General features: G+C 41.1%; 11 protein-coding genes across 21 annotated transcripts; 4 read left to right on the top strand and 7 right to left on the bottom strand.

The window, feature by feature from the left end:
- Nucleotides 1-13,187: 13,187 nt before the first annotated feature.
- On the bottom strand, nt 13,188-43,070 carry LOC140478834 (kininogen-like). The gene is made up of 7 exons (XM_072572285.1): nt 42,698-43,070; nt 34,260-34,370; nt 33,957-34,044; nt 26,779-26,936; nt 25,759-25,872; nt 18,097-18,180; nt 13,188-14,734 (listed from the first exon to the last, which is right to left on the bottom strand). The coding sequence occupies exons 1-7, from the start codon at nt 42,923-42,925 to the stop codon at nt 14,588-14,590; spliced, it is 930 nt and encodes a 309-aa protein (XP_072428386.1). The 5' UTR covers nt 42,926-43,070; the 3' UTR covers nt 13,188-14,587.
- Nucleotides 43,071-55,334: 12,264 nt separating this feature from the next.
- LOC140478485 (alpha-2-HS-glycoprotein-like) lies at nt 55,335-77,855 on the bottom strand. Of its 2 annotated transcripts, XM_072571745.1 has the most exons (7): nt 77,542-77,855; nt 76,256-76,366; nt 73,966-74,050; nt 71,875-72,026; nt 68,540-68,653; nt 59,197-59,283; nt 55,335-56,070 (listed from the first exon to the last, which is right to left on the bottom strand). In XM_072571745.1, the coding sequence occupies exons 1-7, from the start codon at nt 77,749-77,751 to the stop codon at nt 55,756-55,758; spliced, it is 1,074 nt and encodes a 357-aa protein (XP_072427846.1). In that variant the 5' UTR covers nt 77,752-77,855; the 3' UTR covers nt 55,335-55,755. The 2 variants fall into 2 exon arrangements, with proteins under 2 accessions (XP_072427846.1, XP_072427847.1); XM_072571746.1 differs by lacking the exon at nt 59,197-59,283.
- Nucleotides 77,856-92,316: 14,461 nt separating this feature from the next.
- On the bottom strand, nt 92,317-107,505 carry LOC140478832 (fetuin-B-like). The gene is made up of 7 exons (XM_072572284.1): nt 107,174-107,505; nt 105,363-105,473; nt 103,669-103,756; nt 101,926-102,092; nt 95,447-95,557; nt 95,190-95,276; nt 92,317-92,777 (listed from the first exon to the last, which is right to left on the bottom strand). Exons 1-7 carry the CDS (start codon nt 107,369-107,371, stop codon nt 92,484-92,486), a joined length of 1,056 nt encoding a protein of 351 aa, XP_072428385.1. The 5' UTR covers nt 107,372-107,505; the 3' UTR covers nt 92,317-92,483.
- A 13,319-nt stretch (nt 107,506-120,824) lies between these two features.
- Nucleotides 120,825-144,942, bottom strand: LOC140478831 (alpha-2-HS-glycoprotein). Its single transcript, XM_072572283.1, has 7 exons — nt 144,628-144,942; nt 140,899-141,009; nt 136,900-136,987; nt 128,950-129,116; nt 126,178-126,273; nt 122,889-122,975; nt 120,825-121,452 (listed from the first exon to the last, which is right to left on the bottom strand). The coding sequence occupies exons 1-7, from the start codon at nt 144,829-144,831 to the stop codon at nt 121,126-121,128; spliced, it is 1,080 nt and encodes a 359-aa protein (XP_072428384.1). The 5' UTR covers nt 144,832-144,942; the 3' UTR covers nt 120,825-121,125.
- A 41,049-nt stretch (nt 144,943-185,991) lies between these two features.
- LOC140478830 (anosmin-1-like) lies at nt 185,992-335,538 on the top strand. Of its 3 annotated transcripts, none has more exons than XM_072572280.1 (14): nt 185,992-186,301; nt 237,367-237,414; nt 279,210-279,272; nt 282,318-282,525; nt 286,876-287,060; nt 289,241-289,370; nt 298,152-298,357; nt 313,273-313,408; nt 314,468-314,623; nt 317,076-317,170; nt 328,562-328,733; nt 330,381-330,619; nt 333,532-333,674; nt 334,049-335,538. In XM_072572280.1, the coding sequence occupies exons 1-13, from the start codon at nt 186,125-186,127 to the stop codon at nt 333,670-333,672; spliced, it is 1,956 nt and encodes a 651-aa protein (XP_072428381.1). In that variant the 5' UTR covers nt 185,992-186,124; the 3' UTR covers nt 333,673-333,674; nt 334,049-335,538. The 3 variants fall into 3 exon arrangements, with proteins under 3 accessions (XP_072428381.1, XP_072428383.1, XP_072428382.1); XM_072572282.1 differs by lacking the exon at nt 185,992-186,301 and adding an exon at nt 228,023-228,044; XM_072572281.1 differs by lacking the exon at nt 185,992-186,301 and adding an exon at nt 228,136-228,200.
- Nucleotides 335,539-356,429: 20,891 nt separating this feature from the next.
- LOC140478644 (uncharacterized) lies at nt 356,430-395,271 on the top strand. The gene is made up of 10 exons (XM_072571860.1): nt 356,430-356,579; nt 362,350-363,853; nt 369,581-369,686; nt 371,074-371,221; nt 373,345-373,392; nt 374,034-374,111; nt 374,716-374,853; nt 380,680-380,763; nt 389,325-389,375; nt 392,848-395,271. The coding sequence occupies exons 1-10, from the start codon at nt 356,430-356,432 to the stop codon at nt 392,956-392,958; spliced, it is 2,418 nt and encodes an 805-aa protein (XP_072427961.1). The 3' UTR covers nt 392,959-395,271.
- Nucleotides 395,272-397,512: 2,241 nt separating this feature from the next.
- On the bottom strand, nt 397,513-410,867 carry ncbp2 (nuclear cap binding protein subunit 2). 2 transcript variants are annotated; one of them, XM_072572278.1, is made up of 4 exons: nt 410,740-410,867; nt 404,897-405,078; nt 398,591-398,729; nt 397,513-397,862 (listed from the first exon to the last, which is right to left on the bottom strand). In XM_072572278.1, exons 2-4 carry the CDS (start codon nt 404,944-404,946, stop codon nt 397,764-397,766), a joined length of 288 nt encoding a protein of 95 aa, XP_072428379.1. In that variant the 5' UTR covers nt 404,947-405,078; nt 410,740-410,867; the 3' UTR covers nt 397,513-397,763. The 2 variants fall into 2 exon arrangements, with proteins under 2 accessions (XP_072428379.1, XP_072428378.1); XM_072572277.1 differs by having other exon boundaries at nt 410,635-410,812.
- On the top strand, nt 410,852-411,920 carry LOC140478829 (protein NCBP2AS2-like). The gene has a single exon (XM_072572279.1). The coding sequence runs from the start codon at nt 411,157-411,159 to the stop codon at nt 411,445-411,447; it is 291 nt and encodes a 96-aa protein (XP_072428380.1). The 5' UTR covers nt 410,852-411,156; the 3' UTR covers nt 411,448-411,920.
- A 5,214-nt stretch (nt 411,921-417,134) lies between these two features.
- LOC140478827 (GPI mannosyltransferase 4-like) lies at nt 417,135-445,517 on the bottom strand. Of its 2 annotated transcripts, XM_072572275.1 has the most exons (3): nt 445,408-445,496; nt 432,635-432,764; nt 417,135-418,950 (listed from the first exon to the last, which is right to left on the bottom strand). In XM_072572275.1, the coding sequence occupies exons 2-3, from the start codon at nt 432,750-432,752 to the stop codon at nt 417,305-417,307; spliced, it is 1,764 nt and encodes a 587-aa protein (XP_072428376.1). In that variant the 5' UTR covers nt 432,753-432,764; nt 445,408-445,496; the 3' UTR covers nt 417,135-417,304. The 2 variants fall into 2 exon arrangements, 1 of the variants encoding a protein (XP_072428376.1); XR_011960877.1 differs by lacking the exons at nt 417,135-418,950; nt 432,635-432,764 and adding an exon at nt 440,164-441,599 and having other exon boundaries at nt 445,408-445,517.
- Nucleotides 445,518-459,860: 14,343 nt separating this feature from the next.
- LOC140478826 (GPI mannosyltransferase 4-like) lies at nt 459,861-468,201 on the bottom strand. 5 transcript variants are annotated; one of them, XM_072572272.1, is made up of 4 exons: nt 468,042-468,201; nt 465,384-465,440; nt 465,074-465,215; nt 459,861-462,527 (listed from the first exon to the last, which is right to left on the bottom strand). In XM_072572272.1, the coding sequence occupies exons 3-4, from the start codon at nt 465,198-465,200 to the stop codon at nt 460,906-460,908; spliced, it is 1,749 nt and encodes a 582-aa protein (XP_072428373.1). In that variant the 5' UTR covers nt 465,201-465,215; nt 465,384-465,440; nt 468,042-468,201; the 3' UTR covers nt 459,861-460,905. The 5 variants fall into 5 exon arrangements, 3 of the variants coding, with proteins under 3 accessions (XP_072428373.1, XP_072428374.1, XP_072428375.1); XM_072572273.1 differs by lacking the exon at nt 468,042-468,201 and adding an exon at nt 465,573-467,995; XM_072572274.1 differs by lacking the exon at nt 468,042-468,201 and adding an exon at nt 467,244-467,995.
- Nucleotides 468,202-491,521: 23,320 nt separating this feature from the next.
- meltf (melanotransferrin) lies at nt 491,522-571,121 on the top strand. Of its 2 annotated transcripts, none has more exons than XM_072572270.1 (16): nt 491,522-491,898; nt 501,942-502,096; nt 507,079-507,178; nt 507,988-508,173; nt 514,747-514,897; nt 519,948-520,015; nt 526,811-526,998; nt 531,254-531,428; nt 535,379-535,530; nt 537,029-537,125; nt 539,608-539,802; nt 541,943-542,099; nt 551,729-551,793; nt 555,006-555,193; nt 562,054-562,243; nt 569,166-571,121. In XM_072572270.1, exons 1-16 carry the CDS (start codon nt 491,805-491,807, stop codon nt 569,222-569,224), a joined length of 2,220 nt encoding a protein of 739 aa, XP_072428371.1. In that variant the 5' UTR covers nt 491,522-491,804; the 3' UTR covers nt 569,225-571,121. The 2 variants fall into 2 exon arrangements, with proteins under 2 accessions (XP_072428371.1, XP_072428372.1); XM_072572271.1 differs by lacking the exon at nt 491,522-491,898 and adding an exon at nt 492,063-492,096.
- The last annotated feature ends 5,595 nt before the right edge of the window (nt 571,122-576,716 follow it).

Below are 576,716 nucleotides of genomic sequence, written 5' to 3'. Positions count from 1 at the left end.
CTATCCAATTCTTTCTTAAATGAATCCAGAGACTGGGCCTCCACTGCCCTCTGGGGCAGAGCATTCCACACAGCCACCACTCTCTGGGTGAAGTAGTTTCTCCTCATCTCTGTCCTAAATGGTCTACCCCGTATTTTTAAGTTGTGTCCTCTGGTTCGGCACTCCCCCATCAACGGAAATATGTTCCCTCCTGCCAGAGTGTCCAGTCCTTTCATAATCCTATACGTTTCAATCAGATCCCCTCTCAGTCTTCTAAACTCAAGGGTATACAAGCCCAGTTGCTTCAGTCTTTCCATGTAAGGCAATCCTGCCATTCCAGGAATTGACCTCGTGAACCTACGCTGCACTCCCTCAATAGCCAGAATGTCTTTCCTCAAATTTGGAGACCAGAACTGTACACAGTACTCCAGGTGTGGTCTCACCAGGGCCCTGTACAGCTACAGAAGCACCTCTTTGCTTCTATACTCAATCCCTCTTGTTATGAAGGCCAGCATGCTATTAGCCTTCTTCACAACCTGCTGTACCTGCATGCTTGCCTTCATTGACTGGTGGACAAGAACACCCAGATCTCTCTGAACAGCCCCTTTACCTAATTTGATACCATTGAGGTAGTAATCTGCCTTCCTGTTCTTGCCACCAAAGTGGATAACCAGACATTTATCCACATTAAACTGCATCTGCCCACTCACCTAACTTGTCCAGGTCACCCTGTAATCCCCTAACATCCTCATCACATTTCACCCTACCACCCAGCTTTGTGTCATCAGCAAATTTGCTAATGTTATTGCTGATACCATCTTCTATATCATTTACATATATTGTAAAAAGCTGCGGTCCCAGCACGGATCCCTGCGGTACCCCACTGGTCACTGCCTGCCATTCCGAAATGGAGCCGTTAATCACTATCCTTTGTTTCCTATTAGCCAACCAATTCTCTATCCAATCTAGTACTTTGCCCCCAATCCCGTGCGCCCTAATTTTACTCACTAACCTCTTGTGTGGGACTTTATCAAAAGCTTTCTGAAAGTCCAGGTACACTACATCCACTGGATCTCCCTCGTCCATCTTCCGAGTTACATCCTCAAAAAATTCAAGAAGATTAGTCAAGCATGATTTCCCCTTCATAAATCCATGCTGACTCTGTCCTATCCTGTTACTATTATCTAGATGTGCCATAATTTCATCCTTTATAATAGACTCCAGCATCTTTCCCACCACTGAGGTCAGACTAACTGGTCTATAATTTCCTGCTTTCTCCCGCCCACCCTTCTTAAAAAGTGGCACAACATTAGCCGCCCTCCAATCCTCAGGAACCGACCCCGATTCTATTGAACTCTATTGACAAACATAGTTAAAGAATAAATGAAAGAAGATAACAAAACTGGCCAGAGTACTTAAATGTCATTCAGAATGCATTGTTACACAGTCAGAAATATGGAGTCCTTGGCTGATTTTCTGAAGGATCACCTTCTTAGTTCACCTAAATAAAGGAAACACGACTTCAAATGCAGTTTTAACTCTCTTTGGGCTTCCAGAAGCCAGTGTAGGCAGGGAGCTTTCAAATCTTCATGCTATCTCAGCAACATCCAGAATTATGTCAGAAAGCCTAGTTTAAAAAAAATACTTTTAATTCTGGTCCACCCTAATACACTGATCAACTCCACCTGAAGCTTCTATTACCATTTAATAATTGCCATCTGCTTCAATATCAGACCTCTTCCAGACTTGCTGGTATCCCCCAATTCCCAGATACTAACCTCATTAATAACCAATTTCTGCTATCTGCTTAATCAAAAAGCACTTCCTGGGTTTGGTCAGTCTGTTAAAACCCTTTTAATTAGGGCCCAGTCTTCAGTTCGCCTCCAGGCCTTATCTCACAAACAAACAAAGCCTGTCTGATCTGTTCTTTTGCTTTTAATACAAGGTGTCCAAAGCCTATATTCAAGGAATAATTTCCAAATCAAAATTCAAAATGATAAAAGAATAAAAATAATGAAATATCAGCAAGGCTCGAACAGGATATCACTGCTAATTTCCACATTATCAGGATGCAAATGTTCAATTTGTATGTGCCAATGGAATGGTACAAGTCACCCTTGACAAGCATTTGAACTCATTGCAAGTGGTTAATGAAATGGTTGTAAATTAAATATAGCTATAGCTTACAAAGGCCTGCCTCATGTGTTTGTCCCTTCAATATCCTCATATCAAGTAGAAGTGGATCCTGTGTTTTCACCCATCAAACTGATACTAACCCAGCTCATCCTGAGTGTTCTCTCAGCCATTTTCCAATTGCATTTCACTTCCAGGGATAACATGGAATTCCATCACAGCAAGGAATTCCATCATCACAACTAACCAACTTCCCCTCCACGCAGCTTCCATGTCCCTTTTACCATGCACGACCTGACAACCAATTTCCTCCATGTGTCAGATTTTTCTGCTCCTGTCTTCCAGGCAAAGATGTCATAAACTCAGTGTAGGTACCCCTGGTCTTAGAAGACATACCTGGCTGAAATGGTGGAACTAGGACCCACGCTAGAAACCCAAAGGTGAGTTGTGGTTCTGTTCGCCGAGCTGGGAATTTGTCTTGCAAACGTTTCATCCCCTGTCTAGGTGACATCCTCAGTGCTTGGGAGCCTCCTGTGAAGCGCTTCTGTGCTGTTTTCTCCGGTATTTATAGTGGCCTGTCTCTGCCGCTTCCGGTTGTCAGTTCGAGCTGTCCACTGTAGTGGCCGGTATATTGGGTCCAGGTCGATGTGTTTGTTGATAGAGTCTGTGCAAATCCCATGCAAGGACTGCAGAAAACACTACATCGGACAAACAGGAAGACAGTTAACGATCCGTATACACGAACACCAACTAGCCACGAAACGACACGACCAGCTATCCTTAGCAGCCACACACACAGACGACAAGCAACATGAATTCGACTGGGACAACACTCCCATTATAGGGCAAGCCAAACAGAGAACAGTCAGGGAATTCCTAGAGGCATGGCACTCATCCACAGACTCTATCAACAAACACATCGACCTGGACTCAATATACCGGCCACTACAGTGGACAGCTTGAACTGACAACCGGAAGCGGCAGAGACAGGCCACTATAAATACTGGAGAAAACAGCACAGAAGCGCTTCACAGGAGGCTCCCAAGCACTGAGGATGTCACCTAGACAGAGGACGAAATGTTTGCAAGACAAATTCCCAGCTCGGCGAACAGAACCACAACAACGAGCACCCGAGCTACAAATCTTCTACCAAACTTTGAACCCAAAGGTGAGATTGTGTGTTAAGGGAATTTTTATGAATAAAAGTTTTAATGCAGTCCCCATCACTAGATCAGACTTGCGTGAGGAAATGCACACAGCCCTGGGTTTTTGAAATTCCCCAATACTTACAGAATGTTTAACAAGAATAGGTCATCACAGACAGGGGTGCATTTGTTTGAAGATCCATCATCAGTGTCTGGCAGGTCAAAAACAGAATTCAGCAATTGGTGGAGTCCTTATGGAAGTAAAAAGCCCACCTTCATTGATGTTCAGTGCCATTGAGTTCATGTAGCTCATCTGTGCACAGGCAGAATGAACTGAGACTTAGAGGGAAAAAAATCATGTGAGCTTTAATGGTGTCCATTAGAGATCTACGCTATTAGTTATAAGACTGAGTATGACTCATAAGACTTTTAGTTGAAAGCAAAGTGGAGATAGCTCACTCCTGACTTTTTCATTGGTGGACAGAGCCATCAATTTCACATTCAATTCCAGCCTTAGATTAACATTTTCTTTTGTTTTCAATTCATAAACATTCAAGTGCCAGCACAAAAAAGGATATTAGTGATTCATACACAAGCAATAATTCTGCATATCTACATTGTAAAATGTTATTTTTGTTTTAAAACAAAATGAGTCTATCAAAAGTTAGGTAAATAAATGGACTAGAGAGAGGGACAAATTGATCCATTGCAAGGATAATGGAAAATTGACTTTGGCGTGAACTTGAGAATTTGAAAAGCCTAAGAGATTAATTGAAACAATGTATTTTGCCTTTTCCAATTCATTTCATTTCCTAAAGATTTCACAATGAAAGGTGTTTTTCAGCTTTGTAATAAATCCTTGCGTTCAAATAGCATTGAACAGCAATTAGTGTGTTAGATTTTTTTTATTGGTTCAGGATTCCAATTAAATTCCAAATAAATGCAGTCAAAGTCACTGATGAAAAGAGTGACTGTTATCCTGTTAACAGATACCAAGTTCAAGGCACAAGTTCATCCTTTCTCTGTGAATTTGATATAAGGAACATTCATTCTGTGATCTCTGATTGCTCCAATTAATTCCAATGTTTCAGCTTTGTCTCAATGATTTCATTGGTGTTTCACTCGAACTAATTATCTACCTCATTTATTCTCCAGTTTCTGATTAATGGGAGTTTCTTAGCCTTGGTTGCGGCACTTTCTTCTGAACACAGATTGAAATGAAAGAGGATGAATCCAGAAGAAGACTTCATGTCTATCATTTTGGATCCTCCAACTCAACAGATGTCTATGAGCACTAAATTATAAATAGAGTAAGGAAGCTGGTTGCAAAGAAATGCAGATGATAGGCTTCTGACTTTTCCAATATAAAATCAACTTCTGAATTCAAGTTTTATTGTACTGTTCCTGAAATGTGCGAAAGAGCATGTTCTTTCAAATTTTAATTGTCGAGTGTCTCCAATAGAGAAATGAAAGCCTGAATACAATTAATTGGATTTAAGGAATGTTATGGCTGAAAATAATCTTAAAGCTCTTGCTGAATTTCTGTTCCTGCCCACACAAACAAAAATTTTTAAATGGATCACACTTAGATCCCACCAGCTCAACAGCTTCTACTGAGAGGAGAGAGCTGGTCATTGCTGATGTATAGAAACTGCCCACTAGTTATCAGCTGAAGGCTTTTGGTAACCTTAGTGAGACAATAGGGAGGAAATATCTCAGGAACATATGCTCAACTAAGGTATACAAAAACAAAATAGTGCAGATTCTAGTAATCATAAATGAGCACAAAATAACTTGGATAAGTGCAGGAATCATCAGCTGAGAGCAATGGAGTTAATGTTTCAGAGCATAATCTTTCTTCACAGCTGAAGAAAAATAGAAATGTAAGGGATATTGAAGGCAGGAGAAGAGTGTGATGGGCAGAAAGCACAGTGTAGAATGCTTGTGAGAGCGTGGAGAACAGGGGTGATTACATAACAAAGAATTTCATGGTGCGATTACCAAAGTGTATGGTATTGGATGCAGTAAATAAATATTGGAAATAAATAAATGTTCTGTCCAAATGAGCTGTGAATTGTTGCATCAAAACCATCTGAATGCAACATTAGAACTGTCTATTGCTGCCTGTGGAGAACTCTGAGGAAAACCATGAGTTGGAAACACTCTATAAGGACAGCAAAAAAAAATGGTGTCCACAACGACCAGACCATCACCCCACAGACTGCTTGTAGGAGCAAATTACTGCAGACGTTGGAATCTGTACTGGAAACAAAACATGCAGGTCAGGTAGCATCCATGGAGATAAAGAAAACTAACCCTTTGAATCTAGATGATGCTTCATCAGAGCTCTGTCAAGTGTTTAGCAGCTACAGTTGTGACCCTCTTATATTCCCAGGTCTGGATAAGGGGCACCAATATGTTATACGGTAGGTAGTTGATGTTAATCTCATCCCAGTCCCAACAAAATCAGTTTGAGGTAAGTATATGCTGTCTGCCACACGTTTAGGTGCACTTCAGTGCAGGATTTTCTAAAGTTACTCATTGCCATCTCCCTGCAGCTGACCATTTTCTAGGCTACTGTAAATATATGGCTTACTCAACAAACAGAAGGCTGGCTGCGACTGTGAATGTATTCAGCATTCAGAAGCCTGTGGAGACGCTGTGTAACCCACGCAGGGGGCGGTCACGTGACATTCACTTTTGCGCCCGGAAGAGTGCAAGGCGGTCACGTGATGCTCCGTTTCGCGGGCAAAAGAAGCTCACGTAGGGTCAGACATCCGGGAATGCGAGGAGGCGGGAAATGGAGTCAGATCAACAGCCAATGAGAAGATAATTCTACCTCAGTGTTCATATGACGTTTTTTATTGTATAAAAGACTGCGGCAGGGATAGAACGAGGTCTTACTTATTGAACTGGCACACTTGGTAGTTTGTCAGGAAAAAAAAGGTTTAGACCCAGAGTTCTGAATGCTTTGTCCACTTACTGTTTATAATAAATTAAGAGTGTGAGACTGAATATCTTCTCCTATTGCTTCATTTAAAAGAACATGCAGGACTGGGCTCACACATAGAAGAAAGTAAACTGGTAGATTGAGCCAAGGTCCTACAATTTGGTGACCCCGACGTGATGAAGATGGAGAAGTGACGGAAAGAGAGAAAAATAGACACAACGGACAACTGACATGTGATGACAACAACAAGCGGCGTCGCATTAAAAAAAGGTGAGCAGACACCTGTTTATATCGAAGTTCTGCAATTGGAGATACTAAATTGATTGTTGTCATTATACTGCAAGTGTCCTAGTAATAGTAAGTGGATAAAGTATTGATATAGTACGTACGGGTTTAAAGTCCCCATAAAAGCAACAAGGTACGTAAGTGTGAGGAGGTTTAAAATCCATTGAGCAGGATCTCATAAAAGCAACGCTCACAAATTTTCGTTTATGATTGATGTGTTGTAAGTTTTAAGAATTATATTGGGGAATGTATGGAGGGTGGTAGAAAAGCCAGTAGTGTTTTGAAGACAGACGGTGGTGTTTCAGTGAGAGAGACTTGGGTTGGTTGCTCGGTTATATTTATATCCAAACCAACTGACTACTGGACGGGAGGATTAAAAACAACAATACATAAAATGGAAGAGGAGTTTGATAAAGAGTGTGAAGAATATGGAGGATGTTTTTCCGATTTAATGTTGCCCGTAAAACAGCAGTGGGGTAAAGCCAGAAGTCAGTTAGTCAGTGGGCTTGCAAAGAACAAACAAAAAACAATGATGGAGAAATATAATAAGATTTGGGAGGAATTACAGAAACAGGGCAAAGTCCCTAAAGATGAGGAGAGGAAGAGATTGTCACTGTTTTTGGGAAAAGCAGAAGAGCAAGCTAAATTAGAAGTAGAAGAGTACATGAAGGGAAATAAAGGGTCAATATTAGTTAGAAGAAAGTGGACAAAAGAAGGTGAGGAGAAAGAAGAGAGGATGATTCATCTGCACAACATGACGTTAGTCTGTATGGTGGTAGAAACATTACAAAAGAGAGTAGGTGGTACTTCTAAAACAGAATTGGCAAAGGAGACAAAAGGTAGGACCATCCGCGCCATTATATCCGAAATTACCTGGGGTACAATCACAGCCCCCATATCCTGTAATACAAATGCCACTTATGTATGTTCAAGAAGGGGTGTTAGATGTTCAAGAAGTAGGAACAAGAGAGTACAACATAGTAAAACAGAGACTGGTGGAAGCTGTAGAAGAAAGCATCAGAAAAGTAGAAAAACTAACATTAGAAGTTGAACAGAGGGTTAAGGAAGGGGAGGAAGCAAGCACGGTGATAATGACGCACAGTAGAAACACAGAACAGCCAAAACAGGGGAGATGTTTAGCAGTGCAAGAGCCAGACGCTCATTCAACACCGTATAATATTGAGAATGAAAGAAGGGGAAGATTACATGATTCAGGTCAGTTATTGGATGATGGGTTCTCAGATAGAAGAAGGAGAGATTTGAGGGAAGAACGGGATAGAGAAATTGGATGGGGAGGAGTCTAAAAGTAGTATAGATATTGAGGACAAAGAATCCCTGACAGATGATGATCCAAATACCTACCCTGTCACTTTGAAAGGCTCACTCACAATGCATACATGGCCCTCCACTGAAGCCCCTACCTGAACCAAGTTACAACCTGCATCAAAGGGACATATTACGACAACCTATAAAGTATTAGCACCACCAAATACCATTAATTTACAGAGGCTCTTATATGGGGAATGTTTATCAGCCCTTCACATATACTGATATGAACTACATCCTGGATAAAAATGTTCCCACCCATGGAGGGAGGTGGGCCCTGGATGACTAAATTTTCCCAATTACACTAAGTCATAAGTTAGCTATGGGTGACTGGAGAGCATTGTTGGGTAAGCAATTGAGTATCTGGGGAAATGCAGCAGATTGAAGCGTCTGCAGGGACCACCTTATTACCTGATTTGGAACCAGGCGTGCCAACTGTGTGGGAAGGGCAATGAGGGAGAGATTCCCGATTCCATCGGGAGCGATGCACTCACTCACCTTCACAAGGAAGGAGGGTGAGGATATGTCTGCCTTTTTGGCTAGGTGTAAGGACACGTGGACAGATACTGCGGGGGGCCATCCAGGGTCGGGTCAGCTACAGACCACGTTATTTAGGAATGCTGTTATCGCAGGGATGCCTAAGGAAGTAAAAGAGGCAATGGAGAGTAATCCTGACGTCCTACAGAACAGTGGGAAAAATATTTGACGCACCACATGAAGCGTTGCAGGACAAAACAAGATGAAGATAAATAGATCAATGAGTCAGCTCAAGTGCAGTTGTTGAAGTTACAGCTCGATGAGGCTAGAAGGAAGGCTAATGATACAAAGAAGGCCTCCCAAAAGACGGCTAATCAGATGGTTCAGCGACCGTCGCCACAAAACAACCCGCCGAGTTTAGACCCAACACCTGATTGGATGCCACCCTACCCCCAGTATGGGGGCAGGCCTATAGGTGTTCCAGGAGGAATACGTGGTAGAGGAAGGGGCCACAGAGGATTCAGAGGTCAGCCACCCAACACTTGTTTTGAATGTGGCCAACCCGGGCATTGGAGAAGAAATTGTCCCATGTTGTGGGGACCCCAGGGAGGCCAGGGATTGATCCGAGGACAGCATGTCCGCTCAAGTCAGCCTCCTTTTCAACAGGCTGTTCAGCCTTACCAAGTCCCAAATGTAGCTGCAGCCCCAGTGCAAGGACAGTACCCCCAAACTATGCCGGAAGGGCAGGGGTACGAATATTGACGGGGCCCGAGAACCCAGGGGCATGTGGGGTTGGCAGACCCCTATATGCAAATGAGTGTAATGGACAAGAATCTGTCATTTTTGATTGACACGGGTGCAAGATTTTCTACCATCACTTGTGATATACCTCGGTCAAGCATGTCACCCTCCAGCATCCAGTTAGTAGGGTTCTCGGGTAAACCAGAAAATCTGCCTTTGACATCGCCACTGATCATATCAGTGGCCAGACAGACCTTTCGTCACCTGTATATTTCATCACCTGCATGCCCCGGGAATTTGATGGGACGTGACTTGCTGGTGAGATTTGGGGTCTCGGTTCTGTGCGGACCAGACGGACTGGTAGTGACCTTTCCAAATGGCCATTCCGTCAACTGTTCTATGACAATGATACACTCTGGATCCCAAATGATGCTATCACCAGACACATCACCAATGGCAGAAGGACAGTGGGCAGATATATACTGGGGTCTCCTCGAACCCGAAAACAGGCAGAACAACGGCATACAGTCTTTATACAACCAATGGCGACCCTGGGTTCCGATGTTGTATCCCTATGCTCCTCCTTCAGATCCCCTTCATTTTACCTTATAGTATGATAGAGATGATAATGAAATTTATCAGCATGCATTCTATCAGCACCTAGAAGGGACTCAATGGGATATTTCCTCCAGTTGCATTTTGCTTGGAAAAGAAGGTGTGGCGGGTGTTATTGAATTAACTGCAGAACAGTTGGAATGGTATGAGATGTCTGAAGAAACTATACCTCACGTCACATTGGCCGTGCATGCTGAATATCAGGCCAAGGATCTGGGACCTATGTCCAAACGCTTGATGGTGCTGGCAGACTGGGTGTGGACTCAGTTACCCGGTTTACAACATTCACCATCAGAGGAAGCCTATAGAGTTATGTGCAGGACAACTGATAAGGTATTGCTGGAACATAGGCAGAATGAAAGGTTTCATGGTAGGGAAAAAACAGACCATCCACAGGCTGCAGCGATGCTTGCTACTCTACCAGATACCTTGTGGTCAGCAAGTTCAACGGACGTTGGTTACTGCAAACACGTCACACCAATCACATTTGATTTAATAGACCACACTCAGATTTGGCAGAGACAATATTCACATATACCAGAGGCTGGAGCCGGCATTACTGACACAATTGAAGGATTGTTAGTAGCAGGGATGCAAGAACCCTCCCGGTCAGCCTGGAACACTCCTATCTTACCTGTAGAGAAGCAGAATACAGGTAAATATAGGATGGCGCATGATCTTCGATGGATTAATAGTGTCGTTTCTACTCCAAGTTCCAGTTCCAAACCCTTACACTGCGATGTCTGTGCTGACCCCTAACCATAAGTGGTTCTCGTGCATTGATCTGGCCAACGCGTTCTTCTGTTTGCCCCAGCTGATCATCTGAGGGACATTTTTCATTCACCTATAAAGGCCAACAATTACGTTATACAAGGGTCCCTCAAGGGTTTATTTTGTCACCTGGGGTGTTTAATCAGGTATTGAAACAGCAGCTGAAGGATCTGACGCTCCCAAAGGGGATGGTATTGATCCAGTATGTGGATGACATTTTTTTGGCAGCACCCGATCATGTTTCTTGTTTGGAAGACACAACGTCATTGCAGTTTCACCTGTATAGTGTCGGCTTCAAAGTTTCATGGGTTAAATTGCAATGCTGCAGACAAACGGTGTCTTTTCTGGGTAGAATTATTGCTGCTAAGGGAACAGGTGTGTCTCCGTCCCATAGATCCTCCATTCTGCATCATACCAAACCAGTCACTGTAAAAGACATGCTGTCATTTCTTGGGTTGGCAGGCTACAGTAGACAATTAATTGCATCATATGGGGAGCTTACTTTCCCTCAAGGGCCACGGTAAATGAGCAAGGCATGAGAAATTTGTCGGCCCATTTGCAGTGGACCACGGAGGCAGACGAAAGTTTTATATCTCTTAAACAGGCTTTAACGCGGGCTACTGATTTCGCAGTCCCTGATTATAAAGAGCCATTTTTCCTCTATTTCTGAACAATTACACACAATAAATGGTGTTCTTTCTCAGAAAAAAGGGGGAGGCAGGTAGGTGCTGATGTATGTAAGTGTTACCCTTGACCCAGTAGAGGACAAACACCCACCATGTACAAGACATGCAGCAAAAATTCTCCAAAAGGTGGCACATATAGTCATGGGCCATACACTAACAGTACTGACGACACATAGTATAGTGGCCTATGTGAACTCAACGGCCTTTACAATGACGTCACTGCGGCAAACTAGGTTAGAGAAAATCCTCAATGCACCACATATAATTGTTACACATTAAGGAATTAACATGGCTGATAATATTGGAAAAGGAGAGCCACACATGTGTGAGGAAAGGGCACAGGGAGATACCAAAGTTAGGGCAGATTTACAGGCAATTCCATTAGTAGACCCAGAAGAAGTGCTGTTCACAGATGGTTGCTGTTACAGACATCCAACTGAAGGACTTAAAGCAGCCTATGCAGTGGTGCGATGGACAAGTGAGGGATTTGAGGAAGTGTTGACAGGAAAAGTGACAGGTAAAGAATCAGCCCAGTTGGCTGAACTACAGGTAATGATAGCTACATTAGAATGATCAGAGGGAAAAAGAGTAAATATCTACATCAACTCTGCATATGTGGCAGGGGCTATACAGGTAGAACTCAGTCAATGGATCAGCGCAGGATTCTTAACAGTAGCAAAAACCCCAATTAAACATGAAAAAGATATGAAAAGATTAGCAGAGGCCCTATCCTTAGCTTTACTGTACATTAGAAGTTCAGTAAACTCTATCACAGGGTTTACCCCGTACGAGCTAATAACAGGGCAGCAGTTCCTGGGACCAGGAGCTGGAATACAGATGTTAGAGGGAGGAGGAGCCTCTCAAGGTACAAACCGTACTATGATCAACTAACAGCTTTGGTGTCAGCTTTCTCCAAACAGGTTGGATCGGCAAAGGGGGCCCTACAGAGCCAGTCACCATCTACCACGGATTGGGTCCTGTTGAAAGTGATTAAACGGAAATGGTCGGAGCCAAGGTGGACAGGATCTTATAGGGTGATGGAGGGGACATGCCATCCGGTCAGACTGCAGGGGATAATTATCACAGCAATTGAAGGGAAGGCTCCCCCGCCCTACCAGATGGAGACGGAAACGATGGCTCTGCCAAGAAGGGAAAACTATGCATGGGAGAGCGAACGTGATGTATAAAACTGGTTTGTTGGTCTCATTTTCATGAGACTAAAAGGGGGACTTGTAAATATATGGCTTACTCGACAAACAGAAGGCTGGCTGCGACTGTGAATGTATTCAGCATTCAGAAGCCTGTGGAGACGTTGTGTAACCTACGCAGGGGACGGTCACGTGATGTTCCGTTTCGCGGTCGGAAGAGTGCGAGGCGGTCACGTGACGTTCCGTTTCACGCCCCGGAAGCGGGCCGAGGAGGTCACATGATGCTCCGTTTCGCGGGCAAAAGAAGCTCACGTGGGGTCAGACATCCAGGAATGCGAGGAGGCGGGGAATGGAGTCAGATCAACAGCCAATGAGAAGATAATTCTACCTCAGTGTTCATATGACGTTTTTTATTGTATAAAAGACTGCGGCAGGGATAGAACGAGGTCTTACTTTTTGAACTGGCACACTTGGTAGTTTGTCAGGAAAAAAAAGGTTTAGACCCAGAGCTCTGAATGCTTTGTCCACTTACTGTTTATAATAAATTAAGAACGTGAGACTGAATATCTTCTCCTATTGCTTCATTTAAAAGAATACGCAGGACTGGGCTCACACATAGAAGAAAGTAAGCCGAAACGTCGATTTCGCTGCTCGTTGGATGCTGCCTGAACTGCTGTGCTCTTCCAGCACCACTAATCCAAAGTCCTACACTACCAGTCACCCATTTGAGAGATCTATTATTTATAAAAGTCTGGTAAGGCACAATTGGGCGATTCTTAGGGTGATTGAATACTTTAATTTTACAATGTTGTGAACCCAGTGATAGAAAGGCTGATTTGATTTGACTTAGCCTTAGTCATAATAATGTGAAAATTTGGTCCAATCTTAGACTACCCAAATGAACTAGGAATAAATGAAACAAAACCACAAGTTTATATTATCAATGATTCTCTTTATTTTACTTTGTGACTGATAAGCATTTCTGAAGTGGACTACAAGGTAGCACAGTAACCTATTCGTTATACTGTGCAATGACAGCTGTTGTTCCATTATTCTGCACAGTTCCACATTTTACAATATAATCATTTTCATCGCAGTCGAAATCCTGAAAGCGTGTCAAATCCATGATTATTTATGTGAAATTATTTTATGTGTACGCATGATGAGGTTTAAGCAAATCAAAAGCAACTATGAGGAATTAATCAAATAAGCTAGAGGTATTTGCTATATTTTTGCCAGCACCCAAGCAACAAAGTCTAAACTTAACCTGATGGCATTGAGGTGCTCATTATTCTTTTATTTTTCATTGTTTTTAATTCTGGTAGAATTGAGGTTGAAGTTTGAACAGCTGCAAGCTTTAGAAAGAGAAGAAAACCAACATGAATATTGCTGTTGGTGGCTGGCCTGGAAGATAATGCAATTTAATTTCTAATCTAAGGAACACTGGACACTTTGACACCATATGTTGCCATGTCCAGGGCCGGCAGCTAGGTAGGGGTTGAGCTGCTCAGTCAAAGGAGGATTGATGTTAACCAGAAAACTACAAAGGATATTGATTTTGTGTTTTAAAAAAGAAGAGGTAAGTAAATCAGTTTTAAATGGTTTTGCCAGATGCAGAATGATTTTAGAAGGATTGGCTGCTGCCTTTTTTCACTCTCTAGTTTTGTATCAAGTTAAAGAATTGTTGAATGATCTGAGAAATGAATCATAGTCTGTAAGAACTAAATACCTAGTATTGGAAGCATAATACAATTACTCACATTCAGTGGTGACTTTGAAATTAGGTACACAGTCACATGTTTGTGATTATCTTATTTTCCAAGGATTACATGAAGGCTTAGCATCCATTGATTGAAATTGTTGTGTTTGAATTGACATATTATATATCCTTTTGTTATCTTTTTAATTTATCCCTTAAATCTGACAGTCATTCTGCCTGACTGTAAATAGGAATGTGACAGAATTGTTTAAATTATAGATATTAGTCAGATTACCTTGTTGTTTAGCTTTGTCCTACTAAAATAGAAATATTAATCGAGTAACTTTTGTTTACATCATAAACTCTGTCTCCAAGATCTATTATTAGTAAAAGTTTAATCAGGAACAATTGGGTAATTACTAGATCATTGAATATTTTAATTTCACCATGTTGTGAATCCAGCAACAGAAAGACGGATTTGGTTTGGCTCTTACCCTTAATCATAACAATGTGAGAATTTGGTCCAATCTCTGACTGCCAAAATGACAAGGAATAAATGAAACAAAGTTCAGTCAATCAAGATAACTATTTGGTTGCTTTCATGGTGTTTCGAAGACTGTGGTAAGTATTGGTTAAATCTTTGGCAAGGGCTTCCATGTCTTTCCTGGGCATTTAGGAAATACCAGATGATCTGTAACTTGTTCTGTTTGTTCCTGTAGTAATTCTGAGACACCAAATGGCCCCCAACCCACGTATCGAAAAGAATCAAACATTGGTGTCTATGAAGTAACAAATTTAAAGTTAATTAACTACCCTTGAAATCCATCAACAATTACAATAGGTTGCACACCATAGTCAACTTGTACATTGTTTGTTCTCAGCTGCTTGACAAATACTGTCAATAATAAAATATTTATCATTATTCCTGATGTGAAAAATTTATCTAAAGATCTGATGGTATTCATTGTCAACCTTCAATGTGGAGGGAGGACTTCTTTTGTTGGCTATTTATAATGAAATTGTAAGCTCATCTGTGAACAATGGCTTTATAGTTAACGTGCCTGGGTTAAAATGTTAGTCAAAGGTGGTTTGCATAACCCCCTGGTCCTTGAAAATTGAACACTAGCATCTCAACGATGCTGAAGTTAGTGGCAATGAGTTAACAAGAGGCCAAATACTAGTCAAAGGCAACCCATCAGCAAGTGACTGCATATACTAAGGCTGAAGCGAAAAGATTAATGGAGATATGGGCCTGGTTATTGAGGTCCAGCAAGCCTCACTTTATGGAGGAGTATGTTCAGCTGTTATCTGCAGGGTATGCCACAATGTCTGCTCTGACAATTAAAAACCTCTTTCACCCCTTATACTGCCAATGGGTTTCACTTCCACTGATAAATCTATGCCCAGCCGCTGGTGGAAGGTTGCAGACCATGGCTGATGGATGCAGGAGGATCCAGGCTTGCAGCAAACCCAGGAACAATGACACGCCAATTCAAAGGACGAGGAGCACTCAGCTCAGGCAGAGAGGATAGACTCATGGCCACTCAGGATACATGAGGCAGATGGGTATTTTGGCTCTAACTCTATTTTTCCTGGACATGAATGAATGAGTGTCAACACTGGCTCAGTGTATCTCAGGACACGGAGGGAATGACAGCCAGATGCTTGAGTGGGACCTGAGGGATGCAAGGTCATCCTCTGTCTCTGGCTGCGAAAGTGTCAGCCACTTTGAGTTTCTATATTGCTGGTTCCTTCCAGGAAGCAATGAATAGTCTGCTTCCACCTTTCAGTCATGTGCCCACAAATGTATCTGGTTCTTTAGAGGGACCAGGTGTCCTACCAGGCTGGTTACTGGGGAACAAGGGATACTCACTGTGACCAAAGCTGATTATACCATTGTGCAACTCCCTGATTGATTCAATATAGATACAATGTTGATCATGCTTTCACAAGGGCCTGGTGAAGTAAATAATAAGGCTGTTGAAGATGTGGGGATTATGCTAAATGGATTGACATTTCACTACCGTCCAGACAGAGTGTGCAACATCATCTTGGTTTGCTGTACTTTACACAATTGGAACAAGCAGTGAGGGGGTGTACTCGATGCTGAGGAACTGGGGTAGAGGGAGCAATCTTTCAAGGAGGAGATGAGGACACCGGGGAGAAAAAGCTCTCCCTATCTATGACAGAGCTCAGCTATATTGGAGGTTAGATCAAAGCTAGGTGCAGCAGACCGTCTTGGAACGTCACTTGGCCATCAATGTCAGCATTTGCTTTAAATTGTGAAGATGACTTACTAACTCCATACTTTCTGTTTGCTTTTAGCAGTTACAAATGAAAGGTAATTTTTGAATCTGTCCGATTGACTAGTTATATCTGATGTTCCCCTACTGGACCATGACAAGATGCAGGTCTCCAGTGGGTATGGGGACAGGGTAGCAGTGACCTTGATAGGGTTTTTAGATGAGATGTAGCCAAGGTAAACTGTGTGAGCTGATGGTTAAACAGTGACTAGGGTGAGAGAATATCAGCCCATGCAGGCTATGTGCCATAAGCAGCTTTACGAATGTTATGAAGACCAATGATGGATTGCCATTGTTTGACAAGGTGCACAGTGGCTTTTTAAAGATGGCTCTAGAGGGATCCCAGGGCTACTGGTTGTTCAGGGATAACCACACAGAGAAAGGTTAATCTGGGAACAGTGAGCAATAAGATTGATGAGAATCAGAAATGAGGACCACCATGAGGCAAGGAAGGTAATTAATGAAGCTCAAGCACAGAGTTAACGTTTCAAGTACAACCTGACTCTTCTTCAGAAGTTTTCTCAAATTCTGAAAAAGAGGTCATACCAGATTTTAAGCATCAACTATGTTTCTCTCTCCACTGATGCTGCCAGACCATTTGCGGTATTTAGCTTTTAGCTAATGAGGTGAAATTGAGTAAGAAGTCTCATTGGGATGATAAGAAGCCTTCCAAAAAAACTCAATACAACTTGCACTTAGCCCAAAAACACACCAGATTCGCTCCAATAAGTTTCTTTACACTTCAGACTTATTAGAATTGGAAGCAATTTGTTTCTAGATTAGAGTGGTGCTGGAAAAGCACAGCAGGTCAAGCAGCATCCAAGGAGCAGAAAAATTGATGTTTCGGGCAAAAGCTTTTGCCCAAAATGTCAGTTTTCCTACTCCTCGGATGCTGCCTGACCTGCTGTGCTTTTCCAGCATCACTCTAATCTAGACTCTGATCTCCAGCGTCTGCAGTCCTCACTTTTGCCTAGCAATTTGTTTCTGACTAGCTGGCAATTAACTAGTAGTAATCAGCTTGTGAAAATAATTATAAATACAGAAGACTCTCAAATATCCAAATATCAATTATCCGAATATCAGATTATCCGAACGAGATCTCGAGGCCCCGATAGAAACATTATATCAAAGACGTGTTCCAACACTGATCGCGTCTTTAGGTCACAATGATTAAAAATGAACTCGGCTCACTGAAATGCTGCTGAGAATAGTCCTGGACTTTGGTGGGAACCCAGGCACCGTCTCCAAATGACTGACCTCCCACCCTATCTCTCTCCCCCCACACTCTCCCTGGAGTTCTACACAGGCTTGTTCCCTAAACCCCCTTCCCCAGGTAATCTCTCCAGCATTGTCCTGTACAGGGCAGAGGTGGAACCTGTCAAAAAGTTGCAGTCAAACGTTTTGTGTGTGTGTGTGTGTGTGTAGGGGGTGGGGGGAGTGGTGTTGGACAGGGTAGCACATGGGGACAGGGCTGGATGGGGGGCAGGTGGGGGTTCGGTCTTGCATGGCGTTGGGGGCGGGCAGGGGATGGTGTTAGACGAGCGTGCGGGTGGGAGGGGCGGTTTTTCTACAGGGGGGCGGGCAGGAGGGGAGGGGCTCGCTCGTGTGGTGCTGCCTATCTCCTGAACGGGAATCAGACTTAACAGAGAACACCGAGCCCCAGAGGAAGGCATTGAATCAATTAACCGAATAATCAATTATCTAAACGAAATTGTGCCCGCCCATCTCGTTCAGATAATCGAGGTTCTTCTGTAGATCATTTTCAAATGCTGGCTAAAAATCTAATTGATAATATATGGAGTTTAACACATTAGGGAAAGAATAAATTTTAAAATTACCGGAAATGGTTCATAGGTACAGGTTATATCCACCTCTGTGTAATTCATCCAAATCTGCGTTATTACTTCTGAGTGACAGAACATCTATAACACAAAACACATGATCATTTAACCTCAAAAAGTAAAGATTTTAGGTTTCCCAGTTAATACATCTGTTATGTATGTTCAATTGGCAATTAGGAAGGCAAATGCAATGTTAGCATTCATTTGGAAAGAATTAGAATGCAAGAGCAGAGATGCACTGCTGAGGCTGTACAAGACTCTGGTCAGACTGGATTTGGAATATTGTGAGCAGTTTTGGGTGTCATATATAAGAAAAGATATGTTGGCATTGGACAGGGTCCAGAGGAGGTTTACAAGAATGATCCCAGGGATGAAAGGCTTGTTATATGAGATGGGGTTGAGGACTCTGGGTCTGCATTCAATGGAGTTTAGAAGGATGAGGGGGATCTGATTGAAACTTACTAATCACTGAGGCTTGGATAGAGTTAATGTGGAGAAGTCTCTCCTATGAGAGTCTAGGATCCAAGGCACAGCCTCAGAATGAACAGGCGACCCTTTAGAACTGAGATGAGGAGGACTTTTTGGAAAACATTGCCACAGATTACTGTGGAGGCCAAGTCATTTAAGACAGAGATAGATATTTTCTTGATTAGTATGGAGTTCAAGTATTACGGGGAGAAGACAGGGGAATGGGATTGAAAAACGTATCATTGAGAATGGTGGAGCAGACTTGGTGAGGCCAAATGGTCTAATTCTGTTCCCATATCTTATGGTCTTATGCTATCTTCGTGAACTTGTTGATTTATAAAGCTTTAATAATTATTAAAATTGCAATTCCCCACATACTAGATGACAATATTAACCTCCATAAAATTACTCCACTAAGTTTACCTGTGGATAAATTGCTATTACAAGACAAAAACTTACTACATTCATATGAAATTCTACTACGCATTACTTTCACAGAAGGAAATGGCATTGCTTTTTTAACCCTTTCATGCCAAGATAAAATGATTCAGTACGATAGCATGTTGACCTTAGCTTCTACACTGAAAAAGTATGACTCATAATATTTCTACACCAGCAACAGTGTTATTTTTCAGTTTCAGTTATTTCCTATATCTCCCTATATGGCACCCATGAAATTATCTGTACAGTGGAGGAAATCACAGCGTCAATAAGGAAATGATACTTATAGACACGACCTTTATTCTGCTTCACCCACATCACTCACTTTCAATGTGAAAAGGCCATTAGTCACCCAATTACTGTTCCTCCCCAAAGTCTAATTATAGAGCCTTCTGCAATGAAGAGTCAGTTAGCTTTAGTCCCCGGGATATTTGTAAGATGGAAAATTATAGGCCAATTAGCCTAACCTCGGTTTGTTGGTAAAATTCTAGAATCCATCATTAAGGATGAGATTTCTAAATTCTTGGAAGAGCAGGGTCGGATTAGAACAAGTCAACATGGATTTAGTAAGGGGAGGCCGTGCCTGACAAACCTGTTGGAATTCTTTGAAGAGGTGACAAGTAGGTTAGACCAGGGAAACCCAGTGGATGTGGTCTATCTAGACTTCCAAAAGGCCTTTGATAAGGTCCCACATGGGAGGCTGCTGAGCAAGGTGAGGGCCCATGGTGTTCGAGGTGAGCTACAGGCATGGATTGAGGATTGGCTGTCTGACAGAAGGCAGAGAGTTGGGATAAAAGGTTCTTTTTCGGAATGGCAGCTGGTGACAAGTGGTGTCCTGCAGGGTTCAGTGTTGGGGCCGCAGCTGTCACGTTATATATTAATGATCTGGATGAAGGGACTGGGGGCATTCTAGTGAAGTTTGCTGATGATACGAAGTTAGGTGGACAGACAGGTAGTACTGAGGAAGTGGGGAGGCTGCAGAAGGATCTAGACAGTTTGGGAGAGTGCTCCAGGAGATGGCTGATGGAATTCAATGTGAGCAAATGCGAGGTCTTGCACTTTGGAAAAAAGAATACAAGCATGGACTACTTTCTAAATGTGAGAAAATTCGTAAATCCAAAGTACAAAGGGATCTGGGAGTGCTAGTCGAGGATTCTCTAAAAGTAAACATGCAGGTTGAGTCCGTGATTAAGAAAGCGAATGCAATGTTGTCATTTATCTCAAGAGGGTTGGAATATAAAAGCACCGTTGTGCTACTGAGACTTTATAAAGTTCTGGTTAGGCCCCATTTGGAGTACTGTGTCCAGTTTTGGTCCCCAAACCTCAGGAAGGACATACTGGCACTGGAGCGTGTCTAGTGGAGATTCACACGGATGATCCCTGGAATGGTAGGTCTAACATATGAGGAACGGCTGAGGATCCTAGGATTGTATTTATTGGAGTTTAGAAGATTAAGGGGAGATCTAATAGAAACTTACAAGATAATACATGGCTTGGAGAGGGTGGACGCTAGGAAATTATTTCCGTTAGATGAGGAGAATAGGACCCGTGGACACAGCCTTAGAATTAGACGGGGTAAATTCAGAACAGAAATGCGGAGACATTTCTTCAGCTAGAGAGTGGTGGGTCTGTGGAGTTCATTGCCGCAGAGTGCAGTGGAGGCCGGACACTAAATGCCTTCAAGGCAGAGATTGACAAATTCTTGATGTCGCAAGGAATTAAGGGCTACGGGGAGAATGCGGGTAAGTGGAGTTAAAATGCCCATCAGCCATGATTGAATGGCGGAGTGGACTCGATGGGCCAAATGGCCTTACTTCCACACCTATGTCTTTTGGTCTTATGGACCCACAAACCTTCCTTTTCAGATTGAACTATGTAAAGCCTACTCCAAGTTTTAAAAGTAAATGTATGGATTTCGATATTCTTGGAAAAGGCAAGTTGAAAATGTATTCATAACATGTCATAATTGAGGTAAATTGAGTTCTCACTACAATGATTTTTGACAGGATGTTTTTAGGAAAAGCTAAAAGACTCCTAAATTGGCTATCATTGATGAAGGAACAGAATTTAGGTGCGCTAAAGTAGGTTGTCCATGGATAAAGTGATTTTCTAAATTGAAAATATGGCAACTCAGACCTTACTAACTTAACTTTACCCAGAACTTTGAAGCTTTTATCAATTGACAGCTCAGCCATCTGGTCTACCACTGAAGCAAAACAAGAAATGATCATGTGTATCATGACTTCAAAAGCTTTAAAGCATTCAGATCTGTTAACACAGTTGTGCAATGGAATCCCAAGCCCACTAATGGATTCAGCTCAGCAGGAATCATGGGAAAGCAGTATTGTCAATCTCTTCCCTGAAAACGGTTGTGTTGCCTGAACCAGTTATATGAAAAGTTCACCAATGGTTTCAGATGGTTGTTCTACCAGGGTTTTCTAGACATTAAGACTTGAAGATTTTTTCTTGTATTAGGAATAAGAGAACAGTCGTTTCAGCCCAATAAAAATCTGCAGTATATGAAATATTGGAAACATGAAAGAGTTGTTTGATACTGATGTAGCTGGTCACAATTGGTGTGTGATTCTTTCTTGGTTCAGCTGCCATTCTCTTGAGATCAGCTTCTTGTTCTCTGTCATGTGTCAGGTTCATCAGCGGTGAATGCCTTCTTAGTTCGCATCTTTCCTCAAATTTTTAGGGCAAGGTATGCCTTCCTGCTCAGAGGGGATATTTTCTGGTAATGGGTGATATAAGTAATTTCGTTAGACAATGAGCTTTGTATCATTAGTGCTAGAGTTGGAACATCTGCTCAGAAATGAACAGGAAATTTGTGTGGGACTGGAAGGATCTAGTCCTAATGATCCAAAAACATATGCAGGAAAAAGAAGGAAGCTCTGCATCGCCAGTATGAAGAACTGGACGTCAAATTGAGAAGCAGAATCTCAAAGATAGAACATAGAACATAGAACATTACAGCGCAGTACAGGCCCTTCGGTCCTTGATGTTGCGCTGCCCTGTCATACTAATCTAAAGCCCTTCCCACCTACACTATTCCATGTACGTCCATTTGCTTGTCCAATGACGACTTAAATGCACTTAAACTTGGCAAATCTACTACCGATGCAGGCAAAGCAATCCATACTCTTACTCTGGATTATTAGCTGAGCCATTTACAGATGAGCATTGGGGAAAACAGAGACAAAGCTTACAGAGAAAAAGCGTGGCCACGTTACTGGTGTGGGAGAAATGGGTTTGTGGAGACAGGCATCATTTCTGTGGAAAAAGTCTTCTGTAGAAATGGAACATCTGTGCCTGAACTATGACCTAGTGAATAGAAAGGATTTCAAATAGAATTCTAAAGGTAAGGGGTCAAACTTTGGTAGAAGTGGTAAATCAAGGAATAGAAACTTGGCTAAAGAACAATATATTAATAAGAGAAATGCTAAACAGACCATAAGTGCTAAACAGGCACGGTGGCACAGTGGTTAGCACTGCTGCCTCACAGTGCCAGAGACCCGGGTTCATTTCCCGCCTCAGGCGACTCTCTGTGTGGAGTTTGCACATTCTCCCCGTGTCTGCGTGGGCTTCCTCCGGTTTCCCCCCACAATCCAAAAATGTGCAGGTTAGGTGAATTGACGATGCTAAATTGTCCGTGGTGTTGGGTGAAGGGGTAAATGTAGGAGTATGGGTCTGGGTGGTATAAGCTTCGGCGGGTGGTGTGGACTTGTTGGGCCGAAGGACCTGTTTCCACACTGTAACTAATCTAATCAGGAATGGATAGTGTAAAAACTTCAAAATCAACCAAAAGAAGACTAGAATTTACAAAGACAGTAAAAGGATTAAACAAAAGACTCTGTACCTGATGCATATAGCACTTACAAAAAAGGATGAACTGAGAGCACAAACAGGAATGAGTAAGTAGCTTTTGTTAATCATAACAGAGACATGCCCACAGGTTGACATGGACTGGGACCTGAATGCTGAAGGGACAGGAAATTAAGGAATGATGGAAAAGATGGAAGGTGACTCCATTTGTGAATGATTGTATTAGTGCAACAGGGAGGATGATCCAAATTCAGAACACCAAGATGTGAAAACAGCTGAGGTCGAAATGCAAAATGATAAAGCAAGAATACATTGGTGGAAATATGGGCCCCCTAACAATAAACAGACAGTAGGATGGGGCATAAAGGAAAAGTGAGAGCTTGTTGGAAAATAGTAGTGATCACTATTGGAGATTTTAACCAACATATTGACAGCCTAGATGAGGAGTTCATGGAATATTCTCAGGATTGCTCCTTAGAACAGCAAGTTCTAGAGCTGATCAGAGAGCAGTTTATAGTAGATCAGGAATTGTTTAATGAGAGAGGATTAATTAAGTGATCTCATAGTGAAGATGCCCTTGGAATAGCAGCTATCATTATTAATTGAAGTTTCAGCTTGAGGGAGAGAGGAGAGGGACCAAGACCTTTTAAAAATTTTAAATCAGGGCAGTTTCGAAGATATGAAAGATAGCTGGCTAAACTGAATTGGCAAATTACATTGAAGAATAGGTTAATAGAGATGCAGTGGCAGAAATCAGAAATGTAGGGGATGTATACACAATTTGTAGAAGGTAATATGAAGTTTGGGAAACAAGTTTTAAAAGGCAATGAGATCCTGGGCTTTGAGGCAGATACAAAAGGAACAAAATTACAATAAGCCTTTTTTAAAACATATTCAGACTCATGCAGAGATTGTTTCCATTTCTGAGCATTGTACTTTAGCAGGAAAGTCAGGCCCTTAAATAGGCTGTGAAAAATATTTAAATGAATGTCAGAGATATAAGGGACATTTGTTAGAGGGATTGACTAGGTGCAGAATGTTCTCCATAGTAAAGGGACACTTAAGAGAAGAGTGGGAAGCATGTTCGAAAGGGCAGTAAATAGACAAAACTGTTCCTTTTGCAAAGAGGGTAGAGAACCTCTTAGTGGGCGGCACAGTGGCACAGTGGTTAGCACTGCTGCCTCACAGCGCCTGAGACCCGGGTTCAAACCCGGGAGTTTGCACATTCTCCCCATGTCTGCGTGGGTTTCCTCTGGGTGCTTCGGTTTCCTCCCACAGTCCAAAGATGTGCAGGCCAGGTGAATTGGCCATGCTAAATTGCCCATAGTGTTAGGTAAGGGGTAAATGTAAATGTAGATGGAGGGGTATGGGTGGGTTACGCTTCGGCGGGGCGGTGTGGACTTGTTGGGCCGAAGGGCCTGTTTCCACACTGTAAGTAATCTAATCTAACCAGAAGCACAGGTTTAAGGTGATTGTTAAGAAAAGATAAGGTAACATGAGAAAATGTTTTATGAAGTAGCAAGTGATTATGATCTGGAATTCACTACTCAAAAGAGTAATGGAGGCAGATTCAAATGTGACTTTCAAAAGGGAATTGATAAACACCTGAGGGAGAACATTTTGTAGGATTACATAAAATGTGCAAGGGACCGGGAATATTTGATTTCATAGTTCTCACATTCTTGTGCTACAATCTTTCCTCACTTATAAACATTAGATGGTGTAAGTATGTGTTTCTTGCTTACCATAATCCAAGTGCTGCAGTCTGACCTGACACTGGGGAAAACAAGGTCGAAGATAGTGATAATAAAGTGGAGGTGTTGGTATTGGACTGGCATGGACAAAGTTAAAAATCATACAACACCAGGTTTATTTGGAAGCACTAGCTTTTGGAGCGCTGCTCCTTCATCAGGTGATTGTGGAGCATAAGATCATAAGACACAGAATTTATAGCAAAAGGTAAGTGCTATGTAACTGAAATGATATATTAAACAAACTTGGATTGTTGTAAAGTCTTTCATCTTTTAGAATGGGTTGCAGGTTTGTGAAACAGTGGGGTATGATTGTATGATGAAACCAAAAAATGCACAATCTGCAGGCTGTCAATCCATTAAATATTTTGTAAATTCCACTTTGGAAATAGAACCTGTCTGACTCAAGATTGGGATACAGCCAGACTCTAACCTCACACCTCTAATGCATTGTCTGAGCTGAGACAACACCTTTTGTTACGAAATCTTAATTTATTTCAAGAATATGACTTAAAATAAATTCTGAGATTTACATATTAATGAACTGAAACCTGCAACCCATTCTAAAAGAGGAAAGACTTTACAACAATCCAAGTTTGTTTAATATATCATTTCAGTTACATAGCACTTACCTTTTGCTATAAATTCTGCGTCATCTGAAGAAGGAGCAGCACTCCGAAAGCCAGTCTTCCAAATAAACCTGTTGGACTATAGCCTGGTATTGTGTGATTTTTTAAAAAATGTTAATGAAGAGACAGCTTTACTCATTCTCAAACTCACAGATTGCAATTCACTCACTGACACTGCACTTATCTCTAAAGGCAGGATCAGCACATCAGGCATCAATGGCCCACAGGGTGAGCATTACTCAAAGATTAATGAAGAACTGCCCAGTGTGTACTCAAAATAACCAGAGGAAAGGCCTGTTTAAAATTGGAACCTGGACTGTGGTTACAGCCATTTGGGCAGTGAGGTTAGGCAGGTTGTCATGGCTACTCTTTGACCTTTCTCCCTTATTGAAGGATACCATGAACTGTGTCATGTTAACTACTGACAGTTGAAAAAAAATTAAACCAAAGACAATTCTGATGTTTGAAACTGTCTTGCATGTGAGTGATCTGTGAGGTATTCATAAGGAGAAGTGAAGCAGGTTTAATGTTTAAAAGTTACTCACTTTTTCACCGTCAGCCTTTGCATCACAATTGGCAGCTCTAATATTAGAATCCTCCTTGCTGCATTCAGTTTCCTGAATTGTAAAGTTCAATTCATACTTCATTCCAGCCACCAGCTGTTTAAAAAAATAATTTTATTTATGCAAAATTTCAGTGCAATGTATCATTATTGTATATAATTATCATTAGAATGGCCCACATTTTGCCTCCACATTTATATTTTACTGGCTGTTTAAAAATACTGCAGAAAATGTGGAAGAAAACGATATGAGTTCAAAGGCAAATTTGACATAAATCAACAGTTTGAGAAGGTGAGTATCTAGGCCTTTGAAACACCCAAATCATGTGAAGTTGAATTTTCTCAAGACAGCAAGCAGACAAAAAGTGGTAGTAGATCCCAGCACTTGAGATAATTTTACAATTTACTTTGGAGATATGAAGGGGCTTAACTGAGCCAGACACCATGATTATAGTTTTGCAGATAGTGAGCTGGTGATGGCCAGGGTGCACAGACCTCATGTGTACCAGCAGATAGTCTGGAGCTCTATTTACAGATTAAATGCAAAATCTGTTAAATACTAAAAGACATTCATCCTATTACAAGCCTTTTTAACTGTTATTTATGCTACCTATACTTGGTGCTGCCTATAGCTTTGCAGATTCCACCAAGTATGCTGGGCTGGGGAAGAACATCAAAATATGTTAATATTCTTAAGCACCTTGGCAAAGATACCAAAACTATCTTTGGTAGTTTTGCAAAGATTTTCATACCAAAAAAGTTCAATTTATTATGAAGCTGATTTACTGGGCGCCAATGGAACTATTGAATGGTTCCTTTTGTTTTACAGCAATGTAGAGTGTAATTTACATCATGTTCATGGTTAGTCTTGACTCTGGATTGAGCTGGAGTCTCCTGCTTAGCTGGGAAATAGGAAGATCCAAAAGATGATCAGAATCAGATCTCTCAGAAAACAAAAAAAAACTACATTAATTGTTGACATTCTTGCGAAGAAAGGTCTAACCTGATAAGTGAACGTGAATACAATGTCATGCTGAAAGTAATTTGTATAGTTGCTCTCTGCGTTAAACTTTGCTACAGCAAGAGCAATTATTTCATTTAATTTGGGGTGGTCTAGCTGATGTCTTGGACATCCAGGACATGGAGGTCGTGGCCTATTCCCTATGGAACAATGACACAAACAATTAGTATACAGCCAAACAGATAAAACTATTCATAATAGAGTCATAGAGATGTACAGCATGGAAACAGACCCTTCAGTCCAACCCGTCCATGCCGACCAGATATCCCAACCCAATCTAGTCCCACCTGCCAGCCTTAAAAATCATACAATGTTATTTAGTCCATCACCCCCATTATGATTTCCTGAAAGGACTTTTCACTTATTCTTATTTCTCTCTCCTTTCCCCATGACTTGCAAAGTGTTACTTCATAAAACTAATCAACTTTATTTCTAAATTCTATTATGGATTTGCTTCCACCATTTTCTGAGGTAAGCTGTTCCATGTTCTAAATAAATTTGAAAACCAAAATATGTTCCAAACTATTCCCAGTGTTTGTAATATATCATCTATAGGTAACATGTTCCATTATTTCTGTTACATTTAGGGCTTTTAGTTTGGTTTAATTTGTACAATTCTCCCTGCTCAAAGCATCTGAGTTTGGTTCATTCTCCACAATTTTAGCAAAAGGGATAGAATTTACATCAGTTTCCATAAGTTATGAAGCACAATCTCAGGAAATCTGTTGGACCAACATAAAAGGTTAGTGAATCCGAAGTGTGGTGAGACCCTAAAATATTAAGGTGTTCCCCAGTTCTGATGGAAGGACGGTGAAGCAGTTTGATTAGATCAGATTCCCTACACTGTGGAAACAGGCCCTTCAGCCCAAACCGACCCTCCGAAGAGTAACCCACCCAGATCCATTTCCCTCTGACTAAAGCACCTAGCACTATGGGCAATTTAGCATGGCCAATTCACCTGACCTGCACATCATTGTGATTGTGGGAGGAAACTGGAGCACCCAGAAGAAACCCGCACAAACACAGACAGAATGTGCAAACTCCACACAGACAGTTGCCCAAGGCTGGAATCGAGCCTGGGACCCTGGTGCTGTGAGGCAGCAGTGCTAATCACTGAGCCACTGTGCCACCCCAGAAGACAAACACTTTTTAATTAAAGAACTAAGAGACAGTTTCAGAATAAGTTATCCACTTAAGACAGACTGAGCAGGAATTTATTTTCTCACAGTATTGTGACTATTTTTATTTCTCCATCCCAGAGATTTGGGAGGCTATGCTATTAAAAGTATTCAAAACTGAGATAGAACTATAGGGGAACCAACAGTTTGAGAGAACAGGGAAGAAAGTGAAGTTAAAGTCTAGACCATATTAGCCATGAACTTACTGAATGGCAAAGCAAGCTTTGTAGAATCCCCACAGTGTGGAAACAGGCCCTTTAGCCTAACACCAACCCTCTGAAGGGTAACCCACCCAGACCAATTTCCCTACCCTATATTTACCCCTGACTAATGCACCTAACCTACACATCCCTGAACACTATAGCAATTTAGCATGGCCAATTCACCTAACCTGCACATCTTTGGATTTTGGGAGGAAACCAAAGCACCCAGAAGAAACCCATGCAGACATGAAGATAATGTGCAAACTCCACACAGATAGTCACCTGAGGCTGGAATCAAACCAGGGTCCTTGGAGCTGTGAGGCAACAGTGCTAACCACTGAGCTACTGTGCTGCTTAAGGAGTCAAATGACCTATTTCAGCTTCTATTTGTTGTTTTGTCATATGTTTCCTTACAAACAAACAAAATAGGAGCTGAAATAGGTCACTCCGCCCCTCAAGCCTGCTGCACCATTCAATAAAATCATGGCAGATCTGCTTAAGGTCCAAATTACAAATTCCCAGCCATCTGATACTTTTGATTCCCTTAAAAGGCAAGAGCTTGTCTCATGCTCCCATGAGGAGCTTTAACAATTAATTTACCAGATCAACACCTTCCATCACAACCTCAAATTCACCCGGTTCATCTCCGACACTTCCCTCCCCTTCCTGGACATCTTCTTCTTTGTCTTCAGTGACCAACTCCACACTGATATCTACTACAAACCCACCCTCTCCCATAGTTACCTTGACTACACCTCCTCCTCCCACCACCCTCCTCCCTGTTAAAACCCAATCCCATGCTCTCAATTCCTCTGTCTGCAACAAATCTGTTCTTACTTCAAGGACTGTAATTGTCCCTGCCCTGTGATCAAAAAGCCCTCAATCACATGTCCTCCATTTCTTGCACCTCCATTCTCGAAGCCCACCCCCCCCCCCCCCACCAACAACTTCAATAAGGAAAGAATCCTTCTGGTCCTCACATTCCACCCGAGTAATCATCAAATTCCACGCATCATCCTCTGTCATTTTCACCACCTATAGTCAGACCCCACCACCAAAAATATACTTCCCTCCCCACCCTTATCTGCATTCCATATGGATCGTTCCCTCCATGATTGCCTTGTAAGGTCCACACTCCCCATTAATCCCCTCCACACCTGGTATCTTCCCAAACCACCATAAGAGGTGTGAAACATGCACCCGCATCTCTCCCCTCACCCCTGTCCAAAGCCTCAAAGAGATTTACTTGTACATCCTCCAACATAATTTATTTCATTTGGTGCTCTCAATGTGGTCTTCTGTACATCAGAGAGACCGAGCACAAACCTACAGAATGGTTCAGGGAACATCTCTGGTCCTTACACATCAAACAACCCCACCTTCCAGTGGCCATCCATTTCAACTCCTCTTTCCACTTCCTGAGGACATATCCATTCTGGGCCTCCTCTTCCTCCTACACAAGGCCACCTGCAAATTGGAGGAGGAACACCTCATCTTCCCCCTCGGGAGCCTACAACCACCCTGTATGAACATTGAATTCATGAGTTTCCAAATCTCTTCTCCCCATACCCATCCCAGATCCAATCCTCCGACTCAGATCTACTCTCTTGACCTGACCTACCTGTCCATCTTCATTCTCACCTATCTACCCCACTCTTCCCACCGTCACTTCATCGTCACTTCCTACCTTCATCCACCTATTACCATTCCACCTACCTTTCCCCTAGTTCCACTCACTAGGTATCTCTCAGTCCCCTTCCCCTGCCCCAGTCCTGAAGAAGGGTCAAGCCCAAAACGTTGCCTCGCCTGCTCTTTGGATGCTGCCTGACCTGTTGTGCTATTTTACAGCACCACGCTTTATCAACTAAGAATCCGTCAAACTCTACCTTAAAATTATTTCAATGAACCGACTTCTACAACATTCTGAAGTAAAGATTTCCAAAGACACACAGATGTTTGAGAGATAAATAAAGTTTCTCTCATCACTGTCCTAAAAGGGTGATCCCTAATCGTAAACCATGCACCCTAGTTCTAACTCAAGGAAACATCCTTCCTGCACCCACTATGTCAAGATCCATTCAGGATCTTAGAACCTTAAACAAATCACCCTTGCTCTTCTGATCTCCCGAAGACTATTAGGCATAAGAGCAGAATTAGGCCATTTGACTCATCGAGTCTATTCTGCTACTCGATCATGATTCATATGTTTCTCAACCTCATCTTCCTGCCTTCTCCCCATAACCCTTGGTCCTCTTGATAATCAAGAACCTATCTATCTTTGTCTTAAATACACTCAATGTCTTGGCCTTCACATCATTCTCTGACTATGAGTTCCACAGATTAACTGCCTTCTGAAATTCCTTCCCATTTTAGTTCTAAAGGTTGTCCCTTCACTCTGAGGCTGTGCCCTAGAATCCCAGTTTCTTCTACTAATGGAAACATTTTCTTCATGTCCGCTCTATTCAGACCTCTCAGTATTCCGTACATTTTAACCAGATCCCCCCTCATCCTTCTAAACTCCACAGAGTACAGATCCAGAATCCTCTACTGCTCCTCATATGACAAGCCCTTCATCCTCAGGATCAATCTTGTAAATTTCCTCTGTACTCCCTCCATCACTATCATATTCTTCCTTAGATATGGGACCCAGAACTAGTCACAATACTCCCAATGCCTTGTACTGTCTCTGCTCTTGTATTCTAGCCCTCTTGAAATGAATGCTGACATTGCATTTACCTCCCTGTCTGCCAACTGAACCTGCTTCTTAACCTTTTGAGAATCCTGAATGAGGACTCCTAAGCCCCTTTGTGTTTCAGATTTCCAAAGCCTTTCCCCATTTTCAAAATAATCTACACCTCTATTCTTCCTACCAAAGTGCACAACCTCACATATTATATTTCAACTGCCCCTTCTTTGCTCACGCTCCTCAGCTGTCCAAGTCCTCTGCAGCCTCCCCACTTCCCCAACACTTCCTGCCCATCCCCTTGTCTTTGTGTTATCTGCAAACTTACAATGCCATCAGTTACTTTATCCAGATTGTTATTGTATAATGTGAATAATTGTGGTCCCAACACTGATCCCTGTGGAACTCCACTACTGACTGAAAACAAACCAGATGGTCCAATTTTTCCTTATAAAACAATCTGCTCATTATCAGTCTAGTAAAACTCTTATGAACTATGCCCAATGTATTTACATTCTTAAATAAGGAGACCAAAACTATACACAATATTCAAGATGTGATCTCGCTAATACTCTATAACTAAAGCATTATGTCCTTACTCTTATTTTCACTTCCCTTCATAAAAAAGGCTAGCAATCCACAAATATTCCTATTTGTTGCGATTTTTGAGAAGATTTGTAGCTCAGGTTGGTGATAAGTATGTAAGTTAGCTCACTGAGCTTGAAGGTCTGTTTTCAGATGAAACTAACTTACATACGTTCCTATTTACCTTTGTGTCATTAATGTGCTTTACCACCATGCCTTCAAACCCTTCATCTAAGTCATTGCATTAAATTGTAAAATGTTGAGGGCACAGCACAGCCCTCTGCAGGTCCCCAATTATCCCAAGCTGCCAATTATGAATCTGACTCATATATGTACATACTCTCTGTTTTCTACCTGCCAGCCAGCCACCCAATCTTCTGTCTGTCATTGGTATGTTAGCCCCAGTGCCATGAGCTCCTACTTTGTGCAATAATGTTCTATGAAGATCTATGTCAAATGCCTTCTGGGAATCACAATGTAGTGCATTGATTGACTCCCATAATGCAGAGACTAGGAGAAGCGAGGACTGCAGATGCTGGAGATCAAAGTCGAAAAGTGTGGCACTGGAAAAGCACAGCAGATCAGGCAGCATCCAAGGGGCAGGAGAGTCGACATTTCAGGCATAAGACCTTCATCAAGAATCCTGATGAAGGGCTTATGCCCGAAACATCGACTCTTCTAATCCTCGGATACTGCATGAGTTGCTGTGCTTTCCCAGCACCACACTTTTCAACTCCCATAATCCAGAGCTCATACAATTCCTTCAAAGACACTCATGCATGGCATCATATAAACACTTGTTTGAACAAACAATTATTGACGTTTGAGATGTAGCTCAATTCCCGACATGCTATTCCAGTGAGCTGTAATGACTGGCCCACAGCTTCCTGTTTCCATTTGGACCCAGAGACTTAATAATCTCCAGCTCTGCCAGTTTGCCATTTATACCTTCCCTCGTGATTAGGATTTCATCAAGTTCCTCTTATTATACCTCATTGGGATGCCATGCTGGAAATTGAGCCCTGCTTTTTCCAGAGGAATCACAAATTAAAAATTTTATAAACTATGTAATCATTCCCAATTTGGCTGACATTCAAACCATAGTTGATAGAAAACATGGATCAGGTTTCTGTCCAACATACTAATGTACTAGTTATTTCAAATAATTGGAATCTAGTTACAGGTAAACAGTTAGAAACCATCAATACCATGAATTAAAGGTCTAATCCCCTCATAAATCCCCTTATAAACTCCACTTTATGTACAGACAGACAAATGAACAGGGAAACTAGGTTATTAGGCAGTGGGGAGACAAACTAGGAAGACAGATCAGTAGTCTTTGTTCATTGGTTCTGTGACTGAGATGAGCTTTATGATCCTTCTGCTAGTAATCTTTCATTGTCTTTCTCTGGATGCTTCCACTGATTAGTAAGAGATACAAGGTGGCTGATTCACTTATAAAACTGCTTCTGACTTATCAGTTAAAATTCACAGTTTACACAACTATTACAGGAAGATAATTTGGTTTTCTTCAGATTTCAAGTTAGTTTTGGCTGCAGACAACAAGAAGCATTGAACCCTTTGCACCCTCTATTGGTAATTGTTCCAACTGTTCATTTATTTGAGAACTCATCTCAAAGTGTTGGCAGGAAAATGGTCTTTGTCATTGATAACTGGTCACTAGTCCATACACCAATCAACTTCTTGTTGCCAACCAGAGCTGCACCAGAACACTCAGTTGGATCCAAGTCAACTGCATTTCAACCTTTAATTACTGCTTGTTTGTACAAATGTTCACATGATGTTGCAGTGAGAGTGAGGTTACTGGCTTTAAAAATATACAGCCACCCTTTTAAACACTGATTTTAAAGGACTCATTACAGTCCATGGTGTTGTTTAAAACAAAACACACTTTAAAAAGCACAGTCCTTACATGCTTTTTCTTTAACCTAATTTGTTGATATTGCTGTGATATTTTGTGTCTCCTCTAGAGTGATGGAAGCATAACATTTATTCATTATATCCACCATTTCTTTGTTATATACTATTAACCCTGTATCCTCATAGTAGAGGACCAACATTCATTTAGCATTTTTGTTCCTCTTTAGATTCCACTAGAAACCCTTGCTGTCTTTTTTTTTAAAACACTTCTGGCTTCTTCTTATGCTCTAATTTATTAATCCTGATTAACTTTCTAGTTATTCTCTGTTTTTTTTTTGCATTCTGACCAATCATCTGATCTGCACTTATATGTTCTCTTGACTTCTAAGGAATACTCAGTCACTTCACTAGCCTGCTGCCAGCAAGGCAGTCAGCCTGAAAATGATTGTTCAGAATAGGTGATCATCTGAGGGTATGACAGAAAGTACAAGCTTTCCCAAAGTATCCAGATGTAACCCTTTGGATCCATTTAGATCCTTCTAGCTTGTGAATTATTGATTATGCACCTGAAAATGAGATATAACTTATACTTAAAACATACACTATATTGCATTTAGTAGTTTATCATACCTGAATTTATTGTGCAGTTATATTCGGTTATTTCAGCTATTTCTCTGAGTTTTTCGATGAACGTTTTCAACTTACAGTGACCCATAGTCTAAAAACAAGTATCAGAATTAAGAAAAAAGTTGCAATTTACATATAAGGAACACCAAAGTCTGAATTTTAATTAAAGCCTACATTGTGTCAACATGCTGCTGTAACCTATAACTCAGCACTGTTTGGAATGAGATGTATTTTAATCAAACAATTTTGTAATAGTTGTAAATATTTGCTGATGGTGTTTTCAGAGTTAATAATCAGAAAACTTACAGCTTCTGCACGTGGTCTAATGTTGCATTCTTTCCAGATTGCTTCATTTCCAACAGGGCAATCTGTTTCTTGGATAAAATAATCAATACTATATATTTTTCCTTGTAATTCCTGTGAATAACAGATTTATGTCAATAAGTATTCTTGATGCTTCAGTTTAAACAATGAAATTGAATTCATATAGAACCTGCTTGTAACATTTTGAGTTCATCAAGGTTTGAAAATATTGATACAATCAATGATCTTATTCTAACTCCTAATTTAATATACTCATCCATAGACCTGTCGAAATAATAGAAATTATACAGCAAACTATATGGAAACGTCTGCAACACAAATTCCCAGCTCAGCGAACACAGCCACAATGAGGAGACTAGTTGTGCTAATATTGTGTAAACTATTGGTATCCTGGTCTTATCGGAATGTAAAGCTTTATACATGGTTATACTTAAAGTGGCTGTTTAACTGGAGATTAAATGAAGTTAGGAGCTGGAAAGACAGCTTATTTTTATTAAGACAGCTTAATTTATTTTTCAACCATTAGACAAGACATATCAGTTCATGTTGCTTTATCCTGTGCTTTAAACCAGTACTGTTACTTGCATGTTGAGATACCAATCTGGAATATCTCTGGACTGTGGGTGCCTGCATGTACACTGTCCCTGAGGATACTTGCTCCTTACTTCTACCTCTACTTCAAATCCTTATGTATTATTTACACTTGTATAAAACAGAGTCTAAGTTCTTTCTCTTGTGCTTGTTCTAGACTGGTCACTGCTATTTTACTGATGTCTGAGTCATGTGATCAGTGTCATCACCATGACTTACAAAAATCTCATCGCACCATGCACATGATGTGGAGATGCCGGTGTTGGATGTGGGATGGACAAAGTTAAAAATCACACATTATCAGGTTAAAGTTCAACAGTTTATTTAGAAGTAAACCTGTTGGATTATAACCTGATGTTGTGTGATTTTTAACCATGCACATGCTATTGAGATAGGCTTGTGAGAGGAGAACAGACTATAAATGGCTGTTGAAGGATTGACTTAGAGGGTTTTCTTATGTTACTTCTGAATTTATCGGACATGTCAGTTTGTAAGGATCTGTGAAAGAGAGCAGAGAGTTAGACACAGTCAGCAGAATTCAGGTTGGAACTTGCATTCAGATTGAAGAAGCGAGGGTCAGAAGATTTGAATTGAGGCTGGTAGATTAATCTAGCTTTGGCTAGACGGATCTATCTCCAGCATAATGCTTACCATGAAAGTCAGTTTGAGGGTTCGAAGTTGAAGGACTATAATAAGAAAAAGAAAGAAGGCTACTGGGAGCTGAAACTAGCTTTAGACTAGTTCCTGGAGAATTAAATGCCCACTGTAGTAACATAGTATAATCATGGAAGGGGATTTTCAAGCATTTAAATGTTAAGTGGGAAATATCTTTATAGACTCGTAACTATTTACAGTATAGATGGACGCCATTTAACACATCATGTCCACACTAATCCACAAAGATTAGTTACTCTAATACCATTTTCCAGCTCTTGGTCCACAGTCCTGAGGCTGTGGCAATGCAAGTGAATATGTAAATACTGCCTAAATGTTAGGCTAATTTCTGACTCAACCACTCTTTCAGGCAGCTAAACTCCCACCACCCTCTAGGTGAAAGCATTTTTCCTCCTCAACTATCCTCTTAGCCTTCTACTGACTGGCTTAAATCTATGTTTCCTGATTATTGATCCCCCTACTGAAGGAAATGTACCTTCCTAAGCAACATCTCTGTGAACCACACTTCATTCAGGTTCCCTCACAAGCTTCACTGATCCATGCCTTAGCAAATAAAGGCAAGTATCCCTATGCTGCCTTAACCACCTTGAGGGATCTGTAGATGTGCACACCAAGGTCCCTCTGACCTTTGATACTCACTAGGGTCCTGTCAGTCAGTCTAATCCTTTGCTTTGTTAGCACTCACCAAGTGCATGACCTCACATTTTTCTGGGTTGAGTACTATTTGCCACTGACCTCCCCACTTGACCAATCATGGAAATTTTACTGCAGTTGAATGTTAACCCCTTACTACTTACCACCGTGAAAGTGGTTGTGTCAACCTCTTACATTTGCATTCAAGTTATCAATGTGCACCATGAGCAGCAGAGCCGAAGGAGCATGTCTTGCTGAACCCTACTGAAAACAGATTTTCAATCACAGAAACATCTTTCAACAATCACCTTGTGCTTCCTGCCTCACTACTAATTTTGGATTCAGCATGCCACTTTGCTCTGAATCCCATGGACTCTTACTTTTCTTGTCCAGTTTGCCATGTGGGATCTTAATGGAAACCTTGCTAAAATCCATGTAGACCATATCAAATGCATTACCTTCATCAACACCACTGGTTACATCCTCAAACATTTGATCAAATTTGCCAAAAAAGACCTTCCTGTAATAAATCCATGCTGAGTGTCCTTGTTAATCTGTGCCTCTCCAGGTGCAGTCTGTCCTCAGAAATTCATTCTAAACTCCCCCACTGCTGACTAGGCCTGTAATGTCCTGGCTTATCCCATCCTAATAATGGGATGACATTTGCAAACTTCCAATCCTCTGGCAACTTACCTGAAAGGACTTCAAAATTACTATTAGGGTCCCTGAAATGTCCTTCCATGTCTCATTCATTAGCCTGGAATACGTCTCAACCAAGAACAATGGATATGTCCATTTGACATGCTGCCAAATTCACTGGTATCTCCTCTCTCTTTTTGTTAGTTTCTTCTTCTATTTAACATTCCTCCATCCTGATATCTATGCCTGTGTTGTCCCTCTCCATTGTGAAAACCAATGTAAAGTGTTCATTGAGGACGATCTTCTGGCTCCACACACAGATTACCTGTATAGGCCCTAATGGGATGTTTCCCGATATATATATATAAATTCCCTTTGTTTTCCTTTTATTCTAGCCACCAATGCTTTCTCATGACTCCCTTACATTTCCTCATTTTTTTTCTAAATTCCCCTCTGTATTTTTTATGCTTCTCCTGGGACTCAGCCATATTGAGCCTCTGCTATGTGAATGAATCTACTCTTCTTATTCCTGTCCTTTTTTGTCCCTTGACATTTAGGGTTCTCTAGTCTGGGTCCCATCCTTTGTCTTTATGGGAACATATTTGCTTTGCAGTCTTACTATTTCCTGCTAAATGCATCTCACTGCTCTGACACAGTTTCCTAGCAGCTGCTCCCATTCCATTTAGGCCAAATCATGTCTTATCTTAGAAAGGTTAGCCTTCACCCAGTCCTGAACTTTTATTCTTGACCTATTATTGTCCTTTTCCACAACTGTTGTAATCTAACAGTGTTATGGTGACTATTTCCAAAATACCCTTGTTTTGGTACATCTTTCACATTGATTACTTCATGGAATCCCTCCAGTGTAGAAGTAGACCATATGCCCATCAAATACACATCATCCCTCTGAAGAACATCCCACTCAGACCCAGCCATTCCTATAACCATGGATAACCCACATAATCATAGACACTAAGGGCAATTCAGCATGGCCAATATTCCTAACTTGCACACCTTTGAACTGTGGGAAGAAACCAGAACAAACCCATGCAAACACAGAGAGAATGTGAACACTCCCCAAAGACAGTCACCCAAGGGTGGAATCGAACTTGGGTCCCTGGTGCTGTGAGGCAGCAGTGCTCTAACCACTGTGCTATCATGCCCACAGATTGTAGGAATCTGTACCTTGGGATTAAATTAAGTAAAGGAAAGTATTAAGTTTGAAAGTAAAGGATTATTTCCATGGAACTTTGGACCATTTGAAATGAGAAACAACAACATGAACATCTTGATGAAATGAGAGGTGGAGTACAATTTGGAGGAAATGTGAGTTTTGTTTGGTCCATTCATGAAATGTGAACACCATTGGTTGAGCCAGAATTTATAGCTAATTCCTAGTTGTCCTTGAGAAAATCATGGGGAGCTATTGCTGCAGTCCATTTGGTGTAGAGAGACTCATAAAGCATTAGAGAGTGAGTTCCAGGATTGTGACTCCACAAAACTGAAGGAATGGTAATATATTTCCAAGTCAGAACGATGTACAAGTACATACCGATACTGTTACAATCCCAACTGGTGTTATTGCTGGACAAGTCAGACCCTGACTGAAATCTAGCTTGACAGATCATATTTTATTTTTCTGGGTTTACCAAAAAGTTGTTTTTTCACAAATGCAAACGTGCAATGCTGTGGTTTTGGTTTTAGCAATAAATCAAACGTCTATTACACAAAACAATGAAGGTAAAATAGATTCAACCAAGTTATTTACAAATAATGTATATTTAAACATTTGAAAACACATAGTAAAATACAAATCCATTAATCCCAGCAATACATTTCGTAGAACGTGCACCATGGAGAATTCCTTTTCTGTCAATCCTATAGAGATTAATTTTGTAGTAGCTTCAACACCTGGCCTTGAAAATCTGGTGGCCTTTTCCTGGAGCTTCTGTTATAACTGAGCTTAGATTTTCTTTGCTTCGAGAACTTGTCCCACCTAGTGTATATTCTGTGTGCTTTCCGCCTCAATGCATTCTCGAACTGTTGTTCAACATGGAGGAAAACTGATTCAGCAACTGAGGGGCATGGCAGTCGTGCAGGTGGTAATATTCAGGATATTTCCTTACCCATGTTTGCCCAAGATGCTATGAAGTCCAGAAAAGATGTGCATGACTCCCAGGGCAACTCCCTCCCAACTGCATACTATTGTGCCACCAACTCTAATGGGTCTCCTCTATCGATTAGACACAACATATCCACGCACAGTGATAGTGGTGTCTGAGATGTGTCTGTAAGGCATGGTTCTTGAAAATGACTATGTCAGACTGACATTTGACTTCTCTGTGTAATAGTTCTCCCAGTTTTGGTACAGGCCTTTAGATGTTAATAAAGACGACATTGCAGGTTTGACAAGGGCATGTGTGCCATTACCGTTTTAGCTATCCTGCTTGATGCCATCTGAAACGTCTGGATTATTTCCGTTTGACAGATTTTGCTGCAGTTAACTATAACTTAATAGATCAGTTCAGTGGGCATCTAAAAGCAACCACATTAAGGTTTGCTGGCTTTGATGCTCAAGTTAAATATGAACTTAAAGATAAAGAACAGGAATTGGATACTCACCCCTTCGAGCTTGTTCTGCCATTCAACAAGATTGTGCCTGATGTGATTTTAACTTCAGTTCTATATTTCTGCTTATCACCCATTTCAGCCCCTTGGTAATCAGCCTTAAAAATATATAAAGGTTCTGCAGCTACTATCTTTTTGAGGAAGGAATTCCAAAGACACTGAACCCTCAGAGAGGGAACATTTTTCATCTCTGTCTGACATCAGTGCAACTAGCAGTAAAAGGTCAGTTTATAACTAGCAGGTCCCAGTTAATTGTATTTTAGACAGGCTCCATAAGTTGACCATTCAGTCTGTCTACCACTCCTGACTGACATGACACAAATATCAAAAGATTTCTTAGACTGGGTCATTTTCATCTCCCTTCCTCGACAGTGATATATTTTCCGTTTGGAGGGGAATGACTAAAGATGAGATTCCCTACAGTGTGGAAACAAGCCCTTCAGCCCAACAAGTCCACACCAACCCTCCGGAGAATAACCCACCCAAACCCATTTCCCTTTGACTAACATAAAAACACAATGGGCAATTTAGCATGGCCAATTCACCTAACTTGCACATCTTTGGACCATGGGAGGAAACCCACACAGACACAGAGAGAACGTGTAAACTCCACACAGACAGTCACCCGAAGCTGGAATTGAAGCTGAGCCCCTGGTGCTGTGAGGCAGCAGTGCTAACCACTGACCCACTGTGCCACCCCACTAAAGGAGCAGGGAAATATGATAGAATAATTGTAAGACCATGAAAGGATGGTAAAACCACCATAGGATAAAAGTAGCTTCAAATCCATTCAAGTTAAACTGACGAACAAATGTAATTTGAACTGAAAACTGTTACAAAGTTGTGGGTGCACTGTACTATTAAGGGAGCTGAAATTTCTGGCGAGCACAAAGTATTCTGAACAAGGTAACAATGTAACATTTGGTCAAATTAGATATTTGACCAAATTAGAGGGGGTCAGTTCAGAACAGAAATGCGGAGACATTTCTTCAGCCAGAGAGTGGTTGGCCTGTGGAATTCAATGCCGCAGAGTGCAGTGGAGGCCGGGACACTAAATGTCTTCAAGGCAGAGATTGATAGATTCTTGTTGTCTTGAGGAATTAAGGGCTACGGGGAGAATGCGGGTAAGTGGAGTTGAAATGCCCATCAGCCATGATTGTATGGCGGAGTGGACTCGATGGGCCGAATGGCCTTACTTCCACTCCTATGTCTTATGGTCTTATGGTCTTATGGTCTAAACAGCGAGCTGTAGCTGGGTTGCAATGAGACAAAAACAAGTTCAAATTCGGCCAATCAGTTTAAATTATGCGCCAAGACACCAAACTCCAATCAAATTTGAATTTAGTATTTTGAAAATAGTAAACCAATGAAACGATCCAATGTTTTGGGGTACAAAACAAGAAAAAATTGAACAACTGGGGAAGAATTGCCAAGCCACCAACAAGTACAGACTGCCAGCAGAATAGCTCTCTGAGTAGTAGCTGTCTATAAGATTGTGCAGCAGAATATCAAGGCTGACTTGGAGAGAGAATCTACAATGGAAAATTTATAGAGGACACTTGGAAATGCTGACTGGTTTTGAAATTTTTTTTTGTAAATCTTATTTGAGATTTTTATTGGACTAGTTGGTGGCACAGTGGTTAGCACTTCTGCCTCACAGCGCTAGGGACCCAGGTTCCATTCCAGCCTCGGGTGATTGTCTGTGTGGAGTTTGCACATTCTCCCCATGTCTGCCAGGGCTTCCTTTGGGTATTCTGGTTTCCTCCCACAATCCAAAGATGTGCAGGTCAGGTGAATTGGTCATGCTAAATTGCCCAGATAGGTACATTAGGTAGGAGAATGGGTCTGGGTGGGTTACTCTTCAGAGGGTCAGCGTGATGAAGGGCTTTTGCCTGAAATGTCAATTTTCCTGCTCCTCGGATGCTGCCTGACCTGTTGTGCTTTTCCAGCACCACTCTAATCTTGACTGTAATCTCCAGCATCTGCAGTACCCACTTCTGCCTAGAGGGTCAGTGAGGACTTGTTGGGCCAAAGGGCCTGTTTCCATACTGTGGGGAATCTAATCTAATCTAGTATTGTAGAGTGGGAGATAAAAGATATGCTTCAGAGAAAGGAATTACAAATAGTTGTTAGTTAATATTCTCTGTTAGACTTATAGAATACAGTTCTTAAAGTTTTACTTCAAATAGTGACTTTTGGGATAATTCTTTGCCTCTCGAATGTTAACAGATTACAGCATGGGTGAATCTTTTTTGTGTAGCCAGTTGAAATTAGCAGAGGCAGTTACCCCATGTCATAATAAAACCCAGACCATGAACTATAGCAGCAGGTCAATCTATTAGCTCAAGCTGATCTGTTCATGATCTATTCCTTTTATATAGGCAGCTAGGTATTTTGGAAGGGCTCCAGAGGACTGATCAGAGGCCGTCATGACAGAGAAGCTAAGGCTACCAGTGCATGTATTCTGTCTTTTAAATGTACATCATTCTAGAGTAGCAATAGAATGGATGTCAACACTAGAAAAGGAAGATGGGGATGGCCAAAGAAGACCTGGCAAAGTACATTTTAAGGAAGAATTTTGAGCACAGGAGACTGGATTGGCATGAAAGACACTGCAATAGATTGAGACTTGTGGCAGTGTCTTGCTGCCTATTGTCCAATACGAGACCAGAGAAATCAAGTCTATGTTTATTATCCTTGCAAGCCAGCATGCAATATGTAAAACAGAGGACAGTGATTATTTGCCTGTTTCTTTCTTTCCATAGTTTTAAACCACCAAATTGATACTGCTTTATGCTGACTTTCTGAACATAAATTCATTCTAAGTAGCTATGAATCACTGAACAGTAAGTCAATGATGTGGCATGGTGGTCCAATATGGACATATAATACATTGGGTAGGATGTTGATGAGGCATAGAGGTGTCTTGTATTGGTGTGGCACATTGGAGTTCTAATACAGTGTGTATGGCTCTGTAAAATATGATTGTCAATATTATTTTCACAAGCAAATTCCTCATCTCAACTACTATCTAGTGTATATATGGACCAGAAGCAAAGTAATGGGAAGCTGTGGGTGATAATTTTTTTCCAGATGATCAGTCAAAGTAACTACAACCTGACAATTTACATATATATGCTCAAAATGTTTTCCAAAAGAAATAGAAAATGCACTTAAATGTCATCATGCAAGGAGAAATATTATTACACTTGTATACAAATATTACACAATACTAGAGTAAACGATTTGCTTACCTTTGCTTTAGCCTTGAAGACATAGTGAAGAGCAAATTTATGACCACTTGTCAGGTTGGCATTTAATTTACGAAGAGAGTAATCTACACCAGCTAGAACGTCTGGATCATCACAAGAGATAGGCTCAAGTGCAATATCTGGAAGTGACTTAAGTAATGGCATTGGTGGTGAATCAGTATTAACATATAACAGTTGAATGATAAAGAAAGCAATGTGCAGCAGTTCCATACTGATTTGTGGGTATAAAAGTTACACTGCCTCCAACAAGGTATCAGCACCAAAGAGAATGTTAAACTGCTATATATAAATATGATTCGTAAATAGGAAGCATGGCAAAGCCAACTTTTCAGTCAATAGTTGAAATTGCTTGTGCAACATGGTCTCACATTTGTTCTATTTAAACAAATCAGAGATCAGCCTAACAGGAGGGATAAGTGGCCTTGGCCTGAAGATAAGAAAATATATGTTTCAACATTGATGCTATCTCTCCATTTCCTGCCCACTCATCATCAATATCTGCTGATAATCAGAATTGATGGGAATAATCTTTGTTGTGTGCATTTCTTTTCCAGTAGAACATGGGTTTTACTGGCATGGCCAGCAATTATTGCCTGTTCTTAAATGCCGTTGAGAAAGTACCTTCTTGAACCACTGCAGTCCATATGCTTTGGGTAGACCCACAATTGCTGTACAATTGTTTGCGAGTATTCAAATATAATATTTTGTTAACTCTTCTTTTGAAAAGATTTTGGTTTGATTTATTGTTGTCACATATATCAAGCTACAGTGAAAAATATTGTTTTGTGTAATCAGGCAAATCATATCTTATATAAGTACATCAGGGTAATAGAACAGAATACAGAGCTACAGAGAAGTTGCAAAGAAAGATCAACTCTAATATATGAGAAAGACATTCCTTAGTCAGATAACAGGATAACAGCACCAAAGATCTAGACTTTATTCTAGCCTCAGGTGACCTGGTTGTGTGGAGTTCTCACATGCTCTCTGTGTCTGTGTGAATTTCCTCCAGGTGTGCTGGCTTCCCCCACAGTCCAAAGATGTGTAGCTTAGGTAGATTGGCCATGGGAAATGCAGGATTACAGGGATGGGGTGGGTCTGGGTGGGATGTTCTTCGGAATGTCAGGATGGGTTGAGTAGCCTGATTCCACATTGTAAGGACTCTATAATTCGATAATAAGCTGTACTAAAATCTGTTGGCACATGTTTTCAAACTTTTATATCTTCTGCCTGATGGAAGAGAGTAAAACTGGAGTGGGAGAGGTCTTTGATTATGTTAGCTACTTTCCCAAAGGAAGCAGGAAGTGTAGACATAGTCAGTGGGAGAAAGGATGGTTTTCATGATGGACTCGCCTGCTTTCACAACTCTGTGTAATTTCTTACCATCTTGGGTGGATCAATTGCCATACCAAGCTGTGATACCTCTGAATAGGATGTTTTCTATGGTGCATCTACGAAAATTGGTAAGGGTTATTGCGGACATGTCAAATTTCCTTAGTCTTCTGAGAAAGTAGAGACATTGGTCTGCTTTCTTGATTGTAGCATCGATGTGAATGGACTGGGATAGATTGCTGGTGATATTCACTCCACGGAACTTGAAGCTCTTGACCACTTCCACCTCAACACCATTGATACAGACAATTGGGGGGTGAGGGGGGGTCCTTCACTCCACTTCCTGAAGTCGATGACCAACTCTTTTGTTTTTCTGACATTGAGGGAAGAATTGTTGTCTTTACAATATGCCACTGAGCTCTCTATCTCTTTCCTGGACTCTGTGTCATCACTGATTGAGATCCAACCCACTACAGTGATTCAAAGTTGCAGATGAGGGTTCAATGGCTGCTGTCTAAACTGAAAAGTAATTATTATCAGAGAGGTCACATGACTCTGGCAAGGCAACGTATACAATAGATAGATGTACTTCCCAAACATCCCTTTTCTCACCAAAAATGCCAAAAGTGCAATTGTAAGTTGTTTCATTAGCATTCAAAACAATACTTTCCACTTGCAATTATACATTCCATGGTCCACAAAGAAAATGAAAACTCATTAACACAAATTAATTGTTCATTTTACTCTTTCTTTCTTGAAGGTTATTTATTTGCTATCTGCTAGTTACTGGACTGGTGATACTTCACTGAGCATGTCTCACTTTTATGGTAATTGTTATGGCTGATCCATTCCATATGTTGGGAAATAGGGACCTTTGGGACTGATGGTCATTCTGCAGTTTGTGCTATGTCATCAGTAGTTGTATGATTGTCCATGAAAGATTCTTTGTGTTCTGTGGCCCACTCTTACTGTTGTAGGCTGGCATAGAGATTGCACTCCGGTGCCAAATTAGATAAGACATTTGCTGGATGGTTCACAAATCCAACAAATTATTGTGCTGCTGCTCACATCTGTTGGTCCCTGGTACAATTCTCATCCTGGATCTCAAGATCCAAACCAGGTTATTTCACTTTCAGTACATAGCCCATGTGCTTAACATCAGACATTTTCAATTATTCAATTTTTCTTATCCGGTTTCAGGATTATTTTATTAGCTGGGTCCTCTACTTTTTGTCATTAACGTAAATGATTTGGATGTGAGCATAAGAGGTACAGTTAGTAAATTTGCAGATGACACCAAAATTGGAGGTGTAGTGGACAGTGAAGAGGGTTACCTCAGATTACCTCAAGATCTTGTTCAGCTGGGCCAATGGGCTGAGAAATGGCAGATGGAGTTTAATTTAGGTAAATGCAAGGTGCTGCATTTTGGGAAAGCAAATCTTAGCAGGACTTAGACACTTAATGGTAAGGTCCTAGGGCGTGTTGCTGAACAAAGAGATCTTGGAGTACAGGTTCATAGCTCCTTGAAAGTGGAGTTGCAGGTAGATAGGATAGTGAAGAAGGCATTTGGTATGCTTTTCTTTATTGGTCAGAGTATTGAGTACAGGAGTTGGGAGGTCATGTTGCGGCTGTACAGGACATTGGTTAGGCCACTGGTGGAATATTGCTTGCAATTCTGGTCTCCTTCCTATCAGAAAGATGTTGTGAAACTTGATAGGGTTCAGAAAAGATTTACAAGGATGTTGCCAGGGTTGGAGGATTTGAGCTATAGGGAGAGGCTGAAGAGGATGGGATTGTTTTCCCTGGAGCGTCGGACACTGAGGTTATAGAGGTTCATACAAACCTTATAGAGGTTTACAAAATTATGAGGGGCATGGATTGGGTAAATAGGTAAAGTCTTTTCCCTGGGGAGTCCAGAACTAGAGGGCATAGGTTTAGGGTGAGAGGGGAAAGATATCAAAGAGACCTACGGGACAATTTTTTCACACGGAGGGTGGTACACGTAGAGAATGAGCTGCCAGAGGAAGTGGTGGAGGTTGGTACAATTGCAACATTTAAGAGGCATTTGGATGGGTACATGATTAGGAAGGGTTTGGAGAGATATGGGCTGGGTACTGGCAGGTGGGACCAGATTGGATTGGGATATCTGGTTGACATAGACGGGTTGGACCGAAGGGTCTGTTCCCATGCTGTACATCTCTAAGGCTCTAAGTTAACTCTAGCAGTTGCACCAGATTCCAATGGTGGGCTGCAAAACATTCACTTGTATTCTCCAGCACAAAAGGTGAATGGTAATCCACCAAACTGAATCTGCTTTTGCCTCTGACAGCAAAAACAAACTACTTGCATATTGAACACTAACAATTTTGCAAGCAATAATTGATCATTGCACCCAGCTCCAATTCAGTCCACAGGTTGAGTAGCAGTCAATAGTTATGTTTACAGCATATAACCCTTAACCCCAAAAACTCTCTTTGCAAAGCATTTGGATCTCAAGAGTAAGAGTTCTCAAGGCTATTGTCATCATAGCAGCCTCTGGGGCTGGGCACACTCTTCCAAGAAGCATTACCAATGTTCATAGATTACTTGTACACTGATGGAATGGTGTCTTGGAACCCTTTTCTATTATGAGCTCAGCATCATTGTGCAATGGCCCCCTCAACATGTCATGTGTACAGGGCAAAAGTGAGGCCTGCAGATGCTGGAAACCAGAGTTTAGATCAGAGTGGTGCTGGAAAAGCACAGCAGGTCAGGCAGCATCCAAGGAGCAGGAAAATTGACATTTTGGGCAAAACGTTTTGGAATACAGTCTATTGGGTACATAGTCATTGATCTTGTTAAGGGGGGATGAAATGAATTGTGACCTGGCACAAAGGGCATCAGTTGCAGCCTTGATGTATTTGTGGGTGATGGTTGAATGATCCTATACAGATCCCCAGTGGATCTTTGGAAAGATGCAGTTGCAATACAGTTCAGTGTAGCTGTCACATTGATAGCCACCAGGAAAATCAGCAGTTGCCATAGTTTAGTGGCAGTGCTCCAGGACGTCTGCAGTCTGCACCCACATGTTACATCAGTCATTTGGAGGAAATGGCATTGAGCTTGAAACATTCTGGTGTTTCTGTGTCTTCTGTACATCCTGAGAGGACCTTGAACTATGACTTCCTTGTGTAGAAGCTGTTTGACAACTGCTAAAGGTTTTTGCTGGTCCTGGGCTTGCTGGAGCATCTCTCCCTCTTCCACTTCTCTGCATTTATTTGTTGCATTGTAGCAACAATAACCCAAATGTGGCTGGATCTATCTGTCATTGCAATGAACATGTATGTGGAAAATAGGAATCTGGACAGGAATTAGTAATGTGAGCAATCAAAATTCACATCACTCTCACAAATGATGGTTAACATACTCCTACATACAATGGGACATGGAGCCCTCTGACTTCAGGGCCATGGACTTACTACTTCGAATTTTGTCATTGAACCTTATTTCAATGCATTCTACACCAGTCATAATACAAAGAGATAGTTAAAAATTGTAAGTGCTGATCAAGGACTGAAGCCTTTTCCTCCCAGCACAGCATCACCAATGAAAAACCTAATTGCATACAAGAAGATCTTGTATTTTTATTACTGCAGTGCACGTTGAGATGGAATCAGCTCTATGCCCCTGTGCACTCTTTGAGGTCTTGCATTAGCTTTATGTTTTCTCACCTTTAAGATTAAGATTATCTGTGATTACTGTAGCAACGCTGGCAGTATCAATGGCACCCACAAATTCTGGTGTTTCATGACATCTCGAAGAGCTGTTGTGAAATACTTGTAGCATTATTGCTTCAAATGTGGTGTCCCTTTAAGAAGCTCAACATGCAAATGAGTCAAATACCCAGATAATATCACATGACCAGAGGCCAGGACCACTCTGCATTGAAATACTGTAGGCAAAGGATGTGTATGGAGATTGCTCTGTCCTGTTTGTACTAATTTTAACTGTATATAAAACTACCAGAGATCTTCAAGTAGAATAAATCTATATTACTCATTTTTGTTATACATAAATGGCACAAGGGCCATACTATATTGTTCCCTGCTTCTATGTGAGGTTTACCCTGAACTCGCTAACATCAGAGATTGGCTGTTTATTAGGTTCCCATGTGTACTTCTCTGAAATCAATTAACCTTTGTCATTGGTGGTTGGTATCTATGCAAGTGTTGTCTATTAGTAGCCTATGTCTGAAAACTGAAAGGCAAGATAGAGCAATGTTTGTTCATAAAATCAGAGTAACCTTTGCAATTGATTAAAACCAATGCTTAAAACTATCTGGCACAGAATGTTCACGTGGAACATGATCACAAACAAACCAATGCAAAGCGATTCTCTATGTTGCAAGCCTTGTTGTTTGTGATATATATAAAATGACTTCAACCTGAATGCAGGAGGATTAATCTGTAAGTTCATGGCTGATACAAAAATTGGTGAGTTAATAAATAGTGAGATCACAGTGGGTCAGACAGCATCCATGAAGAGTCATCTAGACTCAAAACGTTAGCTTACTGTCTCTCCATGGATGCTGTCTGACCTGCTGTGATCTCTGGCATTTGTTGTTTTCAGCATCTCACCGAGACTCCTTCAACCACATCTTCTAAACCCATGATCTCTACCTCCTAGAAACACAAGGACAGCAGACTCAACCATGATAAATACAATTCCTGGCCAGAAGCGACTTGACCATGTCATTGGTCATTACAAAGTGACCACAGTGATGCAGAAATAATCACTGGCATTCTTTGAAATGTCACCTGTGAGCTATAACTCAAAAAGACCATCCAAGAACTCAAACTGTACAAAAGTCCAAATCTGATTTTCTCTCCCCTCAAACTGCACGTATGTGTCAATATGCTCTTAGATGCAATGCTGCCTTTCGAGGCTATTGAGATGAGGGACAAACTTTCAGTTATCCTGGTGTACTTAGTCTTCTACTGGATTGTGTTAAATATATCAGAATAAGGTCCACTATGTCAAAGGTCAATGTAGGGCCCTCAATGTCCTATTAAATCAAGGAGTATGCTAAACATTTTGAGAGTGATGTGAACACTGATTGCTCACCTTAGTAAAGACCTGTTTAATTTCTGATATTCTCCAGATCATTGACTGCACACATCAGCAGGACCACTTCCCGAATTGTATGTGCTTCTGGCAGACAGCTTGCTCCCCCTTGAGGAGCAGCTGCATTCTGAAATGAATCAGAAAGGTACACAACAGCTAGCTGGTAGAGAAGTGCCCAAACTATACATTGTGCAGAGAATTCAAGTTTGAAGTAGATAAGCAAGTATTTGGAGAAAGTGAGGACTGCAGATGCTGGAGATCAGAGCTGAAAAATGTGTTGCTGGAAAAGCGCAGCAGGTCAGGCAGCATCAAAGGAGCAGGAGAATCAACATTTTGGGCATAAAGCCCTTCTTCAGGAATGAGGATGGTGTGCCAAGCAGGCTAAAATAAAAGGTAGGGAGGAGGGACTTGGTGGATGAGCATTGGAAATGCGATAGGTGGAAGGAGGTTCAGGTGAGGGTGATAGGCCGGAGAGGGGGTGGGGGCGGAGAGGTTGGGAAGAAGATTGCAGGTGAAGAAGGCGGTGCTGAGTCCGAGGGTTGGGACTGAGAAAAGGTAGGGGGAGGGGAAATGAGGAAGGTGGAGAAATCTGCATTCATCCCTTGTGGTTGGAGGGTTCCTAAGCGGAAGATGAGGCGCTCTTCCTCCAGGAGTCATGTTGCCATGGTCTGGCGATGGAAGAGGCCAAGGACTTGCATGTCCTTGGTGGAGTGGGAGGGGGAGTTAAAGTGTTCAGCCATGGGGCGGTTGGGTTGGTTGGTGCGGGTGTCCCAGAGGTGTTCTCTGAAATGTTCCGCAAGTAGGCGGCCTGTCTCCCCAATGTAGAGGAGGCCACATCGGGTGCAGCGGATGAAGTAAATGATGTGTGTGGAGGTGCAGGTGAATTTGTGATGGATATGGAAGGATCCGTTGGGGCCTTGGAGGGAAGTAAGGGGGGAGGTGTGGGTGCAAGTTTTGCATTTCTTGCGGTTGCAGGGGAAGGTGCCAGGAGTGGAGGTTGGGTTGGTGGGGGGTGTGGACCTGACGAGGGAGTCGCAGAGGGAGTGGTCTTTCCAGAACGCTGATAGGGGAGGGGAGGGAAGTATAAAGTATTTGTCTACCAACAATTGGTTGTAAAATATGCAACCAGCCCAGATCAAATGAGGTAATGATTGGTCAAGGTGGTACATTGCAAAGGAACAGAAGCCAGCTCACATTAATGCGTGGTACATAAACCATGCATGAAGAGAGTGAACAAGAAAACTGTCTGATAATAATAATTGTGCAGGGTTGTTGAGTGACAGTGACCAGAAGCAAGAGAAGTGAGTTGTCAAAGTGCAATTGAGAACAACGTGTACCTCTTCAGATGATTACAAAATCACCAGATCCAGATCACATTTTCAAACTTCCAAAGTTCTACTGTAAAGTCCATTTTGTTTGGACCGTGGACAAAAAAATAGAAAAATAAATAGTGCTTTTGCCCAAGGAAAAGTGGAAGAAGATATTGCAGCTTTTAAAAGTAATTACTGAAACTCATTGTGAATTGTCTCCACAGTTGCCCTTCTGAAGCAGTGTGCGTGTGCGTGTGCATGAGTGAGAGAGGGAGACAGAGACATCAATGAAAAACATTGGATATACAAAGCAGAAAATGCCTGAAGGAGAAATGATTTAAAAAATCATCTTCAGTGACCTCAAACAATCTCAATGAATGTAAAGGAACAGACAGAAAACAACTCATAGATGCCCTTCATATGTACTGGTGCCACATGTATTGAATTGATCCTTATTTCTGTTTCCCCATCCATAATAATCATGTCCTGTCTCTTTATGTGTCTGTATATATTGTTGGATTTTTTTAAGAAGGAGTAGAGTTTAAGCAATATATAGCTTAAGTTATAAGTGAGCAATTCACCTTTCTTTCTTGCCATTGGTTAAAAACTGATGATAATAAATAGTGATTTCCTTGTTGATGATAAAACCTTGATGTGTTTATGCTTTTAATCTGAATTATACAGCAAGGTAAAATTGGGTAATTTGGTAGTTTATCAAATTTACGCATTTATGATGACTCCAGGAATAGTGAGGGTTGATTTCCAGTGAATCCAGTACTAAGCCAGTGAATCATGACAATTCCATTTGAAATGTTAGTCTTATAAAGTTGGTTCTACCTGTTTGTATAATTATTGAATTGACAACATATGCATATACACATCCATGTATATATTTTCAGAAATGTTTCAATCTTTGGAAAAAGTGGGACAATGTGTCATGTCCCATGGTCTGTATGTCAGTATAAGTTTAATGGTCATAACATTATCATTGTATCATACTATGTGGTTTATAGACTTCAGAATCCACCTTACTCAGAAGTCACTTGAAGCAGGACATGCTACTAGGAACTTGTTTCTCTGTTATAACCTATAAACAATATTGACCCATATACTAGGTGGCTGAGATATGTAATACTTCCACATAATTGCAGATGTAATGAATATTTGTTGAATTCTTCAATACCACAATATCCACTCCTGGTTCCTTATGTTACAAGGGATAATATAAGCATTGCCACGTCATTTAAAATATCCTACTGGAAGCAAAATCACATCATTAAGTATAGGAAAAAATATAAACAAATACAAAATCAGCTGGAAGAAATATTCCAGTAACTAAATTGTAAACAACTAACATTGTGATTCTTGCACAATGTGAAAGTAACATTCACGCCCCACAAATGCCAGGCAATGACCTTCTCCAATAAGAGACAATCTAATCATTAACCCTTGATATTCAACAGTGCTACCATCATTGAATACCCCATTACCAGCATTCATTGGGTTACCATTGAAATTGCAGCTGGACTCACCACATAAACACAGTGACTACAAGACCAGATCAGAGGCTAGGAATTTTCAGATGTGTAACTTACTTCCTGACTCCCCAAAGCCTGTCGACCATCCACAAGGCACAGGGGTGTGATGGATTACTCCCCACTTACCTGGTTGAGTGCAGCTCTAACAAGACTAATGAAGCTTGACACCATTCAGGACAAAGTAGTCTGCTTGATTGGCACCACATACACAAGCATCCATTCCCTCCAACTCCAACGCTCAGTAGTGGCAGAGTGTACTAACTACAAGACACACTACAGAAATTCACCAAAGATCCTTAGACAGCATCTTCCAAACCCACAACCACTTCCGTTGACAATGACAAGGGCAGCAGATACTTGGGAACACCACCACCTGCAAGTTCCTTCAAGTTACTCACCATTCTGACCTGGAAATATATTGCTGTTCCTTCACTGTCGCTGACTCAAAATCTGGAATTCCCTTCCTAACAGCATTGTGGATCGATGTACAACAGATGGACTGCAACTGTTCAAGAAGGCAGCTCACCACCACCTTCTTAAGGGTAACGAGGGACGAACAACAAAAAGCTAGCCAGTCAGCAATGCCCACCTCCCACAAGTGGATAATACTAATAAAATGTCTTGAAGGTCTAAGAGAGGGGGAATCCTCTATTCCATTTCATACTGTTCAACGGTGTGGTGTTAAGACAAGGCATTAGTTGTTTTAGGGAGTTGGCAAATGCAGCAGTGACCTTCAAGTCAGCTTTGCACACTCGTTTGCCTTATGTCTCTGCATACTGCAGGCACACATCCAATCCACTTTATGAGATTGGGGATTCTCTTCAGAAATTTGTGTGTCTCTAATTTTAATATATCACCAGTGTTCAATTAAGGGATGTTGCACATTTTAGTCTAGACTCTATTTTTGTATGTTGAAAAGTTTTTGACTCTGACTCTCCAGCATCTACAGTACTCACTTTCTCCCACCTGTCGTATATGTACCTTGTCTTTAAGTTCACTTATAGGGACACCATATGACATGGATCCGTGAGCTGTACACACAGAAAAATCAGTGTCTACTCCATAAATTGTAATTTGTATTATGGTTATAAATAAACTAACCTTACAATTTGGTCGGTCCATAATGTGCATGGTAATTGGTAGACTATTATCATTAATATGACACAATTTTCCTTAATAAACAATGATTTGGTTTTATTCATCAAATTCCAGCCCTAAAATGGGTCTTCCTATTTATTAGTCTGATTCCTGTCACATTTATTTTTGTTTGTATGCAGGATAAACTGACCATTGCTCATTTTTTCAAACATACTAGATACAAAATTTATAAGTTAATCATAAGTGAACAATGGAGTTAAAGTGCTTTTCAAATCACAGTTGCATGATAACAGCGTCAAGGATAACATTTTCAAGAATGTTTGTTCCTTGTCAATAGATATGATTTAAAACATAGTTTACAAAGATCCCACATTAAAAAAAAAGCTGAGTGTCAAGAGTAGACACTCTGTGTTGGCAGCTCTTCACAGACATAGTTAACACAGTGACTATGTTGAGTAAGAGGTTGGATTAACTTGCTTAGCTAGACCAGCTGTCAGAGGTACTGACTGCATGAGTTCAATTCCTACACCAGCTGAGGTTACCATGAAAGATTCTTATTCTCAACATCTCTCCTTACCATGAGGCATTGTGACCCTTAGGTTAAGCCACCACCAGTCATCGCTCTCTAATGAGAGAGAAGTGTAATGGTCTGGTAAGACAACAGTGACTTTAATGGTGAGCAATAGAAATATGTCACTCATTTATGGTCATTTAGTTCTTGCTATCTGTGGGATTCTTGACTAGATGTCAGCTGTTGTATATTTTATATCACAGAGCTATGCTGACAACATGACTTCCCATGTATGCAATAGTTTTCATTCGCTTAAAATGTCCACCACATGTCTACCTCTGAATTCAACTCATTTTACAAATTTGATTAGTTATTTTTGAATGTATCCTTAGGTTTATTAATCAACAACGGGGATCAACAGGAGTAACAGATGTACGTAATCAAACATAGAACCAGTGAATGGCACCTGATATAATGGAATAATGGTAATGTAACTGGGCTCGCAATTCTTGAGCTCCAGGTTAATGTTCTGGGGAAATGGATTTAAATCTTATTATGACAATTGATTTAGAACAGATCTTCCTAAACTTCACTGCTGATTTGAAGGTTTTTCTTGAGCAAATGGGCTGCTGCAACTCTTAAATACAACAGTAGCAGCACTTTAAAAAGTTTTTTTGGCTGTAAATTCATACTAATGTTACAAATAAATGCAATATCTATTTATTTAACTATGCATGCCTGGCCTTTTAATTCTATCCATAGAGATCAATTAAAACTAGTTGCTGAGATAGTTGGAGTGTCTGTCAGAGCCTACACAACCTAATTGTTTTGCAGAAATGTCATCACTAATTGATAGTCAGGTGTGTCTAGCATCCAACTAAGGCAACAAATCTCAAATTGCAATTTCCCACAAATGGGATGACTTTTTGTCTCAATCATTATAATCTGCAAACTGCTATTCCAAATTAAGCATTACCACCAGTTCTACGTACAGTTTGCAGCATTGTTCCTGAACTTTTCTTTTTCCCAGTTATAACAATATTGACAATATGGAGAGAAAGCTATTTAGCTAAGAACGAAGCATAATCCAATTAGTTAATTTAGTCTTTTTGCTTTCCAATTGATACAAGAAAGCAGTGTGTCACAAAGATGGCAATGCTGATTAACTAATGCTGGTAAGTAGACTGTCATGTGATGAAACCTCAAGGAATACATCTAATCAAATAAAAACCAAAATAACTGCAGATGCTGTAAATCAGAAACAAAAACAGCAATTGCTGGAAAAGCACAGCAGGTCTGACAGAATCAGTGGAGAAAAATTGAAGTTAACATTTCAGGTCCAATGACCCTTCCTCAGAATATGGGAAAGTTACTTCTGATATCCCTCCGCCAAACCTGCTGACCTTTTCCAGCGATTTCTGTTTTTGTTACATCTGATCAAAGCTGACAATCATAGGTCCAAACCATAATTTAGGCCCAAACTCTCAATTGGAAATCTTCTTGTTGTCATTTACCACTTAATTCCATTACCTTACATCCAGGTTGAGATTAAGAAAGAAGAGTTTTATAATTGCTTTTTTAAATGATTGTTAACAAATAAATGAGTCATCTTTAAGTGCTATTGTGTGACAAGTAGGAGTTGTTCATAATTAAATAATTACAGTAAAAATAAAAGGTGAAGATTACAGTACATTTTATTTCAAGTAATCTTTGGGAAGAAATGCCAATATTTTCACACAAGTAACAGCTAACATTCTTTTTAAATGAGAAGTCATCTTTAAATTTTTAAGCCTAATGTTGTTATACAAATTGTAATATTAAACTCTGCCACTTATTTCAGATTAATTTTCATGTTGAAATTCATGAATATGAAGAAATTAAAGCATAAATTCAGAGCAATTCTTCACATATCTCCAATAGTAAGAATCCACCATGAACACTGTCATTTTTTAGTGTTTTCCATCAGCATGCTATCAGTTGAAGGAGATATGTTTGAGCAGATTCAATATTTGGATGGAAAATCATGATCAAGTTGTGCTTAAATTTGCAATCAGGGCTTCTGCCCCATCAAGTTCCAGACATTGAAGATTAGAGCCTTCCCTGTCCTTTCTCGCTTTCTGTTTGTCTCTTTGTCTCTTCCTTGCTTGATTAGTGTGTTCTCAGAACATACCTGGGCTGACCTGGGCAGGTGTATGGATGTGGAGGGAGATGTGGGAAAATGTGATAACGAATTGTTGGGCGTCTGAAAGGTCCACGATGCCTCCGCATTTGTCGTTCTTCTGCTGACTCTGCTGACTCTGATGATTCTGATGAAGATGAGTCTTTCTTCCTTGGCCTTTTTGTTTTTCGCCGTTTGGAGTTGGAAGTGGATCTCTTGAGCTTCGATTTAAATATCTGTTCTCCATCTGGATAAGTGTCCTCATGAGGCGCCACTTGCCCACTTAATCCTCGGACTGTGACTCCCTGCAGTAATATAAAGATATCAACTTGCTGAGTTTAGAAGTGTCAATCACTCCAGACATTCATCATAGAATCATCAGGCGACTAGTTACAAGTGTCTCCTTTCTGTTGACTCTGTCTGCGATAATTATTTTAGAGTTGCTTTCAATTCTAATAACATTTCACTCAAAATATCTGCCCACACAAGTCTTTAAAAATACTGAACTTAATTGACCAGAACAATGAGTATATGAATTAGGGTGTCATGTTGCATCTGTACAGGACATTGTTGGAATATTGCATTCAACTCTGGTCTCCATGCTATAGAAAATATGATATAAACCTTTTCTGAACCCTTCTAGGTTTAACAAAGATGTTGCCAGGTTTGGAGGGTTTGAGACATAGGGAGAGGCTGAATAGGCTAGGGCTGTTTTCTCTGGAATCTCAGAGGCTAGGGTGCGACATTGTAGAGGTTCATAAAATAATGGAAGCATGGAAAGGATGAATAGCCAAATCTTTTTCCCGGGGGGAGTCAAAAACTAGAGGGTATAGGTTTAAGGTGAGATGGGGAAAGATATAAAATGGACCTAAGGGACCTTAGCAGGTCATATATGTGTGCAAGGAGCTGCCAGAAGAGAAGGGGCGTTGGAGGTAGTACAATTACAACATTTAAAAGGCATCTGGATGGGGATATGAATAGGAATGGTTTAGAGAGATACAAGCTAAATGCTGGCAAATGGGACTAGATTAATTTAGGATAGCTGGTCAGATTTGGCAAGTTCAACTGAAGGGTCTGTTCCCATGCTGTAGAACTCTAAATGCAATCAGTCCCTCTCCCATTCCATGAACCATTTTACAATTCATTGGGGTAAGGGAGCAGAATGGAAATTGAGTTGTCCATGAACCCCTCCATCTCAGATCATCAAAATAAGCATCATGATCGGGTAGGCTGGGTCATCAAGCTGCAGAGGGAAAATGCCACGTAATGAATTCAATAATGGTTATATGTCTACAGGTCCTCTACAACATGAATGTTTATGTAATTTTTTTATTGAAGGTTCAAAGAAAAGCTTGCAAATAATTTTAAGGAAACCATTCAGACACTGCCACCAATGGAAACACGGTCATTAGTCAGCCATGGTCTCTGTTGCAGGCTTTAGTTTCCAGCCTTCCTTCTTTCCTCATAGCTGCTGTAAAACATCCCCAAACTATTCATGCCAATTCCTGAGAAATGTCAAGGGCAGCGCGCAATTGTGTCATTAACAACTCAACAGTACATTAATTAGTCGTTCCAATTTAGTGGGAAGGCTTCCACTCACAAATGCCAATTTCTCTAAGTTTTCTCATTTTGGGAACTGCCAGATGATGTTGGATTCCCAACTTAACATCATTCTGTCCAATTTTACATTTGCAGCATTGATGGGGGGAATAGCTCTCCCAAATTTCAGATGTTAGATCCAACCTAAACATCTCAAGAGGTTTGCAAAAACACACTGCAGAAGGATCCTTAATAGACAGTAGGAGAATGTTGGAGTAGTCTCTGAGATAATGCATGGTTTTGATACTAATATTACTGCTGAAGAAAATTAATTATAAACTTTAGAAAAGCTACTAGTTGTACATTGACAGACACGCAAGAAAGAGGAAAAGAAGCTATTACTTGCAAAAAAAAGATACAAAATCATTAGAAATTCAACCTATGGGTTAGGTTGTTCAAAACTGAGCCACCAACTTCAACATTTTATGTGAGAAGAGGGAGAGAAAAGAGAAAGCATCGCTTTCTGTCAGGCCTTCACTGGAAGTTTGCTTTTTTTGCAAGTGCCAAATGCTGGGCTTCTTGTCCAGATTGTAGCAACTTGAAGTTAAATCCTGTTGACTGCGGGGGATTTACATGGGCATTGGGGCTGAAATCAGGACAATAGCTTGTTGAGGGCTTCTTTGAAGAAGTCTGAATAATGCAAACCTAAAACCTGCTACATATATTGGGTGTGAGCATTTGTACTCCCTTTTTGATTTTTTTAAAAACCTTCTCCTCTGTTTTTGGTTGCACTTCAGCCCCACCCTCCTGAACTTTGGGCACATGGTGCAGAAGAAGAAGGGTAGGTCAGAGGACCTCCTCGTGGGTCTGCTCCTGGGCCTGGCCAAACTGGCCATAAACAGGTGCAGACAGCGGGCTGTGGAGGGGGTTGTTAGGGCCAATTGCCTGCCCCTCTTCCGCGGTTATGTTCGAGCCCAGGTGTCCCTGGAGAAAGAGTACACAGTGTCCACCAACCCCTTGAGCTGTTTAGGTAGAGGTGGGCACCGCAGGGTGTGGAGTGTTTTAGTTCCCTCTCCAACTCTATTTCGATTTAATCCCTGCCCTCCCCTTCATTTTTTTGATCACGCGGCATTGCCCTTTGTTGAGAAAGGCACTGCTTGTCACTGGCCACTAGGGTGTTTCCTTTCTTCCTGGTGATGGAAAACAAATAAAGATTTACACACTTATTTATTCTTCACTGTGTCCTACACCTACATACACACGACATGGGTACTGGAGTTAAATAAGCACTACCACTGTTCGCCAGAATTGTGGGGAAAAGAAAGAAAAAAACCCTGCTCTATTTCTCATTTCTTCAATTTTTACAGATGAGTCCTTTCACAGCTGTTTGTTCCTGAACTTATATATGCAAGGGACCTTAATGCACTAACTGTAGTGAAGATCAAGTTTTTCTTCCTTAAGCATTCCATCATCTAGTGTTGATTGAATGGGCACCATCACCTAAATTAATCCCTTTTGCCCTGTTCCACTAAAAAACAGACACAACTAAGTTACATTTCTACTTGATGACGCTTGATGATGCTACAGGAGAAACTTCTTGACATTTCTACTAGAACATAGAACTGATCATCAAAACCTGGTATCTACGTTACAATGATAACTAAACAGAAACAAAAACTGTACAAAACCATATTATAATCATATCTGTCACAAAAATGCAAAAAAAAGACACTATAGTCATAACATGTAAGAGAGCACAGTCAGAAGTAGACTTTATAGTGGAAAAGGAACCATGGAAATGACTGTAAAACATTCATAGAATGATTCAATTACAGACTGAGTACTGGACTTTCATGAGATCCAAATGAATAAAAGGAGTTCAGCGCAACTACCTTTGTGGCATAAATGTCACAGTTCACCTCAACCACACCATCATCAGGACTCTCCAAATCAAAAGATGCCGTACAGAAACCCAAATGCTGCAAAGGAAGGCAAATTATGATTTTTCTTGAAAGTTATTAAATCACATATCATAAATGTATTACACTTGTCTATTTATTACATTTCTTATATATCAAGGTGACCAATAAACTGTATGCGTGTTTGGAGTTTCTGATCAAAATGGTACCATTCAGAAAAATCAGCAAGTTAAAAGTGAATGTTGCCGCGGTGACAGAGAGAAAACACATTCGATGAGTCACTTTGGTTCACCTCATTCATCTGCTACAAGCACTTAAAAAGCACCAATCGCAGAGAATGAGACACTTTTAGGAAAGTGAAAAGGGAAGGTGAAGGGAGGACATTATTTGAATTGCTAAGGTATTGCTGAGAAGCTGAAGAAAATTGAAACATCTGTGCAAAACTGCTCTGTTACTTTTCTTCTAAGCAAAACATTGCACAGCTTCACAGAAAGGGTGACAAGAGAGAGAAATACCTTCAGTGTACCATTTACTCTGTAGATTGTAGATTGTAGGGTTCAACTCAAAGGAACATTCATAGAAATAATTGGGTAGAAATTCATTTTGGGTCCAGAATCAAAATTACACTGGCAACATGGACACCAATTGGAAGGCCTGTAATTGGCCTATTAAAGTGTTTTTTTAGGAGTACCTGATAACTAGCATACCTCAAAGGCTGCCTGTCCATCCTATTCCAGGAGAATACATTTAGGCCAGTTCACTCACCAGCAGTGCCCTCAGGCTCGGCTTTGAGGTAATGGTAAGGAGATGACAGCAGTTGGGGTTGAAATGGAGGGTGGTGAACTGATCAATAATCATCAATGATCCTCAGGAGCACACTAGAGCTGCATCTGTTTCATTGACATCTGCATGACATATGGCTTGTTTCACCTATCAAAACAGTATCCAGTATTTTGTGACATATACAACCTATGTTCTACAGAGAATATTGGACTAAAATGTTCAAGAAATCCAATTGCCACATGGTACTCCACAGCAGTGTATGGAGAATGGTCAGCCAAGGAACAATACCAAGGATGTTTTCAAAATTCCATCCATGCAACATAAGCAAGTCAACAAAGTCCAAGAATTATTTACAATGTTACAGCTTGCAGATCCCAGTTCGACAACATATGTGACTAATCTGACACACAACATGGACACCATCAGAACAACTGAAGCCTTTGACTCCATCCAGTGAAATGCCCCAAAAAGAATTAACAGCATCTATTAAATACCAAAACTGACACAGGTGTAAAGCAACTTAAGCATCTTGCAAGAGATGTACTCAGGAAGCCAGCACTCAGGTGCAGTCCACAAATTAGCAAATGCTTATACCAGGTGTGAGATCACATGCACTGGAATTATTCATTTTACATGTCAGTATGATTCCTCAATTTTGACACCTAAAAGAGTTTAAGTTATTGAAACACCAGCTATTATTGGTCCACTTGCATGCATGTATCTATATATTCTTATAGTCCATCGGGGACCAAGCCTATCATAGAGTCATAGAGATGTGCAGCATGTAAACAGATCTATTAAATCTCATCCATGCAGACCAGATATCCTAACCTAATCTAGTCCCATTTGCCACATATGGCCCATATTCCTCTAATCTCTTTCTATTCCTATACCCATCCAGATGCCTTTTAAATGTTGTAACTGTACCAGCCTCTATCACTTCCTCTGGCAGCTCATTCCATACACGCACCACCCTCTACATGAAAAGGTTGCCCCTTGGGTCCCTTTTAAAGTTTTCCCCTTTCACTCTAAACCTATGTCCTCTAGTTCTGGACTCACCCACCCCAGGAAAAAGATTTTGTCTATTTACCCTATCCATGCCCCTCATGATTTTATAAACCTCTATATAGTCACCCCCAGGAAGTTGCCACGCCACACCATCAGCTCTATTCACCTCCTGACTAACCTTTACTCAGACATGATGTTATTGTCAACGTCAAAGATGAAGCCATGTTACTTCCAAAAGACAAAGCTCAATCCACCATTGACAGTCGTCATCATGCACCATTCACAATCAAGTAAATCCCGAATTGGAATTGAATTCAATGAAACAAAACAATATAGGAACATAGGAGGAGGAGTACGTCATTCAGTCCCTCAAGCCTGTTTTGCCATTCAGTGAGATTAAGATTGATTTATGACCTAACTCCATATACTGGGGAATCTTGATTATCCAGCATTCATTTAACTGAATTTTGGATTATCTGACGCGATCACAAGGTCCCAATGCTTGGCTAAACTATGTTGTCTGGCATTCGATTTTCCAGCATTCGATCAACCGAATAAAATACTCCCCGCCCATGTCCTCGAGGTTCCTCTGTACCTGCCTTTGGCCCATATCCCTTTATACATTTGCTTTTACCTATCTCAGATTTAGAATTAGCAAGTGATCCAGCATCCACTAAGATTTGTGGATCATCTGGAAAGTGAAGCATCATACTGAGTGGTGCAGCTCAATTATATGTGCATTGTAAAAATATTGCACTATATGTTTAGATCCAGTTTGACTGAATAATGGATAAAGAGATTTTGAAATTTGAACAATGATCCATACAACCTTCCCTGGAGCCACAGAAATTGACAACTTTCAAGTAACTTTCAGTAGAAATCTTTTCCTTGGATTATCATTTGGATTAGCCATCAGCCAGGAAAATTCCAGCAATATCCATACCTATATCATCAAATGTCTACCAAGTTGTCCGCATAACGCAGACAAATCTCAGACAACTAAACATGAAGGTAATGACAGTGGCAGAAAAATGTGGTTTTGTTTTCAACTGTAAAATCATCAAATCACCATGAACTAAATGAATTTGTTAAATTTACTTTGTCAAATATGTTATGGATCACTGGAAATCAGGCCTCACTTTTCCTACAGTCTTCATAAAATGAAAACTTTTCTAAATTTATTCAAAATTCTCCAATTTATCTCTCTTTTGGACCCAGGCAGTCAGAAAGGCAGGACCACGCTTCTGTATTTAACAAAAAATACTATTTATCACAAATAAATAGATTGTAACTACAGATAAATAATTATGACCAGCAATATACAAATATACTAGTTAAAGCTCCAAATCCCTTAAAAATCACCCTTACAGAAACAGAAAAAGATAGGTGTTATGGACCGAGGGAAAGAGTAGGAAGACCTGTCAATAGTTCCTGGCTGTGGGTTTTACACTGAGGTGATCTTTTTGGCTACTGCTCCTCTAACTTCTTTCTCCAGGTACTTTCACTTGTTTGCACGAAGCACGGAGCAACTCATTCAGACATACAAAGTCTCTGACTTACTGATTAAGAGCCATAGCTTCCAGCAATTATTGAGGGGAAATAAATGGACTTTCTTCAGGCTTGAAATGTTTGTTACTACAGAGAAAGAAAAGGTCCCTTCCTTTGGAAAGGTCCAATGGCTTCCAACCAAAGATACACATCCACAAGCTGTTCGGCTACCTGGGAGGCAATCACATAGTTGTTGGCGGGCAGAAGGTCCTTGTCATCAACAGCCGGCCACCACTCACAGACCAATCAGCTACTGATTGCAAGCCAAATCACTGGCTTCAGTTTGTTTGTAATAACTTCCCTCACTCCTTGAACAAGTATGAATAGCACCTACAATGATTGTCAGGTCACTTGCTTTTAAAAAGAGCTATAATCCTTTCCACAAACATTGGCTTTTGAAACAGTCCTTTTCTCAGTTTAGTCCACAATCAAAAATATAGAAAGGTAGAAGGATGCGGTTTCTGCTCAGAGCATTAGACCTGATTCTACCAAAGTAGAAGATGTATAGAAAATGATTACACCACAATATAAAAAGACCCAAAAATTGCCTCAATTTTTCAACTTTTATCCCCTTACATTCCAGTATTTACAAAGTATCTTATTTTCAAGATATCCTCCACAAAAACATACCAGACAAATGGCAGGAAAATTATCACAGTTTTTCAATTTCTCAAAAATGTGTTAATGCCCAGCAATTTCACAATTTCTACAACCATTAGAAATGGCCTACTGATAGCCAAACACATGTGCATCACTCTGACCCTCCACAACTATTTGTGAACATCCAAGGATATGATGTAGAAACACAGCATGGACCAGGTTCTCAAATGATTATTTTTGATTCCCTTAGCAGAATTCCAAATCCTGATAGGAAAGAAGGAATTCCTTTCGACCCACAAATGGATTTTATTGAATATGAATGAGAGGATTGTCTCATCATCAATCTTATACAGTTTGGTTACAGCCAAGCTGAGCAAATTCAGCAAGTTATGTTTGATGATCTGCTGCAACAGCTCAAAATGATCAGCATCAGCAGAAAACCTGAAACATTTAACATGTCTCCAAGCAACTACCTTCATTCTGGCCAATCAGAGGTGAAGTAGATCTCCCTAGGAATGTGAGTTTTAAAGGCAAACAAGTGGTAATTCCAGAAGCTCTACTCCAGATGATACTAGGTCACACATGTACGTCACATGGGTACAAAAAAAGACAGGAGCTTGGTGCCTACCTCCACCTATTGGTTCAGCATGAATAAAAATATTGATCAACTCATTAAGCCATGTGAAACATGACAATTCCATCAACCTCAATAATTGAAATTTTTATTGTGTGTGTGATCTTTTCTGAGCTGTAGTGCAAGATTGTTACAGAAAGTGGTGAACACGGCCTGGATAATCACAAAGGCCAACCTCCCATCTATAGAATCCATCTACCAGGCCCACTGTCAAGGAAAGGCCACCAGCATTCTCAAAGATCCATCCCACCCTGGCAGTGCTTTTCTACAACCTCTACCATCGGGGAGAAGGTACAGAAGCCTGAACATATGCACCAGTTGGTTTTGAAACAATTTCCACCCTACTGTTGTTAGAACACTGAATGGACTCCCAAACTCTTGGTATTTATCTGTACCTGTGTTTTTGTTTTGCTGCTGTTAACCTATTATTTACTTATCTATGTTATTTAACTATGTGATCTGCTTATATTGCTTGCAAGACAAAGCTTTTCACTGCGTCTCGGTTTACATGACAATAAATTCAATTCAATTCAAAATCAAAAGAGAAAATGCTGGAAAATCTCAGCAGGTCTGGCAGCATCTGTAAGGAGAGAAAAGAGCTGATGTTTCAAGTCTAAATGACCCTTTGTCAAAGCCCTTGTCTAACACAGAGAGAAAAGGAAAGCAGTGAAGGTGGATAGGGGGAGAGAGACAAAGGGTCAGTTAGACTTGAAATGTCAGCTCTTTTCTCTCCTTACAGATGCACCAAGCCTTTAAAACTCACATTCCTAGGGAGATCTACTTCACCTCTGATCTCAGCCAAACCCGCTGAGATTTTCTAGCATTTTCTCTTTTGGTTTCAGATTCCAGCATCTGCAGTAATTTGCTTTTATCAATTCAGTTCAAGATTGTAGAGTCATAATGTTGTTTTGCAGTATGGAAAGAAACCCTTCAGCCTGTAGCATTGTATGCTATGGTGTTTCAAGTCATCATCTAAATACTAGCTAAATGTTATGACGCTATTCATCTCAATCACCTTCACATAGAATGAATTCCTCTGGGTGAAAACAATTCTTCCTTAAATCCCCTCTAAACCTCTGGTTTACAATACAAGGGAATTTGCAAAGTTGGATGGCATTTATTTTAATGTGAGGAGACTTGTAAGTAAGCGATTTTCATGGCCACTTCAAACTTACTAATTAAACATTTTACATTCATGTCTAAATCATAATGTACACTGCAAAACAACAAGGGACCCCGTACCAAATCCTGTGGTTAATCACTGGGCACACACTTGCAGTCACAAAAATAACCTTCAACCATTACATTCTGCCTCCCTCCACTAATGGCACCTTTGGGTCAAATTTGCCAATTTGCCTGCATACATGAACTTTTACATTCATAACCAATCTTTCTTTTGACACCTTGTCAGAAGTCTTACCTAAATCCATGTCGACAATATGCAGTGTACCTTCATCCACACATCTAGTTACCTTTTCAAAAACTCAATCAAACCATGGTGACTATTTTTGGTTATTCCTTGTCTTTCCAAGTAGAGATTATTTCTCATCCTCCTTCAGAACTCCCTACCACTGATGTGAGAATTACTGCCCTGAAGTTCCTTGGTTATCCCTACCAACCTTTGTGAGTACCGGTACCTGATTAACAGTCCTCCAGCCCACTGGCACCTCTCCTTTAACAAGAGAGGGTTTGCCTATTAATATCAGGGCCCCTGCAATCCCCAAGCTTGCCTCCCACAGCATCCTGTGATATATCATCCGGGCCTGGAGACTCAACCAATTTCAAGTTGCCAACATTGATAATATTGTTCCTCTCTCAACTGTAATATGTTCAAGTATATCACAGTCCACTTCCCTAATTTTCCTGCTGTCATTCTTCTTAATCATAAATATAAATGTAAATTATTGATTTAAAACCTCATCTACGGCTTGCTACACATGTTTTGCATTTTGGTCACTAATGAACTCCATTCTTTCCCTTGTTATACTGTTGCCCTAATATATTTATAAAATGTCTTTGGATTTTCCTTTATTTTAACCACTGGTGTATTTTCATGTTCCCTTTTGCTCTCCTAATTTAAGAAGCCCCTGAACTTTCTATTTTCCCCTAGGGCTGCTAATGCTCTCAGCTCTTAGCATTCACCCATGGGCTTTCCTTTCTTTCCTTAGCAATCCTGTACATTCCTCAATATCTAGGATTCTCTGGAAGTTTTGGTCCCATTCGTCACATTTACAGGAGCATATTGGTTCTGGGCTTTCAAGATATCCTTTTTGAAAGATATCCATTCCTCTAACATAGATTTTTCTTCAAGTAGCTGCTCCCGGTCCATTTTGGCCAGACATTATAACATCATATCAAAATTGGTCTTTCTCCAATTCAAAACTTTCACTTCTGGTCCATCTTTGTTCTTTTCCATGACTACTTTAAAATTTACTGAGTTATGGTCACTATCACTGTAATGCTTTACCAGTGACATTAGCTGTAATCTAACTTCGTTCCCTGAAATTAGGACCAGTATTGCCCTGTGTTTGGCAAGACTTTCTACATGTTGGGTTAAAAAAGCTCTCCTGGATACATTTTAAAATTTCCACCCTCTCTAAGTCTTTACATGTTATCTATCCCAGATAATATTAGAAAAGTAGAAATTATTATTTTATTACTTTAACACTTCTCTGAAATTTGTCCCCATATCTGCCCTTTTGTCTCGCACTACCTGTTATGGAGTCTATAGTCCATTCCCAACAACGTGGTGACCCCCTTTTTGTTTAAAAGTTCCAGGCACATGACCTCAATTGAGTAGCTTTCTAAGCTTTCATCCCTCCTTATTGACTCCTTGATCAATATTTCAATACCATCTCCTCTTTTACCCCTTCCCTATCTTGCCTAAAGATTCTATACCCACAATATTGAGCTGCCATCCTGCCCCTTCCTCGATAATGTCATTGTGATAGCAATTATGTCACATTCCTATGTGTTAATCAGTGCTCTCAACTCATCTGCCTTACTTACAAGTCTCCTCACATTAAAATAAATGCCATCCAACTTTGCAAATTCCCTTGTATTGTAAATAAGTCCATTAACAAACATGCACAACTATAACTCATCATAATCCTATAAGATTTCCTGCTGCCTGACTGACTGAACTTGCTTCAGGTCAGCATCAGGAAGACAACATAATTCTCTTCAGCTAGGATTGGAAAATCCATATCTCCAGTCCCAGTTTCACCTCTATTACCCAGTGCTCAGTCGTCCTGATTCTGAATTGGTCGAGCCTCTGGATTCTGTCTGTCCAAGCTGAGCTTGCTCTGAAAGCTAGCACTTCCAAATAAACCTGTTGGACTATAACCTGGTGTTGTGTGATTTTTAACTTTATCTTACACTAAGTCCATCCTTAATACTAACTTCCTCCCATCGCCAGTGTCTTTCCGATCTTCATCCCTGACTACTGCCTCCTGAAATATCCAGGCCATTTTCCTATGAAGATCTAGTTATTCAACGTGTCCCTCACCTATTACAACCTCCATAATCTCCATCTCCTTTACAACACATATTGTAACCCATCGCCTTATAAATGCTGTGGTTAGAAGAACAGGTCAGATATTAGGAATTCTGAAGTGAGTGACCTGCCTCCTGTCTCACCAAAATGTGTCCACCATCTACAAGGCATAAGTCAAGAGTTCATTGAATATTTTTCACCGCAGCTCAGACCACACAAAGAACAGTATTGATGTGGAGGTACCAGTGTTGGACTGGATGGACAAATTTAAAAATCACACAGCATCATGTTATAGTCCAACTTGTGTATTAGGAAGTACAAGATTTTGGAGCACTGCTCTTTTGTCAGGTAGCTAGCAGGAAGACAAGGGCACTGGATGCAGGTGACCATCACTAGCTGCAAGTTCCTCTCTGTTCGGAGAAATATTGTTGCTCTGTCACTGTTCCTGGTGCAAAATACCGGAATCCCCTTATGGTATTGTGAGTGATCCTGCACCCCCAAAGACTCCAATGGTTTAAGCATCACCTTCTCCAGGCCAAGTAGAAATGGACAATAAATGCAGCCTGATTAGTGACATCCCATCAACACATTTTAAAAATATCAATTTTGCAATTCCAGTTTTTTCTCCTCCATCTGACCTATTCCTTCTGCCACTGTAGTTTTACACTCTATTTATTATTTTCCTAAACCTGCTCATGTTACCACATTTCTCTTCAATTTCAAGAGTCACCAAAACACACCATTGTGTGCTTGTGGTCAGAGCCATTCCAAACCCTTCTATTCTTGTTCGGCTGCCCTGGTCAAAGGCGCCTTGTGATATTTTGCTCTGTAAAAAGCTCTATATAAATGTAACTGTGTTCGGAATGAGGGTGAACAGGATCGATGTAGAGAGAACGTTTCCACTTGTGAAAGAGTCCAAAACCAGAGACCATAAATACATGACAGTTACTCATAAATTCAATTGTGAATAGAGGAAAACTTTCTTTACTCAGAAAAAGATTAGAATGTGGAGCTCAGTAACACAGGAAATGATTCAGGCAGTTGGTTTAGGTGCTTCCAAGTTGAACTAGACATATGTGTGAGAGAAAATGGAATATGTTGCAGGGCAGGGATGTGGTATGTGGGAGGAGCGAGAATCCCATGGAGGAAAATCACCAGCACACTTCAAGTGGGCCAAATGGCCTCTTTCTGTGCTATCTTACTCCGTCTACTTCTATGCATGAAACAGTTGTTCAAATAATACTTACTGCATATTTGAGAGGTTTTGGAATACACGCTGTAAGTACTACAGCAAAGTCATCTTTAAAGCAGTTAGTTTCTTGGATAATGAATTCCACAAGTATCCTTTGGCTTGGTACAGACTGCAACACAAAGAAATTCAGTTTTTTTTATTGAGCGCTATATTGTCTATTTCTCCACTCATAGCGTACTGACAAGCATCTGTCAGCTGAGCTAAACATAACAAATTCAGTCACCAAGTGAAACTCACTAATAATTGCAACCCAGCAAACAGATAAGCTCTTGATCTAGATTAGACAGATTCCCTACAGTGTGGGAACAGGCCCTTCGGCCTAACAAGTCCACACTGACCCTGCAGAGAGTAACCCACCCAGTCCCATTTCCCTCTGACTAATGCGCCTATCACTATGGGCAATTTCGCATGGCTAATTCATCTGACCGGCGCATCATTGGACTGTGGGTGAAAACCAGAGCACCCAAAAGAAACCCATGCAGACACAAGGAGAATGTGCAAACTTCACAAAGACAGTCTCCCAAGGCTGGGATCAAACCTGGGACCCTCATGCTGTGAGGTAGCAGTGCTAATCACTGTGCCAGCATGCCAGCCCTAGAGTAATCCACCCGACCCATTTCCCTTTGACTGATGTACCTAACACTATGGGAAATTGAGCATGGCCAATTCACCTGACTGCATATCTTTGGACTGTGGGAGAAAACCAGAGCACCCGGAGGAAACCCATGCAGACATGGAGAGAACGTACAAACTCCAAAAAGGCAGTTGCCCAAGGCTGGAATTGAATCTGGGACACTGGTGCTGTAAGGCAGTAGTGCCAACCACTGAGCCACCATGCCATATCTAAGATCAAGCTTAATGTTGTCTTGTGAGCAGGGAGTTTATTTCAGGGAGGCATGATCACCAAAGGGAGAGGATGGGAAATTAGGCAACTCTTCCATGGTACTGAAGGTGATGATGGAAAGGGGAAAGGATGTTGTGCCCCAAGGATCAGGTTGATCTTTGTGGGGCATTAATGTGACTCGTGCACCCATGAAATATATTTTAAAACCTTCCTGTCAGGAATAGTTACCAGTAAATAGAATCATTCATAGAATCATACAGTACAGAACAGGCCCTCCCACTGACAAAAAACAACTATAAATCTACACTAGTCTCACTTTCCAGCACTTGGCCCATAGCCTTGAATGTTATGACATTTCATCTGCAAACTTTTTAAAGGTCGTTAGATTTCCAACCTCAACCACAACCCAGGCACTACATTTCAAATTCCCATCACCCTCTATCTTTTTCCTAGGATGATGACATCAGCGTGTATGAGGGGGCATAACTACAAATTGAGGGGTGATAGATTAAAGACAGATATCAGTGGCAGGTTCTTTACACAGGTAAGGGCGTGGAATGCCCTACCTGCTAATGTAGTCAACTCAGCCACATTAGGGAGATTTAAACAATCTTTAGATAAGCACATGGATGATTTTGGGATAGTGTAGGGGGACGAGCTGAGAAAGGTTCGCAGGTCGATGCAACATCGAGGGCCAAAGGGCTATATTGTTCTATGTTCTATATTCTATGTTCTAAGTCCAATCCAAACTTCTTGTCTTTCACCTTCAACTAAGGAAAACAGCTATTCTCCATCTTGTCCAAGCCCCTCATATCTTCCCTAATATTGCTTCTCGATGATCAATGCAAATTGACAATTCATGTGCAGTCCAGTAAACATTGATTAAGACTGCAATTCTATTATTGACAAATTACCCTAAATTTTATGGATGGAGCTACCTGCCTGTTTCTAGTTGGGGCCTCTGTCACTTGAAGCCAAAGTAGCACAACATCAGATCAGTAAGTCCCTTCACTGTAATTGTTGGTATAGTACCATTTCCTTCATGTCTGGCGTTGAAAATTGAAATCAGCCGACGATATGGTTTTAATGCACCTTTCAGTAAAGTTTAGCATAGTTGTGTTAAGATGCCACCTAAAAAGTATATTGTCTTCTTTTCAACTCCAGAGGCTGATGTGAAGGGAAAATCTGCCCCCCTGTCACCATCATATCAGATTCCTCCATGCTCTTTCGTAATGACACAAGGTTGTCTATCAGGTTAGCCAATGCTTCCAGCATCTTTATTGTGAATGCCCATCATGCCTGTAAGCTATCCCATTGCATATCTTTATTTCAGTTCTGTAGCTGTATTTGTCTGAAACTTCATCCCACTCCCTGCTGAGCTACACACAAACAATCCTTTAACTTAACCTGCCCACACAGATCCCTGTGATCCCAAATCTACACAAGCCTTTAAACTGTGTGTCAACTGGAACCGATGGCTGTATACTAAACAGCAGAATCATGTCAGTATCTCTTCATTGGCCGGAAGGGTGGGGTGAGGGAAGGGGATTATGTAATCAGCATCTTGTTTATCATGGAGGAGAAAGTGAGGACTGCAGATGCTGGAGACCAGAGTCAAAAAGTGTAGTGTTGGTAAAGCACAGCCGGTCAGGCAGCTTCCGAAGAGCAGGAGAGTTGATGTTTTGAGCATAAGCTCTTCATCAGGACCTTGTTGATCAGGCCAGCAAACGGAATGAGGGTGAGGTGGATGCTCAGTACCTGCTGAGTGCAGAGGTAGCCAGATTAATGAGTGACCTGTTTGGTCACTTGCTACACCCATGAGTATCAGACAAATGTGGCAAATTTTATACCATCCACCTCAATTAGGACCAGCATGGGCAGATCATGAAGCATGACCCTCATGCACAAAAAATAAGGCACATGAATTTTTAAGGTCTTGGTGCTTTTAAAAAATTGAGTAAGTACACAAGCAATAAGGGAATAAAAAGGATGCAGGAAGGCTGAGCTGAGATACAATGGGAGGAGTGTGTAATATAGACAATAACTCAGTTTGAACTAACTATCCTGTTGATGCACTGTATACCATATATACAATTCTATGGAGAGGCAGCAAGTTGTAATTCCATTTATGGTAGCGTTATGGGCTGAATAATGAAGAATGGCTTACTTTTTCCTAAATAGCAAATAGCAGTAACTCCTTAACAATTTCAAATACTACATTAAAAATTGGTAGGTGCCTTTAATCAACTGTTTAATTATTCATAGATACATCAATGGCATAAGTTGGACTTCAACCCAGGGCCTCCTTTAGAAGTTGGTACTGTTGTATGCAAATTCAGAAGTTGATTACCACAAATTAAACACAGCTTCCTTTAAAATAATGTGGAATTGCACTGCAAACTGAGTCTGGTTTGTCACTTTAAGAACTTGAAGACAAATTAAGGCTTTCCTTGCTAGGTAATTTAATTATGGAAAAAAAAACGTACCTTTGTTAAAACCTTTGTGATATTAAAAAGTGAAAAATAATTGGTATCATTGCTCTCGCTGTTATACTTCTGAATGGCAACTTGAACAGAGCGATCCACCATTCTGTTATTTAATGACATTGTGTACCAGCATCTTCGGCACGGTTTTTGAACTGAAACAACACAACAGCAGGCATGTCATGTTTAAGTGAGATGAGGAAATAAGAAAGCGTTTTTAAAAGAGGTGAGGCAGCAAGAAAGTGTTCTAATGTGTCAAAGTCCAAACTTCACAACTTAGAAATGTCTGTCCCGAAGTCTCGAATCTACTGAATTTCTCCAAGACCTGAATTTTTCAGAGTTTTCTCCAGCTTAATTATAACCCTTGGCGTGAGAGGAGGTGTGGCCAATGTCAGGGAATTCTAACATTAGGAATTTTTTCAGAACACATCTATAGCACTTCAATATCACAAATATATGTCACCTCCAAGGTGGAAGTGGTGCTCACTTGGTGGCTCAGGCCTGGGTTAGAACAAGTACCAGCAGCATGAGTCATTTATACAAGCAATAAATGTAGGCTACCCAACCCCTCAAACCTGCTCTACCAGTCAATAAAGTCATGGCTGTTCTGATTTTAACACCAACTCCACATTCCTGCATATCCCCGTTACTTTCATTCCCTTGGTAATCAGTTCCCTTGGTACCTCTGATTTAAAACATCCTAAGATTATCTATCCACTACCTTTTCAGAAATAGATTTCAAAAGATTCACAGCCCTCTGAGAGAAAAATTGTCTCTTCATCCCAGTCTTAAGTTTTGTTTTAAACTATGTCCCCAGTTTGTGGAGTCTCCTGCAAGAGGAAATGTCCTTTCAACAACCATCCAAGGAAGTCCCCTCAGGATCTTACATGTTTCAACTACATCACCTCTGACTCTTCTAAACTGAAGAGAATATAGGTCTAGCTTGTCTGGCCTTTCCTCATAAAGAAATCTGCTCATTCCAGGTATTAGTCTTGTGACCTTCAGAACAGCTTCCAATGCATCAACATCCTTCTTTAAGTAAAGTGACCAATACTGTACACAGTACTCCACATGTCATCTCACCAATACTCTGTACAGCTGAGGCATAATTTCCCTACCCTTGCATCTCATTCTCCATCACAATAAAACATAAAATTCTATTAGCTTTCCTGATTATTTGCTGTTCCTGCATTCTAACCTTCTGCAATTCATGCAGGAGGACGCTCAGATCTCTCTGTACATCAAAACTCTGCTACCACTCACTAGTTAGTTATTTTTTCTGCCAAATTGACAATTTCACCGTTTCTCACATTATACACCAGATTATGCCAGATTTTTGCCCAGTCATGTAATCTATCTATATACCTTTGTACACTCTTTACGTCGTCTTGGAGAAAGTGAGGAATGTAGATGCTGGAGATCATTCCTGATGAAGGGCTTATGCCCGAAATGTTCATTCTTCTACTCCTCAGACCTGCTGTGCTTTTCCATCACCACACTTTTTGACTGGTTACGTCCTCTTCACAACTCACGTTCCTATCTGATGAAGGAGCGTCACTCCGAAAGCTAGTGTGCTTCCAATTAAACCTGTTGGACTATAACCTGGTGTTGTGTGATTTTTAACTTTGTACACCCCAGTCCAACACCGACATCTCCGAATCACTTTCCTACCAGTCACATTTCTAAGAAGTTTCAGTGTCAGAGTTTTTGAACAATGCCTTTGCTTAGGAAGTCCAAATAAAATTGTGAATTTTAAAACTCTAACCATTTATTTTTCAAAACAACTGAAGTTTTCCTGGCACCTTTGAAGCAATTTAATGCATCGAGCTTGTTCCTACAAAATCCATTTCAATTTGGATTTTTTCAGCGAACAAAGAACCAACCCACACAACATAGTTTGGATTGCAGATCAACTCCCTAAAGTGAGAAGGCAAGGTTTTCATGGCCAGCATTTCATCTCTTTAGGATTTTATCAGAATCTGAATCTCTTTAACGAGATCATGGTCCTGGAGTCCAATGAAGAGTATCCAGTAACATTCACTTTAAACTATATATGATGACACCAATATTATTGCCATGATAAAGATGTTATACCTGGATGTTCAGAACATTGAAAATCCTTCACATTCTGTAAACCTTTTGAGATACGAATGATGATTTTACATTCACCAAATGATTTCTAATGAAAGTACAAAAAGCATAATATTGGATTAGTATCAGCACTGTTAAACAAACCATGTACCAGAAGGTCATAATTAGGCTGATGATCATAAAACTGGAATGACTGCAGTCATCTGAACTCAGTTTTGATGACTGCTTCACATATAAATCTATCATTGTTTGACCTCAGATCCCACACTGTAATAACTAATGGTAACAATACTGTTACCTTAAATTCAAATCCTAGTTCAATCATGCTAACATGAATGTTATTGCAATCACTGTAAAACTTTCACACCTATACAGTAAAATCCAGTCCAATGACCTTGGCACCAGCACTATTAATAACTTGTCCTATAGTTATCCCAGCAACATAACAACAATTAATTCAATGCATCTCTCATCAATGATGATGACCTAAAGGTAATTGAACACATCCTTGCAGAGTTATGGCAAAAAGGCTAGAGCTTAGGTTGGACTTGGATGACTCATGCAAAGAACTGGAATTTGCACAATGAGCCAACTCTCTTTTCTACTTCATGATTCTGTAACTGATCCAATAGCCCTCACATCTTTACTCAGAGAGTAGTCTTTACCCAGAGAGTAGTTCTTTACTCAGAGATTACTCTGGGCATGGAACACACTGCCTACAACAGTAGTAACCTCGGCAACAGTGAGGACTGCAAAAGCTGGAAACCAGAGTTTAGATCAGAGTGGTGCTGGAAAAGCACAGCAGGTCAGGCAGCATCCAAGGAGCAGGAAAATTGACATTTTGGGCAAAAGCCCTTCCTGATAAAAGACTTTTGCCTGAAACGTCGATTTTCCTGCTCCTCAGATGCTGCCTGACCTGCTGTGCTTTTCCAGCATCACTCTGATCTAAACAGTAGTAAACTCATCAACTTTAAGGGCATTTAAATGGTCTTTGGACAAACATATGGATGAAAATGGTATAGTCTAGGACAGATAGGCTTCAGATTGGTTCCACAGGTCGGCGCAACGTCAAGGGCCAAAAGACCTGTCTTGCGCTGTAATGTTCTATGTTCTATCTGCACTATCTCAGAAGGCACTGGGCGAGTACTTGATGAGGTAATGGGATAAAAGCAGGCTTATGGAGTGAAACTGGACAGCTATTTTCAAAGAACAAGCACAGATACAATAGACCAAATGGCATCCTTGCTCTGATTGTAAGATTGCATCATTATAATTTTGTAGCACCTCCAATTTTGGAGGCAAGCTGAAGAGGAGATAAAAGTTTGCAGTACATGAACAGCATTGTTCTGGTACCTAACGGTCCATGCCCACCCCATTACAATATCACTAACACCTGTGGCAACAGAGACATGAACCAGCCGAGTTACCCCTGAGCACTTAACATTTACAGAATGGAGCCATTATCTCTAGCATAAAATCCAGCCTTATAATTCTACAGCTAGTCCAATCACATTCATATTTACACCATGAACAAAAGTCAAACAACCATCACACCAATGCCACAACTTGACAAATAACCTGTTATGATAAACTGTGACACAACTGACACGGTAAGCCTCACAACTCGACAATACAGTTAGTCAAAAAGTCGTCACTTCTATAGTACAACAACTAGTCCAAAGATCCTCACATGTATTCCACAATAACCACTCAAACAAACTTCATATATAGCAACTAGCCAACTAGCTGTTATATCATGATAGTGTCAAGCAGCCCATATTTCTTTTATTTAAAAAGTAAAGGGCAAAACTACAAATACTTTAATTCTGAAATAAAATAATAGCCTGCAGGAAGCACACAATGCATCACTCATACCTATAACAAGGAGAAGAAGGTTATTGATATAAAGTGATAAGTATAACACTTGATCAAATCTGATTATGTTGTTTGTCGCTATTTCTACTGTGTTTATGCAAACATCATAACCAGGCAAAAGAGAGGACTGCAGATGCTGGAAACCAGAGTTCAGATCAGGGTGGTGCTGGAAAAGCAAAGCAGGTCAGGCAGCATCCGAGGAGCAGGAAAATCGACTTTTCAGGTAAAAGCCCTTCATCAGGAAGGGCTTTTTCCCAAAACGTCGATTTTCCTGCTCCTCGGATGCTGCCTGACCTGCTGTGCTTTTCCAGCACCACTCTGATCTAAACATCATAGCCAGTCTGACTAGGAGATATCTTTGAATGCTTAATATCCACTAGGAATCTTAGGAAGAAACTATAAATGATTGGTTCTTTACCATTGAGTGAAGTGGTCGAATTCCACATCTTTTCAATGGCTTGGAGCTACTGACAGGACATTGGGTTTCAAAAACATCAAACTCCAAATAATAGCTGATCTCGTATTGTTCCTGAAATCATTTAAGAAATTGAAATAAATAAATTGTGTCAAACTTTTGATGTTCAATTTCATTCTTACTATTTACTTTATTGTGGAATAAACACATTCACAACTTCAAGGGATTGACCATGATTAGTGGTACTCTTGTAACTGAGCAGAAGGTTATGGATTTAAGACACAGTCTGTAAACTTAAACACAAAATCTAGACTGTCAACTAAGCATTTTTTTTAAAGTGCTGTATGATCAGATCTGTCATCTTTTGTATGAATGTTAAATGAGTGGCTTTCCTGTTGTTTCAGGTGAACACATAAGATCCTATCATATGATTCAAAAAGAGCAGGTGAATCATCCCTAGTGACTTGGTCAATACTAGAATAGTTTACCTGGCCATTTACTCTGGTGCAGGGCATCAAAACTATACAATCAACCATAAAACAAGAGTTAGTTCTATGAACAATATTGCATAGTCCACCGTGCAGTGAAATTGTGAGGCATCTGCAATCAGAGAGCAGCCATCTTGGCTTTGTTTTGAGCATTTCCTTCAGTTTCTAAACCATGAAGTGGAGTGTGGATAGCAAGCTTAGGATTATTTCTGCTCAGCAGTTCCTCAGCCAAACATCGGATTGGTTCCAAGCAGGTAACTGGATCAAAAGGAGCTAAATAACAATACAGCCAGAGATCCCTGTGACGTAAGGATCACCACCATCTAAATAAGTGGTACTGTGCTCACTCTGATTTGCAGCTCTAGTTGGTACTGCAACAGCCAATCTGTGCCAACATCCCTTATGAAGTGGAAAGGATTCACCCTCTGCTCTTCTGTAAAGCCTAGATCAGAAAAGATTTCCAAACCCACACACTCTTGGTCTTGTGTGCTTTCCTCTTCTTATTAAAGCCTAAGCCATATTCTTCATCCAGTGAGTATCGACTGGGGTAAGTTTCAAACACAAAATCATTCTTTCCCCTTAATAACATTCAAAATGGTGTCAGCTCTGCTCTAACTCACATTCCCATTAAGATGTTGAACGATAGGAAAACAGCAAAACCTTTGTGAACAGTTCACATTTTACAGAAATCATATCTAAAGGTGCCTCTGTGCTCTCCTGACACAGATCATGGAAAATATCTGATTTGGATTTCCAAAGGAGAATTATTATTTACCTTCCTTTAGTAAATCTGCAACCCACCTGCTTTTCCTGGGCATTCTTTAATCTATTCAGTTTGTATTTGAATCCTTTTCTTCGGACATTATTGATGAAATGAACCGCGAGGTCAGCGGCTTTCACTGCTCCCACCGCGTCACAAGGAATTGCAGAAAAGGTAACAACTTGGCGATAAGCAACAACAGGCAAGTTATGGAACTGAATGCAGGTCACTAACATGACTAACCAATTCATGATGGTGAAAGACTTGAGCAGATAGTCACGAGTTCAATTCCAATAAAAAAATACAAAGGATAGAAAATTAAATAAGTAGGTTTAATATTATTTCTTACAGTAATTTTCAGCCAGGGAACATGGAAAATAATTTCGCATATCACTGAAAGCCTCCAGTAAATAGAGATAATGGTCAAGACCTCCTAAAAAAAAAATGAACCCTGGTATGTTCGATTTTGCAAGGTTCATTCGGTCCAATAAAGTCAATTTTTTATTGCAGGAGTGATTATGAAATCCATCAGGATCTGACCCAGATAAAGATCATGCTAGAAAATGCTGTTGTTGACAGTTCCTGTAGAGTCCAAAGATGATATGGCAAGACAGGTACATTAATAATACTGATTAATTGTTTTGTGCATGGGTTTAATGATTTCATATTAGTGATCTACATCCAACCTTTGGAGTGCTAATTGCAGCATATCTAAATACAATTACTGGCTAATTGCTTACATGCAATGTACTCCGCACACATCATGATTTTTGACTGGATGATGTGCTTAGAGCCATTTAATGAATTATAGGGAGGGGTCCCAATTTACAAATGACTGAATTACAAACTGTCATACTTATGAACGCAATCCCATTCAAGAGTGTGATTTTCAAAGATTCCACAAGTGAATGTTTCCTACACTTACAAAAGGCAACTTGATATAGTCTTGCATTGTTTTCTGACTTGTGTATAAATTGACTTGGAAACTGACTCAAGAGCAGAACCCCTTCACAAGATTGTCTGTAATGTATTGAATTGTGAAAATGAAATGATCCAATTGGAAATGACTGTTGAATCTTTGCTCCCAAGTTTGAATTTTCACAAGAGTTCCCAGTTTCCACAACAGAAAGCTTTGTGAAAGAGGAGAAAGGGAGGGAGATTTTGGACCTTTGGGGTTGCAAACAAACTCCATTTCTGTAGGAAGAATGAACAATTCTCTTTTGAAAAAAATGTGCTAAAGATGCAGAAGAACTGAAGAAGCCATTTAAAACTGCCGTTAGTTAGCAGACTGAGATACAGAGGTGCCATTTGGAATTCCACTGAGCAACACACTGTTCACATTGGGTTCACTGACCCTTGGATGTGCTGAAAGATCTTTACATTGCTGTGGCTAAATGCCAGCTCACGGACATCTCCCCCTACTGCCCCCTTGACCATGACCCCACCTCCCATCACCAAACCATCATCTCCCAGACCATCCATAACCTCATCACCTCAGGGGATCTCCCATCCACCTCCTCCAACCTCATCGTCCCACAACCCCGCACCACCCATTTCTATCTCCTGCCCAAAATCCACAAACCTGACTGTCCCGGCCGAACCATTGTCTCAGCCTGCTCCTGCCCCACCGAACTCATCTCTGCATACCTCGACACGGTCCTGTCCCCCTTAGTCCAAGAACTCCCCACCTATGTTTGGGACACCACCCACGCCCTCCACCTCCTCCATGATTTTCATTTCCCCGGTCCCCAATGCCTTATCTTCACCATGGACATCCAGTCCCTGTACACCTCCATCCCCCATCACAAAGGACTCAAAGCCCTCCGCTCCTTCCTTTCCCGCCGTACCAACCAGTACCCTTCTACTGACACCCTCCTTCGACTGACTGAACTGGTCCTCACTCTGAACAACTTCTTTCCAATCCTCCCACTTCCTCCAAACCAAAGGAGTAGCCATGGACACCCGCATGGGCCCCAGCTATGCCTGCCTCTTCACAGGATATGTGGAACAGTCCATCTTCTGCAGCTACACTGGCACCACCCCCCAGCTTTTCCTCCACGACATCGATGACTGTATCGGCACTATCTCGTGCTCCCACAAGGAGGTTGAACAGTCCATTCACTTTACTAACACCTTCCACCCCGACCTCAAATTTACCTGTCTCAGACTCCTCCCTCCCCTCCCCAGATCTTTCCATTTCTATCTCGGGCGACCGAATCAACACGAAAGTTTATTATAAATCAACTGACTCCTACTCTGCCCCCTGTAAAAACGCCTTCCCATATTCCCAATTCCTCCACCTCCACCGCATCTGCTCCTAGGAGGATCAATTCCAACACCAAACAACCCAGATGGCCTCCTTCTTCAAAGACCGCAATTTCCCCTCAGACGTGGTTGACGATGCTCTCCATCGCATCTACTCCACTTCCCATTCCTCCACCCTTGAACCCCGCCCCTCCAATCATCACCAGGACAAAACCCCACTGGTCCTCACCTACCACCCCACCAACCTCCATATACATCGTATCATCCTTCGACATTTCCGCCACCTCCAAACAGACCCTACCACCAAGGATATATTTCCCTCTCCTCCCCTATCAGCGGTCCAGAAAGACCACTCCCTCCGCGACTCCCTCGTCAGATCCACACCCCCCACCAACCCAACCTCCACTCCCGGTACCTTCCCCTGCAACCGCAAGAAATGCAAAACTTGCACCCACACCTCCCCCCTCACTTCCCTCCAAGCCCCAAGGGATCCTTCCATATCCATCACAAATTCACCTGCACCTCCACGCACATCATTTATTACATCCGCTGCACCCGATATGGCCTCCTCTACATTGGGGAGACAGGCCGCCTACTTGCGGAACATTTCAGAGAACACCTCTGGGACACCCGCACCAACCAACCCAACAGCCCTGTGGCTTAAAACTTTAACTCCCCCTCCCACTCCACCAAGGACATGCAGGTCCTTGGACTCCTCCATCGCCCTACCATGGCAACACGACGCCTGGAGGAAGAGCGCCTCATCTTCCGCCTAGGAACCCTCCAACCACGAGGGATGAATGCAGATTTCTTCACCTTCCTCATTTCCCCTCTCCCCACCTTATCTCAGTCCCAACCCTCAGACTCAGCACCACCTTCTTGGCTGCAATCTTCTTCCCGAACTCTCCGACCCCACCCCCTCTCCGGCCTATCACCCTCACCTTAACCTCCTTCCACCTATTGCATTCCCAATGCCCCTCCCCTAAGTCCCTCCTCCCTACCTTTTATCTTAGCCTGCTGTACACACCCTCCTCATTCCTGAAGAAGGGCTTATGCCCGAAACATCGATTCTCCTGCTCCTTGGATGCTGCCTGACCTGCTCTGCTTTTCCAGCAACACATTTTTCAGCTCTGATCTCCAGTGTCTGGAGTCCTCACTTTCTCTCTGTTCTGAAAGAAGAAAACAGAAGCAATAACATACATACACATGGAATCATGTGATCCCATCCGAATGCTGAACTATCATGTTGTTATGATGCAAAAACGATCCCAATATCACATTATTAAGTCAGAAGAACATTATTAAGAGGTGGAAACTCCACCAAAGTGTCATGATCAATGGTCAGATTCCAAGTATTGTGGTATTGTGTGATGGAAATCAGAGTCAAAAAGTGTGGTGCTGGAAAAGCACAGTAGGTCAGGCAGCACCCAAGGGGCAGGAAGATCGGGGGCTTTATGCCTGAAACATCGATTCTCCTGCTCCTCGAATGCTGCCTGACCTGCCATGCTTTTCCAGCACCACACGTTTCGAATCTAGTTTGCACCTATGATCATGCATCCCATATGTTCTGTTGCCTCCCAGATACAAGGGTTGGGGACATAATGGAACGGCTGGATAAACTTCTCGGAAAAGAGGGTCAACAACAACTGGCTGTGGTTCATATGGGAACTCATGAAATAGGGAGGAACAGCTTGGAAAATTTGCAGAAATAGTTTCCGATGCAATGTGTGCAGGAGAACTTGCTGGAACAGAACATCTCTAGCCCTACCAGTGAGGGAGCTGTACTGGATCTGGCCATAGGAAATGAGGCAGCCAAGTGGAGAATATCAGAGTAGAAGAGCTTTGGGAAATAACAATCATAATTAAATAATTAAGTTGGCAAATGATAAAAGTCAGTCACTGATTATGAATCCTGACTGGAAAGGGGTAGATTTTAGAGATCTAAACGTTGGACTGGAGCCAATTGATTAGAAATGCATTTTGATGCATGAAACAGTGGATTGAAAATGGGGGAATTTTAAAAGAGTGATGAATTAGATGCAAGCCAGCTACATACCTATGAAAAATGAATACAAGTTATCCAAAGCTCAAGTACCCTGGATGACTAAAGGTAGTAGTGAGAAAATAAGAAAGAAAAATGAGGCATGTAATGCATTCTGGATTGATGATATCAGTAGAAATCAGGATAAATATCTCAAATACAGGAGATAGGCTAAGGCTGGAATAAGGAAGGCTAAGAGAGAGCATAAGGAAAGATGATAGGCTACAAGAAAACAAATAGTAATATGTTCTTCAAATATATTAACAGTAAAGGATTAGTGAAGGATAGAGTGGGACCCAAAAGGATCAAACAGCATAAACCAATCACTGAAGTAAAGGGTAAGGCAGAGGTACTAAATTAATTCTTTGTTTCTGTCTTTACCTATTTAGAAAATAATGACAGTGACCTAGTTGAAAATGTGGGGGTGAAGCAACTGGACAGTAAAGTGAGAAATAAAGGAAGGGTGCTAAAAAGGCCGGCAGCACTCCAGGTAAAGAAGTTGCCCTGATGAGATGCATCCGAGGTTACTGAGAGAGCTAAGGGAACAAATTGCAAAGCCATTGACCGAAATCTTCCAGGCCTCTCTGAACAAAGGATTAGTCCTGACTTGATGATTGCAAATGTGACACTGTCGTTTAAGAAAGAGGCAAAAGATAACCCAGGAATCTAGAAACCTGTCAGTTTGACATCAACAGTGGGAAAACTATTGGAGAACATGATACAGGATAAATTAAACATAAACTTAAATAAAATTAAATTAATACTAGAAAGTCGACATGACTTTGCCAAGGGTAGGTAACATCTGACAAATTTGATTGAGTTATTTGACAAAGCATCACACGCAGTAAATGAGAATAATGCTTTGAATTTGCATATTTGGACTTTCAGAAAATGTTTGATACTGCATCACATGGCAGGTTGGTTAGCAAATTAGAAATATTTGGGAATGACAGATCCTTGACAACATGGATTACAGGTTTGCTAAAAGATAGGAAACACAGGGTAGATATAGGTAGGCATTTCTTAGATTGGGGATGAATTGACTGTGCATTTCTCAGCAATCAGTGTTGGGACCCTTGTTTTTACTAAAAACAGAATTCTAAACTTTCTCGAAATTTGCAGGTGATACTAAGCTACGCAGAATAGTGAATTGTGAGGATTATGATGGACAACTTCAGAGATACATTGAGAAGTTACGTGAGAAGAATTAGTAACACATAATTCACACAATACATAAACACACAGGCTAGAAGTAAGAGGTGATAAAGGTTAAAAACACACAGATATAGATCAATCTCTGAATTGTTTACAGAGTAGTTGAGTGTATTATGAACTGAACTGGATTCTTCCATGGTACTTTGTTTTTCCCTCAAAACAAAATCCTGTCCCACCTCTGAAGTATTGTTTGTGTACAGTCCTGTGCTGTTTTTGTTTTCTTGCATTAAATCCCCTCTAGTCTGTAAAAGATCTGACAAGGTTTCATCTGGAACTCTGACCATGATTGTGAGTTAGTTCTACCTTCAGCTTCTCATTAACAGAATTCTTTGAAATAAGGTTCACTTATGAACACATCCATGCTTTCACTGGGTATTTATTTCCTCCAATTAAATGTTTTATGTTCTATTCATAAATTTCTCCTCAGACTGAAGTATGCATCAAACGTCCACCGAATTTCTTCAGATAGAGCTGCATTTGCACCAGTCCCCTGTTATATAATGATATACTTTGCCATGGTCCTCACCACTCACAATTATTGTACTAACCTGGCCCATTTCCTTTTTTTATCTAAGTGTGAAACTGTTCTATATTTTATCAATCTCTTCTTCTAAACATCCCATTCCCTGAGTCAGGTACCATCAATCAATCACCCAGAAATGATGCATTAGCGACCAGAGGGATGGTGGTAAAAAAGGATGGGGTGTGACATTGCTAATTAGAAATGGTATAACGGCTGCAGAAAGGCAGTTCGAGGGGGATCTGCCTTTGGAGGTAGTATGGGCTGAAGTCAGAAATAGGAAAGGAGCAGTCACCTTGTTGGGTGTTTACTATAGGCCCCCCAATAGCAGCAGAGATGTGGAGAAACAGATTGGGAAACAGATTTTGGAAAGGTGCAGAAGCCACAGGGTAGTAGTCATGGGCGATTTCAACTTCCCAAATATTGATTGGAAGTTCTTTAGATCAAGTAGATTGGACAGGGCGGTGTTTGTCCAGGAAGCTTTTCTAATTCAGTATGTAGATTGTCCGACCAGAGGGGAGGCCATATTGGATTTGGTACTCGGTATCGAACCGGGACAAGTGATGGGCTTGTTAGTCTGTGAGCATTTTAGTGATGGTGACCACAATTCTGTGACTTTCACCTTGGTTATGGAGAAAGATAGGTGCATGCAACAAGCTAGGTTTTACCATTGGGGAAGGGGTAAATACGATGCTGCAAGACAGGATTTGAGGAGCATAAGTTGGGAGCATAGGCTGTCAGGGAAGGATGTCATTGAAATGTGGAACTTTTTCAAGGAACAGATACAACGTGTCCTTGATATGTATGTACCTGTCTGGCAGGAAAGAGATGGTCGTGTGAGGGAACCTTGGTTGACGAGGGAGGTTGAATGTCTAGTAAAGAGGAAGAAGGAGGCTTACATAAGGTTGAGGAAACAAGGTTCAGACAGAGCGTTGGAGGGATACAGGATAGCCAGGAGGGAGTTGAAGAAAGGGATTAGGAGAGCTAAGAGAGGGCATGAAAAATCTTTGGTGGATAGGATCAAGGATAACCCCAAGGCCTTTTATGCGTATGTGAGAAACACGAGAATGACAAGAACCAGGGTAGGTCCGATCAAGGATAATAGTGGGAGACTGTGTATTGAGTCGGAAGAGATAGGAGAGGTCTTGAATGAGTACCTTTCTTCAGTATTTACAAATGAGAGGGACCATATTGTTGAAGAGGAGAGTATGAAACGGACTGGTAAGCTAGAGGAGATACTTGTTAGGAAGGAAGATGTGTTGGGCATTTTGAAAAACTTGAGGATAGACAAGTCCCCCGGGCTTGACAGGATATATCCTAGGATTATGTGGGAAGTAAGAGAGGAAATTGCAGAACCGTTAGCAATGATCTTTTCGTCTTTGCTGTCAATGGGGGTGGTGCCAGGGGACTGGAGAGTGGCGAATGTTGTGCCCCTGTTCAAAAAAGGGAATAGGGATAACCCCGGGAATTACAGGCCAGTTAGTCTTACTTCGGTGGTAGGCAAAGTAATGGAAAGGGTACTGAGGGATAGGATTTATGAGTATCTGGAAAGACACTGCTTGATTAGGGACAGCCAGCACGGATTTGTGAGGGATAGGTCTTGCCTTACAAGTTTTATTGAATTCTTTGAGGAGGTGATCAAGCATGTAGATGAGGGTAGAGCAGTGGATGTAGTGTGCATGGATTTTAATAAGGCATTTGATAAGGTTCCCCATGGTAGGCTTATGTGGAAAGTCAGGAGGCAAGGGATAGTGGGAAATTTGGCTAGTTGGATAGAGAACTGGCTAACCGGTCGAAGTCAGAGAGTGGTGGTAGATGGTAAATATTCAGCCTGGAGCCCAGTTACAAGTGGAGTTCTGCAGGGATCAGTTCTGGGTCCTCTGCTGTTTGTAATTTTTATTAATGACTTGGAAGAGGGAGTCGAAGGATGGATCAGTAAATTTGCAGATGATACGAAGATTGGTGGAGTTGTGGACAGTGAGGAGGGCTGTTGTCAGCTGCAAAGGGACTTAGATATGATGCAGAGCTGGGCTGAGGAGTGGCAGATGGAGTTCAACCCTGTCAAGTGTGAAGTTGTCCATTTTGGAAGGACAAATAAGAATGCAGAATACAGGGTTAACGGTAGGGTTCCTAGTAAGGTGGAGGAGCAGCGGGATCTTGGGGTCTATGTTCATAGCTCTTTGAAAGTTTCCACTCGGGGGGTGGATAGAGCTTGTAAGAAGGCCTATGGTGCGTTAGCGTTCATTAGCAGAGGGATTGAATTCAAGAGTCGTGAGGTGATGTTGCAGCTGTATAGGACCTTGGTAAGGCCATATTTGGAGTACTGTGTGTAGTTCTGGTCGCCTCACTTTAGGAAAGATGTGGAAGCTTTGGAGACGGTGCAGAGGAGATTTACCAGGATGTTGCCTGGAATGGAGAATAGGTCATATGAGGATAGGTTGAGAGTGCTAGGCCTTTTCTCATTGGAACAGCAAAGGATGAGGGGTGACTTGATAGAGGTTTATAAGATGATCAGGGGAATAGATAAAGTAGACAGTCAGAGACTTTTTCCCCAGGTACAACAGAGTGTTACAAGGGGACATAAATTTAAGATGAAGGGTGGAAGGTATAGGGGGGATGTCAGGGGTAGGTTCTTTACCCAGAGAGTGGTGGGGGCATGGAAAACGCTGCCTGTGGGAGTGGCAGAGTCAGAATCATTGGTGACCTTTAAGTGGCAATTGGATAGGTACATGGATGGGTGCTTAAGCTAGGACAAATGTTCGGCACAACATCGTGGGCTGAAGGGCCTTCTCTGTGCTGTATTGTTCTATGTTCTATGTTCTATGCCTTAACTGAGCTCCTGTAACAATTGCTTGCTGCATCTAGATAAAAATCACACAACACCAGGTTATAGTCTAACAGATTTGGAAGCACACTAGCTTTCGGAGCGACGCTCCTTCATCAGGTGATAGTGGAGGGCTCGATCATAACACAGAATTTATAGTAAAAATTTACAGTGTGATGTAACTGAAATTATACATTCAAAAATTGATTGTCTGTTAAGTCTTTCATCTGTTAGAATACAGTGATAGTTTCACTTCTTTCATGTGTAAATCACAAAACCTTTTTTTAAAAGTTGCATTCTCGGGTTAGCCGTTAACAATGGTGATAGCTCGACAACACGAGTCAGTTCTCGCCTCCATCTGGACTCGGGGTTGGGTTTTCAGCCCTTTGCTCCAGCTGCAATATTTCCCAATGCCTTAGTGAATCTTGAGCAATTTTTTTTTATACTTCTAGGCCATGAAATTCTCTTCCATTCGCATTTGATTTCTGCTTTACATTATGCTGGCTTTCTGCTGCCAAAACTGTCACCAACTTGTTGTCTCTTACCTTTGGGGGTCTAATTCTAATTAGCTTTCCAAGTATTGCTTCTTGAGTCCAAGGTACTTTCATTTGGGACTTAGCAATAGATTAATAAACGCACGCATTCTCTCCAGATTATCAACCAATTATCATTCATTTTTCTCTTCACATATCTATTGAAGCACTTACAGTTAGATCTATGCTCCTTGTAATTTTATCAAGATTTACTCTCATTCTTCTGAACTCCAATGAATTCAAGTCCAATCTACTCAACCTCACCTCACAATAAAATCACTTCACATCAAGAATCAAAAGTTCTTCTCTGGGTCTGCCTCCAATTCCTGTTTATTTTTCCTTAGTTAAAGAGACCGAAACACAATATTCCCCACAGTTGGATAAGTAGTGTCTTGTGTAGTTGTAGTAAGACTTCCCACATTTATACTCCATTCCCTTTGAAATAAAAGCTAAACATCCATTTGTTTTCCATATTATCTGCTAAAATTGGATTAAGGATATCTGACTGACCTACCTATCTGTTCTCCTGCAGAAACCCAACAGTCTAACTCCATAAGCACTCAAGTGATGTTACACCACCCTCACCCTGCAATGATACCTTAAACTCCCACTCCCACCGACACCTGAATCTCCACCATGGATTCCTATCCTCTCCCAAACAACCAAACCCCAGATTTGGATTGCCTACCTATGACAAATGACCTATGTACTCACCTATCACCCTCCTGCTACATGTTCCCATCACCCTCTTGGTAACCTATCACTTATCCACCTGACACACCATCTCCCACTCACCCACCATTCTACACCTTTACCCACTGGACACCCTACCCTCACAAACCTGGCATCCTACCAACTCCTTCCCATGACCCTAACTCCCCCAGTAGACCTGTCATCCTGCCCACCTCACTTACCTCACACATTTACTTTCTACCAGCAGCTGTCAAATTGATTTGGGACTCTTAAACATAGAATATGGTAACTAATGCTGAGAAAAGCCTATGCTTTCTCTGACAATGCATTCTACTGCTGTCTCTCGAGGACCAGGGGGGCAAACTTTAAAAATATGGGGAATGTCCATTAAGTCTGAGATGAGGAGAAATTATTTTACTCAGAGTGTTGTGAGGAGTGTTCCCTGCCATTGTGGAGGCTTTGTCTTTGAGTATGTTTGAGGAAAAGATCGATAGATGTCTGATTATGCAAGGTTATGGTGGTGAGGTGAATAAAGTCATTGAGGTGTTCAGCCAGCCATGATTGTAATGAATGGTAGGGATAGCTTGACAGGCTGAATGGCCTACTACTGTACCTATGCTCCTATCTTATTAATTTGAAAAAGTAATGCTACTATGTCCAAAAAGCAAGCAAATGAAAAAAAAGAACCTTTTGTTTAAGACTTTCTTTTCCTTGAAATTTGTTGAAATGCTAGTTTTAAACAGGGCTGATTTTTCCAATCCAAACTTCAAATTTCCATCATCATCAATATTAGTTTTAGATGCTGATAATTGCACTTTGCTTTGACCTGATATTTTGTAAGATGGAGCAACATGGATAACGTTGTCAATATTTGGAAACATCTGTGCCCCTGAATGAAGCACAGATTTCTGTTAATGTTTGATACATGTGGTATCATTTTTGTAAGCTAAGTTCACGCCAAGGGCAGCACAGTGGCTCAGTGGTTAGCTCTGCTGCCTCACAGTGTCAATGACCCAGGTTCCATCCGAGCCTTGAGTGATTGTCTGTGCTGAGTTTGCACATTCTCCCCATGTCTGAGTGGTTTCTGCCGATGCTCTGGTTTCCTCCCACAGTCCAAAGATGTGCAGATTAAGTGGATTGGCCATGCTAAATTGCCGATAGTATCCAGGGATGTGTAGGTTGGGTGGGTTAGCCATGGGAAATGCAGGGTTACAGGCTGAATCTGGTGGGATGCTCTTTGGAGGGTTGGTGTGAACTCGATGGGCCAAATGGCCTGTTTCCACACTGTAGGTGTTCAAGTAAAAAAGACAACCATGGTCTTCCAGATTTTCTGATCATAGTGACAGTGGATGGCCTTGTTGGTGGAGTTCTGGTTAGACAGAATTTGAAGTTGTCTGGCTGCTTTCTCTTATATTTCCAGTTTCTCAGATTTCTTCCTTTAAACCTTCTGATAGAAATTAGTCATTCCAAACCTTCTTCATGGGCTGCAAGTTCAAAGAATTCCATTTGAATTTATTTCGTATTTTTAAAAATAATCTTTTACTTCGAGAGTTAACCAGTCCAACGGTCTTTTGGCTGGTCTTGCACATCTACCCTCCTTAAAATTTAATTCACTCACAGCAAGTCCTGTTCCTCTATCATCCTGAGCTCACTCACCCATCTTAGGGAAGTCCTTTATGAAGATCCTTATCAAAAACTTTCTTTTAGTCCATACAAATAACATCTGTAGACTTTCCTCTGACCACTACTTTAATCACATCTTCAAAAACATCTATAGGATTTATCTGGCAAGATGTATCTTTTCAAATCCATGCTTGTTGCCTCTGATCAGCTGAAATTTTTCAGAGTGCTCTTTCACTTTTATTTAATAAGAGAGAACTTTGGACGAGTTTGGAGGAATTTTGAAAGAGAAGCATCTCCAGTGGATGAAATACAAGATTTTGTGGAAAAGCATGTTAATGCGGATCATTATAATATCATATCAAGACAAAAGTTGTAGTTGTTTACAAGTGAAGCTAATTGCAGTGGTCTGGTGGCCAGTTATCGACATCATAGGTTCTCTGTCTGGTAACAACCACGTAATAAGACAGAGAGAAGCTAATCAGACCAGTAAAGAAACCAGCAAGTCTGCAGCATTTAGTGCTTTTGCAGCAAAGGGGTCTCGTACCTGACCATCAGGCCCATGGCCTATAGTGGAGAACTTCTCAAGAAGGACTGTAAAGTTGAACACGATTTTATCTCTTTAATTTTCTGCTTTAATATTCTATGTTTTGGTTTACTTTTCTGTGTTTTAAGACGACGCCGGAGAATGGTGACACCAGATAACACTTTTCACGCTATCTTGTGACAAAATACACATGACAATAAATAAATCAAATCGATAAATCCAAAACAATGTCTCTCTCAGTCCTCCGCAGTAATCCACTTCAAACTTGAAAATGCTTACCTTTTCTTCAGCAGATTCTGCAAGTTGTGACTTGGAATCAGATAAGTCAGAGACCATTCATTAGTAAACCAACCACTCTATGCCCCTTGCAAACCAGTGGAATCATTTTGTAAAAGAAGGATCAAGAGACCTTTAGATCATCAAGAACCAACTCAATACATGTGAATAAAAGCTATTGGGGGGAGGGGGGGGGTGGGGAGAGGGGGTGTGGGTCAGGAGTGTGTGTGTGTGTGTGTATGTGTAGTTTATAAATTATACTCCTTATAATTTTTAAACTTTTAACTTGTACAGTTAGTTTATTTAATTGTTTTACCTGTAACTAGAATCTATTTTCCTGTAATTAGTAGTGATTCATATGAAGTACAGAAAGTTAGATCTAAAAATCAGGTAGTTTGGGGATTTTTGATATTTCTTTTCTTGAAACTTTAACTTCTGTGATGGCGCTGGGAGCAGTGGGGCTTGATTTCCAGTACATTACCCAATGAGTTGTGACACTTTTGTTTATTTCTATCGAAGTGTACGATCTCACCCTTTCCTACATTAAGCTCCATCTGCCATGTTCTTTTCCTATTCACTTAACTTATGTATATCCTTTGCAGATTCCAATATATAGGCAGAACATTGAGACAATGGGAAAAAATACAGCATAGATTCCCTGGATACATGAGAAAATACAAAGAAAGACACAGAAGTGTGATTGCTCTCATTAAAATGGAAAATATTATAGTGTGCTTTGATGCAAAGCTGTAAACTGCAATGGACTTGGAAAGAGTTGATGTATACAGATTGTTTCAATTTGTTGAAGATCTGAAATAAGGAGACATAGATTCTTAAGGGCCTGGATTTGAAGTCCCCTCAATGAGATCGGCATGCAGGCAGTTAGTTTGTCAGTTTTTCAGCATGATTTCAGAGGCCCTCATGTAGCACAGTGGTAGTGTAAACCCCCTGGATCAGGAGGCCCAGGTTCAAGTCCCACCTGCTGCAGAGGTGTGTAATAACATCTCTAAACAGGTTGATGAGGAAAAAATAGGTCAGCATTATTCCACCCTCAAGCCATTTCCCCAGAATGGAATGATGGATACTATAATAACCAACTACATGAAGTAAGTGTCCAGTTAATGGATTAAATTTCTACTTACAGCCAATTGTCAAAGGCTGAATTATCAGGTTGGCCTAGGGGTCCCCTCAAGGCATAATGTTCAAAGTCTGCTGCCTGGACTCAGCCTTCTGGCAGCAGATCAAACAGCCAGCCTTCTCAGCTAACTTTGGTACCCTCCCTGCTTACATGGCTCCAGCTATAACTGCAGGATTGTATAGAGTGAAGGCCTAGAGCCTAGGTCTCCTCATAGACAGAAAAACAATGTATATCTTACAAATATAACTTGTCCCTGAGTGCTGTCATGCAACAAACTGCCTCCTGTTTAAGTCAAGAATTTCTTCTCATCAGTAATTTCTCATTATCACTGAAAACCCCTGGGCCTAGTCAAGGAAAAAGAATGGTCAGTGAACTGCCCTGACCACAAGCTGGTAGAGATTGGCATCACACATCATCCACAATGATAAACCAATTGCTACTGCTTCTTCAGTACGCTGTTCAAAAGCAGGTCTAACCTACAGTGCCACGATCCCCACCAAGGGTAGGGTATAGTGGCAGCTCCGCACCAATCCTCCAGCTAATTGAATCCCCCACAAGGGAGCTCCAAATTGCTGTGACAACAGGTACTTTTGCGTAAACAATGAAAAGTGCCAGCACTCCAATTTCTTTCCATCAAATGGCTGACCACAAATCCCACTCTTACCACCTGCTATTGACATGTATTGGAAGGATTACAAGTTAATCCCCAGCCTGTTTGGTTATGGTACAATCACACCTTCCACAGCCACTGAGTCCTAGAATAGTACTTGAACACAGAGCTTCTGGATCAGAGGCAGTCACACTATGCAGTGTGCTAAAGGATGGAGTAAGGGCCTCCTTTTAACATGTTGGACAACTGGAGGTGGGATTAGATCCTCCATCACTGCCAGGTGACCGTTCCAAAACGGTCCTATTTAATACCAATGTCAGGGTCCAGACCCAAATGCTAAAATCCTCCCCAAGTTGTCAGCAAGCAACTTTGTGTTGTATAATATAATTAAATGAAGAGAGTAAGAAAGCGAATCCTTATTAACAGACAGAATAAATGTTCTATTTGAAAGAGTTTGAACAAGACCAGATAGACTGCTTAATATTGTATTTGAGCCTGTGAATGCATTATATATCAAATTATGGAAGCAAACAATTTATTGCAAAGTGCTTTATTGTTTTGCTTATCTGAATCAGTTATACACAGCTTTTACAGATGTGCTTTCTTCATTCTCAATATAACTTACTCTCTAATTTTAAAAAAAAATGGATTTTCTGCCTTCAGGGAATCTCCTTGTTGGATGGATATATTTCACAGCCTGCTTAAATAGAATGAACAGTTCCTCTAAAGTGCCTGGCCCTACCAGGGCAAGTACTTTGAGGTGCAGGCAGCGTTGGAAAGGTAATTCCACGTCCTGAGCCAATAACGAAACCAAGTGCACCTTGCACTTCCTCAGAGGATTCAATTCTCCTGGGAGTTCCACTTCGTGGTTTCAGCTGTTTAATGCGATGTTGCTGCTCAGGACTGGATTGTCTCTTATTTCGTTGTCCTCTTCTTTTACTGTTTCTTTGTTTGATAGGGCCTGCTCCCACTACTTTAGCTGAACTGACCGCTACCTTCAGTAACATAAAGACCATGTCAGCTCCATCAATGCCTTCCAACAAGTCCCACACAACATTTTAAAGCCAATCACTTACATAGTAGGTTGACTATATTTGTAGGAGAAAGTGAGGACTGCAGATGCTAGCGATCAGAGCTGAAAATGTGTTGCTGGAAAAGCACAGCAGGTCAGGCAGCATCCAAGGAGCAGGAGAATCGATGTTTCGGGCATAAGCCCTTCTTCAGGAATGAGGAAAATGTGCCAAGCAGGCTAAGATAAAAGGTAGGGAGGAGGGACTTTGGGGAGGGGTGTTGGAAATGCGATAGGTGGAAGGAGGTTAAGGTGAGGGTGATAAGGTGAGGGTGATAGGCCAGAGTGGGGGTGGGGGCAGAGAGGTCAGGAAGAAGATTGCAGGTTAGGAAGGTGGTGCTGAGTTCGAGGGTTGGACTGAGACAAGGTGGGGGGAGAGGAAATGAGAAAGCTGGAGAAATCTGAGTTCATCCCTAGTGGTTAGAGGGTTCCTAGGCGGACGATGAGGCGCTCTTCCTCCAACCGTCATGTTGCTATGGTCTGGGAATGAAGGAGTCCAAGGACCTGCATGTCCTTGGTGGAGTGGGAGGGGGAGTTGAAGTGTTGAGCCACGGGGTGGTTGGGTTGGTTGGTCCGGGTGTCCCAGAGGTGTTCTCTGAAACATTCCGCAAGTAGGCGGCCTGTCTCCCCAATATAGAGGAGGCTACATCGGGTGCAGTGGATGCAGTAAATGATGTGTGTGGAGGTGCAGGTGAATTTGTGGCGGACATGGAAGGATCCCTTGGGGCCTTGGAGGGAAGTAAGGGGAGAGGTGTAGGCGCAAGTTTTGCATTTCTTGCAGTTGCAGGGGAAGGTGCCAGGAGTGGAGGTTGGGTTGGTGGGGGGTGTGGACCTGACAAGGGAGTCGCGGAGGGAGTGGTCTTTTCAGAACGCTGATAGGGGAGGGGAAGGAAATATATCCTTGGTGGTGGGGTCCGTTTGGAGGTGGCGGAAATGACGAAGGATGATACGATGTATATGGAGGTTGGTGGGGTGGTAGGTGAGGACCAGTGGGGTTCTGTCCTGGTGGCGATTGGAGGGGTGTGACTCAAAGGCGGAGGAGCGGGAAGTGGAGAAGATGCGTTGGAGAGCATCGTCGACCACGTCTGGGGGGAAATTGCAGTCTTTGAAGAAGGAGGCCATCTGGGTTGTCTGGTATTGGAACTGGTCCTCCTGGGAGCAGATGCGGCGGAGACAAAGGAATTGGGAATATGGGATGGCGTTTTTACAGGGGGCAGGGTGGGAGAAGGTGTAATCTAGGTAGCTGTGGGAGTCAGTCGGTTTATGGTGAATGTCCATGATGATTCGGTCGCCTGAGATAGAAATAGAGAGGTCTAGGATGGGGAGGGAGGAGTCTGAGACGGTCCAGGTAAATTTGAGGTCGGGGTGGAAGGTGTTAGTAAAGTCGATGAAGTGTGCAACCTCCTTGTGGGAGCACGAGGCAGCACCGATACAGTCATCGATGTAGCGGAGGAAAAGGGTGGAGGGTGGCGCCAGTGTAGCTGCGGAAGATGGACTGTTCCACATATCCTACAAAGAGGCAGGCATAGCTGGGGCCCATGCAGGTGCCCATGGCTACTCCTTTGGTTTGGAGGAAGTGGGAGGATTGGAAAAAGAAGTTGTTCAGAGTGAGGACCAGTTCAGCCAGTCGAAGGAGGGTGTCAGTGGAAGGGTACTGGTTGGTATGGCAGAAAAGGAAGAAGCAGGTGGCTTTGAGTCCTTTGTGATGGGGGATGGAGGTGTACAGGGACTGGATGTCTTGTATATTCGAGTATATTTGTAATCTAATTAGCAATCTGGTAGAATAATAAGAAGTCTTTTACCATCAGTCACCTACTGGGCAGAATTTAAAATTGGCAATGAAGTTTCCACCTGACAGTTGTAGAATCAGAAAGAGTTCTGTGTCACTTCTACTGGAGATTGTCCAATGAAATTATAAGTACTTGTCAGGAAGCTAATTGGCCAGCATTGACCTTCTCTGGGATTCAAGCCCCCTTGGGAGGAGTAATCCTGCCCCCCAAGAGACTCTACCATTGAAGGAACCAGAAAGAGGCCTAAGTGAACCACACCTTGTGAATGAGGGCGGGATGAGGTCCACCAGGAGGTATTCTCCTTGGTTGGATAAGCACATCGATGATGATGAGATAGTGTAGGGGACGAGCTGAGAATAGTTCACAGGTTAGCGCAACATCAAGGGCCGAAGGGCCTGTTCTGTGCTGTATTGTTCTATGTTCTATGGGAATAGGGGAGGTCCTTTAACTTTGGGACTAGACCCATGGGAAATTAATCCCAAAACCTTTGTCAACTATATTGAGATTCATATTATGAATTTTAATCAAATTGTCCAGTGATTGATTACCTTTGGTCTATAGAGCTCACAATTCACTTCCACTTTCTCCTTCCCAGAAATAGGTTTATACACAGAGGCCGTGCAGAAGCCCTTGTTCTGCAAAGGAAGAAGGTAATATGGAATATTAGTATTATCTGATTTCAAAGTGTTCATTGGATTTATCCAGCTACGCACCTTCACAATCCTATGCAGTAAGTTGAGCTGGCCGAATGAATTATAATATTAATATTTATTGGGCAAATTGAATGTTTGGCAACAATACTTACACCAGTAGCAGATTCTTCTCTACTCCTTGGACAATCTCGAGGCTTGGTAGCTTTAGCACATGCAGTTTCTTGGATTGTAAACTCAACAAATACTTTCTTCCCTGACAAAACCTGAAAGAAAATCATGCAAAAGCTTCTGTTAGTAGTCATTACTGTGAATGATTAGCATTTGCTATTGAAAAAGAATGTCTCCAATATAATCTCAGTGCAATATTTAATAGTGTATACCCATTCCTCCTATTCTATGGGTTGTACGTTGTAACCTGCATACCAATGTGCCACCATCAGCATAGAGAAATAATGCCTGCCACTGCCTCTTGCAATGGATGAGTTACACCATAGGGACAGTGATGTGTCAATATATTTTTGCCCAGAGATTCAACTTTACCAAAGTTGAATTGTATCTTCAACAAGTTGGATCTGTTGGAACGATGGAGTCTTAATGTCAGATGGCCTTTAGCCATTAAACTATTCTTGGTAGGCATTTGATGAATGTCTGCCTTGATGATTTAGAGTAGAAATGTATCCTGCACCAATGTACCTCCCAGCTTGCTGTCATCGTGTGACTTCTACAGTGTTTTCATGAAGCCAAGTTATTTTGCATATGGCTAGAAGGAAGTGCACCAAGTAAATACAGATGGCAACTGGAGAGATCTCAGCTAAAGAGACCAATTAATCACTCTAAACCATCCAGCAGGTTGATTCAGTTAGGTCAATAGATAATAAATATTTTGTGACTATTAATGTGATTACAAAAGGAGAACATCAGGTCAACATTAAGCTTCAGAAAGACACTGACAAGTCTAACAGGATTATGACTTTAATAAAGTTCAGTTCACAGTGTGAAATATCTTAACCGAAATGAAGCCTTCGAAAGTAAGTTTGAGACTATGTAGATGCACCATGGTCATGTTAAGAAGGTAATGAGCCCAATGAATAGTAAGCACGAGATCGGGAGTTCCAGATCATTAATGGCAAACAAAACCCATTTGTTTCTGCTGGAGCAAACGTAAAGATTTGAAGAAAACCCCAGCAAGAGAGACTTGCAACATGTTTCAGTGAGTTAAGCCATTAATTGTAAAACAGCTCCACACAGAGTACAGTCAAGTGTTTACAGTCTGGTTGTCCTCAAGAACAACCTAGAAGACAAGGTAGAAGAGTTGGAAAACAAGAGAGTATTCAAGAAAGTGACAACTCCCTACCCCATGCTAACCATCAAAGTAGTTTTGCTGCAATATACAAAGGCAGACGTTTTCACGACCCTGGAGGCAAAGGATGGTTCCTAGCAAGTGAAGCTGGGTTAAAGCTGCAGCTTTCTAACCACGGTCTGGATGCTGGTTGGGAGATACAGGTGGTTGCACATTCCATTTGACATTCCATGTCTCCACAAGAATATCAATACAGACATGAGATAGTTAGTGATCTCTCTGGAGTAGAAATATAGTGTATGACCTGCTGATTTACAGATGAAGAAAAATGATGGAAAAAAATCATAGATGACCACTGTCAAAATCTAGTGCGAATACTTGACCAAGCTTACCAGATATCTGTGAAGCTACGCAAGAAAACAAAATGCAGGTTAAAATGCAATAGTCCATAGACCATGTATAGGCAGGATTAGGTTTTTGCTTGGATCTCAAAAAGGTGAGAGCTTAAGCAGTGATGCAGTGATCAATAGATGTGAAAGCAGAGCAATGATTTATTAGATTTGTCAACTTCTTGGCAAAATTCTTGCCCAATCTATTGTCAGAGTGTGAATCATTATGCCAACTCACAGCCAAGGATGTTCAGTGGTTTTGGCAGACAGAACAAAAATCAGCATCTGCTCAAATCAAATGACTAATGACGGCAATGTATGTGCTGAAATAATACAACACAAACACTGAAGTGACCCTATAGTGTGACACAATTCAGTGAATACTTGTAACAACCTTCATGCAACAAGGACAACTTGTTACATTTGCATCCAGGACATTAACGCAAATGAAGAATGCCAGGCCATTGCCTTCACTTGTGAACATTTTCATTAATGCCTACATGGAAGAGACAAAATGATTGTCAAGTCCGACTACAATCCACTACAAAATGGTTTCCTTGAATCTCTACCATCTGCTCTAATGCACTTGTAAAGAATGATACTCCGGTTACATCTTGACATGGCGTGGGAAAGGAAGAAGTGCTGTTGAGACCATCACCACTTAAGAAGAAAATGGAAGTTGTTACAGTAGAATGTCAAACCTTCTTGACCCAACGTGAAGCAGTAGTTTGACATGCTCTGGAAGTCATCCACACTGCAGAAGCATTGAATTTAACGGACAAGCTCCTTGCTCAAACCATGAGAACTACCTTGAAAGATGAGATACTCTAGATGCAACTCTCCAAGTGTTGCATGAAATAGTAGCAAAAGAATAGCCTGAAAGCATCAAGATCAAAGCTTCTTGCCACAAGAGCTTATTGCACATACAAGAAATGAATTGATGGCCTTAGATGGCACATTGTACAAAGGAAATTGCGTCATTATGCCTTAGGAATTGAGAGGAAAGTTACTAAAGTACATCAATGAAAACTGCTGAGGAATTGAGTCAAATCTGAGGAAAACAAAAGATATTTTCTGCAGGCTAAAGGTATGCAACAAAATCAAGGACCACATCAGTGCAATTCTTGAAATAAAGATTAAGCTAAGTAAGCTAGATGTCATCTCAGATGGACCATGGATGAAGCTGGAAATAGACTTCTTAATTCATGCAGGAACTGATTATCTTGTCACTACAGATTACTATTTTAGCTGTTAGATAGACTAGCTGACATCAATCGCTACTAGTGAGATTGTAGAAATTCAATTCACACATTGCCATTATAGCCTTCTATGCAGTGTGATAAGCAAAAATGGTCCTCATTCACAAGGGAAGAAGTCAGCTACTTCACAAATGACTGGCCAATTCAAAACTATATATTATCTCCACATTAGTCCCAGTTAAATGGCTGAGTTAGCCGTGAAAATCATCATAGGAATCAAGCAAATCCAGCCCCGATATATACAGAATAATCTGTGACTGGAAAAACACATCCACAGAAGGCATGGAGAGAATTCCAGTATGAAAACTGATGTCATGCCATACGACTCTTTCAAGTGCAAAAATCTATTGAAACCAGAAGAAATTATAGGTACAAGTAACAAAATCAAAGTGAAATAATGGAAAACCAAATTTCAATTTGGCAACACCATCAAGTCATTGGCAGAATTAAGTACTAAAGAACCAGTCAAGATACAAACCTTTATCTCATTCACCAAGAGGCAGCTCATGTGGAGTTGTGGATAGTGCCAAAGGATGTTGCAGGTTACAGAGGGATGTAGATAAGCTGCAAAGTGGGTCTGAGAGGTGACAAATGGAGTTTAATGCAGAAAAGTGTAAGGTAATTCACTTTGGAAGAGGCAACATGAATAAAGAGTACTGGGGTAATGGTAAGATTTTTGATAGTGTGGATGAGCAGAGAGAACTTGGTGTACATGTACATAGGTCCCTGAAAGTTGCCACCCAGGCGATAGGGTTGTTAAGAAGATATACGGTGTGTTAGCTTTTATTGATAGAGGGATTGAGTTTCTGAGCCATGGGTTTATGTTACAGCTGTACAAAATTCTGATGCAGCCACACTTGGAATATTACATACAGTTCTTCCTATATTGCATTATAGGAAGGATGTGGAAGCTTGGAAATGTTTCAGAAGCGATCTGGCATAGAGGGAAGGTTTTATGAGGAAAAGCTGTTTTCATTAGAGAGAAGGTTGAGACGTGACTTAATTGAAACATATAAGATAATCAGAGGGTTAGATAGGGTGGATAGTGAAATACTTTTTTTCCTTGGATGGTGATGGCTAGCACGAGGGAACATAGCTTTAAATTTAGGGGTGATAGTTAAAGGACAGATGTCAGAGATAGTTTCATTACTCAGAGGATAGTAGGGGCATGAAACACCCTGCTTGCAACAGAAGTAGACTCACCAAATTTAAGGGCATTTAAATAGTGATTGGATAAACACATAGATGAAACTGGTATAGTGTAGGTTAGATGGGCTTCAGATTGGTTCCACAGGTCGGCACAACATCGAGGGCTGAAGGGCCTGTACTGCGCTGTAATGTTCTATGCTCTATGTTATGTTATGTTGCAAATTAGGACCTGTGTGAAGCAATTATCACCCTAATCATACAGGATGAAAGTGAATAACTGGATATACTATCACAACAGTTGACGCATAAGTACAACTAGAGAAACTGTTTTCTTATGACAGATGAGGAAGATGTGAATTGACCACCTGCACAGTGTGCACTGAAGCAGAGGCAGTGATTAACTAGATTCCAGTGCAGCAGTATGTTCAGACAGCACTGCTGCCCATACAGTATTTCTATTGAGTCATAGAGATGTACAGCATGGAAACAGACTCTTCGATCCAACTCATCCATGTCAACCAGATATCCTAAATTAATCTAATCCTATTTGCCAGCACTTGGCCCATATCACTCTAAACCTCTCCTTTTCATATACCCATCCAAATGCCTTTTAAATGTTGTAATTGTAACAGCCTCCACCATTTCCTCTGGCAGCTCATTGCATACACACACCACCCTCTGCATGAAAATATTGCCACTTAGGTCCCTTTTAAATCTTTCCTCTCTGATTTTAAACCTATGCCCTCTAGTTTTGGATTCCGCTACCCTGGGGAAAAGACCGTGGCTAATCACCCTACTCACGCCCCTCACAATTCTGTGAAATTCTATAAGGTCACGGCTTAGCCTCTGACACCCCAGGGAAAACAGCCTAGCCCATTCAGCCTATTCCCATAGCTCAAACCTTTCAATCCTGACAATATCCTTGTAAATCTTTTCTGAACTATTTCAAGTTTCACAATATCCTTGCTATAACAGGGAGAACAGAATTGAATGCAGAATTCCAAAAGTGGCCTAATCAATGTCCTGTACAGCCGCAATATAACCTCCCAACTCCTTTCCTCAATGCACTGACCAATAAAGGAAAGCATACTAAATGCTTTCTTCAATACTCTGTCTACCTGGGACACTACTTTCAAAGAACTATGAACCTGCACTCCAAGGTCTCTTTGTTCAGCATCACTCCCCAGGACCTTACCATTAAGTTTATAAATCCTGCCCTGATTTGCCTTTCCAAAAGCAGCACCTCATATTTATCTAAAGTTCATCTGCCATTCCTCAGCCCATTTTCCCATCTGATCAAGGTCATGTTGTATCCTGAGATAGCCTCCTTCACTGTTCACTACACCTTCAATTTTGCTGTCATTGACAAACATACTAACTATACCTTCTATGTTCACTTTCAAATCATTTATAAATTCTGAAGAGTAGTAGACCCCACACCAATCCTTGTGGCACACCAATGGTCACAGGCCTCCAGTCTGAAAAGCAATCCTGCATCACCACCCACTGTCTTCTACCTTCAAACCAGTTTTGTATCCAAAAGGCTAGTTCTCCCCATATTGCATAAAATCTAATCTTGCTAATCAGTCTCCCATGCTGAATCTTGTCGAATTCCATGGATCAAACCTTTTGAAAAGATGTTGGATTATCTTTCAAACTTGAAACACAGGTGGTTCTCCTATAACACGTGTTTATTAAATGCGATTTGGCCGTAATGCGATCAGTGAATTGCGAACCATCTTTTAATAAAGCAAATTCCTATTTGCTGTTCGGTGATTCCAACCCCGGCACTAACTGAACAGCAATACACAGCCTCAGCAAAATACAAACCCCGTGCTCAGCTAAAACAGGAAAGTAATCAGCTCTGCAAGCCTTGAAACTGAGCTAGAAACTGGAAATTGTAGTCTACATTTCGAAGGAAGTTTATTTCAAACCAGGGGAGAATCTCGAGAAGGACTGAACTTCGGCATTGACATCACGTGGTCAGTCAGCTCGTGTGCTTTCTGGTGAAGAGCTTCATGAAAGGTACAGTGCTGTAGTCAGTGATTTCAGTGTTAAATTTACCATATTATTTCATTAAAATGCATGATTTAAAGATTTACTTAGACTGTGCTATCATTTCTGTTGAGCTAACTATTACTTTTGCTTTGATTTTTACTGATATTTCTGGCGGTTTACCCCAACCTTGTTTTTCCAATGGGCCCCCTTATTTATAGCATGCAGCTTTCTATAACAGGGTGTTGCACAGGAACGCAATTACCACATTCTCTGAAAACTACCCGTACTCATAGACTTTGGGAACATCCAGACAGAATATCAGTTGTAAGGTAATTAATGTATTGTTGTTGTCCACATCTCAGAACAATTTCACTGTCACTGAATGTTCAATGCAAAATTGTCAAATTTAGACAGTAAATCTCAAAATGAACAGATTTTATTTTGAAAATATTTCTTGATCGAATCTGTAGAAATATCTTTAAATGAAAAACAGTTCAGATTTTTCCTTAAGCTTTTCTGAGAAAAAGTAACTTTACCTGAGAGGCAGCTCTTGTTATTTGCTGGACTGAAAAATAATTTGTTGTGCTGTTGTTTCTGTTATATTTTTGTAATGCCATCATGACAGTTGGATTGACATCTGAATGGTTGAGTGGTATGCGATGTGGGCAGCTTGGGCATCTACTCAAAACCATGTCATCTGAGTCTTCACAAAAATAGAAAAAGTAGAGAAAACTCAATTAAGTTGTATTTTTGTTTTTAACTAATCATTACATTTTCTTCAAATGTTTTGAATTATTGAAAATATAGCCTTGTAGGAATAACCTGGTCAGGTGTCCATGCTACATGACAGACAGTTGTCCATCATGGCTTTGCACATCCATGTGTTTGTTATAGTAATGTCAATCTCCACATAACAATGTTATATAATTTCAGCATAATTGCTGTATATGAAGATTGAAGAAGACACTTCCAAATACGCAGTAACAATCTTCCATAATGATGTTGTGAGGCACTGGTGTTCCACAATGATTGCAGTGGGTACTGTCATGAACTGTGGCAGTAGCAATCTCCACAATACTGTTGGAATTTCCATTAGCGATTAGAATGTGAAAATTGGTAACATGGCGGGGCTGGATAACCAGCTTCCCACCCACCTTTAAGCTCCCCCACCTCCCTTAATAATGTGGGTGGTTGGTGCCAGCTGAGTTAATTGAGGTAGATAAAAGCTTAATTGGCCCTAATATTATCCTGCCCATTCCACAACATGGCTGGCCAATGGACAGGCAGACAGAAATGGGCAGTTTTTTTTTAAGTACAAAGGAAAAGCTGTACTCTCTTTGGAAGATGTCCTTTGTCCATCAGGAACTCACCACAGAATATATTACTGCTCCTTTATGGCTCCTGAAAAGGCTATTTCATTTCCTGCCAACTAGTCATTGACTTTGCTTCTGAAAAGACAGGCCTATAAAATCTGCCCAAGGATTACCTGGCACAAGCAGCACAGATACATTTAAAGGGAATTTAGACATATTCATTGGGAAGAAAGCAGTAGAGATTGACATTGGATTAGGTAAAATAAAGGATGATGGATGTGAAGCATCTACATCAGCATGCAGTGGTTGAGTAGAATTATCTGCTTTTCTGCCGTAAATTCAACATAATTCAGTGTTAGATTCTGAGATAGCTCAAGATAGTTTGCCATGTGTGAGTTTGACCAGATCTGACAGATAGTTCCAGCAGCAATTTTCATAGAGTAAAAGTAAGATAGTAAGTAAGTAAGATAGATGAGGTCATTATGAGGCCGATGCAGTGGTGTTGTGGTAATATCCCTGGACTGAAGCTTCAGGCTAATGCTTTGGGAATATGCGCTCAAATCCTACATGGAGAAAACATAAATCATGAAAAATAGCCTAGATTTTTAAAAATATGTTAGACAAACTCTGGCCTTACCAGTGAAACCGACATAAAAAGTAAGAGTTCAAAAAGGAAAAGGCCACAATAAAATCTCTTGCAGGATAAAACAGGTTATGCAAGAGCAAGTACAATGCTCATTAAAGCAGAGACAGGAAGGATACATATTTAAAACACAGAGACCAAAAGGGGAACAAAGGATTGAAAGAAATAACGAAATGGGAAAAGCACCAATGGTCAACCAGTTTGGTAAAATATCTGGTTAATGAACCTGACCAAATTGAGCTGTAATATCCTTGTTTTGAACACAATAGTCAACTCTGCCTCATGCACAGCAAAAACCACGTTACCTCAATTCCCTGTCCTACCTGGTGATATTAAACATCGGTATTTGTGAATCCGAACGAGTCGTGTCGTTGGGCTGATTTGTAATTGGACTTTACAGTCACCAGAAATCTATTTGAATTAAGAAAAATATCCATTGTTAGCTATCTGCAGTTTACTTGTTACCCCAGCTACAGTTTGTTCTCAATATGGGAAGGAGTCAAGACCATCTCGACTTGTAGCTGTACTCAGAGGAGCTTTTGCAGTTTATTGGTAGCGTTATTACTCTGGGTTAGGAGATCTGAGTTCAAGTACCATCTGCCCCAGAGATGTTTTACACAATGTCTGAACATCACCGTTTTCAGCATTTGCTCTTAGTACTGAAACAAGATACAATAAAATCATGAGATCATCATCTGAGTAGATTCATGAACTACTAAACATTTCTGTTTTCTTTTACGATAAGTAATTTTATGCTTGGAATAAGACATAAGCATTCAAATTTGTGATCTCAGCCTGTCAGAGATATGTAAATACAATTTGTTGTGATTATAGATAGGAAAATCAATTGGAATCAACACTCGTGCTCATTATTCAGCATACTGCCTTCAGTGGCAGTTAAGAAAATTATCAGATTAAGATGTGATGCTTTATAGTCAAAAAGTTTGCCAACCTCCACTATGACGATGCACATTTGGCTAAATGGCCATTTGAGCAAGGTGCTGGGAAATGTGATTGACATTAGTGAAGCAATCCTTCAGTGGTGTGATAACTGGGTGGCTGGTTTTCAATGTAAAGGGATGCCAATAGCATGGGTTTGGTTCCCACACCAGCTAAGATTACCATGAAGAATTCTCCTTCTTAAACACCCCCTTTGCCTGAGACATGATGACCCTCAGGTTAGACCGCTACCAGTTATGTCTCTCTCTCTCTAATGAGAGAACAGCTCTCTGGTCTGGTAAGACAATGGCAACTTTACTTTTGTTATGGTCAAATAGACATTTTTAAACAAGAAGCTGGGGAGTTATCTCTGGTGTTGCAACTGAATTTTGCACCTCAATCAATAGAAAAAAAATCAGATTATCTGGTCAGTATCTGGTTTGTTGGAGTTTATTGTGTGTCTATCGGTTGGTTGATTTCCTAAATTACAACAACAATACTTCAGAAGTAATTCGTTGGCGATAAAGGGTTTAAGGATATACTGTAGACGTGAAATGTGTGTTCATAGCGTGGCCAAATGGGTTGTTTATCAACCTGCAAATCTTTCCAATATGCCTATAGCAGGCAGTAAGAGCGAGCAAGTTTTCTGGCCAACTAAGTTTAATGCTGTTCAAGAAAAATCTAACCACAGAAACAGACTACATTGTCTGCCTCATGTCACACTGTAATACAAAAAATATTCTTCCACTCTGTGCCTGTGCATAATATACCTCACTGAGACAGAGGCTAGTGTAACCACAAAATTCCATTTAGTTGATGTTCAGTATGCCTCAGTGCTAAAAGAACATTGTACCACCTACTGGAAGATCAGTGCTCCCCACAATTTCCCCTCAGATAGCACAGCAGTGCAGATAACAAGTGAACAAGCAATGGCCTTAGAGTGGGTGCTGACCGGGACATTTTATTGGAATAGACACAGTAAGTGAGTAGCTCTACCTCATACACATTTCCAAGAATATTAACAATATATTTAAAATAAATGTCTCAGCCAAATTATACATTCAAAAAGGAGACTTACAGCCTCAGGGCCTGATCGTAATTCACATTCTGCCAGAGGTTTTGGGTTCAGTGAGTGGCACTTAGTCTCCAATACCTCAAACTCCAAGTAAGCAGAGGACACACCTTGCTTCTGTTAGAAAAAAAAGTACGATTTAGCATTGATCAAAAACTGTCACACTTGCAGAGCTGTGGTGCATATTCAAATCAAAAACCCATTGAAACTGGAACAAAACTCCCACAAATGGAGGTTAAGTAAATGAGAAAATATGAGCACAGCTAGAAAATACGAGGCTGTTTGAATAGAGAAACACCAAGAGAACTCTGCACACCAGATGAACTCGATGTCCTTGTGCATTAATCACAAAAGGTTGGCATGCACATACTCAAGTAATTAGGAAGGCAAATTAAATGTTGGCATTTATTACAATGGGAATGGAATATAAAAGTAGAGATGTCCAGTGTAACAGTATAGTGCACTGTTGAGATTCCATCTGGGATATTTGGTATGGGGGTTTTGGTGTCCTTACTTGGGGAAGATAAACTTGTTTGAAGCAGTTTAGAAAAGGTTCACTAGATTGATAGCTGGGTTGGAAGAGCGTGTCTTTTGAGGAACGTTTGAGCAGGTTGGACCTGTACTCATTGGCAGTTAAAAGAATAAGAGATGTTCTTATTGAAACACTTAAAGATCCTAAAGAGGCTTGACAGGATATATTCTTTGAGGTTCTTTCTTCTCTTGACCCTTGGAAGAATCTAGAAGTAAATGGCAATGTTTTAAAAGTAGGGATTTTCCATTTAAGATGAAGGTGAGAAGGAATTTCTTCTCTCAGAAGGTTGGTAGTCTTTGAAATTCTCTTCAACGGAGAACAGGGGAGGCTGGGTCATTGAAAATAGTTAGAACAGAGTCAGGCAGATCTTTGTTCAACAAGGAAATCGAGGGTTATGGGAGACAGATTTGAAGGTAAAGATAAGGCCACAATAATTTCTGAACCATGGAGAGATAATCTCTCCACGCTTCAGGCTTACTGCCTTTATTCCTGATAAAGGGCTTTTGCCCGAAACGTCGATTTCGCTGCTCCTTGGATGCTGCCTGAACTGCTGTGCTCTTCACCACCACTAATCCAGAATCTGGTTTCCAGCATCTGCAGTCATTGTTTTTACCTAAGGCTACAATAAGATAGGCCAAGATCTCATTGAATGGCAGATCAGACTTATTAGGGGTCAAATGTCTAATCCTGCTCCAATATTTCATGATCTTATGCATTAAATTGCTGATTGCACCAGTTGTATTTTTACTGCATATTGATATAACAGTAGCATTGTAAGAATATACATGTTAGCCAATGGGGTCAGCTACACCATGAACATTGCCAACAACAATAGAGTGATGCTTTAATTAGAACATAATTAGGAACATATTACAGCATTGTTTCAAATACAAAAGGTTAAGCTTAAAGAAAACTGCTACCGTGAAGAAATTGTACACACTTTATCAATAATAATTTAAGCTAATTTCAAACCACACTGTTCAATGATCTTAAACTCAAATGACAGTGGTTGCGTATAAAAGAATTTAGCTGTCAAAGTCTCATTGAAACTGAAAATACTGGATCTATACTGCAGGTCTGCCAATATTTGTAGAGCAAACCTTTTGTCAGAACTGCTGAAAATATCAGTCTCTGGGACTGTCTCAATGTTACTATGCTGCAAATACCTAATCACAGTATTTGGTTAATAAAATGTAATAGGATGTTTATTTTCAATTGTTTATCTTCTAAATGCAGACTCATAGCAAGTAAACTAATCTTAGCACTATATTTTACCTGTACTTACCCCCCTGACTTCCTGGGCATTTTCAATTTTGTTTAGCGTGTACTTGTATCCTGCTGGCTGGTCAGCATTGATGTGTTCCACTGCTAGATCTGCTGCCTTCACTACCCGTGTCTCATTGCAGGAAAGGGCTCTGTAAGAGGCTGCAAAGGAGACCTGGAAGAGTTGAGTGCTGATCAGCAAAGTAATAAACAGCCTCATGCTGTTGAGAACTGCAATAATGGAGTTGTACAGTGTTTAGGAGACAGACCAACTGCTATTTTCAGCATTAAGAAATTCAGAGCAGCATTGATAACTACACCACAGTAGGTAGATTCCAATCGTTCAGCTACTGTCTAAATGCCATGTGATTTCAGACCACACATTTGACCATGGGAAAAATAAACATGCCAAAACAAATATAAAAATTGATAAACTCAAAGAGTTTCAATGACTTAGCAAATTCTAAAGCAAAGGTCATTTGAATCACACATACAGTACAGTTACTACTGTAGTTAGTGCAGGTCTGGGCTATGTTCTCATGATGGTCAAAGGAAAGTTTCACCAAGAACCTCACCAAGACTGCCACACCTGGCAGAATCGAATGGAAGTAGTGCAGTGTTCTGTGAAAGTGAGCGGGTGTCAGAAGCAGAGAGAAGAAAACAGAAGGACATACGTATCCCAAGGCAGCAACTCATCCAAAAATCAGTCACCTGCAATATTCTGTTCTACTTATAGCAGAACCTTATGAGCACAGATCAAGTTTCCCAGTTACCCATACACCCATCAGCACACACTTGTATTAGCCCTTTATACTGCAATCTGAGATGGAAGTATCAGGTATTGGTCAGAACAAGGGAAGCAACTGAGCAATTTTATGTTAACAATGGTTGTCTTGAAGAACTTGTTCTTTGTGGGCTATTAAGCTGCATCACAGAATAGATGGAGAGTATGGTTCATAAAGCATTATTATTTGTGCTATAGAGTACAAGGACAAGGAAGTTCTGTTGAACATGTGCAAAACACTTATTCAACCTCAGCTGGAGTACCGTTTATGTTTCTAGAGCAACATTATAGTGTGAATGTGAATGTGAACACATTACAGCAAGTACAAAAGAAATACAAATTGTTCCATGGATGGGAAACTTCAGTTGTGAGAATAGATTGAAGAGGTTGGGATAGTTCCCCTTGGACAGAAGAAAGCTAAGAGAAGATCTGATGGAAGATTTAAATCCATGAGAGGTCTGACTGTTCCCACATAAAAATATTGAGACCGGAAGGATGCTGATTTAAAGTGATTTGCAGACATAGCAAATGTGAGAGAAAACTTATTCACACAGCAAGTGGGTTGGGTCTGAACTACACTGTCTGAAAGCATGGTGGAGACAGAGGCAATTGAAGCATTCAAGAGAGGAATTAAATAGAAACAATATTCAAGGTTAGAGTGAAAAAGGCAGGTGAGTGGTATGAAGACATAAAATTCATTGGAAAGCTAATGGGCCAAATAGCCTCATTGAGCTCTGCAACACAGGCGGTACGGTTAGCACTGCTGCCTCACAGTGCCAGGCACCTGGGTTTAATTCCAGTTTCAGATGACTGTCTGTGTGAAGTTTGCACGTTCTCTCCATGTCTGTGTGTGTTTCCTCTGGGTGCTCTGGTTTCTTCCCACAATCCAAAAATGTGCAGGTCAGGTGAATTGGGCAAAAGTGAGGACTGCAGATGCTGGAGATTAGAGTGGTGCTGGAAAAGCACAGCAGGTCAGGCAGCATCCAAGGAGCAGGAAAATCGACGTTTCGGGCAAAAGCCCTTCATCAGGAATGAAGGCAGGGAGCCTCCGGGGTGGAGAGATGAATGGGAGTGGGGTGGGCTGGGGAGAAGGTACCAAGAGTATAATAGGTGGATGGAGGTGGGGATGAAGGTAATAGGTCAGAAAGAAGAGTGGAGCAGATAGGTGGGAAGGAAGATTGGCGGGTAGGAGAGGTCATGAGGATAATGCTGACCTGGAAAGTTGGAACTGGGATGAGGTGGGAGAAGGGGAAATGAGGAAACTGGTGAAGTCCACATTGATGCCCTGGAGTTGAAGTGTTCCGAGGCAGAAGATGATACGTTCTTCCTCCAGGCGTCGGGTGGTGAGGAATGGTGGTGGAAGAGGCCCAGGACCTGCATGTCCTCGGCTGAGTAGGAAGGCGAGTTGAAATGTTGGGTCACGGGACAATGGGGTTGATTGGTGCGGGTGTCCCGGAGATGTTCCCTAAAGCGCACTGCGAGAAAGTGTCCAGTCTCCCCAATGTAAAGGAGACAGCATCGGGAGCAAAGGACAACAATAAATGACATTGGTGGATGTGCAGGTGAAACTTTGATAGATGTGGAAGGCTCCTTTGGGGCTTGGATTGAGGTGAGGGAGGAGGTGTGGGTGCAGGTTTTACAATTCCTATGGTGGCAGGGGAGGGTGCAAGGAGGGGAAGGTGGGCTATTGGGGGGCAAAAAACTGACCAGGTAGTCATGGAGGGAACGGTCTTTCTGGAAAGCGGAAAGGGGTGGGGAGGGACATATACTCCTGGTGGTGGGGTCCATTTGGAGGTGGAAGAAATGTCAGCAGATGATGCGGTCAATGCGAAGGTTGGTAGGATGGAAGGTGAGAACCAGGGGGGGTTCTGTCCTTGTTGTGGTTGGAGGGGTGGGGTTTGAGGGTGGACGTGCGGGATTTAGATGAGATACGTAGGAGGGCATCTTCAACTACATGGGAAGGGAGATTGCGGACTTTAAAGAAGGAGGCCATCTGGTGTGTTCTGTGGTCGAACTGGTCCTCCTGGGACCAGATATGGCGGAGGCAGAGGAATTGAGATATGGGGTAGCGTTTTTGCAGGAGGTAGGGTGGGAAGAGGTGTAATCCAGGTAGCTGTGGGGGTCTGTGGGTTTGTAAAAAATGTCAGTGTCAAGTCAGTCATCATTGATGGAGATGGAGAGGTCCAGGAAGGGGAGAGAGGTGTCAGAGATGGTCCAGGTGAATTTAAGGTTGGGGTGGAATATGTTGGTGAAGTTGATGAACTGCTTAACCTCCTTGCGGGAGCGTAAGGTGGCGCTGATGCAGTCATCAACGTAGCCAAGGAAGAGTTGAGGAGTGGTGCTGGTGTAGCTACAGAAGATGGACTGTTCTACGTAGCCAACAAAGAGACAGGCATCGGTGGGGCCCATGCGAGTGCCCATGGCTACCCCTTTCATCTGGAGGAAGTAGGAGGATTCGAAGGAGAAATTGTTAAGGGTGAGGACCAGTTTAGCCAAACGAATGAGAGTGTCAGTGGAAGGGTACTGTTGGGGACATCGGGAGAGAGAGAAACGGAGGACTTGGAGGCCCTGGTCGTAGTGGATGGAGGTGCATGCTAACTTGTCCATAGTGTTCAGGGATGTGTAGGTTAGGTACATTAGTGAGAGGTAAATGTGTTGTACTAGAGTAGGGGAATGTGCTTGGGTGGGTTACTCTTTGGAGGGTCTGTGTGGACTTGCTGGGCTGAAGGATTCTATGAGATGAGGAACAATTACGCGATTCTGCGATACTGTGATGTCAGGTTCAACTGCTCGTCAAGTTGGTTTTCATGTCCAGCCTGGAGCTTTTAAGCAAAGGCATGTCAATACAGATTCTAGGCATAATACGGTACAATATGACCAAAAAATGGAATAGAAAAATCAGGGAACAGCCTTCTAGAATCACAGCTCACATGATGGTCAGAAGCTAAAACCCTGATCAAGTCTGATCATCTTGGTTTCCAAGAAGCCAAATTTTATGAGTCTTTAGTAGAAATCAATTATTTAACAGACTTAAGAAGACTTAAGAAAATTCCTGATAGAGTACAAGAGACTTGCTGGACCTAGTTTTGAGAAAAAAGTAGTAGAAGTGTCAGTGGGAGATAATTCCAATGATAGTGATCACAACTCAGTAAGATTTAAGGTAGTCACGGAACAGGACAAAGATGGACCAGAAATAAATTGGAATTGGAGAAAGGCCAGTTTTAATATGATAAGACAAGATCTGGCCAAAACAGACTAGAAGTAGTTACTTGTGGAAACCTTCATCAGAGTAATAGCAGTCTTTCAAAAGAGAAAGAGTAAAAATACAGCACCAACACGCTTCTGTAAAAATGAAATGTGGGACTAAAAATTCCAGAGAACCTCAGATATCAAGGAACGTTCAAAATTGTGTAAGGAATATATAGTGAATAGTGAGGGGTCAGAGAACTAGCAGACCTAAAGACAAATAGAAAATAGAGGGGTACTTCAGAAAGAAATTATGAAAGTAAAGAAGGGTATGAGAAAACATTGTAAGGTAAAATAAAAAGTGGGGACCTATTAAGGACCTAAGTTGACAAACTGTTGTTGGAGCTAGGAAACAGAAGCAAGGTTTTAAATGAATACTTTACATTTGTAATCTTGATAGAGGACAATGATATAGATATAAAAATCAGGGAAGAGGATTGTGATATGCTTGACAAATTCCAGTTGAGAGAGTAGAGGTATTATCTCTTTCATTGACTTAAAACTGGACAAAGTCCCCCGACCCAGATGAGATGAGTTCCAGGCTGCTGTGGAAGGTAAGGGTGGAGATGCAGGGGGCCTATTTTTCAAACATTGTAGAGACAGGAAAGACATCAGTGGACTGGAGGATGGCCAATATGGTATTGTTATTCAAAAACGTTGGTAGGGATAATCCAGGGAATTACAGACCAATGAATCTAACATAGGTGGGAAACTATTGGAAAAAAGTCTAAAGGAGGGCAAGAATTAAACTGTACTGTATTTGGAAAGACAAGGATTAATTAAGGCTAGTCAGCAAGGCTTTGTCAGGGGAAATGGTGTCTGCCAGGTTTGCAGGTTTGCTTGAGTTGTTCAAGGAGGTGACTAGATGTGTGGATGAGGGTAGTGCAGTGGATGTAGTCTACATGTACTTCAGTAAGAATTTTCAAAAGATCTTGCAATGGGCGATGTGTCAAGAAGGTAACAGCCCAATGGGATCACAGGCAATTGGGCAAATTGGTTTTAAAATTGTTTTCGTGGCAGGAGGCAGAATTTGATGGTCGAAAGTTGTTTCTTTTGTAAATTGGATGTTTTTATCCAGTGACATACTGCAGGTTTTGTTGCTGGGTCTCTCGTTGTTTGTAGTGTACATTAATGATCCAGGTGTAAATGTAGGAGGTTTCCTCAGTAAGTTCACAGATGACATGAAATTTGGTGGTGTAGTAAATTTGACGAGGAGAGTCTTGGATGACAGGATAGTCTGATGAACATAGCTGTGGCAAATTGTACTTAATCCAGTAAAGTATGAGGTGATGCGGTTGAGGAGGACTAACAGGCCAGGAAGTACATAATAATGGCAGGACCCTAGGAAGTGCAGAGGTTCAGATATACCTCAGTGTGCATTTCCATAGATCCTTAAAGGCAACAGAACAAATGGATAAAATTGTTAAGAAAATGTATGAAATTTTTTGCCTTTATTAGTTGAGGCAATGAATGCAAGAATAGGAAGGTTATAATGAGTTGAATAAGACATTAATTAGACCACAGCAGGAGAACAGCAACAAAGCTGCAGCAGTGCACAATTCATCTGATTGAGATACATATGCAGTGAGTACTGCAGTGCCAGCCAGGAATGAAATACATGCTTCCTTATCCTTATGTCCATGCTGCTGACAAAGTTCAGTATGAGTAAGAAACACCAGTGTCCCCATAGGGATGACTAACATCCCAGTGTTTGACTGTTTTCAAAGTTTCTATCCTGCTGTCAATTAGCCTATTCACTATTTATTTGAAAACAAACTAGTGATTGCGAAGAGTCTGAATCCTCCTCTTTTTTGGGAATTGGCTTTGAATTTTGTAAGATCCTTAGTAATGGCACGAGCTCGTGAGTCATTGAGCTCTTCCAACCTGCAACAATTCCAATGCATACTCTCCAAACTGAATAAGGTTTGTCACCAAGAAGACCCTGTGAACCAAATATACAATGCGATTCTCAGAGCTAATGAATGGTGTCAGAATATTGAGTTGCCTTGATACTAAAAGGTAGGTGCGAAGGATACAGTGAGGCAGAGTTGGGAGAATGGGCGGGAATGCAGATGGTGGCATATTGTAGGAAGATCGCCCTCCCCTCCAAATTCAACAGCAGGAACCAATTCTTATAATATTCAGTTTTCCAAACACAGCCAGGTAATTAAGACTAATGAACAATAGGCGAGTAAAACTGCATCTCCAGACATCTCCTCCATCTGGCAATGCCTTGAGAAAGCCATCAGAAGGTGATTGGTGGACACATCACTTCAGTAAGTGTATCAGACAGGTTGTGGGGGGCTCTACAGGGATAGGGTGGAGATATGGCAATTCCTGCTGCTCCTGATCTAAAAGTAAAATCACCATAATCCCAGATAATACACTCTCATTAGAAAGAGATGACTGGTGGCAAGTTTAACCTAGGGTCAACACTTCCCTGGTTCAGGACAAGGTCAAGAAGGTGAAACATTCAAGTAACCTCAGCCTGCGTGGGAATTGAAACTGCATTGTTAATGTCATTCTGTATTACAAACTGGCCTCTGGCTAACTGAGGTATTGCCGGATGATCAATTTCTTAGCTTTCATTGCAAAACAAGAAAGGGTCACCCAAAGCTAGACTGGAAGGGTGTAAAAAGTATACAGGTAAAATTTATAAGAAAGTTATTAAAGAATAAGCAGTCTTAAAAATATTAACAAGTCTGTAGCAAAGGGACAGTAAGGCATTGGATTGTTGTATGTCGGAGCTGTGCCCATTAGTACTGCTGCCAGGATAATAGGTATTCACCAGCGTAATGCATTAAGTAAGATCACCCATTAGTAAGGAATCATTTTTGAGGCTGAGATGCTGCAAGTGCAAAGCCATATCTATGCAATTGATAGCATTCTGCATTGTGGGAAAACTCTTCAATCTGTGAAGCTACTTGTAAACTCCCCCTGCTTACAAGGAACACAATGAACCACCTCCCCTTCCTAAGCATAAAGAACTATGTGTTACCTCTGATACAGAAGGGATGCCAGACCTGGAGATTGTTCTGAAGAAGGGTTACTGGACTCAAAATGTTAATGCTGCTTTCTCTCCACAGATATGCCCAGACCTTTTCCAGCAACTTCTGATTTTGTCCCTGGAGATGGTATGTTGGTCACCTGTTCCATCCTCCAACAGTCAGCGTGAAAAAGAAAAGAAATTCACCACTCTGGTAACCCTTCCAGCCATGGGCAGTAACCTCCTTGTCCCACAATGAGGTTGCAGGCTTGGATGCATGTGGAGACAGAATTCTGTGAACACTTTACTTATAAGTCATCCGTACTTGAGTGACAGAGAGTAAACTATTCTGGAACCTTCCAAACAGACACAGCCCCCGTTGACAGCATTGCCCTCCTCTTTCTCCCTTTGTGAGAAGCTTGTCTGATCTTTCGCTGCCTCTGCACTGTCTCCCCCACATGTTGCCGCCTGAGAGAATGACAATGATCGTATCCATGGCTGATAGCTGGTGGTCCGAGCAAATCCTTGCAGTCACAACCAAATCAATTTCCACATGCAACACAGACTGCAAAATTCAACAACTTTAATGTATGTTTAAAGCAACATCATTTGCAGAAATACAGATAGCACCAATGAGACTATAAGAACGTAAGATATAGAAGCAGAATTAGACCATCAAGCCTGTTGAGCCTCCTCCACTCTCAATCATGTTTCTCATAATATGCTTCTCAACTGTTTTTGCCTGCCTTATCCCTGTAACCCTTGATCCCTCTTACCAATCAAGAACCCATCTGTCTCTGTTCTATATACACCCAATGGCTTAGCTCCCATGATCTTCTGTGGCGATGAGTTCCACAGATTCTAATTCCTTCTCATCTCAGTTCTAAAGTGTCATCCCTTTACTCTGAGACTGCCCTCAGGTCCAAGTTTCTCCTGCTAGTGGAAACATCTTTTCCACATCCACTCCATCCAGGCCTCTCAATACTCTGTAAGTTTCAATGTGAATGTCCCCTCATCTTTCCAAACTCCATCGAGTACAGACTCAGAGTCCTCAACCATTCCTCATATGACTAAGCCCTTCATCCCTGGATAATTCTGGTAAACCTCCTGTGGACTCCCTCCAATGTCAGCACATCCTTGCTTAGGTATGAGCCCAAAACTGCTCACAGTATTCCAAATTCTGACCAGAGCCTCAGAAATACGTTTCTGCTCCTGTATTTTAGCCTTCTTAAAATGAATGCTAACATTACATTCGGATTCCTAACTGCCAACTGAACCAAATGTTAACCTTAAGAGAATCCAGAACTTGGGCTTTGTGCTTAATTTCTAAAGCCTTTCCCCTTTAAAGAATAGTCTATGCCTTTCTTCTTCCTACCAATGTATATAACCTCAGTTTCCCACATTGAATTCCATCTGCCACATCTTTGCCCACTTTCCTCATCCTCTGTAGCCTCCCCACTTCCTCAACTACCTGTCCAGCCTGTTATTTTCATATCATCTACAAACTTAGAACAATGTCCTTAGTTCCTTCATCCAGGTTATTTATGTATGTCTTGAATAGTTTTGGTTCCACCACAGAGCCCTGTGGAACTCCATTAGTAAACAGCTGCCATCCTAAAACATATCCCTTTATCTCCACTCTTTACTCTCTGCTTGTCAGCCAATCCTTTATCCATGCTAGCACCTTGCTCCTAACAACATGGGCTCTTATCTTATTTAGCAGCCTTCTGGACAGCACCTTGTTAAAGGTCTTCTGGAAATCCAAGTAGATCATGTCCACTGCCTCTCCTGAGTCTAAATCATTCATTACCTCCTCAAAGGATTTTAACAGATTTGTCAGGTATCAACTCCACCTGACAAAGCCCATGTGCTGTCTCAACCCTTTTTCACTCTACACTTGCAAATACTCCACAACCTCATCCTTAATAATGGTCTCTAAAATCTTACCAATGACCAAGATCAGGCTAACCAACCTGTAGTTTCCAGTCTTCTGCCTCACTTGCTTCTTAAATAGGGACATTAGATTGGGCATTTTCCAGTCCTCTGGAACTCTTGCTGACTCCAGTGATTCCTGAAAGATCACTACCAATGTCTTTACAATCTCCACAACTACCTCCTTCAGAACTTTGGGCTGTAGTCCATCTGGTTTGGCTGATTTATCCACCTTCAGGCCTTCCAGCTTCTCCAGCACTTTCCCCCTAGTGATGACCACTTTTGCCCCTTTTGCCCACTTACTCTTTTGAAGTTTTGATATGCTCCTGGTGTCTTCCACTGTCAAGACTAATGCAAAGTACCTATTTAGATCCTCGTCTTTTCTTTGTTCCCCATTACTAGTTCTCCTGCCTCATTTCACAATGGTTCAAGGTCCACTCTTGCCACTATCTTACCTTTTATATATCTAATAAAACTTTTGCAATCTTCTTTTATCTTACTAACTTGCTCACACTTATATTTCATCTTCTCCTCATTTACTGCTCTTTTAGTTGTCCTCTGGTGGTTGTTAAAAGCTTCCCAATCCTCTGGCTTCCCACTAATCTTCACATATACAACATATTATGTGCATGTTCTTTTTTTTTGTCCTGACTTCCCTTATCAGCCATGGTTGCCTTGTCCTCCCCTTAATATGTTTCTTCTTACTGGGAATGAACTTCTGTAGTGTCTCCCAAATTGTGACCAGAAATTCCTGCCTTTGCTGTTGCATCATCCTCCCTGCTAGGTCTATCTTCCAATCAACTCTGGCCAGCTCCTCTCTCATGTCTTTGTAGCTACCTTTACTCAATAGTAATCCATTATATCTGATTCAACCTTCTCCCTTTCAAACTACAGGGTGTATTCTGTCATGTTATTATCATTGGTCCCTAGACGTTCCTTCACTTTCAGCTCTCTAATCAAATCTGCCTCATTCCATATCACCAAATCCAGAACTGCCTGTTCTCTAGTGGGCTCTACCACAAGCTACATCAACACAACTGTCTCGTAGACATTCCACAAACTTCTTTTATTGAAATCTGCTGCTAACCTGATTTTCCTGGTCGGCCTGCATATTGAAGTTCCCCATGATAATTGTGATTGTGAGCAAGTGAGGACTGCAGATGCTGGAGAGTCAGAGTCAAAAAGTATGACACTGGAAAAGCACAGCTGGTCAGGCAGCATCTGAGGAGCAGGAAAGTTGACATTTTGGGCCTAAGCCCTTCATCAGGAATGTGGAGGGGGAAGGAGGCTGAGAGATGAACGGGGTTGGGGGTGGAGCTGGGGCAAGGTAGCTGGGAAGGCAATTGATGAACGTAGGCAGGGGCTAATAGTGAGGGTGGAGCGGATAGGTGAGAAGGAAGATGGACAGATAGGACAGTTCAAGAGGGAAGTGCTGAGTGGAGGGTTGGATCTAGGATGAGATGGGGAAAGGGAGATTTGGAAATTGGTGAAGTCAATGTTGATACTGGGTGGTTGAAGGATCCCAAGATAGAAGATGAGGCATTCTTCATCCAGTTGTTGAGAGGCTTTGATTTGACAGTGGAGGAGGCCCAGGACTTGCATGTCCTTGGGGAAGTCGGGGTGGGGGGGGTGGTTGAAGTGGTCGGCCACAGGGAGGTGGGGTTGTCTGGTGTGTGTGTCCCAGAGATGTTCCTCCTAAACCTCCCTCTCACTGAGGATGAATGATCAATCCTCAGTAAAGATCTCCCTTCATCCCACTATGCTCCTGGGCCAATGAATTCCATAAGCATAGCGAATCAAGCTTTTCTTCCACCGCCTCCGCCCCCGTGATTACTCTTTCAACCATGATTCCCACACACCCTCCAAGGACCCCTTCTCCAGCTTCCAACATATTCCATCCTCTCCAGATAGCTGTGGGAATCGGTGGGTTTGAAATAGATGTCTGTGTTGAGTCAGTCGCCGGAGATAGAGATGGAGAGGTCCAGGAAGGGGAAAGTGTCCGAGATGGTCCATGTGAACTTAAGGCCACAGTGGAAGGTGTTTTTGAAGTTGATGAACTATTCAACCTCCTTGTGGGAGCACAAGGTGATGCTGATACAGTCATCAATGTAGCGGAGGAAAAAGTGGGGAATGATGTCAGTGTAACTGCGGAAGATGGACTGTTCCACATATCCTATGAAGCAGCAGGCATAGCTGGGAGCCATATGGGTGCCCACTGCTACCCCTTTGGTCCAAAGGAAGTGGGAGAATTCCAAAGAGAAGGTTTTGAGGGTGAAGACCCCAGTTCCGCCTATCAAATGAGCGTGTCAGTGGAGGGGTACTATCTCAACAACTTCTCCTTCAAATCCTCTCAGACACCCCATCCTCGCCTCTTACCTTCCCTTGACTCCTTATCTCCAACTGCTGCTGTGACATTGACTGCCTCAACGTGTCCACCGTCTCACCCACTCCAACCTCTCACCCTAGCAAAGTGGAGCACTTCACTCCCTACAGTCCAACCCCAGCCTCACCATTAAACCAGTGGACAAGGGGCTGCACAGTGGTAGCCTAGCATACCTACCTCTACACTGCTGAAGTCAGGCACCAACTTACAAACACTTCCTCCTACCACCACCTTACCTCCCATCACCCAAACTATCATCCCTCATATCTGGACTACACATCCTCCCACTCACCCCCACCTTAGAAACGTGATCCCTCACTCCCCGTTGCTCCCCTTCTGCTGTACCTGCTCTGAGGAGGAGGAAATCCACTCCAGGGGAGATGCCTCCTAATACAAGGACCACAATTTCCCCTCCCACATGATCAACCATACCCTCCAGCACATCTCCTCCACTTCCCACACCTCCAACCTTGAACCCCACCCCTCCAACCACAACAGGGTTATAGAATCCCCCTGTTCCTTACCTGCTACCCCACTAATCTCGATACAGCACATTATCCTCCACCATATCCGCCATCTACAATCAAACCCAACCACCAGAGATATATTTCCCTTCCCACCACTATCTGCGTTCCGCAGAGATCATTCCTTCCGTGACTCCCTCGTTGGGTCCACGCCCCTGATCAACCCACCCTACATACCCAACACCTTCCCTTGCTGCAGCAGGGCATGTAAAACCCGAGTCCTCACCTCTCCACTCACTTCCATCCAAGGCACCAAACGATCTTTTCACATCCGGTAGAGATTTTCCTCCACATCCATCCACCTCATCTACTGTGTCCGTGGCTCTTGACGTGGTGTCCTCTACATCTGGGAGACAAGATGCCAACTCGTGGAGCATTTCAAGGGACATCTCTGGGACACAAGCACCAAATAACCGCCCTGTGGCCGACCATTTCAACTCCCCCTCCCATTCCCCAAGAACATGCAAGTCCTGGGGCTCCTCCCCCTGCCAAATCCAAGCCACCTGACAAATGGAGGAAGAGCGCCAAATCCTCTGCCTTGGGCCCCTTCAACCACATGGCATCAACATCGACTTTACCAGTTTCCAAATTTCCCTTGCCCACCTCATCCCAGATCCAACCTTCCAACTCAGCATCACCCTCTTGACCTATCCTACCTGTCCATCTTCCTTCCCACTTATCCACTTCACCCTCCCACCAGTCTATCACTATTACCCCCCCTCACATGCATCCACCTATCACCTTGCCAACCACATTTTCCCCAGCCCCACCCCCTCTCCCCGTTTATTTCTCAGCCCCTTTCCCCCTCCATATTCCTGATGAAGGACTTATACCCAAACTATCAACTCTCTTGCTCCTCAGATGCTGCCTGACCTGCTGTGCTTTTCCGCTTTTCTAGCGCCACACTTTTTGACTCTAATTGTGATTGCGACTTTGTTACGCATTTTTTAATGTCCTGATTTATGTTCTGCCCCATATCCTGAGCACAGCTAGGAGGCTTGTACATAACTCCCATCAGGGTCTTTTTCCCTTTGCAATTCCTCAACTCCATCCACAAAGATTTTGACTCTGTATCACTTCTTGCTAATGATTAAATTTAATTTCTTAACAAAATGGCAACACCACCCGTTCTGACCATTTGCCTGCCCTTTTGATAGGACATGTATCTCTGGATATTTAGTTCCTTGCCCTGATCCACTTGGAACCACATCTCTGTGATACTCACACATTTATCTCTTTAATCATTGCGACCCTGTGACAATTAGCACATGGCTCAAGTAGTAAACCAAAGATAATTCCCTTCTTAATCTGCTTTCCAATTTTGCCCCCATTCTCACATTCCCTTTTCTCTCTATATCATTAGTATTTACATCAACCAGTACTGTGGGGGAATGAGCCTATAAGAACACATATTCTGTCATGTTTATTTAAGAGAGGGCATTAATTCCACATTACACATGGGTTGACATCATAATCTGCTTCCCCCTGCATACTCTTGGCACAAAATCCTGTCCCCACTGCTGACACCTTCCCTAAGACAGTTTTGGAGCAGGGTGGAAAACTGCTACTGTGTCCTGACCAATTTGTATCCATAATCAGTGTCACTAAAAATTAGATGATTTGGCAATTGGTGCATTGTTGTTTGTGAGATCTTTCTGTAAACAATTTGGCTGCCCCATTTCCTTTTCCCTCCTACAGTGACTCCAGTTCTAAAAGACTTCACTGGCACATCGCGATGCCATGAAAGTCATCCCTTTCATCTTGACATATTCATGACGACAGCGAGGTGTTTACTTCACAACAATGCATGAAACAATATTAGTTTGCCAATTCTAAACACATTTAATTGCACATAAAATGTAGCAAAATCAGACAACAGAAAAGGATTTACAAAACCACAGTGGTTAGATGTCTTCGAAATGATGCTGCTACATTATGACACTTAATTCAATTGTGCTTCCCGATCTACATTTTACATTAAGATTTTATTATTGTAAATTTCTCCATAAGGTATACAGTAAATCTAGTGTTTCATTTTTCTGCTTTTGATTTAATTAACTATCTAGAAAATATTGCACAATGTTGCGAAGAATGGAATGACAGAGGGTATCAAATCTATTCACTGATCCTCAGGGTACTTGTGTTTTGTTGGACATGTTGTTGGATCTTCAGGTAGGTCAGGGAAGTGAATAATTTGTGCCCCAGTGCTCGCAAGCGTTTCTTCAGAGGATTCTGAAGAGTCTTGAATAGATCGTTTCCGCTTAGGAATACTGTCAGATTTTTCTACTATTATAGAAGCAGATGCGTTATTTGGAACTGGAGAAACATGTTCTACTCCGTCATCAGCATCAGTACCAGGAGCCTCGCTGCCTCCTTCCTCTTTTACCACGGGTGCAGCATCACCTTTCCCTTCTGGTTCTGCTATAGTTGCAACAGCCTCTGTTGCCTGCAATGTCACAATATTGGAGTTACATTGTAGCTTTAAATTATTTTTTAAAACGTCATAGCTCATACATTTTTCATGGAGTCAGAATTTGAGAAAATTCGAGCATTTTAGTTTTTGAAACACCATATTTTTCTCAATGTCCAAATATTGTTTTAAGAGTCACTTAAATATATGGTGTACAGAACATACATGCAAGGTTTTTTAACATGGAAATCATGTCAAAAATAATGTATTATAGAGGATTCACTTTTGTGGACGACTGGCTTCCATTGTGCTATGATACTCTAAGTTTTTCAAAAAGTGTAATGATAGCATCCTGGGTAGAATATGGGCCAGCATTACATAATTTATGATGTCTGTGTGGTTTACTCTTCAACCTCTGTAGTGCTTGTCATTATCCTGCATCCTCGTGGTCAAATGCATGATTCTATGAATCTCCTATTGGGGAAAAAAATTTGACTGGCATGGTAGCTATGGTCAACTCAAATAAAATGTCTGAATTATATTGGTAACTGTTGCTTAGCACCCATGTAGCTGCCTGCCACGAATGCCATATTCTAGTCTGATCTGTAATTGGTCCTGATGAAGTCAATAATTGTGAGTCATGTGTGGCCCACTCCCTGAAGCCAGAAAATCACTTTCCAAATGTGTCTTTGTACAGAACCCTAGAACAACTCAGCATTATTTAGTGGCAGAGTTGCTAAAACCTGTATAGAAGTAGAGCAGTTAAAAGAGGAAGGGGCCATATCAAGCCAGGATTGCTTTGCAATGATTAGGCTCACAGCTTTTCCTTTGGACTTTTCAGAAGAAGGTTTTTAATAAGAGACTATCATCTGCTCCTCCAGAATAGGCAAGTAGCCCAGTGATGTCTTGATCTTATTCTAGTGTTCAATATGTCTATGCCCAATAAGTATCTGAAGTCCAATTGCCCAGTGTTAATTCACAACCTTTCTTCACCTAACATGGTCAGAATCTGTCAACTTCAGTGTTGAGAATTTCAGTTCACTTAACACCTAACTAATTCTTAAGCACATGTGCATCCTGAATGGCTTAGCTTTAGCTTTTAGCATGTGTCGCTTCTTTTGGATTCCCTGGGGAAACATCTACTCAGTATCTGGTTTATCAAATCTTTTATCATTTCAATCAATCAATTCAATTAAATCGTTAATAGAATTATTTACTCAATAGATCATATGACATGTTTTATATAACAAGATAATTATCTGTATTGTACCACCTCCAAAGTACAGTGTATTTGTTCTGTCGTGTGATGACTTGGGTACAATGAACAATGTTAAATAGGGGCAAATATTATAGATAACATTATTGCTGCAGATAACATAATGTAGATTTAAATATGGCTCTATATCTGTAATACTGTGCCAATATTAGCATCTATCTGTAGTATATGCTTAACACTCAAGGTTAAGGAATACCTTTGTGTGGAAGAGCTCACAGATTTCGACAATTGTCTCTTGAGTGGAATTGACAGGAGTGACAGTTGATACACAGAATCCAAAAGTCTACAATAAAGTAAAACGGAAAAATCTTTAATCATCAATTGTTTAACAGTGCTAACTTGTTTTTACTTTGCAAGCTTTATGCCTGTCAGGGCTAAACCAGGATAAAAAAAAGAATGTTGAAATCTGAGGGATAACTCTATATCCAAGGATGTTGGAGAGGGCTTTTTTTGCAGGAAACATGAATTGGAATTTCTTGATAGCAATGTTTTAATTCTGCATCCAACTCTTGCTCATGTGTGAAAGTTACCCACTACAGACAAAGTGATCATAATATTACTGTCTTGATCCTAAACTACATGGGCTTTTCACAGATTTAACAGTCAAAATCTCCAGGAAACATTTACAATGTTTTCTAAAATGTTATGAAGCTGGAGAGGGTTCAAAAGAAATTTACCAGGATGTTGCCGGATATGGAAGGTTTGAGTTATAAAGAAAGGCTGGATAGGCTGGGATAATTTTCACTGGAGTGCAGGAGGTTGAGAGGTGACATTATAGAAGTTTATAAAATCATGAGGGACATAATTAGGAATTATGGTAGTTGTCTTTTTCCTAAATGAAGGACTTCAAGACTAGGCAGCACATTTTAAACTGAGGGAAGAGAGATTTAAAAAGATGTTACGGGCAATATTTTTACACAGAGGGCAGTACATGAGTGGAATGAACTTCTTGAGAAAGTGATGGATGCAGGCATAGTTACAATATTCAAGAGACATTTGGATAAGTGGGTGAATAGGAGAGGTTTGGAGTGAGAGGGCCAGGAGCAGGCAGATGGGGCTTGTTTAATTTGGGAATATGTTTGGCGTGGACTGGTTGGACCAAAGGGTCTGCTTCCATGTTGTATGGCTGTCATCATCATTAAATGGACCAGTTCTAATTTTAACATGAAAAATGATTTTCATATATTTCACCACTTGTTGCAAATGTGAATTAAAACTTAGACTCACAGATTATTAGAACTGGCATAATGGAAACAGACCCTCCGCTCCAACTCATCCAGGTTCCTTTGAAATCTTTCCCCTCTCACCTTAAACCTATGCTCTCTAGTTTTAGACTCCTCTACTCTGCAGAAAATACCTTATCTATTTACCCTATCCATGTCCCTCATGATCTTATAAACTAAGGTCATCCCTCAGCCTCTGACACTCCAAGGAAGATAGTCCCGATCTAATCAGCCTGTCTGTATAACCCAAAATCATCCGACTCTGGCAACATCCTTGTAAATCTTTTCTGAACCATTTCAAGTTTCACAACATTCTTGCTATAGCAAGGAGACCAGAATTGAACACAGTATTCCACAAGTGACCTAACCAATGTCCTGTACAGCAGGAATATGCAATTTGTTTGATGGAAGGGCATGATTGGCAAATGAATACCCCAGGATATTGATGCCTCAGGTGGGAAAGAGAGGGTGGTAAAAGGGGTTAGAGGAGTTACATTACTGGTCAGAGAAGATATCACAGCTGTGCTGAAGGAGGGCACTATGGAGGACTCAAGCAGTGAGGCAATATGGGCAGAGCTCAGAAATAGAAAGGGTGCAGTAACAATGTTGGGGCTGTACTATAAGCCTCCCAACAGCAAGAGGTACAAATATGTAAACAGATTATGGAAAGTTGTAGAAGCAACAGGGTGGTGGTGATAGGAGATTTTAACTTTCCCAACATTGACTAGGATTCAGTTAATGTTAGAGGTTTAGATAGAGCAGAATTTGTAAGCAGCATGTAGATAGTCCAACTCGGGAAGGGGCCAGACTGGACCTGGTGTTGGGGAATGAGCCAAGCCAGGTGGTTGAAGTTTCAGTAGTGGATTACTTTGGGAATAGTGATCACAATTCCTTAAGTTTTAGAATACTCATGGACAAAGACGAGAGACGTCCTAAAGGAAGAGTGTAAGTTAAGATGTACTTAGATAGATACAGGAATGGGCAGGGAGCAGAGGGGTACAGACCCTTAGAAAGAAGGCAACAGGTTTAGTTAGATAATTTGGATCAGCACAGGCTTGGAGGGCCAAAGGGCCTGTTCCTGTGCTATGATCTCCTTTGTTCTTGGTTCTTGACCTCCCAACTCCTATCCTCAATGCACTGACCAATAAAGGCAAGCATACCAAATGCTTTCTTCACTATCCTGTCTATTTGGGGCTCTACTTTCAAGGAACCATGAACCTTCATTCCAAGGTCTCTTTGTTCAGCAACACTCCTCAGGACCTTACTGTTAACTGTATAAGTCTTGCTCTGATTTGCCTTTCCAAAGTGCAGGACTTCACATTTATCTTAATTAAAATCCAGCTGCCACTCCTCAGCCCATTGGCCCATCTGAGCAAGGTCATGTTCTATTCTGAGGTATCTTCTTTTGTTGTCTATTACACTTCCAATTTTGATGTCATCTAATTCTCCTATGTTCGCATCCATTTACATAAATGAAAAAAAGTGATGGACCCAGCACTAATCCTTGTGGCACACCACTGGTCACAGGCCTCCAATCTGAAAAGCAACCTTTCACCACCACCGTCTGAATCCTACCTTCAAGCCAGTTCTGTATCTGAATGGCTAGTTCTCCCTGTATTCCATGTCATCTAACCTTATTATTACAAATGTCAATTCAAAATCAATTCTAGCTGGATCTCCTTCACTGAAATTCCACAGAGTAGTTTAAAAATAATGCAAACAAATCCTACCCTCTATACCTATCTATGGGAATGACTGTGATTTCTTAATCAGATGATTCATCAGTAACATAATGTAGTAAGCATGTAGTATGAAGCAAAAACTATCAATATTCTGGGGATTAGGGATTACTACTGACTAGAAACTGAATTGGAGTGGCCATAAAGGCTCAGAGACTCAGAGTCATACAGCATGGAAACAATCCTTCAGCTCAACTTATCCATGGGAACCAAGTTCCCAACTGAATCTAGTCCCATTTGCCTGCATTTGGTCCAAACCCCTCTAAACCTTTCCTATTCACATACCTATCCAAATGTCTTTTAAATATTGTAACTTCACCTGCATATACCACTTCCTCTGGCAGTTCATTCCACAGATGAACCACCGTGTGACACACCTCTAGGTTGGGACACTCCCACTTTGCCACCAAAGCCCCACCAGATACCTTCATTATTTTACCTATAAACTATCAACCTACTATGATTTGATTATAATCTGTGTCGTAATCTCCATTATTTACTGTTTTGGCTGCAATATACTCACAGGATTTACAATGGCAATCAGTGGACATATCTCACTGTCCTTCCGACAGGGTGTCTCCCGAATGACATATTCCACCAACACCGGAGTCCCCAGTCCCTGAAACATAATCACAATAATGTTCTTAGGAAATGTTTATATGAATCAATTTGCTTTTCACGAATTTGCAGATTCAAAATCTTGCCAGGATCAGCTGAAAGCAAAACAGATTTGAAATACTTTGTGCACCCGCCCTGCAAATAAACAACATGATAAATTGGTGAGATTGTGAAACTTCAGCTATACCATTGAACTGCATTAGCTAACAGTGGAAGAAATGATAAGACTATGTTAAGCTAATAACAATCATTTCCCCAAAAGAAAAAACTAGCACTGTGATATTTCTATTAATGAGATTCCCAAGTCATTGTCAGTTAATGCTAAACTAAGGATAATGGGAAACATTATGCTATAATCTCACACACATTAGAAAGTCACTGGACCATCTGAATTAATTTCATATTGGCCTTTTGTATCAGTGTGGGATGAATTCAGGCTCATATCCCACAATAAAATGCATTGTGTTCTGATTACTCGATGTTTGTAAATGTCCCACATTTCAAACAAAACACCAAAAGTTAGCACACAGGTGCAGCAGGTAATTAAGATGCTTAATAGAATGTCAGCCCTTATTTCAAGGAGGTTGGAGTATATGGCAGCACATGGTGCTGGTGTGACCACCTTTAAGTACTGGGGACAGTTTCGGTTCCCTTATTTAAAGGAGGATATTTCACAGGAGGCAGTTCAGAGAAGGTTCACTAAGGTGACCCCTGATATGAAGGGATATGGAGGTGTTGTGAGCAAAGAGTAAGCAAGTTGGGACTCTACATACTGAGTTTAGAATAATGATAGGTGATCTCATTGAAACAAAAAGCAGCTTAACAGGGTAAATGCTGAGAGGATGTTTCCCCTCATGGGAGAATATAAGACCAGAGGGAATAGTCTCAGAATAAAGGGGTGCTCATTTAAGACTGAGATGAGGAGGAATTTCTTTGGAATTCCTTGCCACAGAGAGTTGTGGCATGAAAAGAGTCCCTGTGTATATTCAAGGCTAAGATAGATCAGTTCTTGAAGAAGATTCTTGAGAGATTCAAAAGAAGAGTCAACTCTGCTTTCTATCCATAGATGCTGCCAAACTTACTAAGTTTCTCCAGCCATTTCTGTTTTCGTTTCATATTTCCAACATCTACAGTTCTTTGCTCTTTTTCTCGATAGATTCTTGTTCAGTAGTGTGGGTGGTCAAAGGTTGTGGAGAAATGGCAGGAAAGTGGATGTGAGGAATTGTGGATTAGCCTTGATCCGATTGAATGGTACAGAAGGCTCAAAGGGCCAAATGGCCTACTCCTGTTCCTATTTCTTATGGTTTTATGATTTTATGCCTTTATGGTCTTACAGTCTCCTTTTCTGAAAGCAGTTACCTGTCCTGTGTTCAGTTCCATGAGTTTTTATTGCCTTCAGTGCCTCAAAAATGTGCAAGCAATTTAATCATGATGGGGGATTACATTATCAGAGTTGAATCCCATTCACCCATTGTGGTTCCTATTGGGAATTGCCAAAGTGGTAATTGGGAAAAGAAGCTTTAACAAACATTTTCCACTAGTCCTGGAGATCTGGGTAAGCTGAAATGTTCTTGCTTCAGATCAAACTGCAGTGATTGTAACAAAGTCAGCAGAGTGGACCTCATAGAATATTTGTTCCCTGATTGGACCAGATTAACAGCCCCAATCAGGGAACCTGGCTGACAGATAAAAACAGGAGTGTCAGAGATTTTGCTCACTCTAAGAGCTGGTTCTGAGGAAGCTGGATCAGTGTCAAGGACTCTCCATGTGTAAATAAAAGGTGACTCGGTGAAGGGATACTGGGGTCTATTGAGTCATTCCAATACCAAAACCAGATAATCTCAGGTCACAGTGATAGAGTATTCACTTGCTGCCCAAATGTAAAACTGACAGAAACTTTTCCATTGGAATGCAATGTCAGTTTTATTCCTGGGCAACAAGTTAAAAATTCAACCCATTCTGTGCTCTATTAGCTGTTTATTATTTATTCTGAAGGAGAGCTCCTTAAAAATCTGTATTTGATGTTGCAGTAATGATTCAAAGAAAAGTTTAACTGTTAAATATTAATATACTGCTGTGTTTGCCAAATCTTAGTTGATTCTATTTACAAACTTTAAAAGGGAGACAGAATAGAACAGTACAATGCCTCATGGGTTACAGTTTCACTAAAGCATGTAATAACTTAACATTGTCTCAGTAACATTGTTAGTTCCTGGAGTGAAGATAGGACATATTATCACTTTAAGTAATATCAGAAAATTATAGATCATTCTTGTACATCTCCAGCTACTGATGAAAGATTAATTAGGATGTGGCAAACTCTTATTTGCCTTATTTGCCAACCTGTTGCCTCTAATAAGAAATTTTGTATTATGCAAGAGTTTCTAATAGAGAGCCCATGAACTTCGGAAGTGCATGTTTTTGTGCGCGATAGGTGCAGTTCCCATTCAATGCAATTTATAATCTAATCTATGCCAATCCATCTTTATGAAGGCTAATGGAAATTAAAATCAAGAGGATATTTCAGTGTTAACAGAATCTCCTTGTGGTTGGCCTTATTGGAGTGGCTGCATTGGTCTCATGGGTCTTATATTTAGTTTTCCAGCAGTAAACGTGTGAAAACTTGGAGATCTAAAGATAAAAGTTACTGAACAAAAAAATCAAACTGTTAACTAACCTTTGAGGAAGCTCGTGTTATTTCATGAAGTACAAATTTGTGTTGATTGTTGCTCTCTTGATTGAACTTATTAAGTGAAACTTCCACGGCATGTTGAGCTGCAGTGCTATTTGTAAGCATTAGGTGTGCACAGTCAGGACATTTTTCAGTAACATCATGCGCTGAATCTGCAAAACATTACAAGATTTATATTTAACTTGGTCTTTTTTTGTTACAATCACTAAAGAGAGTGATACCATGACTTCATATCATGATCATTCAATACCTCTTCCAAAGAGTCAGTCTTAAGAATTAACGTCATTAAGGCAAACAGGTTTTGGGACAAGCGATTTATCATCACTTTGGATTTTGCTTTAGAATGTAGGGGGATATAGATGGGCTGATCAGATGGACTGATTTGTGGTAAATGGAATTCAATCTGGATAAGTATGAGGTGATGCACTGGGCAGGACAAATAAGGCAAGACCATATAGTAGGGCCCGAGGAAGAACTGAGGATCAGATGGATCTTGGTGTGCATGTCCACCGATCCCTTATGGTGGTGGGACAGATAGATAAAGTGCTTAGGAAGGCATATGGAATACTTGCCTTTATTAGTCGAGGCACAGAATTTAAGAGTAGGGAGGTTATGCTGGAACTGTTTAAAAATTTGGTTAGGCCACCGCTAGAGTATTGTGTGCAGTTCTGCAATCCATATTATAGGAGGGATGTGATTGCACTAGAGAGACTGTTGTTTGGGCTGGAGAGTTTTAGTTATGAAGCAAGGTTGCATAGGCTGGGTCTGTTTTCCTTAGAGTAGAGGAGACTGAAAGGAGTATGATTGGGATATGTAAAAATATAAAATGCAAAGGTAGCGGAGACAGGAAGGAACTTTTTCCCTTCGAACAAGGATCAATGATCAGGAGGACATAGATTTAAAGTAAGGGGCCGGAGGTTCAGAGGGGATGTGAGAACTTTTATTTTCACCAAGAGGATGATGAGAATCTGGAATTCACTGCTGGTAAGGGTGATGGTGGCAGAAAACCTTGTAACATTTGAGAAAATTTAGATACACAAATCCAAGGCATAAAGGCTATGGGCCAAGTGTTGGAAAATGGGATTAGAATAGTTAGATGGTTGTTTTGGACTGGTGCAGCCTTGATGAGCTGAAGGGACTTTTTCTCTGTGCTGTAAACCTCTATGACTCTGACTCACATCGGCTGAGAACTGATACTTTCACTGGGATGAGTCAGCAAAAGAGTGGAAGACTCTTTCCGTACTCATTACTGAGCCCAAGTAATTCCTGTTTCCAAGCCCAAATGAGATCAAATAACATAATCTAGAGTAGCAATTGAATATGGTACCCTCCTGATCTTTTTAGGTTAGCTTCATATTAGATAACACATTTCCCTACCTACTCCCACACTCTCACACGTATCCTCTCACAGACTTAGACAACTTTACACTCACACACACACACTCTCTCTCACTGACACTCATATCACCCAACCCCAGACACAAACACACACACACTCCTACAGACACACACACTCCCACACTCACATGTACATCCTCTCACAGACTTACTTAGACACTTTGCACTCACACACACATATATACACTTTCTCTCACACTCACAACCCCCACCCCAGACAGACAGATACACACACACATACAAAAACCCACATGCACACATACACATTTAAGTTTGTGGGGTAAATTTGTACTTGCAGAGTTACATTGTACTTTGCTCAAAAACTGCATGAATCTATGGAAGACTGTTAACTCACTTTTTAGATGAGAATCAGACTAAACATTATGGCATAGACAGGGAACACAGGTGCTAACACCTTCAACATCTTATCTGGCTGACACCAATTGTTACAGTTAACCTGAAAATGTAACTTTTTAAAAAGATTTTGTGATTTCCATATGAAAGAAATGAAACTAACATGGTCATTCCAATGGGTGAGACACTCAGCAAACAATCAAGCTATTTTTCAATATATAATTTCAGTTACATCACACTGTATAGTTTTGCTATACATTTTATGTCTTACAATTGTGTGCTCCACAACCACCTGATGAAGGAGCGGCGCTCCGAAAGCTAGTGCTTCCAATTAAACTTGTTGGACTATAATCTAGTATTATGTGATTTTTAACTTTCCCTATCTAAGTATGTTTAAAACATTTTCTCATGTTTCAATAACTTAATCCTGCTACTTCTAAGCATTCTCAACAGCAATCATTGTGTAAACATTATTTCCATAAAATTAGGTTTAGATTCATTCACCAGCATTTTATCAAACATAAATCTTTCTGAGCAGTTGTTTCACGACTAGCTGCCCATGGATCTTTAGAAGTATATCCTCAGTTAAAAAACACACAAGACCAGGTTATAGTCTAACAGGTTTAATTGGAAGCACTAGTTTTTGGAGAGCCGCTCCTTCAGGTTGACAACCACCTGATGAAGGAACGGCGCTCCAAAAGCTAGTGCTTCCAATTAAACCTGTTGGACTATAGCCTGGTCTTGTGTGACTTTTAACTTTGTAGACCCCAGTCCAACACCGGCATCTCCAAATCATATCCTCAGTTAATTTATTTGAACTGTTTCAGATCTATTCATCTGAAGGGACACCCTCTTTCTTGAATAACTTCAAAAGTAATTGTTATTTGGGGCTGTAAGGGACAGGCAGTGAAGACTCAAAAGCAATGTGCTGTTTTAAGTGCTTTTAAAAGGTCACCATCCACACTTCACACCCAGCAGTCAATGCAATTAAAATCAGGGGTTTGGATAAAGACAAAAGAACTCAGGAAGCATCTATGGAAAGAAACAGAGTTAATGTTTTAGGTTAACGACATTTTATTCGGATTTAGAGGAAGATAGAAATGTAAGAGTTTTCAAGTCAGTGGAAGTGGGAGAAGAGGCAGGAGGAACAATTATGAGTAGTTCCATGATTGGGTGGAGGCCAGTTAAATTATTTAAGAGATTTCATGATGCAACAACCAAAACATGTGGCAATTGGGAGAGTAAATTTTAAAAATACTTAAGTCCATATGAAGCAAATACCTTTACAAAAAAGGATTTTAATAACATGAAGGAAAGTAAACAAACATGATAAGATCAATCCAGCAAAACAAAGAAAAAGAAGAAAAAAAAAAGAAAGAAGACAGAAGCAGTGGTTCTAATCTCAAATTATTAGACTCAACATTGAGTCCAGAACACTGTAGAGTGTCAAGTCAAAAGGTGAGCTGTTGTGCATCAAGCATCCATGGGGCTGCACTGAAACACTGGATCAGGGTAAGGACAGAAAGGTCACTATGTTGGCAAGATGGAAACATAAAACAACCAAGCACCTGTGGAAGAGTTACTTTTCCAACACTTTTGCTCCCATTTCAAAAATCCAGCATCGGCAATATTTTTATATTTCTATAAAGGCGATGTGAAATGTTCCTTCGTGTTTCAGTCTGGTGGCAAAGTCAAAAATCTAACCCAATAATTATTTTCGCCAACCAGATTTTGATCATTAATCATTGATCATTAAGGAGAGATGACAGATTTGGTTCTCTAATGATTAACAACTAATAGCACTATAGACTCTTATGATTTCCAAACAGTATTCTTGAAAAAGTGGATGCAACAGGGAAGTTATGAAGGACTCATAATAGCATCGCATCATCAACCTTCACACTTGTGTCTGAACAGTAAGATTGGGAGGTTCTTTTGTTCATAGGAGGAAGAATTAGCAGATCCAACTCTGTCTATACACGTGCACTTTTCAACAGAACACTTCATAGAAATTTAGACTTCTATTGACTAAAAAACATTTATTCTTGGAATATGCACATTGTCAGTAAGGTCAATATTTACTGCTATCCCTATTTGCCATTGGGCAAAGTGATAAGGAGGTGGTTTCTCATCACAAACCAATGTGGTCCATAGAGTGAAGATACTCTGATAGAAAGTTCCCATTCCTCATTTTCAGAATATTCTACTAGGACTGTAGTTGGAGGAAATGGAACAACAAAAGATACAAAAGGCAGTTAAGCAATAAACTGGATTTATCATCACAGGCAAAGAGAATGGAAATAATAGAATTTTATTCAGTCTAAATTGGCTGAATTTATCAAAGAAGCTGTGAAAGATCCTGACCATCCCTTCCAGGAAGTGAAGCATCCAAATGTTTAGAAAGCAGTTAACTGCCAAAGTCATCACATGGTTCTCAGTTTTGATGCACCTGACTCCTTACTGAATATAGAATCCCTACAGCATAGAACGATGCCATTTGGCCCACTAAGTTTTGCACTGACCCTCCAAACGGCATCCCACCCAAACCCAGACCCCATTTTACCATGGCTAATCCACCTAACCTGTACATCTTTGGATTGTGGGAGCATGTGGAGGAAACCCACACAGACACAGGGAGAATGTGCAAACTCCACACAGACAGCTGCACAAGGCTGGAATGGAACCCAGGTCCCTAGTGCTGTGAGGCAGCAGTATCAACCACTGTTTCACCCGAATATGGCCAGGTTTATTTGAAATGTTACCTAAAGCACTATTCAGGAATTTGTATGTATTATTAAACATGGTCAGCAATTACAACATTTCCTGTTCAATAACAGCATCATAAGACAACATAATTTTACAGGTCAGCCAGTTTCCTAGAGTTCAAGAGATCAATGACTGAATTTATGTTACAATTCTGCTGGCAACATATAATGCTTCCCCATCTATGAAAAAGAATCCATTCTTTTAAATGCCAGCCAGAGGCATGAAATAATGCCGACAAAACAAAAACAAAAATGATAGAAATACTAATCGACCTGGAGGCATCTTTTCCCAGATGCTGCCTTTCCAGCATTTTGTGATTCCTGTTTATGTCTCAGATATCCTGCATCCATAGTATTTTGCTTTTGGTTTCGAAATTTCAAGAGATATTTTCCAAGTTGATTCTATAACACCTTCATTTTATGGAATCATCTAGGGAGGCAATGGCCTAAGTGGTATTATCACTGGACTATTAATCTTGAGACCCAGGTTCTGGGACCCCCATTTTGAGTATGGTGGAATTAGAATTCAGTTAAAAATCTACAATTAAGAATTTAATGAAGACTGTGAATGCACTGACGATTGTAGGGAAAACCCATCTGCTTAACTAATCTCCTTCAGGGAAGGAAACTGCCATCCTTACCTGGTCTGGTCTACATGTGACTGCCGATCCACAGCAATGTGATTAACAGCCCTCTGCGCAATTAGGGATAAACAATAAATGCTAGCCTAGCCAGTGATGCCCTAATCTGGTAATGAACTGTTCTATTGGTCCAAGCTAACTTTATTTGAAGAGGAAATATATTGAAATATTGTCCTACTGTAACCAAGGCTCATTACACCCATCCAGTGAGCATGGAGGGAGCTCCAATCAAAAAGTCTATTGATTGTAACTTTAGAATGTTAAAGTGTATCTTCAAAAGTCTGATTAATCATGGAGTATCCTGCATAATAAAGCCCCAGGCAAGGATCTGATGAATAATTGTTTCAGACAAGCAAATGCAAGAACTAGATGTCAAAGCCTTAGTAAATTAAAAAGGTAAAGTTTACAATGAGCTGCTAAACTAGCAATGAACAAGATACCTTATCATGTCAAATACCTTATAATGTCAGCTTTTGCTCAGTTCATGCATCACTATAAACAACTACCATGAACCTCTCACTATCTTACGTTCAGTTCAGCACATCATAACTATTCAATCCACTGTGCAATTCAGAGAATTTTGCTAGCATGATTTCATGCGTTATTTCATTTTTTGTGTGTGTGGTTACAATTGGTTGGTCACATCTCAAATGTGCATCATAGAGCATATGAACAAATGAAATGTTAATAGTGTATGCTGTTGGCTATAGGGAGAAATTCTGGAAATCTTATATCTCTTTGTGATTTGTGTTGTAATGAGTGTGATCTGAATTAGTCATGTGCAATGTTGTGGCAACTGAATTGCTAACTTTCTGCCAAATGTACCATCACTTGTGCATTGATGTTTGGTGGACTGGATGTGAAATTGTCTGGTTCACTTCAAGCCTGCTTCTGCTGCAGGTTAATCCCTCAGTTTGTCCACTGATCTGTTTGAGAACAGAACTTTGGATTACTGAGGGGTCTATGAATCTCTGTCTCAATGTTGTTTCTGTGCAACATGCTAACACATTGAAGCTGGTCATGACAGGATCTTTAAGATTGAAGGCCAAGACTTCTAAAATGGCTGTGAAAGATTGATGATAGATGCAGCTTCTATGTCAGCAACGTAAGCTACTCGGGATCCTGCTGCAGATGCCGCAAGAACTGTGATAGGCTCCCAGACAAATTCTACAGCTGTTCTGAGTGATTGGAGGTAGAATACATCTCCATTTTGTTTCACAGATTTTTAAGCATGTGAGTTACATCAACATAAGTGACTTATATTGATCCTACTCAAAACACCTTTCTGACCAAACTTAATAATGCCTAAAATCCCAAGGAATAGAGGCCAAGACCCATTCTAGAGCTTTGTCTAACAGGGGTTTGGCCTACAGCAGCTTTTACCACTTTGCTTTTCCTCACCAGCCCTGCAACTCAACTGCATTACCTCTCCATCTTGCTATCTAGATCCTCAATGGTTTGTGCAGATGAGCTGGTGATTAGCAGAGGTGGTAATGATGCCATTAGACACTGACTTGCTCAGAGATACTGGCAGTGACAGCAGTTTGAAATGCATCCTAAGAAAGAAGAGAGCAAGATGTTAACATGTTGTTACAAACAGCCATCTTTGAGTACTACTTCCAAATATAATGTTCCCATTGAATCTGCCAGTGATGATAATTGGTTAGCAGAATGACATGACATATCCTGAACAGTATGACATAAACCCTGAAATCAAGGAAATTCCAGTTACACTGCATCTCCTCAATGCACTGCTGGCAATGATTTTAAGGGGTTTAATCATTTGTTAACTCTTAGTCATGCCTTTTCTTGCCAATTAAAGGCATAGTGGTACAGTATGACAAAATTGAAATGCCGTATACTTGTGCAGATTTTTAAACAATGCAGAATCCAATAAATTGGGGACATATTTTTGTTGTGTGAAATCCTTTAAAGATTATTGCTATGCTTACGGATTGACATGTATTTCCCCAACTGGAACTACAAAACGTGCCCTAAGGACCTTCATTCAAACAAAATGTTTATGGTAGAGGTACTTAACACAGCTTCTCACATTAAGGGATCACATTGTTAGCACATGACTTTCTTGCACAAGTGTTTGGGGCATGGTTTGTGGTTTAGCTCAGTATCGTTGCCTTACCTTATCAAATTTCTTAAAGGTCAGGCCAAATCTTCCTGTTGGCTTTTCCAATCTTGCAGATCATGGGCAATGCACTCGTTGATTGTAACATTTCTACACAATTTTGTTGCATCAGATATGTCTGAGGGAGTGCAATGGCCAGTAATCTCATACAGAATGTTGCTCCTCTCCCTGACTGCTTCCACAAGGACATCCAGTTCCTGATCAGTAAACCTGGGTTTCCTCACTCTGCTGTATTCCATTCCCCAGTAACATTGTCCGATTATCAGATGTCCTGGCCTCCCTACACTATTTCAGCTTTATAAATGACTCTGAATTCCAGTTCAAAGCTGATTCTGAGGACATTTTCTATTGTCGTGTCATTACAACACTCATCCTGTAGGAATTAACCTGTACACTTCAGCACACCTACTAAAGTCAGTAAAAGTAAGCAGTTTTCTTTTTAATCATCAAAAACCTAAATCAAAATTCACTTAATAGAACCATCAAGCATTTGTAGCCTAGTGTCTTGCAACTGGTAACCTTTCACTAAGAAAAACAAACTTACATTTGACATATAGCCACATGTTTTTTTTCTTGCAGCACAACGCAGTTCTGAATTGTATGATCATGTGTCAATTCAGCAAAAAGTAAATACCTGGAGATATTTCACACTTGTAGCCTTTCACGTGACCAGGAACTCCAGATTTGGTCTCGATGAGCACCTTACAATCCCCTTCTACTTTCTAAGGTGACAATGAAAACAAAATGGGTTTAGTTATTTTAAATGAGTGTAGAATATATTAAATAAGCCTACTCGATGAATTACTGGGAAAGTCCATGATGTTAGATTATCTCAGGGTAATTGGGTTGTGAGTCTTACTTTAACAGCTAAGGTTATAAATTAGAATTTTAAGTATTAGCATATGAATATTTAACTAGTTCATTTGGTATTTCTACATCTGGTATATTAATAAAGGTGTTAACAACCAGCAAAGAATTTTAATATTCACATATATAATGTTTGCATGCTAACGTTACACAGATTTTAGATACAGGAATATTGTGTATGGATTTTCCTTATTGTTCTGTTTTTCAATGTTGATGTCTGACAATAAACCATTTGCTGTTGCCACAACAGCAGCAATATCAGTTTATTGATTCATGTGAAGGAAAGAGGCAGCTGAGAGTGGATCAACATCTCCCCTGACCTCTTGCGCACCCTGGAGACTCTTGGCAATACTCCCCCAGGCTGCTGGACCTGACAGTAGCCATGGGCACACGGATGGGCCCCAGCTATGCCTGTCTCTTTGTTGGCTACGTAGAACAGTTGATCTTCCATAATTACACTGGCACCAGTCCCCACCTCTTCCTCTGCTACATTGATGACTGCATTGGCGCCACCTCGTGCTCCCGCGAGGAGATTGAGCAATTCATCAACTTCACCAACACATTCCACCCTGACCTTAAATTTACCTGGACCATCTCTGACACCTCCCTCCCCTTCCTGGACCTCTCCATCTCCATTAATGACGACCGACTTGACACTGACATTTTTTACAAAGCCACCGACTCCCACAGTTACCTGGATTACACCTCTTCCCACCCTACCTCTTGCAAAAATGCCATCCCGTATTCCCAATTCCTCCGTCTCCACTGTATCTGCTCCCAGGAGGACCAGTTCCACCACAGAACACACCAGATGGCCTCCTTCTTTAGATACCACAATTTCCCTTCCCACGTAGTTAAAGATGCCCTCCAACACATCTCGTCCACATCCCGCACCTCCGCCCTCAGACCCCACCCCTCCAACTGTAACAAGGACAGAACGCCCCTGGTGCTCACCTTCCACCCTACCAACCTTCGCATAAACCAAATCATCCGCTGACATTTCCGCTACCTCCAAAAAGACCCCACCACCAGGGATATATTTCCCTCCCCACCCCTTTCTGCCTTCTGCAAAGACCGTTCCCTCCGTGACTACCTGGTCAGGTCCACGCCCCCCTACAACCCACCCTCCCATCCTGGCACCTTCCCCTGCCACCACAGGGACTGTAAAACCTGCGCCCACACCTCCTCCCTCACCTCTATCCAAGGCCCTAAAGGAGCCTTCCACATTTATCAAAGTTTTACCTGCACATCCACCAATATCATTTATTGTATCTGTTGCTCCCGATGCAGTCTCCTCTACATTGGGGAGACTGGACGCCTCCTAGCAGAGCATTTTAGGGAACATCTTCGGGACACACGCACCAATCAACTACACCGCCCCGTGGCCCAACATTTCAACTCCCCCTCCCACTCTGTCGAGGACATGGAGGTCCTGGGCCTCCTTCACCGCCGCTCCCTCACCACCAGACGCCTGGAGGAAGAACGCCTCATCTTCCGCCTCGGAACACTTCAACCCCAGGGCATCAATGTGGACTTCAACAGTTTCCTCATTTCCCCTTCCCCCACCTCACCCCAGTTCCAAAGTTTCAGCTCAGCACTGTCCCCGTGACTTGTCCTACCTGCCTATCTCCTTTTCCACCTATCCACTCCACCCTCTCCTCCCTGACCTCTCACCTTCATCCCCTCCCCCACTCACCTACTGACATACTACTTTCTCCCCACCCCCACCCTCCTCTAGCTTATCTCTCCACGCTTCAGGCTCTCTGCCTTTATTCCCGATGAAGGGCTTTTGCCCGAAACGTTGATTTCGCTGCTCCTTGGATGCTGCCTGAACTGCTGTGCTCTTCCAGCACCACTAATCCAGAATCTGGTTTCCAGCATCTGCAGTCATTGTTTTTACCTCCAAACCTACTCCAGCACTCATTCACTTACTGGCACACTGGCATCCTATGCACCTGAGACCCTACCTATATCACCCAACTGGAATCTCACCAGTCTGGCATCCTACGCACTCACCCACATGGCACCCCTCTCACACAGCAGTGACCCCCAAACACCTAGCATACTACTCACCTGCTTCACAGCCATCCCTCACGTATCTGACATGCTAAACCATTGCAAATTGCACCCTACCCACCCAACCTCACCAACCTGGGACACTACAGCCTTCACACACCTGGTACCTTAAACTCTCTCTCTTTAACACCCTTATGCCTTAAATAATTGCTTCCCTGACCTCAAATTTAACTTTACATATGTGGCCTTTCACTGTCAGAGTGGGTGGCTGGGCATCTCAGGTACACAACACTGCACATTGACTGCTGCAAAAATCAGACATCATTTCTAGGAAAGTTTTCATCACTGCTAGATTTGTAAATACTTAGACATATTCATATCAGGAGGCCCCTATCCAGGAATCTCCAGCACTGAAGACATTGAAAGGTAGGCATATAACTTTGAATCCAACTTTTATTGGAACATTTGGCCCACATACTTTCCTACAAAGCAAAAACTCAACTATATTCTTCATGAATGTTCATTGTCCTTTAATTTGCGATATCAAAGCTTGTCTGTTGAACAATATGAGCACCAGCGTGTCCTGTTCCCTTACCTAGCTTGTACAAGGTGCAGGCCCTATTCCAAATTCTAGCAGAGTAAGTGCTTTATATCTTTGGGGTTGACCACTGCTACCTACAATGATGATTTAGAGGTTCTCACCTCAAATAAAAATGAAATCACCTTGAGCTGCTAAAAAAGCCCACCCTGGTAAATTAAAATAATTAATCCCTGCTTGATTTTGGGCCTCAGCTGACTTTTAGCAGAGTTCACATCAGTTCTCAATTGGTAAGAATTCTACCTTGCAAGACCACAGAGCCAACAATTGAGTGAATAGCCAAGTCACTCCAGATGAATGTATGTGAAGAATAGCAGGAAAGGAATCACCTTCTGCTCATAAAAACAATGTAATCAGTCTAAAACAGGGTATGATCTTGTTGGAATCAGATCCTAGCTTTTGGTAAGTGATTTCCTTGCTTATAATTGCTGGCTAGACTGCAAGTTCACATCCTTTACTTCTGACCTTAAAACATACTAAATGCCAGGAAGCTAAGTATCATTTGATCCCTATTCGTATCCCTATTTATAATATATTTAGCTCCTGTTTTTGCATTCCCATTGCATGTAAGTGTTGCCACCTAGTTAAATTTCTGATCGGGTTGGCCAGAAATCACAACATAAGTTTAAATGATGGTGCCATTATTTCTTCAGCTTCTTGCTGTTATCAATCCCAATTTTTATCATCAAGAAAATAATTCATCTTCACTCCCCCTACTATCTTTACCCTGCTCCACTCTGTTTTGCAAAGGCTGATAATTCAATGGCCTTTGTACATACTCTGGATGTTTTTCCAACCTTTTGCTTATGTTGAACATTGTAAACTAGATGTGCTATGACTAGCATAACTTTAACATCAGTATGAAACAATTTATTTTAAACTGGATGATACACCAGATACAGAGTGAGAGATTTAAAAAAGTTTTTAGTGAACAAATTGTCTGTTTTTTTCTCGTTTGCATTTGCCCAGAGGGAATTTTACATTTGGGGGCTTCCCATAGTTCAATCACAGAGAAAGAAGAGCCCTCTCCCCATCTTGCTTGCAATCCAATAACCATTTCCCAGAGCAATCCACATCATATAAGTTATACATTTCTAAAATTTTAAGTAAGACTTTGATCCTTTGATTTGTGTTGAAGGGAAGAATACTCACAGTTTCCTTGAACGATCGAATTTCACAATCATTGAGTGCCTTTGGGTTCAGCACATAGCACTTTGTCTCTCGAAGATCAATGTCCAAAAAATAGGTGCTGGTCCCATTTGCCTGTAAAGCAAATATTTGTTTCACATTTAACATGGAATAAGGATGTTAAAATGTTTTCAGATTACAGTGCATTGTAGAATAATTCACTGTGGGAGAGTACAAGTACTTATATAATTCAGTTTGTTCAAGAACATTGATAAAAATAGTTCAGATATTCCACGTTACATTTCATTATTTACAAGTGGCTCACTCACTTTTTCCTCATTTCAGCTGTTTTGTTTTTACTTCTGGATGATCAGCCACCCCATCTAAACTCATGCCTTGCTATGAAGCAAAAGCACACTGTCCTCTGTAACTGCAGATCTAAGAGTTGGGTGAGAGTCTGTCTTCCAGTTGACAGACTCAGAATACGTATTAAAAAGCAGGCAGGAAACAAAAGCAGCTGGCTGATGCAGAGACAGAGTTGCTTAAAGTAGCAACAAGACCATTTTAGACTCCAGCAGAAAGAAAACTTTCATCACAGGTGAACCACAAGGTCTCCATTGTCAGCAGCTCATTGCATGTCACCAAATCTGCTTCTCTGAGTGAGGGAAAACTTTGATGAAGTAAGAAATTAGAAGGTAGACAGCACAAAATGACACTGTCACCCAGGGAAACCATAGTAGAAAGGAACATTGATGCAGGGACAGAAATGTTTCAGCAAAATATATACATAGGACAAAGAACAGCACTGAAGACTGAGGGATTCAGGCCAATACATTACTACATGGCTAGAGACTCCCACTGCCTTCTGAGTATTAATCTGCAGGATGACTCTGTATTTGAATGACCTTTCCCAACTCCTCCACTAGAGCTTCAAGGGACTGGTTAACACTAGATGGAAGCTGTAATCATTCAAATCAACGGGAGGGAAAAATTGGTGTACTTCCAAAATTGCAATGAAGAGGAACAGAATAACAGTGCATCATGATGCTTACACACATTTACAGGGTATTTAGCCTGGATTAAAGTAGTGCTGGAAAAGCACAGCAGGTCAGGCAGCATCCGAGGAGCAGGAAAATACCTCCCACTGCCACCATAGGAATTGCAAAACCTATGCCCATACCTCCCCTACCTCACCCTCTCACCTCTGTCCAAGGCCCCAAAGGAGTCATTCACATCCATCAAAGCTTTACCTGCACTTCCACATGTTATTTATTGTATCCATTGCTCCCCATGTGGTCTCCTCTGCATTGGGGAGACTGGACCCCTACTCACAGATCACTTCAGAGAACATATCCGGGACACCCACACAAATCAACCCCATCGCTCCGTGGCCAAACATTTCGACTCCCCCTCCCACTCTGTCGAAGACATGCAGGTCCTACAGTGTGGAAACAGGTCATTTTGTCCAATAAGTCCACACCAGTGGCCTCCTCTACTGCCACTCCATCACCTGATGCCTGGAGGAAGAATGCCTCATCTTCCGCCTTGGAGCCCTTCAAATCCATGGCATCAATGTGGACTTCACCAGTTTCCTCATTTCCCTTCCCCCCCACCACCTTACTCCAGTTCCAACCTTCCAGCTCAGTACCGCTCTCATGACCTGTCCTACCTGTCCATCTTCCTTCCCACCTATTCATTCCACCCTCCTCTCTGACCTATCACCTTTACCCTACCTCCATCCATCAATTGCACTTTCAGCTACCTTCTCCCTAGCCCCACCCCTCCCCCACTTACCTCTCCACTCCAAGGCTCCCAGCCTCATTCCTGATGAAGGGCTTTTGCCCACAACATTGATTTTTCTGCTTCTTGGATGCTGCCTGACCTGCTGTGTTTTTCCAGCACTACTCTAATCTTGACTCTAATGTCCAGAATCTGCAATACCCACTTTTGCCTAGGGTGTTTAACCTGGCCTAGTCCTTTCTGCCACAATGTTACTTGTTGATTTGAGGATGGCTGTTTGACCTCTAGAGCCAATTGAAAGCAGTGGGATAACACCTGGAAAAAGGGTCCACCTTGGAGGAAGTCTACCCTTCCAACCAGGCAAGTGGGATCTGGGGACTCAGGCAAGCCCTATCAAGGGCGAGGGTGTAGGTAAGAGCTGGCAATGCTGTTTCACAGGGGACTGCTCACTGCTGACAAAGTTATTGAGAGGGCACTAAGATGTACCTGTTGTTCTCCACCTGGAGCAGTAAGTCGGCCTGAAACTGATGAAACTTCAGCCATGGCCTCTAGTGGAGGAGAGCCTAATGACAGGAAGATGACAGGTACACCACCCCAAACCCAGTACTCCCCCATGAGGATCCCCACTTCATCCCAGTCCATTACCAAGAGGACAGGTAAAGTTCAGCCCCCTGTTTGAGTTATTTGGCATTGTCCTGCATCTTGTGCCAGAGTGGGTTGAATTTGGAGACCCATCCTATCTGCATGAAAATTACCATGTGACCATAAAATGATGTAGTAGAACTCACTACATGGTATACCCCACAGTTATCTCTGGACCACTGGCATCTTCTGAATAGATGGCTCCACTCAGCCATCTGCAGACGGTGCACTGTTAACTTAAATCTTAAAATTAGAGTCTTATTCTGTCAAGAGCAAGATTTTAGGTCTGAACTGGCTGACATTTGTCCAACCAATGTTGGACAAGCAATATCCAATCAATATCAGCTGATGGCTGGAGCCAAGAATAATCAATGGATACATTCCATTCTATTTCTGTGGTTTGAAGGGTCAGCAGTGCCCTCTAACTCTTTGCAAAATCAATTTAGGTTTTTTCCACAGAAGGAAAAGTCAGTAAAGCCCATGCATGTCACTGACAGGTCTGACTCATTGATTATACTTAAACGTATAGCTCCAGTGCACCCACTTCCAAGTGTTCCTGCTATTTTCATAGAATTCCTACAGTGTGGAAACTGGCCATTTGGTCCAATAAGTCCACACCAAACTCTGAAGAGTAACCCATTCAGACCCATTCCCCTAACCTATTACTTTACATTTATTTCTGACTAATGCACCTAACCTACACACCCCTGAACATTATGGACAATTTAGCATGTCCAATTCACCTAACCCGCACATCTTTGGATTGTGGGAGGAAGCCCATGCATATACAGAGAGAATGTGCAAACTCCACACAATCGCCCGAGGCTGGAATCGAACCCACATCTCTCGCACTGTGAAGCAGCAGAACTAACCACTGAGCCGCTGTGCCACCTCTTTCTTAGTGAATATTCCCTACTACCTTAATCTTGCAAGCTGTCCACCCACTGCCACCTCTCTCTATCCAGTTCTGAAGCGCATCCTGTCTCGGTGTGTCAGAGAACTAGAATTTCTGCCCAATAAGACAGTACTCAATTCGTAGATTAGATTACCAACAGTGTGGAAACAGGCCCTTCAGCCTAACTAGTCCACACTGACCCTCTGAAGAGTAATCCACCCAGACCCATTTCCCTCTAACTAATGCACCTAACACTATGGGCAATTTAACATGGTCAATTCACTTGACCTGTGGGAGGAAACCAGAACACACCCACACAGACACAGGGAGAATGTGCAAACTCCCCACAGACAGTCACCCAAGGCTAGAATTGAACCTGGAACCCTGGTGCTAGGAGGCAGCAGTGCTAACCACTAAGCCACCGTGCCACCAATTTGTAACTTACGTCAGTCAACCATCTTTGCTTTCATACATACCTCCTTCAGTTCCTGTACATTTTCTATTCTGTCCAGGCTAAACTTGTATCCATGTGTCCGTTCTTTATTGATGTGATCAACTGTCAGTTCCGCCAAAGCTAGCACTCCCTGACCATTGCATGGTACTGCAACATAATTGTCTAAAGCTGTAGTCCAAGATGTAAACAGCTGCAGACAGACTGTAAAAGCAAGAAATAACTTCATTTTTTTTGGGAAGCTACACTGGCACTTTAAAATTCTGACACTTCTAACCAAGTCTAATGCAGCAGAGATGACTCGTCACACAGCATGAGACCGACAGAACTGACAGTGAAAATCCATATCGCAGACAGCTTTAAATCCTCTGGGTCTGGGGAGGAATCAGTGTAAAAATGTCACATGGCCCAGAATAAACAATTGCAAAATGACAATACTGATTGTGAAATCAAAGATAAGATCAGTCTTGTTAGAATCAGAACAAATGTTGCAATGAAGGCCACTCTGACAAGAGGAAAATTACAAAATTACAGCAAGTGCCACACACTACATTGGTTCAACTAAACATTGAAGAAATATCTTTTTTCAATATAGAACATAGAACATAGAAAAATACAGCGCAGTACAGGCCCTTTGGCCCTCGATGTTGTGCCGACCGAAGCCTACCTAACCTACACTAGCCCAATAACCTCCATATGCTTGTCCAATGCCCGCTTAAATGACCATAAAGAGGGAGAGTCCTCCACTGCTACTGGCAGGGAATTCCATGAACTCACAACCCGCTGAGTAAAAAATCTATCCCTAACATCTGTCCTATACCTACCACCCCTTAATTTAAAGCTGTGTCCCCTGGTAACAGCTGACTTCATTAGCGGAAAAAGGTTCTCACTGTCAACCCTATCTAAACCCCTAATCATCTTGTACACATCTATCAAATCTCCCCTAAACCTTCTTTTCTCCAATGAGAAAAGCCCCAAGTGCCTCAGCCTTTCCTCATATGATCTTCCTACCATGCCAGGCAACATCCTGGTAAACCGCCTCTGCACTCATTCCAATGCCTCCACATCCTTCCTATAGTATGGCGACCAAAACTGCACACAATACTCCAGATGAGGCCGCACCAGAGTCTTAAACAACTGCAACATGACCTCAGGACTCTGGAACTCAATTCCTCTACCAATAAAGCCCAGTACACCGTATGCCTTCTTCACAGCACTATTTACAATATCCTCTCGTTATTTACTTAACCTTTCAAACTTTCTATTCTGAATTTAAAAATAATTATTTTCTCTTTAGTGCCGGACAAATGACTAAAATTTTGCTGTTAGGGGTAAACTGAGAGTATTCATGCTGACCATGAAGAAAGCTGCCCACAATATCAGTGATCCCAGTGACATGAATTTTACCTTTCCTGAACCAGCTCCAAGTCCACGGGATGTCCAGATGTTAGCAACATTGATGAAATTAAGCAGAGATCAGGATAGGAATGACATAGAAGAATTCTTATAGACTGCAAGCCAGTAATACTGACTATCCAAAGTAGTTTGTAATGTTAATTTTAACAAGTTAAAAAATACACATTATAAGCTGATATATAATAACTCATCTTTTAAAATGTTTTCACTGCATTGAAGAAAATGGAGTTTGATCATCATGAAAACAATAGTTTTACAAAAATGAAATTAGTTTCCAGAACCATTGTGGTTTTTCAGCAGTAATTATGACTTAATAGACTGTTGAAAATCTAGTTATATTTCATTAACAAGGTGGAACTTTGCTAGATATTGACAATTATAATATGAGGATAAGGGAAAGTTCTCAGCAGTTTGCGGTTTTGAATTGATTGTGATCTGATGGGACTTCTGTATGCACTGTAAAGAGAAACGTTGGGTAAAATTTAACATGGCCAGCATGGGGGTTCATCTCCACAGCAAATCCTCACTTCCTGGATCAGCAGGGAACCCAGAGTAATATTAGGTCACATTACTGATTAATGAGAATGTCACAGCTGCACTAAAAGAGGACATCTTGGAGGGATCATCCAGTGAGGCCATCTGGGTAGAATTCAGGAATGAGAAAAGTACATTTGTCATAATGGGATTATACAATAGGCCTCCCTACAGCTAGTGGGAGATAGAAGAACAGATGTGTAGACAGATCATTGAAAGATTGTTGTTGTGGGTCATTTTAACTTCCGCAATGTTAACTGAGACTCCCTAAGTGCCAAGGACTTAGTGGGGTATAATTTGTGAGGTACATCCAGGAATCATCTTATAACAATATGTGGAATGTCCAACTAAGGGAGGGGTCATACTTGACCTTATATTAGGTATGATCTTGATCAGGTAATTAAAATTTCAGTGAATGAGCATTTTGGGAACAGTGATCATAATTCCATAAGTTTTAAGATAGCTGTAGATAAGGATAGAACTGGTCCTCAGGTGAAAGTGAAGTTTTAAGCAGAGGGAAGGCTAATTATAACAATATTTGGCAGGAACTGGACAAAATAGATTGAGGTGGCTGTTTGAGGGTCAATCCAAATCTGACTTGTAGATCTATTTTAGAGGCCATTTGATCAGAGTTCAGGACCAACATATTCCTGTCAATTTGAACGTTAAGGATGACAAGACTCAGGATGATAATAGATATTGGAAGTGTAGTCAAAAAGAAAAAGGAAACTGAAATCAGACAAGGACCTTGAGGAATATAAAGGAAGCAGGAGAGAATTTTTAAAATCAATTAGGAGGCTATTAAGGGCCAAGAAATGTCCTTGGCAAGTAAGATTAAGGAGAATCCCAAGGTATTGTATGCATATATTAGGAGCAAGAAGGGAAAGAGAAGGGACAGAGGGAATTTATATGTGGAGCCAGAGGAATGGGTACTTTGTATCAGGATTCACCAAAGTGGAGGGTGTGGATGATGGTCAGACTGAGGAAGGGGATACTGTAAAGCATGGCAATATTAAGAAGGAAAAGGCACTGGGTGGCTTGAAAAAGCAGAAATGTAGGTAAGTCCCCAGGGCCTGATGGGATACCAAGGCTGGAAAGGGAGGAGATTGCTGGGGCCATGACAGAGATCTTTGTCTTCTCACTAGCCATAAACAAGGTCTCAGAAGCCTGGAGAAAAGCCAATGTAGTTCCTCTGTTTAAGAAGGGCAACAGGGATACTCCAGAAAATTATAGGTTTGTAAACCGTACATCAGTAGTAGAGTAAGAATTGGAGAAGGTACTTAGGTACTTAGAGTTGACTTGCATTTGGAAAAGATTTAACTTTTTTGGAATAATCAGAAAGGCTTTGTGCTGGAGAGGTCTAAACTCACAAATTTGATTGAGTTTTTTGAGGCAGTGACAAAGATAATTGAGAGGATAGAGCCATGGATATTGCCAACAAGAACTTTGATAAAGCTTTGACAAAATCCTTCATAATAGGCTGGTCTAAAAGCTTAAGTCACATGGGACCCACAGTAAGTTGTACATTGGATACAAAATTGACTTGGTCATAGGAGACAAAGGGTAGTTGTGGAGGGGCATTTTTTCTGACCTGTGGTCTGTGACCAGTGGTGTTCTGCAAGGATCAGTGCTGGGGGACCTCTGTTGTTTGTAAGATGTGGATGAAAGTATAGTGGGCTGATTACTATGTTTGCAGACAATGTGAAAATTGGTGGAGTTGTGGATAAAGAAGAAGGTTGTCAAAGGATATAGAGCAACTGGAAAGGTAGACAGAAGATTGACAGATGGAGTTTAATATGGACAAGTTTGAGGTGATACATTTTGGAAGATCAAATGCAAAAGGAAAGCATACCGTACATGGTAGGACCCTTATGAGCATTGACATACAGAGAGTGCAAGTTCATAGCCCTGTGAAAGCAACAAAGTAATGGGTAAAATGAAGATGAAGGCATATGGCATGCTTGTCTTCATCAGTTGGGGGCACTGAGTGTAAGCATTGCCAAGTCATATTGCAATTGTATAAGACTTTAATTAGGTCACATCTGGACTATTATATGTAATACTTGTCACTACACTATAGGAAGGATATGGAGGCTTTGGAGCAGGTGCAAAAGAAGTTTACTAGGATATTGCTTGGATTGGAGTGTATTAGCTATAAAGAGAGGTTGGATAAACTTGGATTGTTTTCACCAGAGTATCTGAGGTTAAGGGGCAACCAGATGAAAGGCATGAATAGGGTGGATACTCAGGGTGGGAAATACAAGGGATATAGGTTTAAAGGAGATGTGCAAAGCAAGTTTTTTTACTCAGAGGATGGTAGGTCTGGAACATGCTGCCAGAGGAGGTAGTAGAAGCAGATAGAGCAGCAATGTTTAAGTGGCATTTACCAGCAACCATGTGCAGGTAAATGGTATTAGTTTAGAATGGCATTATGGTCAACACAGAAATAGTGGGCCGAAGGGCTTGTTCCTGTGCTATACTGTTTTATGCTCTCCATGCTCTAATAAAGCACATATTTGGCAGCTGGAACAGTACCACCAGAGTTTCCCACTCTACCTGGAACATTTAATTGCTACATTGTCATTTTGGAGGTGAATATTCTATCCCGATACCGGCACTGAGTGCAGGACCATTGACAATGGTGGCAGTGACTGCTATCAATGGGGAGGGGACAATGCAAAACATCACAACAGATTCCTCTGAGGTTGGCTAAGTGAGGTAATTTGGGGCTTCCAGGGAGGGAAGCTGACGGGGATAGATGCAAGTGAAGCAGCAAAGACAAAGGTAGACTTCCTCCATGTATCTCAAATCCAGTCCCCTTGATCAGAATGCTTAAAAGCAAAGAAATACCCTTCACTCTGCACTCTACACTTAGAAAGCTGTCGGCAAACCTGAATGGATTGGTTATGTGGTCCTTCGACATGGTGAGCTCCCTCTTTTGCTGATAGAATTCCAGCTGTGGGATGAAGTCATTAAATAGCTACTTAAGGGATTATCTTGGTTTCCAGATGGTCTCAATGAAGAGGACTACTAATTACTCCAAATTAATCAAGATCTTATCCTACTTTGTGAAAAGTTAGAGCTATATTGAAACTCTATCATCCTGGCACTTTGTTGCAAAATGAAACAGTTTGAAGAATGTAAGTTCATTCATAAAACACGAGTCGCATCTTCAGCCACAAAGGAGTGCTTAATAATGCTTGATGTATTCTACAACCAGAGAGCATGCCCTCCCCATCCATATGCAAATGTAACATCATCATTACAGTGTTTGCAGTAGCCATTGCTTTAATGTGGCAAAGCTCAGCAACAAATTTATGCACATCAAGACCTCAGAAATGTCATTGAGATAAATGAGCAAAAAATCAAGTTATAGTATAGTCTGTGCTGGACAAATCTTGGCCGGAACAATAAGACAATCCCTAGCCTTCAAATTGCGCCATGGTATTTTTAACACCATTTTGGATGACAATCCAAAAGGTCTTGCTTGAAATTCCTTCCCCCACTATATTTATAAAGCCATTAACTGATTTGAAATAAGTGGCCTAACATTTCCAATAAGCTATCTCAATAAGCAATGTATTAAATATCCCATGCTAGTATCCCACTATATAACTTGCAGGCAACAATAAAGGAAATGTTCAAAAGTTTTGTTAGATTGCATTCAGCATATAAATAGAGGGAACATTTTATTCGTACAATCTGGCTTGAAATTAATCATTGTGCTTGGTTGAATGAACAGTGTTCTAAGTAACTGCGTCATCTAGACTCTTAATGGTTACAGTTTAACTAAATTATCAATTCTAAATTTGACAGAGCACTGCAATTTTAAAGTTTCAGCTTGTTTTCCAAAAGGAAGACATCACCTGAATGGTGAAAATGAGGACAGTTGGATATACTCTGATAAAACCCTTTACCAAAAATATTTCACAGAAGTTTTGCATTATCTCTTTATTTTATAGTTTCTATAAGTAAAGGACTGTTGGAAGCATTTCCAAGCCTCAAGTAAATTAGTGTTCATTAACATCAACAAGAACATTATTCTTCATTTAAAGCAGAACAGTAAGATATCTTGTACATAAATTATTTGGATGTGAACATAGGAGGTATAGTTAGTAAGTTTGGAGATGACATCAAAATTGGAGGTGTAGTGGACAGAGAAGGTTACCTCAGAGTACAACAGGGTCTTGATCAGATGGGTCAATGGGCTGAGGAGTGGCAGATAGAGTTTTATTTAGATAAATGTGACGTGTTGCATTTTGGAAAGGCAAATCAAGGAGGAGTTTATATACTTAATGGCAAGATCCTGGGGATGTGTTGCTGAACAAAGAGACTTTGGAGTGTAGGTTCATAGCTCCTTGAAAGCGGAATAGTATGTAGATAGGATAGTGAAGAAGGCGTTTGGTATGCCTTCCTTTATTGGTCAGAGCATTGAGTACAGGAGTTGGGAGGTCATGTTGTGGGTGTGGAGGACATTGGTTAGGCCACTTTTGGAATTCTTGTCTCCCTCCTATCAGAAGAATGTTGTGAAACTTGAAAGGGTTTGGAAAAGATTTACAAGGATTTCACTAGGGTTAGCGGATTTGAGTTATAGGGAGAGGTTGAATAGACTGGGGCTGTTTTCCTGAGGAGACTGTGGGATGATCTTTTGGAGATTTATAATATCATGAGGAGCATGGATAAGGTACATAGACAAGGTCTTTTCCCTGGGGTGGGGGAGTCCAGAACTAGAGAGCATTAGTTTAAGGTGAGAGGGGAAAGATTTAAGAGGGGCAACCTTTTGACAGAGAGAATGGAATGAGCTGCCAGAGGCAGTGGTGGAGGCTGGTACAATTGCAACATTTAAAAGGCATCAGGATGGTTACATGAATAGGAAGGGGTATAGAGGGATATGGACCAAGTGTTAACAAATGGGAGTAGGTCAGGCTAGGATATCTGGTTGGCATGGGCAAGTTGGACTGAAGGGTCTGTTTCTGTGCTGTACATCTCTATGACTCTGTGACTCTAACCGGGTCTTCCATCCCTGCATTGAATTAACACTGTCTGTATATGCTCCTGTACAAGCCACACATAAGGCTAACTTGGATATACATCCATGTACCAACATTGGCAATTTATCAACACCCCAGAAACTTCCTACCTAACAGCTCCACGTATTTACCCGCATTAACTACAATGGAAGGCAGGCCAAGGACAATTGAGTGTGAATAAATTCGACGGTTGCCCACATTCACAAGTTATATATTTGTAGTGACAAAATGAAGCATTTCTTTGTTGATTAAACAATGGAATACTGAATTAAATAGTCACTTCATAAGTCAATCATTTTGAGCCATTTAAAACACATGGAATATTGTGTCCAGTTCTGGTCGCCGTACTAGAGGAAAGAAACAGAGGCTTTGGAGAGGGTGCAAAGAAGGTTTACCAGGATGCTGCCTGGACTGGAGGGCTTACCTTTTGAAGAAAGGTTGAATAAGCTCGGATTTTTCTCTCTGGAGAGAAGGAGAAAGAGAGGAGACCTGATCGAGGTGTACAAAATAATAAATAGAATTGACAGAGTCAAAAGCCAGAGACTTTTCCCCAGGGCAGAATTGACTGGTACGAGGAGTCATAGTTTGAAGATATTAGGAGGAAGGTATAAAGGAGACATCAGAGGTAGGTTCTTTACAGAGAGAGTTGTGAATGCATGGAATGCATTGCTAGGTGTGGTGGTGGAAGCAGAGTCATTGGGGACATTTAAGCAACTGCTAGACATGCACATGGATAGGAGTGAGTTGAGGGGTGCATAGATTAAGTTACTTTATTTTACATTAGGATTAAACCTCAGCACAACATCATGGGCCAAACGGCCTGCTCTGTGTTGTACTTTTCTATGTTCTCTGTTCTAAATCAAGCTGATTATCTTTATCTAAAATAGGACACAGCAGGATAAAATATTGCAAACTACTATTGACTTCAGTGATGTCTATAATAATTTAGTATTCTTATATCTTTGCACTATTATAGTTTGATGTCACATTATGAGCTTGTGTTCCCTTACATCATGACTGAAGTTTTAATGTAATGACCCAGATTTTCTGATGGGAAGTTGGTCATTACAGCAGCATGCACAGGAGTGATGCATCAGGAGTCTACAGAAGTCACAACACATCTGTCTCCCAGGACCTCCGCTGGAATTGAATTTTGCTAAGGTACATGAAAGCCTGTGAAAGAGTGCCCAACTCTGAAATAGATTTGGAGATTTTGGGAGAGTTGGGTGGAGGGGTTTCTCTTCACTTGGCTTTGTAGTTAGCCAGGGAAGTTGAAGGAATTAAAAGTTGTGCCAGCTCCTGGCTAACTATACATCTGAAACCCCATCTTGGCTCACTACTGACCCAAGCAACCTGACTGCCACCAACCTATGCTTATCTGCCACCTACATGACCTCTCAACCCTCATCCTCTCACCCATCTGCCACCCTATTCTTTCACATACCTTACAAGCTTAATTTCTCTCAGTGGCTGTGAAAGTAGATTCAGGACTTTTAGCTATAGAAAAAGGGAAAGCAGAGGCCAGCAAGTAGAAGGTCATTGATGGAGTGTGGGAAGACAGTGAGGGGGAATGAGAGGCCAGCCAGGGAAGGTGAGAGGCTAGCGAGGAAAGCTGGGAGGCCAATATGGGCAAGTTGAAGGCCAGCATAGGAGAGTGGGAGGTCAACTAGGGACAGCAGTAGGCCAGATTCTCTTTCACTTCATTTCTCTGTTTCTCTCTCTTTCTCCCCTTCTCTCTCCCTCTCTGTCTCTTCGCATGCATGCCCCACCACCACTTCCCCACCATGTCTCTCTCTCTCTCTCTCTCTTCTCTCTCTCTCCCACTCTCTCCCTTCCTCTCATTTGGAATAATGACCATTCGCTGAAAACTCAAGATCTAGAAACTTTGTCATCCCTTCAAAATGTGGCAACAATCAGACAACTGACCTCAAGGTAAATCCTCCAGGGCTTTAAGAGCCCTTTATATTCCGATCCTTAATGGATGCACCATCTCCCTCCACATGTTTTAGGTTCATTATCTCTGTTTGTGTTCATAGTTAATGTGACATTTTTGTTACTTGTTGGGATTAATAAATAACAAAATTCCTTTTCTTTTCACTCAGTGAAGTGAAAATTCACTTCAATTGGCCTGTTCATGTTGACATTTTAACTGAAGTATCATAACTGCTAAAAAATGAAATGAAACATATTTTATGAAACCAAACGAGAGAGGACAATAAAAAGAAGGAAGTCGATTCCTCCTCCTCACCTGGATACAATAACCAGAGGGTAGATGTCACTGATTCCCCTCAATCCTCTTTACAAATCGCTTCACTTTCAATGTAATTGCATTAATGCTAATCTCACAATATAATTGCATTTTAATATTGTAACATCTTAAAGAATGTAAGCAGAAATTATTCTGGACATAAGCTTTTTCCCTCTCTTAATTATTTGTGTGTAGTATTGTTGTTTGCATCTCTGCATGAGTAATTTTCTGGTCAGGCATGGCGCTGTATTAAAATGCAGTTTTTGACACCAGTAATATGCTAGCTCCTGCTGGTTCAATTTGTTTTTTTTATTTGATAACAGAGATAGATATTTATTTGTAAATGAAATGCTACACATCAATGGCACATAACTGATAATTATTTGGCCACAATTGCATTAAATGTAAGTACTATACAGCATGAAGCCGCATCTCTTCAATGGATACATTCACAAGTCAAGAAAGAAAGAGTTTTTTGAGAAGGTGACCAAACATTTAGATGAGGGTAGGGCAGTTGACGTGGTATACATGGGCTTCAGTAAAGCCTTTGATAAGGTTCCACATGGTAGGCTGTTGGAGAAAATGCAGAGGCATGGAATTGAGGGTGATTTAGCAGTTTGGATTAGAAACTGGCTTTCTGAAAGAAGGCAGTGAGTGTTGGTTGATGGAACATAATCAGCCTGGAGTCCAGTTACTAGTGGTGTGCCACAAGGATCTGTTTTGGGACCGCTGCTGTTTGTCATTTTTATAAATGACTTAGACATAGGCATAGGTGGATGGATTAGTAAATTTGCAGACTGCACTAAAGTCGGTGGAGCAGTGGACAGTGTGGAAGAATGTTACAGGTTGTAGGGGGACTTGGGTAAACTACAGAATTGGGCTGAGGTGACAAATGGAGTTCAATGCAGCTAAATGTGAGGTGATTCACTTTGGGAAGAATAACAGGAAGGCAGAATACTGGGTTGATGGAAAGATTCTTGGTAGTGTGGATGTGCAGAGGGATCTTAGAGTCCATGTACATAGATCCCTGAAAGTTGTCACCCAGGTGGATAGTGCTATTAGGAAGGCATACGGTGTGTTAGCTTTCATTCTGAGGGACTGAGTTCCAGAGCCGCAATGTCATGCTGCAACTATACAAAATGCTGGTGCGGCCACACTTGGAATATTGTGTACAGTTCTGGTCCCCATACTTCAGAAAGATGTGAAAGCATTGGAAAAGGTGCAGAGGAGATTTACCAGGATGTTGCCTGGTTTGGAAGGAAGGTCTTATGAGGAAAGGCTGAGAGACTTGGGTCTGTTCTCATTGGAAAGAAGAAAGCTAAGAAGGGATTTGATAGAGACATACAAGATGATCAGAGGATTAGATAGGGCAGACAGTGAAAGTCTTTTTCCTAGGATGATGACGTCAGCGTGTACAAGGGGGCATAACTACAAATTGACGGATGTCAGAGGCAGGTTCTTTACGCAGAGAGTGGTAAGGGTGTGGAATGCCCTACCTGCTAATGTAGTCAACTCAGCCACATTAGGGAGACTTAAACAATAAGCACATGGATGATTTTGGGGTAGTGTAGGGGGAACAAGCTGAGAATAGTTCACAGGTCAGCGTGACATCGAGGGCTGAAGGGCCTGTTCTGCACTGTATTGTTCTATGTTCTATGTTCTAATTGAAACAACATGCCACAAGCATCAGAAGTCAAGAAAATCTTGAAATACAATGAAACAAGTGTTCTGTGACACATTGTCTGAATTTAGTGGGATGGGAGAATCTACAAGGCCATTGAAGGTTTGGAGTTTTAATATCACAGAAGGCAGTTGTGTAGTAGTTCTGAATAGAGCAGCATTTTTGTCCATTGTTGCCCATCTTTAATTGAGCTGGTAATGAAATGTCTTCTTAAATTACTGCAGTCCTCTGGTTCAGACACACCAACTAGGCGTTTCGTGATTTTGATCCAGTGCCAGTAAATGATAGCCACTAATTCCAAGTCAGCTTGGTGTATGTTGGATGCATGGGAAGCACCATCATCTTCATGTACCCTTCCAGCCACTCACCAAGCTGACTTGGAATTAATGGCTGTTCATTTTCTGGGAGGTAGACGTTTCAGGTTTAGAAGGTACAATCAAAAGAATCTTGGTGAGTGAGTTGCTGCAGTGCATTAAGTAAACATTAAATACTGATGCTGCTGATATTAAGCTAATAGATGGGATGCTCATCAAATGGGCCATTTTCTCAAGATTCTTGAGTGTTGATGGAGCTGCACTCACCTAAGCAATTGGAGAGTATTCTATCACATGCTTGATTTGCAGTTTGTCGATTAAAGGCAGTTTTTGGGGAGACAGGCAATGAGTTACTCGAAGCAGAATTCCCAGTTTCTGACCTACTGTTGTAGGCCCAATACTTGCACGACTCATCCAATTCATTGTCTGGTCAATAGTAATCCCCAGGAAGTTGATAGCAGGGACAATAGCAATGCAATACCATTAAAGATTAATAAGGGAATGGTTATATTGTTTGTTGCTGGAGATGGTCATTGCCTGGCATTTATGTTCCATGAATATGATTTGCCACTTATTAGCTAAATCTGAATGTTGTCCAGGTCTTGCTGCACATGGACTTGGACTATGTCAGCATTCGAGGAATTGCAAATGGTGTTGACTATTGTGCAATTATCAGTGAACACCCCAATTTCAACATTATGCAGCATTCTCTTTTCCCTCCACCCTTTGCAATACCTTTGTTTCTCTTCCATCATTGCAGCCTCCTCTTTCCTCACATCCTCACCCTTTGCAGCAAACAGTATCATCCAGACCAAGCTGACAGTAACCTCCAAGGGCTGGAATCACATTTGGCCACCCAAAAGGCTAACCATTGTGGATTTCATAATAAAGCATGGTAACTTTTTTAACAGAAGCAACAGAAGAACATGTAGCATTTTTGAAATGTTGACGTCAAGCTCAAGAGAGTCATGATGAATTTCAAACTGACTGAGGTCACAAACAACATGTAATCACTTAAAATATTTTAATCACTTTCTCTGAATAGTTTATGTCTAAATGATTGCTCTGCAAAGATTTCAGAATTTTGTTGATAATAAAAACTATTAAATCCAATAGTGCCTTTACCAAAAGGTTGACTGAATAAAACCTTTTAAAGGTTTTCCTACTTGTTTCTAAAGACAGACAATTTTACAACTTGCAAGGAACTGAGGATGGAAAAACAAGATTTGAAGCACTGATTTCTTTGCAGCTAATATGCAATGAATAATCCTGAAGGTTAGTCCGGATCTTTGATGTTAATAAACTTTATTTAACATGACCTCACCTCTTCAAATTGGATCAAGGACTTTTTTCTGCCATAAGGAACATTCAACTATCTCTTTCACAAGAATGAGTTTAACCTTCACTCAGACAAACTATATCTCAGTCTCAATGTTGATTGTGTAGTATTCTCATTTGCAGACAAGCCAGCTATTTACTAAAGACTATGACATACTTTGTTCTTGACATACTGCAGTTCTTCCTAAAGTATACAAAGCAGTATCAGCAAGGTATCAGTAACATTATGAAATAAATTTGTTCCGTGTTGACGCTGTGGATAAATGCATTATCAGTTCGCCTCCTTTGATTTACTCAGGTCTCTGAACTGTTGTTACAGAGATTTTTAACATTCCACTGTCTAAAGGGTGAATGCTATTACTCTTCTTCCTCTTCAATTTAAAACAAAGCTACAAACGTTTATAGGGACCAATTCTGCGATTATGTTCAGCAGCTTGCTTGTTTATAGACTGAGGATACAGGTTGCAAAACCAGTCCCAAAGCTACAATCAATATAAACTGGTGCATTTCATTTTTGACTTTTTTAAAAATGGTGAGTGTTCACTTCCTTATCAAGGAAACAAACTCAAAGCAATTACTGAGAAGCCAGCATGGGCATGCCGAGGATTCCAGAATTTTGAGAAAACAAGATACAAAAGTTTATTACACAGCTTAATTTTAAAGGATTATTTGTCTTATGTTTTGGAATGTAAAGGAACAGACTCAACCATGTTAACCAATAGGAATTTGTCCTAATTGCTTCAATGCACGTTCTAATTCAATGCACGTCAGGGCTTTGTCTATCAAATCGATTTTAATGATCATATCTTGGTGTATTTCTTATAATAGCTTAACTATAATATTAATAAATATTGGCAAACAGATTTATACATCTCATAGGAAGGTATATTTTCATTTTGCCTGATTTACTTTGAAGCACCTGATTTACCTCAGTGTCAGTTTTCATTATTCAGTTCATTTGATTCCCATGAATCCTGCACCAAAAGAGGTTTACAGCACAAAGTCAGATAATTTGCTTGTTGTGTCTTTCCTATCATGAATGCAAAACAAATCCTCTACCTTGCTCTGTCTCCATATGTCTTGGAGAAGGCAACATGACACATCCGATTTAGTATTTATTCCAGTTTAACATCCAACTTACTGAATACAGGATATAGGGAACTAAAGGGAAGACACAGTCGATCTCTGACACAAATAGTCATTCATGCTCTGAAGGGACAGAAGCCCAACAAAGTCATTCTGCCATAATTATCAAGCCCTTCATAGTCACTAAGCTTGACTTCCTTTCAAACAAGAAATGGAGTTTCTAAGCTAGAATGTTCAATGCTTAACTGCAACCATGGATAAAAAGTAAGTAAATCTTTTTTTTAAAATAATGCTGCCAAAAGTAGGCACATTGTAACCTCCAAAATTACAGAATGTGTACATTATGTATGCCTTTAGGTACATGCTGTGAAAATGTGAACATCATTACTTTCCAAAACTAAAATTAAATTTACTCAATCTCTCCACCAAATAGAGTAAAATGTGTGAATCAATTAACCAGATCTTCCACAAAACAACAATCACAGCTAGATTTCAATTCTATTCCTATTTGGGTCCAAATTGACACTGCTCTACATTCCTGACTGGGTCTTCTGAGTCTAGATTCTTCAGGAACTGTGGAATGCAGCATCTATCCAAGAAATCTGCCAAATCGCCATGGCATCTGGGTATAGACAAGCTACATCCCTTTTCAGGCAGCTTCTCAGCACCTGATACCAGATTCAAGTCTGCCAAAATGATCTGTTTTCCAGGCTGTACTGCTATTCTGATTAACTTCAGTTTAAAACTCATCAATGAACTTTAGGAGGATGTGCACTTCTTTATTGTGAATTACATACAGCATACTTACACTACTATCTGACACCCCAGATTGTTTCTAGTAGATGTTTGATCTTAAAAGATATATCTTCTGTACTGTTTAATTGCACTGAGGTAGGCTGTAATTAGTATTTCTTCAAGCGTGGTACGCTATCTGATATAAGAGCAACATTCGCCTCTGTGACAGTTTAAATTTAGTGACAATGTCCGTTGACATCTTGCTTGCCAAAACATTTGGTTAGAATCATTTGTTCCCTTTAGATATACATTTAGCTATTTCTTCCATTTTAGTCTGTTCTGTCCCATTAACGTTTTTGTATGACTAGATATTTGACTTCTTGCAGCTCTGTAACTGTGTGCTACACATCTGCACATGTTCTGTACATCTTCTGGAAATGTCCTATTATTTTACATATTAAGCATTTTTTTAATTAATAACTGAGCATTGTTTATGCCTGTGAACTCTCCTTGATCCCAAACTCTGTTTGACCTATTTTCTTTTCTGACTTCTTGTCTATGTGACTTTTGGTATCTTAAGAACTACATGGATTTTGCTGAAATCCCCATGATGAAGTTTACCCTATACTTTTCGGATTGATCAATGTTGCTTCCAGACTTCTGATTGACTTGATTTGATTTATTTATTGTCACGTGTACCCAAGTACAGTGAAAAGCTCTGTTTATGAGCAGTTCAGGCAGATCATAGGGTGAAAACAAACTTAGACAGAGACATACAGGTTACATAGTACAGGGCGTGTGATAGGTAAGATCAACATTAGCAAGATCAACATTATTTTAAATTAGACAGTCCATCAGTCTAATAATGCCCAGGAAGAAGCTGTTCCTGAACCTACTGGTGCGTATGTTCAAGCTTCTGCATCTTCTGCCTGATGGGAGAGGTTTTAGGAGAGCATTACTGGGTTGCAATGGGTCTTTGATGATATTGGCAGCCGTCGAGCCTTGTAAAAGGAGTCCATGGATGGAAGGTTGGCTTTTGCGATGGTCTGGGTTGTACACACAAACTTCTGTAGTTTCTTACGGTCCTGGGCAGAGCAGTTGTCATACCTGTTACCGTGCCATGCCATACCAGACCATTATACATTTGAACAATCATGTATCTGTGAAAGTTGGTGAAGGTCCTTCTGGACATGCCAAATTTCCTGAGCCACCTGAGGAAGAAGAGGTGTTGTGCCTTCTTGACCATCACACCTATGTACTTCACTCACCAGCAAGATCAATTTCTCTGAAGTCAAATCTTCTTTGGACTGTAATAGTTCTGATAAAGACTCATCTGCTCTGAAGAACTTATTGATTAAAACTAGCTACTTCAAGCATTTTATTCATTCAGGTTAAAGTAATTGGGCAAAGCATGCACAAATTCATTAACAAAATCCATTGCAACTTTTGTGCCTTGTCAAGTTATCACATCATCAGCTATAGTCCTAATTGACTACAGAAGTGTATATATTTCACAGTATCACAGAATTGTTTCAGCACAGAAGGAGACCATTCAGCCTTTGGTACCTGCACCTTCTATTACTTAGTGCAAATTTCCTGCCTTTTCCTCATGTTCCTGCACACAATTTCTATTCAAATAATCAGTGGATATTTGCTGCTTTTATTGTTTCTGAAGAATGGTCAATGGACTTAAAACATTAACTCTGTTTTTCTCTCCACAGATACTTCCATACCTGTTGAGTTTTTCCAGCAATCCCTGTTTTTGTTTGTTTCAGATTCCCAGCATCCACAGTTCATTGTTATGTTTTAGTGTTTTGTTTGTATTTGGCCAATCTTTGGAATTTAATAAAAACAGAAAGAATTGTGGATGCCGTAAATCAGAAATAAAAACAGAACTTACTAGAAAAGCTCAGCAGGTCTGGCAGCATCTGCGAAGGGAAACCAGAGTTAACGTTTCAGGTCGAGTGACTCTTCCTCAGAATAGGAGCTTTTCCAGCAATTTCTATTTTGGTTTATAATACTTAATCATCCTGATAGCATTATTTCATGCCTTTCTAATGTAATTATTTAATTTCCTTGCTTTACAGGTTTTCAATTCTACTTATCTTATTATTGCTTTATTCTTCTCGTTTCAAAGAATTTCAGTTCTGCATTACAATGATGTGCACTGTTACACTGGAAAATAGTCCCATGTTTGTGCAGCCAAAATGGAGGATTCCCAACTTCTACAAGTAAATTGGAGGATTCCTGCTTTTTAGAAGTAGATTTGATGATTTCTTACAACCGTAATAGTCCAGTCTTTTCTACAGCTTAATAAACAATTCCATTCTTATAATAGCATAACTAAATCATAGAATCCCTACAGTGTGGAAGGACACCCCCAAGCCCATTGAGTCCATGCCGACCCTCCAAAGAATATCCCACCCAGATCCACCCAATCCCTGCAACCCTGCATTTCCCCTGGCTAATCCACCTAGGCTGCATATCTCTGGACACTATGGGCACACCAGCGTAGCCATTCCACCAAACCTGGACAGCTTTGGACTGTGGGAGGAAACTGGAGCACCCAAAGGAAATCCACATTGACTCAGGGAGAATGTGCAAACTCCACACAGGCAGTCGTCCAAAGCTGGACTCAAATTCGGGTCTCTAGTGCTGAGAGGCAGCATTGCTAATCACTGAGCCACCTAACTAAATAAATCCCACTGAACGAAGCTTTAAAGACCATCACATCCTCTTAGTACTGAATAAAGCCCACTATTGTGTCTCAATCAGATGAATCCTGTTCTCCTTAACATGTTTCCCTACATAATTCACAAGATGGAGTTACAGATAATCCCCATGGCTTCCTGAATGTGTCCCACCATCTGTGGTCTTAATAATTTTTTTGCAAGAGGTGAAATAATGCTTATGGCGGTAAAGGAGAGAGGGTGTAAATGATGGGTTTGAAAGGAGAAAATGGGTTTACTCTACTAAGAGCAAAGTCAACGAGACACAATCAAGAAATGGCTGGGTTGGGAGCGAAGGTATGTCAGAAAAACAAGGGATCGAGGTCATGCTCTGAAGCTGTGGTACTCATTATTAAGCCATAAACGCTGCAAAGCAACTAATGACAAAACACATTATTATTTCTCTAGATCACATTGACCTTTACCACTTCCTTTGTTGTTTGTTCTAAGCACTTTTACAATGTCTTCCACTTATTCTTCTACTCCCTCTGTCAACAATAGAAAGAACTGAGCCTGGATAGCTCAGTCGGTAGAGCATCAGGCTTTTAATCTGAGGATCCAGCATTCAAGTCCCTGTTCAGGTGTTGCTTTATGGTGCAAGCTTGAAGAGCTGAATGGCCTACTCTATTGTCTAACATCATTTAACAGCCCTTTTCAGTTCTGAACAGTCATATCAGCAATAATTCAAAATGTTAAATGTATTTTTCTCTCCGCAGATGCGGCCACATCTGTTGTATTTCTTCAGCACTTTCTGTTTTAATAGGCGGAATACACATCAGATAGATTTCAGATGTTTCAGTAAGAACAGAGAAGATGGTAAAAGAGGGGAAGGTGTGGGATTGTTGGTCAAGGACAGTATAACAGTTGCACAAAGGAAGTTTGGGGACTCGTCAACTGAGGTAGTATGGGCTGAGGTTAGAAACAGGAAAGGAGACGTCACACTGTTGGGAGTTTTCCATAGGCCTCCGAATAGTTCCAGAGATGTAGAGGAAAGGATAGCAAAGATGATTCTCGATAGGAGTGAGAGATACAGGGTAGTTGTCATGAGGAACACTATATTTCGAGTACTATAGATGGGTCAGTTTTTGCCCAGTGTGTGCAGGAGGGCTTCCTGACACAGTATGTAGACAGGCTAATAAGGGAAGAAGCCACATTAGATTTGGTACTGGGGAATGAGCCCGGCCAGGTGTTCGACTTGGAAGTAGGTGAGCACTTTGGTGATAGCGATCATAATTCTGTTATGTTTACTTTAGTGATAGAAAGGAATAGGTGTATACCACTGGGCAAGAGTTACAGCTGGGGGAGAGGCAATTACAATGCGATTAGGCAAGATTTAGGAAGCATAGGATGGAAAAGGAAACTGCAAGGGATGGGCACATTAGAAATGTGGAACGTATTCAAGGAAAAGCTCCTGTGTGTCCTAGATAAATATGTACTTGTCAGGCTGGGAGGAAGCTGTAGAGAGCAGGAGCCATGGTTTACAAAGGAAGTAGAATCTCTGGTCAAGAGGAAGGAGAAGGTTTATGTTAGGATGAGATGTGAAGGCTCAGTTAGGGCACTTAAGGGTTACAAGGTAGCCAGGAAAGACCTAAAGAGAGAGCTCAGAAGAGCCAGGAAGAGACATAAGAACTTGTTGGTGGATAGGATCAGGGTAAACCCTAAGGCTTTCTATAGGTATTTAAGGAATAAAAGAATGACAAGAGTAAGATTAGGGCCAACCAAGGATAGTAGTGGGAAGTTGTGTGTGGAGCCAGAGGAGATGGGGGAAGCACTAAAGGAATATTTTTCAACAGTATTCACTCCAGAAAATGACAATGTTGTCGAGGAGATTACGGAGATACAGGCGACTAGACTAGACTGGGGTGGGATTGAGGTTCACAAGGAAGAGGTATTAGAAATCCTGCAGAGCGTGAAAACAGATAAGTCCCCTGGGCTGGATGGGATTTAACATAGGATCCTTTGGGAAGCCAGGGAGGAGGTTGCGGAGCCTTTGACATTGATCTTTAAATTGTCATTGTCTACAGGAATAGTGCGAGAAGACTGGAGAATAGCAAATGTGGTTCCCCTGTTCAAGAAGGGGAGTAGAGATAACCCTGGTAATTATAGACCAGTGAGCCTTACTTCAGTTGTTGGTAAAGTTTTGGAAAAGGTTATAAGAGATAGGATTTATAATTATCTAGAAAAGAATAATTTGATTAGGCATAGTCAGCATGGTTTCATGAAGGGTAGGTCATGCCTCACAAACCTTATTAAGTTCTTTGAGAAGGTGACCAAACAGGTAGATGAGAGTAAACCAGTTGATGTGGTGTATATGGATTTCAGCAAAGCATTCGATAAGGTTCCCCACAGTACGTTATTGTACAAAATGCGGAGGAATGGGATTGTGGGAGATGTAGCAGTTTGGATCAGTAATTGGCCTGCTGAAAGAAGACAGAGGGTGGTGGTTGATGGGAAATGTTCATGCTGGAGTCCAGTTACGAGTGGTGTTCCGCAAGGGTCAGTGTTGGGTCCACTGCTGTTCTTCATTTTTATAAACGACCTGGATGAGGGTGTAGAAGGGTGGGTTAGTAAATTTGCAGATGACACTAAGGTCAATGGAGTTGTGGATAGTGACAAAGGATGTTGTAGGTTACAGAGAGACATAGATAAGCTGCAGAGCTGGACTGAGAGGTGGCAAATGGAGTTTAATGTGGACAAGTGTGAGGTGATTCACTTTGGTCGGAGTAACCAGAATGCAAAGTACTGGGCTAATGGTAAGATTCTTGGTAGTGTAGATGAGCAGAGAGATCTCGGTGTCCATGTACACAGATCCTTGAAAGTTGCCATCCAGGTTGACAGGATTGTTAAAAAGGCATACAGTGTTTTAGCTTTTATTAATAGAGGGATCAAGTTCCGGAACCATGAGGTTATGCTACAGCTGTACAAAACTCTGGTGCGGCCGCACTTGGAGTATTGTGTACAGTTTTGGTCACCGCATTATAAGAAGGATGTGGACGCTTTGGAAAGGGTGCAAAGGAGATTTACTAGGATGTTGCCTGGTATGAAGGGAAGGTCTTACGAGGAAAGGCTGAGAGACTTGAGGCTGTTTTCGTTGGAGAGAAGAAGGTTGAGATGCGACTTAATAGAGACATATAAGATAATCAGAGGGTTGGATAGGACAGGGAAAGCCTTTTTCCAAGTATGGTGACAGCGAGCACAAGGGGGCATAGTTTTAATTGAGGGGTGATAGATATAGGACAGACGTCAGAGGTAGTTTCTTTACTCAGAGAGTAGTAAGGGTATGGAATGCTTTGCCTTCAATGGTAGTAGATTCGCCAACTTTAAGTACATTTAAGTCGTCATTGGACAAGCATATAGAAGTACATGGAATAGTGTAGGTTAGATGGGCTTTAAATTGGTATGACAGGTCGGCGCAACATCGAGGGCCGAAGGGCCTGTACTGCGCTGTAATGTTCTATGTTCTATGTAGATTTGCTACCATTATTTTCCTTTTGTGCTGACATCTAAAAAAGCCTTATAACCTGATATGGTAGAGAAAAATCACTTGCTACTCTAACAAGAAGAGCTTTTGTTCTTAAGAAAGATGTATGTTGATACAAGATTTAAAAGGCATCTGGATGAATAGAAAGAGTTTAGAGCGATATGGACCAAATGCTAGCAATTAGGACTGGATTACTTCAGGATATCTGGATGGCATGGACAAGTGGAACCGAAAGGTCTGTTTCCATGCTGTACAGCTTTATGTCTCTATCGCATGTTAGCATATCACATTGATATATTAGGTATTGTTATTAAGACTATCTCAGAGACCTAGATGATAAGTTTATTTCCTTTGACATCCAGAGCAGTTTGGCATCTTATTGAGCAGTGCTTAATGCATTTCTCAGTCCTATGTCTTTAACAGCTTCACATCTTTTACCACCAAGGGTGGCACAGTGGTTAGCACTGCTTCCTCACAGTGCCAGAGACCTGGGTTTAATTCCAAACATGGGCCATTGTCTATATGGAGTTTGCACGTTCTTCCCATGTACGTGTGAGTTTCCGCTGGGTGCTCCAGTTTCCTCCAAGTACCAATATATGCAGGTTAGGCGGATTGGCCGTGCTAAATTGCCTATAATGTCTGAGGATACATAGCTGTGGTAGGTTAACCATGGGAAGTGCAGGGATGGGATGGGTTTAGTTGGATGCTTTTCAAAGAGTCAGTGTGAACTCAATGGGCCAAATGGCCAGCTTCCACACTTTAGTGATTCTATGATTTTACAACAGTTAGTGAGTGAGATGGAAGCATTGAGCAGTGGTAAGTGGGTGGGGTAGTTTGTCAGCAGGATGGCAGGTGGGGTAGTATGTCAGGGTTGGGTAGCCAATTGGGAGGGATTAGGGAATCACAGTCATACAGCATAAAAGCAGACCCTTTGGTCCAAACAGTCCATGCCGACCATAATCCCAAACTAAACTAGTCCCATCTGCTTGATCCCTATCCCTCCAAACATATCTATTCATGTACTTACCTAAATGTCTTTTAAACATTGTAACTATACCGCATCCACCATTTCCTCTGGAAGTTAATTCCACACACAAACCACACTCTGTGTAAAGACATTTGCCCCCCATGATCTTTTTAAAATCTTTATCCTCTCACCTTAAAAATATGCCACATGGTCTTGAAATTCCCCATCCTAAGGAAAAAAAAATCTGCCATTCAGCTTTTCTACACCCCTCATGATTTTATAAACCTCTATCATGTCACCACTTAACCTATGCTCCAGTGAAAAATTCCCAGCTTATCCAACCTCTCCTTATAACTCAAACCTGGCAACATCTTGGTAAATCTCTTCTAAACTCTCTCCAATTTGATAATATCCTTGCTGTAACAGGGCAACCAGAACTACACACAGTACTCCACAAGAGACTTCACCAACATCCTGAACAAGCTCAACATAACATCTTCACTCCTATTCTCAATGGTCTAGGCAATGACAGCAAGTGCAATAAACACCTTCTTAACCACCTTATCAGATCAGGTTGGTGGATGGTAGGAGGTGGAGGATAATAAGCCGAGGCCAGATAGTTGGGGCTAGGTTTGTCATGTTAATTGGGTAAGGAGGGTAATCTGGTCTGCTTCAGGAGGTGGTTGAGTAATCAGGAATGTGAGTTGGTCTAAGGATTAGTCAGCGGGGTCAGGCAGAACCAGAGGTATGTTGGGGTGTCAGTACGAATAATTTAGGGTCAGTTGCGTAGTTAACTAGAGGTTAAATTCGGACTTTTCCTATCTGACATTTCCTGGGTAATTATCCAGGTAACTACCAAAAACTGCTTGAGGTCTCTGATGCTAACTCAGAGAGTTCCATGGATCCATGACAAGATCAGGGAAATTCCTGGAGACTGGAAGATCAGGACAATAGGTGTTCTTAAATAGCTCAAATGTTCCAATCAGATTAGGAACCCTGCATCCTGGGAAGATGGTCGTAATGTCATTGAATTAGAAACCCAGAAGAATAGGCCATTGCTACAGTGACAAGGATTCAAATCACACCAGGGTAGTTGGTGGAAGTTGAGTCCAATTAATGAAAATCCTGATGGCAATTTTAGAATAATCTCAGTACTTGTGACCATGAAACTGCCATCAATTGTTCTAAGGTCCAATGCACTTCCTTCAAGTAAGAAAATTTGCCATTCCTTACTTTCACCAAGAGACCAAATTCCAAAAATTCATGAGAATAGGGGATGGTTCAAAGGGAATGGGTCATGGTATGGCTTGGGATTGTGTGGTTAGGATTGAAATGTAAAGGTACAGTCAAGTATTATCACTGATATATGGAAAGAATATTAGCCATTGCCCTTATTTCAAGTTCAGCAATAAATATTCCTTCAATCTGCTTTGAAAATTTGTCAATCAAATTAAAGTAGCACTGGAGTTTTCTCAATACTAAAGTAATGAAGGAAATGATTGGTAAAATTATTTCACCTTATTTACTCAATTTTAGCAGAGTAGATTGTTTTATCTATCTTGCTTAGATTGCTTTACTAATGTTTTGCAGAAACATCTTGCTTCATTGCACATCAGTTTATTTACTTTGTCAGCTATTAATGAAATTAGTTATTCTTTGTTTAACTAATGTAATTATCCTGACACTCCAATGAAAATCTGCACCATTTCATCTTTTCCACATAATTTTTAATGGTGGCATAGCATCTTAAAGAGTCATGCTAAGTCAAGAAAATCAGGTTAGACGAAAGTTTCATTTTGAGAATTCAGACGTACAGTACTTTTATGGCCACTAGTGGGTGCATGGAACAGCTAGCACAAATCTGAATGAAACAACCCGTCTTCAAACTCTTGTTACTGTACGTATCTTCGTAGCAACCTGATTAAGAAAGTGAGTGATCTTACTAGTGCAAAAAGGCTTAACTAATTATTACATATATTAGGTTTAGTCATTTTTCATGAAATACAATAAGCAATAAGATAAATATGAGTGACGTGAAATATTTATTGAAGCAACCTTTTCATCCGTGCTATTAATATTTGACATTGTTGCTTATACATTAAAGCAGTGGTACCTGGAACTAACAGCTCAAGGTGGGTTGTGAAACTGAGCTCATTTAATCCAGACAAAGAAAAACCAATCAACGCTCAAATAACACAAGGGTAAGATATAATGAATGCTGGAAATCCAAAATAAAAACAGAAAACGCTGTAAAAGCTCAGCAGCTCTGGCTGCATCTGTGAAGAGGGAAACAAAGTTAACAGGCTGGATTTATAGGAAGGAGACAAAAAACAGGTAGCCGTAGATCAGTAAGCTTCATCAGGTAGGGAAAAATGTTAGAATCAATTGTTGCGATGTAATAGTAGAGCAAATTAAAAATACATAATATAGTTAAGCAGAATCATCCAAGTCATTTGTATATATTGTGAACACATGTGAACACCATCTCTTACAAGTTCTCTTCCAACCCACTCACTATACTGACATGGAAATACATAAGTGTTCCTTTAGGTCAACATCTTAGAACTCCTTTCCTAACAGCATTGTGGGTCTGCTGACAGGAAATGGACTGCAGCATAGTCATTGAGATGTACAGCATGGAAACAGACTCATCGATCCAATTTGTCTATGCCAACCAGATATCCCAACCCAATCTAGTCCCACCTGCCAGCACCCAGCCCATATCCCTCCAAACCCTTACTATTCATATATCCATCCAGGTGCCTTTTAAATATTGCAATTGTACTAGCCTCCACCACTTCCTCTGGCAGCTTATTCCATACACTCTGTGTAAAAAAGTTGCCCCTTAGGTCTCTTTTATATCTTTCCCCTCTCACCCTAAACCTACACCCTCTAGTTCCGGACTCCCCGACCCCAGGTAAAAGACTTTGCCTATTTATCCTATCCATGCCCCTCATAATTTTGTAAACCCCTATAAAGTCACCCCTCAGCCTCCAACACTCCAGGGAAAACAGCCCCAGCCTGTTCAGCCTCTCCCTGTAGCTCAGATCCTCCAACCCTGGCAACATCCTTGTAAATCTTTTTTGAACCATTTCAAGTTTCACAGCATCTTTCTGATAGGAAGGAGACCAGATTTGCATGCAATATTCCAACAGTGGCCTAACCAGTGTCCTGTACAGCCACAACATGACCTCTCAACTCCTGTACTCAGTACTCTGACCAATAAAGGAAAGCATACCAAATGTCTTCTTCACTATCCTATCTACCTGCGACTCCACTTCAAGAAAACAGCTAGGGATAGACAATAAATGCTGGTCCAGCCAGTGATGTCCACATCCTATGAATGAATTTTAAAAATGAACAATAATGTGTTTTTTTAAGAGCCTAATTAATGAGATTGAGAAACTCTGATGCACTCAGGAATGGATAATGTTGCTCTGTCGAGTGTGCACAGTGAGAGCTGTATTAGATGTTTCCATTTTTTTTCATATCAACATGGCTGCAGGGGTCCACATATGATCAATACTTGATGAATTGGCATTGAGTCGGGCTCAAGAGGGACCATGGCATTGGATAAGGGGGAGAGAGTATGAAAGGTGAGAGTTAGGGTATGTGGAGTCTTAGGAAAATATCTGGGACCAAGTTCTAAGGAAGTGCAGTGGTTATTGGCAGGCACATCATGTCCTTTCCTGACTTAAGCTACATGCTTCAATAGCAAAAGAATCCACGGAGATGTGTACAAAATACAGCTCAGATGATGGTCAGAGACCAATTCTAATTTGTTCTAAAATCCACTGAGTTGCGAATGTCTTTCATGGAGTAGACATAGTTTGGCTTAGATACAAATTTTGAACAGTATCAAATTGAAATACCATTCAACTTCCATGTAACCTAGGTATGAGTAATAAATGTAGTCATGTTGCTGTTGTCCACAGCCTCCAAGCATTTTTATATTAATTATTCATTTTATATATTTCTGTGGTCATTAAGTAAGCAGTGTCAGCAGTAACAATGGAAACTTACCCACTTTTAAAATTCTTTGTCAGCACTCTGCTCAAAAGAAAACTTATGATACATCAGAGCACTAATTCTATTTTTAACAGAAGACAACATTGGTACAGCCATGAGAATACTGAGTCCATTGAGCAATCTCACATGCTTGAGACAGAGGACCCTGAGATGACCCAGAGAAAGACACCTGAAATTATATCTAATACAAACACAAATAAAGTAGAAATAAAGAATTTGGATTTTCTTCTTTGGTGGGGTATAAACATTAAATTGTTATGATTAATATTTTTTAAATGATAGATTAAATATACTTTGTCCAAGTTCATAGATCTGTTAACTAGGAATGGAAGAATGAGGGGCAGGAGTACATATCATGAAAATGTAATTCAGATGCCAGGATGTATTTCTTTCCATAGTGTCACTAACATTGAATCAATTGCCACAATATGCAACAAACATAAAGCCACTGCTGCTCTTCAAAAAAGAGCATGGAAGAGTTCCTGACAGATGCGAACATCCCAAATTATAGAAGGTTTTTAGAAATATCTGTAACTAATGGATATCCATTGCTACTGCCCATTGAAACATGTTTGAGAGTCTCCAGGGATCACGTCTGGAGTTGTCTCTTTGTTTTATTGCCTCTCTCAGAAAATGCATAATTTGGTGTGGGAAGATCACGTGGATGAGTGGGTGTGTCATGCAGGTATGATTGCAGGTGGGAATGAGGTTAAAGGATCAATTTGCAATTTCTTATTCATATATTTATTTTATGGCTCATCCCAAATGTGAATAATTTAGTGGCAATACAGAATTTTGGATAAATTGTGTTATGAGCATGCATGTACTAGTTAATGTGAGTTGTGAGGAGAACGTGAGGACTGCAGATGCTGGAGGTTAGGGCTGAAAATGTGTTGCTGGAAAAGCACAGCAGGTCAAGCAGCATCCAAGGAACATTCCTGAAACGTCGATTCTCCTGTTCCTTGGATGCTGCCTGACCTGCTGCGCTTTTCCAGCAACACATTTTCAGCAATGTGAGTTGTGAGAACTGTAATCTATTTAATACAGGTCTATTCCAACAAGCAGAGTGAAATGGCTCTCATCATATCAGTATTGACTGGATTCATATCAAACACCTGGAGGCAAAATGAAACCGCTATTGGAATCCTGTTTTATTGACCTGCACCCTACAGGACAAAGTTCTCATAGAGTTTTGTGAGGCACAGAATTGTCAGAACCCAGAGTTTACTCTTAGGTAACCAGAGATACAGGCTCCCATAATGAATTTCTTTTACTACAGCTGCATTGACAGACATTTTGTATTGGCTTGAGGAATCTCATTTCCTGTCCCTATTCAACAATTTTAATTTGCATTTGATACATCTTGCCTTTGTGTGATATAAGTAAGAGTACAGATCCAAATTAATGTTTTTATTTTAATGATGTGAGAGCTCACATTTGATGAAAACCACATGGGGCAATGGATTTTGATTGCAATGCATTGGAATCATTGACTATAAAGTCTGTTCACTATAAGAAAAGCCCCTTTTCTGGATTGCTACTCATAGAAAATATTTATGAATATACAATTTGGGAAACACAAAACCACTGGTGTTTATTGTGGGATTTAGGTGTTTTTAGAAGTAAATTTGAATCAAAGTTATAGTTTAATAAAATAAACTTAAAACTTCCTTTGCTGATTGAAGCAGAGGGTTTTGAGATAGGCATATCCCAAGATTATTAATTGATTGGCTAGCTGGAAGAAACAAAATAAAGATATATTTATACTCTGCCACATTACGTTTTTCTAAAATATGCCAAATCAGTGCAAAAAATGAATTACTTTTGGAAGTGGCAAGACAGCTTTTATACATACATCTGTGATAGATAATTTGTTTGTAGCAAAATCTTACAATAAGTAGTGTCCAGGAATCCACGTGAACTCCCTACTGTTTTCTCAGTCAATTTTTAGCACTCATCTGGCCCACAGCATCTTCTTTAAAGTTTCACCTTAAGAATAAATAAGGTCTTATTTCACATTTAAAAGCAGAAAACCTGACTTCTCTTATAGTTTGTGCTGAAGGGTGTAAAAGCAGCTATCCATGTTAATTGAGTACATGTGATCAGTGGGACCTCCAGGGATCAATTCAGGAACCTAGGATTATTTATCTTGATGGACATTGTGTAAATAGCAGATGGGAATTTCTGCTTTAATGAATTCCTGCTGTAATTTCAGTGGGATAGAATGTCTGCCTACTTTGGGCCCGCAGTTGTGCAGCAGGTCCAGCTGCCTCTACACAGCTAAGAATGAGAAACAATTTATTTTTGCACCTAGAAAGAATAAACAAAACTGAAGAGTGATACTATAAGTAGCATTTTGATTGCACATTAATAGCAATATTGTGGCATTGAAAATAGCAAACAAGACAATTGGATTTAAAGGTTATTGCTCAGCAGGAAAATGGTGAGAATTGCTATTCTATAAAGAGAAATGCTAGAATCACTGTGCTTCATCAGTGAAACAATTTGGACTCCAGAGTTAGAAATATAACTTTAAAGATAATTGACACCAAAGGAAGGGCCGCGTAGCTAATTAAGAGACAGACTGTGACAAATTGGATCTGTAAATCTAAACAAAAGGATCTACAAAGATGTGTGGGGTGAGCTGGCTGTGCTAGGCTGGGTAACTTTATTAATAAGCATGACGGTGGATAGGCAATGGTCAATACTAATGAAGTGATTGCTGAGCGCCTTGCTGAGATATTTGTATCAGCGATAGTTACAGGTGAGGTGCTGGAAGATGGAGGTTGGCTAACGTGGCGCCACTATTTTAAGAAAGGTGGTAAGGACAAGTCACGGAACTATAGACCAGTGAGCCTGATATCAGTGGTAGGAAAGTTGTTGGAGGGAATCCTAAGGGACAGGATCTACACTTCTTTGGAAAGACAAGGACTGATTAGGGATAGTCAGCATGTCTCTGAGTGCAGGAATCATATATCACAAACTTGATTGAGTTTTTTTGAAGAAGTAACAAAGAGGATTGATGAGGGCAGAGCATTTGACGTGATCTATATGGGCTTCAGTAAGGCGGTCGACAAGGTTCCTCATGGGAGACTGATTAACAAGGTTAAATCTCATGGAATATAGGGAGAACTAGCCATTTGGATACAGAACTGGCTCAAAGGTAGAAGACCAGAGAGTGGTGGTAGAGCATTGTTTTTCAGACTGAAGGCCTGTGACCAGTGGAGTGCTACAAGGATCGGTGCTGAGTCCACTGTTTTTCATTTTTTATACAAATGATTTGGATGTGAGCATAGGAGGTACAGTTAGTAAGTTTGTAGATGACACCAAAATTGGAGGTGTAGTGGACAGCAAAGAAGGTTACCTCAGAGTACAACAGGATCTTGATTAGATGGACCAATGGGCTGAGGAGTGGCAGATGGAGATTAATTGAGATAAAAGTGAGGTGCTGCATTTTGGAAAAGCAAATCAGAACAGGACATATACACTTAATCTTAAGGTCCTGGGGAGTGTTGCTGAACAAAGAGGCCTTGGAGTGCAGGTTCATAGTTCCTTGAAAGTTGGGTTGCAGGTATATAGGATAGTGAAGAAGGCATTTGGTATGCTTTCCTTTATTGATCAGAGTGTTGAGTACAGGAGTTGGGAGGTCATGTTGCAGGATATTATTTAGGACACTTTTGGAATAGTGCACTTTTGGGAGTGCAGTGAAAGTTAATGATACTGATTTCTGGAAGGCAGGTTTATCACATGAGGAGAGGGCAGGTTTATCACATGAGGAGAGAGCAGGTTGACTGAGCCTGTAACGTGGAGTTCAAAAAAATTGAGATAGTTCTCATTGAAAAGTTTTACAGGGTTAAACAGACTGGATACAGGGATGATGTTTCACCTGTCTCACGATACAGAGTAGACCATTCTGCACTGAGATAAGGAGAAATTCCTTCACTCAAAGTGTGGTGGTCATGTAGAATTCTCCATCACAGAAGGACAGGGAGGCAGTCAATGAATATATCAAAGTAAAACAATATAGATTCAGAAAGCTAGATGTTCAAGGGATATTGGAAGCGATTGGGAGAATGACATGATCATATTAAAAAGCAAAGCAAGCTTAATGGGCCTAATAGCTTATTTCTGCTCCTTTTTTTATATTTCTACATTTCTAATCGGAGAATTATATTAATCATAAATGAATATAAAGTAGTACATTTTCACTGGAAGAATAACGAGTTCATAATATTCTCTGAGGATTGTATGGCTGGAGGACATTGTAATGATTGGAAGGAACATGACGATGGAAATGTTAAAGTATAAGAATGAGAATTGTAAAGTTGACGCCTTGTTGGACCAGGAGCCAATGTATGTCAGCACACACACACATAGCTGTATGCAGAGGAATTTAGGTGTTCTGGTGCATGAGTCACAAAAGGTCATTATGTAGGTACAGCACATAATCAAGAAGGCTAATGGGAAGCTATACTTTATTACAGGAGGTACAGAACATCAAAGTAAGGATGTTACACTTCAGTTATACAGGACAATTGTTGATGCTTGAATACTGTGCACAGTTTTAGTCTCCATATTTAAGAAAGGATGCAATGCATTTGAGGCAGTTCAGGAGTTTACCGGATTGATACCTGGAATGAGTGTGTTGCCAAATGAGGATATATTGGATATGCTGGGCTTTAGGAGAGTCAAGGAGCCTATAAAATCTGAGTGGTCTTGACAAGGTTGGTATGGGTAAGATGTTACCTCGTGTGGTTCATTCCAGAAGTAAGGAGCATTATTTTAAACTTATGGTCGTTGTCTTAGGACAAAGATGAGGAGAATTACATATTTCCCTTAGAGGATTGTGCAACTTTGGAACTCTTGGCCTCAGAAGGAAATGGAAGCAGGATCATTGCATATTTTTAAAGCTGAGATGGATAGTTTCTTGTTAAGGAAGGGAATCAAGGGTTATCGGGATATATGGGAATGCAGGATTTGAAACACAAATAGATCAGCCATCAATCTTGGGGCAGGCCCCAAGGGCCGAATGGTCTACTTCTGGTCCTAATTAGTATATTTGTATTGTCATGTGGGCAGCAGAGGTTTGGATGAGTTCAAGTTTCTAGATGGCAAGATAAATAGGAGGAAGTACTCCAGCACTGCAAATGGCTCTTATGAACGAGAGTGATGTTGACCCAGATTTTGCTGTACAAATAATGGTGACAATTAAGTGGGTAAAATGAACAGCAGTCTGTAGTATGAAAGCAATAAACTGTGGTTGCTGGAAATCTAAACCAAAAGTTCTGGATATATTTAGCAGATAAAGCAACACTTAGGGAGAGGAAACAGTTTTCATTTAAGTCAAATATGAGTCTTCTTTAGAACAATTTCTAGTGTACGTACATATACAGTTAAAAATTTAACTGTGTAACTATTTAATTTTAATTAATGTACCCTGCTATGCCATAGGCTGTGCTGTTACAAGCTTTGCTAAAGAAATCTGCGTGGGAATCAATGTGAGTTCCATTATTCTCACACAAAGAATTGCTAACAATGTTAGGACTCGTTCAAGCAAGATTAACAGAATGTTTAACTCGGACTAAGTGGTAATCACTGCTGAGCAAATTCCTCGGTTCTGAACAACTAACTTAGTGAATGTGGAAACCCATTCCCTCAGAGCGGAATTTCTGTTGCAGTTTCTTTTGAACTCATTGAAATAATTGCATTCATATTCCCCAGTTTTCTCTTTTTTATTAATGTCCCTGAATCCACGTCTGTCCCAGTCTTCATTCTGCTTCTTGCACAATGATTTAAATATAATTTATATTTCTTGTTTTGTATTTCCCGTTCTGTTGTCATGAATGAAGATTCATCAATCTATTTTCTTACAGCATGCTCTGTTCTGAGCAACCACAGACTGCCTGTAGAGGGCACCAAATTCAAAAAGAAACCAGAAAAGAGGCAGTTTCAAGGAGTAAGTCCAGTGAAAGTGTCTGGATAGCTGTATGTGAGACAAATGACAAAAGCTGTTAATTTTCTGCCAAAATAATAACTTATTATATGTTTTTGCCAACTTATTTTACAAAGTTAGTGGCAGATGGAGTTTAATTTAGATAAATGCGAAGAGCTGCATTTTGGGAAAGCAAATCTTAGCAGGACTTATACACTCAATGGTAAGGTCCTTTGGAGTGTTGCTGAACAAAGAGATCTTGGAGTGCAGGTTCATAGCTTCTTGAAAGTGCAGTCGCAGGTAGATAGGATAGTGAAGAAGGTGTTTGGTATGCTTTCCTTTATTGGTCAGAGTATTGAGTACAGGAGTTGGGAGGTCATGTTGCGGCTGTACAGGACATTGGTTAGGCCACTGTTGGAATATTGCGTGCAATTCTGGTCTCCTTCCTATTGGAAAGATGTTGTGAAACTTGAAAGGGTTCAGAAAAGATTTACAAGGATGTTGCCAGTGTTGGTGGATTTGAGCTACAGGGAGAGGCTGAACAGGTTGAGGCTGTTTTCCCCGGAGCGTCAGAGGCTGAGAGGTGACCTTATAGAAGTTTACAAAATTATGAGGGGCATGGATAGGATAAACAGACAAAGTCTTTTACCTGGGGTCGGGGAGTCCAGAACTAGAGGGCATAGGTTTAATGTGAGAGGGGAAAGATATAAAGGAGACGTAAGGGGCAACTTTTTCCATGTAGAAGGTGGTCTATGTATGGAATGAGCTGCCAGAGTGGTGGAGGCTGGTACAATTGCAACATTTAAAAGGCATTTGGATGGGTATATGAATAGTAAGGGTTTGGAGGGATATGGGCCGGGTGCTGGCAGGTGGGAGTAGATTGTGTTGGGATATCTGGTCAGCATGGACAGGTTGGACCAAAGGGTCTGTTTCTGTGTTGCACAACTCTATGACTCTAAGTCAATCACTAAGTAAATAAAAACTTGTCTGGGTTGAAATGTATCTTGGTAGTAGCTCAAAACAGGCAACAATAGAGTCATAGACTTATACAGCATGGAAACAGACCTTTCCGTTCAACTAGTCTACACTAACCATGTTCTCAAACTAAACTAGTCTCACCTGTCTGCATTTGGCCCATATCCTTCAAAACCTTTCCTATTCATAAACTTACCCAAATGTAATTTAAAACTTTTAACTGTATCTGCATCCACCACTTCCTCTGGCAATTCATTCCACAAATGGACCACTCTGTGTGTAAAAACGTTGTCCCTCATATCCTTTTTAAATCCTTAGAATTGATATATTGTTTTGCACTCCACTGAAAAATCAGCACACTGTTTTATAATCCCCTCAAATATAGACATGCTGCTAGGGAGTTTTGAGAAGATTTGTATCTCAGGTTGAGATTCAGTACTTAAGTTTGTTTGCTGAGCTCGCAAGTTCATTTTCAGACAGTTCGTCACCATGCCAGGTAACATAATCAGTGAGCCTCTGGTGAAGCACTGGTGTTAGTGAACTACTTTCTATTTATGTGTTTAGGTTTCCTTTGGTTGGTGATGTAATTTCCTGTGGTAATGTCAATTCCTGTTCTTTTTCTCAGAGGGTGGTAAATGGGGTCCAAGTCGATGATTCAAGATTAGAGTGATGCTGGAAAAGCACAGCAGGTCAGGCAGCATCCAATGAGCAGGAAAATCGATGTTTCAAGCAAATGTCCTTCAAGTCAATGTGTTTGTTGATAGAGTTCCGGTTGGGATGTTATGCTTCTAGGAATTCTCGTGCATGTCTCTGTTTGGCTTGTCCTAGAGTGAATGTGTTGTCCCAATTGAAGTGGTGTCCTTCCTCATCTGTATGTAAGGATACTAGTGAGAGTGGGTCATGTCTTTTTGTGACTAGTTGATGTTCATTTATTTTAGTGAGTGGTTTTCTGTCTGTATGTCCAATGTAGTGTTTGTTACAGTTCTTGCACAGTATTTTGTAAATGACATTAGTTTTGCTTGTTGTCTGTAGAGGGTTTTTCAAGTTCATTAACTGCTGTTTTGGTGTGTTAGTAGGTTTGTGGGCTACCATGATGCCAAGAGGTATGAGTAGTGATTTTCCTCCATTCTTCGTAGTTCCTACAGAAACCCTAGCCACTCTCCCCTACATCAAAGACATCTTGGAAATGACTAGCAGACTTCTCAGACCACTTGGCATCATTAGATTAGATTAGATCTCCTACAGTGTGGAAACAGACCCTTCGGTCCAAGTCCACACCGACCCTCTGAAGAGTAACCCACCCAGACCCATTTCCCTCTGACTAATGCACCAAACACTGTGGGAAATTTAGCATGGCCAATTCACCTGACCTGCACAAATTTGGACTGTGGAAGGAAACCGGAGCACCTGGAGGAAACCCACGGGGAGAATGTGCAAACCCCACACGGACAGTTGCCCGAGGCTGGAATTGAATCTGGGACCCTGGTGGTGTGAGGCAGCAGTGCTAACCACTGAGCCACTGTGCCACCCCAATGGTAGCCCACAAACCCACCAACACACTAAAACAGCAGCTAATGAACTTGAAAGACCTCATACACACAACAAGCAAAACTAATGTCATTTAAATACCTTGCAAGAACTGTAACAAACACTACATTTGAGAAACAGACAGAAAACTAGCCACCAGGATACATGAGCATCAACTAGGCACAAAAAGACATGACCCAATTGGCCATGCTAAACACAGAGGGACAAGCCACACACAGACATGCACGAGAATTCCTAGAAATATAGTATTTCAACTGGAACTCTATCAACAAAGACATAGACTTGGACCCCATTTACCACCCGCTGAGAAAAAGAACAGGAATTGACATCACCACAGCAAATGACATCACCACCAAAGGAAACCTAAACACATAAATAGAAAGTGGGTCACTAACACCAATGCTGCACCGGAACCTCACTGATGACGTAACCTAGTATGGTGACAAAACATCTGAAAATGAACTTTCCAGTTCAGTGAACAAACTTACATACATTAATATGCTGCTTTTACTTTCCAATTAAAGATGAGTCCAGTTCTTAGACGCCAACTGAAGATTATCACACTGTCTTACATTTGGTCAAATGCCAGTTTTAAATGCCAATCAAAATTTATAATAAATATTAATACAATGTTTTGCACTCCACTCAAAGACTCGTACTTGATGTATATTGGATGAAGGTTAGTGACAAAAGTGCAGTTAAACTGGATCTGCAACCTTCTGGGTTTAATTTATTGCTACCATCCTCTTTATAAGTAGGAATCAGCAAGGTCTGCTCAGTTTAACAGGATAGATGAAAACCACCTCCTGGACTAACTAGAAGAAGCGCTTGTATTGAACAAGAAGCAGTTTATTGTGTATTATCAATGAGTTACAGGTTACATTATTTGATAGACATTGCTGCAGAGTTTATGAGGTGAACATGATATGATATTGAGACTTCTCCCAGTATCTAACTTGAAATGCTTGAGATGACCACACATGTAAGTATCCTCTTGTCAAATGGGTAGCCTTGCATCACCTATTTCTCCTTGGAACATCTTAGGTTTTTCTTCTATTGTAGGCTTTTCTACATTATTGACCTCTTTGTACGGGCAGCTATTTGACTCCTTGCTTTTCTGTGTTCTGTTTCTGCACACTTTCCAAGAGTGACTTATTGTGTTACAGATAAAGCATTGATTCCAATTTAATAGCTGTACATTAGTTATGAGATTTGTTTGCTCTACAGTGCTGACAAGGACTTTGTGTGGTGTCTGCTGTACTCCGTGTATTGGTTTCTTGCATGGGTTGTTTGCTGTTTGCACCTTTGTAATAGAAGGATTCTGCTGATCATCCATGCCATTGTTAATCTTCTCTTCTTAGAATGGATTTGTGTTGTTTCTGAATGTCCTCTTCACTTACCACTTGAAAGACTTTCTTAAGAATAAGACCGTCTTTTGATTGTAGGAAATCTGGTAAAGTCTCATCAGCCATTCCTACAACAATTCTGTTTCTTATTAGTTTCTTTTTATTATTAAATCACCATAGTTGAACAATAAGTAATTTAGTGCATGTTAGTAACTAGTTAGAGGTTACCTTTTTTATTCATTCATGAGATATGAGCAACGTTGAACTGGGCCAGCATTTATTGGTTGTCCCTAGTTGCCCTTGAGAAGGTAGCAGTGAGGAACCTTCTTGAACTGCTGCCGTCCTTGTGCTGTAGGTAGACCCACAATGCCTTTAGGAGGGAATTCCAGGATTTTGACCCAGCAACAATGACAGAACAGTGATGTATTTCCAAGTCGAGATGGTGAGTAACTTGGAGGAGAATATTAATCTGGTAGATATTGTGACAGGGACTTTGAGGAGTTCCTGGATATTTAGTCTGATTGCTTCAAGATTCTACACTGTTCCCCAACACTCAATTCTTTATGATATCAACATAGTGGATAATGCTTGAGGCACTGAAAAGGTATTATTGTTTTCAGACCTTTACTCACTTATAACAATTAGCTTACTGTCTTATACTCCACTCAACGGAAAGTATCTCACCATCTTATTCTTCATTCAATGAAAATAATGAATACAAAAATCTTGCAGAATGTAAAACTAATTAATCCATTTTGATCTAATGTTCTTTAAAATTATGCAACAAATACAAGTTGCTTTCATGAAATGAATTGCCAGAGGAAGTTATAAATGCAGGTACATGTTACATTCAAAAGACATTTGGATAAGTGCATGGAATAGACAAGGTTTGGAGGGATGTGGGCTAAACACAGGCAGGTGGGACTAATTTAGTTTGGGAACATGGTTGGCACGGACTAGTTGGACCAAACAGTCTGTTTCCATGCTGTATGACTCTATGATTCTAAATACAAATTTTGTATAGATCATATCACAGCCTAATTACTAGTCTAGTTTTAATATGAAAATTCTTTTGAAGAAAACATTCATAATAAAGCTTCGCCCACAACAACAGTACAACAGTATAAGATTTGGACTTTCAAATCTTACAGCTGCATTGAACAAAAACACAAGCAAATATAGTGCACTATTAAACTATGTATTTTCTCCTTTTGCCTAATAATTTTGCATGTCATCTCATTGATGAGTAATGCAGCCTTAAAATAACTTCTTTCAATTTTTAGTCCAGAACAGGGGGTGACATAGTGGCACAGTGGTTAGTACTGCTGCCTCACAATGCCAGGGGCCTGGGTTTAATTCCAGCCTTGAGTAACTGACTGCATGGAGTTTGCACATTCTCCCCATGTCTGCATGAGTTTTTGCCTGATGCTCCCACAGTCCAAAGGTGTGGAGGTTAAATAGAGTGGCCATGCTAAATTGGTCTATAGTGTCCAGGGATGTGCAGACTAGGTGGATTAACCATGATAAATGCACAGTTATGGGGATAGAATTGGGGGGATGGGTCTGGAGGGATGCTCTTTGGAGGATCAGTGCAGACCTGATGGGCCAAATGGCCTTTTCAACACTATAGACATTCTATGAATGTATCCCTTCCGAAAGTAGCTTAACTTTGACTAGATACTAAGTGAGTGACTAATAACCAAAACTAATTCTATTTCATTTCCATGTTTTACATTGGAGACTCAACTATCGTATACAAATGTTTGGCAAACATTCTGCAAATATATTTTTTCACCTTACCTTCTCTCCATGAAGTTCCAAATAACATTTCTTACCGCATCTGCTAATTGTCCAAAAAAAACATAAAATATAGCAAACAGATCTGCAATATGAAGAGAAAATGTTGGAAATGTCAGCAATTCAGGGATTTTGTTTTCTGACCATCCTTTCCATGCATAATAATTTAGTTCCCTTCAAACATATTAATGTTTCCAATTGCTACAATTATTTTTTCTACAAAAACAGTTATCGATTTGTGAAGGCCACTATGCATGGGCCTGGGTACCGATCCCACTGCTATATCCTCATGCTTGTTTGACATTGTGACCTGTACTTTGGTGTGTCTGTCAAAAAAGACAGGCAAATATTTGTGTCATGTCACTATAGGTGCATTCTCAATTTCTGAATCTGCATTGATTAATTCATTAAAATATTACAAGCAATTTAGAGATATTGATTAGAATGGCTGTGTCATGCATTACAGTTCTTGGCAATTCAACTAACTTTCCCAGTTTAAAACTTGGTGCAATTGAGAAACAAATCAGAGACCAATATGGCAATGTATAAAATAATGTCTATGTTACTTCAGGCTAAGACCTTTTAATGTAAATATTGCCAAAAAGATACTTCGTATTTAATAATTTTGTGGACTTGAATTTGAAGATTTGTGGAAATACCTTTTTTTTTAAGATCAATGAAAAGACACATCAGAATTGTTTTGTTAAACAAGGAATTTCTTGGAATTCACATTCTTGCAGATTATTGCTGGTCTTGGTTGCTTGAACTCACTTTAGAGAAAATACCTGACCATTTTATAATTGGGTTTTACAAGTATTCTGTTTGAACAATGTTTGGGGTTTGATTTGAGGATTTTCATTTGAGGAAAGCTTGCTACAGAATAAGCTGCACAGCTGGGGTCTCCTGTGTGTGATACACCTTTGCTGCAAGATCAGGGTGAAAACTGATTGTTCTTCTGAAGTGTAACTGAAAGAACATCTCAAAATTGTATTTCTTGAGGAAGCTGCATCTGTGAAGACTTCAAAGACAGGCACATGTGATTATTGACTTGACCACATATAAAAGAGCACCAGATCATTAGACTTCAGAATGTACCACACCTCATCCTATTTTACCTTCAAGAGTCATCACATTGACCAGAAAGTGAATTTCTGCAGAAAAATCCATTATTTTTTCCTTTACCTGGACTATGTGTAAGTTTTGGATTAGTTATAGAGATAAATGTTTACATTTTCATTTCACAAACTGTACATGTTAACCAATTCAGTGACTGGGTTTTGTTTTATATAAATCAATCATTTTATGAAATTTCTTATTTGACTAAAGAAATATTTTAATGGATTTTTTCATTCTAAGTGTAACATGGAGAAAGTAAATGACCGACAACATTAGGGCTTGAGTATAAGATTTATAATTTTATATTGTGTCCTGTGAAGAGGCGGGACTGGGAAAAGATAGTGCACTCTTCCCATATCATTTGTAACCACATTGTTAAGCAAAAAACATTTCACAAAATTATCATTTCAAAAATTTTTGCAATTTATTTTACTATAAGGTATAAAATTCGACATTTTATACCATCGCCCAAGAGCACAACAAAATGACCACTCTACTGCTACAAAGAAAGCTCACTTTGAAAAAAATCTGTGAAATAATCCAATCAAAGTTCAGAGAGATGGAGGATCACCAGCTAAGCAAAAAGGCAGAAGAAATGCAATCATACACAGACAGGAACAATATTAACAGCTTTTATAATACTTTCAAAAGAAGCTACAACAGGATTTTTTGTAAGACGATATCTTGGTTTCATGAGCTCTGAAAGAACAATGGCATGATACTGATGACATCAAGTTTGCTGCATGTCATCAAGGAGAAATGCAGCAGAACTGCAAAATGTATTCAACATTTATTGAGACAGATTAAAGCTTTCACACATTTAGTCTTGAGGATCTTTGAAAGATCTTGGTGATATGTGGTTGTTCAGAATCTTTCATCATTGTAAGACAAATCCACGATAGCAAGCTTGCTTAAATCCTGGATGGTGGAGAATATTCTGATGCTTTCCCTATCATAGGATTAAAACAAGATTGTGTGGTGGATCTTATTCTATTCAATGTGGTGTTCTTGGCCATGTTTTCTGAGGCATCTTTATGTTCACAAATGTGGCAATTTGGTCACATTGCATGTAGCACAGGCAGTAAAGTTTCAGTTGAAGGAGACTACAAGCCAAAAGCAAAATATTTGAAGCTGTGGATCATGATTTCCTTTACACTGATGATGAAATACCCTTGTGGCATGGCCCATTTCTAATCTACATGTGATAACTTTCTTACTTTCCGCGCCAAACAACTGAAGTCATGGACCAACCTGTCACCCACAAGACCAATATGTGAAGCTAACTATTACAATGATTATCTACCTCACCAACACCATCTCCAGAGTAGTTCACATTTATGATGAAGTCAACTCCAGAATAATTAAGGCCAGTGTTGTTTTTGTACTTAATACATCATTAAAATCCAACTGTACTTCATGCAAAAAGGTGTGCCAGTTTACAAAGTTTTTACCATGGATGCCGTGTAAAGGAGCATGTTCTCCTCAGTTTGGTGATTCAATCACAGTCTTCTGGAGTATTCAACAACTCAGAGTTGGAAACAGGCCCTTCAGACCAATTTGTCCATGCTGACCAGGTTTCCTAAACCAATTTATTTTAACTTGCTTGTGTTTGGCCCATTTCCCTTGAATCTTTTCCAATTGTTATACATGTTTTAAATATTGTTATTATTGCCTCTACCAATTCCTCTGGCAGCTCATTCCATTTAACCAAAACTGCAAAATTATGCATTACAAAGATTGACAAACAAACCAAGAAAGATGTTGTGAAACTTGAAAGGGTTCAGAAAAGATTTACAAGTATGTTTCCAGGTTTGGAGGATTTGAGCTATAAGGAGAGGCTGAACAGGCTGGGGCTGTTTTCCCTGGAGCATCGGAGGCTGAGGGGTGACCTTAAAGAGGTTTACAAAATTATGAGGGACATGGATAGGATAAATAGACAAAGTTTTTTCCCTGGGGTGGGGGAGTCCAGAACTGGAGGGCATAGGTTTAGGGTGAAAGGAGAAAGATATTTATGAGACCTAAGGAGCAACTTTTTCACCCAGAGGGTGGTACGTGTATGGAATGAGCTGCCAGAGGAAGTGGTGGAGACTGGTACAATTGCAACATTTAAGAGGCATTTGGATGGGTCTATGAATAGAAAGGGTTTGGAGGGATATGGGCCAGGTGCTGGCAGGTGGGACTAGATTGGATTGGGATATCTGGTCAGAATGGACGGGTTGGACCGTTGGGGCTGTTTCCATGCTGTACATCTCTATGACTCTAAAAGGCTTCTTTTTCATGAAGGGCACCCACAACCTTATAAATATGCACTCACAAGCCTGAATGAAACAATTCACTGTGCAGAAGCAATTGCATTCTGGAAGTGAATGGAAACAGGTAGTAATGTCTAACCTGTCAGGATTCAATAGGGTTAAATGAGAAACACTAAGGAACATAATAAAACTATATGTGGCCACAAAGTTCATTGCAAAGTGGGTGTACATTGGTACTGTATTCATTATATATTGGAGGCAAAGAAAAAGTGAACAATCCAATATTTGTCATATTAAAAGACTTGCAAGATGAGAATTTAATTTTAAAAGTTTGGATTTATATCGTATCATAACTTCAGAATGATTCAGAGTACTTTAAAATCAATGAAGTTCTTTTGAAGTGTAGAGGCTGCTATAATTCAGGAAACACAAAAATAGCCAATTTAAACACAAGCTTGCACAGCTAGTTGCCAGATCGTATTTTTAGGGATATTGAAGGATTAACGTTGATCAGAAAAATGGTCACAAACTTTTAAATTGTGCTTTAGGGGTCTTATAAGTGCACCCGAGAGAGTAGTGATAAAGGAGACCTAGCTGCAATTTAACATGGGAAAGACAGCAGCTCTGATAGTGTCACACTCCTTGCGGTGTCAGGCTGACTCTCTGTCCTCAAGGTCCAAGTAACTGACTTGAGGCGAGAGTGGGAACAACTGAGCCGCAAGTTCATGCAGGGAAGGGGGTTAGGAGCAGGGGAATGGTTGTTGTGGATCCTGGGGGAAGGTGGGCGTGTTTGGAGGGGAGGAGGCGAGGCCAGAGCCCACATGCTGCCTGTTCCTACACAAACTTGTGGCGTGTGTCTGTTCCAGCCGTGAGTGTGACAGCGGCGGGCGGAGCAGCAACAGGAGGGTGCAGCTTACATTGCTGTCAGTGTGTGTGTGTATCTGCGTGTGCCTGTGCTCCTTGCTGAGATGCCGAGCGGGCTCTGGATGCTGCTCCCCGGGTTACTGTGCTCCGTCTTGCCGGTGGACAGCGCGCGGCGGCTGGGGAGCGGGCCGGCGGCACCGAGCGTCTCCCGGGCCAGGTGCACCTCGCGCTGCCTGGCGCTCCACATCGCACACCTGAGCGCGAGCTTCAGGAGCCTGCAGGTAAGGGGAGAGGGGATCCACTGAGTGTGGGGCATGCCCCCCCCCCTCCCCAAGAGGGGAGATCTACTGAGAGTGGGGCTTGGAGGATCCACTGAGTGTAGGGCATGGAGGGGAGAGTTCTACTGAGAGTGGGGCATGGGGAGATCCACTGAGTGTAGGGCATGGAGGGGAGAGTTCTACTGAGAGTGGGGCATGGGGAGATCCACTGAGTGTAGGGCATGGAGGGGAGAGTTCTACTGAGAGTGGGGCATGGGGAGATCCACTGAGTGTAGGGCATGGAGGGGAGAGTTCTACTGAGAGTGGGGCATGGGGAGATCCACTGAGTGTAGGGCATTGTTGAAGAGATCCACTGAGAGTGGGGCATGTGGGAGAGAGAGCCACTGAGAGTGGAGCATGTAGGGATCTACTGAGTGTGGGACATCAGTGAAGAGATCCACTGAGAGTGGGGCATTGGGGGAGAGATTCGCTGAAGTGGAGCATGTAGGCATCTACTGAGAGTGGGAAATGGAGAGAGAGATCCATGGGGGGGGGGGGGGGGGGGTGGCATGAAGGAGATATTCACTGAGAATGGGACATGGGGAGAGAGATCCACAGAGAGTGGGATATGGGGAGAGATCCCACTGGGGGTGGGGCATGTGGGAGATCTTCTGAGAGTGAGGCATGAGGGGAGAGATCCACTGAGAAATGGGTATGAGGGGAGAGATCCCTTCAGTGAGAGTAAAGCATGGAGAGGCACTAGGTTCAACCAAGAATGGGAATTGGGGCAGATCTCATTGAAACTGGGGCATTGGGGCAGATCTCATTGAGACTAGGACATGGAGAGGGTGAAGACTGTTTTCATTGGAAAAAAAGTTGAGAAGAGATTTGATAGAAGTTTTTAAAATCATGGCAGGCCTGGACAGAGTAGGTAAGGAGAAACTGTTCCCACTGAAAAATGGATCGAGAACCAGGAGCACAAATTTAGTGTGTTTTGTAATGGAAGCAAATATAAAAGCGGGGATGTACTTCTGAGGTTCTATAAGGCTCTTGGAACGTGTTCAGAGTTTGTTCATGAGAATGGTCCCAAGAATGAAAACCTTAACATATGAGGAACCTTTGAGGACTCTAGGTCTATACTCAATGGAGTTTAGAAGGATGACAGGTGTCTAATTGAAATGTACAGCGTACTGAATGGCCTGGACAGTGTAGATGTTGGGAAGATGTTTCCATTGGTAGAAGAGACTAGGACCCAAGAGCACAGCCTTAGAGTAAAGAGAAGATCTTTTAGACCGAAGATAAGAGAAACTTCTTCAGAGAGAGAGTGGGGAATCTATGGAATTCATAGCCACAGAAGGCTGTGGTGGCCAGGTCATTTAGCATATTTAAGACTGAGGTATCAAGGGTTAAGGGGAGAAAGTGAGAGAATGGGGTTGAGAAACTTATCTGCCATGATTAAATGGTAGAGCAGACCCGATGGGCTGAATGGCTTAATTTCTGCTCCTATGTCTTATGGTCAAATGTGAAGTGAGAACAAATATGCACAGTTATAAGGAAAAGACAAGGAATTATCAACAAGTCAAAATGCTCAGAGAACCAAATATGTCAATGGGCCGAAAGGCCTTCTTCTGTACCATAGCTACTCTACAACTCTATGAAATCCCCACTGAGGGAGAAGATCCCACTCAGACTGGATTATGGAGACAGTGTATATCCTACTGAGACTTCAGTATGTAGAAAGGAGGCTGTCTCCGATTGACAGACATGGGCTATGCCCTCTCCCAATTCCCAACTCCATTCTCTGATAATGGGACAAGGGGAAGGATGAACCCTTAAAGATGAATAGGGAAATACCTGAAATAGGAGCAGAAGACTCCAGAACCTGGGTGCAGCAGAGTTTTAGGAGAAAGTGAGGACTGCAGATGCTGGAGATCAGAGTCGAGAGTGTGGTGCTGGAAAAAACACCGCAGATCAGGCAGCATCCGAGGAGTAGGAGAATCGATGTTTTGAGCATAAGCCCTTCATCAAGATTCCTGATGAAGGGCTTATGCCCGAAACGTCGACTCTCCTGCTCCTTAGATGCTGTCTGATCTGCTGTGCTTTTCCAGCACCACACTCTCAACTGTAGCAAAGTTTTAGCCATCCTACCTGTGCCAACACACAGTGGCCTCAGTCAGTCAGAGGCCCTAAGTGGATCCAGTCCCCATAAGTGACCAGCACTAACAGTCTGAGTCTGCTTTGGCTGCTGAGTTTTCAACTTAATGTCTTCCTTTTCTCCACAGCCAGTTTGTCTCCATCCTTGGTAATTTCATGGATGATGTTAGGGCCCATGCAATGTACAACCAAGGATTGGATCCTCTTCCTTTAACTCTAGTATGTTTCTAGGACGCCTGCAAAATAGACATTACTACTAGAGCAGTAAGTCATCACCCCCCACCTGAGACAGTGAATAAAAGGGGTTAATTGAGATTGGTATATAGGTGAGACTTGTCAGAGTGGGAGTGGTGGCTGGTTCGTGAGCCCTGAAACTGGAATGAGGACAGGTTTTAGACTCTGTTAATACAATTTTAGTCAATTTGAGACACCTACAGAGAGACTTCCAAACATTAGTAATCATTACCTCAATGTTTGAATTTATGTTCATTAATTTGCAAAAGGTTTTTTTGAAATATTGTGCAAGTTTATTTTCTTTAAGAAAAAAGACACATGTTAGAATTTCCAATTGATATCTTTTGTATGTGAAGAGCCAGAATTCCTTTAATGTCGACAAATGGTACCCCATATTTGTAGCAACCTGTGTAGCTTTTATCTTTAATAACTTTCCTAGTTATTATTATGCAGCTAATTCAAGTCTTTTGAAATCTAGTCATCCATTTAAGATTAATATGAAGATGAAAGTTTCTCATAGCCCATTCATTTTTCAGCACCTGCTTGACTCCCAACAGCTGCTGACATTCAAGTACAGTACAGAAAGTCATGACTGGGATTCCCCGTGCTACTGAATTTTCACCTCAAGTCTAATATAGTGTTTGTCCCATAGATTCCAAAAGCATCTGAAAATTTAAATGGGGATTAATGTTCTTTTGTATACCCAATGGAATATGTCCATGAGCAGGAAAGAACTTGCATTTATCTAGTGTTTTTCATATCTTGAGGATGTCCCAATCCACTTCACAAAAAGCAGTCAGTTTTGAAGTGTAGTTACAAATGAGAATGAGCTTAGGTACTGTTGTTTGATGACAGAATGTGTATTGGACAGAACGCTTAACTGTTGTTCTTTAATTAATACCATAGGACATTTTATATCCACTTGAGCATTCAAATAGGCAGCAGTTTAATGTTACATGGGAAATACATCGGTTCTGATAATGCACCAATCAGCACAAAAGCACTCCCTGTTGAATAAATTATGTCCCTCAGTCCTCAAATGGGGTTTGAATTAGCTCTTTCTGGTAGAGTTAGGAATACAAGGGGCCTTAAATCCACAGATAAATGAGAACCAAAAAAGCCTGATGAGGGTCAGCAGACTGATACTCAAGAAATTTGTCCTAAATGCTGCCACATGATGGGACACCCCATCATAATGTTGGTGACCTTGTTTCCACATACCAGTGCGATTTTCCCCCTGTCCCAAACCCAATTTTCCCCTAGGTCCAACTCCTGGGCAGCTACTGCTCACACAAACATAGACATTTCTGGAAAAACTCAGCAGGTCTAGCAGCATCTGTGGAGAGAAAGCAGAGTCCGTGTTTTGGGTTAAGTGATCTTTCCTCAGCTGCTGCTCAATTCTTCTATATAAAAATCACTTTCCCAACTCCCCCTTTCTGGCATTGCTCAAGACATTGTAATCATCTACCAGGTAGCATGGTGGCTCATTGGTTAGCACTGCTGCCTCACTGTGCTAGAGACCTGGGTTCAATTCCTGCCTCGGGTGACTGGCTGTGTGGAGTTTGCACATTCTCCCCATGTCTGAGTGCAGGTGCTCCAATTTCCTCCCACAGTCCAAAGATGAGCATGTCAGCTGAATTGGCCAACCCAAATTGCCTATAGTGCTTTGGTCAGGGGTAATGGGTGTGGGTGAGTTACTCTTCAGAGGGTCAGTGTAGACTTGTTGGGTCAGATGACCTGTCAGGAATCTAATCTAATCTGAAGGCCCTCCCTTGTGTTCTGCAACCCAAACCTTTTTTTAGTGGGTTTTCGTTTTAGGAAATAGAGCTCTCTTCTCAATGTGTCTAGATATCTCACACACTGCCTCCCAGTTCCCCGACTTTGAGACCTCTCCAAGTTCCATCATATCTAGAGCATCCCTCCCAAACCTTGGGATCATGCCTGTGATTCCACTCCTCAGAATCTTCATCTCCAGAGCCATCAGCTTTAAGAAATCCCCAATCATGCACTCCAAGACTCTCACAACATGGTGAGACAACTCAAGTAGCCCCTATGCTGCACCAATTTCTGCATGTCTGCCATCATCATATTAACATGTTCAGACCCTGCCTAGAACCCACAATTTCTCTCATCTCACTACTATTAAGTGCCACAATCTCTACTTTGCTAATCATTGCCTATCACCTTATATCATGTCTCCAGCTTTATAAATGATAATAGATAAAAATGATAGGGCCAGTCATGCAGTCAGTAGGGAGTGGCACCCACAAAGAGCTCATTGCAGGCAAAGCTTTTAATTCCACGTGTATCAGTGTTGAATTAGTAAAAAAAAATGGGCTGTGCAACTGCAACGTGCTGTCTGAGAGTATGGAATTAGCCCTTAAAGAAACATATAATAATAATAATAATAATAATAATAATCAAAGCTACTGACATTGCAAATCTCAACAGAAGCATGCAGTTTAATCACCTAAATACTATTTTAAAATCTCAGAATATCATGACATCAAAACAAAATTTGACTTATTCCATTATTACATATCAGTGGTACACCCTTAAAGCATCTTGTTGGATTCACCAGTGACAATGTGTTTTTCTGTCCACTTTTTTGACGAGTGTGGTTGTTTATGGGGACAATAATGGCAGCCTCCATAGATGTATAATTGTATGGTTGAGTGAAATATCATTCTGTACTTGACTGCATATTCTTGTTCAGGAGATAAATTTTCAATTTAGTTGAGCCTTCTGTGCTGCCATAGTTGTTGTTGGATCCGAGATTTCTCAAATAAATTTTTAAATATTTCTCAAATACCTGCTTATTTAAAACATGGATAATCAGAATGGCTTTAAAAATAATATGGCTGACAGATTATTTGTCAATTTGTATAGTAAAAAGGCACATGTACAGAAATAATATTAGTACAATGCTTTGTTGTGTTGTTCATCTATTTAAATTACCAGTGAAATTCTGAAATTGTTTTGTAAAAGTTGACAAGTAAGGATTCATTTGGAGAATGTACAGAATCTTCCTTGCAGGTAGAAGGATGAAAGCAAAAGTTGGTACTGAACACTGGTCAGGTTTTTTTAAAAATGTTAATTGCTCTCTTCGAAAGTTTGCTGATGTGTCTTAATGTTGATAATGGGATGTTAAGGGGTTATTTGATTATAATAAAGCAAGAGCTTCTTGTGAAATTTCACAATATTGTTTGAAATTTGTTGCAGTTTAGATTGAAGTAAACTGTAACATGTTGTGTTAATCAAGCAATACATCACAAATAGCATTCAAAGCATGGTTTAAATACCACTCCTCAGAAAATGTTTGTATGCCTGATAGGGTTGATTTAACAAATCTGTAAAAGAGCATGGAGCTTTTTATGTCATGAGCACATATCAAGAATCAGACCAGGAGGTTACTGGGTTCCAGAGGATTTTCTGTCCATTAATTTTAATTTTGCAAGGCCAAATGAGTACCAGAACTTGATTCTTGACAGGATCTCCAAAGGCACAAAATGTAATGCTGGGAGCAGGGACTTGTAAAATCTACCTTTGCATTTCTAGAATCTAATCCATAACTATGTTTTCACTTTAGAAAGGTGGAAATAAAGTTATTTAGTGAAAGAACACTGGTATGGACCTATTGGAATGAATGGTCTGTTTTTGTTGTGGAAATACAATTAAATAAGGTGACGGTAAAATGTTTCAACCAGCAATATGAGCCTAGAAAGCAGATTAACAGTAGTAGCTGTTTTTGATACTTGTGCCTGAACCTTTGTACATCGGACAGTTTTGAATGCAGATAATGATAGTTTTTAAAAAACGTCAACTTTTATTTTCCTTTTGTCATTGATACATTTGAAAGGGAGACACATGTGGTTCACTAGCATGCTTTATGTAAATAAACTAAAATTGACTTATTTATACAGAAATGAACTATTTGTATGAAGGTGCCATTGCAATTTTTTAGTACTCTGAGAGTCCAACATTAACATGGAAAAAGACATAGGTGTCTGGTTGAGGTGAACACTACACCTCACTGATCTAATCACTGACCCCCTCAAAACAAATGGGGAGAGGTCAGTGGATAGCAGTATAATGTCAGGTGACAGGAATCCATCAGGTGAACCAAAGGAAAGGTCATCAGTGCTCCAAACTTAACTTAAAGGAACTTGGTTTTGGGAAAGGCACAATAACCTTTTTGCTCAGGCACTGGTTAAAATGACAGTCCAAGTCCATCAGCATAATTCTATTTTGTTACGTTCTTATATTGAAAGAAAGATCCCAACGTCTTCTTTTGGGTGTCCTTGGGGGCTGTTCATGCTATCTTGCTATAGGAAGGATGTTGTTAAACTAGGAAGGGTGCAGAAAAGATTTGCAATGATGTTACTGCAACTGGAGGGTTTGAGTTATAAGGAGAGGCTGAATAGTCTTGGACTGTTTACCTGAAGCTTTGGAGGTTGAGGGGTCACCTTATAGATGTTTATAAAATCATGAGGGGCATGGATAGGGTAAATAGTCATGGTCTTTTTCCTGTGATTGGGGAGTCCAGAACTAGAGGGCAATTGCTTAGAGTAAGAGGGGAAAAATTTAAAAGGGACCTAAGCGGCAATTTTTTCATGTAGTGGGTGGTACACATATGGAATGACCTGCTAAAGGAAGTGGTGCAGGCTGATAGAATTACAACATTTAAAAGGCATCTGGATGGGTATATAAATAGGAAGGGTTTAGCAGGATATGGGCCAAGTGCTGGCATATGGGACCAGATTAGTTAAGGATATGTGATCAGCATGGACAAGTTGGACCGAAGGATCTGTTTCTGTGCTGTTTGTTTCAAGACTCTATATATGGAATCAGTTGCCAGATGAAGCGATAGAGGTGTGTACAATTACAACATTTAAAAGACATTTGTATCGCTATGTGAATAGGAAAGATTTAGAGGGGTTGAGACCAAACACAGGCAAACGATACTAGTTAAGTTTGGGGTACTTGGTCAGCATGGACAAGTTGGACCAAAGGGTCTTGTTTCCATGTTCGTGACTCTATTACTGAATGATCCTAAATTCAGAAAAAACAAGTTAAAAAGAAGACAGTGGGGTCAAAACAGAATGTGACTCATAGATTTCTCAGCCAATTTTTGCTAGCCACTGGGCAGGCAGGCTTAAAATCACACCTTTAATTGAGTTATCTATCTGGGAAAATAATCTCACTCTTGTTTTTACTAAAAGCTTTAGTCTGTCACTTTGTCAATAAATTTAGATTTTTGCATTCTTCCGACACTGATTACAAATAATTTCATGGCTTTTGGCAAAGTTTGCCATTTACAATGGAATTGTTTCAGAGTTCTCTCAGTTAGAAAATCCTTTTGATTGAATGACTGAACACAAATGAAATGTGCCAGAAGGAAACTGTAAAAACTAGGAAGGCCTGAAATATTATTGGGGAACTCAGATCCAAAGGTCCTACCTCTATTTCTGGCAGATCCTATTTTTGCTGGCAGGGAGAATAGACAGAGATGAGAAGAATAACATGAAATCCAAACTCAGTCAGGTAATTTAATTTGCTGAATAAAAATACAGCTTTCGCTGCCTTAACTCACAGCATAGGAGTCCTGCTTTTATGAAAGACGAATAAACATAGATTTAAGGACTGTTTTAGTGTCATGATTTAAATGATTTTCCAGCCCTTTAAATTTGGGTTTAAAAAAGTCTGCCTTTTTCACTTAGAACATATAAAAGTACAACATTGTTGGAGAACATTGATTGACAGGCCATCTATTTTTGCAATTACAGTAGACTCAATTGTTCAGGTTATTGAGCATATTATAAATACTTGGTTAAATTTCAAAACATCTAGAACCATCTATCTCAATAGGGGATGGTTTTAAGATGTTATTAAATGATTAATTGTCTTCGATGTGTTTAGTGAAATAGATGTTTCCTTGTTTTTGTAACAGATTAGCCACATGAGGCAATTTACACTTTTGAATGATTTTCATAAATTAATGTTTTTTTAATACAAAGTGTGTTGGAGTGAGAATTGTATTAGATTGTTAGGAGTTTATTTTCATCTTCAATAGCTTATGAAGTCTTCCCATTATAGATATGAGATGATTGGTTATGAAAGAAACATGGGACGCACAGATGGGGAAAAGTGAGTATGAAAGGGTAAAGGTGACGTTGGAGGAAATGAAATAGCATGGAAAAGCTCAGCAGGTCTGGCAGCATCTGTGAAGAGAAATCAGAGTTAATATTTTGGGTCCGGTGACCCATCCTCAATACTGAGGAAGGGTCACCGGACCCAAAACGTTACCTTTGATTTCTCTTCACAGATGCTGCCAGACCTGCTGAGCTTTTCGAGCAACTTCTGTTTTGGATTGACAGCATTTATTGAAAAAGCATGGAGCTGGTATGGGCTATATGAGGCTGTAAAAGCAATAATGGAAGGTATAAGCAGTTTAATGGCATGGTGGCTCGGTGGCTAGCACTGCTACCTCACAGTGCCAGAGACTCGAGTTTGATTCCACCCTCAAGCAAATGTCTGAATTGTGTTTGCACATGCTCCCCATGTCTGCATAGGCTTCCTCCAGGTGCTCCAGTTTCTTCCCACAGTCCAAAGATATGCAGGTTAGGTGGATTGGCCATGAAAAATTGGCCATAGTGCCCTGGGATGTGCAGGCTATGTGAATTGGCTATGGGAATGCAGGGTTACTGGGAAAAGCTGGGTCTGGGTTGGATGCTCTTTGGAGGGTCGGTGTGGAATTAGTGGGCTGAGTGGCCTGCCTCCAAACAGTAGGATTGTATAATTCAGTAAGAGGGAGCTTGGAAGTGGAAATCAGAGTTAATTTATTGATGCATCTTAGAGCTTAGTCAATAATTCATAATGAGAAATTACAATTACAATTGTAACTACAATTACAAGAAAAGGGATGGTTAGTTTCTAAGAGCAGCAGTTCTTTTTGTCAAAGCAGCTTCTCAAATAGATGTTTCTTTCGTGAACATTTCAAAACTTATCATTGTTATTATAAATCCAACTAGTTCAGAGCACAATTCATAATGAACGAGTGAGGTTGGAGCATGGAATATATGAATGGAATGTGGTTTGGGCAAGGGCTAGAGGATCTAACTTGAAATATCTCATTTTTCCTTCACTGTCATTGGATTAAATTCCTGGACCTCCAGTCCTGACAGCAGTTCTTCCACTCCTACTATTGCAGCAGTTCAAATAGGCAGCTCACCACCACCTTCTACAGGGAAATTAGGAATGAAGAATAATTGCTGATTTAGTCAGATCGAATGAACGAATGTTAAAAGAGCTTTAATGCAACCGGGTTGAGATCCCAAAGAATTGGCTTATGTCGGCTCTTGCTTGCCTCTATATCAGGGTCAGCAGGTTCATCTAAATCCAGATTCCACCTTACCAGAGGACAATTATATAGGGACAAATCTGCCCAGTCAGAAGATATCCTGACTTAAGCTTCCCACCTCATTTGTGTAAACCCGGCCCTGGATCTAGTTTACTTAATTTTTCAGCTTCCTTGTTAATTATTTCAGGTTCATTCATATCCCTTTTTTTCTTCCAATATGTAATATTTTCTGCAAGTCTGTACAAAATGTTATCTGCCATTGCTTGGTTTGTTAATATATTTTGATTAGGTTGTTTGGTCATTTTAGATCTGCCTCATCCATTTTCATTTCTAATGGTAGTTTGGTATCATCCTTAACTCCAACCACTTTCAGTTGAGTTTCTGAGTCTGACTTTTAGAAATTGTAATGGTCCTAAAGTTTATCTGTGGGACCAGGCTCAGTATTGTCGTCCTACTGGACCATAGGATTGCTCTCCCATTAGAGAGAGACAGTTGATCATTTAATGTGTGGATCACCTGAACAAGGGGAGAGTTTAAGATATAGAATCCTTCATGCTAACCTCAGCTAGTATAGGAAATGAACCCATGCTATTAGCATCACTCTGAAGATGATCTTCTGGTGTAGTGGTAGTGTCCCTACCTTTGAGCCAGATGCCCAGATTCAAGACCTGCTCTAGAGGTCTGTCGTAAAATCCATGAACAGGCTGGTTCAGGAACAATATATTAGCATCACTCTGCATTGCAAACTAGCTGTCCAACCAAATGAGGTAACCAGCCCCAGGCTCTGCACTAACAAGTATGCATTGTTTTCCATCTTCAATCAATCCTTTTTTGTTCACACCATACCTTGACATTAACCACTCACCTTTTGTTTAAAGCTTTGTCAGATATTTGTTTCTTGGACTGTTCCTTGAAGGAAGTCATGTTAGCTATTCAATCAGGATTATTTTCTGTCTTCATGTTGATTGCTGTTAATTATTTTTGAGCATGTGTACCTCAGGTTTACACAGACAATTGATGGGTTTTTTTTAAATATAGGATTAAAGTAAGAGTATTTTGTGTGTGTAGTTGACTGCATCTCATTTAGTTAGAATATGAGTGCCACATTGATCTCTTTTTAATTTATTGGTATCTCCTTGTGTTGAATGAGTCTCTCATAATGATTGTCAATGCCTCACAAATCTTCTCAGTAGATGCCTTTAACATGCCGGGATAAATATTGTCTATCCCTGGAGATTTATTGCATTTGAGCCTTTTAAGGCTGACTAAGACTTCAATCTCAGGAGAACTATAGCAGTGGATTGATTCGATCTAGTGGTACTGAATGTTAAAACCCAGATGCTTTCTGCATTGTATATTAGCATTGGTAATTCTATATGGTACTAATAAGAAAAAAGAGGTTTATCCCATGAAGTCTGTGCAGCAGAGGAATGGGAAAGTAATTTGGCTGCTTGAGAGTGCACATTTAGATTAGCCATGTGTGAGAGGGCTGAATATCTCAGTTGCCTTGCATGTGGTTTAAATATCACCAGCTTTTGAGTTTAATTCACATTTTGGTTGAGGTAGAATGAAACAAAGAACTGCAGATGTCTGAGGAAAGAAAAAAAAACAGAAATTGCTGGAGAAACTCAGCAAGTTTGGCAGCATCTGGGGAGAAAGAAAAACAGAGTTACCATTTCATGCCAAGTGAAACTGGGCCCTAATCAGAAAACAGAATACTTTAATGGCTCATAGTCTGAAATGAATAGAGAAAATGGTGGAAATTCTCTGGCAGCATCTGTGGTGTGTGAATCAGAGCTAAAATTTTTAGGTCTGTATATTGGGAAATATTAGAAATGAGCAAGAGGTGGGTCGGAGAAAGATAAAAGGAAGATCAGTGATTGACTGAACATTAGATTAGACAGATAGAATGAAGTTAATCTTCCAGGGCAAAGGAAATGATGATGAACAAGAAAGGTGTGCCTGGAGCAGATGTGACAGAAGACAAAAGTAAGAGAAACCATTTCATGAAAGGGAAAAAAAGTGAGTGCAAAGATTATATTTTGAAATTGTTAAACTCAATATTTATTCCAGAAGATTATAAATGTAAAGATGAGATGGTAGCCGTCAAGCTTGTCCTTGAGCTTCACTAGACCAGTGCAGTAGGTTTAGAATAGAGTTGTCAGCATAAGAACAAGGTGGGGAAATAAAATGACAGGCGACCATAAACCTCGGCTCATTCTTGTTGATTGAATAGATCAGCCAATTGGCATTTGGTCTCACAATTACAGACAAGACCACATTACAAAATTTGGACTCTGTCTTCTAACGCAAAACCTGAGCTTGGAAGGAAATGGCAAGCCACGACTGACAAAGACTACCAAGAGAAACAGCCCAGGTGAAGCAGCAGCAGACCAGAAGGACAAGGACCTGCCTTTGGACAGAACATGCATGAAGTTATAAAGAATGTCCTTTTAAGAATAAGAATAAGGATTACGGTCAGAGAGGTATAATATCCAATTCAGTCACTCAGTAATCCACCACTTCAATATCAAATTATAAGGTTTCAATTCAAATTGCATGTTAATGCCCATTCTTTACAAGGGGATCCACGGCAGTGTGACAAACAAGATTTTAGTTTATCTGGGACTAAGTATATCACATTCCATGAGCACAATGTCTGATTAATTCTATATTCAGTACTTTTGTTTCTCTTGTACCTATTAACTTGCTTCTGTTCCTTCAATGGAAGCAAATACAGAAAGTGTTGGCTAAATATCCCAGAAAGCAGCTCAACCACATATAGGTCATGCTCTAACATAACCTTCCCAAAGACCCAAAGTTGTCAGGCTGCCTCTGGAAGACACATGCAACTGGGGATGGCACTGGTCACCACAGGCCGAAGAGCCAATTAAAGTGTCCAAGGCTGGGGCTTCTGGCAGTCCCATTGAGAGATGTTGGGGCTGTATTGCAAGGGCACTGTAGGATAAAGGTGGCCTCTGAATACGGCGAAAACTTCTAAAGGTAACCGTGGCCACAGCTGCCAGGCCAACAGGATACAGGAGGAGCCCATACCTGAATGGGGCCCTGGCTTTGGCCCAGTGATTGCTGTGTCTGGGTGAGAAGATGGACAGATTTGTAGAAGACATTAATAATCAAAACCTACTTCTAGAGAGCTAACTAGCTTTATACATGGTGGGGTCTGGGGCACTCCAGCAGGAAAATTGTGTCACCACTGAAAAGTGGCCTCTAATTGAATCGGGTCCTCAAGTAAAGGGGGCAGCACGGTGTCTCATTGGTTAGCACTGCTGCCTCACAGCACCCAGGACCCAGGTTCAATTCCAGCCTCGGGCAACTGTGGAGTTTGCACATTCTCCCTGCATTTGTGTGGGTTTCCTCCGGGTGCTCTGGTTTCCTCCCACGGTCCAAAGAAGTGCATGTGAGGTGAATTGGCCATGCTAAATTGCCATGTTAGGTGTATTAGCCAGGGGTAAATGTAGGGAAATGAGTCTGGGTGGGTTACTCTTTGGAGGGTCGGTATGGACTTGTTGGGCCGAAGGGCCTGTTTCCAGACTGTAAGGAATGTAAAGCCATTCACCTTAAGCTATCATCTTAACTCCTCAACAAAAATAAAAATAAATTGGTGATGAAGGCATATGCCAGGAGCTGCAAATTGCCACAAGTTATTAAATATCTGTGTTATTCCCGCATTAACCTTGCAAGAATCAGCTCATCACTATGAAAAAGACAAAGAGAATTACAAAGAGAGACCATCATGCTATATCAGCCAAAAAAAGATGGAGGAATCTAGTCTGACCTTCCACTTTCTGATCCATACAGTCATAGGTTATGAATCTCAAGTGTACATCGTGTTTTTTTAATGCAGTACTGGCATGTATTCTAGATCGCTGTCACCCTATTTTGGGGAAAAAAAACTTCACTTTCCTCCAAGTCTTCTACCTACTTAAATCTACACACATAATTTTAAGTTTGAAACTCTTCAAATTCTTCCACTTTAGGGAACTTCTTCAGAGAGTTCATGACATATAGAAATTGCCAGCCCAAATTCCCAACTAATTCCCTTAGCCTTAGCTGCATCAGAATTTCTGTGTGGTGCCAACACACAACACTGTTGGTATGATTCCTCAGTGATTATCTTGGAGACATTGTGAAGATTATATTTCTGTTCTATTTCAAATTAGATCTGTTGACCTAGAAAATCTGTTGAAATTCTTCAATTGATTGGACGGGGTCCAGAGGAGCTTCACAAAAGTGATTCCAGGAATGAAGGGCTTGTCAGATGAGGAGCATTTGAGGACACTGGGCCTGTAATCAATAGAGTTCAGAAGAATGAGGGTGCATCTTGTTGAAACATACAGAATACTGAAAGGCCTGGATAGAGTAGATATGGCAAAGATGTTTCCATGAATAGGAGAGAAGGTTATGGAGAAAATGCCAGAGAATAGGGTTGCGAAACACAGAGCAGACCCAATAGCTGAATGGTCCAATTCTACTCCTATATCTTGAAGTCTTAATGTGAATACTGATGACACTTATTGTGCACCTTCTATGAAATTCACTTATGGAAGACGACAGAGAGAAACTTTACCAAGTACCAAGTAGGTGCAAATTTTGTTGCAGTGTTCAATGCCCTTAGTCTTTAATCAAAAATTCAAACTGCATTCCTCAGGTGTGAGAAGGTTAAAGATGTCAGATTAAAAAAATAGTATCCCTTCCCCCTTTGTAACTCATTAGGGAACTGTCTCCTTCTGTGGGAAAACAGAATAAAATATCAGAGTTTTTAATTTGAACACAAATTAGATTGATTCTGGATTAGTGGTGCTGAAAGAGCACAGCAGTTCAGGCAGCAACCGAGGAGCAGATTTTACTGCTCCTCGGATGCTGCCTGAACTGCTGTACTCTTCTCACACCACTAATCCAGAATCTGGGTTTCCAGCATCTGCAGTCATTGTTTTTACCTACAAATTAGATTGAGCCCAGACAGAGATCAAGAATGAAAGTAAAATTATAGGTCTTAATTCTTTGCTTCAAACCAGGAATATTCTGCTTGATTACTTTCTCAAGTGATGGTTTTGTATTTTTTACTAAGAAACTCCGAAATCTTGAGCTCTTATTTAGTATTTATCTGAAACTTATTGCAGAAGTAAGCAATGTGGCAGTTCTTTCAAAAGCGCCAAAATTATTTTTGTTTTTGAGAAAACTGGTACAGTGATTTTACACAAGACAGTGATTGGCATTGAATGCAGAGGTCTTGACCACTGGTAATTTGGCATTGGGATTGGACGGCTCATCTTCATGTATTCCTCAAACTCATCGTTGGTTGTTGATTCACCCTTTGTCTGAAACAAGTGACCCATGATAACAATTGGCCAGAAGGTTCACTTGTAATAAAGTATGCGCTATTTCAGAAGCAGGTAGTAACATATGGGTGCAATCTGAAATACCATGCAGGTAAAATTGTTTTGATAACCTTTGGATCTTGTTTATGTGATGTATCAGCCAACTTTATTCTCCTGTGCTGAAGAAGGAATTGTGTAAATCAGGAGGAATATTATGTCTGTCTCTATTCTGGCAAATTGGTAACATTAAATATACTCTATAGTAGGTGGGTTTATCATTGATTTTGTGTTTAATGTACATGGTACACATTGTTAATCAAAAACATGGAGAGAAAGGAGTCTTCAATGGCACATTTTTCTGATTGGCTCAGTTCCCACCCAGATAATTTTTTAAAAATTTTCTGTTTTTAATACAGCAACTAATTCAGGAAGTCAATCTTTTTCCTCCTATATCAATGATCATAAATGGTGATAATCAATTATTCATGTGATGTTTCCTGATTCCAAGAATTTGAAATATCATAATTTAGACTCAAAAATGCTGAATCTTCGCCAAATGTATTTCTAACAGCTATCTAACAGCGCGGCTGGTGAACTGAACATTTCTGCTCGTTATCTGATTGCAGTGCAGCAGTGGATGTGATGCTCTAGAAGTACGTTAGCTAACACTTAGTTCCTGAGGAAATGGTGGATGTGGGCACAATTACAATGATTAAAAGAGACTTGGATATGTACATGAATAAGAAAGATTTGGAGGGATATGGGCCAAGAGCAGGCAGGTGGCTCTAGTTTAGTTTGTGATTGTGTTCAGTGGACTCGTACCAAAGTCATGTGCTGTATGTCTGTATGACTCTATGTTTTATAACATCAATTTTTGTTAAGAAAGTGCCTCAAAACATTAATTTAACTGTTCCAATAATTGATGTTTCTCGATATTATATCTACCTTACAGAATATTAATAATTGACTTCTATAAACAAACTAAATATACATACAAAGAATAAGAATAAGCCACTTGGCCCTTTGAGCCTGCTCCACCATTTAATAAAATCATGACTGATGTGATTTTAACCTCAACACCTTTCCCAGAAACATAATTTACAATATCCTTTAGTTGTAAAATATTATGACTCATCGCAAAGCAGCATGTTGCAGTCAGTCTTTGGCTTGGCAGTAATTCTCCTTAATCTCTGTGTTACGATTCTGCAGCACATATTTCACCTTTAACCATTTTGCGTGTCCATCTTCTCGGAGAATTTCACCTTCCTGCTGTGCTTGATTCTTGTATTTCCTATTTCCATTTTTAAACTCACCATTTGTTGCCGTTTGCTATTGCTAAGCTGTTAGTCATTCTTCAATGTGATATATGTTAAGCAACATCTGCAGTTTGCTCATTCATTGTCAGAACTCAGCACTATCATTCTTTTCATTTTCAAGTTCTTCTGTTTGAAGCATCTGCTGCTGAGGCTTTTAGTCTGATGTTGAGGATCTCCTTCTTGAATGCCTCTTCTGCTAACGCTACAATTTGCAGTTGCCACATTGCCACATTATGTCCTTCTCAGCCTTCAGATTTTCTGAGATAGCAACTTTATTCTCTAGTTCAAATTTTTCAACTGGAGTGCTGAAAATTTTAACTACCTGAACCTTCACATATTAGCTGTCTTTTATTTTTGTCAAGAGCTCTCTGTGTTTTTTGGTGGCTTTGAGAATTATGATGTCTGACTGTAATTCATTTATTTGGCTTTATTTGTTATCATTTATTTGGCTTCATAATAAGTTTCATTAAATGTACCCAATCTGTAGGCACTATGATTCTGCTAATCACTTTCTTGCTTCTGATTGGATGGGGTGGAGATGCGGGGTTTGCTTTTCAATGTGTGTTGCATTTTCACCTATCTCTGTTGCCGTCTTCATCTCATGGTTCACTAAGATAAGCTGCACCTCTTCACAAGTGCTCAACCCAAGGTTAGAAGGGTCATCAGTTTTAGTGATATCGAACATACAGTTAGCATATTTTCCTTTGTGCCTCCTTCTAATTTGGGTTGTTTAATATAAGTTGCACAATATGTGGATCGGTTGACATTGCTTGGTTTCAGAGCACTTTCCCCCAGAAGCCGTGTTTTCAAATTTTCGATAAAGGTCTTCTAGTGTAGTCTGAGTAGGATTTTCTCTCTGCTTTGGTTTCAAGCTCTAGTTTATGGCTGTGGGTTTATTTCTCAGTCTCTTCCTAACCTGAATGGTTGTATGAATTTTTTCCAGAAATCAGGTAGTCCATGCAGCTTTCTGGTTCCCATGTCTATTGTGTTCTCAAACAAATTGTCATCTTTCAGGTTATGGATGTTTTAGAATTGTTTTATCTTTCTCCTTTTCTGATCACATTTCTTCAATTCCAGTCTTGTTGAGAGCAAGACAAAAAGCTTCAACTCCATATCTGCTTTTAACAATGATGTGGAGATGCTGGTGTTGGACTGAGGTGGACACAGTCAGAAGTTACACCACACCAGGTTGTAGTCCAACAGGTTTATTAGAAATCACAAGCTTTCAGAGGTGAGGTTTCATCTGATGAAGGAGTTGTGCTCCGAAAGCTTGTGATTTCAGATAAACCTGTTGGACTATGACCTAGCACCATGTGACTTCTGACTTTGCTTTTAGCAATGTTTAGGTTTTGTTCAGACTCCTACACAGTGTGGTGGCTCAGCGGTCAGCACTGCTGCATCACAGCACCAGGGTCTCAGGTTCAATTACCAGCCTTGGGTGACTCTCTGTGTGGAGCTTGCACATTCTCCCTGTGTCTGTGTGGGTTTCCTCTGGGTGCTCTGGTCTCCTCCCACAGTCCAAAGATGTGCAGGTCAGGTGAATTGGCCATGCTAAATTGTCCATAGTGTTAGGTGCATCAGTCAGAGGGAAATGGGCCTGGGTGGGTTACTCTTTGGAGGGTCGGCGTGAACTTGTTGGGGCGAAGGGCCTGTTTCCACACTGTAGGGAATCTAATCAAACTACTGGTAGTTCTGTTAATATTAGATGCAATATTTGCTATTGGATTATGCTACTGTTGTGAAAACTAACCTTAGAATATCTTTTTATTTGTGTCATATCTATTTTGCTTTCAATTTCCTCTCAATTTTACTAGCCAAGACTGTCAGCAATTCAAAAGTATTTTCCAATACACAGGAACAAGAGTAGGCCTTCCAGCCCCTCCATTCTTCCATTCAGTGAAATCATGGCTGACCTGTGCCCATCTCCACATACTTGCCTTTGCCCCATGTCCCTTAGTACCTTTGTTTAACAAAGGGTTATCTGTCTCAGGTTTAAATGAACAACTGATCCAGCATCCATCGCTGTTTGTGGAAAAGAGTCCCAAACAGCTACCGTGCTTTGTGGTAGAAAAGCTTCTTAACATCTCTGCTGAATGTCTGGCCCTAATTCTAAGATTATGCCCCCTAGTACAAATTTTAATGTGGTTGTTTCACACTGCAGAGGAGTGACTAGGGTGATCCTTGTTCTAATATCTCTCACTTTTTTTTCTGACAATAGAGAAACTGATCGGTGGCTGTCAGCCCTGAATTCCTTCTCTAAACATTTCCAGTTCTCTACATCTCTCTCATCCTTTAAGATGTTCTTTAAAATCAGCCATTTTGTCCAAGCTTTATATCACCTTGTAAGGCACGTCAAAATTATTCAATAACGCTGTGAAGCACATAGGGAGCATTCACTTTCTTTTTCTGAGACAGATGTCAGTGTTCAGTTTCATAATAGTGACATTTGAGTGCTTTACCAAAGCTCTGGTTAGGCTCGAACTGAAGTATTGTATGCAATTCTGGTCACCACGCATTAGGAAGAGTGTGAGGCTCCTTGTGGAAACGATGGACAAGAATAGAGTCATAGAGATGTACAGCACGGAAACAGATCTTTGGTCCAACCCATCCATGCCGACCAGATATCCCAACCCAATCTAGTCCATCTGCCAGCACCTGGCCCATATCCCTCCAAACCCTCCCTATTCATATACCCATCCAGATGCCTTTTAAGTGTTGCAATTGTACTAGCCTCCACCACTTCCTCTGGCAGCCCATTCCATACATGTACCAACATCTGCATGACAAAGTAGCCATCTGGACTCAGTATTGAGTTCAACAACTTTAAGGCTTTAGCTTTCTCATGTCAGAAGGCTCCTCAGGTCTCTTTTGTATCTTTCCCCCCTCACCCTAACCTATGCCCTCTAGTTCTGGAATCCCCCGCCCCAGGGAAAAGACTTTGTCTATTTAACCTATCCATGCCCCTCATGATTTTATAAACCTCTATAAGGTGACCCCTCAGCCTCCTACGCTCTAGAGAAAACAGCCCTAGCCCAGTTCCGGAGATGGAAGATTTCAGTTACAAAATTAGATTGGAGAAGGTGGAGCAAAAGTGAATGAGGGGAGATTCAAGTGTACATGGTTATGATAGGTTAGAATAATGATTTGGAGATGCCGGTGTTGGACTGGGGTGTACAAAGTTAAAAATCATACCTCACCAGGTTATAGTCCAACACTGTATTCTAACAGATGAAAGGCTTAATAGACAATCATTTTTTCAATGTATAATTTCAGTTACATCACACTGTAAATTTTTGCTATAAATTCTGTGTTAGGATTGAGCCCTCCACTATCACCTGATGAAGGAGCGTTGCTCCAAAAGCTAGTGTGCTTCCAATTAAGCCTGTTGGACTATAACCTGGTGTTGTGTGATTTTTAACTTTAGGTTAGAATAAGGTAGACATGGAAATATTATTCCTATAAACTCAAGGCTTTCCAAAATCAGGGTTGTGACTCCAATTGGGATCATGAACTGACATTTAAGATTTGCAAGCTCTGAGGCAACAATTACTGTCATGCAACTTTGGCAGAGCATTGACAATTGACAATTTAATAAAAGCTGTCTTTTCAACAGCCCACTCTGTTCCCTGGCCATTATCTTTCTCAGAATTGTTGCAGTGCTCCAGCAAAGTACAACGCAAGCTCTAAAACAGCACCTAGTTTTCCACTTGGGGACCTTGCAGCCTTCTGGACACAATATTGAGCTCAACAACTTTAAGGCTTTAGCTTTCTCATGTCCTTATCCCAACCCCCACACACCAGGCCTTGTTATCTCACAGTCTGCGATTACACACAGCCCATTATTAGCTACTAACAATCCCCATTAATAGCTATTCATGCTTCCAGCCAGATCATTATCAATTCATTTGTCTTTCCAGCTGTTCTTCTCTTCTCTGTCTTTGGGCTGTATTCCCACCTATCGTTTATTTCATACCCACTCCCCTACCCTGTCTTCTGCACATAAACCGACATTTTCCGAGCTACCATCAGTGCTGAGGAAGGGTCACATGACCAAAACATTAACTCTGATTTCTCTCCACGGATGCTGCCAGGCCTGCTGAGCTTTCCGCAATTTCTATTTTTGCCCCTGCTTTAATAAGTCACCACTCTCACAGTTCTTACCGAGAGGTCACAAAGTTTTCAAGCCTGGAAATTTGTCTTGTTTCAACCATGTACTGTTGGTTTCCTTTTGTTCTAGTTGTTGCCAGTTTTTGATATGGAGCTTTTTTAAATTTCACAATTGATTTCCCTTCTTAGCAAATCAACTAAACAGTATTAATCAAATCATAAAATGAGGTAGAAAAAAAAAGTAACATGATACCAAAACCTAAGAGCCCTTTTCTGGTGGAGTAGTAGTGTGCCTACCCTGAACTGAGAGACATGGGTTCAAGTCACATAGGTATTTAAAAACACCTGTAAACCGATTTATTTTTTTTAAAAAAGTGATACCAAGACCTAACAGAAATGTACACTGGATATATTTTTTAAAAATAGTTGACCTATATGTACTCCATCAATAAGATCAGACTCATCAAGAAAGTTTGCAAGAATATCTATTCATGGGGAAAACCAATATTTATACTGCATGAGAGGAACGTAAGAATTAGGAGCAGGAGTAGGCCAACTGGCCCTTCAAGCCTGCTCCACCAGTCAATAAGATCATGGCTGATCTTTTCATGGCCTCAGCTCCACTTACCTGCCCTCTCACTATAACCTGTAATTCCTTGACTGTTTAAAATAGTTCAATAGCTTTGAAAGTATTTACTGAGAAAGCGTCAACTACCTTATTGGGCAGGGAATTCCATAGATTCACAAACTTCTGGGTGAAAAAGTTCCTCCTCAATTTGGTCCTAAATCTGTTCCCTCTAATTTTGAGGTTATGCCCTCTCGTCCTATTTTCACCTGCCAATGGAAACATCCTCTCTACTTCTATCTTAGCTAATTCCTTCATAATTTTGTTTGTTTCTATCTATCAGATCCCCTCTCATTCTTCTAAATTCCAATGAATATAATCCCAGTCTACTCAGTCTCTCCTCATAAACCAGCCCCCTCAACTCAGAATCAACCTACTGAATCTCCTCTGCACCCCCTGTAGTGCCAGTCCAAGTGAGGAGACCAAATTTGCATGCAGTACTCTAGGTGTGGTCTCACCAGCACCCTATATAGCTGCATCATAGCCTCCCTGTTTTAAACTCAATCCCTTTAGCAATGAAGGACAAAATTCCATTTGCTTTCTTAATTACCTGTTGAACTTGCAGAACAACCTTCTGTGATTCATGCACAAAGTCACCAGGTCCCTCTGCACAGCAGCATGCTGCAATTTTTTACCATTCAAGTATTGGTCCTCTTTACTGTTATTCTCACCAAAATGGATGACATCACATTTATTAACATTGTACTTAATCTGCCAGACCTTTGCCCACTCACTTAAACTATCTATGTCCCTTTGCAAAGTTTGCACACTTTTGCTGTACCATTCATCTTAGTGTCATCTGCAAAGTTTGACACACTGCACGTGGTCTCAACTCCAAATTGCCAATGTAAATTGTGAATAATTGCGGTCCCAATGCTGCTCCCTGAGGCATACTACTAGTCACTGATTGCAAACCAGAAAAGCACTCATTTATCCCCCTTTTTGCTTCCTGTTAGTTGACCAATCCTCCATCCATACAAGTATGTTGCCTGTATCATTTTGCGTCTTTATCTTATGCAACAGCCTTTTGCGCACCATCTTGTCAAATGCCTTTTCGAGATCTAGATACGCTACATCTACATGTCCCTGTTGTCCACCGTGCCCATCGAATGTCTTCATAGAATTCCAGTAGATTAGTTAAGCATGACCTGTCCTTCATGTACTCATGCTGTGTCTTCCCAAAGGGACAATTTCTATCGAGATGATTTGCTATTTTTTCCTTGAAAATAGCTTCAAACATTTTCCCCACTATAGAAGTTAAGCTAAATAGTATATAATTTTCCATCTTTTGTTCTCCTTTTTTAAACAGTAGCGTCACACTTGATGTTTTCCAATCTGCTGGAACTGCCCCAGAGTCCAGTGAATTTTGGAACATTACCACAAGTAAATAGCATTTGCTATTTCTCTCACCACCTTTTTAGTACCCTGGAATGCATTCCATCAGGACTAGGATACTTAGCTCCATTAACTTGCCCAACACTACTTCTTTCGTGATACTGATTGTTTCCAGGTCCTCACCTACCTTTGTCCCTTTGACAATTACTTCCTCCGCTCCACACTCGCAGCAATGCACCGGCACCTAACCTCTCTACAGTCAGCTATGCCTCAGCTGAGGGCCACACTCTCTCAGAATTGCAAAGGACCCCTTCTGTTCTCCTCAGGAGAATTCATACTCTCAACAAACAGTATTTCAACATCGTCTCAAACATCAAAAACTGTAAGTACAACAAACTTTTATCTAACCACCTCCATAACCAGCACTCCTCAAACATTCCAGAAGATTCCCCCAGCCTCTGGAACTGCTCGGATGCCATTAGCCATGCGGCTGCTGCAGCCACCATCCCCATAGTGACGGATGATGTCACTTCCGCCCCCATCATGGCTGCTTCCACAACCACTTCCGCCCCTCACAGTTCCTCATGCACCACACATGACATCACTTCCACCCGTCACATCATCACTGATGTCACACACTCTGTGACTTCCGCACACCCCACTGCCGTGTTTGCAACCACTTCCACCCCTACCAACGCCACTTACCTGCATTCTGCTGACATGCCCCCCACAGATCCCACTGTCACCATCCCCACCCCACAGAACCCTGAGGGGAACATCACCCCTGCTCATGACTCCACCACCACACCCACTCCAGTTACAGGCTCTGCCCCCACTCCAGTTACAGGCTCCGCCCCCACTCCCAGCTCCACACCCACACCAGGCCCTAGCTCCCAGACCTGCCGATTTTCACCATCCCTCCAGACCTCCCCCTCACTGAGGACAAATATTCAGTCCTTAGCAAAGGACTCACCTTCATCCCCCTCCGCCCACGCATCAATGAATTTAATACATGCCTTGACGTCGAACACTTCTTCCACTGCCTCCACCTCTGAGCTTACTTTTGCAATCAGGACTCCCGCCCACCTTCCAAGGACCCCTTCGCTCGCCTCCAACACACTCCATCCACCTGGACACCCCGTGCTGGTCTATTACCTGCCCTTGAACCTCTTCATTGCCAACTGCTGTCGGGACATTAATCGCCTCACCTGTGTACCCCCCTCCTCCACTCCAACCTCTCACCCTCACAACGCACTGCCGTCCACTCCCTCTGCTCCAATCCCGACCTCACCATCAAGACAGCAGATAAAGGGGGTGCAGTGGTAGTCTGGCGCACTGACCTCTACACCGCTGAAGCTAGACGCCAACTCAAGGACATCTTCTCCTACCACCCCCTCGACCATGACCCCACCCCCTATCACCAAACCATCATCTCCCAGACCACACAGAACCTCATCACCTCAGGAGATCTCCCACCCACAGCTTCCAACCTCATAGTCCGGAACCCTGCACTGCCCGGTTCTACCTCCTTCCCAAGATCCACAAGCCTGACCACCCTGGCAGACCCATTGTCTCAGCATGCTCCTGCCCCACTGAACTCATCTCTACCTACCTCAACACTGTCCTATTCCCCCTAGTCCAGGAACTCCCCACAAACGTTCAAAACACCACCCATGCCCTCCACCTCATCCAAGACTTGCGTTTACCTGGCACCCAACGCCTCAACTTCACCATGAACATCTAATCCCTCTACACCTCCAACCACCATCACCAGGGCCTCCAAGCCCTCCATTTCTTCCACTCCCGATGTCCCCAACAGTACCCTTCCACCGACGCACTCATTCGTTTGGCCGAACTGGTCTTCACCCTTAATAATTTCTCCTTCGAATCCTCCCACTTCCTCCAGACCAAAAGGGTAGCCATGGGCACCCATATAAGCCCCATCTATGGCAATCTTTTTGTTGGCTATGTACAACAGTCCATCTTCTGTAATTACACCGGCGCCACTCCCCACCGCTTCCTGTGCTACATTGATGACTGCATTGGTGCCACCTTGTGCTCCCGCAAGGAGGTTGAGCAATTCATCAACTTCACCAACACATTCCACCCTGACCTTAAATTTACCTGGACCATCTCTGAAACCTCCCTCCCCTTCCTGGACTGCTCCATCTCCATTAATGACGACCGACTTGACACCGACATTTTTTACAAACCCACCGACTCCCACAGCTACCTGGATTACACCTCTTCCCACCCTACCTCCTGCAAAAATGCCATCCCATATTCCCAATTCCTCTGCCTCCACCGTATCTGCTCCCAGGAGGACCAGTTCCACCACAGAACACACCAGATGGCCTCCTTCTTTAGAGACGCAATTTCCCTTCCCACATGGTTAAAGATGCCCTCCAACGCATCTCGTCCACATCCTGCACCTCCACCCTCAGATCCCACCCTACCAACCATAACAAGGACAGAACCCCCTGGTGCTCACCTTCCATCCTACCAACCTTCGCATAAAGCAAATCATCCGACAACATTTCCGCCACCTGAAACAGACCCCACCACCAGGGATATATTTCCCTCCCCACCCCTTTCCGCCTTCCGCAAAGACCGTTTCCTCCATGACTACCTGGTCAGGTCCACGCTCCCCAACATCCTACCCTCCTGTCCTGGCACCTTTCCTTGCCACCGCAGGAATTGCAAAATCTGCGCCCACACCTCCTCCCTCACCTCCATCCAACGCCCTAAACGAGCCTTCTACATCCATCAAAGTTTTACCTGCACATCCACTAATATTATTTATTGTATCCATTGCTCCCGATGCGGTCTCCTCTACATTGGGGAGACTGGACACCTCCTAGCAGAGCACTTTAGGGAACATCTCTGGGACACCCGCACTAATCAACCACACTGCCCTGTAGCCCAACATTTCAACTCCCTCTTCCACTCAGCCGAGGACATGCAAGTCCTGGGCCTCCTTCACCGCCGCTCCCTCACCATCCCACGCCTGGAGGAAGAACGCTTCATCTTCCACCTCGGAACACTTCAACCCCAGGGCATCAATGTGGACTTCACCAGTTTCCTCATTTCCCCTTCCCCCACCTCACCCCAGTTCCAAATTTCCAGCTCAGCACTGTCCCCATGACTTGTCCTACCTGCCTATCTTCTTTTCCACCTATCCACTCCACCCTCCTCTCTGACCTATCACCTTCATCCCACCCCCATCCACCTATTGTACTCTAAGCTACTTTCTCCCCACCCTCACCCTCCTCTCATTTATCTCTCCACCCTTCAGGCAGTCTGCCTGTATTCCTGATGAAGTGCTTTTGCCCCAAACATCGATTTTTCTGCTCCTCGGATGCTGCCTGAACTGCTATGCTTTTCCAGCACCACTCTAATCCAGAATGTTATTCATGTCCTCCACTGTGAAGACTGACACAAAATACCTCGGCCATTTCCTCATATCCCATTATTAAATCCTCCTTCTCATTCTCTAAAGGACCAGTGTTTACTTTCGCCTTTTTTTTGTCTTATATATTTACAGAAACCTTTGCTATCTGTCTTTATAGTCTGAGGGTGTTGATTGGTTGGCAAGTGCACTTTAATTGGTAGAAACTTTTGATAGACAATATGCTAATTATTGATGATCAACAGTTCACTACCAGGCTAAGTTTGAATTTTAAACCAGGCACGTGTCTGCGTGGGTTTCCTCCGGGTGCTCCGGTTTCCTCCCACAGTCCAAAGATGTGCCGGTCAGGTGAATTGGCCATCCTAAATTGCCCATAGTGTAGGTAAGGGGTAGATGTAGGGGTATGGGTGGGTTGCGCTTCGGCGGGGCGGTGTGGACTTGTTGGGCCGAAGGGCCTGTTTCCACACTGTAAGTAATCTAATCTAATCATCTAATCTAATAATGACTCTGATTGAACCAGTGAATGGCCATATCTTTTTTGTTGTGTTGAAACAGGCACAGTGCATGCATATTTTTTTTTGTCTGCGAAGACCTGGGCCCTGTGTATTGATATATGTAGCTTCCAACACATGCCAACAATGGACATTTTGTGTCTAACTGAAAGTCTTAAATTAGTTTGTTGTAATACTTTGTAAACTCAGGATTTTTCAACAAATGACAAATTGTGGAATTACATGTCATACACTTTATTGGACACTACGTTGCATGTTTCACAAGCATAGGCTGGTTGGGCGCAGTCAACACCTTGCTTTTTGCAAATAGGTAATATGATAAGCTGTTTGATATGAGCCTTTGTGAGGTATGGCCCACTTACCTGGGATCGCAGGTTGAAATTCATCAACTATATTTGTTTGATAGGCAGGATGTTCTTTTGGCTTGTCAACAGAATCCTGTTCGCGGTGAACACGACTCGTGTTACTCCTGCGTGACTGCAGTTTTAAACAGCTTGGTACACCTCTTGCTCAAATTTTTACAATATCTTACCCTTCCAGAATATCCTGAGGCGGGTAGGGTGCTGACTGGTCATCTTGTGAATTGTCCTGATGAGTGTGTAATGAAAACCACTGACAAATTGTGTCCTTTGTCAGCGACATTCAAACACTACACTATCAAACAACTATTGAAAGCCAACTGATTTGTTCAGAGTATATTTTTCTAGATCCTTTAAGGTAGCATTTGGTGATGATGTAAAAGCTGAAAACAGTGGAGACTCATTGAGCCTTGGGATTCACATACATAAATATTAAAATATTGCAAAGTGATACAGAAAATAATCAAAATGCCTAATAGACTGCTGCCCTGTATATCTAGAGCACTGGAATACAGCAAGGTAATGTCATGTTTTAGATAATCTATCATTCCCTTGAGAAGGGAGTTGTGAGTGAGCTTCTTCATCTGCTGCATTCCTTGTGTTGTAGGTACATCTACAGTGCTGTTATGGTGAGGATTCCTATCCCAGACTCCCTCCAACTCCAAATCTGACCTAGTGACAATAAAAGAACAGTGATATAATTTCAAGTCAGGATGATTGATGGGAACTTTCAGGGAAAGCTGTACCCCTGCTTCTGCAGCCCTTGCCCTTTTAGGTGGCAGAGGTCATGGATTAGAAGGTGCTATCAGAGAAGACTTAATGAATTGCTGTGGTCCACCTTGTAGATGGTACATGTGAGTTAGAATTGGAGGGGGTGAATGTTGAATGTCGTAGCTGTGGCGCCAATCAAGTAGGCTGTTCTTCTTAGAAGGTGTCAAACTTGTTGAAGCCCCACCCATCCAGGCAAGTGGAGAGTATTCTAACATGCTCCTGACCTGTTCCTTGTAGTTCAGTGAGGGCATGAGTTGGGATGGAGTTAGCATGGGTTTGAGGGACAATGAATGTGAGGTGTGAGTTCCAGATGGATTTTTAAAAACAGCTGGGTTGATGTCCCATACAACCAAGGTGGGCCTTCTAATCAATCTGCCTCCTCAATTATCTACCTCCGTGGCTACCTTGGATCTGCTTCTGGTGTTGTTGGAGTTGACTATTCCCCAGCATTCACCTTCCCAGAGCTATAGTTGGATCTACTGGAGAAATTTCCAAAATTGCACTATATACCTTGGTCTCGAAAATCCAACTCAAGGATCAGTGCTCATAGTCTTAAAAAAAAGAAGTGGACCTTTCAGGACTGATATTAGTAGTCTATATTTGGAACTTACCCAGTATATCAATTGATGCTAACTGTTCATTTTAAATCTGTGAATGTGAGATTTGCATTAACAAAATATGTTCAGGAATATGAGGCAAAGATGGATACAGGGAGATGGGTCATAGATTAATCATGGTCTCACTGAATTGTGGAATTGAGGGGCTTACCCAAACCTTAGATTTGCTTTTTGCATTGTGCAAACCACCTTAAATCAGTAAAAAGCTTTGCATGCCGCTATTTAAAATAGGTGGTTCTCCTGTAATGCCACAGTTCCATTCCAGTGAAACCTCTGTTAATAGAAAATTGCTTAATAGAAATAATGAGGCCTATGGGAAAGGTGGGGTTAGGGGCAGACTAGCAAAATCACTCTCGATCACTCAAAAATCCCCCAAAAATCTAACACAAAGGTATAGCACATCTTGGATGAAGTTATAAATCGTATTTAAAAATCATACAAAAGTAAATTTAACAAAGTACATTTAAAAAATATTGTTAATGCAGGGACAGAGGGTCATCATGGTGAATAATGTACTCTCTCATTCCTGTTAAACGAGCTATAAGACATTCTCTCCTTACGCTCAAAAAACTTTATAATATCTATCTTCTCTTTCAATGTTATAACCTTTCTTTTGCGTTCAGCACCTGCAGTTTTATCATCAGGACACTTCTTGTTAACATTCTTCTCACTATTGTGACGATGCTGTCACTATAACGGATTATTTTGTCTTTGGGTTTTTTTTCCAAAAGAGATCATAAAAGCAGAGGTGCCGAGGGGTCTAGAAACAGTCTAATTTAATAATGGCGGGGAGTGGCCAGGTCTCCCAGTGCGGGTTTTCCCTAACTTGGTTTAGTTGTAGCAGTCAAAAGATGCTGGATTTCAGGAAAGGTTGTAAGCTTTAGTGAATGATTCCTGACTGACTTTCTCCCTGAAATCTCTTTAGATGTTGTTCCCTCCTGCCTGTAAGAATCTGTGTTTCAATTTACCTTTTTGCCAAGGGGTGTTTTTATGGGACGTTACTGAAATGGAACAGTTCCTTAGTTAAGTTGCTATATCAGGTCGGTTAAGTTTTCCTAAATTCCATTTCTTTTTGTATTCTGACTGTAGTTAGTAAATTCAGTTTTGCTTAAAGCCGAGTGGTTTGACCAGCTTCATGACACTGGAAAATGCTCTTCACATATGCCTTTAAAATAAAAGAAAGGTATTGTCCAGGCTAACTTCTAAAAATATTTTGAGGGGGACTGTCCTGGTCCATAACACTATGCCCCTACAATTAAAAAAAAATGGATATTCTATGAGTAGTGTACCTTTCACAGGAAGCGGCTGCATATATCTCTCGCAGAAAGCTTCTGTCTGTGCAGTACCTCTCACAGAAAGCTACTCTGTCGGCAGCTGATATTGACACATTCACTGAACGACATGAAGACCAGTGCTGATATCGGTGCATTCACAGAACGACATGAAGACCAGCGCTGATATCAGCACATTCATTGAACGATATAAAGACCAGCGCTGATATCAGCACATTCACTGAATGACATGAAGACCAGCGCTGATATCAGCACATTCACTGAACGACATGAAGTCCAACGCTGATATCAGCGCATTCACAGAGCGACATGAAGACCAGCGCTGATATCGGAGCATTCACAGAATGGCATGAAGACCAGCGCTGATATCGGTGCATTCACAGAATGACATGAAGACCAGCGCTGATATCGGCGCATTCACAGAACGACATGAAGACCAGCGCTGATATCGGCGCATTCACTGAACGACATGAAGACCAGCGCTGATATCGGCGCATTCACTGAACGACATAAAGACCAGTGCTGATATCAGCACATTCACAGAACGACATGAAGACCAGCGCTGATATCGGTGCATTCACAGAACGACATGAAGACCAGCGCTGATATCGGCGCATTCACAGAACGACATGAAGACCAGCGCTGATATCGGCACATTCACTGAACGACATAAAGACCAGTGCTGATATCAGCACATTCACAGAACGACATGAAGACCAGCGCTGATATCGGCACATTCATTGAACGATATAAAGACCAGCGCTGATATCAGCACATTCACTGAACAACATGAAGACCAGCGCTGATATGGGTGCATTCACTCAATGACATGAAGACCAGCGCTGATATCGGAGCATTCACATAACGACGTGACGACCAGCGCTGATATCGGTGCATTCACAGAACGACATGAAGACCAGCGCTGATATCGGAGCATTCACAGAACGACAGGAAGAAAGGCACTGATATCGGCGCATTCACAGAACATGTGGACCGTCGCTGATATCGGCGCATTCACAGAATGACACAGAGACCGGCGGTGATATTGGCACATTCACAGAACAACAGGAAGAAAGGCGCTGATATCGGCGCATTCACAGAACATGTGGACCGGCGCTGATATCGGCGCATTCACAGAATGACACAGAGACCGGCGGTGATATCGGCACATTCACAGAATGACACAGAGATCGGCGGTGATATTGGCACATTCACAGAATGACACAGAGACCGGCGCTGATATCGGCACATTCACAGAATGACACAGAGACCGGCGCTGATATCGGCACATTCACAGCATGACACAGAGATTGGCGCTGATATCGGCACATTCACAGAATGACACAGAGATCGGCGCTGATATCGATGCGTTTGCAGAATGGCATGGAGACCGGCTCCTATATTGGTGCATTCACAGAACCTTACAGAGTCTGGTGTTGATATGAGCACATGCGGAGAATGGCGTAAAGCCTGAAGACCAGCGTTCATGTCGGTGCATTTGCAGAATGGTGTGGAGACCGGCGCTGATATCGGTGCATTAGCAGTAAGCTGCAGAGACTTTGGCGCAGACATTGGTGCATTCGCAAACGAAGTATGTGAAATGATGACTGCTGGAATCATGCTATTGCAAACAGAAGTAAGTATTCTTGAAAATAATGTTCCTTCATTCTTCAGCAACATGACAAGCAAATCACGCTGCCACAACATGCATTATCCAAGAACTACCTGTACGTCTCATGTTTGCTGTCATAATGCTTCATCTCAATATCCATCTGATCCACTTTGGGTGGCATGGTGGCTCAGTGGTTAGCACTGCTGCCTCAGAGACCCAGGTTCAATTCCCGCCTCAGGCAACTGTCTGTGTGGAGTTTGCACATTCTCCCCATGTCTGTGTGGGTTTCCTCCCACAGTCCAAAAATATGCAGGTTAGGTGAATTGGCCATGCTAAATTGCCCGTAACATTAGGTGTAGGGGAATGGGTCTGGGTGGGTTGTTCTTCGGCAGGTTGGTGTGGACTTGTTGGTCTGAAGGGCCTGTTTCCACACTGTAAGTAATCTAATCTACTATTTTTTTGGAATTTCTACCTACCTAAAAGAAACATTTATCTACATGAATTGTTGCTTAAGTGTATCTATTTCTAACTATCCTCTTTCTACCAATTAAATTTTACAATCTAAAATGAGAGCCTCTCCTGATAGGTGAGCTGTTATATGTTTTACAGTTGACGGTTGCTCCAGGAGAGCAAAGAAATGTAACTACCTGGTTCTGAGGACAAGGAATGTTATTCATCTGTTCATCAAATCATGTTCCCGTTCCATCGTATCTACTTCAAGGGGTAGAAATGTGACTCTTCCAACAAAAAAAAGTTAATGAAACTTGATCTTCCAAGGAAGGGGATGTAATTGATGAGTGCTGTCCCAAATTCCTCTGTTAAAGTTAACACACAACCACTGTTCAAAGGTATGTAGCTACATGCTGTAGCATAAACTACATTTTTGTGGAATAATGAGAATTTTATGTTAATAACAGAGGAAAGGCTGTTGGAGATCCACCCAAATCTATCCTTTACAGGTAGGATAAATGTTATGAAGATTGTGATAAAAATTCAACTGAGCAGATTACTTGTTTGACTTGCATTTGATAGATTTAAAGAGGTTACTCAAAAATATTAGGAAGGTCACCAAGAAAATAATATCAATCATCTTTGAGAACTAGTACATATTTGTGAAGTATCTAGTATACAAAGTCTATTTATTTGTGCTCACAAAGCTTAGTTTATAATGTAGACTTCCTCAGCCGTATTCACTATAAGCTATTTGATCTGCCACAGCGTGCAGCGCTTTATTTTGGGATGTATCTTCTTCGGTAATCCATATAGTTTTATAATAATCCATAAAATCTTTAGCCTGGCAAATCTGTCTTGATTATACAAAGGCAAAAATTTTACAGGCCACAACCTAAAATATAAGCTTTCAAATTTAAATAAACATGTAGGTGGAATATTCTGCTTCAAGGCAGGATGGGTATTTAATGAGGCAAGCCTGTGACGCACCCAAACCCTGGCCCATTCTCAGCTGTGCTTGTGATAAGTCTGTGGCAGGAAGGCCCAAGGTTGATCTTCCCACCTCGTCACCAACTGAGCGAGTGTCCTGTGCAACGTGCCCAACAGATTAGCAGATCAACAGTTTGTCACATTGGTGATAGTGTTTGGAGGGAGGTGTTGGGGAGGGGGTGGTGACACCCCCTATCAGAGGCAATCAGTACCTCATTGAGGGATTGGACATATGGCAGGAATGTTCCCTCTGAGAGCCAGCCCTCTACTCTTGCTTCCAAACCCCTCAGACTCCCCCCTCCCCCATTTCTCTAATTAGAGAAACCCCCAACCCATCCTGCTGAGAGTGCAAGAGCTGCCAGTGTGATTAGTCCACCCCACCTGGAGTATCTTAATTTGAGGTATAGCCTTAACAAAGCCTTATCCTGCAGGTATTCTCTGGAAGAGGCCACATGTGTAATTTGATGGTTCTCTACCCAGCTGCCAAGAATCCCACCAGCTCATCAAGATTCCACCCGTACATTTTATTTTGGACCTAGCTTGTTCTGGTTCTCTTAGCTTTTCTTCTTAAAGGTTTTTCTTTATCATTGCAACCATAGAGGATGGATTTCTTCCAATGGTGTTGTATAATTACCACCCAGAGCAGGAGCTCTGGTAATCTAATCCAATCAGTTTAGTTCAATTGCAATATTGCTTATTCTTTGGCATATCAATCTCACTTGCCTTGAACTTTGCAAAGCTGCTACTGCTGAAATTATGATGTGAGGACATGTTGAGTTGTAGAGAGAGGCATGTCTATTTTGTATTGTTGAACAGCAATCTTTATTAACTATTTACACTATCTATGCAATTGTATTAGAAATTACATGCTATTTCTAAGGGTGTTGACATCAGCAAGTAACACTGTTAATTGACACTATAAAGCTTAGCCATTGTCTTGCAATTTGTACCCTTAAAAGACCCTGATGAAAATCAGAATGTCGGTTTTAATTCATTCATGAGTTTTACTGGCTTGGCTGGTATTTATTTCCTGTCCCCAATTGCCCTTGGGAAGGCAATGGTGAGCTGCCTTCTTGAAATCTATTTAGTGTACGAACACCAACAGTTCTGTGAGGAAGGGAGTTACAAAATTTTGACCTAGCATCAGGTACAGCAACGCTTTTTCAAGTCAAGATGGTGAGTGCCTTTGAGAAAAACTTTCCGGTGGTGCTGCTCTTCTACTTCCAGAGGATAATGGCCTTGGTTTGGAAGGTGTTGTCTACGTAGCATTAGTCAATTTGTTTAGTGTTCATAGCAGCTGGTGCACACTACTGCTACTGAGAGTATTAGTAGTGGAGTAAATGGATCATTGAGAATGTGATACCAATCAATTTGGTTGTTCTGTCCTGAATTGTGCCAAGCTTCCAGAGTGTTGTTGAAGCTACATTCATCTGGACAAGTGGGGAGTATTTCATCATGCTCCTGACATGCCTAAATGGTAGATAGGTTTTGATGAATGAGGCAGTGAGGCTGCAGGATTCCTAGCCTCATATCTTCTGTAGTAACTATCATTTTATATGGCTAGGAGCTCAGTTCAGTTTCTGGTCACTCGTAAACCCCAAGATTTTATTGGGCTTAAGCAAAAGTAAATTAATTGAATGGATGTCTAGATTAGAGTGGTGCTGGAAAAGCACAGCAGGTCAGGCAGCATCCGAGGAGCAGGAAGATCGACATTTCAGGCGAAAGCCCTTCGTCAGGAATAGAGCATTCCTGATGAAGGGCTTTTGCCCAAAACGTTGATTTTCCTGCTCCTCGGATGCTGCCTGACCTGCTGTGCTTTTCCAGCACCACTCTAATCTGGATTCTGCTTTCCAGCATCTGCAGTCCTTGTTTTTCCCTAAATTAATTGAATGTCAAGGGGCGATGGTCAGGTTCTTTCTAGTTGAAGGTGGTCATTGCCTGCTACTTGTGTGACATGCAATGGAATTGCTACATGTCAACCCAAGCCTGGATACCATCCAGGTCTTGTGGCATTTGGACATAGGCTGATTCAGTATTTGAGGATTCATGAGTGGTAATGAACATTGTGCAAACATCAGCAAACATCCCAAATTCAGACCTTATGATGGAGGGAAGGTCATCAATGAAGCAGCTATTGAAGGTTCTGGCTTGGACACTTCCACATGGAGCTCATACAGAGATGTCCTAGATTTGAAATGACTGACCTCCACAGCCATTACCATTTTTTTTGTGCCAGGTAGGACTCTAACCAGGACTACCTGATCATTCATTTAATTGCTTCTTGTGAGATAACAGAGTTCAAAAAGACTGGGACATTTCCTGACGTAACAACAGGGGATATCCTTTAAAAAGCAGTTAATTGGATATAAAGCACTTGACTTTTTGATGATGTCCTGAAGTGTGATGTATAAGATTAGGCTTTTACATAAATCTGTATTTCCAACAAAAATAATGTGTGAAGATAGGCCTATGGCTGTGGCCGTATCAGCAGTAGGATATAAAATTACATTATGTTCTATGATAACAGCAACTTACATTTATAAAGCATGATTACTACAGGAAAATGTTCCAAAATGCCTCACAGAATTGATTTGTTAGGTCTAATAAATATTAATAATCTAGATCTTGGTGCGCAGGGGACAATTTCAAAATTTACGGATAATAAAAAAACTTTGCTGCTGGAAAGTACAAGGAGAAAATATAATGCACATTTTTTTAACGTGATTTTAAGCTAATGAGTTACAAGATTTGGGTGGCGCTTTAGCTCAGTGGTTAGCACTGCTGCCTCATAGCACCAGGGACCCTGGGTTTAATTCCACCCCGGGTGACTGTCTATGTGGCTTTTGCACATCCTCCCCGTGTCTGCATGGGTTTCCTCCAGGTGCTGTAGTTTCCTCTCACAGTCCAATGATGTGAAGGCTAGGTGGATTAGCCATGGGAAGTGCAGGGTTACAGGAATAGGGTACGGCACTGGATCTGGATGGGCTGTTATAATTGTGCTTTATAAATGCAAGTTGCTGTTGCCATAGAACACAATTTAATTTTATGTGCCACTGCTGACATGGCCAGACTCACTGGGCTGAATGGCCTGATTCCACACAGTAGGGATTCTATGTTCTAGGATGTAACCATAATGACTGCATAGATAATATAAAGAAGCTTTCTTTTTTATTGAAAAATAATTGAGCATTTTGTTTCTAGTCCCCCATAAGGAATTTGTTCAAATTAGTGCAATTTTAAGAAAATAAATCTCGTTAAATTAAAAATTAGTGGTGTCTCTTCAGCCCTCCACCCTTTGCTGCTCCCTCCAATGCTCTGTCCTCCCGCTCTATGAATTGAGCTTATAAGTAGTTGCTGACTCTCATAATTCGTGTTAATTTTCAATTTTTCTGTAAATGTTTTTGTCAGCAAATGAGAGATGGAAGAGTAACATCTCATGGCATATAATGACATTGTGCCTACAGGACACATCATAATTAATTTTATTGATGGTTTAATGAACTGTAACGCAATCACACCAAATAATGTGGAAAACATCTTAATGTTGACATTAGTATTACAGGACGAGATCTTGATTTTAAAAAATCATGAATATTGGTGTGAAAGTGATATAAATCAAGCATTATTCGGTTACTTTCTGTTCCATGATCACTTCGCTCTGACTTAAAGTGAGAGCTGTGGATACATTTAATTGAAAGAATCATGGAATAGTTGCAGTACAGAATGAGGCTATTTAACCTGTTGAGTCCATACTGGCTGTCCGTAAGAACAACTCAGCTAGTCCAACTCCCCTGCCCTCTTTTCGTCATATTGCAATTTCTTTCTCTTTCAGACCTTATTGAATTTCCCTTTCCAGCCACAAATGAATCTGCACCATACTCTCAGCCAGTGCCTATTCATGTCTAAAACAGTTTTCCCTCATTCTGCCTGTCACCTTAAGTCGATGTCTCTAGTTCTTGATTCTCTTCTAATTGTGTGCTAATTGAGACATAATTAATGATTTATAAATGTTCTTCATAACTTCTTATGTTTTCAAGGTTTGTGCGAAGATTTGTAGCTCGGGTGCTCGTTGTTGTGGTTCTGTTCGCCAAGCTGGGAATTTGTGTTGCAGACGTTTCGTCCCCTGTCTGGGTGACATCCTCAGTGCTTGGCAGCCTCCTGTGAAGCGCTTCTGTGATCTTTCCTCCGGCATTTGTAGTGGTTTGAATCTGCCGCTTCCGGTTGTCAGTTCTGACAACCGGAAGCGGCAGATTCAAACCACTACAAATGCCAGAGGAAAGATCACAGAAGCGCTTTGCAGGAGGCTGCCAAGCACTGAGGATGTCACCTAGACAGGGGACGAAATGTCTGCAACACAAATTCTTATGTTTTGCATTCCATTGCCTCTGTTTATAATGACCGGGATTCCAAATACATTTTTATTAAATATGGGCCACTATGACTTAAATTTCTTTTAAATCAAAGGTTTAATTGTGATTAAAGAGAGTTTGAACATGTATGTCATTTATATAACTTGGTTTAAAATTCTCAAAACCTCGAAAATCAAGAAAACGCATACCCTACTAAGTCCCCTTTCAGGATCCATTAAAATGCAATTGCATTGAAAAATGTATGAAGAAATAGTCCTGTAGAATTTGTAGGTGCTGTATTTATTATTAATATTATAATATAAAATGTTTGCATTAATTTGATCTTGCAATTTTACCCAGTTTGTATTAAGCCCAGTAAAATCTAACTTCCTTTTTTTTCCAGAAATATAGTCTTCAAATTGAGGGCTTTCCAATGTTACCTTTTCCCAAATTCCAACCTTCGGTAATATGTGGTAGATTAGAATCCTGATATATTTGCGTTAAATTCCTGTACATTTGATAAGATTTACTTACCATTTTGCAGTCTCTTCTGATTTTATATGTCCTCCAGCATTCTTCAGTCTTCTCATTCTGACCCACTTGTGTATATTCCCTCTTCCACATTTAATCCATTGTTAGTATTCCAGGTTTTAACACATGACCCATACACTTTCAAGTTATTTTCTGAAACCCCTTTGGCTTTCCATTTCAGAGTTTACTTATAAAATTGTATTCAAATCTCTTCTATTTTCAAACATTTGGTCAGATTTGCTATTCCTGAATTCCTTAGCATCAATTTCAGAACTCGAGGCATAGGTTTAGGCTGAGAGGGGAAAGATATAAAGGAGATCTAAGAGGCAACTTTTTCACGCAGTGGGTGGCACGTGTTTGGAATGAGCTGCCAGAGGAAGTGGTGGAGGTTAGTACAATTGCAACATTTAAAAGGCATCTAGATGGGTATATGAATAGTTTGGAGTGATATGGACCAGGTGCTGGCAGGTGAGGCTAGATTGGGTTGGAATATCTGGTCGGCATGGACAAGTTGGACTGAAAGGTCTGTTTCTGTGCTGTACATCTCTATGACTCTATATGTTGCCCTCTAATAATGCCTATTATTTTTGCATTTCTAAATTCCTTGCTAAATTTAATCCAGAGCTAAGTGAAAATTAATTGGAAAAGTTTATCAAGTGCTGTTGGTTAGAACATAAATATGCATTGCCACTCTCGTGCAGAAGAGGTTAACCTGGGTTGGACTGGCTTTTTACGCCGTGAGGCAAAGTGTTTCAAATCTCACGCTTATAATTGATGGAGTCCGAGTCCCTTCAGTGATTGCACTTGATCCCTGATAAGATAACTTCAAAATTAGTGGAGGAAGAGAGGGCCCATGGAGAAATTAGATCTTTTCACTTTTGAATGTACATCGTGTTACTTGCAGCATTGGCTGAAGCAAAATTAACTTAAATTGATTATTAGCATACATTTTAAATCATGTTTGCTTTGTTTTATAGAACAATGGAATCAAAACTATCCAATGTTGCACTGTTCATGAAGCTTTGTTGTTGTGTTGCATTGTTCCTTTTGGTGTTTTATCATATCAAGCCAGTCCCAGTGCATTGACAGAGGGGATTCTTTAATCTTTGCAGTGTTTCCTGTGATTAAAGCAGTTACTGGTGCATTAGACCCTGTTAGGTTTACCCTTTTCCCATAGTAATTAGGATCTGTAATTAGACTAATCTTCATGAATTAGTGATGCAACTTTTAAAAAAAACAATTTTTGACTAAAGTAGTCCGCCTTTTTCATTGAAAGTAATGAATGGATATGCATGAAAGCAACAATAATTTTTCAAGTAACAGCACTCTGAAATTTTGTAACAGAATGGATCTATAGAACCACCAGTTTTAGACTGAAGACGACAAGAATAACTTTTACTCAGGATATAAAATAATACATTGAATTGTCAATAATTTGGAAAGTCCTGTAAATATTTGTAATACCATTGTAGGGGCTACAAGAGAAGTGAGTCATGATTCACTGTTGTGCTATTATCCTACGTGAAACAAATTCCAAAACTCCACAGCGTCTTGTGTAGTTTGGGAACTTAGGGAAGCAGAGAGGAAGAAACTGTGGTGACACTGTTTAAGGTGAACAAGCCACTTCCCAAAGGACAGAAGGTAAATTCCTGGACAACCAGCTCTGAGCCAGGGGACCCGATTTCAAGTCCCACCTGTTCCAGAGGTGTGTAATATCATTTCTGAATGGGTTGATTAGAAAATAATTTTTAGTCTCTTGTCACATGCTGATATGGTAGTGGCCTTGAAGTAAATTGCCAGTCCATCTTAGCTGGGAACTATTGTGTGTAATGGTGATGTAAGAAGATCAAAGAAGGAAATAAAATAAAAGTATTGGAATGGGGAATAGTGAGATTATTAAACAGAAGAATTGTATAAATGTTGAAAGCAGTAGAGAGAGTAGGATAAAGAAGGGAAAACATTTAGGAGAAGGTTAAAATATACCTTTGATGGAAGGCAAATCTTGTATTATGTTTAAAAACTGAAATACATTGTTACTAAACGTAGTTATTTTTCTCATGCTGTGACTTGATACGCATTTACAATCAATAGAAGTGAACGGGTATGCAGCAGAGTAGATACTTACTTTAATGGTGTATAACCAGATTAGTTCTATGCAGTTATAAATAAGGTGTAATTCCGGTGACAAGAGTTCATACGATATTATTGTGGCTTGGGAACTTGATTCTGAAGTATAGGCCAATGATTCTTTTTGTTGTTTTCTGTTCTGTGACAGTAGCTTGTTTTGTAGGCATTAGAATTTATTTTTAACAGGGAGGTCAATATAGCCTTTCCAAGAAATCATGTAACTCACATTACATGACTGGCAAGCTACCTGATGAGATAATTACCTGGATATTAGCTAAATGGAAATTTTATGACACACAGAAGAAACACATAGCCAGAGGTCACAGGCAGTTTGAAGAAAAGGTCCATTCTGCCAAAGGGCAATGTTGGTTTGTGGATGTCTTCAAGCCATCAGAATTAGAAATAAGGTTTAAGCTACTCGTACAGCTTTAAAATTGGAGAAAAATTGGAGAAAAGTCAGTGGGTTAACCTATCTTTGTGTCTAGGGGAGTGACAGTAGCAGAGAAAATCATTTCTTTTGAATATGCAGAATGTTGCCAAAAGAAAACGTTTGTGACTTTGTCAGTTCAATAAAAAATATTAAGGTCAGAATAGAATTGATATTTCACGGAGATTGTCTGTAAAGAATATTATTCTGATAAAAAGGGTGAATCTTTACTTTTGATTCTAAGATCTTTTTAAGATGTCTTAAAAGCAGCTGTTTATTAATTACCTTTGCATAATGAACTTCTGTTCTTTTGTAAATATACATTGGCAGCCTCATCTGAACATGTTTAGTGACTGACCACGACAGTAACAAAATCACAAAACTAAAACTTGTGCTGTATCAAATTAGGTTTTTGCTCTAACATCTGACTTGTCCATTATTACCATGACTTGGGTTTTTAACCCTGTAGAAACATTAATTGTTCCTTTTACAATATAGGAAGTGCAATTTTCAGGGTAATAATTACTTATAGTGAACGGAATCACAGTAACTGATGAGACTGACCTTTAAAAAAAGAGTAAAGAACTCATTCTAATTATGTATAATAAACAATAATACAAATAAATTCAGGAAATGCTGGAAATACAGAGTATAGTCAGTATCCATCAAAATTAGATAATGATATTTCAAGGATTGAATTAAGGGAAGATCCAAACAAAACTCATTCCTAGACTTATTCTCATCAGTGATAGTGATTATTCTTCTGTGTATTTTAATAATTATATTTTGTATTAATATTCCAGGAATTGCATTTTTCCTTTTTATGGTTTCTTCATTATTTGTAAGCACCTTATAATTCTACTCGTGTTTGCAATGCAATGTTTAATCATTCAGAATCCGGAATACTTGCTGCATTGAACATGAACATCGCCACACATATTCAAATATCTTTCAGTTCATAATTGCTATTACTTTATTCTTTACTGGAATCCAGGGTAGTAGTTGGCTCATTAGCTACAGTGGGAAAATGCTGTGGAAAGATGTTGGTATCAAATATCCAAACTAAGCATAGATAACATACCATTCAGGGAGTACTGTTAGGACTTTACATGACAAGATGTGAACAGTATTTGCATCACATAATAGGGAACCTCTTTAATTTTCAGTACGTAGTGGTAAACAGTGAAATCTGTTGGAAAACAGTGAAAATACCTAGTTAGAGTGAAGGTCGCAATCAAATTTGCATTCAATGTAATGAGACATAGCCTACCTCTGTGATCTGCCTCGATATTGTCAAATTAAATGTATTTGACACACATTTCTCCAAGCCTTTCCTCGAGCAAATATTTTTTAGTTTCTGTAATTGCAAATATGTCATGAATATTGACCGTGTTAACAAATTTTACAGTAGAAAATCATTTTACCTTATACCAAATAAGAAATGTGCATGTTATCGTCAAATGGATTTAATCCAGCTGGGTAAGAAATGTATCTTTTCACTGAAATAAAATTATGTATTCTGTTTATAGGTTCTTTTTAAGTCTCATTAACACACAATTGCTGTCTTGTTCCCTTGATCTAAACACCACTGAACTGTTTTCTCCCCCAAACAGCACTGGCTCTGAGGAGATCAAAGTGTTTTTTTCTGCACTGAGATTCATTTTCAGGAATGTGTAGTTCATGAACTTGCATCACAGATCTTTCCTTTGTGCCTAGGTTCATGTTCACAGAGCTGGAACAGTGAGCAGTGGTATAAGACTGTTCAGCACAAAGTACTTTTTGGTCCGTCTACTGACCTTCACTTGTCCGTCCAATTTGTAAAAATTCATTGACGGGATATGATCATTGTTGGTAAGGGCAGCATGTATTTCCCATCCCTGATTTCCGTTGAGAAAGTGGCAGTGAATTGCCTTCTTGAACCATTGCTCCTGTGCTATTAGAAAAGGAGTTCCGTTTTTTCTCCCAGTGGCAGTGGAAGATCAATGATTCAAGTTCCAAGTTAAGCCGGTATGTGACCAAGAGAGAAACTTGTAGGTGGTGGTGTTCCATGTGCCTGCTGTCCTCGGTTATCCAGATGGATGAATTTGTGAGAGAGCTGTTGAAAAAACCTTGGCAAGCTGCAGCAATGCATTTTATAAATGGTACAAGCTTCAGCTGTGAAAGGAGTGAATATTTAAGATTTAAGATAGAGTATCAATGAAGCAGCTGTTTAGCCTGGGAAATGTCTAATTTCTTGAATGTTGTGGATGTCTTCAAGCCATCAGAATTAGAAATAAGGTTTAAGTTACTTGTACAGTTTTAAAATTGGAGAAAAATTGGAGAAAAGTCAGTGGGTTAACCTGTCTGTGTGTCTAGGGGAGTGACAGTAGCAGCATGTGAAAGTGGACTCCAGGCAAGTATAAAATATTCCATCATGCTTCTGACAAGGGCTTTGTAGGTGGTAAGAGGAAATTGATGTTTTGGTGAACCAGAAGGTGATTTACTCTACAGAATACCCAGTTTCTGATCTACTTTGTAGATTTATGTGGCTTGACTAGTTATGTTCTGGTCAGTGATGCCCCCTCATCCTCCAGTCTGCAAACACCATATTGTATGAAATAATAAAAACTAGAATCAAAACCAATTACTGCCCCATTAGTCTACTTTTAATCATCAGCAAAGTTACTGAATGCTTTATTGATAGTGCTATCAAATGGAAATTACTCAGCAACAATCTTTTCATTGTGCTCAGTTTGGATTCTGCTAGGATCACTGATCACTTGTGTTCATTCCATCCTTGTTCCAAGTATGAACTAAAGGGCCAAATTCAGAGGAGAAGTGAGACTGAACACTCTTAACATTAAAGAAGCATTTAACAGTCTACGGCATTGAGGAGCCCGAGCAAAACTAGAGTCAATAGTAACTGGGGAAAAATTCTCACTGGCTAGGACCTATCATAGAGAAAGATAGCAAGATTTTTTTTCTTCATCATAAGATTACTAAAGGGATATTAACTGATGATTACACAGTGTTCAGTTCCACTCTCGCTTACACATATACTAAAACAGTCCACATCTGTATAAAGAAAGACACACAGTATTCAGGCTTGGGCTGAATGATGAATAACTTTCATTTCAAACTAGTGCCAGGCAATGACTATCACCAACAAAAGAAATTGTAACCTTTCTCCTTAACACTCAATTACAATATAATAATATTTTTGTATTCCCCACCAACAACATCATTGGGGGGGGCAGCATTTAATGCCCATCCCTAGATGCCCTTGAAGAGATGAAGGTGAATTGCCTTCTTTTTTTTATATAAATATGCAGTCCGTTTGGTGTAGGTACACTCACAATACTGTTAGGGAGAAAGTATCAGATTTTGACCCAGCGACACTTAAGGAACAGCAGAATGTTTCCAAGTCAGGACACTGAATGGCTTCAGGGAAAAGCTTGGTGAATTTCTGCAGTGCATTTTGTAGATGGTACGCCCATGTTGCTGTGTGTTGGTGGCGATGGGAGTGAATATTTCTAGGTGCAATACCAGTAAAATGGCCTGTTTTGTCCTGGATGCTCTCAGACTTCTTCAGCATTGTTGGAGCTGGGCTCATGCAGGTAAGTGGTGAGTATTCTTTCATGCTCCTATCTTGTGTCTTGTAGATAGTGGACAGGCTTTGGGAAGTCAGAAGGTGAAGTACTCACCAGAGATTTCTTACCCTTTCATCTGCTCTCATAACCACAATATTTCTATGGATAGTCCAGTTCAGTCTTTTGTCAATGGTAACCCAAAGATCTAGATTTGTATTCATTTCTGGAACCGGCATGCCGTTTTCCACATAGTTGGGCAGATGTTAATGTTGAGGCTGTACTGACAGCTTGGATAAAGGCACAGCTATTTCTCACATTTCCAATGCAACAGTTGAGTTGTTCTTAGGGTGCATAGCCTTTGCTGAATCCAAAGCCTTCAGTTATTTATTGATATAGTGTTACTTTCACAATAGGGGCGGGCATAATCCCTTGGAAATACCATAAGCCATCTCTGACCCAGGTTTTCTTCTTGACTGCCAGCTGTTTACTAGGTGCCAGCATCTATTTTTTGTGGACTTCAGTAGCAGGAACTAATATTTAGTTCCCTGCTACGATATAGAAAATCTATAGAGAAAAGTTCAACCTTGACAGAGGGATGCCAGTATTTGTTCAATGGTTAGTTTTCTTGCATTAAAATTGTGCATATGTGAAAGCTGAAAGTCAAGACAACTTAATGTATTGGTTTCAGGGACAGACTAATAGGTACCCTCAGTAAGTATTACATATGTATGAAATTATCTGTGCTGTCTGCAATACAACTTGTTCAAGCTAAATTTGCAGGCTGTGATGGTGATATTAATAGGAGGCAGTAAGGCTGCTATCTAATTATATGGTGCTGATGACATCTTAAAATATTGATTAAATCCTTTGGAGGAAGAGGAGCTTGAAGCTTACTGCCAAGCAACTCTCTTCTTTATATATTTGTAGTGCTGAGTATAAATGTTGCAAAATTGCATAAGTTAAATGATATAAAGGTGGTACATTTGAAACTGAATTGAATCATGTAATCATTACTAATAACAAAAATTGATGGAGAAACTCAACAGGTCTGGCAGCGTCTGTGGTGTGAAAACACAGTTAGTTCTTCAGAAGAACAATTGCTGGACTCGAAACACTATCTGTTTTCTGTCCACAAATACTGCCAGACTTGCTGAGTTTCTTCAGCAACCTATTTTTGTTTTAGATTTCCAACACCACAGTTCTTTGCTTTATTTTATTATGCAATTACTATTAGTATTTGGCACTTTATTATATAATTCAACACTTTAAATTATTTCAATATTGCTAATGGGATTTGGTTTGCTGCATGAAAAAGGGGTCTCACTAGCTCCTCCCTCATATCCCATTGTCAATAAGATGCTTAATTTTCCATCTTCTTGCTTTAATTCAGTCTGGGCTGTTGTTATTTTCCTTTTAGTTTAGATTTCAGCATTCTGTCTCAAAAATAGAGCTTCTTGGTGTCCTGTTTAGGACATTTAATTGATTGGGTAATAAAATTCTTATTAAGATAAACATTCTCACATTAATTTAATCCATGGCATACATCAGAGGAATTTACCAGTAGGATGACTGAACACCACTATGTTTTCAGTTGAATATTTGCCTGGATTTTGCAATCAGTGACAAAGTGTTAGAGCTATCAACAAAAATCTAGCAATTCCTATGGCATGGATTTTACCTTCCCAACATTATGTCAAGAGATTGACAGTATCCAGTACCAGTGGTGTTATCAAGCAGGCTTCGCAATCATTCATGTTACAGAAAACCAGGAAGTAACAAGCATTGAGTATATTTTACATTTACAGAGAAAAATAAAGATTGGGACATGCACAAGGGATTAAGGTAGAAGGACAGGTGACAACCACCTGATGTAGGAGCAGCGCTCCGAAAGCTGGTCCTCCCAAATCAACTTGTAGGACTATAACCTGATGTGTGATTTTTAACTTTGTACAACCCAATCCAACACCGGCTCCCCGAAATCATATCATTAAAAGTTTTTTGTAAAAGAAACAAAGTTGTGGAATGTATTATCATTGAGATATTCTGCAAATATAGTATTTGTTTATCAGATATTGTGTTAATTATAATTTAGTATTCCATGAAGGGTGGCATGGTGGTTCAGTGGTTAGCACTGCTACCTCACAGTGCCTCACAGATCTGGGTGACTGTCTGTGCAGAGTTTGCACATTCTCTCCCTGTTTGCATAGGTTTCCTCTGGTGATCGAGTATCCTCCCACAGTCTAAAAATGTGCGGGTTAGGAGGATTGGCCATTCTAAATTGCCTGTAGTGTCCAGGGATGTGCAAGCTTGGTGGATTAGCCATGGGAAATTCAGGGTTATAGGGTAGGGGTATGAATCTGGTGGAATGTTCTTCAGAGGGTTGATCTGAACTCGATGGGCCAAATGGCCTGCTTCCACACTGTAGGGATTGCTTACACCTCATTCAACAAGGGATAATATTTTGAAGGGTATTTAGAGTTACTTGTCAATTCAAATGTTGGATGTCAACAGTGGAGAAGGGCAAAATCACAATTTCTGTATTTCCATGGTTAACTGTGCAGTTGTCAATTTTACAGTGATGCTGGCAAGCACTAATAGTTTCCTGCCACTTGAGCTGCAAAACTTAGACCTTTATGTTTTCTTACTGCATTACACTTAATGTTCTCCACATACCACAGCAATTTGCCACACCTAATCCACTTCTAGGGAGGAATTTTCTGAAGTGCACATGTTTTCTTTAAGTTATTGCCACCATGAGTCAGACCCAGATGTTTGTTTCATTTTCAGAAGGTAAAGTGCACCAAACTTCAAAATTTCTAACCAATAGACATAATAACGCTTTTGCTTTTTTGTCTTGCATATTAATGCTCATGTCCTTTCCAGGTCAAAAACTAAACTGTGATGAACTATGAATTTTTTAAAAGAACATCCTTTACATATAACTGCAGTTTTTAAATATGTTCACCATTATTTGTGTTTGTGAAATGAGAATGAAGTGTTCTCCATTTTGGGTATCTTATTTATAGCAATAAACACAACTTAAGCAATTCCAACAAAGTTAGGTGGAAACCAGCACTCTGCCCCAACTTAATCACATGCATTACTCTCTGACTGCAACTTTTTATAATGCCCAGAATGTTGTTCACTGTGACATTGCTAAATGAGACTGCAAATATGGCACTGAATTAAGTTGTGCAAGAGTCCACGATATGTGGGAATTGGTATGAGATTATGCAGTCAGAATCTTTCAGTTAGCTCAGAGATGACTTATCCATTCAACCTGAGCGTGATTCTAATCTAAGTTCCAAATATCAATACTCTAACAAACATGGTGGCAGTGTTCATTCTTTGGTCGTGAGGTGCAGGCCACTAGTCCAAGGCTGCAGTTTTAGCAGCCAAGCGTTATTAATCATGCTGGCCAGCTCAGATTGGCCTGTAGAGGTAGCTCTTCACTTGTGATCTCTGCAATTTACTTCACCCAAATATGTCTAGCATTTAGGTAAATTTAGGTGTTGGCTACTTCATAGAATAAAAAGGTACAGCATGTGTAAGCTGTACCTTTGGGGATGTGCTCTTCTGAGGCCCATTGAAATAATGATTACACTTCAAAGAATCTCAGCTAACTTATACTGAGTGGGACCTTCCCAGTAGATGGGCCACCCAGTTAGCAGTTAGAGTTGCATTTGGATCCATCAGCTGAGAGATCACAATATTAACATATTTGTGAGATCCTCATCTGAATCATCCAGGTACCTAAAGAGCCTGAGAAAATTATTTTTTTAAATTGCAATGTCTTGAGAATCAAGACAGTCAGTACATATGGATCTTAACCCCTCACTTTGCTCAGTTTCCTCCAGGCGCAAAGAGTTAAACTTCCCTATCTTATATTGATCAGCAAACAAAGGTAGATGGGGCTCTTGTGACACAGTGATAATATCCCTACCTCTGGCCCACCAGGTCTGAGTTCAAATCCCACCTGCTCGAGAGATGTGTCATAACACATCTGAGCAAGTTGATTAAAGTATCTACAGAGGTATGTATACATTAAAATTCCAGCAAATAGTGACCTCAAAACGGTTGACAAGTAACTTATTTAGGGAAAATAACTGGGTCTCTGAAAAGCTGTATCTGCATGGCGATCCCAACAACAGGTTGTCCGAATGTTTAGCAAAACGATGGGCTGAATTTTCTAATCTGGTGAAAATCTTGTCATATCCATGGCAGGGCATGCTTTTTATTTAACTGTCCCAGCTGATTGGCCATATTCACTTGTATGAGAGACTTCCAGTAGTATTTGAATTGCAACTGATTGATCTATGACAGAAGATGGGGTTGGTGTTGGAGAAGACCAGGAAAAACTTATCATGCTGGTTGCAGTTTAAAGAGAAGAACAAAATTTTTTTTTTTGATTTTTCTCACCACAAAACAAATTGGAAACCACCCCTCCTCCACAGCCATAATAGCAATATCAGATGTCCACATCACACTAGAAGTCCCAATGTCCATGTGGCTAAGGCATACATAATGAGCAATTTGTTAGAAGTATCCGGCTAATGGTCGGATACTTGGTAGTGTGGAAGAGCAGAGGGATCTTGGTGTCCATGTACACAGATCTCTGAAAGTTGCCGCCCAGGTAAATAGTGCAGTGAAGAAGGCATATGGCGTACTGGCTTTTATTGGTAGAGGAATTGAGTTCCGGAGTCCTGAGGTCATGCTGCAGTTGTATAACACTCTGGTGCGGCCGCATCTGGAATATTGTGTGCAGTTTTGGTCGCCATACTATAGGAAGGATGTGGAGGCACTGGAACGGGTGCAGAGGAAGTTTACCAGGATGTTGCCTGGTATGGTAGGAAGATCCTATGAGGAAAGGCTGAGGCACTTGGGGTTGTTTTCATTGGAGAAAAGAAGGTTTAGGGGTGACTTGATAGAGGTGTACAAGATGATTAGGGGGTTAGATAGGGTTGACAGTGAGAACCTTTTTCCACGTATGGAGTCCGCTATTACAAGGGGGCATAGCTTTAAATTAAGGGGGGGTAGATATAGGACTGATGTTAGGGGTAGGTTCTTTACTCAGCGAGTCGTAAGTTCATGGAAAGCCCTGCCAGTAGCACTGGTGGACTCTCCCTCTTTATGGGTATTTAAGCGGGCATTGGATAGGTATATGGAGGATAGTGGGTTAGTGTAGGTTAGGTGGGCTTTGATCGGCGCAACATCGAGGGCCGAAGGGCCTGTACTGCGCTGTATTCTTCTATGTTCTATGTTCTATGTGTTGTTCTGTCATTAGGTCTGCACAAATAGGGTAGTTGTGTTTAACATCCACAGTCATTTTCAGCAAAATTCTGGCAACATTGGAAATATCAAAACATAGAAAATAGGAGTAAAAGACCATCCTGTCATTCATGCCTCCTCCACCATTCATTATGATCATGGTTGATCATCCAACTCAATAGCATGTTCCTGCTTTTTTCTTACATCCTTTTATCCCTTTACCACTGAATGTTCTATTCAACTTCTTCTTGACATCATACAATGTTTTGGCCTTATCTGCTTTCACAGACTCACTACTTTCCTGGTGAAGAAATTTCTCCTCATCTCAGTCCTAAATGGTTTACCCTATATCCTTCAACTGTAATCTCTCGTTCTGGACTTCCCAACTATTTGGGACACTTTTTTCTGCACCTACCCAGTCTAGTCCTGTTAGAATTTAATAGGTTCTATTAAAGCCCCCCTATTTCTTCTGAACTACTAGAAAGTACTGAGGAAGCAGCAGCAGTTTCCTTGCTCAACTCCCACCCTTCAGCCTAATATTGTATTTCTGTCTGAAATCAGTGGATTTACTGTGGAATATTAGCCGTAATACCTCCACTGCATGAATGTAAAGTTATGTGGTCATTATGTCAAATACCAGCATATTAAATTGTATTCTTGTAAAGTTAAAATACCATTTAGTTTTAAAGACCAGTCATCCATGGAATCAATTAAACTATCAATATTTTTAGCAATAAAAATTGATATATGCAATCTAAACAGTTCATTGGTGAACTAGGTCTATTTCGCTGAGCAATAGAATTAATTGCAAAGGAGAAATTGACGGCAGTGCGTTGATTCAGGGACACCTCTCATAATCAGGATCCACCTTTTGAGTAAGATACATTCTTCCCTCAGTGCTTTGCACTTTGTCCAATGATCTGTTACCTGAAATCTTCTACGGTAATAGCTTTGTTTTAAACTGCACTGTTCAGCCTGGTCATTGTTACAGCTGTGTTCTTTTAAGACATTAGATTTTGTTCCTGTACAAATATTGAAAATATAATAAAACAAATTACCAAATTTCATACTGAATAGAAAACAGTTGCAATATTTGTGTAATATGACTGTTTATTTAGAGAAAAGGTCTGAGTGATAAATATGGACTGACATTTTTCAAACATTTGTTTGAAGTTCTTGTTGCATACTGTGTTTTCATTTATGATGTCATCATACGTCAAGTCTCAAGTTACCTAATGTGTTACAGGTTTATAAATTTCTTCTGAAGTATCCTAAACAGCCAGCTGTGAAGGTGGCAATCACATTATTAGATACATCTGCTTCTATAAAGTGAAATTGGTTCTGCATGCAGTGATCTGTGGATGTTATATGAACTTTGAACAAATGTTGCAGAAACCTGGACAGGTTTATTGTGCATATGCAAGGTCCTCACCTTGGCAAATCTTTTTTCTCTGCTCATATAAGTACGTAGGGCTCAAATTTTGGCTTTGGATACAATCGAGATTTTGAGTGTTGAAAATACACTTGATATTGTGTTGGTTCACTTACAAATCAAATTCCCAATTTTAAAAAAATCATTTGCATAATCACAACTATAGAATATTTTATGAACCTGCATAATCAGTCAACAATACAGAATATACATTATTTTCCACTCTTCTTCCTGTTAAAAAAGGTTTCTTGTTATTCAAAGTTAAACTTATTTATTAATTTTAAGTTTATTAATTAAACTCCAAATAGATTCATCACTGAATTTTTATGTATTTTTAAAGAATGTCCAGTCCTGCTCCTAATTTAAAATCACTAAAAATTCTACAATTACTTGGAAAGAAAAATTATTCTGGATCATATGATGTTCAATCAGTTATCCTTTTTCTTCATAAATTAAGTTTCTTGATATATAAAAAAACTTTAAAAGTATGCCTACTCATGACTGTCCTCTTAAGGAAGTTACTAAAGTTGAAGAACTTTCACAAATCAATGTAATTGTCAAAATCATCCAGTGTCAACATGGTGCATGGCTAATTTTATTGCCAGAGTCTAATTTAGATGAATTGACCTTGAAGCAGTGTAAAATATTTTGGAAATACATGTGTGAATGATTTTACATCAATGATTTGCCTTAGTTCTGTCAACTAGATCAGTTGATTATTTTCAAATGCGCTATAACAAGAAACTACATCATTTTTAGCCTTGTAATTACAGTGATCTTACCAAAAATTGCAAACGATTAGAATGAACAAGTGTAGCAAATATAATTGCAATTCATTTGTCTGAATGTATTACTTTTGAACAATATATTATTAGTGAATTAATAAATTCATTTTATTTTGCAGATTTATGAGACTTTAACTTGGTGTGAAGGTCACAGGAGGTGTGCTCAGGTGAGTGCAACTGGAGACTTCCTTTTTATGTAGTGTAATACAAATGCTGTGCTCTCCCCTCCTATTTATCGTAACTTAAATGAAAATGTTCAACATAGTGTCTGCACATTGAATGTATTGTTTGTGTACAAAATACTAACAAGTTTTGTTGGCAAAGATTGATTTGATGGGATTCATATGGATTACAGGAAGAATATAGTTAGCTGGATCATTGTGAGAAATGAGAAATTTAGTCAAATATGCAAAATGTAGATGATTTATAATGAATTGAACTGAATTGTATTGAATTAGCTTTATTGTCATGTACTCAAACGGGTACAGTGAAAAGTTTTTACAAGTCACTACTTAGAACATCATCTTAGGTACAAAGGTACCTAGGCACAGATTCTTCAGTACAAGTTCTTGTACGATAAAAGAATTAGAAAGTAAAGAAATAAAAACGTCCAATACTTCAGATTGTAGGAATAAATAAACTAGAAAGTAGAATAATGGTCCTCCCAAGCTTTGGCACCTAGCCTCCAGTCTATTCCTGGCAGTAACTCCGGACCGCATGGCTTTACCTTGATGTTCTCGAGGCCAGGAGCCCACTCTGGAATCACTTCGTGACCAGAAATGAGTATGTGAGTAACTGAATGCTTTCTTGCAAATTAAAGCCTGTAACCTAGTCCCACATTTCCCAATGTATATGATATACCTCTGAGATAAAACAGAAAGTGCCAGAGAAACTCAGTAGGTCTGCCAGTATCTGTTGAGAGAGAAACTAAGTTTATGTTTCAAGTCCAATATGACTCTGCTTCAAAATAAGAGTCATCTCAGACTCCAAGCATTAACTCTGTTTCTCTGTCCATAAATGCTGTCAGACTAGTTGCGTTTCTCCAACACTTCATGATTTTATTTCAGATTTCCAGCATCCACAGTATTTTACTTTTATATGCATACACCTATGAATGATTTAAAGCATTGTGACTTAAACAATGCTTCAAGCACTTTCTTTAAACTGTGAAACTAGATAATTGGCTCATAATTGCTCATCACTTCTCATATTCAGAATACATTGCGAAACATTATGTTCTTTTATTAATGTGGATTTTTCTGTTTGAAGGAAATTTTCAGATTGCTAATTGATTCATTGCTGTTAACATTTCTCATGCATTGTATATTCGACATGTACCATGGCCTCTAAAAATGGCCATAATACTTTGATTTATTTTAATAGATATTGGTTAGGTTTTTAGATAAAGTAGTTCATGAAGAGCCCATGCATTTAGTAGGCTGATGATTACACAATAATTGACACCGAGCTGCAGTACATAGATGATGCCTATGTTTGTGCAATCTCAGACGATGTAGTCCAGACCATCGTCAGAGGCATATAGTCTCATGCTGAACATCCACAATACAAAGATCCTGCACCAACCTGGCCTGGCTTTGTGGAGCGAACCCCAATCATCAAGGTCGACACGGAGGCCTTAAAGAACATTGATCACTTCCAATACCTCAGGAGTGTCCTGTCGGCCGAAGCAGCTCTTGATTAAGAGATGAAGCACTGCCTCTAGTGTGCTGGAACAGCCTTCAGCTGCCTGAGGAAAAGGGTGTTCAAGGAAACAACATTAGATCCAACACAAAGATCATGGTTCACAGAGATGTGATGGTTCCCATCCTCCTAGATGGCTCTGAGACATGGACTGTCTACAGCAGACACCTCAAGACGCTGGAGCAATACAGTCAGTTCTTAGAGTCATAGGGATGTACGGCATGGAAACAGACCCTTCGGTCCAACCTGTCCATGCCAACCAGATATCCCAACCCAATCTAGTTCCACCTGCCAGCACCCGCCCATATCCCTCCAAACCCTTCCTATTCATATACCCACCCAAATGCCTCTTAAGTGTTACAATTGTACCAGCCTCCACCACATCCTCTGGCAGCTCGTTCCATACACATACCACCCTCTGCGTGAAAAAGTTGCCCCTTTTATCTCTTTTATATCTTTCCCCTCTCACCCTAAACCTATGCCCTCTAGTTCTGGTTTCTGTGATGCAACTAGATGGTTGCATTCTAGTACAACCCCATGTTATAGAAAATTTGGGCTTTAGAAACAGCATTTAACATGTTGGCGATGTAATCACGTTACAGCCAACACATGCTTTAAACGTTTGCACTTTAGAAACAGTGTCCCCAATTCATCAATTGCATTATAACAAATCTGCGTTGATGAAACATGTGTTATAGCTGAACAACCTGTATCACCAATGCCACCTGTGCAAGATCCCTCAAATTTGCTGGGAGGAAAGTTGTGCCAACACCAGCGTCCTCAACTAGACCAACATCCCCAGCATCGAGGCACTGACCACCCTTGATTGGCAATGATGGGATGGGCATGTTGTCTGCACAGCTGGGAGATGGTCTACTCCCAGCTTTGAAACAGGCGAGCCCCAGGTGGATAGAGGAAATGTTTCAATGATGGCTTCAAGGCCTCACTGGTGAAGTGTGGCATTCCCACAAACACTTAGGAATCACTGGCCCAAAACTGTCCAAAGTGGAGGAGGAACATTTGGGAAGGTGTTGAGCATTTTGAGATTTGCCATCAGGAGAAAGCAGAAGCCAGGTGAAAATAGTGAAAAGAACACACTGAGACACCAATGCCCCACCTACCCCTTCCTGCGACCACCTTCTGCCCGAAGTGTAATAGAGCCTGCGGAAGCCGCATCGGTCTGCACAGCCACCCTGAGAGTGAAAGTGAGTCATCCTTATCTGTGAGAGACTGCCAGTGATGATGTGGATGATGATGATTGCAGTGTTCAAAACTATTCTTGATCCTTCAGATGTAGAAACAACCTGCGTCCATAGAAGTAGGCCCTGGACAACATTCAGATTTGTGCAAATAACATTTGCACCACACGAGTGTCAAGCAATGACCAGCTTGTCATGAGAGAATGTAACCCTCGCTTTTAAGGCACTCAACAGCACCACCATTGCTCAATCATCTACCATGAATATTCAGTAATTACTATTGACTGAATTTAACTGGGGAATCCATATAAGTACTTGGATACAACAAAAGACTGAGAATTCTGCAATGAATTGTTGACTGTCCAAAGCCTGACTACCTTCTGCATGCTTTTGCAGTATTTCTTCATTTAAATAATAGTCTGCCTTTTAATTTATCCAACCAAACCTTTTACTTTCCTACATTAAACTGCCAGGTTTTTCCCACATGCTCAACCTATTTATATTCCTTTGTAGGTTCCTTATGTCCTCATTACAATATGCCCTCGAACTATTTTTAAATCATCAGCAAATTTGGATACATCACACTGTGTTTTCTCCCCAAAGTCATTTCTATAGAGAGTAAACAAGTGAAGCCTAAGTAGTACTCCACATTTTCAATGTGAAAATGACCCATTAATCCTACTGTCTGTCTTCTGTGTGTTAATCAATTCTCAAGTCATTAGTGTATTACCCCAATACTTGAGCTCCTATTTTCTGCATAAAGTTTTATCAATGGCCTTCTGGAAATTCAAATTCACCACATCTGCCAGTTCCCTTTTATTAACTCTGCTTGTTATATCCTTAAAGAACCTTAGAAAATTTATCAAACATGGCTTTCACAAGACCATGTTGACACTTTTTATTGAATTAAGCTTTTCTAAGTGTTCTACTACTTCTTCCTGAATAATAGTCTCTAGCATTTTTGTAATATCAGATGTTAGGCTAACGAGCCTATTGTTAGTGGTTTTCCTATCTATTGGAATCCTCCTGAAATCTGATGGCTTTGGGAATATTTTGATCAGTATCTCCACTATCTCTTTAGTCACTTCCTTCAAATCTCTTCGATGTGGGCCTTCAGTGACTTGTCTGCCTTCAATCCCATTAGTTTGTCAAGTATTTTGTTCATAGCGATAGAGATTTTTATGAGATCTTTTCTCCCTTTAGGATCTTACGAATCTGATACCTTTAGGATATCCTTCACCATGAAAACTAATGCAAAACATTGGTTTAGTTACCTGCCCTTGCCATACATCCCATTATCAGTTTCCTAGTTGCATCGTCCAATGGTCCAATCACTTCAGCTCCACTTTTCCTTTTAACATACCTGCAGAAACTCTTGCAGTGGATGGTTCATCTCACTCATTGAGTGACTGGAATAAGTAGATCCTTGATAAGCAAGGATGTGAAAGGTTATTGAAGGTAGATAGGAATATGGAGTAATCAGATCAGCCATGATTTTATCGAATGATAGAGCAGGCTTCCATGTCCTTTTTCCACAGTAAAAACTGATGCAAAATACTAGTTTAATATCTTCCCCATCTCCTGCACCTCCACACACAGTCTGCCTTGCTGATCTTTGAGGGGCCCTATTCTCTCCCTAGTTAACCTTTTGTCCTTAATGTATTTGTAAAAACCCTTTGGATTCTCCTTAACTCCATTTGCCAAAGCTATCTCATGTCCCTTTTTTGCCCTCCTGATTTCCCTCTTAAGTATATCCCTACTGCCTTTACACTCTTCTAAGGATTCATTCAATCTATTTTGTCTATACCTGACAGATGCTTCCTTCTTTTTCTTATCCAAACCCTCAATTTCTTTAGTCATCCAGCATTTCCTATACCTACCAGCCGTTCCTTTCACCCTGACAGGAATATACTGTGTCAGGACACTCATTACCTCATTTCTGAAGGCTTCCCATTTTCCAGCCATCCCTTTACCTGCGAATATCTGCTCCCAATCAGCTTTTGAAAGTTCTTGCCTAATGTCATCAAAATTATCCTTCCTCCAATTTAGAACTTCAGCTTTTAGATCTACTATCCTTTTCCATCATTATTTTAAAACTAATAGGTTTATGATTGCTCACCCTAAAGTGCTCCCCCACTGACACCTCAGTCACCTGCCTGGCCTTATTTCCCAAGAGTAGGTCAAGGTTTGCAACTTCTCTAGTAGGTACATCCACATACTGAATCAGAAAATTTTCTTGTACACATTTAACAAATTCCTCTCCATCTAAACCCTTAACACTATGGCAGTCCCAATCTATGTTTGGAAGGTTAAAATCCCCTACCATAACCATCCTATTATTCTTACAGATAACTGAGATCGCCTTAAAAATTTGTTTCTCAATTTCCCTCTGACATTTAGGGGGTCTCTAATATAAAACCAATAAGGTAATCATTCCTTTCTTATTTCTCAGTTCAACCCAAATAACTTCCCTGGATGTACTTCCGGAATATCCTCCCTCAGCACAGCTGTAATGCTATCCCTGCTCAAAAATGCCACTCTCCCTCCTGTCTTGCCTCCCTTTCTGTTCTTCCTGTAGCATTTGTATCCTGGAATATTAAGCCACTAGTCCTGTCCATCCCTGAACCATGGTTCTGTAATTGCTATGATATCCCAGTCCCATGTTCCTAACCATGCCTCAAGTTCATCTGCCTTCCCTGTTAGGTCTCTTGCACTTAAATAAATGCAATTTAATTTATCAATCCTACCTTGTCTCTGCTTTGTCCTGCCTGCCCTGACTGTTTAACTTGCTTCTTTTCTCAGCTGTACCAATCTCAGATTGATCTCTTTCATCACTATCTCCCTGTGTCCCACTCCACACACCCCCGCCCCCCACCTTAATAGTTTAATCCTGCTGAGCAGCTCTAGCAAATCTCCCTATCAGTATATTAGTCCCCTTCCAATTTAGGTGCAATCCGTCCTTCTTATACAGGTCACTTCTCCCCTAGAAGAAATTCCAATGATCCAAAAATGTGAATCCTTCTCCCATACACCAGCTCCTCAGCCATGCATTCATCTGCTCTATTCTCCTATTCCTGCCCTCAATAGTTCGTAGCACTGGGAGTAATCCAGATATTACTACCCTTGAGGACCTCCTTTTTAAATTCCTGCCTAACTCTCTGTATTCTCTCTTCAGAATCTCAACCTTTTCCTTTCCAATGTCGTTGGTTCCAATGTGGACAATGACTTCTTGCTGGCCCCACTCCCCCATGAGAACATTCTGCACCCTCTCTGAGCTATCTTTGATCTTGGCACCAGGGAGGCAACACACCACTCTGATTTTTCACTGCTGGCCACAGAAACATCTGTCTGTCCCTCGGACTAGAGAATCCCCTAACACTTCAACCCCAGGGCATCAATGTGACTTCACCAGTTTCCTCATTTCTCCTCCCCCCACCTTACCCCCGTTCCAACCTTCCAGCTCAGCATTGTCCTCATGACCTCTCCTACCTGCCAATCTCCCTTCCCACCTATCCGCTCCACCCTCCTCTCTGACCTATCACCTCCATCTCCACCCCCATTCACCTATTGTACTCATTGCTACCTTCTCCCCAGCCCCACACCCCCATTTATCTCTCCACCCTGGGGGCTTCCTGCCTCTATTCCTGATGAAGGACTTTTGCTCAAAACATTGATTTTCCTGCTCCTTGGATGCTGCCTGACCTGCTGTGCTTTTCCAGCACCATTCTGATCTAAACTCTGGTTTCCAGCATCTGCAGTCCTCACTTTTGCCTCGTTCCCTAACACAATCAATCTCTTGGAACCCGATGTACCCCTCATTGCATTAGAGCCAGTCTCAATATCAGAAACTTGGCTGTTCGTGCTACATTTCCCTGAGAATCCATCACCCCCTACATTTTCCAAAACAACATACTTGTTTGAAATGGGGCTAGCCATAGAAGACTCTTGCACTACCTGCCTACCTCTTTTACCTTTCCTAGAGTTAAGCCATCTATGTGACTGTATCTGCAACGTTTCTCCCTTCCTATAACTGCCATCCATCACATCCCCTTGCTCTTGAAGTTCTTCATTACCTCTAACTGTCTCTCCAACCAATCCCTTCAATCTGATAGGATCCGCAACCAACGGCATTTATTGCAGATATAATCCTCAGTAACACATAAACTCTCCCTAAATTCCCACATCCAACAAGAAGAGCATATTACTCTATTAAAGACCATTTTTGCTTCTTTCAATCTCCAGACTCAGAAAATAGCACTGTCTTCTTCCTCTACAAAACACTACTCCAGGCTAACTTCATACATATGGCTTATATTTTTAAGTTTAATCAGGAGACATACCAATAAAACGTATAATCAAGAAAGAACCCACTCTGCTCACTACTTCAGACTTACTGTAAGGCCACACTTAAAAATATTCACTTGTCTGTTTCTGTGCTTTGACCACTCCCAAACAGGTTCAAGATCAGTTGTGAATTTCACTGTTTGTTAATTTTCCCAGACACACTTCGATGTCCAGCGATACATGAATTCAAACAGCAAAGGCAGTAACTGCTCAGGTTTACTGTTGTGTCAGTTAGCAGTGTGAGTTTCTTTCTCTCTCTCTCTCTCTCTCTCTCTCTCTCTCTCTCTCGCACACACTCTCTCTTATCTATCTGTCTCTCCCTCTCCTACACTAACCTCACCATTTGCTGCCATTGCCTTGTCCTCTCCTTTTAAAAGTGCTGTTGCTTTGACTTTTTTTTTCTCCAGCATTCCAAAGCAATGCAACAGCATATAGAACAGTAATTGATGCTCCTCGATTTCTAGGAAATCATCTCCAGCACCTAAAATACCTCATAAAAGGAGCAGCCTGTTACAGCCAGAAATTTTTCCCGTCTTCCATGTTGGGTTACCCAGAATCCTGTCAATATAGTTCTTTCACACTGGTGGATTCCTGCAAAACCTCCTTTCCTTCCTGTCAACATTGGGTCCATTGCACTTGCCCCCTCCCAAAACTCTTTTTTTCAGAACAGTGACAACTGTTTTGGTGCCGCTTCATGCTCCCGCCAGAACCTTGAAAACTTCATTCATTTTCCCTCCAATTTCTACTCCTCTATAACTTTTACATTGTCCATTCAGGGAATAAACTGTCCACTGCCATCCATTACAAAGCCACTGACTCCCATAGCTACCTTCACTACAGCTCATCACACCTCACATCCTAGAAGATCTCCATCCCATTCTCCCTGTTCCTTCACCTATGTTGCATCTGTTCGGATGACACAGTCTTCCAAAACAGCACTGCTGACATGGCTAGCTTCTTGGCGATAGTGAGGACTGCAGATGCTGGAGATTAGAGTCAAGAGTGTGGTGCTGGAAAAGCACAGCAGGTCAGATAGCATCCAAGGAGCAGGAAAATTGACATTTCGGGCAAAAGCCCTTCATTAGGAATTGGCTGGCTTCTTCCCACCCACTGTGGTTGACAGGTCACTCAACCGCGTTCAACCTATCACCTGTGCTTCTGCCTTTGCCCCTTCCTATCACTCACGATAGCGTGATTGGGTTCCCCTTGTCCTCACTTTCAATCCCACTGGCCTCCACATTCAAAGGATCATTCTCCGCCATTTCAGACAGCTCTATCAGAATGCCACCACCAAACATATCTTCTCCTCACTCCCACCACTATATTTTGAAAAGTTCATTCACTCTCGGACACCCTAGTCCGTTCATCAGCCACTAACAACACTTCCTCTCCCTATGGTTCCTTCCCATGTAACCACAGAAGGTGCAACACCTGCCCCTTCACTTCGTCCCTGGTGACCATCCAAGGGCCTAAACACTCTGTCCAGGTGAAGCAACATTTTATATCCTCCCATCCTGGGTATTGTATCCGCTGTACCCAATGTGGAGTACTCTAATTGGTGAAGCCAAACGCAGATTGGGTGACCGTTCTGCCGAACACCTTTGGTCTCTGCACAAGCATGACTCCGACCTTCCCGTAGCCAGTCATTTTAACACAGCAACCTGCTCACGTGCCCAAGTCTCTATCTGCATCATGCTGCAGTATACCAGTGAATCACAGCACAAACTTTAGGAACAATATCTCATCTTTAGACTAGGCACTTTACAGACGTCTGACTTAACATTGAGTTCAACATCTTTAAATTGTGACCCAACTCCCATTTCTTCCCTTTTTTTAAGCTTGTTATCATGTCTTCTCTCCCATCCACCACCCCTCCCCGATCACTTAATCTGAACATATTCTCTATCAGCACCCTACACCCACTACCCTCCCAGCTTTCCTCCCCCCCAAAAAACTATAGCATAAATGCTGTCCCTTCCACACTTCAGTTCTGATGTAGAGTCTCAACTCGAAACATTAGCTCTCTCTCAATGGATGTTGTTTGACCTGCTGTGATCTCCAGCATTTGTTGTTTTCAGTTGGGATCATTAACCTTGCTTTTCTCTATAGGCCTGGTACTTGAGTGGGTTTGGTACTTCTTATTGTTTGCTTCACCTAGCAAACAAAAACAGTGACTTTGTCACTCAAACAACCTGGTTGCAGTCAGAAATGATTGCATCATTGAACCCCAATCTCAGGTGTGGACTCCTGTTTGGTGGTGAAAGTTTTTGTTGCCAGTTCCAAATAATTAGGTCAGTACTTGAAGGTAAAAGAAAGTTACAGGACTACAGTGAAAGAGTAGGGGAGTAAGGCTGTCTTGATTGGTCTTGCAGAGAATTGGCATGGACACAACAGTCAAATAACCTCTCGAACTGTACTTCCAGTATTCTATTCTGTCGTGCAATAGAGCAGGAATGGAACAGAACATAAGTCAATTGCTCCTAGCAAAATGAAACAGCATGTCTATCCAGTTTTGGTCATTTATGGTCAGGTTAAAATAGTGACTTCAGTTTCAGTCTCTTCCCCATCCTAAAGGGCTAAGATTAACATGTCACACCTCACTGATTTGTGTTCTGCTCATGTAAAGTCAGAATTTTCACATCAAAACTGAAATTGCCTAATTGCTTTCAGATGAAGTTGGTCATCCTGAACCAACTAAAAATAATAGACAAAGTAAGTTTTGTGCTTCCAATTAAAATCAACCAATTATTTTCAACATTCCATTATGCTCTGGCTTATTTCAATTACAGAAAACAAATTTTGATTAATAATTTCCAAGGCAGCTTGCATTAGGTATGCAATAGGTCCAGAATCTCATAGCTTCTTTAGTCAATTCAAGGCAAATGAAGCAGTGATTAAATGTTTTGGGTATAAGCAGTGAAGACTTTAATCAAGGAACACTTTATATTATCCAGCTGTAATAGAGCAGATTTCATTTTTAATAGTAGTTGTTTACATTGCCTAGACTGAACTAAAAATAAATAAATTAATGGTTAAATCATGATTTGCAGGTGACAGCCAAGCAGCAGACACATAGGAACTCCAACGTCAAGTGAGATATTCATTAAGCCCTGTGGAGTCCTAATTCTTTCTTACACATTAATTTGTTTGGATGGGCTGTGCTGTTTGTAGAACATTACATAGTTGTAAAGGTCTCAAAACTCATTGTAAGAAACATGCACATTTCTTAATGAGTTCATTGCTATGAGAGTGCAAATTTTCCTTTTGCCTTTCCTCAACCACCAGTGACAATAAAAACCATGAAATATGTAGAAGAGATTGGAGTGTTGTCACTTCAATAAGTTTACAGAATGGACAGTATTGGAGTGAGAACCATGCAGAAGTGACATTTCACCACATCACAAGATTTTCTTTTTCAGTATGCCATGCCTAGGCAGATTCATTATCTTGTAGATAGGGCTTCTTATTTCAGCTGGAGCAGACTCTTTAACTCAGTCACAGCATTAACATCTTGCTTCTAAGTTTCCTCAGCAGTCGGAGAGAGGGGTAGGGATGTCATGTGGAACTTGTTAAAGAAAGGATTTCTAATTAAAAGAATACCAGGGGGTTCAAGAAGTTTCAATTAGACATGAATATCAGAGGTTGCAGCAATCACAGGAGTGCAGATATAACTTGGAAAAGCTAAATTCTCCCATAGAGTCTCATTCTTATTTCAAAGTCCCGATGTGAGATCTGATAAACAGCAATGTCTATAACTTTCCTAAGAATGGGAGGAACAGGACAACTTGCTGAAGCAAAAGGGTGTACATGGAAAACACCCAGGACATGGGCAGAAGAGGTGTGGGCCCTTCCTCTTGGAGACACCAAGAGGGTCCAGAACCTCAGGAGGTGGAAGAAGTGAATGACAAGGTTCAATCTCACTATCACTTTCCCAGTATTTTCTGGTCCAGCATTCATCAGAACAACACACCTTACATCCATACCCATTCCTAGCTATCCAAACATTTCTTCACAAACTCATATGCACAGGTTACACTCAAACTGACCTTCACCCCTCTGCCATCTTGCAGCCATGTACAACAATTACCCTCCAGAAATGTTGTTCTGGTCTCTTCCACACAATCTATTTTTCATCCTCAGCTCTATCCACTTCTCTCTTCTTACAGAAAAAATGTGTACACAACGAGGGAAAGTCACATACCTGAGGGATGGGGAATGGGGTTGGCACTCTAGCATTGCTACCTTGATGGCCATGCGCAACATGTGCCTAGCTGATGAATTAGGAAGAAAGTCTTGTTCCAAGAATCGGCAGATATCAGTATGACCTACCATCAAAGCCTAAGCCTCATTGGAGACATTGACATGCAGATGTGTCAAGGGATCTGAACCTCTGGCTGCAGACCTTGTGTTGGGAGCCTATCTTCTTGGAGCTGGAATTCTTGGTGGATCCCCTCTGTCCTGCAAAGGGACACATGACTGAAGAGAATGCTACTGGTGCATTTCTCTCACTGCAGCTGCTGCTATGGCTGATCCTCATGTTCCTCATCAGAGGTGCAAGGCAAAGCTGCTTGGACTACACCTGAGCTGTGGTGAAGGCCGGCAGCAAGGAAATGCAGCTCCAGGTGAGAGAATGCCCTAACGGTCATTAGCAATATGAAATTCATGAGATTGTGATGTTTTGAGGTTGTCTCTTCGATTTTGGGTAAAATGCAGGAATGAAGAGGATCATGTGAATGGCTTGGCTGTTAAAGGTCAAGAAGAGACCCCTGATGTTTTCATGGGAAGAAGTTGCACGATCTTCACACCTGTGTAAATCTATGTTGAGTGTAGGTAGACTGTTAGTCTTCAGGTCTCACAGAGAGGTGTTAGGAATTTCAGATCCCTTAAACAGTTCTACTTCAAATAATCGAATTTCATGATAGAGTAGAGTTGATGATATAAATGTTAGGTAACTTGCATTTCTATCTAGATGTAAGGTCAGTTGTTTCACATTGCAATGGAAATGGAGCTTTGGATTGGAAAATGTCCATGGGAAACCATTGTTGGATTGGGCAGAAGGTTTTCCTAAGTCACCCCAAAACTTCATGGACAAGGTCAGTCTGCGAGAGAGAAAGAGAGAGAGAACAGGCAGAGGCAGCCAGTTTTTATAGTTCGCCAGGGAGAGTGCAGGTGGACACTTGTGCTTAGATTAAGAGCCTAAGCTCATCAGACTGGAAGCTTCACCTAGCTCACCATGGAAGACAAGTTAGGGATTAGAAGTTAGCTGCCTGGAATAGAAAGCAGGTCATTATGAGCGACAATGTGTTTGGACTAACACTTGGAGAACGAAATATCTACTTAAAGGACAGAGTGACTACAGCTGTGGAAAGAGCCATTTAAGCTGGACGTTTAAATAAATCTTTCACAGAATGTGTATCCAGAAACTATCTCAGATATGTTGAACGTCAAGTTTTCAGTAGATTCTTGCATTTTGTTTTTCTGATTGCCAAATTCTGTGTGAGGACAATTATTGGTCTCCACTTAGAAGTGTTTTATTTTTAGGAATTAGTACTCCAGATAACATTCTGTCTCATGACAGATTATTTGATTCATTAAACATTTACATTACATTTACAAAATGGGGAGCTGGTTTTGCTGTATGTATAGATTTTTAATCATTATGGTTTTGCAGTTTGCATTGATTGCGACCAACTTTTCAAACTTTTGAGTAGCTTGTAGTATGATCTTTAGTGCAGCCCTTCCAATAAAAGTGCTATTATGGCACACTGGTAAATCATTTCATGCTGTTAAAAAAGGGAATTGTCGTCTGCTGAGCATGTTAAGGTGGCAGATGTGGAATGACCTGTAGCTTCTAACGCAACAAATCTTACATCTGTATATGTTTGCATGACATTATGCTCCATCTGCGGCTGATGTCTTTGAAATGTTATAATGATTGTAATGAAACCCGCAACCACATACAAATTCCAAACATGCAGTATGAGTCACTTTGATCACGGCTGCCACAACCTTTTTTTTGAATAGTGCAGTGGTGGTGTTAACTTATAGAATAGTAGCTCTATTGGTCTTGAACATTGCAAATACTTCAGCTTTTGTGCCCCTATTTCTGTTTCAAAAATGTTAGATATGCATCTCATGTTTATTGAAAATTGATTGTTATTAATGATCATTAGTCAAACACAAAACTGAGCAAATGCAGTTAATTTGAATCCCTTTAACCACAAGCTTATTCATCTTGATTTATTGTGCAAATATGAAAGCTAAACATCCCTGTAAACTGTAACATGCTGCCAAAGTATATGGTTTATAGAATGATGTTTACTCTCAAGTTCAACTTTTCATTTGGTTACATTGTTGTGGGGTCTTAGGTAATGAGATCTCTGAAGTATTTGTCCTATGTCATGGAATATGACTTATCTCTTCAAATTTTATTGAAACCTTTCTACCAAATAGCTGATTACCATGCTGTAAATGTGTTGCTGGAAAAGCGCAGCAGGTCAGGCAGCATCCAAGGAGCGAGAGAGGGTGGACGCTAGGAAATTGTTTCCATTAGGCGAGGAGACTGGGACCCGTGGGCACAGCCTTAGAATTAGAGGGGGTAAATTCAGAACAGAAATGCGGAGACATTTCTTCAGCCAGAGAGTGGTGGGCCTGTGGAATTCATTGCCGCAGAGTGCAGTGGAGGCTGGGATGCTAAATGTCTTCAAGGCAGAAATTGATAAATTCTTGATGTCGCAAGGAATTAAGGACTACGGGGAGAATGCGGGTAAGTGGAGTTGAAATGCCCATCAGCCATGATTGAATGGCGGAGTGGACTCGATGGGCCGAATGGCCTTACTTCCGCTCCTATGTCTTATGGGAGAATCGACGTTTTGGGCATAAGCCCTTCTTCAGGAACGTCGATTCTCCTGCTCCTTGGATGCTGCCTGACCTGCTGCGCTTTTCCAGCAGCACATTTTCAGCTCTGATCTCCAGCATCTGCAGTCCTCACTTTCTCCTCGTTGATGACCATGCTGTGCCAAACTAGATGCTTAGAGCTGGAGACTTTCAGCTTCTTGGTTGTTTTGCAGTATGATTCACTTCAAATTCACTTAGGTAGTGAGGTGGGAGCAAAAGCACATGATTATAGTTGGGTTTAGGTAGTGCACAAACGTCAGTGAATCATTTGTGCAAGGCTTTTGCAATATTCACAGTTTTCAGCAAAACCTTTTTTAAAAAATGTCTTTTTAATATTTGGGTTCCTTTATTCTTTCTCATTCTAATTTCCATATTACTTGTTGCAGTGATTTGAGTAAGAAGTTGTTAATTATGCTACAGAGAAAAACTTTATTTAAAAAAATACCTTGGGATGTTGAACAGAGCAGTGGGCAACAAAATAATAACCTCTGGTTATTGGAGGAAGTAAGTACTTACGTTGGTTTTAAATATCAATCTAATATGTGCTAATCATAGTATGTGATGGAGTGCCAAGAAAAAGGTTATGGTGAAGATCACAACTAGAACTTTCTAATCTTGATGCTCTTAGGGTTGTAATTCAGTTACACAATAATTGGGAAGTGTTAATTAGAGATGTTTAACACACACAGGACAGAAAAGAAAACTGGAGATATAATTATCTGAGGTTCTGTGTGAATATTTTATAACTATTGCTTTTGCAACAGCTTTGTGTGACACAAAGTAAGGGTTCTGAAAGAGTTAGTGTTGAAGCAACATTAGACTTCACCCTATCTGATGTGTCGTACATTATTTGGGTGGAGAAGAAGCAATCTTGCATAAAGGTCTTGATGGTTCAATGCCTAACTTGGCAGTATAATTTATACCTGGTTGTTATCAAGCAATAAACTACACCTTGTTGTGGAAGGCATGTTCTTCATCTCATTAAGACTCAATGGTGGTCTATCCTGCACTGATCCTCATTAGCCAGACTATTAGACACAGCATAGAAAGGAGGACTAGTGGCAGAATCTATGTCAATCACAAGCCACTTGGGGTGGGAACTACAACTTACAACAAGGTAATCAGCAATGGGAATCATTGTATAAACACCATAAGGTAACAAGAGAGAAGTCTATTCAAACCAGGAAAATAAATTTTCAGAAAACAAGTGACTTTACTATTTGATGAATATTACCATTTTAAGAAGATACCAACAGTCAGTAAGCAGCTGAAATCATATAAAAGAAGAAGCAGCCAGTGATACTCTTAGAAACAACTTCAGGACAAAAGCAGCAATCAAGAAGAAAACTTTGGCCTACCAGCTTGAAAGAGGCACAAGTAAAACAAGGTAAGCTGGGAAGAGAGTAAAAACTAGTCACACTGCGAAGTGACAAAGTCCTCAGAGAAGAAGGATATGCAGAACACTACCATTAACTGAGAAACTGCTAAATAAACAGCAATCCTCTAATCCACAACTGAAGATGTGAAATTTCTAGTTCATTCGGAAGACATCCACAGTGGATGGAGGAACATGACCAAACCAGTTCAACAAGTTGAAGTTGATCTTACATAGTTTCATCATGTATCTGCAGATTGAGTGTAAAGATTTGATTGAGATGAAATGCATGGGATCCCATGGAAATCAGACCAATGTCCATTGAATTGATACACAATCAGAAAGAAGAAATTACCTGGTTTGAAAATCCAGAGTACTATGAGGAAAAAAGTAATTGCTTCCATAGAACAACTGTCTTTCTAGATGGACATTCATAAAATAAAAGGTCTTCCAGATGATGTTACAGGCAACTACCTGACTTAGCAGAGAAGAGTTCCTCTGCAAAGGGAATGCAGGAGATTAAGAGTGTTCCTGATAAGGTAATGGGCCAGATGTCGGGTTTAGCAGGAACAACATCTTTCATGAAGGACAATCATCAGGTAAAAGATCTTCCAGCAGAGAAATGGTTTATATAGAATAACATTGGAGGTTACCACCCCTCAAGTCAATGATCTACCAATCTTCCACGTCAGAACAGAATGCATTCTGTAAGAGTTGTGAAACATCCAGACCACCTGAATTTTTGAAGTCAGGCACTTGGGAGCAATAGAGTCATGGTAAAAATAATACTAGTTATGTACCTGATTAAATGTAGTAGTACTTATATATGTGATTCAATGTTAACTATGGATATAAAAGCTTAAGAACAGATGTTGCATAAGGTAACAATTTGGAAATAATTAATAACATAGGTGGCACTAGAGGCAGAAAAAGGAGTCAGGAAGAAATTACCTTATTATGAGCCTTAACTTAAATATAAACTTGTTCTCCTGCTGCATTTTTATCATCATCAATCGTGCAAGCTGTAGTTTGTGATGAACTCCTCAAATACTGAGGCTTTTCGATTTTACTTCTGATATTTGAATCAAATGTGACATAGCATTTGTAGATATTATGGGCATAGTTTTCTCATGAGATTGGCAGTGATGAGCTTAATGAAACCAAGAACAAAAATTCCCATTTTCCAATCAAATGTTGATTGACGAGATGAGCTTTTAATTAATGAATGGCTAGTGGTCTATTTGCCTATATTAACATGTATTAACTGAATTTATTAGGCTGTTTCACTGCTCCTCGGATGCTGCCTGACCTGCTGTGCTTTTCCAGCACCACTCTGATCTAAACTCTGGTTTCCAGCATCTACAGTCCTCACTTTTGTCTGTTTCAGCAGACAGTCAAGAGTCAATCACATTTGTATGAGTCTAGATTCGCATATAAGCCAAACCAATAAGGTTGGCAGGTTTGGTGAACATTACAAAAGCTTTATAAGTTCCCATTTTTTAAATTGAATTTAAACTTGATCGTCTACCATGATGGGGTTCAAGTCAATGCCCTCAGTGCATTCGCTTTGGGCTCTGGATTACTGGTCCAGTGACAATGCAATATGTCATTGCCTCCCCTATAACTTTTAGATCTGCTATGTGAAATTTGTAAAATTATTTATATTTCTGAGAACTTTACATAAAATTTTATACAAAGTCTTAAAAAGAAATCCAATTTTCACTCGCTACCCACTGAGTCCAAAAGCTGTCTTGAACCCACTACCATCCATCCTGCTCCCTTCAGTTTGCCATTCCATTCTCTCAGTTATTCCATCTATAATTCAACTGTTCTGACAATGCCAACCGTCCTATGCTTCTAATTTGTTTTCCTCAACTAAGGATTAACCCTGTCTCCCAACAATAGTTGATCAGTCCTCGACCATGTTCATTCAATTTCCTGTATTTCTGTCCTTCCCTGTTCCACCTAATAACCACAATAGGTTCCCCTTGTCCTTGTGTTACTCCTTAAGCAGATCTTAATATAAATTTGACAGTCTGGTGTAGGATCTTAATGAATCCAACAAGGTTTCACTGACAGCACTTCCCAAACTCACAACCTCTAGGACAGTGGCAGCTAGAGCATAGGAATGCCACCAATTCACACACGTCTCACACACTCTTACCTTGGAAATGTGTCACTTAAGAGTCAAAATCCTGGAACTCCAGCAACACTATGGGATTACCTTCACTATTTGGACCTTTTTTAGTCATTTGTGGGACATGGGTGTCACTGACTGGCCAGCAATTATTGCACGTCCCTAGTTGCCCTTGAGAAGGTGGTGGTTACCTGCCTTCTTGAACCACAACAGTTCAAGTGTTGTAGGTTGACACACAAAGCCCTTAGAGAGAGAATTCTAGGGTGGACTGCAACAAGTTAAAAAGACTGCTCATGACCCTTTTCTCAAGAGCATTTAGGGACAGGCAGTAAATGCTGACTTTGCCAAAAAGGCCAAAAGCCCATGAGTGAACAAAATAAACTTCACAAAATATTATAGGATCCAAGAATACTGTTTATCTTTTTTATACTCATGTACTGTTGTATTTATTTTCCTAAAGACTAGTGTTGTAGTAATCCCCTTATCATCCAGTCCACCTGCAGCCTTTTTTTATAGGTTGTGTCATTACCTAATGACCTGATATATGAGTGAAATGTTTTGCATCATTTCATTTCAACTTGAAGCCATGTATATGGGGTGTGTGTGTGTGGTGGTGGGGAGGGGGGGAATGCTTTTTTTACTTTGCCAACTGTAAAGCTCTAAAAGAGATTTTTTTTAATAAACGCATTAAGAACTAACGCATAATTTTTATACTGAAAAGTGTAATTCTTAATTAGCATTGAAGGAATCTATCATTTTATCATAGATGTATTTGTATGAGTGTGGACATGTATTTGTTTGAATGCATGTTGAGAATCCACTGATTCTTGAGAGCATGCAAAAAAAGTGGCAGTATTAAAGTGTCTAGGGTATTAAGCCATAGCTTGTTAAGAGTTTATTGTGTCATAAATCTTCACAATCCAGCAAGTGTAACCGAAGATTCCAGGAAATGAATAATAGTGTTCGGGTTCATTAAAATAAACGTGAACTTTATAAAATTGTACCAAGTGTGCATCTCATTTTTAAATAATTAAGCTAGTTGATTTATCTTTTTAAGAAGTATGTTTTAGATTTTCTTAATCTGAAGTTCTAATTGTTGTTGTAAGCAATCATTCACTAACAGATATGATTGTCTACCTAGGAAATTTTATGTCACTGCTCATGAGTTCTGTACGTCCTTGTGCAGCTGATGAGCCTGATTCTGGAGCCACATCTCCAACCACAGATTACGCAGGTGTTTCCAGGAGGTGAAATAGTCTGTGGCCATGAGCTTATTCACATTCCTTTCTCTGGGCCCTTTTTCATACTTCCTTTTGCTGCTGGGTGTGCTCTAATTGTGCCAGTGTAGGATAAGAACAATTATACCTTGAAGTCTGTCCATATGCCAGTCTATACCCCACAACACTGCAAGTGGATCAAATTCATACAAGACTTTCTGGCCATAACTCTGTCCAGGATGCTACTGCCTAAGTTCTGATCCCAATTTATTTTCTAATGACTCCCCTATTCTCCCTCATTTCAGAGCTCATCATATCCTTGACACCCACCTTCTGCTCCCTTGATTCCATTTCCACTCTTCCACTGACCATAATTCACTGACCATACCATTTACGTTCCTGGCCTGCATGCTAGCTGAGATTGTAAATCATTTCTCCACTTCCGTTACGTCATCTTTCCCATTCAAAACTGCTATCATCACTAGCCTTATTAAAAACCTACCCTCAATGCTTGTTTCTTTACAAACCAGCATTATAGCTGTAACTTCACTTTTCTCTCCAAACTCTTGAATGCATTATCTCCTCCCAAACCTGAGCCTATCATTTCCTTAAGTCCATGGTTTGAATCTCTCCAATTAAGTTTTTGTCTCTGCCATAGCACTCAAAACACTCTAAGCTAAGACACAATTGATAGCCTTCATGCCTCCATGATGCATTTCCCTCATCCTCTGATCAACTACGTTATCCTTCTCTACTGTCTCTTATCAGCACAATACAGCTGCCTTCATTTGGTTCCATTCATATCCATCAAATTATAGCCAGAGGATCTCTGATACTGATTATTTTTCTATCAGAATCAATCTTTTCTTGAATCCCTCCTTTTCTTCATTTAAATGCTGATCCTTTGAGATATTATTTGAAAAAATGGTATAGTGCATTTACATTGTGATGAATCGTTCATTTTGTAAGAATTCTTTGTGCTGCAAAAATCGGCATTCTGTAAGAATATAACACTCAGAGTACACTCAGTTCCAACAGTCCTACATTTGTCAGTTCCCAGGCATTAGTTACATGCAACTCGGCCAAGAAATAGGTGCAAGACTAGTTGCAAGGCTTTCAACAGGTTTCTCAGGACAGTTCAACAGTTACTAAAGGGGAGTACATTGGTAACAGGCAGTGAGCCTGATGATCTGTGATTATGAGAGAGAGAAAAAAACTCCATGTTAGGCAGTGCTGCTTCAGTGCCCTCAGACCCCACCCCTCCAACCGTAACAAGGACAAAACGCCCTGGTGCTCACCTTCCACCCTACAAACCTTCGCATCAACCAAATCATCCACCGACATTTCCGCCACCTCCAAAAAGACCCCACCACCAGGGATATATTTCCCTCCCCACCCCTTTCCACCTTCCGCAAAGACCGTTCCCTCCGTGACTACCTGGTCAGGTCCACACACCCCTACGACCCACCCTCCCATTCTGGCACTTTCCCTGCCACCGCAGGAACTGTAAAACCTGTGCCCACACCTCCTCCCTCACCTCTATCCAAGGCCCTAAAGGAGCCTTCCACATCCATCAAAGTTTCACCTGCACATCCACCAATATCATTTATTGTATCCGTTGCTCCCGATGTGGTCTCCTCTACATTGGGGAGACTGGGCGCCTCCTAGCAGAGCGCTTTAGGGAACATCTCCGAGACACCCGCACTAATCAACCAAACCGCCCCGTGGCCCAACATTTCAACTCCCCCTCCCACTCTGCCGAGGACATGGAGGTCCTGGGCCTCCTTCACCGCCGCTCCCTCACCACCAGACGCCTGGAGGAAGAACACCTCATCTTCCACCTCGGAACACTTCAACCCCAGGGCATCAATGTGGACTTCAACAGCTTCCTCATTTCCCCTTCCCCCACCTCATCCTAGTTTCAAACTTCCAGCTCAGTTACTGTCTCCTTGACTTGTCCGACCTGCCTATCTTCTTTTCCACCTATCCACTCCACCCTCTCCTCCTTGACCAATCGCCTTCATCTCCTCCCCGACTCACCCATTGTACTCTATGCTACTCTCCCCCCACCCCCACCCTCCTCTAGCTTATCTCTCCATGCTTCAGGCTCACTGCCTTTATTCCTGATGAAGGGCTTTTGCCCGAAACGTCAATTTCGCTGCTCGTTGGATGCTGCCTGAACTGCTGTGCTCTTCCAGCACCACTAATCCAGTGCTGCTTTAGCTTTACATGATAAGAAGGCATCAGAACTACAAGGGAAAAGCCACATGAAATTAGTACAAAGGACAGTACAGCACAGGAACAGGCCCTTCATCCCACCAAGACTACGCTGACACATGATGCCTTTTTAAACTAAAAAACATTTGCCTCTACATGGTCCATATCCTTCTATTCCCTGCCTATTCATATATCTGCAAAATTGTTCAGTACAACTGAAAGTGGTGTTTGAAATGTGCACACAGTACTTGTTTGTTACAACTGAAGAATATTAAACTCAAGGTAAATCCCAAGGTAGCTCCAGTTTGGTGAAGCTAGCTGTTAGTGAATAGCGGGTGTGAGATCTGCATGTGAGTACTGGAATACAGTTTCAGAGTCAAATGGAGCAAAGATCCAGGAAAACTGGTTGATCAATGAATGTTGTTGAGATAGTCCATGACAGAACAGCTCTTACAATATGTTGTCAAGGCCAGATTGGAAAAGATAAAGAATTGTAGTTTCTTTTGAAATCTAATTAAATTTGATGTCCTAATATTAACATGTAGGGGAAATTGCTGTGAAATCTTGGATCTGTCTTGATCATATTTATTGGTTGATGTGCACTGCAGTCTGTTCAATAGTAGTTTATTATACATATTTGCCACATATTCTGGGTATTATAACATAAGTTGTATATGTATTATAGATTGTTTGACTTCTAATATTGTATTTTAAAATGACAAAGGCATGGATTTTGTGGTTTAAAAAATTGTGGGTCATTTTGATGAAAACAAGTTCTAAGTGGGCATTGAACTTGTAAGACTTGTAAGTTTGAAAGTTTGTTTTAGTTTTTAATTCTATCCTACTGACTAATTTATATAGTTTGAATTTGTCCAAAAGAACTAGATATTTACACTTTCAAACTCAAGCATTTACTAGATGGCCCTCTAAGACTAACCCTCTACTATTCAATCACTCTTGTCTTTTACCCTATCATTGACCTTCCTTTAGTCCCTATTCCAACCTCCTTGCTCAAAATCACCTCCAGAAGGTTCCTTCAAATGATGAGGCTTCACTCAAACTTCAACTCCTTTAGCAAGATGCTTTTTGTACAAAATGTGGGTTAAACTGTGATTCCACTCAAGACCCCTTTTAACACTTGAAAATTGTCCTCTGTGGCTTTCCCTTTGTTTAATTAGACAAAGTTGTGGTTTAAAGTCAAGATTAGAGTGGTGCTGGAAAAGCACAGCAGGTCAGGCCATATCTGAGGAGCAGGAAAATCAAATTTTTCAGGCAGGTGCTCTTCATCAGAAAACCCTCATTCCTAATGAAGGGCTCCTGCCCAAAACGTTGATTTTCCTGCTCCTCAGATGCTGCCTGACCTGCTGTGCTTTTCCAGCAACACTCTAATCTTGATTCTAAACAATGGGAAAGCCACAGAGGACAATATTCAAGTGCTAAAAGGGTCTTGAGTGGAAACACAGTTTAACCCACATTTTGTACAAAAAGCATTTTGCTAAAGGAGTTGAAGTTTGAGTGAAGCCTCACCATTTGGATGAACCTTCTGGAGCTGATTTTGAGCAAGGAGGTTGGAATAGGGACTAAAGGAAGGTCAATGATAGGGAAAAAGACAAGAGTGATTAGATGATAGAGGGTTAGTCTTAGAGGGCCAGGGAGAATGATGATAGGTAAAGACTTGGAACAAAGAGCTGAATCTTCTGGGTTGTTTTGGCCAAGTGCAAGTCACATCGAGTTTCGATTCTTGCTGTGAGGTTAAACAAGTTTTCCCACCAAATGTTACCAAGCCCATTGCATTAATTGCAATTCCTGCCCCACGTCCTATGATACGTCCAATTTCTGCCCATATTATCACATACCGTTCCCAGAACAATTCGTCACTCAGCGGGTGTTCCAGAATTGACAAGCATTGTTGGCAAGGAAGCCATCTTGAAAAGGCTATTATGTTACTGGACAAGTACTGTCAGCCTGGAGCTGCGCTGTTGTCAATTGCCTCAAGTATGACAGACAAATGGGTATTAGCACTCTGCTTTGTGTGCAGTGTTCTTCAGCTCTTGTAGGGTGGTGTGAGGCACAGGGTAGACTTCCTCCTTCCCCAGGACTAGCAAGGGAGGCTGCAACAAATCTGATCCAATGGGGTTGCCATGTGGGTTAAAGCAGTCTCACATGTCTGGAGGAATGCCCTTATCAATGACCTTCTCCCCTCCACCTGTGTAAGTATCACCATTTTCTCTTTGATGCCTCACACACTCGATCTGTGCTACTGTGCTCACCTCCTACCAAGGAGGTAGAAATGTGCTGCACCACCTTCCCCACTTATCCTCACCCAGCCCATGCCTTGGCATTACTAGCCCTGCATACCCAGTACTCACTCCCTATCATTTAGGACACCTTCCCATCTGAACCATTAGTAATAACTGTGCCATCCATTTTCATCTTCCGTCATACCTGTCTCTCTCTCTCTCTCTCTCAATTCCAGGAGAAAAACAGTCTACAATTAGTCAAAAAGGAGTCAAGATGAGTGGTGTCTTGCCCATCATTTGGCTCCTCACCCCTCATGAGTGAAAAAACATCACCACAGTCCCTCAGACCCCACAATAGGACTTGCTGGGAAGAATCAGAAACCAGAGACAATCTTCCCACACCTTCTTGCCTTTTCTGTGGTAATTGAAACTTGGTATAGAATTCAGCCATTCTGAACCCTACTGTGTCAAAAACCCTCCTTTAACCAAATACAGGTTGTCATCGCACCCACATTCTATGACTGTGTGGGAAACCTATTAGCAGGATGTTAATGACTTGGCTAGGTTAAAGAACGATGTCAAAGCCACTTTTCTAGCAAACAAGTTCCTGATCCATTACCATCCAGAACATTCCCCTTCCACTCCCACCCATTGGCTGGGAGTGAATCCATTTCAGTAAAATGTAACACGCTATAGCGAAAGTTAATTTAATCAATATCCTTAAGGTGTATGCAGCAATGACAATTAAAATGCAAAGATCAGCATCTGGTTTCAAGAACAATCTCTGGTGCAATTATTTGCTGATAGTTGTTCGAATTCATGTAGGTGAGGTACTCATGAACCTGTATTTTCATTCTGAACACTATAATTATGATATTTCACAGACCTGCAGCGCACTTACCAGCTTGAGTTGTCCAATACCAACCAGCAAACATTGTCAGTGCTGATCAAAGTGAAACCAGTGTGTGAGGGTATGGCCTGGCCTTGATTATGTCACAAAACACCCACAGTGGGGATACTGGATCACATTAGCTGTCAGTCCTGTGATTTTAGCTGACGCCCGTCTCCCTAGTATAATTGGTTTGGTACTTGAATGACTTGCTGCAGCATGTTCAGCTATTGATTACCTTTTTAATGTAACAGAATGGAAGCTTTATGATGAATTTATGGTAGAGTAAAATATGTTTAATACTCTGATTCACAAAATTGAATTGCACGTTTATTTACTTATAGTCATCTTTTTTCTCACTTTTGATTCCCCTCTTCACTTTTACACCTTAGAAGGTTAAAGTATTTTGTAGTTGTGTTTGGGACAGCTGAAGATCCTAGAGTCCCTGAATAAATCCTGACTCATTATCAGGAAGTGGGCAATTCTGGCAAGACAAGCATTTGTTGTCTGTGCAGCTGAGTGAGCAATTTCAGGAGGCAGTTAAGAATCAACAGCATAGCTGTGGGTATAGCATCACACATATGCTAGATCAGTTAGAGATAGTAGATTGTCTTTCCAGTTGAAAGTTATTGAACTCTATCAATTTTTACAACAAATTGTTAGTTTCATGGTCACCTTCACATTTTTTTCTTCCAAATTTATTTAATTAACTGAATTTAAATTCACTAACTGATTATAGAAATTAATTCATATCTCCAAAGCATCCTTTAGGTTACTAGTAAGTAAAATAACTGCTAAAATACAAGCCCCAAGATGTGTTCTTATTGGGTGTCCTTAGTTTGGAAAAAGGCTGCCCAGCAACAGCTTTTGAATTGGTTTTAAGTGGCAGTTTTGTTACAGAACTCAGAAGAGAACAGGCACTCAAACATTGAAACAAGCCAGAACTCTCTGCCTCTCTTTCTCTATACTTCTATGAATCAAAGAAACTCAGTATCAAAAGACTTTGAAAAGAAGAACTTTTAACTCAATCAGAAGATGTGGGTCCAACTGACCAGTGACTGAATTGAGACTTGGTGCTGTCAACAACAGTGCAATAAAAAACAAAAAAACTTTGAGAAAGGCACTTCATTTCACCTTTGTGATTTAGACTCTTGATCCACAAGTTTTGTTCTTTCTAGTCTATATTTTTCACCCTTGATATTCCTGCAAAAATGTCTATCTCATCTGTTCTGTTTGTGAATGAATGTTGGATTTAAAAGGAGTATTGTTTAAGTTTGCATATTGGTCATTAAAAATGCATTTTGCTTCATGTTAGAGGATAAGTTTGAAAAATAAATGAAGTTTTATTTTCTTGTTAATTGATTAAACCTGGTGTGAGTTACCTTTATCTTAGTTCTTATAGTCAGGCAAATTAATCATTCAGCTGATTAATTCAGTCATTTTCACATTTGCGATTATTTGGGGAGTAGAGGGGCTTAATTTTCAATGCACCCTTCCCATCAAGACATTATTTTGTTTCAGAGCAAGTTTGAGCAACTGCAGTTTGCTTATGTATTGAAGCTCCCGAAATAACTGAAGTTCTCCTGCTTTCTAAAAATTCCACATGGTACACTTTCGTATAATATGTCACACTCTATGTGACACATAAGATGTCACACTCCATGCTACTTTCAAGAATTTGTTGCATGTGTTTAAATTTTAACGTTTCTCTATTTGTAATGTCAGACATTATTGCAGATGCTTATGCATGTCATTATTTTTCATTGTCCAATTAACGATAGTGGAAGTAATTCAATAGAACTGCTCCCCTCCCAGTGTAATGATATTTGGAGATAAATTTCCCATTCTGCAACCTTCTCCCTTAGTCCAATCGCTATTTTGCTCTTTTTAAAAATTCCTTTTATTTTTCTTTCCATTCCTGATTTTACTCAAATTCATCCTCTTTTTCCACTTTCCTCTGTTTGTAACTCAGTCCTTAAATCTGATTGTTTAAGAAGATGGTTTGTTGGACCAATCATTCACCATGCTCCTGATACCATGTTGGTTTGGCTATGCCGTTTTCAGGTCTCACTTCCAGCAACTTAAAGAGAAAATTCTTTTTCAATGTGGACGATGAGACTAAATGTGTAACTAATGTATGCAAGATGGTTCCAGCAAAATCTGAGCCATTGCAGTGGCCCAATGTATTAATTGTTTCAATAGAGTTGATGACTTTTATAATTTAAATTATGTTTTGTTCACAAACAATAATAGTTTATATCAAACAATTTGTCTGATCACACCAACCTATCTTATTTGGCTTTGGATCTGTTGTCTCTCAATAAATATTAGCTGATATTTTGCATGGACATTGTGCAAAAATACATATTTTGCAAAGACATCATGGTGATGAAATTAAGCATCTTATTTCATCTCTGAATTTAAAAACAAACATCTGCTCTGTATCTTTTGACAGTTCATAAATGTAGAATCCCAAGATTTTCACAAAACCAATAGGATATGCTTTGGAAAAAGGTGTTGACAGGTTACTAATGTTAACTTTGTGCTTTGAATACAGAGGAACCTTGATTATCCGACATTCGATTATCTGAATATCGGAATATCAGGCAAGATCGCAAGATTGGTTAAACTATGTTATCCAGCATTCAATTATCCGGAATACGATTAACCGAGTGAAATATTCCCCGTCTGCGTCCTTCGGATAATCAAGGTTCCCCTGTACTATGTGTAAGATCTGTGAAGTCAAGTGCTACATCCCTTTATGATTTTAGCAGAATTTCGGCAGGTCCTGTAGTGGAAAATTCAGAGATCCTAACCAGTCATTGCCTACAGTGCCTTTTCCTGTTAATATCTTGAAGACTTCAATCAGATCACCCTTTAACCATCTAAATTCTAGATTAAACAGACTTAATTTGTGTAATCTTTCCCAGAACTTAACCCCTGAAGTCCAGGTGTCATTCTTGTAAACCTGCATTGTACTCCCTCCTATATCCTTTCTAAGGTGTGGTGCCCAGATCTGCTCACAGTACTTCAAATTGGGTCTGTCTTGGGTTTTGTATAACTGAAACATAGCTTCTGCATTCTTGTACTCCAGCCATCTAGGTATAAAGGCCAGCAGCCCTTTAGCTTTCTTGATTATTTTTGGCACCTATTTGTGATATTTTAAAGATTGATGTAACTGAACCTCCAAGTTTCTTTGAACATCCACAGTATTTAATACCTTCTAGAAAGTATCTTGATCGATTCTTTTTTGGTTCAAAATGGATAACCTTACCCTTGCTTACATAGAACTGTATTTGCCACAATTTTGCCCATTTACTTGGTCTATTAATATCATTTGCAATTTTATATTATCATCTACACTGTCTATAATGCCGCCTAACTATGTGCCATCAGCAGATTTTGATATATGACTTTATATGCCATTATCCAAGCCATTAATAAATAATGTGAATAATTGTCACCCAAACACAGATCCTTTTGGAACAACACTGGACACTATACCCATCTATAATCCCTACTTTCTGTCATCTGTTTCTCTGAACAGTCTCTTATGTGGGACTTTATCAAATGCCTTCTGGAAGTCCATAAAAGGAACATCCATAGACATTCCCTTGCCCAATATCTTAGTCATCTCTTCAAAACATTTAGTGAGATGCGTCAGTTATGACCCATGCTGACTCTTCCTGATTAACTGAAAAATTTCAAGGTGTCCAGTTATCCCATTCTTGATTATAGATTCCAACAATTTCCTCACCACAGATGTTAAGCTAACTCATCTGTAATTCGCTGGCTTCCTCTTTCACTCTTCTTAAAAAATGGAAGGACATGTACAATTTTTCAATACCGAGGGATGATTCCTGAATCTAGAGAACTCTTAAAGATAACCATTGCATTTTTAATAAAGGAAATCATCACTGCAGTAATGAGCAAACTTAGAAATAAAAAAGGGATGATTATATTGCTGGGATTTTACTACAGGCTTCCCGACAGTCAGAGGAATTTAGAGGAGCAGATGTGTAGGGAAATCATAGAAAGGTGTGAGAGAAACAGGGTTATAGTTGCAGGGAACTTCAACTTTGCTAACATTAATTGCATCGCCATAGTGTGAAAGGATTACACAGGATGGAGTTTTTAAAGTTCATCCAGGAGAGCTTTTTGTGTCAGTCTGTAAGTAGCCCTATTAGACCATAAGACCATAAGACCATAAGACATAGGAGTGGAAGTAAGGCCATTCGGCCCATCGAGTCCACTCCGCCATTCAATCATGGCTGATGCGCATTTCAGCTCCACTTGCCAGCGTTCTCCCCGTAGCCCTTAATTCCTCTAGACAACAAGAACCTATCAATCTCGGCCTTGAAGACATTTAGCGTTCCGGCTTCCACTGCACTCCGTGGCAATGAATTCCACAGGCCCACCACTCTCTGGCTGAAGAAATGTCTCCGCATTTCCGTTCTGAAATGACCCCCTCTAATTCTAAGGCTGTGTCCACGGGTCCTAGTCTCCTCGCCTAACAGAAACAATTTTCTAGCATCCACCTTTTCAAAGCCATGTATTATTTTGTACGTCTCTATTAGATCTCCCCTTAATCTTCTAAACTCCAACGAATACAATCCCAGTATCCTCAGCCGTTCCTCATATGCTAGACCTGTCATTCCAGGGATCATCCGTGTGAATCTCCGCTGGACACGTTCCAGTGCCAGTATGTCCTTCCTGAGGTGTGGGGACCAAAACTGGACACAGTACTCCAAATGGGGCCTAACCAGAGCTTTATAAAGTCTTAGTAGTACATCTCTGCTTTTATATTCCAACCCTCTTGAGATAAGAGACAACATTGCATTCGCTTTCTTAATCACAGACTCAACCTGCATGTTTACCTTTAGAGAATCCTCGACTAGCACTCCCAGATCCCTTTGTGCTTTGGCTTTATTAAGTTTCTCACCATTTAGAAAGTAGTCCATTCCTATATTCTTTTTGCCAAAGTGCAAGACCTCGCACTTGCTCACGTTAAATTCCATCAGCCATTTCCTGGACCACTCTCCCAACCTGTCTAGATCCTTCTGTAGCCTCCCCACTTCCTCAGTACTACCTGCCTGTCTACCTAACTTTGTATCATCGGCAAACTTCGCTAGAATGCCCCCGGTTCCCTCATCCAAATCATTAATATATAATGCGAACAGCTGTGGCCCCAGCACCGAACCCTGCGGGACACCGCTCGTCACCGGCTGCCATTCTGAAAAGGAACCTTTTATCCCAACTCTCTGCCTTCTGTTAGATAGCCAATCCTCAATCCATCCCAGCAGCTCACCTCGAACACCATGGGCCCTCACCTTGCTCAGCAGTCTCCCGTGTGGCACCTTATCAAAGGCCTTTTGAAAGTCCAGATAGACCACATCCACTGGGTTCCCCTGGTCTAACCTACTTGTTACCTCTTCAAAAAATTCCAACAGGTTTGTCAGGCATGACCTCCCTTTACTAAATCCATGTTGACTTGTTCTAATCAGACTCTGCTCTTCCAAGAATTTAGAAACCTCATCCTTAATGATGGATTCTAGAATTTTACCAACAACCGAGGTTAAGCTGATTGGCCTATAATTTTCCATCTTTTGCCTTGATCCTTTCTTGAACAAGGGGGTTACTACAGCCATCTTCCAATCGTCCGGGACCTTGCCCGACTCCAGTGACTCTTGAAAGATCTCAACCAATGCCTCTGCTATTTCCTCAGCAACCTCTCTCAGAACTCTAGGGTGTATCCCATCGGGGCCAGGAGATTTATCAATTTTAAGACTTTTTAACTTTTCTAGCACTATCTCTTTCGTAATGGCAACCATACTCAACTCAGCCCCGTGACATCCTTTAATTTTTGGGATATTACTCCTGTCTTCCACTGTGAAAACTGACGCAAAGTACTTGTTAAGTTCTCCTGCTATTTCCTTATCTCCCATCACTAGGCTCCCTGCATCAGTTTGAAGTGACCCAATGTCTACTTTTGCCTGTCGTTTGTTTCTTATGTACTGAAAGAAACTTTTACTATTATTTCTAATATTACTGGCTAGCCTACCTAGAGATAGAGTTAGACCTAATCCCAGGGAAAGAAGCTGGTCAGTTAGTTGAAGTTTTAGTGGATGAGTAATTTGGGGATAGTGACCATAACTCAGTAAGTGTCAAGGTCATTATGGAAAAAGATAAGGGTGGTGCAGAGGTTAAATGTCTAAACTGGAGAAAGGTTGATTTCACTGTCTTTAGACAGGATCTGGGAAATGTAGACTAGGAACAGCTCCTCGCGGGTAAGTCCACATTTGGAAAGTGGGAGTCTTTTAAAAGTAAGACGGTGAGAATTCAGGGCTAGTGTATTCCTCTAACAATGAAGGGTAAGGGCAACAAGTCCAGGAAACCATGAATGTCAAGGGATAATAAGAGTTTGATAAAGAAAAAGAAGGAAGCATATGTCAAATACAGTGCATTAAAAAGAGGAGAGATCTTCTCACTCTCTAGACACTGTAGGAAGGTACTTAAAACAGAAAATTAGGAAGACAAAGAGGAGCCACACAATACTTTGGCAAGTGGGAAACCCAAATGCTTTTTATAAGTATACTAAGAGCAAGCGAATTACCCAGGAAGGTGTGGGACATATTAGTGACTAAAGAGGCAACCTGTGCATTGTGACAGTATACATTTGTGAGATCTTAGATGAGTACTTCTCATTTGTATTCACAGGGGAGAAAGATATTGTAGGTGGGGATTTCAGTAGGATTGGGATGTTCCAGAACATGTTAAGATTAATAAGGAGGAGGTATTAGATGTTTTTGTGGCCATTCAGGTGCATAAATCCCCAAAACCTGATGAAATGTATCCCAGCCTGCTATTAGAGGCAAGGGAGAAGGTTCCTGGGCCCTGGCAAATATATTTAATACTACACTGGCCACAGGTAAAATGCCAAATAATTGGAGGGTAACTAATGTGGTTATTTTGTTCAAGAAGGGGAGCAGGGTATTTATAGACCAATTCATCTGATGTCAGTATTCGGAAATTATTGGAAAAAACTCTGAAGGACAGGTTTAATATTGGCTTTTTGGAAAGCCAGGGATTGATCAGGGATAGTCAGCAGAGATTTGTTAATTGGAGATCCTGTCTAATTAACTTGAGTGAGTTTTTTGAAAAGGTGACAAAATATATTGATGAGAGTTGTGCAGTTGATATCATTCGTATGTAATTCATTACGACTTCAACAAGGTCCCATATGGAAGGCTGGTCGAAAAGGTAAGAGCCCACTGGACCTAAGGCAAGTTGGCAAACTGGATCCAAAATTGGCTTATGAGTAGGAAACCAAGGCTGATGGTAGAGGGTCGTTTTGTAATTGGAAGCCTGTGACCAGTGGTGGTACCACAGGAATCAGCACTGGGACCTTTGCTGTTTGTTGTGTACATTAATGCTTGGATATGAATGTGAAAGGTATAAATAGTAAGCTTGCAGATGACAAGAAAATTGGTGGTGTTAGTGATAGTCTCAGGCTATAGTCAGATATTGATCAGCTGGTAAATTGGGCAGAGCAATGACAGATAGGAGTCAAGGAGATGCATTTTGAGAGGTCCAATAAGAAAAGGATATACCTGAACAATAGGTCCCCATGGAGTACTAAGGAACAATAGGACCTTGGTGTACAAGTCCACTGATTCCTGGGATGTAAAGTCTTGGTTATGAGAAGAGACTGATTATACTGGGTTTGTTTACCTAATGAAAAACTTATGCTCGAAACATCAACTCTCCTGCTCCTTGGATGCTGCCTGACCGCCTGTGCTTTTCTATCACCACACCTTTTGACTCTTATTTTCTTGGGTTGGATTTCTGATTGAGGTCAACAAAATTATGAGAGGCATAGACAGAGTAGATAGTAGGATTCTCTTCCTCATGGCAGATGTGTCTTACGACCAGAGGGCATTAGTTTAAGGTGAGGAACAAGTGGTTTAGAGGATATAATCTCTTATAGTAGCTCTTATAGTTGTTTTGTGGTCCTTTGCTGGTTTATATATCTTTCCAATTCAGCAGTATCTGTGCTTTTTTTTTGCCTTTTTGTAAGCCCTTTCATTTAGTTTTAAGCTGTCCCCCATTAGTGCGGCATGGTGGCACAGTGATTAGCACTGCTGCCTCACAGTGCCAGAGACCCAGGTTCAATTCCCACCTCAAGCAACTGTCTGTGTGGCGTTTGCACATTCTCCCCGTGTCTGTGCGGGTTTCCTCCAGGTGCTCTGGTTTCCTCCCACTGTCTCTTCTCATAACCAAGACTTTACATCCCAGGAATCAATGTGTGCAGGTTAGGTGAATTGGCCATGCTAAATTGCCCGTAGTATCAGGTGAAGGGGTAAATATAGGGAAATGGATCTGGGTGGGTTGCAGGTCGGTGTGGACATATTGGACCGAAGGGCCTGTTTCCACACTGTAAGTAATCTAATCTCTTTAGTTGTCCATGGCTATTTTTTCAGTGAAATGAAGCTTTCCCCTCTCAGGATATAAACTGGTTTTGTATTGTGTCAAATGTTTCTTTAAACTTTCTCTGCTGTTCTTTAATTGTTGTTACCCATTAGTAGATTTTCACAGTTTACTGTGGACAGTCTCTGTCTTATCTCGTTAAATTTGGCCTTACCTAAATCTAAAACTCTGTTAGCTGATTCATGCTTATTTTCATTAAAATAGGTTATCCGATTATTTATCTTTTCCAGTTACAATCCCTTTATATGCATAAATTATCTAACAGGGTTTGTAGGTTTTAACAATGACTAAATTCAAAAATAATTCATTGCCAGTGAAAAACTTAAGGCTATTCTGGAGTTATGTGGTATTCCATATAAAATGTGTGTTGTTTCATCTCCCTTTTCAAATATATTAAGATTAACACCAGAAGTATTCTTTTGATGGTATAAATTTCATTGTAATCTGATTTGAACACCAGTTGGAGTTCACCTACAGGGTGGTGTGGGCAGATTGTCAAATTCCTTTAGTTGGGAATTGGAGACTGAGCATGAAAGCGTTGGTCTTTTTAAAAAATACTAATGCCTGTTCTGTAACTTGAAGTTTCTTGCTCAATCAGAATGTACTTGAGTACTGCTGCAAACAAACACATTTTGTCAAAGCTTTTTATTTTACACTGATTAGGACAATTGATAACAATGCCAACTTAAAGGGAAAATCAATATTTATACCCTATGAGAGAGAGTAGAGTGCTGATTGGTTGGTTAGTGGATTGTTGGTTTTCCCCTTAAATTGATATTCTTGGAAATTGTCCTGATGACTGCAAGATAAAAAGCTTTATTAAAATGTGTCTTTGTAGCAGTACTCATGTTTTATGAGCAAGTAACTACTTCTATAGTTAGGAGGTGATTATAGAAGGTTTTGGAATTGAATTGAATTCAGTTCAATTCAATTCAATTTATTGTCACGTGTACTGAGGCACAGTGAAAACCTTTGTCTTGTGAGCAATATGGGCAGATCACAGAGTTAAGTAACATACATAGTAAATAATAATAGTAAACAGCGGCAAAACAAAAACACAGGTACAGGTGAATGTTAAGAGTTTGTGAGTTCATTCAGTATTCTGACAACAGTAGGACAGAAACTGTTGCGAAACCGGCTGGTGCGTGTGTTCAGGCTTCTGTACCTTCACCCTGATGATAGAGGTTGTAGAAGGGTGTTATGATCTGGCTCCCATTAAATTTTGTGAAATTTTAAATTTGTGTTTTTCATCAAAAGATAAGAAGCTCTGAATTATTATCACAGGCCAAATTTTTCCTAAGAGTTTGAGTTATAACGAGAGGTTAGATAGGCTGGGACACTTTTCCTTGGAATATAGGAGACTGAGCAGTAACCTTATAGAGGTATATAAAATCATTAGAGAAATGATTGGGTAGATAGCCAACATCTTTTCCCCATGGTAGAGCGTTCTAAAATTAGAGGGCATGGGTTTCAGTTGAGAGGGGAGAGATACAAAAGAGTCCGGGGGGACAAGTGTTTTTCAGACAGAAGGTGGTGTGTGTCTGGAAATGAGATAGTGGTGGAGGTGAGTACAGTTTTGTCATAAGAAACATTTAGACAGGTACATAGATGGGATCGGTATGGATGGATATGGAGCATACGCAGGCCAATGGGGCTAGTTTAAATTGGGAAAACTGGATGGCATGGGCAAGTTGGACCAAAGGGCCTTTATCCATGCTGTAGATCTCTATGACTCTGTGAGATAACTTAAAGTGGGAAATGTCCTGACTTTGGCATATGTCTTCCATGGTTTAAAGGGCAGTGTTACTTTTATTCTGGGAAGTCAGGAGCAGAATAGAATCAGGGTTGCCAACCCCAGAAGAAAATCATAGGCAGCTGCAAGAGTAAGGAGTTAGAAGTCTCTCTAAAATGGTTCTCTTGGTTCTCTGGGACATTGCATACCTTATTTTAGATGTTAGTCATTCCAGCTTTAAAATCGTCCCCAATCACTCCTTAGAACTCCTCAATGCCAACTCATGAATCCCAACCTATTGAAGTGTTCCTTCACAGCAGTGAGTCTCCTCACATCCCCATGCCCCCTCAACTCATAGAATCTTGACAGTACAATAAGAAGCCATTTGGACAATCGAGACTATACTAATCCTCCTAAGAGCATACTACCCAAACCCAGCTAGCTCCCCTATCCTCTTATTTACCCTGGCCAATCCACCTAACCTGCACCTCTTTGACTGTGGGAGGAAAGCAGGGAACCTGACAGTAACCCACACAGACACGCGGGGAACATGCAAATTCCACACAGTTGGCCAAGAGTGGAATTGGACGTGGTCCTTAGTACAGTGAGGCAGCAGTGCTAACAATTGAGCCCCCTGGCCACAACTCATGCCAGATCCAAGCCATCAGATATCATCCATGACAGCTCCATAGCCACTCAGCCAGTATCCACCCTGGGAGAGTTCGGGAGTCCTGCGGAGATGGAAGAAAGTTAAACTTTAACAATCAAATAGAGCTCTCATTCATTAACACTTAACACTGAAGAAAACTTCCATTCATTAAAAACAAAAACAAAAATTGCTGTAAAGATTCAGCAGGTCTGGCAGCATATGTGGAAAGAAATCAGAGTTAAGGTTTCAGGCCCACTGATTCTTGTACATACCTTTCTTTCTCCCCACAGATGCTGCCAAGCCTGCTGAATCTTTAAAGCAATTTCTACTTTTGTTTCTGATCTCCAGCATCTGCAGTTCTTTCGGTTTCCCATTCATGAAACCCATTCAAATATTTTACATTTCTTCTAGTATTTAATTTGTTGTTAAAAACAATTTTTTATTCAGTAACCACATCAATGGCAACTAATCATTTTATTAGTCCCTTGAAGCTGTCAATCAAAATGTGAACTCTTCCTTCTCTTGCTGAGAAAAGTGCTTTTGTAGTTTTTGAAACTTGGCCAAGTATTCATAAAGATCACAGGTATAATAACAGCCCTTGGGAAATGACAAAAAAACTTTCAAGATAATGATGGCCTTTACTAATCTACAATCAAAGTAGACAAGAAGTTTTTTTTAACTGTAACTACAAATTAGCTTGTTTTTTTTCTATATTTAAAGGAATAGGGATCTTAAAAATTTTAGATTATGGCACTTAAACAAACCTTAACCACCCTTCAAGACCATTTGTACCACCTCATAAATTTATGTTCCCATACTACTGCTACCCTCCTGCTGTCAAAAAAATGGTTTCTGTTGGAAATACGAGGGAGATTTACACTATTAGATCTCACCCACCATCTTTAAAAGATCTCTGTTGTCAGGCAGACTCCCTGATAATCCAGCCCCGAGTGAGTGTGTCTTGTCAATTGACGGACATGTTATTGGACGCAAGGACATTTTGTTAGGACTGCTACATTGTGAAGAAATACGTACATCCAAATTAGTTGACACCATGTAATGATGATTGCAATCCCATCTGTTTGATTTAAAATGTCTTAATCCCAATTAAATGTTGAGGTGGATATTTCTGCAGTTGATGTGCAATGTTTTTTTATTAATCTTTATGTCATGGAAGCATTTCCAATGCATAAGTCAATATCTCATGGCATTGTGTACTAAATAGTACCCCTCCTTTGGTTATTGATATTGATTCCGAATAGCTGTTTCTACATCCCTCTGTACTTTTATACTTCTATATCTCCATTTTATCCTGCATCTTTCCCTGCCATCTTCTATCTCTTTATATCATTTTATTTCTTTCATATGCTGAGTGTTGTGAGCAGGAAAATAACCACCAATATCTGAGGACAATCATTATAGATGGAGCTGGGCAAAAAAAGTTTTAAAGAGATGGCTTGTTTTTTATCTCCACCCCATTGCTACTTAACATTCTTCCTGTCTCTCACTCCCACCTTATTCTCTTGTCCTGCTCAATTCTTTTTCCTTTCACTCCCATCACTATCTCTACTTATGACTTTTCAAAGAAATTATGAGCAGAAATGACAGTGCAGGGAACTGGAGGTAACCCTGTCACATGGACTGGTAATTAGTTGGGAGATAGTAGACAAAGGGTAAGGATAAATAAAATGCCCTTACTCACCAAATGTGATAATGGTGTGCCCCCAATGATCTGTATTGTGGACCCAACTGTTCACACAAGTAGCAAAAATGAAGGAATAGAGACTTTTATATGCATGTTTGTAGAGGCTACTAAATTAGGAGATGTAATAAGTTGTGTAGATAGGAAATTACAAAGTGACATAGACTGATGAAGGAAGGGACAAAAATTGTTACAGATGAAGCTTAATGGGGGGGGATGGTTTGGGAGGAAGAGTTCGTTCACTTTGGATTTAAGAAGGGTCAGTCTTAATATTTTCTTGATGGTGAGAGCCTGTGAACAATGGAGGTGTGAAGGTTTTGAGTGCCGACATGCATTCACCTAAAACTGGAGACAAGTACAAAATATAATCAAAATGCTAATGGAATATTGCTATTTGTCACAATGGTTGTGAAAGGGAAGACCAGAGATAAGGAGAAACGTCCTCAGCCAGACAGTGGTGAATCTGTGGAATTCATTGCCACAGAAGACTGTGGTGGCCAGGTCATATGAGTATATTTAAGACTGAAATAAATACATTCTTGAGTATCAAGGGGATCAAAGATTACGGGGAGAAAGTGGGAGAATAGTGTTGAGAAACTTATCAGCCATGATTGAATGGTGGAGCAGACTTGATGGGTTGAATGGCCTAATTTCTACTCCTATGTCTTATGGCCTTACATCCAATGAGGAGGAAGTTACGCTTCAACTGTTCGGGCTATTGTTTTGACCACATTTGGTGATCTGTGTTCAGTTTTGAGCATCACACCTTTGGACCAATTTATTGGCCTTAGAGAAGATACTACATAGATCTTTTTTATTGAATGCTGTAGTCTGTACAATGTAGATTGCCACACAATGCTGTTAGGTGGAGTATTTTGGATGTTTGAGAAAAATATCTACTATATGAAATAAAAGATGATATATGTCCAAATCAGGAATTTGTGCCACTAATAAAGGACTTCAAGATGACAATGTGTCTTCGAACCCACTGTCCTTATCCCTTTAAGGTGGTAGAGATCAGGTTTTTGAGAGATACTGTTGAAAAAGTCCGAGTGAATTATTGTAGCGCATCTTAGAAATGGTAAGACTTCATCCACAGCATGCCACTAGTGATGGAAATGGATACTTAAGTTTTTGAGATAAGTTTGTGGTCAGTTAGTTTTGTTCAGATTAAGCATGCTTCTCTCTGTTGTGCAAAGTTTCTGATTTGATACCTGTTGCAATCTAATGCAGAAGGAGGTGAAGAAACTAAAAGAAAAAAGCTGTAGGAGTTCTTCTGTCTTTCCCTCTTCTTTCTCCTACTCTACTTTGTAAAATCATTCAAACCAAAAGAGAAAAGACTTGCATTTATATTGCACTTTCTCTCTCAGAAACATCCTCAAATGCTTCAAATACATTGCACTACTTCAAAATACAGTGGCTGTTATTTATCTAAATTGGGTTGCAATTCATTTCACCCATGACAGTTAGAATTGATGGATGTGAGTTCTGTCCCAACGATCTTAAATAAATTCAGTTCTAGATCAAGTCTACAAAAGTGGATAATCTATTATTTTAGAACATTGAGAATACGGCATCGTAACATAACAATTGGTATTAAGTACAAGCATAAACATAAGGCAGCAGATTCCCCATCTATCTGTCTGCTGTCTGTGAATCGTCAGGTTCTGTAATAGATGAATCTGTGGTTATCGAAGATCAAGGGAAAGGCACGAAATTAATCTTAATTACTGTCAAATATATACTATTAAACTGTTGAGTAGAAAATTGAATTGAAGGATGGTACTGCTCAGAGGAACTATCTGATTCTAAATGAATTTTACTTTGTTTCCGTTACACATACTGTGCACACTCTCATTCTGAGACTGGTGACGCTAGACCTCACCAACATTCTCTATTAGTGTGTTCTAGCCACTTGGTAGAATGGTCTTCACCAGAAATATGTAATATATCCAAACTGATAGGAACAGGACTAGGTCATTTAACTCCTCAAGCCTGCTCAGCCATGCAATAGGATTAACTCCAAATGCGGCCCTTGGGCCCGTATCCCTTGATACTCTTGCTTAATAAAAAATTATCTATCTCAGATTTAAATTTAACAATTGAATTAGCATTGACTGCTATTTGAGGAAAAGATTTCAAAACATCCACTACTCTTTGCATGGAGAATACTTTCTAACATTTCTCCTAATTGGTTTGGGCCTAATTCTTAGACTGTGCCCTGATTTTTGAACCTCCAACCAATGAAAATAGTTTATCTTTTTCGACCCTATCTTTCCCTGTTAATATCCTGAAGACCTTGATTAGATCACCCCTTAACCTTAAAAATTGTGTGGAAGAATAAATCTAATCTCTCCTTGTAATAACTCCTGAAGTCCGGGTATCGTCCTTGTAGGTCTGTGTTGAACTCAAGGCCAAAACATCCTTCCTAAACTGTGAGCCCAGGTCTGCTCACAGTGGGATCTAACTACAGGATAACATCTCCATCCTTGTACTCCAGCCCTTTAGCAGGCCTATATTCCAGCTGCCTTCTTGCCTATTTTCTGCACATGTTGTGGCATTTTAAAGAGGCACTTGAATTCCCTGATCCTGTTCGACATATTTAACTTTGTGCCTTCTAAAAAGTACCCAGATCTATCCTTTTTCAGTCTGAAATAGATAACCTCACACTTGATTTTATCAAAATCAATCTGCCACAGTTTTGCCCGTTCGCCTAATCTATCACATCTTATTGTAATTTAATGCTGTCATCAATGCTGTCTACAATGCTGCCCCATTTTGAGTCTTCAGTAAATTTGAATATTTGACAATATTGAAATTATTGCACCTCTTCGAATAAATGCTAAGGCTAATTCATTTCATGGAACAGCCCCAGTATCCATTCTGGGTTCCTGGCGTAAAACTGTCTACCTAAGGATCCCCATAAACAGATTGATGATTTTTTAAAAATTATTTTGTCCAATTTTCCTTTATGTTTAAAATTAATTCCCCAATGTCATTGAAATCCTGAAATATTTTAGTGACCTTTTTAAAAATTATCGATGCAAATTCATAATGCTTACATTATTAACTTTAAGTCAATAACAGTCTGGCCTCTGAGTATAGACCCACTATTCTGTATTCATTTTCCAAAAAAACTGAGTAGTTTGTTTTTATGACCAAACAAATGTTGGGCGATGAAAAATACTTCTAGTTCTCATGCCACATATTTATATTATGTTACTAAATGCATTATTCCACATATCACTGAGATTGCATAAATCTTGAAAGTATTTATGGCGTGTGAATTATCCACCCCTCTTCCTCAGCTAACTGCCGTATTGGGGTTCAGTATTTATGCCTCAGGATTGGCGCAGAGCACAGAACAATTACTCATTGAAACTCCCAGATTCATGAACTGTTTGAAGATATCTCAATGTTCACCATAGCTCTATTTTAGTGTGCAAAATCTATTGTTTCATATAATTCTGATCTCAGTGAGACAGAACTTAAATCTTCAGAGTAAGGTTACAATACTAATAGTTATGGAAGTTTCTGTAAATTGGTAGTGATTTGTAAATCCCAGTTCTGCATTTGAGAAGAATGCAGGTTATCAGGGTTTGAAATATAGCAGGAAATGAATTTTTTTTTCCTTTTTTTTACACTTTTAAATGTTTGAAGTGTGCTGAATATGATCCAGATGCAATAGTTTTACATACAATGAACTGTCTCCTGATGTTATTCATAGAAGTGTTATGCAATGAAATTCATGTTTATTTTTGCACAGCAGACATACATAACTTAGCCTGCCCTTTTAGGTAAAGTAATTTCATTTGATGCCTCTATAGGGCATCTGGAGGTCAATTGGGGGTTAATTGCTGTTGTTGAACTAAGTTTACAGATTGGCAGTTACTTGAAAATTTCCAGGGCCAGATCAGAAGAAACCATCATGAAATAACTGCACTTCAATTTTTTTTGAGTTTCTATTTTTTTACACTATCTAATTCCCCAAAGTGGGTGTGTTCTGTGCTGATGCTTGTGGGGTCTGGAATGCTTGTTGTGATGTAACTGTTTCCTGCTCCTCCCTTGTGCCAACTTCCTCTTGGAAGTTATATGCACAGACTGAATATAATTTAACATGTCCATTCAGCCGAAGTAATCATATGTTTATGGTGTATACTGATTAAAACTAAAAGTGATACATGGAAAGCAGATTATTATCTTGTGTTCCACAAATAATTTTTGTATGATATTTAATATAAATATATATTTATATCATATATATGTATAAATGTACAACTGGAATAAGCTACTAATGACTCAAAATCAAATAATTCTAGTCAGTAAAAAATAACCAAGATTATAAGTGGATAATTTATTGATACTACTGGATATTAAGATACGTATTTAGAACATTATTTCATCTTCTCTTAAAAACAGCTTTTTATTTAGATCCTGTTGAAGTCATGATAATTGAGATAGGTGTTTATCTTGTGTCACTAGCTTATAACAATGTTAAATTTAATTTTTTTTTGGTGGTTAGTTTAATTTAGAATAGTCATTTGATCCATTTTATAGAAGCCAGGTACAGTACATGGCAGATGGTCTCTTTAGAATACAAATCATTTGTCCATCTTCCACAACTTTGAAAAGAAAATAATGTAAATGGTAGTTTGCAACTAAATGGTATATTTAATGCCTCAAAACATATTGTCAAGGAAAGTTGCTGATCAAAGAAAAGGACGACTGGGTTAACTCACTTTGAACATGAAAAGAAAGAACAATGTGATCATCTCAATGTGTTCACCAAAAGTGCTATAATTCTGTTCATCACCATAGTATCCCTGTTAAACTATGTAACCTTGTTGACTTCTTTATGAGCAAATATGCTGGACTTGTTATTTCCATGCACATAATTTTACTTTGGTGAAGTATTTTAATTATGACAAACTGAAATATTGCTAGTTACAGATGTCTTTGTGTGTAATATTTCACTTATATAATTGTAATTATCTTAGAGGTGAATAAAAGGCTGTATTGACATCGAAGATGTTCCACCAGCATCATAAGCTTTTGTTGGAATGAAATACTTACAGGAGTTGAATATAAAGAAAGAAAAAGTTAGTGAGGGATTACGGGAATTAATTGGAATTAAACTAATGGGCTGTAGACCAATTTTATTTTCCTTTTTTTGCAGTGTCTACGGCCTTGCAAAGAGTTATGGGATACTGATGAAAACCAGTGCCAGCGACAGTGTGAGGTAGGTAATGGTTACTTTGAATTCTGTTTCTTCACAGTTCCTCACATCTTTATATAGCTTTCATTTCAAGTTCCATCACAATAGGTTATGAAATTCTGCAAAGGTTTCTGGCCTTTACCAGAGTGAGAAGCTCCCTGTGTTTACATAGGTAAGTTTCAAGAAGTGGTAACTTAAAACTCGCAAACGTGCACTTCTGTTTTATTTTCGATCTATACTTCATAATTTCATTGGAGTCGAAAGCAGATATACCAAATACAATACATAGGTCATGCAGGGTAAGAAGGTTAGACAAAATTGGACCCAGTGGAGTGAGGAATGAGTAGAGATGGTGAGATGTACAATAGGAAGATCAAGAGTACGAGAAATAGGAAAGAGCATAGGGAGAGAAAAAGGAACATGGACAAAGGAATAATACAATGGAAGAGGAGGATAACAAGTGAAAGGGGCTATCAAAAATCATGTAAGTGGAGAATGAGTGCCAATAATCAAATGGTGCTCCAAGGAAGGGGTTGACAATGATAGCAGGGCAGAAATGCAGGAGGGCTGTTAAGCATAGACAGGAGGCCAATCAGGACATGAAGCTGCACAAAAATATTCAGCCGAGTAATTCTTCATTACTGAATAATACATGCAGATTTTCCGCTTTTATGTTTCTTCCAGCATGTTTGCTTTCAAAGACAAGTTTCACTTGAAGTGATGCCTCAGTGTGCACCACCATTTCCCCCCCCCCCCCCCCGCCCCCCCAAAGAGATGTATTAGGGCTGATGGCATGGCAGGAGTAGAGGGGAAGCTTAAATGGCTAAATGAGATTTGCAGAACAGGCATGACTCATAAGGTTAAAAATTGGGCCTACAGAGCGAGAATGCTGCAAACCTTTTGGGCTCGGGCTTAAAGAAGCAATAAATACAGAGAATTTCTATAATCACAATCTTAGCACAGATTTGATTATTGCAAATCAAAACACATCACATGCAAGTTGGATGGCCATCTATTTGATTAATGCTCATGTTGGTTCCAACAGACAAACAACACAGCTGCCCTTGTGTCCTTGAAAGCAACACTGGAAGCAGCCACAAGTGCTCTGCATGTGGTTTGCAGACCTCACCACACCTGAGGCACTACCAAACACAGTTCCTCAGACTAATATCATACTGTCACTCCTGGAGAATACTTGGAGGTGCTGGTGTTAACTGGGGTGGACAAAGTTAAAAATTACCGAACACCAGGCTATAGTCCAACAGGTTTATTTGGAAGCAGTAGCTTTCAGAGTGCTGCTTTTTTATCAGGAGGTCTCAACCTCCACAACCACCTGATGAAAGAGTGGCGCTTCAAAAGCTAGTGCTTCCAAATAAACCTATTGGACTATAACCTGATGTTCGGTGATTTTTAACTTCTGGAGATGTCATGGATATGTTAGCAAGCAGTATTTACAGGATCACCAGCAGCAGTAATAAAAACCCATGCTACAAGAGAAAATAACATGGAACATTGCAGCGCAGTACAGGCCCTTCGGCCCTAAATGTTGCACCTACCTGTGAAACCAATCTGAAGCACATTTAACCTATACTATTACATTCTCGTCCATATACCTATCCAATGACCTTTTGGTGCCTTTAAAGTTGGCGAGTCTACTACTGTTGCAGGCAATGCGTTCCACGCCCCTACTATTCTGAGCAAAGAAACTACCTCTGACATCTGTCCTACATCTATCACCCCTCAATTTAAAGATATGCCACCTCGTGCTAGCCTTCACCACTTGAGAAAAAAGGCTCTCACTGTCCAACCTGTCTAACCCTCTGATTATCTTATATGTCTCAATTAAGTCACCTCTCAACCTCAAATCCCTCAGCCTTTCCTTGTAAGACCTTCTCTCTGTACCAAGCAACATCCTAGTAAATCTCCTCTGACCCCTTTCCAAAGCTTCCACATCCTTCCTATAATGCAGTGACAAGAACTGTATGCAATACTCCAAGTACAGCCGCACCAGAGTTTTGTACAGCTACAACATGACCTCATGGTTCCGAAACTCAATCCCTCTACCAATAAAAGCTAACACACTGTATACTTTCTTAACAGTCCTGTCAACCTGTGTGGCACTTTTCAAGGATCTATGTACCTGGACACCGAGATCTCTCTGCTCATCTACACTACCAAGAATCTTACCATTAGCCCAGTACTCTGCATTCCTGTTACTCCTTCCAAAGTGAATCACCTCACACTTATCCACATTAAACTCCATTTGTCACTTCTCAGCCCAGCTCTGCAGCTTATCTATGTTCCTCTGTAACCTACAACATTCTTCGGCACTATCCACAACTCTCCTGACCTTGGTGTCGTCCGCAAATTTACTAACCCATCCTTCTATGCTCTCATCTGGTCATATATAAAAATGACAAACAGCAGTTGCCCCAAAACAGATCTTTACAGTCCACTATGAGTAACTGAACTCCAGGATGAATGCTTCCCATTAACCACCACTCTCTGTATTCTTTCAGCTAGCCAATTTCCAATCCAAACCATTAAATCACCCTCAATCCTATGCCTCTGCATTGGCCTACTGTGGGGAACCTTATCAAACACCTTACTGAAATCCATATACACCATATCAATCACTTCACCCTCATCCACCTGTTTGGTCACCTTCTCAAAGAACTCAATAAGGTTTGTGAGGCACAACCTACTCTCCACAAAACTGTGTTGACTATCCTTAATCAACTTATTCCTTTCTAGATGATTATAAATCCTATTTCTTATGACCTTTTCCAACACTTTACCCACAACTGAAGTAAGGCTCACTGGTCAATGATTACCAGGTCTATAACAAATAGTGTTTAACGATGACCTGACCAATTGTTTTGTGATATACTTCCGGAATTTGTTTTGTATCTGCCATCAATATGGGTTTTTAATCCACTTGAGGCAGTCTTAAACTCCAGTCTCAAATTTTATAATACCCAACTCTCTCAGTACATGAAGGTGATTCTTTTGGTGTATATTTGTACAGTGGTTTGAAAATGCTTGAAAATGCTTACTTTTGCATTCTAGAAACACCACGAATGTTTGACAAGCTGTGAGTTTCTGAAATCTATTCGGATGGTGAAGCAAGGTGACTGTCCAGCACCACAGAAAGCTTCAGGCTTTGCAGCAGCTTGTGTCCAGAGTTGCAGCTCAGACACAGAGTGCCCAGGCTCTAGAAAGTGTTGTTCAAATGGCTGTGGCCAGACCTGCCAAGTGCCATCAAATATGTTCAAGGGTAAGATCATACAGACAGAAGACAAAGTCATTCAAAGTTCATTTGATTTTTATTTTATATTTTGTAGGGCTGTATACAATTCAGAGTGTGTATGATTTACAACTGTTTAAGTCAAGATTTTCAAAAGGGGGTCAGTTAGCTCAATTAGCTGGATGATTAGTGATGCCAACAGTGTGGATTCAATTTCTGCACCGGCTGAGGTTACCATTAAGATAACCTCTTTCTCAACATGATTAGCCCCAGATTGAACCATCACTAAGTGTCTCTCTTTCTAAAGAGACAGCACAGGAATGAAAACCTGCTGACTGACTGCACCACACCCACACACACCATTTCTCCAACTACCCAGAGACACTCAACGACATCCCCAAACCCACTATTCAACTCCTTAGAAACTCAACTTTCTAGCCTAACCTAATGGCCCATCACCTCCCCTTGATCCCCAAGACCACATCCCATCCAGATCCGCTCGACAGTTGCCAACCCCCTCTCCCAGCCCAACCCCAGTAATCAGCCCTAAGCACTCACCCAGATACCTGCCATCCTAAACCCATCCTCCTGGAACCTTGATGTAAAACAAAGAGCTGTGAATGCTGGACATCTGAAACAAAAAGACAAAAGGTGCTGGTGAAAACCAGATAGCTCTGGTAGCAACTGTGGATAGAAAGACAGAGTCAACATTTCTGGTCCAGTGACCCTTCCGCCTGGAACCATGTTCACCTGTCACCTGTATCTCTTCACTTGTTTAGCACCTTAGCCCCATGACCTATCTGTCACCTTACCCCTCATCCACCTGCTGCCTTACTCCTCTCCCATTTTCCTTTCACACTTACCTTTTCATAGCCGTTGTCAAAGAGGTTTCAGCACCTTTAAAACTTGGAATATAGCAACTAGTGTCATGAAACTTGGCATGGTTTCAATGTCAATTCACTCTGTTACTGGCTGTGTGAATCCCTGATCTGGACTAGATCGCTTCAGTTGTTCACATGGTGAACTCCTTCCAGGTAGGTCTGTTTTTTTTAATGTCCGATCAAGGAAAAAGGATCTCATTTCTGGGTGATCTGGGCCAATTTAACGCATTTTATGAGCATTTGATTTCTGCAGAGGCATGCAGTTTCCATCGACCCTCTTGTCAAAAGTAAACAAGCAGTTAATTTTTTCCTTGCGATCTGCTTTTGTTTCTGACAATTTCAGGAACATGCTAGCAAAGCTTATCATGACTTAACACACATGGAGTTATCTTTCCAAAATTTCTCTGGCACCTTTGATTAATCACTATCTTCACTGATCAGTCAAATTTTGCTTATGTTAAGAATCCCTCTAACCAGTTCTCCAATGTTCTGAGTGTTTATTATTCAAACAGAAAATTATTTTTAAAAAAATTCATTCAAATGAATACTTTCCCAAGTTCACTTTTCAAAACTGGCATTCGGTCATCATGCCTTTAAAGTAGCTATTGTAACCTGCTGTGTCATTATCTAGGCAATGGCCATAACTGAAACAGCTCTAATTTATTTTATATTAGACAATTCTTAGAAGAGTATAAAGGAAGTAGGATTATACTTAAGAGGGAAATCAGATGGGCAAAAAGGGGACATGAGATAGCATTGGCAAATAGAATTAAGGAGAATCCAAGGGGTTTTTACAAATATATTAAGGACAAAAGGATAACTAGGGAGAGAATAGGGCCCCTCAAAGATCAGCAAGGCGGCCTTTGTGTGGAGCCACAGAAAATAGGGGAGATACTAAATGAATATTTTGCATCAGTATTTACTGTGCAAAAGGATATGGAAGATATAGACTGTAGGGAAATAGATGGTGACATCTTGCAAAATGTCCATATTACAGAGGAGGAAGTGCTGGATGTCTTGAAACGGTTAAAGGTGGATAAATCCCCAGGACCTGAACAGGTGTACCCGAGAACTCTGTGGGAAGCTAGAGAAGTGATTGCTGGGCCTCTTGCTGAGATATTTGTATTATCGATAGTCACAGGTGAGGTGCCGGAAGACTAGAGGTTGGCAAACGTGATGCCACTGTTTAAGAAGGGCGGTAAAGACAAGGCAGGCAACTATAGACCGGAGAGCCTGACCTCGGTGGTGGGCAAGTTGTTGGAGGGAATCCTGAGGGACAGGATGTACATGTATTTGGAAAGGCAAGGACTGATTCGGGATAGTCAACATGGCTTTGTGCGTGGGAAATCATGTCTCACAAACTTGATTGAGTTTTTTGATGAAGTAACAAAGAAGATTGATGAGGGCAGAGCAGTAGATGTGATCGATATGGACTTCAGTAAGGTGTTCGACAAGGTTCCCCATGGGAGACTGATTAGCAAGGTTAGATCTCATGGAATACAGGGAGAACTAGCCATTTGGATACAGAACTGGCTGAAAGGTAGAAGACAGAGGTTGGTGGTGGAGGGTTGGTTTTCAGACTGGAGGCCTGTGACCAGTGGAGTTCAACAAGGATTGGCGCTGGGTCCACTACTTTTTGTCATTTACATAAATGATTTGGATGCAAGCATAAGAGGTACAGTTAATAAGTTTGCAGATGACACCTAAATTGGAGGTGAGTGGACAGCGAAGACGGTTACGTCAGATTACATCAGAATCTGGACCAGATGAGCCAATGGGCTGAGAAGTGGCAGATGGAGTTTAATTCAGATAAACGTGTGGTGCTGCATTTTGGGAAAGCACATCTTAGCAGGACTTATACACTTAATGGTAAGGTCCTAGGGAGTGTTGCTGAACAAAGAGACCTTGATGTGCAGGTTCAAAGCTCCTTGAAAGTGGAGTCACAGGTAGATAGGATAGTGAAGAAGGCGTTTGGTATGCTTTTCTTTATTAGTCAGAGTACTGAGTACAGGAGTTGGGAGGTCATGTTGCGGCTGTACAGGACATTGATTAGGCTACTGTTGGAATATTGCGTGCAATTCTGGTCTCCTTCCTTTCGGAAAGATGTTGTGAAACTTGAAAGGGTTCAGAAAAGATTTACAAGGATGTTGCCAAGGTTGGAGGATTTGAGCTACAGGGAGATGCTGAACAGGCTGGGGCTGTTTTCCCTGGAGCTTTGGAGGCTGAGGGGTGACCTTATAGAGGTTTACAAAATTATGAGGGGCATGTATAGGATAAATAGGCAAAGTCTTTTCCCTGGGGTCGGGGATTCCAGAACTAGAGGGCATAGGTATAGGGTGAGAGGGGAAAGGTATAAAAGAGACCTAAGGGGCAACTTTTTCACGTAGAGGGTTGTACGTGTATGGAATGAGCTGCCAGAGGATGTGGTGGAGGCTGATACAATTGCAACATTTAAGAGGCATTTGGGTGGGTATATGAATAGGAAGGGTTTGGAGGGATATGGGCCGGGTGCTGGTAGGTGGGACTAGATTGGGTTGGGATATCTGGTCAGCATGGACAGGTTGGACTGAAGGGTCTGTTTCCATGCTGTACATCTCTATGACTCTATGACTATTCACATAAATAGGGAGATTTTTCTTGGGCCCATCACCAGGAGTAGAGGTTTGCCTCAGCTCAGTAAATACTGTATTGTAAAATTGTGCAGTTGACAGATCTGTAAAGGAACGCATCCAACTTTTCACACATTAATTTAACATCAGGACATCTGCTTGTGCTTCAACCCACCTGATTTTCCAATACAAACCCAGGAAAATCCCATCTCACACATTCTTAAAATAGAGTTCTCCCATAGCAATATGATGTTTCCATATACATGCCCTGTAAATTAGTCCATAACTCTGTTCAATTGAGCAGCTCATTTGAGAGAAAACATATGACGAAATGGCCTCTGACACCTCTTTCTTTCTATAAAAACCTATATAAGGCTGTTCTGGAAAATAGCTTCACACCTCATAAAGTATCCACATATATCACTCCAGTTAATTAAAAACACGTATAAAGATTCTGTCAAGGTAATATTACACACTTTGCTTTATGGATCCCTCATTACTACAAGAGTCGTAAAAGGCTGTGACTGGATATCATTTCCATTCGGGGAAAATCACTCTTTGATAATAATAATCCATTTTCTGTATGGCATGTGCATGAATGTTCTATTTCCTATATTGTACACTGTGTGTTTGTAACCATCTGGTGTTACTTTTCTTATACAAGCCTGAGCAAATATATTAAGCACATGTCCATGCGTCTTGCATACCTTCCTCAGCAGAGAAACAGAGTTTGAGGGAAGAATTGATACTTACTCAATAACTTGACTGTGCTAATCTTTTGTACAGACATAATAGGTCTCGCACATGTATGTATGTATGTCTCTGTAGGCAGACTACATTGTAATGGTGTGAATACAGTTGTGTTTTTAAGACTTTTCTTTGCCCTTAAGGTGTTCCATTGAAGCCCAGAAAGGAATTGAGTTTCTCAGAAGACAAGAATGGAAATGTAGCAGTTGCGTGGATGTCCAAGTTTAATATTTCTATGGAACCAGTATTTTATATATTGCAGAGAAGATGGAACTCTGGAATGTATCCAAATGAAGATGATGCGAGCAAGTGGGAGACAGTCGCTTATGTAAGCTTTCATAGGTGACAGATTCTTTCAGACCGGATATGCTGTGTATTCTTTGTTTTGAAATGGCTAAGAACCAAATAGTTTAATTATTGTAGAGCTGTTTTAGCTTCCCTGCTATAAATTCTCTTCCTACCCGTGTGAGAAATGGAGAATGTGCTATCTAGTTTGTTTGCAATAGTTCCAGTCACTGGCCCAGCATTGCAGTGATTTTGTTAACTGCATTTTAAACTGCACGGAAAGAAAATGAGTAATTATTTATTCCTAAATGAAGCAGCCAGTCCTCTTTTACTTTAAAAGTTGTTTAAGCTCTAATGATAAGTCTGAAAGAGCGCTGACTCTGTAACAAAGGATGCAGGTTCACTCTCCTGAACTTCAAACACAGGTACCAGTCAACCCAATTATAGGGTGTTAATCCCTGGATATAAGACTTTATCCCAAATCCTCTGATTTTATGTACAAGCAATGCCATCTTATTAACTCCACTTGTCTTGATAGATTCCAAGAAAAACAATGACCATTTATATTTTATATATTTCTACATATATGCCCACAGGCTGGCAATTAGCTTATTTAACTTCTGTGATGTTTTGTGAACGAGGAGGCCAATATCACACTCTGAGTACTACATGACATCTTTAGGCCCTTGCACTGCCAGTGCCTAATTTCTCCTCCCCTTCCCCTCTTTCCCTCTGCTCCCACACCTTTGGATTCCTGAAGTCTTGTGCTCCTGTCCAAGTTCCTGACATCAATCTTACCTGTTTCAGTAGGGACACAGCTCTTCCAAATGTTATTTAGGGCAGTTGTTAAGATGTCTAGGCCTCCTCATCATCTGTTCATAGGAAAGGCCAAGCCATCTCGCATGATTCCACCAGTGTGAAAAGCATCATGGCTATACCTGGAGCTGCAGAAATGACAGATGATATGGATTCTTTCCTTGTGGGCAGCATGGTGACTGAATGGTTAGCACTGCTGCCTCACAGCGCCAGGAAGCCGGGTTTGATTCCAGCCTCGAGCGACTGTCTGTGTGAAGCTTGTACATTCTTCCCATGTCTGCATGTGTTACCTCCGCTGCTTCAGTTACCTCCCACAATCCAAAGATGTGCAGGTTAGGTGAATTGGCCATGCTAAATTCCCCATAGTGTAGGTTATTCGTCAGGTGTAAATATAGGGTAGGGGAATGGGTCTGGGTGGGTTACTCTTTCGAGGTTCGGTGTGGGACTTGTTGGGCTGAAGGGCCTGTTTCCACACAGTACGGATTCTAAAAAAAAAGGTCCACCACTCAGAAAACTGTCTTCCCTAATTGCACTGATGCCCAGCTCTACACACTGAGGAGAAGTGCCTCAGTACCCAACACAATCCTGACAAGGACCTGTACTTCAGCTGTACAGTGCAAGCTATGTACTTCTCCCTGCAAACCTCTCTCACTCCGTGGCCTATTCCTAGTGCATCTGCGCACAAGGGACCCTGGTCCAGTCAAAACAACAATCACCTTAATTTCTAAAGCACATAACTGCCCATGACTGTAACTACATTCATCTGCAATTGTTGTAAAAGCTTTATTTTTGTATGTACCAACCCTGGGGATGTCTGTAAACGTCTGTAAAGGTATGTCTTACCTTTACGTCTGTAAAGGTTCCTTTTTATTAGTTGACATCCTGTTACTTCACATTCCATCACTTTCTCAAACTGGTCAGCCCTTCAATTACAGTGCTGTCAGACTGGAAATTCATGGATCACAATATCCAAAATTTTACAAATTATGGCAGAGCCAGAGTTGAGATGTTTTACTTCTGTTGTAATGTGCATTGTTAGTGACACACTGATTTTATTGAGAGAGGACACTGTGAATAATGGTGGAATAAACACTGTTCACTGATGATAATTGCTCTTGGAATCAGCTCATCACTGTGAGAAAGCTTTCTTTTTGCAAAGTTAGTTGTACTCCAATTATTTGTGCTAATTACGTATGCTACTTGTTTGTAATGTAAATTATTATCAGTAAAAATGTTGGTATATTTTGATAGTATATTTTACGACCAGTTGACATTTAGTTCTGAGATTTTACGTAGCTCAATAAATCTCATCATGCATCATTTTGATGCCTGCAGAGTTCACAAGTATATCGCAATGAAGTCCATACTGAATAATTGCTCTTCATTTCCCCTTTTCCAATACCCTAGACAATAGAGGAGCATGTTGATCTGAAAAATATGAGACCAAACATATGGTACCAGTTCAGAGTAGCAGCAGTCAACATTCATGGAACGCGAGGTTTCACTACTCCCAGTAAACACTTCCACTCATCCAGAGGTGAGTGATTGCTGCTGAATTGTGATACTAAGCATGCTTCCTTGTAATAGAGAACCATAAAATATCAACCCCCTCCCTCATAAAGCACAGCCACATTCCAGTTGGCAGAGAGCGGTCAGACAACTGTGATCAATTTTCATCAGTGGTGGAACAGAGAAAATGATGGTACATATAGAAGTGTGACAGACTAGATCTTTTGCATGCTCTGTCAACAAAAAATAAAGTTTTGCTAAATGCGTTGTAGAGATTTAATGGCAGAAGGTCTTCCCAGGTTCTTTTACAGTTTAAAACACAGGTTGGGTAGAAAATCATTATTGTCTTGTTCTCATGATCTTCAGTGCATTGCTAGAAAGGGTGGAGTAATTTAATTGTAGTCTAAAAAAGGAAAGTGGATCATTTTATGAAAATGTTTCAGGACTATGGTGTAGATAAGAGTGGGACTAATTGGAATTTTATTTCCAAAGCATAGCAGCCACAATCGGCTATGCATACTCTACTGTAACATTGTTAAAATTGAAGGGCTCCCTCAGAAATCCTGAGAGGAATGAAGAAGTATGGCACCTGTTTCTACCACAGCTTCTGCTTCATTATCCCTCCTACCACTCCAAACCTCATTGAAAATAGGACAATATTGCACAGGAGTAGGCACTCCGACCCACCATTTCTGTACCAACCATGATGTCATTCTAAACTAATCACATCTGCCTATTCATGGTCTGCATTCCCCTATTCACTGCTTGTAAATGTGTCTGTCGAAATATTGCAATCATATCTGCTACTACAGCCTCCTCTGGCAGCGTGTTCCGGGCTTTCCATCATTTGGGAAAAAAAACATGCCTTGCACATCTCCTTTAAACTCTGCCCCCTCACCCACCCCCCACTTCACCATAAAACAATGCCCTCTAGTATTTGGCATTTCCACCCTGGAAAAAGGTCTCTGAATATTCACCCTATCCATGCCTCCCTTAATTTTAAATACTTCAATCAGGTCGCCCTTCAGCCTCCAACACTCTAGTGAAAACAATCCAACAAATCCCCTCATAACTAATACTCTCCAGTCCAGGCAACATCCTGTTAAACCTGTTTTGCACCCTCTCCAAAGCCTTCACATCCTTTCTCTGGTGTGGCACTTGCACACAACTCCAATTGTAGCCTAACTAAAATTTTATATAACATGACTTGCTAACTTTTATACTCAGTGACCCAGCAGATGAAGGCCCGCATGGTTTGTGCCTTCTTTACCTTCTTAGTTACTGGTATTGCCACGGTTAGAGAGCTATGACCTTCTTCTATCTCTATCTTTTCCTCAGCCAACTCCTGACTATTCAACTTCCCCTCCTGATCCGAAACTGACTGACTTGGTAAATGGCTGTCTTTGAAAACCCTATTCAACCCATTTTGCTTCTGTGACTAATGCCCATTCTCTGTGTTTTGCTACCTACTTGAACCACTCTTAACCTTAAGCAGCATGGTCTGACAAAAACAAATCACAGATCAGTCACAACTTTCTCCACATGGTCATTGGGAAAACCAAAGACCAATGTTTACAATTCCCTTGTGGATATTTCCATTCCACTCCTGAGCCACTTGCCCCAGTTAACTGAGACTAAAATCCTCAAAAATATTGGGGGCTCACAATGGTACATTTAATATTTGAACAGAAGCTGGCCCCACCAACTTGGCACAGGAGGTACTAAATAAAAATATTTAGCTTTTCCAAATTTGTTTTGGAAAAATGGCCCCATGAGCAAGACTTTTACCAAAATGCCTGGTGAGCCCTTGACAAGAAAGCTGTTCGACATTGAACTAATTCAAAGGAAACATGTAGATGGAAATCAGCAGGAGCTCTTCAGCAAAATTCTGAATTTTTCAGCATTGTCCCTGACAAACTGGAGAACCTTGCACAGGATTGCTGTACATGGTGCAGCCATAATGGCGAAGACACCACCTCCAAACGAACATGAAAGTTGCACTGGCCAACAGGAATTTGAACTTTCCAATTCCAGAGCCACAAAGACCTCTTCCACATCCCTAAATCATGTGTGTCCAACATCACTATATGGTGATAGTGTTGTAATATAGTAATGTCACTGGACTCCAGAGCCCCACCCTAATGTTCTGGTGACCTGGGTTCCAATCTCACCATATCAAATGATGGAATTTGAATTCACTTAATAATTCTGAAGCTAAACATTAGTCTAATAGTGATTATATAATCATTATGGATTGGTGTAGAAACCCATAGGGTTCACCAATGCCCTTTTGGAAAGGAAATATGTTGTTGTTGCCTTGCTCAGCTAACATGTGACTCCAAATCCACAGCAATTCGGTTGACTCCTCTGCAATGGCTTAGCAAGCTATTCAATTTCTGTTTTAAAAACCACTACACAGCATACAGAAGGGAATTAAACTGAATAGACCATACAACATCAACCTAGGCATCAGAAATGACAATGGCAGACCCAACCCTGTAAATCCTACAAAGTTCTCCGTACTAACATCTGTGAGCTTGTCCCAAAATTGGGCGAGCTGTCTCACAGACTATTCAAGCAGCAGCCTGACATTGTCTATAAGTTATGATTCTGTGAGTACGAATATGTCCCCAGACACTGCCATCTCCATCATCATCCCTGTGTATACCCTATTCCTGAGCATTCAGAGGTGAGGTGGGGTACTGGGATATACAGTGTGGAAGGAATTGATCTGTCAATTTTCAACATTGACTTTGGATCCTGTGAAGTCTCAAACATGACTTAATCAAACAGGGACAAGAAAATATACTGCTGATTACCACATAACACCCACTCAACTGACGGATGATTTTTATGCTGAACACCAGCTGAAGGAAGCTCTTGAGTGTGGCAAACACACAGTGCATAGTCGAGGGGAGATATGCAACTTCATCACTGAACCATTCTTGATGATAGATAGTTGCATATCTCACCTGAACTATTCACTGTGCCCTTGCCACCCTTTTAGAACATGGGTAGTGCCACACAACATGATGGAAAATATTCTCAATGTAAAGACGGGACTTTGTCTCCACAATGTGCAGTCATCACTCCTGCCTATACTCTCATGGACAAATGCATTTCTGACAGATAGTTTGATGAGGATAAGATCAAGTAAGTTTCTTTTCTGTCTTGTTGGTTCCCTCATCACTTGCTGCAGATCCAGGTTAGTAGCTATGTCCTTTAGGTCTAATCAACTAATAAGCATAGGAGACTCCACAAATATTCCTATTCTGAATCATACATTATTGCTTGAATAGTCTGTGACACAGCTCACCCAATATTGGGACAAGCTCACAGATGTTAGTAAGGAGAACTTTGCAGGAATTAAAGGGCTGGGTTTGCCATTGTCATTTCTGATGCCTCAGTTGATGTTGTATGGTCTATTCAGTTTAATTCTCTTCTTTAAACTGTGTAACAGGTTTTTTTTAACAAAAATTGAATAGCTTGCGAAGCCATTGCAGAGGAGTCAACCGAATTGCTATGGATTTGGAGTCACATGTTAGCCAAGCAAGGCATCAACAACATATTTCCTTCCCCAAAGGGCATTGGTGAACCCTATGGGTTTCTACAACAATCAGTAATGGTTATATAATCACTATTAGACTAATTTTTAGTTTCAGGATTATTACATGAATTCAAATTCCATCATTTGATATGGTGGATTGGAACCCATGTCGCCAGAACATTGCATAAGGCAAGGCTGAAATATTTCCATCTATCATTAACCCAAAGTACCAAGTGGATTATCCATTTTGATCTCCTCCTCAAGTCCCCAACATTATAGATGCCAGTCTTCTACTGATTCACTTTACTTCACGTAATATTTATAAGTATCACAAAATACTGAAAAAGCTATAGTCTCTGACAACATTCTGACAATAGTCCTGAAGATTTGCATAAAGAATTCACCATGCAGTTAACGAGACTGTTCCAGTTCAGCTACAACACTGGTTTCTATCTTTAATGTAGAACATTGATCAGGTATGTCCTGTGCACAAAAAGCTGGATAGATCAACCTGGCCAGTTACCATCCCTTCAGTCTACTCTTGATCATCAGTAAAGTGATGGAAGGAATAATTGACAGTGCTGTCAAGCAGCATGTGGCAAATGAATAATACGTTGACTGGTGCTCAGAAGGTTTCTGTTAGGGCCACTTGGATTCTGACCTCATTAAAACTTTGCTCCAAGTATGGACAAAAGAGTTGGACTCCAGCTTTGAGAATGATTGCCCTTGACTGCATGAAGTTGAGAAGTGTGGTGCTGGAAAAACACAGCAGGCCAGGCAGCATCCGAGGAGCAGGAGAATCGACGTTTCGGGCATAAGCCCTTCTTCAGGAATGACGCTAATGTGCCCAGCGGGCAGAGATAAAAGGTAGGGGGGAGGGACTGCATGAAGGCTGCATTTGACAGAATGGGCGCCAAAAAGCCCTAGAAAAATAGGATTCATCGGGAATCAGGAGATAAACTTTCGGTAATTGGAATCAAACCAAGCACCAAGGAAAATTGCTGTAACTATGGAGATAGACGTGCTGGTCCAACTTGTCCACACCAACCATGTTCCCAAATTAAACTTGTCCCACTTGCCTGCATTTGGGCCATATCCATCCAAACCTTTCCTATTTGAACTTATCCAAATGCCTTTTAAATATTCGAATTGTACCTGCATCCATCACTTCCTCTGGCAGTTCATTCCACTCATAAGCCACTGTAAAAAAAAAATGTTGCCCCTTTTTAAATTTTTCTCTTCTCATCTCAAAAATACACTCCCTGGTTTTGAACTCCCCTAAACTAGGGAAATGCCTCTCATGATTTTATAAACCTCTATAAGGCCTCCCCTCAACCTCCTCTGCTCCAGTGAACAAAATCCCAGCCTATATTTATAACTGAAACCTTCCATTCCTGACAGCGTCCTGGTAAATCTTTGTTGAACCCTCTCCATTTTAATAATAACCTTTCTACAGCAGGGTGACCAGAACTGGACACAGTACTCCAGAAGAGGCTTCACCAACATCCTGTGCAACCTGAACATGACACCCCAACTCTTATACTCAAAAGGTCTGAACAATGAAGAGAAACATGTAGACATCTTAACCACCCTGTCTACATATGTTGTAAATTTCAAAGAATTATGTAGCAGAACCATGAGGTCTCTGTTCTACAACACTACTCATGGCCCTAATTGTATTAATCCTGCCCTTGTTTGTTTTACCAAAATACAATACCTTGCATCTATCCAAATTAAACTCTGTCTGCCAGTCTTCAGCCCATTGACCCAATTGATCATGATCTCTTTGTAATCTTGGATAACCTTCTTCACTGTCCATTATACCACCAATTTAGGTGTTATCCACAAACTTACTAGCTATGTCACATAAAATCTCATCCAAATCATTTATATCTCAGCTCCAGGATATCACTGCAGGAACTATCTCTAGGCCCAGCCGTTTTCATGAGCTTCATCAATGACTTTCCCATAATCATGTGGTCAGAAGTGGGGATCTCTGCCAATTGAACAGATGTTTGTAAATTCATTCATGGGATATGGGCATGCATGGCTGGGTCAATTTGTTGCCTATTCATAATTGCCTTTGAGGAGGTGGTAGTGAGCTGCCTTCTCGAATGGCTGCAGCCCATTTGGTGTAGGTAACCCATAATGTCTTTAGAGAAGGAGATCCAAGGTTTTGACCCAACAACACTGAAGGAACGTTGATGTATTTCTGAGATTGGATAATCAGGGGAACTTGTAGGTGGTGTTGTTCCACTGTATTCTGCTGCCTTTATCCTTCTAGATGGTAGCAATTGTGGGTTTGGATGGTGCAGTCTAAGGAGCCTTGATGAATTTCTGCAATGATCTTGAGATCCAGCTAGTCAAAGGCAAGCATCTCTTTGGTACCAACAGTACCCCTGTTGGCTGCTGCCAGATGTTCACTCTGGCTTTCATCATAGATCATCGTCAGTTCCCTGTGGAAAGGTAAGTGAGGATGAGAGAGAGCTCAAGGGGAAAGGATGTCAGAGGTAAGGATAGAGGAGGTTGTTTAAGTAGGACCCATTCACCTCAAATGGGAAAAAAGTGCCTGTGATGTAGAGACCTGGTCTCCACTCCCATTAGGCACACCTGACTTTGCTTGTCAGTTTCCTGGCATGACATGCCCCAACCTCACTGAAGGGTGTCAATTTGATGTCCCAACAAGAAGCCTGTCCAAACATCTTCTCACAACAAACTTAATTGTGCAAGACAGAGTTGCCACCCCATGCCCTCCTGCTTGATTAAACATCCTTACTCAACCTCACTTCAGAACTCATTTAAAATTCACCCAGCTCTGGTGTGGCAGATATAATATTAAAGTTTCAGTGTGCTGACTCACTACATGTTTGCATGTTACATTCATTTCACTAATTACCCCAAGATTGGGTGGGAGGTGAGAGTATTTTTGAAAGACCAAAAAGATGCTGAAGAATTTCAGAGGCAGAAACAGTAGTCAGCTGACCAGTTATTTCTTTACATATTTTTACATGAATCAGAAAATGGCAGGTCAGAGGTTTCATCCTGCATCCTTCCACATATAACCTCACAAGTGCTCCTGATGAAAGACTAGGCCATACTAATAATATGTGAAGAACAGATACAACTGACAACTGAACATTTAGTCTGCAGAATAGAGTAGGCCTTGATATTATCAAAGTTTTATCATTTTTCTTAATATAAAAAAAACTCTTTGTTCCAGCAAGGATGTTTTCTTTTTCATCACATGAAACGTTTACCCCAAGGTTAAAGGGCTAGAGTTCAGCCTGACTTGAATGAGGTTCACACAGGTGCATTAGGATTTTAGTAGAACTCTATTGATTGAAGTCCTCTTGTTAATTATAGAAAGATTTCATTGATCGTTAGCCTATTTTTCAAAAAACGTTGCAACTTCAGCCATTCTGCAGCTTTCTGAGACACTATTGAAACTAACGCTGCTCGTGGGATAAAACAGCAGCAAGTTTGAGCAAAAGGCCAAGCCTTGAAGTTTGATTTGTGACAATGGGCCACTGTGAGGATCCAGTGCCCTTGTCCAAGTGATAAAGGAGCTGTCAGCCTTTTATTCTTCAACAGATGCTGATAAATCAGGCTGGGGAGGAAACATCAGAGAACCAACTCTGAAATCCACTGACTTAATTCAGCGATATTGGATTTCTTTCAACGTTTGTTTGCTCCAAGCCCTAAGTCATCCCCATAATTTTCAAGAAAGCAATGTCTCTATCCTGTATTCTACCATGTGGACAATTAATTACAAGACTATTGAGGCATTATATGTCTGTTTACTTTACTTCTAGATTGTACTGGCCTATAAACCCAGTGCTGTCATTGATTTATTGTAGATTACACAAACATGCCTCATGAGGAAAGAAAGAAATATCATAAAATAGTGAATTCAAGCTCATCTGTAATAATAGTGTTACCATATTTATTACCTTAATTGGTGAATGGGCTAATGCCTTACAAAGAATGAATTCAAAAGTGAATTGTTTAAGTGGCATGGTGGCTCAGTGGTATCAAATGCTGCCTTATAGTACCAGGGTCCTAGGTTCAATTCCAGCCTCAGGGAACTCTCTGCCTGGAGTTTGTACATTCTCTGTGTCTATGTGGGTTCCCTCCCACAATCCAAGAATGTGTCGGGCAGGTGAATTGGCTATGCTAAATTGCCCATAGTGTTAGGTTTGCCCATAGTGTTAGGTGCATTAGGTAGAGGGAAATGGGTCTGGGTGGATTACTCTTTGGAGGGTTGGTGTGGACTTGGGCTGAAGGGCCTGTTTCCACACTGTAGGGAATCTAATCTTTAAAACACCTCAACTTTATGCATAAATCAATAGTTTGTGATTGCTTGCATTCATTTTTGCATCATGTACAAAAAAGTTTTCAGCATCTTTTTCTTAACATCACCTTCTTAATGAAGAATCAAGACTAACAGAATGAAATTAATCCATGTGCAAGTGGTATAAAACCAGCTTGTAGCAAATCAGCCGTGGGTTTTTCACCATTCCTGATCTTTTTTCCACTGAGTTTCACAGAACAATAGTTCAAACTCTTTTGGAAGATTTGTTTCTGAGTCTGACTGTCACTAATGCTTGTTTGGAAAGTAAAAATCTTGATAATCCTTCCTAAGTCAGCAGAAAAGTTTTTTTTTAACGTGTGTTGTATAATACGTTGCCGATTACTGCAAGTCCACTTCTCATTCCGGGGTGGATGAATTATGTTCAATTGTATTAGTTGCCTGAGAAACAGAAGAAAAAAAAAGCCCATCAAGTCGACTTCTTCCATAGACTGGGATCTATCCACTATATTACAGTCTAAAGTGTTCTATCATGAATTGCACTCCTAAACTGCCCAATACCCACTGTCCCCAATAAAAGTTGAGAAATAACTCACTAGGTATGTATGATCTTTATTCAGAATTGCCTAGACAATGTATGTTTTTCAGGTTGATCCTTCTGGTCCACAATCTCACAAAAGATCAGTTTACAGTGTTATCTAAGGTGTGATATCAGAAGACTGGAAATGGTAGAAACAGCTCAAATAATTGACTTTCTACTTCATATTAATTAAAACCAATTTAACAGAGGGGTTTGTCATAAACATTACTGTGCTTAAGCCATGCTTTCCAAAGTGCATAGTCATTTCAAGTAGTAGCTAGGAATTACATGATATGACCTAGGACATCTAGGTAAGGGGTTTTATGACCAGATCCTTTTATCTGACTGCACTCTACTTGTGGCTTTTCTACAGATCCCTCACCGCCAGGTGCACCAAGAAATTTGTGGAAAGGCAACTTTACTGCGAGGCACAACAACATTTTCAGTCTTATAATTCACTGGGATCCACCTCAAGAGGAAGATCTCTTCATTCACCATTACAGAATTTACTGGAGTCAGTGGGTTTCCAGGAAAACTGTTTTACTCACAAAGAAAGAAAACTGGAAGATAGTTGAAGGAGTAAGTTTAAAGTTAGATCTAAAGTATGGCTGTGCCATTTTGTGTTTCAAACTCTTATGTAGTGCTGGGAAATGCTTTCCAGGAATTAATTTCATTTCAGGATCCTGCCAAAATGGTCAACTAATTATAATAATAATAAATAATTATAATGATAATAAATGGTCAATGATTTAACCAATTAATGATCAGCATATGGGCATATCACTCGATTAAGGCCAAGGTGTGGGTTCTCTGAGTTGGAGGGCCAATAGGTGACTTTGCAGCACTGATAAAAGGGCAGACGGCCTTTTCAGGTAAATGAGAGAGGGCTGATAGCACAAATTAACACATCTGTATGCATCCATGGCCATTCCCCTCAGAGCTTAAATATTCAGTCTTCTGTATCTGTTTCGAAAATACTATGTGCTGTATTAAGCATTTCTTTTGTCACTGGTAATGTAGATCTCGACAGATCCCCCCCCACCCGGAGAGGGGTCTCTCAGTTCCGTGATCAGTCAAATAATCAACAGGAATGGGTCTACTTCAGCAAACTTTCACAGTGTATTTCGATGCCAGGCACAGGTTTGTCTAGCAACACAGAGGTTAACAGCTTCTGTGTTCCTTCTAGAAACTGTGCAATTTCACTTAGAGCAAAGGCAATTTTTTTTTGTATGTTTCTTAAGAAATAGTGCAGCCTTAATTACAGAATAAATCCAATAATATGTAATAAATGACATAATGGTTAACCCAATGATATTTTCTGGAAAACAAAGTTGTTTATTACACACTTATCTCTTCCCACAGTCATTTCAAGGTTAACTAAAATAATTAGTAATGTCCTATCTAGCTTAGTTAATTTCATTCTATGAACGGTCCATTGTTCTGCTTTATCTTTAATTCAGTTAGCTCAGCAATGCAGGAATGCAGCTTGAAGCCATCTTGTTATGTTACTTTGTATTAAGAAGCCATTTTGTGGTTAATTCAAGCATGCATAAAATGGTTACTCCTTACAACAGCCTAAATCCAGATTTTAGATCCTTAGTAATAACCCATGGACAAGGTTGCAGTTATGTATACAGTAGTATTCTTTGATCTGCGTTCTCCATTTTGTCAATAACATGCACCGAGAGAACCCTTTCCTGCTAAAGTCTCAACCATCACCATAACTGTGGTGATTCACCTCCTGGCTTCATTCAATAAGGTGGACAAAAGGGTTGGTTGCATGGATATTTTGGCATGAGATGATAACTCCAGTTGATTCACAACTTAAAATTTTTCCCAACAGTGTAAGTTTGAGAATATTTAAGGTTCACATAGGTGGAACATAAGTAAAGCTTTGCCAATAGGTATGGAAATGAATGGTACTTCCGTTCTGTGATGGGTCAGCTTTTCTAGCACCATTTTGCAGTTTGTCAGCTCATTACATGGCGAGTAATGAGAAGCATGGCGAGTTTTGTAACAGCTCAGATAGGAGCTGAGGAGCTGTCACAGCATATTTCAAGGTCATTCATAGAGTCATAGAAATGTACAGCATAGACACAGACCCTTCGGTCCAACCCATCCATGCCGACCAGATATCCCAACCCAATCTAGTCCCACCTGCCAGCACCCGGCCCATATCCCTCCAAAACCTTCCTATTCATATACCCAACCAAGTGCCTCTTAAATGTTGCAATTGTACCAGCCTCCACCACATCCTCTGACAGCTCATTCCATACACATACCACCCTCTGCATGAAAAGGTTGCCCCTTAGGTCTCTTTTATATCTTTCCCCTCTCACCCTAAACCTATGCCCTCTAGTTCTGGAATCCCCGACCCCAGGGAAAAGACTTTGTCTACTTATCCTATACATGCCCCTCATAATTTTGTAAACCTCTATAAGGTCACCCCTCAGCCTCCGACGCTCCAGGGAAAACAGCCTCAGCCTGTTCAGCCTCTCCCTGTAGCTCAAATCCTCCAACCCTGGCAACATGCTTGTAAATCTTTTCTGAACCCTTTCAAGTTTCACAACATCTTTCCGATAGGAAGGAGACCAGAATTGCACGCAATATTCCAACAGTGGCCTAGCCAATGTCCTGTACAGCCGCAACATGACCTCCCAATACCTCTACTCAATACTCTGACCAATAAAGGAAAGCATACCAAACACCTTCTTCACTATCCTATCTACCTGCGACTCCACTTTCAAGGAGCTATGAACCTGCACTCCAAGGTCTCTTTGTTCAGCAACACTCCCTAGGACCTTACCATTAAGTGTATAAGTCCTGCTAAGATTTGCTTTCCCAAAATGCAGCACCTTGCATTTATCTGAATTAAACTCCATCTGCCACCTCTTAGCCCATTGGCCCATCTGGTCCAGATCCTGTTGTAATCTGAGGTAACCCTCTTCGCTGTCCACTACACCTCCAATTTTGGTGTCATCTGCAAACTTACTAACTGTACCTCTTATGCTCACATCCAAGTCATTTATGTAAGTGACAAAAAGCAGAGGGCCCAGCACCAATCCTTGTGGCACTCCACTGATCACAGGCCTCCAGTCTGAAAAACAACCCTCCACCACCACCCTCTGTCTTCTACCTTTCAGCCAGTTCTGTATCCAAATATCTAGTTCTCCCTGTATTCCATGAGATCTAACCTTGCTAATCAGTCTCCCATGGGGAACCTTGTCGAACGCCTTACTGAAGTCCATATAGATCACATCTACTGCTCTGCCCTCATCAATCTGCTTTATTACTTCTTCAAAAAACTCAATCAAGTTTGTCAGACATGATTTCCCCACGCATAAAGCCATGTTGACGATCCCGAATCAGTCCTTGCCTTTCCAAATACATGTACATCCTAACCCTCAGGATTCCCTCCAACAACTTGTCCTCCAACGAGGTCAGGCTCACCGGTCTATAGTTCCCTGGCTTGTCTTTATCGCCCTTCTTTTTCTTAACCAAACCCTCAATTTCTTTTGTCATCCAGCATCCCCTATATTAGATTAGATTACTTACAGTGTGGAAACAGGCCCTTCGGCCCAACAAGTCCACACCGCCCCGCCGAAGCGTAACCCACCCATACCCCTACATCTACATTTACCCCTTACCTAACACTATGGGCAATTTAGCATGGCCAATTCACCTGGCCTGCACATCTTTGGACTGTGGGAGGAAACCGGAGCACCCGGAGGAAACCCACGCAGACACGGGGAGAACGTGCAAACTCCACACAGTCAGTTGCCTGAGGCGGGAATTGAACCCGGGTCTCAGGCGCTGTGAGGCAGCAGTGCTAACCACTGTGCCACCCTGCCGCCGCTTGAGCCTTCCCTTTCACCCTGACAGGAATATACTTTCTCTGGATTCTTGTATCTCATTTCTGATGTCTTCCCATTTTCCAGCCGTCCCTTTACCTGCGAACATCTGCCTCCAATCAGCTTTCGAACATTCTTGCCTAATACCGTCAAAATTGGCCTTTCTCCAATTTAGAATCTCAACTTTTAGATCTGGTCTATCCTTTTCCATCACTATTTTAAAACGAATAGAATTATGATCACTGGCCCCAAAGTCCTCCCCCACTGACACCTCAGTCACCTGCCCTGCTTATTTCCCACAAGTAGGTCAAGTTTTACCTTCTCGAGTATGTACATCCACATACTGTAAATTGTCTTGTACACACTTAAGAAATTCCTCTCCGTCTGAACCTTTAACACTATGGCAGTCCCAGTTGATGTTTGGAAAGTTAAAATCCCCTACCATAACTACTCTATTATTCTTACAGATAGCTGAGATCTGCTTGCAAGTTTGTTTCTCAATTTCCCTCTGACTATTGGGGGGGTCTATAATACAATCCCAATAAGGTGATCATCCCTTTCTTATTTCTCAGTTCCACCCAAATAACTTCCCTCAATGTATTTCCAGGAATATCCTCCCTCCGCACAGCTGTAATGCTATCTCTTATCAAAAATGCCACTCCCCCTCCTCTCTTGCCTCCCTTTCTATCCTTCCAGTAGCATTTGTATCCTGGAACATTAAGCTGCCAGTCCTGCCCATCCCTGAGCCATGTTTCCATAATTGCTATGATATCCCAGACCCATGTTCCTAACCATGCCCTGAGTTCATCTGCCTTCCCTGTTAGGCCCCTTCCATTGAAATAAGTGGAGTTTAATTTATTAGTCCTACCTTGTCCCTGCCTGCCCTGACTGTTTGACTCGCTTCTGTTCTCAGCTGTGCCTGTCTCAGATCGATCTCTTTCCTCACTGTCTCCCTGGGTCCCACCCCCCACCTTACTAGTTTAAATCCTCCCAAGCAATTCTAGCAAATTTCCCTGCCAGTGTATTAGTCTCATTCCAATTTAGGTGCAATCCGTCCTTCTTGTACAGGTCACTTCTACTCCAAAAGAGATTGCAATGATTCAAAATGTGAATCCTTCTCCCATACACCAGCTCCTCAGCCATGCATTCATCTGCTCTATCCTCCTATTCCTGCCCTCACTAACTCGTAGCACTGGGAGTAATCCAGATATTACTACTCTCGAGGACCTCCTTTTTAAAATTTCTGCCTAACTCTCTGTAATTTCCATCAGAATCTCAACCTTTTCCCTTCCAATGTCGTTGGCTCCAATATGGACAATGACCTCCTGCTGACCCCTCTCCCCCGTGAGAACATTCTGCACCCTCTCTGAGACATCCTTGATCCTGGCACCATGGAAACAACACACCATTCTGCTTTTTCTCTGCTGGCCACAGAAACATCTGTCTGTACCTCTGACTACAGAATCCCCTAACACAATTGATCTCTTGGAAGCTGACGTACCCCTCATTGCATTAGAGCCAGTCTCAATACCAGAAACTTGGCTGTTCGTGCTACGTTCCCCTGAGAATCCATCACCCCCTACATTTTCCAAGACAGCATATCTGTTTGTAATGGATATATCCACAAAAGACTCCTGCACTAGATACCTATCTCTCTTACCCTTCCTAACGTTAACCCATCTATCTGACTGTATCTGAGACTTTTCCCCCCTTCCTATAACTGCCATCCATCACATATTGTTGCTGTTGCAAATTCCTCATCGCTTCTATCTGTCTCTCCAACCGATCCACTCGATCTGATAAGATTCGCATCCAACAGCATTTATGGCAGATATAATCCGCAGTAACCGTTAAACTCTCTTTAAACTCCCACATCTGACAAGAAGTACATATCACTGCAAAGGCCATTTTTGCTCCTTCACAATGTACAGACCCAGAAAATAACACCATCTTATTCCTCAACAAACACTGCCCCAAATTAAATTAATAGCTATGGCTTATATTTTAAGTTTAAGAAAGAGACATCTCCAAAAAAACATATAATCAAGAAAGAATCCACTATACTCACTACTGCAGCCTTTCTCTTGGACAGACTTAAAACAACAATTAACTTATCTGATTCTGTGCTGTGAACTTTGCCCAACAGTTCCTCCAAGATTAGTTGTGAATTTCACTGGTTGTTAATTTTCCCAGGTGCACTCCGATGTCCAGCGATACACGAATTCAAACAGCAAAAGTAGCAGCTGTGCAGGTTCTCTCTTTCTCTCTCTTTCTCCTGCACTGTCCTCATCATGTGCTTCCTTTGTCTGATCTTCCCCCTTTTAAACTGCAGTTGTTTTGACTTTTTTTTTCCAAAGTTCCAAAACAATGCAACAGCATATAAAACAGTAATTGCTGCTCCTGGAATTCGAGGGAATCACCTCCAACACCTAAAATGCCTTAAAAAAAAGGAGCAGCTCTTATAGCCAGAATGTTTTCCCGTCCTGCATCCTGAAAGCCAGAAGTCCCTCTCAAGAACTCAAAGCAAATGCAGTGAAACATTCTGATCATTTCCATCTTTCCACCTCTCCACAGTTTGACTTTCAGCTTGGCCAGCGTCCTTAACCCATATTAATTATTCTTCAGTCTTCCTCCCTTGATCATCCACTGAACCCCCTGCAGCCTATATTGCCATCATCTCATCTCAATTATGACATAACTTAGAAGAATACTCTCCAAACAGGAGAAAACAATGGCTATTCACTTCAAACTCCTGGAAGATGACTATTTCATGTCACTAATATACATTGCAAATCTGAAGGCACATTTTGCTTGTGGAACTTAATTGAGAAGGGGCAATTAATTTCAACGAGCAAGCATAACCTGCAAGTACATGCAAAATGGCTTCCCAAATGTTGGGAAGCGCAATCATTTTTTTAAGTTCCTAGAACTTAATTCTGTCAGGATCTCAATTTTGGACCTTCCACTCAATTGAAACTGCTGGCTTTATTCCCACTCCTAACTGCAGCATCTGCCACATAATTCATTTTGGTCACAAATTAGATGAAGAAATTCAGTGGTTAGTATTGAGCCAGGAGCTACTGGAGGCAACTTGGACCAGAATTTAAATGGCAGCTATGATATTATTGCGCTGTTATCAAATGGTGGGGACTGACTGTCAAATGCTTGTTTGAATTACTGACCTGGAAAGCTCAGTTTCAATTGTAATGGCAGAGACTAGCAAAAGTAAGGGACAAGATGAATAGGTAGTTAAAATCTGTTAGGGAAGCACAGACACAGCCAAGAGCAAAGTGAGATAGACTCAGAACCTAGTGGTAAAGATAGTGAGTAAACTTGATGAAAGAGATCAGCAATAATAATGATTACTGAAAAAGACCAAAAGGATCAGGGAGGAGAAATTGAGAACAGGACCAACAATACTGTGAATTGGAAGAGAAGTTGTAAGGAAGCAAACCGTTCCTGAATGGCAAATTTTTAAAGGGTACATTCTGAGCATTCAAATTGCAGCATACTGTAGGCCTCCATCTGACACATCCATTCGCTGAAATGATGCTTTTCAATAGCCTGATAGTTCTCTTGATGACCAGCTGCTATTTGGGGCATTCTAAGGTCATGAGGCATGAGAACAAAGATTACACTTTGTCGTACAGGAGACAACTGTGGATCTGGTTCTATTCTCTAAAGAGGTCAGAGAAGGTCAAATGACAAAGATGAAGGCGTCATTGCAACTTCCTGCACATCAGCCGTTGGCATTATGGATACGTTACTTGTTGAGCACTATCTGGATATTGAGGGGGCTCTGTGAGTGTGCTGTGGACACAATGCAGCTACATATGCCATTGATAATGAGTACCTGTGTGGTCATTGTAATATTCAATCTTCACTTACTTATGCAGTACATGTTCAACATTGAACAGATTGTTACCAGCGAATACAGCAGACTGCCAATATAAAGGAGATGGCATTGTGAGTAAACAATACAATAGACTGCCAATGGAAAGGAGGCAGCATTGTATGCAGCACTCCTCCATTACTCTCAACACTTCCTCAGTCCCCCATGATACCTTCCCATGCAATCACAAAAGGTTCAACACTTGCCCATTCACCTCCTCCCTCCTCATTTTCCAAGGTCACAAACTCACCTTCCAGGCAAAACAACATCTCAATTTTACTTCTTTCAATCTAGACACACAAAAAATGGTGGAGATACTAAATGAATATTTTGCATCAGTATTTACTGTGGAAAAGGATATGGAAGATATAGACTGTAGGGAAATAGATGGTGACATCTTGCAAAATGTCCATATTACAGAGGAGGAAGTGCTGGATGTCTTGAAATGGTTAAAGGTGGATAAATCCCCAGGACCTGATCAGGTGTACCCGAGATCTCTGTGGGAAGCTAGAGAAGTGATTGCTGGGCCTCTTGCTGAGATATTTGTATCATCGATAGTCACAGGTGAAGTGCCGGAAGACTAGGGGTTGGCAAACATGGTGCCACTGTTTAAGAAGGGTGGTAAGGACAAGCCAGGGAACTATAGACCGGTGAGCCTGACCTCAGTGGAGGGCAAGTTTTTGGAGGGAATCCTGAGGGATAGGATGTACATGTATTTGGAAAGGCAAGGACTGATTCGGGATAGTCAACATGGCTTTGTGCGTGGGAAATCATGTCTCACAAACTTGATTGAGTTTTTTGATGAAGTAACAAAGATATTGATGAGGGCAGAGCAGTAGATGTGATCGATATGGACTTCAGTAAGGTGTTCGACAAGGTTCCCCATGGGAGACTAATTAGCAAGGTTAGATCTCATGGAATACAGGGAGAACTAGCCATTTGGATACAGAACTGGCTGAAAGGTAGAAGACAGAGGGTAGTGGTGGAGGGTTGTTTTTCAGACTGGAGGCCTACGCCACAAGGATCGGTGCTGGGCCCTCTACTTTTTGTCATTTACATAAATGATTTGGATGCGAGCATAAGAGGTACAGTTAGTAAGTTTACAGATGACACCAAAATTGGAGGTGTAGTGGACAGCGAAGAGGGTTACCTCAGATTACAACAGGATGTGGACCAGATGGGCCATTGGGCTAAGTAGTGGCAGATGGAGTTCAATTCAGATAAATGCGAGGTGCTGCATTTTGGGCAAGCAAATCTTAGCAGGACTTATACACTTAATGGTAAGGTCCTAGGGAGTGTTGCTGAACAAAGAGACCTTGGAGTGCAGGTTCATAGCTCCTTGAAAGTGGAGTCGCAGATAGATAGGATAGTGAAGAAGGCGTTTGGTATACTTTCCTTTATTGGTCAGAGTATTGAGTATTGAGTTGGGAGGTCATGTTGTGGCTGTACAGGACATTGGTTAGGCCACTGTTGGAATATTGCGTGCAATTCTGGTCTCCTTCCTATCGGAAAGATGTTGTGAAACTTGAAAGGGTTCAGAAAAGATTTACAAGGATGTTGCCAGGGTTGGAGCATCTGAGCTACAGGGAGATGCTGAACAGGCTGGGGCTGTTTTCCCTGGAGCGTCGGAGGCTGAGGGGTGACCTTATAGAGGTTTACAAAATTATGAGGGGCATGTATAGGATAAATAGGCAAAGTCTTTTCCCTGGGGCGGGGGAGTCCAGAACTAGAGGGCATAGGTTTAGGGTGAGAGGGGAAAGATATAAGAGAGACCTATGGGGCAACCTTTTCATGCAGAGGGTGGTACATGTATGGAATGAGCTGCCAGAGGATGTGGTGGAGGCTGGTACAATTGCAACATTTAAGAGGCATTTGGATGGGTATATGAATAAGAAGGGTTTGAAGGAATATGGGCCGGGTGCTGGCAGGTGGGACTAGATTGGGTTGGGATATCTGGTCGGCATGAATGGGTTGGACCGAAGGGTCTGTTTCTATGCTGTACATCTCTATGACTCTACGACTCTAGTCTACTGTTTTCACTGCTCACAGTATGGTATCCTTTAGATTGATCAAATGCAGACTGGGTGACCAGTATTTGGAACTGACATCCTAGTTGCTTGCCATTTTAAAAATCCTCCTTGTTGTCATGTTAATGTTCCTGACCTGGGCCTATAGCAATGCTCCAATGAAGCACAGTGCAAGCTAGAGAAACAACACCGCATTTTCTGCATAAGCACTTTACAGCCTCTTGGACTCCCTATTGAATTCCACACTGCAAAGCTGACTACGTGATGTCTCGCTTCCATTTTTCAAATATTTTCTGACATGCAAACCCCCGACTTCTGCCCCGCCCAAACCAGGCCTAGTCTTGTTTACTTTGGTCTCCGCCAAGACAGCACATTTTCTCCCTCTGCCAGATCTTAATTTACATCCATTTTTCAAGTCTATTTCTCTTTCACCCAATTAGCAACCCTTTTGTCTTTAGTACTGGTCCTGTCTACTATCTGTTCCCCTTGAACCTCAATCACTTCAGTTCAGAACCCATTTCAGTTCTGAAGAGGAGACATATTGGACTCGAAACACTCCACAGATGCTGGTCAACATGCTGAGTTCCTCCAGAAATATCTGTGTTTGTATTAAAGCATTCTGTATGTGCTACCTTTATAGTGTGAATATTATTTAGTATTAAATGTAGATTAGAGAGGTCCATGATTTCAAATCCATTTAATAAAGGGTCATTCTACCACAGATCTTTGAGAACAACTGGCCTTAAAACTTCTACACGTGGCCCTCAATTGAGCATCTCTTGCCATACAATCCTGAATGTGCTAATAGCTACTATTGCAAATAAGGCTGGAGGAGTGCACCATCACTCGAGTCCCCCCTTCCATGGGTCACAACATAAAATGAAGGTACTAACTCCAGATACCAAGAAGAACAATTACATAGCATATCTATATCAGGTTATATACATAATAAGATCTAACCATTAGGTTTCTTAATAAATGATTATTAGTTCATTACCATAAAGATTCAATAATTTGGCAACATAACAAATTCCTGATGAAGGGCTTTTGCCCGAAACATCGATTTTCTTGCTCCTTGGATGCTGCCTGACCTACTGTGCTTTTCCAGCACCACTCTAATCTTGACTCTAATCTCCAGCATCTGCAATACCCACCTCCGTCGCACATAACATACTGTCAATAGAATGAAGATAAATGCTTATGTTGTTAAATATCCCCAAATATCCTTGTTTTACACTTATTTGAGGAACAAGAGGAAGAACAGATTGAGGGTAGAGCCGATCAGGGATATTGGAGGGAACTTGTGCCTGGAGTCAAACAAGGGGAGGTTCTCAATGAATACTTTGTTTCAGTATTCACTAGTGAGAGGGAACTTGTGATTGTGAGGACAACATGAAACAGGCTAATATGCTCGAACAGGTTGATATTAAGAAGGAGGATGTGCTTGCAAGTTTGAAAAACATAAGGATAGATAAGTCCCCTGAGCCAGACAGGATATACATAAGGTTATTACGGGAAGCGAGGGAAGAGATTGCGTTGATCTTTGCATCTTCACTGTCCAGTGGAGTAGTACCAGATGATTGGAGGGTAGCAATGCTATTCCCTCGTTCAAGAAAAAGAATAAGAATAACTCTGGGAATTACAGACCAGTCAGTCTTACTTTGTTGGTGGGAAAATTATTGGAGAGGATTCTGAGAGACAGGATTTATAATTATTTGGAAAAGAATAATTTGATTAGAGATAGTCAGCATGGCTATGTGGGGGGCAGGTCATGCCTTACAAGCTTTATTGAATTCTTTGAGGATGTGACAAAACACATTGATGAAGGTAGAGCAGTGTATTTGGATTTTAGCAAGGGCATTTGATAGTGTTCCCCATGGTAGGCTCGTTTAGAAAGTTAGGAGGCATGGGATACAGAGAAATTCGGCTGCCTGGATACAGAATTAGCTGGCCCACAGAAGACAGAGAGTGGTATTAGATGGAAAATATTCAGCCTGGAGCTTGGTGATCAGTTGTGTTCCACAGGTATCTATTCTGGCACATTTGCTCATCGTGATTTTTATAAATGACTTGGATGAGGAAGTGAAAAGGTGGGTTAGCAAGTTTGCCGATAACACGAAATGATGGAGTTATGAATAGTGTGGAGGGTTGTTGTAGGTTGTAACAGATCATTGACAGGATGCAGAGCAATGCTTATAAATGGCAGATGGAGTTCAGCCTGCAAAAGTATGAAGTGATTCCGTTTGGAAGGTTGAATTTGAATGCACAATACAGGAAGGCGGTGCTGAGTTCAAGGGTTGGGACTGAGACAAGGTGGGGGGAAGGGAAATGAGAAAACTGGAGAAATCTGAGTTCATCCCTTGTGGTTGGAGGGTTCCTAGGCAGAAGATGAGGCACTTTCCCTTTCCCTCCCCTCCCCTATCAGCGTTCCAAAAAGACCACTCCCTCCGTGACTCCCTCATCAGGTCCACATCCCCCACCAACCCAACCTCCACTCCCGGCACCTTCCCCTGCAACCACAAGAAATGCAAAACTTGCGCCGACACCTCCCCCCTTACTTCCCTCCAAGGCCCCAAGGGATCCTTCCATATCCACCACAAATTCACCTCCACCTCCACACACATCGTTTACTGCATCAGCTGCACCCGATGTGGCCTCCTCTATATTGGGGAGACAGGCCGCCTACTTGCGAAACGTTTCAGAGAACACCTCTGGGACACTCGGACCAACCAACCCAACCACCCCATGGCTCAACACTTCAACTCCCCCTCCCACTCCACCAAGGACGTGCAGGTCCTTGGACTCCTCCATCGCCAGACCATAGCAACACGACGGTTGGAGGAAGAGCGCCTCATCTTCCGCCTAGGAACCCTCCAACCACAAGGGATGAACTCAGATTTCTCCAGTTTTCTCATTTCACCTCCCCCCAACTTGTCTCAGTCAAATCCCTCGAACTCAGCACCGCCTTCCTGACCTGCAATCTTCTTCCTGACCTCTCCGCCCCCACCCCCACTCTGGCCTATCACCCTCACCTTGACCTCCTTCCACCTATCGCATTTCCAACGCGCCTCCCCCAAGTCTCTCCTCCCTACCTTTTATCTTAGCCTGCTGGACACACTTTCCGCATTCCTGAAGAAGGGCTCATGCCCGAAACGTCGATTCTCCTGCTCCTTGGATGCTGCCTGACCTGCTGCGCTTTTCCAGCAACACATTTTCAGCTCTGATCTCCAGCATCTGCAGTCCTCACTTTCTCCTTGTACATTTGGATAAGGACATTTCTCCATTATTTAATGTTTGCATCTTTCTGTAATTTTCTTGGAGATTTGTTCTTCTACGTTCTTTTGACTAATTTTTGGTCGATAAATTTAGTGAATAATTTCATTTCACTCTTTTTGTTCCTCTAGCCAAGATAATTCTGTCCTTGAACCCTCTGGGACCTCCTCTTTCTCCAGCATTGTAATGCTCTTCTTAACTAATACACTATTCCTCCATATTTCCTTCTTTCCCTATCTTTTCTGAAAGATTTGTATCTAGAGAGTCCTGCCCTTCATTGAGTTAAATCTATGTTGGCACCTCAATATTATAATTCCATATGGCAATCTTGCCTTTTACCCTTCAGTCTTATTCACTGTATTCCATTCCATTCACATACAAGCACAGTCGCCCTGATATAGACCTCATTACTTTCTCCCTTACTCCAACACAAAGACAGGTAGGAAAGTAAATTGTAAAGAGGACGTAAGGATGCTACAAAGAGTTAATTGAATGTACATGATTCTGGCAAAATGGAGTACAATCTGGAAAAATCCAAAATGTCTACTATTGTCTAAATAGAAGAGATTGCAGAGTTCTGAGGTGCAGGGGGAATCCTACTCTATGAATCACAAAGGGTTTGAATGCAGATACAGCAAATAGTTAAGGAAATTAAAATAATGTTTTCATTTATTTCTAAGGAATTGGATAATAAAATAAAACTCATTTAAAACAGAGCTGAGATGAAATATTTTCTCAGAGAGCTGTGTATCTTTGGAAATCTCTGCCTCAAGTGGACTAATCAGATCAGCCACAATATTAATGATTGGCAGAATTGGTTCAAGGGGACAAGTGGCACTCTTCTGCTCCTGCTATCTCCATTTTTATACTACGTTTTTATCTCTCAACTTCTCTCTGATCCTTTCTTTGCATAACTAATACGGTAATAGCTTGTATTTGAAATTCATCGCTCCATTTGATTCAGTGTTTCCACCATTCCCACTCTCCTGCACTGTTCTAAATTCTTTCTTCACATCTCTTTCGGTCGAGAGATGAAAGGTGATTGGAGAGAATGATTGAGTAATGGAAAGCTTTAGAAACATTGGATTGAATTTTTATGTCACAGTGGATTTCATTAACAGAAGCAGGATGGCACAGAATTTCATGCCACCAGCCAATGTACTATTTTCTGGAATTCTGGATCATTTTCCTGGAGCTAGGATGGTGTGGGTCAGGAGTCAGGATAGTGCTGTTGGGAGTGTATACAGTTGAGACTGTTTGAAGGTCTATTGAGGAATATTGTCAGAAGCCAATGGCCAATTTTCAAGTTGCCCTCCAGGCACCCAGTGGCCATCCCTATCTGCCTAACTTCAGCTGCAGCCACAAGCAGCTGACTACTCCACAATGGTGACTGGCTAGTCATCTATTTTTATTTTAAACTCCAAAATGTCAGAAGAGGGAATCTCAAAATAGATGCACCCCTCTCTTTTCCTTAACTGAAAAGGCAGCCTTATTCTTCTTCAGAACTGGAGAGACTTACTGTTTGTCTTCCAGCATAAATAACTTGTCTGCCACACTTAACTAGTGAACTCTGGCCACAATGGTTGATTTAGGAAAAGTCACACCCAGGGAACTCTTTCCCCCACACTGCAGACTTCCAACCGTGATTTAATCCTAACAAGGGGAACCTGAAATCCACAGAATTCTTCCTATAGAAAGAAGTAAGTGAGAGGTGGAGATCATGTCTGTCTCAGTCCTACGCAAGACCTATCCAACTAATCCCACTCTCCTTTGCCCATTTTCCTTGCATGGATCCATCCAATCCCCTTTTGAAATTACTATTGAATCTTCCTCCACCATCACAACTTGTACCAAGTTGCATTCATTGAAGTAAGCAATGTATTACATCTGAATTTAGTCAGAATTACCTTGTGTAACTTGGTGTTTTTGACGAGAAAATAATATGGTTCAGGTAAATGGCAAGTTCACAACTGACAAAAATAGATGATTTCTACCACAAGTCCAACTTGAATTCTGCCTTTCCAGTACAATGAAGGTTTGGAGGTAAGGTGATTGACAATTGACAACACACTAACTTATGACTCAAAAGCATAAAGAATTCTGGAAAAAGAACTTTGCAGATTGATCTTTAAGCATAGATATTGGATACCATGTAAAACTGAATTGTCTGAATGGAGGAAGAATGGGGAGTAGGTAAGCAAATTAAATGTGATTTCACACTTAATCCCGATGTATCTCTTTGCATATTGAGTGTTGCTTTTGCAGTTTTTTTTAAAATTATTGTCTAGATTATCCTGTCTCCTGACCCGTGAGAATGGGGTTCAGTAGAGACATAAACCAAAGTACTGTTAAACATCAGAAACTCGGTAGCATTCAAGAAATTTCCTTTGCATTCATACAGGTAATGTTCTAAATAGTTAATAACATTTCAATTATACATTTCTTTTATAGGACAAGCATAAAGTTGAGATTGAAGGTTTGCAGCCAAACACACAATATCTGCTGCAAATGCAGGCAGTGGCTAACTGGGGACAAAAACGCTTAAAGAGCAGCAAAACTTTGCTCATTTTTAATACCCCTTCCACAGGTAAGAGCAATGAAACCATGTCTGTTATTGATAACACTTTTTGGGGAGAGAACTGAATTCTTTCTGTTTCTCTCTAATGCTTCTAATACAGCTGGAACAGATATTAAAAGTGAGTCTCAGAAAATATTGTCTATTTTCCAATCTCCTCCTCTGTGGGAAATCACATCTTTATTCAGCTCTGCCCCAGCTTAATCATAGATGGAATGGCCGAGACCAGAATCTGAAGAAGGGCTACACCCAAAACATTGACTTCTCCACCTCCTGATGTGGCCTGCCTTGCTGTGTTCTTCCAGCCTTCTGCCTGTCTACCAGAATCTCACTTGCATACTAACTTATGGACAGAAATACATGTTTTTCCACTGGGTAGTGCAGTAGTCCTCCACAGGGTCACAAAATGCTACAAAGTTTGGGACCACAAAACCACCACTGTTCCTTTCTGTTATATTTCATGCCTGCCAACAATAGCTGTTTTAGTTACTGAGTGACAGTGAAAGTTAAACTTGATCAATTCCACATCTCTTCATAGATATATACAGGTATTTATAAAACACAGGTTCACAACACCTTTATTGGTTGGAAGCAAACAGCTTATGTCCTATTACCTAATCTTTAACTTGGCAGAGCTAGAATATATAATTGTAGTGTAAACATTTTGGACTTGATGAATGTGTAATCACATCAGTGACCAGTAATTGTTGCAGCATTCAGCAACAAGTATGAGAAGCTTTTGAATCTGAAACATCTGGTTTAAGTGTGAGGTATGGAGGGTGAACCCAAGAAAGGGGAATTTGGCCAAGAAAGTACAAAGAGATTTTGAACTGTGTCATGTTTTCTGATCTATTCCACGGGTCAAACATTTATGTCTGGGAGTCCTGTAAATATGCTGTATGGGGGATGGGGAGAGATGATGTTAAAAATAACTCTGAACAGTGCTTGAAATGCAAGCCATTTTCTAACAGTTGCAACATTTTATTTAAATATTTCAAATGCTTGCACAAATCAATGTTTGGGAGAGGAGAATGGGAAGAATTTGCTTTTGATTAGTGTTCCTTTATCTAGACATCCAAACGAATCATGGTAGTGCTTCAGATGCGGTGTCCAATGAGCTTCCACCTCTTGATGAGATATTTGACATTCAAAGTCTGGAGGCAGCAGTCCCCTATTTCCATGGTAACCAGTTACAAGTTAAAGTACATTGGAAGAAAGCAAAAGAAGGTATGATAGTCAACAAAGTTTTCACTGTCATGTATTTGAGTAATCTAGTCCTCGGAAGCAGAAATTGTATTTGTTTGAATATAACTTAACTCAGTTTGTTTTTCTATTTTATATGTGAAACATTAGAAACAGATAGTAATATTCACTTTAATTGGAATTTAATAAATAGTTGCATCTAAATTTATGAAACATAGCAGCCATGATCTCAGACGTTTTATAGCTGAGAGGTAGTTTAGTTTTGTACAAAGATATATAGATATGTTAGAGTGCCATCGCATTCCTGCTCTTGGTATTTGTGAATCATTTTCAAAAAGTCCTAATGAAGTTAAAATTTGACCTTCTAATCACATGGCTCTATAATCAATCGTCTACCTACTGGATTTGCCATCCATTTTTCTCGTGTTGTGCTTTACACCTATTAGCGAGACAGGAGCAGAGATTTTATAAAGTTCTACTTAAATAATGTTATAGATTAGGACAGAGGATTCTGAGTGGTGCTGCAAATTCATAATAATGCCAATGGTGGAATTATACAATAAATTGATAGATCTGGAATTCATACTGTTTAATTTATCTATGCTGTGTCTTTCCACTTATTTTGTAGCTATGCTTAGCACAATAACAATTCCAAATGGCTTCTGCTGACTGCCTTTTGGAAAATATCTGTCTTTCTGGGGCTGGATGATGATCTCAGAGATTGGGGATTTGAGGACATGTTGCTTGCTGTTGGGTTTCAATCTCTGATAAGCTTTAAACCTCATTTCATAAGATGATACATTATTCAAAATTTTTTTTATGTTCAGTTATAGTGCAGGAAATGTGAATAACAGACTGAAATTCCCCAGGTTAGAGGAAAGTTTTTTTGTTTACTGTTGAGGACACAATGTTAGAGCTGTGAAAAGTCTGTATAATGTAAGGCAAGTGCTTTGCAGATCAGGCAGGGATCTCCAAGTGTAATATGGCTGTATTGGGAATCAAGGGCAGCACAATTTTTGAACCAGAAGTAACCAAGTTAGTGCCATTGTTGAAATTGTTTGGTGTGCCGTTTTTGGTTATTCAATAATAATTCTCCATGTAGAATCCACCTAACAAAGATAATTGGTGGTGCTTTTGGCGTGTATATTAGTTTATTGAACCAACCAAACTTCCAGGTCAATGTGTAAAACATTACAAAATCACAATAGATTCAATTTGATAGTCTAACCTGATCGACACGTTCTTTTACTGTGTTTTGTTTTCAGTCTGTTAGATGGATCATAGCAAAGGTTTTCAATTTTATCACTGAGTAGCCCACAATTCTCCATCTGGTCCCAATCACATCTCAATTCTTGGTGGTATTCTATTCAAGAAATGAAACAGCAATACCAAAATATTTTTTTAAACTTTTTTTTAACCTGAGGTCTGCAGTTAACTTATGATCTTCCCTGCCATGCAGATTGAATATGATAAACTCTGGTACCATAAACCACAAAAAGAGAAATAATTTTGCATTTGCTGTGCTTTTGAATCAGGTCATGTGGTGGAGCATAACTGGGTAATTTTCACCTGCAAAAGTCAATGCATCCTATCCAATTTTCAATTATTCAGTTTCTAAATCCCCAAGTTGCACTCCAATTAGTCCATTACAGGTACCTCCATATCTGATTACTGATTTGTAAAATTCACCTGTATAGCTAAAAGATTTAGTTTGGAATTTTAGGATAAACTGCTATCCTGAATCAGGAATGAAACACAGGCAATAGTTGCTGAAGATGGGTATTTACCATTGGGAATCTTGTTTGCCTTCAAATTCAAGAAAATCAAATTAACAAATGTTATAATGTTCTTCTGCAGTGTCAAGAGGTTAAAAATCCTGCCAGTTTGTGTACACTCTTAGTTCATTTTAGTGAATTGGAATCTAAAGTGATATTACCACAGGAATCAGTTTTAATATCAAAAGAGGGTTTGAAATGAATAATGTTTCATGCTTCCTCTTTTGTTTCAGTGCAGTGTGGCTTCCAGAGTGCATCAGTGCAGATGTGGTAAGGAATGTCAACATTCAGATTGGCAGTTTAATTCTTGACAGTTCATTTAAAGAAAAAGGTGGTGAGGCCACCCAGGTAGAATCGCATTCCTTGAGGTTTGCCCTTGTGTGAAGCCACACTTTTAAACAAAATGACTGTGCATTTTTAAAAAAACTTGTTATTTGAATTATTTTAATGCCAATGGACAAAATTGTTCCCTTACATAACCAGATCAGGTGGAAAGTGAAGTAGGCCGTATTGCATGTCAGCACGAACAGCTCAATATACTAATTGGTGAACAGAGTGCAATGTGCAATTAGCTGTGTAAGCTATTTATCATCCTATTCTGGTAACCACCTGAGACCACATTAAAAAGAACAGAATAAGCTGGTTGTAAATATTTGCAACGATGTGTCTGTAATGTAATTATTTTTCCTTTGTTCCACCAGAAAGTCTTAAGGATCACAATCTCTACCTATTAACATGGGTACCAGAATCCTGTGCCAAGAACAATTCACAAATACAGCGACATGCAACTGTAAAGGTTAGAAATGAATCTGCTTAGATTCTAAGTAATGTAAAAACAGATTGTAAGACATTTTTTAAAAATACATTTATTCAAATAAATGTTCTTATTAAAACCACATTGTCTCATCAGTACTTAACTTCATATTAAATGAGTTAGATTTGCAACATCAATCTCCACATACTTCATTTGTTACAAAAACATTTTTAGAACCAAATAACATTTCAAAAGGAATCTTGTGTCTTATGTAGTTTCTGATTGGCTTAATTATGTATTTTACATTGATTTCAACATGTTTATTTTGCACCAGAGAAAACAAAACATTCATTTATGATGCAACAGGAAATTTTGAAAACATAATGGGAAGTACTTTCCCACTTTATGACTAAGTACAGAAGTGGAAAATTCAGAATAGGGAATCCACAGCCTATTAAGATACGAATGTCTGTTGAATCTTCTAGCAGTCAGATAGCTGCAGTCAGAGCTCAGCAGCTGCAGAACCTGATAGTAGCACAACAGAGACAGTGGCTACTGCTGATACAACACTGTCGTGGATTCTCAGGATGGAGGAACAACCATGTGAAAGTCAAGTGTTGTTTGCAGAGTGGAGGCCACTGGGAGAATGGCAAAGGAGTGGTCAGATAGGCAGATGGGGTGGTGCTTGGTGGCCACTGACCTGCCCCAAGTAGGATCCCTTGAATGTGTACAGATGAGTGAAGGTTGAACGCCAACTCCACCCCCAACACACACACACACACACACACACACACACCAATAACCTACTTTCACTGGTTGACCAGACAGATAGCCTAGCTCTTTCTCACCCCACACACCCCAGTGCTGAAATAATTGTGGATCAGGTGGGATAAGGTCCTTCAGTTAATTTAGCAGTTTATGTCGATGGATCTTGGGCTTTCCCACCCAGAACTTAATTTGGGCGAAGTCTAGAAATGATGAGATTCTCATGCACCACGTCCTGAATAATTGTTCACTTCCACCTCTAGTCCTGATGCCTTTCAAGTATGAAAGATTCTGTCCATCATTTGTGAAGAGAGAAACAATGTGAATGTAATTTATAAAAATGTTCTATCTGGACAGAGAACTGCATTTGATTAGATTAGATTACTTACAGTGTGGAAACAGCCCCTTCAGCCCAACAAGTCCACACTGACCCGCTGAAGCACAACCCACCCAGATCCAATCCCCTACATTTACCCCTTCGCCTAACACTACAGAAAGAATTTCTGAAACATACAGCATGACTTTGGCCAATATACTAAATAATAGTGTCCTTTGATTCCTTTAGTCAATGTTTCACTGACATGTTACCTGCTAAATAAAACTGAGGCCTAGAATAGTTCAGAATCTGGATTTATGCCATTTTGATTTCAATTTCTCCCCATTACACAGGCTTGACTGAGAGTTCATACCAATAAAAACATTAGCTCAACAATGCATCTTTTTCACAAGCGAAGTGAATTGTTAATTTTGCTTGATTGACAGTTTCAAGATTTCTAATACGTTGTTATTTCTTCGATCATTTTTGTTAATGTCTGAGTTTATTTGAACCAAGTTAATAGGTGTGAAGTATTTAAAGCTTCAGTTATTGATACCTTAATGATCTAATTGAAGCTTTTATGGATTGTCCAAAGAGCCAGTTGTTTTCTCAACAAGAGTTTTGTGAATTAGTGCTTTTTGTTTTTGCTGAGAAGAGTGCACACGGCATTGTTATTTAGCTCACTGGTTCTGTTCATAGTGGAGGTTGGTTGATGTGTTTCCACTTTTCAAGTAGGATGGTAGACATGAACCAGAATATTTCAGACCTGTTAGTCTCACGTCAGTAGTAGGGGAACTATTGGAAAGAATTCTGAAAGAGAGAATTAATATCTACTTGGAAAGGCCTGGGTTAATTAGAGATAGTCAGCAGGGAGATTATGCCTAACAAATTTGTTAGAATTTTTCAAAAACTTGATCAAGTGTGTGGTTGAGGGAAGTTCAGTTGATGTAGTTTATAAGGATTTTAGCAAAGCTTTTGACATGAGAGACTGACTGAGAAATTTAAGGCACATGGAATTCATGAAAACTTGGTGTGATGGATCAGAAACTGGCGTCATAATACAAAGGGTAATAGTAGAAGGCTATTTGAGTGACTGGAGCCTGGTGTCCGGCAGTGTACTACAAGGATCGGTACTGGGACCCTTATTGTTTGTTAAATAGATGGGAATATGAAGCAAGTTTGGAAATGACATCAAGATTGATAGAGTGGTTAATAGTGAAGAGATGGTTGTACGTTACAGAAAGATATAGATGGTTGGTCAGTTGGACAGAGCAGGGGCAGATGGTATTTAACCCAAATAAATGTGAGGTGATGCAGTTTGGAAGAAGAAATAAGATGAGGGAGTGTTTAATGAATGGCAGGACACTGGATAGCTTATAGGAACAGAAGGATCTTGGAGTAATTATTCACAGATCCTTGAAATCGTCAAAGCATATGAATAGGATAGTTAAGAAGGCATGTGGGACACTTGCTTTCATCAGTCATGGCATAGAGTATAAGAGCGAAGAGGCATTTTTGGAGTCATACAGGACATTAGTTAGGCCTCAGGTGGAGCACTGTGTACAGTTTGGTCACCTCACTGCAGGAAGGATTGTGATAGCACTAGAGGAGGTACAGAGGAGGTTCACCAGGATGGAGCAATTGAGCTATAAGCAGAAGCTAGATAGGCTTGTATTGTTTTCTTTATAGCAGAGAAAGCTGTAGGGGAAACATGACTGAGGTGAATAAGATTATGAGGGTTATGGATAGGGTGAGTAGGGAGCAGCTGTTCCCTTCAGTTGAGGGGTTAATCACAAGGGGCCATAGTTTTAGGATAAGGGCCAGGAGATTCAGAGGAAATTTGAGAAAAAAACTTTTTAACTCAGAGGATGGTGGGAGTCTGGGAAGGTAGTGGAGACTAGAAATTTTACTACCTTTAAAACATATTTGGATGAGCACTTGAAATATCATAACATTCAAGGAAATGGGACAAATGCAGGAAATTGGAATTGGCATGTCTTTAGTAATAGTTACTGTCAGTGCATATTTGATGGGCCTAAGGGTCTTTCAGTGCTGTATGACTCTCTGACTCTGTGACTTGCTTGCATATGAATTGTGAAAGTTGTGAATACACTTGTGATAATGAGTATAATTTTCTTTCAGCACTTTAACTAAAAGTTACTTTACACATGATTTGGAGGAGCCAGTATTGGACTGAGGTGGACGAAGTTAAAAATCACACAACATCAGGTTATAGTCCAACAGATTTATTTGGAAGCACTTCTTTAGGTGATGGAGAAGCAACGCTTCGAAAGTTAGTGCTTCCAAATAAACCTATTGAACTCCTTGGATGCTGCCTGAACTGCTGTGCTCTTCCAGCACCACTAATCCAGAAGCTATTGGACTCTAACTTGATGTTGTGTGCTTTTTAACTTTTACTTTACAAAGCATCTTCAGCCAATGTAGAAATAGACGAAGTAAAATCTATTTTAGTTGTGGTTTTCCCATGTAGAGTATTGTGACTGACCCTTCAATAAATTCCAGTACAAACGTTTAGTTGGACTTCAATCAATCCCTATTTGTCTCATCTAGTTGATCTTCTCTTTCTTTTCTCCTGAATGTTTTGCCTATGAATCAAGGTGTAATATTTCTTCTGAAGACAAGTATCATTAAATGTCAATCTATTTGACAGATTGTATCAAGGGAAAAAAGTCCCTTGAATTATGAGGGTTCCCATAATTTATTGGCAGAAATGTGGGAAACACCAGAATTTTTAGAAAAATAGTAGTTAATTTTGCTTTGCAGTGTTTTGAACATTGTGTAGGGGTAGTTCCTGGTTGGATATTTATCAAAAGCATTGGTTTTTTCATGATTTACAATGAAACTGCAGGCAGTAATGTTACTCATACAATATGTTTGAAGTTGGCATCTGTTTATAATAAAGTACAGATGAGCTGCCTGTTCGCTGAAACCTATCATACAACACGATTTAACAAACATGGGAAAGGCATCAATCATTCTCATGCTGACAGAGGAGTTAGCGATCTGGTGAAGTAAATTATTTAGTAATGCTGGTCACTGGCTTCAATGTTAAGTGAAAAATGCCACTTTTTCCAATTGTATTCTTCAGCCACATATACAGGCAAACTGCCATATTGTTTTTGAGGTTGACAAGGTGGCATGTATGTTATTGGTCCCATCGAGCTTCTAAATAATACTAACAGTCTGCTAAGATAAGGAAAACATTGAGTAGAATCCTGTAAGGGCCTAGACAATGTGGGCTGTGATCAAAAATGTGGCAGATTCACATGAGAGGTCCAGCGAGGTCTATCTTGACATCAGGAGCAACCCACTGCATCTTTTATACAATTGCTGGATATCAAGGCAAGATTCTTATGAGGAGGGTATGTGCTGCCTATTGAGGAGGATTGTTGCTCATTGATAACCGTATTAACATCACACCTCACTAATATGCAACTTCTTATCTTATATCTAATCTATGGAGCAAAGTAGATATATTGAACTGTTCAGATGGAAGTTAGAGCATGGACCTGGCCACTTCAGTTCATTGCTCCAAAGAACCTCAATGTTGGACACCAGGCAAGAGTATCTCAGAGAATGGCCCATGGCCAGGTGCACCGCACTTCCAGGGGCATTGGCATCTGATGTTTGCCAGTCTGTAGTAATTTTTTTGGCATGTCTCCAATCTATTTAAAGTATACTTCTGCACTTCAATGCTGCACCTCAGGAAACAATGGCAACTACCATTGCAATACTGTGGCAAGGGCACTGTGCACTCAGGTCACACAGCCAAATCATCGTCTGGACCAGATTGCATATCTGGGCTGTTTGCTGTTATAGTGCTCATTCACTTTGAGCCTATCTGGATGCCCACAGCATCCTGGCATGGATTACCTTAATGCCTTGCCTTTTCTCTGCTTTTATGCTTTGTCTTCTCAGCCGGAGATGCCAGAGAGTCAAGTCAACAGAGATAGCTTTCAGTTGTGGGTTCTGGCACAGTAAGCCAAGGGCAGACCTCCAGTTAGTTAGCTGCTTGGAACTGTCAAAGTCAGGATGCTCTCAGTTAAGGGGTGACGAGCTGACTGTCAGGGCAGTCCACCACCCCTCTTGACTCTTTCCTGCCTTCTGTGGACTGCTTTTCCCTCCTGGAAGGAGAGACAAGTATTAAGGCAAATGGAAGATGGTAGAACAGATGTTTTGGTGCAAATGGTGGGGTGGGGGGTGTATCACATGCAAGTGGATAGGCAGTACAAGAAGGTGTCAGTGTTTGAAGTGAGTGAGAGTCAGTTGGGAAATATTGCAGGCAGTTGTGAGAGTGGTAGATCATGCACCTTGGTGGGAGGTTGTTACAGTTCCAAAAATTGAGTGAGTGTGAGGTATTGAAGAGAAGATGGTGGTACTTACATGAGAAGAATGCAGAAGGACATTGACTCACTTACATTGCTGGGCATTCCTCCAGACAGCAGAGACTGCACTGACCTGGGTGACAACCTCAGACTACGCTGGCATGGTTTGGTGTCATGACCTCCATTGTTATCCTCTTGAGAGAAGGACACCCCACCTCTGCACCAATTTGTCGACTGGGACCCCCTTGCTTTTGCCCACAAAGCGGGATGCCAAGCTTTAGTTGTCTACTACATCTGTCACAAGTGGTGCTGGGCAGCTCAGTAGACAAAGTGCCTGTCCAGGTGCACATTAACTTTATGAAGATGGTGCTGCTACCAGGGTTGTTGGTAATTGTGTTTTTTTTTAATTCATTCATGGGACTTGGGCATCATTGGCTGGTCAGCATTTATTGCCTGTCCCTAGCTGCTCCTGAAACGAGTGGCTTGCTAAATCATTTCAGAGGGCAGTTGAGAGTCCATCATCTTGCTATGGGTATGGAGTCATGTGTGGACAGACCAGATGATGGCAGGTTTTCATTAGTGAACCTGATGGGTTTTTCTGACAATTGACAGTAGTTTCATGGCCATCAGATCCTTAATTCCTGATTTTTTAAAACATTTAATTCAAATTCCATTATCTGCCATGGTGGGATTTGAACCTGGGTCCCTAGAGCATTAGCTGAGTTTCCTGGTCTGGCAATAATACCACTAGGCCATCACCTGCCTCATTTGTGAATGAGAATAGTCCATGGTAAGGTGGGATTAGAATCTGATGAGGGGCATGCCATAGATGTGGATAGGTTGTTAATGAGAGAAGTTGGACAAGATTGAGTCAAAATCCTGCCATTAACAGCATTGTAGGTTCACCTACAGCAGTCCAAGAAGGTAGCTCACCATCACCTTCTCAAGGGCAACTAGGGACAGACAATAAAATGTTGGCCAGCCAACAATGCCCACATTCTGTGAGTAAGTGAAAGAAAAGATACAGTGAGCCACCCTGTCGGGTGAGAATCCTTCCAAAAAGAATTTGATGAAATGGACACTTAGCCAAAAGAACTTAAGATTTAGCCCCACAAGAAACACTTATTTAAAAAAACACTGCAATGACTTCATCTTGCCATGAGCCTGCAAAACAATTGCCTTCATTGCTCAGACCTTTGAGTATAGGAGTTGGGACATCATGTTTAGATTGTGCAGGACTTTGGTGAGGCCTGTTTTGGAGTATTGTGTGTATTTCTGGTCGCCTTGTTATGGGAAGGTGGAGAGGGTTGAGAAAAGATTTGCCAGGATGTTGCTGGGAATTGAAGGTTATAAAAATAGGCTGGTTTTCGTTTCATTGGAGCAGAGAAATTTGAGAGGTGACCTTTATAGAGGTTTATAAAATCATCTGTTTGCTGCGCTTTTCCAGCAACACATTTTTCAGCTCTTTACAAAATCATGATAAGCATATACAAGGTGAATAACAAGGGTCTTTTCTCTAGAGTGGGGCGACATATTTTTAAAGTGAGAGAAGATTTTAAAAGGCTATATGGGGCAACTTTTTTTACACATAGAGTAGTTCATGTGTGAAATGAACTGCCAGAGGAAGTGGCAGATGCAAGTGCAGATGGAATATTTAAAAGATATTTGGATAAGTAAATGAATAGGAAAGGTTTGGGGGGATATGGGCCAAATTAAGGTAAGTGGAACTAGTTTAATTTGGGAACATGGTCGGTGTAGACTAATTGGATTGAATTGTCTGTTTCCATGCTGTAAGGTACCATGAAGATATATTCAGCACCCTCATCTAACTCATCAGTATTTATTGAAGACATGTTTCAAACTCTGCCCCAAGTTAAAGGGAGTCTATCCATTGGCAGTCAACTCATCATACCAAACTTTCAGCTACTTGCTTTCTTCTCCCTGACCTGCAAAAGCATCTTTCAGCCATTCTTGTTTTTTTTCTAAAAAGCTGAACTTTTAATTCACATCACTTCCATTTCATAAGGGAGTTGCTGAATGGAGCACCAGTAGTTATTGAAATAAGCACACACTGCAGTTTATGACAAGGTCAATGTTAGATATTATCAGTTGGAACAATCCTGAGAATAGGGAACAACGTTAGTGTAAGTGGTCTAGTAGATTTTGAGGGCCAGAAAGTTGATCAGTGATGAAGGAAAATGTTGACAGTTCTAATTGTCATTGCCGATGTGACAATCACAACATGCACAATCGATAAAAGAAACTTATTGTGTGAAGCTAAAAGTGCAGAACTTCGGCTTATATATCATTTTAATGTATGTGATTCATTAAGAATCTTGGGAAAGCCAATATGAGATTAGCAAAGTAAGAATGCACTTCAGTAAAAATTACCTAAAGGATCAGTACTTGGACCCCAACTATTCATCATAGAACAGCACAGCACAGGAACAGATCATGATGCCATTCTAAGCTAATTCCATCTGACTGAACATGGTCCATACCCCTCTATTCCTTGCCTGTCCACGTGTTTGTCTAAATGCCTCTTAAACCTTACTAAGGTATCTGCTTCTACTGCCTCCCCTGGTAGTGCATTCCAGGCACTTAACACCCTCTGTGTTTAGAAAAAAACTTTCCTTTCATATCTCCTTTAAACTTTCCCCCTCTCATTCTAAACATATGCCTCTTTGTAGTTGAAATTTCCAGCCTGGGAAAATACTATCCACCCTATCCATGTCTCTCAATTTCATATACCTGTACATTTATTAGGTCGCCCTCTCAGCCTTCGACATTCCAGCAAAAACAATCCAATCTCTCCTTTTAGCTAATACATTCTAAGCCAGGCAACATTCTGCTAAACGTCTTTTTCACCCTGTTAGAAGTCTCACTTCCTTCCTTTCATGTGGCAACTAGAACCACACACAAAACTCCAAATGAAACTTAACTAAAGTCTGATGCATTTTATACTGAGTACCCTGACCAATTAAGGCAAGCATGCCATATGCCTTCTTTACCACCTTATCCATTTGTGTTGCCAATTTCAAGGAGCTATGGACTTGCACCCCAAGATCCTGCCATATATCAGTGCTCCCAAGGGTCCTGCCATTTACTGTATACTTTTTTCTTAGTGAGTTTTGAGAAGATTTGTAGCTCAGGTTGAGGTCCTGGATGTAGGTTTGCTTGCTGAGCTGGAAGGTTCATTTTCAGACGTTTTGTCACCATACTAGGTAACATCTTCAGTGAGCCTCTGGATGAAACATTGCTGATGATTCCTGCTTTCTATTTATATTTTGGGTTTCTTTGGGTTGGTGGTGTCATTTCCTGCAGTGATGTCATTTCCTGTGGTGATGTCAAGGCCCATGGTGATGTCATGGCCCATGGTGATGTCCTTTCCTGTTCTTTGTCTCAGGGGGTGGTAAATCAGGTCCAAGTCAATGTGTTTGTTGATAGAGTTCCGGTTGGAATGCCATGCATCTAGGAATTCTCCAGGATACATGAACATCTACTAGCCACAAAACAACATGAACCTCTCTCACTAATATCCTTACATACAGATGAGGAAGGACACCACTTCAACTGGGACAACACATCCATCCTAGGACAAGCCAAACAGAAACATGCACGAGAATTCCTAGACGAATGACATTCCAACCAGAACTATATCAACAAATACATTGACTTGGACCCGATTTATCACCCACTGATAAAAAGAACAGGAAATGACATCACTGCAGGAAATGACATCACCAACCCAAAGAAACCCAAACATATAAATAGAAAGCAGGAATCATCAGCAGTGCTTCGTCTGGAGGCTAACTGAAGATATTACTTAGCATGGCAACGAAACATCTGAAAATGAACCTTCCAGCTCAGCGAGCAAACCTGCATCCAGACTTGTCTCTTCGATTTGAGTTCCCAAAATATATCACCTCACACTTGTCTGTAAACTCATTTCTCCATCTAACTTTCCAACTGATCTATATCCTGCTATAAACTTTGAAACCTTCCTCAGTATCCACAGCTCCACCAATTTTTGTGTCATCTGCAAACTTACTAATCAGATCAGGCAGCCTGACTTGCTGTGCTTTTCCAGCGCCACACCTTTTGACTCTGATCTCCAACACCTGCAATCCTCAATTTCTCCTAAGCTACCTACACAATTGGACTACCTACACTTTCATCCCCAAATCATTTATATATATTACAAACGCAAGATCCAGCACTAATTCTTTTGGAACACAACTGGTCACAGACAACAACCCTCCACAAATATCATGTTTCTTCTATGACCAATATCTAAAAAAGCAGTTTACAATGGATCCCATGTGAGTTAATCTTCTGGACCAGTCTACCATGAGAGTCCTTTTTATCAAAAGCTTTAGCAAAGTCCATGTAAACTACATCCACTGCCCTACCCTCATCTATCATCCCTCTGCCACTTCCTCAAAAAGTTCAATTAAATTTGTTGATCAAGATGTTGGGGGGTTTCTGTGCAGTTTTGGTCTCTTTAGTTGAGGAAAGATGTTTTGGCTATGGAGGGAGTGCAATCAAGGCTCCCTGATTCCTGGGAATGGCAGGACTGATGTATGAAGTGAGACTGGATCGATTTGGATTATATTCACCGGAGTTTAGAAGAATATTGGGAGAAGGTGGTAAACTCATAGAATATTAAAAAATTCTAACAGGACCAGACGGATAAATGCAGGAAGGATGTTTCTATGGCTAGGGAGTCCAGAACCAAGGGTTACAGTAAGGCTACAAGGAACGCCATTTAGTCCTGAGATGAGGAGAAAGATTAGTGAATTTGTGGAATTCTCTGCAAGTAGAAAGTAGCTGTGGTCAAAACATGGAATGTATCAAGGAAGAGTTAGCGATGGTCCTGAAAGCTAAAGGAATCAAAGGGTATAGGAAGAAAGCAGGAGCAGGGTACTGAGTTGGATGATCGACCATGGTTATAGTAAATGGTGCAGCAGGCTTGACAAACCAAATAACCCATCCTGCTTCCATTTTCTGTATTTATATGTTAATGGTGACCATTTCAGGAATGTTCAGATTTCTACTGGCTTTCCATCCTTTTCCCACCCAATATGTTTAGCTCGCTCTCTTCCCTTACCATCTCCAGCAACATGCTTTATTCAGTAGGAGGATTGGTTGGATGGTGCTTCATTTACATTGGTCACTGGCAAAGAGAAAGGGAGATGCTGCAGGTCATTTTTCTGATTTATGTTGGACCCTTCTGCCACTGATACCTGCCCCTGAACTCAAAAACTCGAACTGCCCTGTGGTCCAGCTACAAATCGATAATTGTTGTTTTCCTAATCCCTTCAAAAAAAGACTGCTTTTCACTTTGAAGTATTTTTCTATCTGAATCTGTAACCAGGTCAAATTGGTTAGAATAAAAGCTAATCTGAAGACATTTTTAATAGTATGAACTTTATAAACTTGTGGTTTGAGTCCAACTACTTTGATTTGATGTCTAAAACACATTTTAAAATAATTTAAAGTAATGGCAATTTCAGTAAGAAATTGTTACTGAAACAGTTTTGAACACATACATTCTTTGCAGTTTATTTGTTGGAAAGAAAAACAATGTAACTTTTAGATAAATTAAAGTCGATTATGACAGCTTTGCATTTTTAGATTTTGGAAGTCCTTTAGACTCAACTTATCCTTCATCTCCAAATTTCATAATACAAGTTGTTTTATCATTTGGCGCCTTGCTTGATGCAGACGTTAAACACACAAACTTGGTTCTTTTCCTAGAAAGCTAAATGTCAGTGTAACCTGCAGTTGGGATCATCTATGCGTTTAAAATTATTGAAACTAACAATTCATGTATGAGAAACTTAACAATGTAGCCAGAGCATGGACTGCTTTCTTTTACATTTCCTGTGTTATTGATTAGACGTGGTTCAGCTTTATTCATTGCTTCTCTTTGAGCCCATTGTTCAATATAACTAGGAAAACAAAGCATTAATCTTCACCTTGCAACTTATTTACTCCCTGCAGGGCACACACTTCGTTATCACTGGTCTTTTATTTGCTTGTGAGTATAAGGTGACTGTGGAACCCATCGTTCTCCAGGGGCAGACAAGACAAGCTGTGACCTATGTTACTACTCCTCACTGCAGCAATTCAATTAAAGTCAAAGTTCTGAAACGTCTGCTTTGTGCACGTAATGGTGAGTGGAGGTGAAAAGATTGTGCACCATGATAGTTGTGAGGCATTTTTTTGTCTAAATGTTTTGGTGAAATAGTTTGTTTAATCTTCATTCTTTATCGACTGCATGTAGCAGATTTCAACTTCGAGCATCAACCTTCCACTGCAAAAAATCTTAGCTGAGTTAATGTACCATTTTATGCAGACTCTAAATTCAAACTATTACAGCAGCCTAATTCCACACATACAGTTTAAAACAGAGATACCGTGACACACTTTCCTGTTTTTAGCCCGTTGTATAACTAGGGTGTAGCGTGGAGAGGAAAATCTATTGTGAGTATTACACAGTATTAATAACGCCAGACAGATTTTATGTCTATTTAAATTTCAACCACCCAGGGACAGTACATTTGCTTTCTGCGCTGCAACAAGGTGAATTAATATACTCAAGCACTGTGACAAGAAAATAACCAGGTTCTGTCTGGTTTAACCAATTCTCAAAGAACCACCTCTCTAAAGTGGAACCGATTCACAGTGTTACCAGACCCAGAGCAGAATACAAATAGTAATCTGAATCACTCCACTTTCATCTTGGTGCACACATTTTCTAATGTTGCAAATACAAAAGTTGATCTGACCCATACTGTTACAGGGCAACTTAATGCTATGATTGAATGCTGACTCCTATCAAAAGTAGCCAGCTATATAAACTCTTAGGAGAGGCAAAGAGAATAGGACAAACCACAGGACAAATGGAAACATGGGAAACTACTCTTGGCCAACTTCATAACCTATCAAATTGTTACTCAGAGAATACTCTCAAGCAATGTTGGTTGAGGTCGTATCCAAATGCACGATAGGTGGTTGATAAATCAGTAAGAGGTGACGTAAGAGATTCAAGGTGAATATATTATCACACATTTCAGCGCAAAGCAGAGCTGTTCAATACCCCAGATTATTCTTTTATTCCATTTTAAAATCAGATTCTTCCATTTGTAGAAATTTTGATTTCCTTTGTGTTTCCATTAGTAATTCACCAAATATCGGGATTAATGTCACAGTGCATATCAGATATTGAATGGAGTCAGTGTATGGGATGATTGACCAAAATCTGAAATTACTCTCATTTACTCTTCTAAAAGGATCATTTGTTTCACCCAATATTTGATTATTCATGTTAAGATTGATGATGCATTTTGTAAGTTGGAACTATTCAAACAGTTTCAATCTTTGCAAGGACTCTACATTTTTGCCTACGGAGCCTTCAAGGCCTTGCCAACAAACATAAACCACATCAAAATTGTCAACCCATGTGCATTCTGTGCTGCTGATGACAGAACTCAAGATTGATAGAGTTATATGCAGAGTTGTCATACTCTGAGTAAATTAATTCATTAGAGGGGAACAAGGGATAGCCCTGGCTGAATGTCATCATGTGGAGATTCAATTGAGATTGTTTATCCATAATGGCATTGTATAGGTATATTTCTGATAAGCTTCAGTTCATTTTTATGGATTCTTATTCTTTAAATAAACATTTATTTTGGTATACTGTTGAAGATTGTGTAAGTAATGTTAAGATCAATGTAGAAAAATGTGTATAAATATTTTTACATTGAGATGAGTATGGAAGTAAATGGTACAATTCTCTTTTCTGTCTTGATACCAGGGCTTCGCCAGATGTCCAGTCAAACTTCTGAAAAGGTCATGTTGAAAGCAGAGAAACTAACTGCTGCCTTTGTTTCTGAAAATGGTTCTGTAAGTGTAGAGTTTCACTGGCAGGTTTCACAGAATCAACCTCATCAATTAATCACTGGGTACCAATTCAACTGGACAGAAATTTCCACTGTTAACAGACCGGTTGTCATACCAGACGTGGTAACTTTCCAAACTCACGTGTTGCCATCAGTAAGTTAAGAAAAACATGCTGTGTTCATGTAAATTGTGATGGAGGGACAAAATGCGTTCAAAATGCGTTCAACTTCTGTATCTACTTGTGGTACAAGTTGTTTATCAATAATATATTTTATTTTCCAAAATGTTGCTTATGGCATACAGGTAAACACTTCAAAAATGGTCTTACCCACAAAGTTATTGTGAATTGAGAGAGCATGCAGCCAAAGATATCAGCCCAAGACTCAGTCAAACATGTGCCTTATTCGTTATTCTCTGGGAGCTGTGAACACCCATTGGACATCCATTACATTAACTCAAATTCATCTGGCAGTGAAACCGATCTGGGCCATATGCAAGCCCTGGTGGAGTGGGGTGAGATGGGGTAAGCTAGGGTCAGGGCTTTTGGTGTGGAGTAGGCATACAACACTTTTCCTAGATCTGCATTAAAGCAGGTAAAATCCAAATCAAATAGTTTGTTTCCCTTTCCTGTGCTGGCCTCCAGCAGTCTTTTAAGAACTGGCATTACAGCCGCTATAAAATCAAAGTAACTGAGCAGAGATCACACATTTCTGCTGAACTTTCTAATTTGGTCCTAAAACTGTAAAACTTCACGAATTTAATGGACCTACAGCTGGCCATTAAGTAATTGCCAGTTTCTAGTGTGGCAGTTAGATTATCTATGGGATTTGCTTTGACAACAAATTCCAACACCATACCTTATTATATCTAACATTCTTAGTGATTCATTCAGTGAACCTTGACCCCATTGTAAAAGAAAACCATGGAAAGTATACCGAATAATCATCCAGGTAATTGCAGTTGTGAAACTATAGCTATGAAAGAATTTTAAATTCTAGGTTTATTTCCACTGAACAAGGATAACTAGGAGGGTTCTTGTTTAAATTATAACAGTCTTAATAGAATGAATAAGGAAAGATTAATTTCTCTGGTTAGGAAGGCAGTGATGAAAAGGTCATTAATTTAATGTTGTCAGAGAATGAGGAGAATAGTTGGGATAAATTTCCTTACACAGAGAATCTTCAGGGAATCTGCAATGGTTTAAGCATAGATTACTGCTTCTTTAAAAGAAAATTTGAGGCAGCTCATTGGTTAGGCCAAATTTGGAATAGTGAGTTCAATTCTGGCTTCCCTGTGATAGGAAAGATGTTGTGAAACATGAAAGGGTTCAGAAAAGATTTACAAGGAAGTTGTCATGGTTGGAGCTAGATAGAGAGAGGCTGAATAGGCTGGGACCATTTCCTTGCAGCTGAGGGATGATCTTACAGCGGTTTATAAATAGGGTTTATGGATAGGGTGAATAGCCAAGTCTTTTTACCGAGGTAAGGGAGTCCAAAACTAGAGGGCATAAGTTTAAAGTAACTTTTTGCTGAATCCATCAGGTCACCAGAACACTTTCTAAACGTGGATGAACCAAAATTCCACAGTCCTTCCAGAAGCGTTTCTGGAGCAGATGTTAGTATAAATCACATTTCCTGCAAGTTGGGTGCCAATCTGTTTCTCAGCTGAACAAATACCTTGTGGTGAGTGTCGTTGAATGCACGGAATGGACCTGCATGGCCCAACTTTGTAAATTATGCTCCAAATCAACAAGTCAAGGCTATTTGATGTCACAGTCTGGCTAGTTGGAAAGATTCTGGCACACATGTCACAACCAGGCAGGTGCCTTTCCCAGAATGGGTGTTATACAAACTCAGAGAAGAAAGTGAGGACTGCAGATGCTGGAGATCAGAGCTGAAAATGTGTTGCTGGAAAAGCGCAGCAGGTTAGGCAGCATCCAAGGAACGGGAGAATCGACATTTCGGGCATAAGCCCTTCTTCAGGAAGAAGCTTATGCCCGAAACGTCGATTCTCCTGTTCCTTGGATGCTGCCTGACCTGCTGCGCTTTTCCAGCAACACATTTTCAGTTATGCAAACTGACTAAAAGTGAGACTATATACCCCACTTAGAAAGCCTTCAACTTGCATAGTGTTGGTTCCAATGGCTCTACAGATCCAAACTGCCTGTCCATTGGTGTGATATGTAAATAGCCCTTAAGGCTGATACCTCTCTACCTGCATCACAAACAGAAGCAGTGGTTATCTTAATTTGGTAATGAGGCATTAAAGAAGTGCAATTGCATTAAAATCACATTAAAGTGAATTATAGGGGAGGTGGGCACCCACAAATTTCTATAAAGTGAAGCTTTACCATAGCTGAAGAAGGCCCCATGTATTCCAATTTGCCTAAAACACACTACATTAAAACAAAATGCAGTTTTTATCTGACAAAACATCTTTACTTTTAAACATGAAAGAGCAATCTGGTTTGGTGCATATTCATTCAGAATGTGGGCAAGATCATTTTGCAGCCATTGCTGCAGGTTTGCCTGTGATTTGTTTATGTTCTAGTGTAAACTAAGTCCTCTCCATTTGATTGGTGTGATCACATGCCAGGCAAGTACAAGATTGCCTAATCCAGAGTTACCATTAGGAACTTTAGTTTATCACATGCATTTTTCTTCTGCATTTCCTGTTATGCCAGCAGAAGTGGTTGACAAATTTGCAATAACCAGTGTTTCAGATTATCTGAATTTGATTCATTACATTTTGCATTGCCCAATTGATTCTTATCAATATACAGGAAATCCAGCCAGATTCAAAGTAAAGCAGAGACTGATTCAATGAGTTTACAATGCTGGAACATTCTTAATTAACTTGCGTCTGTACTCAGGTTTTCTGTTGTAATAGCAAGCTCTAGTGTTGGAAATATGTACTACAAAAGATTTCAGGAAGAAAGATGGAATCACACTCAGGTCATGAAAGTTTATGTGTAAACCAATTGATCCATTTGGCTTGATTACAGATTATTCCTCTTCTGATACCTATGCAATTGCTCAATTGTGATCTAATCTTTATAATTACAGGATCAGCCCTTTATTACGATCCTCAATCTTAAGCCTCTGACAACTTATCTGATTCAAGTTCAAGTACTGTCTACAACAGGCAAAGGCCCAGCAACTGTCAAAACATTTCAGACTCCACAGGTTTATATTGCAGTCTCATAAAGGTTTGTCATATCATTCCAATCAATTCAGTATGTTGTACTCTTGTAATGAACATCAAGTGTCATAGATATTGTGCTGCCAAAATCATCTGTTTCCATATTTTCTCAAAGATGTGTGGAAATACTTCATTTCAGGGGTTGTTGGTCATCTTGTGTATATAAGTCAGCCTGAAAACATTGTCCAGCCACTTCGCTCCTCTTAATGTCTTTGAAAATTTATTTAGTTTTACCTGAACTGATCAAAGGCTTTCTGTGCAGTTTCGTTGTGGGGATTGATGTTTGACAGTCAATTCCTGTTTTGTTTCATTGCAGCAGCAAGTATAACTCAACATGCTACTTTTATATGCTGAGTTTACTTTATTTTTGAACTACTGCAGGTGGTAACTAGAACAATCAGTCAAATCTGGTGTCAAGATGGTCACAGCGAGAATGGAATTTAAACAAATCTTGGAATTATCATCACAGTAACCAAAGCTGTTCATGTTCTAATAACTGAGCTATTTATATGACGACTTGGAAGATTGAGCTTTCTGGATTTCCTGCCTCTGCCAGTTTGATTTGTCTTTATGTTATTGAAATGCATAATTGTTTCATATTTTACTAGTTCTTCAAAACATATCTTACATTTATAGTTAAATCTTCAGAAATTCCTGGATTGTTATAATTGAGGAAACAGGCTTGTGGCAATCTTGCTTTCCTTAACATTGAAAACAATCTAAAGACAAGCAGAAAACTACTAATTGTAATCAGCGCTAAAAAAAGGATTCAATATGATTTATGGAAACACACTTCATGAATGAGTAAAAAATTGATAAATGTCCAAACCAAAGGAAAATTCAGTATCAAAGACTAGTAGTTGTGGTTACAGAAGAGCAGATGTCATAGGTAAGGCTTACAAGTGACGATAATAAATATTTCGAAATTCTTTTACATCCTCTTTTCTGTTAACTAATATCGATCATAAGCCTGTTTTCCTTTTGCATTATGTCACACTCTCCCTCCCTTAGGAAATGAAACCAATTGAGTAATTAAGCACAGGAAGGCACTGGGAGGGGAAATTGCAATTTCTGTCTGAATTTCAATAAAACATATTACATATTAATCCAACATTATATTATACACTGACTAGTTGTAGTTTGTATGTGACATTTCCATTACCACAGTAGAACTGGAATCATAATATTCTACAGGTATTTGATTATCCATCCATACTTTGTTTAGTGTGTTTTAGTCACATTTATAGAGGAAAACAAATGATCAGAAACTTGTAACATCAATAATGCACTTAGAATTATTATTACATATTTTGTCTGTATACAAGTTGGAACCTTTTTTTGAAAGGAATTACAACACCAGATTCAATTCAGCATGTTTATTCATTCTCTGCTTGCGTTGAACCTCACTTCAAGAGCATGTTGGAAAATCAGTGTTCTGATATGAACCCCTAACAGAGGTCATTCTCACTTTTGTATCCACTGGGGAGTAGGTAAGTCTCAAAACAGGAGGAAGTAGATCAATACTTCACACCTAGTTTTGTGGCTGATGGTGATACATGCAGCCTTGCAAGTATAACTCCTCCTCTCTGCTCGAGCTGCTATCAAGGATTACCTTTATATGCTACATCACAACATAATTTCCATTGATCAGCATTGGAATATAGCTGCAAGGTGCTTCAGTCAAATCTCAGACTAACCCTGCACGTTTCAAAACTTCGCTGCAAGATCCATTTAGATGTTGTTCCACCACTCTGCATGTATCTGTCAGCTGAGTATACCCCAAGAAGGCAAGTGTGCATGCCATTATCAGATTGATATGACAAAATAAATTGTTAATAGTATCTTGATATAAACAGCCAATGCTAACTTTTGATTTGTCTGTGTTGCCTGCTTTCATATCTTACTAGTTCTTCAAAACATACTTTACATTTATAGTTAACTCTACAGAAATTCCTGGATTGTTATAATTGAGGGAACAGGCTTGTGGCAATCTTGCTTTCCTTAACATTGAAAACAATCTAAAGACAAGCAGAAAACTACTAATTACAATCTCCGCTAAAAGAGAATTCAATATGATTAATGGAAACACACATCATAGAATGAGTAAAAAATTGATAAATGTCCAAACCAAAGCAAAATTCAGTTTCAAAGACTAGTAGTTGTGGTTACAGAAAAGCAGATGTCATAGGTAAGGCTTACAAGTGACAGTACCATGTGGAGCACAACCTGATTGGAGTGTTTTTAAATAATTTGCTAACCCAAGGTTTTATCAAACATTTCCATCTCAGAATTATGCCTGCACACCTACCTTTTGGAAGTGAAGTATCACCAGTATTGCACCATAGTCCAACAATTTCACTTCTCTCTTCAGATGCAAGAGTGGGGATGCCAATAGCAGGGCAAGAATCGCCTATTAGGAAGTATGATTCTTAACCTCGGTTTCCCTCTCCAGGCTCCTGTCACCTGAGAGGATTCCCATTGGCTTCAGTTAGTGCAGAAAGAAAAAATACTGACATAAAGTGTAATGAAAACATAAATCAGAACAGGAAAAAAGACACCAAAAGTACAGAAAAATTTACCTTTAACTTCAGTGGGCTTTTTAAAGAATGGATGTCCAAAATCCCATTTGTTTCCAGGCTGGAGATTTGGACCTTGGCACACCATGGGTCACAAATGGAGCAGCAGCTTTCTCAAACCCTCATGTATATTTAAGAAAAAAGTCTTACATTTATGTAGTGCCTTTCATGATCTCCAGACACCCTAAAGCTTTATATAGCCAAATACGTATATCTGTGCACTGTTGTAATATAATACTGATGCCTTCACTTGGGTACAGTTTTAAAATGGAGCAGGCCTGACTTTAAGCAGCAGGAGTTCCTCCAGATAAATACACTGTATCTTTAAATTATAGTACACTAAATATTTGTTCCAAATGGAAAATGAGATTGAAATTCCGCAGGAATTCTCCAACTCCCTGGAGTAACTGCTGTTTTCAGAGATGGAGAACCCTGTTCACCCATTTTTCCTAATCAGCTTGTTCAGAAACTTTTTTTAGGAATCTATTTTTCTAATCAACCTCTTCAGCAATGCTATTACTGTACATAACTTTGGAGCATGTGGGTTTCAAACCCAGATCTCTCAGTCAAGAGGAAAAGGACACGTCCTCTGTGCAAGAAGAGGATCTGAGAACTCTGTTTCTCATTTATGAGGAGGAACATGGAAATTGGATCCATTGTGCAACCCTCAACATTATTTTGGAATAAAACAGAAAAATGCTGGAAATAGTCAGCAGGTCAAGCAAGCAATGAAACGATAATTTGTTTTAAATTTCAGATATTCAGCATTAATACTTTGTTTTTGTGCTACATTGGGTTCATAAACTTGCACATCTTAACATGTAAATCTTTTCTGCCTAAGTCAACCTTAAGTTAATCAGCTAATTAGTTATTTGGCTAATTAGCTACAAAGTCTCATTTTATGCATCAATGTTTTGCTTGGTCCTTTCATTAGATTTGTACCTAACATTGACTTTCATCCTTCTTCAGCAACAATTTTAATAAAATGTTAACAATAACTGAACGTCCTGTAAAGCTTAAGCATTTACCTCCCTGAATAATTATCCTTTAAGATCTGATGTAAAACATAAAAATAAAGATTGTGTATAGGTGTGTGTGTTTAATCATATTGGTAGACATGAAATATACTATAGCTGACAATCAATATCATCAAAATAGTAATTCTAAGTATATGGGAGAGAACATTTTGCACTGAGATGAGAAGAAACTTCTTCAGACAATGGTGAGCCTATGGTAATCTCTGCCACAAAAAATAGTTGAGGCCAAAACATTGAATGTTTTTATGAATGAGATAGTTACAAAATAAACTCTTTTCACCAGCACCTTATGAACTGGCACTCTCAATAAACGGGCAAAAATTATATACCTGAAATACCAGAAGTTTACTGTATTATTGCAATCTCCACAATGTCCATACTCAATTGAGGCTGCGAGTGAGAAGGCCATCTCCTGATAAGTTTTATTTAAGGCAAAGCTTCATTATTATTCAAGTGACCTATGCTGTAAACAAAGTATAACAGTGATGTGTATACCCCTGCATTATGTTTCTATTACTGTGTGTGTTTAATATTAATTATGTGGAGCTCTTAATCGACCAGAATATTTGATTAACTGCCATAGTCCTGGTCCCATAGGAGGCAGTCAATAAAAAGTTTGCTAGAGGTCTAACAGCTAAAGCAATCAAATTACATGGGAAGAAACGGGAACAGGGTACTGAGTTGAATGATCACCCATGATCATATTGAATGCCAAAACAGACTCAAAGAGGCCAATGTCTATTTCTGTTCCTATTTCTGTTTCTATTCCACTGAAGCTATCTATTCTGCAATACAAACTGTTTCCATGAATTTCACATGGAGCCATTTTCATATTTTCTAAATATTCCTCGCCAGACTTTTACTTCTCCTATTCCCTAGTATCCCTCCTCACTACTACTAATTCTCATTTCATAATATTACAGATTGGTCACAACAAATATGGAGACATTTGATGCATTGAGTTCATACCAGCTTTGTCATGCTTCAAGGGGACACGGCAGTAAAATGGAGGCTGAGAGCTTAATATCATTAAGTCACATAAAATGCCATGGTGATGACATCAAGACATTACATATAGAGTCATAGAGATGTACAGCATGGAAATAGACCCTTCAGTGCAACCTGTTCATGCCGACCAAATATCCCAACCCAATCGAGTCCCACCTGACAGCACCCGGCCCATATCCCTCCAAACCTTTCCTATTCACGTACCCATCCAAATGCCTTTTAAATGTTGCAATTGTAACAGCCTTCACCACTTCCTCTGGCAGCTCATTCCATATACGTACCACCCTCTCCATGAAAAGGCTACTCCTTAGATCCCTTTTATATCTTTTCCCTCGCACCCTAAACCTATGCCCTCTAGTTCCAGACTCCCCCATGCCAGGGAAAAGACTTTGCATATTTACCCTATCCATGCCCCTCATAATTTTGTAAACCTGTATAAGTCACCCCTCAGCCTCCGACACTCCAGGGAAAACAGCCCCAGCCTGTTCAGACTCTCCCCATAGCTCAAATCCTGACTAACTGTACCTCTTATGCCCGCATCCAAATCATTTATGTAAATGACAAAAGAGTCGAGGACCCAGCACTGATCCTTGTGGCACTCCACTGGTCACAGGCCTCCATACTGAAAAACGACCCTCCACCACCACTCTCTGCTTTCTACCTTTGAGCCAGTTCTGGATCCAAATGGCTCATTCTCCCTTTATTCTGTGAGATCTAACCTTGCTAACCAGTCTCCCATGAGTAACCTTGTCGAACGCCTTACTGAAGTCCATATAAATCACATCTGCCCTCATCAATCCTCTTTGCTACTTCTTCAAAAAACTCAATCAAGTTTGTGAGACATGATTTCCCACACACAAAGCCATGTTGACTATCCGTAATCAGCCCTTGCCTTTCCAAATACATGTACACCCTGTCCCTCAGGATTCCCTCAACACCTTGCCCACCAGTGAGGTCAGGCTCACTGGTCTATAGTTCCCTGGCTTGTCCTTACCACTCTTCTTAAACTGTGGCACCATGTTAGCCAACCTCCACTCTTCTGGCACCTCACCTGTGACTATCGATGAGACAAATATCTCAGTAAGAGGCCCAGGAATCACTTCTCTAGCTTCCCACAGAGTTCTCGGATATACTTGATCACGTCCTGGGGATTTATGCACCTTTATGCGTTTCAAGACATCCAGCAGTTCCTCCTCTGTAATATGGACATTTTTCAAGGTATCACCATCTATTTCGCTACTTTCTATATCTTCCATATCCTTTTCCAAAGTAAATACTGATACAAAATGTTCATTTAGTATCTCCCCCATTTTCTGCGGCTCCTCACAATGGCCGCGTTGTTGATCTTTGAGGGGCCCTATTCTCTCCCTAGTTAACCTTTTGTCCTTAATGTATTTGTAAAAACCCTTTGGATTCTCCTTAACTCTATTTGCCAAAGCTATTTCATGATCCCTTTTTGCCCTCCTGATTTCCGTCTTATGTATACTCCTACTGCCTTTATACTCTTCTAAGGATTCATTCGATCTATCTTGTCTATACCTGACATATGCTTCCTTCTTTTTCTTAAACAAACCCTCAATTTCTTTAGTCATCCAGCATTCCCTATACCTACCAGCCTTTCCTTTCACCCTATTAGGAATATACTTTCTATGGATTCTCATTATTTCATTTCTGAAGGCTTCCCATTTTCCAGCCATCCCTTTACCTGCAAACATCTGCCCTCAGTCAGTTTTTGAAAGAACTTGCCTAATACAGTCAAAATTAACCTTTCTCCAAATTAGAACTTCAACTTTTAGATCTGGTCTATCCGTTTCCATCACTATTTTAAATCTAATAGAATTATGGTTGCTGGCCCCAAAGTGCTCCCCCACTGTCACCTCAGTCACCTGCCCTGCTTATTTCCCACAAGTTTGCACCTTTTCTAGTAGGTACATCCACATACTGAATCAGAAAATTTTCTTGTACATACTTAACAAATTCCTCTCCATCTAAACCTTTAACAGTATGGCAGTCCCAGTCGATGTTCAGACAGTTAAAAATCCCCTACCATAGCCTCCCTATTATTCTTACAGATAGCTGAGATCTCCTTACAAGTTTGTTTCTCAATTTCCCTCTGACTATTAGGGGGTCTATAATACAATCCCAATAATGTGATCATCCCTTTCTTATTTCTCAGTTCCACCCAAATAACTTCCCTCGATGTATTTCCAGGAATATCCTCCCTCAGCACAGCTGTAATGCTATCCCTAATCAAAAATGCCACTCCCCCTCCTCTCTTGCCTCCCTTTCTATCCCTCCTGTAGCATTTGTATCCTGGAACATTAAGCTGCCAGTCTTGCCCATCCCTGAGCCATGTTTCTGTAATTGCTATGATATCCCAGTCCCATGTTCCTAACCATGCCCTGAGCTCATCTGCCTTCCCTGTTAGGCCTCTTGCATTTAAATAAATGCAGTTTAATTTATAAGTCCTACCTTATCCCTGCCTACCCTGACTGTTTAGACAATAGGTGCAGGAGTAGGCCATTCTGCTCTTCAAGTCAGCACCACCATTCATTACGATCATGGCTGATCATCCTCAATCAGTATCCTGTTCCTGCCTTATCCCCATAACCCCTGATTCCACTATCCTTAAGAGCCCTATCCAACTCTTTCTTGAAAGTATCCAGAGACTTGGCCTCCACAGCCTTGTGGGGCAGAGCATTCCACACACTCACCACTCTCTGGGTGAAGACGTTTCTCCTCAGCTCTGTTCTAAGTGGCCTACCCCTTATTTTTAAACTGTATCCTCTGGTTCGGGACTCACCCATCAGCGGAAATATGCTTCCTGCCTCCAGGGTGTCCAATCCTTTAATAATCTTATATGTCTCAATCAGATCCCTTCTCAGTCTTCTAAACTCAAGGGTATACAAGCCCAGTCGCTCCAATCTTTCAACGTAAGATAGTCCCACCATTCCAGGAATTGACCTTGTGAACTACGTTGCACTTTCTCAATAGCCAGAATGTCTTTCCTCAAATTTGAAGACCAAAACTGCACACAATATTCCATGTGTGGTCTCACCAGGGCCCTGTATAGCTGCACAAGAACCTCTTTGCTTCTATACTCAATTACTCTTGTTATGAAGGCCAGCATGCTATTAGCTTCCTTCACTGCCTGCTGTACCTGTATGCTTGCTTTGACTGATGTACAAGAACACCTAGATCTCATTGTACACCCCTTTACCTAACTTGACTCCATTTAGGTAGTAATCTGCCTTCCTGTTCTTGCCACGAAAGTGGATGACCACACATTTATCCACATTAAACTGCAGCTGCCATGCATCTATCCACTCACCTAGCCTGTCCAGGTCACCCTGTAATCTCCTAACATCCTTGTTTGACTTGCTTCTATTCTCAGCTGTACCAGTCTCAGATTGATCTCTTTCCTCACTGTCTACCTGGGTCCCACCCCTCCACCCCCACCTTACGAGTTTAAATCCTCTTGAGCAGCTCTAGCAAATCTCCTTGCCAGCATATTAGTCTCCTTCCAAATTAGGTGCAAACCGTCCTTCTTGTACAGGTCACTTCTACCCCAAAAGAGATTCCAATGATCCAAAAATGTGAATCCTTCTCCCATACACCAGCTCCTCACCCATGCATCCATGTGCTCTATCCTCCTATTTCTACCCTCACTAGCTCGTAGCACCAGGAGTAATCCAGATATTACTACTAAACTTCATTGATTAGATTACTTACAGTGTGGAAACAGGCCCTTCGGCCCAACAAGTCCACACCGACCCTCCAAATAGCAACGCACCCAGACCCATTCCCCTACACCTAACACTACGGGCAATTTAACATGGCCAATTCACCTAACCTGCATATTTTTGGACTGTGGGAGGAAACCAGAGCACCCGGAGGAAACCCACGCAAACATGGGGAGAATGTGCAAACTCCACACAGACAGTTGCCTGAGGCGGGAATTGAACCCAGGTCTCTGGCGCTGTGAGTCAGCAGTGCTCACCACTGTGCCACCGTGCCATCTACTCTCAAAGACCTCCTTTTTAAATTCCTGCCTAACTCTCTGTAATCTCCCTTCAGAATCTCAACCTTTTCCCTTCCTATGTTGTTGGTTCCAATGTGAACAATGACCTCTTGCTGGCCCCTCTCCCCCTTGAGAACATTCTGCACCCTCTCTGAGACATCCTTGATCCTGGCACCAGGGAAGCAACACACGATTCTGATTTTTCACTGCTGGCCACAGAAATGTCTGTCTGTACGTCAGATTAGACAATCCCCTTACACAATTGATCTCTTGAAACCCGACATACCCCTCATTACATTAGAGCCAGTCTCAGTACCAGAAACTTGGCTGTTCGTGCTACGTTCCCCTGAGAATCCATCACCCCCTACATTTTCCAAAACAGCATACTTGTTTCAAATGGGTATAGCCACAGAAGGCTCCTGCACTAGCTGCCTACCTCTCTTACCTTTCCTGGAGTTAACCCATCTATGTGACTGTATCGGAGATGTTCCCCCCCCTTCCTATAAATGCCATCCATCACATACTGTTGCCGTTGTAAATTCCTCATTGCTTCTGTCTCTTCAACTGATCCATTCAATCTGATAAGATTCACAACCAACTGTATTTATTGCAGATATAATCCATAGTAACCCTTAAACTCTCTTTAAATTCCCACATCTGACAAGAAGCACATATTACTCTACTAAAGGCCATTTTTGCTCCTTCACAATCTACAGACCCAGAAAATAATACGGTCTTATTCCTCTACAAAACACTGCCCCAGGTTAAATTAATAGTTATGGCTTATATTTTAAGTTTAATCAAAAGACATATCTCAAAAGGCATATAATCAAGAAAGAACCCACTCTGCTCACTATTGCAGACTTTCTGTAGGCCCCACTTAAAAACAATACACTTAGTTGCTTTTGTGCTGTGAGCTTCGCCCAAACAGTTCCTCCAAGATCAGTTGTGAATTTCACCGTTTATTCATTTTCCCAGAAGCACTTTGATGTCCAGCAATACATGAATTCAAACTGCAAAGGCAGTGACTGTGCAGGTTCACTGCTATGTCAGTTTCTTTCTCTCTCTCTCTTGCACTGTCCTCACCAAGTGCTTCCTTTGTCTGTTCTTCTCCCTTTTAAAACTGCTGTTGTTTTGACTTTATTTTTCCAAAGTTCCAAAACAATACAACAGCATATAAAACAGTAATTACTGCTCCTGGAATTCAAGGAAATCACCTCCAACATCTAAAATACCTCAAAAAAGGTGTAGCTGTTACAGCCAGAAATTTTTCCTGTCCTCCATCTTGGATTACCCATCTGCAAGGAGACACAACACACCCTTCAAATTTCTCAGTTCTAAGGAGAACAATGCTACCGTCTCCAAACCACCTACAGAAGTGAAATCCCTCACTCATGGAAACACTCCCAGTCAATTGCTACTGTACCATCTCTAAGACCTTCATGACATTACTATAATGTGGTGCCCAGAACTGGACACACTACTTCAATTGTAGCCAAACTAATATTTGTCATATGAGTACAGACTTTGAATTACCTCACTGCATGCTACACCTTCATCCAGTCCCTAACAAAGAATACCTGTTTGCTGTCACTTGACCAATTTTGTATTCATGCTGCCATTTCTCTTTCTTTCCACACATTTATAGAGCCATACAGCATGGAAACAGACCCCTTTGTCCAATTCATTCTCGCTGACCAGACATCCCAATCTGACAATCACATTTGCCAACTTTGAACCCATAACCCTTGAAACCCTTCCTATTTGTGCACCATCCAGATGCCTTTTAAATGTTGTACCAGCCTGCACCATTTCCTCTGGAAGCTCATTCCATAGGTGCACCACCCTCTGTGTGAAAACGTTGCCCCTCAGATCCATTTTAAAACTCTCTCTTCTCAGGTTGGACTTGCCTATCCTAGGGAAAAAGACCTTGGCTATTCATCAATCCATAACCCCTCCATAATTTTATAAACCTCAATAAGATCATCCCTCAGCCTCCAACTCTGTCGGGAAAAAAGTCCCAGCCTATTTAGCATCTCCCAATAACTCAAACACTCTAGTCTCAGCAATATCCTTCTAAATCTTTCCTTTACCCTCTCCTAATTGTTCTTCCTAATAGTAAGCTGACCAGAATTGTACACAGTATCCTAAAAGTGGTCTCACCGATGTCCTATTTGTTTGCAAAGTTGAATCCAATCATTTGGCACTTTATCCAATACCTTTTGGAAGCCCATTGAGATATGTAAAACCATATCAAACTTCTGTGTAATCATCTCAAAAACTCAAGATACTTAAAAATGATTTGTCTTCAACAAAGTCTTGCTAGTTTGCATTAAACATTATTTATTTTATTCATCATCAACAATGAAAATCAAACCACAGTCTGTTTGAATAGCACCATGTACACCTACATCTCAAGGCTTGGCTGCCAACTGTACATAAAGAAAAACATGACATCAAGTCAAAAAGTGGCAATATTAGCAAGGATAGCTAAGAGGTTGGTTATAGGTGATTTTTAAGGAACTGAACACCTAAAAGTAAAGTCACCATATTTTTACCAGACCTTGGGGCTGTTCTCTCATTAGAGAGAGATGACTAATCAACACACCCTCAGGGGAGGAAGAGGTTAAGTCCTTCATAGTAACCTCAGCAGGTGTGGAATTGAACCTATATTATTGGTATCATTCATGCATTAGCACCTCGCCTGTCAGCCAACTGAGCTAAACCAAACCCCATTGAACTGGTATGTGATTGGGAAGGGAGCAGAAGGCAGGGAGTTTCAATTTGACTGAGTATGGGTGAATTAAAGAAATTGAGAAGACAGTGCTCCCAGTGAACCCTCCTCAAGATATTTGAAATAGAAATATTTGTTAGATAATCAGGCCAAATATATCAGAGGTGGATTGTTTAACATCTTACTTGGAATATACAGTATTCATAATATGCTATTTTGTTGTAGATTTATTAGTGATTAATAACTACTGGTACATTTAATTTGAGCGACAGAACATGACATTGTTAGTGCTTACACATTTGTCCAGGGCCTCTAAGTGTTGTGCCTCTAATGTGCAGAAAATGCCTGTCTGATCTTTGAAGTGCTCAAAGTTCTGATATCTTTTCCTCTATGCCAATTTCATGCATGGAAGCATTCTGACAATAAATCCAATTTCATAAATTACAGACAAAAATATAGCTCATTGGCAAAGGTACACTTCTGAAGCAAGAATAAATAAAGTGATTGAAATTGTTTGATAGAATGGGAAAGATAAGTAAAGTATGCATCACAGCAGCAGTCTGGAATGTTGTCACTTCACCATGATGGTTTACTGCTACAATTCTCCTTAATTGTAACAAAGTTTGCTTGGTTCGCATGCTTCCCTTTATTGATCAGTGCATTGAGTAATCGGTGTTGGGAGGTCATGTTGTGGCTGTACAGGACATTGGTTAGGCCACTTTTGGAATACTGCATTCATTTCGGGTCTCCCTTCTTTCGGAAAGATATTATGAAACTTGAAAGGATTCAGAAAAAGATTTACAAGCATGTTGCCAGGGTTGGAGGGTTTGAGCTGTACAGGGAGAGGCCAAATAGGCTGGGTCTATTTTTCCTGGAACATCAGAGGCTGAGGGGTGACCTTATAGAGGTTTGTAAAATCATGAGGGGCATGGATACGGTAAATAGTCAAGGTTTTTCGGCGACAGTTGGGAGTTGGGAGGAATGACAGCGAGGACCAGAGGCCCAAGGGGAAGGTAAATTTAAAGTATATAAACTTACCTTGTGTATAGGCAGAGTGCACTCTGAGCAGGAGCGGACACAGAACTGCTGGTTAAGTGTGGTCTTATATTTGGGCGATTGCTTTACCTGAAACACTACTCAGGTAGTGTCTCCTACCCATCCTCCTCCTCCTCTAACCAAAGAAAAGGTTCCATGGTAAGTGGACTAGTTCTTTTATTTTAGTTTTCAGCAGTCTTGTTGGGAATTTAGAATAGTAGGAATAGTAGTTAGGGCAGTTGAATGTTCCTCATGCAGAATGCGGGAAGTAAGGGTCACTACTAGTGTCCCGGCTGACTGCATCTGCGGGTAGTGCACCCAACTCCAGCTCCTTGAAAACCGCATTAGGGAACTGGAGCTGGATGAACTTTGGATCATTCGGGAAGCAGAGGGGGTTATTGAGAGAAGTTACAGGGAGGTAGTTTTACCTCAGGTACAAGAAGAAAGTAGATGGGTTACCGTCAGTGGACAGAGAGGGAACTGGCAGACAGTGCAGGGATCCCCTGTGGCTATTCCCCTCAACAACAAGTATACAATTCTGGATACTGTTGTGGGGGGGAAATGACTTATCGGGGTAAGCAATGAGGCACCAGTCTCTGACACAGAGTCTGTTCCTGTTGCTCAGAAGGGAAGGGGCAAGATGAGCAGAGCATTAGTCATTGGGGACTCCATAGTTCAGGGGACAGATAGGAGGTTCTGTGGGAACGAGAGAGACCATGGTTGGTATGTTGCCTCCCAGGTGCCAGGGTTCATGATGTCTCTGATCGTGTTTTCAGGATCCTTGAGGGGGAGGGGGAGTAGCCCCAAGTCATGGTCCACAAAGGCACCAAAGACATTGGTAGGAAAAGAGATGGGGATTTAAGGCAGAAATTCAGGGAGGTAGGGTGGAAGCTTAGACCCAGGACAAACAGAATTGTTATCTCTGGTTTGTTGCCTGTGCCATGTGCTAATGAGGTGAGGAATTGGGAGAGAGAGGAGTGGAACACGTGGCTACATGGATGGTGCAGGAGGGAGGGTTTTGGATTCCTGGATTATTGGGGCTCTTTCTGGGTTAGGTGGGACCTTTACAAACAGGATGATCTGCACCCAAACCAGAGGGGCACCAATATCCCAGGGTGTGGGGGTGAATTTGCTAATGCTCTCCAGTTGGTTTTAAACTAATTCAGCAGGGAGATGCGAACCCAAATTGTAGTACAAGTATACAGGAGGTTGAGAGTAGTGAGGTCCGAAATAAGGTTTCAAGGTCATAAGAGGGCACTGGCAAGCAAGAAGATGGTTTGAAGTGTATCTACTTCAACGCCAGAGCATCCGGAATAAGGTGGGTGAACTTGTAACATGGGTTAGTACCTGGGATTTTGATGTTGTAGCCATTTCAGAGACATGGATAGAGCAGGACAGGAATGGTTGTTGCAGGTTCTGGGATTTAGATGTTTCAGTAAGAACAGAGAAGGGTTAGTCAAAGACAGTATTATGGTGGCAGAAAATACATTTGAGGACTTGTCTACTGAGGTAATATGGGTTGAGGTTAGAAACAGGAAAGATGAGGTCACCCTGTTGGGAGTTTTCTATAGGCCTCTGAATAGTACAAGAGATGTAGAGGAAAGGATAGCAAAGATGAATCTCGATAAGAGCGAGAGTGACAAGGTAGTTGTTATGGAGGTCTTTAACTTTACAAATATTGACTGGGTATACGATAGGTCAAGTATTTTAGATTGGTCAATTTTTGTCCAATGTGTGCAGGGTGGTTTCCTGACACAGTATGTACACAAGTCAACAAGGGGTGAGGCCACATTAGATTTGGTACTGGGTAATGAATGCGGCCAGGTGTTAGATTTGGAAGTAGGTGAGCACTTTAGTGATAGACCACAATTCGGTTATATTAACTTTAGCAATGGAAAGGGATAGGTATGTACTGCAGAGCAAGAATTATACCTGGGGGAAAGGCAATTACAATGCAATTAGGCAAGATTTAGGATGTATAAGATGAGGACGGAAATTGCGAGGGGATGGGTACTGAAATTTGGAGCTTATTCAAGGAACAGCTACTGCAGGTCCTTGATAAGTATGTACCTGTCAGGCAGGGAGGAATATGTCGAGCGCGGGAGCCATGGTTTACTAAGGAAGTTGAATTTCTTGTCAAGAGGAAGAAGAAGACTTATGTTCGGATGAGATGTCAAGGCTCAGTTAGGGCGCTTGAGAGTTATAGGTTAGCCAGGAAAAGCCTTAAGTGGAGCCAGGAGGGGACATGAGAAGTCATTGGTGGATACAATCAAAGAAAACTCAAAGGCTTTCTGTAGGTATATCAGGAATAAAAGAATGGCCCTAATCTTAGTCTAGTCCATTAAGGATAGTAATGGGAAGTTGTGCTTGAAGTCAGAGGAAATAGGGGAAGCACTAAATGAATATTTTTCATCAATATTCACACTAGAAAAAGGCAATGTTGTCGAGGAGAATACTGAGATACAGGCTACTAGATTAGATGGGATTGAGGTTCACAAGGAGGAGGTGTTAGAATTCTGGAAAGTGTAAATATAAATAAGTCCCCTGGGCCAGATGGGATTTATCCTGCGATTCTCTGGAAGCCAAGGAGGAGATTGCCGAGCCTTTGGCTTTGATCTTTATGTCGTCATTGTTTACAGGAATAATGCCAGAAGACTGAAAGATAGCAAATGTTCCCTTGTTAGAGAAGGGAAGTAGAGACAACCCTGGTAATTATAGACAAATGAGCCTTACTTCGGTTGTGAATAAAGTGTTGGAAAAGGTTATAAGAGATAGGATTTATAATCATCTGGAAAGAATAAGCTGATTGGGGATAGTCAACACCATTTTGTGAAGGGTAGGTCATGCCTCACAAACCTTATTGAGTTCTTTTAAAGGTGACCAAACAGGTGGATGAGGGTAAAGTGGTTGATGTGGTGTATATGGCTTTCAGTAAGGTGCTTGATAAGGCTCCCCATGGTAGGCAATTGCACAAAATACGGACACATGGAATTGAGGGTGATTTAGTGGTTTGGATCAGAAATTGGCTAGCTGAAAGGAGACAGAGGGTGGTGTTTGATGGGAAATGTTCATCCTGGAGTTATTTACTAGTGGTGTACTGCAAGGATCTGTTTTGGGGTCACTGCTATTTGTCATTTTTATAAATAACCTGAATGAGGGCATAGAAGGACAGGTTAGTAAATTTGTGAATAACACTAAGGTCGGTGGAGTTGTGGACAGTACGGAAGAATGTTGCAGGTTACAGAGGGATATAGATAAGCTGCAGATCTGGGCTGAGGTGAAAAATGGAGTTTAATGTGGAAAAGTATGAAGTGATTCACTTTTGAAGGAGTAACAGGAATACAGAGTACTGGGCTAATGGTAAGATTCTTGGTAGTGTGAATGATCAGAGACATCTTGGTGTCCATGTGCATAGATCCCTGGAAGTTGCCACATTCGTTGATAGGATTGTTAAGGCATACAGTATGTTATCCTTCATTGGTAGAGGGTTTGAGTTTCAGAGCCACGAGGTCATGTTGCAACTGTACAAAACTCTGGTGCAGCCGCACTAGGAGTATTGGTACGGGAAAAAGTGATTCCATTTCATGGAGCATTGGCATCAGTTCTGGAACCAGGGAGGATCTGTACTGTTGGGACGGTCTCCACCTGAACCAATCTGGAACCAGTGTTCTAGCGAAAAGGGCAAATAGGGTGGTCAGTCAGACTTTAAACTTCTGACTTAGGGGAAGGGAAAGTGAAAGCAACAGGGAGCATGGAGTTAAATGGAAAGACAAGCAGCGGGAATAGAATATGTGCAGGTGGGTTTAAGCTCGAGGCAAACTAGGAATGCAGCAAGAAGGAAGGATAACTGAGGACATCTTATGATTTCCAATATCTCGAATAATGATAAGAAAGTTAGCATTAAAGCACTTTACCCGAATGCTCATAGTATTCGTAACAAAGTAGATGAATTAATGGTACAAATCATTGTGAATGATTATGATGTGGTAGGCATCACAGAGATGTGGTTGCAGGGGGTTCAGGACTGGCAGTTAAACATCCAAGGATTTACAACTTATTGAAAAGACAGGGAGGTGGGCAGAGCGGGCAGGGTGGCCTTGTTAATTAAGAATGAATTTAAATCTATGGCACTGAATGACAGATGATGTAGAGTCTGTGTGGGTAGAGTTGAGGAACCACAAAGGCAAATAAACCAAAATGGGAGTTATGTACAGAGCTCCTAACAGTGGTCAGGTTCAGGGGTGCAAGATGTACCGGGAAATAGATAGGGCATGTCAGAAAGGTAAGGTCACGGTGATCATAAGGGACTTCAATATGCAACTGAACTGGGTGAATAATGTTGCCGGTGGATCCAAAGAAAGGGAATTCATGGAATGCTTACAGGATGGCTTTTTGGAACAGCGTGTGATGGAGCCCACAAGGGGACAGGCTATTCTGGACTTAGTGCTATGTAATGAGCCAGACTTTATAAAAGATCCTAAAGTAAGGGAACACTTAGGAGGCAGCGTTCATAATATGGTAGAGTTCAGTCTGCAGTTTGAAAGAATGAGGGCAATATCGGATGATATGGTGTTACAGTTAAATAAAGGTAATTACAGGGGCATGAGAGAGGAACAGACGAAAATTGTCTGGAAGGAGAGCCTAGCGGGGAAGACAGTAGAGCAACAATGGCAGGAGTTTCTGGGTGAAATTGAGGACGCAGTACAGAAGTTCATCCCAAAGAAAAGAAAGATTATCGGGGGGAGGGGGGTGGGATTAGACAGCCATGGCTAAAAAGGAAGTCAGGAAACATCTCAAAGAAAAAGACAGAGCCTATAACATGGCGAAGAGCACTGGGAAATCAGAAGATTGGGAAGACTACAAAACCAACAGAGGATAACAAAGAGAAAACTAAGGAAGGAGAGGATCAAATATGAAGGTAGGCTAGCCAGTGATATTAGAAATGATAGTAAAAGTTCCTTTCAATACAGAAGAAACAAACGAGAGGCAAACAGTCATGGGAGATAAGCAAATAGCTGAAGAACTTAATAAGTACTTTGTGTCAGTCTTCACAATGGAAGACATGAGTAATATCCCAACAATTAAGGAGAGTCGGGGGTCGATTTCAGTATAGTAGCCATGACAAAAGAGAAAGTGCTAGAAAAACTAAAAGGTCTAAAAATTGATAAATCTCCTGGTCCCAATGGGCTACATCCTAGAATTCTGAGGGAGATAGCTGAGGAAATAGTGGAGGCATTGGTTGTGATCTTTCAAAAGTCCCTGGAGTCAGGAAAAGTACCAGATGATTGGAAAATCGCTGTTGTAACCCCCTTGTTCAAGAAAGGATCAAGACAAAAGATGGAAAATTATAGGCTGCTTAGCCTAACCTCAGTTATTGGTAAAATTTGAGAATCCATCGTTAAGGATGAGACTTCTAAATTCTTGGAATTGCAGGGTCAGATTAGAACAAGTCAGCATGGATTTAATAAGGTCGTGCCTGACAAACCTGTTATAATTCTTTGAAGAGGTAACAAATAGGTTAGACCAGGGAAACTCAGTGGATGTTATCTATCTAGATTTCCAAAAGGCCTTTGATAAGGTGCCTCACGGGAGGCTGCCGAGTAAGCTGAGGACCCATGGTGTTTGAGGTGAGCTACTGGATGGATTGAGGATTGGCTGTCTGACAGAAGGCAGAAGTTGGGATAAAAGGTTCTTTTTTGGAATGGCAGCCAGTGACAAATGGTGTGCCACAGGGTTCAGTATTGGGGCCATAGCTGTTCACTCTATATCTTAATGATCTGGATGAAAGGACTGTGGGCATTCTGGTGAAGTTTGCCGATGATATGAAGTTAGGTGGACAGGCAGGCAGTCCTGAGGAGGTGGGGAGGCTGCATAAATATTTAGACAGCTTAGGAGAATAGTCCAGGAAATGGCTGATGAAATTCAATGTGAGCAAATACGAGGTCTTGCACTTCAGTAAAAAGAATACAGGCATGGACTATTTTCTGAACGGTGAGAGAATTCATAAAGCCAACAACATTGGATAAATATATGGATGATAAAGGGATCTGGGAGTGCTAGTCCAGGACTCTCTAAAGGTCAACTTACAGGCTGAATCTGTGATTAAGAAAGCGAATGTAATGTTGTCATTTATCTCAAAAGGGTTGGAATATAAAAGCAGCAATGTGGAGATTTTATAAAGCTCTAGTCAGACCCCATTTAGAATACTGTGTCCAATTTTGGGCCCCACATGTCAGGAAGGACATACTGGCACTGGAGCGTGTCCAGTGGAGATTCACATGGATGAGTCCTGGAATGGTAGGCCTAACATAAGATGAATGGCTGAGGATCATGGGATTGTATTCATTAGAATTTAGAAGGTTGAGGGGAGATCTAATAGAACCTTACAAGATAATGCATGCTTAGAAAAGGTGGACACTGAGAAGTTGTTTCCGTTAGGCGGGGAGACTAGGACCTATGGGCACAGCCATAGAGGGGGTAAATTTAGAACAGAAATGAGGTGACATTTCTTCAGCCAGAGAGTGGTGGGCCTGTGGAATTCATTGCCACGGAACGCAGTGGAGGCTGGGACATTAAATGTCTTCAAGGCAGAGATTGATAAATTCTTGATCTCGCAAGGAATTAAGGGCTACAGGGAGAGTGCAGGTAAGTAGAGTTGAAATGCCCATCAGTCATGATTAAGTGGCGGAGTGGACTCAATGGGCTGAATGGCCTTACTTCCTCTGTCTTATGGTCTAATTGTGTACAGTTCTGGTCGCTGCATTATACGAAGGATGTGGAAGCATTTGAAAGGATGCAGAGGAGATTTACCAGGATGTTGCCTGGTATGGAGGGAAGATCTTATGAGGTAAAGCTGAGGGATTTGAAGCTGTTTCGTTAGAGAGAAGAAGGTTGAGAGGTGACTTAATAGAGACATACGAGATGATCAGAGGATTAGATAGGCTGGACAGTGAGAGCCTTTTTCTTCTGATGGTGATGGCTAGCTCAAGGGGACATAGCTTTAAATTGAGGGGTGATAGATATAGGACAGACGTTAGAGATAAGTTCTTTACTCAGAGAATAGTAAGGGCGTGGAACACTTTGCCTTCAGCAGTAGTATACTCACCAACTTTAATGGAATTTAAATGTCCATTGGATAAATATATGGATGATAATGGAATAGTGTAGGTTAGATGCGCTTCAGATTGGTTTCACAGGTCGCCGCAACATCGAAGACCAAAGGGCCTGTACGGTGCTGTAATGTTGTGTTCTATGTTAAGTAGTTCTCTTGTTAGGTTGCTTCTCCACTTTAAATACAAATCTAGTTCTGGTGAGAAAGACCTGGGACATTCACACTGAGTGAGTTTCTGCAGTGCACTCCAGTAAAGGACTGAATAACGGTGAAATACTGGAATTGAAAACACAGAAGGAGCAATTGGGTCATGGCTCCAAAAGTCATATTGGATAGTAAACAGTATTAAAACACAGAACATAAAACAGGATGGGATAGGACAGGATGGGATAGCAACATGTCTGTGCTGACCATAATGCCATTCTAAACTAATCCCATCTGACTACACACAGTCTGTATCCTCCTCTTCCCTCCCTGTTCACATGTCTGTCCAAATGCCTCTTAAACATTGCTATCATATCTGTTTCTACCATCTCCCCTGACAGCATGTTCCAGACACCAACACTCTCTGTAAAATAATTTGCGTTGCACATTTCCTTTAAACTTTCTCCCTCTCACTTTAAATCCAATCTCCTGGTATTTGACATTTCTAGTCTGAGAAAAAGATGTCGACTATCCACCTGATCCATTCCTCTCATAATTTTATACCTTTCTACCAGGTCAACCCTCAGCCTCAATGATCTAGGGAAAACAAGGAAACAAAAAGGAACAACTTCTGAGGGCAATCAGGTGACATGGCTGGCAAATTGTTGGAAACAGAAACTCACATTTGTACATGTAACTTTACATCATCATCTGTTTGATCGACTGTCATTGTAACTACATGTACAAGTTCAAACAAAAATACTATGGGAGCATGTCAAAGGCGCAGCTAGGATTGATGATAGCAATTTTTTTTTGTTCATGCGCAAGACATGAGCACCACTGACTAGGCCTGCATTTATTGTCCGTCCTTGTTTGCCCCAGAGAAGGAGGAAGTGAACCACTGCAGTCTTTGGGTTATAAGGAGACTCACAGTGTTGTTAGGATGGGAGTTACAGGATTTTGACCCAGTAACAGTGAAGGAACAGCGATATAGTTCTATGTCAGGAATAAGTGTTACCTGGAGAGGAACTTTTTGGTGATAGAGGTCACAAGTTTGGAATATATTTTCAAAGGTGCCTTGCTGAGTTACTCCAGTGAACCTTATGGATAGTACATATGCTGCCACTGTGCATTGGTGGTGAAGGGAGTAAATGTTGATGGTAGTGGATGGGTGGCAATCATTCCTGTAGATGGTGGACAGGTACTGGGGAGAGAGAAAGTTATATTTGCAGCAGGTCACAGGCTAGGAATCCTCTAACAGGTAACTCATCTCCCACCTCCCCAAAACCAGCCAACATCTATTAGAGCTAAGTCAGGAGTATACCAACATGCATGGGTGAGGGCAGCTCCAACAACACTCAAGAAATTTAACATCATCCAGGACAAAGTAGCCCGCTTGATTAGCATTTCAACCTTTCACTCCCTCCACCATTAATGCATAGTAACAGTAGTGTGTACCAACTACAGAGTGCACTGTAAAAATTCACCAATGTTCCTCAGGCAGGACTTTCCAAATCCACACTACTGCCTTCTAGGTAAACAAGGGCAGCAGATAAATGGAACACCCCCACCTGCAAGTTTCCCTCTGGGGCACTCACCATCCTGAGTTGAAACTTCATTACTATTCCTTCATAGTCAGTGGGTCAGAAGTATGGAATTCCCTTCCTAACAGCACTTTGGATGTACCAGTATCAAACAGACAGCAGCTGTTTAAGAAAACAGCTCACCATCACCTTTTCAAAGGTAATTATGAATGGGCAATAAATACTGGCCCAGCCAGAGAAGCCCAAATCCCCTGAATTATTACAAAAAAAATAATTTTTAGCCTCTGACATGCTCATGTAGCTACAGTTCTGGTCAAAGATTAACCCCCAAGGTATTGATAATGGGAAGATCAGTAATGGAAATGCTGATGGAAGACAGGAGAATGGTTGAGAAATATATCAGCCACAATTGAATGGCAGAGCAGACTTGAAGGGTCAAATGGCCTAATTCTGCTCCTATGTTTTATGGTCTAATGTGGCTTGCCATTTATCAGCCCAAGACTGGACATTGTCTGGGTCTGTTTGCATTTCAACATGCACTGCTTCAATATCTAATGATTCACCAATGGTACAATCATCAATAGTACAGCAAACATCCCCACTTCCGATCATAATGGTGGGAAGGTCAGTAATGAACCTGAAGATGGTTGGGCCTAGAACACTACCCTGAGAAATTCCTGCAATTATTAGTGTTGGAAAATGTTCAGAAACATGCATACAAGACATTTAATTAACTTGACCTTGAAAGCTATGAACATAGAATCTAGAGTTGTTTTGAGAGGATGAATCATAGTTGCAATGTAATATCCTTGTTCTTGTAAATGTTTAATAGGGATTATCTGTTTTACAGCACCTCAATAACGGATCACAAGAGGATAGCATTTTAGATATTACAGCCTAATTTACAGATGGTATCTAAAATCTGTAATGATAAGTTTTATCTTCTGAAGAATACACTTCTAGGTTTAGTGCAGAGCCAGTGCTTGAATTGGTAACCTGTAATTGCAAGTTGCAGATTTTGATAGAAGTAATTTCCCGCTCGTTGGATGCTGCCTGAACTGCTGTGCTCTTCCAGCACCACTAATCCAAGATAGGAAGAGACTAGTATGGAACACAGGTACAGATATAAACTACTTGTCCAAAATAGCCTACATCTGGTCTTTAAAATTCTGTGACACTTGCACCTTCTGTTATATTTAAAGATCACACCAGAAAGGAGTGGTGAAAGAAAGAAAGATATATTTTGGGAGCTAAGGAACATAAGTGATGTTACATGCTGATGAAGGACCATATTTTAAACTTACAGCATTTACACTAGAATTGCAACTGTCCTCCACATATCTCATGACAGTGCACATAATGTCCTTTCTTATCATGCTTATTGTTTGAGATCCACTAGCAGTCCACTGGCTGTGTTCAGCTCCATTTCCATTGAGCTTGCACAGCCTGTGCTGACTGTTACCAGCCAGTACTGCAGGGGGCGCATTCACCGGCGCCGAAGCCTGGACCATCATGCTTCCAGCCGGTGGTTCGTTGTTTGTGTGGATGACGCATGAATGGCGCGCCGAGGGGGGCGGGGCGTGGACACGTGCGCGCGCGCCGGGGGCCGACGGGCCGAGGGGCTGCAGGGCGGTGGGGCACATGGCGGCGGCCCCGGGGTACCGCCGGCGGAGGAGGCAGCAGCGCTCGTAGCTGTACTCAGGTAACGGCCGTGGCCGGGAGAAGGGGCCTTGTGTGGCAAGTGGCCCCAGAGCCTTGTCTGCTACCCGGCGACTAGGAGCTGGCCTGCGGCGACAGGATCCACAAGTAGGACCCCTGGAGAATGGGGTGGGAGGGAGACAGAGAACTGGACACAGAGCGGAACCCCAGAGAGAGAAAGGAGGATGGGCAGAGTGTATACAGAGAGAGAAAGGAGGATGGGCAGAGTGTATACAGAGAGAGAAAGGAGGATGGGCAGAGTGTATACAGAGAGAGAAAGGAGGATGGGCAGAGTGTATACAGAGAGAGAGGAGGATGGGCAGAGTGTATACAGAGAACCAGAGAGAGAAAGGAGGATGGGCAGAGTGTATACAGAGAGAGAGGAGGATGGGTAGAGTGTATACAGAGAACAAGAGAGAGAAAAGAGGATGAGCAGAGTGTATACAGAGAACCAGAGAGAGAAAGGAGGATGGGCAGAGTGTATACAGAGAACAAGAGAGAGAAAGGAGGATGGGCAGAGTGTATACAGAGAACAAGAGAGAGAAAGGAGGATGGGCAGAGTGTATACAGAGAACCAGAGAGAGAAAAGAGGATGAGCAGAGTGTATACAGAGAACCAGAGAGAGAAAAGAGGATGGGCAGAGAGTATACAGAGAACCAGAGAGAGAAAAGAGGATGAGCAGAGTGTATACAGAGAACCAGAGAGAGAAAGGAGGATGGGCAGAGTGTATACAGAGAACAAGAGAGAGAAAGGAGGATGGGCAGAGTGTATACAGAGAGAGAAAGGAGGATGGGCAGAGTGTATACAGAGAACCAGAGAGAGAGAAAGGAGGATGGGCAGTGTGTATACAGAGAACTAGAGAGAAAGGAGGATGGGCAGTGTGTATACAGAGAACCAGAGAGAGAGAAAGGAAGATGGGCAGAGTGTATACAGAGAACTAGAGAGAGAAAGGAGGATGGGCAGAGTGTATACAGAGAACTAGAGAAAAAGAAGGATGTGCAGTGTATATACGGAGAACCAGAGAGAAAAAGAAGGATGGGCAGAGTGTATACAGAGAACTAGAGAAAAAGAAGGATGTGCAGTGTATATACGGAGAACCAGAGAGAAAAAGAAGGATGGGCAGAGTGTATACAGAGAACCAGAGAGAGAAAGGAGAATGTGCAGGGTTGAAGAGAAAATGGGTGTAGTGTTGCTCTGCAGTGTGTATTGAGAACCCCAAGAAAGAACTGGTTGTACAGTCAATGTATGAGCCTGATGAAATTAGGATGCGATAATGTTTGTGTGTCCAGAACCCTGGAGACAGGAGAAATATAAAATTAGATAGGTAAAATCATAGTTTTTTTTAAATAGTATCTTGTAGAAGGAGGAGGGTCATGGTAGGAGCATAAAGAGCCTGGGAGATAGAATAGGGATTCATGGTGTGTCTTTGGAAAGCCCTGAAGATGAGGTTGGTATACAATATGAGGTAGGGATAGTCCCATATAATATAGGTGGTAGGAATTGGTGTGTACCAAGGAGATTCTGTTTTGATATGTTCCACTTGTCCAGAATGAGTGGATAGTGTAGGCTGAATTGCCATGTCCTGTGCTGTACAATTCAAATATGAGTTAATAATATTGAATCATAGGTCTGGTTTCCACAACAAAGTATGAGGGTATGGTAAAATTTGGGCAAAAAACTGAAATTCATTTTTGTAATTTTATAAATATATGCCCAGTTTTCCAGGCCAATTAAATGTATTATGCTGGTTTAGGTACTGGTTACAGGTACCTACTGTTTTGTATTTCTGGTATCGAAGGGCTGAATGGCCTACTCCTGCATCTATTGTCTATTGTATATTGATTAAAATAAAATCTGGAGCTATTTAATTTCTCATGTCAGCACTGCTTGATCTAAAGTTCTTTAACTTGCAGGATGTTGGTTTAAAAAATGTAGAGTTTGTGCTCACAATTAACCTCTATTGCTCTGGCTTTCCTTCCAGTCACTGAGCCAAAGCAGAGTTTAAAATCTGAGCCAGATGCACTGAAAAAGGATATCCTAGTGAACAGCACTACAAAATAAACCAGCTTCTACTCTTACTTGCAAGTAAGGGTGGATATCTGATAACATGTTGGTATAGTGTTTTCACGGATATTATTTTGTAAGCACTGTTTGCCAGTAAAATAGCCTATTTAGAATGTTATAGATAGTGGTCTCTAACAGCTATTAATTTCACAAACTAATATTGAATTTAAAAATATTTAAAATATCAGAATACCTTTCTTTAGTTAATGGGATGTGGGTGTTGCTGGCGAGATCAGAATTTCTTGCCCAACCTGAAATGATTTTGAAAAGACTAGTAAACCAGTCATATTGCTGTGAGTCCAGAGTCATACATAAGTCAGACCAGGTAATGATAGCAGATTTCTTCCCTAAAGGACATTATGACTCAGATGCGTTTTTAAGGCAGATAGTTTTGTGCTTGCCATAAATAGATAGCTTTCAATCTCAGACTTATTAATTTAAGTTCCAGCAGCTACAATGATGGAACTTAAAGCTATGTCCACAGAGTATCAGCTTGAATCTCTGGATTACTAGTCCAGTAATATTACCATTATGCAATTGAAAGGTTAAGAGGGATTTAGGCCAAGTGCTAGCAAATGGAACTAGATCAATTTCGGATATCTGGTTGGCATGGACGAGTTGAAACAAAGGGTCTGTTTCCGTGCTGCACATCTCTATGACTCTATAATAAGTATTTGGCATCAGTGCTAGGCAGTAACAAAAAAATGCTTGATTAATTTATAAATGAAAGAACAGCCATTTTGTAATAAATCGAGATTAGTGTTCTGAGTAAAGCACTGTATTGAGGTCTCATTGTACAGGTAATTTTGCTATAACCTGCACCGACGTGAATTCATTGTAGTGCAATTGACGAATTGGAGATGCTGTTTCTAAAGCACAAACTTTTAAAACGTGTGTTGATGTAACACTTATGTTGCCAACACTTTAAGCGCTGTTTCTAAGGCGTGACACTTCTATAATGCAGGGTGTTGTGGTTCTGTTCGCCAAGCTGGGAATTTGTGTTGCAGACGTTTTGTACCCTGTCTAGATGACATCCTCAGTGCTTGGGAGCCTCCCGTGAAACACTTCTGTGATCTTTCCTCTGGCATTTGTAGTGGTTTGAATCTGCCGTTTCCGGTTGTCAGTTCCAGCTGTCCATTGCAGTGGCCGGTATATTGGGTTCAGATCGATGCGCTTATTGATTGCATCTGTGGATGAATGCCATGCCTCTAGGAATTCCCTGCCTGTTCTCTGTTTGGCTTGTCCTATAATAATAGTGTTGTCCCAGTCGAATTCATGTTGCTTATCATCTGCGTGTGGCTACTAAGGATAGCTGGTCGTGTCGTTTCGTGGCTAGTTGGTGTTCATGGATGCGGATCGTTAGCTGTCTTCCTGTTTGTCCTATGTAGTGTTTTGTGCAGTCCTTGCATGGGATGTGTACAAAATCCCATGCAAGGACTATACAAAACACTACATAGGACAAACAGGAAGACAGCTAACGATCCGCATCCATGAACACCAACTAGCCACGAAACGACACGACCAGCTATCCTTCGTAGCCACACACGCAGATGATAAGCAACATGAATTCGACTGGGACAACACTATTATTATAGGACAAGCCAAACAGAGAACAGCCAGGGAATTCCTAGAGGCATGGCATTCATCCACAGATGCAATCAATAAGCGCATCGATTTGGACCCAGTATACTGGCCACTGCAACGGACAGCTGGAACTGACAACCAGAGGCGGCAGATTCAAACCACTATAAATACCGGAGGAAAGATCACAGAAGCGCTTCACGGGAGGCTCCCAAGCACTGAGAATGTCACCGAGACAGGGGACGAAATGTCTGCAACACAAATTCCCAGCTTGGCGAACAGAACCACAACAACGAGCACCCGAGCTACAAATCTTCTCAAACTTTGAATAATGCAGGGTTGCACAAGAGTGCAACCATTGCATTATAGAAGAACTGACTGTATCTGAATTTGAGAATAATTCTGGTTTAATGAAAAAGGAAATTCTAGAAGCTAGTTTCTCAGTTATTCACATTATGTAATATCTTTTTGCAAAGTTCTTTTATCCAATATCTATCTGGCCACCTAGCTCTTGGGAGTTAGACCAGATTTCATCCTATCAAAGAACCTACTGCACAGAAGGATGTCCACTCAATCATTATATCTAAAAGCCAGCGGTGCGCAGCTTCCTGTAGCTGTTCTTTTGTCAGGGGGTGGTTGATTCGCTTCCTGTAACTAACAAAAACAAATGATATGTGCAATATCTGCTTTTGAAATTGGAGAAAGGTTATAATGAAGTCTGTGGACTGTTAATCTTCTGACTCTGGAATGTGTGTTGAAAAACTATCCAACATGACAATTTGAAAGTCATCAATGATTGCCAGATATGAATCCCTTTTGAAATAAAGTTGTACTCGCTATCTATTTGTTAATGAGTGCAGTCCTTTAACACAAAACTGCCTCTAATTTGGCAATAGTAGTAACCTTACCTAGGAAATGTGTGAGAGGAAAATGAACTGGTACAGTAGATGATAGCACTTCTCAAGTCAGACAAGAATGCAGACAACGTTATGTTACTACTGACTGTTGCTGGAACTGACACTGGATACTTGAAAGGCAGACTTCAAATCCTACTACTAAGCGTCCACATATTCCAACCAGGTGTTAAACTGTACTTTCATTTGCCCTTTCAGGTGGACGTTAAAGATCCTAAGCCAGTAATTATCCCTGGTAAAACAGATTGTGGAACTTGACTGTGTGCAAATTGTTTGTTTAATTTCTTTAACTGCAGTCAACAGTGACTGCCCAGCAAATTCTGTGAAACACTTTGAGACATTGAGAAAATGAAAAATGGTATAAAAATGCAAACCTTTTTTGTTCATTGAACAGAGTTTACCTCTGATGAAATTTTTGTAGAACTGTAATCAACCATTGTTAGCCCACTTCCTGCAATGGTTTCATAGAGTTCTTCCTATAATAGCCCTTCCATTTATTTAAAGTGGTGAGCCCCTTGAACAGATAAAAGATTTTGTGGCATAGTGGTAGTGTCCCTATGCCTGAGCTAGGAGGCTGGGTACAAGCTCCATCTGCTCCAGAAGTGTATAATAACATCTCTGAACAGGTTGGTTTCAGAAAGAAAAGCTATCCAATTAGAAATTGAAGAAAAATTAATGTTTATAAGACTCAGGCCATTTTCTGCCACTTTTAAAGATTGACTGAAACAGATTGTATCACTGTACTCTGGGATGAACAATATTTAGGCATAATTGATGGGTAGTGTAGGGAGGATGGGATTTGGGATAAATGATATTGGGAAATGGTTAACTCTCTCATCTCACTCTTGAAATCTTAGACTGAGCTCAGTAAACAGACCACAGAAAAGTAGATGAAGTTTTCAGTCACCCAGATTAATGATTTTGTGAACTATATAGCTAATGTATCAAGTTTATCTTAAACAAAATGTGCTTATGGGGCCTTTGTTACTAAGATTTGGGTTGCAGTTCTTAACGTGAGGTACTTATATAAGATCCAAGAAGCCAATTTAAAAATAAGATGAAGCCTTCACTCTTTGGTTTAGGCTGAATTCCAGCTGAGGTTTATGATTTTAAAAACTTTCTGTTTCAAAACCAGATATTCAGACTGATGTAATATTTAAGAATTTAATATGTATGTGTTTTTAAGCATTTTTATTTTGATTTTTTTTTCCACAGCAAAACTGTCAGACTATGAAGGAGCTCAGCAATGGCAAATGCAGTAAAAGATTCTTAAGGGCAACCTTTAGAGAGCAACTGAGATCCCATCACAGCAAATGGAAACATTTCGATGGCTCGTTGTGCTCCCAAAGACAGTTTTATTATCAACAGAAGCAGCGTCTCTGGCTGTCAATCAGGAAAAAACGGGCCAAGTCTGCACTAAGGAAGGCCCTTTTGGATTGTCAACAGTGCAGATCTGTGAAAAACACCAGATGTTTGAAGGCAACATGGAAAGAAACTACATTGTTGACCTCAAGAGTCAATGACACCCCAACTGAGGGAGCATGTACACCAACCTTGGTACCCCAAGCAGAAAGAGAGTGTAAGGGACGTGAAGTCAGTGAAGTTCGGAACAGCAGTGCTGTTGCCTCAGACACTGACTGTAAATCAACCATTTTATATTGTAAAGCAATCTCAAGAAAACTAACTGCAACTTCAAATGTTACTTGTCTCAAATCTCTACGGAAGAAGAACAGTGGACTTCACGACAAGATTATAAATCAAAAACTATTAAATGGTTATAAAAGAATAGACTTCCAAGGGAACAAAGATTCTGTGTTCAACAGTTTACCTCGCAAGACAAAGCGTCAGTTGAAAGGTCACAAAATCTGTCTGCTATACAGAAAACCTTCTCTCTTTAGCTTCTGTTATAGAATATTTAATAGTCAAAACAGGCGGAAAAAATCTACCTGTCAAAAGCAAGAGAGGCTAAACTTGGTGCAGACTTCAAATCAGAAGAAGACTGGCCAATGTATGAATAAAATGGCATGTGATACGTCTTCTCTGTCCCCTCCCATAGACAAAGATTCTAGCCAAAATTTGGAGTTTGCATCAGATCAGAATAGCAGTATATCAGAGACAATGAAGCAAGACAAGAATTCTTGCCTGACTAGTTTCTGTGAAGTTTCAGTTGCACCTCTTGATGAAAGGATGGACATTTCGCAAATGCAGGAGACTGCATCTCATTTTGTTCAATCTAGTGAAAAACTTATTGAAAGTAATAATCAGGCAGTTGATGAAAACTCAGAAACAATGTTCCCTCCCTCAAGCCCTCTTGAATCTGATGCATCTTGTGCTAGTCAGCTTGTGGGTGCAGATAAATGGTCTAAAATTGATGGGGCACCCCAGACGTTTATTGTCTCACAGGGGAGACTTCAGAACAAAACCCCAGTCTGTGACGGGGAGATGCAGGTCATCAATGTAGTAATGGATTCAAGTCCTGTATCATACAAATGTACAAACACTTCTCTAAATGAATCTGGGCAGTCAGTTTGTTTGCAGAGTGGTGAGCCATGTCCTGTGCTTCAGCCACAGCTATTAGATCACATTTATTATAGATCCACTAAGGAGCACGAATCGGTGAGGACTGAACCATTACCTAGAAGTGAAGCTGAAAAGGGAAAGGAGAATGAATCTGAGACCACCTCTATTGCCAGCGAACAGTTAATATCCTGTATTCATGGTACAGTTGTTCGTTTAAGAAAATCTATTTCAATTTCTTACTAAAATTATACTACACTTTTTTTTTAAAACAACAGATCAATGAAGTTTAATCAGTGAGTGACCCAAGCTGTTGTACTGTATTAGTCCAATTTGCAGAGGCCTTGAGCCAATGAGAATGTCACTGTTAAAGTAAAGTGCTCCCCAAACCACCTTTATTTTAAGTGATGGACCTTTGGTACTTTTTAGATGAATGTATTTGTTGCCATTGCAACTTCAAGGATGCACTCAGTGTCCATACAGTCACAGTGTCTCACGTCACTGACCGTGGGACTGCTGGAAATAGCTTGCATCAAAGAATAGGATAAATAAAAGAATTCAATTTTGCATGTTTTCAGCTAATTTAATGTACATCTGGGTTCATGGATATTCACACTGTCCCACCCGCGGCATTTGATTGCATCACTTCCAAATCTATGCTACCCCATTCTGTTATGGTTTTCTGCTCATCACAAATGAGGGAGCAGGGTGGCCAGTGGTAGGGTGGGGGGGGTCAAATCAATGATTGGAGTGCTGAGTGGTGTGATACAGTACAGTGGCATATGGAAATCAGAAATCCATGCAGAAACAGCAAGTGTGATGTGACCAAGTATGGTTGGGTGTACAACCGTTAGTGGCACAGCACATGTGCCTGGGGTGGATTGGGTGCTGATTCCTGGTCCCAGACATGCATCAATGGTTCATACTTCCTCTTGCACTTCTGTGGCAGTTTGTTATTTATTTGAGTCTGAGCCAGCTGGTTTCACTTCACTGCAGTTGGATGAACTATGTGCATGGTTAATTTATAGCGAGTTTTGAGAAGATTTGAAGCTCCGGTTAAGGTTCTGCATGTAAGTTTGCTCCTTAAGCTGGAAGGTTTGTTTTTAGGTGTTTTCGTCACCATACTAGATAACATTATCAGTGAGCTCCGGTGAATCACTGGTGTTACATCCTGCTTTCTGTTTGTGTTTAGGTTTCCTTGGCCTGGTGATGTAATTTCCTGTTCTTTTTCTTAGAGGGTGGTAGATGGGGGTCCAATTTGATGTGTTTGTTGATAGAGTTCTGGTTGGAATGCTATGCTTCTGGGAATTCTCATGTGTATCTCTGTTTAGCTTGTCCTAGGATGGATGTGTTCTCCCAGTCGATTTGGTGTCCTTCCTCATTTGTATGTAAGGGTACTAGTGAGAGTGGGTCACGTCTTTTTGTGGCTAGTTGATGTTCATGTATCCTGGTGGATAGTTTTCTGCCTGTTTGTCCAATGTAGTGTTTGTTGTCTTTGTAGAGAGTCTTTTATGTTCATTAGCTGCTGTTTTAGTGTGTTGGTGGGTTTGTGGGCTACCATGATGCCAAGAGGTCTGAGTAGTCTGGCACTCATTTCTGAGATGTTTTTGATGTAGGGGAGAGTGACTAGGGTTTCTGGGCATGTTTTGTCTGCTTGTTTGGGTTTGTTGCTGAGTAATTGGCAGATAGTATGCGTTATTCAAAAATACGCTGTATAGGTGATTTTCCTCTGCTCTTTGTAGTTTCTCAGTGCTGCAGTGTGTGGTGGTTTGTTGAAATCATGTTCTAATGCAGCTGCGTTTGTGTGTGTGTTGGGACACTTGTTTCTGTACTTCAATATTTGATCCTTTTGTGTGGTTTTCCTGTAGACGCTGGTTTGAAATTCCCTGTTGACTGTTTGCCCTACTATGACATCTAGGAATCGCAGTTTGTTGTTGTTTTCCTCTTTTGTGAATTTTATGCCAGAAGGGACATTATTGATGGTCTTGAAGGTTTCTGCTAATTTGTTTCATTTAGTGATGACGGAGGTGCCATCCACTTAGCAGACCCAAAGTTTGGGTTGGATAGCTGGCAGAGTTGATTGGTCGAGTCTCTGCATTGCTGCCTCTGCTGTGGATGTGGGTGACTCCTTTGTCATCACTAAATGAAACAAATTAGTGGATTATTATTATATTAGCATATTATTGATGGTCCAGAGGCACTAATGCTCTGCCAACCATCCAACTCAAACTTTGGGTCCACTACGCGGATGTGGATGATACCTTTTGTCATGATAAATGAAACAAATTAGCAGATACCTTCAAGACCATCAATAATATCCTTACTGGCATAAAATTCGCAAAAGAGGAGGAGAACAACAACAAACTGCCATTCCTAGGTGTAACAGTAGAGCAAACAGTCAATAGGGAACTTCAAACCAGTATCTACAGGAAAAACATGCAAACGGACCAAATACTGAACTACACAAGCAATCAGCCCAACACCCACAAACGAAGCTGCATTAGAGCATTATTTTAACGAGCCGCCCACACACTGCAGCACAGAGGAAAATCACCTATACAGCGTATTGAAAAATAACTGGTACTGTCTGCCAATTTCTCAACAAACCCAAGCAAGCAGACAAAACGTGTCCAGAAACCCTAGCCACTCTCCCCTACATCAAAGACATCTCAGAAATGAGTGCCAGACTACTCAGACCTCTTGGCATCATGGTAGCCCACAAACACACTAAAACAACAGCTAATGAACTTGAAAAATCCTGCACAGACAATGAACAAAATGAATGTCATTTACAAAATAACTTGCAAGAACTGTAACAAACACTACATTGGACAAACGGGCATAAAACTATCCACCAGGATATGTGAACATCAACTAGCCACTATAAGACATGACCCACTGTGACTAGTATCCTTGCATACAGATGAGGAAGGACACCACTTCAACTGGGACAACACATCCTTCAGAGATACACATGAGAATTCCTAGAAGCATGGCATTCCAACTGGAACTCTATCAACAAACACATCAAATTGGACCCCATCTACCAATGAAAAGAACAGAAATGACATCACCATCCCAAGGAAATCTAAATACATAAATAGAAAGCAGGACATAATACCAGCACTTCACTGGAGACTCACTGATCTTTCCTAATATGGTGACGAAACATCTGAAAAATGAACCTTCCAGCTCAGCGACCAAACTTGTATCTATGGTTAATGTATTCCTCACCTTATTTAAGGAAGAATGTTAAAGCCCTGGAGAGCGTTCAAATGAGATTTCTTAGAATGACATCAGAAATGAGGGATTTCGGATAACAATAAAGGTTAGAGACATTGGGCTTATTCTTCTTGGAGCAGAGAAAATTAAGAGGTGACCTTATTGAGGTATTTAAATTTATGAGCAGTTTTGACAGGCTAAAGAAGGATATTCTGTTTCCACTAGTTGGTATGTCAGTAACTAGGAGTCGCAATTTCAAGATTGTCAGTAAGAGAGCCAGGAGCAAAATGAGGAAAAACTCCTTTTTTCAGTTTGTAGCATTTGGAATGCGCTGCCTGGGACAATGCTGGAGTTGCAGTCCAAAAAAGGTTTCAGAGGAGCTGGATGTACATTTGAAAGTAATGAATTTTGAGGGCTGTGGAAATAGGGTTAGAGAATGGTCAGGCTGGGTAGCCCTTTTGGCAGCTATATGGGTCAGGTGGCCTCCTTCTGTACCATAGAAGTCTGATTCTATCTGTTGTCCCACAGAAATATTCTAGAATGGGATTAGTCTGTGTTGTTGCTGGTTCTCCACCTGCCAAAGTAGAAAACAGCCCTAAAATGCATTTGGGGTCTTGTGGGAGTGGGGTAGAGATGGGAGAGAAATCTTTTCTTTGCATTATGCAGGTGGTTGGTGAATTACCTCCTGTACTTACACCATCCAGAACTTCATGCAGAGTATAATATTGTGTGTCTATTTCTTGAAGATATTTTAATATGCTTGTTTTAATTTTGACACTGATGGCATTGTGGAAGTAATCTAAGACAAGCTGAGAGGAGTTACTAGGGTTAAGTGCATTTGAAAGTTGTCTTGATACTTCAATTCCTGTTCAAATGAGCTTGCTCTGGTGGGTACAGATGAGATTTACCAGAATGTTGCCTGGAGAGAGAGGCTGGATAGGTTGAAGTTGTTTGCTTTAGATCAGAGAAGGCTGAGGGAAGACCTGATTGAGGGAGGTGGATATGAAGCAGCTGTTGCCTTTGGTTGAAGAGACAATAACGAGTGGCCATACTTTTAACAGAAAGGGAAAGACGTGGAAGGGGATTTGATGAGAAATCTTTCACCTTGGAGGATGTAGAGAATTTGGAATGCGCTTTCTGGGAGGCTAGTGTAATTGAGAAACCCTGCAATATTTAAAAAGTATGTGGATGAACACTTGAACTGTCGTAACATTTGAGGCTTTGGACAAAGTGTTAAAAAGGATTAGTGTGGATAAAATGGCACAGACTTTGAGCCTCTTCTGTATTGTATGACTGTTCACTTGAGTACTATCTCAGTGTTACTTCCTATCGTTTAAACAAAAACATTTTTAAAGTGGAAAAACAATTGCTGTTTAAGTTAATCATAATTGCTTGTAACTACAATTCTTTTTAAAAAAATTTGGATAGTGACCGTTTTATTGTTAGCTTGTTTGAACAATTAGTTTTAAATGATATTTCTGGCAGTTCTAATAATTACTGTCTCAGAATGAAAACTTTGCCATCCTGTTAGACTCACTCCTTTAGCTAACAGGCCAGAGGGTGTCAGGTGCATGATGTGTTCAACTTTTCATACTTTCTTTGTGTCCCTACGACACATGCGCTCATGGGGAGCAAAGGGCAAAGATACAGCAGAACCAAATCATGCCCCAGTGCCTCCTTCAGAATGTAGAAATTTCGAGTCATGAATCAGATTTGAGTGGTCTTAAGTTATTTCATTTGAGAGGCTAACACCAACACCCCCCCCCCCCCCCCATCCCACTCCATTTCCAAACCTTGATTCTTGACCAAAATAATATAGTTATTCTACTGCCAAAGCAACTAATTTTTATGGTTCCTGTGGGCCATTAGTATTGAGATGTTTGAGAGCAGTTAAGAGAGTACCATCCGATCTACCATTCATGTGCTCATCCCTCATTGTCCCCCTAAGCTGAAAACAATTCTTGCCCCACTTCTTAGCCAAGAGTACTTCAGGATTAATTATATTACCCAGCTGTCACTCAGGCTATCATTGTGTTGACTGTGGGCTAAATCTTATAAGTTTGTAAGTACACTTGGGGCTTTTAATGATAGAGGGATCACTGAAACCTTTCAGTTTAAAAATTGAATGGTGTTTAAGTTTGTCTTGATGCTTTTCAAAGTTGCATTTAAATAGTTTCTCAATCAGAATCGAGATGTGTGAAATAAGAGTAATCCATGTCTCTGTTTGTAAGATAAATCACAATTTTGTGTGGAGATGTGTGTATCCTTTTTACACTTGATATTTTTGAAGTCAAACAATCTTCATGTCATTAGAGATCTTACAAGCTCTCACTCTGTCAGTTATGCCCTTGTGGGGGTATAGTTCAGGTATATCAATGCCTTAATACCCAATCTATCTTTCTGTCTCACTACTGGTTCAGGTGAAGTTAAGGATAAAGTAGAACTAAACAGCATCTTTTAATGTGCAATGTACCATCTAGAAATAATGCCTGAGAAAACATAGCTACAAATTTGAAACTGTACCAAATGTTATCTGTCTCACTTCGGTCACAACCCAGTAAATATCAAGGTTTCTTTAACAAGGTGATGAGTGAGTTGTTAACTCTAGAAGTAGTTGTTTCTGCCACATGGTTTTGTGGTTGATTGCTTCAAGACCTGAATAATTCTGGACCTTGTACTTCCCTGATCTATATTTGGGTTTTTTCAGCTTTCCTGGATGAATTTTTGACAAAGTATGGGAGTCTTATCCCACTTACTGAAAATGATGTTCTGATGAATCTAGAGCAGATCTTCCATCAGAATTTCCATGACAGGTATGTGGGTAATATTAGGAAATCATTATGCTGGATTATTTTCTTTTGTTAGTAATATTTTTCCCTTTCCATGTATTTCCCTTTTTTACCTTATCTCGTCAACTTGCCTTACAGACGTGCTTTTTTGTTTGTTTTATTTCAACATTGATTTCAAATAACCTCCCTCAACTCCCTTTCCAGACCCTCCAGTTCTCTTGCGTTCTTCTGATCGACTCTTCCTTCCGTTTACCAACTGGATTCATTCTTCCCATCGACCAACCAGGTCATTCACCTATCCCTACCTTAACCCCCCCCCCCCCCCCCCCCCCCCCCCCCCCCGATTTTTTTTCTCTCGCGCTCTCTCTCTCTCGCTCTCACTTTCTCTCACACAAACGCACACGCACACACCCAACCCTTTTATCTGCAGCTCCCCTTCTACCCACCCCCAGTCCTGAAGAAGAGTTACATCTGAAACGTTGACTACTCTACCTCCTGATGCTGCCTGGCTTGCTGTGTTCTTCCAGCCTCCTCCTTGTTTACCTTGTTTTATGTCAATAGCTAGATTTTGTGCAAAATACTCAAAGTAGTAATGGACTGTTTTATTGGAATAGCTATATTGTGCATAAAGAAAATCACCTGTTCAGTTAAGATTTGCCTGAGATCATATGGCTCTCATTCTGTTATATGCAACTGTTATATTAACTGATAAGAATATATCTTATAATGAGAAAAGAGAACTCATTTACATCACACAAACATTTGTTGTCTATCTTAATTGTCCTTGAACTGAGAGGCAGTTGAGAGTAAACCACATTGGAATCACATGTAGACTTTCCTCTTTAAAGACCATTAGTACAGCAAGTGGATTTTTATGATAATTGATAAGATCATTACTGAAACTAGCTTTTAATTCCATGTATACTGATGAATGTATATTATAGCTACCATGATGGGATTAACCTGGATGTCTGGATTGCTAGTCTAGTGATGCAATCTCCTCCTTGTAAAATATGGCGCTATTTACAGTTGCATCCCCGTCCTAACCTCTAAGCACAACAACCAATTGCAGCTGAAAAACTGATTTCTATTTGGCTGTGATTTTGTCCACCGTGAAACAACCTGGCATCATTTATGATCCAGATTCCCACTTGTGTGAGATTATTGTAAGACTTCTGGTACCGGTGCGACTAAATCTTGGTGACATTTGGTGCTTTCAAGAAAGAAAAGGTGATGTGGTTTTGAAAGAAAGACCCACTTTTTTAATGTATCCTTCATGCAAGTCTAGCAAACGACTGTTCTTTGTACTGCTGTTATGGATATCTTTTAACTGCTCTGCTCATCCCAGATATGATCTTATTCAGTACAAAAGCAATGTTAAAATGTATCTTCTGTGTTCTGGGTGTTTCAGGAAAACCTTTATCCGGATGGAAATACGGAGGTATCAGAAAGCGCAGGTGAACAAGCCAGAACCCAGTTTCCAAGTAGTTTACAACAAGCACGTTTTGACTTTGGATGACCTGGCTACACTATATGGAGAGAACTGGCTAAACGATCAGGTCAGAGAAGGGTCCAGCTATGCTCAAGATGTTTATCTCTGATAGATCATTGCAAGGGTCACATGTATTTCAGAAAAGTGACAGCTACAGTGCTTTAATGCTGCAGTGATGTTGGAGTGTAAGCCTAGAAGTGCGAGCTCTAAAGTAAAGTTTCAATAATCTTAGTCCTGCTTCCTGCAGACATTCTGTTCCATTATCTTAGTTCCTCCATCTGTCATTATCTGTCCAATGATGTCGCCACCACTATCCCACCAAGAATTAGTCTCCTTTTTCCTCAATGAAACTTTCCGCCTCCCTCAGCTGTCAGAGCCCTCAACCTGTCTGACCCATCTCCTGCAATTTTACCTTCACCCATCTCATTTCCTCCCCACACAGTGGTTGGGTTTCCCTTGTCCTCATTTGCTACCCACCTTCCCTTATTCAAAAGATCATTCTCTGTCATTTCTGCACCCTCCAGCAAGATACTGCCACCAAATGCATCGTCCCCTCCCCTCTAGTATCAGCATTCTATTGGACTGTTCCTTGTCCAGTTCTCCATCTGTCCTAACGTGCTCAAACACTACCGGCTCAAAGGCTTCTTCACAGAGGTCATGATTTGGAGGTACCAGTTATGGACTGGGATGGACCTAGCTAAAAATCTCACAACACCAGGTTATAATCCAGCAGATCTATGAGGAAGCACTTCATTAGGTGATGAAGGAGCAGCGCTTTGAAAGCTAGTGCTTCCAAATAAACTTGTTGGATGATAACCAGGTGTTGTGTGATGATTAACTTCACATAGGTGTAACACTTATCCAGTCACCACCTTTCTCTTCACTCTCCCAAGGCTGTAGGCACATCTTCCAGGTGAAACAGTGCTTTGTCTGCTCTTTCAATCTATTCTGCTGGATTTGCTGCTCACAATGCTGTCTCCTTTACATTGGTGAGACCAAACAAGGACTGGGTGATCACTTTGTGGAACAACATTGCTATGTCTGGAAGAATAACCCAGAAATTGCTTGCCATTTCAAAAAGCACCTTGCTGCCATACTAACATTTCCATCCTGGGCCTACTATAATGTTCCATTGAAGCTCAGCAAGAGCCAGGAGGAACAGCACCTCATTTTCCATTTGGGTACTTACACTCTCCAGGACTCTGTTCCACAACTTCAAAGCATGACACTTGTCTTCCATGAATTTCCACCCCATCCCCCTGTTAAAATCCTCAGAGGCCATGAATTGTTGACTTCATTTTCACAAGGGTGAGTCCTTGTCTCCTTTTTCGCACCTTCATTTACACCCTTTTTACATCTTTTTTTTTTCTTTACCACCATGAGCACTGTCTTTTTTAACTCTGTCGGAAGTCATATGACTCCAGGTTATAGTCCAACAGGCTTCTTTTAACTCACAAGCTTTCGGACTGCTGCTCCTTTGTCAGGTGAAATCAACTTGTTCGTACTCCTGGTGTCATGTGACTTCTAATTTTGTCCACCCCTATCCAACACTGGCCCCTCCACATTATAGCTTTTATGCTCTGGACATCCTCTCCATCTGTTCCAATTGTTCCTCCTCCCCGTGTGTCAAAACATAACAAACCATCATTTTCCATCCACTTTTAATTCTGAAGAAGAGCCCTGTTGGACTCTATGCTAACCATGTTTTTCACTGTAAGGATGCTGCCAGATCTACTGAGTTCCTCCAGCATTTTATGTTTTTATTTCAGATATCCAGCCTCTGCAGTATTTCATTTTTATTTAAGGCTTTGCTAACTTGTACCCAGGAGCAAGTGCTGTAGCAGTGAAAAATTTCAGATATATTTAAATAAAGATCTGATTAAAATATAACAGTTGAAAAATTAAATGAAATTGTATATCATTGAGTAGAAAAAAATTAAGTAAAATTGAATTTATTTTTAAAATTTTAAAACTAATTTTTCTAAAATCAGTGGTGAACACACGCTGTCAGCATTTATCATAGGATTGTTGGTGTCAGCAGACATTTCATTTGTTTAGGTAACCACCATTACTCCCCATGTGTAGTTGTATAACCTCCACTAATTGGTATAATTTAGTTTCTGTAACTGTGTAGTGAAATCATCTTAGCCAACTGAAAGATGTGGTGGTGACTGTTTGGTTTCCTTGCAGGTAATAAACATGTATGGAGAACTGATTGTAGATGCAGTACCAGATAAGGTGGGTTTATGAATCATAGCATTAAGATGGACCTTTGTTAGAAGGCTCATTATTGTATGTTTGATAGCACACCTCATTGTTTTAATAATTATTTATTTATATTAATTTCTTTAAATCATAGCAAAGTAATGTGTTGGGGCTGAGCTACTCAGCTGATTCATCTCCAGAAAATACCAAATATTGCCTTTTGTATTGGGAATGATGAGAAAAAGAAAGAAACTTTTTTTTGTAAAGAAAACACCCACCTCCCTCAGCTTTTAAAAGGAAAAGGCTTGTGCAGAGCAGGAAGGATCAACTCAAATCCCTGGTTTGTTTTGAGTTTGATCACATCTGGAGGAGTAGCTCTGCTGTTTAATGGTCCAGATTAAAATGGAGAAATCCACAAGTTTACCTCCCTTAATTGCCAGCCAACAGTTGCTGCTGGAAATACATTTGTGTGGGTTCATCTCTGAGGATTGGGTCAGGCTCAGCTGCCTTGCACTGCAAAAAATGGCCACTGAGGTTACATTAGTTGATATTTGTATTGAAATTTGGCTACTATTGATGTCTTCAGGAGGTGCATATCTGGCAGAAAGGCGAAGAGAGGAACATTCATACTATACTAACTTATGCTTTTTAATTTTGCTTAATCCCCTCTCCAGGTTCACTTCTTCAATAGCTTCTTTTACAAGCAGCTTCAAACTAAAGGATACAATGGAGTGAAGAGATGGACAAAAAAGGTGAGTACTTGAAAGAGTGAATTGTGGCAGCAAGGTGACGTTTGGATGTTTAATAAGCTTTAGGATACAGCTGTTCATTCTTTGTGAAATCTATTGATGTTTTGGTGAATCCTGTACAGTACCCTGTGCTTTTCTTAAGTGTTGTAATGTGGTCTGGTATACGTCACTGCAAAGAGAGAATATTGCTCATCTGTATGACTGACTTGCCTTCTCCTTATGGAAGCATATCTTTACAAAATATTAGAAAGTCAACCTTCTCCAAAACAGATAAATTCGGATACAGGTGATTGTTCTGTCCCAAACCAATTCTGTAGGTAAAAATGAAGACTGCCACTTTGTTACATAGTCAATATAAACTAGAGCTTCCGTGTTTTAAAGTTTATGATTTTTTTAAAAAAACCTCAAGTTCTCGTTCTCCCTTCTATTTCAAAACCAGTTTTAGATCTTTGGTGCCATTTTTGCCTATGCTTTTCAGCATTGTCTTCGATTTTGCATAGCTTTTGTTCCATTATCTCTAATCTGTGTTACTCAAGCTGCCTATTCTGGTTTTCTTTTGATAGTTGTCTGCCTGACTGAAAGGTTCTATTTTTGTTTTTGTGTTCAGGTGGATTTATTCAGTAAAGCCCTACTACTAATCCCTATTCATTTGGAAATCCATTGGTCATTGTTAACAGTTGATCTTCCAAATAGGAAAATTTGCCTTTATGATTCTCAAGGCATCCATTTTAATTCCTGTGTTCAGGTAAGTCAGTTTTTCAAGTACTTTCTATTGTATTTTTTTGTCTTAGCCTTTTTGTTCCTTCCTAAAGGCAGTGATGTGTTGCAATCTGGTTACATGAGTACTGATAGAAACCCTGAATAGTAGCAGATCATTCAGTCACAGAGCTGGAATCTCTCCACATATGCACGTTTTATGTTGGTGGATATTAACTGAGTAGAAACTCTGCCTGACTTTTCATTCTTTTTGTTCTCATCCTAACATTGGAATTGAGGGCAGTTGTAGCATTCCCAACGTGAGCGTTTAGTTAGTGCAGGTAAGAGAGTGATAGCATGTCATTCCTCAGAGTAGCCATCTAGAATTTTCTTTTTAAAATGGTGAAGTAGGGTTCTTACAAATAGGTGAAGTCTTTTCAGCTATTTGGATGTAGAAAATAGATGTTGATGCAATTTTGTGTGAGCATTTCATATTTACATCTAGGATGTAACTTCATTTGGTATTTTAAAGTTTATCTGTAAATTAAGGAATTTTACCAGACATTGCAATATGCAATCAAATAACAATGTACCCTTGTTACCAGCACCATATAAAAACCACTCAATAGAAAGTTAATATAAAACAAAATCTGCGATAGTCCTTAATGCATATACAGCTGCAGTTGGAGATTTGGGATCAGAGCACCTGTCAGATGGTTTAATGGCTAAAAGTCTTTGTTGGGCAATCTCTGTTATGAATATATTATTAAATATACTGGCAGTATTATAACTGAGGCTAGAACAGTGCATTGTTGCTCGAGTCCCACTAATCCATGACTCACTACATTAAAAACATCTTTTGCCATGTTATTTCAATCACTCTTTCAAAACAAATTTGTTTTAACCTGAGCCGAACAAAATTACTTTCTTGTCAGAACAGAGATGGATGGGGCAGCTTGTTCTTTGCAAGTTTCCCTTCAACTTACCTTGTTCTTAGGGTCTTGTCCAACTCAGTCAAATAAAACAACTCTTTCCAAACCAGCCCCAAAAAAGATCTACAGATAACATTGCCAGTAGCCTTGTTTTCAAAAAAAATTAGCCATGTCAACAGTGGGTACATTTCTTTAAAAAAAAGCTTCATGTATTTCCGCAAAATTTGAAATAAATACATTTTCCTCAATTCTTCATACTCTAGTCCCTCCAAGAAATATTAAAGTACCTTTTAATAATAATAATCCAACAAATTAATGTTATTAACTAAATTTTCTGTTGCATATTACAACAACAACTCAATGTTATGGTTCTTCTTTATTCAGTAAATGAACACAGGGTTTGTTCCAATTCGGTGCTACCATACAATGGTTGATATTTATGTCAAACTTATTGAACTTGCCTCTGAGTCAGAATGTTGTGGATTCAAATCCCAGATTTTGAGCACCAAAGTCAGGCTGACACTTCCGCTTGAGGGAATGCGTCACTACCCATTTTTGCCTCTTATCTAAATGGCCCATGTTCCTATCCAACTTTCAGAAGAGATGTTATGCCAAGACTGTGCTACATTCTTAAGTAGAAGCAAAAGATTTAATGGCACTGTTTGAAAATGAGCTGTGAAGTTACTACCCAAATTCTGGCTGATGTTTAGCCCTCCGTTAACATCACAGAAACATTTTATTTGGAGAAAAATGGCATTTCTATTTAGGGAAACTTTTTTTTAAACAATACATGACTTTTAGAACATAGAACAATACAGCTCAGGACAAGCCCTTTGCCCCTTGATGTTGCGCCGAACTGTGAATTAGTCCAAGCCCATCCCCTACACTATCCATTCATCATCCATGTGCATATCCAGTGATTGTTTAAATGCCCCTAATGTGGCTGAGTTAGCTACCTTGGCAGGTAGGGCATTCCAAGCACTTACCACTCTGAGTAAAGAACCTGCCTCTCTGACATCTGTCTTAAATCTATCACCCCTCGTTTTGCAGCTATGCCCTCTCATACAAGCTGACGTCATCATTCCTAGGAAAAAGATTTTCACTGTCTACCCTACCTAATCCTCTCATCATCTTCTATGTCTTTATCAAATTCCCTCTTAGCCTTCTTCTCTTCAATGAGAAAAGACCCAAGTTTCACAGCCTTTCCTCATAAGACCTTGCCTCCAGACCAGGCAACATCCTGGTAAATCTCCTGTGCACCTTTTCCAATGCTTCCACATCCTTCCTGTAATAGGGCGACCAGAACTGTGTGCAATATGTGATTAGTGCGGCCACACTAGCGTTTTGTGCAGTTGCACCATGACTCCAGAACGCAATTCCTCTACCAATAAAACCTAACACCATATGCCGCCTTAACAGCGCTATCAACCTGGGTAGCAACTTTCAGGGATCTAAGTACATGGACTGCAAGATCCTTCTGCACATCCACACTACCAAGAATCTTTCCATTGACCCTGTATTCTGCCTTCCTGTTATTCTTCCCAAGGTGAATTTCCTCATATTTAGCTGCATTGGACTCCATTTGCTACTTCTCAACCCAATTCTGCAGTTTATCCAAGTCCCCCTGCAACCTACAACATTCTTCCACACTGTCCACTACTCCACCAACTTTAGTGTCATCTGCAAACTTACTAACCCATCCACCTATGCCTATGTCCAAGTCATTTATAAAAATGACAAACAGCAGTGGTCCCAAAACAGATCCTTGTGGCACACCACTAGTAACTGGACTCCAGGCTGAATATTTTCCATCAACCACCACTTGCTGCCCTCTTACTGAAAGCCAGCTTCTAATCCAAACTGCTAAATAATTCTCAATCTCATGCCTCTGCATTTTCTCCAACAACCTACCATGTGGAACTTTATCAAATGTTTTACTGAACTGCCCTACCCTCATCCATATGCTTGGTCACCTTCTCAAAAAAAACTCTGGGGTTTGTGAGACATTACCTGCTCTTGACGAAACTATGTTGACTATCTGCCATCAAATTGTTGCTTGCTAGATGATTTTAAATCCTATCTCTTATAATCCTTTCCAAGGCTCACTAGTCTATAATTACCTGGTCATCTCTGCCGCCCTTCTTGACCTTCTTGCAATCCTCCAGTCCTCTGGTACTAAACCTGTAGACAATGCCGACTCAAAGATTTTCTCCCAGTGTTGCAGATTCCATTGTTTCAGTAATCAGTTTGTTGATCTGTAGGCGTGGTCCAGTGACAAAATATTGCAGTAGTTTTTCTTGCGGGCCTATAAGAGAATGAAGGGCGAGGGTTCAAATGTAAGCATTAGTGGTGATCGCTCCCTAATGGAACTGAAGTAATTGGACTCCAAAGAAGAAGAGGATGAGTTTACTTGGCACTGATGCAATGCTACATTGCATATATGGTATGAAAGCAGGTCACTCAGTACAAACAATCCATGCTGAATATTCTTTCATCAGGGTTCTCTCTACTGTCCTCCAATCCAGATGAGAAAGTAGGCACATCCATGATTCACTGGTTGATAGAATACTGATTATTTTACTCTATATCTGAGAACAAATATTTTGTGGTCTTGAATGAAGGTTCATAGCTAAAGTATGGAGAATTTTACAATGTCCTTGGTGTCATCATCCATCCAAAAATCAAGCAGAGTACTAATTAAATGCAGAACAAAGCTCTTGCTATTTTCCTGCCTGACACAAAAAGCGCCCTAATACCAAGCAAACTATTCACCAAATCAACTATTGAGGTTGCTAATTGGTACTTGGTCATGTAATGTGAATGCTAACAATTTGGAACTGGATAACTGCTGCCATAGCATTGGTAGAAAGACTGATTTATATTTCATCAGTTTAAACTGGATTCAAATGGAATATGAAGAATTGTAAACTGCATTCCGTGGTCTTCAGTGTGCTGTTCACAAACATTGTAATGTTCTTTTCTTTAAGCAGTTGCTGTTCAATCTTTAGAAATGTGAATGATGATATCTATCTGTGTAAAAGTAAGGCGAGTAAACATTGCGTACTGAAATGTGAACTGGGAAGGTTTTAAAGTATGTAGGAAGTTCCTTTGCATCACTTCCTGCAGTCAAATCAAAACTGTATTGCCATTATGTCTGTTTTGTTTATAGACTCCCTTTTTGAAGAGAAGAGGCTAAACTGCTTAAGATCTCTCAAATCTTTCCTCAAGGAAGCATCTCTGATTTATGTTGCAGAATTATTTGGGCTGCTTTTCTCTATTGTTTAATGCACTACTGACAAAACGACAAATGGAACTAGGTCAGCCAGTCTGATAACAAATGAGAAGAGTCTAAATCCGGGACTATAATCTTCATTCTAATCGCTGCAGTGAACTAAATAAACATTATTTATTTAATTGCTATCACATTTGAATTGTGTTCCTCTCCATTTAAAAATTAATAAAGTATGCTATCTTGGAAAGAATTCGATTTAAATGACAAAGGTAACAGAGGAATCCTAAATTGAAAGACAGATACTTTGGACCAAAAGAGGAGAATAAAAGATGCCAAAATCAGAAAAGGCAAAGCAAAAAGAAAGACTTGCCTCATCCTGTGGTTAAGACCCATTAATCTTTCAAAGTGACATGAGTGGAGGTCTCCTTAGCCCCATATAAGAATCCTTAATGCACCCAGTATGCTTGAAAAAAAATGCGATTCATGTCCAAATGTAAAAACATTCCAGCTTTTTGGTTGGTTATTCCCAAAACAGGAAGTGGTGTAAAGGAACTAATGGGGCTGTGAAGAAGACAGGCCATATGTCAAGCATCGTGTCCAAAAACAAATCAGGTGAGCAGCAGGATTTTTCTTTAATGCTAATGGGCAATTAGATAAGTTCTTGGAATTTAGGATTTTGATCAAATCACTGATATAAGTTGTTCCAATAGAAGGTTGGCCAAGTTGTGAAGTCACCCGAGTATAGGCATCCTCAACAAAGCTACTCAGAATTTTGAAATGTATTTGGAGGAAATTCCTTGACAACAAGGAAAATTGTTGTTCGCTGAATACTTGTGTTTGCAATTATTGTACGGAATTCTGTACTTTTGTTCATAATGCTTGCTGATTTTTATTTGTGTGTTATTCACTTACTGTAAGTGCTTTCACTTCATAGGTAAAAGGCGGGCAGAAACTATATTGTTTCTCTATGTTGCAGCTATGAGCAAGGACAGCTTTAGAGTGTAATTATTGTCAAGCAAATATTTACCTTAATCTTCCTGTCTCTTTGCAACCACTTAAGTTTAATATGCCAGTTTCCATGATGACTTGGCCCAGGCTAGCAGTTTGTTATTTAAGGATTCCTGGACACAAACAAGGTATCTCCGTCCTTTAATATAGTGAGATTCCTCATTATGGCACAGCTACACCATGTTATAATTTAGTTAAAATTGCTTATCTTTGAAATTACGTATGTCCATAGTGAAATTGTTCTTGAAATATTTAGTTTCAAGGAATACTGTAGGTACTGTTGTGGTTTGCAAAAATTAGACTCTTAAGGTTGATGCAAAGCCAAGCCATAATGCTGGAGAAACTTGGGTCCAGCAACGTCTAGGGAGAATAGCGTTAATGTTTTGAATCCAATCTGAGTCTTGCATTAATATTCAGGATCTTGGTAAATATCTTGACCCACACAGAATTGAACTTGGCTTCCATCTTCATGCAGCTAACTGGGGTAATGTGCTGCAGAATGACTCTTGCAGTTGTGGAAATATATCCCAGGCAAAAGCAAGCCCCTTCAGGAAGGAATTAACATTGTTGAACAGGGAGGGGGCTGGTTGGCCTGAGTTTGAGTCTTTGATTCTCAGCACAATAGCCAGAAGCAGCTTCAAAATAGTACATTTTTAAAAAAAGTCTTGCTGTCCATGATTTACCTAACTTACTTGGTTCACAGAACATTCTGAAATATTTGAAGACAGAAGCTGGTGAGAGGAATCGTCCTGCATTCCTGGAAGGGTGGAAAGCATTTGCCACGACGGTAAGGTTTGAACTCACCTCCTTTAAAGTTCAATTTATAGCAAACTTCCGATTAGCGCACACTTTGCATACCCTCGTTCATATGAAGATTGTAAACTGCAGCTTTGTAATATGTTCATATAAACAAGTTAACTTCCTCCAGTACCCTCCACTAAAACAGATTGCGCAAATGTTTAGTTCTTGTGCTGATCTCAGTAGAGTTGATGATGTTATTGCAGTTAATTTCAAGGGAGAACATTGTTGATTTATAAATCTGGCTGAGCAGTGCTTATATGTGGATGTGATTTGAAGACAAGGTTTGAGTTGACTGTGATATCCTACCTTCCCATGGGTATAATGGTAGTCTACAGCAGAAATTTGGAGTGTGGGTTAGGCACATAGGAGTATGCTATTCAGCCTCTAGAGTCTTCACTACAGTTCTAGATCCTGGTTGATCATCTAGCTCAAGACTATATTCAACACTATCCCATTTCCCTTTGTTGCCATTAGTGGCTATCTGTCTCTCTTTGTCTTGAACTTTATATAATGACTGAGCTTCCACAGCGCTCTGTGGAAGAGAATTACAAAGCTTCATCACCCTCTGAGTTAAGAGGTTTCTCCTCATCTCTGTTCTAAAGGCTTGCCTTTTATTCTGAGACCGTCCCTAGTTCTGATCCTTCCTGCTTATACACTGTCTATTTTTGAGAATTTTGTAAATTTCTATGCAATTGCCCTTTATTCTTATGAACTTCAGAGAATATGGGCCCAGTCTCCTCATAGGGCAGTCCAATCATTCGAGGAATTAGTCTGGTGAACCTGTGATACATTCCCTGAATTACAATTGCAGTATATCCTTCCTTGGGCAAGGAACCAGAAGTGTACACAATAATCCAGGTACAGTCTCAGCAATATTCTATACAATTAAAGCAAGACTTCTTTCCTATTGTACTGAAATCCTGTTTAATAAAAGCTAACATGTTTGCTTTCTGAATTGCTTGCTGCACCTGCATATTAGCTTTCAATGACTTATTAACAAGGACACCTAGATCCTTTTGGGCATCTCCACTTCAAATCTTTCGCCATTTAAAAAGTACTCATTATCTGAATGTAGGTTTGCTAGCTGAGCTGGAAGGTTCTTTTTCAGACGTTTTGTCACCATACTAGGTAACATCTTCAGTGAGCCTCTGGACAAAGCACTGCTGATGTTTCCTTTTTTCTATTTATATGTTTGGGTTTATTTATGTTGGTTTTGTCATTTCCTGTTCTTTTTCTCAGGGAGTGGTAAATGGGGTCCAAGTCAATGTTTTTGTTGATAGAAGCATGGCATGCCAACTGGAACTCTAGGAATTCTCGTGCGTGCCTCTGTTTGGCTTGTCCTAAGATGGATGTGTTGTCCCAGTCGAAGTAGTGTCCTTCTTCATCTGTATGTAAGGATACTAGTGAGACAGGGTCATGTAGTTTTGTGGCTAGTTGGTGTTCATGCATCCTGGTGGCTAGTTTTCTGCCTGTTTGTTACAGTTCTTGCACTGTATTTTGTAAATGACATTAGTTTTGCTTGTTGCCTGTATAGGGTCTTTCAAGTTCATTAGCTGTTGTTTTAGTGTATTGGTGGGCTACCATGATGCCAAGGGGTCTGACTAGATTTGCAGTCATTTCCAAGATGTCTTTGATGTACGGGAGAGTGGCTAGGGTTTCTGGGCGTGTTTGTTGCTGAGAAATCGGCAGACTGTGTTCATTGGGTACCCATTCTTTTTTAATACACTGTTTAAGTATTCCTATACAGTGTATTCAAAAGGACAGGTACCCAATGAACACAGTCTGCAGATTTCTCAGCTACAAACCCAAACAAGCAGACAACAAACGCATTGGCTTAGACTCCATTTACTACCCCCTGAGAAAAAGAACAGGAAATGACAACAACCCAAAGATATGATTAGAAAGCAGGAACTATCAGCAATGCTTTGTCCAGAGGCTCACTGAAGTTGTTACCTAGTATGGTGACAAAACGTCTGAAAACGAACCTTCTAGCTCAGTGAGCAAACCTACATCCAGAATCTCAGCCTGAGCTACAAATCTTCTCAAAACATGCTAGTCCTCTTTACCTTTGATAGAAGACACAAAGTGGATAACTGCTCACCATCTACATTATTTTCTATCTGCCATGCTCCAACCTCCTCATTCAGCCTACCTAAATCACCTTCAACCCTCTTTGTATGGCCCTCACAACTTCCCATCTACCAAGTTTTATATCACCTGAAGACTTGGAAACATTGCAATTGGCTTCCACATCCAGATTTTTGATATTGATTGTGAAAAGCTGAGGCCAAGCAATGATCCTTGCATTACCCCACTGGTCATAGCCTGCTTACCTAAGAATGACCCATTTACTCCTGCTGTCTGCTTTCTGCCTGTTATCTAATCCTTAATCCATGCTTGTAAAAATGCTCATAAGCAAAATTAAAGTGCATAGGATTACAAATCTTGTGAGGGTCTTTATGAAAAATATTCTGAAGATGAAAATGGACCAATCCACTAGGTTCCCCCATGTCCACCCTGGTGCCATATTCAAAAAAATCGGATCAGTTTATCAATTTGTTAAATCAGTTTGTTTTCCCCTCTCATAAATCCATATTGACTCTGCCAAATCAGACAATTATATTCTAAATACACTGTGTCACATCCTTTATAATAAATTCTAATTTCAAATTTCTTGGTCCTCTTTGCCTTCTAGAATTCTCCCAGTTTTCAGGCTTAAACTTTTTCTAATTTTTTTTAAGTTTCTTCCTTTGATCTAATGCTACCTTTAACTTCCCATGTCAATCATGACACTCTCTTGATTTTCCTGTTGGACATTTTAACTAACTGCTGGCCATCTTCCAAGAATCCTTAGATTCTGGAAATATTCCTAAGGACTGGAAAACTGCTAATGTTGCAACTTTATTTATGAAGGGAAGGCGATGAGAACCAGGTAACTATACACCAGTTATGTCTGTTTTAGGGAAAATGTTAGAGTGATGTGTTAACAGCATTTAGAAATACATAATAGGATCAAACAAAAGGGACATGGCTTCATGAAGGGAAAAATTATGCCAAACAAATTGATTAGAATTCTTTTGAGGAAATAACAAACAGGATAAAGGGAAACAGTGGATGTAAAGTATTTGATTTTTCAGAAAGTGTTTGATCAAGCACTGCATATTAGGATATTTAATATGATAAGATCCCATGGTGTTGGAGATATATTAACATGGCTAGAGGATTGACTAATTAATAAACAGTTGGAATAAAGGGGGTATTTCTAGGATCACAACTTTATGGAGTGCTAGAGGGATTGGTGCTGGAGCCACTATTATTTACAAGTTACATTACTGACTTTAATGAAGAAAGTAAATGTACTGTAGCCAAGTTTGCAAATAACACACACAATCTGCAAAAGGACGCAGACAGGTTAAGTGAGTAGGCAAAAAAATCAGTAGGTGAAATATAATATGAGAAGATATGACATGACATTATGTAATTTGGCAGGAAGAATAGAGAAAATTAATATGATTTAAAAGGAGAGAGACTGCAGAACTCTACAGCACAGGGGGATTTGGAAGTCCCCGTTCATAATCACAAAAAGCTAGAATCCTTGAGAAGGCTTACTAAAACGCGACAGGGCATTAGTTGGACCACAGCTACAATTCTCTGAATGGTTTTGGGTGTCTTTCAAAGAAAAGATAATTTGGCTTTAGAGACGCTCTAGAGATTCACTAAGCTGATCTTGGGTATCTTTAGATAAGATTAGATTCCCTATAGTATGGAAACAGGCCCTTCAGCCCAACAAGTCCACACCAACCCTCCGAAGGGTAACCAACCCAAACCCATTCCCCTACCCTATACTTATGCCTGACTAACGCACTTATTACTGTGGGCGATTTAGCATGGCCAATTCACCTGACCTGCACATCTTTGGATTGTGGGAGGAAACCAGAGCACCTGGAGGAAACCCACACAGACGCAAGGTGAATGTCCCAACTCCACACAGACAGTCGCCAGTGGTGAGAATTGAACCCGGGTCCTTGGTGCTTGAGGCAACCATGCTAACCACTGAGCCATTGTGCTGTCCCTGATGAAGGATTGGTTAATGAGAAATTAAGTAGATTGGGTCTGTACTTAATGGAATTTGTGAAAATGAGAGGCAACCTTATTGAGATGTACAAGATTCTTATTGGTTTTGATGTGATGGATGCAGAACAAATATTTCCCCTTGTGGGAGAATCTAGGCCCAGGGATATAATCTGTTATGAAGGTGTAGAGGTACTATACTGTTAAAGTACAGATTTGAGACAGCCCAGGGAATCCCTTGTGGACTCAGACCTGTAAGCCTCTCTTGGTTCGTCCCAGAGATCGTACTCTTTGGTCGTCTGGAATAAAAGCCTCTTACAGTTTAGTTTAATTTTAGTCATCCCCTTTATTTACCAATAGCATCACTGTTACAACATAACACTGATACCTATAAGCCAAACTAACTAGGTTCTCATAATCCAGGAGAGTAAAGATATCAGCTGTTTAAGAGCCCTGGCAAGCTACTCTGCTATACTGACACAGTGGCTATCAAAATGGCTTCCTTTATACAAAAAGCTTGAAAAATACTGCATGTTCTTAATTAGATGGATAACAGTGAAAGACAATAATTTGTAAGGAAGAGAAGTTAATTGACAGGTCTGTGTGTGCTTGACTGATCGCTCCTACAGGTCCTGAGCCATTCATCAGGTGGGGAAAAACAAATCCAGCCGAGTTAGGCATCTGCTGGTGAGATAAGTTCCTATCATACAGAGGTACCAGTCTGGGCTAGTTGCAAGAGTTCATAAGGTACTCTTGCACAGCTTGCACAATGGATGCAATTGTTAGGTTTAGAATAATTTTTAAGCTAGGAGCAGATTCCTGCTTTTGATTTAGGCACCAAATCATTCTGTACCTGAGGCGGAGATGTTACAGTAAGGTTGCATTTAAACTGATTCATTAGTCTTGAATTAAACATGCGTTCTTTTCAGGGTTGTGATTCAAAATCAAATAATACATAAGATCTGACTAGTTAGAGTTGACAGTGGAGCAGTCTATAAGGTCTGCAGAATGGTCTCTCTCTCTCTCTCTCTCTCTCTCTCTCTCTCTCTCTCTCCCTCTCTCTCTGCATCTCTCTCTGCATCTCTCTCTCTCTCCCCCTCTCTGTATCTTTCTCGCTCTCTCGCTCTCTATCTTTCTCTCTCAGAATAAAAATACAGATGAAGAGGAATTTTACCTGAAGGTGATGTCGATTCTGTAGAATTCGTTACCACAGATGGCTGTCAAGGCTACATTGTTAAATATATTCAAATATATATGTGATAGATTTTGTTTTTAATGAAAAGGTTTATGGAACTAAGGCAGGAAAGTGCTGTTGAGGATCATCAATTCAGCCATGAACTCACTAAGTGGCCACACAGACCTGAGCTGAATAGCCAATTCCTGTTCCCACATCCTGTAATCTTAATGGAATGTTTTGTTTTGAAAACTAAGCATTAATTCTTTAAATTGCATATCAACCGTCAAACCGTTGTATTTTTCAAATTCAACACCGCTAACTACTTCCTCATGCCTTCATTGTTGCCTTTCAATTGAAGATCCTTGTTTCACATTGAACTATATCTTTTTCAAGCTTAATGGAAAATTCTACCATATATCAATATTATTAATTAGCCCTTTCACATTGCTGATTACTAGATCTACAGTAATCTTTCCCTAGTTAGTTTTCCTCAGTGTTGAGAAACCATGTCCAATACATTCCATGAATTCTTCCTCCATATCATTGGTTTTCATTAGAATTACCCACTCTGTATGTAGGTTGAAGTCATCCATTCCCTTGCTACATGCAAACATCTAATTTTCTGATTTGTACTGTGCCCTTTTTCTGTTTTAAATTACAATTTAAATTCTCATTCCAAGGTTTATCTGCTCATATAAAACTGTAACCAATGAGGCAAAAAGAGAAGGGCTTGCAGTAACTCAGGAAACATTATTTCAGTTATGAATAATACTATGGGCATACTATGGCTGTTGCTTTCCAGTTCAACTTGAGTGTAGCTTGGTACTTGGTCTTGGGTCTTCAACTCCCAATTGGACAGCGGGTTAACTTTCATTTCAAACTTGGTGCGCAACTTTATTGCTAAAAGCTGCTGCTTATTAACTGTTTCCAGCCTGCAACAATCAATTGTTATTGTGTCCCGATTGTCCTAGGTGAAGTGAGACTCTTTTCTAATTGGTTTAGATACAGTTAAGCAGAATATTGTAGTAATCAATGTACTTTGTGTAGTAATAGCTAAATTAATTATGTAGTGTTAATTTTCCAACTAATCTTGCACGTACATTGCCACTATGGTTTGCAGACTTATAAATCTCTGACCAACACTTGCTGCCCCTTGCTGTTCTTTAGCTCCATCCATACAGATTCTACACCTTTTACTTCCTTTTTAGGCTACTCCTCCAAAATGCAAATATCCCATAATAATCAGTTCCTCTTGAACACTCTGTAGCTAATGTAATAATACCCTTTAACATGTAGTGCCATGAATTCACTGATGTGTGCAATGTGTGCAAATGGTGGTAATGGTTGTTGAGGTCAATCATCATAGGAGAAAGTGCGGACTGCAGATGCTGGAGATCAGAGCTGAAATTCTTCTGCTCCTTTGATGCTGCCTGACCTGCTGCGCTTTTCCAGCAACACATTTTTCAGGTCAATCATCATAGCCCTAGTTTACCATTACAGAGTATCACTATCTATAGCTGTCTCTCTGCATATGCAGCACTACTCTGACAACATCCAGGTTTGGGCTGATAAATGGCAAGTAACATTCATGCCACACAGCTGCCAGGTAATTACATTTTCCAACAAGAGAGAATCTAACCTTCAGCCTTGACATCACTGGCATTAGTCATTGAATTGACATCACAGAGATTGCCATATATCAGACACTGATCTGTACCAGCTTTTCCACATTCAGTTACAGCTTTTCTGCTTCTCAGAACTGGCTTTTCTATCTGAAATCCCTCTTAAATTTCTGTTGCCCTGATAAACTGGTTTAAGTCCATCAGCAAAAGTACTAATACATGTCTCTAGGAGGATATTAGTCCCAGTCCTGATAAAGTAATCCTCATTGTACAGGTTCCATCTGCCTCAGAACAGACTCAGTCCCCAGAATTCTAAAGTCCTTTCTCCTGCACCATTCCACCCAACATTTACTCAAGTTTCTTACTTCTATGTTGGCTAGCATTTAGTACTGAGAGCAATCCTGAGGTCTTGCTTTTCTGTCTTTTGCTTAGCTCCCTAAAGTTTAACAAAAAACTTTAATTTCAGGACTTTATCCCTCTTTCTGCCTATGTCATTGGTGCAAAGGTACAGCACAGTCTCTGGCTTACCTCCCTTCCCCAAAAGAAAATCCAACAGCTACAGTGTGACATACCAGACCCTGGCATCAGGGCAGTGATGTACCATTCTGTAGACATGTCTACAGCCACTAAACAGCCTGTCTGGTCCCCAACTGTAAAATTATCCAGCATTCTTCTTCCTCCACCCACACCTGTGTGCCTCAGCTATTTGCAGTGCCAAAAGCTTGTCTTCCACTGCATTATTCTTATGAGTTATTGCCATCATCCGTATCCAAAATGGAAAATCAGTTCGTGAGTGAGAGAGATTCAGGACTTTTGCCCTGCCTCCGTCGTCTTTCTAGACTGCCTGGAAATCATGCATTCCCCCTCTGTTTAATCTACAGTATGACCACTTGATTAAACATACTATCCACATGGTTCACAGCTATGTGGGAGTACCATAGTGACTGCAGTGCCACTCAAGTTCTGAACCCAGAGTTCAAGATTTTGCAGATGGACAATTCCTTCCACATGAAGAATCCACAACTTCCCACGTAGCACAGCACAGTATTCCACGCAGCTGAACTGTCCTGCTATGCCTGAAAGTGTTCTTTCAGACTATTTACCTTCATCCGAAATTGAAAGCAAAAAATAAAATTACTCTGCAATCCAGTCCAATGAATATAACTCTTTGCAAACAGATACTTCTCACCCTAGCTTATGGCTTTGCTGTGATGTCAGTCTTTTGATTTTTTTTTCAAACCTGGTATTTTAGAACACACTCGAAGCATCCCTCTGCATACTCTCCCAGGTAAGTGTATGCCTTAACCCAATGCTTTGTCCCCTGTGCAGGCTTGCCCAGTGCTGTGTCCTTTTTGTCCTCTCTGCATTTCCTTGCCGGTATGCTGACTACTGTCTCTCCCAGGTAAGGGATGGACCTGACCCCGGTGCTCTGTTCATATATCTCTGCCCCGGTGTGTTTAATTGCAGGTCTGCCCTTTCTCCCAGGTAAAGGTGGGCTGCAAGTCCCACTCACTGTCCATATTCTCTATTCCTGGTGCATTTCTTAGCAGGCTTATGCTCTGCTTTCTCCCCAAGCTAAGTTGAGGGTTATTAAAGCAAAATACATTTAAAATGACTAAGTTAGCAAATGAACTACTAACATATTGTAATTAATGTCTGTGTTATTCTCTCCCATAGTGTATTCCTCAACAGAAAAATGATAGTGACTGTGGTGTGTTCGTTCTTCAGGTATGGTAATTTCCCGTTTTCTTTTAGGATTTGGTTGTGAAAAGTGGTTGCGAAGCAAGATCACTCGTAAAATGTTCAAAACCATGTGAAGGCTAAGAATGGTTCCAAGCTAGCAAGGATTGAAACCGCTTTATAAAAGCAGAACAGTCACAAATGGATTATCCAGGATCATGGGGAGAAGAATTTTCTCTTCATTTTTCAATACATATGTAGTGGATTTCAAATGAACTTTTAAAAAAAAAAAATGTATGAGGTTTGAAATGGCTACTAGTCCAAATAAAACTGTAACCCAGAAATGGTTACTACCTTCACTGGAAGCAAAGTGGATAAACCTTTCATTTATATATTGCCATGTCAAAGCTCTGATAAATCTCAACACTTCACCCACAGTATTTCATTTGAAGTGATTTTATTAGAGAAGCAGTTGAGAGAGTCTAAAATTAATAAATTGCAGGCTAAGTTAATGCTACAAAATTGATTGTGCAGCTTTGTTACATTAAAAAAATGTCTTAATGCTGTTTTGTGGTCAAAATAATGGGGAAGCCGCAGTTGTGTTAAAATCAGATATTGCTGAAACAAAATGTTGAAAATATAAGCATCTGAAAGGATCAGTTTTGAAATATTGCAAAGCTATCTGTCTTATTTTCAGATGCAAGAGGTCTACATGATGTTTATATTGATCAACATAAAACAGTTGTTTTTTTTTTCCCATGCAAGCATACTAGAGGAAATGGAGTACTAGAAACCTGGACTCAATCTATCCTTTGTAACTTTGAAGCCATAGTTTGATGTCAAAGGATTACCATAGTTCTGAAATAGGAAGACATTACTGTAATCCTACTATAATATATGCTTCCATAAACCATAAATTTATAGCTTTTAAAATCTGTTTCAACTTCACTTCTTATAGCACCATCTTAAAAGGCACATTATTGTAAAATTAGTTAGGATCTCAAGACTTTGACATGATTTTCTGGAAAGAGTTGTTTAAATATTACTGTTTCTCTCCAGTGTTTCTGTTTGCTGTGAAACAACATTAAGTAATATTTGATTTGTCTTTTTTCTAATCTTTATTGTTAAAGAGCAGAGTCAGATATTTGACCTAGTTACATCCCTGAAGTGACCAAGTAAAGAAAAGCATTCAGGCTATTGTTGAGATTGCCAAGACAACTAAAATATCACGAGAAACTGGCCATGCGAAACAAGTGGTTTCAGTGAAAGACCAGAGAATTCACCTTTAATTTCAACCTTCTGTGGCAAACCTGACTTGTGTCGATTGTTATTGATAGCAGGTAGCTGTCAGGCTGCATTGTGGTGAATCAGTTTTGAGGATCTTAGCCATAGATCAGGAACTGCTTAGAATTGATTTGCCTTTCTAGACTCATGAGGTTGTTATTAGAGCTTTTAATTTGGGGGAAATAATCTTCAAGAAAGACTGAAGTACAAACTTGTGCTGGCCTGCCTGGAACATCGAAGCTTGTGGAAATAGCTAGTTTTGAGAAGATTTGTAACTCAGATGGAGGTTTTGGATGTAGGTTTGCTTGCTGAGCTGGGAGGTTCATTTTCAGATGTTTCGTCACCATACTATGTCACATCATCAGTGAGCCTCCAGATGAAGCACTGGTGGTAAGGCCTCCTTTCTATTTGTGTTTAGGTTTCATTGGGTTGGTGATGTAATTTCCTGTTTTTTTTCTCGGGGGTGCTAAATAGGATCCAAGTCAATTTGTTGATAAGAGTTCTGGTTGGAATGCCAAGCTTCTAGGAATTCTCGAGTGTGTCTGTATTTGGCATGGTATCCTTCCTCATCTGTATTTAAGGATACTAGTGAGAGTGGGTCATGGCTTTTTGTGGCTAGTTTTCTGCCTGTTTGTCCAATGTAGTGTTTGTTACAGTTCTTGTAAGATATTTTGTAAATGACATTAGTTTTGCTTGTTGTCTGTATAGGGTCTTTCAAATTCATTAACTGCTGTTTTAGTGTGTTGGTGGGTTTGTGAGCTACCATGATGCCAAGGGGTCTGAGTCACCTGGCAGTCATTTCTGAGATATCTTTGATGTAGGAGGCGAGTGGCTAGGGTTTCTGGACGTGTTTTCTCTGTTTGTTTGAGTTTGTTACTAAGAAATCGGCGGACTATGTTCATTGGGTACTCATTCTTTTTGAATACACTGTATAGGTGTACAGGGGAACTTCGATTGTCCGAACGAGATGGGCAGGCACTATTTCATTAAGTTAATTATTAAACGTCTTTCCTCTGGTGCTTGGAGTTTTTAAAGTCTGCTTCCGTTCAGGAAAAAAAGCAGTTTACAGTGTGCGAGTCACCGCCCTCGCCCCCCGCCCCCGAACCCTGTACACTCCTGCCCCCTCTCCAGGGCAGCCGGACTGGACACCAACAATAAGACTGCTATTGTGGGGTAAGTCTCCAAATAGCACGCATATACAGCCACACACACGACTTTTTAGGTTCCATGTTTGCCCTGTACAGTGCAATGTTAGATTATCTGGGTAAGGGCAGGTTTAGGGTACCCCTCTGTAGAACTCCAGGTAAAGTGTGGGGAGAGAGAGAGCAGGAGGTCAGTCATTTAGAGACGGTGCCTGTTTAATCACTGTAAACAAAAGATGCGATCACTGTTGGAAACTTGCCTGATGTAATGTTTCTGTCGGGACCTTCAGATAATCCAATTTTCAGATAATTAGTATTCAGATAATCGAGGTTCCTCCGTATACACATCCATCCACATACAAATCAATGGAAGTGACATCACCAATCCAAGGAAACCTAAACACACAAATAGAACGCAGGCCATACCACCTGTGCTTCATCTGGAGGCTCACTGATGATGTTACCTAGTATGGTGATGAAACGTCTGAAAATGAACCTGCCACCTTGTGGAAATGTTCAAACAAGAGAATTAAGGCAATGTTCACTGTAATGAAATGAATGGATTGTTAAGGTTCATTATAGACAAGTACACTAATGCGATGAGAATTTAACTACCCTGGCTATAAGTACTAAACCTAAATGGTACATCTTAGCTTGGATCATCAGCTTAGCAGCATTGTGTGTCTCATAATTATGATTAAAGTCCCATTCCACTGCAGTGTAACTGCTATCAACATCTCTTCCATTGTTCCATGTAACAGAAGCAATTACAGGGACTTATTCCAGTAATCTAGTGAACGTTCTGCCTTCAGCCATCACTAAAAAATTAGTTAATTTGTATTGCTGATCCCTTGTTTTTGGTGTGCACAACATAGGTGTCACATGATCTTCTGTACTATTTATACATTTGTTTCTGCAAATGTACTCAGGGATTATATAATTTTATTTTCCTGTCTTGGTTCCTCTGTTCTTTGTTGAATCAACATGTCAAGTGGTGGTATGTTTTCTCATTTTCTGCCAATATTTCCACTCTCCAATTCTCTCTCTATGTATAGAATTTATGTGCTGATGACATATTTCCATTGCCTTTCTAGTACTGCAAGTGCCTGGCTCTAGGAAGACCATTTCAGTTTTCTCAGAAAGACATGCCTGAAGTAAGAAAGCTGATCTACAGAGAACTTTGTGAGTGCAAACTGATGGAGTGAGCTGCCAAGTGATTAAGACTCCTCCCAGGAAATTTCATTCCAGGAAATTGGTCTGCCAGTTCTGTTACATGATGTACAGAAAGCAGGGAGGAAGTACTGAAGACACAGTTGCAGTGTTTACCTCTTTCCAGGTGCATGCATGGCCTGAGCACATTCAGACTTAATAAAAGCACAACTTTGCTCGACTGGCCTGTTGCTGACAAATTGCATGTAGCAGTAGAGTAAAAATTTAGACTTCCTTTTTGTCTGCATATTTTGAGAACCTCTGAAGTAAAGGAAGTGGTTAAATTTACATTAAGGGGGAAACTGAAGTCTTAGTGTAGAAATTGTTCCAGGTATTATTAAGTGAGAATCCCCTCTTTGTATCCACTGGGGAGATTTTCACTTTTCCCACAGATGTTTAATGACCATGAGGTCATTGTGTTAAGCTGCAGCATGTTTAAAAATGAAGATGTTTTCATTAACAAGAAAACAGGAACTCTGGGAACAGGACTGTGAATGTCAGAGGCAATGATCACAGTTGGACATCAGTGCTAAAATTTAACCTGTTTAACCCAAGGCATATTTTTTAAATTATTTCTCAAGTTTTCTCTCTCACATGTTTGGGCTGTGCTTCTCCAGTTTATTAGTAAAACAATGGAATGGATTTTCTGGAGTAACATAGTTATAATTTGATCTTTAACTTGGTGCATGTTTTTGCCTTGCATTTTACTGATGAAAAGCCTTTTCCCTTACTGTTTAAACAAAGTATTATTATTTTGTAGTTTATTTCAGCTATATCATCTCTGGAAAATGAAAAACGAACTAGGCTCCGTGTAGAATTTATTTCATTTTAATCATCAAATATTGAGGCATATTGAGATATTGCATACTTGGGTAATGCCAACCTTTCGCTTTTAGTTTGACTGTGAACATTGCTAGCTAGACTGGCATTTGTTGTCCATCCCTAAATTGGCCTGAAATGGTGGATCTCCTGAACTACTAGTGATTTGTGTTGGGATGAGACTGCAGTCACATTATATATATATATATATATATATAAAATTAGGCAAGGACCCACAGGTTCATTACTGGGCTTTTTAAAGTCTTCAATCCAACACCTTCATACTCATTTTACTGCTATCTTTTTTTAACATAAAATTTGCAAACAGCAATGGTGGGATTTAAGCTTGTGCTCAGAATAAATAATACAACCATTACACTACTGTACTTTTATAGTTCCATTTTATTTAATATTTTTCACAGTGGTCAAATCATGTGATTTTTAACCTAGAAAAGTAGTGTCTGACCAATGTTAACTTTTAATTTGCCTTTCTAAAACTAAACGATGGAAACTAAAACTAAGTGCAGAAAGTTTTAAATAAATGCGTATTTGAGGGTGAGAATGTTTCTAGATGTGCTCAATTTTGAAATATTGGGGAAAATGTAGACAGCTAGCCTCACACTGTGTTTTGCAACAATACTGCAAATAGATTTCAGAATTTATGTTTGATTTTCTTTCTCTCCCATAGTTAAATCTTGTAAAATTTTGCCCTTTGCCGTCTGAACCCAGAGTAAACCTAGAATATGTATATTCAATGCTTTGAAAATATGTATTCCATTGCAACAGTAAATTGTCCCAATCACTTGAAATGAAATCTGTAATTGAAAAATCATTAAAACTTCCTTCTATAATACTCCAGTGCCTCTTGCTAAGTATTTAAATCAGAAACTGATCTTTATCTTAACTGTTGGGTACTTGCAGATGGAAGTTCTGGTTATGAAAATAAACTGCCTTATCTTGGTACTGTGGTTTCACGCTCCTTGACGCAACTTTAACTTAGAATGTTCAAACCCTCATTGGCACCAAGTAGTTGCGCTCAGTCTGCATTATGGTGTTGAACAGTGTACCATAGGTCCCGTACCCTTTAGGAGGGTGCAATGATGAAATTAAATATTAATAGCAGCTATTTTGTACTGAGATACAACTATCTTAGTACATTATATTGTGCTGTGTCCTGAATCCCACCAAGTCTTTTACAGATTAGGAGATGAAAGATGTGTTAAATTATAAACATTAGTGCAATAATAGAAGCTGTAAGTAGGAGACTTTTTTAATTACTGCAAGGAAAGCTGTTGTAATTAGTTCTGTGTTATGAAGATTGGATAATAAAGTATTTGAGGATGATTTGACCCTTTCTTACTGGCTTCTTTGTCCTCCCTATAATGTTTTCGTTTTCTTTTTGGTGTGCAGTGTAATGCTCCTTTTGGGAGATGTTTTTGCCAGTTAATTGCACTGTATATAAGAGAATAAAGTAGAACACATTGCCAAGATGTATTTGTGTAATGCTGTTATCCATGTGATTCAATTAAGTTGCCCTAAATCTGAATTAACATAAAAATGTATACATTTTTGAAGTACATGCATATTAATTTCATTTTAAATAGTAGCCTACATATGGAAGAAAATTATTTTGAGTTTTCTTGATATATGCAGTTAGTTTCTACTGCATGATAAATTCCCTGAAATTGATAATGATGGTTTAATCTTTACAATAATGTGTGAAATTGTTTTAAATGTCATCTCCAGGTGGGCATCTCTGATCCTTCAAAAAACCACTTTCTCATCAACCAGCATTGTGCAATATGATGTAATTGTTAGTAATCTCTCATGATAGCTAATAACTCTCTAATTGTAATTATCACCCTGAGTATATGCAACTACTCTCCTGGCTTGCAAAGTGGTATTGAGCAACTAAAGTACTGAGGTGACTAGTCTTTCTGTCATGTTATTTTAATGTTAACTACTCAGAAACCTATTCCTGGTTATCAGATAGCTAAGTGGGAAAATAAATGCACACTGGCTTCTTGGTGTCAAGTCTGTAATTTTGCTGTTTTTTAAAAAACAGCAAGTCACAGTTTGAGTATGTACCTTTTTTTTCTAAAATTGGGAATTTGTTTTCAGGTAAGGCTTATTTGAAAAATAAATTTGAGAATGAATTTACATGAAATGGCGGTCTTAAAAAAATAAGCAATTTCTCATCTTACAGGAATATGGGAAAAAATGCATTTATATAATACTTACTGCAACTACTGGATGTCCCTGACTATAACTAATGAAATACTTTTGCATTGCTGTCACTGTTGTAAGATACAATTATGTTCAGTGACTCAACATTCCATTCAATCATGGAATCCTTCCACTCAAATCTTAATACAGTTACATTGAGATCAGAAATCTTATGAAATTAGACTCTGCCCAGTCAGTTTTGAGCAAAGGTGCAAAGGCAAAACATTGATAAGTTCTAGTTCAGATTTTCAGAGAGGCAGCAGGGTGGCTCAGTAGTTAGCACTGCTGCCACGTAGTATCAGACTGGGTTTGATTCCAGCCTTAAACGACGATGTGGAGTTTGCACATTTTCCCTGTGTCAGCATAGGTTTCCTCCCACAGTCCAAAGATATGCAAGTTAATATGATTAGCCATGGTAAAAACCTCATGCAAAATTGATGGACTAAATAGAACTGTAGAGATTCCATGATTCTAAAACAAAAAAACAGGAACAGTGAAAGTTAAAGCATTCAAACAGTTTTAACTTGAGCTGAAAGTTCTAAATAGAAAGCTTGTCGCTAAGTGTGGTAGAATGGTTTCCCTAGGTCTACAGTCAGAATCAAATGTTATGAGACTCTACGACTGCACTGAGTGGCACCAAAAATTTGTCACTTGTGTGCCAAGGGAAATGCAGGGTTCAAGGGAAGAGATTGGTCTGGGTGAGATGCTGTTTGGAGGGTCGGTGTGGGCCTGCTGGGCCATCAAATGGTCTGTTCCCATATCATAGGAATTTTATGAATTAAACCTTCTCTGATCTCTGCAGGACTGAAGTCCCTCATCTTTGGTACCATTCTACGAAATCTCATCTAAAGTACTGTGCTCATAATTTAATGCCACTTTAGCAGAGGTGAGCCATCTTTGAGTAGCTGCAATCACTGTGATTATACGCCAATGTTGCACTAAACAAATGCTACATCAGAAGCCACTGATAAAAAGGAGGTCCTGGTATTGTGACATACCTCTGTTCCCTTCCCACCCCACAAATCCTCAGAGTTGCAGGTGTATCAGACTCTCACAGTGCTTACGTAGCAGTTGTGCTGTATAAAAGAGCTTCCAATCTAAGTAAACGTGGCATCTTCACACTGTGTGAAGTAACAGAGTGTGGCCAAAGCCTTTTACACAAGGTAAGGAAACCATTGTGAATACTGAGTAATTATTAGCATATTTCTGTCAAGGCTCAGCACCCATGCAATTGTTCCAGGAAACTTGAACAGCCAGTACTAACAGAGTTAAGTCAAACTTCAAAACCCACATATCACTAATATCGAGTAACTAACATTAAAATTAATAACTCACCTCATGTGAAGGCTGTCAGATTCAGAGCAAAGGTTCCTACTTAAAGTTCACATTAAAACAACATCCAAATTTTCCATTTGCCACAGTATAGACATGGATTTTGGTGGCTTTGAAAAGTTCAAACTGTTATTTCACAACTTGTACAAGAAAACAAATATGAGGTTTACAACTTTCAAAAATGCAGACATTTTAAATTTTTATTAGAATTGACAAAATTACAAGGAACAAAAATTGAACAATGATTTCACCTCAGAAGCAGGGCATCTTTCTTTTGCAAGTATGAAAAAAAAAGGAGCTCAATAGGCCTATGAAAGAATAAACAGCACAAAGCCACAGGCATTCAAGTATTTGTTTCAATCCCAAGCTTCTATTAAGGTTCTAGCTTAATTATCTGAACTATATCAAAACAGCCATTGAAACTTTAGAATTTCTGTCTTGGTTCTGGAACCCTCTGCATCTGGACCAATTTCCCAAATCCACCTCTGCCAGCATCATAATCAGTCCTATATTCGTCACGTACCTGCAAAAAAAAAGTACAAAGGAAATAAAAATGTATTGTGTCCATGATCTTCTAATACAAGTCAATAATGTGAGAATTCTATTAGAATAAAGACACTTGTTCACGAAAGAGTTTTTCTGTGCCCCAAGCTAATAAGCATAATTGTACACTCATTATTTAAATTCCCTTGGCATTTGGCTTCTGTAACTCCTGGTATGGACAACCAATACCATACTGCATAGCAGTCAGCTAAATTTTAATCATTAGACAAGATAATATCAGTTCAGACCTCCATTTAAAAATATACCTAGGAGTTCTAAACATCTACTCACTTGGATTCAGTTTTGAATTCCATTATACTGATGTCTGTCAATGCATTATTTAGATTTTTATAAATACTATAGCAAGTGACATTAGTTACAAAACAGTCTGGTTTCGTGAGGTGATTTCACCATACTGTTCAAAACAAAGGGCAATTAAAACTCATGAATTCAACCAAATAATTCTGTTCCACCCTTAATGAGCATAAATACAAATGATTCGGATCATAAGTTGTTTTAGCACATTATGACAACTTAAAATCATCAATCATCTTTTAAAACAGTAAAGTTTTGCCAGTTACTTTGCAACGGTACTAAAATTCTCAATGAAAAAAAGTACACCAGATAAAACTACACTTTCATCTTGTGTCTTTATTTAAAGTTTACAAGATGTGATTGCACATACCATATTATAAAGAAACCACATACCTGACCACCAGATTTGCCTCGTCCAAATTGCCTGCCTTCTCTGAAACCAGTATCCCAGTCTGTTCTGATGATCCGATCATCCAGGCGTGTTCCATTAATAAATCTCATGCATTGTTCAGCATCAGCTCGTGTGTAATATCTAATTATCGCATTAAGGATAAACCACCACTTAAAAACTAAACTGCAGAAGCTGGAGACTTGAAGCAAAAAAAATGCAAAATATTGGGAAAAACTCAGGTGGTCAGGCTGCATCTGAAGAGAAAACCTAGTTAACATTTTGAAGGATCACAGGACTCAATTCAACGTGGTTTATCAAAGGGAAATCATATTTGAACGATTTATTGGATATCCAGTGGATGTATTTAAATTTCCAGTAGTCAGTTGATAAGGTGCCTCAAAGGTTATTGCACAAATAAAAGCTCATGGTGTAGGCGTAACATTGACATGTACAGAAGATAGGCTGGCTAACCAGAAGCATTAATGGGTAACTTTCTGGACATACAAGGATAGGAAAGTAAACTGAATTGTACAGGGGCAACAATACTGATATATAAATAGGTTAAGTGGGCAAAGAGCTGGCAAACAAAGCATGAGATAGGAAAATGTGAAATTGTCTATTTTGTCAGGAAAAAAAAACACCAATCTGACAGGCAAGAGATTGCAGAATTGAGATGCAGAGGGATATACTGGATTAGTGGTGCTGGAAGAGCACAGCAGTTCAGGCAGCATCCAACGAGCAGCGAAATCGACGTTTCGGGCAAAAGCCCTTCATCAGGAATAAAGGCAGTGAGCCTGAAGCATGGAGAGATAAGCTAGAGGAGGGTGGGGGTGGGGAGAGAGTAGCACAGAGTACAATGGGTGAGTGGGGGAGGAGATGTAGGTGATAGGTCAAGGAGGAGAGGGTGGAGTGGATAGGTGGAAAAGATGATAGGCAGGTCGGACAAGTCAAGGAGTCACGACATGGTTGAAGAGCTTCACAGCAGAGGAAATGACCTGGGAGTTGCAGTGGGAGAGGGACTCCCTGAGATTCTTGTAGAGAGAGGAGGAAAACTTCTTCAAGGCAGGCATCCTTGCAAGAGGATTCGCAGTAGGGTTAAAATCAACAAGGTAAAAACAATGACTGCAGATGCTGAAAACCAAATACTGGATTAGTGGTGCTGGAAGAGCACAGCAGTTCAGGCAGCATCCAACGAGCAGCGAAATCGACGTTTCGGGCAAAAGCCCTTCATCAGGAATAAAGGCAGTGAGCCTGAAGCATGGAGAGATAATTCCTGACATGCTTCAGGCTCACTGCCTTTATTCCTGATGAAGGGCTTTTGCCCGAAACGTCGATTTCGCTGCTCGTTGGATGCTGCCTGAACTGCTGTGCTCTTCCAGCACCACTAATCCAGTATTTGGTTTTCAGCATCTGCAGTCATTGTTTTTACCATGCAGAGGGATATGGCTATCTCAGTGTACAAAATCACGAGCTGTAATTTGTGCAGGTATAGCAAGTAATCAGATAAGCTAATATAATGTCATTGTTTATTTTCAAGAAAATGTAACATATAAGTAGGAACTAATTCTTCAGTTACACTGGGTATAAGTGAGACCACGTATCGTATTGGTGTCCTTAATTAAAGAAGGACAAATGAGTTACAAGCAGTTTACTAAAGTAATACCTGGAATGGGTTGGTTGTCTTATGAGGAATGGTTGGTTAGGCTACATGCATACCCACTGGAGTTTAAAATCACAGCTTAATTGAAACAAGATCCTGAGAGATTTTAACAGGTGTACGTGGAAAGGATGTTTCCTCTTGTGAGGGAACAAGAACTCAAGGTCACAATTTCAAAATTACGGGCGTGCCCATCTAAAACAAATTAGCAGATTTGTTTTTCTCACAAAAGCACGAGTCCTTGGAAGTCTTCCTCAAAAAGAACATTACACGCAGAGTCCTTCCAAGTTTTTAAGGCCAACAAAGATAACAAGATTATCAAGGGTAGGCAGAAACAATATGAAAGGCACAAAATTCTTGAACCGCATTCAAGGGAATGTTTTTATGCAGCATGCCCAACAAGGCGCAAGTCTTAGAAAATGAAGGTGGCAGCTAGTTGTAAAAGCAGTGGGTGACCACTTTGGAGATAGAGTTCTTAATAGGTAGATTTAGCATCATCATGGAAAGGGACAAAGATAGAACACAGGTGTACAAATTTTAAATTGAAAGAAGGCAAATTTTACAAAGCAGAGATGATCTGACAAAACGTGGACTGCATACATCTACCTGAAGGTAAGCCAGTGCAAATCAGTGGGGCAAAGTGAAAGAACAGAAGTAGTCAAGAAATAGGAGCAAGTAGAAGGCTGCTCAGCCCCTCTGCCATTCAATAAGATTATGGCTAATATGACCAAGGCCTCAACTCCTCTTCGTGCCAGCTCCTCAAACCCCCAAATTTTCAAAATAATTTATCACCTCTTTCAAAAACTTGCAGTGATTTAGTTTACATGACTCCTCCATAAAAATAAACCGATTCCACCAAATCCAGTCTCCTGGTTACCCAGGAGCAGAAAGAGAGGGCTTATGACAATCTCAAAGGAAGTTTAATTTTAGGAGGCTTTGGAGGAGTTCAGAATGTACAGGGGTGAGGTTAAAAAATAAAGTTAGGAAAGCAAAGAGGATATTGAAAAAAAAATTGGCTGCTAAAATTAAGGAAAATCCAAAAAAGATATGTTATCAGTAGTTTAAGAGTAAAAGGATGATGAAGGAAAGATTAGGGCCTATCAAAGGTGTAAATGGTAACTTGCGTATGAATGCAGAAGATGTGGGGAGGCGTCTACACAAGTACTTTGTCTCCATTCACATAGGAGAGGAACGATCAGACATTCTAATTAAAGAAAAGTGGTAAATAATAGGAAAAAAATAAGCATGATGTGAAGGTAAATACTAGAGGGACTGACCTACTTGAAGGTGGACAGATAACCAGAACCTGATGAATTTGATCCGAAGCAAATAAAAGGAAGGCAGGCAGGCAGCAAAAAGTGGATGCTGAACATTTTCCCACATATACTCACCAGACAGGTGAATACCAAAGGTTTGAAGGTTTGTCAACATTGTACAATTATTCAGAAAAGGTACAAGAGATAGGCCATATCATTACGTCAGTCAGTGGGAGGCAAATTTCTAGATTCAGTACGGAGACTGTTAGTTGGAATGGCATGGTATAATCAAGAATAGTCAGCACGGTTAAAGGAAGATAATTTCCTCCAACCCAATTTAAATTTCTAAGGAAGAAACAAAGCAAATTGATGAGGGTAGTGCAATGGATATTACCTACATGGACTATAGAAATAGATATAAAGTCTCACATACCTCTTAGGTCAAAACAATTAAATCCTGTGGGATACAGAGAAATGCAGAGAGTTGGATCCAAAATTGCTTTGTTACAGGAAACAAATGATAATGGCTGATGGATACTTTTGTGAATGGAAAGATTTCCAGTGGTTTTCCATAGAGCTCACATTAAGATCCCACGCCATTTGTGGCATTTATTAATGATGTAGACTTAAAATGAGGGAGGCATGATTGGGAAATCTGACAATACAAAAAAAATGGCCAGGTGGTTGACAGCAAAATGTATTGGCTGCCAACTGCAAGATGATACAATGGTTTTGCAGAATAGGTGGCAAAGTGGAAATGGGAATTCAACCTCGAGAATTCCAAGTTTGAGTTTAGGGAATACATAATAAATGAGAGGATATTGTGATTTGCAAGGGTGCAGACCAGGCTCACGAAGCTGGGATTAAAATGGGCAGCTAGTTTATTCAGTCAATGCAGAGACAGTGGGCTGAATGATCTCTTTCAGTGCTGCATCGTTTCTTTGGTTCTACTGGGCTTGATTGATTCATACATAGCCAAATTGTGAATGATTATAGAGCATAGCCACCCTGACAGTACATGGTTGGAGTTCAAGCACCGTTCAAGGTAACGGTGAAATAGAACACCATTTGTCTCCTGAACTGGGGAGTGTTGTCAAACACAGAAACCTAGGGGTTAAGGTATATAGTTCCTTGAAAGTGGCATCACAGGTGAAGAAGGCATTTGTCTTCATTGGTCCCAGCATTGGGTATAAGAGTTGGGAGTTCATGTTGCAGCTGTACAGGAAGTTGGTGAGGTAATTTTTGGAGTACTGTGAACTGTTCTGGTCGCCCTGCTATAGGAAGGATTGTATTAAACTGGAAAGGGTGAAGAAAAGATTTACAAGGATTTTACTGGAACTGGAGGATAGGAGTTCAAAAGAGAGGCTGAATAGGCTGGCACTTTTTTTTCCCCCCTGGAGTGCAGGAGTTTAAGGAGTGGCTTTATCGAGGTTTATAAAATCATGAGTGACACAGACTGGGTTAATAGCAACGGTCATTTCCCTACGATAGGGGAGTTCCAAACTACAGAGCATAATGTTAAGGTGAGATAGGAAAGATTTAAAAGGGACATGAGGACAACTTTTTCACACAGAGGATGGTTCATATGTGGAATGAACTGCCAGAGGAAGTGATAGATACAGACACCATTACAACACTTAAGACATTTGGACAGGCACACAAATTGGAAAAAGTTGAGATATGGACCATATGCAGGCAAATGGAAGTAGTTTAGTTTGGGAAACCTGGTTGGCATGGACGAGTTAGATCAAAGGGTCTGTTTCTATGCTGTGTGACTCTGACTAGTCATACCAAACCACCCAATTAATTTCATTATGGTGCTTTTTAACATTTTGCAGATTTTTAATCCGTAAGTGTATCAAGGGTTATGGGATAGATGCAGGAAAATAAGAGTTGAGGATTCCTGATCAGCCATGATCTTACCAAATGGTGGAACAACTTTGAGGGGCTGAGTGGCCTACTCTTCCTAACTCACATAGAAGACATGGGAATGTTAGTGGATGTCATTTTTACAGAAGATAATTAAGATTCCATATGAAAGAATATTATCTGAAATTAAGACTTGTGGAATTGAAGAGAAATGATCAACCTGTTTAGGAGATTAAGCAGTTAAAGACAGTGTAGGGATAATAAGTATGCACTGAAATTAGAAGAAAGTGACTAGTGGTACTTGAGAAGTATCTGTGCTCAAGTATCAACTATTCACGAGAGCAAAATAACCACATTTGCTTTTAGAAGCTATTGGTTTCACAGGCAGCCGTTAATACAGGAGCATAAACCAGAGAGGTAGGTAAATTGAATCAGCAAAGTTGTTGCTGACAGATTCCAACAGTGCAAGATCATCCACTTTGAACAAAACAAAAGTTAATGCATGTATATACATGCTCAAAAGTTGTGAATAGTAGATGTCTGAAGGAATTTAGGGATCCATGTGCACTGAAAAATAAAAATCACTGAAGTGTAATGGGCACATACAATGAAACATAATCAAATAGGATAATACAATGCTTGTCTTCAGAACTGGAAGACAGATCATAAAGAGGCAGAAATGTTGCTGCTGGCTAGACCATACCTGAAGTAGTGTTACAACTCTGGGCATTATATTAGTCTTGCAAGAAATGCTGTGCAGAGTTACCATAATGTTAACAGGGCTCCAACAATCAGATTCGGAGGAGCAGATATATTAACCTATTCCAGCAAATATAAGCTTAATTTAAGGGCAATCTCATTAAGCTTTTTAGGATTTGAAAATAAATGATCAGATAGATAATTGAAACCTTTTCCACTGCTACAGCAGTCTAGGACAAGGTAGTATACTGTAAATTCAGACCCAAATCAAACCATTCAGGAAAGAAGTTGGAAAATATTTCTCCACATTAAATATGAAGTATGGACTGCCCTAATAAAAACAATTGATGTTAACTAAAGTAAAAAAATTTAAATCAGAAATGAACAGATACCTGCAAAGGTATTAAGGCATACATAGTCAAGGCGGATGAACTGAATTAGGATAAAAAGAAAATCAGCCATAATCCCATTGCATGGCAGAGAAGACATATGGGAGCTTCCTTAAAGCATTTTCTTTCTTGGTGTAAGTGACAGATGCCCTGGCATTAGTTATCTATATTGTCCTGGCTTGTATTTATTGTTCAATTAACACTATAAAAATTGATTCGAATCACTACCATACTTACATTGTTACAACAGTGATAAATACACTTCAAACATATTTCATTTCCTGTAGAGCACTTTGGGATGTCTTGTGGTCATGAAAATCACTACAGAAGTGCAAGTCTCCTTTTTTAGGCTAAAAACATTTAATACCACTACTCTGAGCTATGTCTAAACAATCAACTGAATTTAAAACATAACAAGACTTAACACATAAAAGATACTCCACAAAACAGAATCCACATGAGGTTTTCTTGATTTTGTCTAATCCCATGATGATTCTCTTAACATCACCGCTTTTTGAGAAGAGTTCATAGATCTGTTCCTCAGTTGTGTAAAATGACAAATTCCCGACATAGAGAGTGCAGCTATATCTCAGCAGTTTGTCTTGCTCATATCGGCTTCCCTTTAGAACGAAGATTTGAATTTAAGGACAATAAAAAAAATTCTGCACTGTGGCACTTCTCTATAATCTAACAATTAGTGGAGAAATTCAACATTGCACTTCATTTTTGGAGGGATGCATTTCCGCTCTCAAACTGCCAGGACCAAAGCAAGCCAGTTACCACCAGGAATCTGGTGCCTTCTAGGTAGTAAGGCGCTCTCATGAAACTTACACCACCTTTGTCAAATTGGGAATTAAATCACGATGTTTTGAGGAAAATATACAAATCATGTTACATTTCCCATCCAAAAATCAGCAAATGTTGAATTTTTCCTCCATTACCTGCTCATTCTGACATTAAGTTCTCAAGTGTGGAGGAAAAGAAATAAGACTTTCAGGCTTATGACATTCAGGCTTAACAATGCAGTCACTTTCCAGAGTTCATTAGTCATGTATTCAAGCACCTGAGAAGCATTTGAGTACATAATAAAAGCTGACAATTCAATCAGTACTGAGGGAGCACTGCATTGTCAGAAGTACTTAAACACACGTCAAGATTAACATTAAAGATTCAATGTCATTATTTGAAAAGGAACAGTGCAGCTATTTCTCAATTAACACCATTATAAATAAATTATCCCATCATTTAACCTATTGCTTTTTATGGGGAATGTTACTATGCAAGTTTCAGAAGAAAAGTACACAATGAAATGAATTAAATGGCTATGAATTAGTTTGGTATATCAGATTAGAAATTGTTAATTTGGTCCCTAAGGCTTTTACACCATGCTACCAAATCATAGGCAATAAATTCTTCAATTTACTAATCTATTTTTCCCAGGTACATAATTAGAATAAAAATTTGTGGTATTCACAGAATTTTAGCCAAAGAGTTCCACATTTCCATTACCATTTTTGAAAACCACTCCTTGATTTAAGTCCTGAATGATCTAGCTCTAAATTTAAGATATTGTTCTGAATTATCTCAGAAGGAATAGAATTTCCCATCAACCTTTCAAATTCCTCCACCAGTTCACCGAATCGTTATGGTGCTGAAGGATGTCATTCAGCCCATCATATCTGTACTGGGTTTTTTTTAATGACCATCATGATTTAGTGCCATTTTCCTGTCCTCTAACACTGTACATTAAACAATTATTTAAATAGAAATAATACCTTCACGAATATTCAATTAAACCTGCATTTCCATGTAGTACATTGCAGACCCAAACCATATCTCACCCCCATGTTCCCTCTTATTTGTCTCCTTCTGTGCGTACCTCTGAGGGTCTGTGTGTGGCAATGACTTCCAAAATCTGAAATCAATGCCTATGTTGGAGTGTGTGGATTCTCCAAGTGGCTGCACAGCTTAGAGGTAATCTTGTTGACATCACTATACTATTTTTGCAAATTACTTTATATTTTTGTCCTGTTCTTGATCTGTTTACAAGAGGGAACAGTTTCTCCTTGTCTATTCTGTTCGGACCTCTCATGATTTTGAGAACTTCAATCAAATCTCATCTCCAGCTCCTCCTAAGAAAACCAGTCCCAATTTTTCCAATCTATTTTCATACTGGAAAGGTTTCACCCCGGAAAAATTGTTGTAAACCACTCTGTTCTCTCCAATGCATTCATATCTTTCCTAAAGTGTGGTATGCGGAACTAGACATATTAGCCCAGCTGAACTAATTCATGTCTCATGCACTCTGTGCAACTTAATAAAGCCTCAGACATTTTCTGCTGTCTTAACCATGAACTCCATTTGTCCTGTCAGATTTCTCTGCTCCTACAACACATTACAGCAGTACTTTATTTTATATTGTTTCTCCACATCCTATCAAAATTAACAGAACTGAATATCGACCACTTGTCAATAATCTTTTGAAGTTTTCCACTGTCCTCAGTTTGCAATGCTTCCCAATTTAAACACCTGAGTTACACAATCTCTCAACAATCAGATGGTCTGCACCTGAACCTGAGGGGCACCAGTATCCTTGGGGGGAGGTTTGCTAGTGCTCTTGGGGGGGGTTTAAACTAACTCTGCAGGGGCATGGGAACCCAGACTGTAGCTTTAGGGTACAGGACCTGGAGTGTAGGGACGTTAGGAATATGGCATCAATCTTAAAGGAGGGTGCCTGTAAACAGAAGAGTGGCTTGAAGTGTGTATACTTTAATGCCAGAAGTATACGAAATAAGGTAGGTGAACTTGCAGCGTGGGTTGGTACCTGGGACTTCGATGTTGTGGCTATTACGGAGACATGGCTAGATCAGGGACAGGATTGGCTGTTGCAGGTTCCAGGGTTTAAATGTTTTAGTAGGGTCAGAGGTGGGGGTAAAAGAGGGGGGGGGTGTGGCTTTGCTTGTCAAAGATAGTATTACAGCGGTGGAAAGGAAGATGGACGAAGATTTGCCATCTGAGGTAGTTTGGGTTGAGGTTAGGAATAGGAGAGGTGAGGTCACCCTGTTAGGAGTCTTTTACAGGCCTCCTAATAGTCCTAGAATCGTTGAAGAAAGGATTGCGAAGATGATTCAGGAGAGGAGTGACAGTAATGGGGTGGTTGTTATGGGGGACTTTAACTTTCCCAATATTGATTGGGAAAGCTATAGCTCAAGTTCATTAGATGGGTCAGTGTTTGTCCAATGTGTGCAGGAGAGTTTCCTGACACAATATGTAGATAAGCCAACAAGAGGTGAGGCCATACTGGATTTGGTTCTGGGTAACGAACCAGGCCAGGTATTAGAACTAGAGGTAGGTGAGCACTTTGGGGACAGTGACCACAATTCGGTGATTTTTACTCTAGTGATGGAGAGGGATAAGTGTGTACTACAGGGCAAGAGTTATAGCTGGGGGCAGGGAAATTATGATGCGGTGAGGCATGACTTAGGATGTGTGGATTGGAAAAGTAGATTCCAAGGCAAGAGCGTAATTGATGTGTGGAACTTGTTCAAGGAGCAACTATTGAGTGTCCTTGATAAGTACGTACCTATCAGGCAGGGAGGAAAGGGTCGTGTGAGGGAGCCGTGGTTTAATAAGGAATTGGAATCCCTTGTTAAATGGAAAAGGGCGGCCTTTGTAAAGATGAGGCGTGAAGGTTCAATAGGGGCGATTGAGAGTTAGAAGGTAGCCCGGAAGGACCTGAAGAGAGAGCTAAGAGCAGCAAGGAGGGGACATGAAAGGTCCTTAGTTGGTAGGATTAGGGAAAACCCTAAGGCTTTCTATAGGTATGTTAGGAATAAAAGAATGACTAGGGTAGGAATAGGTCCAATCAAGGATAGTAATGGGAAGTTGCGTGTGGAGGCTGAAGAGATTGGGGAGGCACTGAATGAATACTTTTCGTCAGTATTCACTCAGGAACAGGACATTGTTGTCGATATGAATACTGAGGCACGAATAAGTAGAATGGATGGCTTTGAGATATGTAGAGAAGAGGTGTTAGAAATTCTGGCAAGGGTGAAAATAGATAAGTCCCCTGGGCCTGATGGCATTTATCCTAGGATTCTCTGGGAAGCAAGGGAGGAGATTGCAGAGCCATTGGCCTTGATTTTTGTGTCCTCTTTGTCTTCAGGAGTAGTGCCAGAGGACTGGAGGCTAGCAAACATGGTTCCCTTGTTCAAGAAGGGGAGTAGGGATAATCCTAGTAACTATAGGCCAGTGAGTCTCACTTCTGTTGTGGGCAAAGTCTTAGAGAGAATTGTAAGGGATAGGATTTATGCACATCTGGATAAGAATAATGTGATCAAGGATAGTCAGCATGGTTTTGTGAAGGGCAGGTCGTGCCTCACAAACCTTATTGAATTCTTTGAGAAGGTGACTAAGGAGGTAGATGAGGGGAAAGCGGTAGATGTGGTATATGTGGATTTTAGTAAGGTGTTTGATAAGGTCCCCCATGGTAGGCTACTGCAGAAAATACAGAGATATGGCATTGAGGGTGAGTTGGAGGTTTGGATTAGGAATTGGCTGGCTGGAAGAAGACAGAGGGTAGTAGTTGATGGCAAAGGTTCATCTTGGAGTACCGTCACTAGCGGTGTTCCGCAAGGATCTGTTTTGGGACCATTGCTGTTTGTCATTTTTATAAATGACCTGGAGGAAGGGTTAGAAGGTTGGGTGAGCAAGTTTGCGGATGATACGAAAGTCAGAGGAGTTGTAGACAGTGAGGAAGGATGTGGCAGGTTACAGCGGGATATAGAGAAGCTGCAGAGCTGGGCAGAAAGGTGGCAAATGGAGTTCAATGTAGCTAAGTGTGAGGTGATTCACTTTGGTAAGAGTAACAAAAAGATGGGGTACTGGGCTAATGGTCGGATACTTGGTAGTGTGGAAGAGCAGAGGGATCTTGGTGTCCATGTACACAGATCTCTGAAAGTTGCCACCCAGGTAAATAGTGCAGTGAAGAAGGCATATGGCGTACTGGCTTTTATTAGTAGAGGAATTGAGTTCCGGAGTCCTGAGGTCATGCTGCAGTTGTATAAGACTCTGGTGCGGCCGCATCTGGAATATTGTGTGCAGTTTTGGTCGCCATACTATAGGAAGGATGTGGAGGCACTGGAACGGGTGCAGAGGAAGTTTACCAGGATGTTGCCTGGTATGGTAGGAAGAACCTATGAGGAAAGGCTGAGGCACTTGGGGCTGTTTTCATTGGAGAAAAGAAGGTTTAGGGGTGACTTGATAGAGGTGTACAAGATGATTAGGGGGTTAGATAGGGTTGACAGTGAGAACCTTTTTCCACGTATGGAGTCAGCTATTACAAGGGGGCATAGCTTTAAATTAAGGGGGGGGGTAGATATAGGACTGATGTTAGGGGTAGGTTCTTCACTCAGCGAGTTGTAAGTTCATGGAATGCCCTGCCAGTAGCAGTGGTGGACTCTCCCTCTTTATGAGTATTTAAGCGGGCATTGGATAGGTATATGGAGGATAGTGGGATAGTGTAGGTTAGGTGGGCTTTGATCGGCACAACATCGAGGGGCGAAGGGCCTGTACTGCGCTGTATTCTTCGATATTCTATGTTCTATGTACAATCAGTCCTCAAAATATAACTCTTTTAATCAGAATTAAGGAATTTGCACTGCTCCCCTACCAAGGCTTTTCTGCATTGCTGCGCCCATGAATTAAACTTGGTCTAGCAAAGGCACTGCACAAATAGAAGTACACCTGCCTTTTCCAGGTCTTTTTGAGAGGAAGACCAATATTCCATTAGATTAGATTACCTAGTGTAGAAACAGGTCCTTCGGCCCAGCAAGTCCACCCCGACCCTCCGAAGAGTAACCCATCCAGACTTACCCTGACTAATGGACCTAAACTATGAGCACCTGGAGGAAAGGCCACGCAGACACGGGAAGAATGTGCAAACTTGACATAGACAGTGACCCGAGGCAGGAATTGAACCTGGGTCCATGGCGCTGTGAGGCAGCAGTGCCGCCCCCCGTTAGCGATCGTTCTATCCCTCCCTCCCTCGGGGGTATTATCCCAACTTGTTCCAGGCACCAACAACGTTCACTTTCTGTCTGGCTGTAACTAGGGAGGTACTGTCTGGTTAACTCAGGTTATAACAGGTCGGGAAGAGAACACAATAGACGCATTACCCGGAAATGTTGATCCCGGTACTGGCTCAGCTCCACATGAGAATCACTATTGAGGGCATTCAATACAATAGACATGACACTAGAGAAATAAAAACAAACAGCAACCTCCAACCAAACGGACCCGAACTGCCGGGAGCAGCACGTGACTGGAAATCCCCGTCCTCTTCCTGTCCGTCCACTTGAAACGGTCCGTGCTACCGCCGCCTCCGGGCTGATCGTTCCTGAAATTAAACCGTCTTTTGGCGAGAATTGTCGTCCAATTTAGAATCAGAAAATGCACAATGGTTAGTGTTTACATTCAGTTTCTGCAAAGGCAAAATATGAGCAAGATGCATTGTTTTGTTTTTAGAAACAAATGGTCTCTCCTGCCCGCCGGACTGTGAAAGTGACGGAGCGTTGCAGCCGATCGCCGAGATGATCAAGTCGTTTCCATGGTGATTGGACGATGGAGTCGATGGCCGAGTAGCGGGGAAGTCAGTAAGGGAGGTGAGCGGGGCAAGAGCTGGAGGCTGTGTGCCCGCCATGGTACTGCGAAAGCTGCTGCAGTCGGTGTTGAATAATGCACGGCTGATCGAGAAGCTGTCGGAGTCTATGCCGATGCGGCGAGCGGCCCAGATCACCGTCTATGTGATAGCACGGCTCCAGCTGAGAGGCCAGAATGTGGCCGAGCGACTGAGTCAATTCAACGCCCTGCGGCAGCTCCTGGAGAAGGGAGACGTTCCCCGCGGCCTCAACAAGAAACTGGCCGAACTGAAAGACGCCATTGCGAAGGAGCTGAAGGACTCTTTGGGGAAGACGAAAGGTGAAAAGTGAAAAATACATTAAAAACTGGAATGTCCTCGGAGTTGATTCTCCGTACTCCCCGACACCTGCTGTGGTGACTGGACCAAAGAGGAAGACTTTGAAAAGTTATCCTATTTTAAATGCACCACGGTAAACATATGTCCTGGGGATACTCCAGCTGACATTTGGGTAAATTCCCTTTCAGTATTCATGGTGGTTGGATTCCGACGTAGCGACACACTGACTTTGAAATTCTTTTGAAATGTTATGAATATTTATTGTCGCCAGCACAAGATCAGAATCTTGACTTTTTCACCAGATTGTCAGATTAAATAGATGCCATCTGACAATTTTCCTATGTTGGCCGCAATTGTGCTGTAACTATTTGAGATTCACTTTAAATGCTGTGCAAATTAGTTGATGACAATGTAAACCGTGCACACAATTCGTCAGAAATGTCCTGTGATAGTCCAAAGAATTAAAGAAAACATTGTTAATTGTTATTTGCCTTATTACTTGGACAAATCATTTTTTATTTATAAAGTGGAAACCTTACATGGTGCCATTTATGTTTAAATATATTTTAAAATAAAGGCAATGCAGTTCACAGGAAAATAACCTCAGGCTACACTTGTTCATGATAATGCATTGATAGCGGACATTTCAAGCCTTCTTAAAATCTGGGTCCCTAATGAGAGAGCATTATTTAGAAATTAAGCTGAAAGAACACAATCTGGAACTTTTAGTTGTTTTAACAACTTGCATTCATATAGTATCTTAAATGTCCCACCCAAACCATGTTGTGGATTGCTCAACATAACTTGAGACTGAACCATGCAAAGAAATTTTAGAAGTAATGATCAAAACTTTTTTTAGGAGTGGCATTTAAAGTGTGCAATGTGAGGTTAGAGTGGGAATTTCAAAGCTTAGACTTTACCAAACCTGCTGAAGTTTTCCAGCACTTTGTTTTTATTTCAGAACTCCAACATGCACAGTCATTTTGTTTTTATATGCAGCAACAATGGTGACTTGAGATTGGTCCAGATCAATTGACCTATCTTTTTAAATATTCATGTATGATAAGTGGGTGTCACTGATACAGCCAGCATTTATCTTCCAGCCCAAGTTGTCATTGGAAGGTTGCATCCAGTTGCTGAAAGTACACTCACTATAATGTTGGTAACAGGTCCCAGGATTTTGACCTAGTGACTTTGGATTTCATTATTTGTTGAGCAGCATCAGGGAGATCTTGCAGGTGTTAGTGTTCTCATGTGTTTGCTGCCCAGTCTTTTGAGAGAGTAGTGTTCAGATATTTGGAAGATGATGTCTGAGAACCTTGTTGAATTTGTGCAGTGCAGCTTGTATACACTGCTGCTACTGTGTGTACTAATACTGTGGAGGATGTGAATGTGATGCCAATTAACAGGACTACTTTGTTCTGGAATGAAGTCAAGCTTCTATAGTTTTCTTGGCATTGTCCTCAAAGAAAGTGAGGACTGCAGATGCTAGAGATCAGAGTTGAGAGTGTGGTGCAGGTCAGGCAGCATCCGAGGGGCAGGAGAATCGACATTTTCGGACATGCCTGATGAAGGGCTTATGCCCAAAACCTAGATTTTACTGCTCCTTGGATGCTGCCTGACCTGCTGTGCTTTCCCAGCACGATACTCTCGACTCTGAAGTTGTACTCATACAAGCAAGTGGGGAGTATTCTGTCACATGCCTGACTGCGAGCCTTGTACATGGTGAACAGTCTTTGGACAGTCACATGAGTTAATCACAGCAGGATCCCTATACTCTGGCCTACTTTTGTAGCCACAATATTTATATGACAAGTCCAGTTCAGTTTCTGGTCAATAGTAACCCCAGGATGTTGATAGTAATGAATTCAGCAATCGTAATGCCATTGAATGGCATAGGGCAATGGTTTTCTTTCATTGGAAATGGTCATTGCCTGGCACTTACGTGGTTAAAATGTTACTTGCGACTTGAAACTTGTATATTGTCCACATCTTGCTGCATTATCTGAAGTCACAAATGGCGCTGAACATTGCACAATCAACTGCAAATATCCCTGTTTCTGGTCTTTTAATAGAGTTAAGGTCATTGCTGAAAATCGTTGGGTACATAACCTCACCCAGTGGAATTCTTGCAGAGTTGTTCTGGAGCGAAAATGACTGACCTCTGACAACCATAGCCATCTTCCTTTATGCTAGGTATTACTCCTATGATTCCTATTTTCTGTGGTTTTGCAAGGACTTCTTGATATCATAATTGGTCAAATGTGGCCTTGATGTCAAGGAATTCTCACCGCTTGGATTGACTGTTCGAAGGACTGGAAGGGAAATAATTGCAGTGGTACTCATGGGAGTAGAACTTGTGGAGGAAGTCCCTAATGTTGAATGAAGGTCGTTGATGAAAGTCCCACTACCCACCCAAGATTTGAGTGGGGTGACTTTCTGAAATTCTTTCCTGCTCCTGAATTCCTCTCGCTAGCCTCATAATTGTGTTCTGTTGGCAAGCAGTCCTTAAATAGTCATTAGTTGCCTACTTAAGGGCTTCAATTGGGGTAAGGTGAGCAGGTTCCTAAATTCTGGCTGCACCTTTTTTCTAGCTAGATTGTCCATATTATTAACAACAATGTTCATATCCTGGGTGTTCTGCACAAGTTCAGTGACATTTTTATCCCTGACACCAGGGAAAGAACTCACCATCCTGGATTCATGCCTGTGGCTGCAGAATCCCCTCTTTACTCCTTAACTATTGAATCTTCTATCACTGTTGTTCTTCCAGTATTCCTCGTGCCTTCTGTACAACTGAGTCAGCCAAGGTGCCACGGACCTAACTGGCTTCACTCTGCAGATGAACCATCACTTACATCAGTATTCCATGATGTGGAGGTGCCAGTGTTGGACCAGGGTGGACAAAGTTACTAAATCACACAACAACAGGTTATAGTTGAAAAGATTCATTTGGAATTACCAATGCTTCCAAATAAACCTTTCGGACTATAACTTGGTGTGTGATCTTTAAATCAGAATTCTAAAGTAAGTATTGATTGGAAAATGAGATGCACTCAGAGGACTCCTGCATGATCTGCCTGTTTCTCCTTGATTGGCTAATGGTCACCCATTCTCTATTTCCCTGTATATGCATAAACTGTGGGCTGACTTCATCTATAATAGGCTATCCTTGAAGGTATGTTGCATGATGCCAACTGCTGCTCAAGCTCTGAAATCTAGAGTTTGAGCTGTTATCCACAATGGGATCACATTAACAGGATGTGAACTCTAAACGTTTGAGATACTCTTCAATTCTTTTATTTGATAATAAACCTTAAAACCTAAAAAAGAAAGCCTCATTACCAACTAACTTCAGTACAGGGAAATTAACTGAAATGTTTTATTTACCCCAAAATTTTGTCTGAAAAAAATTGAAATTTCTATTTTCCAGTCTGTATAGATTAATTGTATAGTTGTAAATAGAAAAACACAGCTGCAACATTCTCAATCTTTCTGTAAGATCACTATTTTATTCTTGTTTTCTCTCTTTTTTCAAACATAAGCATGCTTAGGTCTGCTGATGGCATCAAATCTCTCTCCTAATAAGTCAAGGCTGACAAACTTAATTTAAGTTGTGACCCATGGAGTAGCGGGACAAATCCTAAAAGGTGGTAGGATAAAGTGGTTAGAAAATTGATTGCTTTGGTTTATAACTCGGGGAAAAAGAAAATAACAGATTATTCTAGAACATTATAAATCACTAGGTGGACTTCAGCTAGACTGTCATGATGCATTCTGGACAATCCACTTCAAAAAATAACGTAAAGGGATTTAAGATGTACAGAATCCATTTATTAGAATGTATCAATGATGAGTTATGAGTGGGTTACAAAAATATGGTTAACTGTTGTAACAAAGGTTAAGAAGTTACCTGTTAAGAGATTTTAAGATGAGAGATTTTGATAAATGGTGAAAGAAAATCCAAAATCATTAGAAAAAGTCTTGAAGAGAGAGCAAGATAATTTTCTTTTTTATTTAGAGAGTTGAGATCTAAATTACTGTACTTGAAATGGAAACTGTTCCTATTGAATACTTTTGAAAGGGAAGTAAAATATTTGAGGATGAGGAACTTACAATACACCATTGCTCTTTCAAAGAGCATGTAGTAGCACAATGGGCCAAATGACCTCCCTCTCTGCTATAAGTTTCTAAAATTATTAGATTAGTTACAACCCTGTGTCACCCTTAGTAGCCCCTGCACAATATTTGGGAAGGACATTTGAATACCAGATGTTAGCAGTACTGATAAGTATCTGCTTATCGAGATGGTTCATCATATTAAATATAGTTTGGACAATATAGCTTAGTTACTGTTATACTTATGATTTAATCAAATTTACCACCTGACCCACATCATATCACAAGTTAAATGTACTGGTCTATGAAAAACTACACAGTTATATAAAATGATGTGACAGTGAAAAGACATTAGATCTACAATATGAATACAGTGTAAAGAGAAGCATCACCTGATTTCTTAAACCATTTTAGTACTTTATTGTGTACAGATTAACAGCTGTGAAACTGAGGTGTAGATACACATTAAAGTAAATGGTTAAAAATAAACAATTTTACTATTGGATTTCTTAATATTAAGTTAATATATTTCTACTAGAGGCTTTGTATACAAAAAGTCATATTTTAGTTTTTTTAATGAGAATATGACAAAGTTACAAACTAAGTGTAGAAAATATTCTGCTTTTGTGCTCACATTTTGTTCCCCAGAATCTGCTAAAATTAACAGGGGCCTGTGTAGTAAATGCATAAACCACAATTTCTATTTTCAACCACACAGAATTTTAGTATTTGATGGTTACATAATAGTCCTTTGGAGCTGAGGTAATCAGAGCACAGAGATGAGCTGTATTTCTGTAGGCTCCACCAGTGTTGGAGATCTTAGTGCTTTTTGAATTATGGCCTGATAATTCCTATGATTCATGACCCTCTTGCTAAGCACAGCAGGATGTTTCACTATGTTCATAGAATCCCTTCAGTGTGGAAACAAGTCCACACCGACCCTCTGCAGAGTAACCCACCCAGATCCATTCCCCTACATTTAACCCCTGACAAATGCACCCAACCTACACATCGCTGAACACTGGACAATTTAGCATGGCCAGTTCACCTAACCTGTACATCTTTGGATTGTGGGAGGAAACCGGAGCACGCGGAAGAAACCTACGCAGACCCGGGTGAATGTGCAAACTCCACACAGTTGGCTGAGGCTGGAAACAAACCTGGGTCCCTGGTGTTGTGAGGCAGCAGTGCTAATCACAGAACCACTGTGCCACCCTAAATATGTTAAATGAAGCATATAAATAAAACTCATTCTTGTACTTTTAATACCTAATCCTAACTACATTGAACTTGATCTACATTTCTTACCAACAAAATGCCATATATGGTACCTTTTGTAAATCACCTGAAAGACTCTAATAATTTGTAGTCACCTAGAGCCAGCATTTCTGTAAATGTAAGTATATAAATAAATACTTGCATTTACAAATACATCACAGAAGAAGCTAGAATGACATCTTCAAAATATAGTTGCTCTGGAGTTTAGGAAAATGATGTGTGGTCTCAATGAATCTTTTAAAATTCTGAGTTGACTGGATAGTTTGGATGCTTACATGTTGTTCCCACACCCCTCTCCTCCCCTTACACAGAATACTGTGAATCTTTGAAATTCTCCACTGCATTGTGGATGCTCAGTCTTGAGTGTATTCAAGACTGAAATGCATTAGTATTTGGTCTCGAGGGGAATAAAAGCATGTGGCCTTTTTGGAAAAACAGAACTGAGTTCACAAATCAGCTGTAATCTTAATATTCTAAATCTTTGACTTTGTGTGCACTTTGAAAATGTAAAGACTAAGCTGGTTCAATCCATCTTCAGAAAGAAAAGAAGAAATATCAGGTGGATCTTCCATAGTTAAATGAGGGAAGAATGATGCAACAGTTTTCCAATGAAAACCACAGCTTTTGATATCATCTTGAACAGTGCCAGGTGCAATAATGTAAATATTTATTTCCTGATTATTCCCAATGTGCTTGGACAAGCATTTTGTCAAGTGCATTGAGAAATTGTCGTGCAATCCATTCACTGTGTTATTGAGTATAGACACATCAGACCCTCCCAAGTCAATGATTCTGATACACTCTTGGTCTGATTTGATGTTCAAGAGATATCTAGGAGGCATGTAGGTATGATAAAATATCAAATCATGCTCAGACTGGTTAGCTATGGGATCTTTTGAATGCAAAACATTTTCTAAATAGGACAAACAAGGAATTAAGCCACCCTGGTGCAGACAGCCAAAAAGTACAGAACATAAAATGTTAAACACAACAATTACAGCTTTCCCCCTCAATATCTCATAATTTAAAACACTATGTATAACAACTGGTATAATGAGTGGGCTAAGAAACCGTGCTTCCTGATGTCTGAACAAGGACAGGATGATTAGAGGAACAAAATAAACCAAAATTAAATACTTAGTAATTGGAGGGGGAACAGGAAACTGCATTCGTAATCTCTTTTCAAGCTGCTGTTTCTTTGGATCATGACACCTACCTGTGCCAACAGACTTCTGAGTTATAATTCTGATAACAGATACAAAAGCTGACAAGTGAAGAGCACCAAACATTGTAAAACCATTAACAGTCAGATGTGTAAACCAGGGATGCCTCCCATGTAGAGAAAGGTTGTCTGGATCCAAGTTATACAAAATGAAATTAAGTGGAGTTAAAACTAGGTGTTTACTTAGATTAATGATATGTTTGTGTATAGAATTTCTATCTTCCATAAACCAATCAATTTCAGAAACCAATAAATTAAAATATAGTGTATCAATAATAATGAAAATGAAACTGGTTACAATTACAGGTGAAAAAATGCTAAATGATGTTTTCAGTATTGTTCGTAAGTTGAATTGAAACTTTTCTTTCTGATCACGAGAAAGCCACAAGAGCATTGGCATTAATGCGTAACTAATGAATGTGGGCCTATTAAAAAATCCAGAGACCAAAACAACCCCAATAAGATATTTATTGTTCGTTCTTTCCTCCTCCTTAGGATGTATTGCCACACTTGTTTGCTGTACGTCCATAGCCACAAACAGCAGTAGTAATGCAAATAGAACTCCTTCAATAACATTTGAAAATGTCCTTGTGTAAAAAACCAACATCACATGTGACCCACTCAGCAGTATTAAAGAATGCCAAGGGTCTGCTCCCCAGAGACAGGCTAAATGGTATATAGAGTAGTCCAATATAAAGGATAGGCATGTCAGGTATAATCTGGGAAAAATCAACAAACTGTAGCTGTTTAGGATACTGCCAAATAATCCAGAATTGTGTAAAGTTTTCAGGACAATGAAGGAAAAGCCAGTTGTGGCCATCGGGAAAAGGATTGATCTGCTGGGATAGCTGGTATTGAATTCCCAAGAACGAAAGATCTTCAAGTTCAAAATGTCACCTGTGAAGAAAAGATAAATGTTTTTGAAATAAAATACATTTCATAAGGAGGATGGTGGCACTGTCCTAAACTGGGTACAGGGGAACCCCAACAAAGCTGTATCCTCCCTTTCTTGTAACAGGCTGCTCCTGTTTTGAGGTATTTTAGGTGCTGGAGGTGAGTTCCTCGAATCCCAGGAGCAGCAATTCCTGATTTATATGATGATGCATTGTTTTGAAACTTTGGAGGAAAAAAATGTCAAAACAATGGGACTTTTAAAAGGAAGAGGACAGACAAAGGCAGCACATGGTCAGGTCAGTGCAGGAGAGAGAAAGGAAGAAACCCACACTGCTAACTGACACAGCAGTGAACCTATGCAGTTACTGCTTTTGCTGTTGAATTCATGTATCGCTGGACATCGGAATGCGTCTCGGAAAATTAACAAACAGTGAAATTTACACCTGATCTTGGAGGAACCTGTTTGGAAGAGGTCACAGCACAGAAACATTCAAGTGAATAGTTTTAAGTATAGCCTTGCTGTGAGTCTACAACAGTGAGTAGAGTGGGTTCTTTCTTGATTATATGTTTTATTGAGATATGTCTCTTGATTAAACTTAAAAATATAAGCCATAATTATTAAGTTAGCCTGGAACAGTGTTTTGTAGAGGAATAAAATGGTGCAATTTTCTAGGTCTGTAGATTGGAAGAAGCACAAATGGCCCCGAGTAAAATGACACGCTCTTCTTGTTGGATCTGGGAGCTTAGCGAGGTTTACATATTACTGAGGATTATATCTGCAATAAATGCCTTTGGTTACGAATCTATCAGATCTAATGGATCGGTTGGAGAGACAGTTAGAGGCAATGAAGAATTTACAAGAGGAAGAGGGTGTGATGGATGGGACGCAGTTATAGGAAGGAAGGAAAGCCACAGATACAGTCACATAGATGGGTTAGCTCCAGGAAAGGTAAGAGAGATAGGCAGGCAGTGCAGGAGTCTTCTGTGGCTATCTCCATTTCAAACAAGCATGTTATTTTGGAAAACATAGGATTCTCAGGGGAATGTAGCATGAACAGCCAAGTTTCTGGTATCAAGACAGGTTCTAATGCAATGAGGGGTACATCAGGTTCCAGGAGATCAATTGTGTTAGGGGAATCTCTAATCCGAGGCACAGACAGACGTTTCTGTGGCCAGCAGTGAAAAATAAGAATGGTATGTTGCCTCCTTGGTGCTAGTATCAAGGATGTCTCAGAGAGGGTACAGAATGTTCTCAAGGGGGAGAGGGATCAGCAGGAGGTCATTGAGAACATTGGAACCAACAACATAGGAAGGGAAAAATATGACATTCTGAAGGGAGAATATAGAGAGTTAGGCAGGAATTTAAAATAGAGGCCCTCAAGCATAATAAAATCTGGATTACTCCCAGTGCTGCGAGCTAGTGAGAGTAGGAAAAGGAGGATAGAGCAGATGAATGCATGGTTGAGGAGCTGGTGAATGGGAGGATTCACATTTTTGGATCATTGGAATCTCTTCTGGGGTAGACGTGACCTGTGCAAGAAGGACGGATTGCACCTGAATTAAAAGGGACTAATATAGTGGCAAGGAGATTTGCGAGAGCTGCTCAGGAGGATTTAGACTAGTAAGATGGGGGGGGTGGTGGGACCCAGGTAGAAAGTGAGGAAAGAGATCAGTCTGAGACTGACAGTTGAGAAAAGAAGCAAGTCAAACAGTCAGGGCAGGCAGAGGCAAAGTGGAGAACAAAGTAGGACTGATAAATTAAATTGCATTTATTTAAATGCAGAGGGCCTAACAGGGAAGGCAGATGAACTCAGGACATGGTTAGGAACATGGGATTGGGATATCATAGCAATTACAGAAACGTGGCTCAGGGATGGACAGGACTGGCAGCTTAATGTTCCAGAATACAACTGCTACAGGACTGACAGAAAGGAAGGCAAGAGAGGAGTGGGAGTGGCGTTTTTGATAAGGGATAGCATTACAGCTGTACTGAGGGAGGACAGTCTCGGAAATCCAACCGAGGAGGTTATTTGGGTGGAACTGAGAAATAAGAAAGGAATGATCACTTTTACTGCGATTGTATTAATGACCCCCTAATAGTCAGTGGGAAATTGAGAAACAACTTTCTAAGGAGATGTCAGTTATCTGTACTGATAATAGGGTGGTTATGGTAGAGGTTTTTAACTTTCCAAATATAGACTGGGACTACCATAGTGTTAAGGTTTTGGATGGAGAGGAATTTGTTAAAGCGTGTACAAGAAAATTTTCTGATTTAGTATGTGGATGTACCTACCAGAGAAGGTGCAAAACATGACCTACTCTCGGAAAATAAGGCAGAGCAGATGACTGAGGTGTCAGTGAGGGAGCAATTTGGGGCCAGCAATCATAATTCTATTGGTTTTAAAATAGTGATGGAAAAGGATAGACCAATTCTAAAAGTTGAAGTTCTAAACTGGAGGAAGGATCATTTTGATGGTACTAGGCAAGAACTTTCAAAAGCTGTATGGGGGCAAATGTTTGCAGGTAAAGGGACGGCTTGGAAAATGGGAAGCCTTCTGAAATGAGATAACGAGAGTCCAGAGAAAGTATATTCCTGTTAGGGTGAAAGGGAATAGGGAATGCTGGTTTACAAGAGAAATTAAAGTTTTGGTTAACTAAAAGAAAGAACCATATGTCAGGTATAAACAGAAGATCGAGTGAATCCTTAGAAGAGTATAAAGGCAGTAGGAGTATACTTCAGAGGGAAATTAGGAAGGCAAAAAGGACATGAAATAGGGTTAAGGATAATTGAAAGGGTTTTTACAAATACATTAAGGACAAAAGGGTAACTAGGTAAAGAATAGGGTCCCTCAAAGATCAGCAAGGCGGCCTTTGTGTGGAGCCTCAGGGGAGATAGGAAACAAGCATTTTGCATCAGTCTTTACTGTGGAAAAAGACATTAAAGATATAGAATGTAGGGAAATAGATGGTGCCATCTTGAAAAATGTCCATATTACAGAGGAGTAGGTTCTCAATGTCTTGAAACACATAATAGTGGATAAATCCCCAGGACCTGATCAGGTGTACCCCAGAACTCTGTGGGAAGCTAGGAAAGTTATTGCTGGGCCCCTGGCTGAGGTATTTGTATCATCAATTGTCACAGATGAGGTGCTAGAAGACTGGACGTTGGCTAACATGGTCCCATTATTTTGGAAAGGTGGTAAAGTCAAGGAACTGTGGACGGTGAGCCTGACATCTGTGGTAGGCAAGTTGTTCGAGAGAATCCTGAGGGAGAGGAGTTACATGTAGTTGGAAAGGCAAGGACTGATTAGGGATAGATTAGAGTGGTACTGGAAAAGCACAGCAGGTTAGGCAGCATCCGAGGACCAGGAAAATCGACATTTTGGGCAAAAGCCCTTCATCAGAAATCTAGTCAACATGGCTTTGTGTGTGGGAAATCATGTCTCACAAACGATTGAATTTTTTGAAGAAGTAACAAAGAGGATTGATGAGGGCAGAGCAGTGGACATGATCTGTATGGACTTCAGTAAGGCGTTCGTCAAGGTTCCCCATGGGAGACTGGTTAGCAAGACTAGAGCTCATGGATTATATGGAGAACGAGCCATTTGAATACAGAACTGTTTGGAACGTAGAAGATAGAGGTGGGTGGTGAAGGGTTGTTTTTCAGACTGGAGGCCTGTGACCAGTGGAGTGCCACGAGGATCGATGCTCGGTCCACTACTTTTCATCATTTATATAAATGACTTGGGTGTGAGCATAAGAGGTATAGTTATTAAGTTTGCAGATGACACCAAAATTGGAGGTGGAGTGGACAGCGAAGAAAGTTACCTCAGATTACAATGGGATCTTGATCAGATGGGCCAATGGGCTGAGGAGTGGCAGATGGAGTTTAATTTAGATAAATGGGAGGTGCTGCATTTTGAGAAAGCAAATCTTAGCAAGAGACCTTGGAGTGCAGGTTCATGGCTCCTTGAAAGTAGAGTCACAAGTAGATAAGAAAGTGAAGAAGGCATTTGGTATGCTTTCCTTTGTTGGTCAGAGTATTGAGTACAGGAGTTGGGATGTCATGTTGCGGCTGTACACGACATTGGTTAGGCCACTTTTGGAATACTGCATGCAATTCTGGTCTCCTTTCTATCGGAAGGATGTTGTGAAACTTGAAAGGGTTCAGAAAAGATTTACAAGGATATTGCCAGGGTTGGAGGATTTGAGCTATTGGGAAAGGTTGAATCGGTTGGGGCTATTTTCCCTGGAGTGTCGGAGGCTGAGGGGACATGGATAGGATAAATAGACAAAGTCTCTTTCCTGGGGTGGGGGAGTCCAGAACTAGAGGGCATAGGTCTAGGGTGAGAGGGAAAAGATATAAAAGAAACCTAAAGGGCAACTTTTTCATGCAGAGGGCGGTACATGTATGGAATGAGCTGCAAGAGGAAGTGCTGGAGGCTAGTACAATTGCAACAGTTAAATGGCATCTGGATGCATGTATGAATAGGAGGGTTTTGGAGGGATGGGGCCGGGTGCTGGCAAGTGGGACTAGGTTAGGTTGGGATATCTGGTTGACATGGACGAATTGGACCAAAGGATCTGTTTCCGTGCTGTACATCTCTATTATTTGATGACTTTTTTACCCTATTGAATAAAATAATCACATTGATTGTCTTCCTTCCACCTTTCCCAACCAGTTGTATTATTGTGGTAAAGTTGGAATGATGTTCTTCAGTGGCTATTGACCATTCAAGCATCTCAATGAGCCTAAGGGCAGGAGGGCTGCCTGATGCCTCAGCTACCTTTGGTAAAGTGGAGGACAGAGTGGGAGTGTTTCGAGTAATATGTGCCTAATGGCTGCCACAGATTGCACACAAAGACGTTTATAGCAGAGGAAAAATTTGCATGACTATAATAAGCAAATCAGTACAGAAATATTTCTCCAAACAGTTGCTTTTTCATGAAAACAAACAGAAATGGATGCAATATCATTGCAGATACAAGTAACACAAGTTACCCAATATACATAATCATAAAGAAAATCATCATTCAAAACTGTGCATTAACTCTAGCCAGTTCCACTTCTAGTTTGACCATATCTTTTACATGCAAATTCTTTGAATCATGCCATTCTTCTAATGGTACAATGTTTGTCTTTTTGTTGGCTGTACCTCTGGTATCGATCATTCCCAAGTTCTAAGTCTTGGGAGATCCATTGCCGTGGTAAGTGTTATTGCCATGGTAACTGTTGTTGGTAAACAGTGGACATCTAGGACTGATGTTTGTTCCATATTCTATGCAGGTGGTAAGATCACTTATTCCTGATTCAAGGAATGGATTCTCAAATTGAATGTAGGTGCCTGCAGTCCAATGTTCATGCATACAATTGAGGTGACAATTGCACAACACAGATTCCAAGATGCCATGTCGGCAGACTTTTGTTGTGAGTGCAATCATTTGTACTCTAGTTATCCCGTGCTGAGCCCTGGTATGACTGGAGAGTTTTATCAAGGTAAAAGTGATTTTTGTCACTCACACCTGTTACTATTTCTGGCTTCCACTGTTTTTTCACTTTTGGAACAGTAGTTTGGGTGCAGTCTGACATTGGTCATTGCTCTTTGGACTGGACTATTTTACATACCTGAAGTAGCTGCAGTTCTCTTTGAATGAATGATGATTTATTGTTATGTGTAACCTACAATGAACAACACAGTAAAATACAGTGAAAAGCTTCAACTGTCGCCACATACTGTCACCTTTGGAATATGTTCTGCCTCCCTTGCCAGTGCTGCCATCTTGGGAGGTCCTTTAAGGATTGATTGGATATACTCAATTTCTTTATGGTCCCTTTGACAAGCTTAACTGCCACTTTGACCTTCCCATTTAACTGGGAATAATATGGAGATCATATATGGTGTTGAATTTCCAGATCCTTTTCTGATGCATCTGAATTCTTCACTGGTGAATTGGGGGCCATTATTACTTAACATCACTTGCTGTAACAAATGAAGTGTACTTTCATGCATTCTAGACTTTCACTGGTAGTCATTGACATCAGTTGATCTAACTCCTAGTAGTCAGAATAGTAGTCAATGTTGACAAGATAATCTGGTCCTATGAGAGTGAAGAAGTCTGCTGTCATCCTCACCCATGGTCAGTCTGGGATGTCATAAGCCATAAACAATTCTTTAGCTTGCTTAGCCTGATATTCATTACAAGAATTGCACTGGCTGATGTGGCCCCATAGTCTCATTGCTCATATTGTTTGGCCAGTAGAGAATTTATCCTGACTTTTCACACTAGACTCAATTCCTTGATGGCTTTATCATTGTGCTTTAGCATCACTTTTTAAAATCTCTTCAGGGATAATAACTTCCTTTGTTTAAGATGCTATCTTGTGTTATCACATCATCTCTGTATGCCCATATTCCCCCCCCCCCAAGTACCAGGTGAGACCTTGATGCCTTCAGGCCGAGCTTACATCACTAATTACTGTAGCACTTAGAGTTGCATCTTGTGTAGTTTGCTTGATTTGAGCAAGCTGCTCGTTTTTGAGATTTAATGTCTCTCCTGGTTTGATGATGCTTAGAATTTGTTGAGCTGTTGTTTCTCATTGCCTCTGGAGAATATCATATTCTATCTTTGCATCCTTAACTTTCTTTACTGCATGCCAGCAATGTCCATTTGTTTCTCTTGCTTGCATGTCATATCCAGAGGATATCTTTGAAAATGAAGTAACTCTCCTTGCAGACACTTTGGATCAGATAGAAGCAGTTTGAGGAAGATGCTTTTTTTTAGATATTTTTATTGGAAATTTAACATTTTTACAAGTTTACAAAAATAAACAAAACTCTCAAGTACAAACATTGATATACAATTAAATCTTAAATATATAATAACCAAAATTTAACAAAAGAAAAATACCGAGAAAAATAAACAAAACTACTAATCTAACCTACAACTAACCAGAGTGTATATTTAAGTCTCTTACATTATTCAAATAAGAGAAAGAGAAAAAAAAACAGCGGATAACATAGAAGTTGGGTAGTGAGATACATGCTCGGAATGTGTTAACATCAAATGTAACAAAACCCATATTCGTGAGGGATTCCTCTCCCAAGGGGTCCCGGACCAGCCAAGTTCGTAATCTCAATTACATAAAAGCCCTTGTTAGGATAACCAAAATATCTGTATTCATATAATTCAAGAAGAGCTGCCATATTTTATAAAATAATTTGGTCTTTCGGTGCACCATATTTGTAAGGAAGTCAAGGGGAATAATTAATCTGTGCCAATTTGAAAGTCCGGGCGGCCCTCAGCCACCCAGTTTACCAAAATATTTTTCCTTGCACAGAAAGAGAGAATAGAAAATAGTCTCTTCCCATGCATGTCCAGGGAGGATAAGTTCGAAAAGCCCAAAAGGAGAGATACGGGATCCACTTTAATTTCCGTTCCTAAAATTTCTGTCAGGGCACTTGCTGCTTTAGTCCAGTATCTACGGAACTTATGAGAGGTCCATAGACAATGTACAAGAGTGCCCACCTCTATTTTACATTTGGGACACATTGGAGATGCCCCTGCCTTAAATTTTGCCAATCGATCCGGTGCTATATGGGCCCTATGAAATATCTTCAGCTGGTTAACCTGAGTTCTGTTACAGATGGTGATTCTTCTGGCATTTTCCCAAATGTCATTCCACGTTTCTGTAGAGATTTCTAGTCCCAATTCCTGACCCCATGTTTGAAGCAGATTGTCCATATCTCCCGATACTTCATCATGTAGTAAATGATAAATAGTATTGATGGAAGATACCGCCATTGGTCGTAGTACTCTACATTCTCTATCTGATTTATAAAGACTATCTAATAACGTAGTCTACTTCTGTATATAGTCTCGAATTTGGAAGTATCGATAGAGGTCTCCATTAGGTAATCCGAATTTCTGACGCAGCTGTTCAAAAGACATCAGGACCCCATCTTTAAATAGGTCCCCTAGACATGAGATACCCCTGGATCTCCAGAGTTTAAAAGTGGCGTCTGTAAACCCCTGTTGGAATCCCCATGGTCCCACTATCGGCGCATAGGGGGATGTTTTACATGAGTTGCCCTCATTTTGCCGCATTATATTCCAAGCTTTAATTGTATTTAGTATTATAGGGTTTTTACAGTGATCTGTAATGATTTTCCTCTTGTCTGAAAATAAAAGGTTAATAAGTGGGCATTTTACTTGAGAAGCCTCGACGTCCAGCCAGATTGATTGTGGGTCAAACAAGACCCAATCAGCTATGTAACTTAATAAGGAACTTAACTGATATTTCCTAAAATCTGGGAAGTCCAACCCTCCCCCTGCCTGTGGAAGCTGTAGCTTCTTCAGCTTAATGAGGGGCTGTCTATGATTCCAGATAAAGGAACCCAACCAGCCATATAATTTATGGAGTGCCAGCCTCGGCAGCATCACCGGAAGCATTCTCATAGGGTATAGGAGACGGGGCAGGACATTCATTTTAATTAGTGCTATTCTACCCAGCCAGGAAATTGGAAGGTCTCCCCATCGCTGGAGATCCTGCACAAAGTTAGCCTTATATAACTGACCAAATACTGGGATAATAAAATGCCGAAATATAAGAAACCCTCCAGGGACCAACGAAAGGGAAAATGGGATCCGTCCACTAAGTGGGGTATCATAGCAAGGCCACCCATTGGTATAGCCTCCAATTTTGAGAAATTAATTTTATAGCCTGAGAATGCGCTAAATGTATTAATAACTTGAATTAAGCAGGTACGGACATCAGAGGATTACTGGGGAATAGAAGAACATCATCTGCATACAGGGTAATTTTATGTTTACCTGTACCAATCCTCAGGGCCGTTATATTAGGATCAGCCCGTATGGCTTCTGCTAGTGGTTCAATTATTAGCGTAAATAACAATGGCGAGAGAGGACATCTCTGACAGCAGCCCCTACCCACACTGAAGCTATCCGAACCTAATCCATTGGTAACCACAACTGCTTTGGGATCACTATACAATGTTAAGACCCATTTGGTAAACACCTTTCCAATGCCAAACCTTTCCAATGTGTAAAACAAATATGACCATTCAACCCTATCAAATGTCTTTTCTGCGTCTAATGAAACTGCTACTCCTGGTATCTTTCCCTGATGGCAGGCTTGAATCATATCCAAAACCCTTCTAATATTATTGGATGATCTACGGCCCTTAATAAACCCCGTCTGATCCTCCTTTATGATATGTGGCAGTACCCTTTCTGGTCTCAATGCTAACGTTTTAGAAAGGATTTTAAAATCTACATTTAGCAAGGATATTGGTCTGTATAATGTACAATCTTCTGGATCCTTTCCTTTTTTAAGGATAAGGATAAGAGAGATATTTGCCTCTTTCAGCGAAGGCGGGAGACAGCCCTGACTATATGCATAGTTATACATGTCCATAAGTGGACCAGCCAATATTTCTGTAAATTCTTTATAGAATTCAGCTTGAAAACCATCTGGGCCCGGTGCCTTACCGCTCTGAAGTTGCCTGATTGCGTCAAGTATTTCTTGGACTGTTAGGGTAGCATTTAAGACCGATACCTATTCCGGAGTTAAACCCAGAAAGGTCAAATTTTTTAAAAATGATTGCATCCTCCTAGTCCTGTCTTCACAATCCTGCAATTTATATAAATCAGAATAAAATTTTCTAAAAATTGCATTAATCTTTTTTATGATCATGAGTCAAAATACTCGTACTTTCCTTGATAGACGTGATAGTTTGAGGGGCCTTTATTTTCTTTGCAAGAAATGCTAAGTATCTACCCGGTTTGTCGCCAAATTCATATAACCTTTGTTTTGCAAATAATATTTCCCTCTTAGCCGTTTGGGTAAGCGTAGTGTATAGAGCTGTCCTAAGGGCCGTAATCCTTTGCAATTTACTAATAGAAGGTCTATCAGCATATGCAGTTTCAGCTGCTTTTAAGCAAGCTTCGAGCAGACGCTGTTGTTCTCCCTTTAATTTTTTCTGGGTCGCTGAGTAGGAGATGATCAAACCTCGCGTGTAAGCTTTGATAGTCTCCCACATCATTGATGGGTTGCTAGCCGTACCTAATTTATCCCTTACCTAATACTACGGGCAATTTAGCATGGCCAATTCACCTGACCTGCACATCTTTGGACTGTGGGAGGAAACCCGGAGCACCCGGAGGAAACCCACGCAGACACGGGGAGGACGTGCAAACTCCACACAGTTAGTCGCCTGAAGCGGGAATTGAACCCGGGTCTCTGGCGCTGTGAGGCAGCAGTGCTGACCACTGTGCCACCGTGCCGCCCAACACACACACACATATATATATATATATATATATACACACATACATACATAGAATAATTTAAAAAAACACCCCCAAGGGGGGGGGAGAAAATCGTTAAATAGAGAACAAATAAATAAATCCCTCTCCCCACACCCCCCAAGATAATATTAAACAGTAAGGTAAGAAAAAAGAAAAAGGTGGGGGGATATAAACTGGAGTGGGGGAAAGGCAAACCAACATCCATTGTCTCTTACAATTTATCTAAGAGAGTCCAAAAGTTCCTTAGCCTTTTCTGGTGATCCGAAGTTATACATGGACCCTTCATGGTTAAAGCGTAGCGTCGCTGGGTAGCGTAAGGAGTACTGAATATTTAAGTCCCTTAAACGCTTCTTCGCCTCATCGAATGCCTTCCTCTTTCGGACCAGATCTGGGGAAAAGTCCTGGAATAACATGATCTTGGATCCTTTATAGATCATGGCTTGGGAATCTTTTCCAAGATTTCTAGAGGCTTCTAGGAGTATCTGCCTCTCCCTATAGCTCTGCAGCCGGAACAGGACCGGGCAGGGACACTGGTCCGAGCTGGGCCCACGTATTGTGACCCGGTAGGCCCATTCTACCCTTACCTGGCCTGATCCAGCTTCCAGATTTAAAAGCTGTGGCAGCCACTGTTCGAGAAACGCTGTAAGCTGGCCTTCCTCTTCCCATTCGGGAAGGCCCAGCAAACGAATATTTTTTTCGACGACCTCGATTAGCGAGGTCATCAATATGATTCTCTAAGGTCCGGACTCGCTGTTCGAGAGTCCGGACCCGATCCACACCCGATCGCGGCCTTTAACTCCGCCCCTCCGAATCGGCGCTCGATTTCTTTAACGTCTCGGTCGTGCTTTTGCAGCGCTGCCGAGAGTGAGTCCCATCGACTTCGGGATTCTTCAATGAAAGCGTCGATCTTCGCATCCAGTTTGGAGATGATTTCCACAAGGCTCGCCACCGTAGGTAAGTCCCCCGGGTTGGCTGCGGTCGCCTCTGCTGTAGCTGGAGAGGGTGGGGGAGGGGTTCCTGCTTGCTGAGAGCTGCGGGCTCCCTTCCCTTTAGTCATTTTAATGAAGATTAAATTGTTTAAATTCAACACTAAACAACTAATTAAATTACACAGCTATTTTAAATGATTTGGTGAGTATGGTGGGGGTGGGTGACCCACTTTGCCCAAGTCTTGGGAGGAGCACTGTAGACTCAGACTTGTTAGGTCACCGCCATCTTGGATCCCCCGAGGAAGATGCCTTTAAGTTCATGTTATTGGACTGCACTGTAACTTTGTTTCTCCCAAATGGGCCTGATCTAAAAAGTTCAATCTGAGTATACCACCAAGTAGTTTGCATTAAAAAAAAATTGGTACAAATGCAACTGATTTATTGTCCTTGCTGCATTAGAATTGCTGCAAATCCGGACCCACAAGCATCAAACTGCAAGATGACTTCATCAGGGTATTGTATTACCTCAGCACTGGCATTGTTGCAACTCATTTAATTGTAGTGAATGCTGCTTCTTGTTCTGTACCCCAATATCAATGCAAGTCCTTCGCAATGAGCTTAGAAATACTGACAGATTAAGCAAGAAATTTTCTATACAGTTCAAATTCATTGCTTTCACATCTTTTGGACCAGGATCCAGCTGAAGTCATTTTTTTTTGTTAGTACATGACCTAAGTACTTGATTTCAGGCATGTTTAGTTGCATAATTTTCTTGTTCAGCATCAGATTCTGTCTAGCTGTCATACTAGATTATGATTGTGTTCGGTGATATGCTCTTTCATTGTGCCTCCACATCCACAGACCACCAGGTCATCCACAATAGCTTTTTCTCTGCGAAGATCATTGAATATTTTGTGCTGTTTGCAGTAACACTCTTCTGGAATACTGGAAATGCCAAACAACATGCATAGCCATCTCCTGAATAGTAGAGGTAGTTAGAAAACTGCTTTCATCCAGCTTCACTTCCTAGTAACTATCCTTTTGCTTGAGGGTGGTAAAGACTTCTGGCATGGCAAGCTGTGGCAAGATTTCTTTAATGGTTGCCATTAGGTAATGAGACCTCTTCAAAGCTTTGTAGAGACCCTTTAGAACTGCACATACTCTGTGTTGTCCAATTTTTTTTTTACTGTCACCATGCTGCTAATTTAAATCTTTGGTAATTGTGAATTTCATCACTGGTTAATTTTTTTCCATATCTTCCAACTTGACTGTTACGATACAGTGGTGAACCCTTCTGTTAATTAAACAAAACACCCAGAAAAGTTCACCTCGCCTTGTAATCTGTTAAAATATGAGTGACAGAGAACTCCCCAAATTCCACTATTGAAAGAAAATAACATCAATGTAATTCTATAACTCTAAAACTGAACATTAAAAAACAACGATTCACAACTCTAAGCCCCCTTTCTCTTAAGTGCTTATTATATGCCTCCAACTCTATGACAATGTACTGTTCCAATAAAACATTTATTAAAATTATATCAACTTAATTTCAAACCATGTAGCGGCTGTCGCCTTCGGTGTCTGTCTTCTTCTGGCTGAAGATCTCCCTGGGTCATCTTCTTTCTTTTTACTGCAAAGATGTTTCATATGGAAAGGTACCTTTGATAGGGAGTAATTTTGATAGAAACTAATTTCTTGGATCTGTGTCGATAACAGTTGCTCTGTCTGATTTTCAAAATGCCTGCCTTTTTTTATATCTCCAACATCAGACCATCTCATTGGTTTGATGGTGGAAAAACAATAAATTCAAACTTGATTGGGTTTTAGTCTCCTTGGGCATAATTTAAACTGATTAATTAAATTCGAATTGTTGTCAGAACAGCAACCAACACAGGTATCCATTTCACAGCCAAATGTTACATATTTTCAATTTTCCAGTACACTCTGAGACTGCTATCTAGTCATCACAGGTGCTTGTCAGCTCTCAGTTCAGAACAGCATTCACTCTCTTAAAGGTACAGTATACGCCTTCAACTTTATAACATGACTATCAGTCTAAATGTGAACGTGAGGGTAGCTGCAAGCTTCCTCTATAGTTTGCCATGTTGGTCTTACATACTTATCCACTTCAAGATGATAATCCCCATAAAGACATCCAAGATTCATAAAAACATATTTATAATCCTGTAGGATGTCTTTGGCAGTCAATGGTGTTAAGGCCTGTGAAATGAAGCAAATAAAATGTGGCATGTTTAGGGTCACTAGTTCAATTTTGGACTCATTTCAGCTGAGTTAAATGCATTTTGCTTAACACCTACTATATGGAACTCCAGATCCTAGTCCTTCCCATTGCACTGAGATTTGACTTTGTTTATCCTCCTGGATTTGTAGAAAACAGATTTTTAAAAATTATCAGATTTTCTTACCTGCCATGACCTCAGGTGACTGAAAAAATTCATCAGGATGTATATAGCCAGTTTGTGGAGCCAGGCACCACAGTATCCTGAATAATGCAAGTGCCAACCATACTATTGAGAGTGCCATTTAGAAGATGCACTAGAATTGCAAAAAATATATATTTCAGTTCTTTGATGGTAAAACAGATGCATAGCAAAAGACATTAAAAAGTAAAATATTTTATAACAAATAAATTTGATACATACTGTAAAATCTGTGGCTACTAATTACTGCCAACTGTAAGAGTGACTTGTGATTATGTCTCGGAAGCACTAACAAGTTGACACAGTGTAAGTTAATGTGGTAATCAATAGCTGATTATGAAAAATAGAACAGTTAATATACTAATTATAGTCTATGCAGAGCTTAACCAATATCATTGCAAAAAGTCTTAATATCCTCTCAAATTTGGAAACCATTATATATATATTTCCTTTCCATAGAGTTCTATAAATTGAATTAAATTATCTATGTTAAATTTTGCCAACTTTATAGTGTTTATTGCTCAAGTCTGGAAAAATTATACCATATAAAGGTTTACACAGGATTGTGTAAAAGTGGTGACTGCAAAGCAGCAAACCAAGTAATAATTAGTGGATGTTTTGGGGCTAGAATGACATAAATAGGTCTAGGCAGGTAGTATTTGGAAACTATTCCCTTTCAATATATTAAAAATAAAATTTGTAGGTGACATGAAAACAGGGACTATGGCTAGCGGACATTTGATTATCAACAGGATGTTAGGAGATTACAGGGTGACCTGGTCATGTTAGGTGAGTGGTCAGATGCATGGCAGATGCAGTTTAATGTGGATAAATGTATGGTTATCCACTTTGGTGGCAAGAACAGGAAGGCAGATTACTACCTAAATGGAATCAATTTAGGTAAAGGGGCAGTACAAAGAGATCTGGGTGTTCTTGTACACCAGTCAATGAAGGTAAGCATGCAGGTACAGCAGGTAGTGAAGAAGGCTAATAACATGCTGGCCTTCATAACAAGAGGGACTGAGTATAGAAGCAAAGAGGTTCTTCTACAGCTCTACGGGGCCCTGGTGAGACCATATCTGGAGTATTGTGTGCAGTTCTGGTCTCCAAGTTTGAGGAAAGACATTCTGGCTATTGAGGGAGTGCAGCGTACGTTCACGAGGTCAATTCTTGGAATGGTGGGACTACCTTACGCTGAAAGACTGGAGCGACTGGGCTTGTATGCTCTTGAGATTAGAAGACTGAGAGGGGATCTGATTGAGACATATAAGATTATTAAAGAATTGGACACTCTGGAGGCAGGAAACATGTTTCCGCTGATGGGTGAGTGCCGAACCAGAGGACACAGCTTAAAAATACGGGGTAGACCATTTAGGACAGAGATGAGGAGAAAGTTCTTCATCCAGAGAGTGGTGGCTGTGTGGAATGCTCTGCCCCAGATGTCAGTGGAGGCCCAGTCTCTGGATTCATTTAAGAAAGAGTTGGATAGAGCTCTCAAGGATAGTGGAATCAAGGGTTATGGAGATAAGACAGGAACAGGATACTGATTAAGGATGATCAGCCATGATCATATTGAATGGTGGTGCAGGCTCAAAGGGCAGAATGGCCTATTCCATACAATATATTAAGGTTTTTACAAAAATGTAATGGATTGGGTGTTTTTATTTTTTAAAAAAGCAAGCATTTAGTTACCTTCAGCATCTGTGAGTAATTCACATGATCAGTGAGCAGGCAGTGCATAAGTCCTTATTATGATAATGCATAACATCAGGTTGCTTGACTAAACAATGCAACTCGAACTAGTTATGACATTTGATCCAAGCAAGGTTTTGGTAGAATTTCATTTTTTGTTGATTAAATGTTTCATAAGTTATGCTGTTCGCACGAAGGATATTTTTTTTTTGATATCTGATGTCAAAAATTAGAAACACAAGTAGTTAACTACTTTCTAAAATTGATGAGAAAAAAGGTTTCTTCAGTCAAGGTTGGCAGTTCCACAAGAATCTTTGATCCATAGTTTGCCAACCCAGGAACTGGTCACTTACCACTGTCGTTATGTTAGGAGATTAATATATTCTGATGTGCTGTGAAAGATTCTAAGGTGCCCTTTATGTTTTTTGCATCCCTATGCTTAGACTTCACTTCCCCAACATTCATCTTCTCACTGTCCTTCACATCAGTTGTCCCATAATTGGTCATTCATTTCACTTTAGCCTACTTTACTGACATCCTGTTCTGCAAAACTAAAATGTCCATCAATTAAACATTCAGAAGCTGGAAGCCATTGTCCATTCCTTGCTAGGCTGCTTATCCTCACTGTCAGCTCAAATCACTCCATGGCAACCATGTTATGCTGAGTCAGATTGTTTGTAACACTGGTATCCTATTTTGCTATGAGCTGCGCCTCTGGCTCCACAGATTCCATTTCACAGATTCCCTACTTGCTCCTCTGTAATATTTCCTGTCTCCATTCAGTTATCGTTGACAATCCTCCATGTTGTGTTATCTAGAGTTTGATGATTCTGTTAATTTCCTGGGCAATTACCCATTTTCTACATTAACTTCCAATCCCAAATGCTGCTCCCTGTACCTTAATTTGCATCAAGTCCCAGTCACTATCACCTCTATGCTTGTTGAACTAGCAAGACTCCAGTCTAAACAAAATCGCATTATAGTTTTCAAATACTTCTGTGGCCATTCCCAAACCTTACTCTGGTGATCTCCGCTGGCCTAACAACCATCTGAGAAATTTGATTCTTCTCACCCTAGCTTTTTGTGAATTCCTCACCTCCACTACACTCTAAGACAGCCTTTCAGCATTATGCCCTGGAATTTGCTCCTAACCCTCTCTCTCGTACTGTAATTTGCTCCTTAAAACCAACATTTCCCCAAGTTTTTAATTACTTGTACTGATGCTACCTCCATTGATTTGCTGCTTGTTTCACTTTGAAGCATTCAGTTACATTAAAGATATGATGTGAGTTTAAGTTGTTGCTGCATTACTGTGGAATTGGTCTGGGTGTTGTTGATTCCCACAAATTCCTTGTATTTTCTAACATCTCTGGGAGAGGAAGTGTAGAAGTGTTTGCCTATGACACTTAAATTGGTGGTATAGTGGGTAGTGAAGAAACCAATCTAAGATTATCTAAGAGATCTTGATCAATTGGGTCAATGGGCTGAAGAGTGGCAAATGGAGGTTAATTTGGATAAATACGAGGTGTTGTATTTTGGTAAAACAAGGGCAGGACTTACACAACTAATGGTAGGGCCCTATGTAGTGTTGTAGAACAGAAAAACCTAGGGGTACTTGAAATTTGCGTCACAGGTAGACAGGATAGTTAAGAAGGTGTTTAGCACACTTGCTTTTGTGGACAATGCTAGGTATTTGTTGTTCCTTTCACTTTCATTGGATTTGTCACATAGCTAAGATCATGTCTGTAGGGCACACTGATGGACAGAAGCAGCACAGCAACCCTAAATGAAGCTTGGCAGTCACTGGGAGGTGGCCACTGAAGAGGAAGGTTCCTTGCATCAACAGGTATTGCATGTGCGGTATGTGGCCATGATATAACTTCAACCACAAAATTATTAAAAATCATCATTGATAGAAATGAACATACAGAAATTGAAGTCCTTTCTGAAGCTTCTCTAGCTTTTGCAGCCCATTGTGCAGATACTGTCAGAGAGGGATTTCTAGGATTTTGATTTGTGACAGTGAAAGAACAGTAATACTCTTCTAAGTCACAGTTTTATGTGGTGTAGACAGGAACTTGGAGGTGGAGGTGTTTCTATGAGTATTCCACTCTTCTTCTAGATGGTAAAGGATGCTGGTTTGGAAGATTAAAATTGAAGGAGTCTAAATAAGTTATTGCAATGCATATGTGTGTACTGCTGACACTGTCCATTATTGGAGGAAGAAGGGCCCTGATCTTACACGCCAGTTAATTTTACGGTCAACAGTAACCCCCAGGATAGGACCAAAAGACATAGGAGCAGAAATTAGGCCATTCAGCCCATTTGAGTCTGCTTTGTCATTCAATCACAGCTGATAAGTTTCTCACCCCCATTCTCCTGCTTTCCCTCTGTAACCTTTGATGTCTTTCTATCTCAGTCTTAACTATACTCTATGACTTAGCCTCCACAGCCTTCTGTGGAAATGAATTCCACAGATTCACCACTCTCTGGCTGAAGAAATTTCTCCTTATCGCTGTTCTGAAAGGTCTTCCCTTTACTCTAAGGCTGTGGCCTCAAGTCCAAGTCTCTCCAATCAATGGAAACATTTTCCCAATATCTACTCCATCCAGGCCATTTAGTATTCTGTATGTTTCAATTAGATCCCCCCCTCATCCTTCTAAACTCCATCAAATATAGACCCAGAGTCCTCAAATGTTCCTCATATGTTAAGCTTTTACTCTAAGGCTCTGCCCTCAGGTCCTAGTCTCTCCTACTAATGGAAACATTTCCCCAATATCTATTCCATCCAGGCCATTCAGTATTCTGTACTTTTCAATTAAATTTCCCCTCATCCTTCTAAATTCCATCAAATATAGATCTAGAGTCCTCAAATGTTCCTCATATGTTAAGCTTTTCATTCCTGGGACCATTCTCGTGAACCTTCTCTGAACACAGTCCAAGGTCAGTAAATCCTTCCAGAGATATGGGGCCCAAATCTGTGCACAATACTCCAAATGTGGTCTGACCAGAGCCGTATACACCCTGCTTTTATATTCAAGTCCTCTCAAAATAAATGCCATTGTGGCATTTGCCTTCCTAACTACTGACTCAACCTGCAAGTTTACCTTGAGGGAATCCTGAATGAGAACTCCCAAATCTCTTTGCACTTCAGAGATTTACCTGGATGTTGCCAGGTTTGGAGGGTTTGAGCTATAGGGAGAGGCTGAATAGGCTAGGGTTATTTTTCCTGGAGTATCAGAGGTTGACAGGTGACCTTATAGAGTTTTATAAAATCATGAAGAGCATGGATATCGTAAATGGACAAGGTCTTTTCCCCAGGGTGGGGGAGTCCAGAACTAGTGGGCATTGGTTTAGGGTGAGAAGGGAAAAAATTAAAAGGGACCTAAGGGGCAACTGTTTCACGTAAAGGGTGGTGCATGTATGGAATGAGCTGCATCGCTATGACTCAATGACTTCTGAATTTTCTCGCCATTTAGAAATAGTCCATGCCTCTATTCTTCCTGCCAAACTCCATGACCTCACATTTTCCCACATTGTATTCCATCTGCCACTTTTTTGTCAACTCTCCTAAGCTGTCCAAATCCTTCTGCAGCCTCCCCTATGCTGCTTATCCTTTTACTATCTTTGTATAATTTGCAAATTTAGCCAGAATGCCATCAGTTCCTTCATCTAGATTATTAATGTATAAAGTGAAATGTTTGGGCTATTACTCTCTTGAATGTTTGGGCTATTACTCATGTCTTCTGCCATGAAGATTGACATGAAATAATTGTTCAGTTCCTCAGCCATTTGCTTGTTCCTCACTATTATCTCTCCAACAGCCCACTGTCCACTTTTGGCTCTCCTTCGCCCTTTATGTATCTAAAGTATGTATCCTACAGTCCTTTATATTACTTACCCTCATATTTAGTCTTCTCCCTCCTTTTTTTGTTGCCCTCTGTTGGTCTTTGTAAGCCTCCCAATCCTCTGGTTTCCCACTGCCCTTCACCATGTTGTATGCTTTCTCTTTTGATTTTATGCTATCCCTGACTTCCCTTGTCAGCCATGGTTACCTCATCATCCCTGAACCATGTTTTCTTTTTCCTTGGGATGAATCTCTGCTGTGTCTTCTGAATTACTCCCAGAAATTCCTGCCATTGCTGTTCCACTGCCTTTTCTGGTTCATCTCCCAGTCAACTCTACCCAGCCCCTCTCTCATGCCTCTGTAGTTGCCTTTATTCAGCTGTAATACCATTACCTCTGATTCTACCTCTCCCTCTCAAATTATAGTGGAAATTCAATCATATTGTGATTACTGCCTCCTAAGGATTCCTACACCTTAAACTCCCTTATCAAGTCTGCCTCATTGCACAACACTAAATCCAGTATTGCCTGTTCCTTAGTGGGGTCCACCACAAGCTGCTCCAAAAAGCCATTTCATAGACATTCCACAAATTTATTTTCTTACAATCCACTACCAACCTGATTTTCTCCTGCATACTGAAATCCAGCAAGGTCACTGTAACTTTGCCTTTACTACATATCTTTTCTTTCTCCTGGTATATCTTGCACACCAGCTCTAACTACTGTTTGGAGGCCTGTACATAACTCCAACTATGATTTATTTTTAACTTTTGCAGTTCCTCCATTCTACCCACATACATTCCACATAGTTTTTCTAAACAAGAAAAATAGTTTGTTTCTTACTATTGATTTAATTTTGTTTCTTACTAGTAAAGAAACCCCACCCCCTCTGCACATCTGCCTATCTTTTTAATAGGATGCATATCCTTGCACATTCAGCTTGCATATCCCCTTGCAGTGGATGTTTATTCTGAGGGAATTCAATGATGATAATAAGTGAATATCAAAGGGAGATGGTTCTTTCTTAATAGAGCTGATCACTGTCTGGTGTTATGACAAGCCCAAGCTTGAATATCAGGCAGAACTTTCTAAATGTGCGCATAGACAATATCAGTGTCTGGGATGCTACAAGTGGTATTGGACATTGGGCCATCGTCAGCAAACGCTCCTAATTCTGACCTCATGATGAAAGGAACACCATGGATCACTGATCTCCAAAATCACAAGACAGTTGTGAGAGATGATCTAGGTTTAGATGACATAGACCCCATACTGGCATAGGTAAAATAAAATAAAGCAAAGGATAGAAGACATTGGTCAGAGTAATGTATAGATTCCCAATGGTAATCACTCTATAGGCTATGCTATAGTTCAAAAAATAAGAGGAACATGTTAAAAAAATAGAAATTATGAGTGACTTTAATCTTCATGTTAATCAATTTGTTAATCAAATTGGAAAGGGTAGCTATGACAGTGAATTCCTAAAGTGCATTAAGACAGTTAATGTGATATGATCGAGCAATATGCTATCTATCCAACTAGGGAGCAGGTTATCTTGGATCTGGTAATGGGTAATAAGGCAAGCTTTATAAATGATCTTAGAGTAAAAGATCCCTTTGGAAGTAGTGATCTTAACATGATAAAATTGAATATTCAATTCATTGGAAACATTCATTAACTTAAATAAAAGGAATTACAATGAAAAGTGGATAGAATTACCTAAAGTGAACTGGACAGATAGATTAGCTGGAATGACAGTAAGCAATCAGTGGCAGACATTTAAGGAGGTAATTCATGATTCTCTGGAAAGATACATTCCAGTAAGGAAGAAAGATTCTGGGAGAGATAAACCAGAGATAAACCAACCATTGCTAACCCAGGGAGTTTTTTAGATTAGATTACTTACAGTGTGGAAACAGGCCCTTCAGCCCAACAAGTCCACACCGACCCGCAACCCACCCAGACCCATTCTCCTACATTTACCCCTTCACCTAACACTACAGGCAATTTAGCATGGTCAATTCACCTAACCTGCACACTTTTGGACTGTGGGAGGAAACCGGAGCACCCGGAGGAAACCCATGCAGACATGAGAAGGATGTGCAAACTCCACACAGTCAGTCGTCTGAGGCGGGAACTGAACCCGGGTCAAAAAGAGAGTATTAAGTTGAAAGAAAAAGCGTATATGGTAGCCAAAGTCAGTGATAGCCCCAAAGACTGGTATAAATTCAGAATCTAGCAAAAGTGGACTAAAAAGATGATAAAGTCAGAGAAAATAAACTGTGAGGGCAAACTAGTAAGTAACATAAAAACTGACAATAAGATCTTCTTTACTGTATAGAAAAGGAACTCAGAAGTTCAGAGTGAACATAAAGCCCTTAGAAAATGAATCTGGGGAAATGTTTTGAGGAACAAGGAAATGATAGAGGTGTTAAATCAGTCTTCATGATGGGAGATACTTCGAACATTCCGTTAATACTATGGGGGAGGAATTAAGTACCGTCACATCACTAAAGTAACAATATTAGACAAACCATAAGGGCTGAATGGCGATAAATCCTCTGGCCCCAAAGGCTTGCATCCTAGGATTCTAAAAGAGGTAACTACAGAAATAGTTAACGCTTTGGCTGTAATTCTCCAAAACCTTTTGGATTCTGAAGAAGTACCAGAGGATTGGAAAATTGCTAATGTGACATCCCTATTCAAAAAAGGAGGGACGCAAAAATCAAGTACAGGTACCTATTACACTGTAGTTGTGTTCCAGCGAAACCTCGCTTAATAGAAAATTGTTTAATAGGAATAATGGGGTCTACAGGAAAAGTGGGGTTAGAGACAGACGAGCAAAAGATATCACTCACAACATCACCCAAAAGCCTAACACAGCCTGAATGAAGGTTTAAATCATAAGTATTAACAAAAGTAAATTTAACACATTACATTGACAAAATATTGTTAATGCAAGGACAGAGGGTCTTCATTATCACCACCTTCAAGTGCAGTTGTAATTGCAGAAGTCGATGGCTGTGGTTATCTTCTGACTGTTTCTTGGAGGTTGGTTTAAAAAAGACATCCAGCTTTTGCTGCTTTGCCCTTTTTCTTCTGTCTTGAAGAAGCTGTTCATAGGCTGCCAGATCATATCTTATTATAATCGTTGTCCTCTAAGGGCTGCAACTGCCTCTCAATTTCCCTCAGGATAGAAGACAAAAGTGGAAAGTTCTCATGGTACTGCACCCTAAACTTCATCTTTTTCATCTCCAGCTTCCACATCCCTCTCAGCGACAAGCTGTTGTAGATCAGCTGTAGAGAGGTCTTCACAATTGGACTCAAGAAGCTCTTCAATATCCTCACCTGGATGCTTTTGCTAACATTCTTGTCACTATGCCCCTCAATTTTAGCAAAAACAAAGGATAATCTAGGAGTAGATTGTGAGATATGCAGGTATAAGAACAAATTAGAAAGACAAATGGAATGTATAAGAGTAATGCAGTCCTGCATGGATTATACAGGGCATATACAGGAGAACTAGGAGAAAGTGAGGATGGCAGATGCTGGAGATCAGAGTCGAGAGTATGGTGCTGAAAATGTGCAGCAGATCAGGCAGCATCCGAGGAGCAGGAGAAACGACATTTCAGGCATAACCCCTTCATCAGGAATCCCAAAACATCGATTCTCCCGCTCCTTGGATGCTGCCTGACCTGCTGTGCTTTTCCAGCACCACACTCTCAACTTATACAGGAATTATACAAAAATATTCTTGTCTCAGAGGGAGAGCAATGAACATTTGTTAGTTTAATTTTTGAGATGAAGCTGCTCAATGTATAGTATTGTACCTCCCACATGCTCTGATGGCAGCTGATATTGACGAATGCACAGAATGGTGCGGAGACTTCAGTGCTGATGTTGGCAGATCCACAGTATGAAGTGTGCAAAACGATCATCGCTGGAATTGCGATATTGCAAACAGAGGTAAACATTCTCGGAAATACCATTCCCAAATTCTTCAGCAACGTTATAGGCAAATCATGCTGCCGAAACACATTTTATATGAGAACTACCTGTAACTACAGGATGATTAGCCCATCAACTATGGTTGGAATCAATCAATAAGGAAGTAATAGTAGAACATTTGGGAAATCATAATCTAATTAAGCAGAGTCAGCCTGGCTTCATGAAGGAGAAAACATATCGAACTAATTTAATGGAATTTTTCAAGGAAGTCTCAGAGTGGATAGAGACGAATCAATAGATGTGTTGTAATTGGATTTTCAGAAGGCATTCGACATTCATGGCCAGGAGATAGCAAGTGGGGATAAGTGATTCGTTTTCAGGTTGGCAACTGCGACCAGTGCTGGGACCACAACGTTTTACAATATATATCAATGACTTGGATGAATAAAGTGAATGTATTGCAGCCAAATTTGCAGACTTCACAGAAACAGCTGGAAAGACAGGTTGTGAGAGAGTGGGCAAAAATTGACAAATAGAGTAAATAGGAAGTTGTTCATTTTGGAAGGGAGAACAAAAGAACATAATATTATTTAAATGGTGTTAAACTGCAGAAGGCTGCAACACAAACGAACTTTGAAGTACTTGTGCACAAAACAGAATGCTAGCACACAAGTAAGCAGGAAAGCTAACAGAACGCTGGCGCTTATTTCAAGAAGGTTGGCGTATAAGATTAGAAAATTCTTTCTGGAAATGTAAAAGGTGCTGGTGAGACTACATCTGGAGTACTGTGAGCAGTTTTGGACTCCTTTATTTAAGGAAAGATACCATTTCATTGGAGAAGTTAATCTGAGATGCCTCACAGCGCCAGAAACCAAAGTTTGATTCCTACCTCGGGCGACTGCCTGTTTGGAGTTTGCACATTCTCCCAGTATCTGTGTGGGTTTCCTCCGGGTGCTCCGGTTTCTTCCCACATTCCAAAGATGTGCAGGTCAGGTGAATTGGCTATGCTAAATTGCCTATTGTGTCAGGTGATTAGGCAGGGGTAAATCTAGGGTCAGGGAATGGGTCTGGGTGGGTTGTCTTCTGAGAGTCAATGTGGACTAGTTGGGTCGAAGGTGTTTCCATACTGTAGCGTATCTAATCTAATCCCTGCTTCTTTATGAGTAAAGTCTAAACAAGTTGGGACTCTACTTATTTGAGTTTGGAGCGATGTGAAGTGACCTCATTCAAACATATGGGATTCTTAAGGGGTTTGGCAGAGTAAATCCTGAGAGAATGTTTCCCCTCATGGAGGAGTCTAGGAACAATGAGCATAGTCTCAAAGTTTAGGGGCATCAATTTAAGATTGAGATGAGGAGGAATTCTTATCTAAAGGGGTGACGGTCTTTGGAACTCATTGCCACGGAGAGCTTTTGGTAGCCCTGAAAGAAACGAGTATATGATAAGTAGAAAGACAGCCAATGGATATGGACATGGAGGTGGACTGAAACCGCCGTGCACTCTGGGAACTGTAGTCCAGGCGAAAGTGGGTACTGCTGGAGGTTAGAGGCAAGATTAGAATAGTGTTGGAAAAGCACAGCAGGTCAGGCAGCATCCGAGAAGCAGGATGCAGAACTTGTAGTCCAGACCCAGCTTTGCCTACAAAGTTAAAAATCACAAGACACCAGGTTATAGTCCAACAGGTTTATTTGGTTATAGTCCAACAGGCTTAATTGGAAGCACACAAGCTTTTGGAGTGACGCTCCTTCGTCAGGTGATAAATTCGTAACAGAATTTATAGCAAAGATTTACAGTGTTATGTAACTGAAATTATACATTGAAAAATTGATTGTCTGTTAAGCCTTTCATCTGTTACAATACAGTGATGGTTTCATTTCTTTCATGTGTAAATCACAAAACATTTTTTTTAAAAGTTGCATTTTCCAGTTAGCTGTTAACAATGGTGAAAGCTAGACAATATGTTGAACGTGTTGGCCCCCTGTATTCTCTGTCTATGCCATGATGTTTAGATTGATTCTAATGTAAAAAGTGAGATAACAGAGTTTTACATAAATTCATGCAGTTTTTGAGCAAAGTACAATGTAACTCTGCAAGTATAAATTCATCCCACAAAATATATGTGTGCATGTGGGTCTTTGTCTGGCTGTGTGTGTGTGTGTGTCTGTCTGTCTGTCTGTCTGTCTATGGTCAGGGTCCATCTTTGGGTGACCATCCTCCAAGGTGGACTTTGGGACAGGCAGCAGAGAAAAAAGTCCGAGCAGAGGCTGATAGCTAAGTTCGGTACCCATAGGGAGGGCCTCAATCGAAACCTTGGGTTCACGTCACATTACAGGTGATCACCATTGCACTACACACACACACACTCTCACATACACACGGACACAGGTACACACAGACACACACACAGACACCCACACACACCCTTATAGACACACACACTCCCACACGCACCCCTCACAGACTGAAGACACTCTGCACTCACTACACACACTTTCTCACACTCACAACCCCCATCCCAGACAGACAGACAGACACACACACACACAGACCCACATATATTTTGTGGGGTGAATTTATACTTGCAGAGTTACATTGTACTTTGCTCAAAAACTGCATGCATTCATGTAGAACTCTGAGCTCAAAAACTGCATGAATTTATGTAAAACTCTGTTATCTCACTTTTTAGATTAGAATCAATCTAAACATCAGGTCATAGACAGAGAACACAGGGGGCCAACACCTTCAACATATTGTCTAGCTATCACCATTGTTAACAGCTAACCCGAGAATACAACGTGTTTTTAAAAAAAGGTTTTGTAATTTACACATGAAAGAAGTGTATCACTGCATTCTAACAGATGAAAGGCTTAACAATCAATTTTTCAATGTATAATTTCAGTTACATCACACTGTAAATTTTTGCTATAAATTCTGTTACGATCGAGCCCTCCACAATCACCTGATGAAGGAGCGTCGCTCCGAACGCTAGTGCTTCCAATTAAACCTGTTGGACTATAACCTGGTGTTGTGTGATTTTTAACTTTGTACAGCCCAGTCCAACACCGGTGTCTCCAAATTTTGACGACATCAGACCGCCCTCGGGAGGTCACCTCCATGACAGCCACAGGCCGCACCTCAGAGCGGCCATACAGCAGTTACCGTTTGTTTCCGTCCTGTGCCGCTCTCAGGTGCAGCAGGTTGGTGCTGTCACAACTTGTGTTTGTGGTAAAGAGTCCGAGATGATTATTATTTGAATAATTATTTCAACCCACCCTGATAAATGCTGCGAAAACACCAGTCTGCTGTTTGCGATTCGGGTTATTCACGGCGCAGTTTGGCCGTTTGGTTTTCACCTCCAACCGCCAATTCAAACAGCACTCGGGGCACCGCGCGCTCAACGGCAAACACCTGCACGGGATTGGCTGGCCGGGCAGGCAGGCAGCCAATCACGGCGGGTCAACGACACATTTAAAGGCAAAGACTTGACGTTTTTAAAGGGGCACAGTGTCCTCCTACAATAAATCGATTAACCTTTTCAAACCAGACTGAAGACGAGGGCATACACCCGTTCAAACCAAAATACTGCGGATGCTGTAAATATCAAATAAAAACAAAATTCCAGAGAAATTCAGCGGGTCAGGGATAGCATTTGTGGACAAAGTTAAAAATCACACAACATGAGGTTATAGTCCCATAAGTTTATTTGGAAGTACCAGTTTTCAGAGCACTGCTCCTTCATCAGGTAGCGAGTGGAGCAGGATCATAGGACACATGATTTATAGCAAAAGATCATAGTATCATACAAATGATGCGATATATTGAACAAACCTAAATTGCTGCTAAGTCTTTCATCTTTTGGAATGGGTTGCAGGTTTTGATTCATTAATATGTAAATCCCAGAACTTCTTCCAAGTTCTGGGTCTTAGATAGTAATGAATCAAAACGTGCACCCCATTCTAAAAGATGAAAGATTTAACAGTAATCTAGATTTGTTCAATTTATCGCAACAGTTGTATGACACTATGATCTTTTGCTCTAAATTCTGTGTCCTACGATCCTGCTCCACTAGCTCCCTGATGAAGAAGCAGTACTCCAAAAGCTTGTACTTCCAAATAAAGCTGCTGGACTATAACCTGGTGTTGTGTGATTTTTAACTTTGTCCACCCCAGTCCAACACCGGCACCTTTACAACATTTGTGGAGAGAGTTACACTGTTAACATTTTGAGTCCAAACACTGTTCTTTGGACCTGAAGAGCACTATGAATCTGTTAGGTCTTCTGGTTCTCAAAAGGTCAAAGCAATCACTTTTACTGAAAATTCAGGCATATCTTTTAAAGCTGCTTATGTAGCTATTGTATTGATTTCAGGTTTGTGGAACATTTTTGTTAGCTGTCAGCCAGTGGTGTTCTTTGAGGAGGATGTTTTCCCTGAGGACATAAGGATGTAAAAATATTAGCCATACAAACTGCATTTGAGATTTTGGAGAAGATTTGCAGCTCAAGCTGTGAAATCAGGTTGTCAGTTTGCTCGCTGAGCTGGTCAGTTTCTTCTCAAACGTTTCATCACCATGCCAGGTATCATCATCAGTGAGCCTCCAATGAAGCATTGGTGTTTGTTCCGCTTGCTGTTTATGTGTCTTGGTTTATTGTGGTGTGTGATATCATTTCCTGCTCTGTTCCTGGGAGGTTGATAAATGGGGTCCAAATCTATATGTTTGTTAATGGAGTTCCGGTTTGAATGCCAGGCCTCTAGGAATTCCCGCATGTGTCTTTGTTTGGCCTATCCCAGGATGGATGCATTTTCCTAGTCAAACTGGTATTTCCCTTCATCTGTGTGTATGGATACCTGTGATAGTTGCTCATGTCATTTGGTGCTAGTTGGTGCTCATTTTCCTGGTAGCTCGTATCCTGCTGGTTTGTCCAATGTAATGTTTGTGGCTGTCCTTGTAAGGTATTTTGCATCTAGATTGGGTTGGGGTATCCAGTCGGCATGGATGAGTAGGACCGAAGGGTCTGTTTCGATGCTGTACATCTCTATGACTCTATGCTGGCTGTGCATATGTTTCCTTTAAATTCATCAGTAGTTGTTTCAGTATGGTAGTAGGTTTGTGGGCTACCATGATGCCTAGGGGCTAGAGTAGTCTGGTGGTCATCTCTGAAATGTCTTTGATATATGTAGGGTGACGAGAGTCTATGGGCTTCCTGTTTAGGTCCGTTGTATAGGAATCGACGGAATGTGCTTATTGGGTAACCATTGTTCCTGAATATGTTGCATAAGGGTTTCTCCTCAGCTTCTGTGCTGGTTAGGTGAATTGGCCATGCTAGATTGCCTATAGTGTTCAAGGATGTGTAGGTTAGGTGTATTAGTTGTGGTCAATGTAATAGGGTAGGGGAATGGGTTTGGGTGGAGGATTGGTGTGGACTTGTTGGGTCAAATAGCCTGTTTCCACACTGTAGGGATTCTATCTATGATGTTCTCTTCCTCTTTCGTGAATTTTATACTGGCTGGGGTGTCGTTTATGTGTTTGTGGGTTTCTTCTAGTTTGTTGCATCTCGTGATGATAAGGCTGTCATCCATATAGCAGAGCCAACGCTAGGCTGGATCGTGGAAGGGCTACTCGTTCTAACCTCTGCATAAGTGCTTCTGCTATAAGTCCAAATATTGGTGATCCCATAGGCGTCCCATTGATTTGTTTGTATATCTTGTCATTGAAGATCAAGTGGGTTGAGGGGCACAGGTCAAGAAGTCTAAGGATGCTTTCCTTGCTGATGGAGTTGACAGTGTTGGGCATTTGTATCCCTGGTTTGTCTAGCAGTGAGGCCAGTGTTTCTTTAGCTAGGGTGATGTTTATTGATGTGAATAAGACCGTCACCTCGAAGGAAACCATGATCTCATCATCCTCTATCTTGGTGTCTTTGATAATGTTAAGGAATTCCTGGATGGAATGGATGGAGTGGGTTGAGTCTTCTATGAGGTATTTTCATTTTCTTGCAGTTCCTTTGCTAGCCTGTATTTTTATGTGCCAGGAAGTGAGTCCATGGGTCTGAGGAGGGCTCCTCGTTCATGTACCTTTGATAATCTGTAGAAACAGGGTGTGTTGGACCCTTCCGGTTTCATTCTTTTGAAGATCTGTCTTGGTTAATTTAACGTGTCTTGTGTAGTTTTGTCAGGATAGCTTAGTGTGGTTTTCTAGCTGTGGAGAAACTGCATTGGTCTCAACATCCGAGAAGTAACTCTCATGCCTTCCCAGAGGTGTATATCCAACATGTTTGTGGGCTGGTTCCTAAGCCAGTTGGAGCAGTACTGTCCTGCTGAAGGGTAGACCAAGGTAAGTGAAGCAGTCCATAGCATCTTAGCTTTGCCATCCCATGTGATACCTACAAGTTCCCAAAGCTGGAAATGGAGTGGAGACTTATAATATATAACTTGGGAACATTCCCTTTTAGTATCAAGGAAACCATTTATGAACTAAAATTTTGGACATTCAATAAAATTCAGATGTGAAAACAGTTTCCTTCATTCTTTACCAATACAGTACAATTATTATTTCAAAAAGGAGATTGCAAATAGGCTTAGACTAATGGCTGGCTCCTGGACTTCGGAGATATATTCGGACTGATTACTGCATTCAAAATAGCAGTTCTGCAACGACCAATGAATGTCAAGGACAAGTAGTTAGATTGTCTCCTATTGTGTTTGCCAGAGATTTGTGCACTATGAATGTTACTTGCCACATTAGTCCAAACCTGCATATTGTCCAGATCTTGTTGCATTTGAACATGGACTGCTTCAGTATCTGAGGAGTCATAATTGGTGCAATTATTAGTGTAAATCTCCTTATGATGGAGGGAACATCATGGATAAAACAGCTGAAGATGGATCGGCCTTGTACACTACCCTGAGGAACACCTGGAGCTGAGATGACTGGCCTCCAACAACCACAACCATCTTCCTAAGTGCCAGGTATGACTCTAACCAGCAGAGAGGTTTTTTTTCTCAGATTCTCATTGATTCCAGTTTTGCTAGGGCTATTTGATGCTACACTTAGTTGAATGTAGCCTTGATGTCAAAGTTTGTCACTCTCCCCTCACCTCTGGAATGCAGTTCTTTTTGTCCTGAGGTCAGGAGCTGAGTGGCCCTGGCAGTACCCAAACTGGACAATACTGAGTGGGTTATTGCTGAGCAGGTGCTGCTTGACAGCACTGCTGATGACATTTTCCATTACTTCACTGATGATTGAGACTGGACTGATGGGGCAGTAATTGGCTAGGTTTGATTTGTCCTGCTTTTTATGTACAGGACAGACATGGGCAACTTCCCACATGGTATGACTGTACCGGGAGAGCTTGGCTGGGGAGCAGCAGTTCTGGAGCACCAGTCTTCAATACTATTGCTGGAATGTTGTCAGGCCTTTGCAGTATTCAGTGCTTCCAAGTGTTTCTTGATATCACATGGAGTGAATCTAATTGGTTGAAGATTGTTATCTGTGATGCTGGGAACTACTGGAGGAGACTGAGATAGATCATCCACTCAGCCCTTCTAGCTGAAGATTGCTGCAAATGCTTCAGCCTTATCTTTTGCACTGATGAGTTGAACTTTTCCATCATTGAGAATGGGGATATTTGTGGACCCTCCCACTCCAGTGAATTATTTAATTATCCACCACTATTCACAACATGATGTGGCAGGACTGCAGAGTTTAGAGCTGACTGTCCGTTGTGGGATCACTTAGCTCCATCTACCACTTGCTGCTTATGCTGTTTGGCGTTTAAGTATCCTGTTTGGTAGCTTCATCAGGTTGAACCTCATTTTTAAGTATGTCTGGTGCTGCTCCTGGCATGCCCTCTTGCACTCTCTATTGAATAAGGATTAATCTCCTGGCTTGATGGTAATGGTTGATAATGTAATTAAACTATACCAAGCAATGGTAAATCTGAGATATTTAAGAAAATGAGCAAATGCACAATCCATGACAGCAGCAGCAGCAAATTCATTGTGTATATTTAAAGCCATCAGAAATTCCACAACCAAAGGTTATCAAGAGAGAATAAAATTAAGATGAGTTAAAAAGAGGATGAGAGAATCTATAATTGGTCTTCTCTAAGGCCAATCAAGCTACGTTTTAATTGCTTTTAAAAGATGCAGTTCTGCAACTTACTGTAATAAGCTCTAGTGAAGAAAGTAATGGTAAACCAATTCTTTTTACTCTATGAATTAAATCACTGACTTTATTTTTTGGTTGAGAGACCAGTATGTGCCTTCTGATTATTTTAAGTATACACAGTGGGTTTGATGCAGCCTTTTGTGGCTGCTGAGTTATGGTTATGTGAACACATCATGCTGAAGCTGCTGAAGTTCTGTTTCAATCACATATTGAATACTGCATTTAGTTTTTATTACTGAGGCACAGCCATTCATCCCAAAACGTGCAAAAATTGCTGAAGAGGGTCACTATACTGCTCCCTAGTGACAATTCATTGAATTATGAGAAAAGTTATAACATTGAACTTTTCAATCCGTAAAAAGAATTTGATGGAAACTTCTCAAGATATGGAAAATTCAAAGGATTAATTCTGAACATGACTCCAAATTAGGCACTGTAGGACAAAAGCACATTGGTATACACTAAGAAAAAGACAACTTCAGGCCCCTAACTGAAACACTGAAATTATTTTTAAAATACCTTGTTCTATACTCCTGTATTCTCCTTGCTGCTTTCTCATTCACCCTCAATAAATTACAACATATTTAAAGTTCTGTTCCAACATTCAATTTCACATTAAATTCCACTTTCCCATATTCCCAGTCCTTGTTCATTTACAATTCCTCCATTCCATCTCATTGTTAAAAAAGCTCTCCATAAATGTACTGCACCCTATCTTTGCAATCTCCTTCATCATTATATATACCTAAATAACATTCCATGATATTTTGTGCATCACTTATGCTCCACTGCTTTAAGTACCTTCTTATTGCATCCTACCCCTGGAAACTTATTCTTTCAATCTCTCCATTTCAACTCTAAATCATATATGTCTTTCTAGAATTTTCCTTTCTCATTTTGATGCTTTTTTTTCTCATCCTTTCTGTGAAATATCCTGGGAAGACTTAGACTTGGGTATATATGGCCCAATTCTAAAATCTTTGGATGACACAGAAGTAATGGTAAACCGATTCTTTTTCCCTTGTGAATTAAACCACTGACTTTATTTCTTTCTTGAGATACCATTATGTGCCCTCTGATTATTTTAAGTATACACAATGGGTTTCATGCAGCCTTTTGTAGCTACTGAGTTATGTTAAGTGAACACATTATGCTGAAGCTGCTTAATGCTTTATTTCATGCTTTGGAAGTATTATGAATTGTGAATTACCAGATAACTGGCAGATGAATTTTAAATGTAAGTGATTCATTTTGGTATGCAGAACGAGAACAAATTCAAAAGAAAATTACAATTCTAAAAGGAACGCAGGAGCAGAGGGACCTGGGGAACATGTGCACAAATCATAATGATGACAGGACACATTGAGAGAGCAGTTAAAAAAGACACAATTCTAGGTTTTATAAATAGATGGTACAACAGCAAATAAGTTATGATAGATATGTGTAAAACAGTGATTCAGCCTCAGTTCGAGTATTATGATGCTCAAAGGCCTCCTGTACTTTCTTGCTATGCGCACGTTATTACAAACTTTTATAACTATCTGGTTTCTCTCCTTACAGATGAGAGTCCACAACTTTGGGCAGAGGCTGAGACCACCAGCAGGGTGCATCTGTGAGAGCCACCACAATGGCCATGTGTAATGCTGGGTCACTCAGAAGGATGCCTTGTTTCAGGTGGCTGCAGATGTTTACAACGCCTTGCTGTAAAAATTTGATTCTCCTGAGATACTGGCACTCACAAATGTTGAGACACCTAATCTTCTGTCTGTATTTAGGATCTCACTTTCTTGGAGGTGATCTCTATCCATCTCGTCTGCCTTTTGCAATGGCATGTGATTGAGGAAGCTGCTGGTCTTCTTGCTGGTGTTGCTGTTCTTTGTCAGATTTATAAGGTAGAACTGCAATAGTAGCTCCATACTGTGGTGAAGGCTGGCATATAGGGAAGTGAAGTGAAGGGCAAGACAGGTAAAATAATTTCTAAGAACATGAAAGTTCCTTGTGTGGAAAGAAGTGCATTGAGCAGCACACTTTCACCTTTCCAGGCTGGCATTCTTCAGCTTCACACATCAAAGGCTTCTCAGCCAATCAGTGGAAGGGCAAGGTGGGGGATTCCCTATTTGTCTTCAAACCAACCTGGGTGTAAGGTGGAAGAGAGCAAGGCGATGTTAGGAATATTACTTTTAGGGGATTTGATTCTTTGGATCCACCCATCACCCTTTGGCTGTAAAGTCTGCCCAGTTCCTCTTAAACACCAACATGTTTTAAACAGATAAGTGTTCATTATCTCTCAATCCAAAGAGTTGATGAAGTGAATTTTTAAAAAAAGGCTCTTTATTCAAAAAAAATGTCATGTACATAGAATAATCCAGCAGATAATCATAGAAATTAGGGAAGTTTAAGATGGAGTTGAACATTGCAATAAGTGAATAAAACATTAAAGTGATGGCAGAATACTCATTTCTTACTCATGACATTTTGTTTTTAAATTTCTAGTTGAGTATTTGTGATTTACAAAAAAAATTTAAAATAAAGTGATAGAAAAAAAGCAGGGAGATAGTGAGGAAAGATTTCAATCTGAGACTGGTACAGTTGAGAACAAAGGCAAGTCAAACAGTCAGGGCAGGCAGGGACAAAACAGAACAAGGTAGGATTGATAAATTAAACTGCATTTATTTCAATGCAAGTGGCCTAACAGGGAAGGCAGATGGACTCAGGGCATGGTTAAGAACCTGTGACTGGGTTATCATAGCAATTACAGAAACATGGCTCAGGGATGGACGGGACTGGCAGCTTAATGTTCCAGAATACAAATGCCATAGGAAAGACAGAAAAGGAGGTAAGAGAGGAGGAGGAGTGGCATTTTTGAGAAGGGATAGCATTACACCTGTACTGAGGGAGGATATTCCAGGAAATACATCCAGGGACGTTATTTGGGTGGAACTGAGAAATAAGGAAGGAATGATCACTCTTATTGGGATTACATTATAGACCCCCTAATAGTCAGAGGGAAATTGAGAAACAAATTTGTAAGGAGATCTCAGTTATCTGTAAGAATAATAGGGTGGTTATGGTAGGGGATTTTAACTTTCCAAACGTAGACTGGGACTGCCATAGTGTTAAGGGTTTAGATGGAGAGGAATTTGTGAAGTGTGCACAAGAAAAATTTCTGATTCAGTATGTGGATGTACCTACTAGAGAAGGTACAAAACTTGACCTACATTTGGGAAATAAAGCCGGGCAGTTGACTGACTTGTCAGTGGGAGAGCACTTTGGGGCCAGTGACCATGATTCTATTAGTTGTAAAATAGTGATGGAAACAGATCTAAACGTTAAAGTTCTAAATTGGAGAAAGGCCAATTTTGATGGTATAAGGCAAGAGCTTTCAATGCTGTCTGGGCGCAGATGTTCGCAGGTAAAGGGACGGCTGGAAAATGGGAAGCCTTTATTAATGAAATAACAAGAGTCCAGAGAAAGTATATTCATGGTAGGGTGAAAAGAAAGGCTGTTAAGTATAGGGAATGCTGGATGACTAAAGAAATTGAGGGTTTGCTTAAGAAAAAGAAGGAAGCATAATTCGGGTATAGACAGGATAGATCAAATGAATCCTTAGAAGAGTATAAAGGCAGTAGGATTATACTTAAGAGAGAAATCAGGAGGGCAAAACGGGGACACGAGATAGATTTGGCAAATAAAGTTAAGGAGAACCTGAAGAGATTTTACAAATACATTAAGGACAAAAGGATAACTAGGGAGAGAATAGGGCACCTCAAAGACCAGCAAGGTGGCCTTTGTGTGGAGTGGCAGGAGATGAACAGACAATAAACAAATAGTTTGCATCCGTATTTACTGTGGCAAAGCACATGGAAGATATAGAATGTAGGGAAATAGATGGTAACATCTTGAAAAATGTCCATATTACAGAGGAGTTTAAGAAAGGCAGTAAAGACAAGCCAGGGAACTATAGACTGGTGAGCCTGATGTCAGTGGTGGGCAAGTTGTTGGAGGGAATCCTGGGGGAGTGGATATACATGTATTTGGAAAGGCAAGGACTGATTAGCGATAGTCAACATGGCTGTGTGCTTGGGAAATCATGTCTCACAAACTTGATTGAATTTTTTGAAGAAGTAACATAGTGGATTGATGAGGACGGAGCAGTAGATGTGATCTATATGGACATCAGTAAGGCATTTGACAAGGCTCCTCATGGGAGAATGGTGACCAAGGTTAGATCTCACGGAATACAGGGAGAACTAGCCATTTAGGTACAGAATTGGCTGAAAGGTAGAAGACAGAGGGTGGTGTTGGAGGGTTGTTTTTCAGAGTGGAGGCCTGTGACCAGTGGAGTGCCACAAGGATCGGTGCTGGTGCCACTACTTTTCATCATTTATATAAATGATTTGGATGTGAGCATAAGAGGTATAGTTAGTATGTTTGCTGATGACACCAAACTTGGAGGTGTAGTGGACAGCGAAGAAGATTACCTCAGATTACAATGGGATCTTGATCAGATGGGCCAATGGGCTAAGAAGTGGCAAATGGAGTTTAATTTAGATAAATGTGAGGTGCTGCATTTTGGGAAAGCAAATCTTAGCAGGACTTATACACTTAATGGTAAGGTCCTAGGGAGTGTTGCTGAACCTAGAGACCTTGGAATGCAGGTTCATAGCTCCTTGAAAGTGGAGTCACAGGTAGATAGGAAAGTGAAGAAAGCATTGATATGCTTTCCTTTATTGGTCAGAGTATTGATTACAGGAGTTGGGAGGTAATGTTGCAGCTATACAGGACACTGGGGTGGAATGGTTAGGCCACTGGTGGAATGTTGCGTGCAGTTCTGGTCTCCTTCCTATCAGAAAGATGTTGTGAAACTTGAAAGGATTCAGAAAAGATTTCCAAGGATTTTGTCAGGGTTGGAGGATTTGAGCTATAGGGAGAGGTTGAATAGGCTAGGGCTGTTTTCCCTGGAAAGTCGGCGGCTGAGGGGTGACCTCACAGAGGTTTTTAAAATCATGAGGGGCATGGATAGGATAAATAGGCAAAGTCTTTTACCTGGGGTGGGGGAGTCCATAACTAGAATGTATAGGTTTTTGGAGAGAGAGGTTAGATATAAAAAAGACCTAAGGCGCAACATTTTCACTCAGAGATACGTGTATGGAATGAGCTGCCAGAGGAAGTGCTGGAGGCTAGTACAATTGCAACATTTAAAAGGCATCTGGATGTATATGAATAGGAAGGGTTTGGAAGGATATTGGCCAGGTGCTGGCAGGTGGGACTAGATTAGGTTGAGAAATCTGGTCAACATGGATGAGTTGGACTGAAGGGTCTGTTTCCATGCTGTACATCTCTGTGATGCTATGCATCAGTTACAACCACTTAAGCTGTCAACTAATTAATTACTCTTTCAATTTTATTGGTCTTCATTACAATACTGTGTTTCTTCCCACTACTCTCCGTATTTCATTTTTTGTTGCATTTTTCATAAGAATTAGACAACTTACAATCCACAAAAAAGTACTTTTGGTAAATATCAGCTATTTTTCTAATAAATTCTTTGTTTGAGGGAATAACAACATTGGTCTAAACTTATCTAATCAAGTAAGAACTTACAAAAGCTGATTGGGGGCAGATGTTTGCAGGTAAAGAGATGGCTGGAAAATGGGAAGCCTTCAGAAATGAGATGAGAGTCCAGAGAAAGTATATTCCTATTAGGGTAAAAGCAAAGGCTGGTGGATATAGGTGATGCTGGATGGCTAAGGAAATTGAGAGTTTGGTTCAGAAAAAAAGGAAGCATATGTCAGGTACAGACAGAATACATAGAGTGAATCTTTAGAAGAGTATAAAGACAATAGGATTATACTTAAGAAAGAAATCAAGAGGGCAAAAAGGGGACATGAGATAACTTTGGCAAATAGGGTTAAAAAGAATCCAAAGGAAATACATTAAGAACAAAAGGGTAGCTAGGGAGAGAATAGGGCCCCTCAAAGATCAGCAAGGCGACCTTTGTGTGGAGTCGCAGAAACTGGGGGAGATATTAAACGAGTATTTTGCATCAGTATTTACTGTGGAAAAGGACATGGAAGATATAGAATGTAGGGAAAAAGACGCTGACATCTTGAAAAAGGTCCATATTACAGAGGACGAAGTGCCTGCATGTCTTGAAACACATAAAAGTGGATAAATCCTGGGAACTGATCAGGTATATCCTAAAACTCTGTGGAAAGCTAGGGAAGTGATTGCTAGACTTCATACTGAGATATGTGTATCATTAAGGAGAATTCCAAAGTATTTTATTCTTCTATAAGAATCAAGCAGGTAACTAGAGAAAGGATTCGTCCACTAAAGGATAATGAAAGAAGGCTGTGTGTCGAACCTGAGAGAATGGGTGAGATTCTGAATGATTACTTTGCATCAGTGTTCACTGAGGAGAGGAACATGATGAATCTTGAGATTAGAGATAGAAGTTTGATTAGTCTGGATCACGTTGTCATAAGTAGGGAAGATGTGTTGGGTAGGCTTGAGGTTATTAAGGTGGACAAACCCCTAGGACCGGATGGGATCTATCCCAGGTTGCTGGGGGAGGCGAGAGAGGAAATAGCTAGGGCCCTGACAGATATCTTTGTGGCATCCTTAAATACACGTGAGGTGCCAGAGAACTGGAAGGTTGCTCATGTTGTCCCCCTGTACAAGAAAGGTAGTAGGGATATTCCGGGTAACTACAGACCAGTGAGCCTGAAGTCGGTGGTGGGAAAGTTCGCTGGAGAAAGGAATGGGCTTATCAGTGATAGGCAACATGGTTTTGTGTGGGGGAGATCGTGCCTTACCAATTTCATAGCATTCTTCAAGGAAGAGGCCAAGTTGATAGATGAAAGAAAGGCTGTTGATGTCATATACATGGACTTTAGTAAGGTGTTTGATAAGGTTCCCCATGGTAGACTAATGGAGAAAGTGAAGTCACATGGTGTGCAGGGTGTTCTAGCTAGGTGGATAAAGAACTGGTTGAGCAACAGGAGACAGAGAATAGTAGTTGAGGGGAGTTTCTCGAAATAGAGAAAGGTGACCAGTGGTGTCCCACAGGGGTCGGTGTTGGGGCTGCTGTTGTTTGTAATATACTTAAATGATCTAGAAGAGGGCACTGTTGGTATGATCAGCAAGTTTGCAGATGACACAAAGTTTGGTGGAGTAGCAGAAAGCATAAGGGACTGTCAAAGAATACAGGAGGATATAGATAGACTGGAGAGTTAGGCGGAAAAGTGGCAGATAGATTTCAATCCAGACAAATGTGAGGTGATGCATTTAGGCAAGACTAATTCTAGAGCAAATTATACAATGAATGGAAGAGCCTTGGGAAATGTTGATGGGCAGAGAGATCCGGGAGTGCAGGTCCATTGTACCCTGAAGGTTGCTGCACAGGTGTATAGAATGGTCAAGAAGGCATATAGTATGCTTGCCTTCATTGGACGGGGTATTGAGCATAAGAGCCGGCAAGTCATGTTAAAATTGTACAAGACATTGGTTCGGCCACATTTAGAATACTGTGTACAGTTCTGGTCGCCACACTACCAAAAGGATGTGGACGCTTTGGAGAGGGTGCAGAGGTGTACGAGGATGTTGCCTGGTATGGGAGATGCTAGCTATGAAGAAAGGTTGAGTAGGTTAGGTTTATTTTCATTAGAAAAAAGGAGATTGTGGGGGGACCTAATTAAGGTTTACAAAATCATGAAGGGTATGGACAGGGTGGATAGAGACAAGCTTTTTCCCAGGGTGAAGGATTTAATAATGAGAGGTCACGCTTTCAAGGTGAAAGGTGGAAAGGAGGATACATGTGGCAAGTACTTCACACAGAGGGTGGTGGGCATTTGGAATGTGTTGCCAGCAGAGGTGGTAGAGGCAGGCATGGTAGATTAATTTAAGATGCGTCTGGACAGATGCTTGAGTAGGTGGGGAGCAGAGGGATACAGATGCTTAGGAAGTGGGTGGCAGGTTTAGACAGTAGATTTGGAACGGCTAAGGCTTAGAGGGCTGAAGGGCCCGTTCCTGGGCTGTAAACTTTCTTTGTTCTTTGTTCTATCAATAGTCACAGGTGAGGTGTCGGAAGACTGGAGGTTGGCTAACGTGGTGCCACTGTTTAAGAAAGATGATAAGGACAAGCCAGGGAACTATAGACCAGTGAGCCTGACGTCAGTGGTGGGCAAGTTGTTGGAGGGAATCCTGAGGGACAGGATGTACATGTACTTGGAAATGCAAAGACTGATTAGGGTTAGTCAACATGGCTTTGTGCGTGGAAAATCATGTCTCACAAACTTGATTGAATTTTTTGAAGAAGTAACATAGTGGATTGATGAGGGCAGAGCAGTAGTCATGATCTGTCAGGACTTCAGTAAGGCGTTCAACATAGTTCCCCATGGGAGACTGATTAGCAAGGTTAGATCTCATGGAATACAGGGAGAACTAGCCATTTGGATACAGAACTAGCTCAAAGGTAGAAGACAGAGGGTGGTGGTGGAGGGCTGTTTTTCAGAATGGATGCCTGTAACCAGTGGAGTGCCACAAGGATTGGTGCTGGGTCCACTACTTTTCATCATTTATATAAATGATTTGGATGTGAGCATAAGAGGTATAGTTAGCTGATGGCACCAAAAATTGGACAGCGAAGAAGGTTACCTCAGATTACAATGAGATCTTGTTCAGATGGGCCAATAGGCTGAGAAGTGGCAGATGGAGTTTAATTTAGATAAACGTGAGGTGTTGCATTTTGGGAAAGCAAATCTTAGCAGGACATATATGCTTAATCTTAGGGTCCTCGGGAGTGTTGCTGAACAAAGAGACCTTGGAGTGCAGGTTCATAGCTCCTTGAAAGTAGAGTCGCAGGTAGATAGGATAGTGAAGATATTTGATATGCTTTCCTTTATTGGTCAGAGTATTGAGTACAGGAGACGGGAGGTCATGTGACAGCTGTACAGAACATTGGTTAGGTGTGCAATTCTGGTCTCCTTCATATCAGAAAGATGTTGTGAAACGTGTAAGGATTCAGAAAAGATTTACAAGGATGTTACAGGATTGGAGGATTTGAGCTATCGGGAAAGGTTGAATAGGCTGGGGCTATTTTCCCTACAGCATCGGAGGCTGAGGGGTGACCTTATAGAGGTTTACAAATCATGAGGGGAATGGAAAGGATAAATAGACAAAGTCTTTTCCCTGAGGTGGGGGGAGTCCAGAACTAGAGGCCATAGGTTTAGGGTAAGAAGGGAAGATATAAAAGAGAGCCAGGGGACAACTCTTCACGTGGAGGGTGGGACGTGTATGGAATGAGCTGCTACAGGAAGTGGTGGAGGCTGGTACAATTGCAACATTTAAAAGGCATCTGGATAGGTATATGAATAGGAAGGGTTTGGAGAGGTATGGGCCAGGTGCTGGTAGGTGGGACTAGATTGGGTTGAGATATCTGGTCGGCATGGACAAGTTGGACCGAAGGGTCTGTTTCCATGCTGTACATCTCTATGACTCTATGTATAATGCAATAACTATCTAATTTAGACAAGTAAGAAGAAGTGTTTTGTGTCACCATTTATTTTTATTCTTTAGACAATCATTATCTACCTTACACACTTTAAGCATGGAAGAAAACTCTCTCAAATTGTACACTGTTCAGATCCTTAATGTCAGAACATAACCCGACCTGAAAATGTACCAAATGTTTAGTTTGACTGTTTCTCTTCAGTCTAATGTAAGGACTATAAATTGAACATAAATCTTCCATCACCACATATAGGTCAAACAAAGTGTTCCATAATGCTATCTAATGTTATTACTCAAGAAGGGAAATGGATCACATTCATCTTTTCTCCTCTACATTGTAAAATGATCTTACTTGGATGTGTGCATATCTTCAGATAATTCAGAAATTTTAGTTTAAAAACACATAACATTGGAGGGAACAGATGGACAACTGATATATCAGTTTTCCCTATAATACAACTGTCGTAATTTGATCACAAGGACTATGATAATTCTGATGCACTCAGTATACTATTACAAAGAGACTTTGTAATGGAACATTTGATTTCTCCAAACATAAAACAATATACTTGTTCTCATAAATATCAAATTTTCTTCCTTTGTTTAGGATTCCTCCACCCTTCTGTGCCCACATTACACAGAAAAAGATAATGTTTCTTTAGTGCTTTCCACGAATATCATAAATTAACAAACTACTAGTGTGGACTATGGTGTAAAGAGATCTGCCTACATTTCTGCCTCACACCATCAAAACATTTAACTCTCTGAAGTGAATTTGTAAACACAAACCCATTACAATATACTACAAAGGATCATCACTGAATACTTGTAATTTTAGCTGCGTTTTTGAAGATTTTGGTTCCATGATAATCATTCTGCAGATAGAGCCTCTGTTTCTTAATCTCATGATTTGTTAAAATCAGAAACATTTTTAAAAATGTTCCATTCCAATATGTTTAGGCTTCAGATGCTGCAAATACTATTCCAGACAAAGGACTTGAAGGCTTTAACAATCAGATCCTAAGCCAAAGTATCCACAAATATATTGCAAAAATAGACAGCAGGAAGAAAACTAAATCAAACTGAATCCGATTAATGTTCTGGTTGCTTCACTTTGAAAATGTAAAGACTCAGTTGGGTTAATCCACCTTCAGAAAGGAGAGAAGTAATATCAGGTGGGTCTTCCATAGTTAAATGAGGGAAGAATGATGCAACAGTTTTCCATTGAAAACCACAATTTTTGATATCATCTTGAACAGTGCCAGGGGCAATCATGTAGATATTTATTTCCTGATTCTTCCCAAAGTGTTTTGAAGCAGAGTTGTCAAGTAGCTCATTCACTGTGTTATTAAGAAAAGACACATCAGACCCTCCTAGGTCAATGATTCTAACAAACTTTTCATCTGATTTGATGTTAAGAAGATACCTAGGAGGCATGTAGGTATGGTAAAAAACCAAATTATGCTCAGTCTGGCTGGGCAAAGGATTTTCTGAGTGAAGAACTTTTTCTAAATAAGACAGACAAGGAATTAGTCCACCCTGGTGCAGACAACCAAAAAACACTGACCCCAAGAGATTAAATACCACTATTACAACTTTCCAACTCCGCATCTTATATTTTGAAGCACTAAGGATGACAAGTGGCACAATGAGTGGACTAATGTAGCGTGGCTCTTGATGACTAAACATTGATAGAACAACAATAGGGATAAAATAAACCAACAGTAAATACTCAGTAATTTGAGTAGTCATAGAAAGCTTTGCAGGCAATTTATTTTCCAAATTGTCTTTGTGAGAGGTATGGCCACTTGCCTTGCACGCAAATTTGCTAACCATTGTTTTGACACCAGTTGTCACAGCAGCTAAGTGGAGGCCGCCAAACAGTAGAAAACTGTTCACAGTCAGATGTGTAAACCAGGGGTGGCTACCATGTGCGATAAGGCTTTTTTGGTCCAAGTTATATAAAATTAGATTAACAGGGGTTAAAACGAGATGTTGGCTTATGTTGACAAACAGTGTATAAATGTTATTGCCATCTTTCAAAAACCAAGACCTTTCAGATAACAATGAACCAAAATACAATGCATCTGTCACAATGAAAAGAAAACTGGTTGCAATTACAGACGATAGAAGACCAAAGAAACGCTTTACAATTCGTCTAAAATCAAACTGAAGTATGCCTTTCTGATCACAAAAAAGCCATCGGAACATTGGTATTAGAGCATAACCAATGAATGTGGGCCTGTTAAAAAAACCAGAGACCAAAACAATCCCAATAAAATGTTTTTTGTTCCCGCTTTCCTTTCTCATAGGTTGTGTTGCCACACTTGCTTGCTTTATGTCCATGGCTACTAACAGCAGCAGTAATGCAAAAAGTACTGCTTCTATGACATTTGAAAATGTCCGGGTGTAGAAAACTAACACCACATGTGACCCACTCAGTAGTGTCAATGCATCCCATGGATCTGCTCCCCAGAGACAGGCTAAACGGTATACAGAATAGTCTAGTATAAAAGACACACATGTTAGGTAGCATCTAGGGAAAACCAACAAACTGTAACCATTTAGGATTTTATCAAATAGGCCAGAATTGTGTAAAGCTTTAAGTGTTGTGAATGAAAATCCAGTGGTGATCAATGGGAACAGAATTGATCTGCTGGGGTAGCTGGTATTGAATTCCCAAGTACGGTAAGTTTTGAGATTCAAAATATCACCTGTAAAGAAAAGAAATATATTCAAAATGAGAAAAGCAAATTACTTTGACAATTATATACATTGTTATAGAAAATTCAGCCACCGAATTAATACCTCTTACCTTTGATAATTTCACCTTAATCTCATCCAATTCTTGCTCTCACTATCTCCTCAGATCTTTAGTGGTACTGCATCTCCTCTATTGCTAATGCTGGCTCATTGAAACAAGGCTTTTTTTTTCCTGTGGTAAATGCTTCTTTTTCTCTGCCTCATTGATGAGATACAAGAAAATACTAGTTATTTGCGTGATGATTGTTCTGTCATCTCTGGACTCCAAGGTAATGGAACCTTTGTCACTGTTATCAAAACTCATATTCATCGCATACTCGTCACTCTTTTCCTCTAAGTGCCAATTACATCATATTTCTTGTGTTTTCAGTATAATGAGATTAAGACTTGCTGCTCCACCTCCTGCTTGAAATCATCCTTTCCAGAACTTAAAATCTGTAGAAATCCTTAACCCTTCAGTCTTCAATTCCTTCTACATCTCTAAGATTTTAAAATATATACTTGGCATCATCTAATTACTTCCTGAATTACCTCATCTTCTTTTCTATTGCTTTTGGTTGTTGTGGAATCCTTCACTGAGGTTTCACCCTAACAAAGAAAAAATCATATTCCAGCTTGTTTACAAATATCAGGGAATGAAAGCAACAGTCATCTAAAACATTTTAATCAAGAATGCAAAGCTATTTTACCATACAATTCATGGAGATGGTTACTTACCTTTTTCCTCAGCATTTCCTCTTATCCCACCAAGAAGGTGAAGTCATAAACAAAGCTGACAGGTGGATATGAAATACACACTAAAAAATAACAGTGCTTTGCTATAGGTTGGATTTGTGGAAGCTTGGATTGCAAAAGGTGAGCAACCACAAAATATGAATTCAATATAATTACCTATGCTGACCCTTGCTCCCATTATGCATGTTTTAAGCAACTGCTGGCCACAAAAGGTTATTTCATATAAACATCATGCCAATATTTTAGTGAGGTTATGTTGGCTTTGCTGATATATTTCAGGTTACATCATGCATTGTTTCTAATTTTCTACAGTGTCAAAATGACTGCCCTCATAAACATATGCCTCACTCTGGTTTAAAATATTGTTTGCCTCCAGACTCCTAAATATCAAAACGAAAGCTGAATACCATTGTTCTCTGTGAATCTGTACGATGACTAATTAATGAATGGCACCAGTCATTAAAATGTCCACCTGCTTTTGAGTATTTCTTATTTAAGAAATTCCCCTTGGCTACAATTCAAATGGAATCACATCAGATTCCATGTGTATGCTGATAATAGGAAGTTCTCATCTCCATTTCTCTTGACCACTCTAATATCTGACTTACCATATTGCTTCTCTGACATTCAATCCTGAATGAACAAAATACTGCTGGGTTTAGTCTCTTTCACAATATCTATTAACTCCACCTCATTCCATAGCCAGACTATTCCCACCCTCAGCATCCTATCTGAACTAGACATAAGTTTGCAATCGCATGGTCCACTGATCACCAAAACCATCTTCTTCCATCATTGTAACATTGCCAATTTCTGTTCTGCCTAATCTCATCTGCTGAAACCCTCATCCATACCTTTAGAATCTCAAGATTTGACCATTACAGTGCTTTCTTAGCTGGCTAAGCTCCCTCCATAAATCTGACCTTGTACAAACCTGTGTTGTCCTTATTCCATTTTGCACAAACTTCATTCATCCATCATTGTTTGCCTACTAATCTACACTGGCACCTTGTCCAACAATTCCTTGATTTTAAAATTCTCATCCTTGTTTGCAAATACTCCCTTCTCTCCCTAATCTCTTGTACAACCTTCCATGCTCTCCTCGCATTCTGGTCTTTTGTGCATCTCCATTTGTAAATCTTCACCATTGGCAGTTTTCAACTACTTAAGCCTTAAAATTCCATCTCTGCATCTCCTTGCTCCTTTAAGATGCCGCTTAGAACTTAATGTTTTGATTAACATTTTGGTCACTTGTCCTGATACATCAATGTGGGTCAATATTAACACTGGTAAACGTTTTGGAAAAGCTCTGGAATGTTAGAGGCAATATACGAATGTAAGTTTCTGTTTTTGATGTGGAATAATATTTTATGAAACTGTTATTCAATCAATGCAATGTGATTCTACAGAGTATTAACATTGATAACACTTTAACAATAATGTTATTTTATTATGTTGTATTTTAGCATTTTTGATTTTACATTTCTCCATGAACTTCTGGCAATTAGTATCTCATTTGCTTCTTAATATAGCCAATTAGTTCTTATGAATTGCAGCTGTGTAGCACACTGCAGCAAAATTATTTCATTTTAACATCAAAATTAGAATTAATTCCAATTTTATGCAGACCTCTGTTAAAACTAAATCATGTCACCCTCAAAATTTTGTAGACACAGGAAGTTAATTCATGAGCATGGGATGAAGCAGTTTATTTTAAAAGCAAAGGAAATTATTTGTAGAAAGTCTTTAAAAGACATTTTACCTGCCATAACCTCTGGAGACTGGAAAAATTCATCAGGGTGTATATAGCCTGTTTGTGGTGCTAGGCACCATAGCACCCTGACTACTCCAAGTACCAACCACATTAACTTGGAAGCCATCCTGTGCATCAAAACTTCTCACAACTGTTTAAAAGAAATTCTAATTAGTTTTCTTTACAACAAAGGAAAAGCAGAATGATTAATTTTGTAAAAAAATTTTGAAAATTATATTAAAATATTTTAACTATATGAGACAGATGTAACAGTTACTTCACAATCTTTAAACAGGAAAATAAAATGTGAAGTCCCTACCTTAACGCATCGGTCTGTTTTTCTGATTTTGGTGGACTTGTATACTTGCATTGGTTTCTGGTTTATTTGAAACATACAGAATTGTCTTTATCTTTATTATATATATGTGAAAATAGATGATGTCTTAGCATCAAAATTAATAAATATCATATTTTAATAATAGCATTGCACATTAAAGAAAGATCTCACATTTATATTAGGCCTTTCATTACTTCATGATATCGAGTGCTGCCAGGTCTGTCTTTCCGATATCAACTGCAATCTACATCAATCTATGTAACAATGCTTACTTTACTTGCTTTACCTATTCTCATTCAAGCCTTTTTTACATCTAAACTTCACTATACCAACCCTCTCCTAGTTGGCCTCCCATTGCCCATCCTCGATAAACGTGATTTTATCCAGTACTGTTTACCATATTTTAACTTCACCAAGTTCTGAATCAGAAAACTTTCTTGTACACACTTTACAAATTACTCTCCATCTAAACCCTTAACTCTATGGCAGTCCCAGTCTATGTTTGGAAAGTTAAAATCCCCTACCATTATTACCCTATTATTCTTACAGATAACTGACATCTCCTTACATATTTCTCAATTTCCTGCTGACTATGGGGGAGGGGAGTCTATGGAACGATCCCAATAAGGTGATCATTCCTTTCTTATTTCTCAGTTGCATACAAATAACTTCTCTAAACGTATTCTCAGGAATATCATCCCGAGTACAGCCATAAATCCCTTGTCAAAAAATCCACTTCCCTTTCTCGTTTGCACCCCCCTTTCTATAGCATTTGTTTGGCCACTTCGGAATATTGTTTGCACATTCTCCCTGTGTCTGTGTGGGTTTGCCCCAGGTGCTCTGGTTTCCTCCTACAGTCCAAAGATGTGCAAGTGAATTGGCCATGCTAAATTGCCCATATGTTAGGTGCATTAGTCAGAGGGGAAATGGGTTTGGGTGGGTTACTCTTTGGAGGCCCAGTGTGGGCTGTTTCCACACTGTAGGGAATCTAAATCTATACTCATTGCTCCCAGTATAGCTCAATATAAATATTATCATTATTATTTTTAAATGTTGGAATCAGTTTATTCAGTTGACCAGAATGTGACGTAGAATTGCACCAACAACACATGTTCAATCCCCGACCAGTTTTAATGTCACTGAGAGACTTGCATCTATGCCTCACTCATGTTTGATGTGGAATGGTGCTCTTCAAGTTATACAGCCACATTTTCTCTCTCTATTTTCTATTCATCCTGTTCCCAAATGTTATTACACAGCTTTGGAACAGGTGGGATTTCAACTTGAGCCTCCTGACCAAGAGCCAGGGACACCAACACTGTGCCACAGCAATCTCTATGTCTCTCACTAAGAAGGGCATCCAATCACTTAAATAAAAACTGTGGATGCCAGAAACCAGGGAACAAAAATAAAAATTGCTGAAATAACTCAACAGATCTGGCAGCACCTGCAGAAAGCAAACAAGAGTTAATATTTCAGGTCCAGTGACCATTCCAGGCCTGCTTAGTTATTGCAACAAATTCTGTTTTTGCATCTATGGTCCCTTTTATGGATTGTGGCTCACTATGATACCCCTTTCAATCACACAGTTCTTCCAGGACCATAACCCTCAAAATTAACTGCACTCTCCAAAATGTGGCTTTTTCAACATCACCAATATTAATTGTTCTATCAGCATTGCTTTCAGCAGTCTAAGCCCTAAACTTTGGAATTTCTTCCCGATTTTTCTCTCTTCCTTTAATCTCTCCTTCAACATCTTTGACCAAGGTTTTGTCTGAATCCCCCTTTATACAGTTCGGTGTTAAATTTTACATTATAATGGCACCACAAAGGGCCTTGTACCATTTTACTACATTGAAGGCAAAAATAGATGTGAAACCCAGTCCAACACTGGCATCTTCACATCATGGTTACGGAACGGATGAACATTCAGCTTCTCGTGGTTTGTAGTGCGACAGTAAGTCAGACAGTCTGATGAAATGAGCAATGAAATCGAGGAAGGAGCTCAATACCCTGTCACCGGGTAATGAAGTCAGGGCTCACATCTGTATAGATGCATAGAGACATAGCGCACCAAAACAGCCCTTTCAAACTCATCCATCTAGGCAAGATACCCTAAATTAATCTAGTCCCATTTGCCAGCACTTGGTCCATATCCCTCCAAACCCTTCCGATTCACATAGCCATCCAGATGCCTTTTAAATGCTGTACTTGTACCAGCCTCCACCACGTCCTCTAACCGCATATTCCATACACACACCACCCTTTGCGTGAAAATGTGGCCCCTTTGAAACCTTTCTCCTCTCACGTTAAACCTATGCCCTCTAGTTCTAAACTCCCTCCACCCCAGGGAAAAGACCTTGCCTATTTATCCCAACCATGGCCCTCATGGTTTTATAAACCTCTAACAGGTCAGCCCTCAGTCTCCATGCTCCAGGGAAACCAGCCCCCGGCCTATTCAGGCTCTCCCTGTGGCTCAAACCCTCCAGCCCATTCTCGGCTCAATGCCCTCTCCACGTTACAGGAGCACTCAGGCGACAGCCCTCTCCAGAGCGGACAGGGAAGCTGACCACGTGTTGCTCAGGGGATGGGGGATGGGGCGAGGGTGACGGTTACACTCCGTCGGCACGAGACTGTTACCTGGACAAGGCCGTACTGTGGCCGGAAGTATCTCGCGCTGATATGTTCAAATTCGGAGCCTTTGATTGGTTACGAGCGGCGGCGTTCTCACGGTGACGGCTGACGTTTCCGATGTTTTAAAGGCGCAGGGGCGCGTTCTGTCCGCGAGGAAAGTTTTATTTCCAGCGGACAATAAATATTTGATCATAACAAACGATCTTTTTGCATCGCGGTCGGTATCCGTGCTTGGTTCACTCAGCTCGACAGTCGTAGTCTGATTTACACTTTCAGGACATCAAGATAAATTAAGGTGGTTTAGTCATCTGTTTTGTTTTAAAGAAAACCTACAATTAACTTTGTTTGTTGGTAGTCACTTTATGGCAAATTATTCTGAATCGGGGAGACTCAGTCGGTTCTCAGAAAGTCTGGGGAAAGTAACAGAAACAGGGAAGGTAGTAGAAACCGTTAAAGAGTTGAAAATGAGAATTTTGAATTTCGGGGTTTGTTTAACTATGAGCCATCCTCAGTTAAGGGTGATTCGTGAATGCGGATTTCATTATCAAAGTTTGGTAGATTTCATTATCTTCATGAAGATAAATACAAGTGAAACATTAAAATTACATACACAAGCTGAAATTGCTGCAGAAACTCACACTGCTGTGTGAAAACTGACAAATCATTCAGGGAAGCAATCCCATTTCAGTGTTTCATGGGCTGTTACATGCACTCAGACCTCCTGAGATGAGATTAGATTAGATTACTTACAGTGTGGAAACAGGCCCTTCGACCCAACAAGTCCACACCGCCCCGCCGAAGCACAACCCACCCAGACCCCTACATCTACCCCTTACCTAACACTACGGGCAATTTAGCATGGCCAATTCACCTGGACTGTGGGAGGAAAACGGAGCACCCGGAGGAAACCCACGCAGACACGGGGAGAATGTGCAAACTCCACACAGAGAGTCGCCTGAGGCGGGAATTGAACCCGGGTCTCTGGCGCTGTGAGGCAGCAGTGCTAACCACTGTGCCACTGTGCCGCCCACTTGTGCCAGTGCCAGTGTGTGATTTTAATTTTTTTTAAAAAATTTTTCAATAAAAAACTAACAACTGTGGATAAAAACCAAAAAGATCTGCGGATGCTATAAATCAAACACTACCAGAAATTGTTGGAAAAGCGCAACCAGTCTGGCAGCATCAGCGGAGTGAAAGCAGAGGAGTTCTGAAGGAATCAGTGTATCCGAAACATTGACCCCACTTTCTCTCCAGGGTGCTGCCAGACCTGTTGAGTTTTTCTAGCAATTTCTGTTTTATTTCTCATTCCAAGCATCCGCAGTTCTTTGTTTTTTCCATTAAAATTACATGGGACTAGATTGGGTTGGGATATCTGGTCAGCATGGACGGGTTGGACCGAAGGGTCTGCTTCCATGCTGGACATCTCTATGGCTCTATCTCAGGAGGTCTGAATGCATTTAACAGCCAATGAAGCGTTGAATTGCAGTTACTGCATGAGGAATTTGCCAGTTTTCATACAGCAAGCTCCCACATACCATAATATGATTTGTTTTCATGGTAATTGAAAATAAATAATAACTTTGCAGCACACCAATTCTCCTTCAAAACAGCAATCCGTTAAATACATTGAGTGCCATACAGGCAAGGCCTCAGTTTAACATCTCACCCAAAGAGCAACTGTTACACTCATCTGTTACAGCCCTTTGATGTCTTTCATTGACTCAATACATTTGGTAAAATGTGAAATTGTCCATTTTAGCAGGAAAGATTTTTTAAAAATGTTATTAAAATGATGAGATATTTTAGAGGTACAAAGGCAGAGGGATCTGGTTGGTCTTGTACATGAGTTGTAAAACTTAATGCAGTTACAGCAGGAATTGGGAAAGCTAACTATACCAGATCCTAGCTCCCAGCCCTGCGGAGTTTTTACCATTTCCCCAGACTTCCCTTTCACTGAGGGTGAATGGTCAGTCCTCAGTAAAGCCAGCGGATAAAGGGGGCGCAGTGGTAGTCTGGCGCACTACCTCTACACCGCTGAAGCCAAACGTCAACTCGAGGACACCTCTTCCTACTGCCCCCTCGACCATGACCCCACCCCCATCACCAAACCATCATCTCCCAGACCATACAGAACCTCATCACCTCAGGAGATCTCCCACCCACAGCTTCCAACCTCATAGTCCGGGAACCCCGCACTGCCCGGTTCTACCTCCTTCCCAAGATCCACAAGCCTGACCACCCTGGCTGACACATTGTCTCAGCATGCTCCTGCCCCACTGAATTCATCTCTACCTACCTCGACACTGTCCTATCCCCCCTAGTCCAGGAACTCCCCACATACCACCCACGCCCTCAACCTCCTCCAAGACTTCCGTTTCCCTGGCCCCCAACACCTCATCTTCACCATGGATATTCAATCCCTCTACACCTCCATCCGCCATGACCAGGGCCTCCAAGTCCTCCGTTTTTTCCTCTCCAGACGTCCCCAACAGTACCCTTCCACCGACACTCTAATTCGTTTGGCCGAACTGGTCCTCACCCTTACTAATTTCTCCTTTGAATCCTCCCACTTCCTCCAGACCAAAGGGTTGCCATGGGCACACATATTGGCCCCAGCTATGCCTGTCTCTTTGTTGGCTACGTAGAGCAGTTGATCTTCCGTAATTACACCGGCACCACTCCCCACCTCTTCCTCCGCTACATTGATGACTGCATTGGTGCCACCTCGTGCTCCCGCGAGGAGGTTGAGCAATTCATCAACTTCACCAACACATTCTACCCTGACCTTAAATTTACCTGGACCATCTCTGACACCTCCCTCCCCTTCCTGGACCTCTCCATCTCCATTAATGACGACCGACTTGACACTGACATTTTTTACAAACCCACCGACTCCCACAGCTACCTGGATTACACCTCTTCCCACCCTACCTTCTGCAAAAATGCCATCCCATATTTCCAATTCCTCCGCCTCTGCCGGATCTGCTCCCAGGAGGACCAGTTCCACTACAGAACACACCAGATGGCCTCCTTCTTTAGAGACCGCAATTTGCCTTCCCACGTGGTTAAAGATGCCCTCCAACGCATCTCGTCTACATCCCGCACCTCCGCCCTCAGACCCCACCCCTCCAACCGTAACAAGGACAGAACGCCCCTGGTGCTCACCTTCCACCCTACCAACCTTCGCATAAACCAAATCATCCGCCGACATTTCTGCCACCTCCAAATAGACCCCACTACCAGGGATATATTTCCCTCCCCACCCCTTTCCGCCTCCGCAAAGACCGTTCCCTCCGTGACTACCTGGTCAGGTCCACGCCCCCAAACAACCCACCCTCCAATCCTGGCATTTTCCCCTGCCACCGCAGGAACTGTAAAACCTGCACTCACACCTCCTCCCTCACCTCTATCCAAGGCCCTAAAGGAGCCTTCCACATGCATCAAAGTTTTACTTGCACATCCACTAATATCATTTATTGTATCTGTTGCTCCCGATGTGGTCTCCTCTACATTTGGGAGACTGGGCGCTTCCCAGCAGAGCGCTTTAGGGAACATCTCTGGGACACCTGTACCAATCAACCACACTGCCCCGTGGCCCAACATTTCAACTCCCCCTCCCACTCTGCCGAGGACATGGAGGTCCTGGGCCTCCTTCACTGCCGCTCCCTCACCACCAGATGCCTGGAGGAAGAACGCCTCATCTTCCGCCTCGGAACATTTCAACCCCAAGGCATCAATGTGGACTTCAACAGTTTCCTCATTTCCCCTTCCCCCACCTCACCCTAGTTCTAAACTTCCAGCTCAGTAACTGTCCCCATGACTTGTCCAGACTTGTCCTACCTGCCTATCTTCTTTCCACCTATTCACTCCACCCTCTCCTCTTTGACCTATCACCTTCATCCCCTCCCCCACTCACCCATTGTACTCTGTGCTACTTTCTCCCCAACCCCACCCTCCTCTAGCTTATCTCTCCATGCTTCAGGCTCACTGCCTTTATTCCTGATGAAGGGCTTTTGCCCGAAACGTCGATTTCGAAGCTACTTGGATGCTGCCTGAACTGCTGTGCTCGTCCAGCACCACTAATCCAGAATCTAGTTTCCAGCATCTGCAGTCATTGTTTTTACCGAGTCCTCAGTAAAGGTCTCACCATCATCCCACTACATTCCCAGGTCAATAAATTCCAAACACATTGCAACATCAAACTTTTCTTCCCCCTTCCTGCTTACCTTTTCCATTGGAACACTCATCCACCTTCTGAGAACCCCTTTTCCTGCCTCTAACACACTCCATCCACTTGGACACCCCAAGCTGGTCTGTTACCTCCCCTCAACCTCTTTATCTTCAACTGCCACTGTGACATTGACCGCCTCAACCTGTCAACCCCTCTCACCTACTCCAACCTCTTCCCCTCACAAGATGCAGCACCCCCCCCAACTCCAACCCCAAACTCACCATTAAACCAGCCAACGGGGTGGGGTGCGCAGTGGTCGATTGGTGCAACAACCTCTACACCGCTGAAGCCAGGCACCAACTCACGGACACCTGCTGCGACTGTCCCCATGACCGTGACCCCAATTCCCATCACCAAACCATCATCTCCCAGACAATCCACAACCTCGTCACCTCAGGTGATTTCCCATCCACAGCCTCTGACTTCATTGTCCTGGAACACTGCACTGCCTAGTTCTACCTCTCACCCAAAATTGACAAACCTGACTACCCTGGTCGATACATCTTTTCCACCTGTTCCTGCCTCACCAAACATATCTCCTCATATCATTAAACCATCCTGGATTCCTTGGTCCAGGAAGTCTCACATACATTCAGGACAGTATCTACACCCTTCATCTCACCCATGGCTTTTGTTTCCCCAGCCCATAGTGCCTCACCTTTTTACCATGGACATCCAGTCCCTGTACACATCTTTCTGCCATGGTAAAGGCCTTCAAGCCCTCTGTTTCCTCCTCTCCCACTGATCCAACCAATACCCCTCCATTGACACACTCATTCGCTTGGCAGAACTGGTCATCACCCTCAACAACTTTTCCTTCAAAATTTCTCAATATTCCTGATGAAGGGCTTATGCCCGAAATGTTGATTCTCCTGCTCTTCAAATGCTGCCTGACCTGCTGTGCCTTTCCATGACTGCACTTTTCGGCTCATTTATCACCAAGGAAATTAAATATAAAAATAAGAAAGTTGTGCTTCAGTTATGCAGAGTTACGCAAGACTACACCTGTGCACGGCATTTTGTCACTTAGAGTTATAGAGTCATAGAGATGTACAGCATGGAAACAGACCCTTCGGTCCAACCCATCCATGCCGACCAGATATCCCAACCCAATCTAGTCCCACCTGCCAGCACCCGGCCCATATCCGTCCAAACCCTTCCTATTCTTATACCCATCCAAATGCCTTTTAAATGTTGTAATTGTACCAGCCTCCACCACTTCCTCTGGCAGCTCATTCCATACACGTACCACCCTCTGCATGAAAAAGTTGCCCCTTAGGTCCCTTTTATATCTTTCCCCTCTCACCCTAAACCTATGCCCTCTAGTTCTGGACTCCCCAACCCCAGGGAAAAGATCTTGTCTATTTATCCTATCCATGCCCCTCATAATTTTGTAAGCCTCTATAAGGTCACCCCTCAGCCTCCGACGCTCCAGGAAAAACAGCCCAAGCCTCTTCAGCCTCTCCCTGTAGCTCAAATCCTCCAACCCTGGCAACATCCTTCTAAATCTTTTCTAAACCCTTTCAAGTTTCACAACATCTTTCCAATAGGAAGGAGCCCAGAGTTGCATGCAATATTCCAACAGTAGCCGTACCAATATTCTGTACAGCCGCAACATGACCTCCCAACTCCTCTACTCAATACTCTGACCAATAAAAAAAGCATACCAAACACCTTCTTCACTATCCTATCTACCTGCAACTCCACTTTCAAGGAGCTATGAACTTTCACTTGAAGGTCTCTTTGTTCAGCAACACTCTCAGGGACCTTACCATTAAGTGTATAAATCTTGCTAAGATTTGCTTTTCCAAAATGGAGCACCTCGCATTTATCTGAATTAAACTCCCTCTGCCACTTCTCAGCCCATTGGCCCATCTGGTCAAGATCCTGTTGTAATCTGAGGTAACCTTCTTTGCTGTCCACTACACCTCCAGTTTTGGTGTCATCTGCAAACTTACTAACTGTACCTCTTATGCGCACATCCAAATCATTTATATAAATGACAAAAAGTTGAGGACCCAACACTGATCCTTGTGGCACTCCACTGGTCATAGGCCTCCAGTCTGAAAAACAACTGTCCACCACCACCACCCTCTGTCTGAAAAACAACTGTCCACCACCACCACCCTCTGTCTTCTACCTTTGAGCCAGTTCTATGTCCAAATGGTGAGTTCTCCATGTATTCCGTGAGATCTAACCTTGCTAACCAGTCGCCCATGGGGAACCTTGTCGAAAGCCTTACTGAGCTCCATATAGGTCATATCTACCGTTCTGCCCTCATCAATCCCTTTAGTTACTTTAGATTAGATTACTTACAGTGTGGAAACAGGCCCTTCGGCCCAACAAGTTCACACCGACCTGACGAAGCACAACCCACCCAGACCCCTACATTTACCCCTTCACCTAACACTACGGGCAATTTAGCTTGGCCAATTCACCTAACTGCACATTTTTGGACCAGAGCACCAAGGGGAAACCCACAGACACGGGGAGAATGTGCAAACTCCACACAGACAGTTGCCTGAAGCGGGAATTGAACCCGGGTCTCTGGCGCTGTGAGGCAGCAGTGCTAACCTCTGTGCCACTGTGCCACCCACTTCTTGAAAAGCTCAATCAAGTTAATGAGACATGATTTCCCACGCATAAAGCCATGCTGACTATCCCTAATCAGTCCTTGCCTTTCCAAGTACATGTACATCCTGTCCCTCAGGATTCCCTCCAACAACTTGCCCACCACCGATGTCAGGCTCACTGGTCTATAGTTCTCTGGCTTGTCCTTACTACTCTTCCGAAAGAGTGGCACCACGTTGGCCAACCTCCAGTCTTCCGGCACCTCACCTTCATTTAAGTAAGGATGTAAATGCCTTGGAAGTGGTTAAGAGAATGTTTACTAGACTATTACTTGGAATAGACAGATTGTCTAATGGAAAATTTGGACAGGCTAGGCTTGTATACGGAGGAATTTAGAAGAGTAAGAGACAACTTGATTGAAACTTAAGATTCTGAAGGGTCTTGACAGAGTTGATGTGAATAGCATGTTTCCTGTTACGAGAGAATTTAGAACCTGGGGTCATTGTTAAAGGGTTGGATATTTAAAGCAGAGATGAGGCAACATTTTTTTCTCAGGGTCATGAATCTTTGGAACATGCTTCCTTAAAATATGAATATTTTTAAGACAGAGGTAGATTATTATGAAGCATGGAGATAAAATGTTATGAGGGCAGGCAAAAATGCAGCTTTATACAAGCAGGTCTGTCATGGTCTTATTGAATTGCAGGCTTGAGGGACTGAAAGGTACGGAAATAGGCCATATTCATACATCCATATACAGTAATATACTTCCTTATTTTCTCTCTTTATAGATCTCCAAGGACCGCTCAAGGATCCTTACTCTTTTATGAATTCATCTGTCCATGCTGCGTGGCTGTGTATGGGTTTGCTGCCTTAAAACTTCCCCCCTCCCCCCACACCCCCCCCCCCCCCCCCAAGGTATATATGTGCATCTAATTGCCATACTGACTGGAATAGGCATATACCAGTAATCTTAACTGTGGTAACCATTTTCTTTTTGAGGTCTCAGTTAATGAGCCACCCTTGAAACTGTGGCCTTGATGGATTGTCTTGTATTCCTGCTAAGGAATATACTTCAGTATTATAGAGAGATAATATGACTTTAATTTAGACTAAATTGAGACTTTTAGTTTCTAAAGCTGATTGGAAAATTTACTGGAGCGTGTGTTTATTTGAGATGAAGATTGTTCAAGATAATTCATCTGAAAATATTTGATGCTAACAGCACGAAGTAGATTCATGATGAAAAGAATGTTATCAAAGACTTAAGGGAGAATTGTCTTCTCCACCATTGTTTTCAAAACATGTTCAATTCAAACATGCTGGTGAAAGAAAGTCAGGCAACCTGTAAGGGCTGTAAGATTTTTGTGACTTGATGTATTTGCTGTTTATGATATAATTTTTCTCGCTACATACTAGATAAAACCATTTGATCTGAATCTTACTCTATTTGGCTAAGTCCAAGTTGGGTCAAGTTCTTCACTCACCTGTGTTGTCACCTCTCACTTCCATACCACTAACAGTGCACAACCTCTGTCTGCATTGCCTTCTCTTTACAGAGGAACCTCGATTATCCGAATACCAGTTATCTGAAAATAGGACTATCCGAAGGAGATCTCGAGGTCCTGTTAGAAACATTACATCAACGACGTGTTTCCAACAGTGATCATGTCTTTTGTTTACAGTGATTAAACAGGCACCATCTCCAAATGACTGACCACCCATGCTCTCTCTCTCTCTCTCTCTCTCTCTCTCTCTCTCACTCTCCCCACACTTTCCCTGGAGTTCTACAGAGGGGTGTACCCCCAATTCCCTACCCCCTTACCCAGATAATCTGACCAACATTGTCCTGAACAGAGCAGAGGTGGAACCTGTCAAAAAGTTGCAGTAAAAAGTTGTGTGTGTGGATGTGGCTGCGTGTGTGCTATTTGGAGACTTACACCACAAAGGCAGCTGCAGCAGTCTTATTGTTGATGTCTAGTCCGGCTGTCCCGAGAGGGGGCGAGGGTAGTGCTAGACGGGGATAGGGTGACGGAGGAGGGGGCAGTGCTGGACAAGGATGGGGGGTGGGCGGGGTGGGTGCAGAGCTGGACGACGATGGGGAGGGGGGGCAACTGGACGAGGATGGGCGGTGGGCGGGAGCAATGCTGGATGAGGATGGGGGGAGCAGTGCTTGGACGGTGGTGGGGGCAGGCGGGAGGGCAGTGATGGACGGGGGGGCAGGGGCAGTGTTAGACAGGGTTGGGGTGGGTGGGGGGGCAGTGCTGGATGGGGTGGGGGCAGGGAGCAGTGTTAGACTGGGATGCGGGTGGGTGGGGGGCAGTGCTGTATGGGGATGGGGTGGCAGTGTTGGATGGGGATGGGGGCAGTGTTAAATGGGGATGGTGGGGTGGGACGGGGGAAGTGCTGGACGGGGATGGGGGTGCGGGAGGGAGGCAGTGCTGGACGAGGATGGGGGGGCGGGGGGCAGTGTTAGACAGTGATGGGGGGGGGGCGGGGGGCAGTGTTAGATGGGGATGGAGGCTGGTGGGTGCAGTGCTGGACGGGGATGGGGTGGCAGTGCTGGATGAGGATGGCGGGCAGGGGGCAGTGCTGGAAGGATATGGGGTGGCAGTGTTGGACGGAGATGGGGGCAGTGTTAGACAGGGATGACGCGGGTGGGGGGCAGTGCTGAACGGGGATGGGGGCGGGGGGCAGTGTTATACTGGGATACGGGTGGGTGGGGGGCAGTGCTGGATGGAGATGGGGTGGCAGTGCTGGACGAGGATGGCGGGCGGGCGGCCGTGCTGGAACGGGATGGGGTGACAGTGCTGGATGGGGATGGGGGCGGGGGGCAGTGTTAGATGGGGATGGTGGGGTGGGAGGGGGGGCAGTGCTGGCCGGGGATGGGGGCACGGGAGGGAGGCAGTGCTGGACGAGGATGGGGAGGTGTGGGGGCAGTGCTGGACGAGGATGGGGGGACGGGGGGCAGAGTTAGACAGCGATGGGGGGGCAGGGGGCAGTGTTAGATGGGAATGGAGGCTGGTGGCTGCAGTGCTGGATGGGGATGGGGTGGCAGTGCTGGACGAGGATGGCGGGCGGGGGGCAGTGCTGGAAGGAGATGGGGGTGGCAGTGTTGGACGGAGATGGGGGCAGGGGGCAGTGTTAGATGGGGATGAGGCATGTGGGGGGCAGTGCTGGACGGGAATAGGGTGGCAGTGTTGGACAAGGATGGGGGCGGGGGGCAGTGCTGGATGAGGATGGGGGCGGGGGGCAGTGTTAGACTGGGATGTGGGTGGGTGGGGGGCAGTGCTGGACGGGGATGGGGTGGCAGTGCTGGGCGAGGATGGCGGGCCGGGGGCAGTGCTGGACGGGGGTGGGGTGGCAGTGCTGGATGAGGATGGGGCACAGGGGGCAGTGCTGGAAGGGGATGGGGTGGCAGTGTTGGATGGGGATGGGAGCGGGGGCCAGTGTTAGACGGGGATGGGGGTGGGTGGGGGGCAGTGCTGGGTGGGGATGGGGTGGCAGTGTTGGTTGGGGATGGGGGCGGGGGGCAGTGTTAGATGGGGATGGGAGCGTGGGAGGGAGGCAGTGCTGGACGAGGATGGGGAGGTGGGGGGGGGCAGTGCTAGACGAGGATGGGGGGGCAGGGTGGCAGTGTTAGACAGTGATCGGGCGGGTGGGGGGCAGTGCTGGACGGGGTGCAGGGTGGTGGGCAGTGTTGGACGGGGATGAGGGGGCGAGGGGCAGTGTTGGACGGGGATGGTGGGCGGGTGCAGTGTTGGAAGGGGATGAGGGGGTGGGGGGCACTGTTGGACATGGATAAGAGGGCGGGGGCAGTGTTGGACGGGGATGGTGATTAGGTGGCAGTGTTGGACAGGGATGAGGGGGCAGGCGGGGACAGTGCTGGATGAGGATGGGGGGGTGGGTGGCAGTGTTGGAAGGGGATGAGGGGTGGGAGCAGTGTTGGACGGGCATGGGGGTGCGGGGGGCAGTGTTGGATGGGGTTGTGTAGCGGGGGCAGTGTTGGACAAGGATGAGGGGGCGGGCGGGGGCAGTGCTGGACGAGAATGGGGGATGGGGTGCAGTGTTGGACGGGGATGAGGAGGTGGGGCAGTGTTAGATGGGAATGGGGAGCAGTGTTGGATGGGGTTGTATGGCGGGCTGGGGGCAGACGGGAGGGCAGTGTTAGAAGGGGGTGGGGCAGGCAGGGGTCAGTTCTGGACGAGGATGGGGGGCAGGGGCATTGCTGGACAGAGTTGGGGGGGCGGGCGGGGGCAGTGTTGGACAGGGATGAGGGAGCGGGGGGGCAGTGTTGAACGGGGATGGGGACGGGTGGGGGGCAGTGCTGGATGGGGATTGGGTGGCAGTGCTGGATGAGCATGGGGCGCAGGGGACAGTGCTGGAAGGGGATGGGGTGGCAGTGTTGGATGGGGATGGGGGCGGGTGGGGGGCAGTGCTGGATGGGGATAGAGTGGCAGTGTTGGATGGGGATGGGGGCAGGGGGCAGTGTTAAATGAGGATGGTGGGGTGGGAGGGGGGCAGTGTTGGATGGGGATGGGGGAGCGGGAGGGAGGCAGTGCTGGACGAGAATGGTGGTGCTGGGGGGCAGTGTTAGACAGCGATGGGGCGGGTGGGGGGCAGTGCTGGATGGGGATGGTGTGGCAGTGCTGGATGAAGGTGGGGGGCACTGCTGTATGAGGATGGGGGGGCGGGAGTGGAGCAGTGCTGGATGAGGATGGAGGGATGGGGGCAGTGTTGGACGAGGATGTGGGGGCGGGAGGTCAGTGCTGGACGAGGATGGGGTGGCAGTGCTGGACGAGGTTGGGGGGCGGGGGGGCAGTGTTGGACGTGGATGGGGGTTCAGGGAGGCAGTGTTGGACGAGGATGGTGGGGGCGGCAGGGGGGCAGTGTTGGAGGAGGATGGGGGGGCGAGAGGGGGGGCAGGGCTGTACGAGGATGGGGTGGCAGTGCTGGACGAGAATGGGTGGCGGAGGGGGCAGTGCTGGACGAGGATGGGGGCGGGGGGCAGTTTTGGACGAGGATTGGGGGCGGGGGCGCAGTGCTGGACAGGGATGGGGGTGGGGGCAGTGTTAGATGGGGATGGGGTGGGTGGGGTGCCGTGCTGGATGAGGTGGGGGTGCGGGAGGGTAGTGTTAGACGGGGATGAGGGCAGGTGGGGGACAGTGCTGGACGAGGATGGGGGGGAGGGGGCAGTACTGGACGGGGTGGGGGCAGGCGGGGGACAGTGCTGGACAAGGATGGGGCGAGGGGGCAGTGCTGGTCGGGGTGGGGGCAGGTGCAGTGTTAGACAGGGATGGAGTTGGGTGGGGGGCAGTGCTGAACGAGGATGGGGGAGGGTGGGGGCAGTGCTGGACGAGGATGGCTTGGCAGCGCTGGATGAGGATGGGGGGTGGTGGGCAGTGCCGGACGGGGATGGGTCGGGAGGGGGGCAGTGCTGGATGGGGATGAGGGAGCGGGGGGCAGTGTTGCATGGGGATGAGGGAGCGGGGGGGGCAGTGTTGGACAGGGATGGGGGTGCGGGGGCAGTGTTGGACGAGGATTGAGTGCGGGGGGCAGTGTTGGACGGGGATGGGGGCTGGCGGGGGGCAGTGCTGGATAGGGATGGTGGGCGGGGGGCAGTGCTGGATGGGGACGGGGGGTGGTGGGCCATGTTGGACGAAGATGGGGGCGGAGGTAGTGTTAGACGGGGATGGGGGCGGTTGGGAGGCAATGCTGGATGGGAATGGGGTGGCAAAGCTGGACTAGGATGGGGGTGAGGTGGCAGTGTTGGACGAGGATGAGGGCGGGGCAGTGTTAGATGGGGATGGGGGCAGGTGGGGGCAGTGCTGGACGAGGATGGGGTGGCAGTGCTGGATGAGGATGGGGGTGGGGGCAGTGTTGGATGAGAATTGGGGGTGGGAGGAGCAGTGTTGGATGAGGATGGGGGGATGAGGGGGCAGTGTTGGACGAGCATGGGGTGGCAGTGCTGGACGAGGACGGGGGGTGAGGGAGCAGTGCTGGACGTGGATGGTGGGGCGGGGGGCAGTGTTAGATGGGGATGGAGGCTGGTGGGGGGCAGTGCTGGACGGGGATGGGGTGGCAGTGCTGGGCAAGGATGGCGGGAGGGGGCAGTGTTGGACGGAGATGGGGGCAGGGGGCAGTGTTAGACGGGGATGGGGTGGCAGTGTTGGACAGGGATGGGGGCGGGGGGCAGTGTTGGACGAGGATGGGAGCGGGGGCAGTGTTAGATGGGGATGGGGGTGGGTGGGGGCAGTGCTGTATGGGGATGGGGTGGCAGTGTTGGATGGGGATGGGGGCGGGGGCAGTGTTAGATGGGGATGGTGGGGTGGGAGGGGGGCAGTGCTGGACGGGGATGGGGGCGCGGGAGGGAGGCAGTGCTAGACAAGGATGGGGGGCGGGGGGGCAGTGTTAGACAGCAATGGGGGAGCGGGTGCCAGTGTTAGATGGGGATGGAGGCTGGTGGGTGCAGTGCTGGATGGGGATGGGGTGGCAGTGCTGGGCGAGGAAGGCGGGCAGGGGACAGTGCTGGAAGGAGATGGGGTGGCAGTGTTGGACGGAGATGAGGGAAGGCGGGAGACAGTGCTGGATGAGGATGAGGGGGAGGGGGCAGTACTGGACGGGGTGGGGGCAGGCGGGGGACAGTGCTGGACGAGGATGGGACGAGGGGGCAGTGCTGGTCGGGGTGGAGGCAGGTGCAGTGTTAGACAGGGATGGAGTTGGGTGGGGGGCAGTGCTGGACGAGGATGGGGGAGGGTGGGGGCAGTGCTGGACGAGGATGGCTTGGCAGCGCTGGATGAGGATGGGGGGTGTTGGGCAGTGCTGGACGGGGATGGGTCGGGAGGGGGGCAGTGCTGGATGGGGATGAGGGAGCGGGGGGCAGTGTTGCATGGGGATGAGGGAGCGGGGGGCAGTGTTGGAAGGAGATGGGGTGGCAGTGTTGGACGGAGATGGGGGCAGGGGGCAGTGTTAGACGGGGATGGGGCGGGTGGGGGGCAGTGCTGGACGGGGATGGGGTGGCAGTGTTGGACAGGGATGGGGCGGGAGGCAGTGCTGGACGAGGATGGGGGTGCGGGAGGGCAGTGTTAGATGGGGATGGGGGCAGGCAGGGGACAGTGCTGGACGAGGATGGGGCGAGGGGGCAGTGCTGGTTGGGGTGAGGTCAGGCGGGGGACAGTGCTGGACGAGGATGGGGCGAGGGGGCAGTGCTGGTTGGGGTGAGGTCAGGCGGGGGACAGTGCTGGACGAGGATGGGGTGAGGGGGCAGTGCTGGTTTGGATGGGGGCAGGTGCAGTGTTAGACAGGGATGGGGTGGGTTGGGGGCATGCTGGACAAGGATAGGGGCGGGCGGGGGCAGTGCTGGACGAGGATGGCTTGGCAGTGCTGGACGAGGATGGGGGGTGGTGGGCAGTGCCGGTCGGGGATGGGTCGGGAGGGGGGCAGTGCTGGATGGGGCTGAGGTGCGCGGGGGCAGTGTTGCACGGGGATGGGGTGCGGGCGGCAGTGTTAGACAGCGATGGGGGATCGGGGGCAGTGTTAGATGGGAATGGAGGCTGGTGGCTGCAGTGCTGGACGGGGATGGGGTGGCAGTGCTGGGCGAGGATGGCGGGCGGGGGTCAGTGCTGGAAGGAGATGAGGTGGCAGTGTTGGAAGGAGATGGGGGCAGGGGGCAGTGTTAGACGGGGATGGGGCGGGTAGGGGGCATTGCTGGATGGGGATGGGGTGGCAGTGTTGGACAGGGATGGGGGCGGGGGGCAGTGCTGGATGAGGATGGGGACGGGGGGCAGTGTTAGACTGGGATGCGGGTGGGTGGGGGGCAGTGCTGGACGGGGATGGGGTGGCAGTGCTGGACGAGGATGGCGGGTGGGGGGCAATGCTGGACGGGGATGGGGTGGCAGTGTTGGACGGGGATGGGAGCGGGGGGCAGTGTTCGACAGGGATGTGGGTGGGTGGGGGGCAGTGTTAGATGGGGATGGTGGGGTGGGAGGGGGGCAGTGCTGGACGGGGATGGGGGCGGGGGGCACTGTTAGACTGGGATGCAGGTGGGTGGAGGGCAGTGCTGGACGGGGATGGGGTGGCAGTGCTGGACGAGGATGGCGGGTGGGGGGCAGTGCTGGACGGGGATGGGGTGGGTAGTGGGCAGTGATGGTTGGGGATGTGGTCGTGGGAGGGAGGCAGTGCTGGGCGAGGATGGGGAGGCGGAGGGGCAGTGCTAGACGTGGATGGGGTGGCAGTGCTGGAAAAAGATGGTGGTGTGGGAGAGGCGCAGTGCTGGACGAGGATGGGGGTGTGGGGAGCAGTGTTGGATGAGGATGGGGCGATGAGGGGGCAGTGTTGGACGAGCATGGGGTGGCAGTGCTGGCCGAGGACGGGAGGATGAGGGAGCAGTGCTGGACGTGGATGGTGGGGCGGGGGGCAGTGTTAGATGGGGATGGAGGCTGGTGGGGGGCAGTGCTGGACGGGGATAGGGTGGCAGTGCTGGGCGAGGATGGCAGGCGGGGAACACTGCTGGAAGGGGATGGGGTGGCAGTGTTGGACGGCGATGGGGGCAGGGGGCAGTGTTAGACGGGGATGGGGCGGGTGGGGGGCAGTGCTGGTTGGGGATGGGGTCGTGGGAGGGAGGCAGTGCTGGGCGAGGATGGGGAGGCGGGGGGGCAGTGCTCGACGTGGATGGGGTGGCAGTGCTGGACAAGGATGGGGGTGTGGGAGAGGCGCAGTGCTGGACGAGGATGGGGGGGGTGGGGGGCAGTGTTAGACAGCGATGGGGGGGCGGGTACCAGTGTTAGATGGGGATGGAGGCTGGTGGGTGCAGTGCTGGACGGGGATGGGGTGGCAGTGCTGGGCGAGGAAGGCGGGCGGGGCACAGTGCTGGAAGGAGATGGGGTGGCAGTGTTGGACGGAGATGGGGGCAGGGGGCCGTGTTAGACGGGGATGGGGCGGGTGGGGGGCAGTGCTGGTTGGGGATGGGGTGGCAGTGTTGGACGGCGATGGGGGCAGGGGGCAGTGTTAGACGGGGATGGGGCGGGTGGGGGGCAGTGCTGGTTGGGGATGGGGTCGTGGGAGGGAGGCAGTGCTGGGCGAGGATGGGGAGGCGGGGGGGCAGTGCTAGACGTGGATGGGGTGGCAGTGCTGGACAAGGATGGGAGTGTGGGAGAGGCGCAGTGCTGGACGAGGATGGGGGGGGGTGGGGGGCAGTGTTAGACAGCGATGGGGGGGGGGGTGCCAGTGTTAGATGGGGATGGAGGCTGGTGGGTGCAGTGCTGGACGGGGATGGGGTGGCAGTGCTGGGCGAGGAAGGCGGGCGTGGGACAGTGCTGGAAGGAGATGGGGTGGCAGTGTTGGACGGAGATGGGGGCAGAGGGCCGTGTTAGACGGGGATGGGGCGGGTGGGGGGCAGTGCTGGACGGGGATGGGGTGGCAGTGTTGGACAGGGATGGGGGTGGGGGGCAGTGCTGGATGGGGGGAGGGGGCAGTACTGGATGGGGTGGGGGCAGGCGGGGGACAGTGCTGGATGAGGATGGGGTGAGGGAGCAGTGCTGGTCGGAAGGGGGTAAGCGCAGTGTTAGACAGGGATGGGGGTGGGTGGGGGGCAGTGCTGGACAAGGATGGGGGTGGGTGGGGGTCAGTGTTGGACGAGGATGGGGGGTGGTGGGCAGTGCAGGTCGGGGATGGGTCGGGAGGGGGGCAGTGTTGCATGGGGATGAGGGAGCGGGGGGGACAGTGTTGGACGGAAATGAGGGGCGTGGAGGCAGTGTTGGACGGGGATGCGGTGGCAGTGTTGGACAAGGATAGGGTGGGGGGCAGTGCTGGACGAGGATGGGGGCGGAGGGCAGTGCTGGAAGGGGATGGGGTGGCAATATTGGATGGAGATGGGGGCGGGGGCAGTGTTAGACTGGGATGCGGGTGGGTGGGGAGCAGTGCTGGATGGGGATGGGGTGGCAGTGCTGGACGAGGATGGCGGGCGGGGGGCAGTGTTGGACGGGGATGGGAGCAGGGGGCAGTGTTAGATGGGGATGGGGGTGGGTGGGGGGCAGTGCTGGATGGGGATGGGTGACAGTGTTGGATGGGGATTGTGGGGTGGGAGGGGGGCAATGCTGGACGGGGATGGGGGCGCGGGAGGGAGGCAGTGCTAGACGAGGATGGGGAGGTGGGGTGGCAGTGCTGGACGAGGATGGGGGCGGGGGGGCAGTGTTAGACAGTGATGGGGGAGCGGGGGCAGTGTTAGATGGGGATGGAGGCTGGTGGGTGCAGTGCTGGACGGGGATGGGGTGGCAGTGCTGGGCGAGGATGGCGGGCGGGGGGCAGTGTTGGAAGGATATGGGGTGGCAGTGTTGGACGGAGATGGGGGCGGGGGGCAGTGCTGCACGAGGATGGAGGCGGGGTGCAGTGTTAGACTGGGATGCGGGTGGGTGGGGGGCTGTGCTGGACGGGGATGGGAGCGGGGGGCAGTGTTAGATGTGGATGGTGGTGTGGGAGGGGGGAGTACTGGACGGGGATGGGGGTGGGGGGCAGTGTTAGACTGGGATGCGGGTGGGTGGGGGGCAGTGCTGGACGGGGATGGGGTGGCAGTGCTGGACGAGGTTGGCGGGCGGGGGGCAGTGCTGGACAGGGATGGGGTGACAGTGCTGGATGAGGATGGGAGTGGGGGGCAGTGTTAGACGGGGATGGGGGTGGGTTGGAGGCAGTGCTGGGTGGGTATGGGGGCGTGGGAGGGAGGCAGTGTGGACGAGGATGGGGAGGCGGGGGGGCAGTGCTGGATGTAGATGGGGTGGCAGTGCTGGAAAAGGATGGTGATGTGGGAGAGGCACAGTGCTGGATGAGAATGGGGGTGTGGGGGGCAGTGTTGGATGAGGATGGTGGTGTGGGAGAGGCACAGTGCTGGATGAGGATGGGGCGATGAGGGGGCAGTGTTGGACGAGCGTGGGGTGGCAGTGCTGGATTAGGACGGGAGGGTGAGGGAGCAGTTCTGGACGTGGATGGTGGGGCGGGGGGCAGTGTTAGATGGGAATGGAGGCTGGTGGGGGGCAGTGCTGGACAGGGATAGGGTGGCAGTGCTGGGCGAGGATGGCGGGCGGGGACAGTGCTGGAAGGGGATGGGGTGGCAGTGTTGGACGGAAATGGGGGCAGGGGGCAGTGTTAGATGGGGATGGTGGGGTGGGAGGGGGGCAGTGCTGGAAGGGGATAGGGGCGCGTGAGGAAGGCAGTGCTGGACGAGGATGGGGAGGCGGGGTGGCAGTGCTGGATGAGGATGGGGGGGCGGGGGGCAGTGTTAGACAGCGATTGGGGGGTGTGGTCAGTGCTGGATGGGGATGGGGTGGCAGTGTTGGACGGAGATGGGGGCAGTGTTAGACGGGGATGGGGCAGGTGGGGGGCAGTGCTGGATGAGGGTGGGGGTGGGGGCAGGGTTGGACGGGGATGGGGGCGGGGCAGTGTTGAACAGGGGTGGGGGAGCTGCGGAGGGTGGGGCCGGTGTTGAAATACTGCCCACCTATCTCGTTTGGATAATCGATGTTCCCCTGTACTGCAGAACACCTCACCACTTTTCCACCATCTACACAGTTAACAGGCATTTAATTGCATTCAATTCCTCTATTTATCACATTGCGGGAGAAGACAGCGCATAACAGGGCAGTATGGGTCAAGTGGTACTTAGAGTCATAGAGCTGTAAAGCCACCGGGCGGAGGGGATCCCCAGTGGAGGGCTCTCTACGCGGGAGTCCTCCCCCTTTCTCTCGGGGATCTGGGGTGGAGGGTGCTGCACGCAGCAGTCCCCTGCAACCGCAGATTGCGGTGGTTCACGGACTCCCAGCCCAACTGCTTGTTCTGTGGCGCTGTGGAGTCCGTGGACCATGTATACATTGGGTGTGGGCGTTTGCACTCCCTTTTTGATTTTCTTAAGAACCTTCTCCTCTGTTTCTGGCTGCACTTCAGTCCCACGCTCCTGATCTTCGGGCACCCAGTACAGAGGAGGGAGGGCAGGTCCGAAGACCTCCTCGTGGGTCTGCTCCTGGGCCTGGCCAAGCTGGCCATCAACAGGTCCAGGCAGCGGGCCGTGGAGGGGGTCGTTAGGGCCGACTGCCTGCCCCTCTTCCGGGGTTACGTTAGAGCCCGGGTGTCCTTGGAGAAGGAGCACGCGGTGTCCACCGACACCCTGGAGTCGTTCAGGGAGAGGTGGGCGCCGCAGGGAGTGGAGTGCATCATTTCTCCCTCCAACTCTATTTTGATTTAGTCCCTACCCTCCCCTTCACTGTTTTGATCACACAGCACTGCCCTGTGGTTTGAAGGGCAGTGCTTGTCACTGGCCACTCGGGTGTTTTCCCTATCTTCCTGGTGGTGGAAATCGAATAAAGATCTGTGCACTTTGTGTCTTTCACTGTGTCTCACATCTACACACACACACCATGGGTGCTGGGGAAAAAAATAAGCACTACCGCACTTAGGCGGTAGTGTGGGGGTTAAAAGGAAAAGAAACAGGGCATGATTGCCCTGTGGTTTGAAGGGCAGTGCTTGTCACTGGCCACTCGGAAAAAAAAAAATAAATAAAGCCACCGGGCGGTGGGGATCCCCAGTGGAGGGCTCTCTACGCGGGAGTCCTCCCCCTTTCTCTCGGGGATCTGGGGTGGAGGGTGCTGCACGCAGCAGTCCCCTGCAACCGCAGATTGCGGTGGTTCACGGACTCCCAGCCCAACTGCTTGTTCTGTGGCGCTGTGGAGTCCGTGGACCATGTATACATTGGGTGTGGGCGTTTGCACTCCCTTTTTGATTTTCTCAAAAACCTTCTCCTCTGTTTCTGGCTGCACTTCAGTCCCACGCTCCTGATCTTCGGGCACCCGGTACGGAGGAGGGAGGGCAGGTCCGAGGACCTCCTCGTGGGTCTGCTCCTGGGCCTGGCCAAACTGGCCATCAACAGGTCCAGGCAGCGGGCCATGGAGGGGGTCGTTAGGGCCGACTGCCTGCCCCTCTTCCGGGATTACGTTAGAGCCCAGGTGTCCTTGGAGAAGGAGCACGCGGTGTCCACCAACACCCTGGAGTCGTTCAGGGAGAGGTGGGCACCGCAGGGAGTGGAGTGTATTATTTCCCCGTCCAACTCTATTTTGATTTAGTCCCTACCCTCCCCTCCACTGTTTTGCTCACACAGCATTGCCCTTTGATGAGAAGGGCAGTGCTTGTCACTGGCCACTCGGGTGTTTTTCATATCTTCCTGGTGGTGGAAATTGAATAAAGATTCGTGCACTTTGTGTCTTTCACTGTGTCTCACACCTGCACACACACACCATGGGTGCTGGGGAAAAAATAAGCACTACCGCCTAACTGCGGTAGTGTGGGGGTTAAATAAAAAAAGTAAAAAAAAGGAACAAAAAAAAGAAAAAAACATAGAGCTGTAAAGCATGGAAATAGACCCTTTGGTCTAACTCATCCATGATGACCAGATATCCTAAATTAATCTAGTCCTGTTTGCCAGCACTTGGCCCATATCCCTCTAATCCCTTACTATTCATGTACCCATCCAGGTGCCTTTTAAATGTTATAATTGTACCAGCCTCCACCACTTCATCTGGCAGCTTATTCCATACATGTACCACACTTTGTGTGAAAAGGTTGTCACTATAAGGTCACCCCTCTGCCTCTGACGCTCCAGGGAAAATAGCCCTAGCCTATTCAACCTCTCGCTAAAGCTCAAATCTTCCAACCCTGGCAAAGTCCTTGTAAATCTTTTTTGAACCCGTTCAAGTTTCACAACATCCTTCCTATAGGAGGGAGACCAGAGTTGCCCACAATATTCTGAAAGTGGCCTAACCAATGTCCAGTGACCTCCCAACTCCTAAACTCAATGCTCTGACCAATAAAGGAAAGCATACTAAATGCCTTCTTCACCATCTTATCAACCTGAGACTCCACTTTCAAGGAACTATGAACCTGCACTCCAAGGTCTCCTTGTTAAGCAGCACTTCCAGGTTTTTACCATTAAGTGTATAAGTCCTGCCTTGACATTTTACAAGACAGAAACCTGGCCCTCACAGAGGAACACTGGGACCATTCCTGCAAGAATCCTCAACATTTAAGTCCTGCTGAGTAAGTACCTTTCATCCGTTGCACGTCTCCCGTAAAATCTGTGGTCAGTGCCATTCATTGCACAGTACTTGTAATCATTGGCCATGACACCTCTGTCTTATGTTTTGTAGGTACCACCAGCATGTCCATAACTTAGGTACAGAAATACCTTGCTGTCTCAGAAGCCATCTCCAAGAACCAAGGCCTCAAAGTGAGCATTAGCAAGGTGCGTTGTGTATCCCACAAGTTCAGAAACTGACACCTCAGTGAAAATGTTAGGCTTCAAGAGTTTGGGACCACACTCTCGCAAGCATCTCGCTGTAAGAAGACTGCAGCTGGCCAAGGAGGAAATGCCCCAGGCTGCTCGCTGAAGGATTCATCTACCCCAACCTCTCCAAGTTTGGTTGCATCCATTTTCTAATTGCACTTTCCAATTTAAAGTTCCAGCAAAATGGAAGATGACATGAGTGCTGTTCAACTACTGGCTTTCTGTAACTTTCTCAACATGTCAGTGAATCCCAAACAAGTAAGTCCTGTGAAGTTTCCGGGAAGGGCCCTGTACCTCCCATGTCCTTACATAATCCATGTACCTGCACCTGCACCTGCACCTGCACCTGCACCTGCCTACCTTTGCCCACAACTTCTGACGGAAAGTGCCAGGCCTCCCACATCTCCTCACCATGGACAGAACCTCATTCCACCTGAACCCCTTCTGATTCATGCTTTACTGTATACCTTCCATGCAGCTTGCATTTCCCTCCTTTACATTGTCATTCAACTTCCCCCCCCCTCCCTTCCCCAGGCTGTAGTTCCCAAATCTTGAGATAATTTGCCAAATCTCATTCCCATGGCATAGCCCCTTCAGTGTCTGCAGACAGACTATTGCCTGAACCTTGAGTGATCTGATTGGACAACCTCCAACGAAAATTGCCCAGAACCAGACTCATGAATGTACATTTCCCCAGTTGCATTACCTGTAAACCCAGACTGTCCACTGTGGCGTCGCAGAACTGGCTGTGACACGCTGTCTGGATTTCAGAGTCATGTACCCCTGACCAAGTTTACCTAAGCAAATATCTGACAATGGCCAACCGATGAAGGGCTTTGGCCCAAAATGTTGATTCTCCTGCTCCTTGGATGCTGCCTGACCTACTCTGCTTTTCCAGCAACACACTCTCAACTCTGATCTGCAGACCTCACTTTCTCCTCCTGCATAACCTGTTGGCACATGGTGAAAGTGTGACATTGCTGGAGCACTCTACCATACAGAAAAATGCATACACTTGAGTGAGAACTGCTAACTAGCAAGGTATGCTGTCTGGTTGTGTTACTGTGCTAATTAGTACTGTAAGGCATAGATATTGTGAGCAGGTAGGTGCTAAGTGAATGAACATAAAGAGAGCAAACAAATTGCCCTGAGATGGAACGTGGTTAAGTCTGTGAGCTGGGTACTTATCCCTGTGCACAAAATGTCCCTACTGTGGCCTTTTAATGCGAGTTGCCAGTGCGCCCTATAATGTAAATCTGCACTTCTCGAGCACCGTGCCAGTGTATTGGAGAGTTGCCATGATGGTTAAGGGGGGTTGGCAAATGAATTTAATGCCATTGTCCACAAATGCGAGATGATGCTATGCCTTGAGCCGCAGTTTGTTTGAGTGCAACATGGAGATTGTTCAGAGTAGGTAGCAAAATGACTAAATAGGTACACTGGTTTCCATGTCGAGTCTTCTCAAAATCCAGCTTATTTGGTAAGACAGAAAACTAAATATTAGTGAGGTGACTTGGGTTATTAACAAGCTATTTAACAAACAGTAATCCCCTTTAATCATCAACTCATGCTGCCTAGTGAGGATCTCATCATGCCACTTGTGAGAAGCATAAAAATGGAGTGAGATGCTCCCAAAGTTGATATGAGACTCACCGGACAATTGATTGATTCTGCCAGAAATCTTGCCATCATCCTTATTGTTCAGACTCCTGTAAGATGTGCAGTTTTTCTCTGAACTTGATACTACTTTCCCTAAGAAACCTGGCACGGTCATATGCTTGAAGCAGGGTTCCCTGTAGAGTGTCAGTATTTGCTGTGGCCTCTAATGGTTGCAAGTGATTCATAGCATAGCAAGATGATTCCCCCACCTCATAAAGTAATGAAACACTTTTGCTTTCAGTAAGAAATGTTAGGAAAAATAAATTCTTGTTTTGTGAAATAACAGAAACCAGAAAGATATGGGTCTGTAATTCCATCATGATAACCTTAAATATAGCAGTGAAGCACTGCTAATAACAAACATCTTTTGACATATGATGCCTTCAACTTCTTATAGCACACTTTTAAAATTTAAGTAAAAGTTTGCAACTACTTTTTTTAATGAAATGATTCTTCTTTCTGCAGTCTTAATCCCTTTTATGAAACATTCTGCATAATTTTTATAATACAACTTTTGACTCGAGTACAAGTGACAATATTAAACAAATTAAATCTAAATCTAACAAGAATTTGATTTTTTTCCTACTTTCCTACTTTTTGTTTTTACATTCACAGCCAAAAATTACGGCGAACTATGTCATTACTTCTTTAAAAAAATCTGTGAAACACAAAGTCTACAGTGTACCAGGATATGAAAGAGGCGTTATGAACCCGGTGCCCAGATATGTTTAGCTTCATTTTATACGCAGTTTGCTTTTGAACTAGGTCTTTGGGCGATATCCGTAAATTGGAATAATCGCGGAGAAAAAGAAAGAACAAAATTGCACAATTAGAGCGATAAAATAACTACTTTGAAGGACATTTTGCAAGTTGCAGTATGACTTGGGGAAAGTCCGATTCTTAACTGCAGCGGCTGCCGTACTGTCATAATCATTAACTTGACCAAAGGAACTTGGAAGGTATAAACAGAGCAGAAGAATTCAAGGTGATGGTGAACGCTTCAGCCGTTTTCCAAACGGAACGCGCCATGCGGGGTCCCGCTCTATGGGCTGTGTGCGTTTTAGTCGGCATCTTCAATTTGGGCAAGTACAAAAAAGTCTTTCAGTTTGAGGCAAACTTTAGGTTGTAATCTGAGTCTGGCTAGAAAGGTTGGTAATGTTCAGTCTGTTTGGAGAAGGGATGCGTGGCCGAACTCAAGTCGACGGTGTCAAAATAATTAGAACCAAAATGTTTTGAGGCAGCTCATGTGTTTTTAAATGTAATGACAAGTGGAAGCAATAGTGAGTACCTATCATGTGAATTGTGAAGAACTTGTACTGCTGAACCTTGCATTGCATGTATTTTCAATTTTAGACTGGTGCTGCTCGGGAGCACTGCATATTCAGGAGGAGAACTGGAGTAAATCAACATTCTGAGAACCTGCAACAGAAGGGGGAAAAAAACACAAATCAATCGAGCGAGTTTTCGCTATATTGCCAGGGATTCGGACACAGACTCGCGACTATATTGGCAGACATTGACTCATTCTACATCTAAATATCAAGGCGTACCACACATAATCCACCAAGACCTCTAGAGGAGTCTTATTACACCATGAATATGACACGAGTAATTTGGGCAAATAGCCATCAATATTGTTAATCCAAATCTTATTACTTGACAAACTATCATTAAACTACTTAAGATCCCCCACCCACCCCATCCACACAAAAAAATTCACAGTGACCAGCCATTTAGAAATTCCAGGCTGGAATCTTGGCACAGAAGCATCAAGCACAAAAAAAATGTTTTCTAAAAACCATCCTAGGTTTGAGCCTTCAAAATTCCACAAAATGATGCAGTGCTGCCTGCTACTGTTAGATTTTGATTGATTCAAAATAAACTCAAATTTGATTAATTAAATTAGATTTAATTCGTTTGATAGTTTAATGGATTGTTTCTGTGACCTTAGTTATGTGAATATGTTATTCTATGTGGAAATAATAGATAGTGAATATTCAACATAACTCAGAATTGGAAGGAGGTCTGATAATCAGAAAATGGTTAGTTCTCTATGAAGGATTAATTCAACCGAGTAGAACATTGAGATTAGTGGTTACGCAATTCTCTTTGTTCAATACTTTTTTACCTGGAGAACATCATATGAATGCTTGGCTTGAAGATTAGATTATTTACTGTGTGGAAACAGGCCCTTCGGCCCAGTAAGTCCACACCGACCCTCTAAAAAGCAACCCACCCAGACCCATTCCATAAGACCATAAAACATAGGAGTGGAAGTAAGGCCATTTGGCCCATCGAGTCCACTCCACCATTTAATCATGGCTGATGGGCATTTCAACTCCACTTACCCGCATTCTCCCCGTAGCCCTTAATTCCTTGTGACATCAAGAATTTATCAATCTCTGCCTTGAAGACATTTAGCGTCCCAGACTCCACTGCACTCCGTGGCAATGAATTCCACAGGCCCACCACTCTCTGGTTGAAGACATGTCTCCGCATTTCTGTTCTGAATTGACCCCCCTCTAATTTTAAGGCTGTGCCCACGGGTCCTAGTCTCCCCGCCTAATGGAAACAATTTCTTAGCATCCACCCTTTCCGAGCCATGTATTATCTTATAAGTTTCTACTAGATCTCCCCTTAACCTTCTAAACTCCAATGAGTACAATCCCAGGATCCTCAGCCGTTCCTCGTATGTTAGACCTACCATTCCAGGGATCATCCGTGTGAATCTCCACTGGACACGCTCCAGTGCCAGTATGTCCCTCCTGAGGTATGGGGCCCAAAACTGGACACAGTACTCCAAATGGGGCCTAACCAGAGCTTTATAAAGTCTCAGTAGCACATCGCTGCTTTTATATTCCAACCCTCTTGAGATAAATGACAACATTGCATTTGATTTCTTAATCATGGATTCAACCTGCATGTTTACCTTCAGAGAATCCTCGACTAGCACTCCCAGATCCCTTTGTACTTTGGCTTTATGAACTTTCTCACCGTTTAGAAAGTGGTCCATGCTTGTATTCTTTTTTCCAAAGTGCAAGACCTCGCATTTGCTCACATTGAACTTCATCAGCCATTTCCTGGAGCACTCTCCCAAACTGTCTAGATCCTTCTGCAGCCTCCCCACTTCCTCAGTACTACCTGCCAGTCCACCTATCTTCATATCATCGGCAAACTTCGCTAGAATGCCCCCAGTCCCTTCATCCAGATCATTAATATATAACATGAACAGCTGCGGCCCCAACACTGAACTCTGTGGGGCACTGCTTGTCACCAGCTTCCATTCCGAAAAAGAACCTCTTATCCCAACTCTCTGCCTTCTGTCAGACAACTAATCCTCAATCCATGCCTGTAGCTCACCTCGAACACCATGGGCCCTCACCTTACTCAGCAGCCTCCCGTGTGGCACCTTATCAAAGGCCTTTTGGAGGTCTAGATAGACCACATCCACTGGGTTTCCCTAGTCTAACCTACTTGTCACCTCTTCAAAGAATTCTAACAGGCACGACCTCCCCTTACCAAATCCATGTTGACTTATTCTAATCCGACCCTGCAATTTCAAGAATTTAGAAACCTCATCCTTAACAATGAATTCTAGAATTTTACCAACAACCGAGGTTAGGCTAATTGGCCTATAATTTTCCATCTTTTGTCTTGATCCTTTCTTGAACAATGGGGTTACAAAAGCGATCTTCCAATCATCCGGGACTTTCCCTGACTCCAGTGACTTTTGAAAAATCTCAACCAATGCCTCTGCTATTTCCTCAGCCACCTCCCTCAGAACTCTAGGATGTAGCCCATCGGGGCCAGGAGATTTGTCAATTTTAAGACCTTTTAGCTTTTCTAGCACTATCTCTTTTGTAATGGCAACCATACTCAACTCAGCCCCCTGACTCCCTTTAATTGTTGGGATATTACTCATGTCTTCCACTGTGAAGACTGACGCAAAATACTTATTGAGTTCTCCAGCTATTTCCTTATCTCCCATCAGTGTGAAGTGGCCCAATGTCTACTTTTGTCTGTCGTTTGTTTCTTATGTATTGAAAGAAACTTTTACTATCATTTCTAATATTACTGGCTAGCCTACCTTCATATTTGATCCTCTCCTTCCTTATTTCTCTCTTTGTTATCCTCTGTTTTTATAGCCATCCCAATCTTCTGATTTCCCAATCTTCTGATTGGCCACTTTATAGGATCTCTCTTTTTCTTTGATACATTTCCTGACTTCCTTTGTCAGCCAAGGCTGTCTAATCCCTCCCGGATAATCTTTCTTTTCTTGGGGATGAACCTCTGTACTATGTCCTCAATTATACCCACAAACATCTTGCTTCCAGTCGATTTTCGTCAGTTCCTCTCTCATGCCCTCATAATTACCTTTGTTTAACCGCAACACCATTACATCCGATTTTGCCTTCTCTCTTTCAAACTGCAGACTGAACTCTACCATATTATGATCGCTGCTTCCTAAGTGTGGCCTTACTTTAAGATCTTTTATAAAGTCTGGTTCATTACATAGCACTAGGTCCAGAATAGCCTGCTCCCTGTGGGCTCCATGACAGCTGTTCCAAAAAGCCATCCTGTAAGCATTCCAAGAATTCCCTTTCTTTGGATCCACTGGCAACATTATTTACCCAGTCCACCTGCATATTGAAGTCCCCCATGATCACCGTGACCTTGCCTTTCTGACATGCCATTTCTATTTCCCGGTATATGTTGCGCCTCTGGTCCTGACCACTGTTAGGAGGTCTGTACATAACTCCCATTATGGTTTTTTTGCCTTTGTGGTTCCTCAATTCCACCCACACAGACTCCACATCATCCGACTCTATGTCAATCAGTGCCATAGATTTAATTTTGCTCTTAACTAACAAGGCCACCCCGCCCCCTCTACCCACCTTCCTGTCTTTTCGATAAGTTGAACATCCTTGGATGTTTAACTACCAGTCCTGAACCCCCTGCAACCATGTCTCTGCGATGCCTACCACAACATAATCATTCACGATGATCTGTGCCGTTAGTTCATCTACTTTGTTACAAATGCTACGAGTATTCATGCTAACATTCTTATCATTAGAGATATTGGAAGTCATAAGATGTCCTAAGTTATCCTTCCTTTTTGTTGTATTCCTAATCTGCCTCAAGGTTAAATCCACCTGCATACATGCTATCTTCCTGCTTATCTTTCCATTTAACTCCATACTGCCTGCCGCTTTCACTTTCCCTTCCCTCTAACTCAGAAGTTTAAAGTCCTACTGACCAACCCATTTATCCTCTTTGCTAGAACATTGGTACCAGATCGGTTCAGGTGGAGACCGTCCCAACGGTACAGATCCCCCCGGTTCCAAAACTGATGCCTATGCCCCATGAAATGGAATCCCTCTTTCCCACACCAATCCCTTAGCCACGTATTTACTTCCCTAATTTTCTTATCCCTATGCCAATTGGCACGTGGCTTGGGCAGTAATCCGGAGATTATGACCCTTGAAGACCTGTACTTCAATTTCCTTCCCAGTGCTTGATAATCCCCAAACAGGTCCTCCACCCTAGCTTTGCCTATGTTGTTAATCCCAACATGGACTACAACAACTGGATCCTCCCCTCCCACTCCAATATCCTTTCAAGCCGGTCGGAGATGTCCCTCACCCTGGCACCAGGCAGGCAACACACCATGCGAGACTCCTGATCCGGCTTGCATAGGATACTATCTGTCCCCCCAATTATAGAATCCCCTATAATAACTACTTGTCTTTTTGCTTCCCCCCTCTTGAATGGCCTTCTGCACCATGGTGCCGTGGTCAGCTGGCTCATCCTGTCCAGAGCCCTTTTCCTCATCCGTATAGGACCAAGAATCTCATACCTGTTGGACAAGGTCAAGGGCTGAGGCTCCTGCACTCCTGAACTCATGTTCCCATGCCAGCCTCACTGACAGTCACACTCTGATGTCCCTGATCACTAACTGAATGTGAATTACTTAATCTCCCAGGTGTGACTGCCTCCTGAAACAAAGCGTCCAGGTAACTCTCCCCCTCCCGGATGTGCCGCAGTGTTTGAAGCTCGGATTCCAGATCATCAACTCTGAGCCGGAATTCTTCCAGCAACCAACAATTGCTGCAGATGTGGTCACTGCCATTCACAATGGGATCAGCCAGCTCCCACATCATACAGCTACAGCACATCACCTGCCCAGCCATCTCTGCTTAGTTAATTACTTTATTACTTTGTATAGGTTTGAGTTAAAATACTTTCTGATACCTCTCTGCTATAGTCTTTTACTAAAAACCAATTAATAGATAAACCATAAAAAGTAAATTTTTAACCATTTACCAATAAAGAAATAGAAAATCCTTACATTAACAAACCAGAGTCCTACTTTTGGTTAGAGGAGGAGGCTGGGGGGTGTGGTATGGTGGGGGTGGAGAGAGACACAACACGTGTAGTGTCTCAGGTTCAGTCACTGCCCAGATATATTACCAGCAGTCCCCTGGTCGTCGCTCCCGCTCTTCCTACTTATTAACTAGTTAGAGGAGGAGGGCGGGTGGGAGACGCTAGAGTAGTAGAGTCTCGGGTTTAGCCGCCTTGCTGCTATATATGGTCACTGCTTTCCTTCCCGGCTGTCCCTCCGGTCCACGTCACTTCCTCCGCTGCTCCCGCTCGTTCTCCGCTGCTGCTCACACTTATTTACCTCTTCACCTAACACTACGGGCAATTTAGCATGGCCAATTCACCTAACCTGCACATTTTTGGACTGTGGGAGGAAACTGGAGCACCTGGAGGACACCCACGCAGACATGGGGAGAATGTGCAAACTCCACACAGGCAGTTGCCTGAGGTGGGAATTGAACCCAGGTCTCTGGCACTATGAAGCAGCAATGCTAATCACTGTGCCACCATGTACTTCATGATTGTTCCAGAATTCTGTGAAGAGCAAAGATCTGATGGAGTAGATAGTTGTGAAGTTTAAGCATATGCTGAGTAAGGTGCAGAATTAGATTATCAAAGCTTCAAATTCTCCTGGCATTATTTTGCCTGAAATTAAGATATGTATTCACCATTACACTCTAAGGCAGTGGTTTCCAAAGCAGGGAACATGTACCTCTGTAGGTGCAGCTGATGTCTCTAAGGGTATTTTGCCCTTATTGTGTCACGGTGGACTAGATAGAAGGTTTTACAAGCCTTCCATTCTTGCAGTCGGTTTTCCAAATGCAACTGGTTGTCTTTGGTGCTTAGAGTGGCACTGCCATTCACCATCCCTTTGCTTACTGTTCCCTCAATTACAGGTTTTCACTTGTGCTCGTTACAAAGAGCCACAGCAGTGAGGTATAGTTGTGCCTGTTAGCAGTATAAATTGGAGAGAAGCAATCTATGATCAGTGGAATAGAGAGTGGTTGGTAAGTGAGTGACCGTGCATGACTGTGTGCACAGAAGTGCTCATGGAAATGCAAGAGCAGTATCTGTTGGTCCAAATAGTCTCCAAGTAGGTGAGATCAGCTGATTTCTGGGTGCACATTGCCAAAGCAATCAGCCTGATCAAACAATTTCAAGGTACAAAGTGAGAGAGATAAAGGTATTTACCAAATGGGACTGCTGAATGAGTGAATGGGCTAGAGGAAACTTTGGGAAGAGGGGCTGTTGAGTCAGGGAGTGTAGGTATTTAGAAAGAGGGGCTGTTGAGTGAGTGAGTGCAGTGAAAATGGCTGGGAGGTGCGAGGGCTGAATGGTCTACTCCTGTTCCTATTTGTTTTGGTCTTATGGAAGAGTGGCTGCTGTTCGTAGGTGTAAGAGGTGGAGGTGAGATTCATATTCAGCACTAGTCTATCACAGATTTAAAAGCATATCAGTTGGTCTGATTGGATTTAGAGCCCTTCAATTCACTACAAGGTTGCTAAGAATTCATAAGTGTAGTGAACTCCAGTCCTATTTATTATTCAGCTGCCAATTGCACATCTTCAAGGACCTTTGTCAGGGTGCATTAGCATACTGGTTATCGAGAGATGTGTTTGACCGACATCACAGTTTCTGAATATTAATTCAATTAATTAAATAAATCTGGAAAAAGCTAGGATCAGAATAGTGATGCATCTTAGAAGTTATAAAATCCCATCTCGCTCAGGTATGTCCTTTACAGAAGGAGATTCGCTGGACTGCCAAATCTAGCCCATGTGTCTACAGACATTCAGCCATGTGATTGACACTTAACTGCCCTCTGAAATGCAAGTCACTCTGTTGTCACCGTTCTCTTCAGGTTGAGCACACTAAAATACAGTCTTGCTAGTGCTACTTACATTCTGTGAATGAATAAAATAGGAGGTTTACGCTGGACCCACTATTAGACTTGCTCAAGTATTGGAGTCGTGAGCATCACTAAATTGCTGCAGACTTGAACTTTGAATTATTTGATAGTATCATTTATGGCCTGCAGGGCCAATGTTATATTTGTTATCTGTCTTGGAAGCTGAAGTAACTTTATGGCTTTGCCATTTCTACATTGGAAATTCTGAGATGAGTCAATAACTTATCAGTAAAAGAATTTACCACCAGGGGATTTGGCAACTCAAAAATAGCTTTGTAAAAACATAATCAGAACTCATCAATATTCCAAGTTTAGTTGACGTTCATTTCATTGTATTTGTTGAATACTGAATTTTAATGATTGGTGGTGACAGAAAAAGGGCATAAATTGGAAGAAAAACCAATTAATATTGATATGATGCTAGGATAATAGATTCAGAAAAAAATGGAAGTAATACAACTGAAAGTTTGGTAGTACAGAACTTGAATATGTCTGTAAGGAAACATATGTACCATGGGGTCCTCTACTATTGTTTATCCCATACCTATTTTCATGAACACGTTGAGATTCCTTGAAGTTCCATGCATTATAAGATTGGCCTCATCAGCAAGCCTGACCCATTTGATCACTCTACATGCATGCTGCTGAAATTTTGGCAACATCAAAATCATCCTGTGAAATAATGGCTGTCCCAATCAGATCATTTTTAGGTGTTTATTGGGCAAACGTGTGTATGTGCCTATTGTCACCACTTTTGGTCCTGCAATCTACCTCAGGTTACCCTGGGAGGGTAAAGTAGCTCAAAAATGTGAACAACATGTGAAGGTTACCAGTTTCTTCAAGCTGTTATTGTGGATCAAGCTGTTATTGTGGAATAGTAACATGAGTTGTGTTCAACACTAGCCTAACATGTTGTCAGGCGAGAAAGATGTTTTGCCTGTCACAGAAATGTATGCAAATTTAATTCCTGGTATGATGCTAAGCATGAATGCCACCTATTCCAAAGCCTGGTGACTTGTTTCAGACATCATGTTCCTTTGGCTGTTTGCAACATGCCAGGTACTTATGACTCTATGAACGTATGTAAGTAGCCTATGCATACAAAACTCCAAAACATGTTGACCATCATTAGATTGGACATTTTTCTTCATAATCCTGAATGTGCTAAGAATTATGCTGACAACCAATTGAAGGTTGTTAGGTGACTCAGTGTTGTGCTCTTGAGAATAGTAGAAGCTAGATATAGTAACAAATAAGGCATTGTTCTATGTATGATTTGGAGATGCTGCTGTTGGACTGGGGTGTACAAAGTTAAAAATCACACAACACCAGGTTATAGTCCAACAGGTTTAATTGGCTTTCGGAGCGCCGCTCCTTCATCAGGTGGTTGTGGAGGACACAATTGTAAGACACAGAATTTATAGCAAAAGTTTACAGGGTGATGTAACTTAAATTATACATTGAAAAATACCTTGATTGTTTGTTGACACACACACAAAAACCCACATGCACACATATACATATATTTTGTGGGGTGAATTTATACTTGCAGAGTTACATTGTACTTTGCTCAAAAACTGCATGAACTCATGGAAAACTCTGTTAACTCTCTTTTTAGATTAGAATCAATCTAAACGTCATGGCACACACAGAACACAGGAGGCTAACACCTTCAACATATTATCTGACTAACACCAATTGTTACAGTTATCCTGAGAATGTTACTTTTTAAAAAGAAGTTTTGAGATTTACACATGAAAGAAGTGAAACTATCATGGTATTCGAACAGATGAAAGACTCAACAAACAATCAAGGTATTTTTCAATGTATAATTTCAGTTACATCACACTGTAAACTTTTACTATAAATTCTGTCTTACAATTGTATCCTCCACAACCACCTGATGAAGGAGCGTCACTCTGAAAGCTAGTGCTTCCAATTAAACCTGTTGGACTATAACCTGGTGTTGTGTGAGTTTTAACTTTGTTTTATGTAGACAGCCAGAACATATACATATGTTGCACCTATTTTAACTTAACAAAGTAGGTGACAGCCATTCTCTGGTTAATTCTTCAGAACAATGCCCTGACCAATCAGAGTCAAACTGCATAATTTAAATTTAAACAAAGCTTGAGAGTTAATTGTCAGTCATCACCTCACTGATAAATTCTCCATGTCATTGCTTCTACAACAGAATCCATTTGTCAACCAATCAGGACTTTTTCTAATACAGAACAAAATGTTTTTCCTCTTTACACTGGTAATCGTGCAAATGCCTGACATTTACAATATGGAAAACTTTAATGAAATGTGTCTTTTCTCAATAATACTCAAAACTGCGTGCCTTAATTGCACCACTTGTGAAACCCGAGCACTCAATCTGTCCGAATTTGTGTGGATTTTGATATATTTGAGACATCTGAGCCCTTGTTTATTGTCACATTGCTTTTCATATAAAATGAAGCTATTGTCCTATTTTTGAAAGATGGAAAAAAAACTATCTTGCTTTAAAACCATTATTCACTAACCTGTTAGTTCTGGCTGCCACATAATAGGTAAAGAGACAAAGGAAACATTTGAAGGTAAGTCAACTTCTAATGCTGATATAGGTATTTAGTGTTAAAGTGACTGGAGAAAAGAAAATTTCTGCTCTTCATAACTAAATAAATGTGGATTATGTAAAATAATAGTGGTTCTCTCTGCAAACCAGACCATTGCAATTATACCTTGTTGGTGTAAGAATTAATTTTCACTGGTTTAGAAATGCACATCGTTAAGAAATGCTAGGATTTCATATGAATTGAGTAGTTCTCATTTCTTTCATTTTTCTTGCAGCTTATGGGTTAAAGGAGATTCGATGGTGTGTTATCTCCACTCTTGAGTTGAACAAGTGCTTAGAAATGAAGACAGCTTTTGAATCTGCCAAAATACATCCTTCCATGTCCTGCATTCAAGCAGCCTCGGCATTGGACTGTGTGAAAAAGATAGCGGTATACACTTGGTCATTTTCCCCATTCCTACAACTTTTGCTGAAATAATTGAATCCAATTTGCCACATTAGTTTCTTTCAGGCACACTTATCAACTGTAATATTGAGAAAGTTTTCACTGCATTATCTTGTCAATTTAGGAAAACACATTTAACATGTTTTTTCCCTGAGTTTCCTTGACTTCTCCATATGAAATTACATTTTTTTGAAGTATAAGATGATGAATTGACAATATTGCTTTATTGGTGAAGTCCAAAAAATGGCTCTTGTTGATCTACATCGCTAAGCAATAGTTCATCAATTTAATGGTAAGGTCCTGGGGAGTGTTGCTGAACAAAGAGACCTTGGAGTGCAGGTTCATAGCTCCTTGAAAGTGAAGTTGCAGGTAGATAGGATAGTGAAGAAGGTGTTTAGTATGCTTGCTTTTATTGGTCAGTGCACTGAATATAGGAGTTTGGAGGTCATGTTGCACTGTACAGGACATTGGTTAGGCCACCTTTGGAATACTGCATGCAATTCTGGTCTCCCTGCTGTAGGAAGGATGCTGTGAAACTTGAAAGAATTCGGAAAAGATTTACAAGGATGTTGCCAAGGTTTGAAGGGTTTGAAGTAAAGGGACATGCTGAATAGGCTAGGGCTATTTTCTCTGGAGCGTTGGAGACTGAGGGGTGAACTTATAGTGGTTTGTAAAATCATGAGGGGCATGGATAGAGTAAATAGACAAGTTCTTTTACCGGGGTGGGGAGTCCAAAACTAGAGGACATTGGTTGAAGGTGACAGGGGAAAGATATAAAAGAGACCTAAGGGGCAACCTTTTCAAGCAGAAGGTGGTGTGTTTATCGAATGAGCTGCCAGAGGAAGCGGTGGAGGCTGGTACAATTACAACATTTAAAATACATCTGATGGGTATATGAATGGGAAGGGAGTAGAGGGATATGGGCCAAGTGCTGGCAAACCGGTCTAGATTTATTTAGGATATCTGGTTGGTATTGATGAGTTGGACTGAAGGGTCTGTTTCCATGCTGTACATCTCTATGATTGGATGACTCTAAGTAGGGTTAATTTTACTTTGTATCACCTTTGGCATGAAGGCCTCACAAGCTGATTGATAGCTGACTAGCATCATATCCCTATTAATCCTAAATACCAAAGTGCATTAAGTGCCAAGAACATGTCACTGGGCAGCTAAATAATCTTTGTTTCTTGTGTTTGGGTCAATTTAGTATGACATTTGGTGTTTCAAATTTCTAACTACTACTTTAAATTGGATATGGCATTGTGCATGCCCTTATCATTTTTATGGGTGTTAAAGATCATTTTGATTATTATTTTTGTGGGGCCAGCAGAAGTGAAGTGTTTCTTCATACTCTGCAGAAGTATTTTGGATCCTGACTGTCCTCGGCTGCCCTACCTTCCCTGATTCACCTTCTTACTGCCAGCGAGAGCAATCTACTATTTGCAAGCGGCACATCTGGTGAACTGCACTGGGACTCTCAATTTGGCACCATGTGACTTGTTGCTGAGTCTATAACTTCAAAGCAATGCTGTTTCTTTGCTTTAAGTATGGGTTATTGGTTAGTCACCCAACAATCAAAATTAATCCCAAGTTTGAAAGGTGCACAATTTCTCGCCTGTAAAGGAGTAGGGATTTTCTGTATATGTGAATTAAAGTAGAGAGCCAAATAAAAAAGTATCTAGATACTTTAAATCTACAAGCTGGATTTTGCTGCAGGATTTAAGATGCTGAAATCAGAATCAAGTGGGGTTCCCAAGCCTATCCTTACCTTCAGCGAGACTGGCTCACTAATCTTCTATGAGATGGCAGAGTTTGCCATCCATTAAAGATAGCAACCAGGATGTCATGCTGCAGGCCAGATCGACTAGTTGGCAGCAGATATATAATTTTCAACCGAAAACAAATAAAAATGACCCTGTCTGAAGCCGTATCTTTTACAAAATTGGCACTGTAATTTCGGCTTACTGGTCATTCCTTTCATAGGCACCTGGTGAAAACAGGATGACTGGGATTCAACAGCTAACCACATTATTCAAATTGCTAACCACAAAGACTTGCACAGTACAACAGACAAGTCAGCAAACACCACAGACCAGAAAAAAAGTGAAAAGGTTACTTGCTATAGTAAACAACTTGTCCTGCAGAATAATTTCTGTATTACTCAGACAACCCTCAACCAAACAGTGCACACTGGAATCGTACACAGGAAGGTACAGAACGGCTCAACCCTTCATTCATCAATGCTATTCATAAAAGTCCCTTGTCAGGTATTTATAAAATTAGTTAATTGTGTATTTGTAATCAGTTGACTTAATTTAGAGAACTGTAAAAGGCAATAATACAGAAAGTGGCTGGAGAAACTCTATAGATCTAGCAGCATCTGTGGACAGAGAAATGGAGTTAATATTTTGGTCTGAAGAACAGTCATGTTAGACTCAAAATTATGACTCTCTTTCTCTCTCCACAGACTTTGTTATACTCTGAATTTCTTCACCACTTTCTGAGTTTATTTCAGATCTCTCCAGTATTTTGCTTTGATTTGATTGTTTAGGGCAAGTTGTGTTTAACTAATTGCTTGAGTTTTTTGAAGTGACACAGAGTACAAACATATGACCAAAAAACAAGAATAGACCACTCGGCCCTTCGAGTCTGCTGTGCCATGCAAAAATGATCGTGGCTGATTTGATTTTTACTTCAACTCTACATTTCTGTGTATCCCCAATAATCGTCCATTCTTTTGATAATCAAGAATCTATCCTTCACTGCCTTAAAAATATTTAAAAATTTACATCTACTGCCTTTTGAGAAAGAAAATTCCAAAGACTCATAACCTTCTCATCTATGTTTTAAATAGGCAACCACTTAGTTTTAAATTATGTCTGCTAGTTCTAGATTCTCTCACAGGAGGGAACATAGTTTCAACATCCACCTAGAGAAATCTCCTCAGGATCTTATATGTTCCAATTAAGTCATCTCCAGCACTTCAAATTCCACAGGATACAGGCGTACCCTCTTTAGTCTTCTATCTCATAGTGATGCGTTCATTTCAGATATTGATCTGGGAACTCATCTCTGAACTGCTTTCAGTGTGTTAACATTCTTCCAGAAGTACGATAAACAGCACTGTATTCAATACTCCACTTGGGGTCTCACCAATGTTCTGTGTAATTGAAGCATAACCTTCCTACTCTTGCACTCAATTTCCTATACAATGAAACAAAACATTCTATTAGCCTTCCTGTTTACTCATTATTCCTGCATACTAACCTAATGCAGTAAACAGATCCCCAAAATGTGTTAGATAAAGTGCCAGTCAGTAGGCTTTTCAGCAAGATGGAAACCCGGAGAATAAAAAGTGAAGGGGCTACATGGAAATGGAATTAGTTAAGTGGTAAACAATAGAGGCCAATGGTGAGTGAGTATTTCTCAGACTGGAGGAAGGTAAACAATAATGTTCCCAGGGATCAATACTTGCACCTCTTTTATTTTCTTAATTTAGTCATGCAGACGTGAGTATAGAGGTCACAATCTGGAGATGAAACAAGACATGTTGTGAACTGTGAGTACGAAGATGAGCTTAAGAGAACATAAATAGGTTCATATAATGGGTGGGCACATGGCAGATTGAGTTCAATATACAGAAATGTGAAATGTAACATTTTGGTATAAAGAACAAGGAAAGGCATCACAAAGAAATGGTACAATTCTAAAGGTGGTTCATAAGCAGAAACACCTGGGTATTATGTGCATATTGAAGGTGATATGGGTTGAGAAGCTGGCTAAAAGGTCATATGGAATCCTGGGCTTTACAGGTTAGAGGTTTGCTGTACCAACACAAGGCAGTTATCATGAACCTTTATGAAACACAGTTTTGGCTTCGGTTGGAGTATCATGTCAAGGGTTACAAGGGAAGGGCGAGAGGTGGGACTGCTTGAATTGCTCTTGCTGAGTACTGACATGGACACAATGGACCAAAAGGTCTCCATCTATGCTCAGGCTAACCTGCGATTCAGTGTTAAAATAAAACAAAGAATTGAGGATGCTATAAATCTTAAACAAAAATTGAAAGTGCTGGAGAAACTAAGCAGATCTGCAGCATCTGTGGAGTGATACCAGAGTTACTGTTCGACTTGAGTGATCCTTCATCAGATGATTCCAGGCCTGCTGAGTTCCTCCAGCAATTTCTTCAGTGATTTGACCTAGATGTCTAAAAAGCTATAAATGGGACTGAAAATAGTTTGCTGATTAAAATAATATAAACTCATCAGTTTCATGCACTGTTCAGTCAGGTATAGCATGGCTAGGTACTGAATACAGTTTCCTCTACACTGTTCCAGCAATGCATCAATTGTAATCAAATGAATTGCACTGCAATAAGGTAGTTTATTCAATTTCTTACACCAGCTGGTTTTGGGCAATCGGAATAAGACTGTAAGGTTAGTGCTACTTGGTGTAAAACTATTTAGATTTGTAATGCCCATAACTTTAAGAATTGATGTTAACATTGGCCATCTGCCTTTCACATAAAGTCCTAACAGCTAACCAAAAGATAAGACTTTTATTTTGATTAATATAGACTGGTTTTAAACCAAATCACCAAAAGGTGAATGATTTTGTCTCTTGGTCTCTTGAATTTATTAGGGGCTAAAGTGGATGGGCACCAAATTCAGTTAAAATGTTGAAATGAGGCTTGCCTGTCCACTGAAATGGATGAAAAATGAAATCACACAGCATTATTCCACACACAATCATGTCGAAACAAATATCTTGTGGGAATTGCAGTGAACAAATTGCTGTTATTTCAACATTACAATACAGATTGAACTTAAAGTGCCCTGTGATGTTTTGAGATTATGAAAAGTCCTGTGTGAATACCAGCTTTAAGTAATTCTACAGTATTGAAACTATTAAAACTGTTTGAGATTAATTCTTTATTTAAATAATAACTATTTTAAATCATTTATTAGAATAAAGAAGCAGATGCTGTGTCATTGGATGGTGAGACTCTCTATCAGGCTGCAAAGGAATATAAACTAAAGCCCATTGTTGGTGAGACGTATGATCAAGGTACTGCACATAGGAATCAAATGATCCATGCCATTAATAAAGGCTATGTTACTGTAATGGTTGTGTTACTGGACTAATAATCCAAAGGTGTGGTTTCAGTGAACCTGCATTAAAATCCATCATGCCAGAAAATTTGGAAATAAAAATGTGGTACCAGTGAATTTGTAGGATCACAATAAATAATACTGTTCTTTAGAAAAGAAACCTTGCTGGCCTTACCCTGTCTGCCCTTTGTGACTCCAAGCCCACACCAACAAAGTTGACTCCTATTTGTCCTCCCAAGAACCCTGACAAGTACACCTGTTCTGCTTGGCTCATAAGCAGTTCTTTCCTCCCTTTTAAGTGGGAGGTTTTCAGAAGTCTAGAATTCATATAAAGATTTAATTGAGTTGCCTGTCTCCTGGAGACTGCTTGGCAGCCCCACCTCCCAATGTTAAAACCTAAAATAGACAGACTGGCAACTTAGAGTAACTCTAAGGATCAGGAACAAGCATGCTCCTCTGACTTTTATTTAAGTGTTGTAGTTTTGTGGAAAGTTATCCTGGGAGTACTGTAGAAGAATGTGATGATTAAATTAGGTTAGTTTACAAAATTGTCTATATATGTATTGGGGAAGGATGGTGATGTAAGAGTAAAGGAGCTTAGAAATTTGTTTAATATCTCCCAACTGCTGAGGAGTCAGAAACAATATTTGTATGGTATGGTACTGAGATGTATTACTGAAATGCTGGTTGATCTAGATGAATTGTTAAATTACTTTTAATTTATTTTGGTACTAATACATGTTCTGTTTCTTTCTTGTCCTTTAGAAGTTGGAACCCTTTTTTATGCAGTGGCTGTTGTCAGAAAAGCAAACAATTCAATCACTATCAACAATCTGAAAATGTTAAAATCCTGCCACACAGGCTTCCATGAAGCAGCAGGGTGGAATATTCCTATTGGTTATCTAATTAGCACTGGGAAAATGTCAGTGATGGGTTGTAACATTCCAAAAGGTAATGCTTAAGTAATTGAATCTTAATGATGGTGTGTGTAGATTGATTTTCTATCGGGTGGCACAATGGTTAGCACTGTTGTCTCACAGCGCCAGGGACCCAGGTTCAATTCCAGCTTTAGGTGACTGTCTGTGTGGAGTTCGCACGTTCTCCCTGTGTCTGTGTGGGTTTCCTCCCACAGTCCAAAGATGTGTGGGTCAGGTGAATTGGCCATGCAAAATTGCTAGGTGCCAGAGGGAAATGGGTCTGGGTGGGTTACTCTTCGGAGGGTTGGTGTGGGCTTGTTGGGCCGAAGGGCCTGTTTCCACACTGTAGGCAATCTAATCTAATTTTCTGTTTGAGTCTGCCTTGCTGTGATGGATATTGACTGATGCAACCTCCCACTATCTCTTGACTGATTCCTTAAGTTCTCAATTATCTATGGTCCATCCTCTTTACTTTATGATAGTTGTCATGATAAGATGATAGTTTATGATACTTTCCTAGCCCATTTACTTAAGAAAGGGAGTTGTATGCAGATATTACCTAATTATTGTTAATCTTGAGTCGACATATCAATTTTCACTTATTTGGTGGAAGTTTCTATTATATAAAACATTCAATCACTTCTTTCTTACAGCCATTGTTAGGTGATTTTTATTGTGTATGGCTGAGCAGCTGAAAAGAATATCTTACACCCTTCTTAAACACAAAAGATTTAGTACAATAAGTTGCTTTTAATCTTAATACTATATAAATCTTATGCAAAAAAATCACAGTCCTAATCTAAACAATTTGCTATACAGAGTATATAAAGGTGATGTATCAACCTCTGAAAGTCTCTAAAGGTTTAGACAGTTACAAATTTAAACATCTATTGTTATAAAGTTAGCTATAATACAAAGATTTAAGTTCAGCCAAATATAATTGCCTTTCTTCCAGAACTAATTAAAATAAGCCAGTGCAGAATGCAGCTGTAATCATGATTCTTTTCTAATAACTCCTCCCTACATTCTTGGTTGCCTTTTAAGGACTTAGTGATCTAGGATGATGTTAACTGCCTTATATGACCTTGAAGGTAAGATGATCAAGAAGCTGGGAGATCATATCATCAACCTGAAGAGACTGGGAGCCCCTGAGAATGGCCTGGGAGAGTGCCTGTTTGATAGGCTCACCCTGGGGGAGAGTGACTGAACTGACTGCAGGGAGCAAGTCTTCATTTTTATTCTATGAATGAGATCTATAGAAACTGAAGCTGTAGAAGTAGCTCACTGTCCTGGGCTTGTTCATGGAGAGTACCAGCTGTAAATAAACTGCTTATTGTTGAAAAAAAACAAAAACAAAAAAAAAATAACCTTAAGGTTGCATGTTCTCACAATCATGAATTGATCTACATGGGGCAGCTGGTGTGATGATACTTTCATTCTGATCGAAATCCCACAGTCCATCTTTATTAATTTAGTCTAAGCAAAGTCACATGATTTTGAAGTATTAAATCTATATCGGTTAATTATGCAAAATGTATTTAATTAATCAATATAGTTTGTGTGTTTAAAACAAGGTTAATTATGGAGTGTTAATTTCCCTACTAATCCATGCCACCTTTTAATTATTTCACTTTTCCAGTCTAGATAATTAATGCAGTGTCTACATGTTCTCTTATATGTTTTATGTTTTGGAACAAATTTATTAAAGATTTAGGACCTAGCTTCAGTAGCCTTTGCATCATTGGGACAAGAGGAAAATTTTTGTTATTTTTGATACCTTTGTTAATCATTGAGCAGGAACATAACAGGTAGATGATTAGGCTTATAGTCACTAATTGGAATGGTTTTGCTCGTTTAACTTCTGCTATGTAGTGTAGTTGAATTCCTGGCCAAATTGAGCCTTGCGTTAAGAATTAATGATAACATTTGTCAGGAAATTGAATGTAAACTGTTCTTGAAAAATAGAACTGATGGCTGGATTTAAGGAAATTCTTAAAGGTAAATGACCATACATGAAACAAAAATGTTAATATATTTTGGAATGGCCAGTCATAATGTCCATTAATGTTTCAGTATTTCATTGGCTGCTAAGGTAGCAAAACATCTAGTAACTGACATGGCAAATGTGAAGCAAGCAAGTTTAGTCTCTGTCCACATGACAATCTGATGAAAAGCATATGAAATTCCTACTTGATGGCTGATAATGTAGAAGTGTAGTGAGAGGAATTATTCATCACTCGAGGACATGAGAACAGAATTGAAGGTGTAGCTGTTAGTAGTCACAGTGAGTATTAGCTTTATAAGGCATGTCATGTATTCAGTTCTTCATTCAGTGTTCAGCTGATTTTAGAACCTGTGGAGCCACATTCATTGTCAGGTCATTGACTGTTACCTGTGAAGATAAATGTGAGGCCACCAATGTGCCAACTAAGCCCACCTCTGATGTAAGTTGAGATGCCTAGCATATCTCCGTGGCTTTCTTTGGCAAACTTGATGAGGGAACTCAAAGTGAAGGAACCCCTATGTGATATGATAGAATTATGGGAGAAGCTTGAATCAGATGAACTGGTATTACAGTTGAGTAAAAGTAACTACAAAGACATGAGGGAGGAGCTGACCAAAGTTGATTGGAAGGGCAGCCTCGCAGGGAAGACAGTGGAGAACACTGGCAGGAGTTTCTTGGAGTAATTCAGGAAGCACAGCAGAAATTCATGCCAAGGATGAAGACACATACTAAGGGGAGAATGAGGCAACTGTGGCTAACAAGGGAAGTCAAAGACAGCATAAATGTAAAAGAAAACAACATACAGTATGGTGAAGATTAGTGGGAAGCCTTCTAAAAATCAAAAGGTGACAAGTAAAAAAGCAATAATGGGGGAAGAAGATGAAATATGATGGTAAGGTAGCTCATCATATAGAAGAAGATTGTAATCGTTTTTTTAGATATATGAAAAGCAAGAGTGGGCATTGGTCCAATGGAAAATTAGGCTGGAGAAGTAGTAATGGGGAGCAAATAATGGTGGCGGAACTGTACAGATACTTTCATCATTCTTCACTGTGAAAGACACAAGTGGCATGCCAGAACTTGAGAGTCAGAAGGCAGAGGTAACCCTAGTGTGGATCACAAAGAAGAAGGTGCTGGGGAAGCTGAAAGGTCTAAAGGTGGATATTTCACTTGGACAGGATGGACTACACCCCAGGTTTCTGAAGGAGATAACTGATAAGATTGTGGAAGCATTGGTGCTGATCTTCCAAGACTCATTAGAGTCAGGGGAGGTGCCAGAGATTTGGAAAATTGCAACATTGTGTTTAAGAAGGGAGGAAGGCAGAAGACAGGATATTATAGGTTAGTCAGCCTGACCCCAGTTGTTGGTAAGATTTTAGGGTCCATTGGTAAAAATGAGATTGTGGAGTATTTGGAAGTGCGTGGTGAAATAGGGTTGAGTCAGCATGGCTTCATAACTGGTGTGGTGTTAGGGTCGAGGTACTGGCTGTATGACAGAAGGCAGAGAGTAGGGATAAAGGGATCTTTATCACAATGGCAGCCAGTGTCTAATGGATTTGGAACCACAACTATTCACAGTATATATTAATGATCTGGACATAGGAACTGAGGGCATTGTTGTGAAGTTTGCAAATGACACAAAAATAGATTAAGGGACAGGTTGTGTTTGGGATGCAGGAAGGCTGTAGAAGGACTTGGACAACCTCGGAAAGTGGGCAAAGTAACGACAAATGGAATACAGTGTGGGAAAGTGTGAGGTGATGCCTGTGATGTGAAAATGCACTTTGGTAAGAAGAAAAGAGGCACAGACTGTTTTCTAAATGGGAAAGACTTCAGAAATCTGAAGCACAAAAGACCTTAGGGGTCCTGGTTCAGGAATCTTTTAAGGTTTACATGCAGAGTAAGTTGACAGTTGGGAAAGCAAATGCAATGTTGGCACTCATTTTGAGAGGGCTGGAATACTGGAGCAGATGTACTACACTGGTCATACCACGTTTGGAATATAGTGAGCAGTTTTGGGCACCATATCTAAGTAAGTTTGTGCTGGCCTTGAAGATGTTCAGAGGTTTACAAGAATGATCCCAGGATCAAGGGCTTGCCATATCAGGAGTGGTTGGTAACTTTGGGTCTGTACTCATTGAAATTTCTAGAATGCTGAGAAGACTGGATAGATTGGATGTGGAGAAGATGTTTCCACTAGTAGGAGGGCCTAGGACTCAAGGGCATAGTCTGAGAGTGAAGGGACGACCCTTTGGAACTGAGGTGAGGAGGAAAAATGTCAGCCAGAGGGTGGTAAGTCTGTGAAACCCATTGCCACAGAAGGATGTGGAAGTCAAGTAATTGAGTGTATTTAAGAGAAAGAAAGGTTCTTGATTAGCAAGGGGATCAAAGGTTATAAGGAGATCACAGGAGAACAGGGTTGAGAAATATATGAGCCTTGATCAAATGGTGGAGCAGACTTGATAGATTCAATTACCTAATTTTGCTCCTATATCTTATGGTCTTTGAGAAACAGAAGCATGTGGGGAATTCCCAACATAAAAAGCCAATATCCCAGTATTGTGGATATACCAAAAAAATGACAGTTCCAGAATGTTTAACACAAAGCAACTTGACCAAAAAGTGGAAAAGGAAATAGATAAACATAAACAAAATAGCAATTGAAAAGCTTCAAACATACACTCATTATACTGCTGCAAATCTTAAAAATAGAAAACACTGAAACATTCAGAGTTGGTATTTCAGATCAATAATTTTTGGAATATTGTGTGCAATTCTGGTCTCTGTCCTATCAGAAGGATGTTTTGAAACTTGAAAGAGTTCAGAAAGGCTTTACAAGGATGTTGCTATGGTTGGAGGATTTGAGCTGTAGGGAGAGCTTGAATAGGCTGGGGCTGTGTTCCCTAGAACGCCAGAGGCTGAGGGGTGAGCTCATTGGGTTTATGAAATCATGAGGGGCATGGTTAGAATAAATAGACAAAGTCTTTTCCCTGGTGTGGGGGAGTCCAGAACTAGAGGGCATAGATTTAGGGTGAGAGCGAAAAGATATAAAAGGAACCTAAGGGGCAACGTTTTCATGCAGAGAGCGGTGCATGTATGGAATGAGCTGCCAGAGGAAGTGGTGGAGGCTAGTACAATTGCAACATTTAAAAGGCATCTAGATGAGTATATGAATAGGGAGGGTTTGAAGGGATATGGGTAGAAAGTTGAGGGACTGCAAATGCTGGAGATCAGAATTGAGGATGTGATGCTGGAAAAGCACAGCAGATCAGGCACTATCTGAGGAGCAGGAGAATCGACGTTTCGGGTAGATAAAAGGCTTATGCCTGAAATGTTGATTCTCCTGCTCCTTGGATGCTGCCTGATCTTTTGTACTTTTCCAACACCACACTTGTGATTTAGAGGGATATAGGCCAGGTGCTGGCAAATGGGACAAGATTAGGTTAGGATTCCTGGTTGGCATGGATGAGTCTGTTTCCGTGCTGCACATCTCAGTGACTGTATGACTCTATAAATTAGAGATTGATTTATAAATCCTTTGGTTCTTTTGAGCCACTCTTGCAAACAGCATCCAGGGTTCTTAAATTCCACATTCGCCAGCCTGTGGTTTTCCATTTATTTTTTAAAACTCCTTCTCAGAACATGAAGATTGTTTATTAGGATCATTCACTATTCTCGTGATAGAACTGACTGGCTGGGCTATTGCAGGATGGAGTTAAATTCCACATCATTCTGGCTTTGGTATCACCTGTAGTTTGGGACAGGTTCTTCAAAAGATATTAATGAATGACATTTTTACAAAGATCTGACAACTTTACAGTTACTTTAACAAATAATAACAATTTTATAAACAAAGCTAATTCTCTAAGTGACACAAGGGGATTTGAACTCATGTTCACTAGATAATTAGATTGGCTCTTAGTCTACCAACCTAACTATTAAGCTACCATATCCATTAATCTGTGCATGTGGAAAATTAAAGACTGGTGAGCCCAGAAGCTGAGACCCACAACCAACTGATTTTCAGGGTATTCAGTTTATGTATCAATAGATGGTCAAAAACTGTTTGTGTATGTAAATACTGGATAATTGTATGAATATCTCTGCTGTAATTGGGATCTAAGATTAACATAATAAGTGACTAATTGATGGCATTTCCAGCTAAAACAAGATGCAACTATCAAATGTAATGGGACACTAAATAGATGGAAACCTGGTATGATGGATCACCTTCCACTTTGTGTACATTTTCATCTGATAGACATATTCACCCAATGCATTCAGAAACTTGACAATTACCCTCTGTACATTATGGACCATAGAAGAAAAATAAAACATCAAGGCAGGGTGTAAAGTGGATAGCTAATTTACAATTGTTCATCTCCTATCTTGAGATAAAATTTAACATTACTTGCAATTTTCTTTTCAGTCTTTGAATCATAATCTTATTCAGTAATAAGAAAAATATGACAAAGTTTATGTAACACAATCTTTTAGTCTAATCAAATTTTAATTAATGGCAGAAGCTTCTGTTTCAATATGGGCAAACAAAAATTGCCTTTACACTACTTATTAATTATTCATACTTTTCTTCTTTTTTAGCTGTCAGTGAGTTTTTCAATCAAAGCTGCATCCCTGGAGCACAACACATTTCACCAAACCTCTGCCAGTTGTGTATTGGTGATGAGAAAAATCAAAATAAATGTACTGACAATGCTAATGAGAGATATTTTAATGAGAGTGGAGCATTCAGGTATAGCACTTTACTATCTGATCATTTGTGGTAACCTTTTATTGCATAATAAATAGTTTGACAAACATTTCAAGCACTTGACAGTATATAACATAAGTATCTTAAAAAATTATCCTTTTTTTCTGGCCTATTAGGTGCAATGCTAATTCTTACAGATTATAAATCCCCAGGTTCAAACCAGACTCTGTGTCTAGTCAGCTAATGGGGACACTGATAATATTATGGATTTTCAATAGTACGGATTGATTACCTTTAGTACTGGTAAAATGTGTAGCTAATAACTAAGAGAACTGCATTTATTATGAGATTTAGTATATCACAAAACTTGTAGAATGATGACAGCAAAATAATACACAAATCCTACTAAAGTATTGATAAATGGACACCTTCGTTTAATTACTGTAGGTCAGTTAAATGAGGAATATGCAAGTTTCATCAAAAATTCTTATTCTTTCAACAACGTTGTCTTCTACGTGGAATCATAAAATGTTTTAATTTGTGGGATATGACATATCTGAGAAGCAGCCAGATTAGCTGAGGCGTTTGGGCAAAAGGTTGACAGCAACTTCCATATTCATTAATGTTAATACTAAGCATTTCTTGTGCTAATACGTCTTGGCTTTTGAAATTGGTTTTAGAAATGTTCCTAAATGCTTATTACTATAATTTATATTTGTCTTTGGGTACTAAATCAGTATTGTGCAGGTTCAGGAGTTAGGTGGTGATTAGATGTAATTTTTATGAAGCAGTGTAATTGGGATCCTCACATCTACTTTGACTAAAGGCACAGAGCATGCTGGCTAACACACACTTACAGACTGCAGGATGGCTCAGGGACTGAGAAACAGTATCAGCAGGATACGTTCTGGAGGTCTGCAAGAGGAGGAGGGCTTCCTGTAACTGCAGAGGCACAGTATGCCACTTCAGCCTCCTCGGTGCCGTAGTTGTCTCTGCTGTAGCAGATGATACTTTAATGATTGGCTGCAGACCAAGTGGAATCCCTATCAAGTTGCCAGAGACCAACCACACACTTAGGTGGATCTGATAAAGTGGATAGTACAGCACTCAATATTTTTAGGAAGTCCTAAGAAAATTAAATAAACAATGAGTTAAGTGGCAATTAGAATGCTGGGAAAGTCTTCACAAGGTGTCCCAGAAACACACCTGATGCGTTTCAGTGACCTTCTTCATAATAGCAGCTGCAAGTCAATGTGAAATAGTGAGTCATCTTTAAGAAGCATTTGAAATACACAAAGATTTTCTAATCTTTGTTCAGAGGTCTTATTACACACCTCTGGTGGAGGTGGGAATTTAACCGAGGCCTCCTGGCTCAGAGTAGGGGTACTACCACTGCATCACAAGGACCCTTGAAATAAACATTGTCATCTTGTTAGCTCCCACTTAACTGGTTGCTGTTGGGAGAGTGTGTTTATACAAGATAGTCACAGGTGAGATGCCGGAAGACTGGAGGTTGGCTAACGTGGTGCCACCTTTTAAGAAAGGCACTAGGGACAAGCCAGGGAACTATAGATCAGTGAGCCTGACATTGGTGGTGGGAAAGTTGTTGGAGGGAATCCTGAGGCACAGGGTGTACATGTTTTTGGAAAGGCAAGGACTGATTCAGGATAGTCAACATGGTTTTATGCATGGAAAATCATGTCTCACAAACTTGATTGAGTTTTTTGAAGAAGTAACAAAGAAGATTGATGAGGGCAGAGCAGAAGATATGATCGGTATGACTTCAGTAAGGCATTTGACAAGGTTCCCCATGGGAGACTGATGACCAAGGTTAGATCTCATGGAATACAGGGAGAACTCGCCATTTGGATACAGAAATGGCTCAAAGGTAGAAGACAAGGTGGTGGTAGAGGGTTGTTTTCAGACTGGAGGCCTGTGACCAGTGGAGTGCCACAAGGATCGGTGCTGGGTCCTCTACTTTTTATCATTTATATAAATGATTTGGATGTGAGCACAAGAGGTATGGTTAGTAATTTTGCCTATGACACCAAAATTGGAGGTGCACTGGACAGTGAAGAAGGTTACTTCAGATTATAATGGGCCAATGGGCTGAGAAGTGGCAGATGGAGTTTGATTTAGATTTTGGGAAAGCAAATCTTAGCAGGACTTATATACTTAACGGTGAGGTGCGAGGGAGTATTGCTGAACAAAGAGATCTTGGAGTGCACAGCTCCTTGAAAGTGGAGTCGCAGATAGATAGGATAGTGAAGAAGGTGTTTGTATGCTTTGCTTTATTGATCAGAATATTGAGTACAGAAGTTGGGAGGTCATGTTGCGGCTGTACAAGCTATTGGTTAGACCACTGTTGGAATATTGCATGCAATTCTGGTCTCCTTCCTATCAGAAAGATGTTGTGAAACTTGAAAGGGTTCAGAAAAGATTTACAAGGATGTTGCCGGGTTTAGAACATAGAACCTTACAGCGCAGTACAGGCCCTTTGGCCCTCGATTTTGCGCTGACGTGTCATGCCAATCTGAAGCCCATCTAACCTACACTATTCCATGTACGTCTATATGCTTGTCCAATGACGACTTAAATGTACTTAAAGTTGGCGAATCTACTACCGTTGCAGGCAAAGCATTCCATACCCTTACTACTCTCTGAGTAAAGAAACTACCTCTGACATCTGTCCTATATCTATCACCCCTCAATTTAAAGCTATGCCCCCTCGTGCTCGCCATCACCATACTTGGAAAAAGGCTCTCCCTGTCCACCCTATCTAACCCTCTGATTGTCTTATATGTCTCTATTAAGTTATCTCTCAACCTTCTTCTCTCTAACAAAAACAGCCTTAAGTCCCTCAGCCTTTCCTCGTAAGACCTTCCCTCCATACCAGGCAACATCCTAGTAAATCTCCTCTGCATCTTTTCCAAAGCGGCCACATCCTTCTTATAATGTGGTGACCAGAACTGTACGCAATATTCCAAGTGCGCCGCACCAGAGCTTTGTACAGCTGTAGCATAACCTCATGGTTCCGGAACTTGATCCCTCTATTAATAAAAGCTAAAACACTGTAAGCCTTCTTAACAACCCTGTAAACCTGGGTGGCAACTTTTAAGGATCTGTGTACATGGACACCGAGATCTCTCTGCTCATCTACACTACCAAGAATCTTACCGTTAGCCCAGTACTTTGCATTCTGGTTACTCCGACCAAAGTGAATCACCTCACACTTGTCTGCATTAAACTGGAAGATTTGAGCTATAGGGAGAGGTTGAATCAGCTAGGGCTGTTTTCCCTGGAACGTCGGAGGCTGAGGGGTGACCTTATAGAGGTTTATAAGTTCATGAGGGGCATGGATAGGATAAATAGACAAGAAGGGGTAGGGGGAGTCCAGAACTAGAGGGAATAGGTTTAGAATGAGAGTGGAAAGATATAAAAGAGACTTAAAGGGTGACTTTTTCACTCAGAGGGTGGTACGTCTATGGAATGAGCTGCCAGAGGAAGTGCTGGAGGCCAGTACAATTGCAACATTTAAAAGGCATCTGGATGGGTATATGAATAGAAAGGGTTTGGAGGGATATGGGCCAGGTGCTGGCAGGTGGGACTAGATTGGGTTGGGATATCTGGTCAGCATTGATGGGTTGGACTGAAGGGTTTGTTTCCATCCTGTACATCTCTATGACTATGACTATGACTAAGTGCTCGTGACCAAGGTAGCATGCAGTTCTCTTGCTAAGTGAAGCAGGCAATTTAAGTGACCATCAGTCTTTGTGTGTAACATTGAGCATTCCAAGTCAGTGTTTCAACTTATTTATTAAAGTGACATACTAAATTGACCTTTCAGTGGGTGGCATGGTGGCTCAGTGGTTAGCACAACTGCCTCACAGTGCCAAGGACCTACGTTTGATTCCATCCTCGGGCAACTGTCTGTGTGGAGTTTACACATTCTCCCTGTGTTCATGTGGGTTTCTTCCCACAATCCAAGGATGTGCAGGTTAGGTGAATTGGCCATGCTAAATTGCCCTACAGTGTTTAGGGATGTGTAGATTAGGTGCATTAGTGAGGTGTAGATGTAGAGTAATAGGGTAGGGGAATATGTCTGCGTGGGTTACTCTTCAGAGGGTCAGTGTGGACGTGTTAGGCCGAAATCTTTCCATACTGTAGGGATTCTATGACTCCATCATGTTTGACTTGAAGGATCTTTAATGCTTGCTATAGTTTCCTCCTCTGTATGTACTAATGGTATTGAATATCATACTGCAGATCAGTTTAAGATTGAGTATCATAATTGGCCATTGCCTGGCCATTCATACAACTCAATATGTCATACTTGAACCTCAAAAATGTTTATCTCTTGTCTTATATTTTGTCATGCTCACATGCATAATTGAGAAACTTTGCCTGGATAAAAATAGATTAAAAATTCTTATTTTCTTCATTTATTCTTCCCTGGGCACAAACGAGTCATGGTTAAAGAACATAATCTGGTGATCTGGTGCTAATCCTTGCCAGTCCCTGTTTGAAAGGAGCTTCAAAGTAGCCTAATAGTATTTTTGTGTTCTACTTTTTCCTTCTTCAAGTAATAAGGGATTCAGGAATTCAGCACATAGGTGCCAAGTGAAGCTTTCTGCTTCAGTGCACTATGTTTCAGAAATTAGTGTAATATTGAGCATTAGCTATTAAAGTGCAGTTTTCTCTCCACTCCTTCTTTTTGGAATAAATATTATGCAAATGCAGAACTCTCTTTGTTTACGCCCTAGATTAGTTATGCATTTGGCAGCAAATGACACTGCTGGCAACAAGTTCTGTAATGTAGCCTACAAACTCACTGATATTAACCATCACTAGAAAAAGAACCATTTTATAAAATATTGCATTTTCAATGCTAGCTGTAACATTCATGGATGGTTTGGTTATGCTTGTGGCTGCTGTTTTGGGATTAGGGTTGGTGATGAAGGGATGTGGTAGTTGGGGGAATAACAACAACACACAACTATGCCATTTGTCACAATCTTGATGTTTACTTACACCCATCAAAATACAGTTTACTTGTAGCTAATTGTCTAAGTGTACTCCTCTTCCAATGCAGGTGCCTAGCTAACCAAGCAGGTGATATTGCCTTTGTTAAACATTCTACTATACAGGACAATACAGATGGTGAGTTACAGTATAACTTGTTACATTCTATTCAATTTGTGTTTGGTCTGTTAAAGAATTGTGCCATATTATGATATGCAAATAGACTTTATGTATATCCTCTCTTAATTTTTTTAAAGAAACTTGTAAATCCCTGCAGCCTTTCTCACAGAATGTCTTGGATTAAGAATATGATTTAGGATAATCCACCACACAAGAGCTGTCCCAAACATCAAGCTCACTACCCTTTGTGTGATGACACTTTTGTTCTGATTAGTCTATGCTGGCACCATTTTTGGGAATGTTGTGTGTGCTGCTGCACTTATTTTCTAAGTGTGTGGTTTCTTTAGGGTTTACATGGTTTAATATATGTGAGAGTAGCCAACTTCTGGTCTAAAAAGAAGAGTCCTTGGGAGTAAACAAGATGTAGTTGATTGCACCTCTTTACCTATTTACAGGTTTTAAGGATAGATTCCCTATTACTGCAAAGACTGTTAATATGTCCTAGCCTTGGGTCTGTCCCACAAAATTTAACTTTTCCACCAGATCCTCATGACATTATCAAAATGATTATTGCACTCAATCAAGCATTAACTGCTTCAGACCCTTCCAAATCTGTATAGAACTTTTCCCTAAGCTTTTCCTGATAACAATTATTGTTATACATTTTTAAATATAATTACATTTATCCCACCCCATTTGCCCCCAAGTCTTTGATTTTACAAATTCAAACAGTCTGCAGATTTTACTATTCTTCCTAAATGTGTTCTCTATAGAGTTTGAGGAAGGACAGCATAACATGTGAAAAGGTAGTTTTCCTCAGCTGTTTTACTGATGGTCTGAAGTTCTCTTCAGGACTGGAGGACAGTTTAAGAGCGCTTCAGAGAACATCTCCAGGACACCTGCACCAACCAACCCGACTACCCCGTGGCTGAACATTTCAACTACCTCTCCCACTCTGCCAAGGACATGCAGGTGCTGGGCCTCCTCCACCGCCACTCCCTCACCATCCGACACCTGGAGGAAGAATGCCTCATCTTCTGTCTCAGGACCCTTCAACCCCATGGCATCAATGTGGACTTCACCAGTTTCCTCATTTCCCCTTACCCCAGTTCCAACCTTCCAGCTCAGCACCGTCCTCATGACCTGTCCCACCTGCCCATCTTCCTTCCCACCTATCAGCTCCACCCTCCTCTCTGACCTATCACCCTCACCCCCATCTCCATCCACCTATTGCACTTTCAGCTACCTTCTCCCCAGCCCCACCCCCCTCCCATTTATCTCTCCATCCCTGAGGCTCCCAGCCTCATTCCTGATGAAGGGCTTTTGCCCGAAACGTCAATTTTTCCTGCTCCTCAGATGCTGCCTGACCTGCTGTGCTTTTCTAGCACCACTCTAATCTTGACTCCAATCTCCAGCATCTGCAGTACCCACCTCTGCCTCGCTGACCTTTTAATCTGTTGGCATTTTTTTCTGGAGGAGAACATTGTCCCTGCTAGAACAAACTTTTTTCTTTGTAGAATCTTGAATTCTTAGCCATTGCTAGTATTTTCTTAGTACTATCTTCTATTGTGTCTTCAGTTTGAGACAATGGATTTTTTTTTTCTCAATCCATCTGTGTGTGCTGAAGCAGATAATGTTTTTACCTCAACCTGTAGATTGGTTTGGAATTTCTCATTTGCCCTTCACAGATTACCTCTTTAATTATGTTACCTGAAGATTCCTCCTTTGTTCATCTGATATCCACAATGACTGTTAAGGATTACTGTTTGGACGATAGAGAGGTCAGTTACTACTTGAACTTGTCCCATCAAGTTCACCTCAGCATCTCATGTATGAATTGGATTAGTCATATTCAATTGTTACACTGCACTGCTCAATATACAAGGGGACTATGGGGCAAATCCACCCATGAAATCCAAAAATCAACATAAGACATAGGAGCAGAAATTAGGTCATTCAGTCCATTTAGTTTGCTCCACCATTCAATCATGGCCAATAAGTTTCTCAACCCCATACTCCCGCTTTTTCCCCGTAACCCTTGATCCCCTTGATACTCAAGAACCTATCTATCTTAGTCTTAAATATATTCTCTGTTTAGCCGCTCTGGAAAATACACTCATGGGGTGGCTAAACAGAGAGTGGAAATAAATAGTGAAATTTTGCTCCTCCAGTCACAGGCTGGTTTGCTTTGAGTGCTGATGATGGGCGGTAACCGGGACCAAGGAACCAACAGGCAGGGGCTGAGTTCTAGCAGCACATAAGTCAAATGCCTAGGTTGTGCCAGCTGCCATTGTGCCCTGGCTAGGATGGAGAATGGAAAGCCTTCCCTGCAGCAAGCTAGTTTCTTATGTACAGTGGGATTGGGGTGGGCTGCTTGGGGCAGAAAAGGGGATGCCAGCAGGGTTTAAAACTCACATGGAACCACCACAACTATCCTTTTGTAATGTCTGGAAGTGTTATCACACATGACCAAATGGTTGTTTTCACCACCACCAAATCAACTGTGGTACTTTTCATCCATTACCCAGCACCACTAAATCACCTGTGATTTTCAATTAACCTAATTATATGCAACGTGTGTATGTGCGTGTGTGTGTATACAACTGTCCTTTAATCCATGCTGTAATGAGTATCATCTGTCCCTGAGCATGTTCTTAAAAGGGACCCTTTTTATAGAATACTGCTATGTTCCCTTTTAAGTAGAGAAAAACAAAACATACATTTATAGGTGCAGACAATATAAATTTTTCTTAATAATTGATTTTATGGGATGTGGGAGTCACTGGTTGGCTAGCATTTATGGACCATCCCTAGTTGCGCCACAAGAAGTGGTGGTGAGCTGCTTTCTTGAATCACTGAAGTCCGCCTGCTGCGAGTTGACCAATGCTATTAGGGAGGGAATTCCAGGATTTTGACCCACCACCAGTGAAGGAATGGTGATATATTTCCAAGTCACAATGCTGAATGACTTTGAGGGGAACTTGAAGGTGGTGATATTCCCAGATATCTGCTGCCATTGTCCTTCTAGGTGGAAGTGGTCATGGGTTTGGAAGTTGCTATCTGAGGATCTTTGGTGAAATTCTGCAATGCATCTTGTAGATAGTACACACTACTGCTACTGAGTGGCAGTGGTGGAGGAAATGGATGCTTGTGGATGCAGTGCCAATCAAGTGGGCTGCTTTGTCCTGAATGGTATTTAGCTCTTGAGTGGTGTTCGGCTGCACTCATGCAGGCAAGTGGAGAGTACTCCATTACACTTCTGACTTGTGCCTTGCAGATGGGACAGAAATTGGCTGTCTTGGATTTGTCCTGCTTTTTTATGTACAGGACATACTTGGGCAATTTTGTACATTGTCGGGTAGGTGCCAGTGTTGTAACTGTACTGGAACAGCTTGGCTGGGGGGAGAGGCATATTCTGGAGGACAGGTCTTCAGGGCTATTGCTGGAATGTTGCAATATCCAGTCCCCCAGCAATTTGTTGATATCATGTGGAGTGAATTGAATTAGCTGAAGATTGGTATGTGTGATGCTGGGGACCACTGGAGGAGACCGAGATGGATCATCCACTCGCCACTTCTGACTGAAGATTGCTGCAAAAACGTTAACCTTATAGTTTACAATACTACATAAAATTTCATAGAAAGAATATAAATGTCACATCTCCAAAGTTTACATTGAGGCATCCTTCTTCCAATTTTTCATTCAGAGCATTTCTTTTGGGAAAATATTCTGATAATTGATCACTTGTTTTTACCCGAGTTCAAATATATCTTTTCAGTAACATTTGCTTTCGATCTATTCTCAGAACTTTTTCATTCTTTTCTCAAATGCACATTTTACATAATGTACATTATTCTAAAGTAGTCAATTATCTATGTAGAATTCTACAATTATGTTGATGGTTCGTTAATCATCCTTTCATGTAACATTGCTTTCAAGACCTTTGGATATGTAAAATGCCATAATCTCTGCATCAAGAAGAGCAAGGGTTTTAGCAGCTAGTGTGATCTTTACTATTCTTGTTATTTTCTTGGCCTCCTAAGCCAAAGCACAACTTCTCATTTCTCTCCCATAAGAAATAGTGAATCCACTCACACTGGAAAATCAATCACCAAATTTGGAATGCAAGGCATTATTTAAAATGATCAGTTTCATGTTCTTGTGATCACCCTGGGAATTTCAGGAAGAAACTTCTCTTAATTGTTTTAATATTTTTTCATCCTTTGTCCTCAACCTTCGGATTTCTCATCACAAGACCATGATGGAACACACGCTTGCATGTGGTCTTGTCTTGCATGCATAACCAATTAATCTGTATGATTGTGGCTAGTCCATTTCATCTTGATGGCAGTTGCATCTTTTTGTATAGTCCTGGTATGAATGCTTGTGATAGGACCGACAGTCTCCAAGGAAGACTGTTGGTGTAAAATTCCATCAGACTTATCCTGCTTTAGCTCCAAGCCAATATATTTAAAAGCATCAGAAGCTTGATCACAAATTTTAAACTGCCACAATAACAGTTGAAGCTAAAACAATGAATGTTTTTTTTCAAGGAGGAGTCAAATGTGGTTCTTAAGCCTAAAGGGACCAACGAGTATGGAAAGAAAGTGGGAAAGGGTACTGAATTGGATGTTCAGCCATGATTACATTAATGATGGAGTATGCTGAAAGGGTTGAATGGCCTGCTTCCATTCCTAGTTTTCTATGTTTCTATGAATTGGGCCAGCAGCAAGGTTGTCTAACAAGTAGTAGTTCCCCTTAATTAGCAACTTACTGCCTCCTAGTGAGAAACTTGCTGCACCACTGTCAAAAACATAAAAAATGAATCAAGATGCTCTTGAAGTTGAGATGATCCTTGCTGATCAATCAGTTCTGCCATAGATCTTGCCCACTTCCCAACTCACATTTGTAATGTGTTCTTAGAGTCATAGGGATGTACAGCATGGAAACAGACCCTCTGGTCCAATTCATCCATGCTGACCAAATATCCTAAAGTAACTTAGTCCCATTTGCCAGCACTTGGCCCACATCCTTCTAAACCTTTCCTATTCATATATCCATCCAGATGCCTTTTGAATGTTTTAATGGTACCAGCCTCCACCATGTCCTCTGGCAGCTCATTCCCTACATGCACCACACTTTGTGTGGAAAAGTTGTCCCTTAGGTCCATTTTAAATTTTTCTTCTCTCACCCTAAACTTATGCCCTCTACGGACTCCCCCACCCCAGGGAAAGGACCTTTTCTATTTACTCTAACATGTCCCTCATGACTTTGTAAAACTCCCTTCAGCATCCGACACTGCATGATTTTCACCATTGATTTTTCCTTTGCCAATGTCCTTCCCACTCACCTGCAGTTTCCACCCTCTTTGTCTGCTGATGGTTAACCTTCTGATTTTTGTGACTCCATATCCAACTGCTATTGGTACAAGACCGTGATTTATAAACTGTGGGGATCTTGGGTGTCACATGGTCCGACTGAAGCTTTCACCCCCTTCCAAAACAGAATTGATACCTCATTTTCATATATGCTGTAGAGAACTGAGCTTCATCCTTTCGCCAATATCTAACCAAACCTTAATCCCAGGAACCCATCTGCTCCTAGTCTCCAGTGCAGGAATGATTTCATCCATCTCGGCACTCTGGTTTTGCTGGTCAAAGTCGCTAGATAAGAAGAAATTAACTTGCTTCATTGATACACCTTCTTCAGCCTCATGCTCTACTCCACCTTTGCTCCACTGGTCCCCTTTCTGGCACTATTTTCATTCTTCAGTTCACTGCTCTATTTCCATTCATGTTTTTGTCCTCATCAAACCCATTACTCAATAGTCTGTATCTTGTATAGAAGAGGATTGTCAGAGTATGTGTGTGTAAGAGATGGTATCATTCCATCAGACTGGCTAGAATTAAATTCCACTCTGAGGGGTAAAGAGCACTTTGTTACTCTATGTTCAATGGAAAGTATGATCAAAAGTTGCATCCTTCTATGAGAACAACAAATCATTTGATGTTCATGTTCTGATGCAGTTATTTTGCGTAGTTTGCTTTATAAACCTGCACCAAAGCATTACAGTTGTCCTGTTTTGACTTGTGTTCTTGATGTGCAGGGTCTCTGTCTGCAAATTTGTTCTGAATTCTAGCAGCTGTTGCAGCCAATGTAGGATTGTCTGATTACACCTGCTTTCAGAGTTCTTGAAAGAAAAGCATGCTGCCAGCTCAAATCAGAACAGCACCACCTGCAATTCAGATATATGGTAGAGATGACATAAGCCCTTTTGTAACATACACAAGAGCCCTGGAGCTGTGCCTGGTTGAGTGAAATGGCACACTATGGTACTGGAAAATGACTGTTTGCAATTGTGTCACTGTGACAGCTGTGAGATTGTTCAAGGATTGCTTGTTTCTTTTCCCCTTCCTTCCCCCAGCTCCTAATCTTTCTTTGTTTTGTATGCCAGTGAAGCACTTGATTTTATTTGAGTATCACAGCAGATTTGGGATTGATGCAAACTTACAGCTCAAGTGGTAGGGCACTTGAGCTCAAATCAATAACATTTACTTGATCCAGTTTAGAATTCAGTGGAGCCTATGTTAGGCATTTTGTGTCAAGGAATGCTGTACATTGTACCAAAGAATGACTAAAGAACTGCTGATTTAGGCATCACTGATAAACTGTTGCTTTTTGTAGTACAGATTCAATAAGTGTTACAAAAGGTCAGCTACTACTTGTAGTTAGGTGTGGTAAATCACAACCGCATTACTTGTGAAATATTAATTTAATATGATTTTACCAAAGCTTGCATAAATTGCTTTTCAGGAAGTAATCCCACAATGTGGGCAAAGAATCTTCATTCAAGTGATTATGAGCTACTCTGTCGTAATGGAAGTCGTGCTCAAGTAACAGATTGGAAGATGTGCCACCTTGCCAGAGTGCCTGCCAATGCAGTTGCAGTCAGACCAGAAACTAATAGCACTGCTGTCTTCAATGCTTTGGATGTTGCACAGGTACACACCTGTTCGGTTGTTTGTGCAACCGAACCAAACAAAATTCAAAGATTTAAAAACAAAAAGTGGGAACAAGGGAATATTAGGATGCATATTTAGTTGCATCTGAAAAGTAAGCAATAAAAGTAAGAACAGATGTAGGGCATTCAACCAATTTAATTCTGCTCCGCTCTTCGATAAGATCATGGCTGATCCAATAATTCTCAACTCAACTTCATTGCTTTTTCCTCATGAACTTTGATTCCCAACTGATTATCAATCTCTACATTTTGGCCTTGAATGTACTCAACAATCCTGCCTCTGTAGTCTATTGTGGAAAGAATTCCACATTCACTACCCTCTGAAAGAAGACATTCCTCCTTATCTGCTTAAGTTCAGAGTAAGGTGTCACCAGTTATATGCTCTGGTCCTAGACTCTCCCACAAAAGAAACAATTACACTGTCACATGTCCTAAGAATCCTGTATTTTCCCAGAAGGTCACCTCTAATTTTTCTGACATCCAATGAGTACAGGCCTGATGTAGTCAACTTCTCCTCATAATACAAGCCCTCCATAACTGGGACCAACCTACTGAACCTTCCTTAGACTGCCTCCAATGCCAATAAATCAATCCTTAGATAAGGTGATCAAAATTGTTCATTGTATTCTAGCTGTGGTCCAACTAATGCCTTTTTTAGTTTTAACAAGACTTCCCTGTTTTTATACTCCCATTTCCTTTACAAAGCCAACATTCCATTTACTTTCCCTATTACCTGAACATCTATGCGAGCTTGTTACGATGCATGCATGGGAACCACTAAATTCCTCTGTTTCAAAGCTTTCTGCATTTAAGTGATACGCAGCTTTCCTATTCTTGCAAAAATACACAACCTCACATTTTCCTCATAGGTTTTTGCTCACTCACTTCACATGTCCATATCTCTATTATCGACTTTGTGTCATCCTTGGAAACAGTATATTTACAGTCTCATCCAAGTCATTAATATATACAAGCAGTCCCCAGGTTGTGAACAGGTTCCATTCTTGAGTATGCTTGCAAATGGATTTGTGTGTAATTGGAACATATAAAATAGCTGTTCATAAGTAAAAGAAAACGCTCATGTGATGGATCTTTGAAATTATTATTAATACATCACTCTACAGGATCACATTTATAAATATGTGTTTGTAACTCGGATGATCATATAAATAGGGGACCCCGTATTGTAAGTCATGATAGCCCCAGCATTGATCCCTGTAGCATTCCACTTACTAAAGATTGCCATCCTGAAAATGTTCCTTTATCCTAACTGTCTGTGTTCTATTAATTCGCCATCCTCTATCCTTGCTAATGTATTACACCATAAAACCATAGGCTGTTCCCTTATAAGTAGTGTAGCATCCAGCACCTTATTGAATACCTATGTTTACTCGTTCCTTTTTATCTATCCTGCTTGTTACCTTCTCAAAGCATTATGGTAAATTTGTCAGACATAATCCCATTCATGAAGCCATATTGACTATACTTGATTATATTATGTATTTTTAAATGTTCAGCTTTTACTTCCTTTATAATAGTCTCTAACATTTTTCCAATGTTAAATATGTGTAACAGCACTTCTAAAATTGAAGAATGAATTAGTACATTAAGATTATAAACCTTTGCATTATTAAAGGACCCTTAGATTAGACCTTGTTGTAACAGAGTTCCTGCTCAGGTAAAGACAATTAGGCCCATCAAGTTGTCCCCTTTGTGAAAATTAGCTCCATCTAGTGGCCATCTCATTTCATACAATCCTAGCATAATACAGCACAGAAGGACTGTATCAGCATTTTGGCTCAATAAGCATCAGCTCTTTTCTAGACAGATCCAGTTAGCCTTGTGCCTCCACTTTAGCCCCATATCTTTGTTTTGTTTTTAGATCCTTGAAGTTTTTGCCCAATACCTTTTGTTCAATCTCTTTCAAATCCTAACTACTGATTGCATAAAAACTTTACGATGCTTGCAGTTCTTTGCACTTTGCACTTTGGAAATTGAACAATTATTGCTTGTATCTGTTCTTGTTAATTTCAGTAGCTTTCTTCATGACTTTATCCCACAATGTTTCAGTTATTTGTGATGTTTGGCAGTAGTTTACGTGGGCTGATGCAAGCAGCTATTGAGTTTCCAGTAGTGCTGGTTCATAGAAGTGTAAGATGGGTCAAATAATCATCACCTATAGTAAAGATAAAGATACAATTTTTTGAAGCATCCCATTGATTCACTATAGCTTTTCTGAGGATTTATTGATTATTCTAATGGTTGATGCATATTTTGCGCATCCATAATTGACCTTGAACTGATTGGCTTTAAGGTAGTTAAGAATCGACCACCATGTTGTTGGTCTGGCATCATATGTAGGACTGATTGATTAATTATGATAAATTTCCTTCCCTAAAGAATATTGGTGAGCCAAGATGGATTTTTACAACTTCATGGTCAACATCACTGAGACTAGTTATATGTTCCAGTCATATCAACCAAGTTCAAATTCTAGCAGCTACCATGGTGGGATATGGTTAAAAAAAATGTCCCCGAGGCCTGGGTCTCTGGATCACAAATCCAGTGAAACTACCATTATCCTCAATAGAATTGTTATTGGCAATCACTCACTAGCGAGTATGATTGTCTGTCAAGGAAATTCCGTGTCACTGGTCATGGGTTCTGTGACTGATGAGCCTGATTCTAGAGCTGCATTTCCAACTATACATTTGGCAGGTGTTTTTTGGGAGGTGGAATTGGTCCTTGGTCTCTAAATCATTAGCATTTATTTCCTCAATTCCTTTCCATATTTTTTCTTTCCACCTTGTGTTCTCAAAGAATCACATCTTTTCATAGAAGGATTACCTCCAAGTTGGTTTGTTCAGAATGATAGTTTCCCATGCATTGGCATCTGTTTCATGAGGGAAACCTTCAGAGAGTTGTTGGAACCCTTCTTTGTCCTCCTATTGTTCAAGTGCCTTCCTTGAGCTGGGTGAAGATGATTTGCCTTAGTAATCAGAACTCAGGCGTGCTAAGTACATGGCTGTCCCAGCGGAGTTGGTTTGAGATGATCATGGTCTCAATGCTGATGTTGTTAGCTGCTGCGAGGACACCAATGTTAGTTTGCCTGTCCTCTCAGTTGATCCAGAGTATTGCCTCAAATAACATTGATGGTACTTCTCAAAGGTGTTAAGGTGGCATCCATATGTAGTCCAAGTTTTGGAGCCAATAAAACCAATTTTGAAATTAGACTAGATTACAGAGGAATTGGATTATGCAAATCATATTGACAGTTTCTGATCATCTAGGACTGGGAGAAATCTGATGGTAATAAACTTGTTTAATCCCAGAACAAAATTTAAGAAATGTAGAATAAATTGTCATCCATACTTGAATTTTGTTCTTCTTCGGATCACAAGAAAGATAGATTGAGTTTTTGGATAAATCCATGAAATTGGTCTGAACAATACATAGAAACATAGAAAATCAGAGCAGAGCAGGCCATTTGGTCCTTTGAGCCTGCTCTGCTATTACACATGATCATGACTGCTCATTTAACTCTGATCTCTCTCCACAGATGCTGCCAGATCTGCCTGAGCTTTTCCAGCAATTTCTGGTTTTGCATCCATCTCAGTACCTTGTTCCCACTTTTTCCCTGTACCTTTTAATCCTATCAGTCCTAAGAACAATATTTAACTCATGTTTTTGAAAATGTTCAATGTTTTAGCCTCACCTACTTTCTGTGGAAGAGAACTCCACAGGCTCACTGTTCTCTGGGTGAAGAAATTTCTCCTCCACTTGGTCATAAGTGACCTACTCTGTATCCTTAATCTGTGATCCCTAGTTTTGGACTCCCTGGTCAATGGGAATATCCTTCCTGTATTTACCATGTCTAGTCATGTATAACGTACATGAAGCTATATAGTAACACTGCTTTATTTGTAAGGTGAAAGTGAGGACTGCAGATGCTGGAGGTCGAGAGTGTAGTGCTGGAAAAGCACAGCAGGTCAGGCAGCATCCAAGGAGCAAGAGAACCGACGTATCAGGAAAAGCCCTTCACCCTGATGAAAGGATTTTGCCTGAAACGTCGATTCTCCTGCTGCTCGGATGCTGTCTGACCTGCTGTGCTTTTCCAGCACCAAGCTCTTGACTGCTTTATTTCTCTGTCATCCAGCATTAAAACATCATAAAATGGGAAAAAAGGCAATTACATTTAGCTCTTCACTTTTCTAAAAAATACTCTTTACTTACAGAAAAAATTTGACATTACCTCAACTGGATTTAAGCTATTTGATTCTGCTTCATACGGCGGCAAAGACTTGCTGTTCAAGGACTCCACCAAAGAATTCATGCTGATCAAGAATCAAACTTATCAGTCCTGGTTGGGTTCTGAATATCTACAATCCTTAAATGGACTTGACTGCTCCAGTAAGTGTTGTCTTTTAAATGAAGATAGGTCAGAATCATTATGATATTTTACTGGATTGTCCTGTTACTGAATAGCAACAAATTTACCAGCAGTGAAGGTTCGTTCACTATTACCTCAACCTTCTGGTCTCCCTGCAGTCAGCAGTCACAGCAAACATGAGCTTGTAGATTGGGGTAGAGCAGAGTTTTTTAAATGTGGGAAAATCTGGTTGTTATGCATGTGCTGGCAGTGTTATATTTGAAGCATAATCTTTTGTGTTCGTTTTAAGAAGCAATATATTAGCCACGTGTTATTATTCACAGCTGTATAGCACTTACTCATTGATACAAGAGTTCGCCAGAATCTCCAAGCATGTCTCCATTTTAGTTTGAAACTATAGAGGGCTACATTTCTTCCTTTTCGCATGGAAATTGAAAGTCTGTTGCTGCAAGTGGTTTAACTGTAATGATATGCATCAGGTAAACAGCAAAAGATGGCACACATATTGGATGGCAATTTTAATGCCACTTTTATGGCATCTAGCAAGGCAAAGACAAATGCCTATAAATAACACATCTTACAGTTTTCTCTTCCTCCTCGTGAAGCAATTTATAAGCCTTCTTTTGGCACTTCTGCTGAGTTTGGCAATTGCTTTGGAAATATCTGCTTGAGGAAAATTGATGTGAGGACATTTGTTTAAACCATAGAAGTTAACAGCACAGAAGCAGGGCATTTTGCTTATTAGATCTCTGCCTACTTTCTGCTTGTTTTGAAACTAATTACATGAGAACAGGAGCAGGAGTGGGCCATTCAGCCCCACCAGCCTGCCTCACTATTCTATAAAATCATAGCTAATCTGGCCCAGGCCTCAGCTCCTCTTCCATGCAAGCTTCTCATAGACTTTTGAAATATTGAGCAGTTAAAGGACACGTACCTTCTCTTTAAATAATCTCAATGATTTAGCTTCCAAAACGCTCTGGTGTAGAAAATTCCTGATATTCATGACTCTGAAAGAAGAAATTCCTTTGCATTTTAGTCTTAAACAACTGTCCCCCTTATTATGTAACTGTGTCCCCTAGTTCAAGATGTCCCCCACTAGTGGAAATAGAGCTTTACAGCACGAAAACAGACCTTCGGTCCAACCAGTCCATACTGAATATAATCCCAGAGTAAACTCATCCCACCTGCCTGCTCCTGGCCCAAATCCCTTCAAACCTTTCCTATTCATGTACTTAACTAAATGTCTTTAAACATTGTAAATGTGCCCACGTCCAAAGTTTACAAAATTATGAGGGGCATGGATAGGGTAAATAGGCAAAGTCCTTTCCCTGGGGTCGTGGAGTCCAGAACTAGACGGCATAGGTTTAGGGTGAGAGGGGAAAGATATAAAAGAGACCTAAGGGGAAACTTTTTCACACAGAGGGTGGTACGGGTGTGGAATGAGCTGCCAGAGGAAGTGGTGAAGGCTGGTACAATTGTTACATTTAAAAGGCATCTGGATGGGTATATGAATAGGAAGGGTTTGGAGGGATATGGGCTGGGTGCTGGCAGGTGGGACTAGATTGGGTTGGGATATCGGGTCGGCATGGATGGGTTGGACCGAAGGGTCTGTTTCCATGCTGTACATCTCTATGACTCTAAATTCATTCCACTGGCAAACTCTGTATTAAGCATTTGCCCCTTGTTCTTTTTTAAATGTCTCTCCTCTCACCTTAAAATTGTGTCTCCTAGTCTTGAAATCCCCATCCCAGGGAAAAGGCATCTACTATTAACCTTATGTATTCCCCTCATGATTTTATATATCTCAACCGCCTATGCTCCAGCCTATCTAGCCTTTCTCTATAATTCAACCTTCTATACCTGAAAATGTCCTGGTAAATCTCCTATAAACCTTCGTCACCTTAATAATATTGTTCCTGTAACTAGGCGATCAGAACTAGACACAGCACTCCAGAAGAGGCCTCACTCTAAGAGCACATGTTCTCTTAGTATTACAGCCTTCATTTTATACCCACTCATTTTCCTAGTGACCCCTTTTCTGAGAATTTTGCAACACCTAACCTGTCAAACCCCCTCTGAACCTTGTATGTTTCAATAATATCACCCTTCAATATTCTAAACTTAAATGAATAAAGGCCTAATCTGTTTAGCTATTCTTGAAAAGTTAACCCTTTCATCCCAGGAATAAGCCTATTAATTTCTTTTGAACTGCCTCCAGTGCTATTTATCCTTTCTTACACTGGGGCCCTGAACGGTGCTCCAGATGTAGTCATACCAACATCCTGTACAGTTGTAATAAGACTTCCAATGTTTAAACTCCAACCCCCAAGCAGTAAGGCCAAAATTCCACTTGCTTTAATTACTTGCTGCACCTGCATGCTAACATTTTGTATTTCATACTCAGGAACACTCAACAGGAACACCCAGATGCTTCTCTGCTGCACTTTTTTAGAGTCTCTCTCCATTTAAACAATAGTTTGCCTTTTGATTCTTCGAATAAAGTGCATCACCTCACATATTCCTACATTTACCCCATTTGTCAAATTCTGCTCACTCACTCAACCTATCTATATCCCCAGGCAAATTCCTTATACCGTATCCTCATCACAACAAATCCTTCCATCTAATTCTGTATTATTAGTAAATTTGAACACATTATACTCTGCCCCATCCTTTAAGTCATCAATGTAAATATGAAATAATTTAGATCCTAGGAATGAGGTACCTTGTGGCAGTCCACCAAAAAGACCCATTCATCCCTACACACTATTTGCTGTGTGTTAACTTGAGCAAATTTATCAAACATAACTTTCGCAAAACCATGTTGACTGTTCGATTGCATGGAGTTTTTCTAAATATTCAGCTATTTCTTCTTCAACAATAATAGACTCTAGCATTTGCTCAATATTAAGCTAACTGGCCTATTGTTTCTTGCTTTCTGCATTTCTTTCTCCTTGAACATGAGTATCACATTGGCAGTTTTCCAATCCATTGGAACCTTCCTGGAATCCAGTGAGTTTTGCAACATTTTGACCGATGTTCCACTATCTCTGTAGCCACTTCCATTGAAACCCTTAGATGCAAGCCATCAGGTCTTGATGATTTGCTGACCCTTCCTCCCATTAGCACCTTGCTTGTAGATATCTTTAAGATGTTTACAATGCTCTCCATCATGAAGACCAATAAAAAATATTGGTTTAAATAATCTGACATTTCCCTGTTTCCTGTTATTAATTATCCTGTTGAATCCTTCAAGGGTCCAACATTTACTTAAGCTACTCTTTCTTTTTATGACATAGGAGTTCTTGCTAAAATATTCCCAATCTGCAGGCCTACCAGTAGTTTGTGCCATTTTGCATTGCCTTAGTTTTTGATTGGATACTTAACTGCCTTTGTTAACCACAGGTGCTTCACTCTTCTCATCGAATGCTGGAATTAAACTTTCCTGACTGGAATGTAATATCTGCTTAAATATCTGCTGTTGCTCATCTAATGACCTTCTCCTTAATCGATTTTCCAAACCTACTTTAGACAACTTTTCTCTTTCATTCTTCTGTAATTGCGCTTGATAAAGTTGAGAACACTAGTTTTAGACTAGAGTTGTTCTCCCTCAAACTAAATTTGAAGTTCTACCGTGTTGTGATGGTAATTCATAAAGGATCCTCAACTATGAGATCTCTTATTAATCCTACACATTGCTAGGTAGCCTGTTCCCAGGTAGCCCGTGCAGCTGAGCAATGATCCCTGATGTGTTCCATAAATCTATCTTTCATCTTCTCCTTGCCCTTCTGATTTGTTTGGTCAATACACAGATTAAAATCACCCATAACAATCGTAGTGCCCTTCTACGCACTATTATGAATTATCCCTCCATTATCATTCCAATGCTGTCATTTCAAAATGAAAATATTTTATTGAGATTGTATCAGTACAGAGAAGTAGTAACTTTGTGCTGCTTTTATTAACACAGGAATGCCCGACAATCTGCGCTGGTGTACACAGTCTAGGGCAGAATTGCTGAAATGTGGAGATATGGCTGAAGCTTTCAAAAGCAAGAACCTGACACCGCCAATTCAGTGTGTGTCAGGAGATGATTCCAGTGACTGCATGAAAAAGATCAAGGTATGATCTACGTCTGCACCTCCCAGTAAAATTTTAAGAAGGTTAGATTTTTCAGTTCAATGCATTATACTAGAATAAGTGATCTGTCACTGATCTCAATCCCAGATAGAAACATTTTCATAGGTGTATTTAGGCTATTTCTAAAGAATGTAAGTAAATTGCATAAATCACTGAAACAGTGAAGCTCTTTAATTCATAGTTGAAATTCTTGTGCATTACTGATAGATTTCAGTACATCATTGTTCTACCTGTCCAGCTGGAATGAAATGTGATTGGTCTCCTGACATAATCAGATTCAAATGAGGACAGGCACCTTAGAAAATAGATATTACTTAATTGCAGCAATTAATTTATGATGTAGTAAGTACATTGCTATGTCAGTATGTATTGATTACTTATGCAAGAGCGTAATTGGAAAAAAGGCTATGTTAGAATCCTATTTAATGTTATTTTACTATGTCTTCTGATTTTGCCATGACACTGACATTTCCCAGCAAAGGAAAGAGGGCTTGCCTGCTCCAAAGCCGCAAATATTGTTCATGTGTGGAAATTTTAAATCACCTGAAGTGTGCGCTGTTCCAATTACCTTATGGATTACCTCGCTTTAATTTGGCACTAATCCATGCAATTTTTCCTTCCTGGATATGCTCAGGGCAGATGTCAGGAACCACATAAGAGCAGCTCCAGTCACAAGTGCTAGTCTGGGTGCACAGCAGTAATTTAAAGATGGTAACCATATCAGAGAGACCTGTCAATTCCAGGATATCCCAGCAGTGAGTTATTCTATGTGTGCGAGTGATAGAATGGGTCTAGATTCAGATGAGTGGGGTATCACTGAGTAGTTATTTAATGAGACACATTTTATAAGAAAAGGTGAGAAATATCACTTAGGGACATCATGGAGAGAAATCTTCCACAAAACTTGATAAAACTGACAGCCAAACAAAAACTAGATTCACCCCATCGTACCAAATATTAGGTGTGGCTCTTTGCCCAGAATTCTCAAAAGAAACTCAATTGTACTAAAAATTACATTTGCTGCCACCTTAAACTAATTAGTCAGGCTCACAATATGGCTCATCTTCAAATATATATCATATAGAGCTCTGTTCTATGTACACACACAAAGCAATTAAACAATATCTGGATGCATTCCCTTTGGCAATGCCTTAACCAAGTTGACTTGCTAACCAGTCAGCAGAATAAACTGCTGTTCCCTTTTAAATATGAATCTCTTGCATTGGCCCTGATGAATGCAAAGTTAAGTTTCAACATAATGCCACTTTGTCTCATCAGTACAATAGACTTTTAACAGTATATTGCAGAATATATTGGCATTTTCTCCTTCCTGACATTGCTATGTGGGTTAGTCTGAAACTATCTTCACATGTCATGGTTCTTATCCTTAAATTTTATTTTTATTATATCATTAATGTTATCCATTTTGATAAAGCTTTCATTAATAACAACACAGATCAGTTTATTTCTGCCTTTACAGAATAAAGACATTGATGCAGTTACATTAGATGCAGGGCAGATTTACACAGCTGGAAAGGTATATGGACTGGTGCCTGCTGCAGCTGAAAGTTATACAGGTAAGAGAAAAAATATAAGAATAACTTAGAACTTGTGTGTCCAGTAGGTGGCTGCAGTCAAGTGATGCATGGGTCAGAAAATTCAAACTTACTCGTATATCTGGGACTGCTCTGTAATCTGGAAACAATAAGGGGTACGAGCTGAGTGTATTTAAGTCCTCTGAAAAATGCTAAAGCACTCTACTTCCATCAGACAGACTTCACCATCTTATAGATCAGTCTTCACATACAAATTGCCAGGGATTCTTTGCTAGACCAAAACTAATGTAGATAATTTTAGATTTCTCTTTAATCATTCCTTCAATTATTCATTTCAAAAACAAACTAAGAAAATATTTTATACAAGAGCAATTCAAATCACAGAATCACTTGATAATGAAAAATAATGTATTTTTGCATAAGCAATGACCGATAGGAAACACTTTAGTTCACTGGAAATCTATTCAGTGAATAGATTGAGTCGGAACATGGCATTATTCAATACACAGTATTTCAGGTGCAATATTAAATTTATGTTTAAAATTCCACAGAAGAGGTAATGAAATGTAAGACGTTTCTAAAAGCAATGTAGTAAAATGATCTTTCATATCCACATGGGCCATTCTATGTTTAGGTTCTTGTTCTGATCAAATTATCACTTTGTCCTCTGTGCAGGGGTTACGGAACTCATTCCATGTAAAGATACTGATTTTAAAAATGGCTAGCAGTTCATAGGCCAGCCTTTATCTCCAGGGAAGAGCAATTACTGACTTAGACTAAATTGATGTGCAGATAAAACCCAACTTGTTCAAACACTTACAAACAATTAAGTTCTGAATAATATTTTAGCCTGTATTAAGATTGACCAGTTCAAGGCTATAGCATGGCACTGGTGAGGATAATATTGATCAACAACAAACTGCTTTTGCGACAGGGAAATGAGGCCACTGGCAGTGCATCAAGTGAGGGCTTATTGCTTCTGACTTGGAAAATGGAATTAGTGTCACTGGGGAAAGGAAGAGAGATAGCATTCACATTATGAAGACAATCACTTGAATTGATACATATGAGTACTTGGCATTGTACTTATCAGTGCTATTTTTATCTTCAAGGACAGAAGTGTGTCTCTTTTTCAATTAGGCATGATACTCAGTAGAATGTATTCAAAAGAGTGATGTTGTTTGAGTCTCACCTGCTCCAGAGGTGTATCATAACATCCCGTGGACAGATTGATCAAGATATCTGCTTGTGTTTCCATGCTGACAGTGTCACTTTGGATACCAGATCCATGGCCACAAATGTCAAATATTGTAATGTTTTTCAAACGTTGCAGGCAAACATTGTCATTTCTATAGTGGGGATTGTATCCTTCAATTTCAAAATAAATGAGAAATCACTATGATAGATTCTTCTGTGGAACTATCCATTCTAAGTGTCATCATTTACCTGTAGCACCTATTCTATTTAAGTAGCATTGATAGAATTGAACTATGTTAAAATGCATGTCACATAACACTAAATTGGGAAAAACAAAATCTGATTGTAACCTAGGCATTTCACTCTCCAACAATTTCCAGATCCTTGCTAGCTGTTGGTTGTTCAGCAATAGGATGCCTTTAGTTATTTTGCAGTTTCAATTTTCTTTCCTTCAAATGAAGTGTTAGTTACCAAAACTCATCTGTAAACATTGACTTCAGTACTGATTTCATACCCATGCCGAGAATTTGAGTTAGTATTTGGATTTTGAGAAACAATTATTTGAGAGTTCCCTGGCAAATAAGAACTTTGGCACCTGCCACAGTTGAATGTACAGAACATGGTAATTTAAAGTAGAATAGACAACTTTGGCCTTGGGGGCGGGTAGTTAGTGATGCTGGTTTTTAGGCAATAGATAGTGAAATGTTGGTAATTCTAGGAGAAAGTGAGGACTGCAGATGCTGGAGATCACAGCTGAAAATGTGTTGCTGGAAAAGCGCAGCAGGTCAGGCAGCATCCAAGGAGCAGGAGAATCGATGTTTCGGGCATAAGCCCTTCCTCATTCCTGAAGAAGGGCTCATGCCCGAAACTTCAATTCTCCTGCTCCTTGGATGCTGCCTGACCTGCTGCACTTTTCCAGCAACACATTTTCAGCTCTGTTGGTAATTCTACTCAGGTTTACTTATTGGCTGTTTACAATGAAGAAGTATTCAATAAAGATAAAGTGTCAGGAGAGATTGGATTAGATTTTGAATTATTTTGATATATAGTTTATCCTTGATCAGAAGGTATCTCTCATTTGACAAGCTCACTTCCATATATGATTAAATTCAACTTCTAACACAGGGTCCATTAGGCACCCTGGCTAATTTTTTTTTCATTGACTTTAAATTGACTTGCCTGCCAAAACTGAAGTGCTTAATGGTCTGACCACTACCACATACGTGCAAGCTGTGATTGAATTTTATTCCCAATGTTATATGGTCCAATACTGTGTTATTGTATTTATTTTTATTTTCTGTGCTAGATGATAATGATGGAGCATCATATTATGCTGTGGCAGTGGTAAAAAAGTCAAGTCATAACGCCTTCACCATCGATCAATTGAAAGGAAAGAAGTCATGTCATACTGGATTAGGCAGAACAGCTGGCTGGAACATTCCCGTTGGTTCCCTAATTGAGAGAGGGGAAATACAATTCAGCAAGTGTAATATTGAAAAGGGTGAGGAAAATTTATTTTGAAGTAAACATGACTGGCTTTCATCCATTGAACAAAAGACTTTTATTCATGTGTTAATTTGTGCTTTCTGGTTGCATAACCACTGTGCAGAATCGTTACAACTCAAAGTAGTGGTTCAGAATTGAATGTAGCCAACATAGCACCAGAATAGGCCTTCCCAGAGCCAAAACATGTATCCTATATGGCTTTGGTAAACGATCTCACCTTTCCTTCTTTCCCAATCTATGGTCAGCCTCTTGACCACATAAGCCTCTCCAATGTTGTTTAGCTGGGTGAGACTTTTCATCTGGTTCAACTTTCATTATCAAAACATATCAAACAATCACTTGTAATGATTTCGTTTTCCATTTCCACACCACCTTTGGTGACATCACACAAAAACATGGTGTCAATTTTTACATGTGCCTTGATGACACCCAGCTCCACCTCGCTGCCACCTTTTTTAACCCCTCCAGCGTCAGTAAATTGTCAGCTGGTTATCTGATATCCACAACAAAGATAAGCAAAATCCTTTTCCAACTAAGTGTTCAGAAGACTGAAGACACTGTTTTAAGTCACTGTGTTTTGATCCCATTACAAAGAGTGTTTCCCTTGCTATGATTGTTTTCCTTTCCTGGCAACTGCTTTCAATCTCTGTCATATCAACTTGAAAGTCAAACTGAGCATTCAATCACTTCTTTACATGGGGGGGAGGGCAAGTTGACTCACTGGTTAGCACTACTGCCTTACTGCACCAGGGACCTGAGCTCGATTCCACCCTTGGGTGATTGTGTCTGTGTGGAGTTTGCATATTCTTCCTGCATGGGTTTCTTCTGGGTACTTCTATTTCCTCCCATAGTCCAAAGATGTACAAGTTAGATGGATTGGCCATGCTAAATTGCCCATAGTGTCCAGGGACGTCCTGTCTAGGTAGATTAACCATGGGAAATGGAGGGATGGGGTAAGGGCATGGGTCTGGTGGGATGCTCTTTGGAGGGTTAGTGTGGACTCAATGTGCCAAATGTCCTGCTTCCATTGCTGCAGGAATTCTATGATCCTCACTAAGATCACTTATTTGTATCAACCAACATAACGAAACCTTGGCCCATCTTAGCTGTTTCTTATATTTTCATCCAAAGCTTAGTTACCTCTCTATCTCATCAATCCAGTGCATTCCTAGCTGCCTTCCAGGTTTTTGCCTTTGTAGACTTTGGGACTTCCAAAACTTTGCTGTTCATATTCTAACTGATCAGTATTCTCCTCTCAAAGTATGAATGTTGTTTTCCCTTTGCATTAGCATTCTTTCAAATTGTCCTGATGAGAGCAAGGCAAAAAGTTTCATTAAATTGTTTTTCAGCAATTTCATATTCTGTACTACCAAGTAACTATAAGTCTGACCTCTTGAAACTTCCCAATTTCAACTGGTCCACCTAAGGAAAAGCTTTGTATCAAGAAGTGCAAGAAGACAATGTGGTATTTTCAGGTTCTAGGCCCAGACTTCTTAAACTCTCTCCCAGAACCTCTCCACTTTGTTACTTCTCTTTCCTCTTCTAAGACGATCCTGAACTTTATGGGAAGGCAGTGCTGAATAGTTGGCAAGAGATTTCTAGTTGGTAAAGGCATCGCTATGGAGAATGTATCAATTAATGATGACTACAGTTAATTGCCAAGCAAGTTGATTCTGATTGGTCAACGCATTGTTTTGGGAAATGAATCACCAAATGCCTGAAACCTGTTGAAATAGGTGCAGTGTGAACATGTTTTTTTCTGTTTACCAAGAGCAGTATCTTGTATATTAAAATATGTAGCTTCCAATGCACACAAGTGCATCACAATATATGTGACTTGAAACTTTCAGCTTTAAATGTATACAATATGAAAGTTGTTTTCCTTTCATATTGGTATTCTTGTGAACTGTCCTGATGAACTCAAGATGGAAGGCTAGGTTATAAATACTAAACCTAAAATTGCTGTTCTGGCCTAATTTGTATCCAGATTAATTCATACCTGCACATTCAGTTAAAACAAAAGTATCCAAGTATGCATATCTGTGTTTTCAATTGGAGATCTTTAAGCCAGTAAGTGGTATAACACTGCAACAAACACAGAGATGGTTTACAATTTTTCTCTCTTTCTTGGACAGCTGTTGGTGAGTTTTTTTCTGCAAGCTGTGTGCCAGGTGCAAACCAGCCAGGTTACCCATCAAGCCTTTGTGAGTTATGCATTGGAGATGTTGAAGGGAAGTCAAAGTGTGCTGCCACTACAGTGGAACGATACAGTGGCTATACAGGAGCATTCAGGTATCTATTAGACCCAGCTATTCAACGTGCTGAGCCTTTCACGACATATTTAAAGTTTTATGATGGCACAATAACATGAAGAAACCAAAGTCACCAGAGGTGTAGTTGGTTTTTAGCCCCTTTCCTTGTATATTTCTGCCAGTAGAAAACACAAATATCTTTTGCCCAGACTATATTATTTTATTTCACATTATGTCCACAGCCTGAAGGTGTAACTCACAGGAGATAATCTTTACAATGTGTTTCTCTGAAACTCCTTAACACCCTTCCACATGTGACATTTCATGATCTCGTTAAAGGTCAAATGTAATCTATGTGGAATTTCTCATAAATTATTGAATTGTACAGTCAACCAACTCAGCTTCTTTTAAAGAAAACTGTCTATTTAAAAAATTCAATATGTCCACAAATAATTTAGGATTATGATTTATTGATATGACAGCATTCAAATATAAAATTTGTTTTCTGAACAGCCATCTGTTTTTGAAATCACTGATTTTCTGTTCCATTGAAATTAGTTAAAATGAAATTTGTGTTGATCCCACATTAAAAGGCTGCAACTACAGTTTGAGTCAGGTGAAAACAAGAAATTCAATCCTTAGATTGACTGTCTATTTGCTTTGAAAAGAAAAGCATGTGACATTATAATAACTTCTGTCAATTTCATGAACTTTTTAAGAGTAAGCTGCAATGCAGAGCCCTTCATAGCAATCTTAAATTTGTCTTTTTAACCAAGAAAATCCATTATAAAAAATAAATCTGGGAATGAGGTATTAGAAACTAAAGATGCAGTTCCCAAGATGACACAGAAGGTAGAAATTAAGATAAAGAAAAAGCGTGTTTCTGACAAGTGTCTGGAAATGAAATTGATAATGAAAAGGAATATTGAAAGTTCATACGGAAGATGCAAAAGCAAATAGGAGAAATAAGGAAGAATTCTAAGAAAAGATTAGCAACCAACAAAAAGAAATCTCTATGGCTATACCAATACTAATATGGTGATAAAAGGAAGAGTAGGGCCAATTAGGGACCAAAAAGACTATTGACAACTGGAGGCAGGGGGCATGGATAAGGTGTTAAGTGAGTATTTTGTATCTGTGTTTACTAAAGAAAGATGCTTTACCCAGGCCATGGTAACAAAGGAAGGAACTCAATTGCATGAAAGCTTCAAAATTGATAGGGTTGAAGTCTTTGAGTGTTGGTACTTAAAGTTGACAATGCACCAGGACCAGATGGAATGCATCCAAGGATTTAAAGGAACTAAGAGTGGAAATTGCAGCAGCATCTTTCAGACTTCCCCAGATGACTAAAAAAGTGGAAAATTGCAAATGTTATGGCCTTGTTCAAAAAAGGTTGTAAGGGTAAGCCCAGCAATTTCAGACCAGTCAATTTAACTTCACTGGTGGGGAAGCTTCTCGAGACAATTATTTGGGATAGTTTGAACAGTTACATGGAATAAGGTGGGTTGATTAGAAAGATTCAGCATAGACAAATTAAGGGGGAATCATGTTTAACTAACTTATTGGAGTTTTTTTTAAGAGGTAACAGAAAAATACTGAATGAGGGTAACACTGTTGATGTGGCATACATTAATTTTGATACAGTGCCATAAACACACTGGTGAGGAAAATTATATGCCATGGAAGAAAATTGGTGAAGTGTTGGGAAACCCAGATTAATGGCCAATGGATATTTTTCGAGTCAGAGAAAGGTTTGATGTGGAGTTCCCTCGCACTCAACATTGGAACCGTTGCTTTGCCTGATAATAGAATGATCTGGATCTTGGTGTGGGGCAGATTTCAAACTTTGCAGATGACACAAACTTGGAAGAAATGTAAATTGTGAAGGGGACAGTGTAGAACTCTAGAAGAAGATAGACAGTGGATAAAGTTGGCAGATAGGTGGCAGATGAGTTTCAATGCAGAGAAGTATGAGGTAACACATTTTGATAGGAAAAACAATGAAAGACAATATAAAATAAGGAATACAGTTCAAATTTGGGGGGACGGTTATAGGAGAAAGTGGTAGGACAGGTAGAGAGAGCAGTAAATCAAGTATGCAATTTACTCAACATGGTAATAGGGACATAGAGTACAAGAGCAAGGAGGTGATGTTGAACGTTTAGACCTTACCTGGAATATTGTACACATTTCAGGGTACCATGCTGTGTAAGGATATTAATGCTCTGAAGTTATGGGTGGCACAGTGGCTCAGTGGTTAGCACTGCTGCCCCACAGTGCCAGGGACCTTGGTTCGATTCCTGCCTTGGGCCACTGTGTGTGTGGAGTTTGCACATTCTCCCCATGTCTGCTCGGGTTTTCTCCCACAATCCAAAACATGTGCAGATCAGGTGAATAGGCCGAGCTAAATTGCCCATAGTGTTAGTTGTTAGTCAGGGGTAATTATAGGGGAATGGGTCTAGGTGGGTTACTCTTCGGAGGGTCGGTGTGGACATGTTGGGCCAAATGGCCTGTTTCCACACAGTAGGTAATCAAATCAAAAGTGTAGAGTAGTTCCAGTATTGAAGAACTTCAGTGATGAAGATAGATTGAAGAAGTTGGGATTGCTCTCATTGGAGGGAAGATGGCTAAGAGGGGATCTTCAAAATCATGAGCGGGATGGATATATTGGATAAAGTGAAATGGTTTCCACTCATGAAAGGAACAAGAATAAGAGTGCAAAGAGTTAAAGTGATTTACAAATGAAACAAGAGTGAAGTGAGAAACAATGTTCATACTTAGCGCAGGGTTAGGATATGGAATGCATTGTATGGAAGCAGCTTCAACGGAGGCATCCAAGAGGCCATTGGATAATTATTTGGATAAAAGTAATGTGTAAGGGTAAAAACAAGAGATGGAGACTCGGTAATGATATCTATATAATGAGCAGGCGCAGGCATGATGGACTGAATGGCTGCCTTTTGTGCCGCAACACTTCAGTGATTCTGTGAATAACTTTCGAGTCTAAAGGTTTAAAGGCTCCTAGTCCTTTCACAGATAAATTTTGTTGAAATTATTGCCACAATTGAAGTTTGTCATGACAGGACTACTAACCTTGCTATTACCATTTTTACTGAGAACTGTACACATGCTCTGACTTCACTGAAGTTCACACAAGGGTAAAGTTTGTTTCAGGAGATTTGTTAGAATGAGACTACTCTTAGAACAAAACTGGAAATCTAGCGTAGTTGATCATATGGAGTAACTTTTTTTTCAGTAGCATGTTTTTGTTCATGAGATGTAGACATTGCTAGCTAGTCCAAATTGCTTTGAAGATGGTAATGGTGAACTGCCTTCTTGTACTGTTGCATTCCTTGGAATATAGGCATTACCCACAGCACTGCTAGGGAGGGATTTCCAGGATGTTGACCTAGCAACAATGAAGGAACAGCAAGATGGCCACCGTGCTACCCAATTTGAAACTCAGTGATTAGCACTGCTGCCTCACAGTGTAAGGGGCCTGGGTTTGATTACACCCTCAGGTGACTGAATGGAGGTTGCATGTCCTACCTGTGTCTCTGGGTTTCCTCTCAGTCCAAAGCTGTGCAGGTAGGTGGACTGGCCATGCTAAATTACAATGATGTGTCAATGGCAATATCTTAAAATTTTTCTTGTTGGAGATGGTTGTTACCTGACACTTGTGTGGCGTGAATGCTACTTGCTACTTATCAACCCATGCCCGGATATTGTGTTGGTGTTGCTGCATATGGACATGGGCTGGTTCAGAATTTCAAGAGTTGCAAATAGTGCTGAACATTGTGCAATCACCAGCAAATATCCTACATCTGACCTTATGAAGGAGGGAAGGTCATTTATAAACAACTGGAGATGTTGAAGTCTACTATACTACCCTGAGGAACTCATGCAGTGATACTCTTGGACTAAGAATGATAAATCTCCAACAACCAAATCATCTTTTTCATTGCTAGGTTTGACTCCAACCAGTGGAGAATTTTTCCCGATTCTCTAATTACAGTTTGCTAGGGCTCCTTGACATCATCGGCACTCATTTCAACCAAGGCTGTGATGAATTAGGAGCTGCGTGGCCTAGCACACCCAAACTGAGCATGTTATTTCTTTGCTAGTGTCAGTTGAAAGCACTATTAACAACCCTTTTCATCAACTTTGCTGATGATCAGAAGTAAACTGATAAAGCAGTAATTAGCCAAGTTGGATTTGTCCTGCTTTTTGCAGACATGAGATACCTGAGCAATTTCCCACTTTGGCAGGTATGCACCAGTATTGTAGCTAAGTGTATAGCTAATTCTGGAGCACAAGTTTTCACTGCTTTAGCTGGAATGGTGTCAGGGACCATTACCTTTGTAGTATCCCGAGCCTTTAGTCATTTCTTACCTTCACATGGAGTGAACAGAATTGGTTATATAAATCATCTATTTAATACTTATGGTCTGCCTTCTGTTTTATAAGCCATGGCATTTTGCAGTGTAGGAAAAAGTGAGGACTGCAGATGCTGGAGATAAAGTTGAGAGTGTGTTCCTGGGAAAACACAGCAGGTCAGGCAGCGTCCGAGGAGTAGGAGAATTGATGTTTCGGGCATAAGCCCTTCATCAGGAATTTTCATTCATCAGCCCTTTCCTGAAGAAGGGCTTATGCCCGAAACGTCGATTTTCTTGCTCCGTGGATGCTGCCTGACCTGCTGTGTTTTTCCAGTACCACACTCTCATTGTGTAGTGTATTTGGGAGTGAGGGAATGTGTAAAACATCTTTTAAAAAATCCTTACAAATTGATGTTGTTACTGTCATCCTTACTAGATTGATAAAGTAGCTTAGGAGGAGTTCAAATTTTAAAAATATGAAGAGCGTACTATTTCAGATGATGTGTTTTCTCATGTAAAACTTTGTCAACTATATTGTTGATGTCAAATCATGTTTAATCATTCCATCCAGACAGTGAGTGAGACATATTAAATCTGGCAAGACTGATGTGTAAAAGTGAAGAAGTTTATCTGCAATTAGTAAAGGCAAATTTCATTACAGTTCAGTATCAAGGGTGATAGTAAAAAGAACTTGTGGCTATACAAGGCAACTAATTTGATAAGATAGAACTAAGTCAGCACCTGAAGTTATAAAATACAGTTTGCTTAAACAACAAAATGTGAGCAGCAAAACAGTTTAACAAAAGGTATGCATTTTATAAACTGTAGTTTAATGACTAACTGGGGTGGGGGAAGCAGAAATCTTGTTACAATTTACAGGAGGACAATTGGAAGGTTAAGGTACTGCATTAATTAGAGCTGAAGTTTAGGTTTCACTAAGTGACATCTTGGCCTGGACTTTGGATAGCAAAGTCAGTGAAGCTAACTGTACTCTCAGTAATTACTTCACTGAAATCGGCAACATCTTCAGGTGTCTGTGTGCAAAAATATTGAAATTTAGAATTCCAGATTGTACAGTGTGCAGCACCAAAGTTCGTCATTCAGTCCAACTAGTCTGTACAGTTTAGGGTGTAGGTTTGCTCGCTGAGCTGCAGGTTTGATATCCAGACGTTTCATTACCTGGCTAGTTAATGAAACGTCTGGATGTCAAACCTACAGCTCAGCGAGCAAACCTACACCCTAAACCTTAACCTGAGCTACAAACCTTCACAAACCTTGCAGTCTGTACAGTATTTATGTTTCACTCACCTCTTATTCCAGCTATCACATCTGAGACTCCCAGCATTTCCTTTTTCTGTGTATTTATTTAATTTCATTTTAAAAGCAAGTTCACTCAAACCACCTTCAGTAATAGTGAGCTCTACATTCTAAACACTCTCTGAGCAAATAAATTTCTCCTAATTTTACAATTGAATTTATTACTGTTACTGTATCATTTTTATTGACTCTAGTTTTGGGTTCTTTCAAAAGTCAAAACCTTTTTTCTGCATCTACCTCATCTAAGAAATTGATTTAAATACCAACCAGGTCTCCTCCAGGGTTTCTCATTTTTTAAGGAAAGAAACCCACACAATTTTTGGAGAAGATTTGTAGCTCATGTTGTAGATCAGGTTCTAAGTTTGCTCACTGAGCTGGTAGATTTGTTCTCAAACGTTTCATCACCATGCTAGGTAACATCATCCCTTGGTAAATGAGGTCCAAATTGATATGTTTGTTAATGGAGTTCTGGTTTGAATGCAAGGCCTCCAGAAATTCTCGTGCATGTCTTTGTTTAGCCTATCCCAGGATGCATGTATTGTCCCAGACTAACTGGTGTCTCTTTTCGTCTGTGTGTATGGATTCCAGTGATAGTTGGTCATGTTTTTGCTGGCTAGTTGGTGCTTATGTATCCTGGTGGCTGGTGTCTTGCCTGTTTGTCCAATGTAATGTTTGCTATAGTCTTTGCAGGATATTTGGTATATGACATTTGTTCTACTGGTTGTTGGTATGGGGTCCTGTAAATTCATCAGAAGCTGTTTCAATGTCTTTGTATGGCAGGGTGGCTAGAGTGTCTGGGTCTGTTGTGCAGGAATCAGCAAACTGTGCTTATCGGGTAACCGTTGTTCCTGAATACGTTGTATAGGTGTTTTTCCTTGGCTTCTCGTAGTTCCTGGGTGCTGCAGTATGTTGTGCAGCAAAGACATCTCGGAGATGATGATCAGACTATTCCAGCCGTAGGCACCATGACCACACTGAAACAGCTCCTGGTGAATCTAAAGGATCCTGTACCAACAATCAGCAGAACGAACATCATATACAAAATACCCTGCAAGGACTGCAACGAACGTTACATTGGACAAACAGGCAGTACACTAGCCACCAGGATGCCTGGGCACCAACAGGCCACCAACATGACCAACTATCACTGGAATCCATACACACAGACAAAGAGGGACACCAGTTCATTTGGAACAATACACCTATCCTGGGACAGGCTAAACAAAGACACACACGGGATTTCCTGGAGGCCTGGCATTCAAACTGGAACTCCATTAACAAACATATCGATTTGGACCCTGTTCACCAACTTCTCAGAAACAGAACTGGATCTGATAAATAGCAGGTGGGACAGAACACCAATGCTTCATCGGAGGCTCACTAATGATGTTACATAGCATAGTGACGAAGCGTCTGAGAACAAATCGACCAACTGCATTCTTTCCAGGGTTCTGTAATATTTCTGTAATAAAGTTGGAGGTGTAGTGGACAGCAAAGAAGATTACCTCAGATTACAACAGGATCTTGACCAGATGGGCCAATGGGCTGAGAAGTGGCAGATGGAGTTTAATTCAGATAAATGCGAGGTGCTGCATTTTGGGAAAGCAAATCTTAGCATCACTTATACACTTAATGGTAAGGTCCTAGGGAGTGTTGCTGAACAAAGAGACCTTGGAGTGCAGGTTCATAGCTCCTTCAAAGTAGATTCATAGGTAGATAGGGTCGTGAAGAAGGCGTTTGGTATGCTTTCCTTTATTTGTCAGAGTATTGAGTACAGGAGTTGGGAGGTCATGTTGTAGCTGTACAGGACATTGGTTAGGTCACTGTTGGTTGCAATTGTGTGGAATTCTGGTCTCCTTCCTATCGGAAAGATGTTGTGAAACTTGAAAGGGTTCAGAAAAGATTTACAAGGATGTTGCCAGGGTTGGACGATTTGAGCTATAGGGAGAGGCTGAACAGGCTGGGGCTGTTTTTCCTGGAGTGTCGGAGGCGGAGGGGTGTCCTTATAGAGGTTTACAAAATTATGAGGGGCGTGGATAGGGTAAATAGGCAAAGCCTTTTCCCTGGGTTGAGGTAATCCAGATCTAGAGGGCATAGGTTTAGGGTGAGAGAGGAAATATATTAAAAAAACCTAAGGGGCAACCTTTTCACACAGAGGGTGGTACGTGTATGGAATGAGCTGCCAGAGGAAGTGGTGGAGGCTGGTAGAATTGCAACATTTAAAAGGCATTTGGATGGATATATGAATAGGAAGGGTTTGGAGGGATATGGGCCGGGTGCTGGCAGGTGGGACTAGATTGAGTTGGGATATCTGATCAGCATGGAAGGGTTGGACCGAAGGGTCTGTTTCCATGCTGTACATCTCTTTGACTATATGACAGTATTTCTGCGTCTGTCCTTGTAAATCTTTGAGAGATTTACTCAAGTATTTCTATGCCATTTTTATAACATGGAGAGCAGAACTAAAACTGCTCAATAAAAGTCTTAAACAACAAATAAAAACAAAGTACTCTACTGTGAATGCTGGAGGCTTGAACTAAACAAAAACAAATAACTGGAGAAAATCAATGGGTTTGGCCCAACTGTGGAGAAAGAAGAGAATTAATGTTTTGAGTCCAGAGTTCTGAAGAAGGGTCACTGGACTTGAAATGTTAACTCTGTATTCTCTTCACAAAGGCTGCCAGACCTACAGAGATTCCCCAGCTGTCTTTTTTTTGTTTGTGTCAAGGCCCTGTACAAGTTCAGCATAACTTCATTTGTTGTGGACGTTAAACACCCGAGGTTAAATGTTACTTAAACAATTCAGGCATATGCATATCTGGTTAGTTTTATTGCAAATCCTTCAGTATCAGCTCCAGCATCACTGATTACTTGTTTCCTATATGAAGGACTTATACCTGAAATGTAGACTCGGATGCTGCCTAACCTGCTGTGCTCCTCCAGCATCACGTTTTTTGACTCTGTTTCTAAAAATGAATATATACAGCCAATCAAGTTCTCACCGAATTACCAATATATAATATAAAACCATCACAGGTTCCCTAATTCCCTACGGCCTCTGGCCTCAGACCTTACTAAATAATAACATTGGATTCTATATCCCCAGTGATAAATGCCAGTATTTTGATGACCTGCAATCCTACTTTAATTGTTTTGTCCACATCTCGCCAAGATCATTAAAAATTGCTGTCCACAATCTGTGCTCCTCCAGGGAAGTCCACCAGGCTGCAATCTCTGTGTAGTGAATTGATCAAAACATCCATACTTATATGGAATCGCACTGTAAAAACTGCTCAAGAACTTACACTTTGTTGAATAAGGAACTATATTCATAATTATTGCTAATCACCCTCACAGGACCTCACTGTTTTACAACAGTGAAATTTTTCTATTCTGGAATTTTAGAAAATCATCCTTTAAAAATATTTTTTTCCTTTTATAATGTGCTGGTTTCTTTCTTTAAACATTGGTTTTGCTATCTGTAAACTTAAATAAAAATAAATTTGCAGTTTTTAAATTCTTGGTTTCTCTGCGGGAATATCTGAATGTGAATGGCTACTTACTTTGCTTATTGATGTTAGTACTGCTGCATGTCTGGAAGCTCCTGAGAACTAGCGCATAATTTAAACCATCAGGAAACAGGAAACCAATACCAGAAAGAGGGTAGCATTCTTTCTGCTGCTAACAAAATCTAATTGTACAGTGTACCATTAAAATGAGGTGTATTGCATTGTTAATATGTCATGGATGGAATTGGTAAATGTGCAAAATAAGGTTAATGAAACAACTGCATCTTACAGAAGTAAATTTTCATGCACAAAACTCAATTGGAAACTCAATGCATGTAGGATTGCAAGGGAAGAAACTTTCTACCAGAGCAGATTATTGCACCAGCATACTGCAATCTTGTATCAGCATAATTTTTGGATATTGTAGAAGTGACATGGAAGTAATTTATTTTCTTTAAAATCAATAGGTGCCTTGTAGAGGCTGGAGATGTAGCATTTGTAAAACACACAACAGTTTCTGATAACACAGATGGTAAGTCTAGTTGGCTCTTCTGGCCATTTTGCGAGCTTCTAAATCCTCTATTTCAATTCCAAGTTTCCTTTCAGTTACAGTTTTACCTATTTTTAATCCCACATGGGTTCTACATATTTCTTCTTTTCTTCATACCTCATCATCTCCAGTTCCATTCTCCTCCACATTCTTCCTGTCCATGTTGCTTTTCAAAGTATGTCTTTTTTTCTTTCCTCCCAACCCCCCTTCCCTCACCACAGTTCATTTTACTACTTTCTTAACGCTTGTCAAAGAAATGTTGGACTACGTAGACCAAGAAATCTCATTATTGATCCCTTTAGTAAACTTTAAAGTTTGAAGAATATGCTGTTCACTATCTATAATCCTTCAATTAATGTCCAAAATATCTGTCAACTCCATCTTAAAATTACTGAACTGATTGTCACTTGACTCCTTTGAACTTCACCCTATGACACTTCATTGGATTATCGTAAGCAGTTTCTCAGAACACACCTTGTCATTAGGTTTATTTTCCCAAATTTTATAGTCAGCTGGAAAGGAACATTGTCCAATGTTTCATCACATTTACAGTGGCCTATTGTGTAAAGGCCCTTAGGCAACCTTGTAATGATATCATAAAGTTGGAATTTATCGAGCATAAATAGCACAGTGTGCTATTTAGTCAGACCATTGTATACCATGATTTTTACATTTCATGAGGACAAGAAGAAGACAGATGTGTCCTTACCTAGTGTTAAGGTTAGAGCCTGGTATATTGGCATTTATCATATTTGGCAGCATTGACTACTCAAGCATAATAAATACCATTGCTTTGAAATATAAGCCTGAAGATAGTTCTTGACTTTATCTTAGCATCAACCAGTCTGTCTCAAACCCAAACATACAGTGAGGCATGTAGCCACACAATAAAAGATAGTGGTAGCAGCAGGATTCACTGATGAGAAAATTGTGGAAACAGTGAAGGTTAAGAAACAGACTTGAGATTGAAACTAACAGAATTTTTTAAAAAATCATTTTTTTCAAGGAATCCTTAATACAGCTTTAATTCCAGTTAGCAGCCAGAAAGGTCACAGAGCTGACTAGCTGCTCGTGAAGGAAACATCTCTGAATAGAAAATTCTTCCAGAAAAACCACCAAAACACTTTCAAAAAGCCTTTTACAGCCAGTAATTGGAGAAAAAAGCTTTAAAGAAGTAGTGAGAGCAGTAAACACTCACAAGCAGCTAACAGGATAAATCTGGATTGGAAGTTCCATTCAAGAAAGACCAATTACTGGTATACGCTGAGCAAATTCAATCCGATAAGGGTTAGTGACAACAAGTCTTTCATTCCTCCCAAAAAAGGTAGTCATTTTTATTATTTAACAGTCAAATTAAATTTTTATTCAACCTCTAAAAAATGCTATCTTTTATTTTTAATTAAAATATAATATAGGAGAACCTTTGATAAATCAGTCACTGAATTTCTTGAATCAAAAGAGGATCTAATTCGAGAATAAGCAGTCGAAATAGCAATGTATACAAAGTTTTGAAAACCATTCAAGAAGAATTATATGGCAAAACTTCCATTTAATGCAGAACTTTTTACAGAACATGCTGTCTACATAAAACACACTAAACCATCTGACCAGAGGACTCAGACCTCTCCTCTGACCAAACAAGTGCTGAACGAAAGCTCATAGGCTGTTTAGTGGCCAGAGATTTCAAAACAGTTGAAGGACTAGTCACCAATTGTAATTGATGTACTATAGACAGTAATGAATGACAGGAACCTCTTGACTCTACAGAATTTCCTGAAGGACCCTCGGCCCATTTGGGCATGAATGAAGATCACGTTACCTCATTGTAGTTAATTACTACTCAAGATTGCTTGAGGTTAAACAAATGACATCAATGACCAATGAAATACTTGACAGCTCCAACTTCCCCATGGGAGATGTTTGCCACTCATGGTATCTTGGATGTCCTCATTTCTAATGAAAACCCACAGCTTACTGGTGAAATATTCAAAGCATTTACAACGACACTTAGCTTTCAGCATGTCACAAATTTACCTAGATACCGTCAATCTACTGGAGAGACAGAATAAGCAGTACAGACAGTGAAAAGTCCTGAAGTAAAATCCAGATTTGTTGACTGATATGCATATTTACCTCTCCACCCTGCTCTCTTCATGGCACTGCCTGTTAGAACTGCTGATGGGTGCAGATCAAAAAAACTTAACTCCCTGCAATGCACAGCCACTTGCTTCCTAGAGATAATAGTAGGGCAATTCACATTACTTCCAAGAAGTACCACCAATTGGAGTAGGCAGGTGTAAATCTATAATACGTTACCCATGTAAAAACATTGACTACAATGAAAAAGGACAACTAGTCTGGATGAAGGCCATTCATAGGAAGGGTATTGTTAGAGAGCAACTGCCTGGGCAGCATCAATCAATCATGAAGGCCATGTCACCTCATTTCAATGTCCCAGCCTACCCTGTTTCTATCCTTACTGCAGAAACTATCTGCTTAGTGAGAACAAAGTCATGCAGTACTGGTAGTGTGCCACAAAAGTACCTGTACTCCCATCAGATCCTTTAGTTCCATTGCTATATCATTTGTAATGTCATTTTGTTCTTGTAAAATGGTGATTCCTTCCCAAACTGCTGTCACGTTTTCATAGAATTACAGAACTTTACAGCATGTCAATTTTTAAAATAAATACCCAAGAGTCAAATTGTGTAAATTTCTCCGATCTTTACATCTTACAAATACAATCCATTTCATTCTCAAATGCTAGTGTGGATTTTGTTTCTATCCCTGTTTGTGCTAGGGTATTGTATGCTCTAAACCTCTCCACATACTTTAATGACTGTATTCCTAGCCATTCCCAATATTTTGGGTAGTCATTGCTCTTTTTTCCTTCTTGAGTCCTACATCTTCTCATTTCTCTATACTGAAATTAATCTACCAACTACCTGCCCACTCCACCAATCTACTTTCTTCCTTGCAATTTGCAAGATCCCCCCCCCCCCGGGCACACCTTTGCTTACATCTCTTCCCTAACTGAGGCATATTTACTGCCAAGTGCCTTAATTTTTCTAACTGACCGAATATGTGAGAAGTCCTTTCATTCCTTTTACCTATGTACTTTAACCTAGGATAGTTTCACTGTTTCAAAATATTAAAATGTCATAGATTTATAAATGTGTTTTTTTTTTCACTAGCAAGAAATCAGGAGCCATGGGCTGTGAATCTAAAATCCACTGATTACCAGCTACTGTGTCTGAATGGTGCACGGGCAGAAGTGAATCAATGGAAGGAGTGTAATTTGGCTAAGGTTCCATCTCATGCAGTAATGGTCCACCCTTCCACATCCATTACTGCTGTCTTTGGCTTGCTTGATAAAGGACAGGTAAGTAGTTCAGATGCCACCCCTGTACTACAGTTGCATTTGCAAATCAAGAAAGGGATATCAATATAAACATCTTACTAAACTGACAAAGACTGAAAAAATTGACTTGAGTGCTATCTCAATATCTATAGATAATTTCCTTAAATCCTTCATCTGCCACCTACTAGCCTACTCCTCCAACTTGTCAATATCCTTTTGGTGTTCCACACTGTCTTCCCAGCAGTTTAAATTTCTTCCCACTTTAGTGTCACCTGCAAACTTGGAAACTGACCCTTGCATACTAAGATGCAGATTATTACTGCCAATTCCTGGGGCCCACCACTACAAACTTTCCTTTGCCCAAATAAAATCTATTGACCATTATTCTGTTTCCTATCACTCAACCAATTTTGTCTCCATGTTGCTGCTTTCCACTTATACCATAACTTATACCTTTTCTCAAGTGTTTTATGTGGCACTGCATCAAATGCCTTCTGGATATCACATCAACAGCATTAACCTCAGCAAGCCATTTTTTTTACATATTCAAAAATCTCCAGCAATTTAGTTAAACACTATTTCCCCTGTAGCGATCTGTGCCATCACTTCGTAATCATCCAATCTTTTTCTGTATGATGACTAATTGAATTGAATTTATTGTCACGTGTACCGAGGCACAGTGAAAAGCTTTGTCTTGCGAGCAATACAGGCAGATCACAGAGTTAAGTATCATAGGTAAGTAAATAATGGGTAAACAGCAGCAAAAACAAAAACACAGGTACATTGTACAGGCAAATGTTAAGGATTTGTGAGTCAATTCAATATTCTAACAACAGTAGGGTAGAAACTATTACAAAACCGGCTGGTGAGTGTGTTCAGGCTTCTGTATCTTCTCCCTGATGGTAGAGGTTGTAGAAAAACATTGCCAGGGTGGGATGGATCTTTGAGAATGCTTGCGGCCTTTCCTTGACAGCGGGCCTGGTAGATGGATTCTATAGATGGGAGGTTGGCCTTCGTGATTATCCAGGCCGTATTCACCAAATTCTGTAACCATCCCTGTATCTTGCAAAAAATTCCATCCTTACCATAACTTCTGTGCTTGTTGTTGTACCAACTCTTTGTCAAATTTTTCTGATTTAAAAATTTTTATCTTGTTTTCATATCCCTCCCTGGTACTTCGCCTTTGTAATCTCCTTCAGCAACATACCCTTAGATATTTGCACTCATCTAATTCCGGTCTCTCGTGCATTCCCAAAGATAGTTGCTATGCCATTGGTAGCCATAACTTCAGTTGTCCAGCCCCAATCTCTGGAATTCCAACTCCCACACCTCACCACATCTCTATCACTTTCCTCCTTTAAGACACTTTGAAAGCCAGACTCAGTGTTTTTAATCATCTGATCTAGTATCTGCTTGTATGACTCAGTGTGATACAATGTTGTAAATTCCTGTGAAGTGCTTTGATCTGTTTCAACATATTAAGAGTACATGGACATTGTTGTTCTCTATTTGGAGCTCCCAAGAATCTACAATCCCTTTTCTCTTGCTTATCAACATATTGTCATTGGAATGTACAGGGCCAACTTTCACATGTATGCTGATGACATCCTGCTGTGCTGTTTAACATCAAATTTTAGTTAAACCAAAATTTCCTGGAACCGAGCTTCAGGAATATTTCCATCATTGCTTTCATATCTGATATAAGTTTCACTCAGGTCTCTGAATACTGTTAACACCTTCCCAGCCACTGTCAGCTTGAATCATTATTATTCTTTACCTTAATGCCACTTTGAACCTGGAGTTGTGTTTTACATTCTGCAGTCTATCCGATACTAATATTAATGTCCCCTTTTGCAAATTTGGCTGCTTGTGTCCCATCTTCATCCCCTTGTTGCTGAAATTATTTTGCATGCCTTTATTTATTGCAGATTCAATTAATCTAATGCTTCTATTACTGGTCACTCACTGTTCATCAGTTCCAAATTTGTGCACATCTGAAGGTTACATATTTTGTTTCATTCTAAATTTTACTCACCCATAATTCTTATTTTGATTTATCTTGGTTCTCAGCTCCTCACATTGCATTTTAAATTGTCATCTTTCAAAATTATGAGGGGCATGGATAGGATAAACAGACAAAGTCTTTTCCCTGGGTTGGGGGAGTCCAGAACTAGAGGGCATAGGTTTAGGGCGAGAGGGGAAAGATATAAAAGGGACCTATGGGGCAACGTTTTCACGCAGAGGGTAGTACGTGTATGAAATGAGCTGTCAGGGGAAGTGATGGAGGCTGGTACAATTGCAACATTTAAGAGGCATTTGGATGGGTATATGAATAGGAAGGGTTTGGAGGGATATGGGCTGGGTGCTGGCAGGTGGGAATAGATTGGGTTGGGATATCTGGTCAGCATGGACAGGTTGGATCGAAGGGTCTGTTTCCATGCTGTACATCTCTATGACTCACTGGTTTCTACCCTATCTCTTCCACCTCTTTCCTTCTTCTGAATTTTTTTTCCTCCATCTCCTGCTTTTATGCATTTCCATCCCTTCCATTGTGTATTTGTGGGAGAGACTTAAGGTCAATGGACCCATCTCTTTAAACTTCCCATTGGACCCAATGATACTGTGACAATCTTGGTCATTCCACTTAATCTCGCCGTACCTGAGTCAAGTGTTAATTTCTTTATGACATTTTGTCAGGGGCCTCAGCTTTACATTAAAAGTATCATTGGTTTTCATTAAAAACTGCTAGTTTCTAATGAAAATAACAAATTCATGAAACATATTCTTAGCTTTTGTATACCAATTATCTTGCTTTCCTTTTTTGACTGCTCATTTTATTAAATATTTCGGATCTTCTGGAGTCAAGCGAGGGTGGCTGCTAGTGGAGAGACAGACAACCTGTTCCTTGATAACAGTGCCCAAACCAGTCACAAGGGATTATGTCAGAACAGCTGGGGGCATGGGGAATAGAAAATAGAAATATTAAAGCTGCAAATCCGTAGCATGATCTTTGCTTTGTTTCAAGGAAGACTGACTGTCCTAAAGTTATGTACAAAGGTGATATTAAATAAATTTGTTAAAATAATTTAACAAATTATCTTGGTTCTCAGCTCCTCACATTGCTGAGGAGTAAATTAAACTTCATAGTGTTGGGCTTGCATTCATGGCACAGTGAAATTCTGCAAGTTATTAAAATGTAAAAGGTTTTTGGTTTTCCAAACTTTTCATTCACATCTTATGACTGGAGATTTGTTAACTCAGGAACAGGTTTCCCACCTGCTGCTTAGGTAACATTTTATGCATGGTTCTCAGTGATCACACCTTTGATATCAGGAAGTTAGTCTCAGTCATTAACAACTTGCTGTTCAGCAACCTTACAGTTAGCAGCAAGTTGAACTGTGCCATTCATAAATGTGTTCAGGTATCCTGGACAGCAGAAACCTAATATGCATGACTCTGAGGTTGTTGCTCATGCTAAATGAAACAACTTTCTATTTAAATTACTTCTCCAAATTAGGAAAATCCAAATAAAATCATTTGGTGGCATTCCAGTATTGGGCGGCACGGTGGCACAGTGGTTAGCACTGCTGCCTCACAGCACCAGAGACCCGGGTTCAACTCCCGCCTCAGGCGACTGACTGTGTGGAGTTTGCACGTTCTCCCAGTGTCTGCGTGGGTTTCCTCCGGGTGCTCCGGTTTCCTCCCACAGTCTAAAGATGTGCAGGCCAGGTGAATTGGCTATGCTAAATTGCCCATAGTGTTAGGTAAGGGGTAAATGTAGATGTAGATGTAGGGGTATGGGTGGGTTACGCTTCGGTGGGGCAGTGTGGGCTTGTTGGGCCGAAGGGCCTATTTCCACACTGTAAGTAATCTAATCTAATCTATTGGACTATGCATGAACCAAACATGCTATTGGTTTGTGAATATGCTGTCTGCTGGGGCGAGCTGTGAGATTCACATCACACATGGAGCAGGATCAGATCAAAATAAAAAATCTTGAGAAGTGGTATAATTTTAAAAAAACCTGATGAGTCAACAATCAGAACTGAATGCCAGATTGTTTAGCTTTATTTAAATTTAGGTACTGTCAGGATTACCTAAATTTATAATTTATGGTTCAGCACATTAGGCTATCAGCATTCTGCATCATTGTACTAAATAATCAGTTTTAATAGTATGAATTCCCTCGAATTTGTACATGTCAGAATTTCTGTTAGGCTGGTATTTACTTGTCATTACTAAATACAATTAGAGCTGATTTTTTTTTAGAACATTTACAACTCACGCTTTGCAATGTTGTCATTTTTAGGTTTTAATGTAGAGTCATACAGGATAGAAACAGGCCATTCAACCCACTATGTTGACCAACAAACACCAAACTACACTAATCCCATTTACATGCACTTGGTCCATATAGCCTGTTATGCCCTGGCATTTTAAGTGATCATCCAGATATTCTTTTTAATATTGCAGGAGTATTTGGCTACACCACCCTCTCAGGTAGTGCATCACATATTTCTACCACCCTCTGGGTGACAAAAAAAAAGTTCCTCAGATCTCTTCTAAGCCACTGGTTTCTCATATTAAACTTTTGCCCTCTGATCTTCGAGACACCTGCCAAGGGGACAGAATTCTCATGATATACCCTGTCTAAGCCTCCCATAATTTTGTATACCTCAATCAAATTTCCCCTCAAGTCTCCTGTGCTCCAAGAAAAAAACCCCAGCTTTTCCAGTCTCCTCTTATCACAGACTTTTCATCCCAGGCAACATTCTGGTTAACCTCTGACCCTCTCCAGTGCAATCATATCCTTCTGAAAGTATGGTGACCAGAACTCTGGCCTAACTCATGCTTTATAAAGTTGCAACAAGTTGTAATGGATACCTTATCACTGAAGAACATGCAGAATAAAATCTACTGGTCTTTATCCACATTTTTGGGTGAAGAGAGGGAGGGTTTTGTGTGATTATTTAAAAATCTATAACAATGAATGTAAAAATGTAACTTCTGGAGTGAAGAGCAGGAGGGAAATGGTCACTTCAGTAAATACAAAAAGCTGTTATTGTGGATTATTAATGTTCTAGAACTAATTTGAACATATCTCTTTCAAGCAGTCCTCCCCTGTGAAAGCATAAAATTGAAAACTAGTCCTGGTGTTTAAAGCAAATTTCACAGACAATATGGGGTACAAACTACATATCACCACATCACGCCTACCATATCTGTTAGAATTCTTTGAGGAAATAATGAGCAAGTTAGACAAAGGAGAGCCAGTTGACATAATCTATTGGATTTCCAGGAGGCTTTTGACAGGATGTGGTAGGGCTTTTGCCTGAAATGTCAACTTTCCTACTCCTTGGATGCTGCCTGACCTGATGTGCTTTTCCAGCACCACACTCTCGACTCTAATCTCCAGCATCTGCAGTCCTCACTTTCACCTGGAAAGATAAGAGTTCATAGTGTTGGGGCAGAAGGCAGAGAGAGGAGGAATAAAGGGGTCTTTTTCAGAATGGCGGTAACTAGAGGAGTTCCATATAGGTGAGTGTTGGGACCACAACTATTCATGTTATACATTAACGACTGAGACAAAGGAACTAAGGGAATTGTTGCTATGTTTGCAGATGACACACAGATAGGGACAGGTAGTGTTGAGAAAGCAGGGAGGCTACAGAGGAATTGGACATGCTAGGCGAGTGAGCAAAGAAGTGGCAGATGCAGTACAATGTGGAAAAAGAGTGAGGTTACACACTTTGCAAGGAACAATAGAGGCATAGGCTATTTTCTAAATGGGGAAAGTCTTTGAAAATCTAAACAAAGATGAGTCCTAGTTGAGTCCTAGTTGAGGACTCTTAAGATTAACATGCAGGTTCTTTGGCAGGTAGGAAGGCAAACAAAATGATGCCATTCTTCAAGATGGCTAGAGTACAAAAGCAGAGACATACTGCTGAGGCTGCATCAGGCTCTGGTCAGAATGCATTTGGAATATTGAGAGTACTTTTGGATGCTGCATTTAAGGAAAAATGTGCTCGACTTAGAGGGGGTCAAGAGGAGGTTTATAAGAATGATCTAAGGAATTAAGGGCTTGTTGTGTGATGAGCGACTGAGGACTCTGAGTCTGAACTCAGTGGAGTTTAGAAAAATGAAAGGGATCTGATGGAACCTTACAGAATATGGAGAGGCCTGGATAGAGTGGACATGGAGAATATATTTCTAGTAATAGGAGAGACTAGGACCCAAGGGCACAGTCTTTGAGTGAAGGGTTGACTCTTTAAAACTGAGATGAGGAGCAATTTCTTCAAGATGATGTTGGCATTTCTGTGGAACTTACTGTCACAGGGGAATTTGGAGGCCAAGTCATTGAGTGCATTTAAGATAGAGATAGATATGTTCTTGTTTAGTAAGGGTTTCAAAGGTTATATACAGAAGGCAGGAGAATGGGATTGAGAAACATATAAGCCATGATCGAATATCAGAGCAGACTTAATGGGCTGAATGTTCTAATACTGCTCATATATTTTGTGGTCTAACACAGTTAAAGTGGAAGACATTACTTTAATTAAAGCTTACTAGCACTTCCATTGCTGATTTATTTTTGTTGCCTTGGTTTACCTTTGCATCAGAATTCAAGGTTGAAGTACACACACTGAACTAACCTTTCAAGGAAGTATTGCTGCACTATCAGAGGTACTAACATCCAAAATAGATGACAATTTCCACCTACATGTTTCCAAACCTTAGGTGACATTAAAGATTCAGCAGTAGTGTTCAAAGAAAAATATGGAGTCCTCTTGATGTTTGGAACAATAGTAGTTCCTCAGATATTACCATAGTGCGAAGAAAGCACACTGAAATGCTATATAAATGGATGCCTTTTCTTGCAGGAATTTTTTGGGAAAAATGATAATCCTAATGGCTTCAAGATGTTTAATTCATCAGCCTATGATGGAAGTGATCTGCTGTTTAAAGATTCTACTGTTAGAATCATTTCAGTTGGGGAGAAAACTACTTACCAAGATTGGCTTGGAAAAACCTACCTGGACGCAATCAAGAAGATTGAATGTTCTGGTGCAGGTGAGTTATACCCCTATCTACTTGTATGAATATCATGCCTTAAAAAGGAGCATTCCATTTTTGATGCTTTATCTCAAACCTTATTGTTTTTATCAGTATGTTTACTGCCTACCTCACCTGAATTCATATTGGATTACATTCCCCAAAGCATTGTGATATTTCATGCTGGTGGTGCTTCCACAAGTCTGGTATACCATCAAATTCATGGGACATTGACGCCAGTACTGGGAAAAAGGGACCTGTTCCGATGGGATGGTCTTCATCTGAACTGTGCTGGGACCAGAGTCCTAGCGAATCGCATAATTAGGGCTGTAATCAGAGCTTTAAACAAAATGGGGTGGTGGGGGTGTGGTGGTGGGGGCAGTGGTGCGTGGGAGAGATAAGAGGGTTCAGTTATAGGGGGAACTTAGAAAACCCCAGGAGCTAAGAGTCTATAACTCAGGAGAGGTTATTAAAGTCTCCAACACAGACACAAATAGGACAGAGTGTTTAGAAAGGGTTAGCAATCAAACTTCAAGCACACCGAGCAAATGAATGACAATGAGTAGAGGGATGGTTAATACAGGACTAAAGCTGTTCTATCTGAATACACGCAGTGTAAGGAGTAAGGTAAATGAGCTTGTGGTGCAGATTGAAATTGGCAGGTATGACGTGGTGCACATCATGGAGACATGGCTACGGGGGATCAGGGTTGGAAGCCGAATATTCAAGGATATACATCCTATCGAAAAAATAGGTAGGTGGGCAGATGGAGCGAGATTTCCTTATTAGTAAGAAATGAAATGAAATAAATAGTAAGAAACAAAGTAGGGTCAGATGGTGTAGAATGTGTGGTTAGAATTGAGGAACCGCAAAAGGTTAAAAACCATAGTTGGAGTTATGTAGAGGCCTCCAAATAGTAGTCAGGAGCTGGGGCACAAGATACACCAGAAGGTAGAAAAGATGTATAGGAAAGGCAAAGTTATAGTGATCTTGGGGGATTTCAATATGCAGGTGGATTAAGAGTGAAGTTGGTAGTGGATTGCAAGAAAAGGAATTTGTCTACGAGATGGCTTTTTGGAGTAGCTTGTGGTGTAGCCCACTAGGGAACAGGCAATACTGGATTTAATGTTATGCAATAAGCAGATTTGATAAGGGAGCTTAAGGTGAAGGAATCCTTAGGAGGCAGTGATCATAATATGGTTGAATTTACTTTGCAATTTGAGAGAAGATTAAATCAGAGGAAATGGTATTACAGCTAAATAAAGGCAACTACAGAGGCATGAGAGAGGAGCCTAGCAGCAAAGACAGTGGAACAGCAATGGCAGGAGTTTCTGGGAGTAATTCTGGAGACACAGCAGAGATTCATCCTGAAGAAAAAGAAGCATGGTACAGGAATGATGAGGTAACCGTGGCTAACTAGGGAAGTCAGGGATAGCATAAAAGCAAAAGAGTAGGCATATAATGTGGCAAAGGGCAGTGGGAAACCAGAGGATTGGGAAGCTTACAAAGGCCAACAGAGGGCAATTAAAAAGAAATAAGGAAAAGAAGATTAAATGTGAGGGTAAAGCTAGCCAGCAATGTAAAGGAAGGCTGGAAGTGTTTCTTCAGATATACAAAGGACAAAAGAGAGCCAAAAGTGGACATTGCACTGCTGGAAAATGACACTAGAGTGATAGTAGTAGGGTACAAGGAAACGGCTGAGGAACTGAACAATTACTTTGTATCAGTCTTCACAGTGGAAGACATGAGTAACATCCCAAAAATTCAGAGCTGAATATGGTGGGCATCACCAAGGAGAAGATGCTAGAAAACTGAATGGCCTGAAGGGAGATAAACCACTGGACCAGATGGACTACACCTCAGAGTTCCAAGGGAGATAACTGAAGATATAGCAGAGGCGTTAATGGTGATCTTTCAGGAATCGCTAGGATCTGGGAGGGTCCCAGAGGGCTGGGAAACTGCTGACATGGCACCACTGTTTAAAATGGTGGTGATGATTTGCCACGGCACATTCGCTGCCACCGATTAGCCATTGACGGTTCGCCACCAGCGTTTCTCCACTGGGGCCGTTTGACCTCTGGAGACTATTTGCCACCGGAATATATATATATGTACTTATTGCTTTCCCTCCCGCCTGTTCTTTCATACTTCAGTCCCCTTTATTTATACAACAACCATAAGACCATAAGACACAGGAGTGGAAGTAAGGCCATTCGGCCCATCGAGTCCACTCCGCCATTCAATCATGGCTGATGCGCATTTCAGCTCCACTTGCCAGCACTCTCCCCGTAGCCCTTAATTCCTCTAGACAACAAGAACCTATCAATCTCGGCCTTGAAGACATTTAGCGTCAAGGCTTCCACTGCACTCCGTGGCAATGAATTCCACAGGCCCACCACTCTCTGGCTGAAGAAATGTCTCCGCATTTCCGTTCTGAAATGACCCCCTCTCATTCTAAGGCTGTGTCCACGGGTCCTAGTCTCCTCGCCTAACAGAAACAATTTTCTAGCATCCACCTTTTCAAAGCCATGTATTATTTTGTACGTCTCTATTAAGTCTCCCCTTAATCTTCTAAACTCCAACGAATACAATCCCAGTATCCTCAGCCGTTCCTCATATGCTAGACCTGTCATTCCAGGGATCATCCGTGTGAATCTCCGCTGGACACGTTCCAGTGCCAGTATGTCCTTCCTGAGGTGTGGGGACCAAAACTGGACACAGTACTTCAAATGGTGCCTAACCAGAGCTTTATAAAGTCTTAGTAGTACATCTCTGCTTTTATATTCCAACCCTCTTGACATAAGAGACAACATTGCATTCGCTTTCTTAATCACAGACTCAACCTGCATGTTTACCTTTAGAGAATCCTCGACTAGCACTCCCAGATCCCTTTGTGCTTTGGCTTTATTAAGTTTCTCACCATTTAGAAAGTAGTCCATGCTTTTATTCTTTTTGCCAAAGTGCAAGACCTCGCACTTGCTCACGTTAAATTCCATCAGCCATTTCCTGGACCACTCTCCCAACCTGTCTAGATCCTTCTGTAGCCTCCCCACTTCCTCAGTACTACCTGCCTGTCCACCTAACTTCGTATCATCGGCAAACTTCGCTAGAATGCCCGCGGTTCCCTCATCCAAATCATTAATATATAATGCGAACAGCTGTGGCCCCAGCACCGAACCCTGCGGGACACCGCTCGTCACCGGCTGCCATTCTGAAAAAGAACCTTTTATCCCAACTCTCTGCCTTTTGTTAGATAGCCAATCCTCAATCCATCCCAGCAGCTCACCTCGAACACCATGGGCCCTCACCTTGCTCAGCAGCCTCCCGTGTGGAACCTTATCAAAGGCCTTTTGAAAGTCCAGATAGACCACATCCACTGGGTTCCCCTGGTCTAACCTACTTGTTACCTCTTCAAAAAATTCCAACAGGTTTGTCAGGCATGACCTCCCTTTACTAAATCCATGTTGACTTGTTCTAATCAGACTCTGCTCTTCCAAGAATTTAGAAACCTTATCCTTAATGATGGATTCTAGAATTTTACCAACAACAGAGGTTAAGCTGATTGGCCTATAATTTTCCATCTTTTGCCTTGATCCTTTCTTGAACAAGGGGGTTACTACAGCCATCTTCCAATCATCCGGGACCTTTCCTGACTCCAGTGACTCTTGAAAGATCTCAACCAATGCCTCTGCTATTTCCTCAGCAACCTCTCTCAGAACTCTAGGGTGTATCCCATCGGGGCCAGGAGATTTATCAATTTTAAGACTTTTCAACTTTTCTAGCACTCTCTCTTTCGTAATGGCAACCATACTCAACTCAGCTCTGTGACACCCTTTAATTTTTGGGATATTACTCATGTCTTCCACTGTGAAAACTGACGCAAAGTACTTGTTAAGTTCTCCTGCTATTTCCTTATCTCCCATCACTAGGCTCCCTGCATCAGTTTGAAGTGGCCCAATGTCTACTTTTGCCTGTCGTTTGTTTCTTATGTACTGAAAGAAACTTTTACTATTATTTCTAATATTACTGGCTAGCCTACCTTCATATTTGATCCTCTCATTTCTTATTACACTCTTTGTTATCCTCTGTTTGCTTTTGTATCCTTCCCAATCTTCTGATTTCCCACTGTTCTTAGCCACTTTATAGGATCTCTCTTTTTCTTTAATACATTTCCTGACTTCCTTTGTCAGCCAAGGTTGTCTAATCCCTCCCCGGTTAATCTTTCTTTTCTTGGGAATGAATCTCTATACAGTGTCCTCAATTATACCTACAAACTCCTGCCATTTTTGCTCTAGTGTCTTCCCAGTTAGCCTCTGCTTCCAGTCTATTTTAGTCAGTTCCTCTCTCATGCCCTCATAATTACCTTTATTCAACTGTAACACCATTACATCAGATTATAACATAGTACATATTGATTAAAAAGGGGTGAAATAAGTATCATTTTATTGGTTTATACATAAAAATGAGTTACAAACACTTGCAGTGGCGAATCGTCCTCGGCGGCCAATGGGCAGTGGCGAAACGTCCTCGGCAGCCAATGGGCAGTGGCGAAGCATCCTCGGTGGCCAATAGGCAGTGGTGAAGCCTCCTCAGTGGCCATTGGGCAGTGGCGAAGCTTCCTCGGCGGTGACAGGGCAGTGGCTAATCGGCAGCAGCGAATGGTCCCATTCCGGTTTAAAAAGGCAGTAAGGCAAAAGACAGGAAAATTACAGGCCGAATAGCCTAACCTCATGGGTATGATACTGGAATTCATTGTGAAGGATGGGATTTCTGAATACTTATGTCTGACAAATTTGCTCGAATTCTTTGAGGAAGTAATGAGCAGGTTAGACCAAGGAGAGCCAATGGATGTTGTTATGGATCAGGCTGGACCCCTCAAAACATTTCAAGGTAGCCCAGACCTTAACTTTGCTAGATGTTCTAAGCAGGTATAAAGAGGATATTCCAGAAGAAATGTCACTGATCAAATCACTTAGTTTTAAACGAAACAGAAATTATTTCCAAGATTACTGAATGAAAGACAAACAACAGAAAACCAAAAACCGAATAACTTAATCTATCTGAAAAACCAACAGATCATCCCAACTTAACGATGCGGTTCCAAATACTTGCAACAATTCCCATAAACACCCCATGGCACAAAAGGTAAAATCAAACCCAGGGTCTTACAAGATAGAAGTCAGAGAGAGTATACCAGCCTGAACCTGCTTCTCTGTGGGTCCAGCAGTTTTTTTCACACCACTGCTAAAAACCAAACCAAACCAGAGAAAAGCTGAGCTGGGAGAACTGGCCACTCTCCTTTCATTGTAAAAGTGTTTTTAAAAATTTGTTTGCCTTCTGCACGTGGCATTTTCTGTTTGCTATTATCAAATTGGCCGGAAAATCCCTCAACCCCAGACTTTTCAGAATATTTACAAACTCTCTGAAAAAAAGTACCAAGGACAGCATAACTGTATTATCGGAGCAGCTGTGTCACAATGTTATCAACCTGGACTTCAAGAAGGCCTTTGACAAGGTGCCGCACAAAGACTACTTTGTAAGAGAATGACCCTGGTGTTAGAGGCAAGTGACTCACATGGATAGAAGCCTGATTGTTTAGCAGAAAACAGAGAGTGGGGTTAAAAGGGTCTTGCTCAGGGTGGAAGCCAGTGACAACTGGTGTTCCATAAGGCATAGTGTTGGGACCACAACTTTTCACCTTATACATTAATGATGAAGGAACTAGGGGCATTCTGGCTAAATTTGCAGACGATACAAAAATAAGTAAAGAGTCAGGTAGCATTGAGGAGGTGGGGAGGCTGCAGAAGGATTTGGACAAGTTAGGAGTGTGGACAAAGAAGTGGTAGATGGAATACAATGTGGGAAAGTGTGAGGTAGAAAGAATAGTGGCATGGACTATTTCCTAAATGGGGAAAAAATGCAAAGTACGAAGTGCAAAGAAACTTGGGAATTCTAGTTCAGGATTCTCCCAAGGTAGACTTGTAAGTTGAGTCAGTCGTTAGGAAGGCAAATGCAGTGATGGCATTCATTTTGAGAGGATTTGAATATAAAAACAGGGAAGTACTCTCTCAGGCCCTGGTCAGACCACATTTGAAGTATTGTGCGCAGTTTTGGGCCCCATATTGCAGGAAGGATGTACTGGCCCTGGAGCATGTTCAGAGGAGGTTCTTGAAAATGATCTTAGGAATGAAAAGCTTAACATACAATGTTTGAGGATTCTGGGTCTACTCTCAATGGAGTTTAGAAGGATGGGGGTGGGGGGGGGGGGGGTGATTTAATTGAAGCTTACAGATTACTGAATGGCCTGGACAGAGTGGATGTTGGGGAAAATGTTTCCATTGGTCAGAGAGACTAGGACCAATTTCATTGGCGTCCCATCCACAACCTTCAGCATTTCTTCCTCTTCACCACTGATGTACAGTAGCAGGATGATGTACTATTTACAACATGTAACACACTGAGCCCTCTCCAATAGCACCTTCCAAACTCACCTCTTCCATCACCTAGCAGGAAAGGTCAGCATTGGAACACCATCACCTGCAAACTCCCCTCCAAGTTGCACAGCATCCTGTTTGAAAACTATAATGCTGCATCTTCGTTGTCACTTAGAAGGGGAGTTCTGGGATTTTGACTAACTGTGAGTGTGCCTGACCCCAAGGACTGAGCAGTTCAAGGCAACAGTTAACCACTACCTTCCCCAGGGCAATTACAGACAGCAGTGAATGCTGGCCTAGCCAGAAAAGCCATTATGTCATGATCAAGTATCAAAATACTGAGGGGTTTAAACCTATTAGTCTGTAATTTCAGTTTCACAGCTGCTACGCTGCTCCTCCTTTTATGACATTATTATAAAATGTGGTATTGAAAATTTAGATTTTGTTTAAAAATTTGACTTTTGTTCTACTAGAGATTTTCCCCTAATTACCCATCTTTCTTCCAGCGATAACAAGGTCATCGTTGTGTCTGCTCATTTTAATGCTGCACAGTTTCTTCTTATAATCACCTCCATGATCTGCCACAAGACTCATTTCAAATCGGAAATGTGCAGGCAATTCATCCTTGTTGAACCGAACTACTCGAGGAGAGGAATTGAAACAATAAAAACAAAAACACACTGCATCAGATAAAATGAAGCCCAAGATTGAAAATGCTACCCAGCTGCAACAATACAGACATGAAAAGCAATAAATGATGATTCATTTTCCTAAGCTCAGAAATGTCATAACAGTTCAAGAGAGATGTCACACAATACCTGATTTAAGGAGAGTAATTTGTAGATTTAAACATGTTATATATGGAACTGGTAGAAAAATTATTTGGGGTTGATCATGACTCTTTAAAGAGAAGTATGTAGTAATTTATTAGTTGCATTCAGCAGCACAGCTTCTGTAAAAGCAGATGCTACATCATTGTGTGTACATGCCATATTATTTAGTGGTATAAATAATGGTTTACAAATACTTCGTTTATACGGTTTACATTTCATGGGACAACTTATACAACAAAGTGATTTTTGCAGAATGCTTTACAATGTAGGTATGCCTTATATAGAATTTTCAGTGGAATCTCTTTGAAGCAGTTGTGATTAGGCAAATATGTCAGAGCATAAAAAAATAGTCTGTTACTTATCTTGTGCATACCATCTCTAAAGGCAATAGCCATATCAGTGAGCATATGTGTAATTGCTTCCTTCACAAATGTATAACACCTCTTTCGAGAATGAATTGTTCTCCCCGGCAGTTGTAGTTGTTTTGGTAAGGTTAGCTTCTATTCATTGGCATTTATTCTTTAAACACAAAATTCCTGAAAAAACTGTTTTAGTCGCAGAAACTTTGGTAAAGCTCAGAAAACACTGTCCATTATATTTGGAGGGGAGAAATTTGTAGGTGAGGTGGAGAGTAGTAATGGAGTGGAAACAGCCAGGACCTGGGTTACAGAGGAAATAAGCATGAGATGTGGAAGTTTAGAAAATAAAGAGAAATAAATTTAGAAATTAATGAAGAAAGGGAAAAGAAACAGGATTCACTGAAGTCTAACATAGATGCAATGGGCTGGCTGGGTTCCTATGGTAATGTAATATCATGGAGCACAATATAGAGCTGTCTTAAAGCTCTATGTTTTCCAAAGGAATTGAAAATTCATCTTTGATGAACAAGTTTTGTAATTCACTTGTGAAAAGTAATCAATTTCCTTAGGTCCCCAGTGGAATGTTAATGGATTTTGAGTAAAAGGGAAAAAAAATTAGAATCCAGTCATTTACTTGGTTTTTAATCTAGTCTCGTCTGCAATTAAATAGGATCCAAGTAGGCAGCTTATTCAAGGCATGAAGGGATAAGAAATAAAAATGCACTAAGGACTTCTCTTCAGAAGTTGGATGAAGGTGTATTGCTGGAACATTGGAAATGGCATTCTGTTCCTTAATCTGTACTGCGTAATCAACGATGCAGATACTAGATGCCATTTTGATGTGTATGCCAGGTATGTACTCAACTTTGCTGACAGCCACAATATATACTTTATCTGTGATTGAGTTCAATGATGCTCTTATTAAACCCTAACAACAAAATAATGTTCCTAACATTGGCAGTAACATTTCATGTTTGCTATAATTTTGAAGTTTTAATTTCCCATCAATTTGCTCTTCAGGTCACCAAGAATCATCAATCATTTATTAGCTGCATGGTTGATAAGGCCAGCATATATTATTGCCAGGCTAAAGTACAATAAGCTTTCCAGAGAATGTTAGTTTATCAACAATAATTTAATATCCCTTTTGTTAAAAGCTAATATTCTGTGGTAAATTTTATAGTACTGTTAGAGAACCCAATGATGTTTTACCTATTAGAAATAGACAACAATGGCAGTCTGTAGAAGTACTTTTAATAAATACTTTAAAATATTCAAATATATTTCTTTTATTTTTGAACAATTATTGTTACTGTTCTCATTGTACACCATTAAAAAGCACTAACTGGTGGATATGTATGGTAGATAGGCCAAATGATTCCATTTGTCCTCTGATATGTTTTTGAGAGTATTGTGTTAGATTTACAATTAAGTGTTGTTAATGACCATTCCTGCGTGGGTACACCTTAGTTCATCAATAAATGAGACTCTTACCCAATAGTGATACACAGGATTGAAAAGAGAACACTCCTAATTGTATTCTGGCTTACTGGAAAATATTACTCCCCATCATGTGACATCATTTAATACGGTCAGGGTTAGTGAGAAAATCAATAATGGATGACCTATTGCTGAATTTTTAATAGGAAAATGAGATCTACAATTATTTCAATAACGAATTATAATTGATCAATCATATAATTTCTTTGCTGTGGAAACTTTATCAAGATGCAACTAAACAAACTAGATACTGCAACAGCTATGAGCCTGGATAACATTATGGCAATAGTACTGAGTAGACTTATACCCCTAAACTAGCTGTGTCCCTAGACAAGCAGTTCCAGTACAGCTATGACACTAGCAAACGAAATAATGTGGAAAATTATCCAGGTATATGTAGTCCACACACAAAAAACAAATCATGGAAACCACGGATGAACTGGGGGATCCACTCCCTATTGAAGTCCAGTTCTGAGATGTTCAAGTCAAGTGAAATCCAGGTATGACCCAGAGACACCAAAAGACAATACACCATTGATCAGAAACTGAACAGAAACCAGACATAAATACTGTGGCTTCAAAAACAAAAGATTAGGAATTCTGCAGTGAGGAACTCACCTCCTGTCTCTTCAGTGCCTGTCCACAATCTACAAGGCACAAGTCAAGGCTGTAATGGAATAGTCTCTACTTTGCCTGGATGAGTGCAGCTCCAACAACACGAGCTCTGTATAATTCAGGATAAAGAAGGCTGTTGATTGGCATATTCACAGTGGACTATCACTTTTAGAGAAAATCACATGATATGATGACATCATTTCTGATGAAGGGTTTAATGCCTGAAACGTCAATTCCCCTGCTCCTCGGATGCTACCTGACCTGCTGTGCTTTTCCAGCACCACACTTTCAACCATGAACCATTTTGAACAGGGAACAGCTTAGTCTCACCTTGATACCTAGAGAGTGAACATTTCCTTAATAAAGCTGCTGTTGTTCAACACTTTGGTCTCCTGGTCCTTTTTGAAATGTAACACAAGAAGAAAACTGGTGACGGGGATAAAAATTGCTGTGACATCTAGTTGGGCAATCCACTGAATCCTCAAAAAAAATCATAAATCCTAACTGCAGATGTGAGAGACATTTGAAAAAAAAGAAATCAAAAAACTGTTTCACTGGTACAGTCAGAAAGGAAAAAAAATCATTGCCCCAGGGGAGAGTGCAGAAAACGCTTGCCAATGATCTAGCGTTAAGAAACACAGAGTAACAACTGAAAACCAAAAGTTCTGGAGATCACAGCAAGTCAGGCAGCATCCAGAGAGAGAAAGCAAGCTAATAGTTCGTGTTTAGATGACTCTTCATCAGAGTAATCTAAACTCAAAGTGTTAGCTTGCTCTATGGATGTTTTTGTGATCTCAACCATTTTTTGTTTTCAGTTCAGATTCCAACATCTGTAGTGATTTGCTCCTATACTGTGAGTACCAAGTTGCCTATACAGAGGGAAATATTTTGAGTTAGGGGTGTCATTTCGGAAAGAAACAGGCAACCTGAGGAATACAATGTTCTAAAATGCGAAGGGAGGTAGTACAAAAATGGACATGACACATCATGCTTTGTAGGCCCTTCCCATTTTGGGAAAAAAAGAAAATGGCGGGAAATATCAATATAGGACTGTACGATGAAAAAAGACATCTGGAATTCCTACACAAAACAATTCCATTATTTTGTTCAAACAAACAAAATTGAAACAGATAAACATCCTTGTGTATCATGGACTAGGGGAGTACTTTTAATCTCCTGAGGAATTTGGAGGTACTGCTCAGAAGCTGAGCAATAGGAATCCTACAGAACCAGTTTTTAATGAAAATCATTTGTGATTGCTTGATTCGACAAAACAACCAGCATGATAGCAAATCCAGTTGCTGGCTCATAGCAATTTTAAAGCAGTTAGCAGAACTTTTCAAATTCACAGACAACTTAAATGATGCGATCAGAGACAGATTGGTGGATGGTTTAAGATGTGAAGCAATCTGAAGGGATTATTGATGGCAAGGAACCTCGATTTAAAGAAAGGACTGGACCTAGCAGCCAAGGTTGCTTGAGTACAAGAGCTCACAAAATGGTGACCGAGATATGGGCAACGATACAGACTCAAAACTGCCATATTGGTGTGGAAAAACAGGTCAGACAACAGATTTCTTACATAAAGAAACTGTACGCGGAAACTGCAACAAAAATGTGCACATTGATTGGGCGTGTTTGAGGAAGAAACATGGATAACATGCAGTGATAGTATAGAAACTGAAGAGTAGGAAGAAAATCTACAGAGACCATAAGACCATAAGACATAGGAGTGGAAGTAAGGCCATTCGGCCCATCGAGTCCACTCCGCCATTCAATCATGGCTGATGCGCATTTCAGCTCCACTTGCCAGCGTTCTCCCCGTAGCCCTTAATTCCTCTAGACAACAAGAACCTATCAATCTCGGCCTTGAAGACATTTAGCGTCCCGGCTTCCACTGCACTCCGTGGCAATGAATTCCACAGGCCCACCACTCTCTGGCTGAAGAAATGTCTCCGCATTTCCGTTCTGAAATGACCCCCTCTAATTCTAAGGCTGTGTCCACGGGTCCTAGTCTCCTCGCCTAACAGAAACAATTTTCTAGCATCCACCTTTTCAAAGCCATGTATTATTTTGTACGTCTCTATTAGATCTCCCCTTAATCTTCTAAACTCCAACGAATACAATCCCAGTATCCTCAGCCGTTCCTCATATGCTAGACCTGTCATTCCAGGGATCATCCGTGTGAATCTCCGCTGGACACGTTCCAGTGCCAGTATGTCCTTCCTGAGGTGTGGGGACCAAAACTGGACACAGTACTCCAAATGGGGCCTAACCAGAGCTTTATAAAGTCTTAGTAGTACATCTCTGCTTTTATATTCCAACCCTCTTGAGATAAGAGACAACATTGCATTCGCTTTCTTAATCACAGACTCAACCTGCATGTTTACCTTTAGAGAATCCTCGACTAGCACTCCCAGATCCCTTTGTGCTTTGGCTTTATTAAGTTTCTCACCATTTAGAAAGTAGTCCATTCCTATATTCTTTTTGCCAAAGTGCAAGACCTCGCACTTGCTCACGTTAAATTCCATCAGCCATTTCCTGGACCACTCTCCCAACCTGTCTAGATCCTTCTGTAGCCTCCCCACTTCCTCAGTACTACCTGCCTGTCTACCTAACTTTGTATCATCGGCAAACTTCGCTAGAATGCCCGCGGTTCCCTCATCCAAATCATTAATATATAATGCGAACAGCTGTGGCCCCAGCACCGAACCCTGCGGGACACCGCTCGTCACCGGCTGCCATTCTGAAAAAGAACCTTTTATCCCAACTCTCTGCCTTTTGTTAGATAGCCAATCCTCAATCCATCCCAGCAGCTCACCTCGAACACCATGGGCCCTCACCTTGCTCAGCAGTCTCCCGTGTGGCACCTTATCAAAGGCCTTTTGAAAGTCCAGATAGACCACATCCACTGGGTTCCCCTGGTCTAACCTACTTGTTACCTCTTCAAAAAATTCCAACAGGTTTGTCAGGCATGACCTCCCTTTACTAAATCCATGTTGACTTGTTCTAATCAGACTCTGCTCTTCCAAGAATTTAGAAACCTCATCCTTAATGATGGATTCTAGAATTTTACCAACAACCGAGGTTAAGCTGATTGGCCTATAATTTTCCATCTTTTGCCTTGATCCTTTCTTGAACAAGGGGGTTACTACAGCCATCTTCCAATCATCCGGGACCTTTCCTGACTCCAGTGACTCTTGAAAGATCTCAACCAATGCCTCTGCTATTTCCTCAGCAACCTCTCTCAGAACTCTAGGGTGTATCCCATCGGGGCCAGGAGATTTATCAATTTTAAGACTTTTTAACTTTTCTAGCACTATCTCTTTCGTAATGGCAACCATACTCAACTCAGCCCCGTGACACCCTTTAATTTTTGGGATATTACTCATGTCTTCCACTGTGAAAACTGACGCAAAGTACTTGTTAAGTTCTCCTGCTATTTCCTTATCTCCCATCACTAGGCTCCCTGCATCAGTTTGAAGTGGCCCAATGTCTACTTTTGCCTGTCGTTTGTTTCTTATGTACTGAAAGAAACTTTTACTATTATTTCTAATATTACTGGCTAGCCTACCTTCATATTTGATCCTCTCATTTCTTATTACACTCTTTGTTATCCTCTGTTTGCTTTTGTATCCTTCCCAATCTTCTGATTTCCCACTGTTCTTAGCCACTTTATAGGATCTCTCTTTTTCTTTAATACATTTCCTGACTTCCTTTGTCAGCCAAGGTTGTCTAATCCCTCCCCGGTTAATCTTTCTTTTCTTGGGAATGAACCTCTGTACAGTGTCCTCAATTATACCTACAAATTCCTGCCATTTTTGCTCTAGAGCATAGAAAGGACATCAGTAAGCCCAGACTCTCCGTCGAAAAGAGACCATAAGCATATTGGTCATTGCTGGCAACACTAATCGATACTGGGTCACTCCCTTACTGAATGACAAGCCGGTAGGAAAGGAGGTGGACACTGAAGGGGCAGTTCCAGTGTTACCAGAAAGTATGCATCAGAAGCAGCTGAGTTACACTGTGCTGGAACTCTCACAAATTATTCAAAGAACATAGAGAGGTAAAATGGTGCCTTTTTCAGTTTGTTTCAATATGAATTTTCAGTTATGGCCTCATGATATTATTACTAGTCTATTAGTCCAAAAGTTCAGCTAATGTCCCAGGGACCTTGGTTCGAATCCTGCCATGGTGGTGAAATTTGAATTCAACAAGAGAACAAAAAAGATGACCATGAAACCATTGTTGATCATCAGGAAAACCCATCTGGCTCACTATTATCCTTCAGGGAAGGAAATCCTTACCTAGCCCACTTACATGTGACTCCAGACCTATAGAAATGTGATTGACTCTCGACTGCCCTCTAAAATGGCTGAGCAAGTCACTCAGTTTAAGGGCATAGAGTCATAGAAATGTGCAGCACAGAAACCTTTCGTCCAACTCATCCATGCTGACCAGATATCCCAACCTAATCTAGTCCCACTTGTCAGCATTTGGCCCATATCCCTCTAAACTCTTCCTATTCATGTACCCATCCAGATACCTTTTAAATGTTGATTTGGAGATGTTTGGAGATGAACGGGGTGGACAAAGTTAAAAATCACACAATACCAGGTTACAGTCCAACAGGTTCGTCTTGAAGCACAAACCCGCGGAGCACCGTTTCCCCGTCAGGCAGCCAGCAGGGCAGGATCACAAGACACAGAATCCACAGCAAAAATTCACAGTGAACCGAAAGCTGCAATCC

This window comes from Chiloscyllium punctatum, chromosome 6, assembly GCF_047496795.1.
Source record: "Chiloscyllium punctatum isolate Juve2018m chromosome 6, sChiPun1.3, whole genome shotgun sequence".
In the NCBI taxonomy this organism is placed as follows: Eukaryota; Metazoa; Chordata; class Chondrichthyes; order Orectolobiformes; family Hemiscylliidae; genus Chiloscyllium; species Chiloscyllium punctatum.
This window is presented reverse-complemented; position numbering and strand designations above follow the sequence as displayed.

Excerpts from the sequence above, each read along its gene's own strand:
- LOC140478834 (XM_072572285.1), bottom strand. The coding sequence starts at position 42,925 with ATGGAACTGCTGCACATTGCTTTCTTTATCATTCAACTGTTATATGTT. Across the intron at positions 34,045-34,259 it reads TTAGACCACGTGCAGAAGCT|ACTATGGGTCACTGTAAGTT; the intron begins GTAAGTTTTCTG and ends ACTTGTTTTTAG. Across the intron at positions 26,937-33,956 it reads TAACTGCACAATAAATTCAG|GGAATAGGCCACGACCTCCA; the intron begins GTATGATAAACT and ends ATTGTTCCATAG.
- LOC140478485 (XM_072571745.1), bottom strand. The coding sequence starts at position 77,751 with ATGAATTGGTTAGTCATGTTAGTGACCTGCATTCAGTTCCATAACTTG. Across the intron at positions 76,367-77,541 it reads AGAATGCCCAGGAAAAGCAG|GAACAATACGAGATCAGCTA; the intron begins GTGGGTTGCAGA and ends AAATGATTTCAG. Across the intron at positions 59,284-68,539 it reads CAAAACCTCTCAAATATGCA|CATTTGGGTTTCTGTACGGC; the intron begins GTAAGTATTATT and ends CTTCCTTTGCAG.
- LOC140478832 (XM_072572284.1), bottom strand. The coding sequence starts at position 107,371 with ATGAGGCTGTTTATTACTTTGCTGATCAGCACTCAACTCTTCCAGGTC. Across the intron at positions 95,558-101,925 it reads TAACAAGAGCTGCCTCTCAG|GTTTTGTCAGGGAAGAAAGT; the intron begins GTAAAGTTACTT and ends ATTTTCTTTCAG. Across the intron at positions 92,778-95,189 it reads GTGAGCTCTATAGACCAAAG|GTAGCGGTCAGTTCAGCTAA; the intron begins GTAATCAATCAC and ends ATGTTACTGAAG.
- LOC140478831 (XM_072572283.1), bottom strand. The coding sequence starts at position 144,831 with ATGAAGTTATTTCTTGCTTTTACAGTCTGTCTGCAGCTGTTTACATCT. Across the intron at positions 129,117-136,899 it reads CAAGTGTGAAATATCTCCAG|ATTCAGCGCATGATGTTACT; the intron begins GTATTTACTTTT and ends AATGTTTTGCAG. Across the intron at positions 121,453-122,888 it reads GTGAGCTCTTCCACACAAAG|GCAACAGAGGCTGTTGCAAC; the intron begins GTATTCCTTAAC and ends GTGACATTGCAG.
- LOC140478830 (XM_072572280.1), top strand. The coding sequence starts at position 186,125 with ATGCCGAGCGGGCTCTGGATGCTGCTCCCCGGGTTACTGTGCTCCGTC. Across the intron at positions 287,061-289,240 it reads AGTGGGAGACAGTCGCTTAT|ACAATAGAGGAGCATGTTGA; the intron begins GTAAGCTTTCAT and ends CCAATACCCTAG. Across the intron at positions 313,409-314,467 it reads TTTTAATACCCCTTCCACAG|ACATCCAAACGAATCATGGT; the intron begins GTAAGAGCAATG and ends TCCTTTATCTAG.
- LOC140478644 (XM_072571860.1), top strand. The coding sequence starts at position 356,430 with ATGAATGGCGCGCCGAGGGGGGCGGGGCGTGGACACGTGCGCGCGCGC. Across the intron at positions 374,854-380,679 it reads ATTTTAATTCCTGTGTTCAG|AACATTCTGAAATATTTGAA; the intron begins GTAAGTCAGTTT and ends CTTGGTTCACAG. Across the intron at positions 380,764-389,324 it reads GGAAAGCATTTGCCACGACG|TGTATTCCTCAACAGAAAAA; the intron begins GTAAGGTTTGAA and ends TCTCTCCCATAG.
- ncbp2 (XM_072572277.1), bottom strand. The coding sequence starts at position 410,709 with ATGTCTATTGTATTGAATGCCCTCAATAGTGATTCTCATGTGGAGCTG. Across the intron at positions 405,079-410,634 it reads ACCGGGATCAACATTTCCGG|GGAAGCCGATATGAGCAAGA; the intron begins GTAATGCGTCTA and ends TTCGTTCTAAAG. Across the intron at positions 397,863-398,590 it reads GAGGCAAATCTGGTGGTCAG|GTACGTGACGAATATAGGAC; the intron begins GTATGTGGTTTC and ends TTTTTTTTGCAG.
- LOC140478829 (XM_072572279.1), top strand. The coding sequence starts at position 411,157 with ATGGTACTGCGAAAGCTGCTGCAGTCGGTGTTGAATAATGCACGGCTG.
- LOC140478827 (XM_072572275.1), bottom strand. The coding sequence starts at position 432,752 with ATGGCACTCTCAATAGTATGGTTGGCACTTGCATTATTCAGGATACTG. Across the intron at positions 418,951-432,634 it reads GTCACCTGAGGTCATGGCAG|GTGACATTTTGAACTTGAAG; the intron begins GTAAGAAAATCT and ends TTTTCTTCACAG.
- LOC140478826 (XM_072572272.1), bottom strand. The coding sequence starts at position 465,200 with ATGCACAGGATGGCTTCCAAGTTAATGTGGTTGGTACTTGGAGTAGTC. Across the intron at positions 462,528-465,073 it reads GTCTCCAGAGGTTATGGCAG|GTGATATTTTGAATCTCAAA; the intron begins GTAAAATGTCTT and ends TTTTCTTTACAG.
- meltf (XM_072572270.1), top strand. The coding sequence starts at position 491,805 with ATGGTGAACGCTTCAGCCGTTTTCCAAACGGAACGCGCCATGCGGGGT. Across the intron at positions 491,899-501,941 it reads AGTCGGCATCTTCAATTTGG|CTTATGGGTTAAAGGAGATT; the intron begins GCAAGTACAAAA and ends TTTTTCTTGCAG. Across the intron at positions 551,794-555,005 it reads AGTTTCTGATAACACAGATG|CAAGAAATCAGGAGCCATGG; the intron begins GTAAGTCTAGTT and ends TTTTTTCACTAG.